The sequence below is a fragment of the Folsomia candida genome, unplaced genomic scaffold (assembly GCF_002217175.1).
Source record: "Folsomia candida strain VU population unplaced genomic scaffold, ASM221717v1 Fcan01_Sc004, whole genome shotgun sequence".
NCBI classification, from domain to species: domain Eukaryota; kingdom Metazoa; phylum Arthropoda; class Collembola; order Entomobryomorpha; family Isotomidae; genus Folsomia; species Folsomia candida.
Genome location: NW_019091196.1, coordinates 11,154,906 through 11,589,425, shown reverse-complemented (window position 1 = coordinate 11,589,425; position 434,520 = coordinate 11,154,906). Strand labels below are relative to the sequence as shown.

General features: G+C 37.8%; 75 protein-coding genes and 3 long non-coding RNA genes across 130 annotated transcripts; 37 read left to right on the top strand and 41 right to left on the bottom strand.

The window, feature by feature from the left end:
• The first annotated feature begins 202 nt into the window (after positions 1-202).
• Positions 203-27,467, top strand: LOC110849432 (protein Tob1). 3 transcript variants are annotated; one of them, XM_022096840.2, is made up of 9 exons: positions 203-653; positions 20,985-21,073; positions 21,144-21,204; positions 21,283-21,444; positions 21,511-21,724; positions 21,792-21,994; positions 22,074-22,446; positions 22,520-22,555; positions 22,638-27,467. In XM_022096840.2, exons 2-9 carry the CDS (start codon positions 21,003-21,005, stop codon positions 22,670-22,672), a joined length of 1,155 nt encoding a protein of 384 aa, XP_021952532.1. In that variant the 5' UTR covers positions 203-653; positions 20,985-21,002; the 3' UTR covers positions 22,673-27,467. The 3 variants fall into 3 exon arrangements, with proteins under 3 accessions (XP_021952532.1, XP_035706554.1, XP_035706553.1); XM_035850661.1 differs by lacking the exon at positions 203-653 and adding an exon at positions 17,968-18,116; XM_035850660.1 differs by lacking the exon at positions 203-653 and adding an exon at positions 20,549-20,698.
• A 322-nt stretch (positions 27,468-27,789) lies between these two features.
• On the top strand, positions 27,790-33,522 carry LOC110848492 (sushi, von Willebrand factor type A, EGF and pentraxin domain-containing protein 1). 2 transcript variants are annotated; one of them, XM_022095722.2, is made up of 31 exons: positions 27,790-28,191; positions 28,272-28,502; positions 28,579-28,783; positions 28,850-28,926; positions 28,990-29,106; positions 29,184-29,201; positions 29,263-29,393; positions 29,459-29,513; positions 29,578-29,668; positions 29,754-29,813; positions 29,880-29,926; positions 29,993-30,075; positions 30,142-30,356; positions 30,425-30,466; positions 30,544-30,662; positions 30,746-30,903; positions 30,976-31,102; positions 31,193-31,231; positions 31,306-31,337; positions 31,413-31,468; positions 31,528-31,560; positions 31,639-31,722; positions 31,785-31,804; positions 31,866-31,913; positions 31,978-32,151; positions 32,217-32,348; positions 32,449-32,494; positions 32,564-32,640; positions 32,701-32,880; positions 32,959-33,020; positions 33,095-33,522. In XM_022095722.2, exons 1-31 carry the CDS (start codon positions 28,101-28,103, stop codon positions 33,296-33,298), a joined length of 3,054 nt encoding a protein of 1,017 aa, XP_021951414.1. In that variant the 5' UTR covers positions 27,790-28,100; the 3' UTR covers positions 33,299-33,522. The 2 variants fall into 2 exon arrangements, with proteins under 2 accessions (XP_021951414.1, XP_035707370.1); XM_035851477.1 differs by having other exon boundaries at positions 30,541-30,662.
• Positions 33,523-33,881: 359 nt separating this feature from the next.
• Positions 33,882-36,582, bottom strand: LOC110848784 (josephin-1). Its single transcript, XM_022096106.2, has 8 exons — positions 36,090-36,582; positions 35,937-36,005; positions 35,826-35,867; positions 35,634-35,740; positions 35,490-35,533; positions 35,369-35,395; positions 35,108-35,295; positions 33,882-35,038 (listed from the first exon to the last, which is right to left on the bottom strand). Exons 1-8 carry the CDS (start codon positions 36,117-36,119, stop codon positions 34,739-34,741), a joined length of 807 nt encoding a protein of 268 aa, XP_021951798.1. The 5' UTR covers positions 36,120-36,582; the 3' UTR covers positions 33,882-34,738.
• Positions 36,583-36,687: 105 nt separating this feature from the next.
• On the top strand, positions 36,688-41,232 carry LOC110848782. 5 transcript variants are annotated; one of them, XR_002547765.2, is made up of 8 exons: positions 36,688-37,082; positions 38,337-38,452; positions 38,523-38,846; positions 38,919-39,106; positions 39,219-39,376; positions 39,479-39,784; positions 39,867-40,250; positions 40,315-41,232. XR_002547765.2 is itself a non-coding variant. In XM_022096102.2 (7 exons), the coding sequence occupies exons 3-7, from the start codon at positions 38,576-38,578 to the stop codon at positions 40,565-40,567; spliced, it is 1,254 nt and encodes a 417-aa protein (XP_021951794.1). In that variant the 5' UTR covers positions 36,692-37,082; positions 38,337-38,452; positions 38,523-38,575; the 3' UTR covers positions 40,568-41,232. The 5 variants fall into 5 exon arrangements, 4 of the variants coding, with proteins under 4 accessions (XP_021951794.1, XP_021951796.1, XP_035707371.1 ...); XM_022096102.2 differs by lacking the exon at positions 39,479-39,784 and having other exon boundaries at positions 36,692-37,082; XM_022096104.2 differs by lacking the exons at positions 36,688-37,082; positions 39,479-39,784 and adding an exon at positions 37,683-37,852.
• Positions 41,233-41,236: 4 nt separating this feature from the next.
• Positions 41,237-43,837, bottom strand: LOC110848783 (actin, clone 403). The gene is made up of 8 exons (XM_022096105.2): positions 43,679-43,837; positions 43,234-43,371; positions 42,984-43,169; positions 42,814-42,890; positions 42,587-42,744; positions 42,173-42,501; positions 41,999-42,085; positions 41,237-41,897 (listed from the first exon to the last, which is right to left on the bottom strand). Exons 2-8 carry the CDS (start codon positions 43,357-43,359, stop codon positions 41,730-41,732), a joined length of 1,131 nt encoding a protein of 376 aa, XP_021951797.1. The 5' UTR covers positions 43,360-43,371; positions 43,679-43,837; the 3' UTR covers positions 41,237-41,729.
• Positions 43,838-48,328: 4,491 nt separating this feature from the next.
• Positions 48,329-51,855, bottom strand: LOC118432941 (solute carrier family 13 member 5-like). The gene is made up of 15 exons (XM_022095888.2): positions 51,586-51,855; positions 51,390-51,513; positions 51,161-51,302; positions 50,967-51,081; positions 50,612-50,894; positions 50,319-50,538; positions 50,160-50,254; positions 50,084-50,094; positions 49,958-50,007; positions 49,837-49,875; positions 49,329-49,759; positions 49,169-49,261; positions 48,894-49,081; positions 48,737-48,814; positions 48,329-48,630 (listed from the first exon to the last, which is right to left on the bottom strand). The coding sequence occupies exons 1-15, from the start codon at positions 51,736-51,738 to the stop codon at positions 48,439-48,441; spliced, it is 2,214 nt and encodes a 737-aa protein (XP_021951580.2). The 5' UTR covers positions 51,739-51,855; the 3' UTR covers positions 48,329-48,438.
• A 681-nt stretch (positions 51,856-52,536) lies between these two features.
• LOC110848630 (solute carrier family 13 member 5) lies at positions 52,537-57,168 on the bottom strand. 3 transcript variants are annotated; one of them, XM_035851558.1, is made up of 19 exons: positions 56,958-57,168; positions 56,749-56,872; positions 56,568-56,677; positions 56,442-56,473; positions 56,251-56,365; positions 55,956-56,178; positions 55,492-55,879; positions 55,404-55,426; positions 55,318-55,328; positions 55,194-55,243; positions 54,801-55,117; positions 54,668-54,724; positions 54,547-54,609; positions 54,414-54,482; positions 54,297-54,341; positions 54,067-54,230; positions 53,918-53,995; positions 53,760-53,831; positions 52,537-53,665 (listed from the first exon to the last, which is right to left on the bottom strand). In XM_035851558.1, exons 1-19 carry the CDS (start codon positions 57,069-57,071, stop codon positions 53,627-53,629), a joined length of 2,094 nt encoding a protein of 697 aa, XP_035707451.1. In that variant the 5' UTR covers positions 57,072-57,168; the 3' UTR covers positions 52,537-53,626. The 3 variants fall into 3 exon arrangements, with proteins under 3 accessions (XP_035707451.1, XP_035707450.1, XP_035707452.1); XM_035851557.1 differs by having other exon boundaries at positions 52,537-53,831; XM_035851559.1 differs by lacking the exons at positions 56,749-56,872; positions 56,958-57,168 and having other exon boundaries at positions 52,537-53,831; positions 56,438-56,473; positions 56,568-56,663.
• Positions 57,169-58,302: 1,134 nt separating this feature from the next.
• Positions 58,303-62,445, bottom strand: LOC110848237. The gene is made up of 6 exons (XM_022095404.2): positions 62,311-62,445; positions 62,010-62,195; positions 61,459-61,917; positions 60,350-61,372; positions 59,871-60,269; positions 58,303-59,770 (listed from the first exon to the last, which is right to left on the bottom strand). Exons 1-6 carry the CDS (start codon positions 62,395-62,397, stop codon positions 58,535-58,537), a joined length of 3,390 nt encoding a protein of 1,129 aa, XP_021951096.1. The 5' UTR covers positions 62,398-62,445; the 3' UTR covers positions 58,303-58,534.
• A 34-nt stretch (positions 62,446-62,479) lies between these two features.
• Positions 62,480-65,223, bottom strand: LOC110848238. The gene is made up of 6 exons (XM_022095405.2): positions 65,067-65,223; positions 64,765-64,934; positions 64,355-64,704; positions 64,039-64,280; positions 63,809-63,971; positions 62,480-63,738 (listed from the first exon to the last, which is right to left on the bottom strand). Exons 2-6 carry the CDS (start codon positions 64,901-64,903, stop codon positions 62,899-62,901), a joined length of 1,734 nt encoding a protein of 577 aa, XP_021951097.1. The 5' UTR covers positions 64,904-64,934; positions 65,067-65,223; the 3' UTR covers positions 62,480-62,898.
• A 4,404-nt stretch (positions 65,224-69,627) lies between these two features.
• Positions 69,628-71,700, bottom strand: LOC110849164 (piggyBac transposable element-derived protein 4). The gene is made up of 5 exons (XM_022096539.1): positions 71,527-71,700; positions 71,111-71,463; positions 70,438-71,028; positions 69,774-70,377; positions 69,628-69,681 (listed from the first exon to the last, which is right to left on the bottom strand). Exons 1-5 carry the CDS (start codon positions 71,698-71,700, stop codon positions 69,628-69,630), a joined length of 1,776 nt encoding a protein of 591 aa, XP_021952231.1.
• Positions 71,701-73,697: 1,997 nt separating this feature from the next.
• On the top strand, positions 73,698-78,292 carry LOC110849163 (solute carrier family 13 member 5). The gene is made up of 23 exons (XM_035851518.1): positions 73,698-73,956; positions 74,033-74,239; positions 74,809-74,932; positions 75,017-75,126; positions 75,199-75,230; positions 75,398-75,436; positions 75,520-75,556; positions 75,624-75,662; positions 75,752-75,858; positions 75,978-76,054; positions 76,119-76,147; positions 76,233-76,282; positions 76,390-76,426; positions 76,493-76,663; positions 76,735-76,865; positions 76,935-77,002; positions 77,091-77,141; positions 77,213-77,277; positions 77,346-77,515; positions 77,600-77,645; positions 77,737-77,814; positions 77,891-77,915; positions 77,983-78,292. The coding sequence occupies exons 2-23, from the start codon at positions 74,093-74,095 to the stop codon at positions 78,138-78,140; spliced, it is 1,791 nt and encodes a 596-aa protein (XP_035707411.1). The 5' UTR covers positions 73,698-73,956; positions 74,033-74,092; the 3' UTR covers positions 78,141-78,292.
• Positions 78,217-82,516, bottom strand: LOC110848434. 4 transcript variants are annotated; one of them, XM_022095654.2, is made up of 5 exons: positions 82,020-82,516; positions 79,694-80,771; positions 79,034-79,617; positions 78,779-78,954; positions 78,217-78,677 (listed from the first exon to the last, which is right to left on the bottom strand). In XM_022095654.2, exons 2-5 carry the CDS (start codon positions 80,714-80,716, stop codon positions 78,505-78,507), a joined length of 1,956 nt encoding a protein of 651 aa, XP_021951346.1. In that variant the 5' UTR covers positions 80,717-80,771; positions 82,020-82,516; the 3' UTR covers positions 78,217-78,504. The 4 variants fall into 4 exon arrangements, with proteins under 4 accessions (XP_021951346.1, XP_021951348.1, XP_035707410.1 ...); XM_022095656.2 differs by having other exon boundaries at positions 79,694-80,768; XM_035851517.1 differs by lacking the exon at positions 82,020-82,516 and adding an exon at positions 80,936-81,931 and having other exon boundaries at positions 79,694-80,768.
• Positions 82,517-83,344: 828 nt separating this feature from the next.
• Positions 83,345-87,177, bottom strand: LOC110848815 (luc7-like protein 3). Its single transcript, XM_035851519.1, has 11 exons — positions 86,932-87,177; positions 86,773-86,853; positions 86,519-86,686; positions 86,345-86,426; positions 86,221-86,262; positions 86,079-86,148; positions 85,912-86,006; positions 85,631-85,823; positions 85,442-85,549; positions 85,126-85,370; positions 83,345-85,042 (listed from the first exon to the last, which is right to left on the bottom strand). The coding sequence occupies exons 1-11, from the start codon at positions 87,037-87,039 to the stop codon at positions 84,756-84,758; spliced, it is 1,479 nt and encodes a 492-aa protein (XP_035707412.1). The 5' UTR covers positions 87,040-87,177; the 3' UTR covers positions 83,345-84,755.
• A 529-nt stretch (positions 87,178-87,706) lies between these two features.
• Positions 87,707-93,567, top strand: LOC110848305 (importin-5). Its single transcript, XM_022095486.2, has 16 exons — positions 87,707-87,977; positions 88,170-88,290; positions 88,370-88,519; positions 88,605-89,291; positions 89,372-89,689; positions 89,785-89,938; positions 90,021-90,485; positions 90,553-90,588; positions 90,670-90,734; positions 90,800-90,958; positions 91,034-91,094; positions 91,228-91,482; positions 91,565-91,758; positions 91,832-92,039; positions 92,124-92,286; positions 92,347-93,567. The coding sequence occupies exons 2-16, from the start codon at positions 88,198-88,200 to the stop codon at positions 92,657-92,659; spliced, it is 3,321 nt and encodes a 1,106-aa protein (XP_021951178.1). The 5' UTR covers positions 87,707-87,977; positions 88,170-88,197; the 3' UTR covers positions 92,660-93,567.
• A 4,311-nt stretch (positions 93,568-97,878) lies between these two features.
• Positions 97,879-101,562, top strand: LOC110848670. 2 transcript variants are annotated; one of them, XM_022096536.2, is made up of 5 exons: positions 97,879-98,199; positions 98,314-98,679; positions 98,809-101,003; positions 101,064-101,216; positions 101,292-101,562. In XM_022096536.2, exons 3-5 carry the CDS (start codon positions 100,842-100,844, stop codon positions 101,457-101,459), a joined length of 483 nt encoding a protein of 160 aa, XP_021952228.1. In that variant the 5' UTR covers positions 97,879-98,199; positions 98,314-98,679; positions 98,809-100,841; the 3' UTR covers positions 101,460-101,562. The 2 variants fall into 2 exon arrangements, with proteins under 2 accessions (XP_021952228.1, XP_021951628.1); XM_022095936.2 differs by lacking the exons at positions 101,064-101,216; positions 101,292-101,562 and having other exon boundaries at positions 97,894-98,199; positions 98,809-99,869.
• Positions 101,563-102,887: 1,325 nt separating this feature from the next.
• Positions 102,888-105,110, top strand: LOC110848331. The gene is made up of 2 exons (XM_022095519.2): positions 102,888-104,529; positions 104,604-105,110. Exons 1-2 carry the CDS (start codon positions 103,167-103,169, stop codon positions 104,873-104,875), a joined length of 1,635 nt encoding a protein of 544 aa, XP_021951211.1. The 5' UTR covers positions 102,888-103,166; the 3' UTR covers positions 104,876-105,110.
• Positions 105,010-116,250, bottom strand: LOC110848330 (small subunit processome component 20 homolog). Its single transcript, XM_022095518.2, has 29 exons — positions 116,066-116,250; positions 115,846-115,953; positions 115,592-115,770; positions 115,176-115,521; positions 114,876-115,100; positions 114,197-114,789; positions 113,611-114,100; positions 113,321-113,527; positions 113,020-113,230; positions 112,772-112,955; positions 112,637-112,690; positions 112,385-112,549; positions 112,176-112,319; positions 111,953-112,080; positions 111,198-111,869; positions 110,820-111,117; positions 109,696-109,957; positions 109,297-109,613; positions 109,076-109,220; positions 107,549-108,973; positions 107,309-107,476; positions 107,128-107,235; positions 106,912-107,046; positions 106,692-106,844; positions 106,450-106,626; positions 105,832-106,377; positions 105,620-105,754; positions 105,281-105,547; positions 105,010-105,218 (listed from the first exon to the last, which is right to left on the bottom strand). Exons 1-29 carry the CDS (start codon positions 116,111-116,113, stop codon positions 105,120-105,122), a joined length of 7,989 nt encoding a protein of 2,662 aa, XP_021951210.2. The 5' UTR covers positions 116,114-116,250; the 3' UTR covers positions 105,010-105,119.
• A 447-nt stretch (positions 116,251-116,697) lies between these two features.
• LOC118435468 lies at positions 116,698-117,347 on the bottom strand. Its single transcript, XM_035851584.1, has 2 exons — positions 116,945-117,347; positions 116,698-116,884 (listed from the first exon to the last, which is right to left on the bottom strand). The coding sequence occupies exons 1-2, from the start codon at positions 117,300-117,302 to the stop codon at positions 116,859-116,861; spliced, it is 384 nt and encodes a 127-aa protein (XP_035707477.1). The 5' UTR covers positions 117,303-117,347; the 3' UTR covers positions 116,698-116,858.
• Positions 117,348-117,589: 242 nt separating this feature from the next.
• Positions 117,590-119,110, bottom strand: LOC110849159 (voltage-dependent anion-selective channel protein 2). The gene is made up of 6 exons (XM_022096534.2): positions 118,999-119,110; positions 118,695-118,882; positions 118,494-118,618; positions 118,263-118,428; positions 117,925-118,184; positions 117,590-117,843 (listed from the first exon to the last, which is right to left on the bottom strand). Exons 2-6 carry the CDS (start codon positions 118,855-118,857, stop codon positions 117,712-117,714), a joined length of 846 nt encoding a protein of 281 aa, XP_021952226.1. The 5' UTR covers positions 118,858-118,882; positions 118,999-119,110; the 3' UTR covers positions 117,590-117,711.
• A 4,150-nt stretch (positions 119,111-123,260) lies between these two features.
• Positions 123,261-127,943, top strand: LOC110849158 (proton channel OtopLc). Its single transcript, XM_022096533.2, has 13 exons — positions 123,261-124,072; positions 124,540-124,704; positions 124,782-124,896; positions 124,985-125,081; positions 125,158-125,595; positions 125,661-125,876; positions 125,959-126,374; positions 126,448-126,522; positions 126,601-126,840; positions 126,936-127,044; positions 127,112-127,219; positions 127,314-127,515; positions 127,605-127,943. The coding sequence occupies exons 1-13, from the start codon at positions 123,906-123,908 to the stop codon at positions 127,672-127,674; spliced, it is 2,418 nt and encodes an 805-aa protein (XP_021952225.1). The 5' UTR covers positions 123,261-123,905; the 3' UTR covers positions 127,675-127,943.
• A 3,588-nt stretch (positions 127,944-131,531) lies between these two features.
• Positions 131,532-133,522, bottom strand: LOC110848256 (facilitated trehalose transporter Tret1-2 homolog). Its single transcript, XM_022095426.2, has 3 exons — positions 133,184-133,522; positions 132,907-133,116; positions 131,532-132,838 (listed from the first exon to the last, which is right to left on the bottom strand). Exons 1-3 carry the CDS (start codon positions 133,455-133,457, stop codon positions 131,628-131,630), a joined length of 1,695 nt encoding a protein of 564 aa, XP_021951118.1. The 5' UTR covers positions 133,458-133,522; the 3' UTR covers positions 131,532-131,627.
• A 408-nt stretch (positions 133,523-133,930) lies between these two features.
• On the top strand, positions 133,931-137,468 carry LOC110849157 (vitamin K-dependent protein C). Of its 2 annotated transcripts, XM_035851448.1 has the most exons (10): positions 133,931-134,244; positions 134,434-134,550; positions 135,135-135,303; positions 135,383-135,519; positions 135,608-135,751; positions 135,835-135,991; positions 136,063-136,314; positions 136,382-136,620; positions 136,687-136,949; positions 137,022-137,468. In XM_035851448.1, the coding sequence occupies exons 2-10, from the start codon at positions 134,487-134,489 to the stop codon at positions 137,208-137,210; spliced, it is 1,614 nt and encodes a 537-aa protein (XP_035707341.1). In that variant the 5' UTR covers positions 133,931-134,244; positions 134,434-134,486; the 3' UTR covers positions 137,211-137,468. The 2 variants fall into 2 exon arrangements, with proteins under 2 accessions (XP_035707341.1, XP_021952224.2); XM_022096532.2 differs by lacking the exon at positions 133,931-134,244 and having other exon boundaries at positions 134,306-134,550.
• LOC110848260 lies at positions 137,241-138,178 on the bottom strand. Its single transcript, XR_002547736.2, has 2 exons — positions 138,006-138,178; positions 137,241-137,811 (listed from the first exon to the last, which is right to left on the bottom strand). It is a non-coding gene; the product is annotated as an uncharacterized LOC110848260 (long non-coding RNA).
• A 277-nt stretch (positions 138,179-138,455) lies between these two features.
• Positions 138,456-140,746, top strand: LOC110849156. Its single transcript, XM_022096531.2, has 4 exons — positions 138,456-139,134; positions 139,224-139,293; positions 139,513-139,966; positions 140,089-140,746. The coding sequence occupies exons 1-4, from the start codon at positions 138,971-138,973 to the stop codon at positions 140,448-140,450; spliced, it is 1,050 nt and encodes a 349-aa protein (XP_021952223.1). The 5' UTR covers positions 138,456-138,970; the 3' UTR covers positions 140,451-140,746.
• A 1,232-nt stretch (positions 140,747-141,978) lies between these two features.
• Positions 141,979-194,530, top strand: LOC110848259 (protein sidekick). 4 transcript variants are annotated; one of them, XM_035851446.1, is made up of 38 exons: positions 141,979-142,917; positions 168,783-168,902; positions 181,817-181,993; positions 182,261-182,869; positions 182,953-183,234; positions 184,022-184,129; positions 184,717-184,836; positions 184,927-185,058; positions 185,147-185,196; positions 185,274-185,300; positions 185,387-185,460; positions 185,536-185,618; positions 185,700-185,833; positions 185,928-186,167; positions 186,260-186,314; positions 186,392-186,458; positions 186,543-186,602; positions 186,839-186,893; positions 186,978-187,257; positions 187,523-187,771; positions 187,858-188,489; positions 188,561-188,791; positions 188,855-189,155; positions 189,224-189,404; positions 189,480-189,705; positions 189,767-189,887; positions 189,973-190,038; positions 190,105-190,544; positions 190,609-190,672; positions 190,745-190,870; positions 190,935-191,378; positions 191,517-191,537; positions 191,958-192,042; positions 192,114-192,186; positions 192,272-192,434; positions 192,509-192,762; positions 193,351-193,407; positions 193,492-194,530. In XM_035851446.1, the coding sequence occupies exons 1-38, from the start codon at positions 142,605-142,607 to the stop codon at positions 193,726-193,728; spliced, it is 6,957 nt and encodes a 2,318-aa protein (XP_035707339.1). In that variant the 5' UTR covers positions 141,979-142,604; the 3' UTR covers positions 193,729-194,530. The 4 variants fall into 4 exon arrangements, with proteins under 4 accessions (XP_035707339.1, XP_035707338.1, XP_021951122.1 ...); XM_035851445.1 differs by having other exon boundaries at positions 141,980-142,917; positions 192,500-192,762; XM_022095430.2 differs by lacking the exon at positions 184,022-184,129 and having other exon boundaries at positions 141,980-142,917; positions 192,500-192,762.
• Positions 147,042-153,197, top strand: LOC118435418. The gene is made up of 6 exons (XM_035851449.1): positions 147,042-150,229; positions 150,307-150,528; positions 150,588-150,731; positions 150,800-151,005; positions 151,075-151,234; positions 151,316-153,197. The coding sequence occupies exons 1-6, from the start codon at positions 150,010-150,012 to the stop codon at positions 151,474-151,476; spliced, it is 1,113 nt and encodes a 370-aa protein (XP_035707342.1). The 5' UTR covers positions 147,042-150,009; the 3' UTR covers positions 151,477-153,197.
• Positions 194,514-195,826, bottom strand: LOC110848257 (carbonyl reductase [NADPH] 2). The gene is made up of 7 exons (XM_022095427.2): positions 195,675-195,826; positions 195,361-195,613; positions 195,256-195,289; positions 195,114-195,185; positions 194,963-195,036; positions 194,837-194,898; positions 194,514-194,767 (listed from the first exon to the last, which is right to left on the bottom strand). The coding sequence occupies exons 1-7, from the start codon at positions 195,730-195,732 to the stop codon at positions 194,589-194,591; spliced, it is 732 nt and encodes a 243-aa protein (XP_021951119.1). The 5' UTR covers positions 195,733-195,826; the 3' UTR covers positions 194,514-194,588.
• A 1,088-nt stretch (positions 195,827-196,914) lies between these two features.
• Positions 196,915-198,265, top strand: LOC110848258 (probable methylthioribulose-1-phosphate dehydratase). The gene is made up of 6 exons (XM_022095428.2): positions 196,915-197,101; positions 197,181-197,275; positions 197,358-197,512; positions 197,593-197,699; positions 197,788-197,990; positions 198,066-198,265. The coding sequence occupies exons 1-6, from the start codon at positions 197,078-197,080 to the stop codon at positions 198,154-198,156; spliced, it is 675 nt and encodes a 224-aa protein (XP_021951120.1). The 5' UTR covers positions 196,915-197,077; the 3' UTR covers positions 198,157-198,265.
• On the bottom strand, positions 198,183-201,312 carry LOC110848254 (facilitated trehalose transporter Tret1). Its single transcript, XM_022095425.2, has 4 exons — positions 200,036-201,312; positions 199,158-199,948; positions 198,944-199,092; positions 198,183-198,859 (listed from the first exon to the last, which is right to left on the bottom strand). Exons 1-4 carry the CDS (start codon positions 200,662-200,664, stop codon positions 198,281-198,283), a joined length of 2,148 nt encoding a protein of 715 aa, XP_021951117.1. The 5' UTR covers positions 200,665-201,312; the 3' UTR covers positions 198,183-198,280.
• A 4,385-nt stretch (positions 201,313-205,697) lies between these two features.
• LOC110849199 lies at positions 205,698-207,435 on the top strand. Of its 2 annotated transcripts, none has more exons than XM_022096575.2 (2): positions 205,698-206,173; positions 206,625-207,435. In XM_022096575.2, the coding sequence occupies exons 1-2, from the start codon at positions 205,937-205,939 to the stop codon at positions 206,781-206,783; spliced, it is 396 nt and encodes a 131-aa protein (XP_021952267.1). In that variant the 5' UTR covers positions 205,698-205,936; the 3' UTR covers positions 206,784-207,435. The 2 variants fall into 2 exon arrangements, with proteins under 2 accessions (XP_021952267.1, XP_021952268.1); XM_022096576.2 differs by having other exon boundaries at positions 205,706-206,161.
• On the bottom strand, positions 207,301-208,385 carry LOC118435428. The gene is made up of 2 exons (XR_004834746.1): positions 207,822-208,385; positions 207,301-207,522 (listed from the first exon to the last, which is right to left on the bottom strand). It is a non-coding gene; the product is annotated as an uncharacterized LOC118435428 (long non-coding RNA).
• Positions 208,386-208,987: 602 nt separating this feature from the next.
• On the bottom strand, positions 208,988-212,161 carry LOC110848857. Of its 2 annotated transcripts, XM_022096666.2 has the most exons (6): positions 211,827-212,161; positions 211,571-211,772; positions 210,280-211,510; positions 210,072-210,216; positions 209,918-210,003; positions 208,988-209,822 (listed from the first exon to the last, which is right to left on the bottom strand). In XM_022096666.2, the coding sequence occupies exons 1-3, from the start codon at positions 211,995-211,997 to the stop codon at positions 210,933-210,935; spliced, it is 951 nt and encodes a 316-aa protein (XP_021952358.1). In that variant the 5' UTR covers positions 211,998-212,161; the 3' UTR covers positions 208,988-209,822; positions 209,918-210,003; positions 210,072-210,216; positions 210,280-210,932. The 2 variants fall into 2 exon arrangements, with proteins under 2 accessions (XP_021952358.1, XP_021952357.1); XM_022096665.2 differs by having other exon boundaries at positions 211,571-212,161.
• Positions 212,162-212,800: 639 nt separating this feature from the next.
• LOC110848574 (arrestin domain-containing protein 3) lies at positions 212,801-214,802 on the top strand. The gene is made up of 5 exons (XM_022095819.2): positions 212,801-212,944; positions 213,055-213,213; positions 213,292-213,881; positions 213,968-214,280; positions 214,359-214,802. Exons 1-5 carry the CDS (start codon positions 212,830-212,832, stop codon positions 214,589-214,591), a joined length of 1,410 nt encoding a protein of 469 aa, XP_021951511.1. The 5' UTR covers positions 212,801-212,829; the 3' UTR covers positions 214,592-214,802.
• Positions 214,803-216,390: 1,588 nt separating this feature from the next.
• LOC110849155 (protein RNA-directed DNA methylation 3) lies at positions 216,391-217,874 on the top strand. The gene is made up of 3 exons (XM_022096530.2): positions 216,391-216,525; positions 216,621-217,527; positions 217,624-217,874. The coding sequence occupies exons 1-3, from the start codon at positions 216,511-216,513 to the stop codon at positions 217,722-217,724; spliced, it is 1,023 nt and encodes a 340-aa protein (XP_021952222.1). The 5' UTR covers positions 216,391-216,510; the 3' UTR covers positions 217,725-217,874.
• A 137-nt stretch (positions 217,875-218,011) lies between these two features.
• LOC110848577 lies at positions 218,012-218,827 on the top strand. Of its 2 annotated transcripts, none has more exons than XM_035850719.1 (3): positions 218,012-218,255; positions 218,339-218,420; positions 218,484-218,827. In XM_035850719.1, the coding sequence occupies exons 1-3, from the start codon at positions 218,049-218,051 to the stop codon at positions 218,717-218,719; spliced, it is 525 nt and encodes a 174-aa protein (XP_035706612.1). In that variant the 5' UTR covers positions 218,012-218,048; the 3' UTR covers positions 218,720-218,827. The 2 variants fall into 2 exon arrangements, with proteins under 2 accessions (XP_035706612.1, XP_035706613.1); XM_035850720.1 differs by having other exon boundaries at positions 218,509-218,823.
• Positions 218,828-218,886: 59 nt separating this feature from the next.
• Positions 218,887-221,265, top strand: LOC110848573 (U4/U6 small nuclear ribonucleoprotein Prp31). Its single transcript, XM_022095818.2, has 7 exons — positions 218,887-219,012; positions 219,136-219,359; positions 219,442-219,844; positions 219,940-220,109; positions 220,182-220,339; positions 220,424-220,714; positions 220,818-221,265. The coding sequence occupies exons 2-7, from the start codon at positions 219,176-219,178 to the stop codon at positions 221,148-221,150; spliced, it is 1,539 nt and encodes a 512-aa protein (XP_021951510.1). The 5' UTR covers positions 218,887-219,012; positions 219,136-219,175; the 3' UTR covers positions 221,151-221,265.
• On the bottom strand, positions 221,259-227,233 carry LOC110848571 (CTP synthase 1). Its single transcript, XM_022095817.2, has 13 exons — positions 226,996-227,233; positions 226,872-226,923; positions 226,586-226,756; positions 226,410-226,501; positions 226,286-226,347; positions 226,139-226,208; positions 225,893-226,057; positions 225,647-225,804; positions 225,393-225,525; positions 225,198-225,286; positions 224,978-225,115; positions 222,060-222,340; positions 221,259-221,979 (listed from the first exon to the last, which is right to left on the bottom strand). The coding sequence occupies exons 1-13, from the start codon at positions 227,107-227,109 to the stop codon at positions 221,609-221,611; spliced, it is 1,896 nt and encodes a 631-aa protein (XP_021951509.1). The 5' UTR covers positions 227,110-227,233; the 3' UTR covers positions 221,259-221,608.
• Positions 222,859-224,921, top strand: LOC110848575 (cylicin-2). The gene is made up of 4 exons (XM_022095820.2): positions 222,859-223,041; positions 223,385-224,195; positions 224,259-224,522; positions 224,606-224,921. Exons 1-4 carry the CDS (start codon positions 223,027-223,029, stop codon positions 224,797-224,799), a joined length of 1,284 nt encoding a protein of 427 aa, XP_021951512.1. The 5' UTR covers positions 222,859-223,026; the 3' UTR covers positions 224,800-224,921.
• A 55-nt stretch (positions 227,234-227,288) lies between the features above and the next one.
• On the top strand, positions 227,289-229,372 carry LOC110848576 (THUMP domain-containing protein 1). The gene is made up of 5 exons (XM_022095822.2): positions 227,289-227,594; positions 227,668-227,872; positions 227,972-228,214; positions 228,284-228,394; positions 228,458-229,372. The coding sequence occupies exons 1-5, from the start codon at positions 227,416-227,418 to the stop codon at positions 228,986-228,988; spliced, it is 1,269 nt and encodes a 422-aa protein (XP_021951514.1). The 5' UTR covers positions 227,289-227,415; the 3' UTR covers positions 228,989-229,372.
• A 69-nt stretch (positions 229,373-229,441) lies between these two features.
• LOC110848563 (ribosomal RNA small subunit methyltransferase NEP1) lies at positions 229,442-230,885 on the top strand. Its single transcript, XM_022095810.2, has 5 exons — positions 229,442-229,581; positions 229,679-229,912; positions 230,016-230,259; positions 230,344-230,552; positions 230,640-230,885. Exons 2-5 carry the CDS (start codon positions 229,763-229,765, stop codon positions 230,751-230,753), a joined length of 717 nt encoding a protein of 238 aa, XP_021951502.1. The 5' UTR covers positions 229,442-229,581; positions 229,679-229,762; the 3' UTR covers positions 230,754-230,885.
• Positions 230,886-232,220: 1,335 nt separating this feature from the next.
• Positions 232,221-236,951, top strand: LOC110849154. Its single transcript, XM_022096528.2, has 5 exons — positions 232,221-234,085; positions 234,210-234,347; positions 234,445-235,915; positions 236,000-236,139; positions 236,232-236,951. Exons 1-5 carry the CDS (start codon positions 233,990-233,992, stop codon positions 236,295-236,297), a joined length of 1,911 nt encoding a protein of 636 aa, XP_021952220.1. The 5' UTR covers positions 232,221-233,989; the 3' UTR covers positions 236,298-236,951.
• LOC110848203 lies at positions 236,815-242,234 on the bottom strand. Of its 14 annotated transcripts, none has more exons than XM_022095355.2 (11): positions 241,975-242,234; positions 240,454-241,818; positions 240,280-240,374; positions 240,111-240,212; positions 240,026-240,052; positions 239,842-239,943; positions 239,613-239,789; positions 239,311-239,538; positions 239,108-239,215; positions 237,466-239,053; positions 236,815-236,917 (listed from the first exon to the last, which is right to left on the bottom strand). In XM_022095355.2, exons 2-11 carry the CDS (start codon positions 241,791-241,793, stop codon positions 236,887-236,889), a joined length of 3,798 nt encoding a protein of 1,265 aa, XP_021951047.1. In that variant the 5' UTR covers positions 241,794-241,818; positions 241,975-242,234; the 3' UTR covers positions 236,815-236,886. The 14 variants fall into 14 exon arrangements, with proteins under 14 accessions (XP_021951047.1, XP_035706601.1, XP_035706599.1 ...); XM_035850708.1 differs by having other exon boundaries at positions 236,848-236,939; XM_035850706.1 differs by having other exon boundaries at positions 236,852-236,945.
• A 149-nt stretch (positions 242,235-242,383) lies between these two features.
• LOC110849239 lies at positions 242,384-245,405 on the top strand. The gene is made up of 4 exons (XM_022096624.2): positions 242,384-242,621; positions 242,773-242,948; positions 243,043-243,581; positions 243,677-245,405. Exons 3-4 carry the CDS (start codon positions 243,116-243,118, stop codon positions 244,843-244,845), a joined length of 1,635 nt encoding a protein of 544 aa, XP_021952316.1. The 5' UTR covers positions 242,384-242,621; positions 242,773-242,948; positions 243,043-243,115; the 3' UTR covers positions 244,846-245,405.
• A 150-nt stretch (positions 245,406-245,555) lies between these two features.
• On the top strand, positions 245,556-248,601 carry LOC110848855 (MBT domain-containing protein 1). Its single transcript, XM_022096190.2, has 10 exons — positions 245,556-245,748; positions 245,842-246,147; positions 246,246-246,381; positions 246,463-246,609; positions 246,684-246,795; positions 246,878-247,020; positions 247,080-247,585; positions 247,666-247,840; positions 247,904-247,991; positions 248,066-248,601. The coding sequence occupies exons 2-10, from the start codon at positions 245,851-245,853 to the stop codon at positions 248,304-248,306; spliced, it is 1,845 nt and encodes a 614-aa protein (XP_021951882.1). The 5' UTR covers positions 245,556-245,748; positions 245,842-245,850; the 3' UTR covers positions 248,307-248,601.
• On the bottom strand, positions 248,411-252,356 carry LOC110848856. Its single transcript, XM_022096191.2, has 4 exons — positions 249,914-252,356; positions 249,755-249,827; positions 248,880-249,622; positions 248,411-248,796 (listed from the first exon to the last, which is right to left on the bottom strand). Exons 1-4 carry the CDS (start codon positions 250,497-250,499, stop codon positions 248,591-248,593), a joined length of 1,608 nt encoding a protein of 535 aa, XP_021951883.2. The 5' UTR covers positions 250,500-252,356; the 3' UTR covers positions 248,411-248,590.
• A 922-nt stretch (positions 252,357-253,278) lies between these two features.
• Positions 253,279-255,933, bottom strand: LOC118435164. Its single transcript, XM_035850642.1, has 4 exons — positions 254,875-255,933; positions 254,543-254,807; positions 254,194-254,480; positions 253,279-254,105 (listed from the first exon to the last, which is right to left on the bottom strand). Exons 1-4 carry the CDS (start codon positions 255,172-255,174, stop codon positions 253,875-253,877), a joined length of 1,083 nt encoding a protein of 360 aa, XP_035706535.1. The 5' UTR covers positions 255,175-255,933; the 3' UTR covers positions 253,279-253,874.
• Positions 255,934-259,366: 3,433 nt separating this feature from the next.
• On the bottom strand, positions 259,367-260,755 carry LOC110848757. The gene is made up of 4 exons (XM_022096062.2): positions 260,451-260,755; positions 260,252-260,384; positions 260,087-260,171; positions 259,367-260,005 (listed from the first exon to the last, which is right to left on the bottom strand). Exons 1-4 carry the CDS (start codon positions 260,660-260,662, stop codon positions 259,638-259,640), a joined length of 798 nt encoding a protein of 265 aa, XP_021951754.1. The 5' UTR covers positions 260,663-260,755; the 3' UTR covers positions 259,367-259,637.
• A 3,669-nt stretch (positions 260,756-264,424) lies between these two features.
• Positions 264,425-330,810, bottom strand: LOC110849152 (Down syndrome cell adhesion molecule-like protein Dscam2). 3 transcript variants are annotated; one of them, XM_035850906.1, is made up of 44 exons: positions 329,863-330,810; positions 326,982-327,843; positions 322,094-322,355; positions 321,545-321,603; positions 311,926-312,024; positions 311,599-311,823; positions 311,165-311,282; positions 309,779-309,947; positions 309,664-309,714; positions 308,425-308,667; positions 308,300-308,357; positions 304,380-304,480; positions 304,270-304,313; positions 302,173-302,324; positions 301,842-301,952; positions 300,097-300,175; positions 297,686-297,762; positions 295,726-296,142; positions 291,935-292,009; positions 291,813-291,857; positions 290,759-290,866; positions 290,606-290,677; positions 286,799-286,946; positions 286,162-286,275; positions 286,027-286,073; positions 285,780-285,920; positions 285,630-285,695; positions 285,393-285,475; positions 283,704-283,858; positions 282,282-282,472; positions 281,358-281,522; positions 281,212-281,293; positions 280,608-280,684; positions 279,230-279,562; positions 278,619-278,760; positions 276,631-276,764; positions 275,341-275,562; positions 275,004-275,216; positions 272,732-272,905; positions 271,806-272,021; positions 270,414-270,578; positions 268,853-268,995; positions 266,763-267,142; positions 264,425-265,272 (listed from the first exon to the last, which is right to left on the bottom strand). In XM_035850906.1, the coding sequence occupies exons 2-44, from the start codon at positions 327,031-327,033 to the stop codon at positions 264,795-264,797; spliced, it is 6,486 nt and encodes a 2,161-aa protein (XP_035706799.1). In that variant the 5' UTR covers positions 327,034-327,843; positions 329,863-330,810; the 3' UTR covers positions 264,425-264,794. The 3 variants fall into 3 exon arrangements, with proteins under 3 accessions (XP_035706799.1, XP_035706800.1, XP_035706801.1); XM_035850907.1 differs by having other exon boundaries at positions 264,425-265,251; XM_035850908.1 differs by lacking the exon at positions 295,726-296,142 and adding an exon at positions 294,344-294,667.
• LOC110848785 lies at positions 287,325-289,109 on the top strand. 2 transcript variants are annotated; one of them, XM_035850910.1, is made up of 7 exons: positions 287,325-287,668; positions 287,736-287,943; positions 288,006-288,082; positions 288,140-288,295; positions 288,372-288,404; positions 288,483-288,624; positions 288,865-289,109. In XM_035850910.1, exons 1-7 carry the CDS (start codon positions 287,435-287,437, stop codon positions 288,999-289,001), a joined length of 987 nt encoding a protein of 328 aa, XP_035706803.1. In that variant the 5' UTR covers positions 287,325-287,434; the 3' UTR covers positions 289,002-289,109. The 2 variants fall into 2 exon arrangements, with proteins under 2 accessions (XP_035706803.1, XP_021951799.1); XM_022096107.2 differs by having other exon boundaries at positions 287,327-287,668; positions 288,372-288,624.
• Positions 297,759-300,083, top strand: LOC118435230. The gene is made up of 4 exons (XM_035850909.1): positions 297,759-298,221; positions 298,302-298,629; positions 298,710-299,101; positions 299,230-300,083. Exons 2-4 carry the CDS (start codon positions 298,344-298,346, stop codon positions 299,977-299,979), a joined length of 1,428 nt encoding a protein of 475 aa, XP_035706802.1. The 5' UTR covers positions 297,759-298,221; positions 298,302-298,343; the 3' UTR covers positions 299,980-300,083.
• Positions 330,811-333,028: 2,218 nt separating the features above from the next.
• LOC118435357 lies at positions 333,029-334,163 on the top strand. The gene is made up of 3 exons (XM_035851340.1): positions 333,029-333,494; positions 333,561-333,715; positions 333,782-334,163. The coding sequence occupies exons 1-3, from the start codon at positions 333,059-333,061 to the stop codon at positions 334,004-334,006; spliced, it is 816 nt and encodes a 271-aa protein (XP_035707233.1). The 5' UTR covers positions 333,029-333,058; the 3' UTR covers positions 334,007-334,163.
• Positions 334,037-336,344, bottom strand: LOC110848488 (mitochondrial RNA pseudouridine synthase Rpusd4). Its single transcript, XM_022095717.2, has 5 exons — positions 336,175-336,344; positions 335,765-336,086; positions 334,849-335,688; positions 334,567-334,734; positions 334,037-334,469 (listed from the first exon to the last, which is right to left on the bottom strand). The coding sequence occupies exons 2-5, from the start codon at positions 336,051-336,053 to the stop codon at positions 334,174-334,176; spliced, it is 1,593 nt and encodes a 530-aa protein (XP_021951409.1). The 5' UTR covers positions 336,054-336,086; positions 336,175-336,344; the 3' UTR covers positions 334,037-334,173.
• A 262-nt stretch (positions 336,345-336,606) lies between these two features.
• LOC118435353 lies at positions 336,607-338,187 on the bottom strand. Its single transcript, XM_035851335.1, has 5 exons — positions 337,580-338,187; positions 337,323-337,504; positions 337,058-337,231; positions 336,827-336,970; positions 336,607-336,757 (listed from the first exon to the last, which is right to left on the bottom strand). Exons 1-5 carry the CDS (start codon positions 337,782-337,784, stop codon positions 336,728-336,730), a joined length of 735 nt encoding a protein of 244 aa, XP_035707228.1. The 5' UTR covers positions 337,785-338,187; the 3' UTR covers positions 336,607-336,727.
• A 1,410-nt stretch (positions 338,188-339,597) lies between these two features.
• Positions 339,598-341,920, bottom strand: LOC110848843. Of its 2 annotated transcripts, XM_022096173.2 has the most exons (4): positions 341,753-341,920; positions 341,055-341,298; positions 340,095-340,509; positions 339,598-339,985 (listed from the first exon to the last, which is right to left on the bottom strand). In XM_022096173.2, the coding sequence occupies exons 2-3, from the start codon at positions 341,139-341,141 to the stop codon at positions 340,126-340,128; spliced, it is 471 nt and encodes a 156-aa protein (XP_021951865.1). In that variant the 5' UTR covers positions 341,142-341,298; positions 341,753-341,920; the 3' UTR covers positions 339,598-339,985; positions 340,095-340,125. The 2 variants fall into 2 exon arrangements, with proteins under 2 accessions (XP_021951865.1, XP_021951864.1); XM_022096172.2 differs by having other exon boundaries at positions 339,601-340,509; positions 341,753-341,918.
• Positions 341,921-345,617: 3,697 nt separating this feature from the next.
• LOC110848805 (early endosome antigen 1) lies at positions 345,618-352,128 on the top strand. Of its 2 annotated transcripts, XM_022096128.2 has the most exons (17): positions 345,618-345,720; positions 345,801-346,057; positions 346,136-346,307; positions 346,371-346,598; positions 346,674-347,207; positions 347,297-347,596; positions 347,678-348,001; positions 348,083-348,192; positions 348,272-348,617; positions 348,708-348,790; positions 348,868-349,090; positions 349,178-349,334; positions 349,408-350,010; positions 350,096-350,262; positions 351,184-351,244; positions 351,314-351,552; positions 351,621-352,128. In XM_022096128.2, the coding sequence occupies exons 2-17, from the start codon at positions 345,828-345,830 to the stop codon at positions 351,783-351,785; spliced, it is 3,942 nt and encodes a 1,313-aa protein (XP_021951820.1). In that variant the 5' UTR covers positions 345,618-345,720; positions 345,801-345,827; the 3' UTR covers positions 351,786-352,128. The 2 variants fall into 2 exon arrangements, with proteins under 2 accessions (XP_021951820.1, XP_021951819.1); XM_022096127.2 differs by having other exon boundaries at positions 345,623-346,057.
• Positions 352,129-352,366: 238 nt separating this feature from the next.
• Positions 352,367-355,116, bottom strand: LOC110849150. Its single transcript, XM_022096525.2, has 5 exons — positions 354,748-355,116; positions 354,263-354,664; positions 352,808-354,197; positions 352,589-352,710; positions 352,367-352,513 (listed from the first exon to the last, which is right to left on the bottom strand). The coding sequence occupies exons 1-5, from the start codon at positions 354,931-354,933 to the stop codon at positions 352,448-352,450; spliced, it is 2,166 nt and encodes a 721-aa protein (XP_021952217.1). The 5' UTR covers positions 354,934-355,116; the 3' UTR covers positions 352,367-352,447.
• Positions 355,117-355,222: 106 nt separating this feature from the next.
• Positions 355,223-357,664, bottom strand: LOC110848740. The gene is made up of 5 exons (XM_022096034.2): positions 356,371-357,664; positions 355,895-356,304; positions 355,781-355,809; positions 355,644-355,695; positions 355,223-355,554 (listed from the first exon to the last, which is right to left on the bottom strand). The coding sequence occupies exons 1-5, from the start codon at positions 357,600-357,602 to the stop codon at positions 355,373-355,375; spliced, it is 1,905 nt and encodes a 634-aa protein (XP_021951726.2). The 5' UTR covers positions 357,603-357,664; the 3' UTR covers positions 355,223-355,372.
• A 588-nt stretch (positions 357,665-358,252) lies between these two features.
• On the top strand, positions 358,253-360,413 carry LOC110849149 (ATPase family AAA domain-containing protein 2). Its single transcript, XM_035850924.1, has 3 exons — positions 358,253-358,537; positions 358,601-358,676; positions 358,764-360,413. The coding sequence occupies exons 1-3, from the start codon at positions 358,398-358,400 to the stop codon at positions 360,288-360,290; spliced, it is 1,743 nt and encodes a 580-aa protein (XP_035706817.1). The 5' UTR covers positions 358,253-358,397; the 3' UTR covers positions 360,291-360,413.
• Positions 360,414-360,646: 233 nt separating this feature from the next.
• LOC118435398 (transient-receptor-potential-like protein) lies at positions 360,647-361,503 on the top strand (the record flags this gene model as incomplete). Its single annotated transcript, XM_035851411.1, has 3 exons — positions 360,647-360,817; positions 360,899-361,045; positions 361,111-361,503. Coding segments are annotated over exons 1-3 (711 nt in total), but the record flags the coding sequence as incomplete, so codon positions are not given.
• Positions 361,504-361,543: 40 nt separating this feature from the next.
• LOC118435474 lies at positions 361,544-362,181 on the top strand. The gene is made up of 2 exons (XM_035851597.1): positions 361,544-361,856; positions 361,945-362,181. Exons 1-2 carry the CDS (start codon positions 361,556-361,558, stop codon positions 362,106-362,108), a joined length of 465 nt encoding a protein of 154 aa, XP_035707490.1. The 5' UTR covers positions 361,544-361,555; the 3' UTR covers positions 362,109-362,181.
• Positions 362,182-362,187: 6 nt separating this feature from the next.
• Positions 362,188-365,607, top strand: LOC110849148 (proteoglycan 4). The gene is made up of 8 exons (XM_035851410.1): positions 362,188-362,191; positions 362,250-362,495; positions 362,569-362,750; positions 362,835-363,060; positions 363,155-363,394; positions 363,465-363,580; positions 363,662-363,838; positions 363,894-365,607. Exons 1-8 carry the CDS (start codon positions 362,188-362,190, stop codon positions 365,496-365,498), a joined length of 2,796 nt encoding a protein of 931 aa, XP_035707303.1. The 3' UTR covers positions 365,499-365,607.
• An 85-nt stretch (positions 365,608-365,692) lies between these two features.
• LOC110849526 (casein kinase I) lies at positions 365,693-369,350 on the bottom strand. Its single transcript, XM_022096943.2, has 10 exons — positions 369,021-369,350; positions 367,657-367,796; positions 367,498-367,547; positions 367,355-367,437; positions 366,967-367,258; positions 366,814-366,858; positions 366,590-366,743; positions 366,441-366,498; positions 366,314-366,354; positions 365,693-366,217 (listed from the first exon to the last, which is right to left on the bottom strand). Exons 2-10 carry the CDS (start codon positions 367,783-367,785, stop codon positions 365,885-365,887), a joined length of 1,185 nt encoding a protein of 394 aa, XP_021952635.1. The 5' UTR covers positions 367,786-367,796; positions 369,021-369,350; the 3' UTR covers positions 365,693-365,884.
• A 641-nt stretch (positions 369,351-369,991) lies between these two features.
• LOC110849147 (casein kinase I-like) lies at positions 369,992-370,495 on the bottom strand. The gene is made up of 2 exons (XM_022096522.1): positions 370,424-370,495; positions 369,992-370,327 (listed from the first exon to the last, which is right to left on the bottom strand). Exons 1-2 carry the CDS (start codon positions 370,493-370,495, stop codon positions 369,992-369,994), a joined length of 408 nt encoding a protein of 135 aa, XP_021952214.1.
• On the bottom strand, positions 370,359-373,247 carry LOC110849527 (casein kinase I-like). Its single transcript, XM_022096944.2, has 8 exons — positions 373,131-373,247; positions 371,767-371,906; positions 371,608-371,657; positions 371,465-371,547; positions 371,077-371,368; positions 370,924-370,968; positions 370,700-370,853; positions 370,359-370,608 (listed from the first exon to the last, which is right to left on the bottom strand). The coding sequence occupies exons 2-8, from the start codon at positions 371,893-371,895 to the stop codon at positions 370,540-370,542; spliced, it is 822 nt and encodes a 273-aa protein (XP_021952636.1). The 5' UTR covers positions 371,896-371,906; positions 373,131-373,247; the 3' UTR covers positions 370,359-370,539.
• Positions 372,572-376,182, top strand: LOC110849524 (transcriptional adapter 3-B). 3 transcript variants are annotated; one of them, XM_035851309.1, is made up of 8 exons: positions 372,572-372,750; positions 372,859-372,921; positions 373,680-374,062; positions 374,300-374,776; positions 374,842-375,049; positions 375,129-375,319; positions 375,403-375,623; positions 375,709-376,182. In XM_035851309.1, exons 3-8 carry the CDS (start codon positions 373,684-373,686, stop codon positions 375,946-375,948), a joined length of 1,716 nt encoding a protein of 571 aa, XP_035707202.1. In that variant the 5' UTR covers positions 372,572-372,750; positions 372,859-372,921; positions 373,680-373,683; the 3' UTR covers positions 375,949-376,182. The 3 variants fall into 3 exon arrangements, with proteins under 3 accessions (XP_035707202.1, XP_021952634.1, XP_035707203.1); XM_022096942.2 differs by having other exon boundaries at positions 372,572-372,921; XM_035851310.1 differs by lacking the exons at positions 372,572-372,750; positions 372,859-372,921 and adding an exon at positions 373,337-373,475.
• Positions 376,183-376,188: 6 nt separating this feature from the next.
• Positions 376,189-378,680, bottom strand: LOC118435397. The gene is made up of 5 exons (XM_035851409.1): positions 378,258-378,680; positions 377,784-378,170; positions 377,640-377,701; positions 376,737-377,514; positions 376,189-376,608 (listed from the first exon to the last, which is right to left on the bottom strand). The coding sequence occupies exons 1-5, from the start codon at positions 378,387-378,389 to the stop codon at positions 376,189-376,191; spliced, it is 1,779 nt and encodes a 592-aa protein (XP_035707302.1). The 5' UTR covers positions 378,390-378,680.
• A 100-nt stretch (positions 378,681-378,780) lies between these two features.
• On the top strand, positions 378,781-381,578 carry LOC118435346. The gene is made up of 2 exons (XM_035851311.1): positions 378,781-381,065; positions 381,150-381,578. The coding sequence occupies exon 1, from the start codon at positions 379,403-379,405 to the stop codon at positions 380,933-380,935; it is 1,533 nt and encodes a 510-aa protein (XP_035707204.1). The 5' UTR covers positions 378,781-379,402; the 3' UTR covers positions 380,936-381,065; positions 381,150-381,578.
• Positions 381,579-383,627: 2,049 nt separating this feature from the next.
• LOC110848209 lies at positions 383,628-385,440 on the top strand. Of its 2 annotated transcripts, none has more exons than XM_035851312.1 (5): positions 383,628-384,203; positions 384,292-384,443; positions 384,517-384,781; positions 384,852-385,043; positions 385,121-385,440. In XM_035851312.1, the coding sequence occupies exons 1-5, from the start codon at positions 384,137-384,139 to the stop codon at positions 385,252-385,254; spliced, it is 810 nt and encodes a 269-aa protein (XP_035707205.1). In that variant the 5' UTR covers positions 383,628-384,136; the 3' UTR covers positions 385,255-385,440. The 2 variants fall into 2 exon arrangements, with proteins under 2 accessions (XP_035707205.1, XP_021951058.1); XM_022095366.2 differs by having other exon boundaries at positions 383,631-384,218.
• A 136-nt stretch (positions 385,441-385,576) lies between these two features.
• On the bottom strand, positions 385,577-390,442 carry LOC110848208. Its single transcript, XM_022095364.2, has 4 exons — positions 390,272-390,442; positions 387,607-388,044; positions 386,615-387,368; positions 385,577-386,390 (listed from the first exon to the last, which is right to left on the bottom strand). The coding sequence occupies exons 2-4, from the start codon at positions 387,893-387,895 to the stop codon at positions 386,087-386,089; spliced, it is 1,347 nt and encodes a 448-aa protein (XP_021951056.1). The 5' UTR covers positions 387,896-388,044; positions 390,272-390,442; the 3' UTR covers positions 385,577-386,086.
• A 3,997-nt stretch (positions 390,443-394,439) lies between these two features.
• Positions 394,440-400,435, bottom strand: LOC110848915 (chromobox protein homolog 8). Of its 7 annotated transcripts, none has more exons than XM_022096267.2 (7): positions 400,053-400,435; positions 397,698-397,787; positions 397,523-397,566; positions 397,146-397,284; positions 396,846-397,063; positions 395,286-396,757; positions 394,440-394,664 (listed from the first exon to the last, which is right to left on the bottom strand). In XM_022096267.2, the coding sequence occupies exons 1-6, from the start codon at positions 400,053-400,055 to the stop codon at positions 395,947-395,949; spliced, it is 1,305 nt and encodes a 434-aa protein (XP_021951959.1). In that variant the 5' UTR covers positions 400,056-400,435; the 3' UTR covers positions 394,440-394,664; positions 395,286-395,946. The 7 variants fall into 7 exon arrangements, with proteins under 7 accessions (XP_021951959.1, XP_021951960.1, XP_035706908.1 ...); XM_022096268.2 differs by having other exon boundaries at positions 394,440-394,651; XM_035851015.1 differs by having other exon boundaries at positions 394,440-394,620.
• A 2,839-nt stretch (positions 400,436-403,274) lies between these two features.
• On the bottom strand, positions 403,275-410,538 carry LOC110849146 (thyroid adenoma-associated protein homolog). 2 transcript variants are annotated; one of them, XM_035850844.1, is made up of 17 exons: positions 410,260-410,538; positions 409,939-410,183; positions 408,954-409,865; positions 408,695-408,857; positions 408,351-408,608; positions 407,654-408,256; positions 407,238-407,564; positions 406,682-407,163; positions 406,404-406,619; positions 406,219-406,339; positions 405,913-406,090; positions 405,789-405,832; positions 405,214-405,717; positions 404,364-405,140; positions 404,156-404,285; positions 403,810-404,063; positions 403,275-403,736 (listed from the first exon to the last, which is right to left on the bottom strand). In XM_035850844.1, exons 2-17 carry the CDS (start codon positions 410,100-410,102, stop codon positions 403,368-403,370), a joined length of 5,502 nt encoding a protein of 1,833 aa, XP_035706737.1. In that variant the 5' UTR covers positions 410,103-410,183; positions 410,260-410,538; the 3' UTR covers positions 403,275-403,367. The 2 variants fall into 2 exon arrangements, with proteins under 2 accessions (XP_035706737.1, XP_035706738.1); XM_035850845.1 differs by lacking the exon at positions 410,260-410,538 and having other exon boundaries at positions 408,954-409,695; positions 409,799-409,865; positions 409,939-410,013.
• A 604-nt stretch (positions 410,539-411,142) lies between these two features.
• On the bottom strand, positions 411,143-413,187 carry LOC110848114 (26S proteasome regulatory subunit 6A-B). The gene is made up of 6 exons (XM_022095235.2): positions 413,007-413,187; positions 412,690-412,890; positions 412,217-412,616; positions 412,005-412,145; positions 411,543-411,928; positions 411,143-411,454 (listed from the first exon to the last, which is right to left on the bottom strand). Exons 1-6 carry the CDS (start codon positions 413,055-413,057, stop codon positions 411,344-411,346), a joined length of 1,290 nt encoding a protein of 429 aa, XP_021950927.1. The 5' UTR covers positions 413,058-413,187; the 3' UTR covers positions 411,143-411,343.
• Positions 413,188-413,267: 80 nt separating this feature from the next.
• On the bottom strand, positions 413,268-416,663 carry LOC110849258 (CWF19-like protein 2). Its single transcript, XM_022096658.2, has 10 exons — positions 416,527-416,663; positions 416,183-416,376; positions 415,799-416,080; positions 415,502-415,714; positions 414,868-415,416; positions 414,567-414,794; positions 414,417-414,482; positions 414,118-414,324; positions 413,757-414,029; positions 413,268-413,682 (listed from the first exon to the last, which is right to left on the bottom strand). The coding sequence occupies exons 2-10, from the start codon at positions 416,336-416,338 to the stop codon at positions 413,344-413,346; spliced, it is 2,313 nt and encodes a 770-aa protein (XP_021952350.1). The 5' UTR covers positions 416,339-416,376; positions 416,527-416,663; the 3' UTR covers positions 413,268-413,343.
• On the top strand, positions 416,517-419,632 carry LOC110849259 (putative transferase CAF17 homolog, mitochondrial). Of its 2 annotated transcripts, none has more exons than XM_022096660.2 (6): positions 416,517-416,919; positions 418,525-418,588; positions 418,765-419,023; positions 419,099-419,165; positions 419,235-419,283; positions 419,368-419,632. In XM_022096660.2, the coding sequence occupies exons 1-6, from the start codon at positions 416,535-416,537 to the stop codon at positions 419,609-419,611; spliced, it is 1,068 nt and encodes a 355-aa protein (XP_021952352.1). In that variant the 5' UTR covers positions 416,517-416,534; the 3' UTR covers positions 419,612-419,632. The 2 variants fall into 2 exon arrangements, with proteins under 2 accessions (XP_021952352.1, XP_021952351.1); XM_022096659.2 differs by having other exon boundaries at positions 418,678-419,023.
• On the bottom strand, positions 416,767-418,459 carry LOC110849260. 2 transcript variants are annotated; one of them, XM_022096661.2, is made up of 4 exons: positions 418,284-418,459; positions 417,889-418,226; positions 417,494-417,811; positions 416,767-416,897 (listed from the first exon to the last, which is right to left on the bottom strand). In XM_022096661.2, exons 1-4 carry the CDS (start codon positions 418,394-418,396, stop codon positions 416,884-416,886), a joined length of 783 nt encoding a protein of 260 aa, XP_021952353.1. In that variant the 5' UTR covers positions 418,397-418,459; the 3' UTR covers positions 416,767-416,883. The 2 variants fall into 2 exon arrangements, with proteins under 2 accessions (XP_021952353.1, XP_035706740.1); XM_035850847.1 differs by lacking the exon at positions 416,767-416,897 and adding an exon at positions 417,340-417,416.
• Positions 419,633-420,103: 471 nt separating the features above from the next.
• Positions 420,104-421,568, bottom strand: LOC110849261 (40S ribosomal protein S15Aa). The gene is made up of 4 exons (XM_022096663.2): positions 421,414-421,568; positions 420,770-420,918; positions 420,387-420,552; positions 420,104-420,289 (listed from the first exon to the last, which is right to left on the bottom strand). The coding sequence occupies exons 2-4, from the start codon at positions 420,900-420,902 to the stop codon at positions 420,196-420,198; spliced, it is 393 nt and encodes a 130-aa protein (XP_021952355.1). The 5' UTR covers positions 420,903-420,918; positions 421,414-421,568; the 3' UTR covers positions 420,104-420,195.
• A 23-nt stretch (positions 421,569-421,591) lies between these two features.
• On the top strand, positions 421,592-425,849 carry LOC110849257 (cap-specific mRNA (nucleoside-2'-O-)-methyltransferase 2). 3 transcript variants are annotated; one of them, XM_022096657.2, is made up of 14 exons: positions 421,592-421,839; positions 421,942-422,018; positions 422,093-422,496; positions 422,576-422,742; positions 422,819-422,999; positions 423,065-423,472; positions 423,538-423,658; positions 423,772-423,884; positions 423,970-424,137; positions 424,230-424,397; positions 424,493-424,741; positions 424,817-424,870; positions 424,947-425,044; positions 425,126-425,266. In XM_022096657.2, exons 2-13 carry the CDS (start codon positions 422,015-422,017, stop codon positions 425,025-425,027), a joined length of 2,118 nt encoding a protein of 705 aa, XP_021952349.1. In that variant the 5' UTR covers positions 421,592-421,839; positions 421,942-422,014; the 3' UTR covers positions 425,028-425,044; positions 425,126-425,266. The 3 variants fall into 3 exon arrangements, with proteins under 3 accessions (XP_021952349.1, XP_021952348.1, XP_021952347.1); XM_022096656.2 differs by adding an exon at positions 425,401-425,849 and having other exon boundaries at positions 421,599-421,811; positions 424,817-425,044; positions 425,126-425,327; XM_022096655.2 differs by adding an exon at positions 425,401-425,849 and having other exon boundaries at positions 421,599-421,839; positions 424,817-425,044; positions 425,126-425,327.
• LOC118435219 lies at positions 425,590-426,766 on the bottom strand. The gene is made up of 2 exons (XR_004834618.1): positions 426,470-426,766; positions 425,590-426,365 (listed from the first exon to the last, which is right to left on the bottom strand). It is a non-coding gene; the product is annotated as an uncharacterized LOC118435219 (long non-coding RNA).
• Between the last annotated feature and the right edge of the window lie 7,754 nt (positions 426,767-434,520).

The window sequence follows — 434,520 nt, the reverse complement described above, 5'->3', positions numbered from 1 at the left end:
CTTGGAACAATTTTCTAATTGAGAAGTACTCTTAATTCGGGCCGAGAGAATAATGAGATTTCTGGCTAAAATGTAACCCTTTTTTGCATAGCAGACTGGAGGAGATGCTTTATCTCTGCCTTGGCTGAAAAGTACGGCACTTCTCACGAGGAGAACTGACTACAGAGCTTACGCTTGCATACAAAAAGTATGGGCGAATTTGTCCAAGTTCTCATTCGACTAGAGGGTGAGGCTCCAGCAAGACCATCGTCACTGGTTGAGAGTACATGTGCTTTTACTTACCCTATTTGTATACAAGACGATAACCACCTACTACTACCTGTATAAAATACATAGCTAAATTTTCGTAATTATTTTTCTTACTCATCTACAACCGCCGTTTAGATTTTAATAAGCCAAGAAAATACAAATTAACCTAATCAGCATTATTTGCAATATCTCATTTTTTTAATTACACTTCTTCTCGACTGGATAAAATACTTATTATTATTATTATCTGCGATATATAAAGTATACAACTTTTTTTAGTTTTTTAAAACTTAACCCCGTTAATAATTGGAGAGATAATCTGAGTAGTCGTCTGTATCACGAGTGGACAGCCAGCTACCAAAAAAAGAATCGACCCACACCGATTTCTTCTGGAGATAAAAAAGGTAAGACTTTCACTTCCTCACTTTCACCACGGTGTTTTAAGTACGGCATGCATCTCGTCCACCCGGGTACTTTTGCATGCCTCGGCTGCATGGATTTTTTTATTAGCATTATTCCGATCATGTGAGACTACATACGTAGGGGTCCAGATGAGATTATTGTTATTTGTTCATTCACATCTCTGTACCGACACACCTCCATCCGAATGATTCAAGTTTGCCCATAATTTATCTATATTTTTAGCCAGAGTAATTTACGCGTTGTTGCTGCTCCTAAAAAACATGATACGGTTTATCGAAATACAATAAGTTTACGGGGCGTTTTCCAACATTCACATTCGCACACTGCTGCCATGCTGGTGGTACTCGTTATATTATTGCTGTTCAAGTTTTGTGGTCTTTTGGTTAAACCGTGTAAGCTGCTGATGTTGCTGCTGCTGAATTTCCATCCATCCAGCATTGCGGTTGGTTTTGGTGGTATGGGATGGTGCTCAGTCTCCCATTGCTAAATCGAACCGAGCACGTTGCACTGCATATGGTCTAGAATTAATTGTATTGTGTGTGTGTAATAATAATGACAGCTAGTAGTAGTAGAGGACAAGTAGGCTTTCGTATTATCATTGGGAAAGCGTATGCAAGTCGAGCTATGTGCATGAAATGGACAGTTTCATAAACGACGATGCGTGCGGTTTTGGCAGTGTCAATATCTTTCTTCTCGTTTTTTTTGTGCAGGTAGTAAAAGTTCCGTCCGTGGCGTTAATGTGCATATGACGGGATATTTACCTATGTATGTATACCTACCCATAGGCGATAGATAGTGCTGGTATGCTGATCAATACCATGTTTCCCGGTTGGCTCTATATGGAATGTAGTCAATATTTATTAGGAATACCGACATGTCTAAATCCAAAACTATTTAGTGGGAAGAAGGACGCAACACAAGAGAGAGCCGGTCTTTCTTCCCTTGAGATGAGAGAAAGCATGTTTTATTTATATAATTTTCTCCTTCTATGAGAACCTAATATCGCACTTATTCCACCATAACGGCCACGACGATGTCGACTGACTTTTACCGACCGACCAACCACTTGCTTCACGCTTTCTCCTCTGGTAGATTTAATTCATTGTATTTTGTTTTTCTGGAGAAATCGATGATCCTCAAGCAGCCTACTTGGTCTGCTCCATACATAGGCCGACACGCACTACCTTTATTAACTCTGAAATTGCGATATGTTGCATGCACACGAGCCGAGAGTCGTCAAGTTAAGTAAAGTAAAGTACATGGTAATAGTTTTATGCGGTAGATGTACATACGTTTACGTAGCGGTGCTGGTTAGAGTTTCGTTTTCGTGAATAATATCTGATTCTACGAGAAAGAGAGCAACTTCTTGACTTTGGTAGCTCCCTTGTTGTTGTATTTTTGTCACTTTTTTTACATCAGATAGGAGAAATAAGTGCGAGCAAAAATAACAACCTCCGAGCGAGTAGTGGTGGTGTAACATAATGTAATGTATGTAGCTCTCTCTCTCTCAGAATGAATCTGGAATTTGGCAATATTCATCCATCCCAATTCTGTAATGTTCTTCTTGAAAAGTCCTATTTTTCTCCTCACAAGCAAAAGACCGAATTTGCATATGAATACCACGCTTTACGTCACTTCCTAAATAATAATGCTATGTATAGCCAGCCGACCGACCCGTGCAACTCCCTTTCGTTTCCTATTTCATCCATTCCCAAGCAAATCATTAATATTAATCGGTGTTCATGTTGTTTCACAATCCGATAATGGAGAGACTCGAGCCACCTCTTTGTGTGATGTGAGATGCTTCGTAAGATATGGAGAAACCATAACGCAACTTTCCTTTTACCAACCAACCACCAACCAACCTGTGACCTGCAACATTTAGTCTCACATTTTGGGGTGGTTGCTTAATTAACTAAAAAGATGGAATATTACGGTGTTTGTAGACGGATAGTGGGTTGGTTGGTTGGTTGGTGTGGGTTATTTATTTGTCTCCAATTGCGCTTTCTCTCTCTCTCTTGTACGGTTTCCTTCCCCAGGCTTTCTCCACTTGCACAACACAACAAACTGTAATTGTTGTACGTACGTATGCGTGTATGTACTTTGCTAATTCCTTTCATCTCCTCGTCGTCGTAACGGCTCAGACCATATTTCATCAGTGCAATTCACTCACTCAGCGAGTCTATTATCCACTCTATGGTTGCAATTTTCGGTAAAGTTGCCTCCCTCCTCTGAAATTTGAAACTTTGTGTCGGACGACAATAATAGTGCATGCTTATTATTGTCGTGTGTGTCATCATTCCGAATTCCATTCCTGTCCCGATAAATAAATAGTCTGGGCCTGCCGCAACGTAGGTACGTGTGTTATTTGGCCGCATTACGCAGCAGTCAGTCGGTATAAAGGACACAGCCATCCAGCTCTATTTATTTTTCTCTCTCTCTTCTTTGTACCTATGCCTTTTTATACCTGAACTGAAACTCGGCTGAGTTTTAAGTTGGGGTAGGCATTCATGTTTTTCTTGCAGATTTTCTTGTGATGCTGCGAAAAGTAGTAGTAGAGAAACTCGTCAAACCGGTAATAATAATTCCAACTTCTTGTAAAAATCCTTCTCCTGGATGGATGCAAATTATAGCAGGACTCGTACATGAATGCTCACTTTGAGCTTTAATAATTAAAAATCTTTTCCTACAAGAAGAAGAAAAATTGTGTAATCTCATATATACTTTGTGCTGTTATCGTAGATAGTACGACGTCATTGTTGTGGTGTGGGTTAGGTTAGAAATCTGAGTTTTAATACATTTTTTTTCTTCTTCTTCTTCTCGGTAAAGTTGGCTGGTTGGTCTCATGAAATAAATAGTAACTTTTTGTCTCGTCACATCTTCTCCACTTTTTAGCTCTCTTTGATAAGTACGTGGAAAGTTTTAGCCCATCCTGCATCTCATCATCTCACTACTCCAGTAGTCCATTCCATCCACTTAAAACAACGGTCTGCAAATAAGCATATATTGCAAAACTTTATATGTACGTACACATCTTAACCACTGCATATCCAGTTTTACGTGGTGTTGAGTGAGGTTGTTTTGCTGCTAGTGCTGTCAAAATGCATGCACCAATGTTTGGCCAGTAGATAAATAAATTAAAAAACAGAAATGAAGTGCGAATAAAAAGTGGACTCTTCTTCTTCTCTCTCTCTCCTGTTGTGTCCCTGTCCAATATCTTCTTCACTCACATACAAAACAACTGGACGGACGTAAGTGGAATGGATACATGGACATGTAATATGGATGAGTTGATGCTCATGTAAACGTGGGCAGTAGTTTAGTTTAGTTAGTTGTTGTTCTGGTGGTTCCAACCAAGCAATGGTGATTTATTATAGGCCTATCTATTCTGTAATAAATGACAATAATATGATTTGATTAAATTGTGATGATGATCATGATACTGCGAAACTACACCTTCTGCCATACATACTTGTGCAACTTTGTTGGGTTGGTTTAGTTCACAGTATGGCAAAAAATAGTACATCGCCGCTGCTGCTTAAAGTCCACGCGAGCCAAAGCAAGCGCCAGTAAAGTGCGGAGAGAGAAAAGAGTGTGGGATGGGATACAAAGCCCTTGACGAATTCACAAGGTCAGCTCTCATATATTCACATTTATCCAGTGCTGGAGCTTCTCTGGAGAAGAGAGAAACTCAAACTCACTGCCATTTACTTACTCTCTCTTGTAAAGCAAATAGATGATGATGATGAGCAGGCTTTTTCCAACAGTTTGTGCCCATGCATCAAGTAGGCTTAGGATGGAGGAGAGGTTTTGTGAATTGCAAAAATTCTGCCTCCAGCTAACCCAAGCAGTGATGCAGTGGGAGAGAGATCTCTTCTCTGCAGATTTTCAATTTATTTAAATACCCACAGAATAAAACGTATGTACGTGAATGGGATGAATTGAATGTCAACTTGGGCGTATGTACAATATTCATCCTGCGGACATGGCATAAGTTGCCATCCATGAGGTGAGGGCAGAGATGACATTTGACATTCTGAAAAGCAACACATTTTCTATTGTGCTCTCTCTCTCTCCTCAGTAATAATTTGATTAGGGGGGCGAAGGAGGTGACTCCCTTGGTTCGTGATGAAAGAGCAATTTCCAATCGTTTCGTCCCGACGACAGATAACGTAACGTTTGATGATTTTGATTTCTTGAATAGTGAAATCTCCAGCAGGCGTGGGACTAATAATAGAACGAGATAAGGCTGATGCATGTACGCTAAATTGAATGTGGGTGGAACTCGTTGGGAGAGAAGGTGCAAATTGACAGAAATGCAATTTCAGTGAGATTGTAAACATGGGAGAAGGTGTAAAGTGGGTGGTTTGGTGAAGCTCTCTTCCAGTGCTTGATTTATTTTTTGTATTTTTAATCTGCCTACAAATAATGATTTAGTAGTCGAATCACGCCATGTCTCTAATTGTATTTAAGAATGTCTGCTACTGCTTATCTGTTTTTTTGTCATCATCACAAACCGAGTGGATTAAAATTATCTGACACGAAAATACTTTGCTTCGTACATACATCTATTGAATAACCTCTGTGCGATTTATCTCAGAAATTACCTAGTCATTCGTTCATACGTATTATGCAATATCCAGCATCTTGTGCCACCGCCACGGCATTTATTCCGCTGGCAGAAAGACATAAAGGAAAGATGAGAGAGAGATTTAACTATTCTGTTTAATGTGATGCTCTTGAATTTTCAATCTCTCACATTAAAGTGCAAATTAGCCAGGTTTACGTACTTACTTCCAACGCTTGGTTGGTATTGTAGTAATAAATATGCGAAGAGGATATGGAGGACGTAAACACAATTTACAACTTGGCTGGCTACCTACCTACCTAAAGGTGTAGATAGGTAATATGCAGCCCTATATGCGTGTGCAGTATAAGGCTAAGGCAGTAAAATGAGGCTTATGCATAAGGACAAATGGAATTTAATGAGTGGTAACAGTAATACGAAGCAATAATAAATAAACACCATGCGCTGGCTGCTGGACTAAACATCCATCCATCGCACTAACTAACTAACTAACCATAAGGTCTGTTTTATGTTTGAGCAGTTAAAGAAATTCAAGTTTGTGGGTGAGTGCAGTTAAGCATGCATAATGTCAGGGACTCACTAATTATTACTCTAATTGAAACTCACTTTTGTCAACTAAACAACCATGCGAGTTGAACTTGGACCAATCGAATGGTGAACAATATCACGATTTTACTACCTAGCTGGACCTGTACATCAGGGTATCCAAAGTAGTGCGTATGTATTCTATCCCTGATTACAGTATAGCTATGAACTATTACTAGTTTGGCCCAGCTATCCACTAGTTTTTCCTCATGACGAGGAATACGCCACGGTAATTTGAAACCGAGGATTTTAAGCTGTTTTCTAATGATGCCAAGAAGAGTGGATTACTTTACTGCATCAATTATCCGCTATCTCTATTTTTGAATCTGGGAGCAGCAGAAGGAGAAGAAAAACTCATAAATTCATACATACATAAACAACTCCAGCGGAGTGAATTGCTTTATTATTTGCTTTGCTAATGGAGCTAGTTATGCAGCAGAGGAGGACCAATTAACAAAAAACAGAATAATACTACTACTACATACACGAGGCTTCTTCTTGACTTTTGCTGTTGTTCACCTTGATGAAGTGTATGCATAGCATCCTCCTCGAGGAAAGGATTAAAGGTGTTGGTCGTTAATTCCAAATTGCTACCAGTTCATTTTTATTTAGCTGCGTGTTTACTCGTTGAAATTGAAATTGCTTTATTTAGCACCGAACATCAAATGAGATGAGTACACATTCGGAGGGATATGAATTTTAGAAATATTTTGTATCATCCCACCCACAATTTACTATAAGGTTTTACACTATAAAATCCCCTTCGAGATATGATTATGCGTTCATGCATGCGTTGGATGGTGGATGGTCGTATGGTCATGTGGTTTCCATCACTTTATTAGCGATGATCTCTGCCAATGTCAAATAGATAATTCGATTCATTTGCAAGGAGTGCACAATCACATGTGTTTGAGAGATAGAGTGACAAACAACTGTCCTGAGAGGTTGTCCTGCCCTAAAAAGTACATACTGAGGATGAGTATGTAGTACATACATAGTAGTTAAATGTATGTATGCATATCTCCATACTCGAGTATCTCCCGTATTTTATTATATGCATGTCGAACATTGAAATTCAGAGATGTGAGTGAGTAAAGGTCAAATTGCAAAATATACATATTTCCAGGAGCAATATTCAACCTTAGTGTCACTTCTATCCGTCAATTTTTATTTTTCTAGTGAAATTTCCCAGGGAATTTATCTCACAAGAGAGAAAGAGAGAGAGAGGTGTGTTATTTGATTTGCAAATTGCATACCCGGCAGCTTCATACTTTACATGGACAGATCGAGGCTAAGATATTGAAGTGGATGTCACCAAGCTACATAGAGCAGCATCGAAAGAATTGGATTATCTATCCATACATCCATCCATGGGATAAATGTTGAAATTGAAAATAGGTTGTCGTTTGCAGACACACAAGCACACCGGATATTCGTATTGTTGGGGGAGAAGAGAAGCGAAGGAGGCTCTGCTATTTTATCCAATTCACTTTTGATCAAAGTTCCAAAACAACGTTTCCCTCAATAACAACACACGCAAGGAGAAGTGACATTTCACTAAAATTTCGTCTGGCTGGTGAAAGGTAGTTAGTTTCAGGGGAGAACATGCCATGTTTTTTGGAGGGGGGCTAGAAAATCACGTAGGTGGACAACATTATTATTATCATCATTATCACCAGTACCGTGAGCAGCTTCAGGCTTTGCTTGGCTGGAGCTGGATAAGTATGTCCTCCAACGATGTGTACAACACTTGAACAAAAAATGTTCTCCTTTCATGTACAGAAGAACAAAATGCGTTAATTGGCTTACTTTCGAAATTGCACAAAAGAAAGGTCTTTCAATAACAACTCTAAGAGAGAGAGAAAGTAGCGAGGGAAAGTTGAAAATAGTGCAATTATTTGTCCTTAATTCCTCTCGAGAGGGATAAAGTCTGCTAGGAGAGCAAAATAAATACTGCGATACATCGACCCAAAGAGAGAAGAGAAGAGGTCGTGAAAGAGATAGCAGAGGATGAAAACATGCATCGAGTGAAAGTGGAATCAGGAACTTATACTGCTTGACTTGCTGGGTAGACTTTTTAAAATAAAGGCAGCAGCCCACTTGTACTGCTACGACGCCCACTTGCTTCGTGGTTGGTTTGGTAGTTCATCAAAAATATATCTTTCGCCACGTCCACAATGCCAGCAAGGAACGAAGACGTCTTTCTTTCTCCATGCGGCGCAGACTTTCTCCAGTGTTTAAATTTAAATTCAGAATCAATAATGCTTAGTGGTTTGGCAGGTCGCGAAGGCGTCTCGTCTCAAATAATGTAAGAGTCTCTCGATGTAAATATGTATCCACTTTCACTCACGATTCTCTTTCTTCACTCGAGCAAAATATATGTATCCTCGTTAAAGTTGCATGTGTTTTGTGGGCAGATTTCGCCGTACTTATTAGAAAATAATGATTGAAATTTGGCCTGCGTTTTTCCACAAATTGGGGTTACATTCTGCTCCGCGTCACAGACATGTATAATTTTTTTTGTCAAACCGAGGATGTGAAGATGAAACAGAAATTTCAAATATATTTAGTCAAGCAACTTTCTCTTTGAGGGGTAAGCTGACAGATGAAATTTAGGCCTGACTTGGCACGTATAACGGTGGTGGTGGTGGTGATGCTTTGTCTTCATTTTAGCATTCATCCACAACCACTCGTCACTTTTCAAAGAAAGAAAAGAGAGAAAGGTTGCCTTGAGTATGCTTATTGCCTGGACAGAATTCTAAATCAGTAGGCAGAGGCGAATCCATATAGTAGACTAGGAGTCTGCTGCCAATTTAGGGTAGCACGTCTCCGTGGGATTCAGCGCAGCATGGTCCATATACGAAAGTCTACAGATGCGATTTGAAGGAGTGGGTGATGCGATACAGATAATACATCAAAGACTAATAATTCAGCCAATTTAAAACTTTCACTTATTCCCGACTGAGACTTGTCAAGTATTTCTGATTTCGTGAAAGAGACGACTTTTGTCAATTGTACAACTTTCCTTTCTTTCTTTTTTTCCGCTATTTTTACCCACACACCTTCGCATTTCCTTTCTTTCTTGCTGGTCCCCATTAAATGTCAGCTTTCTTTCTTCGTCTCGAGTTTCTTCCTCCTTTTGTGTCTGACATAGGACAGGAAAGGAGAAGATGTGGTTGGCATTTGTGGTAATTAATTGTGAGGGAGTCGTGAGCACAGCGTCTCCGACTTGATCATCATCATCATGATCGACTGACATGGGACAAGAAGATTATCGGAACCTTATTATTATGTCGATGATGACATGATATTCCATGACATGACTGACTGCACGTAATATAAGGTCAGTTTAGTATGGATTAAACCACCAGAAATTGCGTGGGCCGTGGATGGAGTCACTTGTTGTTGTTTTTGGACTGGATTTGGTACTGGTACTAGTTCAACTGCTGGAGTAGTTGCCTAATTGAAATGTCAGAGTTCAACTTGTCCTCCTCAGGGATGAACGATATAGACCACCAGCTCCAGCTCCAGCAGCAGTAGTGGTTAGTTAGTTAAAATGATTTGAGAGCGGTCGGTGGGCGGAAAGACATCTCCTGTCGTCCTCATCTCTTTGCGGTTGTCTTGTTATGTTGATTTTAACATCCAGGTTTGTCAAATTTGTATTAATGGGCTCTCCTCCTTCATATTTCGCCATCCCTTTCATCTATCCACTACTACTGACCAAATCCAGATTTAATTTCTGCGGGTCACAGTTGTCCGTACTGACAAGTAGTGAATGCCTAATGTTGCACTAGTTGAGCTCCTCGACGCATTTTAATTAATTCTTAAGCAAGAGGACGTACTATACAGATGTGGATATAAATAACTTAAAATCACGCATACGAAATATGACATTTGGTGATGTAAACTGCACTAAGTTTAACGATTCCGACAAATAACAAGAATAAGGATACGAGCTTCGAGGGTCATCTGAACCATTATAAACACGCACAACATACATAGATATGGACATATGTATACATAGTTTTCGTATGTATTTAGGCGTGCATCTACATATACAAAACTCAATGCAACGATCGAAACTAAATTCGCTGCTTATCTTATCAATTTATTTGCTGGTGCTATGCTTGGCTCAAAAACGTCAGGATTGATTTTTCAAGTATCGTATTTTTATTTTTGAATCCTTATTTGTACAATCAATCAGCCCAGGAGAGAGAAAAGAGAGATACGATTCATGTGGGTGAGTGAGTGGTCTTGTGGGTTCGAATTCGGCACTGGATGGTTCGATATAAATGTGCATTACTTTTACTTGCTGGCTTCCCTTATCTCCTTAATTTGTTTATGATTCACGAGCGCATTCACAAACAAGATAACAAACATTACGAGATAATATGTATGCTTTACTATCCACCCATCCATCCATAAACTTATTGGAAATTGTACAATTAGTAAGCGTTTCAGTAGTAAAAAATCGCTTTATCTCCTCGCACATCACAACAATAATGTGGTTAGGCTGATAATTTTGTCAAATTTGTAATTATTGTTGTGTCGAATTTGTGGTTGGTGTAAGTGGGTGGATTGGATTTGATTTCTAGTACATACTCAGAAATCGTTATGTTGTACGTATTATATTGTTAGTTAATTGGTTTGATGAGTCAATTTAACGTGGAAATTTCACATGTGTCCAGTCAGCACCAGCACACATTTCAACATAATAGTTGATAGTATGACAAGAAGGGATTTTACGCTTCATTTTATTTAACAAACCATAAACGTCATAAATTTCTCAGATTACTAAATAACCATGTAATATTAATTTAACTTTAAATGAAATCCACCAATGGTCACGTTTCAGGTTCATTGTTACTGCATTCAGATTTCATTATGAAACACTTGCCATTAACGAACATGCCGTTAAGATGATTCAGGAGTAGATTTGTTACGAGGATGTGTGCACATATGCACATAAACTAATCTCTCCTCAGCCCTGCTTCTAGCTGGATCATGTGAATGAGCATCATGTAACAGTTTCAACATTATTCTTTAAATGTATGATTTAGAAAAAAAAACACAATGAATTTCCTTGTTAAAAACTTTGATGCAATTTTTAACTCTCTTATCTCGACTAAGAAAAGAATGCTTACAAACAACAATTCCATCCTAGAGGAGTCGTTATTATTACACATGTGAGTTACAAAAGTTAGTTTAATTTGTTCAGTTGTCATTGTCACATCACATGAATCCAATTGTGCTTGTTTCTCTCTTCCTCCATCCACGAGCAAAATACTTTACTGATTATGCTGAAAAGTTGGCATGAACGAGTTGACAGTGTATTTTTGCAGAATCAGAGCAGAACTAAACACAAAGTTTTTGGCTCTGCTTCTCTCACACGTAGGTTTGAAAGTGTTTGAGTGTAAGTAGAAAAAGTAGTGAAAAATGAACTGTTCCATTCCAACGGGGAGCCAAATCTGAGGCAAAACAACGCTATACATTACAAATACACTCTCTCGTAATGGAGAGTGCCAGAGAGGAATGAATGCATGGATGCAGGGGTGACAAGGGGGATCATCAAGAATTTTTGGCAAATGTATAAAAGTACAAAAATAGGGATTTACTATAAATACATGGAAATATAGGGATCCCAAATGGCATATATGCACATTAAGTATAGACACCCATTAGACTAAAACTCGTTGTTTTTATCCTTTCACAAATTTAAAAAAACGCATGTATCCACAATCCAAAAGTAAGTGGGTAGTGGTATCACATCCAGTTTGCGGATGGATATCATCGTGTCATGCATATCTTCTATCCGCTGCAGTAAAATTCTAATGAGAAAAAAATAGAGATGCTTGCCAAACATTTGCATTTCCTAAGTCCCAAGCCTGACATTTGTTCTTGTCGAAGTAGAAAAGGAACTCTTTTTGTCTCTAGAAGTGGACTGACTGATCGCGATGACACATCCTCCGATGAAAGATATGCATGTACGTAGAAGATATTACAGCGAAATTTCAGAATTTCATAATAAATCCCTTGATAGTAAAGTACAGATATCTCTCTCTCTCTCTTTTTCCGTGGGGCAAGAAGGTACACAAAAGTTTTACCATTTCTTTGATGTGTCACTCTTTTCTGAATGCACATCATCATTCTTTTGACTCTTCTTGTTCTTCTAGTCTGTAAAAACTGTTGAGATTATTTTGCCAAGAAATGAGAAGGTTGATGATGATGAGTACGTGTCGTATAATCTTGGATGATGTTCCAACTGCTTGGCTTGGTTCGGAGATGATGTTGATGTTTGTTGACGGCGTGTTTGTAAGGACGCGCAGTGTAGCGTATAAATAAGCCTTTCACTCCTACATCCATAGATCCATATGGATGGATGGATGGATGGACGATATAGCGAGATTGACGCCTCCTTTGCTCTGCTTTTGTACTTTCCTTAAATTTTTAATAGGAGTAGATGAGTGCTTGGAATTTATTAGCAGGCCGGCAGCAGCAGCAGGAGTAAGGTTCCCAGTCGAGATTTGTCATTGACATATTATTAGAGTGACACACATTCATCGTTAAAAAATCCTTTATCATTTCTTTCGGAAAGTGGAGTTGACATCGTCGCATTAAAAAATTCTCAAGCTTATAGCTTCGCCTCTCCTTTCCAATATATTCATTGTCCCTAAAGCGGAATGTTACTTAGTTGATGGTGATTGATTCCGCTTGTCCAATTACTTTTAATATCAAAAATAATATATTTCACAACACTCTGTCATTGGAAGGAATGTTCAAGGAGAAATGTAAGGAAATGAGTATGCACAGCATGTTTTACGTACCTTAATTCCAGAAAAGTAAAATGTAAGGGTATATAAATATGTATGTAAAATTGGGTGAAATTCATAAATTTGTCGAGTGATTTGTGTCCCATAAGCAGTTTCATTTCCGTTTCCTCAAGGATTAAATTAAACCTCAGCCTATTACAGTAGACATGAATTGTTCGGAATTTATGACGAGAAATACACACACGTACGTACAAACGAGAGCATGCCTGACACACCATGAACCGATTGGTAGGAATGTAGTTCCGATTCTAAAAATGAATTTTTATCACAAAGTCCCATACGACATTTTTAACGTAAGAACGAACCCAATAAAAAAAGTCGGTCACTGGGAAGAAGGAAAGTAGGAGTGGAAAATGGAAAAGTTTTATAAACTATGAACAAAATCCGTGTCACTTAATACTTGTCGTCGAATGAAATCCCCGTCTCCCTCCATCCGCGTACGAACGAGTACAGTTCTGTAGTCGATTTTTTGTACATGGATATTTTTTTATTTTGTACTAAAATTTTTCATCAACTTAAACATACTCTGTAAAACCGCAATGGCCTGTTCATTTCTTGTCTCATTTATTGTACGTGATCAAATTACAAAAATTCTTTTGGCAACCAGGCAGGAAGAGAAAGAAGAAGGTGAATCTTTTCCTGATCTATCTGGTACATTACATATGTACAAAATATACTATGCGTTTGGGACTTTGGTTAGGACGCAGCTTTATAGCAATTCACACCCCTTGTCCTCGATCGATGTCATTTCCGCCAACATTTTGGACATTTTGTCCCCAAGAATTAAGAGTTTGAAAAATTTGTCCTCACTTCCTTCTTTTTCCCGAAATTGTTTACACCCATCAATTTGACCAGATTGAGGATTTGAGATCAGTTAAGCGGAACGGAGCCCGTGTGGTGTGTGTGCTGGTATGTACGTAATATAAGGGCGCTATTACTTATATCCTCGCATGAAAAACTTCATCGCCGTGGATCACATCACATTCGAATTCTATGGGATTCACATGGTGGCAATCACTTAAATAAATGGGATGCGATGTTCTCCTTCTTCTTCCTTCGGTTTTATTTTAAAGACCTAAATATAGTTTGAGCAAGGAAGCAGGCATGAAAAAGCGGGTGGTAGTGGTGGAGCTGCGTACATATATTTCTCCATCCACCTCTACAAGTTTTAACCTCTACATACACACATATGTACATACAAACTTATACAATGGGATTGGAACACGATTCTCTCCTTCTTGGCAGAAGGTGTATTTATGTAGTTGGAGGCAAAGTGAGAGAGCTAAAGCTGTGCCGTAATGTAAACTGCTGCTGCCTACGTCAAGAAGGCAGCTTTAGTTTGTGTACGTACGGACTGAATGTTTTTGCACCAAAGTAAAAGGAGGAAGACGACGAGGAAAGGAAAGTCACTGTATGGATAGCAGCATAGCACCAGCACTGCTCTAGAACGTGAGAGAAGGCCGAGGACGACCTACTTTACTTTTCCATCCCTCCTCCGAGTTACCACCACCAGGCTTTTCGGGCATTCTCTTGTAATGTAACTAACTCAAGTAGTAGGAGTAGGAGTGAAGTCAAATGCTCGGATTCACAGGATTCCGAATTCTGCTTCACTTCTTGCACCCGATGCCTGGTCCGTTGATGCATCCAGAAATCGACAGCTTGCTTGGTTATGTACGTACGTAGGCATTCAGAGAGAGCGAGAGACCCAGTGCCCGACTAGTCCAGTAGTTTTCATGAGAAGAAAGGAAACAGTCCACACGTCCGGATTCATCGATTTCTTTATTTATGGTTAACCTAAATGATAAATTGAATATGCCTTTTTTACTGTTGGGACGCATAAAGGATGGGGTGAAAATTATCCCATTTTCTTTCTTTCTCTGACTGAATGTTTTGAGTAAAAGGCGTTTAGGCGAAAATTCAAGGAAGAAATTGTCTCTTTGATATGTCTCTTCGTGTAAGCTGGTAATTCTCCAATGTTTTTCTTTCTGGGAGAAATTGGATATTTATTGACAGTCCACTTAAAACCTGAACTATGGACCTTTCACTCTACACGGAGTAGAGGCCTCTCGAATTTTCGGTCCCTTTATCATTTCAGCTCCGACTGCCTTGGGCGTTTATATGGATGTATGTTCCGGAAAGGGCATGGCGGAGTAAATTCCGATATGTGTCACTTCAGGGGAAAGGGTTGACCTAAAATATTTATTATTACGGTGGCATTTCTTTCCACGCGTTTGTTTACTTGATATTTATACGCTTTATGTCTTTGATTTGGTCGGATGCGCTGTAATAATTGGATAAGAACTGTCCGAAGAAGAATCTTGTTTCTCAATCATCAAAGCTTTACAAGAATTTGGCTTTAATAGAGTGTGGGTGTAAGTTATTATGGCAGGAGAGTGAGTGACTGAGTGAAAATAGTTGAGAGAAAGTCCATGACGAAAACTCGATAACTTTCAAAGTAATCGTGGCTAGGAGAAGGAATCATTAATTCCATCAGAGCAAAACAGAAAATATCTGCATAAATTCGCCTCCGGATATTACTCCTCAAACAAATTACAAGTTGTTTTAAAGGTGGATCCCATTCCCGAGCTAAACTATCCAACATACACTCTCCGACTCCTCCTGGAACTATGTCAAACCTTTGCTCGTTTAATCAATACAATGGCTTTTCGCAAGCAACCCTTTTTCATCCGTAAGGAAGAATAGGGACGAATTGGATTGGAGAGAAAGTTAGATAAGTTCGTTCGATTTCGTAAGTTCCACTTCTTTCCATACGCTTGTCACTCGGTGATATGATGGCTAAAGAGATTCCACCACTAAAATAGCGACCAAGTGAAATGACAAACGAAAACTATGAATGAAATGACCTTGGCATTTAACCCAAGTTGGAATGGAATATCGACTCGTATTTCAAACAGAAGAATGTAAACACAATTGTATATATGTAACTATCCGTGTACCCTGTGTGTGTCCAATCTGGGTGGTGGAAATGGTATTTAGGCCACCCTTTTGAGGAATCCAACTGCCTTTCCTTCCATCCAAGCTTTCTCTGCCCCGTAACGTCCTTTCAAGTCCTTTGTAATTGAGTTTCTGTCCATAAAAGAGGGAGAAAGAAGGAGGACGAAGAAAGAGAAAGCAGAAGAAGAAGGACAATAATTGATTTGATGGTGAAAGGACTTTATCCACTCCAATTACTGAAAGGAGGCTTCTTCCTCATCTTCACTCTAATAAGCGAAAAGTAAATGGAAAATGGACTTCATTGTGCGAAAGAGAGGAGGACAAAACTATTCAGAAAGGAAATGGCTCCGAGTTAAGATTTCATTTTACGTCGATGAGTGCAAGAGCGAGAAGGAACATCACTCATTATTCCACTTTTAACACAAAAGACGCCTCTTTTACATTTTAATGTAAAGTACCAAGTCATTACATAAATTTGCAAATCGGATGGAAACGGAAAGCAACTACTTTTTTTACGTCACTGATTGTTATTACGACGAAGGAGGTACCAGCCATCTCTCTAAATATGTAGCCAGACAGAAGTACATTTAAGGAGAGAATGACGTCAAAATGTAAAATTTATGAAGGGCAAGAAGGTCGTGTTGCAAATATGAATCAGCAATTTACAACTTTACTTTGGAACTGGGAGGTTATTTAAGTAAGAGTAGAACCACCATCATCATCACGAGAAGAGATAATAATTGCTAAGACTAACATTTAACGTCCGCATAATTTCCAACGCTAATACTTTTTACTTACTTCATGGTACATACCTCAAACTGCTAATATTATGATGGAATGGAACCTTCAATTTGAATTTTTAAATTTATTTGGCAAACGTCTCCATACACATGTTCTCTTCCTTCCTACCTGCATTTTACCAAATTGAAATTGATAATGAAATTATAGAAATGTCGTTGCTAATAAAGTTTGCAACAATTTTGCGACCTTTGCGAGTCAAAGGTTTATCGCAACTCGTCCAGGAGCAATAAAGGTTACGAAATTGTAGCAATTTATACCATTTTTTTTCCTTCTTGAGCGTGCAGATACTATCTTTGAAATAGGCATGCCCTATAACTTTTAAATTACTACGCAAATAACGACACAATTGTATAACCAGTAATTTCCGAAAACAATTTTAGTAAACAAATAAAATATGCAAAGTCACATCGTATTGGTTGGAAGTGAATTAAATACAATTTTATACGTGCATATAATAGTCAGAAAGCCCATTACTAAATACGTTTCATATCATGATGGTGCTTATAAGCAATATAATAAACCTGGCTTTTCCTCTTTAAGGATGGACCTCTTTTTCACCATCATCAATTTTACTCCTTCTCTGACATGGCATATTAAGAAATAGACATCACCTATGATTATAAAGTTATCGAAGGAGAAGGTTATTCCGCCGCGGCTGGAACAACCAACCCAATCTTATACACATTTTATATTTATTATCATGCCATACATATTCCCCGTGTTGGATGATGAGTTGCCTATAAAATTCTGCCATGACTCAAACTAAATATCATACGTACGTAGTACATAATATTCATATATGTATACAAAAAGTAGGTAAATACGTAAATACATAGGAAGGTTTTTATATTCGTTGTTGGGATCAAAGTGTGCAATGCAATCGCGTTTCGCAAATTGCATAATATTACTCACACATCAAGCCAGCAGCCTCTCTGTCAGAATCAGTCAGCTAGATAGAGCCATGTACGTACGTGATGGATAAATGAGATGAAATTGGTTCACAAAATAAAATGGAGGATAAACTGTTTTGTGTTTTCTCAGCAGTTTCAAATTGGAATGGCAGGTTGATTATTTTCTTAACCCTGAATTAGTGACGTTAGCAGGGTGTATAGCGTAAGTTTGCAGTTTACATGGCGCTATGTATGTAAATTCGCATGGTTGGTAAAAATTTTCCAGATTGTTTAGAAAAAAATATTGTGCTGGCTGGCTTAGTTTCTCTGAAAAATGGTGTGCCGACATAATTTTTTTAGCACATTCTTCATTCATACTCTTATTTTATTCGCAAAAGTCTGCCAGTCATTTTTATCCACAGGCAAAAGTGCGAAAATAGCTACGTCACTTTACAATTACATCACTCCTCTAGAGATAAAATTGTGTGATGGGTTCGTGTCATCCAGATCCAGCAGCAGTCATGTGCTCATCTTCTCTCATCAGGCCATGCCATTCGATATTTGAAAGCTTTCAGCACTCGTCATCTCTCATCATCAGGGCGAATTGACTAGTCCCAGCTTGAAGACAAGTGTGGTGTGTTATTTGCTCTTCTGTTCTATAATAATCTCAAGATGTGCTAAATTCACTAATTAAATGCTGTTCCACGCTCGCACCAGTCCAGCAGCAGAACAACAAGTCATGGTCAAATCTCGATTTCCCCACAGCACATTCGTCTTAAAACCAAGCCTTCATTCGTATGTTTAGTGAATAGTTATTCCTAAATGAATCCTGTCGCTTTAATTTCGCCGAGTATTTTTAGTTTATTAAAGAGGTGCAAATATTTAAGTGGCTTATTGAAACAAAGTTTGACGTGGATGCATGCAGCCCATAGATTGATACCTACATAAGCTGGCTTGTGTATAATCAGGCTTGACTTTCAATTCATCTCGTTATTCAAGTTGTTTACTTGGCTCGTACTTTTGATGAGATTTTAATATATCGTCGACAGCTTGCAAATCACTTCTGCTCTTTGCTCGCGTGATTGTATTTATTCCGCGAGAAGCGTCGTCGTCTGGTTAATTTACAAATACCTTGTGTCACATATTATATATTGCACCGACGACGACGACGACGACAAGGGTTGTGATTGTCGTCTCCTTCTTCTTCTTCTGCTTGGGTTTGTCGTCATGTCAGGTGAGCAATTTCTTCCTTGAGTTGGATCTCTTCTCTCGTACATATTATTATCCAGGAGGGAGCTACATTTCCATTTTGCAGATCTTGTTTCTTCTCCAACCAACCAAAAGTGCCATGTCAAGCAGAAAAGATTGAAAGTTAGTTTGAATCCTCAACCAACATCGTCGAGAGATGAAACTTGTGCTTTAAAGAGCAGCTACTTTTCTTATGCATTGGTGAAGATGATACTGCTGCTGCAAAGTTAGTTAAAGGCCTTGAGATTTGGCACTTGCCATTTTAACGTTCCATGCCAGGTCTGTCTGCAGTGTCATGCATAACTACCTTCTCCCTCCTCCACTTAATTGGTTATACAGTATCCATACAATGAAAATAAGCAGTACATGCGGTTGTACGTAAGAAGATGGAATAAAACTGGTTACTAAATAAACGACCTGGTTGTGTCTGATCTGCCTGGAAAATCTAACATCAGTTTCAGCTTAACAAATCCCAAGTGCAAAAACTGGCTTTATAATAAACGTTTCTCGTCGCAGATGTGGACGAGAGATTGGTTTCACTGGGTATAGAGGAGAAGTTTGTAGATAGGTAGATTTAAATTTCAATGCAAAGGTGACTTTTACAAGGCGAATCTTCTTGTTGTTTTTTCGTCTTGTCTTCCAGTTCCCGAGATTCTTCTACATACATTGATTTGGCTGAACGAAATGAAGAAATTGCATGCATTTTTATTCGCTTTTTTCACAAGCTGGGCTTCTGATTCTACACGAAAATCGAGATAGCATGACGGCGACGATGAAGCGAGAAAAATACATACATGGAACTGATCCGATTTGAATTGCAAATTGCAAACGCAAACCATGTAACGACAGACAGACAGAGTTTCTGGAAATACAAAGTACATATTTTGAATTTCATTCAATAATAAAAACAACTTTCTTGCGATTTCAAATTCCAAGAACTGTGTGCGTATGTAGCAAAGACAAGGTTTAGGTTTTTGAAATGCAAAAATATGTGTACCTAGAACGGAATGAGATTTCCCAATACGAATTAATTTTGTGGTGATGATGCAAAAATGTAGCGTGTTTGAATCTAAATTTATTCAGGTTTCGTACATAAGATCGACATAAGAGGGTTTATAGTGGTGCGGTTCTATTTTCTGCCAATACCATATCGTCAGCTCGGTTTTTACACATGTAAATAAATAAATACACATTATGCTTCAATAATATTGCATTGATTTCATTCCATTTCAAAAAGAATGAGAATTGGGGCATGGGCACGAGTACGTAAATATAGCCAAGTAAGTGAACCTATTGGGTTCATGCTCGAAATTAAAGTTAGCACTTTGAGACGCTTAATATTCTTTAATTTGTGGGAGTGTATGGAAGCAATTGCCTTTGCTGCGAATAATATCAATATAAACAACTCAAATTTGCACACTTTTACAATTTCGTACGTAGTTACATACACTCCGAGTCAGGAGATACGCAAGGGTTGAGGAATTAATTTAATTCGTGATTCTATTCGAACCGACTTGTTCGGGGTTAATTTGACAGCATACATAACTACGAACTGCTTTTGGTTACTTATTTGTTGACGAGAGGAGGAGATGCATGTTGACGAATTAATTAATGAGTCCTCGCTTTGTTGTATATTGTAAGGTAATCCGTGTGTATGGACCGGCGTAGCGTAATTATGGACCGCAATGTGTATGTCATGATTATTTAAAGTGTAATGAGCTGCATCTAATTTGATAAAATGCATAATTATTTTTATTATTGGGTATCGTTCTCGTTGTGCGACTCAGTTCTTCTCGGGTTACCAGTTACCAGCAGTACCACCACCTTGTTCGCTAATGTGTGAATGTGCAGTAATCCCATTGTGTAAAGATGCGTCAAAACATGAGGGTCGATAATAAAGCAAACTGATTTATCGATGAGCCGGTCATTATTATTAGTTTTATTAATGCACCCACCACACCACTTCTGCGCCCAGTTGGGAAATTATTGATATTAATTATCTGACAAACAGTTAGCCACGAATTCGCTTGCCTAATAAACCGACCTCGGTCGTCGCTAGCTCGAATTGTTGTGTGGTCATAATAATATTGTCAGGAGAAAAAAGGGCAATGCGATTCAGTCAAGCGTAGGTACGTACGATGCATTCGTGGGTTAGTGTATCATTCATAATGGGATGGGATGAAATAAATAAAATAAGGAAATAAGGAGCAATTTGTGAATGGAAATTAGAAGAAGGAAACATTTATATTTATTATTATTTATTATTGCAACGCTGCTGGTGTGCATGAACATTTCGTAGGGAAATGGACACGATTGTCCTAAATGCAGTATACGCTACTAATCTTGTTAGGATATTTTGATTTTCTAAAGTGAACACGGTTTTTAATTATTCCTCCTTTTTTGTATGAATTACAGACGAAAATTGATCCCAAGATGCATTTGGAGGTTCAAGTCGCGTTGAATTTTTTCATTAGCCATCTCTACAACAAACTGCCAAGACGAAGGTGAGTGAAATTAAGATAAATGATATAATATTCTTGTATGGAATGGAACCCTAAACTATTAATTTTACAGAGTCAACCTGTTTGGAGAGGAGTTGGAACGATGTCTAAAAATGAAGTTTGCCAACCACTGGGTATGCCTTTGAAAGAAAGAAAAAAAGAGGTAAAATTAATTGGGACGGAATGTAACGAATTTCCTCCAATAATCGCAGTATCCGGACAAACCAATGAAAGGAACCGCCTATCGTTGCTTGAAATCGGGCAACCCTACGGATCCCATTCTGGAAAGGGCGGCCCAAGAGGCTAACGTGAATATCAACGATATCCTCGAAAACCTTCCCATCGACATGTCCGTTTGGATTGACCCTGGAGAGGTAGAATTCAAATTCATAAAATTAAAGTTATTCCATTTACTAATTAATTTTTCTGAAATGGTTCAGGTTTCCTACCGAATTGGCGAGAAGGGCCAAATGAAAATCTTGTGGTCAGAGAACAGTGGTGATCAAATGGACGAGCTGAATGACCGCGAGGTAACCAAGACGTTCAACCCGGACGCACAAATCTTCCAACCGATCGAATCTGCTAGGAAAAGTGTGTCTCCCTTCAACAATCGGGGAGGACTTCCAAGTCCTTCAGATGGATCTCCTTTTGGTGGTGAGACATTTTTCCAATGGTCTGATCGCTATCAGGAATCACTCCTTCATTATCATAATTTTTGTAGGCATTGTTGCTTGCAAAGTGAACAATGGAGTGAATAATGGAGTCGTGGTGGCACCACAAATTCAACCAGTGGCTGCAGTGACTCCAGTCTGGAGCCCTCACACGAATACGAATCAACCTCAAATGATGACAACTATGCAATTTGCACAAACCAAATTCGGCTCTACGAAGCTGAAGACGTCGTCCAAACGAACTCATCGAATGGTACGTACTCATAGCTCAACATTTTTACCTACGTGAAATTTCCAACTTTTAAATATAATTTTAACCATTTGTCCTGCAGTCACCAACCGAATTCTCAAACTACATTAAGCAGCGTGCTATTCAACAACAGCAGCAGAAGGCTGCTCAACAGCAAGCCTCCGTGGGGGCTGTGGGAGTGGGTGGCTCAGGCGGCGGGGTCTTCATGTCTCGTCCGAGGTCACTTTCTCCCCAAGACTTTGGACCCTTCGGATCCTCCTCTGGGCTCTACCCAACAATGGCTACAGAAAAGTATAATCCATTCGAAACTGCGATTTGGAGCAGCCCAAGTCCCACTGGACTTGCGAACGGAGCGCACACTCCGACGTCTGCTACTAGTCCAAATAATGGATTTGGGGGAGGTGCTCAGCAGCAACAGTCCCACCCATTCGACACCAACCGGCAACTCTTGGAGGGTATGCACTCCATTTCATTATTCTTGGGACAAGATGTTCATTTTCAAATTCACATTTCATTTCCCCTTTTCAGGACTGAGTCTCGGCTTGAATGCTGTCCCATACCGAGGTAACAAACACATACAATTCAACAATGCCCAAAAAGTAACGTGTTATTTGTCAATAATGGTTTTATTTATTTTTATACACAGGGGGACAATACCAACATCTTCTCGTTGCCAACTAATATAATAATAATCAGCACAGGAGAGGAAGACGCCAAGAATAACCAAACAACCAACTCCTCGTCATCTCTTTAGAAAAAATTGATTTCAACCAAAAACGAAAACTAATCAATTCCTCATCTCGAAAAAGCCATTTCAAAAAGCAGATCCTCGGCAGCAATCGTCAAAGTCTTTACTGATAGTCTTTTATGTCGTAGAATTGTTACTTGTAGTAGTGTGAAAGTGGCAGTAGACAAACTTTGCTGGTTTTTATCATAATTTTTACATACCTAGTTAGTCTGAACCTTTTATATATTGTGCTACTAAATACTACCACTACTACAATACTGCATTATTATGATAATTTCTTATCAGATTAATTATTATCAGCCAACAACAACAAAAAACACACCTGCTAATATTCCATTGATCTTCATCATTCGAAAATGATTTGAATATATAGATACATAGATAAATATAAATATATATTTACCAAACCGACTCGCTCGCTCTGTAATAACGTATAACGTACATACATACGTACCTAAAAAACGCTAATGATTTGCCGATCGTCGTCGTGTACATCAACTAAAAAAGTCTTTAGCGTAATATGATTATTGTTACATAGTTCAGCCGTAAGAAGCCACGCGAATACTCCTCATTCGCAAAAATTCACTTGAGTCTATGCCATGATCGTGATCGGATAGAAATTCCTCTGTGGAAAAAGATGTCTAGTCGCTCTTGTCTATGCAAATTGTTCTATAATCTAAAACTGAGAATTTATATTTACATACTACATTTATTATTGTACTGACGCTGAGATGGTGTGCTGCTCCAGAGAGTTTTTTAAATTTCTATGTATTGACCGTTGCTGCGCTGGCTATTTCTATTAACTACTAAAAATACGACTACTACTACTCTACTACAATTATTAAGGTGAAACTTTACCTGCCTCTCACACAATATATATTTAAACATTAGCAAAAACAACCACCTTAATTGTGTGTACTGACTTGATTAACGTTATTGAGTCGTCTCTATCTATTAGCTGATCAATTGAAATAGTCCATTTCCAATACACTTATTACAATTTACAATTTCAATTAGTTTTCTACTATACCAATCAATCAACCGACTTGTCGTGTCTGTTCAGTGAATAAGTACGTGAATGAATTTACTTAATTGTATTTCCTTTTAAAAAAATCCACAGACATCAATTTTTCTATACATAATAACTGTCAATATCAAAAGTATCCAATCCAGAGAGAGAGATGAGCGATGTATGTATTTTTGTCTTTGCCAAGTAATTTTAATCGCTGTCGACAAATCTTCTAATAGAAAACAAAACAATTCAAATCAGTCTTCTTTCCTGATCGCAGAGAGAGCTGAGATTTATAATTAATTATTCCTGATCGAAGAGGAGGAGGAGTTGGATTATTTGGGAGAAAATGGTGGTGAGAGGAGCATTTATTATTATTATATTAATTTCAACAAGGAAATAATGACGATGAGACGCCGAGTTATATATAAATAGACACACATATATACCGAAATAGGATTGGGAGGCTGATTAAGTAGTAAAAAAATATGGTGAAAAACCTCCTGTGGTAGGATTTAATAATAACTAATGATGCAGACGACAAGATAAATTGGTGCTACAATATAAAAAACCATGTTGATAAGTTACTTAGTCTTTTTATCTTGCATATTATTATTATTATTATGATTACTACCCATTCACTCAACTTATCAGATATACTATATGCATAAATATACTAGTAAAAATACTTTCGCCACTACTATTAATCAAACCAAACCAACTGACTAAAAAATCAAAAGGAAAAAAACACATATAAAAATTGTTGTGAAGAAATTATAAGTTTTTCATCCATCACTAGACTTTTATCGTTAGAGAGAACTGAAATAATAATAATATTACGCCTGCGTGATTAACAAAGAAATTTTTATTTTCAAAATACAGACATTATTACAAAAGTAAGTGAGGAGAAAGCTGAAAGTATGATGCAGATGTACATAAGTAATGGATGTAAATTGGGATGGTTTTTAGCAGGTTTATTACAACAGAAATGTGTCTGAGTGCGTATTAATATGCAGAACAAGATATTTCAATCTTTTCAAAGTTTTTTTAATTTGCAAGCATCAAATTATCACTATTTTTTGATCGCTTATTGAAAATTTCTTGAAAAAAGGTGAGATTTTGTTTTGTGAATCGTATCGTAGAGCACACATTTATTGTCATCACACACTGATCCTGAGTTTGAGAAAGGTGAAAAAATGCTATGTTGAGAAATTGTTAAAGTTCAACTACTTTTTAAAACTCCAATTACAAAACCAAATCCATATTTACTTACGTTACAGTAAAAAAAAATCTACTTGTTACTAGGTTTAAGACAGATTCCCTATAATTTTTGTAGTTTTTTAAGCATTTGTAGAACTTCAAATTTATATATATGTATACGTAGCTATTATTCTGTATTCACAATTCGTAATATTTGCATACTATTTACTACATATTTAAAAAAATATTTAATATACCCATTTATAATTAATGTGTAACATTTTATATCGTTAAGCTCTATTTAGCTTACACAAATTCTATTTAATAAGAAGTAAGAAGAACCTCAGACAACAAATTCACATTAAATATCTCGCTATTACAACAGAGTACATACATAATTTACTTGTTTTTTCTTACCTATTTTAAATACTTAGCAATTAATTCACTAATACATGATGCGTTAAATATTATTGTAAAAATGTTGTTTGTACTTTGTCTATCTCGCGTTCGATTAGAATGGAAACCAAAATGAGTGAGTAGTAAGATTTTTGCGTACATATATTTCCGTCGGATATTTGATTGATTTTAATTTAGAAAGGTAGTGCCTCACAATTCTTGGAAAATCAGACTTGAATTTATTATTGATTTCACTAATTTGAATCTAAATTATCAAAATTTAGCAAAAATTTGGTAGCCATTTTGGTAGAGATTTATAGTGAGATTTTAGTTATACGCATGACGTTGATCGTTTTGTGACTTTATTTAAAAATAATACCGAACCACCATCAATTAATGTTTTTATTTTTGTTAGCAAACCCCGAATTTTTATTACGAACGACTTTTCTGCTTAGTTTTCACCAATATATGACACATGTAATAATAAACATTATGCAATTATTGGATAAGGATTCGTCAAACTAATATTGGTGCTGATAAGTAAATATTATGAAGGAGTAGAAGTAGTCCTAAATACAAAGTATAGAGAGGAAACCTTCAATTGAATTGATATAAATCGGCCATGATTTTAATAATGATGAAACACAATGGGAAATGAAATTCGTACTTGGAAAAAAAAGTCCAAAAAATTCTGAAAATACGCAAATTTGGAGTTAATACTTTTGTAGAATAAGAAAAGCGAAGCGTGATCATAAAAAATAACTCTACGATGACAGAGTCTTCTGCATGTTGTAATAGTTTTCAATCAAATGTAGTCAATAAAGTAGTAGCGTTTGGACGTTGTACAACTTTTAAAATTTTTAAAACCTCAGTAGATCTAACATTTTGCATTGTCATTAAACTTAAAAAAAACATTTACCCATACATAAATAATACGAAATATCTAATAATGCCGTCGTCATCGTCGTCGTCGTTTAATTAATTAGAGTATTTATCTATCATCGTCATCAAAAAAATCGTCTCATCGTCATCGTCACTCATCGTCTCGTTTATTAGCTCTATACAATCGTCGTATATATCTAATCGAGAGCCGTTCTTATTGTTGTTTACTTTTTGTATTAAACCCATTACTTACAAAAAACACTATTTACTCTGAAAACTATACATTTTTGTGCATGCATGAATGTACATGTGTATGTAGAATAAGCAAAAAATCCCTGTTTCTTCCCAACCACGAGAATGAAAATTATATAAATAGTACTATAAAAACAACAATATGGCGAGGTCATCCTGTTCACCCGATAGAAATCATCGAGTCAAAATTAGATTTCTAAAAATGCTAAAATAAAAACATTGTTCTAAATCAACTATAAAATTTTAGCTGGAAATTGTATGTAGCAAAAGAAGAGGAGGACGGATATTAAAAGCAGTGTAACAGGGTCAAGGAGTATGTAGGATTTTGTTGATTTTTCCAAGAATCAACACAGATTTCCGGAAATAATTTATTGGATCAAAAGGATGGATTTATGGGACGGAAATGAAAGGGAAGGTGAAGGTGGAGAGGGGAAGCAGAATAAAAGGTGATGACATAGTACCTGTTCACAGAGAGAACTCTACCTAATAGTACTACTACTACTACTACGAGTATAAAAACAAGTATGTTAGTTATGTATTTCATTACCAAAAAATGACTAAATCTAAATAACGTACAATGTAAAGCATTTTCCGTTTTCTATTATTATACTTATCTTGATAAGATACGATACCCACCATGCAGCGAGTCAAACTATGTACGTTGGTTCTCATCAATAGAAAATCCAACAAATATGTACTTAGATTCACTCAAAAGATATACCAAAGACAGAAAGAAATTCCGATTCCATCTTTTGCAAATGCGAGATCTAATAACAAATAAATGATGTGTGAATCATGAAATGGGTGCGTTGCGTAGATGTATTACACGTTGAAGAAATGATCATTAACTTTATGGTGCTCTATATGATAATATAGAATCTATATTATATTATTGTGTTGTATAAGCTTGATATAAGATGAAAGGTCTTAAATGATACTTCGTGTTGTTTGCTAGTGAATAAATAGTTTATGCATTGCAAAATCAAAAACCATGTTGGACTTGGGTTTTATACCATTTATTTCGCAAATTATGAAATTCACTCAATTTTTTATCATCTGACCTACATATTCAAATAGCGCTGAATCACTACTTTCTGAAGGGATCTGCGGAGAAAGTTTGCGAAAAATTTAATGTATTCCATCCGGAGAAATACATAAAATCTGCAAAGGAATGCCGCTTCTCTCTTTTTTTGCGAAAATCAATAGCCTTCTTGTAGTCGGTCTCTGCCTACTTTTACTTTTACTGCTTTCCCCGTCCCTACTTTCACCACTTTCACTCCAGCCTCCGCGTAAGAATAGAATGGAATAAATCCTTAGGGCAGAGATCCAATCCTTCATTGCACGGACGGATGCGGAGCTGGCTGACATTCGATGTGTGTAAAGGACGCAAATGCAAGGACAGCGCAGTTTCCCAGGAAGGAATACACTTTCACCTCACAAATTGAAACAAATCACGGTTCTGGAACATATCAAAACATTCTCTCATCGTGTAAACACGCATCTTTCGCCCCGGACAAATACGCAGTTTCGCAACCGTCTAATTTGGAAGATCTTTCCTAAATACAAGTTGTTCCGTGTCCAATCCAGATTTTTAAAGGCAGCATGCAAATTATATCATAAGTATGGAGTTGTCAACGTGTAGTCTTTGCTCTGCATACACATTTTTAATTATTGTCCTTGTGTCAGCATGGACAACTTCCGCTTTGGCAGCAGGTGAAAGTTATTTTTGGAAATGCGATATGTGCATATACATTTTGAGCTAAAATGATATTATTGTTCTTCTAATGAAATAGGACAAAGCGTTCTTCAAGCATCATCAAAATCGTCGTTTCCGATCAAAGGGAATGCAGTTTTTCTTCGACGGGATACAAGAAAATCAGTCGTTGCTTGTCCAGTTCGAGAGTTAGAATTTGAGTCGGATTGTCCAAAGAATTGCACGTTGAATTCGCACTGTTCCGAAAAGGATGAGGAACAGTGCCTGTGTTTTGGAGAGTGCGGAATGTCATGCATCAACAAGCAAAAGGGTGGGTTATAGAATTATAGTTAAAAGAAGAAGAGTTAATTGTTCAGTAATATTTAAGACATGATTAATTATTCCAGCTTATTGCAACCATCCTGGTTTACTGGAAAATGGAAAAGTGGTGTACGTCGGTCCTACAGGACTGTACGAGCTCCGTTTCTTGAAACAGAAAGTTCCTATGAAAGGACATGTCTTGTACGAATGTAATTCTGGATTCTCACTCGTTGAAGGTCCTCCTGGAAAAACTTGTGAAGATGGAAGCTGGAAACCAACCAGCGTCCCAAAGTATGTACAACATACCTCTCATTAAAAAAATATGATTATGGTAATGAATAAAATTTCGAAATGTAGATGCGTTGCAACCGACAGCCCTGGCTTCCATTGGTTTCGATCTGGAAGGATTAAACGAAGAGCAATTAAAACTGGAGGTAAATAACATGCTATTTTTTAAACAAATTTCTGATTAAATTTAATGTCTTTCAAAATTTTAGGAAGTAGCAGCATCGTACGAAGTAAAACTGGTCCAGGAGGAGGATCTGGAGGTCTTGGGACACGAAGAACTAAAAAGAAGGGTCACCGTTTTGGGGAAGAAGATGATTTTGAAATAAGTAAAAAAAAAACAGACACAAACTTTAATATTAACACGAAGAGTAATTGATAAGCCTTGTTTTAATAAATATTCCAGCTCCCATCATCTGCCCAAGTAAGTCGTTATGCTAAATATTAAGAGATTTGCTACGTACTATTTAATTACATTTTATCAGATTTGGACCATGATCCGTTCATCCAAACGGAAGTTATTCAGGCTGGCGATGAGCAAAATGAAACATTTTCTGCGGGTGCAATAGTGAAAGTCAGTTGCAAACCTGGATTTGGAGTGAACCTACCAAATGAAGTAAGATTTATTAATTGAATGGCAAAATCAGAGTGGGCAATAAAAATTAAAAAAATAATTTTCAGACTGTACGATGCGACAAAGGGAAATGGAGACCAAAAATTCCACAATGTTCTGCTTGTAAGAATTAATTTAAAGATTAATTTGGTTAGAGTTTAATTTTGACGTGAAATTAACATCTCAGTACCATGTCGTACACCATATATCGTGCACGCCGTCTTTTACGAAGGGATCAAGCCACTTTATTTCCAGGAATTGAAGAAACACAAAACCATGTAAGGATCCTGCAATTATTTATCGCTTGCATCCATCCAATACATTTTAAATTACTGATCAATCACCCATAAAATTATGAACCAGGGCGGAAGTGAAATGTTTGAAAGGATACAAATTAAGGGGTCCAGCTAAACTTCATTGTTGGTACGGTCAAATACTGCTAAAAGTATTTCGACAATTCGCCAATTTTCATCTTATATATTTTTCTAGGTTTGGAGAGTGGGATTTTCCTGGTGAATCACCCGAATGCGTGGCTGGTAATTACAGTTGAGCATTTGGTCTGAAACATGGTTTTATGAAGTATTATGCATATCATGTTGCAGCTCCTTGTAAATTACCGAGTATTGAAAATGGGAATTACCTTAATGCTTATGAACCTGGAAAACATGTGCAACATGGGATGGACGTAAGTTCACTGAAAAAAATGGACTAAATGAATCAGTCATCAAGTGATTTTTCTGCCCTCGTCCAGGTTGACTACGTCTGCAGTGGATCATACCGAAAGATAATTCCAGGACCTGTGCGTTGCGAACTGGGCGAATGGAAGCCGAGCAGCCCGTACTGCGTGCACCCTTCCATTGGGGACCACGACGGGAAGAAAGGAGGAGGGCGGAAAGGCCAAGGAGTTCTGCAAGCCGTACTTAAACGGTCATGTGGGTCACCTCCCCATCAAAATGGGTCATACACGTAATAGCAGAAAATCCTTGTCTCGTCTTATCTTTCTTCATGACTAATTATTGTCTTATCATGATTAGTTACGTCAATGGACTCCCCTTAGACTGGGATGTGCAGTTTAGGTTGGTTATTAAAACCATAAATTGATCATGAACACCAAACTTATGGCAATGTTGGTCTTGTTTGTTCTTCCAAGTAGCTTTCCAGACGCAACAGAAGTCCTGTACCGATGCTCTACTTTGAAAGTTAAATCCAAAAACCGATGGAAACTAACTTGTGAAGATGGGTCGTGGATCGGGAGTACAAATTTGACTTGCGGTATTTATCTACATAAGGCTATGGATGGGGATGTATTGTAAATATGTAAAAAGGTTTATAAAATCCTGTACATTTCTCATCAGATGGTGATGCTCCTATCGATAAGTGGATGAGTTTGCCAATAATGAGCATGGTCAATGGATCGTGCCATTATAAGCGGACGGATAAGCATGTCGTGACCTTTTATGATGATCAAATGATAATTGACGATAACAAAGAGTATCCACATGGGACGATTGTGGTAAGAATTTTAAAAAGTTTCATATGTTCTGCTAGCCACTTTTCAATTAAATGAGAAAATTCGCTCTTATAGACGTCTAGATGTGTGGATATTGGGAAATTTCGACTAGAAGGGGCAGTTCGTCGTAAATGTTTGAGTGGACAATGGATGGGCATAACTCCGAGATGTGAAGGACTTTCTCAATATCAGGATTATTCATGTAATTCGTAAATTCTTATGCATGAACTAAAATTCAAAGTAGAAAGTAACGCTTGCTTATTATAAATTGTGACATTTACAATTTATATAGTGGATAAAGCTCCAACCATTCTATTTCGCTACTCAGGAGGTTAGATTTATTGAAAATATTTACATGATAAACTGGTATGAATAATTCAAAATACAATTATATTTTTTTCGCAGGATCAATTGTTCAGAGCACCGATGGGAATTTGGTATTATGAAATTTGCCACATAGTAAATGGGCGTGTGAGTTATGAAAATACAGCATCATTTACGTTATTGTTTAGATTGTATATCCTGGCACGACCTTGCACATGGAGTGCTTGTGGATACGAAAATTTGGGTTAGATCTTGTTAATCTTAATCATAATTAATAATATTACTTAATCTATCTTAATTTAGGAAGCCGACGTGGTCAACGTCCATTGCAAACAAGTATTTATTAACAGTATTTAACTAACACTATTTAAAAACAGTATGGAGATAAGATGACATGAATAAACCGTGTTACAGAACTTACGTTGAGGGATGGGCTGGCGATTCCACACGAGACAGTCAATTAGAGTATAGACTAACCATTGACAATGCGCAAAAACGGTACTCACGTATTACAATAATGTTTTGCTGGATAATCTCACTCAATTATTTAACTTTTCTAGAGATGAGGGGCGTTATTCATGTAAGTTTGTACAATTTCGATGAAGTATTCGCTAGTGCTTCATATAAACAATTATTTCTAGGCAAAACCCCTGCCCGACACACGCACGAAATCAATGTAATAGTGAAAGGTACTGCCAAGTGAAAATATTATAACCATTATTTTATAAAACTCTTTATTTTTGGTACGTGCAGAGGCATCATGTCCACCTTTGCCTGACCACTCAGACCTGATTTACTCCACGAATGATACCATCCTTGGCACCAGGGTCACTTTTACCTGCAGAAAGAACAATTCTTTAGTTGGTGCGGATGAGATATTCTGCACTGCAGCAGGAAAATGGAGTGTTGCCCTCCCAAGATGCGAAAGTAAGTGATGCGAAGATAATAATTGTATAAATTAAATTATGGTATTTTTTCTTAAATGATTTCAGATATTGAATGCTTCGACATTTCCCTCGTTCCTGCCATGGCGCCCCTTGCCGTCAGCTACTTGACCAAAAATGGAACTCTGACAAGGAATCAGACCGCACCTCCGAAAGTTACACTTCTTGGCACTCACATGCGTAAGATAACAATTTTTCAAATTATGCATCACTTCTTATGACAATATGCAATGTCCTAAATACGCAGAATAATCTGAGTGTTATGAAATATTAATTACAGAAAAAATTTACGTCGGAGCGAAGGCAGCTTTCTCCTGTGATCAGGGGTACCATATTTCATTAATAATTTGAAAATATTACTCTCTTTAATTACTCATATGCATAAATTCTTCAAGATACATGATTGAAGGGTCTGCAGAAGCTATTTGTCAGGCCAATGGCGAATGGTCGGCTTCAATGCCACTTTGCAAAGGTAGTACATTTTATTGCATGTAAAAATGCTAAATTTTTTTACAATTTTTGCATTTTTTAGAAGTGGAATGCCAACATCCACCCGTGCCAGAAAATGGCATGCTCGTGGGGCAGATTCCAGAGAAATTCAAAGCTGGCGATTTTGCAAATTTTGAATGCAAACAAGGCTTTATGATGGAAGGACAACCAATGCTGGCTTGCCAGGATAATGGGAAGTGGTCAAAGGCCAATGGAATTAAATGTTCGACAACTCAATGTTTAAGATTTTCAGGGCGTATATAAGCGCATTTTAATTTAATGTGCATATATTTATTTCCAGGCAAAATTGGCTGTCCTTATCCCGGAACAATTATTCTCGGCAGTTTATCGCCGTCTTCTCAGGTTAATTTTGTATGTTTGGGTGACTACATTTCTGTCTATGGCGTCATGTTTTACACTGTTTGTCATATTTTCAGATCAAGTTTTACTACGACGTTGGAGAGACGGTAGAGTTCGAATGTCAGAGTGGATATGAGCTCCAAGGGTCAAAAATGCTAGTTTGTCACAAATCTGGCAAGTGGACTTCACAGGTTCCCACATGCTTGCCATCCACCAATTTTGACCACGTTTCAAATCGAATGTTTCTTGTTCAGCAGTCGCAACAAGCAAGTGTAAACTAAAATTCTCAATGCAGACATTTTATCCTGCTTCATCGAATTTACATATTTTAAAATTCGTGAATATAATATAATTGATGGAAAATTTAATCACTACTAACGATATCTATATAATTTTGTTATTTACATTTCTTCATTTTTGTAGTAATTGCTATATGCTGGAGCAAAAATGCTCGTTGAGTCAGTCAGCATAATGCATATAATAAAATTAACCAATCAATCTGAAATCAACGGTGTTTATTGAATTTTTAACTCCATACATACGGTTACTGCAGGACTGCTACAACAAAATCTACATTTTCACTGAAGAATTTTACGAAACAAACACTTCCATTTCCAGAGAATTATTGCTTTTAGAATTCAATCTTAACTAAATAAGATCAAACTTGACTAAATCAAAATTCCTGAAAATTGTCAAGTTTCAAGGGCTAATATATCCTTAAAGTTGAACCTAAAAATGCGAAGGAAATGTGCACTATATGCACTTTGAAGTACATCCATGGGACTAACTTATATCATGACCTTGGTCGAATCTGATGGGGTGTTTTTGTAAATTGAGTAAAATAATTATATAAAGTAAAGTATGTGAAGCCTCCATTTGTTACTAGTACATTTATTACTTACTCATTACAAGTTTATTAAGGAACACGTTTTACAAACAGTACACACATACATACACCATCAAGATTATGCATAAATTCACTAGTAATTTTAAAGCTGTAGTTTTCAGGTCACTTTCCTATCATCTGAACATTGATCCAACCTTGACTTTCTCCTCTATTTCGAATTTGTACAACAATAAAAACGACGGACGATACGACATCATCATGCAAAAAATGGCAAGTGCAAAACAACATCCTATAAATCTAGACAAAATTCCCTTCTGGTTCGATTTTCATAATAATAAAACATTCTTCATGGCAAGTAATAATCAAGTCGGTAATACTCATATTTTTGAAATCTTTGGATTGCTCAGTATCCCGTTAAAAACAGTCAGCTTACACAGTAATGTAAGATTTTGTTACTCTCTTTTTGAGTCTTTTTTTAAATGATCGTACAAACGCCAGAGTCAGACTTGTTTGGTTTGACCACAACACGCACAAATTTACTAGTAGGATAAATAAATTCGAAATATACATTTTTGATTCACATTTAAATGTACAATTTTCCTGAATTTTGTAATCCATCCTCAATACAAAACTGGTTCAGTCTTACGAGAAAGGTGAAACAAAAAACTCAAGAATGAATTAGTGCATCTAGGACGATCTATTATTATTGCATCCTTAGTCCTGGTCAAGGTTGTTTTCGTCTCGTGCGTGCGTTGTTCTTAAGTAATTTAAATCTCTGCAAGCTGCTGCTCTAAATATTGTGGGTTTTCACGACCTTCGTAACTGTGGATTATTTAGTTCTTCTTTTTCTACGATGTTCATTGTTATCGTCGTGTCACATAAAATCACTCCAAACTCCACTACTTTGCCTTCTCATTAAATCTTCTTTATCCAAATCCACGACATTAATGTCACTGTTAACAGTCATGTCCATGGACTCGAGCGTTTCCACAACTCCGGAGTCTGTAGATCCTTTTCGTTCCTCTTTGTCGCTTGGTTCTGACAAGTGAACACCAAAATTCCCAAGTGAAGGCAAGGGTGTCGTGGAGGAAGATCCTTCGTTAGGAACAAGGCTGTTATTTCGTTTCCAACTTTCTGTGCGTCCCACTTCCGCAGAAATCACGAGGAACAGTTCCTTATTAAATGTATATAAATATATTGTTTAGAACTGTTTTAATAGTAAATAAACGATTACGATTTGCACCTTTTCTGGGGATTTTAACTCGTCTCGAAAATATTCGATGAGCTTTGCATCTGTTCCGATTGCTTCCGGGTTGTCAAATTTCGAATCCAAATTATAATATTGATGTCGACCAGCTTCTTTTTCTGTGGGGGAGGGAATATTTCTGATTGCGACCCAGTGCTTGCGTTTAATAGGAAGGGCCAGCCAACCTTTAAAAAAATATAATATTTCGTTATTTGTCATTTAATACACTTTATACCTTTAATAAATTTAATTCCGTACCCAATTTGCAATCGCTGGGGACATTAACTGCAAACATAATAAAATTGCAATTAAACGGACAACTTACTATAAAAAAAACTACTATACAAAAATAATTATGGGCAATAATTCTGTTACATACGTATAAATCCAAATACATGGGCAAAGTTCAGGTCTGATGGATCTCTGCAATATAGAAACTAGAGTTACATCTTTGTTCATTGCATATAAAAGTCATCACTTAATAAATGATATTTATTAACAATTTAACTAATTTTATAATTACTTTCTTTTGTCGAACCAGACAGCTTCATAATTTTTTAGTTGCAGGGCGGACATGATCACGTTAATGTCATAATTCCCGAGGCCTAGTACCGATTTATGAGGATTCACCTATGGAATTATCAAAATTTATAACATTATTTAAACTACATAATTATGTAAATTATTTATTTAACAAAACACGTTTTTGATTCACCCATGAATTAGGGGCGAGATTATGTGATATCAAGTCCAAGTCCTATGAAAGTTTGAAAAAAAATTGATTTGGAGAAATTCATTAATTCATTTCAAGTTTCAGCAATATTACCTCTTGTTTGAAAGCCTTCCCATCTTGGAACAGATTATTAAGGGCGTGTAGAGCACATAAGGATTTTACCTGGATTTAAATACGTATTTATATTTTCAAACAAATTATTTAACAACAATGGTTTCAAATTGAAACTTTCAATGCGTTAATTACCTGTTTTTCGTGATAAATCCCGTGTCTCATTTTTTACAGAGGTCAAAGTTGTAAATCGTTATTTATTACTAATTTTAACACTATAGTTAACTTTATTTAGTTAAATTTGAGCTTACTGTCACTGAGTTTGTTATTAAATTCACATACTTTAGTGCATAGAATTTGTTGCATATTTATGTTGATGTCATTTGTTAATACTCTGAATGTAAACCGAATCTATCCCATTTTCTCATACTAAAATTGAACTAAACTCTTGGAATTAAGATATTTTTGACAAAACTAACTGTTTGTCAGTGAAAATATTTTGCCAAGGTTTGCTAAAAACATAAAAATCCTGTTGTAAACTTAGGAATTGATATTAAAAATTTTCAAAAATGTCAAAAACTGAATAACTGTTCCATATTTTACCTCTTTTTTTTTATAACAATGCTAGGAATAAATTTGGAATTTTGGAATTTAACGTTATTTCTTATTTATTTGGAGTGTTTTGCGAATTTCTACATGTTATTGGTGGATACTGCCATTTATAGTTCCCGGACGGGTTTTCCCTTCTAAAAATCCATAACATATCACAACAACACAAATATAACCGAGGACCAGGCAGTAGTAGAGTTTTATAGCAGTGTGTTTGTTATATCATCAAATATCATGTGCAAAAAACTCGTCTTTTTTTAGTATATTGACCATCAGACTTGTTTACTTTGTGTCTTTTATTCCTCTCACCAGATAAATATTAATGGTATAAAATAAGCTGCAGGCTTCAAAATACTGGTTGTGTAGCGTAGTGCTAGTTTTTAGCAGTGTATAAATTACTGTATAATTACTACTGCTATTAGTATGTTCATGCCCTGACTTAATTTGGATGGACAAGAAAAGGTGTTAAAAGTTGAGAAAACAAATAAATTATTTGCCAGTAAATAAGTTCTATAGGCGGATCTGGTCAGATTGAAATTCCGTGAGATACTGTGCGATGATGTTGGTACTGAAGAAGAGGTAGGTGAAAGTTGTACGTTATCTTTTATGATGATGTTATTACGATGATGACAAGAATGCATAATGATTGATGATGGTAAAAAATGTTGTCGATGGATTCGTAAAATTCAATAGACAATTAGAGGCATAAAAACCCTTTTGTTTTATTGCGTAATTGAGAATGGAATTATCTCAAATCATTTTGTAGTCGGCTTTTGCTTTAATATTTTTCAACGATATATTTCTACATTTTTGATATATGCCGACGCTTGTATGTAACGGGCCGAGTGGTGGTTCTAATTTAAAGCTCACCCTTAATGACGCTAAATGGTTCTAAATGACTTGATGCCTACGCAATTTTTTACCGTGAGCAAAATGTGCGAAGCCGCATTGGCATTATAACGGTGTGATGAGCGAGATTTTTAGTTTAGTTAGCTGCACATGCATAAAGTGTGAGGGCGATGAATCAACATGAGATGTTTTAGCAAAGAAATGATAAAAAGAATGGTTGAACACTGACTTGACTGCAATGTCTGAGTCAGGCAGATTACAGAGATATCTTCTGTAATGGAACAACTCCAATTCAATCGGATTCAAGGCTACCAGAACTCTTTTCTACTTTTATACTGACTGACACTAAACTATACTGTCCTAAAAATAATAGATTTCCTCTAGTTTCTTCTTATAGTTGGTTAGTAGTCTTAGTAGTACTGCAATAAGACGTTTATTAAGCATTTTTGGTAGGATGGTGTTAAGAAGAGAGCTAGAAAGAGAGACACCACTTCTTGTTCGTAAGTATTTATTTTATAAGGAGTAATGAGACTACATTGGCTTTAATAATATATTGTCATAATAATAATTGTAACAATGAAGTAAATTGCATTATTATGACATTGACAACCAATTGAACGACGAATTCATTAGTTTTGGTATGCACGCTGAGCGTTGCGTGGGTCTCTCTTCTTGGAGAAGTGGTTCTCCTTTACTTTATGAGATACGTTACGTAAATGAAGGAACGAATAAGGTTTGTTTGTTCACTTCGTATTTGGCTTTACAACCCTTTTAACTCTTCAATTTGATAATGGGGACGATTTTTTGGTATATACGACTGATTGAGAAATTGCGTTGGAGAATTCAAGTGTGTAAACTATTCCTGGTTTATTTCGTAGTAAAGCTTTTTAATTCGTGAAAGAACGTCGAAATCATTTAACATGAAATGATTCTTTGATTATTTCATAAAAGAAATTAATATAATAAAATTCAATATTTTTTAAGGTGGTGAAAGTCATTGGTGAAAGTTGATCAAGGAGAGATTTTGAAGACTGTGGGGAAAATAAATGCTTGGATTATTCATCAACAATTATTAAATTCAATACTTGAGGAACATTTGGGTAATTTGTAAATTAATGTGCAAAGTATAATTACTCACTAACTTTATTTTATTGACTTTTGGCATTTTAGGACGCTGTAAAGCAACCAGAGCTGCTGGACGCAAACTTAGCAGTAGAACCACGATGGATGACACAACCGGAGTTTACAATTCGACTACGATAAGTTATGAGAACCCGGGTGGGGTGTCAATGGGCGGGGGAGGAGGTGGTCAAAGAAGAGCTTGGAATTTGTCTGAAATAGTGAACCCCCCGGTGGCAAGGTCGCGATGGTTTCATTGGATTCTTCTCATGGGAGGCTCTATCGTATTGGGGCTGGGACTAATTGTTGTCGTTATCGGGATCTACAATCAACATTACTATGACCCTGAATCTCATAATGTGAAGATGGGAGATGGTAAGTGATAATTACCTTCTTTAAAAAATAAATTTCGTATTTTAAAAGTCATCTAATGAGCATAATTTTTAGACGAGTCCCCTCCATCTCATTGGATCATAACCCTTGTTGGGTTTGCACTAGCTATCTTTGGTATTATTTTATTAGTCCTTTACTGCAGAATGATTAACACAGACAGGCTGCTTTGTAACCCACTGTCTCGAACGAGAAGTGCACTTCGTAAAGTTGTTACGAAACCGAGATACAATCCTGGACGCCAGGTAATTCAGTAGTTGTGGGACAGTCAAAAGATTTACTATTATCTTATAACATTTTGTACAATTAGGTAATTCTAGTTGGTATTGCTAATTTTGGTTTGGAATTTTTTCTTAGAACTCACGAGGAGCGAATTTGCTTTCAAACGAAGGTAACACAATCAACCCGATGCTTACCCAGTATAATCCTGTCCCCGACATTGGATTTCGTCATGCCAATGGAGAAGTCACATCTGAAGAGAAAGCAAATCTTATGGCCAATGAGATGAAAGAAGGGTAACATTTTTCATCACAATCTACTAACATTGCATGCAGTTTGTTGTTTCATCGAGTGGTGTGAAACTTATTTTGTGTGTTTCTTATTGTACTAAAATATAGAATTGATGACATTCCTACTTCTTCATGTGAAGCACTGCTTCGTCACTGTGAATCCAATGGGACAACAAATTCATCGAAAGATCCTCGGATTGTGCTCCATCCTTTCGCCAAATCATAAACCTAACACCTTCTTTCGATATTATTACTATTTCTGATCTTGCTGTGCTAGTATTTCTTGTATTTATTTTACTTTCATGTATCTCAATCGCATCACTCGCAACAAGAGTTGTATGTGTTCTATTTAATCTCTCTGTCGTTATTAAAGTTAATTAATATTGTGGGTGTGCGCTTGCAGCTAGTTTTACGGTAATAATAATAATCATTCTTTGAGCACGCTTTAAAATAATTATAATTTCTAAAATTAAGTTATAATTTATTTTCGATACAGATTAAGAAATCTCCGTGCCCTGCGAGCCAGCTTGTCCCCACAAAAATCCCTTGAAAATGATGAGCCAGTAGTAGTACGCCATGTCTCAAAGTCAAAAAGTCCTCCACCACCACGACTTTCACCAATACGTCATTCTCCGCCACCACCCACACACCCACCTCTACGCCCCCCACGACATAAATTTTCTTCCCTTCGTCGCGACCTTGATCCATACCCAACAGCGTTTGCTGGTCATTATAAACCACGACATTTTGCTGGACATGGATATGGAACAAAATTCCCTTCTGCACTTTCTTCCACGTCCAACATGCAAAATAAAGCTCCGTTGGCATCTCTTGATGATATTACCCCCTCACTCCGGTCTTCTTTTGCAAGTGTGATGATGTGGGTTGAGACAAAAACTTGTTGCAATCGAAATATGCATAACAATTTTCATGTTTCCTTCCAGGTACCCTCCGTCCGATTGGGGGAATGATAGTGATGAATCCTTCGATTCTACCATAATGGTCAACTTCTGTTCAAGTCCAACCGGTATTAACAATGAAGGCAAAGAAGGCGGAGAAGATAAAAACAAAGATGGCAACGAGGAATTTGTCATTCCTGACTCGCAGTTCGACACCAAGTTTGACGATTTTAGAATCTCTCCAACAAGAAAAGTTAGAAAAGGTTCGCTATCTTCGGTGCAGTCTGCGTTTTCATAACTTTCATAACTTTCCACAGCTACCACCAATTCACAAAACTTCATACACAATATATCCATATTTATCCATCCCATTTTAACCAACATGATATTTTTAATTGTATTTAATTGTTCCTCTATTCATGATCCATGACATTTTATAATACTGTTCGTGTTCCCCAATCATTGCATGAAATTTCTCAAGAGTGTTGTTCTTTTTATTGTTTCAATTACTCTAATGCGTGTGTGTGTGGGGATTTGTAGAGATGTCAAAAAAATTTCCAAGTGCTAGGTCAAGGACTGTTATTGATGCTGTTTTATGCTACTAGTGATTAGTATTTGCTGGTTGTGGTCGGTTGGTGAATCATTTATTCTAGTTGTTATATATATATATTGTTGTACAATGATGATTAATTAATTAAGTCAAGTACAAATGTTGTTATCGAAGGTTATCTACCTAGTCATGTCTATCACTGTGTAAGATCTGTCCAAAAACTTTTAAACCATGCTGGTGTTAAATACTTGAGGTTGTTCATTCATGCATTTCTTTGGTTGTGAAGCCAGAAACACGCATAAACTAAAGTAGCAATGTATGTAGTAAATGAACGAATTTGCTCTTACTGTAAACGTTTAAATAATATAAATTATTATTAAATTGTGACAATAAAATGAAATCAGATCAGTGTACATATTTTTGTTTTTCATCCGAGAGTGTAAAACACTCAACATTTATTGAAAATTTGGAACTAAGACTAACCCAATAATAAGCATCACTGGAATAGTTACGGCTAGCTAAGCTGAACCATCATAAGCATCAAGTTACATAATAGGAATGTATTGTTGTTTTCGCTCTCTATCGCAGGTTTAAGTTTGCAGTAGTAAGTTTTTGTTGCTGAGATTCACTACAGATCTAGCAATTGTTTTTCATTTTTTGGAATTGGCAGCTTTAATTAACTCGTTCGTGCTTACACTATGAAAAAGGTAATTGAAATCGTTATAAAGTTTTATGTAGTGCAGAATATCATAAATATTAAACGACTCGTTACGTTGCAAATACTCGAAACTGGAATTTATATATTGGAATAGTTCAGGTTGATTAATGGAATAAACCAAACTTTACATAATTAATAATTTCACTCCTCATTCTCTTTCCCCGTAGCAATAATATATGTGAATTTAACAGCTTAGAAGCATTTTCGGTGGACAATGGATGGACCAGATTCATCGTACTCTTGTTTAGAAATCCACATTTGTTGGAAGGTTGACAACGAAGCCAAGATAGATCCTCCGATCCAGACAGAGTATTTACGCTCTGGTGGGGCAATGATCTTGATCTTCATCGTTGATGGTGCCTGTTAATTTCGTGATTAATTTTGTTGATTAGCCATGTTTATAGTTATGTTGTTTCATGTTTTTTTTAAAGCGAATTATTGAAAGTTTTACAAGTTCGTACCAAAGCAGTAATTTCCTTTTGCATACGGTCTGCAATTCCTGGGTACATTGTGGTACCTCCAGATAAGACCGTGTTGGCGTACAGATCCTAATTACAAACATAACGTTGATCAGTGTTTCTTCGTGACTAATACGCATGTTGCAAAAAATTCACCAGATATAGAATCTAGCTCACCTTTCTGATGTCAACGTCGCATTTCATGATGGAATTGTAAGTGGTCTCGTGGATTCCGCAAGATTCCATTCCCAAGAAGGAAGGTTGGAAGAGAGCTTCTGGGCAACGGAATCGCTCATTTCCAATCGTGATGACTTGACCGTCCGGAAGTTCATAGGACTTTTCGAGCGAGGATGAGCTCGCAGCGGTGGCCATTTCTTGTTCAAAGTCAAGTGCGACATAGCACAACTTCTCCTTGATATCTCGCACGATTTCACGTTCGGCCGTCGTGGTGAAAGAGTATCCACGCTCAGTGAGAATTTTCATCAAGTAATCGGTCAAGTCTCGGCCTGTTGAAACAAAACATGACAAATGGTGAACATGAAACGGCCATCACGAAATAAACAAGGCATATTTATACCATAGTACACTTACCGGCCAAGTCCAAACGAAGGATGGCATGAGGGAGAGCGTAACCTTCGTAAATTGGCACGGTGTGGGAAACACCATCTCCAGAATCAAGCACGATACCAGTAGTACGACCAGAAGCGTATAGGGAAAGTACGGCTTGGATGGCGACGTACATTGCAGGGCTATTTTAACGAGGTTAAAACAAGGTTAAAAAGTGGGAATACTTATTCGAAATATGAATAAAAACTCACCAATTGAACGTTTCGAACATAATTTGCGTCATCTTTTCCCTGTTAGCCTTGGGGTTCAATGGGGCTTCGGTGAGGAGCTATATGGGAACAGGAAACACAAGTTTGCTTACGTGTTTTTGCATTTCCAAGTCATTTACATACGCACTACTTAATAATGATGATGAAATTACCACTGGGTGTTCCTCTGGAGCAACTCGGAGCTCATTGTAGAAAGTGTGATGCCAGATTTTCTCCATATCATCCCAGTTGGTGACAATGCCGTGTTCAATTGGGTACTTCAAAGTCAGGATTCCTCTCTTTGATTGAGCTTCATCTCCGACGTACGAGTCCTTCTGACCCATGCCCACCATAACTCCCTACAAGAAATGTCATAAAACATTTAGTAATTTTTCTTGTCAATTGTTTTTAAGAAAAACACACCTGGTGACGGGGTCGTCCAACGATTGAAGGAAACACAGCCCTTGGAGCGTCATCCCCAGCAAATCCAGCCTTGCACATACCGGAACCATTGTCCACGACCAACGCTGCAACTTCGTCGTCACACATTTTTAATCAGGTCTGGAAAAAGACAATAAAATTAATATATATGTCCTATAATCTTATAGATATACCATACACCAATTTTCAAGGAACCCTGACCCTTCCCATTCGCTCTAATCTTATCAATTTAAACTTATCAGTGGCATGTTTCACGATAATAAATTATCAATACTCATACCCTTTCACCTTTCGTCTACAAAACAAAAGCATGCAAAACACGACTGATTTTTTCCATGCAATTGCAACACAAAAACCCTCGTCAAACCAAATGTTTATATTTTTATTTTGAAGAGTTATGTTTTTCCAAAAATATTTGATAACTTACATAATTTGTAGAGTACGTGAAAAAAATTTAAAGTCGAGAATTAGTCAGAATTGGAGAAGAGACTGAGCAAAAAGATGATGAGCCGGCGAGAGTCGAGTGTCGAATGAGCCAGGATTCATACTTCTTCCACCAAAAACGGTCAACACACGGCAAAGTTCACTTATTTCGGCAGGGGAGGCATCAAAAAAATGGACACCTCACCAATCTCGTCGTCATAGTTGCCCCCTTCATTACTTCATTATCAAAATTTCCACATTTTGCGATTTTTTTGGAAATATTAGCCAGGGCAACTTTCTCCCATAATTTTTCTCCAATTTCTAAAAAAAACTGTGGGACTCGGAGTTTGATTTCTCCGCTAGACTGGAAGGACGGGGAGATCTCCCCCATTTCAAAATAGACTCGACTTTCTTGCAAACTTCCAAATATGGGCACGATATTTCAATCTCAAATCTTATTGGTGGCGAAAAAGGAAAACAAGGTTTCAATGTTTTTCGAATTTTGAGAAAAATTTGAAATTGTGATGCAAGGGGGTGCAATTTTGGGGTTTTGTGAACACTTTTAGAATAACTTATTTCACAAGAAGATGCATTTTTTGTATGACTGGAAAGATGTGATGATGATGATGAATGATGAACAAAGGGAGGCATGCTTAGAATTTTCATGCAAATTGTTCAATTCCCACTGCGGTGTAAAATCATAATAAATCATGACCATTGTTGACCCGGGTAGATTATTAAGTAGTTCCGATTAATATTGCAGTTGTCATAAACGCCCGGGTTAATTGCATTCTTGTCCTGTTGTGGAGTTGAACAACAAGAATTAACTTATTTTAACGGAAGTTTACATAACATATTATTAGAGATCACCTCACGATTGAGGTTGAGAGGGAGTGGTAATTAAACGATGCACGACGACGACGATGATGACGATGATACGGGATGAATCAGTGGATAAAATGGGAGATGAGCTCAATTAAAAGATAAATTAATGTTGCTGTTTAGTTAGCCTTTCGCTCAATTTCGTTCGTTGTAGTAAATATGTGTATGTACATACTTACTACTTCTTTTTTAGTGATGTGTAAGAGGTTACCTCAACTCAACAATCAACATAAACCATCCCCAATTCATTGTTTGGAGTTGGGTTGGGTTTTTTGGCAAAAATGAAAGAAATTTCTATAAACCAGAATTTACTTATTTTGTAAGTGGTAAAGTAAGGTTTCATTTCATTGATAAGAATAAAGTTGTTGAAGCTAGACTTGGTTTTCTAGCCAAAATCTGTATAATATTTGTACATAAGTCGGATTTTATCGAGTTTGAAAAGGTGGATGGATGGTCAAGTCAAGATTTGATTTGCACTTGAAAAGTCATTTCTTTATGCCGAGCTTAACTAATTGGAATGGAACGAAATAGATAATAAACTGATAGTGAAAATAGATACTTGTTGGGATTTTTTTCTGTTTGAGCCAAGATGTCATTATCGTAAATCATCCAAACTTATCTGAAATTTTGGGATGAATGCGTTTCGAGAGTTTCTTCAACTTTGGATTGAAATAACAAAAATAACTCGCCTTATGCAGGCACTTATGATCGGTAAAGATGCATCTAAATAGTTGTGTGCATGCACATATATCTGAAAGCATGAGGACTCCTTTTCATCTTGTGTGCATGGTTTTTGTGCATGCGACCACGCTCTAGTAAACCTATAATTAATTAACTCAATGAATTTGATGCATCGGATTTGTACTCCAATTAGTAAACCGTGATTTCCATTATTACTTTCATTCCACATTTGCATGAATTGCAAATCCCATCGGAAATGTAAATTTATGAAGCTAATTCATTCTGCTCTGCAGAATCATGGAGCAATTCTGTAGAATTGCTATCCTATCAAAACCAGACTGTGATATAAGGAAACAAGATTCTCTACTGGTCTATGCTTAACAATGGGCGTTGACTTCCTGTCGTCAGAAATAGGGTCAATTTCCGGGAGAATCCACACATCCATTTTACTTATGGTATTGTTATAGTGGTCACTTGGCACACAAATGTATGGATAAAAGTTAACGTTAACTTGGTCTGGTCAGCTCCGAAGAGTAGCCAAAACTTGCATAAAATCACTTTTACGATTCACAAGTTTTTGAAAGACCAAAAGCAAGATTTGCATTCATCGACCCGACTTTCACTCAGCTTTCACCAAGCACCCATTTGTTGGGTTTCTTCTGCAGTTTTCGCCTGCACGTCGTAATAAAGCACGGAGAGAGAAAGTATTTCGGATTGAGGGCATTCCGGAGAAGAGTTGCAGAGATTCCGGAGAAGAAAGAGCAGACTACGTGCCCGGTTACAGATGCCCGAATTTTGTGGTAGGTCAATGCACTTGCTACTTCCTGCTCGTATACCTCCACCGTCTCACAACCAGCCACCCAAGTCCAAATATAGGCACAAAACAAAAGGACGAAATGCTGCAGCAAAGCCAGGGAAGACGCAAAAAAGTCGCATTTATTTATGCTGTGTGTGCAGTAGTAGAGAAACATTAATACAATTGACGTGAAGGGATAATAGGATGCAGTTTTTGAGCTATTTTCGTTTTATTCATGACTCTGAGCTGACTTTGTTCTTGTTCTCGTGCGGCGTTAGGATCAATTGACTAGAGAAAAAGAAGTTAGTTCTGCATACGTATAAATGCAAAATACCAAGTTAAATGGCAAAACTGTAAATAACACAAGTTCGTTATGCGATTTCAAAATATTCTGACTGTATTTTTCCCCTGCACTTTAATGCAGTTTGTGAATTCTGTGATTCGTGGTTTAGACACGTACGACCTTTGTCAAGTAAAGTTAATCCGCAAGAAACTTGACGAAAGCACGAACGCCAAATCAAGTGCATTTGAAACGTAGGAAAGTCCAACTCCATTGAAAATGGAGTTGGACTATTGTTATTGTCATGATTTGGTTTAAAATTGTCGAAATTTTCCTTTCGTTATATTTATTAATTTATTTCTTTAAACAGATTTCATTTGAGTTTCATAAGCAAAAAATCTTTAACAAATTTGAACATTTGGGTTTCAGAGTGAAACAAGGATTCAGCAGTCGGAAGGAATGAAATGAAATGAAATCGAGAGCATCGCATCATCATTACTCTTGAAATTAAAATTAATGATAATTGCTGCACCAGTACTTATCTCGAGTTGTTTGTAATAATGTGGAGGGATAACACATTCAAAGATATGAGCATGCACTCGTAGGCATGTGTTCGATGGAAATCTCTCGTCGAAAGAAAAAGAAACAGCTCAGGCTGTACCTTCTTAAGTACAAATAACATTTTATGTGCAATGAACTGAATTAATTAAGTTGCCAGCTTATGCATCATCATATGAATGAAAGTATGTATAGTCTGATGATGAGGATGAATGAAATTGAGGTTTAGGTCAGCAGACGATGTATGCACGTATGAAATGCAGGCGTGTATTATGCGGCAGTATTTTAGCAGCAGATGGACTCAATAAATAGAAACTTGAGAGTTGAATTGATCTGGGTTTACTTACAAATAATAATGTAAGCGAAAATAAAGCACTGTGCGGAAAAAAATTTTTTTCTGCAGTTCACATGTCAATTAACGACTTGAATTCGTTCAGAGGCTGACTCACCGAATCGTAATAATTGTGACACACATTATTATTCACATTTGAGACGAGCTCATTAAGTAAATTATTAATAAGGAATGCCAATTAAGGTAATCCATACTTCATGACTCAGCGTCAATTTGCCTGGTTTTTCTGCTTATTCATTCACCCCTCATCGTATCAAGTTAAGGTTAAATTCGGAGAGAAATTGGAACCTGCATGTCGAAATGTCAGTCAAGATCAAATTTTACTGAAGCAGTATTAAAATAACACATTCTAATTACTAAATGTGTAGATACTTTAATTAATTCACGGTTGAGTATGCATGCTCGTTTTCATTACTCTTGGCCATTAAACCATAAATTACGCAAAAAGCGAATTCCACGAAGGTAGGTGTGTCTCTGTACAAATAAATGATGATTCCAAGCACATACGTAGGGTTTCCAGCCAACCGACAAAAATAAGTTAGTACTGAGAAACAATGAAAGAATGATGATGTCATCCTCATTTGTGTGTACTGGACAAAAATATTATCGCTTCATGCATGTTTTAATCGCATCAACAGTTGAGTTGATATTGACGTTGTGCCACTGCCTCGACCTGTTTGTTAATATATCCAAAACAGTGATCTCATCCAGCAGAAGTATGTGTTGTAATGATGGGTGGTACAACTTTCGTTCTCCATTCAGCAAATGACATCCGCAAAAAAACAAGCGTGTTCCAGATGCTGCGTCCGCCATCCGTTGTACATTTGTTTACTGGGAAGGTCATGTACATACATATGCGATTCTATTCTGACTAGTGCGTCAGAACACAATTTGAGACATTTTTGGGGAAAATGAGATCTACAAATACCGTGTGTTTCTAAAATTCTAATTACATGCACTCTTGTATAAATAAAATTGTGTATTAATCTTGCAAAACGTATGTGTCTTTTGTTAAATTATAGTTAGAAAATGTATGTATCTTGTGCTTTGTACTTTGTCTTTTATTCTTAAAATGATTAATGTTATGTTGTACCCGGTTCCTCCAATACTTTAAAAATAATTTAATAACGCATAAAATCTTAAAACATTGCATATTACGTATATAAATAACAATTACATTTGTACTAAGTCTACCAATTTTCAGGTAAAGAATGACTATATATACGCCGTTTTAGTGTCGTTTGGATACAAGTAATCTCCATAATCGAACAACAGATCCCCATACGTAATCGTGCTTACGTAGAGGACAGCGATACAGATCAAGTTAAGGAATAAACCCGTTCTCACCATTTCCATCGTAGAAAAATTTCCGGCAGCAAACGCGATGGCATTTGAGGGTGTGGCAATCTAAATGTTTCGAAAAATTTCAACATTAAGCTTTCTCATATGAACTGCACCCCCAATATTTCACCAAAGAAGCGGAATTATATGGTACGATTTTTCTGTACTTTACCGGAAACAGAAACGCATACTGGCAAGTGAGAGCAACGGCCACGGACAAATAAAGTGGGTGAATGTTCAAACTCCTCGACTGAAACAATCGAATCGTCATTTTTTAATCCCGAAAAAATGTTGTCTAGAATAATCATGCACACTAAATAAGTACTTACCAAAGGAACAATTATTGGTAACAAGATATTGGCAATTGCCAGCGATGACACCACTTCTGTGGTGATTGAAGTTATGATGACCACAATGAGTAACAGGAGAGAATCAGGAATCTCAGAAAGCAATCGTAGCTCTTCACCAATCCAATCCGAAAGACCCGAATAAAGGCTAGCGTCCGCAATCGCAAAGCCTGAAAACAATAATTTCGACGTGGTAAATAAATTTCAGCGTGATCAATGTTCACCAAATCTGTGTATGTAAATATGTATGTGCCAACCTGAACCTAGCAAAAGAAGAACTCCCCACGGCATCTTAATCGTGACAAATTTCCACTCTAGCAGCGGTTCATACGTGCATTTCTCCTTGTCCGCTGTAAAGACGGCACATTTAGCAAATTCATTCAACACATGCAATTGTTAATCTTTTTATGCACTCACTTCCAAAGAGGAAAGACAGATTTCTTGGTAAAATAAAGAGTAGCACGACCCCTAAAATGGCTCCCGTTGAGTCGCCCGTCTTTGTTTTCGGGGTATGCTCCCCCCACCCCGGGATAATTTCTGGATCCCGAAATATCCAGAGAACCACCACGAGAATGAAAACCGCAAGAACGGAAACTTCATGAAATGTAATTCGTCCCAATTTTTGATATTCGTTTTTCAAAAATAGCGAAACTTCTCGGGATTTCCATAAATACATGTTATCTTCTACGCTATTCTGCTGAGATGATTTCTTCCTACAGAACAGATTTCTTAAGAAGGGCCAATTTTTTCGGTTAGGGATTCCATAATATTTTATGGCCAGGTAGAGCCAAGCAATAAAGACGTTGATAACCATGGGAGGAACGTTCAAAGCCATCCATGTCAAAAAACTGCATGCATCAAGTATGCCTTAAACGCTATAGGATAAGTTATTCCTGCTTAAAAAATTATGTGTTATTTTTATTACGTTATGTTCCGATATTTACCGCCTTGACTTATGTCGAATCTAAATACGTGACAAATTCAGTATCACTGAATATTTAAAATATTCATAATTGTGATTTCAAATAAAGATGTGATTTGCTTACGGTTTTATAACCTCCTTAAAAATTTTGTTTGGACTCGTGCCCGTTATCACCTTTTTAAGCAAAATATGCATATCATTAAGATTAAGATAATCCATCATTTAGCAAATCAAATGACTTTCTCCTTACCGCAGTCCCACCTGTGGAATAATTTATATTAATTATCTTGTGAACGATATTATTTTCTTATTCGATAATAACTTGCCTATATTTGCCGCATACGCCATTCCGAACAAAAACATTTTCTTAATTTCGTTTCGTCGATGTTCTTTCTCACTTTCTTTCTGGTGGAAGTCATCTCTGTAAATATTTTAAATAAATTACTAATTGGTGCATTCCAATTTAAATTTTTTTTCACTATTACCTTGAATTTGCATTATTCACGTTGTCAGTATTTCCTTCAGGGTCTTCCACAATGATGTTAATGTTATTTATGCTGCCATTGGCACTTCCATTCGACATTTTGTCGGAGAAAGCAACAGACGTTCTGCCTCCTCGATTTATCTTGGGGATTGAAATATTACTATCCTTGTCTGAACTGCCGGCTGGATTTGTGAAATTGGACTCCAATGGGGGGTAAATATCTATAGGATTTAACAATATCTGCATTAGTGGATTCATCCTATTGTACATATGAAAAAATTTCAGTTTACATACTTTCACTTGACCCATGAAGATGCTTATTAGACGAAGAGAGACCTAAATTTCCAAAAACGGTGGTGTTTCTCCTCCCACGATTTCCAGGGTATGAAGTAATATTTGTACCACTTGTGCCGGACGATCTTCGTCTATTTTGATGGTAATTATCTGTAGTAGTACCATTTGGATTTCTGCTTACATTAACGTCATTGTCCTGACTTGTCCCTCCCGAGGGATTTAAACTTACTGGTAGAGCTAGAGACATGCGGCGAACTTCATCCTCCGATAATATTTCAGGACTCTGCAATTGTCACTCATTGTTATTATTATTGCCCAATAATTATAGTTTTTTCATACTATTTTTTGCACATACTTCATGAATTTCATCAATAATAGCGATAACTACAGGGACCAAAATTGCGACACAACTCGTGGCGGAGATCCACATTGATAAAAAGGCCACAATAAACATTACACCGAAGAGTAGCCTGAATAAAAAATTGTACAAATTTGAGCCTTTAATCCGTGCATAAAATGTACAGTTATAATAATAATTCACTTTATTACTGAATAGGAGATGATCCCACAATACTCATTACACGCAGCGCAATTCTGTTATGCAACCCGCAAAATTCTATTCCCAACGCAATCATCACACCCCCCAGAAATATCATGGCGGACTCTTTCATGTAATTTTCAGAAACCGTATCTACAAATATATAATCCGATTTATAAGTTCATAACGTTTTCAGGAAATTTAAACTTGATTTATGTAAACTTGTCTTAAATAACTCACAAGCTGCTTGTACTCCGAGGGACGGAAATAGCACAAGCGGTAACAACGCCGTAACCGGAAGCGGGATTATCTCGAACGCCCAATAAACAGCCATAATTACCACAACGTATAAAGTATCGAATTTCTGAAAAATAGAGTAAAATCAAAAACATGTACTACCATTTTTAAAGATTATTTATATCGCTATATAATATACCGCCCCAGCTCGAGGTGGATCTGTATTCGGGAGTATGTCCTCATGTATAAAGATCATTGGGAGTAACGCCATCGGGAGTAAAATGGCTGTGAAAAATTTCCAACTGAGCGAAATTCGGAAACGAATTCGCTCTGAAAATGAGAGGCTCCACATTTTGAAAATGTTACAGTGACCAGAGGACGACCGAAAGCTGTATACTTAACGGTTAAGTCTTAACTAGTAGAGTGCAGTGCTGAAAATAAACACAATGGAGATGTGCACCCGCAAAAATAATAAAATAATTTGCTGATTATTTGTAGTAATATAGTTTTGAATATCTGCCGAAGGCTGTTTGTCCCGCAGGCAGAGTCATAAACCCATTATTGTCTAAAGGTCAAGTAACATTCGTTCCCTTTCACGTGTTAAATTGCATCATGTCATGATTTCCCTTATATTGTTCGGCATGCTTAATGGTTTTATTGTTGGGATTAAGCGGATCAGGTGAAAGAGATAATATTTGACTAATCTCCTCTAAAATATTTCAATTGCGTTAAAGTCTTCTATCGAAAACAAATTAAGTAATATATTGGCAATAAATTACTGTCGTACTCGTAGTAAATATTTATGCACGCACTACTTATTAGGTTTTGGCATTTTGACATTGCACGAGGTTCTTCAGCAGCATAATCCAGTGAATCGAATGCTCCCGTAGTTTGATAAAGAGGTAAAAATACCAGTTTGCGCACGCCATCACGATAAAGGTCATTAACTATTTGTTTATAAGGTTAATTGGGATATGCCCGAAATACTACTTCATTTAGTGTTTACCGTAGTTTATTCGAGTATCGCAAATCCCCAGGTGTACACTGCTTTTCAGATCAAAGTACACGTAGTAATTGTAACAATGACATTCTTGCGCATACATATTTACACAAATTTTATATGCTTACATAAAAAATAACATCCGTACTACGTGCAACAATTTTATCATTTATTGCATAAAGGTTAACTATTTATTTATATAACTTATTGCTGGCGTATCCATTGCTTATAGGCCTAAAATTACAAAACTTAAAATAGATAGGTACATATGTACACGTACGCATAAAATATTTGTTAAATAATTGTAATACTCAGGTCCCACTTGAAAATCCGGTTCCTATTTGATCTTTAGACTTCATTTTACAATTATAGGGACTCCCAACTTTGTAAAAAAATCGCTTTTTTCGCTCTTTTCTCAAAACGCTTTTTTCTAAATTGCGATGCGATTTCGTTCTTTTTTCACTCTTTTCGTCCAAAAATAAAATTATGTTAACCTTGATTTTATTTTTAAGCAAAAATATTGTAAAAAATTTCGAAATCGCATGCGGAATTGAGAAAAAAGCGTTTTGCGAAAGAGCGAAAAAATCGATTTTTTTGCAAAGTTGGAACTCCTTTAATAATAGGGTGTCCCAACTTTATAAAAAAAATCGCTTTTTCCGCTCACGATTTTTTCGCTCTTTTTGTAAACCGCACTGCGCATGCGATTCCGATCTTTTTTCCGCTTTTTCTGCTCAAAAATAAAATCTACTTTAAGATGATTTTTTCGCTCTTTTTACTACTTTGAGTGAAAAATCAGTCTCTCAGAGACATGTTTAAGGGGACATCACGCGATTTTGATGCTCTATGGATATGTTGTAATAGCAAATGAGTGTATGGAAAGTGAATGAGGATTTTACTCCATGGCCCCACCTGCGCCCGCCACACCCCCTGAATAGCATTGCAACCACTAAAACTACCGCATTCAAACCTTTGCCAAAAATCCTATTTTCATCCCATTTTGGTAATTTTTGGATTTACATGATCTTAGATAGTTGTTTTATCATATCCAACATGAAGCAAATTTAAATTTTAAAAGAAACTCGAAAGTTTCCTGACCACCCATTCTCTCCTCCTGAGTATTCAAGCGATAAAAAATCGGGACAGTCAAGTATTGAGCGAAAAAAGCGGATTTCAGATTTTTTAGCTTTTCGCTTTTTTAGATCTTTTTTACAAACTTGGGAGACCCTAATAAATCAGAACATTATAGAATCAGTGACGTTACTGCCGCCATCAGGATAGGCTGGGTAATCATAATTGTAAAAATCAAACAGGTAATTTCCCAGCGTTATTGTGTTCAAATAAAGGACAGAAATGCAAATTATGTTAAGAAATACCCCAGTTCTTGCCATATGCAATGAACCAAAGTTGCCTGCTGCGAAAACAAGAGCGTTCGTGGGACTTCCGACCTATCGAATTTACAATAAATAAATTCACAATTAAAATTCAACTGTATAAAATTCCTTGACAAATAGCTTTCGAACTGTGTACTCACCGGTAACATGAATGTATACGAACAAGATACAGCTACAGGAATGGTGAGATAAAGGGGATGGATTTCCAATTTCTTGGACTAAAAAATGGGTACAAATTAAGATTGTGGGTGGATTAATGTGACCCAAGTGAAAGTAGCTTAATTCTTACAATTGAGATCATAATGGGAAGAATAATGTTGGCACAGGCATATGCGGATACGACCTCTGTGACAGCGGACGTCCCAACGATAACAATGAGTAAGAGGACCCCTTGGGGCATATCCCCCAACATGCCCAACTCATTTCCGAGCCATTCTGATAAGCCAGATTTGTCTATAGAGAAAAAAATGGTGCATTAATTTATCTAGTTTAATGTGGCCTTTAGTTTAATATTCATACCAGAGGCATCAGCAATAGCAAATCCAGATCCTAACAGGAGTAACACTGGAAAGAAAAAAACAAACAAAATGATCACTTTCACTTTGACCAAGTTTCAAAAAATCTAAAATTACCAACCTGACCAAGGCAATTTGGACGCTGTAAATTTCCAATCAAGCAAAGGTTCGTATTCTGCATCTTCGGAATCTGTTGATATATTGTTTACGCATCAAAAGTCAGTGAAAGTTGTAGGGCTTTATGTTTTACATACCTCCCCAAAGAAATTCCCAAGATTTCGGCAGCAAAAATAGGAACACAACACCTATCATGGCACCTGAACAAAAAATATTCATGTAATTTCATGGGTGACAAATCAATTATTAGTAAATTACCAGTAGAGTCGCCACTCTTTGCCCCAGTGTAAAAATCCCCCCATCCACTAAATAATTCTTAATAGAAAATGTTGAGATTTTACCACACTAAATAAATAATTCAAAAATCAATATCACAAAGCCATTTATTTACCTGGCTCCCGTAATATCCATGCAAATATGACGAAAAGAAAGATGAGACCAACTGCAACTTCGTGATAAGTAATGGTTCCAAGTTTCTCGTACTCTTGCACCAAATAATCATTAACTTGTTGAGATCTCCACTTATAGATGACCTTCTCCTCGGACTCGTGACCCCGAAACCATCGTTTTAATGAACTAATTCCCTGATACGTGCAGGACAGGTAGACCCAAGCAATGAAAACGTTAACAATCATTGGGGGAATTTGCAACAGAGCCCAAGATAAGAAAGTAATGTTGGTGTACTTTCCGTCCTGCGAAATGTTTAGTCTAAACAGAAATATTCTTAATTATTACAATTTCGAGATATTGGTAAACCCGATTTCTAATTATTAGTATGTATTACGGCTTTATAATTTCTTTGAAAACTTTGTTCGGCCCGGCGCCCGTAATGACCTAGACGAATATGTAATTCTCGTGAATCTCAAAGACTTTCACTTACTTATTCAACTTGAAATGCATTTACATACCGCTGTTCCGCCTATTTAATTAAGAAATAATAATAGTTAAACTTCTCGTTTTTTTCTGGATTAAAAAATATTTTTTTTTCAATTACCAATATTTGCAGCGTATGCAATTCTGGAATTACAGTTAAATGAAGTTCATTAACAAAAAATTAATTTCTATTACTTAAATATTTATACCCCAGAAGAAACATGGTTTTAATGTTATTCTTCATTTTCTGCTCATCTTCCAATTCACTCTCGGTTTTCTTCTCCTCGAAATCATTGCCGTATGGAAAATTGGGATTATTATGAATCAGAATGGAAGGATGTGGTTGAGGAGACAAAGATCTTTCTCTGCTGTCTTCTGATTTCTCATCATTTTCAGGACTTTGTCCCCTCCCAGAATATGGATCTTTAGTATTGTCACCATTTCTCGACTGGTGAATCAGGATGGAAACTCTCTTTGATCTCAGAGGGGCTGGAGATGGCTGACCTGAAATGTTGCCGACACTCCCACTCGGCGTTGTGGCACGAGATTCCATATTCTTTGAAATCAAGTTGGGATGCATGTTAATCTTGCTGAAGCCTAGGCAAAAAGTGAGGTGAAAGTAGGTACATATGGGGAATTTGAGACAATTGCATTCCTACATGTAGTAAATTACTTTGTCTCGGAGTCTGCAATTTATTCCATGAGATTGACGGAGACGACCCACGCCGTGGTCCGACCAGGGCAGAGTTCTCAAACATTGTGGAACGTCTTCGATCTCGGAACAAGTGATTTGGAGCGGCTGAGTAAGTTGATAGTTTTCGGTCAAAATGATCTCCCGTTGATCCTGATGCTCGAGACTTTCTCCGCACTTCAGCTTTTGTCATCATCACTGGACTCTAAATCGGATTTAAGTTGAATAAACTTAACAATTATTTTATAAAAGTGTGTGTCTAAAAAGTGTTACATACATCATTAACTTCGTCAATTAATGCTACAACTGTTGGAAGTACGAGGACCGCACATGTCGTACTGGATAACCACATTGCCAAAATAGCGGTAATGATCATTGTTGCCAAAAGCAGTCTAAAATTCGCGAATAAATACACGTATAGAATACTGGTCCCCTGAAAAGCATTAGCAATATAATTTACTTACATACCTAACGGCCGTACCTCCAACCAAAGTCATAACCTTTTGACAACAATAACAATTAATATTGGACATATTGGACATAATTAATATTGGACATATTTATTTTTTTTAAATATTATTTCACGGTTATTACACGTAGCGCGATTCTTCGATGCAAATTGCAATACTCTAGACCAATGGCTACGATAACTCCAGTAAGAAAGATCATGTTTGACTCTTTCGAGTAATTTTCAGAAACCGCATCTGCAAAATTATTGTAAGAAAATGATTCAAGATTGGCATAATTAAAACTACAAGTCATATCTGTAATTCACAAATATCTTGAATTCCGAGCATTGGGAAGAGCAAAAGTGGGAGTAACGCTGTAATTGGTAACGGAGCCAGTTCTAAGATCCAATAAAATGTCATAAGCAGCATTGCATATGCCATGTTAAATATCTACAAGGAAAAAGAAAGTTTGCAAAAAATGTGTTTGTTAATCGATCCATGTCGTATCGATAAAACGCGACGACACAACACTTACAATTTGGTCATCCCTTGGCACGATAATTAACGGTAATAAAATTATGGGAATAAAAATGGCTGCGAAAAATCGCCAACTTCGTGCCAATCTCTGAACAAGGCCAATTTTTCCCATTTTATGCACTGTTTTTTAATGAAATCGCAATATAGTAGAAAGTAAATAAATATCGGAATGATCGGATCTGATTTTCTCTTCTCTTCCATCACCTCCCAAAGCCTTTCATAAACTGAACCTTTGTAGGAAATGGTGATTCAATAAAACTAAAATTAGTTCTCTTGTCTTCCCATGCATCCAACCATTTTTCCCAGTGTTTGATTGTTTACGTTGCAATGCTTTTGTTAGAGATTGATTAAACAAGAAGAGAGATTTAACTAACGCGTATAATGCACGAGGATAATCGCTTCATTTGGCAGTGCTACCGTCATAGAAGGGATAAATATTTCACGGTGGGTTTTCGGATTAGTAGTCTGATGTTGGCGATTATGATGAGCAGATGGATTTCAAACATGATTATCTACAGGGCGAAAGTATGCAATTCCAATTTTTTATTATTTTTTAGGCTCATTACATTTTTAATCAAATCAAACCCTCAACAATCAAATTGTGGATATTTAATTCAATTCGTTTAGCGACCGATAATAGTGCTGAGCTGAAAATACATACCTGCATTTGATTATTTTAGCATAAATACGTGAAGTGTAGCTTTATATGTAAATTGCAAATGACGCAAGATTGCATGCAAGTCTGACCGATAGTGTGACACGGGTGCGACAAATAAAAGTTTGTAAGTAAATTAAAAAATATGTACAAGTACATTTGCCATCCATCATTTTTAAGTGAAGTAAATTCCACTAAACTTGCAACAGCTTTGGTGCTAAACGCATGCATTAACGGCAACTTTTCACAGATGCTTATCATCATCCTGTGCATTATCGCCTCTTCTTAATCCGCAATTTATCATCAACTCGAGCAAGCAGAGTAGAAAGTGCAAGTGGTGCGGATTATCGGAATAATATAAATAGTCGTAGAGTTAGTTACTGGACGAAATGTCAGGTACACGCTAATTTGGCTGTCAGTTTTAATTTAACAATGTAAGACCAACAACAATTGTGATTAATTGAACACTTGAACTATATGTAGCAATTTAAAGGGTAAATCTATTTTGTAGAGCTAAATAAACTTGGGACTTTCCCTTGCACATGATCACGCAAATACGTAAAAGTATGTTAAAAAAATGCGATAAGTATCATTTCAAGTTGTTCTTGGTACATGTTTGAGAAGTTCATAAAAGTCAGTGGTAGATAAACAGTTTAATATGTGTAATTCCACTGAAATCTGCGTATTGTACTTTTCGCTTTTGTTTATAATTTATTGCTAAACAAAATTACACATCATGGTCATATTATACAATAGAAATATTAAATATGTACTATAGGTTTTAAAGATAATATAAATGCAGGAAATGCAGATTGGTACATTGACATTTACTTAAATCCAGGAGTAAATGCAATAGTTAACAAATGATTTATGTAGTCCCGTGATGAAATATAACAACATAATAAAAAACAATAAAATCGTTACAAGTGCTTTGATTTTTTTTTTTTGGATGGAGTTGTAGTCGATGATGGAGTGGATGCACTTTTTAGAGGACTACTATTGATTGGAACGGCTTCTGATTTTCGTTTCGATCCTGCTTTCACTTTTGTCGTTGATTTTGGGGTAGTGCCGTTTGATTGGCTTATTTTTGGAGGCTCCTCTTCTGCAGCGAGGACATCAGTTAAACCAATTTTAACCAAGAACTTTCTCACTTGGGGTTGACGTCGGGCTAAATTGAAAGCAGCCTTCATACCTTCGGATGAAGATTTTGAGCTATGATCTTTGTACAATTTTTTAAAGAATTTTTCAATGACGTCAGAAATTTCAGGATCAGAAGTTGTGGATGGGTCAGTCAGCGTTAGTAAGAGTTCTTTTATAAGATTCTGGCCGTTTGGTGATGTGGTAGAGGGGAAATACTTGCCCGCATGTTGGGTTAAACCTTTAACTGCGTCAATTTTCCACTTTTTAGATAACTCTGGAGCATTGCTGTTGTCGGATACTGCGGCACGAAGTAGGATTAAGAATTGCATCCTTCTAAAGTGGCGAATTTCGGCAGGGTTAAATATAATGGAGAGTATTCTCTTCACAAGGGCATCCTTGCCGTCATCCCAGTTTGGCAGAGTTGTCAGTGCAGAGGATATCAGGTTGGAAGAGATTCCCATGCTCTTGTTTCGAGTGTCGTCTTTCAAGTCCAAGAGTCCCGTGTATAAAGCGACGAATCCCGTATCTTCTCCTTTGGTGCGTCTATTTCCTTGCAGATAACACTTGGTCAGCATTACAATCGAATCGCCCAATAAGTCACCAATCAGTCGATTTTTTCCTTGTTTGATCAGAGTCACCAAGTCTTTCGACATGGTAAGTAAAGTTCCCTTTTCAACGCTATCTCCACCCTCAATTTTCTTGATTGCGTTAAGTTTGTTGAGAACGGATACGATCCGAGTTGATAAGCTTTTGTTGGACTTCTTTCCACGGCTGGCATGTTGCAAGGCGTGGATGATGGGCATGAGAAGCATAAGTGGGATACTGATTGGACACACTTTAGCGTTTCTGCTGAACAAAGCTTCCAAAAGTCTAAATGTTCTCATCAGACTTCTAATTTCTGAAGTTTCTTCTTCCTTCACTTTCTTTTTGGTGGCAAACACTTTTGCCAATGCTTTATTCATATTCGCGAGGTCCTCTTCAGTAGCATCATCCATATCGATCGAGGACTCGGAGTCCTAAATATTACAGAAATAAATATTTAATAAATCAGGATTTAAAATTTTGGTTGTTTCATTGCACTTAATGGTATAGTTGTCATTTATTTTGTAAACTCACCGAACCATCGTCATCCTCATCCTCATCATTTTCCTGAGCATTTTTCGCTTTAGATTTACTTATTTTCGCAGGTTTCTCTTCCTCCTCCTCATCGTTGTCACTTTCTTTGTCTTTTTCGTCATCCTCGGAAACGTCCATTTTCTCCTCTGTTTCTTCATCATCGTCATCCGATGAGTCTTCATCTTCGTCGCCTTGCTCGTCCTCGTTAACGTCAACATCCACAATGTCTGAAATTTGTTGAATGATTTCCTCTGATATTTTATTTTCTATCACAAGCCGAGAAAATACGGATTCGAAATCGAACGGTGGTTGTTCATCTTTTGTAACAGTGGACAGCATAAATTGCATAATTCCTGCTGTTGCATCTTCACTGCTAGATTTAGAAATTTCTAACAATTCCTGTGCAAAGGGGAACATAACAAAATTTATTACCTCGTCCTTCATATAAAATGCCATGATTTTTTTAAAGAGTTTGTCACCTCAAGATAAGTTTGAGCTTCCCCTAGCACCTTGTCCTGTTCGAGAATCAATATTATGGCGTATGACCCCAAAATATATTTTAAATAGATATCCGTCGTCTTATCCCTTTGCTTTTCTGCTTTTTTGAACAATTTTTTTGTCTCCTTTTCCTTGCAGTAATGATCTAAATCTTCACTTACGAGCTGTATCATCTCCTCTAAAAATTGTGGATTATATGAAGATCCAATCAGAGATTTGAACGCTTCCATGCAAGACTTTGATACATGTTGGACAGCTTCTTTAGTATCGTTCTTTTGGGATACAATGTCTTCTTTTTCCTCGTCTTCATCATCACCATCTTCTTTTTCACTATTATCATCGCCATTGTCAGCCTTATTACTATTCTCTGATGCCTTTGTTAAGTTTGGGATTTGTTTTCCAAATGCGATAGAAAAAAGCCTCTTTCCAATAGATAGCTTCAATTCAGGGCTGGCTTTTTTAGATTGTGCAATTCTCGATAAAAACTGGATATAGACGATACACATTCGAACACTAAGGCTTGTTTCAGAGTCAAGATGCTTGCTAAGTACAGATCCCAAAACCGTCAAATCTTTTTCGGTACAAAGCTCTCCCAAAAACGGTGTCATTATTCGAAGAAGTTTTTGATATTCGTGGAGTAGATTGGGAGAACCTCCAAATAAGGACTTGATGACGGATTTTCTTTCCTTCTTTCCCATTTTCTCGCCATCCTTGGTACTCCATTTCAAAAGAGCACTGAGAGTCTTGACTGCTTGGGCATGTTGATCAGAGGCTTCGTCATTTCGAAATACGCCGAGAAGAGGGATGACCAATTCCGTGGAGACAATCAGACTCTGACGAATGCCTGCTTCGACAGACTTTTGCACACAGACACAGACCGTCTCAAAGTGGGAAGAACGCATCTGAGACATTAACGAAGTCCAAAACTCTTTAGCAAGGTCTTGTTTCTTGACATATTTTATGATCAATTCTACTATTTGTGGCATATTGGCGATTCGATGGGCCTGTTAAAACCATTAGACATTAGCTTACAGTAAAAATAAATTACTTAATTGAATTAAGTTAATTCAATACGAATTTGCTTTCGTACCAACAAAATCTTAACAACGCGGTCCAAGTCGTTTAAAAAGTCGAAATCAGTCTTCAAGCCCTTGTCGTAACAGGTTAACGCCGTCAGAAGAATGGCAGCCCTGGCATCTTTCTCAACAGATTCTTGTTTAACCACTGCTTCTTCCCCGTTTGGCATATCTTCACCTTCCTGGTCATCATTCTCCTTCTCAGTTTTCACCTCCAAGTTGGCAAAGAGGGGGACCAACACTGGCCAAATGACATCCTCAAATATGGACTGCGTCAGTTTCTTGTCATTTAGGATATGGATGATGAATGGCGTCGCTAGATCGAGCAGAGTGGAACGTTTCTTCCCCAAGTCGACCAAATCGCCGAGAATACTTTTGAAGACTACTTCGTCCTGAAGCAGATGAACGAGTGGGACAACTCTGATAATTGCGCCACATGCCAAAATTCGAGCAATATAAATATGCCTTCTTTCCTGTACACAATTACATTAAAATTTAGATTATTAAATTAAATCAAAGATCAATCGTTGAAAAGAAATTTAAATCTTCTAGATTGCAGATGTACCTTTGTAGACGTGCTTTGATCAGTTTGTAGCGTTTTTCCAACAATTTCTCGAAGCTGTGAAACTTTAAGCTGTTTCAATCCTAGAAACGCCACAAGAGTAGAGTAACTTGCGGTTCGTGTCGACACCTTACTTGACTCCAGACCTCGGACGAGCCTTGACACGGCGTAGTCAAGCTCGGACCCCTTCTAAACAATATTTACAATTTAAAATGCCCATTTAAAATTCAGCCAAATTTGTAATATTATTACAATACAACACACAGAAATCCTAAATTTAACAATTAATAACCAAACAACTCACCACTGCAACATGTGCAAAGATGTCGGACCCCGCACTCCGAGACGTTGTCAAATCATCACTACCCAGCTTCGAAAACGCTTCAAGCATTTTCAAAAATAATATTCTAAAGTTTGAAGTTGAATTTAATTTTAAAACTTGGAAATCAAACTCGCTAAAAACGCTTCACCAGTTAAATTCAATATTTTATTATCAAAAAACAACATACGACAAACAGTTGCGATACAATTCTTGTAAAAACAATTACAAAATTACTACCGATCAGTTTCTAACAATGGATTTAATTAATTTGTAAACTGGTATCAAAAGAGGAATAGTTTACTGCTGTCGGTCTCGCTTTCAACCACATGCTCATTGAACGTGTAGCTGGACAAGTTTCGCGTTTTCGTATGGGGCAATGAAGGAGCGAATGGTTACGACAGTTTTGATATAAATATAGTTTAGCGGATAGTTAGTTAATTAATTAGTAGTGGTCAGCGTTCTCAGGACGGCCAAAGGATCAGTCAAAAACGATTCGGTCGATAAATACATTACAATATCGAAAATATGCAGCACTAATCATGACTAGTGTGTATAGTATACAAAAGTATTTTAGCGATGACTTGGGCACAGATATGGGGGAAGCATGGCCAGTTGTGTAGCAGACACTCTGAAGCCAACGCATTCAACATGAGCCATGTAATGACACAATGAATTGAAACATCGCAGCCACAATTCCTTTGAACAATCTTCAATGCCAATAAGTCCGCAAAGTCCGCAGACGGGTTCTGTAATAGTTGCAGCGTTTTTGAGTGAGTTCAGATTCAAGGGTTGGTCATGCATGAGAAGAACAGAATCAAAATCAGAGTCGTGGTGTTCAATTGTTTCTTCCTGTACGGGAGGATTATATACGAGTTGAGGAGAGGATTCACCAGAATCATCCTGATTGAATGGAGATAGTCCGTATGGGTGATCCAAGTTCAGATATTCTGGTGATAATAGTGATGACGACGATGTGGTCAGATTGGATTGAGAGAGTGCGAGAGTACACTCCTGATTCATGGCATCAGTATTTGTGATGGCGACAGTCAAAGGCATATCGAAAGTAGTGGGAGGTGGAGCAGTGGTGGCAGTATTATCTTTGTTTTTCCGTTTAATATATTGAACATGAATTCCTGGCGTTATGTCACCCACGGCGGGGACACGTTCCACTCGCATGAAGATTTGTGGATTGTTTGGGTTGAAGTTGGCAAATATGTCGGTAGGAGATGGAGAAATGCTGTTACTGTTTGATAAATCCACTGTGGAGACGACAGGGACACGAAATATTTTCTTTCGGTTATCTGACAATGTTTCTTCCGCACTTTTCCAGTTTGATGAATTAAAGATGTAGTGTTCATAGGAAATTTCCAGATATATTTTTGCCCCAGTGGTTCCTTCCAGAGTTTGTTTCTAAAATTTCATATACATATTATTAATTGAGATAATTATAATTAAACAATGTGCAAAGATTTGTCAGTACCTTCATGAACAATGCATTTATGTATCTGACCAATTGGCGTTCTCGTTTGTATCGACTTTTGATGTACGTCGATGAAGACGCTTGTGTGTTTAGCGAACCCGAACTCTCAAAACCAGAAGACGAAAGCGACTCTTGATTGTATTGATGGTCTCGAATTGAAGAGCTAATAAAACAAATTATTTAATTTCTAAACATATCTAAAAAAAATATATGGCATATAAATTTCTTACGAAGACTCTTTTTGTGTAAGTATGACAGCTGCATAACGATGATCTCCCTCCACAACGGAAGCTTCTGATGGTGCCCGTGAATTTTCACTGTCCGAATCGTTATCATCCGGTAGTCCAAGGTCAGTCTTCTTATTATCATCTGTTGTACGTGTCCCTTTGCTGATGTCCATAAAGTAGATAACATTCTCAAATACGGCATGAATGCTAGTTTTCGTTCCAATTCGATTATTCATGGCCACAACCTAATATATTTAAATGTATAATTAAATTAGTAATTAAAAGAACTTCCATAATTATGTTCCACCAAAATCACCACCTTGTTCTTCATCTCTTCCCATCCCTTTTTGAATCTCCTCTGTCGGTAGACCTTTTCATTCTTCTTGAGAAGTTGTTTAGACGAGTTCAACTCTTCAGCAGCCTCGAGAGGAATCATTTGACCACCAAAGTCGCCACTGTTGACAATATCGCGAAACGTTGGATCAACGTTCACTGTGGGGGTGATTTGCCCTGTTTCTTCCTCGGTCCCCATAAAACAATCTTTGACCTGCTCCAATTCCAATTTGTTCATCGAAGGGACAGGGACATCATTATCCAAACCAAAATAATGTACATTTCTTTCAAATTGGACATCTATAAATGATGAGGGTAACTCCAGGTTATCTGAAACTATGTACAAAAGAAGTTATAAATTGTGTTTTTGCACTCATTAATTAATAAAATTATTACCCATCGCGAAATCAACGGGCAGTACGGAATCGTCCAAAACTTCAATTTGGGCACCCAGATAAGCGTCCATGTAGACCATATCGTACGAGTGATCTTCATGCTCGTGCAGAAGAAATGGTGTTGTGGGTGGGGATCCCATTTTTTTTCATTTATTATTAGTTTTCCAATCCCTAAATTTCGTAAACAAATGTTTAGCAAGAAGTAATAACAATTTGTTCTTAACAAAGGCAAAACGTTTTCAAACGTTTTCTAACCAATCTTAGCACACTTGTAAATTCAAAAAAGAATTAGTCACAGCTTACCCTTTACCCTGATTTCGTTCTATTATTCGTTCTTAAAAGTGTTCAGAATTCTGAATTTGTGGAACAAAACAGATCAAACACAAACAAGCAAGCAAACAGAAAATAAGATTCTGTCCAGCTGACAAATCATGACATTGACATGTGCAGTGTGCATTGTGCGGAGTTTTTCTACTGCGTCTCACCCTGCCTCTCACAACATTTAACGTAACATTACATTTTCAACTTTTTTTAAAAGTGAGACAAACACAATTTGATTAATCACAAAATTTGACATCAATTATTACGTGGCATTACGTCCAATTTCATAAAATGAAACTTTCATGAGGATTTAATATCGGCAATGATGCGGATACTTGATCATGATTTCTTGTACTTGCTTGATTTGTTTAGTCAGGTAAATTAAATGTACTCGTATAATGGACTATGGACAATTAAATACTTCTTTGTTATTGACATTGAATTTCATTTGATTGACATTTGATGATGATGAGCATCTTATGTAATTTTTTGCTTGACCAACAACTTCCTTCCGGATTCAGTTCGCCTTCTTGTATGCTAGTCCATACCAGTTTTATAGAAGGGGAATTAAATATCGAGTGATTAATTGAATGATTATAGATATTAAATAATCCAACTGTTGCATGATATTTGAATGCGATAAAGGTTGCATATTAATTTTTTGGTGGTTGCACTTGTTGCATTAATTTCGACCTTTACTCATAAGTACGAGTGCTCAAAGACATTGCATTAACGACGATCATGGTCAAGGAGCTTTCAAGCACGTTTCTTCTCCGATTGACAAATACTGCAGAATTAAATAAAATGTCGACTTTTAATTTATTCGCACTACAAACTCAAACCTTATATTTGTAGCTTTTTTAAATTTTATGTGTCATGCCGGGGAATCTAAAACTACATTAATTGTGTCGTCAGGTTTATCATGTCATTACTAGTAATATGCCCGTCAATCCAAAGGCGAAAAAGCCCATGTGCCCCTTCCCACGATGTTCCAATCAAAAATCTGACCTCAGATTCGAAATCAGCGACCAAAAAACTATAAGAATCGGTATTTTTCTACCCCCAACAACATTGATATAATTAATTGAATTATTTGTAACAATTGTAAGGGGACGTCCATAAATTACGTAACGCAAGGGGGGGGAGGGGGGGTCATGGGAAGAGCGTTACGAATTGTTATGTAGGGGGAGGGGGGTGTAACAAATTTGTTACGTAACGCATTTCTGAAACGCGCTTAAAAATCGGATTGAACTCATGTCATCCAGAAAGTTTCAGTTTACGTATGTAAATATACGTTTTTCATTATGGTGCGCACATTAAAAGAAGAGTATAATGCTTGCCTACTTGTAAACCATCATTCCTCCACAGTTACCTCGGAGGGCGATGGTATGACGTAAGTTCCACGATTAATTGAGCCTTACATTAAAGATGAGAATTTGATCTGAATTTGTCGATCACCTGAGCCCGAACGAGGTCACTGAGGAGGCATGATGGTTGTCAATACTCTTCCTTTAATGGTAGCACCATAGTTTTCCAGATGCAACTTGACAAAAGGTTCCATTGTGAGTCTTGGTAAAAGTTTAGAGACCTGTAAGATTTACAATTTCCATTTCTTGTCGAATATGATTGCGGTTGTTCTTGAACCAGAAATTTACAAAATTCTAATTTATCTAGCAATTTAAAATAAATAGAAGCAATAAAAGCGACACTTGTTTACACAACCTGGAATCTGGAACAATTGGAAATTTTGCAAGTTACTATGGGGCGCTTAAGAAGTATCCGGAAGTTTTGCATATGCAAATATAAAAGAAACCAATATTATTATACAACTGAATTTTTGGGCAGGGAGAGACAAAGACTGAAACTAATTATTTTTTGCTTCAAATGGTTCATGCACCCCCTTCCGCACAATACGTAGAAGCTTTTGTCAGACGCTCCAAAAAGTGCTTCGCCACTGTTTTGAGTTACCTTTTCTGATATTATTGGCCACACATTGTGAAATTAATTCAAATTTTTGGCTGGCGTTTTTTGACTATGATATTCTTTACTGGATAAAGACAAAAATTCTTCAATAAGTCTTGTTTGGAGCAAATTTGAGAATGTTGTTCACCTCTCACATGTTAATGGCATTTGACCCTTTTTCAGGCGGAGGGGGATAATTTTGCTTAGATTTATTTTCAAGTTTTGCTTATAAGCAAAACTTGAAAATAAATCTATATAAAATAAATCTAAGAAAACTATATAAATATAGTTTTCTTGAAGCTGGGAGAGTAGTACTATATGGAATTAAAACCAATTTGATAATCTTGGCAGTAAATCGTGTTGCACGGGACGACCAATTTCGATGACTTCAGGTAGAGTCTTTTTTCTGTAATCTGGCTTGTTACTTTTATTTTACTCTTCGCTGTATTTGTAAGCTTATAAAGCCTTGTAGGATTTGATACCCAACTAATAAGCTTTAAAACAATGTATGGTGTTAGGTGATACCTTGAACTACATACTCGAATTTCGCTCCGACACTGCGAATTTCTCTACGAACGAATCTTATCGCTTTGGGGGCTGCCACACGAATGGGCCGAGTAGATATTTTCTTGAGATTAACAGGTTTTTGTCGCTCATACCTCATTAGTATATGGCAAATTTTTTATTTTTGAATTAGTTGATTTTTAAGTGTGCTACAACTCAATTTCTAAGAGCGCGTAACCACTTTTTCGAGGTAGTGGCGGACAGCTTTTTCGAGTTGCTCGCTGGTTTTTTACCTCATTTTTGAACGGCAATAGACACCAACTTCCGGTTTTCGGATTTTAGTCGATGGATGTATGTGCTACACGACTACGGTCATTTCGAATTTGGGACAAACTGATATCCCTTAGATATATGCCCATGAAAAAATTCTGGATACTTATTAAGCACCCCGTATTAAGGAAATTACCTGCGGTGAAATCAAATTTACGCTACGTTACGAAGGGGGAGGGGGGGTAGTCGAGAAGCGTTACGATGCCGTTACGAGGGGGGAGGGGGGGGTTTAAAAAATGCAGATTTTTGCGTTACGTAATTTATGGACGGCCCCTAAACACGGAACATGTGGGTAGGTTGCTATACGCATGTCAGCCATAAGCCACCCCCTATTTTAAAAACCCCCACTGACCTTTTTGAAAGTTTTAATGCACAGAATGCAAGATCATACTGCCCTATAACCAAAAAATAGGCTGATTTGACCAGTTTCAAATCTGGTCATTGAAACTTTTCCTTGCAAAAGTGACCACAGTTTGTGGTTAGGGGGACAAAGTTGCCTAGTACAAGTCCCGTTTCTCAATTTTTTAGTCTGCGGGAGGCGCTCGTGGGGGACGTGTCCCTGGGTGAGCTCCCCATTGCAGCTGCGCCCCTGGACCGCCCTGCCTCTCTGGGGAGTCGGGTCCACCCGTGGTTTGTCCCACAGCCCCGACTCTCTTCCCGTCGGAGGGGTGGTCCGGGGGAGCAACGCTGCAAGGGGAGAGCCTTACGGGAAGGTCCCCCCTCCAATGCTCCTCCCACCAAGCAGGCTCACCGGGTGGGGAGCCGGCGGGGCTTGCCAAAAGTGCGGGTGGCGCTTGGCAAGTGAGAGGGGCTCTCTACCTCCAACCCTTGGGTGACGCCGCTCTTTAGCGATACCTCCCCTTGGGGCCGGCCGGGTTCCCGAGTTCGAAGCCTTAATGGGGGCCGATTTACGGGTGCGCTCCCACCTCGTAAGGCGAGGGTCAGACGGGCCCCCTAGGGGAACGCGGTTGCAGAGGCGGCGACGTGAGCAGGGCTTTCCCGGCCGGTGGAAGTAGACCCCCGCAGACGCATTCGGGCGTCCGCGGGGGCCGACCCGCGTGGAGCACAAGGGAGCGACGTCCTCGTCGTGTGCTCTGGAAACGCCCTTTTAACGGCGGCTAACAGCTCCCCCCCCCTTATAAATGCATGGCATGGCGACAACCTTTGTCGCCATTTCTCGACCGATTCCCATCTAATTTCGACAGAGACTTCTTATTGGTATAATAGGAAAAGTGAAAGGATAAGGGCTCACTTGTAGTATTTGGAGGGGTCCGGATTAGGCCTTTTTTGTCAACGTTTCGACCTCAAAGGGTCTTCTTCAGGACGACGAAGAGGATTGCTTCACATGGTGGTTTGTGGGTAAATGGGGAAAAAAGAAGGAAAAGAATGAAGAAGTAAAAAAGTATTGTAAGATAGGAGGAAACAACCGTTAACCTCCTAGTTACCAATTTAATTTTGGAGAAATTTCCATTGGAGACCGACTAATTAAATACCTTCATACCTTTGGCTACCATATTTTTTAAAGAAAATTCCGACACACATTCCGTTGGCTCCCAAATTAATCCAAAGCACTTTTGATTTATTTTTTCACATAAATAGATGCAAGTTACAACTATTATCACAGAAATTCGAACAAAATTACCAAAAAGTACATCGACATAAAACACGGCACTAATAAAGTTTGATTACTAAACAACACTCCAAGACACAATAATTTTTCACTCTTCGTACTAATATTTGAACAAATTTAAGATGGACTTAATCCCACATTCTGACTATTCAGATTTTCAAACTGTGGTCGCTGGAAGATGAAACATGATATTAAATAATACTTAAATCTAGGCACATGGATATCAAAATGAATCCAAACATTCGTATAATGCCCATCAATACCTGTAAACTTTGAGAGTTTGCAGCTCCAGTGATGTGATATTTTTTATGACAAGAATTTTCACCATCAATACATAGCCAAACACCGCACGCTTCACATCTAAAAGATGTTGCTTTCCTCAACTTATTCATAGTTTTCCAACAGAGGTGACAGTTTCCACGAACTTTCTTTCCTGCATTGTTTCGGAGTGTTGATGAGAAATGCCGAAGAGAGTTGAAACTTGGTTGATGAGGTAAAGATACTGGACGTCCCTTCGTACTTCTTATCGTGACATTTGCGGACATGATTTCTTTGATTAAATTTGACAAATACTGTTTGTATCCTGTGCTTCTTCGAGAATTCATGTGACAATATACGACCCAAGAGTTATACACACAGATATCGAAAAGATGGAAGGCGAACTTGCGATACCATTTGAGGGTTTTTCTGAGGGCTTGATAAGGTCGTATAATCTTGTCCATGTCATCCAAGGCTCCCATGCTCTTGTTGTAAACAAGGACTGATGCTGGCTTGACCTGGGCATTACGGGGATTTTGAGACTCGCAATCTTCCATGCGATGATGAATAAATGTGTTTAACATCAAGACTTCTCGTCGATCCATCCACCTTGAAACGTTATAAATATGTAGCACTATGCGAAAATATATGCGAAAAAGTGGTCACTACCTTTCTAAAAGCAAATCCCCGTCAGAAAATGTCTCGACCTCTCCCTTCTTGAGACGAGATGGACGGGATGTGACATGGTCGATAAATTTTGGCATGAATTTTCGGTCTTTCCTGACAGTACCAAGGACAAACGTCTTTTTTTCTAATAAAGTTTTAGCTAAAACTGGAGACTGGAAATAATTGTCCACGACTAGGCGATGATATTTTCCTAAATATCCCTTCTCGAGCATGGTAAGCACAGCAGCGCCTCCAAATCCATACATTTTTATCCAAGAAGGATTTGATATTCTGGTCGATTTTCCCTGGTATGGTAAAATGTCGAGGACAAATCGGTGTTGACAATCCATAAGGAAGAACGACTTGACCCCAAACCTCCCTCTTTTCTTGGGGTTGTACTGCTTGAAGCTGAGAGCACCTTTGTATGGCATTAACTCCTCATCCAATGTCAGGAATTCCCCAGGATTTACAAGTTTCCTAAAATTCTTCAGAATATTCGGTAGAATTGTTCCCATTTTATGGAAACGATCATTGGTGTCAAGCGTTGGTTCTTCTAAATCCACAAAATGTAGCCCTCTGAGTATCTGCTCGAATCTGGAGAAGTTATCATGGGCCATTTATTATACAAATTTATTCATCACGGTATTATTTGATTTGATTTTTTCTAGAAATTCACCTATTCCGACTCATTACTTCATTGAAGAAGGGAGTGGCTGTGAGTGGATCTCGAGTCCAATAATCCTTCAAACTTGGTTTCTGCACAACACCAGTCAACATATTCAGGCCAAAAAACCTCCATAATTCGGGGACGCCAACGTTCTTCCAATTTGGTATCGCCTTCTGATCAGCATATAAATTGGTTTGGGTGATAATTTCGTCAACAATATCAGGAGTAACAATTTTCTGAAGTATGAACAAGGGGGTGGAGGCTGGTGAGATATCCTCATCACTAACAAATGTCACTGGATCCAGAAAGTCTGGTGTTTCCGGGAAAAAGTATTCCGAATCTCCCTCCCACTCGATTCCATCCTTAAAAAATGAATGATTACAAAGTGGCCAAAATTTGTAATGCAATTTGCAAAGTAATCTTACTATTCGGGAAGCAACAGGTTCTTCATCATCAGAAGTAATCTCTTCAAACTGCAAGTACTCCTCGGGGTCATTACCTTCTTCCATCTCATCATTTCGCATCCACTCTGGCTCCCAATTATCTGCAACGTCGATCGCCTCCACTGTTCCTTGATTCGAGACAAGTATTCCAGACATATTTGACGACGAAATTCGACAAGGATTCACGTTGAATTACAGTCACAGATGCAAATAATTACAATATTTTCGCAAAAAACAGAAAATTTCCAGCCGAAGTCGTAGAATTTTTCATTGCACGTATTTGTGTAATTGGTAGCCAACGGAATATCGAGATTTGTAACTAAGTTACACAAATGTGTGTAATTGGTAGCCAACGGTAAAAAAATTGTTACACAAATGTGTGTAATTGGTAGCCAAGAGGTTAAGCGCGTAACGGCGCGTAACGGCGTTAACTTCTTATTGGTATTGTCGACATGTCCCAATGCTCCACCAACCGGCCCCACCTTGCTTTCGCCAAATTTCGTCGCCATGCCATAATTTCGCCATTTCTCGTCCGATTTCCATCAAATTTCGACAGTGACTTCTTATTGGTGTTGTCGACATGCCGCAATGCCCCACCTACCGCCACCTCCTTGTTTTCGCCAAATTTCGTCGCCATGCTATAATTTCGCCATTTCTCGGCCGATTTGCATGAAATTGAGCACAATGCTTCTTATTGGTGTTGTGGACATGTCGCAAAGTCCCACCCGTCGCTACCCCCTTGTTTTCGCCAAATTTCGTCGCCATGCCATAATTTCACCATTTCTCGGCCGATTTGCATGAAATTGAGCACAATGCTTCTTATTGGTGTTGTCGACATGTCGCATGCACTCATTCCTCTCCATGATCTTGTTTTAGATAAGTTTGTGCCCTCGTCATAATTTAAAGATTTATTGTCCATTTTGACAGCATAAATGTTTAAAGTTTTCTCTTAAAAATCTGAAAATGTTTTTGGAATTATCATTTAATAAGAGAACACCTTAATTTAAACTAGAGTAGCACATAACAAACAACAGATAGAGGAAAATTGAAAATGTGAGAAATTTTTTTAATTTAATTGAATGGAACTTAAACCTATGCATACTGTCGAATTTTTATATCCGTGTATTTTGACGTATTCGCGAGAAACAGTATATTCAACATTGAAAGCCTATATCGCCGAAAATGGGTATAGTAAGTTTTGTGCAGATTGGAGACACGCACGCTTAAATAAGAGTATAGCACGTGCGACAGAGAGACGGAATATTTTCCACAATTTTCATCAAACCCCATGTAAATTATTTTTATGTACATATATTGGTAAAAAACAGTTGCTAGCCTTTTATGCCCAAAAGTTGCATAAACTGCAATGTATGCACAAATGTTTTATTAGGCTGGTAGAGTCCGTTAAAAATTAGTAGCAATGTAAATAATATGCATATATTGCTTTATAAATATATAAAGCAAATTGTGGTCTAAGAATCATAAAACCTATGCCGGACATTTTAGAGAATAATTCATTCGTAAAATATCAACAGCTTAACCGTTGTTACATCCCTTCCGATGCAATTAACAAATTTTGAAACTTTCTGATGGTTACATGCACAAGCTTTGGTTCAGGCTAAAAATCCGAATCCCAAAAAAATGATTCTGGTTGTCCTACATAAATTAAAGTATACAACTAGTTTAAACCTGAATTGAGAATGAATAATACATACAATGAATTACACCCAATTATTTGTTACAAATTCCCCAATACGGTTTACATTATGTCTCACGCAGATAAGACTCCATCGATTAGCATTATCATCACTCCAACGTGTTTAGTAGGATGGTGGGAGGTGTATAACCTACCTGTTATTTTATATTGCTTCTGCATTATTACCAATGGATGACATGAATTAATAATGTGTACCTCTTGAATCAGCTCTCTGCAAATCAATTGTTTTACCACATGCATCGCATACATTTCCAATGTTTGATCCTCCTGCTAATTGTTATTGTTATGTTGAATGGAGACCTATTGTAGTTCAATGTTACGACGATAACACGTTCATGTGTATTAAATCTTCATGTTTTTCACGAGTGAGATTAATTGTGCATATTATATGTAAGCTGTACTATGAGTATGCATTGCATGCACAAAGTTACAATTATATAAATGCTGCCTGGTTCCATGTCTCATTCTGATTTCTGAAGCTGAGGTTGAGACAAGTCAAACCATTTGATAGCTGATCTACGATACATCTGCACGGAGAAATTGAGACGACTCACTTGTTGAGACTTTTTCACATTGAAAATCCCATCGCTTTACTACATTTTACCAGTGCAATCTGAATTATCCGTAAAAAGTAGACAACAATGGTTGCAAGTCGGTAAACAGTGTGCGATTTATTAGCAAACAATAGTACAAAAGTGTGTATTAATCAACAATAATGTTATAATACTTAATAATAATTTTGACTGCATTTAATGTAGAAACTTTTTGTAGCAAAAAATACATCAAATAATTGTCATCATCGTATTTAAAAACCAAAACTAATTACTTGAAATGGCTGCGATCGGGAGTAGATTGTTGCAGAACTGGAAGTTAATATTCACGATAGTCTTGCCCCTCGTGCTACTGCCGTTACTATTTATAGAATACGAGGATGCCGCTATCTGTAAAACTGCGAGCAATCATGGTCCCTCAAATGTGGTAAGGACGCCAATAATATTACTTAATTTTCCAGCAAAAAAAAATTCTCATGATATGGATAACACAGTTAACAATTTACGTAAATATCACCAATGATTGACTTTTATCCATGCAAGTTACTTATCAAATCCCCCCCGATTCACTTGCATGATAAGTGGTCCTACTGATATGACAAAACAGCATGACAAGAATTTTATCACCCATCCCATTTCTACTCCATCAACAACAATTTTCCACTAACACACCTCATGAAATATGAAAATTCCTTTCGAATCAATTAACATGAAACAATGGCGAAATTGTGTATGAGCAGCGTGAGTGGAAATTGTGGAGATAACAACATTGTTCAAATAAAAGTCAATAATGGTAGAAACCGGATTTTAAACGATACCTTTGTCTGGTTCAAGTTGGTATTGATTGAGATTAATGAAATGTTTATACAGATGACAGATCACAAAAATTCACAAAAATTCTGAAAATGAAATTTGTTTCGTTTACGCGAGTGTTTAAATGTTTGTTAAATATTTTAAAGATTAAAGAGCTATGATTACTTAATATGGAAATTCCAGGCTTTCAAAGCGGCGTATGTTATCTTAATCGTGGCCATTTTTTGGATGGTTGAAGCCCTACCACTTGCGGTCACTTCGCTACTTCCGCTTGTTCTCTTCCCCTTCTTAGGGGTACGAGATTCATGTATGTGTAAAATTCAGCCTTACTTTATGACTATTAAATGCTGGTAAATAATTAACTAAAGCAATTTCCATGATAAATTTACAGCCTCCGTTTCAGCGTCCTACATGAAAGAAACGAACGCCATGTTTTTGGGGGGCCTTATAATCGCTTTGGCGGTTGAGTATTGTAATTTGCACCGAAGGATAGCATTGCGTGTAATTATTATTTAATTTTTAATTTGTCATTATTATTATTCAACTAAATGATATAATTGTGTTATCCTCAAGGTTATGACAATTATTGGGAGTAGTCCGATAAGGTAATTACAAAACTATTTATTAATAGCTTCGATAACGTGTAACTTAAGCTGTTTAGCTTAGTTTAAAGAATGCAGCTAACAGTGTAATAAATATATTATGCAAATTATTTGATTACGAGAGAGAGAGATAAAGCACTTGATATTTTGAACGATTAACTGAATTTTAGATTGATGGCAGGAATAATGTTAACGACAATGTTTCTCAGGTATGTTTACATGCATAATCTGTAAATCGCGTCGTGAACGATGAACTTTTGACATTGAGTTTGAAATTTGTCCATTTTCACAGCATGTGGATGTCAAATACGGCGACGGCAGCGATGATGGTTAATTTGCATATGACCAAATACTTGCATGAGAACATAATAAAACGCAAGTTTTTGTAACATTTAGGTTCCGATCGTGCTGGCTATTGTTGATGAGTTGCACAATGTATGAACACTATTCCAATTGGCTGCTTATTATGTATTATTCTCCGTTTCCAGTTAATCCTTTAATTTCTGAATTTGGATTTTAAATAGACACCTGTGGCCACTGATCGCCCTGAAGGTGGAAATTCAAGCAAGCGTCCAAGTAAACAAATGAGCTTAGAAATGGGGGCAGAGTTCGCTAGTACGAATCAGCTAACGTAAGTTTTATTCATGTTATCAGAGACGCAAGTACAAAGTCACTCTTGATAAGCTCTGAACATTTACAAAATTCATAAAAGTAGTAATTGGTAGTCTCAAAAATGTATTTGTTTATTAGATCTCAACAAAGTCTGGAGGATTTGGAGTTGGAAGCAAAACTCATAAAAAATAAAAAGATGTACATGTTTGCTGTCGGTTTGTAACCTAAAAGATAATCCTCCATTTTTTACCACAGTTAATTGAAATTATCTTTTTCTAGCGTATTCTGCCAACATAGGCGGCACTGGGGTAAATTTAGTTGCTTTCACTTTCTTCAAATTTCATGTTTAGTATTATGCATGCACTTGACATGTCGTGTATTTAATACTTCCAGGTAATTACTGGAACGGGGCCTAATTTGGTCTTTCAGGATGTTATTAAGAAGTAAGTAAAGCATCGCTGTTTTAGTTGACTCCCATAAAGAAAATAGAAGGTATTTTTGGCTCCTGTAATCTGAATTTTTTGTAAGTTTTAAAAATTCATAATTCTAGCGTGGATGTTGGACAAAATGGGAAATATTTAGACATGGCAAGTTGCATAATTAATACTTGGAGTACAAAGATGCATGTTTTTACTAAATAAAATATTATTCAGACTTTTGCAACATGGATGGCTTTCAACGTTCCAGGAATGCTTCTCAACATCTTTGTGGCATTTGTTTATCTGACTTTCCAATTTCATGGAGTTCCAAATTGGAGATATTGGCCTCTTATTTCGCTATGCTCAAAGAAAAGGACTCTAAACTCGGAAGAACAAATTGAGCGTGTAAGTAATTGACAATATTATAGTCCAGATTTTTTAAAGTAAACTTCATCATTACGTAATTATTTAATCAGGTTCGAGAGGAGAAAGTTGCCAAGCTGCTGATGTCCGAGTATAGGAAACTTGGTCCGATGACGTTTCATGAAATGGGAGTCGGTTTCGTATTCTTTACGACTGTGATGCTCTGGTTGTTTCGCGACCCCAGGTTTAAAATAAATTTTCATAAAAAATATTAAGATATCTAATTTTATCGAAATTAAAAAAATAAACACAGATTCATGCCTGGTTGGGACGAACAAATTGAAGGTGCAGAGATCGGAGACGCCACTGCGGCCATGTTAGGTACGTATATCTGTTTATTTTGGTGGATTATGTCCACTGGTCAGTAAAGGAAATTCATAGAACCCAATTATTTTGCTATTATTTATAGGCGTCATGCTATTGTTCATCATTCCAAAGGACTTGAGCTTCATTCTTGGAAGTATGTATTTTGTTGGTTATTTAACCTTATAACTGAAGAGAACCATAATTAATTTAAATTTTCACAAATAGCTGCCAAACCTGGTAAAACTCCAGAGGCACTTTTGGACTGGAAATTTATTCAGAAGAATCTTCCAGTACGTTTGCAGTGCAATTTTCTAACGAATTTTGTGGATATTTTATTTGAATTATTTTAAATTGTCAGTGGGGTGTGGTCTTGTTGCTGGGTGGTGGTTTTGCCCTCAGTGACTCTTCTGACGCTTCACGACTGTCGTGTTGGATTGGTCAACAATTAGCAAACCTGGATTCTCTACCTAATCCGGTGATTTTAATTATCGTAATGGTTTTGACAGCCCTGGTCACTGAAGTTTGCAGGTAAAGTTGGGCTACGGTGTGACGTATATACAAAATGATTTTGAATTTATAATATGTCATTCAAATTATTTCATTGCAAAACAGCAATGTAGCTACCGCAAACGTAATTTTGCCGATCCTGCTAACTCTTGTGAGTAATTAATATTTAAGTGTACATAAGTATTTACTTATTAGTGGAAAGGAAACTTATTAAAAATTGACCTGATTTTTTCCCCTTTCAGTCAAGAAGTTTAGGAATTCACCCCTTATACCTCACCGTACCAGCAACGGTGACATGTTCGTATGCCTTCATGCTTCCGGTGGGTTCTACAGCTATTTTTCACACATTTTTTGAAGTTTTAATTTTAATTGTATATTTATTGTTAATTGTGTTAGGTCGCAACCCCTCCGAATGCTATCGGTAATTAATATAAACATTTGAACCTGTAATTAATATCCTCTAATCGTGACCCCATAAATTTCTTTAGTGTTTGCTGCTGGAGATTTGAGAATCAGGGACATGGTGAAAGCTGGAGCGTTCTTGAACCTTTCCTGCACAATTGTGTTCTTCCTAGTCAATATTTCATACGGCGAATTGCTATTCAACTATTCTGGTTATATTTATGAAAATGCCACAGCCTTTTAAATGTCGATGTTGATAATTATTTGATGAGTGAAAGCTGTGAAGTAAGTATTTTTTATTTATTTTTTAAATCCCGATGTACAGTATAGATTAATTTATTGAAAAATTGTTGTATATTTTAATACGTAATCGTAATAATAATTTATTAACAACAAGTCGTCATAATTTATTTAAGTAATCTCTCCGTCTTGAACAATGATGCAATTGCATAAATTATATTTCACAACCAACAAAACCTCACTTGGAGTTATTGACTGAAAGTGAAAGGTGCTAATCAAATAAGTCATAATGGTAAATCTTGACTTTGTGTGTACATACAATACATAGATCGCTATAAAAAAATAGTCAGTATATATAAATAAATTATTCACTCAGAAACGAAAATGTCCTCCATCCCGATAGACCGTCCCAGGAGTGTCAATTCATTTTCAAATGCGCTGGTTAGGAACTCGATATCGGTGTCATTTTGGTAATAAGCTTTGTCCCCGACGACGCAAGCTCTCACTTTGTCCTTGTAACTGAACAACCCCATCCCCAATCCTGTGAGACATAAGGACAAAATAAGTAATTGCATGTACACAACTAAACATCACTCAATAATGTATACGTTTTTAATTAGTACACAAATTAATTATATTTACCCAGGGAATATTTGATGGGTAGCCAAATCCCAATGTCCACTATTTTTCCTCCTTCGTAGATGAAAACATCCTCTGCTGGTCCGGGTACGTTTGACAAGGACATTTTCAAATGAATCAACAAACTTATCGGTTTGTGAAGAAAAAGTGGTAAAATTCCCATTACGACGGGAAAATACCTATAATGAGAATATTTAGCACAACATGATTACTTTAAGGACTTGAAGTGTTGTATTTGTACAAAAATAAAGTACGCACCAATTGGCAACGGCTAAAAATGTAGCCGACGAAGACCCCAAGGCTTTCAGATTGTTAAAGTTTTTATGCAGGCGCTCCACCGGAGAAAGATTTTTTTCCTCGACATTAGTCGGCATTAAAACTCCGGTGAAACGGTTTCTCGGTTTTCTGTCAGGATATGGGAGTAGTGCGATGGGTGTCATTACGTGATAGTTCTCACAGTCAATTTTGATCCCATTTTTAACATAAAACTGTCTAACAGCACCACCCAGAGAGGACAAAAGGACCGTGTAGATGGATGTTTCCGTACTAGTTTTGATCGCCTTTAAGGCATCCATTTTGATGGGTCGAGACCAGCTAAGCGTTTTCGGTCCGGTGAGTTGATGACCTGGAAGGCAGTACTTGTTTTGGTAATTGTCCACCATGAGTAAATTACGAATGGTGACACGAGGCATGGACAACAGTCCGAGGAAGTAGAGAAGACCAGTTTCGAAGGTGGAGGCTCTCCTCCGACCGAGAGGTTTTATCGGGTCGAGGGAAAATTCAAAGGGCTTATCCGCCATGACGGAGTGAAGGACGTTAGCAGTGGATATTCCATCCATAATCTGAATATGTAAATGCATAATTTATTAGTCACCTACATACATGGTACAAAAAATCAGTAAGTTTTTGCACTTATACCGAGTGATGAATTCGGTAAATCACTGCGTAATGCTTGATCTGCTCCCCTGAACTTTCACCCTTGTCATAAGTAAACTTTGGGATGACCACAATTTCCCAAGGCGCTTTATTCTCGATCGGTTTATCCTGAATAATTCTCATCACTTGGAACACATCCTTTTCTCGCATCACCTCCAACGATTGTACTTTCTGTTCATCAATTTCTTCTCCTCGGCTATTCACACTTCTGACATATTTCCGCATATCCAACTCCTCTGGAGGAATCGTTTCCCAGCAAGAAAATCCCAACACGGTAATCAGTTTTCTGGTCATTTTGCCCCCAACGAGGTCACTCTCGATTGTTTTCTTCTGACGGGCACGTATCTTTTCAATGTCACAGTTCCCCTCAATAATATACAGACCGAGGCAGGTGGAACATGACGCAAAATCTTCAAACGCCCAAAAACCATCGACAGGATTTAACATGGATATCTTCCCGTCGGGATAAGTCACCCTCAAATAAATCATAATAAGCGTCCTGACCACCAGAATTCCGAGGAGGAAGACCGCTATGGCTGGCAAGGCTGGAAGCACGATGAAAAAACTTATCACAGTTTCTAAAATGTCCGTAATGATCTCATTCTTCAGCGTGACCCTGTTCAGAATCCAGCCTCCGACGAGTGTGGTAACAAAGGCGGCCAAGTACTGGACTAGGACTCCAAAATAGGAAATGGTACTGATCACTTGAGCAGTCTCCAAATTTTTAAGTAGGAATGACGACGACCCATCCACGCCGGTCGTACTAAACGCGTCCGAAAATATGTTGAATGTTAGATTTTTCATGTTGTCGTAAATTGCTTCTTGAGCCGCGGACGTGGAGTAGCTCAGATCCAACAAAGGATTCAGGAGGGATGATCCATTATAGAGGAAGGAAATATTTTGCAGGATGTGACTCAAAGTTGAGACGATTTGTTCCTGGACATTTTCTGAGTCGAATGGTCCCCACGGACTAGAAAAATCTTGCGGTAGTGGATCCGTAGCCATTATTGTGTAAAACTTTCTAAATATATTCGTCCTCCAAAATTATAGGTTCGTTCTTCTGAAAATGAGTAGTATTTTAGTGCTCAAATAAACCATTATACTACAATTTTATACCAATTTTGTAGTGCATCCCGATAATAAAATATTATTATGCGGCGATGTAACAAGTTAATTATGTGATGATGACTCATCAAGTATGAAAATCCAATGCAATTGACTTACATGATACACACACTAGTAACAAAATAGGTACTTGTTACACTCTTTAATAAGCCAGGGAACACAATGAAGCAGTTATTTAGATTTATATAATGCTTTTACTGTCCATTCGATTCTTCTCCAGTACCAATTTAGTGGTCAAAATATGTATGTATTCCCATCACAATCAACTATTTAATTAAAACGCGGACGCCGCACTTAAGTAGGATTACTTTTATCTCGAATACCTACCACAGAAATATTTACTATTTTTTGCATGCCGTGCATTTTCGTGTAAATAAAATGTAAATGGTCACCTTCATGTTCACCTTATTGACAATGATTTAATTTATCAAGTAAATAGCAAGTGTGTGGGAACCATTCTAATACCGTGAGTTAGAACGGAGGAAGACCATGACTCTGAGTCACCTTTGCCTTTAACGAACTAATATCTATCCAGTGAGACTATGTGAATTTATGGAAGACATGGATGCATAGCATAACGTGGCTGCCTACGTGAGTAAAGTAGAGCAATCAAAATAAATTGTTAATAATAACACACCAACCTCAACCTTTGACTGACGGAGTTTGGGTTTAAACAGGAAACTTTCAGACTGGAGAGCTGGGCGACCTTAATATTTTGACCAAACAAAACCAATACTTTGGCTGCGTAACGTAATACAAATATTGTCTGTGTGACGAATGATGAAAGGTTTGCCATGCATTTTTGCATATATGAGTTACGTATCCTTAACACACAAAAATTGCGGTTTGATTATTAAGCAACTGTATACGTATAAATGTGGAACTAGTTAAAAAGGATGGATAAAAAACTATGCGAAATTTCGTAATAATTATAATTCTGGAAAATGAAGTTATAACGAGTCGCGTTAATAATGAGAGGATCATGAAAAAATGCTGTCTAAATAAAATCCCCTGACTTTTCTGTAACGCTATGCACACACACTGACTACACTACTGTAAATTATATCAAAATCTCAAACTGTAAGGATGAGACAGATAATAAGTTAAGTATGCATATTAATTATCCAGTTTGCCCCATTACTTAAATATAAATTAATGTAATTAAATATTCCTATATTCTTACCAACAATCAATCCTGCCCACTTGTCGAATGCAAACAAAACACCTCCACCGATTTAAATGAAAAACATAAAACTTTACAGGAAACTTTTTAGCTCGGACCGGTTGACCGTGGGAAAAAAGTGATGTTTAGCAGTAACAAGACACCAAGAAGTATTGCAACTCGTGATAATGGTACAATTCCTCCCAGTAAAATAAACACATCCTCTGCACTTTTGCAAACTTAAATCACTGAATTAATCGGCTTTCTCTTCTCATCAATTAACTTTGATTGACCCCCCCCACGAATCGGATACGGATATGCGAGAGAAAATAAATCTTCATCTTACACCACACGACTCTGTTAATTCAGTCACTATTGATTGCAAATCATCCTGCAATTGATTGAACTCCAACTTTTTTATGTAGTGAAGGGGAGACTAAAACTAATAACGCAACGACAACAATGAACTTCAAGTCGTAACTGAATATTATCATTCGTGATCAACGAGAAGAATACGCGTCGTCTAATAAAACTTGCCCTTCTAATCTTTAGTGGGATGGCTTATTTATTACACATTGTAAAACGCATACCTAGGAATGACGATGATGTGTGTATGGCGTATGTAAAATAACAGGAGAATAATAACACCTCATTTTTGCATGGCGTATAATAAAGTTCATCAGCTAAGAACGACACTAATGCATAAGTACGAATAAGAGTATTATTCAACAACAAGGCACATGGTCTCCTCGTCGTCTGGTGTAAATAAGAATCTGTTGACTTTGAAAAACCAAAATAATGAAGGGATGTGTGTGATCCGTGTGTGTAATCAGATTCTGTACAAAACAATGTGATATTGTACCTACTACGATTCCTGCAGCGAATTACCTCATTTCCAGTAAATAGTAGTACGTTAAAGGTAGTAATTGCGAAAAGTGCACAAAGGTTATATCATTGCGCTACGTCTTACATACGTCCACCCCCAAAAAATTAAAATAAATTACAAAACCGGTTTTCACACAGTTATGAATGTTGTCAATTACAGAATGTAGTTCTCTAGGATAAATATTTTTTTATGTGAGCTATGAAATGAAATGCAGGCAAAGTTGTGTTGTTGTTCTTCGTCATGGGTGAGGTAACTTGGCAGCATGGTAATGTATGCAGATACAAATGAAGATATTTATACATCCATATTCCACTGTAAAAATAAAATTGCACTTTGGAGTGGAATTTTCGAGATGTATTTTCCATTAGGTACAAACATTGGGATTGATAAACAGGGGGATTAACTAAATTATGTACACATTTAAGGTGATAATGAAAAGTATTTATGATGCAGAAATATGTAAATTGCAAGGACGACATTTTATTATTCATTTCCAATTAGTAAAGCGTTTTATTACTAAAGTCAAATTCAAATTATAAAAAAACGAATTGTAGATATGTTCTTATCTATATTTGTGTGCGTAATAAATCTAACAAATCAAACTATACACTTTAAACCTACCTGAGAATTTTGCATGCAGTCGTGTGGGATGAAATTTGCACCATGTTGATTTGGATTAATATACACAATTTCATATTTCGGATCAATTGTTGGACTTGGAACGTTATATTATCAAAAATTCATAACGTTATATCATCAAAATAGTGAATGGTACGACATAATAATAATTACTACAAAAATTTTTACACAGAAGCCAAATTCGAAACTCGACTTCGTAAAAGTATACCGATATCTATTCAAGTAAAGCGGACGAAAATTAGAAAAGGTTTTAGTGAACACGGCTTTCCTACTACATTAAAACTGGCGATTTTGAACATGTATAATAATATATAAACTCATCAATCAGCAACAAATATTATGCTTACTATTTACGATACTCGCAATTAACAACATACGAAACACTACTAAATTTATTATTATGACTTCTACTTATTTTTTTCTTACGTCATCATCGATAGGTGTTCTTGTTCCGGTCACTTATTTTCGCTCTAGAATTGCAGATCATGGGAGAAAATTGGTGAAAGATCGATGAAGACTAACCTTGCACGTGTGTGATGATGGTTAATTGAAGCCTCTCATGGATTAAAGATAGGAATTCCTGAAAAATATAACGTTAAATTAGATCCCTATTACGCAAATCGGTATAATAATACTTGAACTTTGAATGCTTCCCATTACTAAATAATGAACTTTTTTTGTTATTATGAACTGTCAAAAGTCGAGAATACCGACTTGCAATAATACAGCGTGGTAGTGCAGTTTTTATGTAGAGACAATAATTTTGAAAATCTAACCTCTTTTAAACATGGACCAGTCAGATTTTAATATGACACTAACGGTGATATGGTCGAACCGTGGAGGAAACCTCATCAAAAACTCAGCAGCAGCAGAGCAGCATATTTGTTTGTAAAGAGTAATTTTTTTCGCAGGGCAGGGAGAATATCAAGTCTTCATCACAGAGTTGGTGTCATATTACTTTTATGCGTTTTACATACCCACTAAACTAACCTGTACATGTTTTCGTACGTACATCACCCTCGATTGATCAACACCCGTCATTCTTACACGGCTTTTGACTGGACAAAATTGACAACAACATTGTAAAGCCAATAATGCCACAATCCTTTGGTCAACAAGCATGGTGAATATAATAATTGCAAGCGTCAACCCAACAATCAGTAATTTAAGGTAATTTGTGAGTAAATCGTGGTAACGAAGGACTTACCTTGGAAGAAATAATGGTTACCATATTATGATTCGATTACATCTCCTTCTTCGGTTTCTATGAGTTGTCCTGAAGTAAAGTTGGACGGAAGGTCTTCGTTCGGAACGGCTGCTGCATCCAATGAGTCAGTCTCCCATTGAAGGCTGGCATCTGCTGCAGATACTTCTTCAGATTTTCCAAGACTTTCAATTGGAGAAGAACTCCTTCCACTGGCAGCAGGCGCACTATTCTCTTCGATTTCAGGGGATTGTTTATTATTAGATGACTCCATCTTTGGCGATTTTGTGGGGGTTGATCCTTCCAACTTTGGATCTACGAGTTTTAATGAAATGAAGTCAATTTATATTTTTGAAATTGAATGTGCCAGGTTTCAAACAAATTTATAATCATCAAACCTTCAGAATCCAACTTGCGACTACTAGTTGCTCTATCTCGGTCTTTCTCTTCCTTATCTTTGTTTTTATCATCTCTCCTTCTCCGGTGCCGGTCTCCACTCCTTGATCTCCTCCGGTGCTTGTCCCGACTTCTGCTACGAGATCTCTTTTTCCTATCTTTATCTCTTCTATGTTTATCTTTATCTTTATCCCGGCCTTTGTCATCAGAGGAATGTTTACGAGATTTGGCGTCCCTATCCCGATCTCTGCAAACAGCATAAAGTAAGCATTATAACATAGCATCAAGAACAGAAAATTTCAATTGTTGAATTCTTACCTCGACGTATCTCTATCTCTTTTCCGATCCTTTCTATCTCGTGACCTACGCCGTGGAGATTTTGATTTCGACTTGCGTTTGTCGTCTTTCCTCCTTCTGTCGCGCGATCTGCACAAATCAACAGACCCACCACAATTCGTAGTGAACATTTGGATTGAATGTAAAATCTTTAATTTAATTTAATGTTACCTGGATCTCGAACGCCTCTTATCCCCTCTATCTCTCTCCCTCCTATCACCACCACCTCGATCGGGAATATGGTCTCTGCCACCACCAAATCTCCGATTTTGTCGGTCCCTTTCTTCCATATCCCGAGTTTCTCGTGCTTTCCTTACGTCATCCATTGTCTTTCTAAGCAAAGCGAATCCCATATGTTGCTTACCTATGACATTTATTATAGAAAAATATTATTAAATATTATTTATCCACTGATTGTCCATAAAACTACCACTATAGATTGGATTCATTACCCATGATATGATCATCTAATCGGTGCTGAGCCTCGCCAATGATTAAATAAGAACCGCAAACTTCACATACTTGCATTGCTTTATCAGGATTCCATCTAAAAAAGATTTCAGTTTTATAAATTTAATAGTATTTTAATAAATGCTAAGTACTACCAATTTTTACGTACGGATGGTTAACTTCATTCGACTTCATTTGCTCACGCTCCTCTTTCAATTGATCGCACAATTTGAGTAGTCCTATTGTATAACATATTAAATTATTATTCTGCACTTTAGAATGTACCTAAATAATAATCAACTTCTTCCAACCTTGAGCTTTCTCTACATCTCCCCCACACCCTGCTTCCTCCGCTGTAGAATTTAGAATCAGAATATTTTATATTAGAATTAAATGATTGTGCGTTGGAGAGAGAATTTTTTTTATTAAGCTTACCTTCTTTCAAGAGAACATTAATCCTTTCGGTGAGGAAGGCAATCTTTTCGGCATTTTTAGAACCTGGTCCAGCATAAGTACCCTGTATCGCAATACAAAACAAATTTCCATTAACTAACATTCTAACATTAACAAACTCATTGTTTCAAATCAAAATTTATCAATATTTCATACCCCATCCGGTCCATTTGCAAGAGCAATCCTCATCTTTCCTCGCTTTATTTTTGCCTCGATATCTTGAATCATCTTATCAGCGAATCGAATAAACTCATTTTCAAACTGCAGTTTTCTATTATTAGGAGCTTCTTCCGAATATTTCTTTCGTAGTTGATCATCATGAAGCTGTTGATAAGAATGAAGCAAGTATAATGTATAATGCATAATCAAATCTACAAAGTAATACCCATACATAAATAATAAAATATCACCTTTATGCAAGGACCCAAGTCAGCTTTAGTGTTAACGAAGAGTTCATTCGGACAAAAAGACACGAGATAATGGGAGCAAATCTGAAACCATGAAAGTTGCATTCTATTAATCCAACTGTCAATCAAAGAGTTAATTAATTTAATTATTATTTATCTTACGTCGGGGTCATCCCATGAAACAGCTTTCGGTTTGTCATCCGGTCCTGCGTTTCGATTTCGTCCCATTAACTCGTCCAAAATGGACGACATAAAGTTCTTGGCCGACATGGCGCAAGTAAATTATAACTATGCACTACTATTTATTTAACAAATAGCAAAACATATATTTGACAAGAAAATAAATTTCAAGAAATGTAGAAAAACAGAAGTTTACTATAATAATAATATTTTTATGAACTTTTTATCTTTACCGCAGCTGAAATGTTGACATGAGACGAGTTCGAGCCTGAGAATCAATTCACCGTGTGACAAAACTTAACATGTTCGCACACCTCAATTTAATTGCCCTGTTTTGTATTGAGATTATAAAATTAATAAAATTGACACAAATTTTATGTAAATATGACTGTAAATTCAGTTAAATTAGCAAGTAAAATATGTGTTTGCGTACGTGTAATACGCACAAATAATACATAATGCATATTAAATTACGTTTGCCTAATACTAGATTTGCATGATATAGACAAATAATTCTAAATTTCCACTCTGGCTAATAATAATTTCTCTCGGTAACTTTGTATCAGAAGATAAATTTAGTAATTTAACCTGAACCTAACTTTAATTATGGAAAAATAGTGGAAAAATAGTTGCATGCAATTTTGATGAGCAGGCATGGTGGCATGCTGCCTGTGGAATTTGTTATGTCAGAGGCGGTTTTGTCCACGCTCCCGCTCCAAACCATGCTCGCAACCACCACTGACTGGCTTTTCATACTTCGCCTTTCTTCATTCTTTCTGCTTGCACTTGCGAATTCCACACACTTTTTGCGAATTCTACTCCGTCCGTTCACGTTCGGCAGCTGGGTCTCCCGCATCAGTTCAACTCGCGAAATCCATCTTGATTTGGTGGCGACTTGTCTTCATAATTGTTTCGTCAATTAGTGATCTGCCCCTTGAATTTCTGAGTGGAAATTTCTTCTTCTTGGACGGCGATAGTTCGTAGGTGGACGAAATCTGTGACAAGCATAAGAACTAATCCTAATTAAGGTGAGTCATACTTATTATAAAGACTCATGGGCATGGCCACGTTGTGAGCCAGCAGACATGAATCTTACACTTGATAAGAGCATGATGCCGGATTAGGTTGACCTTGTTCACTTGTCTGTCTGTGCATGTGGTCTCGTAATAATTTATATTGGTCCGAATCTAATTTCTAATTAAATAATTGTGCTATCGCAGTTACCACAAAAAAATCTAAAAAGTAACAATGACTGGAATGGGGAATGAAGAAGAAGCTCAGTTTGCCTTGATCCTCTCGACACTGTTATCAACTGAAAACGAGACAAGACAGCAGGCAGAGGTGAGTAGTGTGTTAATAATGGGCGAAGGATATTGCATTGGTCCTGGTGTAATAATAATACTTACGATGATACCTTTAGGCAAGTTACGATGGGATTTCTCCTGATAAGAAGGTGTTTTTCTTGCTCACATTCCTGAGAAATACTGGCGCACCTGAAGAACTTCGCCAACTTTGCGCCGTTCTGTTCCGTCGACTTTTCACTACACATTTTGACTTTGTCTGGAATGCGGTAAGATTAATGTTATAATGCAATTCTGATTACGTTTACTTGTCTTGTCGGAAAGTCAAAAATTGTTCAAACTTATTTCTTATAGTTGACTACGGAAGCCCAGAATCAAGTAAAAAGCGAGATGATGACCCTGGTTGGGAAAGATAACGAAAATTTGACGATGCGGAAAAAGGTGGCGGAAGTTGCAGCAGAACTCGTTCGAAATCTCATAGATGACGACGGAAGTAATTTGTGGCCCGAGTTTTTGCAGTACTTGTTCCAATTGGCAAACACCAATAATTCCATCTTGAAGGAGAACGCGCTAATCATTTTTGCCCTGGTGCCCGGAATTTTCGGAAATCAACAGTCCGCGTACTTGGATGTCATAAAGCAAATGTTGGCTCAGTCGTTTCAACATGAACAATATTCTGTGCGATTCCATGCTGGGAAAGCGCTGGCTGCATTTATCACGGATCACGATAAGGAGGAAAGTGTTCTGAGACATTTTACTGACTTGGTCCCCTTCTACTTGACCACGATGGAAGAATCTGTCCGACTTCAGGAGGATGACACCTTGCTGAAAATGGCTATTGAAATCATTGGCCTAACACCAAAGTTCGTTCGCCCTCATCTTGGAACATTCTTGGAGCTGTGTTTAGGAATTGCTAAGGAAAGCCAGATTGCAGATGATTGGCGTCACTTGGCCCTCGAATTTACAATTACTGCTGCAGAAAATGTCCCTGGAGCTGTCAAAAAAGCGGGTGGTCACTTTATCCCGCAGTACATCCAATTGGTACAATTTTGTCCGCTAATTATGTTTATAACGGCGTATTCCTGTACTGCTAATGATAACTATTTGCTTTGCTTTTGTAGTTGCTGGAAATGATGACAGAGCAAGAACTCGAAGACGAAGAAGACTGGATCGAATCAGACGAACCGGTTGAAGAGGATTCCGACTGTAATCCAGCCATGGCAGAATCAAGTTTGGATAGATTTGCCTGCGCCTTGGGAGGAAAGACCGTGCTGCCTATTGTGATGGGCCAAGTCCAAACAATGTTGAGTAGTCCAGAGTGGGAGAAACGATATGCAGGACTCATGGCTGTCTCTGCTGTGGGAGAAGGATGTTCCAAACAGATGGAGCCTATTCTGAACCATGTTGTTGATCCGATTTTAAATTTCCTAAAAGATCCCGTAAGTATATATAGTGGTTTACCCTGATGATTTGCCTTGGGTTAATTGAAAGCGTATGCAGTATAGTTATAAATTATTTGGTTATTCATTTCCAGCACCCCCGTGTTCGATATGCTGCTTGTAACGCTTTGGGACAAATGGCGACCGATTTCGCACCAGGTTACGAAAAGAAGTTCCATTCTAAAATTCTTCCGGGTTTAATTGGTCTGCTGGATGATAACTCGTGTGCTCGGGTGCAAGCTCATGCAGGTTAGTAACTTCAAATGTTTTAAGTTCTTTTTCATCTTCAAAATCACATGAATCATTTTTTTTAAATATATAATTTATGTAGGTGCCGCCCTTGTCAATTTTTGCGAAGAGTGTCCTAAGGATATTTTGAAGAATTATGCGGAACCCTTGCTTGGAAAACTAGAAGCTTGTTTCCAAATGAAAATTAAAGAGTTGCAAACCATGTCAAAAAAATTAGTTTTGGAACAACTGGTGACAACGGTGGCCGCAATTGCCAATACTCTGGAAGATGACTTTGCTCCGTTTTACGAACGATTCATGCCTTGCATGAAGTACATAATGGAGAATGCGAATTCGTCCGAACTTCGGTTGCTGAGGGGAAAAACGATCGAGTGTGCCTCACTGATTGGGTTGGCTGTCGGAGCTGAAAGGTTCACTGCTGACGCGTCTGCGATTATGGATCTCTTACTACGAACACAGGTTGACAATGGAGGAGTCAATTTGGATGATGATGATCCACAATTATCTTACATGATTACCGCATGGGCTCGGATTTGCCAGATTCTCGGTATTTAGGATTTAAGATTTACTCAAAGATTGAATTGCTCAATTAATTTAAATTTGAATTATAATAGGGGCCAGTTTTGCTCCATATTTGCCCATGGTCATGGGTAAGTTCAACGTCAAGTTTTACTTGTTGATTGTTAAAGTAGTTTATAGGCATTATAAAATCATAAATTGACTTATTTTAGCTCCTGTGCTTCGAACTGCGTCTATTAAGCCAGAATTGACCGTGCTAGAACCAGAGGATGTAAAGGTAAACCAACAAAGAATTACTTTTTCAGTCCGATGGCTGATAAAGATTTTTCAATCTCATTGTAGGGCGTTGAAGGTGCAGAGGATTGGGAATTAATTTCTTTGGGCGACTCTCAAAATATTGGATTGCATACTGCGAAACTTGAAGATAAGGCGATGGCTTGTCAAATGCTTGTGTGTTATGCTCGCGTAATGAAGGAACATTTTCGGCCTTACGTCGACGAGGTTAGTCAAATTGCTGGCTCATAATTTATTGGCTATATATTCATACCTGGCATTCATGTTGTTTGACTTATTCAGGTTGTTAAACTTACTTTGCCACTGCTAAAGTTCTACTTTCACGACGGCGTTCGATCATCAGGTATGTGTACAAAAGCAAATACTATTGCATTTCTATACAATATATATTAAATTATGTATGCAGTTTGAAATGCAAAGTTTATTAATAATTAATTAATTAAAGGCAATTAATAATCACATGTAATCTGTAATAGCTGCTGAGATAATTCCACACCTGATTAAGAGTGTGTCTAGCAATACGGAACACATGATTACTTTGTGGACCATGCTGAAAACAGATCTCCTGATCGCAACGGAAGCTGAACCCGAGAGTGAAGTAAAAGTTGAACAACTTCATGCAATAAGTTTGTGTATTGAGATGCTGCCACCAGAAGGATTGGATGTGCAAACTATTCAAAAAATTACAAGCGTAGTAGAAAAGGTTTTTACGGAGCATTTTGAACGATCAGGTTAGTTTCAATGATATTTCACTATTAAAACGGAAACAAAATAACACCGACTTTTAACTCTTGTATCTTTTCTTTGTACTAGATGAGCGAGCTGAGCAAAGAAAGGATGAAGATTTTGACGAAGTTGTTGAGCAACAGCTATGGGACGAGATGGAAGATGACAACTACATCTTGACCAAAGCTGCAGATGTTGTGCATGCCATGCTTAAAGTGCATAAAGCAAATTACTTGCCCTACATGGAACCTGGCATAATTCCAATGGTTACAAAATTGATTGTAAGGGATATAAAAATTAATTGTGGTTGCGTTGAATTATGGTTATAACGTTCTTCATTAAAAAAACTTGTAGGCACCGGAACGATACTGGCAAGAACGTCAGTGGGGGATTTGCATTTGGGACGACGTGATGGAGTTTACGGGGTCGGCAGCGTTAGCATACCAGAATTTATTTATCCCAAGTTTGTTGACATTTTTGGGAGACTCTAGTTCTGAAGTTCGACAAGCTGCTGGATATGGTTGTGGCGTTATGGCCCAGTTTGGGCAAGAAGCATTTGCTCGTAAGTTATAATTTTATTGATATGTTTTTTTCATGATTACAAGTTTTTTTATTAACTCTTGTGTTCCGCTGCTTAATTAAACAGACGTTTGTGGCCAAGCCATCCCACTGTTGGTACAGATTGTTTCGGATCCGGAAGCTCGCTCGGAAAATAACATATGCGCCACCGAGAACGCAATTTCTGCCGTCGCCAAAATTATCAAATTCTGTCCCTCATCTATAAATCCAGCTGAAGTTATTCCCATGTGGTAAGTGTAACGACATGACTAAATAAATTGCATAAATAATGTATTAATCTAAATTTCTAGGCTTTCGTGGCTGCCCATTTGGGAAGATAAAGATGAAATGGAGTCTGTCTACGGTTTGCTCTGTGACCTTTTGGAATCGAACTCTCCCCTCGTTTTGGGCCAAGATGCATCCAACCTTCCCCGAATTGTTCGCATAATAGCTGAGACTTTCTATAGAAAATGTTTGCCTGATTCGTCTCCATTTCAAGGAAGACTTGTCAACCTCGTCAAAATGATACAGAGTAATCCACAAATGTTCCAAGCTTGTGTGACTCCTCTTGAGCCAGAATTACAGCAAAGCCTTCAAGCTGCACTTAACGCTGTGCCTAGTTAAGCGAAGACATTATTATATTGGATTGAAGAAACCCCGCTACCTTATTATATATACTAATGATGATCTAATAACATAAGTTTTAAAATACTTCTTATTAATTATTTCGAAGCTCTCCCTCTCCTTTCATCTTTAATCTATCTATGTCTGTATATCTGACGGAAAAAATTTGATCATATTATTGTTGAACAGCGCTTTGTTTGGCATATCGTTTTATTATATTTAAATTGTCTTTCCATTAATTTGTATTTTACCTAAATGAATATTGACTAATTTAGATAGATCATATGGATGTATCGAATTTGTAAGGTTATCATGACGGTTCTAGCCGAACTACACAGTGTCTAGAAAAAATACCATAACGTAAACTTCGGAAAAAAAGATCTTGATTTTTTACAATTTCGGTACAGGCATTTGTTCTTATTCTAAGTAGTAATTTTTAATTGTGCATGGAATACATATAATGTCATAAACTATCATTGAACTGTTATCAGCGTGAACGAGCAAGTGGAGGAGAGTGTAAGGAAAAGAGGGGTACATAAGTAAACATAAAGTCTTTCAAGATCCACCTCGTCCTTGTGATATGCCCTCGAGTGCTTTTCTATAGTTGTTCTCAAATGTTGTTAAATTTAATTTTGAGGAATAACCCCGTTGATATAAAAATTATGCTTTCTCTTCTAATTCACTCGAATTGTTTTGATGGGTTATATTTATCAATACTTGTTACATTAATTTGCCCTCCTCAATAACATACTGGATCACAAGAATATTAGTGAAGAAGACTACGCCGCCGTGAGTTAATAACGAAAACGCAATTCGTTGAATATAAACTATTGAAATATAAAATGTTGGTTTCATTTATACAAGGTACACACTTAGATAAATAAATTGACTACATATGCTAAGAATCAGGACGCTATGAAGTTTTTGATTAATTTTGCATCTCTTTAATTTGTTGAAAATACTTGCAAGCTATTTTCAAATCCATATCCCTTTTAGGTTTAAAATGTCATATTTTAAATATACAAACCACAAGAAGTTGAGAATAAGCCTTTAGCTTTGGAAATTATTTTGTTTAACAAATATCTGAAACAGAAATAGATTACGATAAGGATACAAAGTTAATGCTTACTCATTTACTTTACGCTCAAGATTATGGAAATTGCCCATTCGTCATTTCTAATATCCATCCCTTGGCTTAAAGCTTTAGTCAGCAATTAGTCAATGTCAACAATGGGTCATCATCATCACTTGTCATTTTCGCTGAATCCACTACTCTCAATGGGTTAGTTATGGACTCGTGTGTTAAATAAATAATGGCATCCCTAAATAACCACTGGTACATACAATCTGATTCCGATTATTGATGCAAGAAAAACGTTTACTTGAGGGGCAAAGTTCGTATTTATAATACTCTTATCATAATTTTTTGATGAAATGGGTTTTCAGATTTTTTAAATTATTATTAAAAGCTGATAACATATTTTGTTGACTTGGGCCGTGGGACGGCATACTGGGTGAAATTTTCCAGACAAAACGGATAATGCATTTCATGCCACATTTTGGAACGATAGTTCATGAATTGCGTAAATATGCCATCCAGATCAAGTTTTTTCCTGTCATATCCTGCAAAAGCGTTATAGGGCAACTGACAAATTGATGGGAACTAAACCAGGCAATGCTGCACACCTTTCTCATGAACCTTTCTCATGAAGCTTATCGAAACAAGTGTCAACAAATCATTACCCACACACACAGAGTATTTGTCAACATGATGCACACTTTGTTACAGAAAGTGGCTGATTTTTAGGCTAAACTTGAGGCAAGCCAAAGCAAAAGCAGGTAACTGATGCATTATCCACGAGCACGAGCTGAGTACTTTGTGGCTCGTTAAGGTTTTAAATCGTCTAATTGTGATAATATGCCATTAGTGAAAACAAATCATCAATAAAATTACTAATGACCATACAGTTTTAGTGGGACATGCTTCTGACAGGATTGTCTGTTATAACAAAATTCTGAAAATTCTTAACATGCATATTTAGCTCATTTAAAATTAAACGATTTTTTAACGCACGTGCACTTCCAATAATATCATCAAACTTTTACAAGTCGTAGTAAGTAGCTAAAATAAGAACTTCTCCGAATTGTAACCGCAGTGCACAATATGGTTCACTATATTCTCTGACATTTTTGTAGTCAAGTTTGTGCTATTTACGGAATAAAAAAATTGTAACGACTAAAATTTTAGATGGCTTGGCTTGGGGTGGAAGAAAGGCTTAAATAATGCTACGGTTTTTTCGTCGTTTAGTTTTACTAGGAAAAGAAAGGGTCGATTATTGTGATTTGCTTGCCTTTCTCTGACCTAAAATCTACCTGTTTCAGGAAGCAAAACTCCGACGACCCGACAGTCTCCTCTGCATATACAACACAAAACAATGCCTTATATTTTGTCTAACCGTCAACTTTTGCATCACAGGTCGAGGTTAGCTCAACAGCTTGACTTTTAAGGAGACGGATCTGGAACCATTTTCTCTCTAAAAGTATCCTCAAACCCAGTTCCACATGTGTGTTAATAAAATTCCTAAGCTAATTGTGAGGCAGCATGAGATATGAGATTTTAGTTAGAAGTCAATATTAACGAAATAACGTATAGCTTATTTTTTGGCATTGATTGATTGTTCTCAACAAACAAATATTTATTGTCCGTTACTGAAATTTGCCGAGTTCATCAACGTCATTGGTATTAATTACGTAATTCAGAATGAGCAAACAAATGGTTTGACAAGTGTTCAGTAATGCTTATTATGCACCACATTTCACAGAGCGAAATAATCCAAAATTATCGGAAACAATTCCACGAGCACTTTTTTAATGAAATTTTTGCGTACTCCGAGTTGTTGAGGGTGAAGGCCAAACATATAAAAAAATTGACGAGCCACGCCCACTTTGGGTGTGGTTTTTTCCTGGTAGGGTTAGAGCCAAATGGCATATCAAAAGTTGTAGCTCATGCGATGGTACATCTGCAGTAAAAATTTCATCTAAATCCGTTCACAAACAACAAAGATATCCAATGGCGAAACTCGGCGACAGTCAAAATGCGACGACTTTAGGGGCGTGGTTCTCCGAAAGGGGCAAGTACAATACTCTGAAAATTATTGTAAATTGTAGTCCCCACTGATCTTAACGAATTCCAAGAAAAACGGAGATCTTGATTCTGCCCCTTTCCAAGCTATAAGCCCGGGAACATTGGGAACATTCATGGCGAAATTGTCCAAAAAGGGTGAAATTTGACATGTCGTATCGCAGTAAAAATCGATATCTAGCTTCAGCCAGGTCTAAAAAGTGCGTCGCAGGTGAAATTGACCCATGTCGTCAGGGAAGCATGTCGACGTGTCGAAATTTCGACATGGAGCTAGAGAGGTGAAATTTAAAACTAATACTCCCCTGCCCTCCAAACTACATATGCAAACACTTTTGATCATGTCGACACGCCATTTCGATAGAAATCGACCTTTTAATGCCCAACTTTTAATGTCCAACTCTAGCTCCATGTCGAAATTTCGACACGTCGACATGCTTCCCTGACGACATGGGTCAATTTCACCTGCGACGCACTTTTTAGACCTGGCTGAAGCTAGATATCGATTTTTACTGCGATACGACATGTCAAATTTCACCCTTTTTGGACAATTTCGCCATGAATGTTCCCAATGTTCCCGGGCTTATAGCTTGGAAAGGGGCAGAATCAAGATCTCCGTTTTTCTTGGAATTCGTTAAGATCAGTGGGGACTACAATTTACAATAATTTTCAGAGTATTGTACTTGCCCCTTTCGGAGAACCACGCCCCTAAAGTCGTCGCATTTTGACTGTCGCCGAGTTTCGCCATTGGATATCTTTGTTGTTTGTGAACGGATTTAGATGAAATTTTTACTGCAGATGTACCATCGCATGAGCTACAACTTTTGATATGCCATTTGGCTCTAACCCTACCAGGAAAAAACCACACCCAAAGTGGGCGTGGCTCGTCAATTTTTTTATATGTTTGGCCTTCACCCTCAACAACTCGGAGTACGCAAAAATTTCATTAAAAAAGTGCTCGTGGAATTGTTTCCGATAATTTTGGATTATTTCGCTCTGTGCATTTTCATCCTCATAAATATCTGGAAATTGTTAGGATTTCTCCATAATCGTTCTTTTATTACTCATATTTAACATTCATCACTTTCCTGCACGAATAGATAAGTCTGCTAAAACCAATGAAATACTACATATTTAGTTATCTGTCATACTTATCACAGCATTCTCCTGGTATGCGATTCATATATGTACTTAAATCCACATAAATGTATGCACTTGACACTTGCAGTATTCGTTGAACTCATCAACGGCAACTAATTTCTGTAGATATTTTCTTTTTCGTTTGGCCGTTTACATATTTAAATCAATTGCCAAATTTGCATCCGAAATACTCATCTCTAAACCAACCACCAAACGTAGACAGACACCTGAACGATAAGAACTTTTGTAACTGACAACGATTTTATTTTCCTAATGCAAAAGTTAAGAGTTCAAACTCAAATACTATACCAACCAATACAGAGGTACAAACAAAATGTCAAGCTTATCAGAAAAAATAACTTCCACCAGAGAGGAAAGGAAACAACGGAACAAAAAATAAATGGCAAATACAAATTATGATAAGACAATTTATTGCAAAGAACAAATATATTTATGATGGTGGTAGGTACAATTTTGTCTCGCAATTTTTGAAAACAAAATCATAATCATTGAGTAAATAATGTAAAACTGTCGGTTAAAAAGCTAGCTTATGCATATTTTCTGGAGAAGGGTGATAATGTAGATTGATGACTAATGGTAAGAAGAATTATTCCAAGCAAGAGTCGACCTTTGCCCCTTGTCTTATTTTTAACCTCTGGTTTATCAAAGACAGATAAGTCTTTTTAATTATCTATTTAATTAGTGCAAACCGTAAATTGGAAATTGTTCAGTAAAATTAATCCAAAAAATTGTCTCAATCTGCCTCAATGATGAGATTTAACTAAGAATAAGAGTGCAAGCAAGCAAACAAGCTCAATCTTAATTTGCCTCGAACGTTTCTTTCTGGAAATCTGGTATCATTTTATTTCCTTGGCCAAAATCCAAAGTTCCTTGAGAGATGAGTCACTGCGACAGGACAAGGACTCGATAGTCGTTGACAGTTGGACATAATTAGCATAGTGTGGATGCAAGAACGTAGATAAAAGTGCGTGCCCAGCAGCAAAACCCAAGCTCAGTTTTTAATGCAGTGCGTCGTTAGTGAGTTAAAAAGTGAGACAGAACCTCGGGTGCTGCTCAGTGTTGCTTCTATTTTAGTTGAGCGTGGTCGTTGTCTGTCTGCCTGCAGTTCCAGCCAATCAACCGGCGAATTTATTCTCCATACGAAATCCACGTTGTTTACAATTTACTAAAAAAATAACGGCCACTTTTTTCAAAAATAAGTTTAAAAAACGTTGCTTTTGAACGTTTTTCTGTTTTAAAGGTGAGGGGATTTTCGTGCTTTTGGATATTTGAGACTTGTTATTTGTTTCCCTTTAAATTGTAAAAAAAGTGTTTCTCACGTTTCTCACTCACGTGTTTTTATAATATTTTTCAGAAAATCTAACAAAAATGGAAGTGCAACCAGCCTCAATCCAGTTCGTATCTCCACCCTCGACCAAGTTCCACAGCCCCACGAAACGCGACATGGCTCGCAGCGCGGAACTCTTGCGCCGAGTTCTGCATCCAAGACTTCTGAAGCAGGAGAAGATTCACGCCATGAGCAAGCGGCCACAAATTAGATGCGCTGCTGAAGCGGATATCACCATTCAACAGGTTGTCTCATCCACGCAAGAAGTCAAGGCAAATCTGATCGGTTTGGAACTACAGTTTCAAAACCTGGAAGGGAAAGTGGACAAGTTGGAGCTGGAGTTTGAAAATGGACAAAAGCATCACATGATTCATCAACTGAGCTTCAGTCCAGGTAGGTTATCAATCCCCCTTGAAAGTACAAAGTATATTGCATTTCTGAAAAAATCGATTCTTCATTCATTCATGGTTTTGAGATGTGTTACTGATGGTCCAATTTAATCGTATAATTTGTGTATTCCAGGAAGTCGAATGTCTCCATCGCCTACACCAGTCTCCACTTATTTTACATTGAGGAGGACCCCCTCTCGCCAGGCGAAACTGAATGTTTTGAAGACACACAACTTCAAGGTGTCTTCTTTGATGATGTCTCCCTCATCCCCCGGATTCATGATGTCTTCTCCGATAATGGAATACACCAGGAAGAGGAATGTGCTGGAAATGTGCCTGAACCGGCTCCTCGCCAAGGTGAAGGGAGAAGCTGAAATTCTTCAAGGCTTGTTTGAGGACAACTTCAAAGTATTGAAATTTCGACGGGCAGAAAATTGTGTTCTTAATATGATCAAGTTACAGAGAAAGTTGAGAGGATGTCAAGATAACTTGTGTCAGTTGAGGGACAGATTGCTTCACATTCAGAACTGATTTTTTTCTAACTTATAAACTACTTGCCAATTCATTGTCAAAGTTGTACAAATATTTAGATTTGACTTGTGAAAATTGTATAATTAATTGATATTTTTTATTTGACTTATTTACGATTTATCTTAGAACTTAACATGTGGGGGCGAATTGTTGATCGATTCATGCAAACTGAAACTGCACACCTGCTGTGTTCACTCTAGTTCATTATTTAATTATGTATTTACATGACAGATTTTTGACTCGCTGTTGTGTTATTCACAGTTTGTTTTGAAATTCCTTAATTCTTGTTTACTTATTTTTTAGTAATTTATGTTCTAGTTTTTTTGGTAAGACGAATCAATCGTTAGTGCGTCAAACACTTTGACAAGAACCTTTACTGTGTTAATTTTGTTTTGACTCCAACCCAATATATTTGACTGATTATTGCTTATTTTTGTATATGACAATGAACGATGATGATCTTGGTGCTGGAACAAACAGACTTGTGTAAATACAATTAAGACAATAATAGTTAACATTATGGTGCATAATAAATTGTTAAGTATTCATGTAACGGGTTATGCAATTGAGCAAGTACTTTTATGGAAATAATTTTCTAAGTCTTGTTACATCCGATCGGATTAAAGCTATGTATAAATAAACATTGAAATTTGTTAATCCGAAGTCTGAGTTTTTATGCTATTATTTGTGCTTTACAAGTTGCATAGATAATTGCAAGTACATATACAAATACAGTTTCAGAACAATTTACAGAAGTAGAACTTTTATGATTAAATGATATGCGATACGAACAGAATAATGAGAAAAATGTGATAATATGCAGGCAAAATAATTAGTATTATTCTTGCACTTATCGTTAGATTATTGTTTTGGTGTCATTGTATTGTAATGCGCATGGAACAAGGTAATGCGTATGAATATGCCTGCTATCATTAAACAAGAGAAGATCTAATAGATGTGCCATTATCTAAAACAAAGGGCCTCCTCAGACACACGAAAAAATCGTCGCTTCGAAGTTTGCTTTGTTTTTCGCTTATCGATAACATGGCAAGAATTATGAAAATTGTAAAATTTTGTTTCGACTTCAGCTAACCGACCTTAACCCCACTTCTGAGTTGAGTTTCTGTTCGCTTATCCCAGAGCTCGCTTATCAGGAAGCAAGCGAAAAACTTAGCGAAATTAGAAACGACGATTTTTTCGTGTGTCTGAGGAGGCCCAAAGTATTCATTTCAGTTTTTCTCCCGTCATAGCGTTGTAGATTTGTATTGCAATTTAGTTAAAACTCATTGAGACAGTTTGTGCAAATTATTTTATCTCAGTTTCATTTCAAATACGTAAAAAAGAACATCTATAACATCATAAGAACAATAATAATGTACTCGAACATATTTCCAGAAAATTCATGTGATTCGTCGCGATTCCTAAATGTTTTGCCCCCGCATTCTTGCAACACTCCCTCCCGAATATTTAAACATTTTTTAACTGGTGTAGTATTGTTATTGTTTATTATTACGTTGTTTACAATTCTCAAAGCTTTATCGTCTAATGTTTCCTGACTTAAACTAGATAGGCAATAAAATAAATCGCGAAGTTTGTGCATACCTACCTACTAGTAATACTTATTGGGAAATTGTAATGGACAAAATCCTGTTCACCTTTGCAAGTAGTTTTATCGCCATTATTTGTAGCATTAACATAATAAATGTTACCGGAAGGACTACTGAGCTGGACAAGAATGACATCGATCTTGAGTCCTTGGAGCAACATTTAGAGGAAGAACAGGGTCAAGATTATTGGGTAAAGTTTAATTTTCATCCAGTTTCATAAGAATATTTATAATGCACTATTTTTCTCCAGCCAATCCCTTTAAAAAATATGCGACAAATTCGCCTCAGCACCTTGCAAAATTTGACTCCTCTAGTGAGACAGCAAGCGATCGAGTATTACACGACCGTTTTAAATCAAGAACCACCTGAAATCACAAGCCCTTGGTTCAAATTATTTGTGCCGGTGCGTTGATATTTTTATTCTTATTAATGATATTGTAATCTCACATTACACAATATTCGATAATTCTGAATGCAGTCTGACAAGGATCTGCAAAAGAAGAAAGAAATGAAACTGGATCTTTTGAAGAGGGGCATTTGGGCCGAATGCGGATGGGTAAAAAAGTTACCCTCGCCATTCGGCAAAGATGACCACGACCAATGCACTGAACCAGAATTGCAATATTTACTGGATAATTCGGAATAACTAATAATAATTAGTGCAAAATTATATATAAATATGTATCTAATTAATTATAACTCTAATTGATGCACCAGTGCTGGTAACCTATTAATAAAACTTGATCGAAAAAAAACTGACAATACATAGAAAAGTAGGACATTGATCTAATGCCCTTCTTGTTACATTTCATCAAGTCATCTGTATGTTAACAAAACTAACAAAAAAAAGTAAAAGTGAGACGGCAGAAGTTCAGGGTTACACGCTAGCCAAATAGCAACGGCATGAAATGATGAGACGTCGTATCGCTATAATAACCACCTCACGAAACAAGATGCTATTGGGTGACCTATTTAAACCTACTCGGCCGATTCCTGTCAACGACCAGCAGATAGTCCAAAATGTGGATGCCTTCTGATTATATGAATTTATAAAAAGTTGATTTGATACTTAGCATTGATTCACAAAATTTTATGGGATGCAAATCCAAAGGGTTTGCTGAATACTTTTTTGTCTTTACTTTTTATGAGTTGCGTTATACAGAGTCAAAATCGTTTGTTTGTACTCAAGTTACACATGTCCTCTCACGAGGACAAGGTCGCTGCGCGTTAATGGTTAGTAAATGTTAATATTGAACAATTGGGTAGATTATATTTTTCATTGATTTCCTAAATTCGAGTGGTAATCATACTACAATTTGCAAGAATATTAGCAGAAATTCTTAATTTTGTGAATATTTATTTTAGGATTGATTTAAGGCAACAGACCCGCATGGTACAGTTAATGGAGTGTCCCTTAAGATCGATTAAAGATTAAATTTTTATTTCACACATTAATCCAGGTTTACTGGTTAAACATTTAAACGTTTACACGTGCAAGAGAAAATTGATATTAGATAAGACTTAATGAACCAAAAAGAGTGCATTGTTTTACAATAATTTACATGTTATGAGAACCCATATGTAATAACATGAATGAGCTCATTAACTTCTGTAATTGTCAATTCTATTATGAATGCGGTATTCATGCATGTTGTACAACAAAACAAGAAATTGGTTACATACATATCTATTATTCTAGCCACAAAATAGTAAAAAAAGTGGCCAACAACCTTCACCCTCAATCCATGTATCTAGTAGTCGAAATGTGGTTTAGTTATAGTGTACCCAATTGTTCTGCATGTACAATAGGCAAAAAAATTGCCTACTTAAATACCAATTGTGGTATATGCTACTAGCGAAAGGGTTAAGTCACACAGAGTCCTATTTTCTCAAATGGAACATCCCAACAGAACACCCCCAATCACAATAATCTTCTAGTTCATTATTGGTGTGCATGTAGCCAGATAATTCATTAAGGTGAGTTAGATGAAGGGCGGCTTCAATCTAGCGTATACCGATTTCATGTCATGAGATGCTAACGAAATCAGGCTCAAATGCTTAATTCAAGCTTCACTGACAAAAATATCTTCACTTTTCCTCAGTCCTTCGAAAAGAGAAGGTCCAGCAACTAAATACATACGCAGACAATTTCCAATATTGGAGAGGCCTTGATTACATTTATTGGTGCACAAAGCGGCTGAAAAACTGTGCCACCTTGGATCACACATACATATTCTCTCATTTGTCCATGAAATATTCGACGGAAATTGTGTGCTAAATTGTGTGTCGTGTCTGTGCCTACTTAATGTTCTGGAATATCTCGTACTGATCTGCAAAGCACCCACGCAGCAAAATGTTACCAAAGGTGGAAGTGTCAACGAAAAATGCGTTCCTCAGCGGAAAAGAACTGATCCTCGGTTTAGCAGTGGGTTTAATTTGGTGGCCAATATACGTAATTTTGACCATGTTAAACCTGACGTTAAGATTTCTTGTGCAAGAAGCATACAAATACTTTCATGAACCCGGCAAATACACAATCTGCAGCGGAGCCGACGCCGTGTTTGGCTATAGAATAAAAGGAAATTGCAACTCGCTAATTCTGGGTTATCAAATAATTAAGGGGACTCCAAACTTGTCCCAGATTCGACAACGGTATCAAAACATGCTCCAATCTCCGGAAACCAGGGAGGATTTCTCCCGACTCAAGTGCATCTTCAATGACAAGTATGGTTACTACTGCTGGGAGAGAGACGACCATTTTGACATTCGGCGACACATAAGGGTTCTCGATAATTGGGACGTTACGAAAGAAGCCGACGAAGAAAAGCTCATGGACCTAACTGGCGACCTCGTAAGAAAGGACATGTCGACGGACAAGCCTCAATGGGAAATTCTTCTCATTCCGAAATACTGGACGGGCCAGGCTAGCGAAAAGAAGCCACATTATGCCCTCATTACACGATTTAATCACGCTTATTCGGACGCAATATCATTTTTTCTCATGGTAAATAACTTTATTGCCGACTCCAAAGCTGAAATGGTCATGGATCCGACCAAAATTCCGTTCAAAATCCCTCTCTGGGCCAAGATTGTGGTGAATCTGAAGGCCATCATCATGGGACCGTACTCCTTCGTCGCCATCATGTCAGCGTATATTCTGGACAAGAGCGTCTTCAGCGTCAAGTATTATTCGGATACGAAAATCTGCGGGAAGAGTCCTCCCATCGCGTTCGATACCGTGAAGGACATCAAGAAAGCGTCGGGTGCGTCGGTCACGGCAATTTTGTATACTGCGGTTTACTCTGCACTGTACAAGGCTCATCGGAGAAGCCACCCAAAGGTTGAAGTGCCGGAACATCTGCATCTGGGCAGCGTCATGGCCATGTTCCCCTATTGGGAAAAGAGAAAGTTAGGAAACCAGTTCACGTTGTATCCCTACACGGCAAACTTACCCGTGAAGGACAATTGTCTCAGAGAAAGGTTGAGGATAAGTGATGAGATCACGAGAAAAGCGATGGGGTCATCCGGGCCAGTGTTCAATTTTGAGCTGACGAGATCATTGGGCTCCATTCCAAAGATATTTCATTGCTGCTTGTGGCAATTGTCGGGCTGTCCAGTTATGCTGTCCAATGTTCCAGGATTTTCTACCAAATTGAAGATTTACGGGGGTGAAATGGTGGATGGGGCCGGTTTTCTGCCTTTAATGTCAACAATGGGTAAAACATAGTAGAAATATTTTTAGCAAGATCAATATTACACAATCATACATAATATATTTCAATTGTTTTAGGTGTGGGACTTTCAACGCAAACCTATTGTGGCGAATTACGATTTAACTGCATCGTAGACCCACAAGTATTTAGTCGACGAGCCGAACTTCAACCTTTCCTAAATGACATTATCGGCGAGTTGGAGCAACTGGGCAAAATTTTTGTTCCTAGTAAATCTACTGCACCATTAGCAGAGTCAATCTCAGAAGAGAGTCGTGATATTTTAAAAACTGACGAAAACGGAAATTCAGACAACTTGGAAATATTTCTCCAACAAGCGATCTCATCGTAATGAAAGAAATGCGGAGAATTAATGCTAATATATCTTATCCTAATATCATGTAGAGAATGCGTACATAGTTCCTACGAGTCTCTCTCATTCATTGTGATTATACTTAGAAAATTAGTAAGATTACAACGTGTTTGTTAACATTCATCGATTTTTTAATGCTTTGATAATATTTTTTAAATGTCATAATATGTTTTTTAAATAATAATAATGCGGATTAAAATCTAAAAGTCTAAAATAATTGCGATTATCCACGATTCTTCTTTTTCATTTTCTTAAAAGGAACTTTGCTCTTATCAGGCTTGTTTGCAGGTCGTTTCCTGATAAGGCCGGGGTGCAGGACAAACTAAAAAATAAAAAAACGTTGTAAAATACATGTTCCCAAAAAGTTATACCAAAATAGCTTACAGATTCCTTCTTCTTGGCTCTGTTGATATTTCTTTTCTTGTGATAGTAGTCGTTCACTTTGGCATACAAAGCGTTAAAGTCAGCATTTCCAAGGGCAGATCGAAGAATTGATGTCAATTTTTCTGCCTCTAATTTTATCTCTGATGAAACGCCATCATCTGTCAACTCTCTGACTGCAACTCTGGTCAATGGTTCGGAAATCTTGATTAAAGCTTCAATCGGAATATTATTGCAAATGCCACGGAAGCAAGCAAACGCCAAGGCTCTCTGAATTACACAATGTAAAATTAGAAAATACAAAAAATACTTGAATTATCTATGTTGTGTTAAATATATTACAAGTCTAGTTTTCTTCTGGTCTTTCACCACTTCGTGATTGACACTCTTTCGAATCTCGCCAATGATATCTTCAAATATTTCTAGAGTAGATAATCGGGCAGAGATGCACGTCAACTGAATAAATATTAACGTTCCCTGCAATAAGTAAAAGTTTTTAATTTGTTAACATATGTGCATGTTTTATTGCTTATACTCTTAAAAAAATTCCTTACTTTCATAACGACATCATCACTGTGGTCATTCTCCAGCTTTAAAATTGTCCAAACATTCTTAACCAACAGTTTGAGATCTTGGGTATTTTTTAGCAGGATTATGTCGTTCACTTTTCCTTTTTCCAATTGGGTGGCGATTTTATTTAATGTCTCATCTCCAGATAACTCAAGCTTTGCTACCACGTGGAACAAAATGTCCAGAGTGACCGGTGGGACCCAGACGTGTTCATAAAGCAAATGTACGACACGCAAATGGCCAAAGATGGCTTCCATAGTGGCTGCGTGACAACTTCTCCTGTCCCACAAGTTGTATCCATTTGATTTTCGATCTAATCCTTTATTTAGACATCGCAGAGCTTGAAAAATTGCGTAATCTTGAGCTTGCTGAGTCATGTTTGGTGTCGTGAGGCACAGTTCATCGAATGTTTCAGGGTTTAAAACTTGCTCTATTTTAGTAAGTAGTTGTGTGAAATCACTGTCCGAGAAAATTTTTGGATCATCAATCAAAACCCCGGCAATGAGGAAGAATGTATCGAGTTCAGAATTCTGGGTAAACAACATACAAACAAATTACAATATAATACCAAACACACAATTATTATTACGTTTATGACTCACATGATTATTGGAATATATCAACTTCAGGAATAGTCGCACAAGTGATTTCTTCCCTTCAGATTTGAACAAAGATTTTATGACATCAGCGAGCTTACTCCTGACATTCTTGTGTTCTTCTTTATCCAAACAGTTTAGCGTTTTCAAAAATATCAACTCTTTTACTTTCTCCAGACAGTTCTGAGCGACCAAATTAGATTAGTTAATTCAACTGGTATACCAACAAATATTGAGAAAAAAATTACCTCTGGCATCGATCCTACTAACGAATTCATAATCTCTACAGCCGTCAGTCTTCCATTCTCGATGTTGTAATCGAATTGATTGAGAATAAGTCGGACTTGCGAACTCAACTCTTTTGGGGTTGTGCAATAATTGTTGAGGTATGTTACGTAGGCCTATAAATAAAATCATTTTTAATCACAGGTTTATTCAAATTATGAATTGACAGTGAAACTTCATTACCTGTCGGCAGCCTTCGTTAATGTGTTGATAAAAACTCTGAATTGCTTGATTAAAAACTTCTTCCATGAGTTCTTGCAAATTAGACGAGCTGAATTTATTTCTTAGTACCCCTTTCAGCAAAGTTATTGCAGCAGACTGTAAAAAGTAATTCATTGAAAAATACGCACTTCACAATATTCAACAAATTATAGTTAAAAATTAATTAGTAATAATTACCGAGCATTCATCGTGCGTTAGATAACTTTGAATGCACTTCAACATTAACTCAAAATCTTGAATAACAATTTTGTAGTTCGGAAATCGTAGGAAGAATGCAGCTAGAAACTGTAAATCAAAGTTAAGATATATATTTATATGTATTTTCATTATTTAGTAAATTCTTATATTCCATCATCACCTTAAAAGTCGAGTTGGACATTTGCGTATCGGACGACGTACGATAGCAATGGTTATTCATTGCCATAAATCCACTTTGTCTCAAAGTATCGGTCAAATTTTCATTTTTAAAACTGGAAAGCTCAAATTCGAACAGCAACGTTAGGCATCGGAGGGAAACAATGTTGACCTATAATTCCAAAAGTCAGAATTAGTTTACAAGAAGTCATTAAAATTTGTATCGTATGAAACAAAGTCGAACCTGCTTTGAAGGCAACTTAATCCCATCCGCCAACGGTTTCACAAATGCATCCAAAACATGAATGGATTCCATGCGAGTCAGAGTTTCCTTCAACGGAGTGTTTTTATTGAGTCCATTGTACAAACAATTGAATGCAAATTCTGTCAACAAAAATTGACCAGTAAGTTTTCCAACGGCGACATTATTGCTTTTCCTCTTTGCACTTGGGATCAAATGGGCGTCTTTAGATTCCACCAGCAACTTGCGTTTCTTCTTTTCTGGTTCATCTGCCTTATCTTTATTTGCTGCGTCGTCCAAGTTTTCTCTACGAATTACTTCTTGAAGCCAATCAAGTAATTCCAAGTGATCAATAACAACATTATCTGCTAAACCTTCACTGATAGAGTTTAACCACTGTCGTGTTGTTTTTGCTACTCTTGGAGATCTTTTGGCAGTCAAGCGATTGATGGCTGGCTCGATTAAACTATTGAGATGAGCTTTCGTATGAATACATTTTGCACATAATTTCAAAATTGGATGTGCATTATTTTTTCCAGCTTCCTTTGTTTTAGCTCGGATTTTAACCAGTTCCTTTTCTTCTTGCATTACACTATACAACTCGTCGTCGCAAAGGGGCAGAATTTCTTTAATTGGTAGCTGAGTTGGATTGTTCCTTAAATCTGGCTCTAAGCATTTCATGAAGTAGCCCACGGTAAAATTTAACACGTGTTTCTGATAACCACGCTGAAGGGTAGCGTTTAAATATCCTATAACTGAACGAAACTGGGATATTCCCAATTCTTTTATCACACTGAGAATAGTTTTCCTTAAACTGTGTCGAGTCGAGTACAGTTCATTCCTTAAACCAGCACAAAGACATGGAATTATGGATCTTATGGATGTTTCGCCTTCAGATTTTGGAAGTTTCTTTAGCAATTTGACTAATGCCAAAGTGCAGGGGATTTTTAGTATCACATCATCGTCTACTTTCTTCTCTGCTTTGGATAACTTGTGGGTTGCTTTCTCCTCAAAGTTTAAATATTTTCGGAGTTTTGGGACAATGACAGATTTTAAGAGCTTAATACACTTGATGGCTGCGGCTTTTGGGACGAGGGTATTGGTCATTGGAGTTGGAATTGGGACATTGTCTTTAGGGATCGTCTCGTCTGCATCTTCATCTGAATCTTCTGAGTCGGTTTTCACAATCTCAGCATTCTTAATAGTCTCCTCTCCACTTTCAGCGATTGGTTCTTCCGCAGGTTTATTTACTATGCCACCACCACCTGAAGCACGGCTCAGATCAAAATGGTAAGCGTCCATCGTCGCTACTAAAATTCGCTCATATTGCTTGGCTAGTCTTGTATTCTTTTTTGGCGAATTGATCAAATGAATAAGAAACTTGAAGTAGTGATCGTGTGGAAACAACTGGAGAATTGTTTTCACAGTCTGAAAGATACCACATTTACATTACACATTGTTCTACATATACCTTTCAGAATAACTGAGCTACTTAAGTATGTAGTCTAATAAATCAGAATACATGCTCACCTCTATGGACGAATGAATTAGATCGCTTTTATTTTCTCCAAGCTTATCTTCGTCCAACAAGTTGTGATTTGCCAAAGGAAGGATGAAGTTTTTAAGGATTGTTGGACTAACGGTAGTACCAACTTCCACAATCTTGAGACATAACCTATTAAAAATTAATATCAATTAGCGTGTTCTGTTATATAAAACAGAACTCCAAAGTATACCAATGAAACACTCACTTGTTCATCGCCCTGGTTCGTAAGTGAATTTGAATGTCATACAACGCATCAATAATCTCCGCATTAAGAACCTTGTCCAATTCTTTAAATGTTCCATGCAATTCTTTCGCATTCTGGATAAAAGCGATGTAAACTTGCAAGAAATCTGCAAATCTTCCATCGTCTTTGTGATGAATTCCACCTCGAAGTCTTGGAATTATCATTGCATCCAAAAACAAGTTAATTTCCCCTTGACACTCCTTCGATTTAGATTTTAGGGCCTCTGATAAAACAATGAGGAACTGCTTGGCAGAATTCCGAACACCAAGGTCCGTCTCCTATAAAAATAAATCAAATTAATTGTTTATATATTGTTATAATAAATTTGTCAAAATTAAAATATTTATGTCAGTTTATTACACTTAGTAGGCTGTAGAAGCAATTTGCAGCAGCCAAAGTGCAACGCGTTCGGTCAAATGAATCTTGCATAACTGATTTCTCCAACTTTTGAAAGGCATCCTGTCGCATTGAAAAATCAGGACATTCGACGGCTTCGTCAGACCATGCATTCATGTCACGAATCGTTTCATGAATAAAGGTGTCTTTTTGTGAACTCAAAATGTCACATAATGTACTTCGCAGTCGTCTGCCACTAACCCAGATGAACGAAGACGCAAGTTTCCTAATAGTACACAAATAATATGAATTAGTCATACTTATCACTACCATAAACTGACAGTGTTAAGTTCTGGGTCGGTCCGTAAGTCAATGCAAGTCGCCCCGTAGAGGAGACAAAGAAGGAAGCGGAGCAAACACTGCATGCATGAATGCATGAACTGCTACCCCATACATACATCAACTGATCAACCAACCATCATTACTCATCAATAGTGGTTATCATGATAAGTGATCGTGATAAACACTATTAATTAATTATTTTAGTTTGAGAAACTCCACCCACAGCGAGTGGCATATCAATTCGAATGTATTTTTGACGCTGAATCCAACGCCATTAATGGTTTTGACCTCCGAGGCCCCCGTGACCTTCCCGTGACCGTGGCAGCCAAATATGGCTTATCCGTGATGTCGCATATCAATTCGAATGTATTTTTGACGCTGAATCCGAATCCGTCAATAGTTTGACGTTAATTATAGAAGTTGGGGTTTATGGAACTGAACGGGAGCGTGAAGCGCGGGAATATAAATAGTTAGCTATGCAGTTACTCCCACACGACGGGAATTTAAGTAATTAGCTATTCAACTACTCCCACAGGGGGAAATCAAATTGTACTGTGACCAGGTTAATTAAAATGCAGTATGACTGGGGCAAACCCTCACTCTGATGTATGTATGTAGTACGACGAAGTCTCCACTGGGAATTATTTAAAGTATAGCATGACGGATTTTTCGCTTTGGGCACACCCCCACTGGAACTCTAGAACCCGGCCTTGGCCGGGCTATACGCTAGTCTTGCAATGAAATGTATGCTTCATGCATTTCACTTCACTTGGATGTAAAATTACTTGAAAGTTGAATGTACTTACAGCAATATTGGTTTCGAATCCACAATTTTGGCAAGTAAATGTTTACAAGCGACAAGGCAATTGAACAAATTTTCCTCGCTATGTTTGTAAATTGGAAATGTTTCAATGATAATGGAACACAGCCTTTGTAAGGATTCAGCATCGTCCTTGACATCCACAAATTCGGCCAATCTTGAAATTAAGGCAAGGCACCGGTCACCTCCGGGTTGATTGACAAACTTTTTAAATAGTTGCACATCTTCAAACAGCGTCAATATTACGTGTTTCCCATGCAATACAACGTTCATTCCTATTGATTCTACGAAATGGTTAAAAAAATCTTTCAGTTGAGATTCAAAATTATATCAAATATCCAAAATATAACTAATTATAGGTTACCGGAATTATTATCGAATTTATAAATGCCGGAACAAGTTAAAGGCTTCGAGTCAAACTTTTCTGAATGATCCAAGGATTCGCTATCTTCATTCCCTTGATCCGGCGATTCACCAGGCATTGTAAGATTAAGCAAGATTCCAATCAGATATTTTTGCAATTCAAAATGAAGACTTGATGTTCCCAAAATATCAAAAATTGCTTTCATGGGGCTGAATTGCTCTTCAAAGTCGGAATTACGGCATTTAGCGAATAGTACATGAAATCTTGCATGTGAACTCCAAACATGAAACAATTTCATGATCCAGCTCGGGCTAGAACCCATTTGGGACTTGATCTCATCAATTCCGTCCGTCCAGATGAAGACATCAAAAATCCGTTCGATCGTAGCATCTTCCAAATTGAACTTGGGAAGGTGTGTAAAGAATGCAAGAATGCATAGCCGTGCTGCCTTTAGAGCACCTTTCTTCTGTTCTTCAAATACAGAGTCAGGCAACTCTTCATCATCTTCATGCTTAGGAAACGGTTTTTTCAAGTTGTTGATTGCCAGAGTAAGGTCACACACGAGATTTAAAAGCTCGTCCATTATGGTTGGGAATTTATAGCGCCATGCTCTGATACCATTTGCAATTTTATTGATTTTAACTTCAACCACTTTTGGCGATATTCGCAAATCTGAAAGCATCATTATATCGTAATTACTAATTTGTAATCATATCGAAACAAATGATGATGTTGATGAAATCTCTGATAAATACCTGATAGTCCAGTTCCTACAGTAAGTTGGAGGTACTTTTTGGCTTCTTCTGCAGTGCAACCCCCAATAAACCGAAGAGATTGAAGCCTTTTCTCAGCTTTCCATTTCCATTCTTTCCCAATTAGAACTCTGAATTGAAAATGACCAAAAATTAATTATATCGTCAATTTGAAAATAAATAAATAAATATGTATCAAATAAATTGATCTGTTAAATTGCCTTACCGAATAACAATATCCATAAGAAGTCTACGTTTTTCTGGAGTTTCATTTTGATACTGCTGGCTTTGAGACGTGTCAATAGCATCAACCCTAAACTTATGGAAACTATCCATAGAGTCGGTTGCAATCAATTCATCAATGTCGTCTCTAGATATCAAGAAAAATTTATGAATTTAAACAATTATTTATGCAAGCTAACAAGCAAATCTTACTTGAACCCTTTCAATTTATTTTTCCTCTTTGCATGAAGGAATCCCCAAACGGCTTTTTGTACATCAGGAGCAGACATCAAGTGAGGTAGACTTCTTTCCCATAGCTGTAGGTCAGCATTAGCGACATCACATTTCTCCAGAAATTCGAACATTGGAACCAGAGTTCTGAAATCACGTAATAAAATTAGATTTCCGATTGAAATTTAAACTCAACTCAACGAATAATAAGCATACAATTTATATTGTACACACCTGTTAATTTCGGCACTGAGACCTATCTGGGTGGCTGAGTCACTGAAGGTATTTCTGCGTATTATGTAAAATTAAAATTGATTATATATGCAGACATGTGTAAATTTTCTAATTCAAGTGTCAATTAAATCTTACGTAATTGTCTTGTCAATAATGCCTTTGATTTCTTGATACTCCTTTTTAGTGAGGGGTAGTCCAATAATTGACTTCCATAAATTGACCCTGTACAGTGCGATATCAGGAGTTTCTTGTAAGCCCAGATTTCCAGCAACCTCCTCAGGGAATCCAAAAGTCAATTGGTGAATGCGTTGAAGAAATCCTGAAAAAAGAACAAGATTTTAAATATTTCAAAACTCTTAAAACGTTCTGATGTGAAAGCTTACCATTCTCGTCTCCAAACTCGTCCATAATAATATTTACCCGTGGAGAACCATTCTGTGCTTCCGGAAAGTGCATGAGGAAACATTGACCAAAAGTTTTCCAGAAATCGATAAACTTCATATTCTTTCCGGCCAGTTGAATAACTTCGATGCAGATTGGCCAAATAAGTTTGAAATTGGAGTACATCAGACCCAAAGTATACTTGAGGCAAAACTGTATATGCAACACAAATTACAAAATATATACCCTAAAATTAACCTCAAAATTTAGACGTGTGTGTATTAGTCTTTTCCATATGCATACCTGGCGGATTTCGTCTGTAGAATTTTCACTTTCCATCAAAACTTTGGCTTCTGTCAAGCTGGATTTCACAAGTGAAGAAAACTTCGGATTCAAAATACTCATATCTTCAATTTGAATGAATTTGTCACACATTTCCAAATGTTTCGACCCTTTCACATCTTCAATTTCCAACATATTTCTAAGGATGGACAAAGTTAACGTTCGGACCTGCATCAAATAATTATATATCATATTATACACAATGATACAGAACGACGCAATTCCAATGGTAAAATACAATAACGACTTACAATTTTGAAGCCACTCTGGAGATTAGATATCAAACCATCTTTTAATCGACTACAATAATCAGATATTTCCAATCGGAGAGGAGACGTTGCTTCACAAAGTTTAGCATAATGAACAATTAAGTCTAAACACTTTAAACTCCACATAGAGAAGGTCGCACTGGAATTGCTGGCACCAACTACAACGTCTTGAACACTGTCGAGAAACTTTGAGATATCAATCTCGTTGAAAGTTACGAGCGACGCATCCGTGAGACCGTGCATTATCAAAGTTTCCAAAACAAACAAGAGCAACATTGAAAACTTTTGTTTGTGGGCATCTTCACAGATTTCATTGTGGGCAATAATCATATTTGCAATTTCTTTACATTTTGCATAACAGTTTTTACATTCACTCATGCTCATCCTTGAATAGCTCAAGAACAATCTGACGAGATTTTCCATGTGCGTGGAGGTGGAGAGTGATTTATAGGCGTGGTCAATTGCTTCACAACTGCGAAAATTATAAACAAATAGACCGAATTAAAACCCATAATACCAAGAATACTAATCATCATTTATGTGAATCCTAAGAAAGATTAAATCATACCAGCAAAAATCCTCCTTCTCGAGCAGTCCCATGAGATTAAGGGGCCGTATCAACTTTTTTTGATTTTCATAGAACCACATGGGCATTGCAAGTCCCGTAAAAAAGTGTTGTTCCTTCTTCATTGGATGGTATAAGCCACGCTGTCTCATGACGGCTTCACCAATACATCGAATTGCTTTAATGTCCACATCCAAAGGGTTACTCTTCCCCGCTTCGAGTCTTTCATACGCTCGGACAATGGTGGACAAATACGAGTGAAAGTAGTGCGACGTATCTTGAAGGACGGCATCCATTTTTCGAACGCATTCCAAATCTCCGTTTTTAAACAGTTTCACGATGGTTGTCTTTAAGGAGGTGAGAATTTCAGGATTTGTCGATTTTCCTTTCGTGTTCAATAATGTTATGACTAGTCCGTAGAACTCAGCGAACTGGACTTGCTCCCCACTGATCATGGAATCCGTTACAAATTTTATTACATTCACACAGCTTGCAACGTCAGGGATTTTGCTGCAATTTTCATGCTCTACGATGGTCCGATAGTATATGAGGTTGATTGGAGTTTGTTCAGGTTGTTTGGGATTCAAAAAGAAATTCTACAATTCAAAATGTACGAGAAATTAATTTCAACGGATATAGACAGCATGAGCATATTAATAAATACATCCAACAAAATATGTACCTCGAAAATTTCAAACAACGTCTTTGCATTCGAATCGTTCGCGTGATTGAGTAATTTTTGCAGAAGAATCTTGAGCATTTCAATCCAATTTTGTCGGTCATCGCCCGAAAGTCCGGTGGTATAATTAACACAACGTTCAAACTTAAATCCAGGTCCAAGAATTTTAAGGGATCCACTTACTCCCTTGAACATGGAAAACAGCAGAGTCGCAAATCCAACGCCATTCTAAATTAAAATAGATGTTAGTCAGGGTAATTTACTTTATGACATCACATATAAATATTAATTAGCTTTAGCTACCTCGGGTTTATTTTGCAGCAGCAATTTGAAAATCAAGTCTAAAAATGTGTCCGGATTATCTCGTGCATATTTGCTAACAACAACTTCAAACGCCTCGCATCCAAAAATGACAACATAGTTTTTCAATTTTGGATTTAGCAATGGTGCAAATAACTTGAGATGGTGGGAGATGTCCTTTAAAATTTGGCGTCGGAGGTATTTTGATAAGTAAGCGTAGCATTTGAATCCTTGCTCAATAACGTCGGGACTTTTCAGAGTTATCACAATATCAATAATGGATCTAAACAGTTTTGGGAAGTATGGATAGAAATCTGGTCCTAAATCTCGTGCTAGTGCGATCGTCAATCTAGATAAATAATAATTCAAGTAATTTAAATTGCTCAATCTAAAGTGAATTAGTTTGTGAAAGTGCTTACGCAAAAGTTGGTTCGTAAGATGGCAAATTCTCTCTATTGTCCAAATGAGTTACTAAAATATTTGCAAGTTTCTCTTTCTGCAGTAAAACTTGTGGGAGACTTTTGATATCGTCACCAATTTGAGTTAACAATTCGCCAAAACTCTCCGTTCGATTCAAATCCATCCATTTTTCAGTCTCCTGAAATAATATTATTAAACATTTAATTGAACATTAATAATTAATTTAAACTATTGATGAACAGTCATATCTCACCTGATAAAAGAATGTAGTCTCATCCTCTGGTAAATCTGTGCGACCATCCCGAATCGAAAGATTTACATTGATTGAAATGTTCTTTAACTTTTCTTCAAATGTTTGGAACTGTAAAGAGGTACAAGAAGAAAGAAAATAATAATTTTAAGTTACACAGCTATTAAAATCGTAACAAAATGAAATGAATAACAGTCTATAATTTTGTAAGCTCAATTCTTACCCGAAAAGTGTTATCCTCCTTATGGCGAGCTGTTGTTTTTTTACCCATCTTAAACTTACTCTAGTAGTATCAAAAATTCAAGATGGAAAATTCAAAATTATGAGAAATTATGTCACATTATATGAATGACAAGTTTCTTTAAAACGATCAAAAAAATATTGACTCGCTTTTACTGAATGCATTCGTGAAGTGAGCACGTGTAAATAGAGAGCATTCTTTTACACCGTACAGCACACCGCCTTTCACTCGCATCTCAATTTACCCAGCGTGATTTTTTGTAATAAAACACGCTCAGAATTTTGGAGAAGATTGAGAAAATTAGTATTTTTTTTGATAAATCAAATTTGTCGCATCGAAAAAAAAAGCATGTGAAACTATTTCGTAATGAGTGTGCTATTTTAGTAGTTTCAGAGTCAGTTATATGACATGTTTCGGCATTGATTTATCATTATTACAAATTTTTTAGAAAGCTGGGTGAAAGCGGAGAAAGCATAAATTTTTTGTTGAGTTGTGCAACATTTGCAACTTTCATTCGACTCATGAACTATAATTTTCCCTGCAAACATGCAAGATCTGACTATCTGACATGAATTTTATATCTAATTATGCATATTTATTTACAATTGGCGTTGTTTTATAACAATTTTTTACTGCTCAAATATTCTACATGGAAGTTCAGGAGAAACGTCGTTCCATTTCGACATGATGCAACACGTGTCCCTCGTCGCTTGGCCAAATGTTCTTGCTGCGCCGTGCATCCTAAAGCCAGGAATGTGACCTTTATACCCAGGAACTAGACCTTGGTTGCATTTAAATATCCTGTAAAGTCAATTCAAATAAGACATGAATGGAACTCAATATTCAATATCATACAACTACCTTTTTCCCCTCGGATATTTCGGTTTGCCCTCTTCAGCGAAAGGACTGCATGACCCAGGGTCACAGGACGACGAATATGACCCGTAACTTGGCCAAGAACAAGTAGTTTCCTCTTGCGGCGGATAACAAAATGGGATGGGACGATAGACCGGAAATGGGACGGGGACGAGGACTTGTTCTCGGACGATTCTGCAGGGAGGTGGAGCCTGACCGAGCGAGGGGAGCGGGGGGAGGCAGGGCAGGGGGCAGTAGGTCGGCAGTGGTGCGAGACAACATCGACAACACTCCTCGCAAAGGTGACACTGACGACATAAACAGGGTCGTAAGTTGCAACACCAGCCACACCATCGGTACCCATAGCTCATCTCATGGGATGGGGTTTACGTGAAATTTTGCATGCTACTAAAATTTAGACGGTAGTTGGTACACATTAACCAAAATGATACGTTTAAATGTGTGAGATAACTATTGGGGGCAATTCATATGGAATCTGTCCTCTCCAAGCAACCACTTTTTACAATACTTGTGGTTTTGATTTTGCAGCATTTCGCCCAACTGACTTTCGCCAAATGATTTACTGCAAAAATTACAATTTTGATTTTGTGTATGGCTTTCTTACTGTTTTATTCCAAACGATTTCTTTCCGTATAGTCTAGTTGTACCACTTTGAATTTTGATTTACAAAATAACGCCACAGCGAGCATGCAAACTACCTTGTACAAAAATAATTCCATCGCTATTACATATTACGAACGCCAATTCAATCGTCATTGTCCAAATTCCAGAGCACATCCGACTTTTCCAGCATTGCTACCATCACATTCGGCACACAGGGTGAGACAAGCGGCGTCGGTCACCTTCATTTCACAACCCAAAGTGACGGTTTTTGTGTTGTCAATCTGCAAAATTGTATGGAACATTCCAATTTTCATGTAATATTTGTAATTGTCTGGTTTCAAATTGTTCTATTAATTAATTACCTTCGCCTTGAATGCGGTGCACGGATTAGCCAAATACTTAAACCCGAGTCCGTACCGAGTTTTGGAATCGTCACCGGAAGTATAACTCCCATTCAAAGCGACCTCCATATTGTTCTTCATTCGGTAGTGGACAATGGACGAAATGGTCTCAGCGTTGTCCATGTTGGCGTGAATGTTCCAACCGTTACCACAATAGCCGAAGGCGACATTGTTCTTCTTCATTGTGCGATCATTGGTATCGACCGAGAACTGATAGCCACCTGAGCATCCGATTATATTGCTTAAATCACTGACTTATTGATTGCAGTATATTTCGTAATTGTACATATATTAATCACCTAAAAATCCCTTGTACCCACCGACCACGGATCCATTCACGAGAAGGTTGGACTCGTCACCTCCTTGAAATCCCAAGTCCATAGTTGCTTGGTCCACCTTGTACGTAGCGTTAACTTTGGCAAGTTTAGCAGCAGAATCCAAGTTGAATTGACCATCCACGGATAACTTGAAATATAAACAACGCAAAAATGTAGGCAAGTGTCGTGTTTTTTTTTAAATCGAAAACTCACCTTTAACCCCCTTGCAATCTTATCGCAAATGTCCACCTTCCATGAGAGAAGGTTCGTGGTGTCGATTTTTGCGGACGTCGTGATTCCCCATTGTGGGTACTGGTACTTGTTCTCATACTCGCACACTGAAATTGACGAATTTCCAGAATTTTAAGCATTTTTAGACTAAATTTGCCCATATGTAGATAGTTTTGGACATACCAGAAGTTTGATCTTCGAATTTATGCGTGCACGTAATTGTGGTGTCGATGTCTAAGTAGGCCCTGGGTTTTTTGGCAGTGAGCTTGAAGATGTTGAGGTGGTATCCCTTGTTGAAGAAATCTTTACAGGCTTTACCCAAGTCTTCGTACGTGGGTTGGGACATGACGATTAACAATTTTCTTTTTATCCTATTAATTTTTAAGATTGTTTAAAGTGTGGGATAAATGTCGCAATACATCGAGTGGCGACAGACACTGGTCAATAATGTATGTGCCATTTTGTCGTCACACATATTTTTATTTACCTTTCCTAAAGTTACAAAACTCAACCGCGTAAGGCGTCGTCAGGCGTCGCAAGAATTTAGACTGTGTTGGGTTTATTGGTGATGATGGGTGGGGTCGAATATTGATCGGCTGGAAAACTCTTGAATTTATTATTTCAATTTTCCTCGGTATTTGCGGATGTCGCACTTGAAAGTTGAAAGAAGTTGTCAAGAGGACGCTATGTCACGTCTCGTGCAAATATTGTTGCATGGATTCGCCAAATTGAGGCTTGCATAAAATAAAATAAATGATAACCCCTTATCGAACGGATATTTATTCTATATCATATTCGGACCTGTAAAAGCTATGGCATCAGAGTTTGAGATCAAAGGGGTCACTCCGAACAATAACGTTTTCAATCTAAACTTTATACTAGAAACATTTTCCAATTGCACAATCCTCGTAATCGGAAAAGATTTGCCACATTTTACACCCGAACTACTTTTACCAGTCATCCTCTTGCTGACCTCGGTGACCAGAGTTATCAAATTTCGAGGCGTGGTATGGAAGCACCGCCCCCTTCGAAAGGGATGGTATTGCCTGACGTATCTTTACTTTGAGCATGAAACTATTCAGGCGCATTTCGAAATGGGGGAACGCCGTGATAACGCTCATTTTTTGAACACATCGCAAAATAGCGAAAATTCTATACCTCCTCCACCCCAATTAATTACAAATACTTATTTATCTCATTTTTTTGGCGTAAAGCCCAATCTGTTTCCGAAATCAAACTATCAGACTTTTCCATCGTACCATTTAGTATTTCTGGTGGATGTGGTGATGCCAGTTTGGAGAAAGCACTTGGGGGTGGGTTCCTATTTGTGGTCAAATATTGACATAAATCCGTTTATCGTGGTTCTTCAAAAATTTGAAGATCATGCAAATCAAATGGTGAAATTAACAATTCAAACAATTCATTACATTTGTCATTTTGGGTGCGACCTTCACCAACCAAGAGATGTAGAGCCAATACCAATCAATCATCTTGATAGCGTGTTGTTTTCTATATTAAAACACGATTTATCTCTGGAAAAATATTTTTGGAAATCTTACAAGCAAGACAGCTCTGTTCAAGATTTGGGGAATATTATGGACGAATTGAAGGTCAAACGGATCCCATCAATTGGTGACACGCATAGAACTTTTTATATAAAAACTCTCAGCAAGTCATCATTTTTCGAATTTCTCCCAATTTATCTGCTCAGGGACGAAGTGCAAGAATTGGACGAGAATAAAACCAGTCTGTATCCTACTCCTAGGTTATTACCGGAAATACATTCAGGATTTACGACTCCACAGTACCGCACCACTTTTTACGCAGAATTTGTCGATAACTTTATGTTTACGTCTGACACACTAATGGAGAAGGAATATTTTAACTTTATAACGTGCGACGTTAACTGGAAATCAAGTTATGATTTTTACATCAAACCATTTTCTTTCCATGTTTGGTTGAGTGTGCTTATCAGCCTTTTGGCAACTTCTGCCATGTTTCTTCTCGCCACGATGAGAACAAGCCGCCCAAAAAAATCTGTGTTTAATATATTGCTGACTTTCTCCTGTTTCCTGTTGGAGCTGGATATTCAACCAAAAATTGCTAGAAGGAAAAGTGCAGATTGGAAAACTCCGCAACTTATCATCGTCTTTTGGGCAATTGTCAGTTTAATACTTTCCAACGCGTACGTAGGAATTTTCACTTCCGACCTCATCAAGCCATTCGAGCCAGAAATGGACACCAAATTCATCGAAAATCTGATCGGATGGGAAATCTTTTCACCAATAGCGAAAGATACTAAAGAACAATTGTGGTATTTTCTAAATCCGAATAATATTTCTCGCGATATTAGGGACGAGTATGAGAATAATATTGAGTTTTGGAGGTTGGAAACTAAAATACTTTTACTACTTTACTACCTTCACTGGCAAGAGGAGAAATTTAGAGAGTTGTCACCCAGTCTGACTAATAATAAAGAATCATCAAAATTGGCCCAGATTTCCAAATTCGTCAATTCATTCTTTCTTCAAAATAACGAGGACGGTATATCGAATGCGAAATTGTTGAAACCTCTCTCATATCGATACCCTTCTCAATTTTTTAGCAACATGACAAAAAAAGATTGCCATAAAATAGCTTATGTCGATCTAGTCCAAAATATTGATAGCATTTTAATCTACGCAAATTCACGGTACCCTCGGCACATGAAATTTGTCAAGGGCAAAGACAAGTTTGAAGGGGTTTCCTACAGTTTTAGAACCCAGGCATCAAATGACAACCTGCTAGCTTGGAGATTGTCGGTAATGTTGAGTTCAGGAATTTATCACTTTTGGGAAAACTTGTTTGCCAATTATGCAGCCAATACGAAGCAATTGTTTCAATATTATGACGAACGTAAGGACGATGTTAAAAGTACGGTTGAGAATGATGAAGCTGTCGCGTTATCGTTAGATTCGAGGGTGGAAACGGCGTTCCTAATTTTAATTTTTGGCCTAGTTTTGTCACTTTCTGCCATATTTGTAGAACTTTTGTACTTGCATTGCAATAATTTTCATGATAAGACCAAGAACAAGGACAAAACAATTATTTTTAAATAAAAATTGTCTATTAAGGGTTAAGGATGAGTTATTTTTGGAACAGTCAAAGTCGCCACAGAAGTAAAATTTGCGAATAATTTTGGCGAAGGGATTATTTATTAGTTCCTAATTGGCCATAAATCTATCACAAAGGCTATTAACCAATTTAAAACCAGTGCAAATTGTTATTAAACTGCATATGAATCAGGGATGGCGTAAGTGATTCTCATCAATTAACTAGATTTAAATTCTGTCCATTATTCTTTATCCTGTTTCTTTTCAATGTGCTAATTCTAAGCAACTGCTCATAAAATTGCAATTTTTGCATAAATCTCAATTGTATCCCTTGCTGATGAATCCGGTTAAATGTGATGGATTCTAGCGTTTTGGTAAACAAAATATAAATCAAGAAAACAATTATTATTTTGTTGATGGGAAACCTACCAGATGACGTTATTAGCCAGACAAGTCTCTAAAAATAAATTGATCCAGTGATATCTGGTTATTTCTCGTTTTTACGATAATTGATGCCAACATGCATAACTGTGAAGTGTTGATTTTACATGTGTGCAGCAAACAGTAATAAATCCTGTTCAAAATTCTTAAACTAAATTGTCAGTTGATTTGATTAAATACTTAAAAGTCTCTTATTGACTCTTCACGAATCTCAAATTCAAGTAATTTGTTCAAAGATGATGATTGCATTTACTAGACAATCACGTTTTAATGAAAAAAACAAGCCACTTTTAAGCAATGATTGGTTCACACGAATAAAACGCCCTGTCCTTTGACGTCTTCATTTGCTGTGGACTGAATAAATTTGCATATTTTGCAACAAAAATCAATGAAGAAATAGAAATTTCATTACTCAAATTTTTCAAATTTCCCATTAATTATTTACGTAAGGTTGCATATTAATCTTAATATTAATCTATGCACATATGCTAAACATGACCCTTTATCAGAATAACAATGTTTCATTATATAACAGATCACAGCAGAGGATTGAAAAAATTAATATAAAATGTCTTCTCACAAGTAAAATGCACATAGATAATAACAGAATAACAAATCGAAAATAAAATCAAAGTCGCATTTCATTTGGCGTTAACACGTGCCAGTCTCATGGACAATTCACATGATGCAAAACGTATGTATTGGTTAATAAATAAATAAATAAATCAAACTTAATTCTTATTAGACTTACAAATCGCTTATGTATACTCGAAACTAATGATCATATGCTTTGCGAAATTTTAAATTCACAAAGGTGCCAATTACGGATGAATTGGCATTTTAAGTACTCGCATTATCATCTCTTTAGAAGAAACTGTTATACATGCATACGTTAAAGTTAAATTTCTCCAGGTTGTACAGAATCGTGACCACCTAATTTCATAAATATGTAATTCATCTTCTTTTCAATAGTGACAATATCGATTTCAATTCTGAATTCACTCCAGATACAATTCCTCATAAAGTGGAGACTATACTAAGAATTGCAATAGATTTCTATACGTTTGTGCACAGATACGTGTGCTTTGTTCCATTATGCTCGTCGTCTAATTGCAAATTTATTTTGTCTGACCGGTCAGCACAACTTGGTAAATATGAATATTATATAGTTAACAGTAAGCACTTGTTAAATGCCACTCAAACTTTGGACCTGGTAGGAGACGGAGTCCTCAACTATAAAAGTGATCTCTTGCGCAGTGACTTTATCTCATTCTATGATTCCTTCAATTTGTTATCGCCATTTTTTACGTAATGCAGATACGAATTAATATTGCCCTTGTCGTATTATACAAAAAAGTCTATCCTTAAAGCTTTATGTACTCTTAATAATACTAAATAACATTTGCACTGCTTTGAAGAACTGGTATGTGCCTGAAACGTGACTGTTGTTGATTAAATGCTGTTCTGGTGTGACATTTAAAATCTAAAAATATAAATAAATTACAGTTTTATCCAACCATTTAATCGCGTCTGGTTTGCAATGTCAGTTGATTTGATTCAACAAGATAGAATTAAGATGGTCGTGATTATTATTGCTGATTATTAGCATACTTAATCTACTTAATTTAAAGAGTGGATCTGTATCTCGAGCGGAAAATATATCCCAGCTTTGCAGAGACGAATCTGTTGTGACATTAATTATTTATTATTTGTTTAGTGTTTTGTAGTGAAACGCAGTTAGTTTGGTTTGACATATAGTGAAGGAAAAGGTGCCGTGCGTTGTTTTCGGTTTAGATTAGACTGACAATAATAATAAAAAAGTACATTTTTTTGACAATTTTCGCGAGTACGAGTAACAATAATGAGTGTCAATCCTGGTGGTAGTGCTGGTGGAAGTGGTGCTGCGACGCCGGGCAGCAGCAGACGCCCAAGCCAATGGTCGCACCAATTGCAACAAATGCTTTCACAGGGAAGGCGAAATTCTGCGGCGAAAATAATTAGCCGAATTAGGTCTGGCTCTCTTCCTGGGTGAGTAATTAAATGTTTCGTTTCTCTGCTGCATTCCACATACGCATCAATATTATCTCGTAGGTAATATGCATTATTGCATAAAATTGCACAAGCAAAACTGACCACGCCATTAAGAAAATGAGCATTTTCAATGTCATACTTGCACTAAAATCTGTGTAATAATGCATACATGCACATATTGTGAAATGCCATTGATTATGTATTCTATTGGCTTAATGAGGTGAATATTCTGTCGAATTATAACCGTTCTTCACATGCATTGCAATGTGTAACGTTCATCGTAATTAAGCTGCAAACTCGTGGTTTGGTTGATAAAATGTGTAAAAAGCTCATTCTCTCGTACATGTGTAAAATATTGTAATGTTGATTAGCAATTCTGAGAACAAACGTAATAATTTCTGAATGAATCTGTAGACTAAATATGAACTTTGGACTTTGTACATCAATCAGTGCTATAATTTCAGATGGGCTGGAGGTGGACCTATATTTCCAAGTTCAAGAAAAGCTACAACCTTTGCGCCAGACGTTGAAGATGGCGATGACGATGAGAATGATTCCACAGGTCAGAAAAATAATAAAAAGAAACGGAGACCTGAAATCGATCCGGAAACGGCGAGACAGCAGGGAAAGTAAGCAAGCAGTAATTAATACTCCAAGATTTGACTATGTAGATTTCATTAAAACGTGGTGATGCCCTTATCTGCAGTGCCAGCATGGGGTCTGTCGTATCGGCACTCTACGCTAAACTTTTGGTCGTTATGGGGTGTGGTTTTCCACTCGCAGAAGTCATTTCAAGTTACATACCGCAATCCTATTACGACGTACGTACATATTTAGCACCTACGCACATATGATGCAGTTACGTTATAGTTGAAAACTTGAATAAAATAATCGAATGTTTTCCTAAAGGGATTCTATCTTTACCTGTATTTCGTTTCGATACTCTTCATGTCGTGGATTTTCGCCAACGTAATTCAAGAGAAAGCCTCTCGTGAAATTCACAAAGGTAACTGCACACGTTAAATAAAAATTATTGTACAGAAAATCATAATCTCGAACCTCTTCCAACCTTTCGAGCTTAGGTGTCACCTCTCTGAAGACAAGACTACACCAGCACCAACTCCCCTCCTCAAAACCATCTCCAGACTTGGTGAAGAGGGATCCCGAACTCGGTGGTCAAGGGGACGCTCGCCAGTCGGGGTCAGACATCTCTGATGAAGAAGAAGGTCCCTCCAACTCGGATGAGGCTGAAGGTCACGACATGCTCACACCTTTGCCCCCCTCGAGCAGCAGTACCGGCTCAATGCATCACATAACTTCCCACTATCAGCAGCACGCTAGCCCCAAACACCATCCTCGCCAACACCACCTCGCCCACCACACGATTCAAATCCAACCCCAAGGAAGGAGGGATCACCACTTGTCCGAAACTGATTCCATACTGGATGAGAAATTTGATCCCACTTCGGGAGGACAGAGGATACATTTTGGCAACTTTTACCTCAGAATTGGGGCAGTTGGTATGTCCATGCAAGTTTTGCACATTGGTCAACTGCTACAATTTTTTATAAAATTTACTTTCCAGCCTTCGGGATTGGGAGCATGATTTACAGTGGATTAGAATTCGGACAATACTTTGAGCTCGAAGCTGACACGAAATGTCACAACTACATGGTTGCAGTCACACCCTGCGTCCGGATGATTTTCACCTTTATGCAAATGTATTTCATTTTCCTCAACTCTAGAATGGCCGTATCGAAAGTAAGCCTAGCGAAGCAATTCGGTCTTATGCATCTCATAGGCAAGTTACACAATAGACATTATTTAATTAAGTCATACATGCATATCAATTGAACAAAATGATAATCATAATTTCCATTTAGGAACCAACCTATGTGTCTGGCTGAATGTTCTAATTCAAGAAACAAAACATGAAATTGTACACTTTTACGACCCCGAGAATCGAACAATCACCTTGAAACATGGCATCAATCAAGATTACCTCAAACCGCTGGGAAATTTGTTCGGAATCACACAAAATCCGAGCCGAGGTTTGTATGAGGATGGAGTATCAGAAGACTGGGAAAGTGGTGCTGCTGGTCACGTGACGGAGGACTCCTTGGCATCCAACGTTACGGAACATGTTCTTCACCGAGTTCCCAGAGGACTTAAGGGACCCCACTCAATGTACGATTGTGGGCGTGTGAACATTATCGGTTCTCTGGTCGATTCTGCGTCGCCGTTTCTTTTTCCTTGCACGATTGAGTATTCACTCATCTGTGCGGCGGTTTGCTATGTGGTAATTAAATAAGCAGGACTTTCTCCATTGACTTAATTAATTCTTGAATTAAATAAATCTTAAACCAATGCAGATGTGGAGAAGCATGGCGCAACGAAGGGTGGCTGCAATCTCAATGAAGCGGTCCATGACCACGGAATCTTTAATTGTAAGAGTGAATTCGCAATGATTTATGTATTAATTTTCAGGATTGGTAAATAAATTTGTACATTTGTCGGGTTTAAAGTTCATCCCTGCGAAAGGCGAAGTGCGATCTCCTCATCATTACACGGTCGATTGTGCGGGATCAAATAAAGGATTTTTTCTCGGAATATTCTTCCTTGTCGTGACAATCATGAGCCTCATTCTTAACTTTGTCTTCATGAAGCATGATGACCACATGGAACAGGCCACGTTCATAATCAATGTTACCGAAGTGATTCTATACTCACTGTCAACTTTGGCCGTCTTGCTTGGAATTTGTCGGGTATGTATTGCATATATTTTTTATAAATGATGAGTATGTATAGTTGATAGTAGCTCTTGAGATTTTATTAATCGGCTTTTTTAATTGGTCCACAGTTCCGTCAATTACGTTACGTTTCTGGTAAAAACTTGGAGCTTGACAACATTCTACTCATTGTGGCGCAATGTGGCTCATTTGTTTTCAACGTTTTTTGCATAATTGGAGGTAAAAGCGTAGTATAGCTCATTTAACGTGGTGATGAATAGTTAATGGAACGAAACGCGTTTTTCAGGGCATCTCACTGTCATCGACAATGACGGATTGGTTCTCTTTATCCCGATAATTTGTCTGATTCAGCTATCTCTCCAAACTTTGTTCATATTGGATGCGTCCAAACGAGGTGCGTACGTTTAACTGCATATTTTATAACGACGTTTTTGCGAAATTGGCCAATTGTATGGATTTGTATTTCTTCATTTTTTATTGCCGAATAGTGGCCGCGACTGCAGAACAAAGGAGGATAAAGCCAGGCAGAGAGATAATAACGTTTCTCCTCGTTAGCAACTTGGCCATGTGGCTTATCAACGCTTTGGAAAAAAGCAGAGGGAACTCTCATCCATACCTTTTACATTTCTACGGGGTTTGGGCGTGGACGATAATCACACGGATCTCAATGCCTTTGGCCATCTTTTACAGGCAAGCCATAGATTTATCAATGTTTATTTTATTTGCAATTCTTGAATCCAAGTTGCCTATAATTATTCTCAATTATAAAAATATCTCAGGTTTCACAGCACCGTTTGCCTTTGTGAGATCTGGAAGAAAGCATACAAAGTGAAAACACAGCACCACTAGAAGCACGGCACTACGAAAAATAACAAGAAACGGTTGACTGCGGGGGTGTAAACTGTATATTGCAAAAATCAAGAATTATGTATGCACGTCTTCGAATTTATGTAGGTAACGACATTCATCGACTCGTGTTCCCTTGTGCGTGGTGAAATAATAAATGCATTGCTTTTGCCATGTATGTAATAATGATGTTACTGAATAATAACTACATACAAAATTGACTGACAGTGATAAAGTTGCATTGAATTTGACCAATTCAGCGAAAAAATGAATGACTTGGATTGCTTGTTAAAACCACCTGCGTACTTTTCCGATTACACCTTTCACTTTCTTTCGCGAGTCTGGCATTTTTTATGCATCCGGAAAATAGCGACCTACCAAGAAGAAAAAATTTTTGGTTTGCATATAAATATTACATAAAGCATTCAAAAATTTGTGCAAATCATTAAGAAAATGATCCTGTTTGTTAAATCGAATAAAAGTATTTTCTGCATATTTGCCACTTTTATCAACATTTTAGCCGTATTTGCCTCATTGGAAAGAACTCGGTTTAAAATTCAGGATTGTAACGGGATATATAATAAGATCTTGATCGGCACGACTTTCACCAGTGCTGAGTTAACACTTAATGTCACCACAGAAGTTTTCGAGTTTAACGTGTCAGATAATCAGGTTTGCATTTTTATCTACCCACAAGATGAAGTTGCCTTTTGGAAAGCATTACAACAGGTAAATTGCACACATACTTTGCGTAATATGTTTTTGGATAGCTGTTAATAAGTGCAAAACCTGATATAAATACGATCAGATTGACCACCCAGCAAATGAATGGAGTCCCTTCTATTTTATTCAGTGGATCGAACCCTCATCTCAACCAATTAATCAAAGTTGTTCTACACGAGCCAAGAACTTTCTCAAGAGTGAAAGCACCGTCAAAAATAAAAAGTCCGTTTACGCACCAATTGACTCCAATATTTTCATCACCTTCCAAAATGGTCACGTGGCCACGAATAAGTGTCCTCCTTGGGAAATGTATTCTGTGAAGGCAACAAGTCTGCCAATTATGCGAGAAGTCAAGATGGATGACTTTTCTCGAGGGGTAGGAAGACGAGAAAATTTCCAAGGGGAGAAAGTTGTCGCAATTGCTCCGGTAAGAGTTTTGCATTCATGTAAATCAAATGTTCTAAAATTATGCATGAAATGTAGGAAGATTTGAAGACATTGTATGAAGTAAGTTGGAAAACTTATCCGAATGGAAGTACACAATTTGTGAGTGGAACGTCCTTCCAAATTTTTGAAGATTTAAGGGAGTCGCTGAATTTCAGGTTGATTTAAAAAAAATTGAATACAAATTTGTCAAGTGTCATTATGTAATTAATGTCCATTTATTTTTAGGGGCCACCATATTTTAGGCGACTGGTTCAAGCACCTTAACGGATCTCTGGATGGAAAAACTTTCACTGCTTTACAAGATGGCATCGCGGATATATTTATTGGTCAGACGGTTATGCTACCCATAAGAGCAGAAAATTTGCAGTACCTTCCCCCAACTTATTCGAATGGGTGAGAATGCGAAAGATACGTACTTAATTAGTGTAAATACATCATAAATAAATTTACAGATTGCAAATATTTCTACATCAACCATCCCAACACACCTTGCGGGATATGTACCTCGCTCCCTTCCGCTGGGACATGTGGTCATCTCTCATCACCATTTGGCTTATCACTTTAAGCTTCATGTTCATCTTTGGGAGGATTCAGCGGAAATACGAAATTGAACAGGCCGACCCCGATGCGGATGATGAGTACTTAACTTCCGGCGAACTTGTCATTTGGGTCGTTGCTCTCGTCTGTCAGCAAGGATGGTACCAATCTCCGAAAGCGATGTCTTCCAAAATCATAAGTTTTGTTGCGTCAGTCTGTGCACTCATTTTGCATATTGCTTACACCGCCGCTATTGTGTCAGTTTTATCCCTGCACAAAGTTCCCATCAACAATTTGGCAGACTTTCTCTCCAGCGAGCTTCCAGTTGCGGCGAGTGGAGACAGTTCGACGATAAAAGCGTCGATAGATGTAAATATCTGTCACTATTTCATTACAATTTTCTTGTCTTAAACTAATTTTAATTAACTAATTAACATTTAACTTTTTAATTATAATGATTTAGGCCCTTCCCCCACAGCCACACTTATCGAAATTGAGACGACTCGACTTTCTCTCAGTGGCTGAAGGAGTAGGGAGAATAATCGACAGTCCGATGGCATTTATCTCGTATACACACCTCTTCCACCTGGAATGCATGGAACAAGGAATTAAAAGTGAACAACTTTGTGATAAAATCTACTCAATTCCGTTCACAAGTACGTTACAACCGGGCGGGATGACGGTAAAGAAAGGGTCTCCATTCGCCAAAATATTCGCATATAAGTAATCAAAGTATAGAATTTTGATTTAAATTACATATGCTAAAAAAATGTCTCATACTTTTTTGTCATTTTGCATGACAGAATTATGCAGCTGAAACAGCGTGGCTTTATTTATCGGCATGTAAGCCACTTTCTCCTCAAAACGACGCTACAGTGCAAACAAATGAGAGAAAGTGGGCCTGGGAAAAGGCTGACGGAAAGTTTGGGACTACAGGACACTTTAACGGCGTATTTTACCCTGATAATTGGTCACATCGCGTCACTCGTAGTACTCGTGGGTGAAATGATGTATGAAAAAATGAACTCGATGAATGCAATTCCAAGAGTTTTCAAGATGTATTTATTCTTGAAGTGAATATTCAGAATGGCAGGTATGTCATTCTATGTAAATTATCAGTGCGTCTTTGCTCAGACGCATGTACGGCGCTTGAGACTCTAAGCGTGAAAAGTTTATAACCGATTTTGCATAATTTCAAGGCCCAAAAATTTTTTGATTTTGGTATAAAATTAATACCCAGAATGGACCGTCAAAAATTGTTGGTACCTTGTGTGACCCCAAAATAATGACGACCACAAAATTGTGTCATAACTCAAACAAATCAATTTAAGTTCTTGGACCAGGGGAACTTGAAAAAAAAATTATTTTAGATCTTATTGCCGATTTAATCACGCATAAATGTGGTATGTAAAAAAAATTGTAGTGAATACTTGAATGCATTGTTGCAGAGCATATAAATCCAACGACAAAGCTTGTCCAAGGCGGCGACCCACCCAATAAATTTTTTTGTGTCCTTTTAATTGCACCCTGATCACTTAAATACACTATGTACCATGATTTTATTGAACACGTGGTTCATGCTTAACCGTGCTATACTTGCTCCAATAGTTTTTATCCTTGTCTTGTATCAAATAAAGTAGTCGACAAATTAGTAAAATCAACGAACCGAACAACGATCAGAATGGAAGTGGTTCACATATTGTACCGAATTCTCAGATACATGAATATTCAGATGCACGAATAAGTAAAATACATACATACATAAGACAAGAAGCCCGTATTTACGATACACACATACCTGCACATGATCAAATTTCGTTACAGCAATAATAATTGTAATCGAAAATGTTATACATATGGCTCTTCCTACATATGAGTTAGCATCGATTAGAGCACATATTATTTGCTTGCCCTTCCTCTTTGTTAAATGTGATCCTCGTGATCTCGTGGAAAGATTATCAACTCGTAATGGACCTCATGACATCGCATCGCTGGGTGGAGGCGGAGGTGTGATCATTAGCAAAAAAATGAGATATGACTTATGCACCAGAACTATGCAGATAAGTGAAACTTTCCATCAGAGATCTTGTCTCGAGCTAATTATGATGTGTCAAAAAATGAACAATAATTGCAATCTCACGTGCAAGACGGTGTATTAATACATACATGTTGGTGATTTATTTACATTGTCTCGCTATACAGGGAGTGATCAGGAAATACATGCACAGCAATTAACAACTTAAAGTAAATTACGGCAATCCCACAGCATAACTATCTCTCCGGTCTAGCAATAAAGGTTTCGATTCTTTCGTAAACGCACCTTCTATCTCGGTCAATGTTTTCCCTTTCGTTTCTGGAAGCACGAATATCACCAGCAACATGGACAGCATGGATATCGCTGCACAGACGAAAAATGTTCCGTGACTACCAATGCTCTCCGTCATCGTGGGGTACAGCTTGATAACCACAAAGAGGAAAAAATGGTTCGCAAACGAGGTCAATGAGCACAAATAACTGCGAGCCTGGGCTGGAAATATTTCCGACATGATGATAAACGGAACAGGTCCAAACCCAACGGAGTACGACGCGATGAAGACGGAGAGACAGGTAAGTGGGAGCCATGAATAGGTCATAATTACAATATTTCCAAGAGAATCAGCACCTTCTACTCCATTCGACGACAAGGGAGCAGCATAAGCATTGCAATAAAAGTACAGTCCAAATATTCCCAATGATAAGGCCATCAGATTTGCTGAGATGATGAGCAGGATTTTCCGCCCTAATCGATCAATTAATGGCAGTGATAGAAAAAATGCTAAAAATTGTACAGTTGCGACGATAACTGATCCAACGTTGTGATTTAGCACGTGGTACGATTTCTCGTCAAGGTCATTACCATCGCCGAGTTGTTGTAGCGTTAAATTGGTTTGTGTTCCCAGAATTTTCATGGTTTTTAGAATCCTTGGCTCCGCATCAGTCAAGATTATGGAGAGAAAGTAGATAACAAAGTTTGCCCCAATTAATTGTTGAAACATCATGAGAGCCACTGCTATAAAAGCTGGGAGCCAGATTTGCCGTTTTTTCAACAGGGTGATGAAATTTGAAACTTTTTTCCCAAAACTGACCACTGCTGCGGAAGTCACAGAAACAATGCTCATACGAGAAGCTCTCCGATTTCGGTTTTCCTTATTTACGGCGTCTCTTAGAGCTTCGACTTCGTCTGCGATTTCCTCCTTCTCGACCGTGGGACCTCGAAATTTCGTCAAGTTGACAGTCGCTTGTACAATATCTCCTCTCATTATCAACCAAGGCGGGGATTCTGGTACCGTGAGAGACATGACGAGTAGAACGATCGGAAATGAAGACATTATGAGGGCAAGTTCTCGCCATTCCACGTTAATTGTTGACGCTGCAAAGCCAAGCAGCATTCCAAGTGCCAGCATCATCGAGGGTAAAAATCCTGAATGTTCAGAATAAACAACAGTACTGTAAATAATTCATAATTAAAGATATCAAATCAAACCAAACCTAGTGTCCCACGAACTTCCGGCCTGACGCACTCTGACACATACAGTTGAGCCCCAGCCGTTGATATCCCTGCCGCAAGTCCCGTCAGAATTCTACCCAACAATAGCATCCACACATTTTGGGCGAACCCGATAAGAGCCCAACCAGTAATTAGGGGCAAAGTGAGGAGAAAGATTGTCTTCTGACGCCCACAAAATTGGAGAAAAGGTCCTGAATGAAAGTAACATGGTTGACATAAAAGTGTTGACCTCGTAAGGATTCTTATTCTGAAAATTACCTGAAATTACTGTTCCAATGAAGGACGCCAACGGAGGAGACGATGCCGTCCAGGAAATTACTTCTTTCTCCGAAATTGTCGTTGTGTTAAAGATATCTGGATCATTTTTCATGGAAGCAATGGCTGGCGACGTGTAAGCCCTGAGTAGACCGATGCACAAAAATGAAAACGCGGCCACAAATGTGGCGTAAAGTTCCATAAATGAAAACGAAGATTCTTTTTTGGCGTCAGAAACATTTTTTAGCTTGTATTTATCTTTATTCTCAAGTTCCATGTTTAAGTGGAAAAGATCGTTAACTCAATTGTTTCGAATCGTCGGGACTAATGAAGTTATGAAAAAGCATGTGTAGACTATTTATATATTATCTTTTTTGGCATGTTGATACATAGTTCTCCTCGTGGCTATTGGCACTCTAATGCTAAATGGACATGAGACATGGTAATGGGAAAAATAGGCGTAGAAGGAATTCATGAGCCAGTCAAAAGACATCGTTTTCGCTGTGAAGTTCTGGATAGATTTTAATGAGGTGTAGTAATGCGTGGGTCATAATGTAATCAACTTGGGTGTTAATAACACCATGTTTATTTCAATTCTAGCCAATCACTCAATATCGTCGTGAGTGATTGATTCGGAGGCTGGAAGATTTTAAATATCATTAATTTATACATATCTTACATATCTCAGGTATCCCTCACCTATGGAAAATTTGGATTAATGACTGCTCATGAATTAATTAATTACTTAATTAGTAACACGTTGAGTTCATTAAGATCAAACTTGTGATTAATAAATCTAATAATAAATATGCACATATTATTTTTTAAATATTTGTTTCGTAATTTGTTTTGGTTGAGGGTTTGTGAGCTGCATGTGGAAAAAATGACGTGACCAATTTAATAATTTAAGCATTGTAGTGAAGATGAATAAAATTCCGTGATCTCGTCTATTCGTAAATATAATATGGATTTCATTTAATTTAGATGTAGAACTGTCCATGAAACAAATTCTTGTTCACTAACTGGAATTGGGGAGTGGAATTACTAAAAATTGTGTGATCACGGTTGGTTATTTTATTGTTCGGATTTTAATAAATAAAGATTTGACATTGATTTCAGTGACATATTGCACATGCAAATCGCACTGACCTCAAAATTGTTAGTCATGTTTTAAGTACAGGACTGGTGTGATATTCAGATAATTTTCTAAAAAATGTTTCTAAAAACGGTCATTTTACTTGTGTTTCTTTCAGTTTATTCCGTTCATGGGAAAACTTGTCCAGGAAAGTGTGTAGATAACGCGACAATGTGTACGACCAAGAGGGGTAAAATAGTCGGTTATTGTGCCAACGAATTACCGTGTTGTGATTGTAAGTAATTTAGCTTTGATGTAAAACACGATTTAACATACGTCCTGAACTTATCATTATTAGCTCACCCTGCGTAGCATGAGAGCTATTGAATTCCTCTTGTCCGTCTGTCTGTCTGTCCGTCTGTCTGTCCGTCTGTTAACGAGTTTTTTGCATCAATTGATGCTATTTAAAAATCCCCTAGACCATTATTGAATACGTTAGGCGCACCATTGGTATTGAACAAACCGAATCAATTTTTTAATAAATTGATAGGACCGTTGATATCTAACAATCGGTAACAAAAAATGATGCGAAATAATTGGGAGAGGGGATGCAAAACGCACCAATAGTGCAAAATATCCGGGAGAAATGGTCATACAATTTTGACAAAGTTTTCAAAATTATGTATCCCGGATGGTCGCTAATGCTGCAGTAATGGTGCAACGGCTAGCCGTTTTTGTTGCACCATGGGTGCAAGAATATATACGATTTATGATCTAGTTTGCCGGCTTATTCCGCACCTTCGGTGCAAAGTTCTGTCTAATCATCATGACAGGGTGAGCTACTTCTAACGTTACTACGGTTTATTTATTGATGAACAGTCACTGCAAAGAATACGGGAAGTTGTGGAACCGTCCGGGTTGGATCGTCTTCTTCACCTTCTGCCGTTTTCCAGTCGCCGGATTATCCAGACTTTAGTTCCGGGGATTTGAATTGTAATTTTCAATTTGACATATCAAACGTCTCAAATAAAGGATATGACGGCATACAGTGAGTATATTTATGTATTTACTTATTCGTCTCTGAGACTGGAAATTTGGATGCAATTCGTATTTCTGAACTTAATTAGGTTGAACTTTGAAGATGCTTATATGGAAGGACCCGGTTTCGCCAGGCATTCCCCGTGCGAGACGGATATGATTTTCATTAGAGGATTCAAATATTGGCAACCCCCAGCTTGGTGTGGAAACTTGACGGGTTATGTTGGTATGTACAAAATAATTGTATTTGCATATGCATATCCGTAACAATTAATACGCCTAAATATGAACACAAACTTTTAAATTTCTTGTAGCCGTCATCGATAAGACGAAAAATACAGCATTTCTTAAAGTCGTCAACATTTTGGCTCTGATGTCAGGATTTCGATACAAATGGAGGATTAGTGTTAGTCTTATTAAACGTTCAGCAACGTCTAAAAATTCTGAAACAGAAATGGGTATGAATTGCAAACCTCAAGTAATATATGCAGAAAGTGTAGTGATACAGATTTTATTCAAGGTTTAAATTATGAATTTTCAGAAAATATGGAAAATGAGTTATATCCAAGTCCCAACATCAATTATGCCGATATACAACCACAACCGGAAGTTAGACAAAGTGAAAGCAGAAGTAATCACCGTTCAAGGTTTCATACGAAAAGACACGCACCCATATTTTCTGACAACTCTGAGGATGAGTAAATTAAACATACAATTCCTGTAATTTTAACAAACAAGTACAAAATTAATACACTTTAATCCCTTCCAGAGAGATGGACCCTATTGCTGAACCTTTCATAGTCAACGGCGAGGACACAAATATTACCGATGTCCCTTGGCAAGCCAGTATTCGCACTTTCTATCCAGATTCCTTCCTCAAAATGGCATCAAAAACTATCAATAACACAGACAAGTTTAATCAGGAGAAAGAAGGGTGCTCTATGGAGGGACGCCATTTCTGCGGGGCTTCAATCATTTCGAATAAGCATGTCCTTTGTGCGGCACATTGCTTTCACGGAATGTAATCAATTTCTGCTAAAGTTCAATTTATTATCAAAGTCCATGATCCACTGTTTTTCATTTTATAGGACAAAACTGTACGGATTTAAACGACTCGACCACGTCAAAGTCTTCCTTGGGGAGACCGACTTGTGCGAGGACGATTTGGTCAAGTATGGAAGAAAGTCGCAAAACTATTCTATCGACAAGATCATTTTCCACTACGGGTACGACGACATTATTCTCATGCATGACGTTGTCATTTTAAAACTCAAAGAAAAAATCAAGTTTAATGATTACATAAAACCAATCGCACTCTCAAAACGGAGTAAGTATTACTTATTAATTTTTTAAAAAAGTGCGTTTTTTCCTAACCCAACGTTGGTCATGCTAGACAAGGTGTATTACGGTCAACAAGCCAAATCCAGTGGATGGGGTCTCACGAATTTGACAGCGAAAGGAGCATCTCTGCCAACGATTCTGCAATCCACGGGTAAAATGTTTGTCGAAAATAAAACTTACTGTGACGCTTTCCTAGAAAAAGGATGGGCAGCGTCAAAAAGTTTGATGGCGTCGTATCCCAAATATTACAACGCTTATGAGTCCGTATTTTGTACAAGTTCGAAAAATGATTCAATCTCAAAATTAGTTGGAAGTGTAAGATTGCATTTACAATTTTATTTTACATAATTTAAGGGTTACTGTGTTTGATTATGCGATTAATTTCAGGGTGACAGTGGAGGAAGTATAATTGTGTTTGACAAGACTCATGATCCACCTCTGCCAGTTCAGATTGGAATCGTGAGCTATGGATTGGACGGGCTGGAAAGCAAACGAGAACATGATAACGTGTTTGTCGACTTTTTCCAATCGGTGTCATTTTATCGAGATTGGATTGATTTGGCAATGTCGGTTTAAGCAAATGCTTGCATAACAATTTATTCAGAGTTTGAGTGGAAGAGAGGAAAATTTTATTTTAAATAGTAGCAAATTGTTTTTGACAGTAAATTGTGGTACTTATTACATGTGAGTTAAATTTAATGTGTGACAATATATACAAACAATGGGCACTTTATAGTTCCATATAATTAATAAGGCATAATTGTTCCCAATTGTTAATGATTGTCTTGCACGCTGGAATGTTTCGTATTTTGCAATAAAGAGAATTCTATTACATTTGTGTCTTAACTATTATTGGATTAATTTTATGTTCAAAGCAGCTAAAAGTTTTACGATTTGGATAACATGTACTATGAATAGAAAAATTTCTCTTATCGGATTTCATAAGTGGAATCTAATTTCTACGTAAATCTAGGTTTCTTTTTTTGTATATTTTTGTATTTTTTACTGTTATCGGAAAAACAATTCAATTAAAAAAATGATACCATAACTTTGGTTTGAAGTCCAGGAAATCTGCTTGGATGTATTTTGATGAGACTGCGGTGAGACTGCGGCTGAAATGTTGGGACTCGGTTGTCTCATCCTCAGATATTTCGGTTTTCAGGGAATTGGTCTTTGCCTGGATTAAACAAAATACAAAAATCTATTAGAACTTCACAAATCAGTCAAACTGCTTACAAACTAGTACAAAAATGTACATCAATCTACATACAACCCTGCTTTTAGCTTAAATATTTGAACGCTTAAACAGTAAATTTAAATTATTTCCTTGATACTCTTACATAAAAAGATGTAAAATTTAAAAATTATTACCTTGTTCAAAACTTCTCAACTATTGAATTCACTGGCTAACTTCCAACAAACCAACAAAATGTGTCGAACAAAACGCAAAAAAAAAACAAATTAAAAAAATATAAAATAACGAAACGATACGAGTGGTGGATGTTGGTCCTGTGAAAGTCACAGGCCAACTCAACCCGTAAGTGCAGGCAACGCCAATTTAAATGGTTTCCAATTGAAGGGGCGGAGATTCTAATTGATACTTAATTAAGAAACATAATCCTGACATTGGGGTTGGGGTGACACTGGCAAACCATGCATATCATCCCTACAGATCGTACATGCATATGTATGTACATGACGCATACATGCATTTTTCCTGTATGTGTTCTTCCTTAAATATACAAATAAGTACGCAATGTCTGTTCTTCCAGACGTATGTTAGTGCCATTAATTCACCCGCATAAAGTCTAAAATGACTGAATTATGTTTTTTGAAAGCTGGTCGTACCACCTGACGATTAAAAATATGCATCCCCTACATCATAACCACTTAGGAGGGTGCATTTTACGAGTGGTTTTGATTAAATGAATGCGTTATTAAGTCCTTCTTAATTTCTTCATAAAATACATAAATGCACACAAATCCTTTGTTAAGTTAGTAAAGGACAGAGAATTTATTATACAGAATTACTTGCACATAAATAAAAACGTTATTTATAAATTTCAGGTTTAGACCTATGAATAATATGCGCAGTAATCAAACAACGCTACTCGAAGGTAATGGTACATATTAACAAAGGTAGCCTAGCTCTAATGAAATCCATGCCCTAGAACTACCCGGGTGGGTTTGTTGTCGATTCCCGTCGCCAAGGTGTGAGCGTATTGATGCGGGTAGCACAGTAGAAGTGTGACGAATAAGGTTCTCATTTGCCAGCCATAAAAAAACCTTTGTTTTTATTTGTATAACTTGGAATGACGTATTATTAAAATTTAAAAATGTCAAGTTTACCAACTGATTTGGAAAACTCGTTAGGGTATCAATACGAAGATCCGAAAGCTTTCAAACCATATTATCTTCTTCTCGTTGGTTTAGACTTTGTGTTTAATTGGATCATCGACTGGGCTCATACGGATCCTTTGGCTGTCCTCGTTATTTTCGTGTATGTTCACTTAATATAACGATCACATTACGTAAAAATAATGCGAAATTTATTCATGAATTGTAATAAAAATACATTTTTTCATCCAGGTTCCAATGTCTCGGTCTCATTGTGAATCTGATCGTTTATGTGATGGCATCAGGAAGTCAGGCCATGCAGGTATTGACGGGGAACTGGTTAAGGGTGATGGATTTGATTTGAATTTCAGCCCGCTCGCAATGTTAATCAAATGGGCACGTGTTTTTGGCGGGCAGAAATTCCATCACCCTTAACCAGTTCCCAGTCAATAGTAATATATGCCTAAATCACTAATTTATCCATAACTGGATCTGTAAACTGCTCTTTTACTCACACTGTAATTTTCGTCTTTTAATGTAGACTGGTTTAAGGAAAAGCTTAATTTACCATCATCAAGTCCACCTAATCACCTCCCTCCTCTACATCTCCATCACCTGCTCCTGGTACATTTGGGCCCTTCGGAAGTCCTGGCCAAGTGTGAGTGATCAATTCAGCTTCTCATTTGGTCCGGAAATTGTTCCCACGATTGCCACACCCAATCCTGCAACTTTTACGACCACAACACTTTCTACCACCACCACCCTCCTGCCCCCACTCATCTTCACGAACAACATGACCAACGGAACTGAGGCCATGGTCACGTCAAACCTGCCCAAATCGGTTCGAACCTTCACTTACATCAGCAATCTCTTTTCGTCCCGGAATTCAAGAAAAGTTGGGAATAACGACGTACCATCGGATGGAGGATCGAGTCGAGAGTTTTACACTTTATGGAGTACAGGATTTGTTGCTTTATATACGATCCAAAGGACAGGTTTGTTGCTAAATTGGGCTAAATTTTGTGAATTTTTATAAAAAATCATTCTACTAAAAATAGTAGGAACAAAACTTGTTTAATGAACCAACTAATTATTTTTACACTTCTTTCTTTTACAGTGGCCATACTCTACTATTTTATGAGTTTGAAGGCAGCATTTCTCGTTCTAAATGCGTCCACGATTGACAGCTTTGAGGATAAAAATGGTGGTAAGATGAGAATAACGAAGTCTCCAGGGACGAGTATTCAAGTCAGTTTCGGACTTGATGGCAGAGGAAGAAGAATTTCTGCTGATAAAACGCAAAGCGAACTTGAGCAATCGGAGTTGGATCTTGAGAAGAGGATAAAACGACTCAGGAATTTCGTGAATAATAACCCACCAGACTCGAATATTTCTGCTAAACAAGGAGCATCACAGCTAAAGTTGAGCTCCACAATTTCCGACATTGTAGAAACAAACAAGAAGAAGAGGAATGGTTGAATTTGTAACAAACGTAAAAAAGTACAAGTCTCAGTCCTGATAATGAGTTTCATTTATTTAAAATTTAAGGGTTGTAATCATTGACGGGTTGACTGCATTTTTTCGATTTATGTGGCTTTGTCACTTTCAATAATTAGTCTTGTTTTCGGGTTGAAAGGCTGTCTATTTTATTCATTGTGTTGACTTCAAGCTGAACGAGTTTGTATGCTTATGTCTCATTTGATAAGAAAATAAAAGTGTAAAATGCATAACTCGTTTAATAAATTAGCATGAGGTGCATTTCATGCTAAACTGTATGTAAATTACTGCAACACGTCTACTTACCATTTAATTTTAATTATTTTCATGATGTAACAATTCTTGATTAATTTGTTGCCTAATGGGTGGAAATAAGTAATCTTTATCTCAAGCATGGATCGACGAAGGATGTAACAAAACGTATCTAAAGTAAAGTACCACAAATAATCTTGAAGCATCATAATTTGGCACATTGAGAGGAAAACCGTGGTGTAAAAGGCTTTTTGTAGTAAAGTGCATTTATTACATTGGATCGCATCTCTCATCAAAATGGAAAGGTTTACAGCGTACTTTGATTGAAGTACGTAATACGGTCTGCAATGTGACTACCTTGTCGTTAATATCCCATTTCAAATACATCTGTACAAAAATGTCCATGCTGGTTAAAGTCTTCAGCTTGGGCCTCTTACTCAAGGTGCAAGAGAGACGAGGTGAGTACATATAAAAGCACAGGTCTTCTCTAAATTAAGCTTGGGTTGATTGTTTAAGAATGAACAAAGGAAGGTACATAAATGCGAGATTGCCAAGTTAAGGGGCTACCGTCGTCGGTTCTCCATTTCCATCATTTTTTGTGCGTCTTACATGACCATATCCTTAACGTAACTCCTGTCTAATGTCTTGTACGACGCATCCATTACTAAAAAATGTATACTCTTAAGTAATGCTCATCACAGCAATTTTAAACACATTATGCAACATTTTATCCATACATAAGTATTATTATTATTATCCAACTCGCTATTTTCATACCATCACATACATTATGTATGACATGTACATATTTGTATACACAAGTTTGTCGACCAAATAAAGTAATCGCTTATTTATTTACATATTTACAATTTGGGACAAAGATTAGCTTTAAACCAAATACTCCAGAGTAAAATTAGATAACAGCTTAACATTTTGCATGCATAGATAAATATTCAAGTCAACAACAGAAATGTAGGTCTTCCATCGTTACACATAATTCCTTACGGACAAGAGAAAGCGTCACTTAAAAGTGGCATGGAGAGTACTTAAGTCTCTCTCTCTCGCCCTGTGGAATAAGGACACGCAAAGCAATATCAGCGTAACCACCACTCTTTTAACCCCACAGAATTCCCGTGTTTTTCTTTTATCAACAGCCAAAAGTGAGGACCATTTGTGAGCACATTGCTTTGAGGATCTCTGTAACCGTTGTGGCAACGCTGGGATGATTGCAAGTGAAGCTTTTGAGTCTTCCACTGCAAGTATTCACCTCACTCTGCCGCAAGGCTTCGAGAACGCCAGACCACCTTTATTCTCCTCTCCCGTCCTCCTAAGAAGACGCTTACCTATTGTTGTCTTACACCTTTACCTTTATCATCATCCCAATAAGTTTACTGCACAACTTTTGGTTTTACAAGGACACTCTGCAACAAAACAACTGTTGAGTTCTTCAATTGCATTCTGAATCTGTGTTGAATCCAAATTCACGCTAATGTGTCAATGTGCATAAAGAAATGGGAAACTTGTGTATGTGTTGCACTTATCAGTGAATTTAATTAATTATAATTAATTAAGACGGCTCACAACCGGCAGAATAGTCCAATTGATGGAAATAATGAGGGCGTCCCTTCCACATTATAAAATTGCAGACTGATTGATTAAAAGCGATTGGTGAAGATGACCAATTGAGTTGAATTTGAGGGACCATGTGAAAAAGTGTGACTTATTAACATCTCGTTTAAATCAATTAAGACTGAAAGTTGCCTTACGCATTACGTACGCACGTACATAAATTAATGAGACTTGATAAATCAGTGAACTTAGTGATGTTGCCTTGAAATTGGGAGACGGAAATGTGGGCATTGACAAGTCGTCAATGTTATCGAGATGATGGGATTTGAAGAGGATTTTTCGAGCAGCATGAAAAAGGATGATCGGTGCTGCTGGAAATGTAAATCGGAAGTGAACATGACACCGGATCTTCATGATTTGAGCGGAGATGATGATGATTGCTCAACAATGGACGAATTGTCGGCAATGATGACGAAAAATAATAATTATACGATGCGTGGAGTGAGTAAAAAATTAAATGCTTCGGTTTCTAGTGTTAGTTTTACCAGTCAGAGGAATATCTTCCCGAATAGTTTTATGCTTCTGGTTCTAATTGGAGCTCTAATTGTTGGATCTTTAAATGTTTCTGGTGAGTGAAGAATTTCTCTTTTTTTTTGCTTTTGCCAACGCCATGAATTATTATTTAAAGTTTAGTCGGCGTCCTATTTTTCATTGTTCCCTGTGATCATTTTACTGATAGGCTGCACCCTTTGTTTCTACGTTTGTTTTACTCATTTAGTATTCAGCCAGGGTGAAAAGGGAGGGTGGGAGAGGTGTGGGCAGAGAGGAAATGAAATGCATTTCATTATTTTACATCAACCACCAACCAATGAATAGGTTTCTATATAATGGGTTCGAACTGGCTAAACGGCCAGCTAATTCACGATGAGTTTGATAACATTGATTTTGATTCGTATCGTAATAGGAGACACGTGCATTGACGTGTTCACCTTTTCCGATTGTCTCGTTGTATCAGTTCAGTAAATCAAACACGAAAAAAGTGTTTAGTGAAATGGGAAGAAATATTTAGTTCTATGGGATATTAAGTTATCAGAATTTATGATCCTAAATATCAGAAAATGTAACATAATAAGATGGAGTTTAGATGAAACATACATACATATTTCTAAGAACAGTTAGGTTATCAAGCACAAATATTTATGTCAGGATTTCATTGTGTCCTCCAGTTGGCTTAAAGTCACTCAAATCGTAATAAGGCACGAACTAAATAAACTGCTCGTACGTGGTGACAGTCGATGATAATCTCGGACACAGTTCTAGTATTTAGGTAGGATGCACATTACGAGGTAAAATCCATAAACTTTGTACATAGTTCGACCCTCGTTTACAGTCGAATTCTTCATTTGTCTGAATCCCAAAGATGTTTGGGTTTGAGACGGATTACATAGTTAGTCTAGATGACAATTCTACTGTAATTTGAAAAACTGGGAGTTTCCAAAAATTTCTGGTCAATGAACATCCAATTTTATCCCATAGAGTAGACAAAGGTTATAGCTCAAAGTGGCGTCTCACTTTTGTTCCCTGAAAATCCATGTTACACTTTCCCTAGGTTCATATATGCATGTACGTATTATACCAAATATTCGTACATGACTTTGCCCGTTGTTGTCACTTATTGACTTTGAACCTTTTTGTCCCCACACATGCATACGTCTCATGGAAGCATTATTTCGACTCCTCTTCTTCACGGGGTGCTGTCTTCGTTCCTCATTTGCCATTGTCATTCACTTTGCTAACTTGCTGCGACACACGGGACCGAATTTTTTCCCTTTTCTATCCACTTCTCGGTATAATCATGTCTGTCTAGTCCACCAATCTATACATATCTATGGACCCCACTGTTTTAAGTTACTTTGACTCTTCGAATTACCGTTTTCCGCTAACTTATTTGGTGGAGAGTTACTAGGAATGCACGACTTGATGTCCTCCCTTCAAGTGAAGTTTCATGTCTCTCTGGTCTCCAGAGGTTTCTTTTTTCGTTCTTTCTTTTTTGACTAGTTATAAACCGAAGCAGTTAGTTTACTTATCAAGGAAAGAGCCGTCTTGACTGGGGTTTAAATACGGATAAAATCACAAATGTTTAGAAAATGGGGCAGGGGAGGAAGACGAGCGAGGGGTGGTGGTTGATTTAGTAAAGACGTCAAGAATTAGGGAGGAGGATTTTAGAATGGTTCCGTCTTTTTGTCGGGACGTATTTATTTCCAATTTTGTCCCTCTTTAGAAACTAAATTACTGTCACATGTGGCGGTTATGTGATTTAATATTTTTTACCCCAAAAGTGCCCGTTTCCGAGTTTCATGTAGAAATCAAGCATGAAATTGAAAATTAATACAATTTCAGTTACATTTCAGTCACATACAGCGACGACCGTTTGTTGAAGATGAGTGCATTGCATCTGCCACATGGGTAAAACCGGTTGGCTGTGATTTTTTTCCAGTACGTATATATTTCTGAGCAAATGATTCCATTTTGTATTTACACTGCAGACATACGTCAAAACTTGTACTGATTCAGATTTGTAGGTGCTCGGTAGCTCAGTAAGTTTTAAAATGCGGTTTGCTTTCGAACCGTACATGAGATTATTAAGTTTTCCCATAAAATCGAGATGAGATTGTACAATTTTATGCTCATTTTACGAGTCTTCTCACCACCAAACTGCGTACATACATAACCTCGATTAAGCTACTAACACATAGTTTCTGAGCGAGAGATCAAAGCCCAATTTTGGTGCAAGAATTGTAAACATTCACAATTCACAGGGCATTAAAATCTCGACATATTTCCTTTTGGTCAGTAGTAGTTGCCGCAGTTTGGTAGCATTACCAGATGGACGGATGGATCCATTTGGGATTTGTATTTTCATAAGTATGCATTCGTTTGGCTGTGGATGGCTTTTTTCAGTTCTAAACAAAACCGTCGGGGGAAGGGTTGATCCTTTAAATGGAGCCTTTGAAGTGCATGCTGTTGTTCTTGCAGGGATGCTTTTTTTATTATCTTTCCCTCTCCCAAATGAAATCACGGTTCACTAGCCAGTGGTATTTATACTTCTGTTCAACATTAAAATTCTGTTTATTTACTCATAGAAATTTAACAAATTTTCTACATTGTTTCTCCTCTGAGTAAGTATGCCTTTGATGTTTGGTTCCCTTTGCGTAAATAAATATTTGAGAACTCCCAAGAATTCGTCATCTTGTTATTATTATAAAAGGTTTGTTTTGTCTTGGCTGCATTTAAGATAACAACCTCCAAATTTGTATGTATTTAGTTTGCATGCTACTTTGTATAACGAATAAGATTTTGAAAAATGGTTCCAGCTGCTTCATTGCGTTCCAGAATAAGTAATTACAGAAACGAACTGAACGAATTCTGATTTCCGTCGGCATCTTTTTTCCTCTCCTTCGCAGAGATTGTTGCAAGTGAAACTTTTGAAATTTAATCCTTGTCACTCACAGTATTCCGCAGAATTGATGGTAAATCTTTGCCTATTAGTTTTAATTGGCTTATCCCATTCACCAGCCAAATGCGCCCTTGTTTTATTTATGAATGGATGTGGAAATCCTAAACGCAAACAGTGCATGCTTTGTGCTCTGTGCAAATAACAAAATCTAAACATTGCGGTGCACAGATCGTTCAAGAAGACGACGAAGATTTCATTTCGCATAATGTGCGTGCGTGGTTTTCAAGTACCAGGAAGTCGAAATGTTATTTGCATATTCACCCAGCTGCAGAGTTTTATGCGTGTGCACATAATTTATCTCTCCGTATGAAGTTTGGTGCTACCGGAAAATTGAGAAATATATCCCATTTGTGTCACAATTTGATTTGTTTTGAAGCCCGAGGATGCTATTGGGATTTAACACTTGTCTATTTTAAATGTACATAAATCTTCATACTTCCAGTGGTAGGATCAGCGAATAAATTAGCACTTATTAACACTGCCAAGCATTGCGGTTAAATTCGAGTTTAACACTCTTTTTTATTCTAAGAAAACTTTGTGTGCGTGGGTTGGGCTGAATTTCAATATGTATTCAAGTCGATGAAGTAGATAAGTAGTAGTGGCAGAAATTTACAAGGAGTGAACTAGCCAGGATTTATAAACACAACTACAAGGAAATGAAATCTTTGGGATCTTTGTGCATTTATATTCATCACATCTTCCTCTTATTTGACCTGCCTATTAAAAAATACGTGTTTCGTTGTTGGTGGCATCCTCATTTATGGTCACATTCGGAAATCGGACCCTGTATTTAAAACTTTGAACCGTCTAAACATTTGCATAATGAGTGCAAACCCTTCACGTGATTAGATTCTTGGATTGATAAGAAGAAGAAAACCGTAAAAGGAGAAAACACATTTAAAAGAATCATTTAAAAGGGATCAGCCATTAGGTTTCGTAATTTTTGAGTCGTCCGATTCAACATGGTTTTCGGTTTGGTATTAAATTCTCACTGACTCATTACATGGTGGTGATTTAACAAAGAGGGCATAAAACAGGAATCACCACTGCCATAAATATGTACCAAATAAGTAAAGTAAGCTACCAACCAACTCATCATCAATACCCATCAGTAGACTTTAAAGTAAATGATGCAGAAGCTGGTGCATGAAATTGAATTATTTATGCTTCGCACTTTACGCCGACTTTTTTAGATTATAGAACCAACTTTTCATTCTTTCATCGCTTTGTATGGTGCAATAATTACGATTCTCTTATTTATTTTGCAAACAAGTAGCATTGCGGTCCTCTGGCATTAGACGTAAATAGATAAGTGCAGCATACGGATGATATGGATGTACAGTTGACAGTACATCCCACTGTGAATGCAGGTTGAATTACGCTGTGGTGAATTTCTCCAATTTTATAGCATTATTTATTTGCATTTGAATGGATACATTAATGAAATAAAATCGCTGAGAAAGTTATTTAGTGGTTGAAATTGGAGGCCCAAATCCACACTAGGAGCGAAGTAATTAGATTTTAAAACTCGAAAGTAAATGACGGAACGCATCCACTAAATGATGTTAATGCAATTGATCTCTAGATAAAAAGGAGTCTGTGTCTGTGTGCACATTCGGGATCCGTTATAAAAATTCTCACCACCAAAATGTTTACTTTTGGCGTTTGTCTTCATTAGAGGAGACACATGCCGGAGTGCTTCTCTGCCACACTTTTGCCTTCACGGACTGATAAAAAGATTATAATAAATGGCGAGATTTTAACTAAATTGCAATAAATTATGATTTATAAGTAAGTAAAGGAAGTAAAGTAAATATTGGAGTTTGGAGAAGAAGAGGGAGACCAGAAATGAAGGCAGGGGTTGAAGTTGACGGAAGGGGTTGGTTGTTAGTTTTGGTTGTTGCGTGTCATGAAAATTTCCATTATTTATTCCATGCCCTGAGTGCGATTACGTTTTGATTCACATCCATTTCGATTGAAGATGAAGGGCGAATAAGTCCAAATCCAATTGAAATTGGTCACAAAATATTATCTGGAATAAATAACTCGTAAATAAGCCGAGATTTGATTTGGGATAAACGAATAATCTTAACAAGACTTGAGTCGGAAACCAACCGCGACAAAATTGCCCCTATACGTATCCCGATCAACAAAAATTATTACTTTTGCGTCAAAGTAACGCATCCATGGTGAAAATTTTTAACAAACAAAAAAAGGCGTGATTATTGCATAAATTTTGTGCTAAGTTTGGTGTGCACCGTGAGACACGCTAAATTTGCATTAACCTTTAGGATCCCAGTCCACGAATGTCATGGAATTTAATAAATTTTCACTTAAATCCCATGTACACGAGTGTCATGGAATTTGTAAAACATCCCACAAATCCCAAGTCCACGAATGTCATGGAATTTTGAAATTTGACCCTGTGTCCCAGATACATGAATATCATGAATACGCGACAAAATGCGTTGAATCCCGTATACACAAATACGTGTATTTTCAAAAAATTACAAATTTGGCGACCGTGGAAACATTGCATGAAATTGAAGGGTTTTGATATGGCGCCCGAGTTAGGGCTTATGGAATCGTGATGGTTGTCCGTCTGTCTGTCTGTCCGTGAACAGGCTAGAGCCAAAACGACTGACCCGATTCACATGAAATTTTTAGTATATGCAAATTGGACAAAGTTAGAAACGAGTTCGCAGATGGGGAAATTGGTCAAGTGGTTGACCGGTGGGGGTCGTCTGAGTGGATGGGGTACTATACACTAAAATTTCAAAATTGTCATAGAAAGCTGAAATTTGGTATAGAGCTTGCTAATGGCTTCTATTGAAAGAATATGAAGTAAAATTGCAAAATCTTACCGAGGGGACCCTATGGGTGACCCATGCCGGTTTTAAGACATTGTCGTAAAAATATAAAAATCGGCATAGGATACTGAATGGGTTCTCATGAAAGTATATGAAGTTCAAAGTGGTCAATGTGTAACCTTAGTGACTCTAGAGGGTGACCCATACTGGTTTTAAAAGTTGCTATTTTCAGCTGGAATTTGGGATAGGGGCTAAAAATGACTTCTGAATAGCAAATAAAACTTTGGAAGATTTGAAAGAAGCAAGTCACAGTGGTCCTGGTAGTCAAGGAAGGATTTGTAAATACTCCACAAAATAACAAATATTCTGCACACATTCGACCATTCCCAACACGGGGTGTGGTAATCGCAGTCCGGTCAATTCGGACAAAAATTTAGGAGCGGTCCGTCCTTGACTAAGGACATTGTATAATTGCAGACAATGTAGGTTTGTGGCTATTTTTGAAAATCGGTATGGGTCATCTCCCTCCTCCACCCCATATTGTCCCTCTGGTTAAATATTTTTAGATTTCCCCTCCGAGTCTTTCATTACACGCCATTAGCACTCAATGTGCTGAATTTCAGCTTTCTAGCGATATTTTCAAGTTTGGTGTCGATTCCACCCACCTATCTATATGACCTCACTCGACAGATTTGGCTCACTTGCGAACTCGATTATTTTTGGCACCTGCAAAATTTGAAGGCAAACCGTTTTGGGTGTATGGTATCGGTGGACCGAAAGACAGACATGGCAAATACATAAGGCCTCACTGGGATAAAAATTTCTGGTTCGGGCTATGCGAAGCTGTACTAATAGGTTTTTCACCACGGTAATAGTATATGTATATGGGAAGTAGTTTTTGTGGATTATCATTGCATGTGATAATACAAATATATTCCGTTGGTTTTTTCTTGAAAATAAAATTCGGGTCAGTGTGGTCGAAAAAGATTCAGCAGCTTGGGTGCGTGAGGACAGATAGCTGACAATTATTTGGGCCTTAAAGGGCATTTAATTGAAGATTAATTAGGGACTTAGTGATACGATTTTTCGTGACAACAATTTTGAAATGGGATCCTAAAGGTTAAAAAACTGTAACCTATGGTTGAAAAATTATTGCACCCAAACGTGCTGAGATATTGCGTAAAAATACCGCACCAATATCTCGTCAATACCCACATTACATGAGGCGTTAAAATCATGCAATTTATACGCAATGAATGGTGGGTGCGAAGAGACAGGCAACGCGCGAGAGTTTGAATTTAAGAGAAGCGTGGTATTTCCTTTTCTCTCCCACCCTCGCAGTCTCGTAAATTCCCTGTTAATTTAATTCCCTGTTAATTTATCTGTTGTCTCAATGTCGCCAAAAAAATATTACATAATTGAATTCCCCCCTGATAAATACAATTCAGTGCCTGTGGAGCTTGTTCCAAGTCACTGGGTTATCCCCGCAGAGAAAGTTTGTCTCTGGCCACCAAACTCTGGGCCAAGTATCAGAAATTTGATAAAAAAGGGCACTGCTATTCCTGATGTCAAGTGGGGAAGAGTTAGCTACGCCAGGATTATTGGGAATTACGGTAAATAGCTATTTAATTCAAATTATGAGAAGTCATTCCAATTATTTTACATTTACTAACAAATATCATTATTTTAGATGATTATGAAGTTGCGACAAAAAAACTTCAAGTAGCCGAGGACACTTCCAACTTGGAAAGTGAAACAGAACCAGAAAGCAGATTAAGGAGCAAGAAGATAATTCCCGATATTCAGCCCAGCAGCACACGAGGGGATGTAACGTCTTCATCCGATGAGGAGGATAGCGAAGCGAACAAAAACAGTCCTCCGTCTGGCTCACTTCTGGATAATTTGGAGCTGGGTAGGCTTATAATACTGCCACAAATATTTTATACTAATCATTATGGTGATGCTTTTTAGACCAACCATTGAGCATTCCTGAAATAATTCCCGAAACTGAAGAGCAAAGCAATCTACAAGTAGGAAATCAAGTTGAAACTGGAGACACCTCTTTTGTTGTTGTAAATTCGCAGGAGTTAAATGATTTACGGCTGTTGATTTCAAGTTAGTACAAGCAAAATAATTTTATAAAAATTGATGTATTATGTTAACGCTTTGTAATCACGTTGCAGGGACAACGCAAAGTGTGCTAACTTTGTTGGAAAAGCAGGCTGAAGACATTAAAGACATTAAGGCTTTACTGATTAATGTGAAACAAAGGCCGGATGGTAGGAAGGCTCCCAATTTCAGTGCCATTCCAAAATTACCCCTCGACAACGAGGTAGCACTGGCGGAGTTTGAATCTTGGCTCGAGGTGGATTCAAATCGCGAATTACTGGTACGATTTAATCGAGATATTTTACATGCATAATTAAACTTTAATGTTTTTTCTTATATTTGATACTAGGTTGAATATTTGGCATTTTCAACTGCGACACAGATCGAGGCGAGCACTAGAAAAATCTTGAAAAAATTATTTACGAATGAATTTGGCAGGCGAATTAATTTTACGGGTAAAGGAAACAAGACATCGATGAAAAACCTAAAACTATTGGAAGTCGTAAAAGGTGCTAAAATATATTCTAAAATGAAGAAAATTTTCTAATTGTTGGTCTCTATTTAATGTTTAATTGGATTGCAAATTTCAGAAACCGGGCGAAACGTCTTTACAGTTGAGTCCGTTCCCGATCCCAAAAATCCCAGCGGCCGTATTCCCACCGATGATATAATTCAAACTGCAGCAATGAATTGGTTTCGTTCTTCAAAAAGTAGGTGCAACGACGACGCTCCCTCGGGAATTGCATCATAATCATGGATCGAGATGGAAAATCACCGAGAAACATTAGGCGAATAATTGCAAAACTGGTTAGAGAGAATCTCACTCGTGCAAAAAACATACCTGCTATTAGTAATAATCTTGTAAATTTAGATATATGTGATTCTGCCGTTGAGGATAGCGATTCAGGTAGTAATATTAGCAATAATGATAGAAGCAGTAATGTTATCCATAATAGTGACGAGCCATTAGTTTCCGATTCACTAAGCGACAATGGTGTAGTAGAAAATAATAGGAATATTTTAGATTTAACACGGGACTTGAGGGACTGGTCGCTTCGACATAACATAACGGGAGTAGCTTTAAACGATCTTCTACGCATATTTAACTTTTATCAAGAATTTAGATTTCTTCCATTGGATAGTAGGACATTGCTTAAAAACTCAATTAAATACTCTATGAAAACTATCGGTCAGGGTCAATATGCACACTTTGATGTTATTCAAAACATAAAACGGCAAATAGATTCCAATTGTATTCTTGCTTCTGGTAGCGAAATTAAATTAAACCTTATATTTAGTTTTGATGGATTGCCCATTTCTAAGAGTAACCAGTTTTGGGCAATTCAAGCAAAGAAAGTACGTACGGCGTATTTGTCGTGGGTTTATTTTATGGCAAGACAAAACCAGAAAGTATTGACGAATACTTGATGGATTTGATAGCAGAGTTAAAAAGTTTGCTAGTTGGGATTAGTTACAATAATTTGAAAATATTTTGTAAGGTTTCAAAAATAATAGCTGATGCGCCAGCCAGGAGTTTTTTAAAGCAATGTAAAAGTCATAATGCATACAATGGATGCGAGAAATGTATAGATCCAGGTTTCTGGAAGGGACGTGTAATTTTCAGAACATTCGATAGTCCACTTAGGACAGATCAAGATTTTTATGTTCAAAAAGATAAACACCACCATGTAGGCATTTCCCCGTTTACGGAGCTTAAAATTTTGATGATTTCTTCGGTTCCTCTTGACTACATGCACCTCATTTGTTTAGGTGTGGTTAGAAAACTATTAAGAAGTTGGGTAAAAGGTCCATTGCCATTTAAATTATCTTCTCGTGATATTTCAACTTTATCAAGTAAATTAGTATTATTTTCGCATAGTTGCCCTAAAGAATTTTGTCGTAAGCCGAGGTCAGTAAAAGAGTTAGATATGTGGAAAGCGACAGAGTTTAGAACTTTTCTTCTTTATACAGGACCCGTCGCTTTAAAAGGATTATTGTCGCCGAAAAAGTATACACATTTTTTAAATCTTTGCGTAGCAGTCACGATTCTTATAACTACCAAGGCGCAAGCAAATAATTGGAACGATTATGCACGACAGCTTTTATTGAAGTTTGTTAAAAATGTTCCCAATTTATATGAAGAAGAGTTCTTATCATATAATATGCATTTCTCTTATACATATTAGTGATGACGCTTTAAAGCATGGCCCGTTAGATTCTTTTAGTGCTTTCGATTTCGAAAATAATATGCAAGTAATAAAGCGCTCGCTACGAGCTCACTATAAACCTTTTGAGCAAACTGTGAATCGCACTGCTGAGAGAGAAAATCATAAGTACCAGTCCCCTGTGAATTTAAATAGACACTGTATTATAAAATCGAACGGAAAGGATCATTGTTTTATATTAAAGGATGGGAAAGTAGTTGTTATAAGTAGTATAAGTAAAGATAAAAAACATATAAATTGTAGAAAATTCAAACACTCGGACAACTTGTTCACTTGTCCGTGTGAAAATAAAATTTTAGGAATAATTAAAGTTAGCAAATTATCAAATAGCGTAACCATAATAGGTATTAATGATATTGATAAAAAATGTTGGTTACTCCCGTCGGATAAAATAGATGAAAACATTTGCATTCCCTTGTATAATGTAACAATATAATTTTTGTTATGAAATAAATGATTTTGATAAAAATTAATAATTCGTGTTATTTGACTGCAGTAATTGCATGGAGTTTAACTGCAAGTTTTGCATCAAATTATTCGTTTCTTTTGCGCAATATTCTACGCTCTAAATTGCATTAATTTGACGGTTATTTCTACGCAATATTCTTGAGGCTAAATTGCATGAATATGACTGTCAATTCTATGCAATATTGACAGTTTATTTTACGTTAAATATCTAGTATCTTTTCACGGATTTTTGCCGGCCATCAGTTGCTGCAATTTAACTGTATGACTTTTGCGTAAAAGTGATAGCTTTTGTTGATCGGGATGCGACTCAGACCAGCGACGACAGAAACCAAGTTATCTTTGATAACCTAGGAAGACCATGGATGAATGCGTGCGATGAGGGTTGCATTAACTGCAAATTGCATTTGAACGCACTTCCGAAAAATATGTATGTATACGTGGACCTTGAGGCAGTGTCATTTATTTTATCAAAAAACACAGCTCGTACATATTTTGTAATAAATCCTTAATCCTAATTTAAGAAAGAGCTGGTACAGCAAAGATAAATAAGAATTTGACTCTTATCACCAATATTTCTTCTTAATGTGGCAAGTTGATCGCTATATTTTGTGTTTATTTGGAAATGTGACAGTTAATGAGGAGAAGAGACGACCAGATTCTAGAGTCAAACTAATTTGTCTGAATGTCACAAAGCTATTTATTTATAAGCCATGCAGGGTTATATATTTTATATAAGTCATTCATTGTCAGTAGTGGTGGATGGGTTCTTAAGTAAGAATAATCCACCCACCACAGTCGGTCTGCTGCAAATGAAATGAATTGAATAAAAGTGAATCTCAGCCAAACCACGAGTTTCACTTATCTTTTGATTTCTTATTGAAATTGAAGATTCCATTCAATGATTTAGAGTTTCTTTCTTGTACCAGCAGGTAATGGCTGATATTGTAATTCATCAATTGCCCACAGTTTCGGTTTGTTGGTTCCTCTCAATTATTTATTCGCAGTAATTCAGCCAGACTTAATTTGCGTCTTCATTTAATTTTTGAACTAGAATGAAGGGAGTGGAGCTGACAGGACAGGATATTGGGTTTAAAGGTTTCGAGCTGAAAAACAAACTTGAATTGCATTATGTGCATACATAAATAAGTACTTTGTCTGGCCAGGCTTTCGTCATATTCAACTTGCCCAGCCCTAAGTAAATAAGTATATCAATACACATACGTACATAGCATTTTTTTGCCATGAATGCATTCATGTACACCAACATTTTAGACTTTTGAAGTTGAATCAGGTTTGATTTAGTTAGTAGTGAGTGGCATTAATTCGTATGTCTCTGACCATCGAGGCGAATCATCACTGCTCGAATTTGTTGAATGGACGAACGAGCGATCTGAATTCTGATCTTTTTCGTGAATGTTTTTGATAAGTTCATGCTCAGTTGATCCGTTGAGATTCGCCAAGTGATCAATATCAATACGTCGCTGCGCAGTGGTGGATTGGATAGATTGGTTAGCAAGTATTTGTCGTTCGTGAGGATTATTTAAACCGAGTTGATTTTGAACACTGCATAATTTCAAACAAGTCTAAATGCCTCCTCCTTTGTGCTGAATGTCTCGACAAGATTTAAAGATGATCGAGATGAATTCCCGTCTGTGGGTGACAACTGGATTGAGCTATATGTACGAGGCAGTAGTAACAGGGTTGATAAGTGAGTAATCAGTAATCAAGAGTTGTGCATATTCATTTATCTATCTTCGTTAGTCGTGCTTCCCCTCATTGCTTTGTCAACGCAGTCAACTGTTAACGTTTTGCTTTGTTGGTTCTTCTGAGCCTGATTCGGTATTAAATTTCAAATATACAAGATTCGATTGAACGTGAGATTTCAAAGTTGCGAGTTGTTTGTGTAATCCTGAGCCTGGAATGAATTCATGATGATGACGGTTTATGTACACAAGCTTAATTTTTGCCATAGCGTGGTTTAGAGTTACATTTTGTTGGAGAAAAATAAAGATTTTGTTTAACAAGGAACAATACAAAGGAAGAAACAGTAAAAAAAGTTTAGAGTTTGTTTAGTACCAAGTTTAAACACTTGTCAATCGTGGACAAACATTTATTTTGATGTGTTACATTTCATATCGTGCGACATGACGTGTTTGGTAATTGTTTATCTAGGCTTTCGGTACACTATAATTTCGGTTTTTTATGGCCAAATTTGACACAACTTTGATAATTTGAGTGAAAAAGTTTTAAGAATCGATAAATAATTTTAGAATTGGTAGACTGATGATTTTTTCTTTACCTCGTCCTAATGTACCTACATTTGTACATCGAATTTATTTATTATTAATTTGCACGCACCGGCGTACAACTTCTACTTAAATCTCATATTTTTTCCGTGATTTGTCAGACTTTGACAACCTTCATTTTTCACTCCTTTCACTAATTCCTCGGCATTTATTATCATCACACGAAAGACACAAATAAACATCAACACAATGCATGGCATGGGGTATATCTGCCATTGTTGCTTTTGATCACTGTTGTTAGTGAATTCACTTGGCTAGTATATCATAAAATTGAAAAATAGCACAGAGAACTTCACATGAATCTAATCTAATACGTACAAATTCATTACAAAAAATTCTACTCCCCAGTTGGACATATTTTTGTATGAGAGATTCGCATGTAGCAGATACACAAGTGGAATAGCATTGTTTACGGTGTGTAGATTTAAGTTGCGGAGAGTAAAATAAAATTATTTCATGTCGGGGATTCACCGTTTGGTCGAAGTATTCCCCGAAATCCGAAAACCCCGAAATGTGAAGTGAGGTGATTAATGATTGCCACTTGAACTACAAAAACTCTAACCTCTAATTTCGACCCCAACCTCTCGCCACACATGTGTCTGTCTCCAGCTAACTGAATTTCCTCAGGGGTGAATTGAATAAAGGGAATAATTCTATATATGTATGCACTCATTGTGTGCTTGATCTTGGGCGAAATTTATTTTCAAGTAATAATAGGTCCGAAAAATGGTGGTATTCATCGTCCCATAAAAGGGACAAAATTAGGGAAGCATTGTTCGTATTGTGATGACCTACTATTTAATATAGCACGTGAACAAGTAATAAATAGATGATAAAATTACTGCTATGCATCTCTTCCTTTGATATTGTGAACTTTTGCAGATTTGCGATTTATATTGTTATCCTAGATAATCCTTGCTATGAAAGAAATGCGATTTACCTAAATCCGACTGTCGCTCAGTTAGTTCAATTGTTGTTTTGTTATATTTATTACGTTTAAAAATAACTAGACTAGATCCACAGCCCACAGTTGCAAGGACAATATTATTACGTGTTATGATTGGAATTTATCGCAAATACGTGACTTACTTGACTTTGGTGCAGTTTGGGGTTTTATTTGGTCACAGAGAAGCTCTTTTTGTTGTCTCCGTCGTGTTTTAGATTCATCTCGTATAACGTTATTGGACACGTTTTTGGTCGGTTATGCAGCTCTCTTGCGTTGTGGTGTGCAATAAAATATGAAAAAGCTCTACAACATAAAACGCCACCACAAACGGTGACCAAACTTTACACACATTTTGGTCATTTGATGCCCTTGTTTACTCGAGTTTTTGCCTGATATCGAGCCCGTTATTGCAGTTGTGTAATTAAATCTACGATATTGTCATTTGAGCCAAGTTCAATCATCAGTTTGGTTTGAATTACAGGCACAATGGCTTTTTTGTTGAATTGCAACTGCAACCAGTTCATCGCTCAAGTTACATTTTTACTTTCGAGGTTGTGAAAAATTATTACCAACCGGCCAATTACACATATAACGAGTCATCATCCATCAGTACGTGTATTCATAAAAAAGTAATTGCTAAATTTTTATAGCCAAGTTTTGACTTTCATCCAAACACAGTGGTTTTTCAGCCCACTCCGAAATGGTGAAAATATCGAATTTCGTTTTAAACTGGATTTCAAAAAGTAAGTGAGACAGATGCCACATCGTCCAGTGGATGGATGCATATGTACAAGTGCTCAACACTGGGAGATCGTTTACATTTCCTTCTTGCTCCACATCTGACATTGCATATCCAGTAAATAGTAAACCAACGAGTATATCAAAGAGATATTCAAATTGTAAAAAGGAAGAAGAAACGCGTCTTTTCTCAGGAGTTTGCTCATCTCCTTTATTTCTTTGTGCAATGCAAAGCAAACCATATTTCCTGATTTTATTACTCTTTGCAGGATATACTTTTACATAAAAGTGGCAGCATTTACTCTTCAACCAAACGCATCTCAAACGTACACACTCACAGAATTTGTGGGTCTGAAACTTGTTCAGAAAATAAAACAAAGAACATTTGTTCAGAATTGGGGTCCAGATTTTGCTGGGAATCAAAACTAACCCCAAAGGTCACGCCAACCCAAGCACACATACGCACTTATGCACCCACCCCTTCATCCATTCCCAGTTTAAGAGCTTCTTTCAAGCCATATTGAGCACTTTACTTCTGTCCTGTGCCAAGAAGGATTGAAGGAGCGGAAGTAGAACTGTCCTCTCCATATAAATTCGTGGCTTATGTATTTTCACCATTACGTGACTTAATCTGCTCCGTACATCATCCACACACACGAAACTACTTTATTATTAGTGTCCCCTTCTCGTGGTGGACGAACATAAATAAAATCAGAATGAAAAATAAAGTAACTGAATCGAGATGAGAGGAGGAGGAAGACCGGAAATGTAGCCATATGAATGCATCGCATCGCATGATCATATCATTACGAACTTTGTATAATAAAATAAATGCGTCTCCATGAATGAATCTCATATGCAAAGAACTTCCTTCCTACTCTGACTAAAAACCGAGTTCAAATTTATCTTTTTTAAATTGTGGACGGCAATCAAATCAACCATAGTTCACCACTTCATCCTCATTGAATGAGAATAGAACGCGGACAATGAGATGGTAATTGTAATTATGTCGTAATTATTATAATTTACTCTCTCAAAGGGTGAGACAAGCGTCAGGTTGACTGGCGAGTAATAATGATAATATTTGTTAGTTAGTCAAATCTAATGGGGGATTGGGCATGTGTGTTTAGTAAAATATTAGACAGCTTCAAGCTGGAAAGTTCACTTTTTAAAACTTAAGCAACAAAATGAAGATCGTAAATGTCTCAATGAGGTAAACATGCCCGTGTACCCGACTTTTTTGTAATAGCTGATTTTTGCTGCACTGGGAATTCAAATAATAATAAAAAGAAATTCATCTCCATCCCATCCTTCCCTCCTCCCTCCGTGTTTTCGCTTTTAAATACGTTCACCCTGAAATTTTATGTCCGTACTAAAAATCTGTATGCACAGCTCGTCTGTCTATTTAGCTCTTAAAAGAATTACTCAAGTTTTTAGTTATCTCTCATAAGCATATTTTGTTGTAATGTTTTTAAAATCTGCTCAATTTTTGCGGTTTTTATTTACTATTGGTCCAGTCATAAAATTGCGTATGCGTAGAATAACAATCCATCTTCTCGGCTTATCTGACTGGCTGGAGGAGTTAATAACGAAGTAAATGGAATTCAAGAGCTCTCTCCTTTTATGAAAAATGAGCATACGCGCAGATAAACTGAAGGAATGCGAGTGCACAAGTTTACGTAGTCAAGTGGTGGTTAAAAGGAAGACAAACTCTTTGAAAACCAGACCATGAAAATTTGGCTTGATTTTAAGAAATTATCTCACAGCGGAAGAGGAAGTGCGTAAAACGTTACCATCATCCTCAATCCCGAAAGAAGACGAAAACTAATTTTAGTTCCTGGTCCGTGAAAAATGATGAGAACATGTTGTAAAATTCGTCTTACTTCATCTCATCACAGGATTCTAGGATTGTCATAATTCCTCATGAACAACCCCAATAAATTATACTTTTAATGATATTTGCTCTAGAAAAGGCGAAATGAGACTGAAAAGTCAGTAGCTCAAGTTATATGTACAACAAGGTGGAAGTCATCTCTATTAAAATAAATAAAACCCAGCCCAGACTTTAGACAAAAAGTAATCAAAACAGCAGAGTAAGAGTGTCGTCGTGTGGGTGTAATTGTTCAAGTGGTTCCACTTCATCCATCCTCTCGGGAGCAAATCCTATCCTCGCAAATAATATGTCAAATGGAAAACAAAAGACGAAAAGAGAATGTCGATTTGTTATATAGTTTTACTTTACTTGCACTCCTATTGTGCATGAACTGACTGACTTGCTCCCATAAAATTGATGGTTTCTTTAGACTTATACATGGACAAAGATTGTACTCATTCACTCCATGCGGTTGAAACAATAAAAGTGAGGAAATCGTCGTAAAGTTCTTTTTTCCCAAGTTAAATTGTCACTTGAGCTTGAAATGCTAAAATACAAGTCTGCGAACAACGGGTAATTCCATTGTTCTCGTTGGAAAAGTAAAAACGTTTATTTAGTTGTCACCATTACAAAATGAAGTCAGTAGGATTTTGAAAGAGTGAACATCGTGTGTTTTTCTTGGGGCGTACGAACTAAAATTTTGCTATTTAGTTCACCATTGTCTTGTTTTTCCTTCCTTCGACGAAACCAATTTTCTTTGGTTTAGGTTATTATTGTCACCTCATTTTATAGTTCAGTGGGCAAGCTTCATGTAATCTGCGTGGATTTATTTCATTTCCTAATTCCTGTAAAATAGGGGTTTATTTTAAACGAAAAGTGATTCACTCCATTTATCTAAAAGACATATCTTTGAAAAAGTGATTACAATATTTGCAAAAATGTAGCATATTATTGCATCTTGGACTGGTTCTTGGCAATAAAAATATTTCTGCAATCAACAAAAAGCACCCTGCAAGTATTTCATCTTGTTTTCAGGAAATAAGTATAATGATCCCTTCCAACCATATCATGCAAGCAAGCAATTGATGTACATACACCAACTTCTTCGCCGGCGACATAATCAACGGTAAAGAAAGAGAAATATTGAGGTTTGCATGACATGAAATATGAAATATCTTTGGGAGCGAAGGGTGTAATTAAAAAAGGCAACAAGAGTCGAAAATCGTATTTTCAAAGAGTTCCTTAAGCGCATTTGTAGAGTAAATACAATGGATGCAGAAAATTTTTGATATCATCAGTCCGCTGCTTCATTCAACTCTTTATTCGACACTATAATAACAATAATAATTGACAATGAAGGCAATCTGCATTGGAAAAATGGCTCTCTGGCTTGGCTTCAAACTAATAAACAATTATCCTCCGTAGAAAGATTGTACAGGTATCTCTTTCAGTGTGGCCATTGATGTGGTTAAGTTTTGGTATTTAGTGTGTAGCTAGCTTCCCATGAGAATGAGGATAAATCAACGTATGAAATGAATATCGTACAACAATTAGCACCCCCCACACACACAAAACCACATCTCAGTCGCGGCCAGGTACTTGAAATATGCGACAAAAGAAATTTGTAATTAGCGGAATTAAAATTGAATTTTGAAACTGTGTAGAAATAAAATCCCGCCCTACATTTCCTTCCTCAAAAATATGACAATATATTTAATAATAACTGTGGTAAACGTAATTTCAAATGTGGGACTCGTACTAGATAAGCTGTAGGTTAAGTTGCGCATCGGTTAAAGATTTTCATTTTCAAGTTCAGACATTATTCCAGCAGCCAATGAACAATAGATAGTTGTTAGAAAAATGTACCTCATACTCCATCGATTGTATTTAATCACTCCCTCGGCACAAGTATGTACGTACATTCCTTGTTTCAAACAAACTTGAAAAAAGTAGCGACATGGCAAGTGGTGGACTGGACATTGAATAATTATTCGATAAAGACTACACTTTTGCGGCTTTCGATCAGACCATGAATTTTTTTGTGTCCTATTCTTTCAGTACTTTATCCGACTTTCGGATTCCATTTTGTCATAGAAGTACCTACACAAATGGGTACACGATACATAGGTATGTAATTTTACGATACTTACTGGTACCTCAAAAATTCAGGTAGGACACGGCTTGATTGGTTTGACGACGAGGAGGTACATGCAACACCAGTCTTATTGTAACGAGCAGGGATGTTGCTGCATTTTGTGGTTGCAATTATACGTAATGAATCACATCTTCTTTTCCCTTACGGATAGGATGAATCATGTCCAAGAAGAAGAAGAAGACTTCTCGAAATCACGGCTTCATTTCATTCACGTTTTTTTATATATTTATTTAGCCGAGACTTGTCATGGATGATGTGATGCGATAGTGGAACTCATTATTCTTCAGGATTAGTCACCAACCATCTTCAACGTTTTTTAATGCACTGTCATTTTTTATTATGTTTCGCTGGTCAGCGTTGTTCATTAATTATTCTCTTTCTACCTGATCATAGTTTGCTCGCAGTAATTATAAAAAAAATAATGGAACTGCAAAAAATAATGACATTTTTTAAAATAATAATTTGATGGTTATGTGTGAAATAAGTCACGCGTTGATAATAATAATGATCTCATAAATGCAGATGCAAATTTAACCATAAATTTTACACTGGTAGATAATTTTCTGCATCTAATTTGTCGCAGGTATTCAAATTTGCAGAAGTGCATCGCATTATTTTATCCTCCTTGTCAACCATGCAGTGGTGTTAACACGAGATTGTGTTAAGATTTACACCCTGAACTTGCCCATTAGTCAAGCAACTACATAACTACATAACCTCCAAACTAAAATGCAAGTCTTGTATCTACAATTCCTTTGCAAATAATAAAATCGCCGCCATTTAACGACCAAACTCCGACAAAATTTTACAGTAATGTCGACAAGACAAACAAATTAAGTTTCTTGAAAGATAGATATTTGTATAAAGTGACCTTTTCGCACTTTACTTAAGCCATATCCGAAGGAAGTAGCAAAAAAATAGGTTTGCACAATATAATTTGCACATTATTGCTGTTCAGGGAACAATACAAAAGGGTAACAAGGCGGGTAATCGACGTGATCACTTCTATTTTTCACAGCAAGTTACGTATTAAGTAAAACGTTCATTTCGTGACTTGACTTTCAACTTTGTGAAGGCATTCTTTCTCACACCCGCGTGTATTATAGCTACATAGCCACATACCTATTTAGTAGGTGAAATAAGCTAGCGAGGGAAATTAAGTTTGTAAGAGGAAATGTTATAACGGTTTTAATCTGACTTTGGGTGCATCCTGCATTCCATTCTACAAAACAAAACCATGAAATTTATTAATAATCACAAAAAAGTTGTGTAATATAAAAATTGTGCTAAAAGCCTTGCTGATTTATCACATCCAAGTGCACTGGGTTAATTGTGTGGCGATGTGCTGTAGCGAATTTCCTTTATTACTACGACTAGCATTTGTTCATTATTGCGTAATCGTCTCTGATTTGAACTGATGCGAATTTAGCACTTAATCCTGAACACTTATTATTATTATGAAGCAAGGCTTAAATACCTTTCTCAGCTTGAAATTATATGACATCTTCTTCGCTTATTATTATTCCCTGTGGTCTTTTTTTCGCTATTACTTATACAGTTTGTCAATCTCCAAGTTGACTGATTTTGAAAGATGCGTCCTGCTAAAGGTGGTAAAAAGAAGATAAAAATTAAACATCACTTAACCTAAATTCGGCTTTTGAGAAGCAACCACACGTCCATAAACTACACTTTTCGTCGCAATAAAATCGTGCATGCTTGAATAGAAGGATTTATGATTAAATGAAAATTTGCAACTTTTTTACGACTTTCAATTAAAAATCTATCATCTCTTTTTGACCGTAAATAGGATGCTCATTTAAATAGGATTTATTACACGGGTTGTGACAATTTAAAATCCCAACTGGTACTTGTTACTGCTACATAGGTTTTAATAACATGAGGCGAACGGAGACAAGAAAAAAGTTTTTAAAAACATCTCGCCTTTTTAGCAATGGCATTCACTAAACTGTAGTCAAGTCGAATTCATGAGTGTAGTAATCAATTGTTCGGAGACCATTGACTCGTATTTTTCCTTACGAGCAGCACAAGACGCACGTCGTCGAAAAGAAAAATAGTCCAGCAGCAGGAGCAGGATGTTAGCACAGCACTTGAATTGTTTAATGAAAATGTTTGCATATGGTGAAGGCAAAACTAAATTACTTGGAGTGGTTAACTATAGTTAACTGTGTTTTATGCAATACAAACAAATGCCTTCTCTTATTCTTCACGTATTCCTTCTGTCAGTCCAACTTTAGCGATAATAGAGTAGCAAAAACTTGAACAATCGATTTCGTTGAGATGCTACTTACTTATTTTAAAAGGTGATCCGCCAAAGTTCGCTCATCCGTTCGTTAATAATAATAATAATAATGCTGAAAATTTCAGAGGGTGAGTTTTGGAAAAACGTTAAAATTACATATAAGCATGCAGAAATTATTATAATGCATCATCATTCCCCCACCAATTTAAAACCAGCTTGAGTTATTTCACTCATTCTTGTCGAGAAGGTGTTTGTTTGGTTGCATGGTTGTTGCAAACACAGACAATTAATTTATTCAAAGATGTAAAACAGGTTTGTGAAAAAATCCCATAATAGCCAAAAGTTTCCTCCTGTTGCCAACTTGCAAGTTGCAACTTCTTCATTTCCCAAGAACAATGGCCTGGGGAGCCGGATTTTTAGAAAAGCATTTTTTTAGGCAAAACATACTTACAATTCGCATTAGATAACTCGCATCACTTTGTCTCTGTTGGATAAACGGCTTCCAACTTTTATTTTAGACGGGGAAAAATAAAGAACAGAACATGCAATGATCCGGCTGAAATAAGTTGCAAATGAACAAAGCCGACTATGTCTTTGTTTTATGTCAATCTTCCGAACACGAAAGTGTACACCAACTTTTCAGCGTGTTGGTTTAAGATGGAAAAAGTGATTGAAAGAAATTCAGCGTTTACGGAGAACAATGACTTTGCCGTTGATGTGATATCAACTTTGTCAAATGTACTTTGTCATCGTGTTTCATATTTATTGAGATGTTTGAGCTTAAAACACAGCACCACACCGGTTCTATGACCCGTCATAAAATCAAAGGATTATACCAAACTTTATGGTTTAAGGGATACAAAATGTATTAAATTGTCAAATTGACATAAGCCTTCTAAACCGGCCCATCTCGATTGCAATATTTGTCATCGGTTTATTAGCATCTCCACTGCATATTCACACCCTCATTTCTTCATTTGGGCATGGACACAGACACCTTATTTCTTGGCGTTAAGTGAGACAGCCAACAAACAAATTTGGGATTATATTATGTTGTAATGGACATTGAAAATCAATCACGTTTCAGCAGTTTTTTTAGCAGTCTTTAATGTTACGTTAACAATTTGGCGAAGGCATTGACTGGATTGTTATGCACTTGGAGATCCTAATGGACAGATCATGACCAGGCAGTGGATGAGTTTCAGGTACAATTTGCGAATCACGAATTGATCGCGACTTGTTTTGTGTTGTTGTGCAATATTGATGTACGTGGGAAATTGGCGAGGGAAAGTAATTACGGTGGTGTTTGATCATGCACATGAAAAGTAATGAATCAATACATAAAACTATTCGCACATCGATATTGGATTCTTCGAAGTTGGTTTAAGGGAAAGTGGATTTTTGTAATGAACGCTCTTTGTACTTGTGCCGTTCTTGATTTCGTTACAGAGAGACAAAAAATTGTCCACAGACGTTCTTCATGTAAACATTTGTACATTATTTTTATTTGTTGAAAAGAGCGTAAAAATCGGAATTTACAAAGCCCACTGGGTCTAAATTTTTTCGTAAATTTTATAATCCACCTTGTCGTAGGATGTTATGCAGTAATTGAAATTTAGACCAGGACCAAGAAGAAACAAGTAATAAAAGTAAACCAATTACTGTGCTTCATTTCTTTTCGTTTATGCCACTCTGATTCTGGTCACTCATGGTTTTTAGTCGGGTGAGTTTTGTAGAATGATGATGATGAGATAGTCAGACAAGCCTTTGAACTTAATTGACGAAGGAAAACCTGACCTGCCAATTCCAAAAAAGAAATTGTAAACTATGCAATCTCCACTCCACACACACAACAAACAGCACCTCAGATTAAAAATTTGATCTCTTCTGTTACGATATATGTACAACAACACAGTTTTTGATCTGATTTAATGATTTAACTCCCGTTTCACCCAAATTCACAAAATCAGGTTTAAATTGGATTGATGATGTGAAAGATTGAATCATTTCTCACTGATCACATCCCATCATTCATCGGCACTCGGCAGCAGAGCAACTACTACATACACAAAATTGACATTTGACTTGATCAACCAACCACCAGCAACAAAGATAACAAATGCGTTGTCCCCTTTAATTCGTGGTCATTTAACTTGCCCATCGTGTCGTGACATCCGAATTGAAAGATTGTATGTGACATTAAATTCACTTTGATGGAAAGTAAAAAATCCTTTTGCTGATTACTACTTATTTGCGAGTGAGGGTATCATTTGAGCCTGGATTTAATAAGCGTCCTCATAAATAATTGCTACCAAATACCAACAATCATCAACCAGCTAGATAGATAAATAGTTATCAAATTCAGCCCAAGGGGCCTTACTCTAGGGGTATCGCTACATATTTATGTGTGTACATACATCTATTGCATCATTATCTTTGTACGAAATTCATGACCATTATCATCATCATGATACCCGTTTGACAACATTATTTCACCTCCGCAGTTAACTTTACTGATCAACATAACCTAACCTACAAGATACTAATATATTATGCAGTATGTATGAATATAGAAGAAGATAAGCTAAGTAAAACGATTCACTTCTTATTTCTTTCGATTGAGCTTAAAAGTTTGTACAGATGGTCAGCAGTCAAGTCAACCACGTAACATACATAACATCCCACGGAAAAATAGACAGACAGGACTACCAACAACGCCATGCAGTGCAATGGCTGACATTGACAGGATGAATTCAAATGGCAAAATTTAGTTTAAAAATCAGACAGACAAGGCAAAAAGTAATGGCAGCACGCATTTTGAATGCACAGATAAATATTAGTTGGACAATTGTCATGCAATGCAGGAAACAATGAGGCGAACCATGCAGCATACTTACTTCCGAAGAAACGAAGACGGGAACTGGCTGGCCGAGTACATTTTCATAATAGAAAAATATTTATCTACTAAATAAATAACGAAATGTTGGAAAATGCTCATGATTTGACCCTTAAAAATCTGAACGAAACTTTATTTTAAATAGGTATTTATCCTAATTTACTAATAGACGTTGAAAATACGCATGCAATAAAATCAGAGAGCAAATTCACCTCTGCTATAGAAAAAACAACGGTTTTCATTTCAATATGGTCAGAAATTCATGGAATTGCATAAAACAATTAAAAGGTGTCAGGTATAGGTTGGGCTGGTCGATTTTTAAAAGTTTATGAATGCCTCGACTTTTCTCGTCGGTTAGGTTTTGTGCTCTTTGATTAAGTATGCACTGTTGAACGAGGGTGTTGTTGTGGTTAACAAGTTCGAAGCTACGTGCTCATCAGCGACTGGCGAACCGAAATTGAAAGAATTCAATAAATCAGAGAATCAAGGGATCGCTCCATTTGTGCGATTCTACTCAAGATTAAGAATCACCTATGGTCATGAACTTTAAACTTTGAATTAGATGACAAGCACTCGGACTCGGAGGTGTGTAACTAATGTTGTTGAGAATTTAGATTATCATAATCTTTGTAGTTACTGCCACGCCGTAAATCTTGAGCAACATACATTCTACAACAAATTTGAAGAAACTTTACAAAATATAAATATCTCTAGGCCAAATTCGATAATGAGTATGCTATTTCCTTGTTGTTTTAAAAGATTATGGAAAAGCCGTAAATTTTCCTGGAGGAAAAGGAACATGCAATTCATTCAGTCTAAATTCTGGAAAACCGAATTTGGTTGCTTGTTAATTTTGTTGTGTGGCAAGCGTCTTCTTTCTGGCGTCACCCCCGCAGCGAACTTTATGATTGTCATGAATCTCAAGTAATTTTATTACACTTGCAAATAAAACGCATCTTATCTACATACAAAGTTATCTAAAATATGCAGAAAGAAAGTGCAACTAATTTTCATACAAATCTAAATGTGTTTTATAACGAGATGATGAAAGATAAGCACTTTTGCCACGGGGTAATAGACACCATCCATTTTTTCAATAACATTTCTGGGCATCAAGTCCAATAACGTGTCACATAATAATTCCTATCAATAGTTCGAATCTAAAATATTTTTTGCTGGCTTCAATCTTGTTAGCAAAATGAGACAAAAGTCGGATTATTTCGCATTAGTAATTGTATACGTACATACATAAATGGTATTTATCCGATAGCTAAAGTCACAAAAATGCTTATACAATGGTATTTATCGGCTTAAAAATTCGAATATCTGACACCACGATGAGTAATTGATCAGAAATCAGCACTAACCAACCAACCAGTTAACATTCATGTCGATGATTCAATCCGCTAAAGGAAAACCAAAGTATGAATGATTAAGTTGAAATTTTAGTAATGACAACTGCAGTCCCTCGAAGCAACATTATTTCGAAATGATTTTACAAAACGAAATACTTTTGGATTGCATCTTTAAAAACTTTTGCCGAGCTCGAAGAAGACTCGCCAGAGCTCCACTGTAATTACGAAAAACGTCGAAGGTTGGCTGGTTGGTTTTAAAGTTCTCATTTCTGCGTAATCCTCTGCTGCACTTTGTACTTAACCTGTTCAAATGGCAACATGCATACGTCCACGTCGTCATGAAGAAGACATGAGACGACACATATGTATGCACACACTGGTTAAATAACCTGAGAAATAATACAAACGAGAAATGGAAATGATTACCGGGTGCATGTGAGTGAATAGTTTTGCGTGGCAATTTTCTCACACTCGAAACGCCATCATACATAGTTCAAAAAGTCTGGCGTGACTGGAGGTTTCACATTATTGAGCATTGTTAAACTAGAAGTTGTTGGACTGTGGTAATCTCAATAATAAAAGTAATCTCTTCTTCTTGGAGATCTTGTAAAATCTCATTTTGCTTCATGTCTCATGAAATCTCATTTAATGCAATGTGACGGAAAATGTGATATTTTCCTGTCTGATGGCTCCATATGTTAAAGGCATTTCTCATAACTGCTCGACTAGTTACTGAATGATTATGTTATTGTTATGCTGCTGCTTAAAAGTCAATATTGTGAAAAATTTGTATGTATAACTTGATGGTCATTGTTATTTTATTTTAATTTTTCAGGTGTATCCGCCTCTGGAGAAAATAGTCATCTCCAGGCCCCCCGTTTTATAACGCAGCCCTCTGCAGCCGGAAGCATTGTGAGTGAGGGTCGCACGAAAATTCTTCAATGTCATGCACTCGGTAAGTTACGGGTTTTTGTAATTTTATAGTGAAGTCATGTAGGCCATGAGTTTAAGAAAAAACAATTCTTATTCATGTGTACTCCACAAAAAATACAGAATTATCCATAATGATATTTTTATGGTGGCAAAATATGTGCAATCTGGAAGATTTATAAAAAACATGCATTTATTGTCTCTAATCTAAAATTTTTAGTTTTCTGTTAAAAGCAATTTTTCATTAATGTCTGTCTGTAGCGTTAGCCAAGATAAATAGATAATTGCGACGGCAAACCGTACATTTGTACAGCAATTAAAACCTATTTGAACTTGGTGCAGCAAATTACTTACCTGCAACTCCCACGGAAAGTAATCATTATCCATCCATCTATCCACTATTTTTCTCATCATAATAAATTTCTTTTGATCCGTCATAATTCTGCCGAGTTCACCCTCACCTCATTTAATTTGGACGTCATTAGTGATGAACTCAGTCAGTCAGTCTGTTAGGTGAACTGAAGGTTTGCTTTATTTGTAATGATAAGTATCTCAGATTGCTCGCCGAAATTGTTCTTCTTATTTAGCTTCGAAATTTTGAGAAGTTGCTTTTCACCAGAAAAAAATGCCCTAAGTAATTTCTACTCCTTTTAAATACATAAATAAATGACAAGAATTTAATGAATGTGGGAATGTTTTCAGAGCTGAATAGAAAATTAATGGATTTCACAACAGTTGAAAAGTTTGGTACTTCTTAGTTGCAAACTCGTCAGTCATTTCTAGGGTTGCCATCCGATCGGATAGGATAGGATAGGATAAAAATAATTTTTATCCAATCGGATAAGTCCACTGTTCGGATAATCCGAGTCGGATAATTTCAGAAATATTATCCTATCCGATATCCGTCGGATATCCGACGGATAGGATAGGATAATAAAATTAATTAGGAAAAAACACAAAAATTTTAAATAATGCCAACAATTGTCGGGTATTCAATTTACATACATATGCTCTATTAAAATTAAATATGTCAAGTGAGCTGAGCAGACTGAACTACTAAGGGAGTTGTAGGAATTAGAAGTGATACGTATGTATGTATTTGACAAACGTCTTTCCGTAAGTCTCCACTTTTCTTTATTATTTTGAATAGGTATGATACGCACTACGCAGTATGTAATCAGTTCAATTTAATACACAATGTCAATATTCAACTTAATTACGTCAAAGCACCCACAGAACTAGATTGATTCTCTAAGCAATGGGAAAATAACCTTATATTACCACAAATGGAACCGTTTTGTGTCTGACATGGTAATAATTTTACACCTGCTAGCTTTACTAAGATTTGTCTGGAATTACTTAAATATATCCTGGCTGATAATGAAATACAATTGGAGATGAAATATTTACTTTACTTTCGCACATACAACGTGCACAAATTACACGTAACTCGTCATTTCAAAATTATCCGATATCCGTCGGATAATTTGAAAAAATTATCCTCTCCGACGGATAGCCGAATCGTATTTTTGCTCATCCTATCCGACATTATCCGATCCTATCCGATCGGATAGGATAATCTCGGATAAAAACGGCAACCCTAGTCATTTCTCATCTCGTGTACTACTAAATAGTGCAATTGTGCCGATTGACATCTCGTATTTTCAAGAAGTGTGTGAAATCACATCACACACAAAATAAATATCTTCTCGTTATCTCCTCTGGTTGATGACACCTTCTCAGTTACGATATGATTTATCAATTCAACAGTACTCCACCATTTCTTAAAAAAATGTGGTAAAAAGCTGCGAATTTTTGTGACAGGCGGACTGGCTTATCCTTGGCTAAAAACATACTTATGTATTTACCCTGCACCCGCATCACTTGACAATTCCATACATAAATCATACTTTTTTACCAGGGGAGAGGACATCACATCATTCAATGGGAGTATTAGAAAAGCATACATATCATTTATTTGACGGGAGGCAAGAGGTTCATAGCAAATAGGATTAGAAATAAATTTGCAGTGTCGGAGTGGAATCGTGGTGAAAAGTAAATGGTTTTGCAGCAGAATGAGAATAACAAGCTTTTGAAAATTATTTATTGCTCAGCCCAACTCTTTTACTGATCCTAATGAATTTATGGTATCTTGGGTGTCATGCGAATTATTTTATGGGTTTTTGAATAATGGAGTAAGAGAAGAGGAAGATATGGGATGAATGGCTTCACTTGTGATATGTGGCACTTTTGGTAATTGAATCTTAATGGATGGATGGTTCGTTGGGTGGTCGATGATCTTATTCCCCATTGTGTTCAAGTTCAGGATTTCATATTTTTCTTTAAAAGTGATGCCATTGTTTCATTAACTTTTCAATTTTCGTAGTTAATTCGCACTCGAAATTGTAATGTTCTCACCAGAATTCTTCTACTCAAGCAGAGAGCCGAATAGATAATATTATAATGTCTCAATTGTCCAGTTCCGGTTTTCCATCATGCCTCCCCGTGTCATCTCTCATGCTTAATTCCCATTTGCATTATATGATAATGCCATATTCCACACTCATTGTGAGAAGAAGGATTCATAAATAATGTATCTCTTTCTATGCTTTATTGACCACCCACAACAATGTTCGCAGCCCATTATATCACGTATTATTATGCAACAAGGTACATAAGACCAGACTTTCAAGGGTCATTTATTGCTCGCTGGAATGGAAATGGATATAATTACGGTGGGAATTGCTGTTGGTTTTGTGAAGGGTAATCTTAAAAGGATGTCGTGGTTTAGAGATTTCAATGTTTAAAAATTACTCCATTGTGAAGAATTTTTCCGGTGTGCATACATAAAAATTCGCTAAATATCGCATCACGATATGGAATTCTGTATGGTCTCGTATTCATTAAATACACGGGAAGAAATAGTCAAATAACTTAATATTTAATTATTATGGGACAACTAAAATTACAAGTTCCTCGTAACGAGGATGATGAATAAACAATGCCCCAACGAAACGAACACTACTGCATTTAGACATTTCAGAAATTTATTATATGGAGTCATTTACCTTTATGAGCTCCTCACGTTTTGGTTAACTAAGCAAGAAAGAAAAATAATTGTGCACGTGTCAATAGATTTTTTGCCTGGTGTGCTGCTGAAAATGAGATATATTGTATCATATCGTATCATATCACACTTTTATAAGTAACACAGGAGAAAATGCACAACCAGAAGGAGGGATTTGTTTGATGGCTTCATTAAATAAACTGTAGCTGTTAAAGGAAAATGAGAACAATGCCGATTCCATACGTCTCATCAGTCCAGGGAAGCCAATCAAATTTTCCATCACGCTCTGCAACATAGTTACATTACAACTTTACTATTATCGTCAATTTCTATTTCTTTGATTGAGAAGAAGGAAGAATGGCAGCCAAATTTCTGTTCATTCTTCTTCGTCTATTACTTTATCGATTTTCTTAGGCACGAGCTACATAAATTATCTTGTGATTGAATTGCGTATTTATTTACATAAGTTCGGATAGGAAAGAAACCTTCAAATTCACAATATTTTTTGGTGATTTACTTCAAAATGAGTGAAATGAATTTCAAAGTGGCATGATCACAGGCCATGTCGCAGTTTAACCTCGAATTCTCCCTGGCAGAGGAGGAGTGGTGGTTTTCTTTCATCCGTCATTATTGAATGTGTCGTGACCATTATAAAGCCACCAGTATTGAAATGAAACCAATACAATATTCCACCTTCCAGCAAAACGCACCATGTAATTTAAAGTCGGTATAAAATTCACTGCTTTTGAATCGTGCCCATATTGAAATGATACCAGCGTATTCCACGAAGGGAACACAAATTTGTTGCATTTTTATGACTGCGTAAGCGATACGTACAACGTACGTACGCATCCCTTAGATCTAGTTCAGAGCAGCAGGTCGTTCGTGACACAAAGGATGGAAATTAAATGTGGCACATGTGGCATGAAATTAGATAGCTGCAGTTCGTACTTTGAATAAAATTGGGCATGAACTATGTGTATCAGTCCAACCCTGCCTTGTGGGGACGTGTCTCCAGTTTTTTTTGTCATTGAGTCATGTTAAAACGATATGTGTGTGGGTAGTGGTGTGCATTATGTATCCAATCGAATTTATTTTGACGAACTGGTTTATATCGAAAATCAAGACACATTAATTTATTTGGTTGGTGATGCTAGTGGTGATTGACGAGAATGCCTTCATGACAGTTGGACAGGTCTCGTGTTGACAAATTTTAGGGAGGAGGTGTCCATGTCAGAGTTTTGATCATATCATACATATCGTGCAGGCAAAGGTTGTAGTGAAAATTCAATGGCGTTCCTTACTGGACAACCCATGGTGGTTCAACGTTCAAAAACAGGGTTTGCACGAGAATTTGCAATTTATTCTGATATTGTTCATGAATTAACCTTGTCTCGCAATATCTCGATTACAGTATTTCGAAATTTTATATTTGCATGATAAAAGATGAAAAATAAGGTGGAAACTTTACAAAATGTGTAGACCCCCTCATAACCAATCAATACATATTTGAAACACCTCTCGTGCATTATTACATCATTTTGGACCGGACGCACACCACAAACACGAAACGCACACACAATAACGAAAGAACAACAGACCATGTATTGTACAGAAGAGGAACACAAACGGATATATTTTCTCTCTAGGAAAGTGTCGAATACCAAAATTAAATTTATGTGTGGGTTGGACTGAATTGGAAACGGTGGCCTTATGAAGTTTTACTCATTCAAAACGAAACATGAAGCCCTCCTGGTTAGTTCGGCATGACAAACATTTGTTACTTTCAAACTTTTACAAATGAGGAGGGTTCATAGGTCCAGGTTGCTTCTGGACGAAGAAGAGGGTGCAATCCAACGCTCCTCCTGAATGTAATTGACAGGCCGGCTAACTAAAAATGGTGGTTGACTCTACTTTTCCTCCATTCAGCACCATTTTAACAAGTCAGCCAACACATTAAAAGCCTCATATTGCACTTGCACTTGAGACCATTATTACCACACACACATGGTTCCGAAAAAAGAGGGCTTACATACACCCAAATTGACTAATGGACCTTTATTATGGCGAATATTTTAATATGGATGGAGTGCCGAGTTCCTTCCTTCCTAGTTCTATTTCCTTCTTGATGCCCAAGTGAAGTGGCTTTCACTGGATAAGTACATACCGCTTTCATAATGGAGCCGTTAACATGTTTCTCATTTGTCCGTATACATACCGGTTTATTTACATTCGATCAAATACTTACATTCGCCATCGTCGCCCCACACAAACGGAACTTTCTTCAATGTCATTCACTTCACTCACTGTTCTTTTTTAATCGAAATCAATAACTTGCGTGACACGCACAGAACGACGACAAAATGAGACGACGAGACTTCAATTGTATTATTTTGCAAGCTGGATTTTCCCATCGAATGCATGTATTTCCATCAAAAATCAAATCAATCGAATTGAGTGGTGGGAAGAAGATAAAGGAAAAATTGGCATGGGTTTCTAGTGAATAAGCGATTTTGACAAGTCAGCCTTCAATGCGTTACTTTTACTGAATCTCATCATCCTTGCACATTTTATATTGAGAGGAAGGTTGAAGGTTCGCCCATTGTTGGGGAAATATTAATCAATCATGATTAGGATTATGATTCCTGTCAATAATAAATAAATAAAATACGTAGTGAATATTTTCAAAGCATATCATTTTTTGTACTTGGTTGTTCCCTGCCATCCGATAATGGATGGATTAGAATTCTCATAATGCTGGGTTAAGGCCCAAAGGGTCGCTTTAACTGAAACTGAATGAATCAAAAAGTCACAACTATTCAAAACATGCATTATAATTGATGATGCATGAAATATTGTTAAGTAGATAGATACACTTTCCGATAGTGCAAGCCCAGTTTGTTACTATTATTAGCGTTATAAATTATGCATATGTATCCATATTTAAATACATACGTATGCATTTAGGTGCTGATAATGGATCGAACGAATTGTAACGCACTTTTGATTTCTAATTCAAGTTCATGATCGATTATGAAGCTTTACAGTGGAACTTAAAGTGAAGTTGTCCACCCCCTCTTGAAATTTTAACATTCTAAAATAGGACTTGTGAAATTGACAGCTAAAAAGTGCAGTAAAAAATGTCTGTCATCGAAATACTGAAGACTCAGCTTGTGCAGACACACACAACAACAATTTATTTTTCCTATGCTTAAGTCTCATAATCTCATTTTGCTGCTTGGCGAGCGAGGTGGCTTATGACTCCATTCTTTTATTGCATAAGTCATAATTTCATATGGCATTTATACCCAAGAAGATTATACTTGGTGGAATATGTATGAGAAATATTATTATTATGAAAGTGAGTGTTTTGTTGTGCTGGGGTGACGGTGGGGTTAAGTCCAACAATAAATCGTGGCCCTCCTCTGGGTTAAGCTTGAGTGACCAACCCCATCTCACTATCAGTGAGGATATACTTTTACGTAGTCATGTCCCAATGCGAGTTCAACCCTTCTTCATCCCGTGATGAGATATGCGATGAGAAATGCAGTTTATTCCCAAACAAATAGTAAGTAAAAAAGCGAGCACGATCGAAAATAGTTACGTACTTTTCTGATTATGACGATGAGAGCGAGCGAGTGACTGACAACGATCTGGTGGCTGTATGGTCATTGAAATTAAAAAGAGATAGACAGAGGACCGAGGGGCACAGAGATGAGTCGTTGAATCACATCTGCTTAAAGAATTTATTGGAGTGAGAGGGGAAGTGACAGTTGGAACGATCGGAGGATCTTTCACCGGAAGGATTATCTTTAGTTTTAGTTCTGGTTTGATGAGCATTCGCTATTAATTTCTGAGAATGCGATACTACAAATATGTGCTTAGAGGACTTGAAAATGTGTTTAAAGTTGGCCCATGAATTTTAGGGGAGTATACAATGTAGTTGGTAGTTAGTGATGGGACATAATCTGATTTTGATCAAAAATCGTGTCATTGTCCGTACAGTAATCGCTAACCGTTAACCGATTGAGATTGATATTGAAGTATTTTTAAGCTTGACCGGAATTGCGTAAGGTAGCCGCTTGTTACTGACATTGACATTCATATTGCTGTGCTAATTGAAGCGTACGTGATCATCTCGATATGTTACTCTGATTTTAATGACAATGACACGAATGATTTTCTGATAGCGAATAATTAAATTCAGAACTACATATTTCGCCTCTGACGTTGAGTCGTGATAATTTTTGATCCACAGCATGATGCTTTATCATTATCTAGTAGACCTTATATAGAAATGATTAGCCAATTGTCGATTCACATTATTTCCTCAACTATGCATTGTCATTAGGTTCAGATTATAGGTTTACATTTTTGAATTTGCACTGACTAAATCTCAAAGAAAACTGACATTCTTTCTTTCACTTTGGTGCATTATTACTTTCCATGTTACCGTTCCCAGTTTCTATCTGTACAAGAATTGGACGCAATGCAATCAGGTGAGGAATGCACTCAGACATTTCAGAGGAAGATAATGAATACCATAATCTTTTATTCCATTGTCCCTTCGTCTCACTCTCTATTGCAGCATTTCGTCTATACGAAGGTCGCTCCATGAAAGAAATGAAATGAACAAGACGAACCATCACTTTACATTTTGACACAGGAATCCGAACATTGGATCAAAGCATATTTTTGAAACTGAGAATGTGTCAGTAACTCAGCTTCATAAAAAATAACTCGTTCCTCACCTTTTAAAAATATTTCCTAAAATAGTTTCACCTTCAAAATATGTCGCTTCAAGCTCACCATCACCACATTTTGTACCCAAAGTTTTTCTCAGCTTGATTATTGTCAGCGAGTAGTCAGATCCACATCGTCATATATGTAAGTGTTTAGTTTATAAGTAAAAAATATAATTCTCCGTGAAGTAAGAACCAAAATTAACCTGCTGAGACAAGCCGTTCATGGAGGTTGGCTTTTATTCATGTCCTCACAAAAGGAGTCCTGTGGATGAAGGCGAGGGTTGACAGAATTCAAATTAAATCCATGTTACTGTTGATATTGCTTTTATTTTCTTTTGAATAATTTGAACGTACAAGGTCAACCTGCAAGTATAAATATACTGTAAAAAAGTGTATGTACTAGCTGTTGGGGCATACATTATTTTATGTACAGGAGGAAAAACACTGGTCTGAAAAGTCGAAGCAATTACAAACAATGACAAAGTGTCTCTTTGTTTTTAAGTCTACGTGTGTAAAAAGTAATGAGGATTTTATACCCTGGAAGATGGCAACTTATGGGCTGTAAGATGACCAGATTATAAGACTAAACTGTTTCAAGGTACATTTGGCTTGGCTATGGTCTATTATCTCACGATTTTCAATAAGTTCGTGACGGCATGCGTACATATGTACACCTTGATCAAAATGGTTTCACTCTGGCTGGAGGGATGGAGATTAGAAAAAGTCTGAGGGATGGATATTCAGAGAGACTTCTTGCCGATTAAATAAGGGAACGATATACAATGCAAGGCAACATCAATGTAAAATCTGTGCAACCTGTGGCACGATAAAAGTGTTGGATTTGAAGTTAAAATCGCTACAAACAAGGCTTCAGGTACACCTCAGTCAGTCATGGACCTGGAGGAGAAGAATGATATTTTTTATTGTCCCAAGTTTCACTTCTTCTCGTAACGCTCAAGCCTGACATTAGGGATGGAGGAACAGCCATTATGGAATTAAGGTAAAGGCCCATCCGGCCAAATGCAGTAGAATATGTGTGTAGTCAGTCAAGGTAAAAACATGGCCAGGCTGGGGTTTTAAACATTTGGATAGAAGAAGAGGATAGAGAGATGGTTTAGAAAAAAAAAGTTGGAGGAACCAACACGCCATCCATCCTGCAAGGCTGCTTCGTCTCGTACCACAATTCCTTCCAGCAAAAGCGTTGTTTAATTGTGGAAAGAACCCTCGGAACATACTGCGTCTAACAAAACTTTTAAAATCTTTTCTTAACCTCCAACAACCAGCGATGGATGTACATATATACATCTAGAGGTAAATATTCGGCTATAGTTGGGAAGGATTTTATATATTCTTAAAGGCAGGATTGCATTTATAGTGGTAGTAAAGCAACCCTTCTTGCAGGCCGAAGGGTGATTTTTTGTGTCAAGAAGTGAAGTCACTCTACCACTTATATAACGAACAAACTTGTACTGGTTTGTTCTTTAACACAACTATGGATCCTGGGTACACATTATATGATGAGATGGATATATGTACCTCACTACTACTGGTCAAATCACACCATTTTTTGTAAGCCCTTCTATTGGTACCTGCAAATTCTTCAAAATGAACTGCAGACATTGCTTTTCAGTTTTGGGAAAATACTGAATGTGGCGAAATCATAAACATTCTTGGATAATATGCAGCATAACGATCAAGTATCCAGCAATATTTGGCTTGAAGAGGTGGATCCCTTTCCTTTGTACCTTTGATCTCCTTCCGTTGATAAGCAAACGAGCAAAAAAGAATGAAATCCATCAGATTTTAAGATGGTGCATTTTATCACCTGTCTTCTGCATACACAATGCACTTGCACACCTTCAATACTTGCTTCACCATGTTCTGATTGAAGCCAGCAGTGGGAGATTGATCATGAGAAGATGAATTGCCGAATCTGAATTAAAATCCACTTCACTTAAGTTTCAAGGGAAAAGTGATGTGTACAAGTTGAAGTTGTTGTGTGTACACTTTTTTGAGGACTCTCATTATTCGGCAATTCTTCTGGATGCTTCACTGTGTAGGCTACCTGTTACCGGTTACAGTTTTTACTGGACTTTTTTTTTACAAGAATACAGGTATTAAGGAGGCAAGGAGTATACATGTGTATTTAGTATATCTAGTTGCTTGGATGTGAAACAGAGCATTTAATGATCATGCGACCTGACTTGCATCTCAACTTTTGGTATTTATCTATATACCCTGCTATGCAACTTATTATCATTTTCATCCCGGATGATTTGTCCGGATTATAATATGTAAGTACTGCTGCACACCGACTTTCTTCGGTTTTGTATACCTCCGCAGGGTGGTAATTTATTGACCACGTTTTCCAACCAGATGGAAATTGTGATGTTTGATGGAACACACAGATTGAGATTTTATCCAGGAAAACTACTACCACCAAACCGATATGGTCGTCGTTCGCATAATAGAAACTTGTTTTTGAGAAGAAGTAAAGTAAAATTTAGTTAATCTTGATGTCTGTAACGTATGTATAATACCCAAGTTGAAACACACCAGAATTACGAAACGACAGCTGGGGGAAGCAGAAAAAGTAATGCACCGGCGACCCACCAGATCCTAAATAATTACAAAAAAACTTGCAAAGTCTCCACCTGCGAGAGACGGTATAATTGAAGTGGAAATTCTGCAGAGCGAAACCAGCATGAAGGAGATGATGATGATGACAAGCAAGTATTTTATATTTAAGCCCTGCACTTGCTCCAAACAAACCTTAATGAAAGTCAATTTTCACAACAAATTGCCTTTTCCGCAAACATCATGACAGCAGAATGTCATGTGAGATGAAAAATTCTCCTGAAATTGAGTAACATTGTTGTTAAAAAATTGGGAAGAAAATTCAAAGTGAAGTTGCTGCTTACTACATGAATACCAACTTCCAGGAGAGGAAAGATGTTCTTCTATGCAAGCTCATGGATGCAGAATTGCACGAACGACAGGAGCATTTTTAACGATGATTCCACCACAAACTAATAAGACACGAAAAGCAGAAAAAATTGGAGGTTTACGATACTTTTGTGGTTTGTAGATGAGCAGAATCTGAAAATTTTACAATATTCAGATCATCATTGATGTAATCAAGCCAAATTGACTGCATGCCGAGCGCTGTTGGTCACAATTACCAAGATCGGTGCTCCAGGGGTGAGATTTCGGAGGGCTTTTAACCTGTTCATTGCCATTTGGGATCAAAGATGTGCTAAAGCTGGAACGTTTTACTATAATTTTGTGTAATGAGACTGCCCAATTTTTGGCTATTGTTGCAAATCTAGTCGACAATCAATCATTTTGAGTTTGTCTTTACATAAATCAGACATTGTGGCCTCTCAAAAGTGCATGTAAACTATAAACTTCCTTCCCCGTGGCAAATTGCTGTTGCACCTGGAAAGAAAAAAATAAGTCATCTATCGCTTTGATGAGATCCACCACCCCAAGAATAACGACAGAATCTCATTCATCTTCCCGTCTCACAGCAAATGTTGATTTTTCCAGGATTTCCTTCAATTCAAAGATGATTTTCAAGGTCTATAAATCACATTGTGGACAATGTACTGGAAATGCATTGTCCAGCAGAGTCAGTCATAATCAGCTCCCAACTCAAGAATGGAACAGAAAAAAGAAGTAGTAATGGATTTTGTAAATTTGAAATGGTGACGAACCTTTAGTTCTCTGGGTTCGTTCCTCCTTCCTTCAGAAATGAAAAGATTTCTATTAACGAAATGCAAGCAGCGATTCAGAGATAAATGATCTTTCCACCACACGTGGAAAGATCAGTTTAAAGTTTTATGTAAGTTTTGACTTTTGCCTTCACGTAAAAGTTGTAAGATTCACTTTTGTATTGCATAATCGATTGTTTGTTGCATGTTGTTATCCTGTTACCTTTTGAGGACAAACTCACTCTATGCAACTTTTATTATTTGTGTCCCCCTCGTTCTATGGAACAAAAATGAATGGAATTGTTCAAAATATCTAAAAACAAACGAGAAAAGTTCTTTTTGTGTAATTGCTCAACAAAATTCATCAGTCTCAAAGATTAATTATGTTTCAACCTAACTGTTATTACGGACCACAATAGCGCTCAAAAATTGAGTGAAATGAGGATTGTTATGTATGAAGCAAGGTAAATAAATCAGAAAAAAACTCTGAACTAGGTCCGGAAGTAGAAACAAGAATACTAAAAAAGAGACCAGTTTTATGTCTGCGCAGATATTTATATTTCTACCTAAGACACAAAGTTATACTTGCATTCATGTCAAATTTGAATTTGACATGGTCAACGGTCCCATAATATTTTTGCAAAAAAAAGACAGCACAAAGATTGCGATGATGCAAAAGATGAACGTGTCAAGAAACACATTTTCGTTGGAATTGCTGTGATGAAATAAGAAGTTAAGTTTACGAGGATGAAATGAAACTATGTAAAATTTGATTTTACATAACACGGCTATAAAAATGTTGCCACTGTTTCTCCTTCTTGACCATCCTCTCAAGTGATAAGAAGAAGAATATTCACATCGTAACTTGCTATCCGAGAAGAAGTACAAATAAAAATCTCTTAAAAAATTTGTACTCAACATTGTTTACGATTTTCATTGTCAGTTTGTTAAAGGCTTCAATCCTGGTTGGTGGTGGTGGTTGTTAAAATTTGAACGATGCAACAATCAGCTTTCTATCATCCTCCCGTTTCGAACTTGAAAAGAAAGAAGGGTTCATTTAAATTTTTGGCATTTCGTTTAGCTCGTTACTCGTTGAACTTGTCATATCTTTTATCCATGATGCGTGAGATATAGCCCATTGTTGTGGTGGTATGAAGAAAAAGAATCAATTTTTTATTGTCAAATTATTCCCACAAAATTCACATCCCCCTGAGAAATATCGCCGTCTGGGGATTGAAGTAATTTATGCATGATTAATTCATACCCAAAATTTCTCATGGTTCAAGTGCATACTTACATAGTTATATATCAGACTTACGATTAGACTAATATTAAGTTTACATATAGTATTATGTAAGGATTAAAATAACTCTTTGGAAAATGTATTAATTTTGACCTTATTTATAATTTGCAGGGTCACCACAGCCGGAATACCGTTGGGTAAAAGACGGTCAGTTCCTGGGAGATTATTCAGTGGACCATTTTTACAAAATCCAACATGCGAAACGCTCAGACTCCGGGCAGTATTGGTGCCAGTGTCGAAATGACGTGGGAGCCATTCAGTCGGAGAAAATTAAAGTTACAGTCGCATGTAAGTATATCATAAAGTTTTTGTCCGATTACTCTCCTCAGGTGTAATTTCAACAATTATGCGGATTCAAATTTTCCCTTCCAGGCATTCTAAAAATTCAAAATCACTTTAATTGACTTGCATAAATATTTGCATATGACATGTGACTTAATTATGCGCATAATTGTTCACTGCAATTTTATGATTGCTCTAGTGCTTATCTATTAAATTATTAAAATTTAGACCTTCATCCATCCTTACCACCCATATTTTCCTATTACTTTTTAGATATGACACCTTTCGAAGTTGAAGAGGAAAAGACTGTCGTTGTCCGTTCTGGAGAAGCAGCGGTGCTTGAACTCCCTGCAATTTCGAGCTACCCACCTCCCTCCATCCTTTGGCAAGCTCGGGACAACTCACTCCTTTACGGTTCCAAATTTGCATCCACCTCCACGTTTGGCCAGGTCATTCTCGACGTCAACGCCGCAGACCAAAAGTCTTATCGAGCCCGCGCTACAAACACACAACTGGGTCAGGAGGAAACGTCCGGCTTTATCAATCTCATCGTGACCAATCAAGGTGACCCCACACCAGACCAGACTCCTCCGATGATCATTGTCCCCCCAACGGACGCCCAAGTCATCAAAGGCACGAATGATTACGAGCTCCAATGTATTGCCAATGCGAGACCGCTTCACGAACTGGAGACGATTTGGCTCAAGGATGGCGTTCCAATTGAGACATCTGGGATCCAGACGTCATTCAACGATCTGTGGAACAGAACATTGTCCTTGTTGAAGGTGGACTCGTCTCACGGGGGACAATATTCGTGTCAGGCTAGGCTAAGGAATTCCATTTACCCAATTCAATCTGCATCAGCTCGTGTTTCAATCATTGGTAAGTACTTTTTTTAAATTTAATTGTTCGTTTTACGGTATGGAGAAAGCACGTCATGAATTTACTTATTTTTCCTACTACAGAAAAACCATACTTTGTCCAACTCATGCCAACCGAAGTTTACGGAGAGTTTGGGAAAGAGACTGTTATGCATTGTTCCGTGGGTGGGGTTCCCAAACCAAACATTACCTGGTACAAAGACACGTCCTTCATTAATGGGGTTGATCAACCTGGATATTCGGTCGACCCAGAAACGGGTTCTTTGACGGTCCACTTCCTTCGAGCTCAAGATTCCGGAATGTATCAATGTTTCGCCAATTCTGTTGCTGGTGAAGCGAACGGCTATAGCTGGCTTCGTGTTAAAAGTAAGCAAGCATCTTTTTCACAATAAGCAATAATCACTCACTCCTATAAGCAAGTTATCAAGTATACTCATTGCAAAATTCATCGTTTATTCGCCGCAAATCACAATTATTATCCGAAAGAATGTTTAAAATTGCAATTTATATGTTACACGTTGCGTTGCAAGTGGCATAATTCACATTTTTGGTAAAGGGTGCTCATCCCATCCGTCATTTAAAACTCGCAAGCCCACTACCAAACGAGTTGCTTCATCTTTGTTATTGATTTGTAGCCAGTCACAGTTGTTACACAAGTTGATCTCTGGTATTTTTATGACCACCGTATCAGCAGCAGCAGCAGTTACATGTAGTCGTATAGTGTCAGAACATGGCTGTGAACAGTAATGAACAATTATTATGGCCACATTATATTCTCCAGGCGTTCATAAATATCCGGCAGCCATAATTTACAGGCAAGCGAGCTGAAGAAAAAGCTGGCGACTTGAGGAGAACCACGGCTACGACTCCGAACCCCCATGTGGAGTGGAAGAAATTGCGATTGTTGTTGTAAATACAAACGATGTGAAAATAATATAATTTTTTTACAACTTTTGGCTTCAATATAATCTCCCATCTCAATATGACAAGTTTATAATCAGCATGACTGACTGTACATATTTGCATATATTGTAAAACTCCTCAATGACTACTATTACTATACGAACTTAATTTTCGCATTGCAAAATGGTTAAGCAAATTGGGTATTGGTTTTGCTTTAATTTATGGGATTGAAAAACAGTTTCCCTTTCAGATAATAAACATTTGCCGCTGCTGATGACCCCACGTCGTGTCAGAGATGTACATAGTAAAGTTGTCAGACTTACGATCAATGACCTTCTTAACGCCAAACCTGCCAACGGTTGGTAATCTCTTTTGGTTTCGGTACCGAGTACTTTTATCAGTGCTTTGTTGATTATTGAAAAAAAACACCACCTTCCTCCGATTTTTATGCTTTCTCCTTGTGAATGAGATTACACTTCTTTCTCATGCTGCTGTACTTTGTATTTACGTCTTCCCTTGTTTCTGTTTTATTTTTGACCTCTATGCAAAAGAGGTAATCACAAAGAGTACAATATTTTTCGCATGTTTGACTGAATTTTTGACTATTTTAGACAAACACACCTGCAAGCATAATAAATTTATGTATGTATGATTCACCAATATTTTAGTAGCAATTAGGATTAGGAATGCAACACAAAGCACCTCTGCACTACACGAATCGCTGTTAAAAAGGTCACCATTCACCACGATTTAACTTCAACAGCACCCACCGTGCGTTTTGTTTGAAGTTTTTGCAGCATTAACACAGCACGCTTAATTGAACACTGATTTGACGGGTGTAAAAAAAACCTGCATTTGTTTTGAAGCGTTATTATCATTTTGTTGGTTTTCGTCCTACCTGTTTGTTCCATGTTATGCTAAATTGTTGAATCGGAAATTTTACAGCATCTGCACCTGTGATGATTAAGGGCCCTGAGAATCGCACCGTTTTGGAGGGCAACGATATCACCCTGTTTTGTGAAGTAGGTGGAGCTCCGATGCCGAATGTGACTTGGTATCATAACGGTAAGGAATTATTTATTGCTAAATTATAAATATTGTTGTAATGTACAGACGGTAGATTAATTTCTAAACTTTTTTCTACAATTGGAGCAGAAAAGGAAGAAATTGTTTCCGGTGGACGCTTTCAAATCTTGGAAACTGGGAGTTTGCTCGTAGCTTCTGTCAACCAAGACGTTGCTGGTCTTTGGACATGCATTCGATCAAATGAAGCTGGCACTGTGATTGGTACAAATAATAGAAGAATTGCAATAAGTATTTATTGCTGGCAGGTTATCAAACACGACACCATTGACAATTTTACTTTTGTTCTTAGGTTCAGGAGAGATTTCCGTTCTGGTCAGAACTCAAATCATTCAACCTCCCGTAAGTACTGACCATTTTTGCTAATCATTACAAACTAATCTAAAGGTGTAACATGCTTAATTATCTGAACTGATCAGGTTGACACCCAAGTTATTCTAGGACAGGTAAGCATATAAACAATGACCAATAGGTCAAGCATGTGCACAAGTCAATTATTAATATAAGTAATTTAACGTATCATTTGATCTAGATTGCTACCATGTTGTGCAAAGTTAAGGGAGACCCAGCACTTCCCTTTGAAATTGAATGGGAACATAATGACGAGTATGCGCATTTTAACAAGATTTACATAAACTACAAATTGTACCAAATTCTTACTTTCATATTATAAAATTGTAGAGCAATTGTACCCGGGTTGTCTCCTAGAATTATTGTTAATTTGGACGGGACTCTAGAAATTAGGGAAGTTCGAGCCAGCGATGGTACGTAATTTTATGTAGTTACAAAATATAGAATTTATAGCACGTAGAATCTGGACTAAAAATTAATTCTAATTAAATTAGTTGGCCAGTACAAATGCATCGTACGATCTCGCTCGCAAGGTGGTCATGATGAACGCGTTGCTCACTTAAAAATCATAGAATTGCCGTACCGACCTTCAAACATCCATGCTGAGAAATTACCAAAACTTGCCCCTGTAAGTAGCACTAATCACCTGAGTTATTCACCTTTCATTGAGAGGAATTTATGAAATATTGTTTTACGGTGCTGATTACAACTCTCAATTTCAGGGTGCAAATTCGAAAGCAGTGAACATTAGTTGGACGAGTGGGTTCGATGGAAATAATCCCGTGTTAAAGTACATCGTTCAGAAGAGGACGGCATCACCAGAGGCTGGAATTACACAGACTGAAATTCTTTCCGCATGGGAGACGCTTCTCGCTAATGTTTCTGCGGATGTGAGGAACGTTGTTGTCGAGGGGTTGAAGCCAGCGACCTCATACCAGTTTCGTATTAGTGCCGTGAATGCTGTGAGAAAAATATGACATTTTTTTCGATTTTCAATTTTTTGAAACAAGTATTTTTCCGAATCTGAAATCTTATGTGTTACTGTCGTTGACAGGTTGGCGAAGGAGAGGCATCTCAAGCGTCGAATATTGTCACTCTGCCGCAAGAACGTAAGTTGTGACGCATTTCAATGATAATTTGTGCTTCAAGCAAGAAAGAATAAATTATAATGGGTTTAATTTAATAGCTCCATCCGGTCCTCCCGTCGGACTTGTGGGTTCGGCAAGATCTCCTTCTGAAATCATTATTCAATGGTAAGGTTTTAGTCTTCAATTCCGAAATATTTGATAAAATATCTAATTATAAGTGGTGTAAGTAAACGTTTCCGAAATTTTTAGGCACCCACCTATGGAAGAGCATAAAAACGGTCAAATTCTTGGTTACATCACCCGTTTCAGGTAATGAATTCTGGAAAACATGACGTATGTAGACTTACATTATGCATAAGTGAGAAATATACATAACTTCTCAATCGACATTTGCTCCACATTAATCATAAAATTAAATACTACATTTATTAGACGAAGACAGATTGAGTGAAAATTAATGCACTAGTGTTTTTACGGAACGAAATAGTTTATTCATTCGCATTGACATAAACGACCTCAAATGACTAACCTGTTTTTCGTTACAGACTTCACGGATATGGTAAAGATAGCCCCTGGTCAATCAGGAATATCACCAACGAGGTATGCATGCAACTGCGAAAGCGTGACTAATAAACGTATAGCGAGCGATGACGATTTTTTTAAATTTATTAATTACCCCTCCAGGCTCAGAGAAACTATCTCATCCAGGATTTAATAACGTGGAAAGATTACGAGATCCAGATTGCTGCCTATAACAATAAGGGGGTTGGAATTTACAGTGTAAGTCTCAAAGTGAAGACACGGGAGGGAGTGCCAAGTGCCTCCCCCACCAAAGTACGAGCCGAAGCGATCAACTCGACCTGTGTCAAGGCTACTTGGAAACCACCAGATCCACAGCAAATTAACGGAATCAATCAAGGCTACAAAATCCAGGCGTGGCAAGCTGGAGAGCTGAAAAAGACAAGTAAGTTGTCGGTTCAATCAATCTTTTTGAAGTTCGAAGTCGTTCATGTATTTTTTCTTCCAGTATTTGTTAGTAGAAGAAATGAGATACGACGAATCAGTGACGATAGATCAGAGTAGTTAATTTAATTAAGTTGACATGATGTGTCGATATGGATGCATTTTACGTCATAATTATTCATAAAACTCACCCTTTTTTGTACCATACCTTCAGAATAGCGATAGTAAGTCAATTTGAAATTAATGCAACTGAAATTATTTTACAGTGTCCGTAGCACCAAGTCCGTTCGACCCTTTGGCAGAACAGACGGGAATGATTTGTGATCTCGAAAAATTTGAAGTGTACAACATTACAATTTTATGCTTTACAAATCCCGGAGATGGAAAGAAAAGTGGCTCCGTCATGGTGAAAACTAACGAAGATGTTCCAGACGAAGTGGAGGCTCTTCACTTTGCAGAGATTTCAGACAGGTCGGTCAAAGTGGTTTGGAAACGGCCTTTGAAAACTAATGGAGGTAAGTAAATATATCAAGTTTACATAAAATAACAGTATGCGAAATATCAATTTAAAATTGTTTTTTCCTTCTTTGATTATTTGCAGACCTGTTAGGCTACGTTGTCCGCTACGGAATCAAAGACATTCCCAGCAGTTTCAGAGACGTCAACACGACGAGCAATGTGACACAGGCGAAAGTATTTGAACTCAAAGCCAGCACGTATTACTCTTTCGAAGTTTGCGGATACACGCAAATGGGGAGAGGATCTTGCAAAACGGCGAGTATGAAATCTGGAGTTGAGCCAGTCCTTCCTAAACCACCTTCGAGCCTTGCGGTCTCCAACATCCAACCATTTTCCGTTGTCCTACAATTTACTCCAGGCTTTGATGGAAATTCATCCATAACCAAGTGGACCATTCAAGGACAGACGAACAGGAATTCAACTTGGCACACGATTTATGAATATTGTGAAGAACCAGAATCTTCAAATTCCAACGCGATTCATCCCAATTTGGGGGGAACTCAAGCAGTGACGAGTATGGAATCCATTGTTGTTCACAATATGAGTCCCTTCGTCTCATACAAGTTACGACTGATTGCGAATAACGTTGTTGGACCATCGCCACCTTCGGATCCGTCTCCACAATTTGAAACCTTGCAAGCCCCTCCGGCCCATTCTCCGAGAAACGTTACCGTTAGAGCCATGTCTGCAACTCAACTAAGAGTGCGGTGGATTGTAAGCAGCGAATCAATTAACTTTGCAGTTTCATTTATACTGAATAAATAAATAATTTTACTATTTCTTAGCCCCTCCAACAAACTGAATGGTACGGAAACCCCAGAGGTTACAATATTACATACCGACAACGCGGAGCGACAACTCCCTATCAATTCCAAACGATAGAAAATCCAACAGGGAATTCGTTCGTCCTCGAGCACCTAGAAGAGTTCACGCTGTATGAAGTTTTAATGACGGCGTATAATGACGTGGGTGCTTCAGAGGTCTCTTTCTCTGCGTTAGAAAGAACTCGTGAATCGGTAAGACTTTCTTAAGTTTTTTATCAATTACGACTTTTAATTTTTCTCCTGTCTATCTTCCAGGTTCCTGGGATTGGTCCGCAAATATTGGCAGCAAATGCTACATCTTCAACAACAATTGTAGTCCGGTGGCAATCAGTTCCAGAAGAACATTGTAATGGCATCATTGATGGTTACAAAGTTTACTATGGAGCAAAGAACGTTCCCTTCCAGTACAAACAGATTGGATCCAACGCAACGTTCACCACGACGCTCACACAGTTGAAAAAGTTTATCCAGTATCATGTTCAAGTTTTGGCATACACACGAGTTGGGGACGGCGTACTGAGTGATCCACCCCTTTTGGTCCAGACATGGGACGATGGTACGGCACACGGGATAAATTTTAAGATCTGTATGCACTTATTAATAATATGCAATTATTTATAATAGTTCCTGGACCACCAAGCAACATTTCTTTCCCGGATGTGTCCACCACCACTGCGAGAATGATCTGGGACGCGCCCATTGATCTAAACGGAGTCATCTTGGCCTACAGAATAACTTACGCGTTGGAAGGTTACGCTAATCCAAGTTTTTCGATGGAATTCTCACCAGAAACGCGAACTTTCCGGTAAATTCATTTATATTTTCAGTACTTTCACTTATATTTACATGTATTTATTAACCTGTTTATTATTACCCGCAGAGCTACGGATTTGGAAAGAGAGAAATATTACTGGTTCTCCATAACTGCAAAGACTCGACTTGGGTGGGGAGAAACTGCCAAACTTTTAGTTTACACGACAAATAATCGAGAACTTCCGCAAGCTCCAAGTCCTCCTAGAATTTCACCATCGCAAGTTCAGTCCAGTCAAATCACATTTTCCTGGACTCCTGGCCGAGATGGTTTCGCTCCCATCAGATATTACACCGTAATAATTTTGCTACTCGATGAATGTTGTACAGAATTTTTAAATGATAACTTCTGCGCAGATGGAGTTCAACGAAGGGGAAACTCACTGGGCCAGAATCAACGAGCGAGTCTCCCCCACAGGAACGTCTTATACGGCCAAACAACTCAAGCCACACACATCTTATCGTTTCAGAATTCAAGGTAAGTTGTTATCGAAGGGGAAAAAAATACTGTTATACGAAAAACTTTATAGAATTATCACAATAATTTATTTATTCAATTCAAGCTACGAATGACATTGGATCGAGCAGTTTCTCACAAGAGTCCAATATTACGTGGACAATGCCCGCTGGTGAGTAAATCAATTAAATGTTATTAATGTAATTGTAATCTGTAATTAACTAATTTCTTTCACCAGCACCAAGTGGATTAGTGCTTGATGTTCAAGTAGTTCCGATCACCACGACGAGCGTTCGTGTTACGTGGAAAGCCTTACCATCATCCAGTTGGAATGGGGATGCGGAAACGGGAGGATATCGGGTCGAGTACCGCCAAGCCGTCGACTATCCTGTCGCATCAGTGCAAACCACCCCCAAGGAAGAAATTCACGGAACAAAAGCCAGCAGCGTGGTTCTCACGGATTTAACACGAGACAAGAATTATGAAATTTCCGTAATTCCGTTCAATTCACGAGGAACTGGAGAAGCGTCGAGACCAATCACTGTGTACGTGGGAGAAGCTGTGCCGACAGGGGAACCACGCGAAATTAAGATCAAGTCAGTATCCTCGACAGAAGTCACGATTGAGTGGAAGCCACCATTTCAAAATCAACAAAATGGGGATCTTTTAGGATATAAAGTAAACTTTGAAAATTTCATTATGATATTGAAACAATATTATTCTTATAATTATGTTATTTCAGATTTACTATCAAACCAACTCTACCTCGTCCCACACCAGCGAGGAGGAACTTGAAGTTGTCCCAGGTATTAAATTTGTTTGTTGGTGCTTACATAAGTACATATATATAACATAATCTATTTTATTTGTTAACTTAGCCTGGACGACGTCCCATACACTATTTTTCCTCGAAATGTTTTCTGAGTATTCGATTCGAATGTCGGCTTTTAATCCGGCCGGGGATGGACCTTCGACTCCCATATTTCTCGTCAAAACAGAACAAGGTCCGTTTTTTTAAAAAAATAATCCCCAGAATCACATCTAATCGAATCACTTGCATAATTACAGGTCCACCCGGACCAATTTCGAACATAACTTTCTACGACATTACGATGACCTCGTTAAAACTGAGTTGGGAAAAGCCAACTAAACCAAATGGAGAAATTACGCATTATCTCGTGACGTATGAAACGGTTGTCGAAGCGAGTGGAAATAGTGGGGAAGATCATGTCATTTCTAAACAAGTTCGTCAAAAGGTGTCATGCTGCTCACTTCTTGTCGAAAATTTGGAAGAGGAGACCAGCTATACATTTTCTGTCCGAGGAAAAAATTCCATTCTTAACGAAGTTGGGCCACCAATTTGGAAAAATGTGACGACTGGACCACAGCCAGGGTCTCCAAAATCAATCAGAGATCTCAGCCTTGGAAAAATGTTTTCCTCCGTGCAGTTCAAATGGGCGAATGATGAAAAGTCCAAGATCCAAGGATATTACTTTGAAGCTAAACGTAGAGGTAATTATTTGTATTTTTTTAGGAATAGACAGATCTCTGAAAATCTATCCTTTATTTTCGAAGTTTATTTATTAGTCTGCTATTTACGAAAAAAATATTGAGCTTCCGTTATGATAATTTCTCAAAAATCGTTTACAGTCACAGTCGAATGGGAAATGTGTAAGTTATACGATTTCAATGATAAGTAATGTGTTATATGGGGCTGCAGGCTGAAATTAATTATTTTGTGTAGTTTCATACACAGAAATTCAGTTTGTCTGAAATTATTTATTTTTTGTTGGCTTTTCATGTTCAAAATAGTTATGAGTTAATTACTAACTTTGTAATTTGCATAAAATAAAAGCCCAATATCGCATGTATTTAGTTGCAGTTGCACAGCTTAATACTGCACGTAAATACTGACCTGTGTAATTGTTGTCCAGTTCTAAAATATGGTGGCGAGTGTATTTATTGTTGTCAAACGTATAAACGATTACTTGTTTAATGTGGATCTTTGTTAAGTTTGCTATATTTATTAGCTTATTTTAATGCAAGTTATTCCCCGAAAATTCTAAGAATGATTTCTATTTAAATTTACAGATGAGAACCGATGGACGATTATTCACAGGACTGACAATGGACCCCTCTCTGAATTTACCTTATCTTTCCAAAATTTACTACCTTCGTAAGTTTATTTTTGAAACTTCTCCATTAGGCAAAAAGATTAGAAATATACATGTCTGTATCTTGTTTTAGGTCCGGATACACTTTCCGAATCACGGCGTACAACCGACATGGAATCAGTTATCCAGTTGCATCGGATGAAGTTGTGAGTGAAAAATTTTAAAAGTGTGATTCATGCGTTCTAGAATTCCGAATAATTCCGATAATAATGTTCTTGCCTTTTTTTACAGGTCTATACTCCACCCAAACTTTACTTAGAATATGGTTACTTGCAAGCGAGCCCGTTCTATCGACAGACCTGGTTTTTAGTCGTGACCGCAGCGATGTCCATAGTTTTCATCATTGCTTTAGTAGCATATCTTTGCGTCAAGACAAAATCCTACAAATATAAACGTAAGTATAGTTTCGTAAAATTGGCTTAATTTTATTCCAATTTTGATTGAATTGACCTTCCACAGATGAATCAGAACGGAGTCTTGCGGAGACTGCGAGTATTGAGGAGGGCGTTCTTTACGGCTCATCCGTCGAGTTGAGACAATCCCACAAAAAGATTGGAACCCTGAAGAGAAAGTCGGCCGCTGGGGCGAACAAGCCCCCACCTCGTCCAACGCCCGGATCCGTAACCTATACGGATGACGAGAGTGACAAAGCTTACGACCATAACCCTGATGAAAGTTCGTTGACGGAAAAACCGTCCGAAATCAGTTCTACGGATTCACAAGTGAGAGATAAACAAACGCACAAGCTTTTAGCAAATAGTCTTATCGATGTGTTTAAAGTTGGTTCGGGTGGTGGTGGTGATGTAATTGATCCTACTTTATCAAACCCTGAAATTGCAAGTGTCGTTATTGAATCTTCTTCTTCTCCTCCTCCTCCTATCGTGCTTCTTCCAAAAACATTTGGCAATTTTGGTGGTAATTCTGTCTCATTAACTAAACTTTCTCACTGTAACAATAATGGAACTAACTCCATAAATACCAGTAAAAAGCCAGTTATACAGACGCACGGTCAGTCTGTACCCACAAAATTATATCCTGGCTGGCGAAAACCTAACAGAATCCAACCTCAAATGCCAAGTCCTAGTTAATCTATGTAATCACACTTATGCATAGAAATCTCTGAGCGTAGTTTCTTGGTTATATTTTACAAGCTTCTTATGAATTGATGTCAACGCTTCGGTAGGTGATACAATAGTATTTGCTGCTTGCAATAATAATGCCACGTATTTAGTGCATGCGACGCTAAGGAAAATATTTTAGCATTTATTTCGTATTTTATGTCATTTTAATTAAAATACTCTGTTTCGTAGGGAAGTGAAACCGAAGTGGAAGATGAAGTTGATGGAGCGAGTCATCCACACTCATTTGTAAGGCTGTTCACATTTAATTACTTGAGTCACTTAATAAACTGATACTATGATGTATAAATTATTCATCTATTAATTTTCCAGGTAAATCATTACGCCAACGTAAACGACACATTGAAGCAATCATGGCAGAAGCAAAGGCCCGTTCGTAATGTTCCCGTTCCCACGACGCTTCCTACGACGGTCCCAATGCCAAATTATTCCAGCTATACGGACTCTGAACCGGAAGCAACGGCCAGCTTAAGCGGTCAGGGTAGAATAGTTTTGAACAACATGGCGAGATCGAGAGCCCCACTGCCTGGCTTTTCGTCCTTCATTTAGTTACGAATTTGCTGCTTGCTTAATTTGAGTCATTGAAAAACTAATAACTTGTCGCTCGTGTGTCGTCCGTTTAATTCAAGTCGTGATATTTACCCCTTAATAATGTGTCAGATATATAGATAGATACGTAATCGGAAGGTCAGTTATTCCGATCCGAGATTTCAAATATTTATTTCTGCATGCATAATATATCGTCATGTTCTGCGAGTAATGTTTTCTCATATTAAACTGTGATATAATGTTTAAAATAACAATTAAGTATTTGGTTCATAATCATGTACAACTTAAAATATTTATAAAGTTATTATTACAAAAAAATCAGAATTTGTACAAATACATATACATACATTGGGCATCATTACGTGCTCTTACTTTTTATAAGGTTTCGTACTAAACAAAATAGATAAAAGCAGTAACTTAACAAGTATTAGTAAGGACTCACGCTTAATGTACTTTAGTATCCCGAGTTTGTTAATTTTATAGTGATGGTTATGAAATAAGTGGCAATACTTAATTTATACTTAATTTTCCTGTTCATTTAGTTATGTAATGGGAAATGGGTTATATAGGTATATTGGATTTTTTTTTATCGTCGTTGTTGTCGTTGTTATACATTTCTGTTCAATCATGATTTCCAATGTTCCTAATTTGTGCGAATTGTAGTTAAAAAATTTATTATCGTATGTCATCTTGTGCTGAATGGTAATATTTCAGCTATCTCAACTCATCATTATTATATGTACTGTTCATGCCAATCAATCTGCCATGTTTAGAAGAAGTATTAATAAATGATTAAAAACGAGTTAAAATACTTCGCATTTATTTATTAATCCGAAAGTGACAATTACATAATGCACTGATTAGCAAGTACGAACGCCGGAATCAATAGTCACGTCTTCTCCCGTGATCATGCCTGCTTTTGGGCTTAATAAAAATAAAATCGTATCTGCAATTTCTTCTGGAAGAACTGGGCGCGGATCCACAGCGCGACCGATGACCGCTCCAGCAGCTTCGGGGAGAAGAGTAGCCATTATTGTGGCTGAGAATTTATAAAATAAAACAATTCTTACATGCATACATATTTATCATTATAGTAAAAATGTTATACCAGCTCCGGTGGGGGACACGGAATTAGCCCTGATTTTATGCTTCCCAAGCTCCAGCGCCATACTTTAGGTAAAAATTTGTATAATTTACTCAACAAATTTCGCATAATCAATTTGTGATTAGTTACCTTTTTGTGAGCATTATCACTGCAGCTTTGGTACACGAGTAGGAACAAATGCCAGGGACGGTTAAGTGTCCAGCCTGACATTACATAACTTAGATTTTCTCAATCGGTTTCATGAAACCGTTTGTATTTTTCTGCAAAACATTGTTCTCACCAAAGAGGACATATTTACAATGCTGCCCCCATTTCCACTTTCAATCATCCCTTTCGCCACGGATTGCGTCACCTGTATTATTTTTTACTTTATAAACTAATGGCTGATTATGGACTGTGTCTAAATTATGGTTATTACTCACATTTATCATTGCTTTAAAATTTACGGCCATGTGCCTAGTGAAGCATGCATATTTAGAATTCTTGGTACATACATATGTACTCAAAGTGATTAAGTTTCTACTCACAATTCCACAACTTGTTCAGTTAAATCCATAAATTCCTGTGGGGCCAAAACTCCTGCATTGTTGACGAGATGATCAAGTGGGCCAAATTTCAAGATTGCTTCCCTTGTCGCTTTCCAATCGCAAACGTCAACACAAACAGCGGTGGCCTTCGGTAGTTCTTTCTGTACTTGCTGGATAAGCTCTGCATCTTTCTCCAGGATGTAAATCTTGGCATCATCATCGTACAACTTTTGGACGACGGCTCTTCCGATACCTTGTAATTAAAATGCGTATTTGTATTTAGGGTAGATTTGCATAAGATGTCAAATTAATACCCCTTCCCCCTCCCGTTACAAGAACCTTCTTCCCAGAGAAAGAATAGTGCAATGCCATCGTAATCGTTGGATGGATGTGATGCTTAATGCAGATGCGTCTCTAACAAAGGTCAAGCAGCTACTGAGCCCATATTTTAAGACGCTTGCCTTAATTATCGCATCTAAGAAATACCAACAAATAATGAGTGGCTAGCAATAATCTCAGCAAAAAAAACTTGAATAGGTAATGCATAATACATAATATTTGCTTATATATTGAATGCATAAACATCTATCTATGAATTTAATTTCTTTTCCAGTTTTGCTCAAGGTCTAATTCAGACAGCGTCAAGGATGTCCAGAAATCTTGTCCAGAGTCGAAGCCTCACCAAACACTCCATTAGAGAACAATCCAAACAATTTTAAAAAAGGTTCAGTTACCCACTTCTCACTTGCTTTACACAGGAATGAGCAAGTTTTTTGCAAAAGAAGAAGATGATGATGATGATGCATGCAGTCTTTCATGTTTTTTCACTTGTGATTAATTCGGACAAGGTGCATAATAGCGATATTAGCGATATAAGAACGGAACTGGTCATTATACTTAATTATCCAATCAGTCAGTGTGGCTAATACCTACATTAGTTAAACATCTAACTCAACTAGGTGCGTTGTAAATACTAATAAGAACATGGATTTCTTCGTTTTGTAATATCAATCAAGGTACATGTAAACCTTGAAATCTTTGTTTTTTGTCATGAGTTTATTTTGCAGAATGTTGTTTCTTGTAATACTATATGTACTTCATGAAGTATGCATATTAATGTTAGATGCAATTTCTACTCCAAAATGCATGAAACATTATGCAAAAGTTGAAACCCCGAAAATACATGTACTCAAAATTATTACAATGCGAGGTACTTGGTAGGTTGATGCGCGGTATCTACTTCATCGCGATTCTCGACCACTTCTTGACTAACGAAAAATATTCTACAGGAGAAAGCTGAGAATACACAAGTTTTATTGTCCGCATTTCTCGTAATCCTCGGATTTGCATTTCATTCGATTTGCATTTCAGCCCTTATCTACGTTTCGAATTCACGATGGTTGACTCAATATGTCTTTACGGAGTACCTCTCAATCTTATTTCAGACAGATCGTCAAATCACGTCGATGAATTATATTTTTACCAAATGAAATCACTTACGTACCTTGTGGGTTGGCCAGTGGCTTATGTTGGCCCACAGTCCATACCACAAATTATTCCCAATCCTAATGGATTTATTGACGAATTCCTACTTTCCCCGAGTCAAAGTAACACGAAAAATCATTCTTGTATCTCGCTAAGGATGAGCACTAAATATAAGAACATTTGCGATAAGGTTTTCTTTAGTCGTGATTCGTTACATATTTAATTTATCGATATGTCGTTCGAAAATTTGCCAGAGGTATGTTACTTAATACTTTCCATACCAATTAATTTATTACGAGTATTCTTATATCGCGTATTTTTCGACATTAAAACAGGAACATCCTCGAAAACTAATTCCTTTCTTGTGCAAACAATTTTACGAGCTTGGATGGGTCACAGGAACTGGGGGTGGCATGAGCATGAAATTAGGGTAATTAATAAAAGACTCAAATCGTTAAAAAAACTATCTAATTAGATGAAATTACATATCACACAATTATATATTTACTTAGAAATGAGATCTACATCGCACCTTCAGGTGTACAAAAGGAGCGCATCCAACCAGAAGATTTATTTGTTCAAGATATGGCTGGCAATGATTTGCAGGTGCCACAAAAGAAGCTGAAAAAGAGCCAGTGTACACCACTTTTTATGTGTGCTTATACAGGTGATTAATTTCGTTACAACCTGGCCGAACGATCCTAATTTATTTATTGTAATTCAACTAACTACAAAATTTCACATTAGCACGCGGAGCTGGTGCTGTAATCCACACCCACTCAAAAACTGCTTTGATGGCAACACTACTTTATCCAGGCAAAGAATTTCGATGTACTCATTTGGAAATGATTAAAGTACAATTTTATGAAAAGAGATCATATGAATTTCACACAAGTATGTACATTTACATAATTAATTCGCGTAATTATTCACAAATTCCAGGGGATTTACAACCCTGTCACTAAATGCAACTATCGTTATGATGAAACCCTTGTCGTCCCAATAATTGAGAATACGCCATTTGAAGAAGATTTGAAAGACCGGATGGCTCTAGTGATGGAGGAATATCCACAAACTTCTGCAATCCTTGTTAGACGACACGGAATCTATGTCTGGGGCGAGACTTGGGAAAAGACCAAAGCCATGTAAGTATTTATCTATTTTGGCATTAAATTCCATGTACTACAGTGTAAAAACGTAACATATTTTTTGCCAAATAGGACTGAATGCTATGACTATTTATTTGATGTCGCGATTCAAATGATCAAGCATGGTCTAAACCCCGAAGCTGTTCCAGAGGATCTGAAGTAAATAATGGTAAAATCACTGCTTGACAATATTCAAAACATTCAAAATATTTTTATTTCATAAAATGTGTCTTCTAATAAATATGAGTCTTACTAATAATAATTTAATTACATATGGTTTTAAAACGCTACTTATGATTGCAACAATCACATTGCTTTTCATCTTCCGATTTCCCTTTACTCTTCTTTTTCAACGTTTCTTCTATCTGTGCTAAAGTGAACCCTTTCGTCTCCGGTACAAATATTGCTACATAAATTAATGCTAGAAAGCAAAGTACGGCAAAAGACCAAAATACTACGTGTGGTCCGAGTAGATCGAAAAATATTGGAAAAATTCTCACAACTAAGAACACGGTCAAATGATTGACCAAACTCGCCAACGCCACCATGTAGCTTCTCACGCTGGACGGAAATACTTCCGACATTATGATAAAAGGGACAGGTCCAAATCCTACCGAGTAACCGGCGATGAATGCACAAAGACAAAATAGGGGCAACCAACTGGACGTATGTTTGATGATGGAGGCATATGTGTACACGTGAATTAAGCTGTTGGGATACATCTTGACCCAGAAATAAAGTCCAAGGATGACATGAGGAAAAATCATTAGCGCTGCAGAAATCATGAGCAAGGCCCGTCGTCCAAGTCGATCGCAGAGAGGAAGGGACAAGAAGAAAGCGAAGAACTGGACGAATCCAAAAATGACCTATTCCGTACAGCAATATTTATATGAATCAATGTACATATAGCATCTAGATATCTACATAGTTGTATATACGTAAACACATACCGACGCCACGTTTGGGTCCAGTCCGTCCTTATGCAAGGGAATAATATGGTGCTTCTCATCCCCAAAAGAGTTTATAAAAGTCGCATTTGGCAGGTTGGGGTCAGCCTCGTTGAGAATAACGCTCAAATAATAGATCACAGCATTTGCCCCTGTCGAGAAAAAATGCGTTTAAAAAATCACTTCTTTGTAAACAAGATTTTTATGTATAATGAACCTGTTGCCTGTTGAAAAATCATCAAGGAAGCCGTAACGAAGGCAGGGAATCTGATTTCACGTCTTCCGAGTAGATCGGAAAACACAAATTGCATAAAAGTCTCTGGAACGACGGGTTCATTATCAACAACCGTCTTGTTCTTGTTACTAGCTCCTCCCACTTCTGGATCTACCATAGTGTTCCCCTTAGAGTGACGTTTAGCAGCTTTGGACATGGCAGCAATCGAATGTCTCTTTCTCATGACACGTTTCATCTCTTCAAGTTCATTCTCAATCTCTTGGCTCAATTTTTGCTGACTTTTTGAAATTCTTGGAGGCACTTGAACCTCGTTTTCGGCAGTATTTGCAACCACAGTCGAATACTCGAAACCTCTCAGTTTACGCAAACTTTCCATCGCTTTCTCTTCCTTTCCTCGATGCAGCAACCAAATGGGTGACTCCGGCACGGAGATGGCAAAGATGAAGAGCAACATAGGAAAGCAAGTCATGAGCATGGCGAGGCTTTTCCAATCTAAATTTATCGTACTCAAGGCAAATCCTAGAAGAATACCCAAGGACAACATCATTGCAGGGACGAATCCTAGAAATCCTCTCACTTTTGCGCGTACACACTCGCTGACGTACATGGGCGCTGCAGCTGTCGAAAATCCAGCGGCCAAGCCCGTTAAACCGCGCCCTATCATTATCATGGTGGTATTTTTCGCAAAAGCGATAAACAGCCAGCCAACGATGTAGGGCGCCGTGAGGAGAACGAGCGTCTTTTGTCGACCACAATAATTCAGTGTGATTCCACTATTTAATAAATAGATAAAATTAATATCAAACTCATTAAAATAATTACTATCAGCCTAATTTCATGTTTCATATTATGAAAGTCACCTCATAATCGTTCCAAAAAAGGAGGCGAGCGGTGGCGCCGCGGCGACCCAGGAGACGACCGTGTTAGACATGGGGTTATCAGCGTTGAAGAAGCCGTAATCATTTTTCATGGAGGCGATGGCCGGAGAAGTGTACGCTCTTTGGAGTCCAATACAGAGAAAGGAAAAAGCAGCGATTATCGTGGCGTGGACTTCAACGGATAAATATTTTTTCGGTGACTGGGATACTTCTTCCTCAAAGTCGTCCTCTTTTGCGTCATCGTTGCCACCTTCGTCATCATGAATGTCGACAGGAGTGGATTCTGGGGAAATTTGCCCTTCAGGTGCACTTGAAGAAGTTGGAGTGTTTGGATTTTGAAGAATTGAACTATTTGGATCAAGAATTGTGGGGCGTCGCTTTCGATGCCGTCTTGGAGTTGGTTTAGGCCTATCATCAGTTTCTGTATACGGGGGCGGGGAGTTATCATCAGTTCCTGAAATTCTAGATGACGATGGTGCAAATTCCAATTGTTCGCCCATTTCTATTGTTCCAATTTTAGACTCTGATTCAATTTCTGAAGAAGATCGTCTCACTTTCTCTGCTTCGGGGTGTGAAATAGGATCCTCTGACTCTGACTTTTTCGATTCCATATTTTAAATGCGATGAAAATTGTAGTCTCAAACACAATAAGATTATATGTACTAAACACTATTCAATATCAGTCGATTTGACACGTGTAAACTTTTTTTTGCTAAAAATATCCATGAACTTTACATTAAAGTTTGAAATATCTCTTCAACTTTGTTACTGTTCACTCTTCGTTCCAGGAGGAGCACTTGAAATGAGGATATCGTTTTTGCCTATGTGTAATGCTCAATGTTTGATGGAATCGTTTTGCATAGATTGCCTTGCACTTAGACCGGAAACTGTAACTTATTAGAATGGAAATTACATACACTTGCTTCGAGTGGAGACCAACTTCCTATATTATTGTCAGCAAAAAGGGAGAAGATGATATCCTTGAATGGGAGAAGTTGTTTGCAGAATAAGATTGGATTTTTATGCCGCATTGCATGTTGCTTGATATTGTACTTATTTTGCAACAATCACAAGTTGTTTATTTTCCAAACTGCTGCAATGTGACGAAGTGGTTAGCTCATGACCTTTCGCATATAATTATTCTGTGGATAGTGGATATTCAATCTGCTAATATTTAGTGATAGCATTGAAAAATGATTGAAAAACTATAGCACGCCTTCAATTCACAACTGTAAGCGGATCTCTCACTTAGGATTAATTGGGCAATGTGTTTGTATGCAAGATAGAATTTCTCACCGAAATGACATCAATGCATAATACTGGAATTGGTGATGACGTTTAATTAGCGTCAGTCAGTTAGTGATGAATATTAACGAAAAACCTGTTTTATTTCTACCAGGTTCATCCGATAACTAGCTATTTTGTCAACAGCATAATATAAATGCATATATACAATTAAATACATTGTTCTTGTACCAACCCTCTGTGCTGGATATAAATATGTACATTAATAAAATCCACATATGCAGCATCAGATAATCTGCGGTTTCGACCAAACATTTACCAACTGTATCCATCATTATTTCTGTATTACCTTGTGACAATTTCGTTTCTGTATTCGGCAGAAGTGTTTTTTTCTGCATACAAATAAAACTCCTTAAAACTAGATCTCGTCGGTTAGAAATGAGCAAGAAAGTAGCTTGCTGAAAGAAACTGTATGTATAAAACCGAATTATTCATCTTGCATCAAGGTATATTCTAATCAATCCTTTCACATATACTTTCCTGTACCGGTGCTTCTGGTTGCAAAACTTTGCTACCAAACAACGCCGCCTCCTCAAACTCATTCACACAATAGTGCATACAGATTGATTGCAAGGTAAAAGATCCGAAACATTCGAGCCTTGTGTTCACCTTGGTTTTCACTAATCCGATAACTTTCACCACATTTGGAACCAGTTTTATGAGAACACCACTTTACGCTTCGATGCAACTTGGTCCAATTCTCGAGCGAATTTATGGATTTACAAATATTTACATCAGCAGTAAATAAAATCATGTGCCAAATCCAAAAATTACAAAATTAGCAACATTGCAGGACAAATGATGTTGGAAGACCTATGAATTTTCATTAATTTAATTACTAACTATTTATATTTAATTAGCATTTCCTCCTGTAATGCTTTTCACTGTTTCCCTTCGTTGTTCCGGAAGCTAAATCGCAAATATTTGACAAAGTTCTCATTAGGGAATTTAAAACACAAAGCTTCGCAGGTGTACATAGTTTGATTCATTTTCCAGCATTTCCACGTGTCCATAATTCAAGGCCACTGGAGAATGTAATCTCATAATTTGAGTGTTTTCGCTACAGCAAACACCCACTTCAGGATAAACTATTCTGAACACTGTTGACCTTCCGGAATGACCATCAGCACAAAATCTCGTAGAATTTCTGTTATAAGTACTTAACTCAAACCAACTCACTATCCTACATTTGATCCAATTATTAGTTGTAAGCCTGGTTTCAGCCTAGTTTTCAACACGGGTTTTCCACTTGAGAGAATTGACCTTTAACCCACACGAATATACGAAACAATGGGTTTTCTCAGAGCGATATGGTGTTATGGATGAAAAATCGGATTACGCAGTCAATATCCGGGTACTTCATGGTACATTTGATCACCATTTTTTTCCGGTGAAGGTGACCTTGGATTTGGAACTGCAAGATAATGCAGAATAACTCAACGGACAGGTCAAAGGTGCTCTTAACTTGGTCATCGCCCTTCGACGGGTGTGGTCGTGGTTGGTCATACAAACCGAACTCTATTATAGAGTGGCCCCTTAAAGTTCCCATAGCTGATCAATTCGACAGAGATGATGTTCACCAACGTGACGTGGCGTACGTGATCGGAAAACATGATCAAGCACTAATAAATACGAATTAAGGTATAAGTTAGGGATGCAATTATTACTGGTGTAACTAACATTTCCATGCATTTCATCCGTGGCGTTGGATAAAAAAAGATTATCGATCACATCACAACACCCCCAAACCAAATCACCATCAGAAAGGAACTTCTACCGAGAATTTAGGTTCGCAACGTAAAGATGTAATCTCGGAGATCATGATTATTCCTCCTTTCATTTCATCCTCCTAAAAAAAGTGTCCATGTTATTACATGTCATGCAGGGTTATGTAAGCTGGGGAATAATAATTTGTTGCTGGGAATGTTAACGTGTTGATATTAATTGATAGCGGTATGTCACAGTATGGGGTGAAAGGAAACGCTCTTTTATTAGGCAGAATCATGATCCTATATAATATCAGTTTATCGTCACACTATCACCTCAAGCCTTGCGTGGGTTATCACACGTCGAGAATTTTATTAGAATCTTGTCCAGAAGATATTTTCCAAAATATGGCTTTTATACTATAGACGTGCGAAATTGGGTTGATGGGCGTGAGGCGATCTGAGATGGAACAACTCACTAATCTTTGTCGTACTACTTGTGGAACTTGATAACATTTGATCATCTCACAAGGTTAAAAGTATCCGATTACGACATCACATGATGACTTTCTTCCTCTTATCATTGTCGACAGATAATCTCATTATCTCGGAACATCCCACGCAATACAATATGTAATACTCGTGGGCTGTTACATACCCTGGTGGGAGATGAGGTTATTTTTCGGTATGAAAGATTGAACGATTAAATGTACTTTAAAAAGTGGAGGCTGATCAGTTGTCAACTTGACTATAAGTACATTATATCATGGCTTTTAAGTGATGGAATTAGGTTTCCATGTTTTGGATGGGTTTTTCTAGATTTGTTCAGCTGAAATAGAATTTGAGTCGTCAAAAACGTATACTTTCAACTTTTAGGTAGACAATCAAGTTACAAGGGAAACAAATTAAGATTATTAGCAGCATTGAAACGTGATTGAATGGTCACGCAACTATTTATGTTGTATTGCTGGGCGTAACCCAGGTATGAGTTATAAATTGTGAGCTATATATGTACTAAAAAATATTCCACGGCTTCCATAATTTCTGAAAAAAATTCTCAAACCAGAAAACTAACTAAAGGAAACATTAGAAAAGCATGGTCTATTGTTGTCTCCTCTTTTTGAAAATAACTTTCGCTTTTTCACTACACCATGTTTCTACTAGACAAGGTCGAACATGTCGTTATCATCAATCAAAGATCCTTTTTCCAACATAAAAAACCACTTCGTCCTACGGAACATAAAATGAGCTACTTAAACTTCGTTTGGCACACAGAGCACTATCTTCAGAGGAGCAAGTAGGTCATAAAATCCGATAATAATGAAATATAGAACAAAGTAATAAATGTTGCTTGTCCATCCTCCCTGGGATCATTATGCTCTCCTTTTTACATCCATCCAACAACGTCACATCGTAAGCCATACAATGACGACAACATGATAAACATCGGCCTAAAAAATATACTGCATGCAAATAGTTAGCTTGATGCTAATAATAACGCAATGTTATTAGTATTTATTACGGAAAAGCCCAATCCCACCCCACCCACCACATTTGCCCCAAGTGATGGAACCGAATCAACCAAATTATGCCAGAGAAAAAAAACTTTTTGATGAACCAGTTTAAATTTTAAATTGAGTCAAGTTGACAAAGATAAACAATTTAAATCAACTTGTACATGGAAGCATTTCCTTTGAATCATTTGATGTTACTTACTTTTCCATCTCGCTCTTTTTATAATAAAGTTTGTCGTAATTGAAATGGAGTAGCTGCAACATATTGAATGGAGGAGACACAATGTACATAAGTTGTGCATACATATGTGTACAAGCATCCATAATGCATACATGTCTCGTAGGCATAAAGTTCAAAATTAGACGGGAGAAAATAAATGTGAAAGTTGGTTTACGAATTTTCCAGACCGTATACAGTGACGGATCACCACGTCCTTAGTTTCACTTTGTTTTTGGGGAGGACGATGTGGTTTCGAAGGTATATGATCTGCTAATGAAGGTATGACTTTGCGTCGAATTTTGGTTGAGAGAAAGTCATTGGTAATTGAACATGTTCGTGCAATGTCCTTTTACTGCAGAGTTATTATCCTTAATAAGCTCGCTGTAAAGATTTATTACTGCTTGAATTAATAAAACCCAGCCCGAGTATTTAGCTAACGTCAATATATATCCCACTCTCATTTCATCAAATCAAATGGACATCCACCCACATTTTCAATCCCAGAGGGAAAAAAGATGAACTTTCAATACGGTAAATTCTAAAACTATTTCTGTCTCATATTTTCCCCTGAAGAAGAAACCTTCTAAAAGTGAATGCAATCTCACTCTGGTCTGTTTACATAAAAATTTCGAGTTCAGCAAGCCTGCCCTCGTTCGTGATTACTGAGAAAGATAGATAAAACCCTTGTTCCTAGTCTGCTTGATTTATAAAGTGAATGGCTAGGTTTTGGTGATTCTTGACTCTTGGGTGGGATGAAGTTTGAGCTAACTAACCCTAACTATACGCTGTAAGTTCATATGTACCCTCGGCACACGTAAAATTCAACAGGCTGGAAGAACACTTGTGGATTTTGTGTGAGTGGTTGGTCGTGTGGGTCGTGGCGTCCGTGGATGGATAGACTTTCTCTGGAAAAGAGAGAATTTTCCTCACTTCACTTTCTCTCGTTGCCCATTCGACATCGTCTCATCTCACTTTCTTTCTTTCCTTCGAGAATCCCAATTTATTCAACGCAGTAAAACCCGTACTTCAATTTGGACCTGGCCACCCTTAACTTTCAGCAAGTAAGTAATTGCATTCACTTCAATTCTGAGAAGAAGATAGGTTTCTTGGAGGAAAAGAAAACAAGAAAGCCGTAAAAATGGAGAGCTACGCCAACAGAAAGGTCGTCATCAGTCTCACTTTCACCACGATTATTGGAACACTGGCACTTTTCTCTTGTTTCGCCATATTGCAAACAAATGCTTTCAATGACGATATGGGATTGTTGAAATGGAATCCGTACTGGTTTTCTGGAAAGAAATACTCCGAGCCTGTCTCCTACTATGGGGGGATGAGAGGAGGAATCGGTGGATTTCCAAAGAGGGTGAGTTACAACGTAAGCGGAATTTTGAGTCATTTTAATTATTTATTCATTAAGCTTGTAAATATTTAATTATAATTTTATTTGCATAGTTGAGATAATTAATTTTTGAAAGTTGTGGCTTTCGATAATATATTTGCGTAGGAGTCGTAGTACCACCACCACCACCACGTTAAATATAGTCTAAGATAACATGGAATTTACCCATCTCTCAAGTTATCATACATGCATGATTAATATCTCCTTTTGTAAAATTGCGTTCGTACACCAACGCTCGCTTTTTGTTTTTCTCACAAATCTTGTAATCTGAACGTTTCCGAAATACGTACTTTGCTTCCTTTCAAGGATTTCTCTGCTACATATTTCATACTTATTTTTTTGAGACTCACACCGAGTTCATATTTCTCGCTGATTCTGCTGAAATATCAAGGTCTCGATTTCCAAGACGTTATATGAATACTTTTAGCTTGGAGAACGATCTTCATTGTACGGAGGAGCACACCAAATTTACAAATGGAGCCCTGTTTACTTCTCGGATGGTGGATTGTTTGGAAGATCTGGAAACTATGGGACAAATAACTTAAATAAAATCTCATCCGACGGATTTGAGTCGGATGACAAATAAACACATTCTTGGATTGTATAAAATCTCAAGTAGCAAGATTCCAAATGGTGCAAGGACGACGTGTATGTAAATATAATTTTCAGCTGCATACATCAAAATTCCACTTTTGTTAGAGGTATGAATAGTACAAGGTTTCAAGTGGTTTTAATTAGTATTTACCGTAATTAATTACATGTATATCAAGTGTTTGCATATCTCAAATTCAATTTTGGCCATCCTCCTCGTGACACAAATCCCGGAAAGGAAAGTTCCGAACGATATCACGCATTTGACACTTTACGTTACAATGTATGTACCTTGAAATAAATAAATGAGTAGTCAACATGTGTAGTAAATCATTTGTCACGGAAGGTAATTAGAGTAACAAAGTAAATAAATAGCAGGTTGTTGATTTTCCCTTAATCATGTCTCCTCAAATAAATAATGATGATGAATAATATCGCCGTAAATTATGCTACTACCAAAATGACTTTTAGCGACATACCATCGGGAATAATCTTCACCATTTTCGGTGTGATCCAATTTTCTGAATTTCACTAAATTGGCACAATTATTAACGACGGTTTCCTCCATCTCATTATAATATATTATTCCATTATTATGAATATTGCGACTGTGTACATTTTGAATAAAGTTCACTTAGTTTTAAATAGAATATGTATGTGCTTGTCTTTCCGTTCCACGCATTTTCACGAATTTCCATCTTGACACGTACTCAAGAAGTTCCAAGATGAGAATCCTGCAATTGTGCAAATGCATAGCATTAAAAGAGAAAAAAACATTACTATGTAAAGGCGAGCATGAGAAACTGTTTATTTGCAGAGTGAAACTTTTTGAGCCTGTTAGCGAAAGGTTGGCGATGGCGAAAGAGAGTGCCAAGTTGGTTGGAGAGCATTATCGAGTGTGGATAGATTCCACACCCACTCACATTTTGCAACAAAACTGATATTAAATTGGGAGAAGGACATTTATTAGGTTTGAAATCTATGGGCTTTTGCCCAGGAGAACCTTGAACACATTAAAAACGGTACCACTTACTTGACATAAATCAACCAAAATGCCACAGCCAGCCGCTGCGATGCGATGTCATTTTGACGTGACTCCATTACGTTGTTTCACTCGTGATTTACATCATGCTGGGAAGATTTTGAGGAGGTAGGTGCTATGTACGTATAAATGTGTCGCATTTTATTTATCTCGATAAAATAGTTATGCGTTCTTGTGTTTCACTTTTATCGTGGAGGATGAAGATTGCGTGGATTTGTGGAATAAATTTCAATCATATTGTGTAAAAATGCTGCCAGTTTTCTCGTCTTATTTTGTCATATATTTGTATCACATTCAGTGGGCAGAAAATCCAGTTACCTGGATAAGCCGTAGGTAAACTGTGAAATGGATTTTCTTCATTTTCACTTTAAATTGTGAAATTTTCAATCTATTTATCTGTCCAACCAAAAACTATTATTTGAAATAATAGTAGAAAGCATTGAGAACCAGTTTTGGTCTTGTTCGATCTACGCCTACCTTGTTTTTTGGGTGAAACATGTTTTACACAATATGTTTCACCACTCTACTTAACGTTTAAAATAGATTAATGAGGTGGTTTTATTTCATACTGGAAATACAGACATTAGCACAAGTCGTATAAGTACTGAACCACAAACACATTTTCACTTTTCACTCTAACTCCTCTTGGAATTGTCCGTGGTTTACAACCAGTTCCGGGGATTTGCACTGTTGCTTCGAGTCATGTACATACATAATTGTGTCATGTCAACTTTTGATAGACAGAGTTACTTACCAACGTTATGGTATTTCTTTCCTCCGAGTTCATTTGATTTCTGCTTTTGTAATCCAATTACTCGGTCCAATGTTGCAGATTCCATCGCAAATGATCATCATGCATGCTTACGTGTGTACCTAAAAGCTGTAATCGCACGTACATACGCCGGCACTTTGACTAGAATTGCAGAGAATGTAGATACCTTTTAAGCTGATGGGGATGGATTAGGGGTATATTTTTAGAATTGACTTTCACCTACCAAAACATTATTTCAAACAATATGGAGAAGAATATTAAGTTGGATTTAAGTCTGTGGTTTATTTCTATTTCGCATTGTGTGCCATGTAAATTATGCTATGCAGAAAAGCTTGCGCATTATTGTACAAAATTTCAAAAAATTTCAAAAACTTCACCAGTTTTCTTAAAAACTTCTATCACTTTTATTTATTTATTGCTACATTTATGTATCATATTCGATTCGTGATGAGTGTCACGAAGCAAAAAAAAGAAGCTGCTTCGACATCTGTGCACATACATACAATGTAAATGCATAACTCAATTACGTGCATTTGCCCTCTTGAGAATCGGGAAATAATGAGTACAGTGGCATTCCACGTATATTATTAAGAAGGGTCCTATCACTTTTGAATACAAATTCGCTTCTCAATTTCACATGCATCATTCACCATCCATATCACATCTCCCTTGACACAGCGAAAATAAATTACGTATTTATGAACATACAATTTGTGTGCATACTTTTCTCCAAAGAACAAACGCGTATAACACCGAGGTACCAATTCAGTCCATCATTTGCTGCCTTTGTATGTCTCATAACTTTTTTGAGAGAACAATAATTCCATTTTTGTCTTACTAGAATTGAACACAACATAGATGCGAAATGCAACCAAGTCATTTTTATTCAGTAATATTTTTCCTATGTTAAATCCCCCTGTGGTTGTCGCACATTGTGTAAATGAGTTATTTCCCACGATAGATGCCTGCATTCAAACGTTATGCAGGCGTTCGGAGCTTGCACTTCGAGTCATGCTTCTTGCCGTGAATTGAGACACCTTTAGAAAATCGAATACAACCCAGATTTCGTAGATGCGCAACAGCAAGAACATCCCAAACACGACCGCAGCAATGTACGTCAATTGGTAGGTGACAACGGAGAGAACCAGGAGGGAAATCACTCCCAAAAGGACAATCACGCAGCCATTTATCAACCATGCTTTGATGGGACAGTCCCAGTCCTAAACATGCACGAAAACAACAACACATCGCCAAGATTACCAATTGAACAAGGTATCCAGATGTATAATTACAGTAAAATCGGCAAAGTATGTACCTTTCGTACTCCGAGAAATAGGCCAGACGCCAAGAACAGCGATATCAAGCTGCTCAAGAGAACAAGCACCACTTGTCCGTGTCGGTCTGTAAAAAAGCAATTATGTATTTTACTTGTAATTATATTTATGCAACGCCTAAAAATTTCCACGTACGGGTGAACTTGTTGATGCCCATTTGCACATGGTACGCATTACTTTCACTCGTAACGTCGGTAATGTCACGTTCAATTATTTCTGACACTTTGTGCAGATCGGCGAGTGCCAAAGCACTCAGGAAGAAGAGACACAGGCTCAAAATCTAAAATAATGAGATTACCTTGAAATCTGAGTTCGTATTTAAAACTTGTTAGAAATAACTTACAATGTCCACAATTGCGATGAGAATGACGGATCCTTTCGGATGTAGGCCACAACAATAGGTCGTTTCTCCCATACTTTCGTTATCTCTGCTGATTTATGTATCTCAAATATTTATGTTTTGTAAAATTTGTTACATTCTTTTAACTGTAATTTCAAAACAGCAATTAATTTTTTTATAGAAACTTTCACCCCGTTTCTGTGTAAACAAGGCTCCGAGTTTACATTCCTCTCTCATCTACTCGTCTTTCTCCACTATTATCGACCTGACCAAGAGCTGGGTATCGATCCGTCTGTGTGGCTCCAGTTGCTACATATCGTCCGTCTTAACACGACGGTGTGTGTTCGCTAACTTACTCCACTTTCTCCAATTGCATGCATAAAATTTTACTCTTTTTTGCCCTGCCAAACATGAGTAAGTGGCGAAATTATATGCAAAATATTATACACATGGTTTCCGCCCCAGGTTATAAAGTATCGATGATGCATGGTGAAAGTGGAAAATGTTTCATGCACGACATGTTCTTTTTGCCCTTTTGACTTTCTCCCAAAATGAAAAATGCAGCCTAAAAATTACAGGTGTTATTTGGATGCATGCAATTTATTCGTGGTTCAGAAGCATATGTATCTATCATGCGATGTTGCTAATGTATATGATCAACAGTAATTTAAAGTCTTCCTAAGAACGGTGGGACGAGTTGGTTTCTTAATATTGCACAAAACAGGGCCATTCGTGTAGAGTTGTCCGTTGATGTTACACTTTGTACAGTTCTGGCAACAGGGAGCAGGTAGTTTGGATTTTTGTGAAGATCTTACAAGAAAAGGGGATGGTTTCAGGGATGCAGTATTTGTCGATGTTTTGCAAGCCTTACAATTTCCGCAAGGGTCGACGGATTCCCAAACGTTGCTTTTGGCAGGAGCAGCACCAGCACCTTGAGAAGGACTTGGACAATCGGTGTAACCTGGAATCTGAACTTCAAAATCGGGAAGCTTTTTCTCTTGGTCGCATCCTCCGTCTCCGGATCCGTCTTGGTCAGTTACTTGAGGTCCGGGTAGCATTTGGTTGGGCACGTAGACTTTGACGTCTTGACGAGGACACGGCGGCATAGTTTCGGGACATTCGGGGTCCCCGATACAGACTTGGAATTTTACGTCTTGTTCCTTCTTCTTGAACACTCCTGAGCAATGGGTGCAGTGTTCTCGACCACAACTTGTATGCGTTGGGGGTAACTGGCCTGGTATATTAGAGGAAAATAATATTTAGTAATTTTAGAGAGGGGGTTTAGTCATCTCACCTTGTCCCATTCTGAGTTGAGAGGTCTGTGATTGACCCAAACCTTGCTGGGCGAATCCTGATCCTAGCAGACTCTTATAGTCTAATTGGATATGACGAATGTTTGGATTTTTCCCGTTGGGCGATCCCTCTGGTGGACAACCACACCCACACGGACCACAATAATTGTGTCTGTAGTACTTGTAGTCGGGTTCTCCGTACACCTGTGACAGACAATTGCTAAATTTGTAATCTAGCCCCACCAGTAAACACGGTACCTTCCCTTCATTTGGGCCGACGTATCCAGCGCCATATCGCCATCCATCCCACATGCTTCTCCCTACGGAGCTGGACCCTGAGGGGAAATATTTGACCGAGGTGACGCCATAGGGGTACTTTGTAGTATAAATCCCATTGCCCCCTGATCCACCTGGAGCAGTGGACTGCATTTTTGAGAACTTGTGGTGGAATCTAAAGCTATTTTCAGAAGTGATTTACTGTGATTGGAAACTCATAAACGCAAGGCGGTTATCAAGCTTTGGCTTTAGTATCCAAGTAACGCGTCCCAGACGGTCATCCTGCCTGACTGTTGGTTCATAGAATTTTGCGTAATGAATATTTCCAAGTTTGCATTTAGTTTATGTACTAAGTATTTTGTGTAATCGATGGTTAAGTAAATTGACATATTGGAAATATATCTTGTTTTATGATTTCATGTTCTAAATCTCGCTTACGTCCTCAATGATTCATTCAGTCATTCACTTGATATTATTGCCACTTGATTTGTTCCATCACTCTAATCGTGTCCAGAAAGGTGTATGTACTCGTATGTAGGACACAACAACGTGATAAGAAGAGTAGCATATTTATAAAAACCCAATAAATTGATCAGAAGATCGCATATATTGAGTTAACCGAGTTTTTTTGCATAAATTATATGTATATTGGGATAAATTCAGCATTCTACATACGCACATAATGTTGTGTTGGCCAAACAATTACTAAAACACTGTAATTTGTACTATGAATAAGCTCCATTGACTCATTACCACCTCGCTCCTCTACAAATTCACTCACTCAATTACAGTTTCGAGAGGAATGATAAGGTTATCAAATCTGAGTCATTCCACTAAAAGTTAACCATGTAGCAAACATTGACAGGTTGTTTATTCAGTCATTATAATTTAGGTGATCTCGTACAGGTGTACCAGCCCAGGTGTTTGTCGTTGCAAATTAGCTAATTAAATATAAAATTTGAAGTTACCTAACCAAATTATAAAAATGAAAACGCCAAAATTATATATTCATCTTGACCAAAGAATCCCGTCATTTTTTCCTGGACAAACAATAGTCGGACAAGTTGTGCTTAACAATGATAAACCAAAGGAGCTTAAGAGTAGGTGGAAATTATATACATGCAAATTTAAATGTGTATAGTTGGTTACTCACATTTATGGTAAAGTATTTATAAATGAATGACTTTATAAAATTGGGGTTTTCTCGCAGATATCACGATTACTTTCGAAGGGACAGCCTCCGTCCATTGGACTGAAAACGTGAAAGAAACAGTGGGGACAGGAAAATCGAAGCGAACCACCTCTAAAACAATACATTTAACATCCAAGGAAAATTACTTTAATGCGAGCATACTTCTTTTTGGCGGTGGTATAAACAACATTAACTAATTAATTTAATTAATTAAACTACATATTAATTAAATCTTATTTATTACCAAATTGATAGACGGAAAGCGAAACAGCATAACACTTCCAACGGGCACAATTACATACCCATTTCAGTTCACACTTCCGGTCAATCTGCCCTCCTCTTTTACCGGAAGACATGGAATGGTTCACTACTTGATGGAAGCACGCGTAAAAAGGTCAAAACTCAAGACTGACCTCACGTCCGTCGTCCCTTTCACGGTCAACGGAATTTTGGACCTCAACTTCGAACCTGGCGTGGCTCAATCCGTTTGCTACGAAAAACAGAAAAATATTTGCTGCCTTTGCTGCAAAAGCGGACCCGTGGGGTACAAGATTGCCTTGCAAAGGACTGGCTTCGTCCCTGGCGAGTACGTCTCCTTCAACGCCGAGTTTCTGAACTATTCTCGGAGGAAGATTAAAGGAGTGACCGTCACGCTGATCCAAATTTCAAACTTTTATGCACAAGGTCGCACCCGAAGTGAACGGAAAAATATTTGCTCTGCAACCTGCCCAGAACTGGCACCTGGAGATTCTGATTTTTGGGGAGGTGATATCCTCAGACTTCCAGCCCTTCCCCCAACCAGGTTGGCGTCGTGCAGAATTATTGATGTACAATATATCGTAAAGGTAAATAAAATTTTTTTAATAATCTACAAAAAATTAATGTTGTGTAATGAGATAAATTTTAAAAATTAATTTATGCTCATTCATAGTTCGAAATGGACTTATCTGGATTGACGATGAATATGGTGGTCGAAATTCCAATCACGATTGGAACTATTCCATTTCGAAACACTTTCAACTTTTTCATGCCAACGTCTGAAGGACCTTTGTCATCCCCCGCGGCAACCCTTCCAATTGCTCCGCTACCCAGCACGTTTAATCAACTCTCCGTCGATCAGCTTCCAGGATACAGTGGAAATATGAAAAATCAGACCGTTTCCGTCCCATCACCAGCAGCAGCAGGAGGGTCACAAGTTCTGTCAGTCCCTTCAGCCCCCGTTTTTGACATGTATCCAGATCTTCGTAAGTATTAAATGCATAATTTTAGAGTTTTATTTGGATGTTGTTTCAACAAAATCGAAATTGAAATATTTTTACCAGCACCTCCAACATATGCCGAAGCCGTGCAGAATGAAAAGTTTGAGTACAACTTGGACGAAGGGGGTAATAATAATGGGGGCAATACTAACCTGGGATTTTCAGGTAATAATGGACCTTTGGATGATCAGGCAAACGTTGCTGGAACATCGTCACCTTTGGCATCCGCACCCCACCCACCTGGATACGACTACGTTCCAAATTATATCACGTATGGATTTTCCAAAGGAAAATAGGAACATCAAACACGTACATAATTTCTAATACAAAATAAGTACTTACCTAAAATTCATAACAATTTTATTGACTTCGTATAATATGAAGTGAGCTTGTAAGATAATGTGGTGTTATAGTTATCTCGATTTATTTCTAATGAACATGCTTCATGAAAGCAATATGATTTTGTCCGCTTCAGTGATTTTAGTAAAAATAAATACCTGAAACGCATTGTTGTGTTGCATTTCCTGATCACAGTCAACTTTTGAGTCAATAAAATTGACCACACACGTTATATTTCTTATTTATTGCACTTGTTGATTTATTTAATGCAACGTGCGATAACTTCAATAGAGAGTTCACAAAATTCTTTGTGTCCAATAAATATGTACGTATGACATCATATCCTCTCGTCCGTAAGTCCGTAGTACTTTTACGCCGCCCATGTGCAACTGATTTCATATTATGCAATAATAATTTTCAAAAAACAATGAAATTAATAAATAATGTGGCACACCTGACAAAAAAACAAAACGCCGGTCAGAAGTAATCAGTAATCAGTGTCATTCTCATTACAATTACAACACTCATAATTAATCCTTTTACCTTGTTAATGAAATTAGTTTTGTATAAATGTTCCAACACATGAAATTATGTAATTCTTGATCATGAACTTTTGCTTAAGCTTGTTTCATAATACAAATTGTGTGATAATTACACTGCATGACTGACTGCGTGTTTAATTTAGTTTTTAAAATTAGCTGTGAAATATTTACGCGAGCAAATAGCCCATTATCTTCTTAATAACGAACAATTATAATAACAATAATTTGGTTAATAACATCTACCTTTTTGTGTATAAATTTGCACACCACGTTTGTTTCGAGCTTATCATGAAAGGAACAAAAGTCGTCGTCACCCTTCCTTTTTAGTGGTCGTTTATCATAATAAATAATAAAATAAGTAAGTGCGCAACAGGAACTCATGGACTGAATGAGTTCGCAAAGTGCAAGTTCCGCTTTAGTTGATTACAATTATAATCATATTGCAAGAACCGTTTCGTCTCGTTGAATGTATGATGTTTTGCACGGATTTGTTAGACATACTTGTGGATTTGATCTTATAATCCCATGTTCAATTAGTAGCAAGTTACCTTATCGCAACGTTAATATGATTGAATAATACGGTGGTATATTAGCAGTAGTAAAACATACACATGTCCAATTTTTATCGCACTTTAGATATAATAATTTTAATTTTGCATTTTTCTTACTAGATAGAAATGCATTCAGTGAAACTCAAATAATGGTAATAAATAATACCTTCAGCATTCCATCCACTTTGTTCAACAACCTGTCCAAAAATTCTTTGTTCCTTTTCAATAATAAATCGATGAATTGGCCATATTTATGAAATGGAAAGTTTTCTCACGCTTTGCTTTTTTTGGCGAGTTTTATACGGAATGAGTTGATATTAACTGTTAAGTATTATTTAGGTAGATGCAGTTGTTCAGTTTTTATTTATCGTTTGTTAATTGGTTGAGTTCTAATCACGGATTTAATATTTTTTGGAGTACTTGCTATTAGTGCATACAGACAGAGATAGATATGTTGGAATCATATCCTCGTTGGATATGTACAATGTGTGTGCAATAATAAAATCGTACATGGTGACTTAAATAAGTGTAACGAAATATTTAGTACTGCTGATTTTAAAGGACGTGCAGTTATGTGGTAACATCCCCCAAAAACTAAAAGCCTTACATACGCCTAGGAATAATGCATACATGTGTATGTTATGTACATACGTAGATCTGAGTAGTTACCACTTTAGGAATGTGTCACTTGTGGTATAAAAGCAAAATTTTTCTAAAATTATCCATCAGTCACAAGCCAGCCCAGGTTTGCATACAAGTTCATCTAGTCACTGGTATATAATCATGTACCGCATTTTGGTAAGAATTATTTCTTAACTTTAATAACAAACCATAAACTCTAGTGTGTGCAATTTAACGGCCTAATAATTTACTTGTTTGGTGACCAAATGTAGGTTGTCGCGGGGTGTGTCGCAGTAGCCCTGTCGGCAGAAATTAAACAAAAAACGAAGCTACATCAACAGAAAAATTCGTTGGATGCTTTGAAGTCCTTTGGCATTGGAGCCTCTTCCGGGGCGGTGGGTTCCTCTGGTGAAGTGAAAGAGGTCGCCAAGGAAGGAATCGTCGCCAAACGTGGCGCAGCCTCGCACGGAAGTAGCTATGCCTTCAACAGCGCTGGAGGTGGGGACGATAAGGGAGGAAGCGGAGATGCTGGAGGAGGAGGTTGGGGATGGGAAAAACCGAAGGAGGTCAAGAAGGGGTGGGGTCATGAGGAGGGAGGTGGAGGTCATGACAAAGGTTGGGGATGGGAAGGGCCCAAGGAAGAAAAGAAGGGGTGGGGCTGGGAAAAACCAAAGGAAGTTAAGAAGGGGTGGGGATGGGAGGAGCCCAAGGAGGAGGTGAAAGGTTGGGGATGGGAAAAGCCCAAGGAAGTGAAAAAGGGATGGGGCCATGAAGAGGGAGGTGCAGGACATGACAAAGGCTGGGGATGGGAAGGGCCAAAAGAGGAGAAGAAGGGGTGGGGTTGGGAAAAACCAAAAGAGGTCAAAAAGGGGTGGGGATGGGAGGGGCCAAAGGAAGAAGTCAAAGGTTGGGGATGGGAGGGGCCTAAAGAAGAAGTGAAAGGTTGGGGGTGGGAGGGGCCAAAGGAGGAGGTCAAAGGTTGGGGATGGGAAGGGCCTAAGGAGGAGAAGAAGGGCTGGGGATGGGAGGGGCCAAAGGAAGAGGTCAAAGGTTGGGGTTGGGAGGGACCCAAGGAAGAAGTAAAGGGTTGGGGGTGGGAGGGGCCCAAGGAAGTAAAACATGGTGGTGGTGACGATAGCAAAGGCTGGGGTTGGGATGGAGGCAAAGAACATGACCAAGGTTAGTGCATCTTACTTGTTAAAGTATTTCAAATCGTCCTTCGCTTCATCATTTATTAACGGATGTCTGCTAATTTCGCTAATTTGATTTTAACAGGTCATGCCCCATGGAGCGGTTCATCCTATGGATTTGTAGGCGGTGGTGGAGGGTGGGGTGTCCACGAAGGCGAATCAGAGGGGATCAAAGGATTCCTATAAACGTAGTCAAATTAGACACACATTAAGTATTCCCATTTACAAGTCTGCAACATGATTCTCAATTTCTGTTTCATATATCTTCTCTCTCAAAGAGACATTGTACGGGTGTGAATATGAACATGAATAAATACATAAAAAATATTCCAATAATCCTAAACGAATGGCGACTTGTAGGCTGAACTAATAAAGATAAGAACAAGAAAACACAACTGTTTAACATGTCCTTGTACTCCATCATCATTAAAAGTTGAGACACTCTTTAGTCCTGTCACATACATAAATAGATATTTGTGCACCGTATTTAATTCCTCACCAAAACATAAAATGGGATCAAGAATTCTTTCCATCCTCATTATATTCTTCGTACTTCCGTATTTCGCCATTTGTCGCAAATGTGACCAAGTTGTGAAAGAAGTTTCGCCCGAGATTCTCAGCTATCTTGGAAATGTGTCCTTCGCCGCTCCCGGACCGTCTGGCGGATCTACGTGGACCTTGTACATGAAAACTACAGCTCCCTTCACATTCATTGGTGTAAGCTTATTTATCTACATAAATACTAATTTTGTTTAATCAATTAAGTATAACTAATGGAGAAAGATTATGTTTAATTTCAGGGTTGGGATGTCCGTGTAGAAAGTGACGCTGAAAAGGGCATCGTAACTTTTCATAACGCCGATGAATGGGTCGTGAAAGCAGGTCTCTCTAAAATAAGTAAATTCTCTTCGTCCTATTTTCATAAACTAAAATTTTAACAACTAGGTGAAGAAATATCGTTCCGATTTAGGATTCACTATGCTCCTGGTACTAGGAAAATTCCGCACGTGAAATCATTGCAATGGGAAAAGTGGACAATTTGCGAAGGGACAACCTTACCTCAAAAACTCGAAAGTTCTGACAGAAAAAGTATCAGGAATGACTTGTTAAGGAAAAGGAAAAATGTATACGAAGAAAGAAAGTACGGGTCAAAATCGGATAATAATTACGTTCGACCATAGTTTATAAAGTATCATGTCATAATTTTGCATTAATTTATATGTATATTGAAGCGTTTCTAAATTGCAATAAATTTTTTGCCATTTAATAAAGTGAGAATTTCTCAGAAACTTGAGACTTGTTATTGCACGAAAAAATAGAGTGGAGGCAAATTGAGAATTGAGACGGGATTAGTGGCAAACTTTTTATCCTTCCAGTTTTAGTATAACGTCGTCCAAATTCAGCATTTCTTGTGTCAACAAATCAAATAATTTAAATTTTGATAAAATTTCCGTACAAGTTTTATAGTTCTGACGTAAGTTTACAAATTGTTATACTTTTAAGATTCCTCATTTATAATTGTAGTGATTATTGTTCACATAAAGACGTATATGTTAACTAAAAGTAACAGTAATTAATAATTATGGAATAATTTCAGCTTAAAAAGGATTCGAAATCAAAGGTAGTAGTATCTTATCATGTCGCTCGCTGAAGAACTCTTGGCCGATTTGGAGGACGGTGATGATGGCGAAGCCGATGACATGTTGGAGGCAGCCTACGCAAGCAGAAATGTGAATCCGGTCACCGGCCAGGTTGGAGATGATGGGGGACTAACGGCGATGGAGACGGATGATGATAACCGTCTTAACGCTGCTCTTCATGGTAAGATACTCAGAAACAGAATTAGGTTAAACATTTGCCAGCATTGTTTTTAATGATACTCAAAAACTTGTTTATCGTTTAGATCCAAAAATTGTATCCATCCGACAAATATGCAAACTTCGAGATTCAGAACAGTTTTCAAGGGTGATGCGTCAAATTGGTGAGAATATTAATCATGCCCGCTCCACAGACGATGTCATTGGTCCAGTCGAAGTTGATCCGGAATATCAATTAATCGTGGAGGCGAATGGTCTAGCGGTCGAAATTGACAACGAGATCAGCACGGTCCATAAATTCACCAAGGACAAGTACAACAAAAGATTTCCCGAATTAGAGTCCTTGGTTGTTAGCCCGTTAGAATATTTAAAAACTGCACGGGAACTGGGAAACGATTTGGAACGTGTAAAAAATAATGAAAAGTTGGGAACATTTTTAACCCAGGCCACAATCATGGTGGTATCAGTGACTGCTTCCACAACTCAAGGGTAACTTTTATAATTTTTGTAATTTTATATTAATTTCGATTATAAATATAAACCGAAAATGTGAATAATCATGCTTGCTTTATTCGAAATTTTAGCCAAGTCGTATCTGAGGATGAGCTACAAAAGATTTTCGAAGGATGCGACATGGCCCTCGACCTCCATGAGTTAAAATTAAAGATTTACGAATATGTCGAATCTAGAATGCAATTTATTGCTCCAAATATGTCCATAATTGTTGGAGCCGCAACTGCAGCAAAATTGATGGGTAAAGATAAATTTTCTGTGCATCATGTTACTTGTTACTTATCTTTTAAATATAAATACATCACTATTTTAGGTTTGGCTGGAGGATTGACAAAGCTCAGTAAAATGCCGTCTTGTAACATATTGACTTTGGGGTCTCAGAAGAAAATATTGTCAGGATTTTCACAATCGGCTATGCTGCCCCACACTGGATTTATATATCATTGCGATTTGGTCCAGGAATCTCCTCCGGTAATTACATGCAAATATATATTTCAATAGCTTATAATTTGTTACAATTTGTAATCCTTTACAAAATATGATTATTATTTACAGGATATGCGGCGTAAAATGGCGAGAATGTTGGCCAACAAATGTACTCTTGCTGCCAGAGTTGACGCTTCTCATGAGTCTTCTACTGGAGAAATCGGTAGAAGTTTAAGGGAGCAGGTGGAAAAGACGTTAGAGAAAATGTTGGAGCCTCCTCCTGTCAAGTCCGTAAAGGCGTTGCCTAAACCAGTAGATCCTCCGAGGAAGCGCCGAGGTGGGAAACGAGTCAGAAAGATGAAGGAAAGATTTGCTGTCACGGAGCTTCGAAAACAAGCCAACCGTACAACATTTGGAGATGTAAGTATATGTGCAAGTGATGAATTTTCGATGTATTTATTCATCACCTTCATAATCGTTTATGTATTGCAACTATTAATGTGTTTCTTTATTTCATCCCTAGATTGGAGACGACGCCTACCAAGAGGATCTTGGCTATAACCGTGGCACTATGGGGAAAAACGGTAGCGGTATGATAAGAACTGCTCAAATTGATGAGAAAACTCGAGTCCGCATTTCTAAAACCTTGACCAAGAATTTGCAAAAGCAGCAAGTATTTGGAGGAACCACCACAATTAAGAAGCAGATCTCAGGAACCGCTTCTTCTGTAGCATTTACTCCATTGCAGGGCTTGGAAATTGTCAATCCGCAAGCTGCAGAACGTCGTGTTAGCGAAGCTAATGCAAAATACTTTTCCAGCAGTGGAACCTTCCTTAATGTGGCTAAACCAACTTAGATTAACAAACATTCTGTATTTTTTTAAGTTCAAACGATGTTGAGTGAATACATCAGAGCAAATACCACGAACAGTTTATTAGATGATTGTAAAATAAAAATTATACCATTTTTAACTGCTTTAACGTTTTATTAAAGTCTGAATTTCTTTCAATGCATTTAGCCAATTGTAATGCATTAACTAACATTAATAAACTCTGGAAGACAGACATCGTTATTTTCTAATTCAGATCTCAAAACAGAATCAAACTCAATGTAATTGTAGGTAACCAATGTAAAAATATACGAGGAGAAGGAATGCATCATCAATTTAGGCAGTTATTATAAATTCACATTATCGTTCATCAGATTTAAAACTTTCGAGAGAAAAGTATGTCGTCCATAATTTCAGTTTTATAAAAATAGTAAAATCATCAGATCCAGGGAATAAATAAATCACGTCAATAGATATTCACTTTGTTAGTCAAAAAAAGTGCTCGAGGCGGATGCAGTGGATTTTGCAGGCGTAGTACTCGCAGAAGCAAGTTTTTCCAAAACCGACTTCACTTCTGACGGATTCAGTTCACCGTTCTCTTTCGTAGGAGCCAGTGGAAGCAAGTCCTTTACGAGTGGAATATTGATTGATGAGTTTCTTGAACGAACTGCCAGAGAGCGGAGATTACGACCCAGATCAGTATCCAATTGTGTCGACGCAGCCAGAATAAGTCCAACATATGGCGGAGATGGTCTCAACGGTCGGCTAAGATATTCAGGATGATATTGGACAGCGCAGAAGAATGCGTGATCTTTCAGTTCCAAAGCTTCCATCCGTTGTCCAGTGTCGTCCTTCCCTAATAATAACACACCAAGCTTTAATATCTCTCATACCTCTAATCAAGTCATAAGAAATTAGTATGTATATTCCAAATACCAACAAAAATCATTCCAGCCGCTTCAATCCGTTCGACATAGGACGGGTTAACTTCATACCGATGACGATGGCGTTCTTCAATTACATCTACATTTCCGTATAGTTTGCGCAATCTACAAGGCCTGGAAGGTTCTTTTGGCATAAATATCGTCGCCTTCCGTCCCAATCGCATCGTTCCTCCCAGTTTTGGGTTAGAATGGTCAGGCATGTTCATTATCACTGGATGTTCAGCATCTGGATTAATCTCCGTACTGTGAGCATCTTTTAGCCCCAATTTATTTCTGCAAGGTTAACAATATCGTTACAATTACGTCGTTGCAAGTCAACTCATTCATCAGAAATTCATGGTACGTTAATGCAACAATACATAATAATGAGTGTGTGCCATTACTGCGAATTAGACGTGGTCAGACAAACGCGTTGGGTTTATAACTTTTCTCTTTCATTTCTCGTTATCATGCCAGGAGGAGATATGCCATTAATCAGTCACACTACATACAACATCCAACCAAGTATCCAACTACTTTTTTTGAAGGACTGATGATCGTCCACCGAACATTGACTGCTAGGAATCTTCTTACATACTTTAAAAAGTACGCAACAGGTCAATGATTCCAAACTTGTAATTGTTTAATAAATGATGATCGTATACATTATTTGACAAAACCGGTTCCCGTCTTTTGACTGTCCGATCGAGACTAACCGTAGTAGCACGGTCTGACCATATCCAATCTGACTAACAGGGATGAGTTTATTATACTGGACGGCTGTATAATGCAATGGTGATGCCAAACACTTGTGATTTTGGTTCATGATCTTAGAGTAAATCGAAAGTTTGGAGGCGCAACAACAGATATAATATTCGGGAGTCTCAATGATTTCCAACGCTGGGGGCTAACGTCGTCACTTGATATTTTTCGGGAGACGAATCCGGGTGTTGAAACACCCGTGAATCACTTGTGCAATCATGCGCAACTTTGTGGTAAGTAATTACATTCTCAGTACAAATAGGGTTAAATTAGCAGGGATAGTTTTACCACTCATCCTCAGTGACAGTGAAACTGCATATAGAAAACAGTATTATTTATAAATTGAAAATATTTCAAAAGTCGAAATAGCTATTTCTATGCAGGTTTATGCATATGATGAAAAACAAGAGTGGTTTTGTTACAAACGTCAATCTATGAATTCCAGTTTTGCAACTTGTTTGTTGGGAATCGCACATAGTCCATCCATGTTTTTTTTTATCATGCGTCCACCTTCTGCATAGACTTTATGCATGTAATCTTGTGTATGTAATATCTTCAATATTTTTTTTGTTGCAGGCATTAACAATATTACTTGTGAGCACATTATACCAAGCTCACACACAAGACTACGTCACAAACAATGGAGAAAGTAGAGAAAGTGAGGCGGATGTTGAAAATATCTGGGCTTTATCGAGACGATCTCTGAAAATAGATTCTGCTGAACTGTCATCCCCAGGATCAGGGTCCAATGAAAATATTGATTTTGAAAGTCACTACAGTAAAGTATCTGGTCGACCAGGTATTCAAAGGTTTGCAAGGTATCGAATCATACGTCCACATCAACAACAAGCACAAACGCAACAGCGAACTCAGTCCAATAATAATAATCCAAGCTACGCCACAGGAGCTGTGCAATATTCCAACTTTGAACGGGATGGCTCTGAACTAGCCGATTATGATTTCGACGCTACAGCTACGTACAACAGTGATGATGATGACGATGCATTGGAAGATGACCGAGACTTCCGACATGGTAAAGGCGATAAGAAGAAGAAAAAGAAGAAAAAGAAGAAGAAGAAGGGGGGAGATGATTCTGATGAAAAGAAAGATTTGTCAAAACTCATCCCTCCATTTTGGCTGGGCAAACCTCGCCCGGGTTGGGGCACAGGTCATGTAGAACAGGTCGGTTGGATCATAAACAATCAAGCGAATCAGGGAAGTGGTTGGGGGATCTGGCCTGGAGGGTCGGACTCGCCAATCGGACAAAATACGGGTGGACTGAAATGGGTTGAGGGGAAGGGATGGACAGGAAGTGTGGGAGCACCATGGAGGCAAAATACCCACGATTGGGGTCCTGGATACGGGTGGATGCCAAAGGAGGAGGAAGGTGAGAATTCATAGATTTATTAAAGCTTTCTCCAGTCTAATTCATTCTTGGTGGTTTCGATAGGCAAAAAGGGCAAAAAAGGAAAGAAGAAGGGTAAGAAAGGTAAAAAAGACAAGAAGGGCAAGAAAGATAAGAAGGGTAAGAAGAAGAAGAAAAATAAGAAGAAAAAGAAGAAGAAGGGCCAGGAGGAGGACCCCTGCAAGGGTCGACGAGGAATGATGAGGGAAGGAAGAGGAAAAAAAGATAAGAAAAACAAGAAAGATAAGAAGAACAAGGGAGGTAAAGATAGCGGAGGAGATGGATGGGGCAAGGACCCCTGCGGTCCAGGTAAAGGAAATAGGCTAAAAATTACGATGATTTCTTCTTAAAGAATTAAGTCTCTATAAGCCCTCTCCCATTCATTTTTTTAGACCCATGGTTTGGATGGCCACAAAAAGTTAAATTCGTCCCCCCACCTCCACGCGGCTCACAAATTTGGCTCAAGCAGGGATGGGCACCAAAACCACTCAAGTCTGGATGGTCCGACTATCATGGTTGGAATTGGAAATCGAAACTAACAAGCGGGTGGGGTGTTTCTGACCTCATTGGAGTTGTGCATTTGTAATTAAGCAATTAAGGTTTGCATGCATTATTGTTCTCATCAAACTATATAAAAAGAGGGGTATAATGTGTATGCATATGTGTGTTAAAGTTGGTTTGAATAAAATATGTTAAAGAAGAATGGATGAGAAACGTTTGACAATAAGTCGTAAAGTATTTTTAACTTAACAATAGCTTACTACCTGGCAAACTCAATAACGGCAGACTGAAAGCCCAGACAGATTCCAAGAAATGGCACGTTTCTTTCTCGACACCATTGAGCAGCCAAAATTTTTCCATCCACTCCTCTGTATCCAAATCCTCCAGGTACAAGCACACCTCTGCATTATAGGAAAAAAATATTTAACGTCATCCATTAAATGCGCACGTATGCAATACTGAAAAATATGTAACAAAACTCACTGTGCACCAACTAAACTTCCCCATGCATCGTGGTACTTGACCGGATTTTCATTCACCATTTGTGGCTCCAAATCCTCAGAGCAGACATACTAATAATGATAACAATAACGGATTAAATTTCATTCACTGGAAAAATTATGAAATATGAATATTAACTATGGTATAGCGTGCATGTGTATTTGCTGATCTTTGTACCTTTAGGATTAGCTTTCTATTCGCAGCCAACGATGCGTGTTTCAACGCTTTTATCACAGATGCATAAGAATCCTCGAATTTAGTGTATTTGCCAACGAGAGCAATAACGGTTTCGTCAGTCAATTTATCAAAGCTGGGAGACAAAGAATTATGCATTTACTTTTAGTCATACTCATCAAATATATATATAAGCAGAATGTTTCTAGTTTACTATCATATTACACTCTAGAAAATAACCAGAAAAATATAATTACCGATCAGCCAAATCTCTCCACTTGGACATTGAGTCTACCAAAGGAGAAGGCCCCAAAATAGGCATTAACAATCTCTCCCTGAAAACTTCAAGAACTCCTTGTTGCTCCATCAAAAGTGGGACACGATAAATAGAAGTACAATCGTGAATTGAGATGACCTAATTCGAACAGAATAATTGCAATTTATGAGTAAATATGTATTTAAATCCAGTTTTCATGTTCATCAAATTCAAATTAAAATATAACCTGATGAGGCGCAACATGACAAAAGTTTGAGATTTTCATTTTTACTTCCTCCGAAATTGGATCTTCAGATCGACAAACAATCAGATCAGGGCTCAACCCAAGTCCACGCAATTCTCGAACGGATGCTTGAGTTGGTTTAGTTTTTTGTTCGCCAGTGGATTTTGGCTGTACATAATTAGCGTATAATTAGTCATTTACATCTTTTAGTGCAATAATACGTAGCACATATACAATTTAATCACGTACCTGAGGAACAAGAGATACATGTACTGAGAAAAAGTTGGTTCTTCCAACTTTAAATTGAAATTGACGAAATCTGGAAATAAATAAGTTTTAAATACCAAACAGTTCTTGTCAATACTAGTTATAGGTAAAAATTGTTGTAAGAATTACGCTTCGACAAAAGGCATTCCTTCAATATCCCCAATTGTTCCGCCCATTTCGATAATGCATATCTGAAAAAAATCGCTTTGTAAAATTTGGAAATAGAAATTCATATTATTTGATAATTTCTTACATCAGGGGTACGACTCTCATTAGCCTTACAAACCGGAAGTTTGCTCACATGTTCAACCCACTCTTGAATGCAGTCCGTTATATGTGGCACGACTGTAACCAAACGACAAAATTAGTAATCTACATTTAAGTCTTACTTTCACTTAAAATGCAATTACAACATATTTGCATAAATACCTTGAACCGTTTTTCCTAAATATTTTCCTTCTCTCTCCTCATTGATAACCTTCTGATAAATTTTGCCCGTGGTAATGTTATTTTCCGAGTGTAAAGTAGCGTCCAAAAATCTTTCATAATTTCCCAGGTCAAGGTCGACTTCTCCTCCATCATCCAAGACGAAAACCTCTCCTGTAATACAGATATATATGTCACACAAAAATTATTTCAACGTTCAACATTCGATACATGAATTTATGAAAACGACAATTTGTGTAATAAGTCGAATAATTCAAATTCAACTAACCATGCTCATACGGCGAAAATGTTCCAGCATCAATGTTAATGTAGGGATCAATCTATTTATTAAAAATAATCAATATTGTTAAAAATACGTAAAAGATAACCAATTATAGAATTATCAATCAAACCTTAATCGCAGTCACTTCAAGCCCATTACATTTAAGGATTGTTCCAATACTTGAAGCAATTACGCCCTTCCCGATCCCACTAATTACTCCTCCAGTGATTAAGATGTACTTCATTTTAACACGATAACTTCAAGCTCGATTTATGTCTTATCTTTGAATCAGTGAACCTTCTTGAATTGTGCAGAGAAGGAGACTGAGCGAATCTGGGTTACTTGGCGGAGTTTTATTTTATGAAGCCAGCAACCAAACCAGCATGCATTGTGTGCACATGCGAGCGACTGCCCACCTGACTGTCTCAGCCGGTAGTTTTTTGTATGAAGCATTTTTTTCTCGCAGTTCTTCGCAAAATAATAAATTTCGTTAATTTTGATTCCATTAATTTGGACGGTCGGTTTAAAATCTGCCGTTTTTTTTCGTTGAATGGGAAAAAGTGATCACTCATCAGCAGCAGCAGAAGGTGGACGACGAGGGGGAGGTAAAAGGAAAAATAAGAACAGAATGAGTTATCTGAAGCAAGTTCGTCAAGGTGGTGGAGGAGGCTGGGGACGTGGTCGCGGTCGAGGGGGGAGAGGTGGAGGAGGAGGAGGTGACTATGTCAGGTATGCTGAGCTTATCAGTTTTGCCAGGATTCTGATTTATACGGATTTTGAGATAACAATTTGTATGATTTAGCGCGTATGGTCGTGACGGGCACAAAAGGCGACAACAACTTGCCCCTGGGATGCGTGGATTCTTATTGACGACAAACTTTCGAGAAAGTGAATGTGTTCGGGATGGATACAATTTGCTGAATGAGTATTATCGACCAGAGGATGAAGTTGAGGGAGGTGTGAAACAAGTAGAGGGAATGGAAACATGCAGTGTTACGAATTCACAGGTACTTAGATATGATTAAGATGAAGAATACTTATAATAGCCAATATCCCCATGTAAAATTCTGCATCATATTTTATTTATTTTGCCACTTATTTTGCAGGATAAGGCACAAGAAAGCGCCGAACCTGCCAAAACTGAGGAAGGTGGTGAAAAAACGGAGGCAAGTCAAGTAGAAGCGTCCGGTTCACTAAATCCTGTGACTTCTTCTGACAATGATGATGAAGATATTGACAACGCTCTTGAAAAAGAAATCACAGAGTTGAAAAGTGACCGAAAAATTCAATATAACATGTTTCAATCGGTGGATACTGGCGTCAAAAACGTCGTTTTCATCAAAACTACGGTGGGCAAAGCGTTTAAGGAAATATTATTGTGTACAACAATTAATTAATATGTTTTGCTTGTTCTTTAGTTGATGAAACCAAATGGAATCATCCAAAGAATTTTTGATGATGTCTTAGCAAACAAAGAAACCAAATCTCGAAACATTCTGCGTTTCATCCCAATTGAAGGGACTTCTCGAGTGAGTATTCAATTATAATCAAAGAATCTATTCAATTAATTACGTACAACTTTTATATTCCAGACTGATAAGGAATCTATTCGTCAACTCTGCAAAGAAATATTCACTCCATATTTCGCTGGAGGGTACAAGTCTTTCAAAATAATTTTCAACGTTCGATACAATAACCTCGCCAGGGATGAAGTTATCGCAACTATCGCTGAGGTGGTCACCGAGATTAACCCGTTGAACGTGGTCAATTTGTCAGATCCTGAGTATACCATCATTGCTGAGGTCATTAAAACGACTCTATGCTTGACTGTGTTGAAAGATTTCTTAAAATTTAAAAAGTACAACATTGTTGAAATCGTGTCACCCACGCCACCTCCAAAACCCAAGTCAATCAATGATGAAGGACCTGGTAAAAAAGATACTGAGGATACATCAACACCAGACAGCGGAAAAAATGAAGCGGAAGGTCAAGATCCAAATAAAGCACCACCACTACCTGAAAATGTAGACCAAGAACCAGGCAATGGTGTTGATACAAGCGATATTATCGCAACAAGCGACCAGCAGAAATCGGAAACGGCAATGGAGGAAGCTTCAAACTAATAACGAATCCGGATATCAGACTGAACTTTGTAATCTTCGCCCAATTTGTTACTTACTTTGTTATCAGCTATTGATTATGTACCATTATGTTTTTGTAAGTACGGTTCTCCTAAAAATTCAATACGCCAAGAAATATTAGCTTTAGATCCAATATGAATTACTGTTTGGATAAATGTAATGTGTACTTTCTGAATTTTCAACATATGTAATGTCATATGCAATGCAACATGTAAAAAGAATACATGTGAATTTTAAAAAGTAAGTGCTTGTGATTGTCTCGACTAATCGTAAGTTAGCATTTGTACACTGTCAATTTGTTTTGTTTATTACAAATATTTTTGTACCAATGTTGCGAATTACAATAAAAATGCAAAGTACGAAGAATTGTAAAAGAATATTTTTCATGACATTCAGTTTGGAAAGCTTGAACCGAGCAGCTTAGCATTGAGTGAGTGCATAGTAGAGGGTCGCGGGATATTGTTTGCCCATGTGCTTCATTTTCACTTCACATAAAATAATAAAATAAATAATTATTTAATTACTTGAAAAGTATTATATTTTCATATTAGTCATCTTAGAATAACAGCTAGAAGGTAAATTATGTCGCAATTGCCTTTGTCACTTCATATTTGGTGTTGGCGTTCTAAAATTTAAAAGATGGAATCATTACATTTTTATTTTTCTTTTCAGATCAGAACTTCTGATTCGTTATTTAGAGCTGACCTTAATTACACCGATTTCCTTAATTTCAAATTCGTCGACGAGTTAAGTAAAATGGGAAGAAAGCGCAAGTTACAGGATGTCGATGAAGATGAAGCAACGGAAGTCGACCTTCCCCCAAAGCATTTGACCGTGTCGCATCTTCGAAAAGAGGAAAAACGTCTCATCGTCATTTTGGAAAAGGCTCAGTTGGAAACTGCCAAGGTGAGAGAGGATTTGATTAAACAATTAATTTCTTTTTTAAAAGAAATTGTTTATCTAAGTTCATGATGGGGAATAAAATTTAATAATTGGTGATGTGTCACAGGTTGGAAAAGGATTTGAACTCTTGAACTGTGACGACCACGCTGGATTTTTGAGACGACACAAACGCGACCCTGCTCAATGTAGACCGGATATCGCTCACCAATGTTTGCTAATGTTACTGGATTCCCCACTTAACCGGGCTGGACTTCTTCAAGTTTATGTTCATTCTGTGGGGGGCGTCTTAATTGAAATTAATCCTCAGACAAGAATACCTCGAACGTATAAACGATTTGCTGGACTAATGGGTACCAGATGCTCTGTTCTTAAAAATACGTGTTTAATTTATTTGCTAATAAGTACTGATGATGACGTTTTGTTGTAATTTTCAGTCCAATTGCTGCATAAATTTTCCATCAGAGCATCCGATGGGCCAATGAAATTGATGAAAGTAATCAAAAATCCTATAACGGACCATCTCCCTGTGGGATGCATAAAATACGGGACTAGTTTTTCTGCAGCCAAGTTGGTTAAACCTACAGAATTGCCGAGAGGAGACCAGCCAGTTGTCATTGTAGTTGGAGCAATGGCGCATGGAAAGGTCCTAATTTAATGCTTTATTGATGAGATTATTTTTAGTGTTTCTTCATAAGTTGCGTAATGTTTTTTTTGCTTATTTTTTTCATAGGTCGAGGTTGACTATACAGAAGAAATCGTATCCGTCAGCGGTTATCCATTGAGCGGTGCCTTGGCTTGTGCAAAAATAACCAGTGGGTTCGAAGAAGTATGGGGAATTCATTAGACGTTAGATTGCTTTTCGTTTACTTTTGACATTCATTAAGTGTTTGTACTTGTTCGCAAATTTTGACTGGAATTCTAATAATTATTTTCTTTAGTTAAAATGACCTTTAATAAAATTGTTGGTTCCTTTCATGTTTCGAGTTTGTCTCAAAGGAATCATAGAATTTATTTAAGACATGGTTATTTAATGCCAGTCCGATCTTGTAAATTGAATGCGTCTATTTGTTCAATTTGCAGAGCTCATTAGTATTTCTTTTCAAGTCCCCAGATCACACAAAGAGACATTCAATACTTTTATTACATTCATTCATAACGAATGAGACTTGGTAGAAAATCTACCCTAGAATTTCTTCCTTCCTTCCTTCGTCTTGGATGGTCTGAGTGAGTGGAATACAGAATTGAGACATTTTGGTCCCCTTTCCTTCCGCCCACACGCTTTTTTGATACACGTTTCATGCTGCGAAAGAAATCCACAGAGGTTCTCTCAAGAACTAAATTGCCACTCACTTTCACCTTACTTTTTTTACCTTGGTGGCTTGGTCGTCGTTTCTCCTCTCCACTTCCACTTCAGCCAACTTACTGTGAACTAGACCCAGGTATTCTTATGATTATTGGGCAATTGGTAGATGTATGTAGCCTACCTGACTCTGCGTACATAGGTTAAGTTGGCTGGCTTTTATCTAATTTAAGAGTATCACATCTCCAATCATTCCCAGCGGAATTCCGGCCGACTTTCACAAGTACTAATTGGATGTACGTACACGACACGACGTTTCTATTAAAATTGTTGGAAAGCAGTTCAAAGAAGAAAAAACTACGGTATAGTTATGGTTTTATGGCTTGACGTGTCAACCCACGTCATATTATTACATCATAGCCCACCTCTCTAGCCGACTCATGCATGCTTTATTGCAAAATGAAACCTTTTCTTTTACGCATGGATGATAACTCGAGAGGAGTCAACCATCGGGAAGCAAATTGAACTGGGAGTGCAAACTTTCCCCAAAGTAACAGAATAATAATGTCATCTGCTTTCCTAACCTTTCGTACTTGCACTCGCTCCACCTTGACGATTACTTTATCCTGACTAATTAATCTCCCATTTTGACTAAAGCCTCGGGCTGGACAAGCTCATTTAACAGAGAAAGGGAGAAAGCTGGCCGATTTCTCTGTCGAACTGATTGCAGAGAAGTAATGCTATACTATTTTACATGTCACCACAAAGTGAAAGCAATCGTCACCCATTGTGCAGTCAACCCACACACGAAAACACCACCAACTTGAATTACTTTCTTTCTCTCTCTGCCTACCTCTAATATTTAGTGGATAAGAGAGTCGCTCGCATACTATTACATACATCTCTTTGTACGCATTGCAGTGCAGTCGGAATATTGATTTCCATCCGGCTCCGACAATCTTTGAGTTGATTTCTGTCTGGTGAATGAGAGAGAGAGCACATGAATGGAATTTTGTCCCTACCAACAAACGCGTCTCTCGTGGTGCTCTTATTATTTCTCCTACACTTTCCCTTTCTACTTTTCCTGCTGATTTCGCCAAAAAGCTTCCCTTCTTCCATCTCGTCCTTTCTCCGCCGCTGCTGCTTTGAATCCAGGTTTTGCCTTTAGACAGACTAGCTGTGATCTAACAATATCTTTATTCCTTTCACTGCACTCCTCACTTTTTCACCGTAGTGCTGCACACCTAAATTATCTTGTGTGAAGGGTTCTTTTCATTAGGTTATCCCTTTTTGCACTGACCACCACCACAGCATCACCTCCTCACCTTTACAGACTTTCTTTATGTCTTTTCTCTCCCCTGCCTTCACGTCTTTTTTTGGTTTCATCTGGTGAAAGTGTAAAATATAAACAAGTTACTGCAGAGCTCAATCCTCTTACAAATTCATAGGGTTAACTTGTATGCACTCAGGATAATACGCTGGTGACCACACAAAGATAGCATCCTCCGAGGGCATAAATAATAAGAACGCTGCGTAGAAAAAAGGCTACACGTTCATATAGAGCTCGCTTTCATATACCCGCAATCACACATAATCCACGAGTCGAAATCATCAGTCATGGCACATAAAGCCATCAACGTCGTCGTCAACAAGTCCTCTTGCCCTGGTGGAGATACGCCCACCGCACATTTACCTGGTTGCTTCCACTAATTCAATCCAAGAAAGAAGAAGTGGTCCAAGTAGTTCCATTTGAAAACCGTGACTGTTTCCTTTTCTCATCAACATTAACGCTCTTAAGAGGAAGGTGGCTTGGCAGTTGGCACATATACTGCCTTCTTTGCCCCTCTAGCATTGATTGATTACCACCACGCACACACCCATTACATATTGGTATCAATTAAGCCGACACAATAGAATTCGCATGATTTTTTTTCCTCTGAAATTGCAAGCTCAACTTCATTATCGCATGTCTCATCCAATCCCGAGTCACGAAACGGATGCCGTAATAAAGTGCACATCACATCAGGGTCCGGTTTGATGGAAAAGTGTTTCATGACATAAAAGAGAAAGCATAGGCAGTGGAAAAAGTCAGCTAGGAAATATATACGACTCCGTAACCCACACATTCTCTCTGGCTCTAATAGTTTCCTTTCCGTCTTTGTTTTGTGTTTCGGCTTGTATGCATAGAAATTGGCGTGTTAATGCAGTTTCTCCTCGTTCCGTTCGTACCATCGTGTCATGATAGTCAGGACAAGATTGTCGTTCTGCCGTTCTGTTTACAACTCACTTTATCACCGCATCTATAGCATAGTTATTTAGATTCCGGTACATTTATTATTACCTGTGATATTTCTGCTGTGTGACTCGGGGACTTTGTAACCCCATCCACTCACTTATTTTTTTAAGTCAACGGGGAGAAAGCATGCGTTGAATTGGGTTTCTCCAGTAGCAGATACATAAAAAGAAATACATTCGGATACAGCAGCATAGTACACATGCAAACGAGAGAGAGAGAGAATTGCAGATATAATTTTGGTTGCTAGCCAAGCTTCACTTTCACTTTACTGTTTTAGTAGTAATTTGGGCGGTAGTATATGTAAGTAGTCCTCGTAATAGTAGTTGTTCTTTGTTTGCATGCAATTTTACCTCACTACACGCAAAGTAATACCATTCAGGGCAGGAAGAACGACCAAAGTTGAGAAGCTGCAGGAGTCTAGTTTAAAAGTGAGATTCGGAGAGAAAGCATAGTCGGATAAGAACTTATCTTTCTTTGTGGTGCGATGTACTCGCTGGAAATGACAACTGTCGCAGTGTCGGACTTTACGGAGGAGATTTACTACAAAATGCAAAGTGTCGAGTCCGACAAGTTTATGGAGGTGAGCGCATAATAAATACATTATATTCATACATATTTACTTATACATGGATTTACAAGAGGGAAAAAGTTTATTCTTGGATAAATATGTAAATTAATTTACATAAATATGTATTTGTCTATAGTATTGCAACACCATCAACGAGTCGGCGACAGAGTCTGCAAAAAATGTGACAAACGGAGTGAAAACCATTTTTGCAAAAATCATGGCCAACGTGTTTGAAGATGAGTGGAATGAGAATAATCCTCTCTTGATTGATTTGGTGAGAAAGCTAAAGTCATAAATAATTAATAAGGCGATAATTAATTGTATATAAAATTTGCATTAATTTTAAACTTCCTTTTCAACTTTCTCTCCAGGTCGTTCGCAACGTTTTGAAATACCTGCCAATGAAAGACCTCACTTGTTGCCGACAAGTCTGTCAACTCTGGAATAGCGAAGCCTCTGCACATTTGAGACAAAGTCAGCGAATCTTCTTTTATCCCGAGTCGACCCAGAAAATGACTACTTTCACCTCGTTTGTCGCACAATCAAAGCAGCAATCGTCGGACACGACGGAAACGGGATCTTATCCAGCCCTCGAGTATCGCGGACCCCCATTTTCCACCTATTGTTTCACTGCACAGTACACCACGACCCAATTTCCTCACCACATTATGCAAACTTTTGTCTCAACTTGTGGCGAGTATGTGAGAAAACTTGAGATTTTCTATCCCGACGATGCATTCCTCTCTCCACAAGACTTTGCGACTTTCTTTCTTCTCGGAATGCCAAATCTGGAGTCTATCCATATTGTCAACCTGCCTCAAAATTTAACGCAATCCTCATTTATTGAAGAATCTCTCAAAATTAATGATGATGACGAGTCGTCATCATTGACCAGTAATAAAACACGACCATCTCATCTCCTAAGTGCAGTTACCCACCTGAGAATAGATCGAACCTGGCAAATTGATACAGTTTGGGGGGTAAACTTTCTCCAAGACCTCCTCAGCCTCATGCCCAACTTGGTAGATTACGAATTGTGGACATGGAACTCGACGACGGAGGATGAGCATTCTGAACCTTATCTGATTTCCCTTTCTCCACGACACATACAAAATTTAAGAGTCCTGCGACCCGGCTCGATTGGCGACCGACTTGGCGTCGCGATCGCTTCGATGGGCCTTAAGCTTACAAAGCTGTACCTCCCCGTGTTGAACAGAGCAGTGACGGCGGAAGTGATAGAGCAGCTCCTATACAGCCAAAAAGGCACCTTGGAGGAATTTCAGCTAAACTGCTCCACGATGCAGGACTCAAGATTGTTAACGTTCCCCCGGATGGAGAAACTCCTCAGCCTTCACATCATGATAACTCACCCATGGAACAATGATTATACGCCGTTCACACCTCCGATCGACTATGGCACCCAGTTCCCTAGGCTGGTCACACTTCGGGTCGAGTTGGCCATTTATAACGATGCAAATTTCATCAACTATTTCTTCCCTCTTGGAAATAAGACACAAGCTTGTAAGACATTGCGAGAGCTGGACATTAGCTTTAGTGGATTTAGAAATGACAAATTCATCGAAACTGTGGCAGCAATTTTCCCCTCAGTCAAAAAACTTAGATTGGATGGGTACGGGAACAAGATTTTCGCTTCAATTTTCCTTCACATGCAAAACTTGGAGAGCCTTGAGCTCTACTTAATTTATGGATTTAATGTCGACGATCAAATGACGGGGATTTCCAAGGACGTCTGTTCAAGGGTGAGGAAGAATGATAAGGTTTTAAGAGCAGGAGGGTTACTCGACTACGTTGTCGTGAATGCATCGCTTTGCAGTTTAAAGAGTGAGTGTGCTTGACAAATCCGAACTACCTACATATTTTGAAAATTATGCTAATACTTGCATTTTCTTATCATGTTTTATGCAGAATTGCGTTCATTGGCGATCAAGCAGAAAGACTATCAAGCCAAGTTTTGGCCGGATGCGCAATGCATTACGAATATTACGGCATACGTGGCATTATCGCAAATGAAGCAATTGTCCCATCTTCACATTGAAAGTGTAAAGGTATGCAGAATTTACGATTGATTACTTAATTAGTTCAAATATGATGGCCTACATTAGTCTAATTTACTCTAATTGCTCCTTTGAATTTATAGTTTACCCAAGAATGTAAGCAGAACTTGGCCCAAGCCTTGGAAAATTGCTGGTTGGATTTTACATAGAATAATCACTTATTTTGTCAAGATACTTACTAAACAAAAAGCGAATTATACTAACAACTAGAACTATCTATATGTATATTATATTGAACTGGAACCATATTATATTATTCTACTAGAGGCAGAAAAACGATTTTAGCTCGAGCCAGGATTTATGGAAGTGTATGACTGTATGTATTTCTGGGAGACGCTAGCGGACGAACCACATTCGACCATCTCCACCTCGGGGTGGTTATAGTTCGTTCAATTCGGACAAAAATTTAGAAATGGATTCTGTTCCTGACTCGGGCTAAATGAAGTAGATTTTTTGTATATTTAGATGCACATCTTTTGCTCAGATAGAAGAGATTGCTCAAAATAACATGCTGCTAGAGCTGCTAGTTACTAATGATAACGTGCAAATATTGTTGTAGATTTTTTTATGAAAGCAAGTATACTGTTCAACTCTGAAAATGATGATTTCGGAAAAATGAAACTACAGGACCTTCAATGACAAATAATCTAGAATAGACATGATAACTTAAGGAGAAATGAATAATATTCAAAATATATAGCGAGTAGATAATGTAATGTCAAAGTCAAATTATTATTATTATGTGTCATTGTAGAAGATGAAATAAACACAAATTAAAGAATGTATGGCGACTTATACTCATACCAAGTCAGGGTCCTTTGACTGTTTCCTTGGAGGATTTCTAGACAGGGTCATGTCAGTTCAAAAATTCTCCAAAATTTTTTTTACAGATTTTAAAGTTTGGGAATATGCGCTGTTTTTGCTGGGAGAACTTGGTTGTCAAGAAAAATAAAATATTCTGTAAAACATCATAAATGCGCGCGAAAAATTTTTAGGTGCCGTTTTTGATACCGATTCTAGTTCAATTATTTTATAACTATTTTAATTTGCAATTCAATTAAATCCTTGTCATTTTATGACGTTTTATAGAATATTTTATTTTTCTTGACAACCAAACTCTCCCAGCAAAAATAGCGTATATTCCCAAACTTTAAAATCTGTAAAAAAATTTAAAAATGTCTAGACATTTAAAATTTAAATCTAGAAAATCTAGTCTAGAAAATCTAGACATCTAGAAATTTAAATGTCTAGAAATCCTCCAAGGAAACAGTTAAAGGACCCTGTACCAAGTCAAACAAAATAAGAATGACAAACTACTCTGCTTTCTCTTCTACATCAGGTTCTACTTTCTCTCGAGTTTTCTCATCAGTCATAGGTACCACTTTCTCCTTAGATTCTTCGTCAATTAGTTCTTCTTTCTCGTTAACGTTGAGTCCCTCTTTCTCTTGAGTTTTCTCATCATCCATAGGTCCCTCTTTCTCTTGCACTTTCTCATCAGTCATAGGTACCTCTGTCTCCTTAGATTGTTCGTCAATTGGTTCTTTCTCGTCAACTTTGAGTCCCACTTTCTCTTGAGTTTTCTCATCGTCTATAAGTCCCTGTTTCTCTTGAGTTTTCTCAATCTCATCGGTCATGGGTCCCTTAGATTGTTCATCAATTGGTTCTTCTTTCTCGTCCACTTTGAGTGCCTCTTTCTCTTGGACGTTCTCATCGGTCATGGGCCCCTCTTTAGATTGTTCGTCAATTGCTTCTTCTTTCTCGTCCACTTTGAGTGCCTCTTTCTCTTGGACGTTCTCATCGGTCATGGGCCCCTCTTTAGATTGTTCGTCAATTGCTTCTTCTTTCTGGTCAACTTTGAGACCCTCTTTCTCTTGGACGTTCTCATCGGTCATGGGCCCCTCTTTAGATTGTTCGTCAATTGCTTCTTCTTTCTGGTCAACTTTGAGACCCTCTTTCTCTTGGACGTTCTCATCGGTCATGGGCCCCTCTTTAGATTGCTCGTCAATTGCTTCTTCTTTCTGGTCAACTTTGAGACCCTCTTTCTCTTGGACGTTCTCATCGGTCATGGGCCCCTCTTTAGATTGTTCGTCAATTGCTTCTTCTTTCTGGTCAACTTTGAGACCCTCTTTCTCTTGGACGTTCTCATCGGTCATGGGCCCCTCTTTAGATTGCTCGTCAATTGCTTCTTCTTTCTGGTCAACTTTGAGACCCTCTTTCTCTTGGACGTTCTCATAGACCACAGGTCCATCTTTCTCTTTAGATTGTTCATCAATTGGTTCTTTCTCGTCCACTTTCTCGCAAACTTCGAGTTCCATCTTTTCATCTTTGTGTTCTTCTTTCTCTGCCGATGGTTTAATCTCATTTTCCCCAGTTTTCACGACGATGCGAAGACCTTTCCAGGTTAAATTGACCTTGTTTCGTGTCTTGGGAGCCTCAACGGTAACACCCTCAATTTGCTTAATGCTCCTGATTACTTGTTTTTCTTCAGCATCTATTTTAATCGCATGCAACACTTCTTTTCTAGCTCCTAAAAGGGTGTTTGCTACACCAACTCCACCACCAGGATTTTGCGCAACTGCTTCAAATCGGTGACTGAGAGGCAGAGCGTTTCCATTATTAATGTTAAAGATGTGGATCAAAGCTACATGGTCCATTTCAATCCCTTGTCCACCGTAACTCCATTCTTTGGGGGTCTCTGTGAAGACCTCCTTCATTTCCTTCTCATATGAGGAAGATGAGGCGATTGAGAGCATCCGACCCAAATTCTTTTCATCTGGAGGAGCTTTGATCCTTTCACAGGTTGGAGAAGGCGGACTGTAAATCTTCAGCAATCGAGATTCTCTGGCGGCCTCCACGTTACGCGGTCGACTTCCGTTGTAGTCTCGAGAAGATGGTTTCATGACCGCTGTAAAAATAGTTATGTTAGATTTTGTCCAATTTAGAGTTTATTATTGATTACCCGAACTAGTCTTAAGAGCTCCACAGCGAAAACAATCGTCCCTCCAATCAAAGTTTGAACTCCCGCATCGAGTGTCGCCACAAGTCCACTCCTTCAAGCATTTTCTATCTGTAAACAGAGAAATGGCCAGAATATATAAATTCATATCGACTTAAAATTAATAAAGCTAGCTAATTTTGATGAATGATGTTAAATAACAATACCAGTAATACCATTTCCTGGTTTGGGTGCGTCTGAAGCTCCCCAGTCCGATGAAGGATTGAAGTCTCTCCTTCTATTATTGTCCCGTCCGCCTGGTTGCCCACGCATAAGATCATCAATGTTAGCATTAGACACAGGTGTTACTGGTGGGGCACCCCACTCATCCAATTTCTTCACCGGGGCAGCCTTACTATTGCTGGCAATTGGAGTCCCCCAATCATCCGAACCTGCTTATTTTAAACTTTGGGTTCTTAAACGTCACGCCAGAACAATTGCTAATTCAGCCAAAATGATGCGTTTCTACCTGTGCTCGGTGAAGGAATAGTGCTTGAAGATCCCCACTCATCAAATCCTGCAGGCGAACCGGAAGAAATTCGTGGACGTTTGGTTACTGGTTCGTAATTTGGATTGTTAGGACTCTCTTCTCGGCGCCGACCTCCTCCTCCTCCACGACCACGACCATTAGAGTTACCTCCGATTCCTAATAAATTAAAATGTACAAATGCTTAAAACATATATTTAAATTTATATACCTGGGGGTGCTGCCGCATGGCATTTGAAACATTCGCGACGTCCAGAAAAATTATTTGCGTTACACCCAGGACATTCCCAATCGCCTTCTTGAGGTTCTCGTGCTAAAAATGGATATGCATTTTCGTAAAGTATTGTAAAATTTTTAAATATTTACATCAAAGGTTAAATTTCGCATCAACGTACGTGGGCGGCGAGACTCTCCTCCCAATCCTAACATTAAGTTATAAACATTTATAAATAATGAAGTAATCAAGTTATGAAGGCCTACCTGGGGGTGCGGCCGCACGGCATTTGAAGCATTCGCGACGTCCAGAGAAATTCTTTGCACTACAGCCAGGACAGTCCCAATCGCCTTCTTGAGGTTGTCTTGCTGAAAATTGGGAAGTGAAATTTCAGTGAAAAGCATAAAGAGTTACATTTTATAACGGACAACGTACGTGGACGATCACCTCCTCCTCCACCACCTCGTCCCCTGCCACCACCTCTATCGCCACGTCCTCGTCCTCTCCCTCGTCCTCCCCCACCACCAAACCTGATTAATTAAAATTCAGTGACAAATTAATATAGCTATAACTGCAGTATAATTATTTATACCTAATGTAGCAATTTACCTGTCTCCATCATTCGAAGAGCGTGAACTGCCACTACCACCACCGCCCCAGCTATCGTTTGCTGAAGTTGTAGTGCTTGCAGGTGCGCCCCAAATATCGTCGTTAGCTTTCTTCACGGGTTCTCCCCATTCGTCTATGGCAGGATTAGCAGTGCCCGCTGGCTTGCTACTTGGAGCACCCCACTCATCCGTACTGGGCACAGGATCTGGCTTTTTTGCTTTTGGCTTAATTGGTTCACCCCATTCATCAGTAGCATCATCAGCAGGAGCACTATTGGTAGCAACTGATGCCGTCGGCAGAATTTTCTTCACAATGGGTTCGCCCCACTCATCCGTTTCGACGTCTTCTTTCTTTGCAGAAGGTGGTGGTGGCAATGCTGAAGCAGCACCGTTCGCAGCAGATGATGTCGGTCGAATTGAAGCGAGATTTTTCTTAACAATGGGTTCCCCCCACTTATCCGTTTCGACTTCTTCTTTCCTTGCACTTGGTGGTGGCCGTGTAGAAGCAGCACCGTTCGCAGCAGATGTTGTCGGTCGAATTGCAGAGGGATTTTTCTTAACAATGGGTTCTCCCCAGTCATCCGTTTCCACCACTTCATTCTTTGCAGTTGGTGGTGGGAGTGCCGAATCAGCAGATTTGTTATTAGTCTCCTCGGTTCCCCAGACCTCGAACGAGGCATCAGAGTTAGGGTTGACTTGCTTCACTTGATATCCGCCAACTGGGGGACCTCGTCCTCGGCCAAATCCAGCACCCGATCCTCTTGAACTATTCCCCGAGTAGTCCCTCTGCGAGGAGATGTCCGACTTGGGCTGCATACAGTCGAATGCGGACACGTTCGCAGTGGCAGGATGTTCGTACGATCTACGAGAGAATGATCGACTGGGTTCACCCCACCCATCATCTTTAGGTTGATTTCCCCACTCGTCATCATCTGTTTTTGTTGATCTTGGAGGAGCTGACTTTGATGATGCTTCCGACTTTGGAATTTTAAATGATTTCAGATCAAAGTGTGGAGCTGGCTTGTTCATGAGTGGAGCAACCAGCAAAGATGGGGACAAGGGTACTTGCGATTTTCCATACGCCTTTTGGGGTTCTAATTGACTAAGCGACTTGGCGTATCTTGACGTCCGCGATCGTGAGCGAGGATCCATACTTGCATCCACCATGTCTGATGTTGGCTTTGGTGGGATGATAACTTGCTTGGATTTTTCTTCTTCTTCCTTTTCTTTCTTCAACTTTTGCAAAAGTTCCTGCTTTTGCGTTTCCGAAAGCCGGTCACCATGAGAGGCCCTCTTCTCCTTTTTGATTTTCTTGAGCATATTCCATGCCTCGTCTTCCATCTTTGATAAGCTCCTTGCACCTTACCTATTGAGTATTGATTAACGAAATTAAACAACCTTATCTGTGATGAGTGTCAATACACACACAATATACATGTCTCATATAAATTGAAAAAAAAAAATTTCAAACGTTCCTTTATTATTGCATTAAATAACTTTATTGTACACACAACGAACTTACTAATATCACGTTGATTATTCCAAACTATAATCTTTCTCTTTCCTTCGAGCACCTTCCTCGGCCTGATAAAAATCCACACACTGAACTATTTCTACTTCTACTAATCTTTCTACCTACGAATTACGATGGATTTAGGGCAAAAAAAAACTTATCAGTCAAATATCTACCTTTGCCTCTGCCCAATTACAGTAAACTCAGAGACAGACAGCTCAATAACTGAAGACGCTCAAATCCACACTGAAGACAGGCGGTCAACTTTACGAAACAAAAGGCCCAAAGAAGCTTCCCCGAGTGAAAGGACATGCTCTCAAGTCGTGCTTTTCTTGTTGTATGGAGTGCGCTGCTCCGGTGAGATTTCCTGCCGTTGGACGAGGATCGAGGGGAAACCATTGAGTTTTACGGTGTCGCGTCGCAGCGCAACTTTTTCTCGATTCAACCTCATCGGTTTGTTTCTCATTCTCGCAGTTTCTTCTTCGTTGTTGCAAAATTATTGTTGTTTGTAAACGCAATTTGGAAGGAGAAGAGGAGGATTGGTTGAGGAAGAGAAATTCAATAAATTCTTGGAATTCCTGGTCTGGTCAAGCCACAACTGCTGGACACACATTTCCTGTCGTATAAAGTTTGAAAGTATGGAGTAAAGGTGAAGGGTAAGCTTTAATTTTGACTTTGCATTACAATACAAATTATATAACGAAGAAGTTATCAATTAATTGTGTAGGTGGTCGGGGGATGAGATGAATTTTTTGGTTTTCTCTGTTATGTATCAAGGAACTCATTATTTATTGTATTTCCTTGTAGGTTTCCGGGTTTCAAAAAAAGTGAAAGGCAGGAGGATACTAATTACACTTGTTTATATTCGAAGTTTGACGTCGCCTAAAACAAGTAGTAATGATTTGTTTTATCCAAAGAAGATGGACATGATACACATAGTAATTAAGCTGAAGTGAACGTGAAGTGAAATTATTTCACATTTGGTAAGTATAAGTAATATGAGTTATGATGATTTGTAGATCAGTGAAACTTGTCTCATTGCAACTTGATTAATCGTTACTTTCTTTATTACTACAGGTTAAACAATTTATGCAAATCGCTCGTTGATTATAAAATTGTTCATCGAGGAAAAAAGAAACCACTGTTTAAGATGGCTACTAAATGTCTTATTTGTGACGGAGACATACAAACAAATGGAATTAACGTACCAAGAGGTGGGGTTCCCACAAAAAAGTTTCATCCTGATGTGGAAAGCCCCAAAATTCCCGTACTCGGTGACAGATCCAAATTTGCCCTCACCCACGTCCAGTACACTGTACTTCAAAGAGTGCTCACCCTTCCTGAAGAAGCGTGTAAAAATGAACTCATGTTTGGGCCCTATTGTCGCGAGTGTTTTACTAATATCAACAACGTTTGTCACTGTATGACTGCCTTGGAGAATCTTCAACAGTCAGTCATGGAATTCAGGAAGGATTTTGGTACCAAGATACAAAAGAGTTGTGATGATACTGGACCTGGAATACCTGCTAAAGGGTCCAAAAAGAGAAAAAGTAATCCAACTGACAATAATTCAAATAGTCAGCCTGTTTTCTCTGCACGCAGTACGATTCTCAACTGTAAGACAACAAATATATTACAGACATTACGCATTAAGATACATGATCATATATCATGTGGTTATTTATGCATGTTTTTCTTCTTTATTTTTCAGATTTGAACAAGGGTGTCTTCACCGGAGGCGTTCCTAATATAAAACAGAATGTGAAAATGAACAGCAACAAACATATTCACGACACTATCAGTAATATGGACCCCAACACCCAATCTCCTGACACCCACGTCGAAGCTGACCTCGTGGTTCGGACGACTAATGGAAATATGCCTGCCAAAAAGCACAAAGCATCACAGAAAAAATGCAATTTGCCACCCAAATCTAAAAAGCAAGTTAAACCTCCTAAACCACCAAAACCGTTAATAACAGCAACGAAACAATTAAAACCAGTAGTAACGCCAATAGTAAATGCTTCTGTCACCCCGACCGAACCTATTGTCAAGGAAGAAAATCAAGGATATAAATGTTGGTGTTGCTCTCGAGTTTTTCCTACGGATGCCGCCCTTGATAAGCATGAGGAGGTCTCTCATCGCCACAAATGTACGGTTGCGGGATGCACGAGAATTTTTCATACTCCAAAGTCACTTAAAAGCCACATGATTAACACGCACAAAATAACTTTGACAAAAGCTTTGAATGTGCGAAAAATGAAGAAATGTGACGAATGCTCAAGATATTTTCCAAATTTTAAGGCGCTCAATAAACACCAAGCCGTCAAGCATCCCAAGAAGCCTGCTAGTACAAATAGTAATAATTCATCAACCACCAGTAGCAGGCCAGGTCGGTGTAAAATTTGTTCGAAAATTGTAATGGATATCCAAGCCCATATGAAGATGCAACATCCTGAGGCTGTTAATGAGAATCAGCAAAAGTCAAAAACTACTATTACTGCTGCTGAAGAGACAGCAACAAATCGTGATTCACCACAACAAAAAGTGAAGACGAAAGTCAATAACGGGATAGAAACACGACCCATGAAGTCTACAAGATCTAACCCAGATTTGTTTAAACAAGTCGATCCTAAAGTGACTGAAACTGAACAGTCCTTGTTCATCTTAAAATCTGAAGAGACAAATAAGACTGAAAATAACGATGAGAAGCTAAATTCGCCACCCCTTCCATCACCTCCACTTCGATCTGCTGTCCCTTTCAACTTTTCGGTACCCTCGAATATCGCCAAGTTGCCCACTCCACCTCAAGCCCAGGCAGGAGCAGGATCCAGCAAATACCAGTTTAAGAATTTATTGAAAATTGGAGATAAAATCTGAACTTCAAAGTTAAAAAAATGCAGGCTTTGACCTTATTTCTAATTCTAACTAAACGTTGCAAAATTCACAATGTTGGCAGATAGGAAGAAAGTTATCACATATTTATCATCCATAATTATCAAGAACCAATTTCTTATCCGGATTATTTTATTAAGTATTAGTTTTATATTATTTTAATTATAATACACTACATGTTCATTAAATTTTACGCATGCCACGCTATTTTCAATCTTTGTTAAAGGATTAAACATGTAATAAGAATTATCATATATCTGTCAATTGTTGAATGTATTTTCAAATTCAGTCCGTACAAAATGTTAGTTTTATTGTTTCACTTTGTTATTTTACCATATTATGATTCATATTCATAACTTCATAAGATATAATTTTCAACCATAATTGATTTCATTCGATTCCCATGCATCCATTGATTAAATTCCGTAGCAAGTAGATTGACGAGACTGCACTCCTTCACTTACTTGTGGGTAGTGATATAAGTATTTTGTATCAAATGAAACTGAATGGTTGATTTAATGCAAAATAAATGCTTGCATACAAAATTTTAGACATTTGCAATTATTTATTTACATATTGCTGATAATAAGAGCACGCAAGTACTTGCAAAAGTGACTTGCAAAAGTGATTTCCGATTGAGAGGGCTCAACGCCGAAATATTTACATTCATTAGATTTTCATTTTCAGCAACGAGTTGGATTTTACTCATTCATCATTCGCACTTCGCAGCCAGCAAACATTCCCTCTCAAATCAATTCTGGTCCTATGATCGTCGTGTGATTAAATTCTTTTGCACGCTGCAATTATTTCAGAAATCTGAAAAACTTTGAAACTTTGTAGTTTGAGAGACACACTCTTCTGAAGAGTCTCTTCAACGGTGGACAAAAAGTAGGGAGGGAGGGCAAACGTTTCCTCAGTTTTCCAATCATTTAGCCTAGCACACAGAATTCAAGTTTGAATGATTATCATTCTTATTGACAGAAAGTAATAATGACGACGATGGACCTCGAGGTTGACAGTACGAAAGAGATGGGCTCATCATCATTGTCCTCAACAGAAGTCAATAATGAGTCAATTGAATCCACTCCTTCTTCAACAACAAGTCAGTTAGAGCATGTCACGCCAGCCAAGGAAGCGGTCAAGGCGAAGGGAGGAGGAGAACCTGCTGTCCCCGGAATAATCAACAAACAAGAGAGCGAGGAAGACGATGCCTTCTGCTGGCGAAAGTTCCTAACGGTCAACTCTGACTATGCCTTGGAGGCTGCACCGGTCTTTGACTTTGCTGGGGTGAGTTATCATTAGTTTTACTCATTATCAATCAATACAAAATAAATTCATCAAGGGTAGATAAGGTATTTAATGTGGGAAATATGTTTTTCATTAAGGCACCCCTGAAAGATAAGTGGGATCAATTTACGATTTCTGATTTGAAGATCGAGTATTTAGTGGAGAAGAATTTGACAACAGCTACCAAGACCTATGATAAAGTTTTCTGGGTTGGAAACATTCGAAAGTATTTCGGTAAGGAAACACATTTCCCTTTTATTGATATTGTTAATTAGATAAATATTCCATTCAAATCTTGTGTATTATAATGGACAGGATATTTGGCCAAGGTGGAGGATGAAGGATATCCAGCAACAGGTAAAGAAATTCCATATCAATGGATGAACTTTGTGAAAGACTGTCATGGGATTGGATATTGTGCCTCGTTGAAATCGTTGAATGCAGCTCTAATTCCTCCACTTCGTGAGCTTTTTATACCATTGCTAAATTCGTTTAATAACATACACCAAAACATAATTACAACATTTCAATTTCAGAAATCCTAAAGTCCGAAATGGACTGGCGTTCTTGCATTATAACTCGAGCAAGGAACCAGTTAACAATTCATCCGCTTGTTGCTGAAACGTTTAAACTTGAAATGAATCTTGGGTGAGTGAGTTTCTCTAAATTTCTGGGTATTTTAAAACACTTTAATTCCTGGATATAATAATATAATTTGATTTTCTCAAAGTTTCAAACCTGGAACTGCTGTTGAAATCTTGGATAAGTCAAACATGTCGATGATGAAAGAAGGAACTATAACCGATGTGAAAGGAACGCGTGTTTTTGTACGATACTGGGACGCCTTGGACCCGAAAAATACTTCCACTTCCGGTAAGCCAAGATTTTCTCAGAAATTGAAATAGAACGTTCAACAATAATATTTTTGATAGGACTTTGGTGTGACATTCGATCTTTCTTGGGTGCACCTGTCCCTCCTGGCTGGACCAAGAGCATTGGCCACGAAATATTAGGTCACGAAGGATACGACCCGATACCGTTGAATGAGAATTTTTTTGATGAAACCAACGAGGATGAAGATGAAACCGACGATGTTCCTGTACTTCAAGAAGTTGGGATGAAATTAGAAACTATTGACCCATACAATCTGAACTACATTGCAGCAGCAACAGTAGTCAAAGTTCTCAAATTTGGTCACATGGTGATTTCCATCGAATCCCCTACGAATATTACTGGAGAAAAACTGGCAGGGGCTCAGCAGAACCTGTATTTGTGCCATATCTCATCGCCGCATATTTTTCCGTGTGGTTTCACAAACGAAGTTGGAATTGAATTGATTCCACCAGCAGATCGTCCTTCTCACGATAAACCATTCATCTGGAAAGACTATTTTGAGACGACTGGATCCAAACCGTTGGCTATTAAAAAATCATCTGATGTATGTGTTTAGTTTAACAAAAATGGAGCCTGATAACAATGTTTGGTCAGTTAAGAGATATATTCATGAATTATTGACAGATTCCCCAAACTGGATTTTCAATCGGGCACAAATTAGAAGCTGCGAATTTTTCGAGCATTCAACCAGCTACGGTGGTGGACATCAAAGGACCCCTTCTCCGTATTCGGATTGATGGATCGGAAGAAGGAACTGATAAATGGATGCACTATGAATCGTTTGATTTGTACCCTGTTGGTGAGTGGAAATATTATTGCACAAAATTTACTATTTAGTCAGTATTTTATTCTTTGGGAAAAGGATGGTGCGACTTGTTAGAATATCGACTAACTGGGCCTAAGAAGGACTCTACGTTCTGGAAAAAATACAAGCATCCCAGCCAGTTCAAGTTAGTAATTCAAATTAAATGATTTCTTGCATTCCTTGCTCACATTAATATTTTCTTTAATATTATTACGATAGGCCAACTATACTCAGCCGAGCCCGCATTCTCCCACAACTGGAATTGTCTAATGATGCTGCAAAAAAAGGGATGAAGCGAAAGTCGGCAGAGCTGTATGACACTGCCGTTTTCAACTGTGACGTTATGAAAGCGGATGCCATCAAATTGGGACCCAAACCAAAAGTTTTACGAAAATCAACAGTTGAGGAGGTACGTGCTATGTTGAAAAATAAGAAGACTTCTCATGCTACTGAACATTAAGGATTTCTTTAAAGTCTCACTACATATCCATTATGTAAACACAGCTTCCTTCTTATTTATATGACCAAATGTAACTTCGTATTTTAGATATTACTGTCATTTTCTCTTGTAGCTTTATTTTACCATTTAGATAGGTCAGTTGCATGAATTATTCACCTTATGTTACGTTTAGTAACTCGGTTTGAGTTAGGTGGGATTTTTTTATATCTTTGTTTCAATTTTCTAACGATAACACCAGTTTATGTAACTCATTTATTGGCTCTTCTAAATACAGTAACATTATCTTAAACCTGAACCACAACTTTGTCCACATCCACATGAGTAATAATATCTATATTCAATTGTTTTGAGCAGTCATCAGCCATTTGGCGAATCTCATTTGTCACACACGACATGAAATGCTTCATTTCCTCGACAGAAATGCATGCGTCATCGGCAATCCCAAGGAATCTAATGTGTTGCGCATACCTCATTATGATGATGCCCATGCCTGTGCAAAAATATACGAATTAATTAGTGTTACGTAATTACTAAGAAACATTTTACTATATACAGTTTAATTAATTAATTTACCCGTGTCAGTTATGAGAGGTGGCCATCCAGATACATGATTAACTTGAGTGTCAAACAAACAAACCTCCTCCTTGGTCATTGGCACGTTACTGAAACTAATAGGGTTCCCAGCATCCTCCATCAATGCTTGGATTACACAGGCTGGAAATCTTCCAAAAAATGAGAACATGAACCTCGTCAGAAAAAATGAGGGGTCAAATGGTATTCCTCTGATCTCCTTGTCTACTTTAAGAATCCTCCTGTACCAACTCATCTCTCCGATCGGGAGGTTAAAGTGGGTCAAGGTAAACTGATTTTTCGGTCGGATATCCTTATATGGCAAGAGTGCGTTGATCATCCCCAACACGACCTGCTTTTCACTCAGGGAATCTTTGGTAGGGAACTTTTCATTCATTTTCCTTAGTCCAGCCCCCGTCGCCGTTGCAAGAATGGTAGGGACGCTAACTTTCGTGGCGGATTTTACCCTCCGTAAGACGGCAGCATCCAATTTATCCGACCAGGCAAAATGTCTCCGACCGCTGTACCTTTTCGTGACGAATCGTCCCTTAAGTCGGGCCGCCTTGTAGATGGTTTTAACACAGGTGAAAGCCGCGCTGAGGACGCAGATCGATTTGATTAGGAACAACTTGACCTTGGGCACCTTCAACTTTCCCATCGTGTCGATAACGTGGGGGAAATTTTCGGGATATTTGTCATACAGACAATGAGAAAACATCAGATTTGCCGTCGCACCGTCCATATAACTGCAGAGAAATTGTGCATATTTTATATTAAGCTAGTCATATTAAGTTAGTTTTACAGATATGCATCTAAAAGTTAAATTGAAAAATTTTCAATGAAAATCTTTTTTTCAAAATGTGAGATATTTGCCATACCTGTGATGATACCGGAAACAGCGGACGGATTGCATTTCATCTCTATCGACACACTTCACGGCAGGAATGATAACTTACATAAGTTTTAATATCAATTATTATATGACGCCAAAATCGTAAATTCAATATAGACACATTGTGAATATGAATATATGATACCTTCCTCCCACTGAGGTTTCGAGTCATCCATATCGTCCGCCAAGCGTGGAAGAATGTCTTCCAGAAATTGATCCTCCGTATAAAACATTGAAGATTCATCACCATTTTTATTACCGGTAGGTAACGGCTCCTCCCACATTCGGACGTGATCCTCAATACGAAAGTCATCCTCTCGGAAGCAATCATACCCAAATTTCCGTGTAAATGTTTTCGTCAACTTTTCATACGGTCGGAGCCCACACGGTAACTGTTTTCGGATGACGCGATTAAGGAACTTTAACCTCTGTGCGTCCAAATCTTGTGGTGGTATTGGATCGTCGGAAAACATGGCAATGACACACATTCTATTGTTCCCGACCTTTTTGTAGTGCCAAATGTTGTCCGCTCCATCAGGGACGAGGGTAAGCTTTCTCCCATGCTTGAGATAAAGGATAAGGGAGATGATAAGTCGGACAATCTCGTTGAAGAACCACACCGTCAAAAATATGGGGCCGATGAGACATGTGAGAAGAAGGGAGATAACAATTTCCAAAGTTGTCCTTATCGAAAAGGCGACCGCCTCCAGGATCCGTGTCAACTTGTGCATAGTGACGAATTATGAATTATAATAATTTTTTGAATTCTTCTAATCAACACAAACAACACCATTGTTTAAGTTCCATTTCCTTTTTTTAATGGAAACTTTATCCTAGAAAATATTATTTGACCCTGACCAATCCTTAGGAGAGGAGAAAGTTTTGTTGAGATTTGCATGGGAAATTAGACGATGCACCACTCCGAGTAAATCTTGGAGTGACTAAACACATCCAAAACTGGGACACGGATTATATATCAACACAATTGTTATGAGCTATTCGTGGCTAGAACTTATTCGTAGTCGTGCTGTATCTTTCTTTATCTTATTTGGTTTGGTTTCACTGTGTTATCTTCACGTTGAGTAAGAGCACTCTCGTTTAGATTTGATTTTGAGATGGATTACTTTACAAGTCTGTCATCCCAGTCGTCACCACGTCTTGAGTGATGGACACATTTGGTTTGGACCTACTTTACTTGTGTCAGACCAGACAACAATACGTGACTATCTATTATTGTGGCTTTGTGATGTGATGACGCTATGGCTCATTTTCATATTTGATTAGCTAACCCTTGGAATTTATGTATGTGTCTCATTGAGAAGGAGACGCACATCTTGAAGCCTTGCAAGGAACGAAGAACTTGTGACTTTCTGTCATTCCGTTTAATAATTCTGTTTTCCTGAATCGAGTTTCATACGCATATCAAATATTTATGAATGAAAGAATTGGTAGGTAAGTCAGGTATGTCTTGACAAGACAGTCTTGTAGCTTATTTTTGGAGAAGGGCTTAATAATAACCCTGGACAATTAATCAAATTAGAGTTCGCAGGATACGGTTTTGGAGGTTATTACGTAGATATTTCGGTAAGAAATGTGGCACGTATTGCGTATTATATTTATGTGTCTCGTTTATCTGAAAAATGTCAACCAATCTAATAGATATCAGGAAATTTATATAAGAATGATGGATCAGAATAATAACGTATGAATCCAATCCAGGTGCAATATTGCGTATTTACTTAGGACCCACTTATCAATTACACGTACTGAACAACTCGAGAGTTTTTGACGTCTTATTACTAATATGAAGTGATTTATGCAACAATAATGCCCTGATTTCGGTATTAATAACTTCTTGACTTATGGAATCGTCAAGTCCGTCCGTCCGTCCGAGGCAGACACAATGAGACGAATAATCTATAACTTCTTCGCCTAATAATTCGAATCAAACTAAACCCGACGTTAGATGAGCCGTTCGTTTTTATTTTCTGGTATAGCATCAATTTTGCAATAAGTTGTGCAATTTTCAACTCGAAGCAATCTTACATGTTTGTCTTGTATTTTATAAATTGAGATGTAGAAGTAATTAGCCATTTTATTTCAACCACAACTAAACCACAGGACTATACCACGCACAATAAATAACTAATAATAGTAAACATTATGGTACTGCACTTAACGCGCTAACTAACTGTGTCCGTTTCCTTACTCCCAAAAGCAAGGAGGGAGACGCCTGTGGAGAGACTTTCAAAATTTAAATGACTTTACAACACCCTGCCGAATGTGCAACTATACTGCAATGAAATGACTAACCCTTTGCCAATTATAAACCATAGCCTCAAGTCTCCTCAGTTTATAGTTTCGATCTAAACTTGCGTAATTTTTATTATTGCTTGTATTAAAGCATTTTGGTATTTATTAGTTTGTCACTTCTTCATTTAGATATGCACATGCCAATAAAGTTGCTTTGTTTCCTTAATTCGTGTATCAAGGCGAGACTGTCGATCATAACAAAAACTACATATCTAATAATAATAATTTTGTAAATAGTTCTAATTTTAAGTTTTTTACTAATTTTACCTCGATTGAATTTATTGTTTGTGATTTTGCATGCATTGAAATTAACCACAACCTATCACATGAAAAAAAGTTGCATACACTGTAAATACTTACGCCTATACAATGCTCCTCTGTTGACTTGCATTCTTTATGATGGATAGTTGAATTGATAAGTATCATCCCATAAAAAATAAAGGTCATCCGGTTCGTTTACAATAAGAAGCAACTCCTCGTTATTTTTAAATCTTTCTTTCAAAAAAGCGGACATTATCTTGTCCCATCATTAAGTAAGGCAACTCTTTGTGTGCGGTAAGTGCATTTCGAAAGCTTTCCTTACGAGATGACAAAATGACACGAAATGAAATATATTTCTCAAATGATTACAGAGTAGACTGATGAAAAATGTTACAAAGTTCATTCATAATAATAGTTATGAATCTTAAACTAGTTTCAAATGTAGAAATGAGAAATGCATGGGACATGTGGTAGTCTCATTTCATGTGTAAATGCAATTTGATACTTACTAAAAATTGGTACAAATCCTACTTGACGATAAAGGTCACGCCACGCGTATGAATGCAGTATGAATAGGTGCACATTTACTGCACTACCTGGTTGGTACATAAAAAGTGCAGTAATGCTTTCATTTGTACGGCTTTGATGCACAATTGTAAAGCCAAGCGGAACTATCATAATGCACGCGCCTTATAAACGAGACGAGAGGAATGTCCGATGTGATGTGATGAATTTCCTAGTGCTTTGACACGCTTGGTGAATTGTGGCTTAGAATGATTGACAAGTTGACACAAGTAATTTAAATTTTCAACAATACGTATTATTCGTACAATCAAGGGTAAGTACGCGAATTATCAAGGGCCACCCAACTAAATGCGATGCTGAAATTATTGATGCATGGATAATTTACAAATAATTAGGGTAAAATGGGTTTTATTTAATTAGTATTGTATGCAGATGCATAAACTTGACCCTAAGCTTATTGTAGCGTGATTATAATTATGTAAGAAGTAGTTCTCTATTGTTTGTACTGTTAAGTCGTTGCGCTACGCAATTAAAATTAGTTCTCGAGAGTGGATTGTTTAGTTAGAAGAGCTTTAAGTGAGGGGATTCAGTCATAGCATGCATGACAAAAACATTGGTTTCATGAAAGTGAATTTCTATTTTTGCATACCACTCAATATTTGTTTCTTTCAAAGGGAAATTCCCACAGAGCTGGAATAAGTACATAGAAAATTTCACAAGAAATATAAAAGATGCAAAGTCATAAGAGAACAAGAAAATTTACCCATTCAGAAAAAGACACGCCTTAATTTGCTTTTTTAAAGACTGGAAATTCCAGACTTAAACAATCCAAAAGAATCCCATTATTTAAACAGTGTATTTGTACTTTATTATTGACGAGTGGACAGGACAACCACTATTTCAGTAAGTATTTGGTAGATTCATGCATAAAAGGTACACTTTGTTGAATATGTAGGTAGCTGAGAATGACTAAATTAAATTAGCATGGGTAACAATAGTTTGATTGGTCACATTGTTTGATTCAAATTTGCGCTAGAGGTCAAGTTTAGTGGACGATAATAGCTCCCTCCTCCTCCTCCCGTCGTATGACTGCACATTTCTTTCTTTTGTCGCAAAAAATCACTTTTTCTACTTCGGCGCAAAGGTTTGGACTTGATTCTGCTGCAGAAATCGTAGTTTAGGATTTCTTCGTCTTCATCGTCGTCATCTCCTCCAAGAGAATATTTTTCAGCCAGACTCTAATAGAATCAAGGAATAAATGGATTACAAAATTTTGTAGGCTCTTAAATTTCGTATGCATATTTACATCCGCATTTATTTACTCACTATGTCAAATTGACGAGTGTCATCCACCACATCTTCCGAAATCACATCCTCTTCTTCTGTGGTCACTTTATTATGGGAGATGAAACTGAACTGGCTACAGCTTACAACTAATCCCTTCTCCAGTTCTACTACGCTATCGAGTACGGGCTGCGTCTTGGGGGCGAAGGGGACATATTTCACGATCAGATTTAAATTCCCATCGACCAGATACGACTGGCTAATCATACTGGATTCCATTATGTTGAGATGCGTCTTGTTGATATTCTTGATTTTTAGAATGGGTGAAGCTAATCCAATAAAATTAGAATTAAAAATCATTTTCAAACGATAGTGCTAAAAAAATTATTACATAACGTAAAATCTTCTCCCAATTTCTGATGAGGTCCTAATGAAAATCCGTACTTGACAAAGAGTGATCCGTAAGTTTTGACGTCTTCTTTCGTCACCACGGGTTGAAGGACAAGTGTATCTTTCTTGTTGAGATATAGCTGGAATTCTATTGGAGGAATAGCACCTTCGAACTGCAACTTGTACGGTTTTAACATTTTTGGGTACTTGGACGTTGTGGGAAAGTCCCTTATAGTCCAGCAACGGTGGTGGGGAGATGGTTCATACTTGAAAATATAATCAAAATTTTTGTAAATTTGTGCCATTTTTAGTTACATATGTAAAGCTTCTTACAAATGACTCGTAGTGAATTGGGGAATGTTCTCCCTCAGATCCAGACACCAGAGGTAACGATGGCGTTGGTTTATGTATAGATTGCTGGGAACCTTTGGGAGTGACTTGTGGCCAAGTTGAGACAGTGTCATCCCTTTTCACAGCAGCGATAGGAGGGTTATTACCCTTCGATTTCTTGGTTATCTCAGTGGCAGAGATGGTAGGGCTGATACAAACGTCATTTTGTAGTTCATCGTGCATACTGGCTTGGGAACGAACTCCCGATTTGGACGGTGACAGGTGACACGATGTTCTAGACATGTTGCAAAGATGGTTAGGAATGACGAAAAATGATCAAGTAGAAACTCGTACTGAAATCGGAGAAATTGCACTTTTTAATTTGTAATGTTTTTAACAGGGTGACACCAAGATTGCTTGACAATTTATCATAATACAAGGTTACGACAGTTGCTTCGATAGCCTCAATCCATTTTTGAAGTGCTAATTATTTGGGCCGTCGCTAACGGTAATTAAAGCACAAAAATTTCTAACAGAACGCCGAAATAGCCGATTTCACATTTACAACAACTGCACTGATTCTTGTATCCATGGTTAACAAATTAATTCGTGGGAACGAAATGTGAGTGCACACTGGTTCCAAAAGGTACCAGGGTTTTCGAAAATTGAAGTTTTTTCATCGTCGAAGTAAGCATCGTGAAGAGACGAAGTTGCAGTTGGCATGTACATTATTAAAAAAATTATCACATAGTGGCAGTAGTGATGGGTTCCCAAACGTTTCACTCTCTGATTGACAAGAGTTACATGAATTTATGTCAACTTTTAATTTATTCATAAATTGCTACCAAACCCAGCCTTATATTTGCAGCTTTATAATTTTACGTGTTATTTTAATATAATTAATTGGCCCTGTGTCCCTTGCCATGATGTCGCAATCGACCTCAGATTCGAAATCAGCGACCAAAAAACTATAAGAATCTACTTTTACCCAACCTCAACAACGTTGAAATAATTAATTATTAACCTTTTAAAAACGGATTCCACCAATAAGGTGGAGGGCGATTTCGATCTCTTGGCGACGGACTACACCAATAAGGTGTAGGCCAAATTTTTCGCCTTAGCGACGGACTACACCAATAAGGTGTAGGCCAACTTTTTCTCGTTGGCGACGGATTCCACCAATAAGGTGTATGGTTACAGAATTCCGTTGAGACCGGGCTACATCAATAAGGTGTAGGAAAAAATAAAAATAAAATGACCGAGAAAATTTTCTCAGTTCCATTCTTTCCTCCTTATTTGTCGTTGGTTTTTCTTCAAGCCTGAACTAATTTTTTTAGAGTTTAGAGTTGTAGTTGTAGTGGGGGGAGGAACTCGGAGGAAGTGCATCATCAGCTAATATATTCGCAATAGTGTCACCACCGATCGGAACAAGTCACAGAACACTGAAGGACAAAATTATAGCTAATAACTTGTTTAAAATATAAAATGCATCCCAAAATCAGTGTCATCAAATTGATGACATGAATGATGACGATTTATTCGTTTAGTTTATTTTTGTAGTACTATCAAAATCAAATCCGATCTTTTTATCAAAATTAATATCGTGTGTTCATTTGGTTCAGTTGCAATTTCATGTTAAAAATGTATTATGTTCTAATTTTTGTTGTCGAATCAGTTCCAGGTCTCTAATAAATCATAACTGCATCAGTAGAATATTCAAAATCGGTTTGCATTAATTCAGTCCCCAACTGATTTTATCACCGCCCCACAAGTCGGTCTCAATGGTATTCTGCCCCCAGTAAATCCGCCCCCAAATGCAATAGAAACCATTTTTAATTCCGTTTTTAAATGGTATCCAGGTCAAAATTAATTAGTTTTTATAAGGTTAATGATGAATTATTTGTAACAATTGTAAATACGGAACATGTGAGGCCGCTTATCTCAGGTGCTATTAATATACATAGGCTATTAATAGCACCAAGTCATACAGTATGACTGGGTGCTATTTATAGCATAACTTTCACCGGTGCTATTTATAGCAGAACTTTCACCGCCCTCCAGAGGGTATAAAAGGAGCTGCACCAGAAATTTGACGTGTCCCTGGGTGAGCTCCCCATTGCAGCTGCGCCCCTGGACCGCCCTGCCTCTCTGGGGAGTCGGGTCCACCCGTGGTTTGTCCCACAGCCTCGACTCTCTTCCCGTTGGAGGGGTGGTCCGGGGGAGCAACGCTGCAAGGGGAGAGCCTTACGGGAAGGTCCCCCCTCCAATGCTCCTCCCACCAAGCAGGCTCACCGGGTGGGGAGCCGGCGGGGCTTGCCAAAAGTGCGGGTGGCGCTTGGCAAGTGAGAGGGGCTCTCTACCTCCAACCCTTGGGTGACGCCGCTCTTTAGCGATACCTCCCCTTGGGGCCGGCCGGGTTCCCGAGTTCGAAGCCTTAATGGGGGCCGATTTACGGGTGCGCTCCCACCTCGTAAGGCGAGGGTCAGACGGGCCCCCTAGGGGAACACGGTTGCAGAGGCGGCGACGTGGGCAGGGCTTTCCCGGCCGGTGGAAGTAGACCCCCGCAGACGCATTCGGGCGTCCGCGGGGGCCGACCCGCGTGGAGCACAAGGGAGCGACGTCCTCGTCGTGTGCTCTGGAAACGCCCTTCTCAGGGCGGCCAACAGCTCCCCCCCTTTATAAATGCATGGCATGGCGACAACCTTTGTCGCCATGCCATAATTTTGCCATTTCTTGACCGATTTGCATGAAATTGAGCACAATGCTTCTAATTGGTGTTATCAACATGTCGCAAGGTCCCACCCGCCGCCACCCCCTTGTTTTCGCCAAATTTCGTCGCCATGCCATAATTTCGCCATTTTTCGTCCGATTTCCATCAAACTTCGACAGAGACTCCATTTTGGTGTTATCGACATGTCGCAAGGTCACACCCGCCGCCACCACCTTGTTTTCGCCAAATTTCGTCGCCATGCCATAACTTCGCCATTTTTCGTCCGATTTCCATCAAACTTCGACAGAGACTCCATTTTGGTGTTATCGACATGTCGCAAGGTCACACCCGCCGCCACCACCTTGTTTTCGCCAAATTTCGTCGCCATGCCATAATTTCGCCATTTCTCGGCCGATTTGCATGAAATTGAGCACAATGCTTCTTATTGGTGTTGTCGACATGTCGCAAGGTCCCACCCGTCGCCACCACCTTGTTTTCGCCCAATTTCGTCGCCATGCCATAATTTCGCCATTTCTCGTCCGATTTGTATGAAATTTGGGAAAATGCTTCTTATTGGTGTTGTTGACATGTCGCAAGGTCCCATTCATGATCATACCCATCCTCAAATTGACAGGTACAGGAAGTCTATCCTTCAGACAAGCAACGTCAACAGGTGCACAACCGGCAATGTTGTGCAGATAAAGATCCATTGCCTCCTTAATCCATGAATTTATATAGTATCCTATACATCCTTTGAATCACCACGGAAGTCTGATCCACCACGATGATTGAAAAATTGTCCGGGCTGTGCGTATTGAGCAATTTGTACGAGTACTTCCTATTGATCATTAATGGACGATCCGGATAGCACCAATCGAGGCTGCCCAAGTCCTTATCAAGCAACATTTCAGTAATCAGCCGTTGTTCCTAAAACAAGAAAGGAAAGAAATGGTGATGCTTAACTGCAGTTACAAGCTGAAGAATTATTTTTTAGCATTATGATAAAGTGTTAAAGTTAAACTATCAAAGACAACTTGACCTTTTGACCCACCTACCGCGTATTATTTTCTTCCTTCCCTAACAAATCAATTTTTATGTTCCTTCAATTTTTTGTCGACAGGCTCGTAAAAACCCTTCGATAATCATTTTTTAATTAGAAAAGGCAGTTTTCTTATTTTCTTCCAGCAGTCTTTCAGTGAGGAGAAAAGACATTTTGGTCTTTTCTCCTCACTAACTTTGAGTGCAAGATTGCTTAATTTATCATAATACATCCATGATTAAAAAATTAATTCGAGAATCGAGAGCTCGAAATGTGAGTGTTGACAAGTTTTGTGCGGTTTGTTTCTGGGCGACAGTTTGTGCGACGCACACTGGTTCCAAAGGTACCAGGGTTTTCGAAAATTGAAGTCTTTTAGGCGTCGAAGCAATTGTCACAACCTTGTAATTATTACTAAAGTTGTCAAGCAACCTTGGGGTGACACTAATTTCGAACGAATATCAAGATTATAGGGGGGAGAAGCGTTACCTAGATACTAAAAGTCATCTAATCGTGGAGTGACTTTACAAATTATAGCCATCTTTAGATATCGATTATGAGGAGCAAAGCAAGACGAAACTCGAGAAGACAAGATGTTCATTCATGTACTACTTAAAGCGTAAGAACATAAGATAAGAACATGGCACATGAGCAGAACATGATAAGAACAGTAGCAGACTATGGATGTCCTGCTTTTCAGTAATACTCCCCGAAGTAAAATAAGTAAATGGTTTTGTATTAAAACATGCTTCAAAGCATCAAAATAGGTGTTTTATTTAAAAAAATAAATGGTTCTTTATTTCAGACATTCATACGTAATAATAAAATAATTTATAAATAATCTAACCCAAAATAACAGCTTGTGCTACCCTTTTGAAGATTTGTAAAGTACACTCTCGACTTCTATTAGCTTGACGCACACGAATAAATTAATACGAATCCACGGGTATACGCAAAATAGTACCCCTGACCCTGAGTAGTGATTATAATATCAAGCAAGATCATGGTATACCAACATTGCTACAATTGTTCCTTTTCTTTATTATTGTAGTACATTTTCATAACCTTTTTACTCGGATTAAGCCCACTAGCTAAACCTGGTCGTTTTTTCTTTGTCTTCCTGTCATCGTCGGGTAATAAGTCGTCGTCACCTTTCTTAAGTCCACCACCGCCATCCCCTCCTGACAATTGGGCAAGGGATGATAACACCACTGGCGTTTCCGAGTCCCAATCTACATTGTCCATACAGAAAGGGTTACGTTTCTTGAACTGCGTTGGAATTTGTTCTGGTTGAACAGGTTGAAAGTTTTTATCGGGTAACTTTATCTGGACAGAATCTGGATCAATCACAGCAGAATCTGTGTCATGTGCAAATTTGCAGTTATGACCTGCACAAAAATTTACATAATTGTGTTAAAACTTATTTAAATTATTTAAAAAAAATAGTTATGAAAATATTTCATAATTACCAAAGCGGCATCTCCCTTTTCGATTATTCCAACAAATCTTTTTTCCATTGATTGTTGTCGCACCCGCAATGATTTCTTGGGACAGCTAGAAATATACAAAACTTATCAAGATCTAGAGGATAATATTATTCGTCTGCATTTTAATCATCCTATTTTTTTTCTTACCTTGACATGCCTTTCTAAAACGGCCGTTTTCTTGGCTTCCTGTTCCCTAAATTCAACCCGCAGAACAGAGTTTTCCACGTTAGCTGACCCGAAGAATCTGAATGGGTTATCTAACTGTTCACCATCGCCGATTCTAAAACCATTAAATACCAACTTTAAATTCGCCCCCTTACATTAAACATTATAAATTATCACTTACTTCTTTTCCTTGACTTTCTCCACTTCTTCATCACTTGAGTCCGACGAAGAACAATTATCTTCCTCGTCATCATCATTATTAACTCCAAACGGATTTCTTAAAGCTTTGCTACACGAAGATTTCGACGGATTCGAATCAGTAACGACTGGTTCCTGCTTCTTCTCCTCCTCCTCCTCCCCTTCCGAATCAGTGTAATCAGCGACAAGCGACATATTTTAATACTTTAATTTTAACTTTAATTGATTACAAAATCAACTCCTTCCAGTCAATTCGCCCTGTTTGGGTTGGTTGGGTCGATGCGAGAATTGCCGGTGGTGACGAGAGAGTGGGGCAAAGTGCTGTAAAAGCATTTCATGAAACCAACTTTCACTCACTTTTACTACCTTTCACTAAATGAAATAATATCATAATAATCAAAATCCGTATAATGAAGGCAGCCAATTTTTTTAATTTGGTGTAAAAATATCAGTTTGCAAATTTTTTAAGATGTAATTTTAAAAATACTTTTCAAGAGGGCAAAAAATCCTTCAAGTCGAGGTACTTATTTACATTTTTTTTCAAATCCAATCTGTTACATGATACTGCGTTTTCCCTCAAAATCAACATACTTAATCATTGTCACTAATAATAACCTGATTGCATTTTTATCTTACCTTCTACTTTTACCAAACCATCGTCACACTAAATATTTACAAAAAGTGAAAGTTTCCCTAAATTTTAAATTTCCAATTAAATCTTTGTCAATACAAAATGACAAAACGTGCAATGAAATGTTCCGATTTCCACTGTGCACACATACTCCTTTATTCACATCATTAACGGCAACATGAAACCATGAAACGTGAGATTTTTAGCGTCTCTCTCTTACTGCAACAACTTTTCTCACAAAATGACTTCGTTTGACTTTCACTTTGCTTTTACTAATCAGGTTTTGCGCTTGCATGTACACGGATAAAGGAGAAGAAGAAAGTGCTTTATCTCTCCGTCCTTGCGTCCCCTCCTCCTCTTTTGGAGTCAAGTTTAAAGAATAAGAAACTCAATAGTGCGTGTAGTGCAAGAAATAAAGGGCAAATGTTGATTATGCATAAATGGAGAGCATGTTCCACCAAGAAGGAAGGGTGGTGGATGGGTGGGTGGGTCGGTGGAGGAAGTAGGAATCGGTAAAAGAGAAAGTTTGGTAATGGGCAACCCTCAGTTTGGAACATTTGTGGAATTTCTATGAGGTGATTCCACGAGTTTTAGCGTCTTCTTCCCTCTTTTTTGAATGGCTCACTGTTGCATCAATTGAGGAAGAAAACCTCACTCGTGGCAAGTCTCGGAGAGTGAAAATTCATTTTGGAATCTTGGAGCTTGTACTGTGTCCTGGATATTGCATTATTGTTGGAGGGGAACAATGGCCAGGGAATGAAATCATTAGGTAATTCCATTAGCGATGGAAGTAACAACATTTTCTTTAGAATCTCATTATAATACCCTCCGGTTTAATACTGATTATGGCTCAAATGTTCTATAAACTCTTCAATAATTGCCCTTGCATGTTTGTCAACACTTAAATAGCCATTACAAACTGTAAAATTTATAAACCATTATCAACCTGGTCGTATACGTAGTTCTATCTACAAGAATTTATTTGCTTAATGCTCGTTAGAAATAGCAATTTAATTAAATTTCCCTATCTCTCTCAATCTCCTCCAAAGTTATGTCTAGTCCCATTTTTCCTGATTGATATTCATTCACAACCCTTAAGTTTATCGAGCATCAGAGAGAAGGTAACAACAGAATGGACAAAAGATTTGATGAATAAAACTGACGAGAAGACTAGTTTAATATGTTTACCCAGGTTGTAACACAATTTAATGTGAATACTTGCATCATTTATGTGTGTCTGGATGTTTCGAAGGCATTTACGGAGAAAGTAAGCAATGTGGACGAGTTGGGAGTCCATCCATAATTCATAAATACCCAACATCAGCCTCTTCGAAGGAGAATTAGACACATTATACGCAAAAGCAGGTTGCTCTCTTGCTCTCAAAGTACCAAGAACAGATAAGTGCACTCTCTCAGATACAAGCAAACTGCTCCACATAAGTACTTATGCATCATGGTGGTTTGGTTGGTGGAATGAATGAGAAAAGGGAATTACTTTAGGCCAGGAATCTTGTGCAGCAAGACAAACCAGGCCAACAACAAGTTAGTACAAACAAGACGCACCACCACCAGTACTGATCCTGATAACAAGAGGAGAATGGAAATTGGGGGCATAATGTGTTTAACCTGGATAAACATTTCATGGAAATTCTTTCAAACAATCTTTATTTTTTGGAGCCATCAAACAACCAACCAAACCACAAAATGGTAAGTGTCTTGGTCGGGTCAGATTACTTATGTATCCTTAGTAGATAAAGGGGCAGGGTGTAATTTCAAACTTTATATACTGCGCAATCTTTCAACTTTTACTCTGATTTTCATATTAAACTCGTATGAATGATCAGTGGTGACGAAATTGCTGGCTTGGTCAGATTTGTTTTTAAGAAAATTAACATTGTTTGTGAAGGATAATAGGAAAATTAAATGCACATCGACCATTAGCCATATCGTCATCTTCTGCATAGCTGTAAGGAGAACATTATGATAATCACGGGGCTTACCCTAAGTTCGTCGTGTTTTAAGGCAAAAGTCATTAAGGGGAAATCGCACGAGGAGAAGAAAACCCATTGCGAAATGCGTTAGTTCACCTGTTCGTTGAATCTTCGAGTTAAAAACTTTCACCTTCTACACTTTGTGGAGGAAATGATTGGGTTGCAGGTTCGGTGAGCATGGGGAGGAGAATGATACATACATTTTTGCATCAGTTATTCATATCCGGAATATCTGCACATTCACATTCCCATCACTATATAAGTTGATGATAGGCCGTTATCATAAATAGTCGAATAAGGAAATGTGTGGGATAATTTTTACTTTTTGAAATTATACTGATACAAAGTCGAGGAGCTAAGATCTGTATTTTTCGAAACAAAACTTAGGTTCAAAATTTCAGTCGTGTACATATTTTTCCCGACTTTCTATTAACCTCCAACTTTGACCCGACCGTTACATACTTGTTCCAAGTTAAATTATAAATTGTCAAAGTTGGAGGATAGAACCGATACGGCGATGGACTATCAAGTAGCAGTTTGAGAGAGAGACTCGCTCACTTGTTGTCTTTTTAAGTGGTAGCAAGTGCTGCATGTATGTACGGTGCTTATATGTTGGTAGGTATGGATTTAAAGCCTCTCTTAAGTAAAATTGGTGGGAGAAAGTGGTGGTGGGGAGAGAAATGTCAAGTCAAGTGTAGTCAAAAGAAGGAGAAGGAGGGAGATAAGGATAATGTGTTTTGCATTTTAAAAGGCTATGACACCAACTCCACTACTTTTCAGGATGAGAGACAACAAAAGCCACTCGTTTTGACTTTTTGACGTTCTCCCGTCCTTTTGAGAAATACTTTCTCCCACTTTCCCCACTTTCCCCGATATGCAATACACCCGTATGCGTATCTATATGTGTATACTTACATATGTCCCTCATGTTTTGTTGAAATTCACCGAAATACGAACAAAACAAAATAGAAAACATTAACCCATTATTCTCTCTTGTATAAAGTCTGTCTCTTTCTGAGTATGTATGTAGCTTTACTGAAGATCACGCGTAACAGTCATGACAAAAGTGTGGGTTGCTGGGTTAATAGTTTGATTTTGAATAAAAGATGTTATGACTAGAGGAGAAAGACAGACGACGTCATATTCAGGTTTGACTACTTTTGCGTAGGTGGATTTGGCTAAAATCTGCAAAAAACATGACAAAACAATGCATATGTATGATGAATAAGACACAAGTATGACAGCATTTTTATACAAGACAGGTCCAAATCCTTTGAAGATAAGGATGCCCATTATGAAATCAATATTAAATAATATGATGTATTTACAAATATCTTAAATTTACCAAATTTTAATTCAGTACAAATTTTATTGTTGAATAATATCATTGTTGTTGTAAGAAGTGTATACTTAACCACTTAAAATATCACAAAATACAAATGCATGTACACCAAGAGATGCATTCATTCGTTCATTCACCAACCTCATCATCGTTCCTGTTTCTCCATCCATTTACACAGAAAGATCATTAAAAGATTTGGTCTAATTGAATACGCAGATGATTTCGCCCTCACACTGATGCAGAGGTTCACACACACAAGTAAGTATGCAGGCTTGCTTTTGTTGCCCCAATAAATTACAATTATCAAAAGCCCCTTCTAACAAGGGGACGAATCTTAACTTAGAATCTAAGACAAGCCTAATGCTATACAGCAATAGTGTAATCCGAGTGAACATTTCCCGGATTTTGTTGTTGTTCTTGCTGCTGGGGAGCTACATTATTAGCAGCAACTTTACCAGCATTGTTAGTACTCACCAGGACAGAATTACTCATTTTGGACGAGATTGGGTTGCCTCCAAACAAGCCTAAAACTTGAGGAGGTCCTGTTTGAAAATTCGTCATAAATCTTCCCGTCCCCAGAATGTTTCTTCCACCATTGTTAATTCGATTATCACATTCCACAGGCATTTGAATTTGATTAAGCTCCATGTCCAGATCGAGGTGGTGTTGGGATGAGGGCGGAGGTGGCCCGTAGATAAAACTCGTCGTGGCCGTCTTACTCCCCCCGCCTTGTTGCTGGATGAGGTCACAGTCCCCGCCGTGTCGGTCCATCGTGGTGGTCGAAGGACCATAAACTCCACTCAGGACGCGGGGGTGATTACTGGAATAACCGTATAAAAACCTGGGGGAAATTAGTTTGCTTTCTGCTCTCATACACAAAGTACAGGAACTTTCTCTCTCCCTGCATACATCTTTTCTGCATTCAAGGTTTAAGCCAGCCAGGAGCGAGCGATTATTCAAAAGCCTTCCAAACAGTAATTTACTTACTCACTCACTCTTCCACTGTTTGGTGATAAAGATTAAAAAGATTAAATTAAGCTGACTCATTAATTCTTCACGGGGCTGCTGGCACATCTAGTTATGGGTTGAAATCCATTAACCAACCGAGTACCAGCTAATCCACAAGTGAAGGATGGATGGATGAGAAGAAAGCGTTTTAATTGTAAATTACTTTTGGATGGACATTTATTTAGACAAGATTATTCAGTCGAGAAGACGAGGAGGACCAAAATTCTCCTGCTGCTGGACCAGACCAACATCATCCATCACGCGTTTCTGATTTATTTTCACTTTAACGTGCATCCAATTTCCTCCCTAATTTATTACATTTGCATCAAATTTACTCTCCTAATCATGTGAAAACATGGAGGAAGCTACTTTCAAAAGGCTTTCTAGAGAGATGGACGCGTTTTTTTCTAGAGAAAACATCAACTTTGCTCGTTTATTGGAATTTGGTTCGAGTTCGATGTCCGATAATGCATTGACCATTATACACAATTTCAAGTAGCCATTTGTGTAAGTATTTATCAATTTTGAGGCTAAATTTCCCTTTCAAATGCATATGTTATGCCTTAGTGTTTGTTAATGGGGTTTGTGCCACGGACGGAATTAGAAGGAAGGAAATAGTCTACCATAGTTTCAGTTTTCGTGTGAAATGGAATTATTTAGAGGCGTGAAAAGTGAATTGTTTAGCAATCAAACACACACTGTTTACTGGGCTAATGGATTTCCATTCTCCATTAATGACAAGTTCTAGAAGCTGGTTGGTAGTGTTTAGGAACAAGGAGCAACAAACACAAGCAAGTGAATTGGCTCGGAATGGTTGATTAATATCATAAATGGGGTTAATTAATTGTCACCTACTCTCTCAAACTCCCATTTAATCCATTATACAATAGCTGCCTTGTTGATATACGCATTAAGTATGTACATGTGTCTGTATGCGACACAATGAAGCAATTTCCCCAAGGAAAATTCACGTGTGGGCACTGCTTTCACTTTAACTTTCTCTCCTCCACGGGAAATAAGTGTGCCATACTGATGGTGAGAGTCTAAATAAATGTGCATACAGTTTAGGTTGAGATTTTGCCTTCATGTTATGTAGTTATGTAGGAACCAAGACTTATTGTCGTGCTCCTTTTATTTGCCACATTGCCAGACCGGAAAGAGAAACTGGTTTTCTCATAAAATGTAACATGATTAAACATACGCTGCTAGTCCCTCCTTCGGTCGAGTGGTCGTTACCAATTTGTGTAAATTGTCTAAAAGCTGGAAAACTTTGAAATGCAGAAAAGAGATGCAGGCAGATACGACACACTTGACTTGACTTACTTTGATCTGCCCCCTCGAGGCAAAGATTTGCGGTCAGAAACGAGCAGAGTTTCGTCATTGTTTCTGAACATATTTCCCCTGCCATTCGTGGCGTAGAGGAGTCCTCCTCCTCCTCCAGAAGAAGTCAGCTTGAGTCGTGAGCTGGTCGTGTTGTTGTCATTCATGAGACCAGCGTCGCCCAGGGCGGCCTCCGAGTCCGAACCGCAGCTGTCATCATACTCGTCACTTTCGCCAGCCTCGCTCTCACCACCGCCGCCGCCGCCACGACCTCCACCACCCCCCTGCAGACTGCTCCGTGACTTTCTCCTCATCTGCTGCTGTGCCAAGTGCTGCATGGGATGTTGCTGCGGCCCACTGACTTGGCCTCCTCCTCGAGGGATCTGTTGTCAAAAAAGCGGTGCAGAGTCACATACTGATTAGACTTGGACAAATTTCACATACTGCATTTCAAATATCGGTGGTGACCTACTCGGCACCACTCTCGAGGGACACTTGTGTCGTCGTCGTGGTATGAGACAATTTCTCACCAGATGCAGATAAAGATTGGAAAATTCTGCTTGAGGAGGATTACTTACTTACTTGCACAAGGAGTATATAGATACGTACAAAAATGAATGTGTAGCATGGTGCGTGGGTAATATGTATGAACACAAAATTCAGGAAATCTCAACACTCTCATCCTCAGACCAAGGAGGGTATAATGTAAACTCGACCCATTTTCAATTCCCAACAAACTTGTTCAACTCAACGAACCCACATCGTCTCTTCTCTGTACCCATCATGTCACTACCTCTCTCTCGTCGAGTAGGATGGAGTGGATGTGAAGATAGGGAAGGATTTCTATTGAAATATCTGTATTGGTAAACACCCCAAAATTGGAGGGGATTGGTTTGGCAGGAGAGAGAGCACAAGGAGAAAGCTGTCAACTGAATGAAAAGAGGAATCAGGGAAATCTGCATCTGCGAATAACAGGTAAACAGATAGTTTCTCTCAACCGGCAAAAATAAGCAGAGTCAAACTTTTCATTTGTACCCGTCCATCTGAAATTCCGAGATTCCATTTTTCCAATTGTGTCAGTCAAGTCAAGCCAGAGGAGGACTTTCTCGTATGAATACACCAGCTTTTTTAGCCCTGGCTGCCACCACGGGCTGGGAGATATGACTGTTCAAAATAAGGGTTTAGCTCATCTGCTCAACGAGTACATTTAGCGACTACTTTATTTAAGATCAAGTCATGTCGTATATAAGCAAGTACAATTAATGCATTCATAATGCATGCATAACCTAGCAGGTTAATAAACTGATGCAAATCCACCCATAATAGTTGGTGGTCTAATATTTGATGCTATGCACATAATTGACATACATCATTGGCAGATCATATCATGATTATTTTTAACAATGACACCTCAGGAATCGCACATAGTAAAGCAAAATCCTTCATCCATCCAAGTGTAATGATCTCGGCGTCTCTCTCTCAGCCTCCAATTTTAAAAGGGATCATTTTCAAATTAAAATTTACATCTCTCAAACGAATATCAATCAAATTAAGTTAAACTCCTACTTTTTCATACAATAAAAAATTTCATTTATACACCGCACAATTCACTAACTGTTTTCAAATTAAAATTTCCATCTCTTAAATACGTAAATATCAATAAAATTCTACTTTTACTGTAAAAAATCCTATTTATACGCCACACAATTTACTAACTGTCCCTTTCTAACTTTCTACAATTTAGTTATATATACGAAACCTGTATGAAAAATCAATTGATTTCATGATTCAATCCCCTCATACTTTTTTTGGCAGAGGTTTTTGTCCAAAGTATCTCTCTCTCCGCACATAAATGCCGATAGGTTATGATACTTTATGATTTTTCTGGTTCAAATACTACAATACAAACTACATCATTTTATAGCTTTCTCCTTGCTACACGGCCAACTCCTCAGTATTCTTGTAAAGTGAAAGTTACCCAACCTAAAGTCGCGTCGTCGAGGATGTGGTGGTGGTGTGGTGGGTGAAAGCATGATTTTATGCACTGTGGATGGAATGGCATATCGAAAAGTGAAGAAGAAAAAAAAACTCACTTGTCGGATGGGGATAGTCTCTCCTGCATTTGACAGCCGTTGAGATGAAGGTGGTTCCAGAAACCCTTCACGAATATTTTCAGCCAAATTTTCCTTCTCTGGCAGGTGGAATGTGGCATATGGGTAGATATCATCTGCACTCTCTGCACACCAGAACAACATTCAACTTTTTATTCAATATTCTCACAGAATCACTACTACTACCAAGTACCAACCGAGGAAAAAATGCATAAACCACCGCCCAGTCAAACCAAACACTACGTATATACACCCACAACATAACAACAAGAACACAAAAAGCAAAAACTTTCACGCCTTTCACATCATTTTCTTGCAAAAAAGACTGCACAACATGTCAGAGAAAAACATGAAGCACGATTTTTCTTGGCGAAAAAAAATCAGGCATAGTCTGATTCTGATCAGAGGGTTGTGATTGAAATATGAAATGATTGGCAAAGTCTGCATGCAGTGCGGAACAGTAGTAAGGAATTCAGGTCAGAAAGGGTAGGTCAGTTAGGAATATTTTCGTCGAAATTTCCAAATCGAAATTTAAAGACTGATCGTCATATACATCGATCGACTATACAGAGATTAAAATTTCTTGTAAAATTGATGCCATATTTTCATGGTGTAACATATATAAAATCTCATCCTCTCGCCACCCCTGTCAGCACGTTCTCGTTCCTTTTTAACTTTTACTTACTGGAGAAGAATTGACTGCTGACCTCTTTTCCCCAGTGTCACTCACTCTCAAAATCTCAAGTTCCAAGTAAACTGTCTGTCAGCCACTAAATTGAAGGGAGGAGAGGAGGAAAGATGGAAGGATGAAATACATACAAAGCTCCAATATAAACTCTCTCTCAGGGAAAAGCGACGAGGAAATGATATTATAACGGTGAGAAAACTTGACTGAAATACATAAATGAAGCAAAATAAATAGCTTCAGCATTATCGCAAATATCTATCACAAGAGTTTCATTAGAAAGCTTGTCAACGAATAGATCAGCGGAAATGACAAGCAATTGTATAAACTCGTAGGATGCCAATCACAGATTAAATAAGTAATGATAATAAAGAGAGACCACTCATTCCACTTAGTAGACCTAATCGGAGAATGATGGAAATTAAATTCAATATGAAATTGCTCATATTCCATTGGTTGGAAAGTGGTCCTAATTTTTTGTATATTTTATTCGCAATTATTCGCAATTTGAGTTTAGTCATGTCCTTTCAAATTATTATTTAGGTTAATCTTCCACAAACAAATGGCAAGCTTTACGTAAATTATACCACTACGGACTGATGGATAATAGAAGTTGTGTTGTTGCGGTGCATATCTAGGTATTTGCTTAGCTACGTGCTGTGCTTGTCATCCTCGATGGAACAACTTTCTTCTGTATGCATGCCAGCCTAAATTGCAAGAAGAGAGTCCAAAATTCGCTGAAATTATGCAAGCAGCTCACAAGTCTGACGATCAAACGTGGACAACTTGCGGGGGCAGACGTGCACAATATACGGAGAAGAAATGCACAAAGAGACAGTTTCGGAGAAATGCACTCACCTGGAACGTAATCATTACAGTCGGGCATTAGTTTGGCACGAATCACGGTATAATCTCGCTCGCCCATGTAATCAATTCCTCCCCGACCTCCGCCAAACGTGATGTGAGGGTCTCTGCGGAAGGCTAAGGAATTCGTCGACTCCATCATCCCTTCGGAGATTTTCTCTGCAAAATTTAAATTCGCAAATGCAAATACTTTTATGCGACTCGAACATTGTCGTGTACAAGTTGTAGAGAGAAGAAAAGTTTGTGGACACTTTCCAATCTAGAAAATTACATATTTCCCAATTCTCTTATGCGTGATCAGCATGGAAGAACGGCATAGTTTTGTATTTTGTTGGTCAAAAAGTATGCTAAAACTTGTCTCTATTTTACGAAGACTGAACAATTTGTTGTTGGACATAAAGTGGACCAACCGTACGGTTTGGTCTGCAATTCTTGTATTATTAGTACATCACAAAACAGGGCTATGTACAAAGCAGACTGTCCTTTTACTCATGACGACATGTCGGTGGGATATACGTACCCGTACGTACAAAAGATATGTATGGCATGATTATTGTTCAGAGAGATGAAACTGGCATAAAATCAGCTAGAGGCACAAAAGGATGAAAGAGACATAAAGCTCAATTACCCAAACTTCAAAATGATATGGCAAATTACTGCACAGTTCCAAATCCACAATCTAATAATAAGAAGACAAAAACATGAAAACAGACCAGCGCTACAAAGAGCTGGATGCAATACAATTTTTAATATTCTGCTTTCACCCATTGTCGTTTAGATGACGCAATGTTTGTACCTATTTAATAGCGAGATCTACATTTGTAACCTATTCGAATTTTCAACTTTTTTGAAACAAAAACTATTTTTCAAAAATTATTTTAAAAAGTCTACAATGCAGACTTCATTTAGCCCGAGTCAGGGACAAAGTCCGCTTCAAAATTTTTGTTCAAAGTGACTGGACTACTGACCCAGTGTTTGCAGCAAAAAAACACTTTTTAATACTATTTCGAAATTTTGATGAATAATACCCGACAATCGGTCAACCAGTGGACCGATTTTGCTCATCTCCGAACTTAACTCCTAACTTTGCCTGACATACATGTTTGCAAAATTTAAACTTAATCGGTTCAGCCGTTTTGGCTTTATCATATCTCAGACATCCAGACATACCTACACAACTATTACACTAGGCCTTCCTCTCTCTAAAAATTCAACATATTTCCACCATGATTGACACTATCGTCTCTCAAGATTACCGCAGCAAATCGTTCCCGATCTTCTCCCTCTACTTTTTGACTCGTTGACATTTTTAGTGGGACAGTTGTTGGACAAGTCATTAAGACTTTCGACTATGACTGAGTGAGTGGTGTGACGTCTTTCTCTTACTTTTTCTCAGCCAGAGGACCACCATCCCGGTGGCAGAGATGATGGCGAAGGATGCGATGATAAGGGGAAGAATGATATGCAGGTCTTGATAGAATGGGCGTTGATGGTGGTGGTGGTCGTCGTCCTCTCTGCCAGCACCGCCACCATTGTCACTTGAGGATGAAGAAGAGCTGGGCCCACCACCACCACCGCCAGAAGAAGAGCTGGACCTGAGCCCTGGGGAATCATAATTTATTATTGTCTCTCTCTCTCCTTCTCCACGGACTACATTACTTTCTCTCCACAACTCAAGACCCACGGCGGACTTTATCTTTTCTACGCCAACACACGAGCAAAGTCCAAAGTAAAATATTCGAATGGCTTATGCAGAACGAACGAACGGGGAGAGAGAAAGGACAAAAGTTGAGTTGTTGTTCATGTCAGTTCAGTGTATATAAGGTTACAACATTGTTATTACGACGAGCTTTGCGACCTTACTTATCCAACGAAACTGTGGTGGAGGCAGGGGTTCCTTCTTCTTTTTTGCACATTTCGTCACTCCGTAAAAAACAAAACTAGCGAGAACGAATAGGTGGTTTGGTTGGTTGGTGAAAGTGAGGTTAAAAAATGACTGCGCTTTTACTTACTCATGCCTGAAACGTTTCTATCTATTCATAAAACCAACAAGTACATGATAAAACGGGGGCTAAATGTGGCAAACAATTTGTGTTTATCACGACTAATCAAGCGCCTGTCAAAAGTTGTCCATCTTATTAAATATTAGTTTTCAAAGACAAACACAACTCTCAACTTTCTCCGGTCTCTCGTAATTTTGGAGTCGTTCTGGAGAGTTTGTAATTTTATCAGGGTGGACGGACAGTCGTTGTGGATGGAGAATGTATTTATGTACATGGTTGAATTTCGGCCAATTAATTTCTGCTGGTTACCTCCTTTGAAGACAGAAGTTGATATTTCATACTCAGCCGTCGTGCTCCCGGCCCCATTCACGGCCCTCATCCTCAGCTGAAATTCGGTTTCGGGTGTGAGCTCATTAATTTGTATGACTTTATTGTCCACCGACGCGGCTCTTCCCCCTTCTTGGTCTCCTACCTCGTGTCTTACTGCAATTCAAACCCAGCATAAATATGAACATTAATTTATGACTCCTTTTCACACTTTGTGACAGCTTCAAAGAACACAAAGTCAGCCCAAAAACACGAGAAATTAGCTGGATTCAATATCATTTTGCTACTTGATACTGCATAATATTCGGTGTTGTGTAATAGCTTTCACTGCTTTCTCCCGGGATATTTATGATGTATTGCAGTCAAGGAATTCCAGAGTTTTAATGAAATTTTAGTGTCGTTTTGGAACGAAATAAGAGAGAAATATGGGACTCGTATAAATTTCAAAGTTTGGAGAGGAATACCGAAATGTTTAGTGTGATTGACCTTCTAATTTACATAAACTATTTACCAACAATGGTTCATAAGTAGTTTGTCCAAACAAGTATTAAATTACTCTTATTAATTTATGTCCATAGTGTGCAAAGGACAGATCTATTCTGTTTCGGGATGAGTTTGCCTTTGGTGTCCGTCCTCATTATTAAATTAAATTATGGTGAGCGAGTAAATTGAATGAACGCGGTTCTTCTGGTGTGATTACTGAATTTATAGATAAGCAACCCTGCACAGAAAATTAACATTTAAGTCAAAGGACGACGACTCTAATCCATTTCTCACGAACCGTTTAATTCGTACAAAAGAGAACTGACTTACTGCTAATAAAAAGAGAAAGTACATTTGGTCGGCCCATCGTTGGACGGTAATTCATATACTTTTCACAAAAAACTTTCCCTTGAGTGGAAGTTAAGTAAATAGAAGCTAACTGAAATTTATCGAAAATTCTGATATTAAAACCGAGCAGCACACTTGTTACGAATGAAAATAAATTAGCAGCCCTGATAACTCTAGCTGAGGAACTTTTGTACAGTAGGAAAATTTCTACGTCTGATTATCTTGGCCGGATAAGACTTTCAGTTTCGTAATTTAAGTGTCGACTTTCTCCATTGTAAACTGAACTCTATCCAAGTAAAAGGAAACTGCTACGATGTATCATGTATGTGTGTGCATACACACTTCCCACCACTGCGGACGGAGGATATTCTCTTGGTTAAGCACTCATGTGGAAAGGAATGTATTTTGTCTTTTCTTGATTAAGCCAAGTGAAACTAGAGTCTGACCAGATATTGGCAAGCCTGTCCATTTTCTTCTTCCTCTCTACTACATACTCGAGATTACAATCGAGCTCCTTCATCTCGGTCGGATATGTTATCTCCGCTAAATCTTTATCTTTCTGGTATTTCATAAGGCATAAAATAAAATTGAGTGTTTGCCAGCTGAAAACGACTTCTTTAGTAATTGTGGGCAAAAAGTGAAAAGTGCAGGACGGATTTCAAGTTTTCTACGGGTATATTTATCCCTACTATTCGCTGCCTAAAATTTCTACACGTAAAAAATTTCCATACAGCTGGTACGCCTCAAAAATTTTGCATTCAATATCTACCTTTATTACAAATATACTTCGGGATTGGAAAATTATCGTGAAATCGTGAAGTATAAAGTGTCAAATAATATTGAGTACAAATGCAGCAAATCTTATAAAAGTTTGTATAAAAGAAAGCTATTTAAAAATATACACGACTTTCACCTCTCTGCTCTGACATTGTTGGAAACATTGAATGCAATGAAATAGTCAAATTGGGACCATGTAACACACATGTAACTAATAAGTTGTCCTCACACAAAAGTGTTGCACTTACAGTTGATAGAATTTCACACCCTTCTCACCCTAACTTAATTACTGTCCGTAAAAAGCGTCTGTTTCGTGTCAAGTCAAGTGGTCCAGAGACAACGAGCCCTCCGCCCAACTCGTCTCAATATGACCACTCCTCTTCCCACCAGCCTCATCATCCACCCAACCAACGCAACATATGCTGGCCTAAAGTAATGATACCAACAATGGTACAGATGGTTTCGTAACGTATTTTGACCACTTCAAAAAACGTGCCGAGTCGTTCATGGAACGTAAAACCATTTCAATTTCAACCTCTTTTGGTCTCCCATTCTGTCATTTTTGCGAGGAAATTGGATACCACGCTTGATACAAAGAGACAAAAATAAGCTTTCTCTTCCCCTCTTTTTTCTTGTGCGGACTTACAAATACTCCAGGATGACGAAGAGCTCTTGACTTTATACTCGATAATGAACAAGGACACGGGACAGTCTGGAGGATCCCAGGAAGCCAAATTGATCCGGATGCTCATCGCATTTGGTTCCAGAAACTGGTATCCGTTCGGAATAAGGGGGCGAGACCCTTTCGTCGTAACTTTCACGGGCTGACTTTGGTCCCCACTTCCGATCTTGTTGAACGCTTTAGAAATATAAAACAAAGCAGGGAATTTATAATCCGACTGAGCTATTCAGTTATACATTTCCTAATATTTTACACGTTCTCACAGTCGGGAGAACAACAACAAACGTCGAAATGCACTTACCACTCAGAAAAAACTCGTAGACTTGTCCACACTTGAGATGTCCGACTTGGAAGGTGGAGAGCTTCCTGGACAACGTGATTTCTTCCCATTCGCCTTCCAAAGTTCGAAAGTTGAGAATAAATCCTCGAACGGACGAACCTCCATTGTCGCCTTGTTTCCACTGGAGTCTGACTGAAGTGGCCGTGACCAGTGTGGGATGCAGCAGCGGAGCCGTTGGAGGAACTGAATTCATACATAGATACGCCTTATTTGAGAGAAATGCATTACGTAAATTACTCCCAAACAGAAAAAAACATGGTAAAAGTGTAAATTCGAGACAAAATAATGCACCACTTTCATTCACCGAGTGACGAGAAGGAGAAAGAAAAACAACTCGTGCCAGGTTTTTATCATTCTAAATTCAATTAATTCAACGTGTGCACTTTAACATGTTACGTTGACATCAATTTATTACCAGGAGGCAACAACTTTACCCACTGGCTGCACTTTCATAAAATGCAATGTCATGCTCAATATGCTGCAAACTTTCTCCCATTCCCGATACTACTGTGTTATTTACCAGAAGTGTGACAATAAGGGAGTATGTAGCACACAATTCAATACTTTCTTTAGTATGCGTATCTACAAATATAACGCTCTCAACCTTTATCCTCATCTAAAAGTCGTGCAACATTATCAAAGTTCTTTTTTCCCTAGGAAAAGTTGGCATATTACTCCGTCCTCTGCACTATTGCACCCGCACCAACGCCACAATGGTGCGTCTACTTTCTCTCTCCTTGCTAAGCCATCCTTTACTTTGCGTTAGTGTCTCGAGTAATAAATCAGTAAACCCATTCATGGCAGTCTAATCCTCTCATTTTTTCGAAGAAAAAAAACATTGAACACTTTGACTGAAACAGGAAAAGCCTGTTACGTCGCCCTCTTCTCTCTCCCATTCTTCGCCTGTAGAAGAATTGCATTTCGAGAAACAGCATTGTTCACATCTCTAAATGTTTGTACTTTAGACATTGTTCAACATGAGAAAAAACCATTATTGTAAAATTCTTAGTTGGGAATCTATTATTCAGCTGCTGGTGCTGCTGCTGGTCCTTACTTTTGAACAACAAAACTGCAACAACACTACGGCTGCTATTTTACTTTACTTGGAGGAGGAGATACATATGTGAAGAAGAGAAAGTTTTCCTATTTCCTGTCAGTTAGTTGTTATACCGGCGAAAAGTACGGAATGGGACTGAAATCGATTTGAAATCCGAAGAAACCAAAGAAGATGGAAAGAAAGAAGGGACGCACCTTGAACGTGTAAAGTGTAAACGATGTGTTGAGATTGAGACGGATTCCGGGCCAAGCAAGTGTAGTTCATGGCGTCTGTTTTTTGAAGATTCTTAATTCTGAGGTCCTTAGGGCTGATCTCGTACTTGCTATTGCTGATTTTAAAAAAATGAATAAAATATTCTTAATGCAAAATGGTAGCGAGGTCTTAAAGTAAATATTTAGAGGACACAGAATTGATAAAATCACACAGGAGACGAAATGTCCATCCATATTATTCTGAGTGACTGACTATGAGGTAGAAAATAAGTGTGCTATGTCTGCGTATCTATCTAAATATTGAGTCTCGACTCTTGAATTAATACGGTTTTGAGCATCTCACCAAAAACCTCATTACAATACTAAGCACTTATCTAACTTGAGTTTAGGTGGTCGTATAGCTTGCTTCGCCGAGCGAGTGGTCACTGACCAGAATATAATTCTCCATTAAGCGGCCAAGTTAATGGAACTGCATGATTCTCCGAGAGTTGAAGTGTTTTTGGGAGTTCTGCTCTTATAATAATGTTTTTGTACAGTTGTCGAGTCCTTCTAGAATTGTTGTTGGAACCCAATTACAAGCTTGGAGTTAACAACTACGCCGCAAATTTCCACCAATAATTTCCAATTGATTTGATGTCTTGTAATAATTAGACTTTTCTATTGCTGGACTCGATCCCATAAAGCGATGAGTTGTACGTAATGAAATCAACCACCATGGATTACGTACCTATTGTGTGACCCCATTTGGATCAAAATGAGTCGTAAACTGGGGAAGAAATCACGACAATTTGCACCTTTTATTTCACATTTATGTACGTCCTACAAATGCGATGAGGTATCAGGTGCGACCTATTTTTTCTGTTTTTTTTACTACTTTACTTTCTTAACAAACCGGTTTTCTATAGTTTACAGTAATGCTTTCTCTATTCGGTATTATAACTTGAGAGACCTTAGAGATAGATTTTTCTTGCCCTGGCTACTTCTTAGCCCGAGTCTGGGCTTATGTACCCATCGTGTCCTTCTGTCCGGTTTGTGGTGACTCTCTTCAAACTCATCCTATCAACTTGAAATTTTGCAAAACATAAGTATTTGCTCACTAAACTGAAAGTATAATTTATCCCGTATTGTTTCGAGCCACCCAATACTGGTTTTCAAAAATAGTCGTAGATATCTTGCTGAAATTTTGCATGAAGCTGCAGGGGTACACCAGATTTGCGAATATTAATAAAATAAATACAATGATAGGGACCCATACCATTTTTAAATTGATTGCAAAAACTGAAATTTTGCGTATTAAACATATGGAAAAACTGATGCAAAATAAAGATGCACTTTTGTAAAATAGTGGTCACGTCACGATGGTAGGTACCCTGGTCCTCCAAATTCAATTCAATGACCTTCTCGGGTACATGAAGTCTGCACTGTAGGTTTTTATAATTGAATGAGAACTCACTTTTTTATATTTATATTTCATTTTATAGGACAATCAAACTCGCCCAATCCTCTGGGACTTGATCAGGTTCTGTCATAAAAAAAGAAAATCTAATACGTGAGTTTTTCTAAGAGACCTGGATTCTTGTTGAAGAAGTCCGGTTGATTCTCTCTCTCTCTTAAATCCATCCTTGCCTTGGGTGAAAGTAAGCGACCCCGAGCTGCTCTGGACTCAATAGGGTTTCCAGAGTTTGTTGATACACAATTCAATATAGCCTTTCAAAATACTTAATGGCCGGTCGGTTTAGGAAAAAAAACTTTTACTTTCAGTTTTTACTACTTTTTCCAAACTACGAAATCGTGAAACTTACTACGACTGGTGAGATGAAGTGAAAGTTTCAAAACAACATGTTCTCTGTAATATATGTATGTGAGGAGACTTAAGTTTAAGGCCAATATGTCAGTTCACACAGACTTGAACCTGGATACACAATCCGCCATAAAAATATCAAATTATCATAAACTTAAAATTTCCAAACCTTGAAGGGTCGATCGTTTTTGTTTCTTTTTTCTTCCACGTGACAATTGGCTTTGGGGATCCGACAGTAATGCAGCCCAGCGAAATTTCAGTCTTCCACGGAACCGTGATGGATCTCCCAAAAGAGACGATACCCGCAGGAACTAAATCAATTAGAATAAACGTTTGACATTTTACGAAAAGATAGAAAAAAGTAGCTTCAACACGGAAATTGTGGTAGTTTCCCTTAATAATTTTCAATGTCAGTTGAGAAAACCATTATACACACGTTCCCTATTTTTGGCCAGAGTTTCTCGTCAATGGTTGAGGTTTTCTAGGGAGGAAGGTGAGCAGGAGGAAAGGATGGGAGAAGAAGAGGGAGATAAGATGAAAGCAAAAGATACAGGCAGAAAACGATCAAAGAAATCATAAATTAGACTGAGGTTGGTTCGTTCCTTGGTTAAAGAAATCAAGCCTCCACTTTTTCCAGTATCTGTTGTACAGGACGATTGGGTCCCCTCTCTCCATGCCAATGAAATTGATTCACATCCGACCACAACCATCAAATGTCTGGAGATATAATGTTGTCGTATTTCCATTTCCAACCAAAACTCCCAACTCCGCCTGACTTACTGTTGCCATTAGTGGTGACAGTCGTGGTAGCTGCCGCGTTGCTCCCATATTTAACCACCGAGGTTTGGCCACCTTCCCCAAGTCGATTCTCTCCCGTTATCCAGATCTCATACGCGTCCCGTCGTTTGAGCTCTGTCACCTCGTAACTCGACGTCGAAGATGGCACCGTTCTCTTTAGTGTCCGGATTTCGCGTCCACTTCCCTCCTCCACGAGGCGCAAGTACAAATGGTACTTGGTCAGCGGACCGTTGGCGGTTTTGGGTGGGAGCCAACTTATGACAAAAGAGTCGCCAGAAGACCCTAGCACTTTGATGTCCGCGGGGGCGTCGGGAACTGGAATATATACAGTTAAAAAATTGGACTCGTATTCAGAAAATAGCGAGGACTGTGTGTTCGCGTTGCCAATTATTAACGGGTGTGAGGGTTGAAATGAAAAATCATGAAGACCATTAATTTGTCCCAGTTACAATAAGTAGAATGGAAATGAGCACATTATGCGACAAAAGTACATGCATTCACACAGTGAAATCCGAGCCTCTACAATTACTGGGTTGGGAATGAGAAAGAGCCACTTTCACCGGCTGACACAAACGAGTATGAGTCCTACACCCAGCTCATTATGCTTCTCTTTCTCTCCAAGCAGTGTAGAGTAAAATTTTACCGTTAGTTAAAATTCAGCTCGTATTATTATAGGAAAAGGTATCAACTTTATTACGTAAGTTAGCGATACACTTGTACACACACGAGCCAGCTTTGAACTCTGTTTAACATAAAACCTTTCATAATCCAGACACACGGAAAGAATTCCACCATTCCACCGACCATGAACGCATACATACATACATATATTTTAACCCTGCGAAATATGCTTATCAAAATTTAATCCCAATACTACACTTCAGAGGTAGCCAAAAATCCTAATTAAAATGAATATCGTATGAATGTCCGTATACATACTTCAAAGCTAGGAAAAGAATGTTTGTTTCTGAATTTTTGTTGGTCTTGTTCACTCTGATTCTTCGCCTTTGATGTTTATTTTAATCTCTCATTTATGCATTTGGTTGGACGTTTGGTTGGAGGATGGATGGATATGAAAGTCTTATTTTGTTTTCACCCTCGCTCCAACTTACGTCTGCGTTGGGTAAAGCTTCATTAACAAAAATTAATTAGGCAGTTTACCCCTTTTGCACTTGTCTCGCTAACTTATTGTTCCGTTTTTGTGCAGGGAAAAGAAAGAATTAAAATAGAATGAGAGACCTTTCACCCCATGTTTGTAGCTGCACATGCAACATTCTTTCTTCTTTGCATCAAAGTTAATTTTGGGGATTTCTTTACTGAAGCTTAGTCTTAATTAACGCATACAAAAACGTTTCCACACCTGTTTCCAAAGTCCTGCAGAAAATGGATTCACTTAATATACCATCGCCCACACTTGTGGCAGCTGCAACTTGAATGCTGTAAAGAAAAAAAGGTCAGACTATAGGTTCAAGATTTGGGGAGAAAATATGTACGTGATTTTTAGCGGATATTTTTGTTGATCAATCCTCGAGAAGGTTCAAAGCTCCGTGCTCAAGAGCTGACAGCGTGTTGAGTTTACTTTGTTCAAATTAACACACAACTTATTCAATATCTGGGAACTCAAGACGCGAAACATGATGATTTAACTCGATTCAAGAGTGGGAATCATTTTCGCCAAATTGATTTGTTTGTTTTTCTGTCTGTTCATTTATGCCGAGAGTTGATTCTCAATTCATCCAGACAAGAAATCCTTTGATTTTATTTGGTGAAAGCGTTCGAGTGAAAGTCGAAGAGAGAGAAAGATAAATATATAAATCACGAAATCTCAAGATTTGATTAATTTTTTGTGCAAAAATGAGATTCTCATCTTGCATGTTACATAATTCTATACTATTTAATGTAATAATACATATGAATATAATCAATAGTGGATTATTCCCAATTAAGAAAGGGTGTTGTATTACCTATAATTCGTATAAGGTGAAAGTCCATGAAACGCTGTGGCTTGATTGGTAACTCTTGACTCGAGTTCTGTTGGAGGTCCACCTAAAAAAATGTAACCTCATGAAAATCAGAGTCACCTGACATACCACGTGATCAAACCACTTACCACTCCCACTCCAGAATTCTCCATCCTCTTCCACCTGTTCCAGGACGACCAGATAGGAAACAATGACCCCGTTTGCATGCTTCCTCGAAAGTGGCTGCCAGCTCACGGCGACGCTATGTGCGGTTGGGGATGAACATGACACCGCGGCCGCAGGGGCACTTGGAACTTGTTGCATAAATTTGATCAAAATCATCACCAGTGACAGCGTGTGTATGAGTGATGAGACAGGAATCCAGGTGAATTCGCATGAGAGAGAGAGAAAGTGATCCAAAATACATGTTAGACATAACAAACTATGGACTGACTGATCAATAAAGTTTACGAGATAAAACAACATTTCTGCCCGAATACGCACAAATTTTCGCTAAATCATTTCCAAAATAAATAAGTGGATTCAAATAATTTCACAAAATTTGCACATGCAGGCAGCAGACTTTGAGATTAAAGAAGTGAAAAGTCTATAGTCTTATATCTATATGATGGAGAAACGTTGTTGAAAGAATGGCACATACATAAGCCGAGCACGAATTATTTATTTATACGCATTCTCGACCTCCGATTAAATTACGCTTGATCCTGATGAATAAGTAAATAAGAATGCGCCTTCGTTCATACACAAAAACTTTAAACAAACGGGAGTTGAAATACAGAGCAAATTTTCTCTCTCTCCCATTGCAAGAGAGAGTTTCAAGTGGTTCATTAACTTTCTCCTCTCTGACTGAACTCATCTCCTCAAAAAACGGTATTTATTTTAATTTCCGACTCTAAAGGTGCGTCATTCACTGTCTTTTGAGATTTGAAACTACATCCTCGCAGTGAAAACAAAGCTTTACAAAGGCAAATATTGGACAAGATTTGTCATTCTTAAGTCCATTGCGTAGGTTTGCACGAGTATTTAAAATATAAGTAGCACGTTGAACTCACCATCTTCCAACGTTGTGACCATGAATGATTGCGTAGGTGGACCTTGTCCTTGTTCATTAAAAGCTGAAATTACGACTTCATACTCCGTAAACTTGTCCAGCCCTGCGAGATTTGCGCTGAGGAGGGATGTCGACGCACTGGATTCTTGAGTGGTGCCCTTTTTCGTCCAGTTGTGACTCTCATTCTCATCCCTAAAGAAGCAACAAATAAAGAAGTGTTTGCAAATACTCGCACGTCTTCATTTTTGGGACATTTCCATTTATTACGAGCATAATTTAATTTAGCATATTGTGTGAGCTTGCATTCCATAATTGCGCACTAGGCCGAAACGGTATTTCACTTTTATTGCCTAATTTTCAGAACACTGTGTGTGTCGCTTATTTTCTAAATAGTGGGAACACCACCTGAGGAAGGCACGAAGTGTGGGGATGAAGAAAATAAAGATTAAATTGAACTGCTTCCTCCTCCAGTGAGGAATTGTAGCATATAATAAAAATAGCAAGTGAGAGGAAAAGGAGTGCTGAGAGTGCAGAATGAGAGTGTGTAGAATGACACATTTAGACCTTCCTTAATTCTTGGGAATTGTCGTCCTCCCTTTCCTGCCTGGCTTCTTATTCCACTTCCGAGAACACATTTCCTCTTCCTCTCCTTCGCCTGCCTTACCTGGCTGGCTGGCTGGCTGGCCCATTCTTCCTCGCTCATTGATTATTGAATTAGATTCGATTCACGGAGAAGAAGAGGAAAAAAGTTGACATTGCAATAACTGCGTTGCTAAATTGCAAAGCTTCCGGAGACATTAGATTACAGGAGGAGAAATAACATTAAAGCAGTGCTCGGAGAGAGCTTGTCGTGCTTCGTAATGAATCAAAGGTTAGTTATTTAATATGGATTCAGAATTGCGTTTTTCTACAAATCGTAACAAAAATTAAAAGTGCTTAATGCCATAATTTCCACAAAATAACTGCGGATTCTCATCTATGAACCTAAAAAATAAGCAAGTTTTGCAGCATTCCACCCTGAGAGGTAATATCTTACACTTATACAGCAATATCTCACCTGCAGGAGTCGTTTACCATTTAAAATGTAAAATCAATGTGTAATAAAACTGATATTGGTGACCATATTACGTGTCGTATCGTATAAATAAATGTGTGACTCAACAAAACCGAGTAATTTGTACTGCTCCGTTTCAGTTTGTAAGCAAAATGTCTCATATATTTGTTACTTCAAAGCAATTGCATTCCTCTCTACGTTCTCAATTGCAGTGTGGCGATGATGGTTGGGTTGGCCTTTCTGTACGTACATGGATCTAACCAGGGAGCCCGCTTTGTGGGAAAATTTGCTGGGATTTCTTTTGAGTTGAGGGTTAGAGGAGGGAGAGGAGTAAAGATTCAATTTCTATTCTGGAGAGAAAGTGCTTACCTAGCTTTTCTTAGGCCAATGTTATAGCCCAGAATGCGTCCATGCCGATACTCCTTGGCCGGAGCTTGCCACGAGACTCGAACCTCGGTTGAGGACATGGCTTCCACCGAAATGTGGAGTGGTGGGCCGCCGGGTGGTTCGCCATCGGTTGTTATCTTAAGAAAATACAGGTGATTAATTGGTAACAATGGAAGTATGGATGGAACAAAAGTCAGTTTCTTGTCTATATTTTTACCAGATTGTATTTTTTGTCAATTAAAACGACTGTATCTTTCTCATTCAATTTCAAAATTAGCATGTCACGACTGAAGGAAGAGGGCGACTTTTATTTAATGTAGCCATAATTAAGCATAATTACATCTCTTCCACTAATTAAGAGAAATCAGGTGAAGGAGTCTCCCTCCTCATTAACTGCAAATGGGTCTCTGCGGTCTGCCCTGATTTTCTCTTTCACATCTTCACCCCAAACTTTCCCCATCATTTCCACCACCACCACCTCGACTCCTTCGTTTGTCCTGATCTGCTGTGTTGTTGTTTTGTGGCACAACAGAAACTGGAGCAGCAGCAGCTCTTGGAGACACGAGTGTTTTATAACATTCTGTAATTACGTAGGGAGACGAGTGCCATAAAAGAAAGCCGGAGAATATACCTCTCAGCAGGTGAAAGTAAACCGGATAATATGTAACGCGCCCAGAAAAAGTACGTGTTACGCACCATAAACCAAATTAAAAACCTGATTATTCCCAGAATGTGACAGGAAAATTACTTTGGATCAAAATCTGAACAAAATTTCATAAAATATCTACCTGCTCATTTAATTTCAGCCCCTTGCCTAACTTATTAACTAGCCATACCCTGTTTAAAAGCTACTCTATTCAGTCACCCCATTGGCAAATTAATGTGTTAATTAATTGCATTCTCCAATTTTCCGGACTTACACCGCCACCAAACCTCCTCCTTTCCTCTCATCTCACCTTCTTCGTACCTCTGGGCAAGAGAATGGATTGCTTCACTTGACTTGCCTCCTCGGTTTTAGACCTCATTTCGGAAGAAGAAGAATACGGAGGAGGCTGAGGCTACTAGCAGCCAGACCACAACCATCTTCCGTTGTGGAAGACAGAATACCACCTGGGGAATAATTGACTCGGTGAGCATCACACTTCCACACAGTCGAGATACTTTGTACTACTCGGCTGCAAATCTCGGCACTCTTCTTCTGTCCCCGGGTAACGGCAAGCTCATAACTTGTCCTCTTCACCACGAACACATATGGACCACGTACGTACATAGCTCTCCTTTGGTGCAACCATACTTATCATACACTTTGTTAAACTGATACACTGCAGTTGTCGACGAGTGGCATTTGTTACTCGCTCAATTTATGAGCTGTGTAACTGAATTTGAGCTTATTTAACACATCAGCCAATCACTTTAGAGAGAAAAGGGGGTTCTTTTCATAAATACAAAATGCAGTTCCGATTTTTTTCAAGCAGAATATTCCAGTTCAGCTTAGTTTTACTTATTAAAATGTTACATATTAAAGGTCATTTAATTAAATAAGTATGTCAGAAATATTAAAAATCTCATGATGTAACATTACAGAGCTCAAAGAAAACCTGTCACGTCCATCCATAGTTACATATTTCCATCAAGGAATAATTAAATGCTCCGAAAAACGAGGGTACGAACCTGCAAAATCTCGCTCGCATCCGACATTCCAAGCTGGTTTCTTGCAAAGAGACGAAAGTCGTAATTGGCCGCGGGGGAAAGACCTTTATTAGAAAAATGTAACGTACTTAATATTTAGGCGCCATCCGTAAGATTGTTTCATGTATCTGTCCTGGAGGAGAGGAATGCATGCAAAGTTGAAGAGTGAAAGCTTCCCCGCTTTCACTTTCATATGAATGACAAGTGTCAAGCACTAACCTGTCACGACGATGGAGTTCTTGTCTCCTGATGCCGATTTTTTGTTCGTTTGTTCGCTCCAGTTTTCTATTGTGCAATAGACAACAAAATTGGACAAGTTACGTAAAAAATAATATAAAATTAGAGTTACATAAAGTTTTAAAAAATTACCGGAAGCGTCCTTGTACCACAAAATGTAGTCCAGCACGTTGGAATCTTGGTCGGCAGGGGAGGCAGATTGAGACCAGGAAAGGACTGCGGTGCGGCTGCTGTGTTCAACCACTCGAAAGTTTTTAGGAACTTGTGGTCTCTCTGTGGCGATAAGTTTGTTAGAATGCGATACGATAGCGATTCATCAGTTGGTGAAACTTTCTTTCACCAACCACCACTTTCACCGTAGGAATAAGCACCTTCTTACCTTGAACTAGGACGTAGATTCGGAACGAGTCGTGTCCAAAAGGGTTCCTAAATATGAGGAGAAAGTTGTCTGTTCATTATGCTCCATTTTAAATTGGTGGATGGATACTAATAAAGCTCCGTTATTAATGCTTACACTGCAGTGCATTCAAAGTCGCCACGGTCATCGATGGAAATGTCTCGGATAGTAAGCTCGGATATGGAAGGAGAACCGCTTCCAGTGCTGGCAGGGTGACGAATAGTTGCAAACCTAGATATTTGGTGTTTTAGCATGACTTCATAAATTACTTATTAACAGAAGGCGGATATGTATTTAGCTTCGACTTTTTCATTTGATGACGACCGATGGTCAAACTTTGTGGGTATATATTGTTCAACAATAAGTCTTATAGATCACAAAAATTTAAAAATATTTCCACATATTGCTACATATATTTATAAATATTTTCACTATTATTTTTTTTAATAAGTAAATATTTCAGATATTTTTCCAAAAATGTATGTATTTTGTAAATATTTCAAGATGATTTTTTTGCTGAAAGAAATTCGATTATATGTAGAATTATATTCAGAAGTACCGCGTAAGTTTTATATTTTAATGTTTTTTTTGTGTAAATATTTCGTAAATATTTTGGCTTTTTTCGTAAATATTAAATACATGTTTCAGCAATTTTCTTAAATACATATCCGCCCTCTGCTACTTTTTGAAGCTTGTGTACGTGTGGATCTAGGAATATTGACCATTTTTTCAAGAAATATTGCATATTACCAACCTGGGGTCCTTGGTGTCATTTAAGGAAATCCCTTTGGCCACCCATGAAATCCTAATGGGTTCATCTCCTTCCGCCTCGCAGCGAAGGCGTACCGTTTCTCCCCTTCGCACCATCTCCTTCTGTGGTCGACTCCTTATCCTTGGAGCAGCTAAGTAAATCCACAAAAAAATCCACACTTTTATTTATATCTGCATTACACTAACAGTTGCAGAAATCGGAAGAGCGAAAGTACCAAAATCAAAGGACGTTAATATATTTTATTTCTCTCAGCCAGTTCTGCCAGCCAAAAAGCGGGTTGAAAATATCTCATCGCATTCATATAAATTTCGAAAGGAGCTTCATTGATCTATTCATGTCAGAATTTAAGATATGGAGCCAGCAGAAAAATTCATTCGTTGGATTGGAGTGCTCATGAGTTTTGGATGCAATTCCTTATTCCGCAATAAGTTACGCAATAATAAAAAAAACACTGATTTGCATATTGTCAATACGCCCACCATGCAGATAAGATATGCAGGTTAGGTAATCACAATTGCACTGGATGGTCATTAGTGGCTCTTACAGCTCCACGTATTAAATTAGACCAAGGCTTATTATTTACTTTTTACAAGAATGTGACTAATTTAAAAAATTGTGATGGGCAGAAATAGTGAAGGTGACCTTTTTAAAGATGTTTGCCAATTTGAAATACCCCATGAAATAGAAATTTTTGAGCATTGTGCAAAGGAACTGCACAATTTAGATGAAAACGAGCATGATAAATTTTGGTCATACACGGCCACTCCTAATCTTCAATCAAAGCGCTACGATAATGTCAAACTTAATACTTCATGGAGACTGAAAACTGTAATCATCAAGTGCATGACACAGGTGTTAATTTTTTTAAATGTACAACGAAATTTGGATAGTCATACTTAATACATTTATAATTTTGTAGGATACGCTACTGGTCCAAGAGACAAACAATTTTTTGAATCACTTAGCTATACCGGCCCGAAAAATTAAAGACATTCACATGAAATCCAGTACTTGTGAAGAAATAATACGAGAAGGTTTGAACTGCTTTATTTCATGTCATGGACGTTGGGCAACAGTTAAAGCACTTCGCTGGATTTTACTATTTAATGAATTCAAGAGTGTACATGGTTCGTGCAATTTTCATTTGCTTAAAAAAATTATACTCATTAATTAATAAAAACAATTTTAGATGAGATGATATGTATGATTGATAACTTTTGTCACGCTGATGGCACATTGGATAGCGAAAAACTCAAGGCCTACAAAGTTAGTTCGCAAATATATTGAATATATCGAACTTAACATGTTTACACTGTTTATTAGCCCAATTCGATACCTGATGAAAGTTACCTGATACCGGATCAAACCCCAGTAACTGACAATTCACCCCAAGGAATAACATTGACCATAAACTATCCCGAGTTGAAGCTATCCGTATCCATCAACATCGATAGTATTGTCAATTACATGATAAAACGAGCAAGTTTTCAGTTATTAACTTAAAAAAAATAAAAATTAGACAAATTTCATATAATGTCGATGATTTTGATTTTAGCTCAATGTCTTGGGCACAAAAGTGCTGGACTTGGTAAAGGAAATGTGTATACCGCAAGGTCATATTAACTTATTGAAAAACATGTACACAAATTTGGAACTGTTCGGCCAGTTGGACTTTGAGAATGCGCGAACATTTCTCGTACAAGCTTTAACGGAATGCATAAAATCGAGTGGAGCCGAAGATACGATTAAAGGCCTACAAAAACATGAGCTGATTGACGTCTCAACTTTCTCACCGTCAAATCCCAATGGTAATAATATGTGCTTTCTCAGCAGTACGCGACAAATAGTATGATTACAAAGTTCCAGTTAGGCAGACTCGACAAACGACGAGTCCCCTTTTTTGTTAATTTAAGACGAAGGAATGCAAGTTTCTAGATAATTTGGCATCTTGCTGTACAAAAATACTTACTACTTGAGCAAGGAAACTTTGTGTGATCCTACTATAGTCACTAAAGCAAGGTCTAACTGTATTCATGGTTGTCTTGTAGAAAATGAATTCATCAAAATTAAACCTGATGGAAACGAGGGAATACCCAGTGCAGCAAAACTGGCAGAAGAACTTGGTCTAACATCGTACAGAAGTGCCACATATGCACAAGTTGTTAAATTAAGTATTTCTGATTAAATTGTTCCTATATTAATTAATGAAACTAATTCTAGTTGATAATATACGATAGAATTAATGCTATATCCAATGTTCTCCATGTATTGCATTAAAACACTAAAGATTGCATGACGATACTTTCCTTACCAACACGTAAGCATAAGAAATATATCCATCTGCACATATACATACACATCGTGCCTGAAATATAGTATGTAAAAGCGGATAAAAACAAAAAAAGGAGCACAAATCCAAATTTAAGGACATCAATATCTCTTTTCCTCTCAACCACAAAGGCATTCGAAGCGTCCCAAAATATCCATTCATCCAAATCTCCAAAAGAGATTCATTTCTATTCATTGATCCATCCATTTCAAAGTCCATCCGATATTGAACCCGACAAAAATTGGTATGCAAGGCTGAGCACGACTTTCTCCGAGATTTTGCACAAATAAAAGTTCTCTGAAGCATCCCAGTTTTTCATTTCGTAATAGAAATCTAATTGCCAGATATCAATTATGAGATTCTAATATTTACAATATTCTAAACCCAAATATTATTCTAGCAGAAAAAATCTCGTAGTGAACGGAACGGGATACTTTCACTTTCCGAAAGCAGCTCTTTTTCACCCACGTAAAAAATATGAGTTTGGCTAAACGAGCGATATGGCTTAGATGGTACCCACCACACACCCGCCAGACCAGCTCAAGAATCGGATTGGATATTATATTGCTTTATCTATCGGATTGCTTTATTGCCTCAATAAGATATCGTCATCGTAGTCGTCGTAGTGCAATGTTTGAGTGTGGAGGAGAAGATCTGGCTCCCATTCACATTTCTGCCTTTCTTCTTCTCTGCCCAATAAGCCAAAATCATGGCGATCCATCGCTTTATATCCATCTGCTTCCTGCCTCCTTGCTCTCACATCCTCGGAACGTTTCATTCTCACAGATCCTTAAAAAGATTCCAGGCTGCAGCACATCCTCGAGTTTGGTTGGACGGAAGGCAATTTGAGTATTTGGCACCGCACTCAACGAGTGATGAAAGTGAGGGCGAGTTAGGAGGACAGTATTGACCAGAAGAAGAAGAAACGACGAAACGAAACGAAAACATTCTGCTGAACTAAACTCACTCTTCAACTTCACGTCATAAATACTTCCGGATGTGACTGACTCAACAGAATCGTAAATAATGAGACTTCGAGGTCAATTGAGCCGCATAATAAATATTTTCCATCCAAAGAATGAAATTGAGTGGGTTGGAGGAAGATAAATAACTTGAGTTGCTTTGTGGAACGTATATAATTTGTCGGAGAAATTAGTTTTGCGCATTCAGATGTATTTATATGTCAAAAATTGATAGCTTGTAATTTTGTCAAAGGCTGAATTTGCTCTATGTGGAATGTCGAGTCGGCTAATTTCTACATGAAAAATGTGAACAGTGAGCATCTGCTCGACTAACAAGAAGAAATGTCGTATAAGATGAAACACGGTCAATTTGACTTTCACCATAACTTTGACCCATTTTCGGATCACGTAAGATTATTCATAACAAATTCACCAAATATAATTTGTATAAACGTTCATAAAACGAATACAGAGTGATTATTCAAAACTAACACTTACCATTTACAATCAGTCGAATTAATTTGCTCAATCCTGGTCCCACGCCGTTGTTCGCTTGGCAGGAGTAATACCCTGAAGAAAAATAGTTATGAGTATAAAAGGAATACGTAATCTTCCACCATGACGGCATAATCATAACGAGAATAATAATACCTTCATGGTCTTCTGTGACTCTGCTTATGATAAGGGACCCATTCTCAGCCGCGAGAACACCTGGGGTCCGATAACCCACTTCTCGAAACTCTTTCCTTTCTGGTCCACCTAACATAACAAAAATGTGCTGCATACATGTGCGTCCACCATTTTTTCTTGACCAACTTTCACTCTCTACAAATATTTAGTGCAAATAAACACCCAGCTGCGGTTTAACCCTGAATGTCAATCGGTAATGACTTATCTTAGTCATGAAGAAAAATTATCACTTTCACCACTCATCATTTTTATTCTCTACCGAACTTGGCTCTGTGTACTGTTATCTAAAAAGTTTAAATTGCTTTATCAAGTAATGTAGTAAAATGAAAAGTATTTTTGTTGTTTCTTCTTCCTCGAGTCACCGGGCGGCTTAAAAAATAGAGTGCCACGCCATAGCATTATTATTACGTGGTTGGAAGGTAAGATGAAACTGAACACCAAATTATCATAATCATTTGGGACCACGGAGAAAAAAGGCCAGGTAACTTTTTTGGTGAGATTGTGAACAAAAAACAGCGACTACTTACATTGGTTCAGGGCAATAGTCGTAAAAAATAAGACGACGTTCATTCATTCTTGTCCGCAGTGTTCTCCTGAGGAGAAAGTAGGCGGGGGGAAAAAGCAGTCAAGTGACAACTCTCCACTTTAACTTATCGTGTTGTTTCAAGAGAAAGAAGAAAACTTATTTCGAGTTTTTTACTGGCTTCATGAAATATCTGACACAATGTTGATCGCAGTCACTTGTTTAAAAGTATCTTTGATGGTGGAGGCACTGGTCGTGAAATTTGAGCCGAGGAGGAAAAGAGACAACATGAATTTATTTTATTTTATGGATATGTATCCAACCTGTTTTGATTTGTCTGTTCATTTTGTATAAATAAATATTTTATGAGCAGTTGGTAAACACTTGTGGGACCGTATTCATCCATTATTAATTAAATTTATGCATTTAGCACTATTTTTAGTGGGTGAAAGTCGGAAATATATTTAAAATATTTAAATAATAACAACTTACCAACAGCTTGCCTCCATTTAACCGTTGGTTTGGGGTAACCTTGCGCTGTAATTTATTTGATAGCATACATCGGTTAGTTGCAATTAGTCTGTTTTGCAGTAAATACATGAATGTATATGTACTTTGGCAATGGATTGCAACATGCGATCCAACAGATACCGATTGATCTCCCGGTTCCATCACCCATTTCGCAGGTACTGTATTGACGACAAGAAAGATAAAGTTATTACGTGATCCCTATATACAACAATTAAAGCTGATAAATACAGAAAAAATTGCAAAATACAATGTGAGCAAGCAAATGCGTGAAAAAGCGATAAAAATATAATATTTAGTAGTGATCTAAATAAGTAACTGGTGGCAGTCAATTTCATGCAGTGCATATAAAAATGTGTAAAATAGAAAGTTCAAATTTCATCCATAAACATAAATAAATCTTTTACAGTACATCATAAATGTATGGAGTTCTCAAAAACATATGTATACAATTTTTTTCACAAACTTAAAACTGGGCCTGCAAAGTCCGTCCCGTTTATTTCTACCCTTTTCTAGCTATCTGTCCTCCTGCTCCTCCTCAGTTTTCTTGAGGTTAACTATATAGATCTAAACTTTTGCCAATAAACAGTTCAGCATTCCCATCAGTAGTAAAGTCAACACCAGCCAACCAGGAAATCAAAACAAGAGGGCAGGAAAATTCTACACAACAGACAACACAATTCTCCATCCACACAATTCCACCGTGCACACGTTGAGAAATCACTTCCTTCACGTGTACAACACCACCACCACATCCTCCTCCATCGCCAAGGAACCAATTTCCACCTCCAGAATCGCCGAGTACACGTATGTAAGGAGAAGACGAAGGCGAAATGCCGCGTGGAGGAGGCAGGGATGGGAAATTGTGGAGAAAGCAAGTTACTTATTGTCCTCTAGGGAACTTTTCTTAACGATTGGCGATTACGATTGGTTGCTCGCTGGTGGTGAAAGAAGAAGAAGTTGCCTTGTTCGAGGTACCAGTTGGGCCTTTCTCTTTCTGGGGCATTGTTAGCAGGATCGGAATTTCCTCTCCTCCTCGCACTGCTCTCTTGCTTGCTTGATGTTCAATCTCGCTTAAGTCTCCGGGCCGTCACACACCATACACAAGTGTTATAAAAACTATCCCCGTTCTAATCTGGGCGAAATCTGATGAGCTTCATCTCCACAGAAGCAAGAGATTTTTGTGCAGTAAGCACACCACCAGAGCCACCAGGGTTGGAGAGATGTGGCGATGATAAAAGTCAGAGGTGGAGAAAGTACGAGTTGTGTGCTGTATTATTGATTTGAACAATTTTCACCCACTCAAACGACTCCGAGAGAACAACAATAGCGGACGGAGAGAAAACGAAACTGGGTTAGGAGAAAGTTTGTCGGACAAGATTCGAAAGTAGAGGAGGAGGTGATGATGAGTGCTTTAGTTGTGTAGGACAGGGAGGCTAATTAAATTTTGCGTCTATAGTACCTGGATGAGCAATTGAGGATTTGAAATAATTACGAAACCTCATTGGAAATTTCTACTTGGAATTTTCATTCATTAGTGAGTAATCCTATGGAGGTATACCTACGACCACTCAGCAAACACCCACCCGATCTTGTCTGCCTGGCCTTTCCTATTGAAAAAGGGAGCAATTCTTTACAACTATTCCAATAAAAGTCGCAATAGTTTCTTTTCCTCGTTAATTCTTTGTGATCAGAGTTATATACCTACGTTTCAAATTACTTGATAGAATTTTAGTACGAGCCACCCTAAAAAACAGGGGATTTGTGCAAAAACCATTAAAAGGTGACATTGAATGGTGAAATTTTTCCAAAATTGATAAAAATAAAAATAAACTAATCCAGTCAAGTTAGCAGTAAGCAGATAATTTTTTGTTATATTGAACTCCACAAGTAGCATCAATAAGCATTTTTGTGATTGCATGCTGTGCTGTGCAGCAGTGGTGGTGATATTATTTGATAAGTGTGCATGTGCAATTTTTGCTGGTGACATTTTTATGATTATACAATCTGGAAATTTACTCTTTTTTTGCAAATAAATTATTGATTATTCAGTCCAAGATTTTTTCATCACTTATTTATATACATCTAGCCCATGTACATTGACGTTGTTACATAAATATACAAATATTATTGGATTGTTTTTTTTATGTCCATGCATTAATTGAGACAGAATTGCAGAAAATCTATAAATATCGTGCAGTAAATGTGCATCTTACTGATTTACGCTGTCTAATTTTAAGTAATTAGGTAGTGCTGTAATTAGTGGAATATTCACGTTGTGCAGATAATTTACGTCGTAACTTGTGGAGTGAGATAAGCGTGAGAATATTTGTGATTTGTGCAAATTGGCAGCCAGAGGATGAAGGAATACTTATTTGTTCAGTATTTGGAGCTCATTTAACTATTCATTTTCCAGATAGAAATTTCAAAAAATTCTCCAAATACTGGGTTATCAAGGGTTATCTCAACAATTTGTCGTCTGACCGACCACCCACCGGTTACGATGAGCTGTGCCTCATGCCCCACTTTCCCCACGAGGTTCTCAACCACGCAGCTATAGTTTCCGCTGTGAAGCGCAGTAATATTAGGAATCGTGAGGATGGTTGAGAAGGTGGAAAAGTAGTTGACGTGAATCCCATGGTTTGTTCCCTTGGAGTTCGAATTGGTGCTGGTGCTGGGCAAGGGCTGCACCTCTTTCGAGTCCTTCAGCCAGGTCATGTTGATGGGCTCGTCTCCCGCAATGGTGGTGCACATGACCTGCGTTCTCATCCCTTCTTGCAACCCCTCGTCGAACACGAAGGGTGAGACGCGGGGGGGAACTGCCAATGAAGTGCACTTGCTTTTAAATTTTACTTAAATTTTACTTTTTTTCAAGGTTTCCTCGTTTTCAATTTTATCCAAAGACACGACTTTAAACCCTATTTCTCAAGTTACATATTCCAAATAATGATGATGTACATGGGCTGGAGATGTTTGAAAGTAAAATTTGTACCCCCAAATTGACTTCTTTTTAGCATGTGATCTTTTTGTGTCGTTAGTTAAACGGTGGAGGTGGTGATGAGATGATGATTATTATTATTTGGTAAGTGAAAGTGAGAGAGTGGTTGCTGAATTAGCATTGCGTGAGATTTGAGAGTGGGTGGGTGGGTGTAATATAAGAAATACATGCAAAAGTCCGATAAAACTACAAGCCGTTAAAAAACTGTAAAGAACTGCAAAAATTTTAAAGGACATTTGCATGCATTTGACAGTGTCATGTTCATGTATGGTAGACATGTAAGTTAATAATATTGTACGTATATAGATATACTTGACAATTAATTACAGAACAAAGAAAGCATGCCAGATATGTAAATATAAGAAATATATAAGAAATGCCGTACATATTATACGAGAACAAGTTGCTTTCAATTAACGACATGTATAGCACAAGAGTGGAAGTAATTTCACTAAAAACCGGAAAATTATTCTGGGTAAGCAACGACGAGCTAATTTCGACAAAAAACTTTCTCCTAGAGTAAAAAAGGAGTTTGTGATGAATGAAACTGACTATACTCTCGGCAAATTACGGAACAACTACAAATTTAATATGGCTAGAAGAGGAGGAACTGCAAATCTCGGAATAAAAAGTTAACGCTATTTTTTTATAACTCAACATACGAATGTATGTAAATATGTGGATCAAATTAATATTTTTTGATTAGGAAATCTATTTTATTTTGAGATTTCAGTCGAGAACAAGAGTGAATAAGGAAAGAGAATGAATGAGAGCATCAAGTAAAAAAACGGTTGCGACTGCTGAACAGAATAGTTGCGAATATTATTAAGATTACGATTATTAATTATGGCGATGACAGCTAGTGAATAGTAAAAATACCATTGACACGGAGAAAGGCGCTGTAAATTGCAGTCTCCGAATTCTCATGGTTCGAAACAAGACAACTATAGTTTCCAGAGTGGAATTCCTCGAGGGGAGAAATGCTCAGAATTGAGGAGAAATGATCAAGTTGGCGAATCGACACTTTGGCGTGTTCATGTTCATGCTGCCCACGGTTCGCCATTTTGTTGTGTGAGTTGTTGTTCGTATTGTGTGAATGAGGCTGGTGTCCAAAGTGTCCATGTTGTCCATGGTTGTTGGTGTTGGTGGGGATGTTGTTCGAGGACAAGGGCATGCCGTCTTTCACCCATGATATGTTTATCGGCTCATCCCCAGCAGTCGTGGTGCACATCACTTTCGTTCGCATCCCCTCTTGCAACCCCTCGTCGAATACGAAAGGTGAGATTCGTGCTCGAACTTTTTGTAAAAAACATTTTATAAAATAAAAGGAAAATTTTTACTGACTCATTTGCGAACCAGTTACTTGGTTTTATGTATGCTATTTAGGGCAGTATTTTTCGCTCAAATATGTACGTGTACCCAATAGAAGATTAATTTAGTTGCAATGATTTTTTACAGGCGTAGAGCCCAAACCTATTGTGTGTATCCAAAAGATGAACAGGTTCTGATCATGACATCCTAAACCTGTAATTTTTGTGATTTATTTCCCTTTATGAAGTACATTGTTTTAATATTTAAAGGATTCAAATTTTACAGATATTCGGAGACCCTGTCAAAGGAAGGTCGGCTCTTATGGTCAATTAAGCCAATTAAGTGCCAGTCCCATATTTATTTTTATTTTTTCTCAAACTTAGCACAACCAACTTCGAATATTTTCGCTAACGAGTTATTACTTTTAGGAAAGAGAAATTACTTTCACAGCAAAACATTTAATACCTGCCGTCCGCCTTGATATAAAGCCGTTGGGAAATTAAATTGCTGTATTTCAGCTCTAACTATTTATTAACTAGTAACAATCAAATTAGTCATGGCTCATTTGTAACTCGAAGTAAAGAAAATATGGAATGCTAGCTAGCTATTTATTTTGTGCAGTCATGCAATGGTGGGATGTTGCTTATTGGAAAATTATTGGCTCTTGTTTGTGTATCCTCCTGAGTAGGCAGAGTTCAACCAACTTGTAGAACAACCCACATCACAAAAGTAGTAAAGTAATCCATCAAGATACAACTTTTCGTGCGAGTTATTGGGTCAAGATAATCGAATTTGCGAACTGACACAAGAGAGAGAACTACCAATCTCGCACAAGTTGTTGTACTGAACCATCGATATATTTTGTATGAGGTAAGTATATCTTCTTATCGATACTTGTAATGTGTCATGTTTCCTGCCACCACATATGATATCACATATTTGTAGCTGTAAAAGTAGCAAGTAATAATATTACATTGTTGTGTTGGACAAAGAAACGATAAACTTTTTAAAACTGTAATGTTACATGGTGTCAAATATCATATTGTGAAAGTAGCGAAAGTGTAGAGAAAGTGGACAGTTTGGAAATTCCAAGTGGTTCAACCCGACAACAAAACGACAAGGTTCCCAGTTCAATCAAAATTCGAAGCTCAAAGTTTAACCCGACAAAAACATTTTGCTGTTTGATACATCAAGAAAGTCTGGAATCCCGAACTACTTACTTACTCGTACGTACGTAGTTCTTGGCAGAAAGGTATCAAGGGATATTATTTACTCGTCCAGCATTGATAAACTTGGACCAGGAAAGTTGTCACACATTTCGATAAGGTTGCTCAACCTCGTTACGATTTGAAATGGGAGTGAATAACACGACATCTTCTTCCGCCTTATGTTTCGAAATGGGTCAGTTTATCCCACCCCAAAATATATATATCTCACCGACCAGTAGAACATGGTATTATTTAAGATCTGCCGAATTATGTACATCCTGCTTTTCCCATCAAAAAATAAAGAAAAGAATAAGACTCACCCATCACACGGACATTGACAGATCTTTCAGAAGTTGAACCCTTATTTTCAGCCATGCACACAAAACTTCCTGCATCGCTGAAATAAATAAATAAATACTTATGTAACAATCTCATTTTATTATTTACCCGGGAATACTCTCTTCCGCAATAAATATTCCATCCCAAATTTAAAAGTTTGAAATGTCAGCCACACCCACTTCCAGCAGTAGTAAAAGGAAGGAGACTCCCATCAGCAGCAAGGGTAGTGCCAAGAAGAAGAAGGGAGAAAAAAGTGAGACTGAAGGGACGGAGAAAAAGTTTCGATATTTAGTGCCGGATAGTGATGATAACAGCGGCGGAGAAGAGGAGAAGGAAGGTCAAGTTAGACCAGAGTGGAAGATAGTTCCTGCGCCACGGGATCCACCCACCCGACCCAACTCTAAATATGTACAGACTCGGAAAGAGATTCAGGTTCGAGCGGATAAGCCCACCCCTCCTTGGTGGAAAATGGCTAAAGTTTTAAAAACTGAAAAAAAGCAGTCCACTCAGCCGAAAGGTTATAATGCATACAAATATTGTGCAAAATGTGATGAATTACTATGCAACATATTAACCATCATATATTATATTATGCAGATCAGTCTGACAATAAGTTGAGGGCTTTCTTCTTCAAATTAAATGAGGAACTCAAGAAAAAGGATGAGGAGGAGGAGAAAGTGGATGAAATGGAGGTCGAGGAGGTTCTTTCCGGTCAGTCTGACAATATCTGGAGCCACCCCCGAAACAATCAAAATTAAGAACAGTGAGTGGACTGATGACATGCGGAAGAGGGTGGTGGGATACCTGGAGAAAGTTGGGATGGATGGGTTGCCAGTGCCCGAAACCAATTATAATGTGGCGTATAAATCTGGCTTGCTCATGATAATTAGCAAAACTACTACCATCCCGGTATGCTATCAATTAGGTAATTAAGCCACTTAGTTAAGGACACTTTGCATAGCCCGAGCAAGAATATAATTATACTGACTTTAATATTTTGCATAGGATGTTTCAGTACTCATGGCGCAAGGGTGACGAAATTCCCAAAATGTCTGAAGCACAAGGGGGAGAAGACTGGATTTGTAGTGGGCGAATTTACGGACGGAGAAAATAATCGACACAACGTTATCTTCCACGTGATCACCTCATTTACTTTCGACGAGGATGACGAAGAAGAAGTAAAGGAGAGCAATGCTACAACAAGTTTGAAAAAAGTGATTGCTTACTCAGGTGCAAAATCCACTAGTGAGAACGGCTGGCAGACCTACTGTCAAGAACGGATTCTGAAGGGAAAGCCCAAACCGGAAGCTGTCGAAATAGAGGGAACACGGACGAATCGACGACGACGATATTTTGATGAGGAAGATGATGCCATGAAAATATATTGTTCTCGACAGGTAATGAATAATGTTACAATATAACTATGTACATTTGGAAGTATAAAGCAGAATTGAGTGATAAGAGTAAGAGTATAAGTCATAAGAGTGATAATATAACTAATAATGAATGAAATGATTTATTTTAGACTGTGACGCTTTTGAAGATGCTACTCTGGCCTAACACCACCACTAAGATAATATGCATCAATGAGATGATTAACTTTCCAAATGGGGCCTACAAGGAATTTAAGGAGGAGATGGATTTGTGGAAGATGGAGCTGCGAGTTTACGATACTCTGAAAATGGAAGATGCCAACAAGATGATTTCTCCCGTTCCATATCTCAAGGTGGCGAAATCTGGGGACACCATCGGGTCAATGTTGAAGAGTGAGAAGAAGAAGAAGGGAGGTGACGAGGAGGATGATAAAATGAAGACGGAGGAGAAAGTTGCCGTGTTGTACTGGGTCTCGAATCCGTATATTCTGTATGCTGGACAGGCCATCAGTGTATCCGTTCACAGTAACCCCAGCACGAGTGACCCACTGATTTGTTACAAGCAACAAATGGGTGGTGACCCAACCTACAAAATAATTCCCATCGGAACAGTGAAGGATGATGATAAGCACAAATGGGAGGCTCATCATCAGATTGCAGCATTCTTCGCGTCAGTTCTCAAGATGCAGAATTGCATCAACCCGGATGACTACACCCTCCTGCCCCAAAACTCGACTACTTATCCATACGGCATTAATAAGCAGACCAGCTCGAAGCACTTTGATAAGAAGTCACTGGGAATCATCAACGAGCTTATGAAAAAGTATTTTTGTATTGATGTGTATTTGGGGGCGAAGGCTTTGGTCGAAAGTGGGGAGAGTGAATTGTTCTTGTTTAATTAATGATTGATGTTTATTTGGGTGCTGAAGTTAAAGTTTGAATTCTATGCATTAATTTATTATTTTAGGTGGTTTCTATAAATAAACTAAGCTGCTGTTTCATACAATCACATGACTTACGAACGTTCCATCTTCTCTATGGTTAGGGTGCCATTGGAGGACACACTCTGCCGGTCATTCAGCGGAATTTTCTCCCCGTCTGGAAAAAAAACGGAGGAAAGTTGAAATTATGAAATGGGATTTAGGATTAGTTTTGAGAAGTGAAAGAAGATGCTGCTTTCACTCGGGATGGGTGCACGCATCGTCGATTCGCTTACATCATCACGATCATACACGTATCACTTGTCAAGGCAGGAACTAAATCTGACATTACGAGAGAGAAAGATGGAGTGGGAATAACGCAAAAGTTGGTTTTTGATTATGTATCTTTCTCCTCAGACATGATTTACCGGACAGCTGGAAAATAGACCAAATCACATGTCGATTTCACCCCTATTACACGAATGTCACATGTAAGGTTATCAACTAGTGGCCAGGCCATATATAATTTACACAAAAGTTTCATTACAAAGTTCGTCGTGTGGTTATACACATTGTCAAATCCAGTAGGATGGTGGTTATCAACCAACTAACTTTTAGTTCAAAACTGTACAGGAGAAGAATAAGAAGAAAAGAAAACTCTACGACGAGTTTTCGTCCTTCTCGATGAAATGCAGTCGTACTATATTATGAAAAGCCTGAGGAAGGGTAAATAATCCCAGGAGAATTATAGAAACTGCAGGAAACATGACGTTGCTTGACTTTCTCCCAGTTTTCGGAGAAATGTGACATTTTCTAGGAATTGTATGTACACACAACAAAAATAAAATACCCACCCGTGTCGTCGTCTCAACCTATTCCACAGTAAAGCAGTATCTACCAGACATACATAACTATGAACCACATTGAATCTCATCACCTTCTTCCACCAGATCCCGGCTCAGTTTTAAAGTGCACAAACTACAAATTCCGCACTAGTAGCGGTGTCACATTAAGGAAGAATCTTGCAACTACCAGCTCCACTTTCTCTCTTATCATCAGATACGCACCTCTTCTCTTGATTCTATCAGAGAGTGATGGAAGACGGGGCTTTAGCTGAATTTGATTCTTTACCCAATCCCGACATTAACGAGAGGAAAGGGGCATCAATATTGCCGGCTTGTTTGACTTTCCACTACACAACGGTCTACAAATCGCGTTTGCTTTTCAGAGTTCGGCATACAAAACGAGCGAGGCCAGAACATTCCCAATTGTCATTTCCCCTCTGATTTATTTGTATTTGTTTTACGTAACGCTTCCCCAATTTGTAATACAATTTCTCCTTCTATATATCCAAGTAATTCATCAATGGTGAAATTTCCGCGGATTTGTTCATCCTAAAAACCACACTGATTTTTTCGCACCACTCCGATTCCGGTGGTGCTTTCACGTAACGAGGGATGAGAATGGGCCAAGAGATTAACCGGATCCCGGATGAAGTGCCAACGCACAACGAAAAGCAAAGTCGAAGAAGAGTAGAAAGCCAAAACTTAATCTGGCCACGATCGGATGATCAAACAGGATTCGAACTGATCAAGGCACAGGAAAAGGAAGCTGCTGGCTGCTGTTGGTCTATGCCCAGTTTCATTACGGGCCACTTTCTCCAACGCGGCACAATTCCACGCTACACGAGTAATTCTCAACGCCGCCCACTACCACCATTTGATTGCTGCATCTTACTTACATCATTTGAAATTAGGACACGTATGTAAGTAGCACGAATCCATCTCCCTCCCTCCCCCAACATTCAAATGGTTTTGACATCTACTTAGCAAAGATGCACTTACTGTACTGCCAGGTAATCGCCTCTACTGGATATCCGCCCACGGGACACTTAATTTGAAGTCTTTGACCCGCCGTGGCTAATATGTCGGGCATCGGTCGGACGTGAGGGGGTCCTGTAAGACGAGAAAAAGATTGACAGTTATTATCTCATTTCTTTCTTGTCAACTAGATAACCGATTCCCAAATTCGTGTCGTTTATAAACACAAAAGTTAAAAGCGAGAGGGAAAAATACACACAAAATAACCCGTCTAATCTGAAAGGGTAAAGATTGCCTAAACTGAGGAGTGAGGAAAAGGGAAGAAAAATGTTACCCTCGTAGATATCTAGCTCACCATAAATATTCAGTCGTGCAGTGTGGCTTGCTTTGCCAGCAGTGTTGGTAAACGTACAAGTAAATTCGCCTCCATCCTCCACCCGGACCGACGTAATGTTGACATGAGAAATGACGTCTCCATACACGTTGGCGAATTGTCCTATCAGGAATCTATTCAGGGAAAAAAATTCATCGTTTACATACAACAACGTCGTCTCAGATCACAAGAAATTATGCGGCACACAGCCCCACGAAAAATTACGATGTATTCTTCGTTACAAAAAAACAACCACCAATTTCTCAATGGCTTTGCATTTCCTCCTTGTTTTTTTCACTTTGAGCGAACAACAGACAACTCATTGACACACATGTCTTGTTCTTGTTCTTTTTTTCTCAATTTCATACCTAAACTGGTCCCCTTTTTCTACTTACTTCTGTAACTGGCATGACAAGGCGTAATTTGTCTGTGTGGAAAACCACCATGCCTTCCTTTTGTATGTACCATATCGTCGTATTTGAACTGACAACAAAGAGGAATTTAGTTTAGTTACGGCAAACTGGATGCATGGATGGAATAGCTTTCCATGCACCACCACAAAATGGGTGGCCCGACCAATGTGCAAAGACAAATGTGCAAACGACAAATGTGCAAAGACATTTGTGCAAACGATAAATGTGCAACCTGACAAATGTGCAGCCCGATAAATGTGCAAACGATAAATGTGCAACCGATAAATATGCAGGAATTTTTCCAACAAATGGTGCAATATATCTTGATATAATTTAAACATAAAATCAAATTACATCTCCTCAAAAACTAAAATTTGAAACATTAATTTTGTGGTGGCATCCCGTATGATGTCTGTTGAAGCTGTAGATCTTATATTGAGCAGTATTAATTTATTGTTAACTTAATATTTTACTAAATTATATTTTTATGGTGCATAAATTTCCTGGTACATACATCTTCGTGAATTCGTGAATTTTAGTCTATCGTATAGGCTGGAATTATGTACATATAAAAATTCTAAATTTCAATGAAATAATTCGGGATTTACTTATTTGCTGTTATTTTAAATTCTGTCCCCGCGGGGTGTCCCTAACTAAAGTTTAATTGTCACTAGCTAAATTTAGCATTACAGTGATTCGGCACGGGAATTTTATTATAAAATTGACAGGGGTCAACCCCGTTATAATGATGATTAGTAATATTTAATAAGTATAAAATCTGCATTATAAGATCTCCAGCTTCATAAGCTTCACCACAAAATTAATGTTTCAGAATTCTTAGTTTTCTGATAAGATGTAATTTGATTTGAAGTGTAAATTATATCAAGATATATTGCACTATTTGTTGGAAAAATTCCTGCACATCTATCGGTTGCACATTTATCGTTTGCACATTTATCGTTTGCACATTTATCGGGCTGCACATTTGTCAGGTTGCACATTTATCGTTTGCACAAATGTCTTTGCACATTAGTCGTTTGCACATTTGTCTTTGCACATTTGTCACCCCATCCACAAAATGTGCTCGTGCCATGAAAAATACAAATGGCCCAACTTTAATCAAGTCAACTGAACAATGACAATTTAGTTGCTCAGTCTCAGCCAGCCGAGTGAGTGAGTGAATGGAATTGGAAGAAAATCTACATCCAAAATCTAGTGGTGAACTAAACTAACTTTCTCCCAACCAACCAACTATTTCCGCTCCTCCGTTGTTTGTAAAATCAAATGAAAGTGAAATACAAGCAGGTTTTGTTGGTTGGTTGGTGGGAGAGGAATTTGTAGTCTTGTTCATATGTATGCACTTGTTTTATTTTGTCACAAAAAGGGTTCCATCGGTATCTAAAATTTTGCTAGAACAATTCTCTGTTCATTCATAAAATTCAGATATCATCAGTGACATGAAATAGGAAAGCTAAAATATGACCGGGTGTATAGATAATGCGGCAAAAAGTAACAAGTTTATTGGTAAAATCTTGTCTCTGCATACACGAGAAAAACAAGACATTTTTATGAAACCCATTGTAGTTGCATTGTGTCCGTAAAAAAGTGCAGAGACGGATTATTGATGGGTTTAGTATTCTAATAAAATGGGTGCATATGTACATACCGATCGCTTTGTGGGAGAGGAAATCCATCCAGCAGCCAGGAAACCTAGAATGGTTAGAATAAAATAAAACATCAAAGTCAACATGGTTTCTTGTCATTAATTTTCCATACTTTCGGTGTCGGATTTCCTGTTGAACTACACTTCAACGAAATGGCTGGTCCCGGCTGGAGCGTCTGCTCGATAAATCTGTAGATAAATTGAGGGTAGGCGTCTGCAAGGAGAGAATAAATTGTGATTATTTTACACTAATTCTCAGAGTTCTATTTTTAACACGTGCACATAAATCTTAAAGAATGACATGACCATTTTAATTCGAGCAAGAAGGAATTTCTCATATTTCTAGATCGGAAAGTATGTGTGATCAGGCGAAATTGGCAATAACGGTGAAAGTCCTTTGAGAATTGGTCGAGCAAACCGAAACTAGAACAAGTCCAGGTAGAATAGAGCAAAATGACGGGCCCAATCTATCCCCTGGAATCGACCCAGTCAACCACGAAGCAAAATACTAGCAAGATTATTGTACTTTATTATTAAGCTTGTGCGATTTTTGTCGGGAATTTTCCAGGTGTATAATAATAATTGGTCGAGCAGGGCCAGAATTTCCCATTAGTTCTAAGCATCCCACCGCACTAATTGGAACCTTCCTGAGATCACAAAGGTCGCGGAAATTGGAGGAATCGAGTGCCGCTCTCCAAATGTGTTTAGTCATCCCTTTTTTCTTCTTGTATTTTTTTGGTAAAGTCGCGATATCGGTAGAATTAACGCTGGACGAACACAGATAAAGCAAGCAGCATCCGAAGAAAATGTAATTCTGATCCAGTTAATTTGATCAGGGACACAATTTACCTATACTACAAGAAAGAATGCTTAAAAGCCTGGAGAAAGTTGCAGTTGGTGAGCCCGCATGTTCTCTACTTTACTTTCCCCTCATTATTATTGGATTGAGTGGTTAGCTGATTAGTAAAAGTTGCTTAATCCATTTGTCTGCTTTCCTAATTTTTTTGAGGAGGAGGTCTAAATGACTTGAGGTAGTTTCTTTATTGGAGAAGGAGAAAGTGTTCAATTTCAAAATTTATGAACACTTCTTTCCATGCACATCCTTCCTTGCACTGCACTGATTTCCATTTATTCAACCTCCAGATAATCTAACTAAGTGACTACACGCATTCTTCAGTAACTAACCAACTACGAAAACGCACAAATTTATTCCAACTTCTTCTTCCCCGTGTCTGTTGGTATTTTGTGTTAGCGTGGAGGGAGCTCCCAGTTTTTGAGATAAGTGCATGAGGAGAGGTTTGGTTATCTTTCGAGATTAGCGAGATGTGGATGGAAGTCATCAGTGTCTCGGGTAAAGGAAGAAGGAAGGGGAGCCATGAGGGCCTCAGGTGGTAGTGGTGTCAGTCAAGTCAAAAGAAAGCAGTAAAATGATGGGAGAAAGTTATTAGGTTGGGTTGATGTTGACGTTTCGTGAGGCCAAGTTAGGTCAGCAGCGTCAAAAAGGACGATTATTATGCCTACCACTTGGCAAAGTTCCTTTTATCTGGGCAGTAATAATTTTCAAAAGTCCTTGTCCAATTAAAGACCAAGTTCAAAAAGTTCATCTTTCTTAAACTTGTTAAATGAGAGAATGTTAAGGATTTGCAAATAGGGGCACTATGATATCCTATAAACTTTCTCTTTTTCTCGCTACATGTACTTTTGCGAGATTCGTGAATCCACATTTCTTTATGTTTATCTCCCCGTGGTCCTTTTTTCGCTTTGTTTTTCTACCCGTACAGCTTGAGAGGGGGCGAAATAAGCGGTAAAGCAAGTAAGAGCTGACTTCTTCTCGAGGATATGCTTCATTATAATTTTCTACTTGAGAAGAAGAAAATAAACTTCACAAGGAACTCGCTGGCTCCTTATTTCCACCACATTACGACGCGATACGGTCATACGTACGTCGCCTATCTGGAGGTATGTCCACGGAGAAGAAAGGAACCGGAGAAAGTCTGCCTGATAAGGAGATCAAGTCAATTTGTTTTCTTTATTGTCACGCCTGCCACTTCCCATTAGAGTGACAAATGAGGTTAAAACCATTAATGGGAACCAAACCAACCATCTGATCCGTCATCCACCAAACAATGGATGGCGAGATGGAGAGCGAGATAGATACCTCTGAACACACAACACGACCACTTTTAACGAACAGTGTGTTAAAGGGGTAAAGGGCTAAAAGTAACCTAAAATCAATCTAAGCCACTATCCAAACTTTATTACGAATGGGACAGGAGGAGCACAAGTCAAAGCCAAAAGGTAAACTTGCCTTTGTACCAGAGACACCTTGACAGGCAGTTTGTGTAGTTGTACTTGCTACCATTCGGATTTGTTGTACATACGTAGCGGTCGACGTAGTATTTGCTCGTTTGACAATGCCAAGGAGGAGAAGAAGTAGGATAGTTATGAGAAGACGACTTTTCACTTCTTTGTAACTTTTTTGGTCGTATAGTTTACCCAAAGTTGGGTAAGAAGTTATCTTATATAACGTTACTTGGTGTCTGGCCTATGTACTATGTATCTTCATAACTATAAAATTAAATTAGACTATGCAGCCGTGTAACAAATTAAATAAATTCAATGACTTTAGTAAAGGACTGTTCAACAATTGGCATGTCGTGATGATAGAGGAAACCCGAACTTTCTCCTAGTCAATTATTAGCAGAATGATGAAATTTTTAGGATAGTTCTTATTTGAAACAAAATCAGGCCACAACTCATATTCAAATCGTATAGAATTGTAGATAAGGGGATTAATTGTACGATAAAAATGGTGATTTCAAGTTATCTCATGACTGAAAATCAACTAATTAAATCGGACTGAATCGACAGAATGAGTTAATTTGATTAAACTTTCTCCAGATTTAGTCTGTAGGTACTAATTTGGTGGTGGTGTAAGTTAGTAGGATTATTATTCTGCTGGTGAGGTGAGATAATTTTTTGGTCTATGACAAGAATTTGTTATCTCAGAAAAAAGTTAGTGTTTGGAGATAAATTTTTAGGCAAATTTAAATTTCTGGCTGAAATTTTCTGATTAGTTTGAAAATGATCTCCAACAAGGAATAAAGTCAAAATGTAAAGATTCTCATCACCACGCAATGTGCTGACTAGATTGAAATTCAGCAGGTCATCAAAGTCTGTTTGACTTTAGATACGGGTTGAAAAGGACAAATGTCTAAATTTCCACGAGACCTCCGTATTATTAGCACTACGCCAGTTATAAAGTGTAATAATACAGCAATGTAATAATGAGCTCTCTTCACACATTTCGCTCGCCTCTATGCATGGCCGTAAGTATGCGTTTGTGGACTTTATAGTCATTTGGGAAATGAGATAAGGATAAATTTCACTGTCAAATAAATTGCGAATATTATCTCTCGTTTTTTGCACTAATATTCCCCTCCTCCAATGGAGAGTAAGTAAATGGGGAAAGTGGAGGAAGAAGTGAATGGATGGGAGCTAAAATTTGGGAATGAAATCCAGCAGGATTTACCATTCTGTCATTTCCAGCTGTGACCTATGCCTGGACTCACAAATCACTGAGGGCACTAAAAACAGTCCAACAATCCCAATCCTCCATCACAAAGCGTCCAATTATTTCCGGCAAACAAAGTCGGTTCCGTATAACAAACCAGGAGTTTGTATGCCGGCGGTGGGAGTATCATCATGTGTAAAATCGTTCATTTCGGCGATGCTCGACCAGTCAGTGCAGCCAGATGCACGGATTAATAATCTCGCAGGAGGAACGAAGGGAAAGTGAAACGGAACGTGCTTTCTCAACCAATTATTTCATATGTCCAGTTTATGCAGTAGATCTAATTTGAGTTGCTGGGTTTTGAGTTTTGTTCATTGAATGAATGACCATCCGTGGTTGAGTAAAGTAAGAGTTGGAAATTCGTGCTGCTCAAAATCTCCATTTGTCACAAACAGGCATGCATCTCTCGGAATAAATGATAAAATTATTCAATAATTTCAACTAATCATGCATATTTACCTCCAAGCCTGAGATGTGCAGCTTTTTGTCCAGTTTCGTAGTCGTTTTTGGCAAAACACTGAAAAAATTAATAGATTTGATGATCACAGGTGTTAAGATTACATCGTCGGTATTTTTTGCATTACTTGATAAATTCCCTGATCTTCTCGCACCACTCCCGTAATAGTTAGTCTATTTTGGCTTAAAAAGCGTATCCTTCCAGCCCCACTGCCGGATCGGAGCGTGACTCCATCTTTCAGCCAGGTCACAGGTCCGGGTTGTGGTTCCCCGCTTGTTTGACATGTAAATTCGGCATTCTTCCCCAAATCCACGACTGCATTTTCTGGATGCAAGTTCACCACTAATGGCGATCGTACAATTAACTCCGTCTAAGGAAATACATAAAGAAACAAATCATACATAATTTAGTGCTCTATTGTTCTTATGTTTTTCTCTGGAGCACGTTATCATTTTTCAAGGTGCAAATGTACATATTTTCTGTATGTGCAATCCTACATTTTCGCTAGATTGCCTGAGAATGGTAAATATTTCAGGAAATTGGCCAAGAAATGAGGCTTGAAGACCCCATGCACACGCCGCCCGCTCTCCATTCTTCCTTTCACCTCTCTCACGGCGTGCGTACGTAGGTATGATGAACAGTTCTCTTACCGAGCAAGCAGTGCATAACGAAGCATCATTTGTCAAAGTCATTGTGCGGCTTTGAGCCTTCAGGTGAACAATGTGGGCAACGAACCCTTAAAGTGTTATTACGACGAGTTTCGCACAACTCAACTTCGTACATATTACACACAACAACAGGAATGATATGATATCTACTCTACTACGCCGCTGTTTTGCATCTGTTAACAGAATTCGCTTTGTTTACTAGTAAAATATTCAGGGAACGGAGGACAAGACACGTTTCTCGAATGAAGACCTCCTTCTTACGTATTCCTATTATTCTTAAGAACATTTATGGTTTGGCTGCTTTAAATGTGATACGTTCTCAATTTGTCTTCTTCCCTCTTGCACAAGATCGATACGAAAGTTGATAAAATTATGGTAGACATGCAAGCATGGAAATTATGCAGTATGTATGGGAGGAAGGGAAATGTTTGAAATATGGAATTATCCAGGGTGACAGTCATCCTGGAGAAAAATGTGGGTTCCATTTGGTCCAGGAAATTGTCAACTTCTTTGTGAAATAGCATTATTCTCTTGTTGTCTCCCGACCTATTTATTTGATTCAGTGTGCCTACATTCTCTTCTACTTATTTTCACTTGGTTCTCGTGGCAGACACAATGGAAATACGGAGAATAAAGGAGTTTATATGAAGGGAAGAGAGAGGGACAAAGTTGAATTTTAAGTGGAGTGGTGGTCTTACCTCCTGGAAGTCGGATGCAATAGAGTTGGACGCGTTGCAGAGGTAGAGACCCTGTAAAATTTAAATTCTTAGTGTTATCACGGCACAAAAGTAGAGATACCAAGGACGGACTTACCTTGTGCACTACTTTCACGGACGTAATGATTAAAGCTCCGTGACGTAGCTTGATAAGTCCGGAAGAGGTTTTTCTACTTGACGAGTCCTGTGCGTCCCACGACCGCAAGTCTTCTAATGATGAGTCATCTATCACAGGAATCAGACGGCTTCCTTCCTTCTTGAACCACCTGAAATATGCACAGTTTTACATTGTACATACATATTTTCAATTTTTTCGAGATGTGAATTTATTAAACTCTGTCGGTAAAAGTCATGAAATATGAAGGATCCAAAACGTTGATAAAAAAGGAAAGTGAGCATTTATTAAACACGACCCACCAACCCGGAAGATCACAACACTAGACCGGGAACTTCCTCCTCTGCGGTCCTGAAGTGGTGAATGTTTTTAGTTCCGGTTTGTGCCCGGAATCACATTTCAAAACCAGGGTTGAATTTTCGATAAATAAACCAATTCTCGAGAGGAGCAGTATTCCAGCCTCACTTGCAATAGCACGTGGGTAATAGCATGAAAGTAGGCACATATGACAGGATACATGAGAAACGCTTTTCATGCCCAGCCAACTATCTCGCACTATACAATAGCCATGCAACACACACATAAATAAGCCAGTCGTGCCAGTGTGGGTGCTGCTGCTGGGTATGGAGTTGATTGATGACATGTGCTTTAAAAGACTGATTGCGGATTGTCCGGATTTACAGATTTAACCCGAATCCGAAATTGTCAGTTTGATTCAATTGAGCAGCTCGAGAGCTCGGTTTCCGCATACATACATAAAGTGTACCTACGTAGACGCTCACTCTGCGGAAGAGAGGCCATTGTATAATAAATTGTTATTTTGGGTGAAGCAGGCTATTTTTCTGAATTTTATGTTTCATTAAACTCCAATCTGCAATCCCATGTGTCCTGTTGAACAACTAATCCAATTTCCGAGAACTTGTACAAAAGCACAATTCAATTCGGATCAAATTGAATGACCAATGAGCATGCCTGACTGGACGGCTACCCACAAAATGCACTAGGACTACTGTCACCGCGTAGTAATGTCCAGATTACAGGAGGGAGAAAGTGCCTTTATTTTTACGTTTGTGTCTAGAAATTTGCAGGCAGGAGAAAGTAGGACGACGTCGACGAGGAAACCTGCCATATTCTTTTTTGTGGTTCTTCCTATATGCCACGCCATAAAGCAGAATTGTGATCGTTCCATTACATCAAATGTTCAGAGAGACGGCTGACCAGCAGCAGTATTGGGATGGATTGTCATAACTGTTTCGTTTGTGGACATCATTAGTTGGTGGGCCGAGGGAATGTTGTTATTCTCCGCTGATGTTCTGCTGGAAGGGACGAGGACACATAACGAAATCGAAATACCAGTGCATATCCTACCTGAAAGAAGGCTTCGGCAGGGCTATTGCTATGCAGGGCAGAATAACTCTATCATTTTCCTTAACGATGACACTGGGCGTTCGGAATTGGATTTCTGGACGAGATGCTCCTTCCAGCTCTGCAAAATGGAAATAAAAATGATGCATTAAAAATTGATGGTCTCTAAATCCGAGGCAAAGCAAAAAAGTCTAGGACCCCCTGCTGGAGGACGAAGATCAAAATACATGACAGATAATATTTGTCAACTTTACTCTGGGCTACGATAATTTTAAATTGGGAAGACATCGTCACAAGTAAGAAAAAATTACATAAATACATTCTGACGACAGAGTAAAAAAAATCATGTCTGTGTTTTGTGTGGTGTTAAATACTAAAGAAAGCATACGTTACACAACAACCTTTAAGGCAGACTTTTTTTTATTTTATGTACTCACCATTGAGAAAGATGCTCCCCGGCTCGGACACTATCGTATGTTGTGTCAGTTTGTGAAGGACTCTACACTGGTAACTGGAGAGAGCTTCTTGTGACGACAATTGCCAAATTAATAGCCTTCCGTCTTGCAGGATGTGGTACTTTGAGTCACTTAGGTCAGAGTCAAGTGACCCTGGGAGGATGTTGAACGACTTGTCACGCACCCAAGAGGTGACAAGTACATAATCTAGATTAATATAAAAGCACAATATAATAAAAGACAATCTATTTGCTTGCACACACTGTTGCTGGCTGGCTGGTCAACAATATCACGCACTTATTTACGTACCTCTCATGTATTTCGGAGTTATCACACAATCCAACACGGTGGGAAAACTCTGGATTCCTTGCTGACTCTCGACATGAGCTTCAAACGACTCCTTCACCACTGCAAGCAAACAATAAATAAATAACGACATCTCTTTATTACTTATCTGTTCCGTGTGAGAACAAATAGATGAAATATTACTACGAAATACTTAACGTGAGCAACATAAATAATACGAATTATTATAGTGCCAGACACTCAAATTGCGTGATGCCTTCCCCACCACCAAGTTTGGAACAAATTAAGAAAGTCTTTCAGCCAAAAAGAGAGGTCTGTGTGCTGCTTCTGCCATTACTTCTTAACTACCTTCTTCTTCTCCTTCCTTCTTCACAATTTCTGCCCAAAACGCCGTTCACATTTCTCATCTCCAGTCAGTGACTGTGTCACATTCATATTTTATTATAGAGTAAAACTTTGCCCCACTAATCGAGACTTTAAGTAAATGATGGGGGAAAAGCCTCATGTTTGTATAAGGGTTTAATCTCTATATAATTTATTACTCTATTCGCGCACAAACAAATCCTTCCACTCATCCAATCATAAAGTTCGTTTAACCAAAGTGTGTGTGTGTATGGATGGAAGTAATGGTGAGGTCGAGGTCGTATATTTTCCTCGGCAGATTGACTCCTTCATCATCATCATCATCCCGTTCCCCGACCAAGGGTTGGACATTAAAGAGAGCGGAAAACCGAGAAATCTGTCATCGTAACATCATCAACGAGAATTTCACACGAGACTGAGTTAACGAGAGGGAGAGAGAAGGGCCTGATCACTTTCACTCTTCCGCTCCAGGATATAGGCAAGGACCTGATTAACTAACTTGTTCAGAGGAATTAGTTCCTCTGTCGTAATAAACTATCCGTCTCGGCAAGTCCAGCAGGGCGAGAGAGAGCCCTATATTTTCTTAAGTACTCTGGCCTGCCACGAACCACCACTACTTTCACCACCACCATCACGACTACGACCAAGATGCCAATGAGAGGCGATGCTATGCGATGCAACTAATTTACTCCCTGTCCTGAAATGTTTATAAACTTTGTGTAATTTATAAAGGCTTCGCCCAGCAAGCGACCAGCCAACCACACACTTTCAGCCGTTCCATTTTCATCTGTTAATTGAAAACTTTGCATAGGTTTTCCCATGAAAAGGTGAAGGAAGGAGTAGTGCAAATCTTGAATCCGCCCTTCAATATTTGATAGGTAGACATGCTTACTAGATATTTGAATATTCCTACATAACCTACACCTCACGGGCCCAAATTGCTTTCGACATTAAATTTCCACCGCTTTCCTTCTTAACATTCTTGCATGAGGAAGAGAGTAAAACTACGTATAAGACAGTCGTTTGGTTTGGATTGACGACGAACATATTTCAATAATGAAGTCATACCCGTAAAAGAGACGGGGATGGTTTTGTGCTTTGATTTTAATGGAATTTGTCGATGACAGTGTGCAGATATTTTGGAGACTTTGTGATCGTGAGAGTTACAAATTAAGCAAGTTTAAGTATACTTTAGGGTTGAGTTGAAGGATGCATTTCTTGAGTCATATTGCATCAAGTCTGTCCTGCTGGTGGGTTGGGAGTGAGTTTCTCTCTAATTAACATAAGGGAAAAGACGGGTTCTTTGAAGAATAAATCAACAGCAGAGTCACACAGTACGAGGGAGCGATGGAGAAAGTTGGTTGTAGGAGGATGCAAGTTACTTTCTCTCCGCGGTCTCGTCGTTCTCACCACTGGTGAAAAAGTGCATAAAAGGAATTTACGACGGTATTTACTTTACGACAGGAAGACGTTGGTGGTGGCAGTCATAAAATCTTGGGTAGCTTACACAGTGTAATTTTGAAGAGGGATGTGAACCAGATAGAGAGAGAGAGACGAGGCATTTACTCACACATGGTTAGGACCCAATGCTACTACTTTGCTTTTCATTAGTCCTTGTAATAATGTGATGCTTAGAATGTATCATTTCCTGGCTTGATGGAAATATAACCTTCCAGACGGGCGATAGGCTCGTAAGGAAATGCTGAATGTACTTATTTATTTCTTACTTCAAGACTAGTTTTTAAGCACGGGCGGGATTTTATATTTTTTACGTCTATATGAATAAAATGAGTGGATGAAAAGAAGTAAAATAACGACAAGCTAAATAGATACACCTTGAATCAATAGTAACGTCAACATACTTTCACTTTTAGCTTAGGAAAAGACTTTGAACTCTAAATCTGCACTTTGCCTCTGAGAGAAATTATTACTCGGCAAATCAGCGAAATGGAAAAAGATGGGAGTTTAGTTTAAATCAAAATTTCAAGATGTACACACATTCCTTGTGATAAACGACAAATGAAAATCCATTTCTTCTCAGAGTGAGTGCAAATGTGGAGAAAGCGCTCGCTCGGTCCCTATTTATTCTGCATGAATGCCCATTCTCACTTATTGCTAACTAGAGAAAGGAGATTCCTCTCTCTGTCTTTGCCTTCATGCTACACGACCAAGTGCGGAATAAGATGAGTTATACACATATTTCCAAAATCTGCTCACTCTCAACCAAAGTAAGTATGCACTAATCTCCGTTTTGTCTAGAGGGCAAAGTACCCGCACATCGTCTGGGCCAAATAATCCAATATTTCTCAGAACCCACGTTGTAAATGGCAAACTATTCTTGTAAATATTATTTAAGACAAAGTAATAACATCTCTACAAACTTTTTACTTGCAGAAAGTATTGGAAGTATAGAAAATGGGGACGCAGCCCCCTTGTTTTGGACGGGAATGAACATTACGGATCAAGGAGAGAAGAAGACACGAGTGAGAATCGTGGAAGAAAAGAATTTGTACAATTATCCAGGAAAAATTACACTTTCTTCATCCCATTAGAGGAAGTGATTGAATGAAACCCCAAATTCTCAAGATGCGCGCGATTACTGCCGCCTCGAGACCATTACTTCTTTTTGCCCACACACTTCACTTCACGCACTTTCACTCCCTTTCTCTCTCCTCCAGAATTGGCCCCTTCTCCAAAGCGAAAAGGTGTTGGGCCCGAATTTTTAAAGCAATTAGATTAAACTCAATGCGTGGCTAAATCTCTCCTGGAAAATAAATTGTCAATCTGAATAAGATGCGGATACGCAACTTTTATTTTCAATTTATTATGGGAAGCACCATTTTCTATTAGATTTCCAAATTTTGTCGGGAAGACGTAGCTCCTTTCTAAACGATCTCTCTTAATGATTAATCAACACTGTTTCCTTGATGGTGGGTGGAAGATATGAGGGTCGACATCAACCAGCGGCATACATACAATCTTTGAGTGGTCATATCTATGGTATATATCCGATAATGGAGATTGTCCATGCACCAACCACCCGTCTTCCCAGGGATGTAAATACATAGCCGACCATAGTCGATAGTTAGCTCGAAAACATAACGAGCTTTGTCTCAACCAGCCACTCATTACTTTCTCCGTGATGTAAAGGGCTGCTGCTGCTGGAGCTTCTCACTACTCGCACAAAGTTAGTTTCCTTCTTCTTCCCACCACTTTCTCTTCTCTCTTCTCCTTCCTTCATCTTTTCTGTCCAAGTGCTAGTCGAACAGGGAACTTGGAGAGAAGAATAACCAGGAAGGAAGGGAAAATTGACCGAAGAAGAAGAAGAGACGCAACCAACTCACCATCATCATCACTGCCACGACCGCTGCTATAACCAACCACAACCCATTTTGGTCTTGTATGTATGTAGGCGAAGAAAATCTAATATTTGTATTATGAGTTATTACGCATGCATGCCAAGTTCATGTATGGTTCGCCTTATTGAAGAAGACTGCTTCCAGGTTACAGATTTTACCTGATTTATGTAAGTGGAAGATTTTTAAGCAGAAATGTTAAATAATGACCATCAAAATTTATGTAACATATTGAACATGTCTCGACCTATTTATAACCCTCGAATTTCAATTTTGTAAAGTACCTTTCGACATAAATATGTACATACGTACAGCGTCAAACGTAACTCACGTTATTTATAAACTTCGAGACCTACTTTGACCCGTTCATATTCATGAATCACAAGCTGAATTTGGTAGAATATGGCTTCACAAACCAAACCAAACCACACATCAGGGCTTTGTGTTCCTCTGCGGATTCCGTATAAGCAGCAGTTGCCACGTGAGTTCGTTCGGAGATTCACCTTCACGTTGGTTAACCCGGACCCACCCGTAAAATAAGGAGGTAAACAAAAGATAAACTTTAATTTAAGCCCTGTAATGCTAGCATTAGCCAAAGAAAACCGCAACCCGATGCCAAACGCTTTCATTGTCTGTATGCACACTAAAACTCTCTACTTGCTAGTTTTGTTCATAAAATCGACAAAAAGCGGCGAGAGGAAGTGTGAGCTTGAAATGTAAATGGAGAATTGATGAGAGACTGGAGAAAATAATTAAACAAGACACGTCTGCAGATTAGCCAGATGAGATGGAGAAAGGAGAAAGTGGAGGCCGTGTGGGTTAGTTGTGTATGTCTGCATTGTGCGAGATTCTGGATAAGCCCAACTTTCCCCGTAGCACGGCAACCTCAGACCAAGTCGACCGAAACTCTTTGTCTAATTTGATTAGCCTCTTATTAAGATTCGGTACACATTATCTATTCGCACTCAGATATAGTCAGTCGCTACTAGATGTGTAACTACTTAATATGTATTCCGTAGGTGGATTGTGGTTCCAAGCTGAATTAAAGGTAAGAATATAGAAAATGTACGTAAAACTCATCCAATTAAAACTATGTTGGCAACTTTTTGATCACAAATCCCATCTAAAATAATTCCAAAATCCTGCATAAACATTACGGATATTCCAAAAAAGTTATTGTTAAGCAAAACGTAAGAAGAAACTAATAATATTGACTCGACTTTTACACGACTTTCCCCGAATAATATGCTATCTGATACTTTATGATACTTTACTTTCTGTATGTCCTTTCCCCAGTCAAAATTTTTAGCCGTAACATTTTCAATCCATCCATTTTCGTTACATTAAATCCGTCCCTCGTACATACATACATTGCAATTCTGATTGTGTGCACCCAGCCAGGAGAAAGGTTGGACCCAAGCCCAGTCAGATCCGCTTTTTGTTCGCAGGGTAACAAAAGCCTTAAAGATTTTGGTTGTCTGAAACCTATGCATCCTTCATACGTACGTATAGCGTCAGTTTCCTACGTACATAGAATCGTAGCAGCAGCAGGAGCAGGAGCACACCCACCATCCAGTCATCCATCCATCCTTCCGAACAAGAGAGTGCACAATGAAGCGGGCAAGAAGGATACAAATGATAAATGAAATTCGGTGAGAACAATTATTTGATATCTGCGATCTTGTGCATGTTCCTCCCTCCACTTCCATCCTCCGCTTTCTTCCTCCTTCCTCCACGCCAAGCACGCCGAGCAAGTGACTAAGGTGAGAGTATTAGAGCGTAAACGTAGATATCCCAATTTCAATCAACCTCGTCAGCACCATTCCAGAAAATTCGCCTTTCTCCGTCCTCCTGCTTCCCTTTTCCTCCTCGCTCAACCGTGGGTCTGAGCCACTCCGTATCCGAGATAGCGGCAACAATTTGACCATATTTCAGTTTAAATGTATGCATGTCGATAGAGGATATCGAAAGATTTCGACAAGTCAAGTGATCCAAGCAGCTATGTAACTAACATATTTAACACCGTGATTTTAACAGATTTGTAGGATGATGCAGACACGTGTTTCCACCAATTATGTGACATTTACCATATTCCAACCTCCGCCAAAGTGCATTTGAGCAGGGTGATGATGAATTGAATGCCTTCGCCAAGAAAAGATACCCATTTCTCAGAATAAGTAAGCAGCGAGAAGAAGAAAGGAGAGAGGGTGATAAGCCCTTTAAATCCTTTCACCACCATCGGAAACCCATTCTCCATAACGGGAATAACCTTTTGATTTGATACTTCTTCTTCTTCGCAAGGATGATGGCTCGTCTGACCCAAAATAGAATTGAGCCCAAGAAAGCTAAGTATATTATCCAAATGTTAAATCCTATTAGCACAGTAACACTTAAATATTACAGTTTCTGAATGAATAGACATTCTCTTAACGGGCGTGGTGGTTACGGGAAAGTGCAAAGTTTAAATGTTGAGCTATCTCTGTATTTTACAACGCTTATGCATAAGCGAAAATTCTAGCACGATGCATATTCTTCAAGGAATTGAAAGAAAAGGTAATAAAATCCTAAATGTGGCTGCGTTGGTGAATCCTAAACGTGTATAAATGCAGATTTGACGTTACCTACGCTATTATTCAACATTGCACTCGAAAAGTTCATTCAACAACAATGAGGAGATTTCATCTAAAAGGAATTCGAAAAGGTATTCAGGTGTAGAAAACGGTTTCGCTATCGAGAAACTCATCAATGCGGATGAGCAAAAGTTCATGAGATTTGCAAAAATACTTAGAAATCCCGAAATTGCAAATATCTATCTGATCCAGTACATACTGGGAGAAAGAATTTTCTTCATTTCCTTCCTTCGGATCCGTTCCAAACGGAGAAAAACAGAAAGTCTTCAGTCAACTGAACTGAACATTTCGAGTCAAGAAAGTTTAAGCCATCATAATAATTTATACATAATTTTCTCCCAAAACCTGAAACACCACACCACACACGCCTTCACTTCGTGGTTAGTTCATGCATGCATGTCTACTTTCTCGTAAAGAATCTCAATTTCGCCCTCTGTCTTTCGCAAACTTGTCAAATTCAAGAAGTGAAACAGACAAGTTCTTAACACGCCTCTTGTTCAAACCTCTTGCACTATTTGGTTTTCTTTTATCTTCCCCAATTAAAAAACACATTGGCCAAACAACCAGCAGCTGCATGCATATGCATACCCTGCCATTTCTCCGTCCTCCAATTTAACCTCGTGTACACATGACACACTGTGTGCGGTCCCAATTAATTAAGTGAAGGAGCACACAAGAAGAAGAGAAGAAACCCGAAAGGCGAAAGTCGTCTTTGGCGTTTCGAAGCCAAAGTAAAACTCCAATCCAAGTCTAAAGTAATTAGCCTAATTTCTGCATATATTCAAATGACATGACACACTTCCTGCCTCCCAAAGAAGAAGCGACATGTATGAAAATCAGGGAGAAAGAGAGACAGTTGCTCCACAGACAAAATGCCTTGTTATCCCGTTCCGTGCACAAAACTTGTCGTCCTTTCTTTTCGCAAGGCTGTGTATTTGGTTGAAAAGGTTGCACATATATTGCAAACCGGACACATTAATTACTTAAAACGGCACGTACGTTTTTATTCTTCCTTCCTTCTGACTTTCTCTCCGAGGTTAGGAGAAGACTAAGACAAAGGAATTTTACTTCTCTGCTGCGCATCAGATAATGAGACACTTTTTCATATCCCACCTTTCCCTTCTTTCTCCTGTGGCTGAGAGATTAATGCAAATTTTTCCTATAACTTTGCTCAAAAAGTTTACCTCAACTGCTCGCCTGTTTCCTACATAAAATTCATCAACTTTTATGGAGAAATACCGTCTTGGAGTAAGTATGTCTGGAGGAGAGACTATGTGAAAGTGGGTAAAAATGCGATCCTCCTCATTACGTAATGGGAGGATGTTTCAGAAGTGGTATAAAGTGACAGTGGTGTGAGATATGGAAGGTAAAAAAAACCTTGAGGCTTCAGAAAACTTTGTCGTTTTCGCTTGATAAATGAAGGAGAAAACCTGATACAGCTATCATTTCTAATTTATGATTAGCAAGACTAATTTGGTGCATGTAATAAATGGTGAGGTATCAATTTTGCAAGTTACGAATGAATGTACGTACTGCCAAGTTTGACGGAGAAGAAGAGTAACTTTTGTGATGTGAAATTATGTAAAGTTCATTAGTTTGGGTGGCACGCGTATGATAATTTTAGTCAGATGACGACTAACTTTTCCAAGATCAAGAAATTGCCATTGCATAACTTGTAATTGTAAACTTGTCTACGTATACCCAAAGGGTATCTAAAGTAAAATAGTTAAGTTACGTACGTATAAAATGTAAAGATAAAAATTATTCCATATTTCTGAAACTGTAAACTCCACCCAAACATTGATGGAATATCGTAAACTGCATTTGACATCCTACATTCACCACGTGTTTTCCTTGGTTTACAAGAAGTCGTCAACCTTAATCACCAGAATTTCTAAGCATACACACATTCAGCAGAAAATTTATAGATATCTACGAGAAATTATGAAGTAAGTGACATTTGCGAGTGGAGTTTCAAGTATGAATTTGTGTTCCTTCACATTCTCTCACACCATCATCATCCATCTCCACGAAGATGAAGCTTATTAAAGTTTCCTGCTGAAATCAAATAAAGTTTTCGCTAATGAATGAATCTGTGCTTTCCTTTCACTCTCTCGCTCTCCATTCACTGCTTAATGTCAGCCTTTCTTCCCTCCAAATGGCTCTCCCCCTTGTCTGAGCGAGTTAGTCAGAAACTTTAGAAATATTTCAGTGAATGAAGACGATTTCGGGATTACGACACCTAAAATGCTTCACATTCATTCATTTACTTACATCGCTCACAAATTATTTAAAGTGAACCAAGTTAATCCGACAAGACAACACGGGTGCGAATCAGGTACGATGCTGCTTGTTCCCACCCACGCAAATGACCTCGTTTCCGCATTCTGCGAAACCCACAATAAAATTATGCATCAAAGATTTAAAAGATTTTCTTGTCTCCTCCCAAAAAGAAGAGTTAAATTGAACCAGGGAATAAAAAATCAGAGCGAGATTTATTTTATTGTGCACCCAGCGAGACAAATGCTTTTCAAATAGGTTTAACTCAACTCTTCCGGTTTTCTGAACCCCAATTCTTCAATTCCAGTAAATCCAATCGGATCTTCTGCCTCCGTACGGAGGACGACGACGACGACGACGGCGGAGAGGGTTCTTCTGATCAAATCCTTTCATTCTTTATCAATACTTTCCAGAGACCAACCTTACATACGTCCATAATCACATTGAGCCTCGTGGTGGATCCTACTTCCATCATGTGCATACACAGGCATTCACCACATTTTTTTGCATGCAAAAATTTCCAGAAGGAATTCTCATTGATTTAAGATCAATAATAAAATTCTGGGGGTGTTTGTCATACGTAAATAAGTAGCACGTGGGTGGATTCTTTAGTTTTTTGTCTCTCCTAATATCAATCACACGTATGTATGCACACATATGTATATCTATAAATACATAAAGTCTTCTGAAAGTACGGATAAAAATAAATAAGCTACCCACCAAAAACTTTGAAAATCCTTCTCTAAATCTGTTGATCAACTCGGCGTGCATGATTCGATTTTTTTGAGAGGGTAAATTGTTGAGGGCAAACTTTCACTTTTGAGATAAAATCATAAACACGAATGGATGGAGTTTGTGGAGATATGCTTTTTCAAAACTCGAGATGCACATTTTAGAATATGTAAAAAGAAGAAAGAAAGCATACGCTATTTCCATGCAATACGGACTAAAAAAGTGTATACGGATACGTACACGAATCAATCAAGAACATACCTGCCCTCAGTTGTACGTCCCGGCTCACAATTGTTCCTACGGAATTGGTCGCAACGCATCTGGAATATTACGCAGAGAGAGGAAATTCTGTTAGTAGAGTTCATATTCAGTGTTTTCCCCCAGCAGGAAACTCTCCTCACAAGTTCATGCACTAAACAACTAACGAAGAATAACTCAAAGGGACAGATGAAACGATAAATCATTTCGAACCGTTCCTACTACACAACCACCGCTGTCGGTGTAAGCGAGGAAGAAATTCTGGTGAGAAAATTCCCTCTGTGCTCAACAGCAAGCAAGCAAGAATTATGGATGCTCGGTATTATTATTTTTTGAACTATTCGAATTTCAAGAATTATTTGGAGTGTCAGTTTTTTGGCGAAAAGAAATCAGTGTTGAACCAAGTGGCAATAAATATTGTAAATGTCGCGAAAAAAATTCGCAAAAATTGTGCAGGTCGGACTAGATTTGAAGGAAATTGTATACGTGAATACGTCTAAAAATAGGAATCGTTAATAATCTCAACTCGATAATAATGAGCCACCCACCCACCTGTAAGTGGATGAATAAAGGTCCGGGCGAAATGCCTCCGCCGCGAAGGGAGGAAACACTAATGAGCCATCTGAGCTGGAAAAATAACGAAGGCCCTGCACTTCCGGCAGGTTCGCCCCGTCGCTCCATGTCCACCGGATGGATGGATCTGGTCGCCCTTTTGCCGAACAGTTCAACCGGACTCCCAGCTCATTGATGAACTCGATCCTCGACGCGGGCTCCTCGATGAAGGTTGGACCCTCGTCGTACAAACAGTTGAACCCTGAAATATGTAAATATCAGAAATATGTAAATGATGAAAGTTTAACATGTATGTCCCGTCATGAGGGAAATTCTCATTAATTATCGTTAAGAGAAAGTTGGATGATGAAAATTTAAAGGAAAAGTCGCATCCCGGATGACCATGTAGTCAAGTAATAATAAGCAATCTATTGCTTCTCTTTTTTATCCCGTAGATAGTTCATCTCCTGGAAAGATGAAAGATGAACTCGGTCTCACCACTCGACAAGCAAGGAAGATAAACTCGATCTGAAAAAGAAGCACAATCACAAAGCATTCGACAGGCGGGTCTCTCTCCTAAGCCGGTGATGTATCTCACCCACTACGCGGAAGCTTATCCAGCCTTCCTGATAGGCAGCAAGTCGGGATTGAATAGAAAACCCAGTGGTCGGTCTGCTCCTCATCTTTCTTTCTTTCTTTCTCTCCTCCTTTATTATTACACACAATCAGTCCACGAGGAGAAAAAATTATGCAAAAATACAAAAAATGCCGAGATCTCTGGCACACTGGGTGGTTGGTTGATTGGATAAAATGTACTGACAAAATTACTCGCTTTCTTTTTTGATGGGATAAAAAAACTTGTTTAATACTTTCTCTCTCTCTCGATAAGCCAAATTAGTGGACGCGGAATACACAAGACAAGTAAGACGAGACCTCCTTTTACAGTGAACTCATTAGTGGTAAACTTATTTGCAAGTCTTGCCCGCAATGCGAAACTACATACATTTATCCGGCTGAGCGACTAATAATAATGCGACGACGAAACTGTATAGTAAACCCAGCTATTGAACCATTCATCTCTCTTCCTCCAGCCGAGAGGAAGGAAAGTCTGTATCCCATTATTTCCTATTATTAGTTCAGTTCAGCAGCAGTCCCCCGCGCAAAAATATTTGCTCGGGAGAATTTTTTCAAGAAAGGTCTTTTCAGTGGTTATCTTGCTCATGAAGAAGAACTCAGCACGAGTGGTAAAACAAGTGCATCCCTTAAAATGAGTGAGATGAGGATGGGAAGAGGCCTGAGTTTACCGGGTGGAGAGAAAGTGGAGAAAGCCATGGGGAGTGACTCTTGGGACACCAGAACGACGACCACCACCACCACTTTCACGACCACTATGAAAAACTAACAGATCATCCGATACGATGCTTTCTACTTATTCATCCTCCACTCTTCCTCTGAAGTGGGCGCATCAATGTTTCAATATGGCATCTAAATACAAAGTTTTCTCAAAAATACGCAGTATTTTAATATGAACCTAATTGTAACTTATTTAGTTTAGGTGTGAACATAATTTTTTGATTTTGTAGAGTTCTTCTCTTTTATTACTGTTTGAAAGTTAAATGTTTTTCTCCTAAGTTTTCTGAGGGCATGGCTTGGTTTTTGCACCACGACCACACACACATCCATAACCAAGGAAGAAAGAAGGTAACAAAAAATTCGAACTTTTACCAAAAGATAGTGAAAAGATAGACCGAATCCTCTCATTTTTGCCTGGTCTTTCACTCCTTTCTTTTTAAGACTCGTTTATTATCTCGTATCTCCCCCTTTGCCTCCTCTTCTTCTTCTGCTCTCTTATTTCCCATCCTTATCAAAATCATCTCTCTTCTCTCCTTCGCCTTTGGTTTGCTTTGCTATTACTTTCTCCAATTTTCTACTTCGCCTACTCCCAACATACAAGCTAGTCTTCCCCTTTATGCACGCTAGCCTGCTTTCCCTTTGCCTCCTCATTTTCATCATGTTCGTCCGCATGTATCGGAACTTGATGCACAATATAATAACCCCGAACGAATGTTACCATACAGGCTCCAAAATAAGGGAATTGATCCAAAAAATGAGAATTTTTTGTACATTTCCCCCAAGACTTGGTACGCAAACGAATTCCAACTATTTTGGTGGACGTGGATTCTGTCTGTGCGTTTATGTACGACGGGTTTAAAAAGGTCTCGTCTCGTCAGTGACCGTAAAATGGTTCAAACTGTTGTGTTTGATGAAACGTCCAACTTTGAATATTTGACAATGGACTCGTAATAAAAAAAGTAGTCGTAGTTTATATCGTGTATCTTGTACGTATCTTCAACTACTCGTGCAAATACAAAGAATTTTTGCCATTCAACCTCGTATTCGTTGATTTTTAAAGGGGTTTATCTAGGTTTTTATGTCCTCTACGTGGTCGCACTCGGTAGTCAACAAGGCTTAAAATGAGATGAAGTGATATTGTCGTCATTCTTATGAAAGAGAAATGCAGCACAAAAAGATAGTGCAGCAGATAAGCGGATACTCGAGACAACAAGCAGCCAACCTTGAAATATTGTATTAAAAGTTAGATAATCTTGTATCGAACCCATAACACAATCCTGGGATGAAGAAGTGAACCACAAAAAGTTGGGGATTAAAAAGTTTTCAAAAACTATAAGTTTTATGATACGAATAATAAAATTATGCATATTAAGCGACTGCACATCCGATATTAAAGGTCATCATTTTAATCAGTAAATCACTACCAAAAAGTCACCTCATTTTGGAACATGAGGTGATTTAATTTGCCAAAATTTCATATCTTTGTCCACAGGAAGGGACAAATCCGTAACAGGCAGCTGGGCATCTATTCCTGAGCTTACATAAAAAATACTAACAATAGAGTAAGATTCTTAGGATTACGTATTATTCAACCCTTTCTCCAACCCAGACGACCAAGCCCATTTACTAAAGAAGATCACATCTAGACCAAAAACTAACAACAAAAACATTCGACCTGCTCGGTCATAAGTAATTGAAGTCAGATCACAGCTCTTCATTGTTGTTGCACCTCGTCGTTTCGCAATCTGTTTGTTACCATACATTGAATCATTTCGATATCTTTCATTTCATGATGAAAAGAAAAACAAGTCTTGCAAGTCTGATTGGAAACCTATTTCAAGAATTATAATACATAATACGAACGAAAGGAAGATGGGATATCGAAGAAAATAACAATACCAAATTATTATTAGGAGACCAACTAATCTCACAAAATTGAAGTATTGCTTCCTCCTCGTGTACATACATGTGTTGCCGTGTAGGTTTTGGCTCAAGGTATATAAATACACACACACAAAAGAAGCTCGAAGGAGAGCAAACCAATCTGGCTTTCGTCATTTATTTCGGCTTATCCTATTCCTTCCTTGTCACGGTTAATAATGCTCTTCCGCCCAAGATGAGGTTTCTTCTCTGCTCTGCTCTGCTCTCCATTACTTGAGGGGGCGCGTGGGCTTTGGCCTTCATCACCGACAATATCGTATAACACCGGGGTGCAATGTCAAGAGAGGAGGTAGGAGAAGACCTACCTAAGTCGTTTCCGAGAAGAATGTATAGCATTAAGTAGTGTGGATTTGGTGGTGGTGACCTGGGTGAAAACAACACTAGGAAAAAAAACCTTGTGGGTTTCCTTGCTTTCTCCACCTCACCTCTAATCTGTTTCCACTCCTTACACTACACAAACTCACCTGAATTGACGAAATTGACCTCGTGAAGGAAACAAGCCAAAATAGGATATGACCAGGATAATGGAATTGTTCAAATTGTGCAAAAAACAACAAGCTACATACAAAATGTAGTGCTTCTGAATTCTGGTCTCACCTCCAGCTTTATAAAACTTTCACCCCGCCACTTTTCCAAGGAGGGCAATAACCGTAATTTTTCCTCCTCCATACGTGTGTAACTACTGTCTTTGATAATGTGACCCCTGAAATTATGTGTGTTTGCGGTGGTACACGCTTTGATTTAGAGAAATACACATGTACCAGCGACCAAGTAAATAAAATAATTATGTTAATTTCTAATTAAACTCGATACATCAGTCGAGCCAGAACCCTGCGTTAGAAAAGTAGTACAAATTAGAAATTCTATCCATCCATCATTACCGCTATTCTGTTATGGATAGGAGCGAACGAACTACTACCATTGTTGTCTGGAAAAGACGATCCTGCTTGCTTGCCTCATGTATCTATCGTTTTGTGGCGCAGACACATTTGTAATTTGCGATTCTTCCGTTCAAGTAGTTGGAGGAAGAGGTGGAGGAGATTGCGAAATGAAATGAGAGGGAATGAAAGACAAGAGTTTCGGAACAAAAGGCGTCATTGAGCAGCAGCTTCACCCATTAGATACGTTGCTTCGTTGCTAGTTCAGGGCATGGTATCACTTATCACCATCAAAGAAATTCAGACCTAACCCATTTGTTTTCAAATCTAAAGTCTACAGAGAGAAGTTGAAACAAAAGAGGAAACTCATCCTTTGACAATTATTAATGTCAATGCTACCACCACCACCACCACCGCTGGTCGTTCATTTTGTGGGTGATCTGATGATAGTTATGGATGCATATGTATACACAAGTTTATGTGTTGGCTAGTAGTTTTTAGTCAGAATTCCATATTTACTGCTTGTGGGATATGTACTTTCCCAAGATTGTGCTAAATCATAGTTACATAATTTTCCAGGAGATACTATGTATCTCATTGCAAATTGTTTCTCGTATGTAGGCCGGGGTATGAAAGTATGTAATTAAGTTTACACATTTCGACATACTTTACATATTACACAACGTGCTGGAGAATGAAAGGAAAATGCTGCTCACCTTTTACGAAGAGAAGCAAGAACAAAGCCTGATGACAGCCAAGTTCCATCATTTTGTTTCGTATAGAAAAAGATTAAAATCTCTTTGGAAAAAAGAAAGTTTAATAAAAGTTTTCAATCTTTCTGGGACGAGGAGTACGAGGAGGAGAGATTAGAGGATAAGTTTGTAGTGAAAATCCATTAATCCATATTTTTAACATTTGCATTTTCTTCCAGCCTTCGAGATCAAACTATAATCCGGGGTAATCTCTTCTTGAAAATGTGGAACGCGACGTGGAGAGAGATAAAAAGAGAAAGTTATAATATCCACCAAGTCATTCACTACGACGAGCTACGAGCATCACTGGCAAAGAAGAATTCATAGACAGAATCCACACCATAAAACATGAGTCGTGTGCACTTCCATGTTCCACGAGATGTGAGACATGCATGTATCTCTAAAAACTAGGGCCAGATGTAACTTATGAGTTGGTTGGTAGAAGGTTACATAAGAGGAGGAAGAGTTGTTGTAGTATTATTATTATCGCCTCGTGTTTCTGCTGCTGCTGATGCTCTGCATTGCTTGATCATTGTTCATTTCTCACTCTCAACGTGGTCTCGTTGTTGCTGATCTTTTTCCACCAAGTGGCATTTTCTTTATTTCCGAATAATGATGTATTATTTCGTTGGAGAAAGTCGTTCGTCTTATTATTAGAGTCTTACATGGACAGTTCTAAATACAACGAAATGAAACTTGTATTCCGACACTCACTGGTATATGTCTCATAAGTAGAATGGAAGAGTGGTGGCAGATGTTGTTCAGCAGCTAGATTGGGACAGATGCTTCTTCGTCACTCTTCTTGTAATCCTTGGCAGTAATGAACCTGAAAAAATTAGAAAGTTGTAAACACGTTAAAAATTGCATGGATGTTGAGTAACTTGGCAAACAGGGATTAGAAAGCACACATTATTCCATTGTAGGTCGGTCGGGTGAATGAAACATTGCATAATGCAAGTGTGCCAGGCATGAATTATGAATATGAAGGTTTTTTTCTTCATCTCAAAGAAAATTAACGGGGCAGGGTTAACTCGTCCATTTTTCTCTTAGTCTCTAATTTACCTAAGTGTTAAGAAGAAGAGGAAAAAGAGGAGTGAAAGTGTAAGTGGACGAGGCTTGGAAGGAAAGCAGATGGGGAAAAGATGTAATTTTTTCTGTCTTCTTTGTGGGAAAGTGGGCACGTGGGCTGTCAAACAGTGGGGATTGAATTTGGACAGATTTCTTCTCCACTTTCTCCCATTTCCTCACCAACCACAGCAGCACCACCACCACTTACTCAGAAATGTGACATGGCCGCACTAGGTACTGCTAACTGCATTGTGATGCATATTGGGCCAAGTAGTTTGTTAGCGGGGAGAAAGGAGTTGGAAGAAACTTCATTTTTACTTTAGAGTGCGAGAACCGTAAGGAAACATGGCTTGGGAAGAAATTTATTGAAACAGCAATAGAGCCGAGTAGCAGAGGAAAATAGGTGGCGGAGAGAGAGAAATTGTGTGGTTGGAAATGTTCTAGTTGCTACTTTAACTTGGTCCCCGTGAGAGATCTGAGATTCCGAAGTTGGTCAAACATTTATACTACTTACTCGGATAAGTTAGCCGCAGTTAAGCAACTGTCAATACGTTATGGTTCAGGGGAAAGGAAGGAAAATATTGATTTGATGAGATTAATTACTTTACTCGGGAGTTTCAAAACTTGGGGAAGAATTAGCTGGCAGTAATCGCAATTAGTCCAAGACTTCTGCTTGGACTGGTTCAATGCTTTCACTTTCAGCTAATATGTGTCTACATACATACGTCAACTCAAGGCTGATGTTTGTATCTCTTTCCGCCCCAGTTAATTTATTTAAAAATTATTATTTATATATGAATCTTTAATAGACAAAGGCTTGCTATTTTTTGATCTTTTTGATGATTTTTCGTATGAAAACCCTCCTTTCATTTCTTAAGACGCTCTCCAAGAGAAAAATCTACTCACTCACTCTTTCACCCATTTTATTGACACTGCTTCTTCTTCCTTTCATTCACGTATGAAATGAAAGAACTCATCTTTCCGTCCTCTTTCTCCCCTTGATGTGGAGAGAGTAGCAGTGTCAGTGTAAATTTTGGCTAGATGTGAGTGGATTATTGAATTAAGTTGTCACGATCATGTTCTCATCATCAATAACCTGTCACAGCCATTTCAAGAAATGAACCACGAATCCAACCACGGCAAGCAAACCTCAAACCTGTCATCAAATCAAACTCTGTTTCACTCAACTCCAGCCACAGATCAGCAGATCTATCTCACAAACCAAACCAAACCACGGAACGATACCTTACTTTCTCTGCCCTGCACAAACGTCTCGTCTCGTCTGAAAACTGATTTTGCCAACTTGCCCCATGCACTCGAAGGCTGAATGTGAGTGAGATTGAGTGAGTGCAAGTGAGGTGATCTCATTTATTTTTCCCCTGAAATAAATAAGATGTGATTTCTCAGCTCGCTCAGATTTTTCGGGAAGCTGCGAATGGCAGTCAAACAATGAAATGACGAGATATTAATGGCATTCTGTTTTATAAATGATTTTAAAAAACTGGAGCTCCGCAATCTAATTTGTAGTCGGCAAGTGGGAAAATTTGATTCTCACGAATGCATGACAAGCCTGAGACTGACTGAGAAATTTAAATGTCAAAGTTTCCTTATCTACTTTCTCTTTCGGGGAACAGAACTATCGAATAAATGCAATTTTATGTGTACTCATACTTATGTAGGAAGCAACAATAAATGGAAATTGGGGGAACCTGCATAAATATATTTGCTGGCTGGACCGACCGACCGAGCAAAAAGGGTCTTCCAAAGTTATACTTACCAACGGCGCTACTAGTCAATTTAAGGACTTGTGGAAGCCAATGTTGAGTCTTGAATCCTTAAAATCCCCATAATTTCAGAAACTTTCCCCGTTTAATCCACACGTGTCAAAAATGTGACATTCAACGGTCCAACATTGCAAAGAATCTACAATTTACACAAACTTTTACCACAATCCAGCCACAATGAAGCACTTAAGTTGAGCTCTGGTCCGTGTCCTCGTCACAGCCTTAAAAAAACTTAACCGATGTTACTACTCAATGTTCTTCAGTGCCCACCATGAACAAACTGTTAAAACTACAACACTTGTAACAGCATCGCGTCACATCATGCGTTTACATTTAGTTAAATAAAGTCACAGCCGACACGAATTTCTCGGTCTTACTTTCTTTCCCAGGAAACTTTTCAACTTGGAATGCACAACAGATCTTCTTCTTTTTTGAGACTTTCGCTCGTGTCTGCCGAGTGTTCTCACTTTTACGCAAAATTATGTTGAATTCACCCTTCTGTTGCTTAATACAGTGTATAAACTACAGCATAATTCAGTCCGAAAGCGGAATAAACGACCACCACCAGTTTTCTCTGAATGGGGAAAGTTTTCGCAAAAACGTCCACTTCCGGTCGATCTCTGTTAAATCTACTTGAACCAACGAGTACTAACTGCCTCAACTTGCGTTAAACATGGGCCGCAACAGGCTGTAAATTTGCGTAACAATAACGTCCCGTCCAAACTTTTATCTCTTTTAGGATGGATTTTTGGTGTTATGATGCAAGTTTTTTTTCCTTGTTTTTTTTCAGAGAATGAAAAAGTATCAATAATTCAAAACTGGTATGAATAAGATTAACTTTCTTGACATGGGTTGAAACCTGGGCGAGTTTCTGAGTCTGAGAGGTGGAGAAAGTGAGAAAGAGAAAGCGAGACAAAGTGTGCCGAGATGTTTCCAGCTCGTACTCGAGGAGCCAACTGAACAAGTTTGAGACTCTGTTTGGGGTGAAAGTTGTCCGTTTTTGGCCATTACATGCGCTTTCCTTCCGTTTTTGAGTTTAATTTACTGTTGAACTCGTGTCCTCTGTTCTGCAGATAAAGACTGGATTATTTGACGAAATGATTTTGTGTATATGAGTTTTCGTCATAAAATAATAATGCTTCATTGTTTATTGTATGTTACGTCGTAATAAGAGACAGAAATAGAAGTAATTTCAATTAGGTGATTTGTTTACCTAGCGAATTGTGCTCTTCTAACTAATGACATAGAATTTAGAACAATTGTTTCTGGTTGATCCAGATTAGTCGATGGATTCATTTACAATAATCTCCTTTAATTGGCTTTCATAACGGGGAGAAAGTTCATTTGTATTGAAATGATAGGATAACGAGAAATAGTCATTAATCTGGATCGGTAGGTTGCTTTTCAACAACCAGGCGTATTCCTGCTGGTTGAACGCCTCGCTAAATTAGCTAAATTCTTCGGATTAGATAAGCTACAGAGAATTTGCCCTTTTCCACATATGAGAGAGAACATGTTGAGAATTGTATTTACAAATTTTGATCAAGTAAGTTTGGGGAAAGTTGGTGCAAGGTTATGCAACCCAATAAATTCACATCAATCTTCAACCTCTCACTTTCACCAGTTCTCACCCTATTCAATTCGACGCACAAATAATGCATAGGTTTTAATGAATTTGATCTCTTAAAAAAATCTTTTTTACTAAAAGATTTTTTTTTTTAGTACTCGTGATTTTTATTCAAACTGATTATAGGATTACTTCTAAATATATATTCAATAGTGTACAAGTATTTTCATATGTTTATATGTACATACCTAGGTATGCATATGTATTTATTTTATTATTATTATTATCTTTGGAATGATGATGTAATATGATAATGCATACTCTGCGATTACAATTTATACAAACATGTCAGATATCAGTTTTTTTTATAGTTTTTTAGACCCATTACTTTTATTAAGGTTCAGATGAAACTGCGAAACTGTGTATTTATTTCGATCTATTTGTCTGGCCTTCCGTTACTATTTAACTGTATTTTTAAGAAACCATTAAGGATACAATTACTTGGTCTAGATTCACCAATGTTCCCGATTATTATCTAAGACACGTATTCAAAATTCACACCACATGCATATAACAATTTGCAAATTTTCTCCAATTAAAGCTCTATTTTTCCCACTCTCTTCTGGATGTTTAGAATTTTTTGTTTCCTAAATACATATAAATTCCTACAATTCCTTCCACCAAGTTAGTTATGCAAATGATTTAATCAAGCAAAACTAGATTTCACGACCCAGCGCGGTCTGCGGAAGGGCATCATCAGGAATAATAATTCTGCATGCATCTTACGGCGAGACCACGATAATACATAATATATTATATAACCACCAAATCTAAAGATGAGGGGATGCGCTAATAGGACGATGGTGGGGCATAAAATACTAAATTCATGTTCCCCTTGGGTTGTTTGTAGCAGTAAAAATCGTGCTAATGCATTTCTCTCCAAGTGGAAAATCCTCCCTGCAGGCCTAACAAACACTACAATTTTCGGAATGATTTTTAGCACCGCAATTTTGAGAAAATCGAGCGTGTTATGGCCAATCAAGCCCAAAATTGGGCATTTTATCAGTATGTATGGAAAGATGTAATAATTTATAAAGATATTGTAACGCTTGAGAAGAATACTTACTATATCATATCAGGCCATGTGAAGATGAGCCTGCTTTGTGTTCGGTAAGTTCAAGCATGTAGGATTAAATCATAAAAATTTGGATATGAGGTAACATTGAGAGAGAAAAAAAAAACTTGATTCAATTTCCTACTTCCAGCTCAAAAGACCTAAAAATTTACTTAAGATTTTGCGACTCTTCTTTACTTGCATTCATTTCAGAGTATTCCGTTTCTCACAAAGATAAATTGTTTTGTATTTATTTTATAAAATGCCCGAGAGAATGAGAATCACTTCGTAGGTCGTCATTACATCATATCGGTGCACCAAGTTGACAACTGGGAGACGATGGAACGAAATAGTTTGCGCACCTCATTTTTCGCAACTTTCTAGATGGGTTGCCTTGGACTTTATTCAAAGATAAGCAGTCATCTCTTCTCAAATAAACCTACCTTGGTGGTGGCGTCATTGATTGGTCAACCCGATACTTGCATATCCACAAATTACTGTTGACAAGATGCCTTGCCGTAATCTCAAACCTACCGAAAATCTCTTGATCTGTCCACCCTACGACTTCAGCTCTGATGATTGTCCTCCTCCAATCCGCCGGCCAGAAGGATTTGAGCCTCCCGAGCCAAAAAAGCTGGACCCTCGACCTCCTCTCCCATGCACTAACTCGGGATGTTGTGCCTGTCGGCCGGGGCCTTTGAGGAAGAAGCCGATCGTTCCAAATCTCAAGTTGAGACAGCTCGCAGACTGTTATTCCTGCCGAGTCTCGGAGGGATGTCACAATCGAAAGAAAGTATTTTATCAACGTTGGCAAACACATCTCGATCGTCTTCCTCGACGCTATCCCAATACGGATTACTCGACGTACTGCTGCGACAACTATGTCGATCTGGGAGTTAATACTGACTTTTTGAAATATGATACATCCCTGGCTCTCCGAGATGGTGAGTTCTTCGTCTAAAAATGTAATAGACAAGGGAATTAAAACTGTTTATGTATGGGTCTGGCAGGTCCGAGAAAGGAGGCTCTCAAGAATTTCTTGTGGATGAAGAATTTGGCGCAGGTCAATTATGACATGAAGTGTCCGATGTATGAATGTCCCCCGCATGAACCGTACCTGCTTTATCAACCTCCGATGATGAAGGATTCTCCTGGAAAGGCTTATGTATGTACATATTAGAGGAAAAGTTAATCTTTATTCCTCCAAATTGGCATCATTATGTATGCGCAGGACAAACGGCACGGACTTTATCATGAGGATGGAATTACGCGATGGAGAGAATTGGTCTCACGTCCAGAGTATGACAGGTTTGTCGAAGGAACTACACCCTTCAACTGTCCAACAAAACCGTTCCGAAAAGATACAAGCTTTACAAATCCGGTGACTGCATTTACTGGTTTCTCGTCTGGAAATAATCCTCCCTTCAAAGAGTTTCGAGCTTTGAAAATGATGTGATTGATTCTGTTTGACGTACAAACAAAATTATTAAATGTGCATGACTTGAATTTATTCAGAGATCCTATACAAATTAGTCATAACAAAAGTAATTAATCAAGGTCAAGATCAAATATCTGCTACAATATCAAATGCTAAACAAATAATAAATATATAACACTCAATTATTACTTCTTTAAACCTATCGCTCGAAGGGTATGGTTGAAAAATGCGGGGACGTGAGCGTGCACATAAACCGGTTCCGAACTATCCGACGCACCATCCGGAAGTGCAAACGAGATTGAGTTACAGTGCAAGTGCAACGGTAGCTCTCTAACTTTACTCTGTCTAACTTTAATCATGTGGAGGAGGTGCGGATGTAAGCGTTGAGGAGCCATTCTATCTCGGTGAGAATATTTATGATCTCCAATAATAGGACAGCCCAGCCCAAGTCCAAAGTGGATTCGAATTTGATGTTGGACGCCTAAATTCGATAGAAAATTGAATGGTTTAAATTGTGCCATTTAACTGGTGCAAACTTTGTGTAAAGTTTTTTTATCGGTTTAGGTTTATGTACTCACCAGTTTCAATCCTGACTTCCACAAAGGCCGCTTCTTTAATTGAGTTTAAGACTTTAAAATGTGTAATTGCTTCTCGGCATTGTTTCTGTTTTGTGTGGATATCATATTCTCTTAAATCAGGTTTCAGGACGGACCGATATTTCGTTGTTGGACCAATTTTCCCTTGGCCTGAAATAGCAATCATTCATGTATTTATTATTAAGTGTCATTTGGAACAATAATTAATTTAAGGATTAAGAAGTCTTGCCCAATAATGTAAGTTGTTAAATAAAATCAACATACCTATAGGTATATTGATAGTTCCGTCTTCAACTTGTGGACAGCTCTTGGTCACTGCTAGATACTTCTTCTCAATTTGTCGCTGGCCGAATTTTTCCGTAATATATTTGGCAATTCGGGCATCCTTGGCGAACAGGAGAACTCCCGACGTTTCCTTATCGAGGCGATGAAGGGGGAAAATATTTTCAACATTTGCCAGTTTAGCGAATCTACTTAAAAATTGCGTAATGTAATGACGACAATCCAACGACGGGCTATGAATGGGAACGCCGGAAGGTTTGTTGATTGCAAATATGTATTCATTTTGAAATATTACGGTCCGTTTCAGTAAAGTCCTCCACATTTCGTCCTGAGTTAATTTGTTGTAGAGTGGTAATTGGTAAATTTTTGGAACATGGTTGGAATCTATGCCATCCGGGCCCCATACTTTGACAAATTTTTCTTGCTCGGTTTGTAAATCAGGTTTTAGCTCGGAACGGCGTTGTGGTTTGTCGATCACGACCGATTGTCTCTTGCTATTTTTTATTTCTTCACTCGTCTCTTGCTTAAATTTCTTTACGAAATCTCCTGCCAGCATTGATTTAGGATCTGGACCGTAATTTTCCTTTTCTCTTCGTCGTCGTTTGTCCAAGTTACTCTGAGATCTTTGTGCATTAACGTGCTCATCAAATTGACCGTGTTCTTCGACAATATTATCAGAGTCCAGCCGCATTGTACCTCCAAAAGACGAAATCCTAAAGGTTTCCGCACCTAACAACGTTTTCTCACGGACATTGGCCACTGCTCGTGCATGAAGCCAGCCTTCATATTTTTTTGCATTAGGAGAGTCTGTTTTTTCTGACGCTGTAAAAACGGAAACTGTCGGTCACGATCCAAGAATAAATTGTCTTAATTAAAATAAGAATTGAGCAGCTTTTACCTGTATCTTTGGGCGTTTGGACGTCTTTGGGCTTATTGTCGTCCAAATTCCGTTCATAAAATCCTTGTACCAGAAGGTTGGAGTTGTTATCACTGATATCTTCAATACCGAAAGGGTCCAGTTTTCTTTCACCTATCGCCGAATTATCGCTGACAGTGTCCGGCTTAGTTGCAATATCTGAATAGTATTTTACACTTTTTTGACACGTCCCAAAAATGTTACATGGCTTTCTTCCACCAGGAAATAAAAATGCTCGTCGTAACGATCTGGGAACTATTATCGAACCCATACCGTCAAAAACAATCAGGAAGCTCGAGACGTTCTGAAAACGGATTTAATATAAACAAATAAATACACAAATAAATGTATTCAACTTTAAAACTTGATTGCAAATTGTGAATTGATTTTACCTGTTCTGTCGCAAAATTGAAACAGTTTTACATGAATCGAACACTGTAAAATTGCTTGCCTTTACAGGAAGCAATTTTAGTGTTTTTAACAAGACCAGAGTGAAAATAAAAATTTCCTAAATCAGGAATTTACTAAATCGAAAAGCCGAAAGTGAGCACATGAATGAGTGGAAGTTAGCGCACCCGTCAGCGTAAAAACTGAGCAGTCGGGGCACACTTGAGACTTGAGACTTTCTTACTTTCTCTCAACTTTTACTAGCTTTCACTTTTTTTTACTGTAGTATTTTCAAAGTTAATGATCCGTGTAAAGCAAATTTTAAACAAGAAACCGAATTTGTGGCTTCAAGTAGTTTATAACTTTAGTTTAATGCCAATGAATTTGAGAAAATTATTAGAAAGTACAAATTGCAATTGTAATAAAATTCCCATGAATTTGGTTCCAGTACAGAAATTTTAGGTCTTATTTTATAACGTAATATTTTTGGAATATACATTAAAAGTATATTAACTTGTTAATTTAAAATACATTCAGGATTTCTTAACTCCACGTTATTTAGAAAACTTGAATCTGGTGTTGCAAGTCCTGTAAAAAATGTAACCATTGTGGATTAATCCGTATAAATTCTTTGTTTATTTGTACCACGCCAATTACCACCATCATAGCAAATCCAATGACCAGCGCTCGTTTTGACGGGATAAGATCTTCGATAAAGTTGACGGTTAGATTAGACCCACAAAAACATCCAAAGCTGATCACTTGTGCAACTTTTAAATTGCTTTCATCATTACATACAATCTTTGAAAATGTGAAAAAATAAATGTCAAAATTGGTACAGAAGAATATGAAGTAATTGAATTATTTAATTGCATGATCCTTTCTTACCGGATACTCTGTTGGACCAAAGCTAGTACCAAAGCACCCTTGGAATTTCGGCTCTACGGTATAAATTGAATCTCCAACAGCGTTTCTAACTTCAAAAAAACTATTCGACCCGCAAGCCGAGTATCGATTAACGCTACCTAATAATCTTCCTGGAGGCCCATAAATCTGGATGTTCTGAAAGAAAATTAGAATAATTATCATAAATCTTTTCCCGATTAATTATATTTCACTAAAATTAGCATATTTTTTACATTTACATACTCACATTTGGCACAGTACATGACCAAGTTCCATCATCAATCTCTATAAGGATAACCAATTCTCGGGTAATTACGTGAAAAATTTCATAATTTTGATGCGAACAACCCCTCTTTCTGGTCGCTTTCATTACAACGTCATTTTCTGGATTTCTGAATTCCAACGTTTGGCAACAAGTTAGACATTCTTCTGCAAGTGAGATTAAATATTCAAGCATTAGTCACCCTGTTTTTTCCCAATGTGCATACAAACTTTTTGTCATACCTTTTACACCATGAGAAATTTTGACTTTGTCCAAACTTGACAGAAACGAAATTTCATTCGGTTCCCGTCTCCCATAACTTGGGGTGGTTGCTCTGCTTTCATTTTGACTTCGATTTTCTGTTGTGGCTATTACACAAAAAAGAGCAAAAATTGAGTTTTTAATGAAAGAATCTATACCACACGAACCACACAAATGGCATTCCATCGATATTATTGATTCCCTCCATTAAATAACTTGCCATTGTTAGCAAAGGGATGCAAAGCGTGATCCAGGCTGCCCAAGTCGATCACGCGTTCCTGCGATATTAATGGAGCCACCGTTGAGCTGGACTTTCTCAAGATTGAGAAATGTTTGACCCCGTTGTTGGACTTGTTGTTGGTCGTTATTACGTTATTATGATCCCCGTCACTCATCCTGCCTTCTCACAAAAAGTAGATTATCCTACGACTGATGCCCTAATATAATCTGATACCCTATTTTGACACGAATTGTTGACATAGTTCAAAAAATAGATGTGTGTTGTACAAGTCCCTGAGAAATTCTAACTACTCATGATAACACCAACCACCACCTGTCCCTCCCACGCTCTAAAAGTAATTGAAGCGTCTCCTCGTAGAACCTCCACTGCCATTACGACCGCTGGACGAGCTGTTCTATAATGCATTCTTGAAATCTTAAATACTTGATTAACGATTGTCCCGTTATTTGTGTGCTTTTCCAAGGTGAAAGTGAAGTGTGTGGGCCATTTATGCATTTTCGCGTGAAATTAAGGCATCCAGCTTGATTGCAAATTTTGTCCAGGTAAGTTTGTTCGATGCGGCACGGAACGGGTGGTTCGTCCTAAAAGGGCTTTCACCACGAGGAGAAAGTGTTGCGTGTCGCGAGATAGCATTCGTGTTGGGATCGTGATAGTTACATGATTCAGAATACTAGCTTTTACTCATGTTTCCTCTCATGTCCACACACTCGGTATGTGGAATGGTGTAGCGATAATCCACTTTCTACATACATAAACCCTCCCAATTTATAATTCATGGGATTGATTGTAAACTTCGGAACTAGAGCGGAGACAATTTGTATCCTCGGACAAACATAATTTCGCATGAGGTGGTGCAGGGGCAGATAAGTGGTAAATATTGTAAACAAGGGCAGCAAGGTTATGTATGTAGAGTGAAGTGTGTGTATGGGCTGAATAAATTGGGGAGTAGTGAATATTGGAGGGGATTATCACCTCGGAATAATTCATGGGCATTGCAAAAGCATTGAAAGGGAAGAATCATTGCAAAATTTCATTATAAATGGTCAAATTCGGTGGAAATGAAATGAAAATCTCAAGCAGTTCAGACTTGCAAAATTATGTATTTTTCAGACGATTAATTCAATCTCCATATTTGTGTGGCTGTATTGTGCAACTAATGAATACGGTTATGCAATATTGTTACTTTATAAAGAAACTGATTGAAATCTGAATATTCACACATGCTGCTTGAGACATTTCCTCTTTTTGTTACAAATATCTGGGGATAGCGATATCAGCGTTACAATTACCAAATGAACGACAGTGATTGATTGCTTTCTTCCACTTTCGTGCGTTCCGTTCCTTTCTTTCAGGTTAGGAAATTAGGAATATTATGAATGATGCCAAAAATTCATTCGAGTTGTTTGAACTTTGCATAATAATTAAATATTGCAAATGGTAATTAAAATGAAAGGTACTTGTTGGGCACTTATCATAAGTATAGCTTTCCAGTGAGTACTTTGATATTCGAGCTGAATCTAGATATCAATTTTCTGTACTTGTAATCTGTTGAATAAGAAGTGTATTTTCATTTCTAATTTCGCGATGCTAATTAAAAATTACTTAACATATTTCTTACACAGAGAGAAATAACTACTTCAAGAAATTAAGTTTATCAGAGTGAAATTTTATGTAGCACGAATTATTTTAAGGAAATATGGACAAAAATTATGCATTTATGTATGTAATGCTATTGAGGATGATTTCGACATGAGAAAATAATAACGCATAAAATAAATCTTTTATTTATTAAAGTGACCAATTTAAAAGTGAAACGAAAAGCAATGAACTTGCTGTTTGATAATAAATGAATTGTGACGATGAAAACTGTTTTTCCATTAAAAAGTAATGGACAAATTCAATGAATCGTGTAACTTACTCGTGTGAACTTCTAACAAACTACGTACGTATATTTAAAAAAACACAATTTACAAAAATAATCTTAAACTATTAAAAACTTATTATTAAAGAAGAATACTGCATTACTTTTGTTTTTCGGGTTTTCATCTTGCTGTAACAGGAACAAATCAACAAAAACCTCAAAACTAATCTAAAACTCCAACAAAATCTAAGTGTATCTCTCCAGTCTTTACAAAAAACCATGCTGCTGCAAATAAATAATTACCAGTTTTCGAATTAAAATCAATTATTGTGTAATTGCTTTAAAGAAAATTGTAAACGTAACAAATTTTTTTGAAATTGTGAATTTTACAAACCAAATTATAAATATAAACCCTGGTGAAAGGGTTAAAGCGAGTTTATGTTGTTGTTCGAGTGCCGTTGTCCTTTCATCTCATCGGCCAACTTTTCCATCTTTCTGTACAGAAAAAATTTGATTCGTCCCCACCAAGTGTGACTGTTGTTCAGCTTTTCGTCCATGGCGTTGAAGGCATCAATGTTCAGGTTTTGTTCAAAGTCTGCGTAAAGGTCGACAAGAGTTGGGTCCTTTGCCAAAATGTTTCCAAGTCGTTCAAAATCTGTCCCAAGTTGGGCGAGTTCCTCGTCAGATAAGTCGGACATCAAGAAATCGTCTTGCTGGTCAGAGTTGCGAAATTCCTTCCAAATGTTGTGAAATCGATCACGGCCAACCTCGCCGTAAACTTTGTGCAAAAGTTCGGGGATATTGGGACCCTAAAAAACAAGGAATGAGGCAAATTGAGACTATTACTTTTTTCATAGATCTAAACTGAGGCAAATTGAGACTATGATCACAACCTTTAATGTCCCAGAAATTTGAGATAACTTTCCTACAACTTTAACTATAATGTCACACGTGTGTATCGTAAGGTTAAGAAAATTGCGAAATGCGGAGACCTATCTTATATAAAGATTTCTCAATATGCCTGCATACTTATAAATAAAATGGAAAAAACCCACGTGCTACATGATATCATATATTTCATACAAATTAAAAAATTCCAACCTCTCTCCAATCTTTCCCAATCCCATTTAAATCGGGCAGTAATAAAATTAAAAATATCCACATGTGGACAACTCTCAAAGTTCATTAATCGAAATTTTACTACTATTTACTACAGCTGCTTGTTTACTCGACGAGATGTATCAGTTGCCCAAATTCATATCAGTCACTGACTGAACTTGAATTTAGTCGAAAACAAAAACAACAACACCATAAAATTGTAACCACTCTGTCAGTCAGTAGTTTGCTTACTTACCAATTGCCCCCGATATCTGGCCTCCACTGTCGACACGGCCAAAATTCCGAGCACAACGATCCCAACGATGACACTGATCTGCCTCATTATTTTGTTCAGTTTGGAGTTGTTTGTTTTCTCGTAATTTACTTTGTCTTCTGGTTTTGAATGTGCTTAAAATTCAGAATAATGGGTTGAAATTGTGATGTAACTTGAGACGCTGAGAATGAGAAGCAGTAAGTATGATGAGGTTCTTTCTGGGTGACTGAAAGTCAATAAATCTCGAGGTTAGCAAGTCAGAGAATTTAATGCTTCTTCATCTCGCCAAATGCTCAAATATGTGGAGCTATCAATGCGTCTTTGTACTCGTGGTGAAGCTATATATACTTAAATACGTACATATTTGACATATGTAGAATCAGACCATTCAATTAGATCTGCTACAATCGACCTCTCTGGAAATCTGTCAGTCAGTTGTAACATTAACTCAAGTTGGTCAGGACGGCCAAGTTTTTAGCTACTTCAAATATACCATAGCCATACATACGAGTACATATTTACATACCTATCTGGATATAATATATATATAAAGAAATACTTGATATATATTTCAAAACGATTATTTCTCAGTATTGAGCAGATTTATCCAGATTTGGAAAAAATTAAAGATAGAAATCCTTTATTGAATTAAAAATTAGGGAGAATCCAAATTAACTTACGTATTATTATTAAATACTACTTCCTTGTGCAGATAGATTGAAACTGAGATTCAGATGATGTTCTCTGGAACTATGCAAGCCTTGTGATGGGGAATCGGGAAATGAGACAATTTTTATAAAGATCTGCCAAGAAGATGGCTCAATTTGCAAATGCGATGGACAGCACGAACAACACGGGATTTTAGGGAATCAACTCCTTTACTTTACCCCTTTGGCGTGGGTGACGTAGAAAAAGACAATAATAGCGACCAAAATAGCTATGTAGACAGGGCAAATTAAATTGGTATAATTTGCTACAAAGACACGTAAGGATTCACATGAGACATGTCCGAGTTTACAGATACTTTACTTGTCCAGCCATCCATCCCACGCACTTTGTTCTTTATTAAACAAACGGACGGACAGAAGTCGACTTTTCGATGACCATTCTGTTTTTTTTTCATTGAATTAAGTGAGCAGTATGTATAGTTTATTATTGAATGAAATAAACTCGTGACCATACAATTTGCATTGCATCATCACGTTGGTATCTGTAGTAAAGTATATTGTAAGAGTACAAATATGTGCAAATTTGCTCAAGTCGTCTCAATTATGTTTGGAATGAATTAATTATATTAATTATTCTGGCTGGTATGCTGCTGCTGAGGACAAAATGCGTCTTATTACATCAGTTTCGGTTGAAATAATTGGGATATATGTACATAAAATTTTATTGTTTCATTCATTTGAGATAAGTGGAGAGGGTTATCTGCATTGCAGATATATATTTTTTAGTCTCATTCATTCGACGTGTTTCTACTTTATGCATGTAAACACTGAGATGACAGGTCGTGTAAATGAAAGAATTCCCTCCATGAAACAAGTCTACGACAGGAAACCAAATTATTTAGTGGAAATGTTTAGCAAAAAAAGCTTTTAATTTTATTTTTGGAGAAATTCCTACTGGAATTTTGTGGCATTTAGGATTCAGGTGGAATATTGAGAAATGTCCTCCTTGAGGACATTGCTTTGCCCTCCATCCATCTTCTTGGGCATTATTAAGCTCATAATCATTTTTCATGAGTAGACGATTCCATTATCGAAGAAGACCTGAATAGTTTTATGACTGACAAGTGAATGTTATCATAGCCATAGGGCAAACTGAGATAAACTCGTATTCCCATAATGCACTAAATGAATTTAGGAAATTGGTAATACTCATATTAAACATATTAGCGTTGACGTTACATTAATCATATCATTAATACGCCATCAATCTTATTAAGGAATAAGAGAGTGTAATTCACTGCGTGGGCCAAAGGTCTCGGTCCTCGGATAAAAATGTCAATGTAAAAATGCAATATCATTTTAATTGGAAATTAATGGGTCTAAATATACCGATATCTGCTTCGTGGGTGGAGCCACTCAAATTAGCATATACATCAGTATGTACATACATATGTATATCCTTCATTTATGTATGTACACCCTTGTCAGCACTGTCTGCCTGTCATGTCAGAAAGTTGTAAATTAAGCAATTTGTTCTCCTTGTTGGATGAGACCGAAGAACATTGTGCCGTGGTTACTGGGCAGAAAGAAAGATAGATGCCTGGCTACCCGAGGTTTCCTTTGTCCCCGATAAATTAGCTGTGTAGGGAACAATTGGGGACACGAAACTCCCGGAAATTGGACAAGACAATAAAACCCACGCTGAGATTGCGGAAAGGAAATGGAAATCGCTGTAATTGCCACCACAAAGTTTGTTTGATTAACTGACCCAAATTCTATTGAATGAAGCTGTCCAACATCATCTGGGATGGAAATCTATTAAAAATATATTTACCAACCACACCACACCATGACTTCGAAGCTCTTGAGAAATACTTAATTAATTTTACTATCAAATCAAATCATATTACACAGTGCCGACTCGGCACATCTTGACAAGCACATTTTTCCCTTATCGTCAAAAAATTCTGAGATTGTGAGCAGGACATGAGACTCCAGAAGCAAAGTAGTCGTAAAAGTTCGTGATGAAATAATTGACCACACCACCGCCAGTGGCCAGTGACCACTTGAACTACTGACTCGATGTCCTGTGTAGTCAGTGTAGTAAATGTTATAGTGTCGTAATATTCTGGTAATTGCACATGTATAAAGTTCGGTTCCGAACGTTGACTTTGCCATTGGTGCAAGAACACGGGACTCGCAAAATACGGCGTAGTTTTCTCAACTGTCAATCACTGGAGGATATGGTGACATATGATGATAGAAAGAAGAAGTATGTGGTGATATTAATATGATGACACAAGTAAAACTTGAGACTCCATCCTAGTATCGTAAATGGAGTGAGTCTCAAGTTTTCGTACGTAATTAATTGATATCGCTCGTTGATAACTCAATCATAGTGTCTGACTCACTCACCATTTGAGAAGTTCATATATGGTTTTAGTAATCGGATCTACATACTTATTTTATTTCAAGGCATCCTGTAACACATCATTGGCGTACTTTTGTTTGATCAACTTAATAATAATGACTGGGTTAAAAAGCTGAATGACGAATAACTTGAGACATTTATAGGCAACTGCGGAGAAGATGATTGTATTATTTTTAGTCGTGTAATTGGAGAAAGTTTGATGAAATTAGCTTTCATCCTTGTAAAGTAGGTCTGCAAAATATCTAAATTATAGTCAATTGGCAGAATTAAGTGATGTATTACATATACATGTGCATAATACGTACAGTATTGAAAAGACACTCATATCAACTTTGCCGTGATGTAAAAAATTAATAGCAATTTATTACTCTGATATGATTAATATATCGAAAATCTTACGTATAATTGGTATATTTTGATTCATGAATCATAATATTATCAAGTGCGTCATGAGCTTACACTGGAACCTTGCTGTTTCAATGAACCAGGCACAATTTGTTCAAGGTACAAATTTCAGAAGACGAACGCAAAAGTATATACGAACTTAAGTAATTGACGTACTTAATTTCTTGAAAATTACATGCGATGCTGAAAATAAATGGTTTCAGCTTAATTAATTTAAACCTTAATTAAAACATGTTCGTTGGTCATTGTCGAGTGATATTGCCGATAAATTGGTCAATGACATAACTGCGTATCTTATCTTTAATCCACTCAATGATGCAATTAAATATTGAGAAAAACTGACCACACATTATTTATTTTGCAATAATAAGGCAAAATCGCAATAATAAGGCAACTTATATTATGTAACTCTATGGGCAAAATTCATGAGTTTGATTTTTTGTATCCATTGGCTTTGGCTACCCTCTTCTTGGGGCTTGAAATGAAAGACGTCGTGGGAAAGAAATTTATGATCATTTAAATTGTGATTTTCAGCTTAATTATTGTGTCGATATCCTCACCAAAACTGAAACTATATGACCTCATAAAGATAATAATTATTAAATCTAAAACAATCCAATTCAAGAAAATGTGTTTTTCAACACGGATTACTCAAGGATTCATTGAATTTTCAATATAATTTCGACCTTCCTCTGTGTATTTGATAACTCTAAAAGCGAATTGTGAATTTCCTTTGGCCACAGAGCCCAAACTCTTTAATTTAATTTAGTACAAAGAGTTAGTTTCATTCATATTCATACTTGTTGTTAGACATTTACAAAGATGTACATGCAGGCAGATAACTAAATCTATAGAGCAAATACGCATAGATGGAGTAAAAATTAAATGAAAAATAAATTTAAAATTTAAAACGACACACAAACGACTTTGCACTTGCGGAGTGGAAATTTTAGGTGAAAATTTGTTTCGTTTCATGGTTGTAAAAAGCCCTATTGTCATAGAATTGAGCACTTCACCCCGAGACGGAACTAAATTTTGAACAAAAGTTGGAGGGCTAACGGTCAACACGGCACATTTCTCACTCTCACTCAACAAAATAACACGCAACGGCAAACAAATAAATCTCAGCCGACCTACCTTCCAAGCAAGCTTATCAATTTTTTTCCACTACCGGAAATTACTATTTCAGTTAATCAAGTGTTATTTTTCTCATCACGTCCGTAGTAAATTTGGACACGTATTGGAAAGAGGATGGAGACGGACGACCGGTCGATTCTCCGCAATAAAGGGGGGAGTAGCAGTATGAAGCAGCGACGAGTTTTGGGGGAGGTTCATTTGGAGGTGGAGCTGCCGTCCGGTGGCCTCGTCGCCCAACAACAACGTTCCTCCACCTCGTCCCTCAAACGACTCTCCGAAGTCCTCTCAGACCAACGTTGCCTCAGGGAGCAGTATAACTCAGCCACCCAGCTGGTCGCCAAAGGGTACATAATAATTTTATATGTACTGCAATACGCACAATGCACAAATTAAATTGTCTTGTCTTATCCATTGTTTTGCAGGGATCAAAGAATTGAAGAGTTGAAGAAGACCCTAAATGTACGAAATGGAATGGTTGAAAATCTCGAGAACGAGAAAGGGAAGTTGTTGGGAGAGTTGAAGCAACTGTCCCTTGAAAAAGAACAGCTTAACACACAACTTCAGGAAGAATTGGACATTCGTAAAATGATACAGGTAATAACTTAATATGGTTCGTGCTTAGATGCAAGTAACATAACGATCGAATATTTTCTTCAGGTTGAGTCACAGAAATTGATTCACGATATTAAAAGCTCATATGAACACAAAATTTCCAAACTCCGAGATGAGATCAAAACAAAAGAGGAAGTTGTTTCAATAAAGGAGGAGCTCATCAAGGATTTGGAGAAGTTAGTAAAGAAATTGAGAACAGAGATTGTCACACTTAATGGTGAACTCCAAACTTCTCGAACTCAAGTTCGGCAAAGTCAAGGCAAAATAACAGAGGTTCGTCTTTGTTAATAAAATGCAGTTTGGAAATGTCCATTTAAGTCTTTATGATTGTTTATACTTTATGTCTAGAACTTTAGAGGAAGCATTTCTATGCTTGAATCTCGGCTTTCAATGAAATCCTCCGAAGCCGAAAGTCAAATCAAGTCGTTGCAGTCGCGACATTCAGAAGAGATTGCAAGAAAAACAAAGAAATTTGAATCTTTTAGTGACAGACTCCAGAGCTCGTTGGAGGAAAAGGAAAAAGAATTGAAGGAAGTGCTCGGAAGACTGAAAGAGTCCAGAAAATCACGGGATGCTACACTCTTGGATATGAACGAAGCTCAAGCGAAGCATGACGTGTTGGTCTCAGAGCTCAAGGAAGAGCTGAAGAAGGTATTGGCAGAAAATGCCGTCCTGAAATTGGAGCGCGTCTCCGAATTAGACTCCCAAATCAAACTGGAGGAACTTGAAGTCGAACTTCAGCAGGCGATCAAAGATAATGATGAACTCAGAGACAAGCTGGAAGACCTTTTACAGGACAGGGAAGACAAGGAGAAGAATATCAAAAGATTAGAGAAATCCGTAAATCGGTTGGAAGGAAACATCGAGGAATTGGAAATTCAGGTATTTATTTCTTACTCTTTCGTTGAAATTCATTCTACTATTTAATATTTCATTTTGCATTACAATTGATTTAAATTCATTACTTATAGAAACAACAATTGTACGAGAAAACTCAAGAGTATTTGCACCAGAAGGATGCTAAAGAGGAATCTTCCGTGGCGATAAAACTCTTACAAGAACAACTCGAGCAATCCCAGCTGAAGTTGGATGAAGCCAAAGAAAACTTGATTTCCGAAAGACACCGCTTTCAAAAATTTAACGAGCAATTCGCCGAGATGGAGAAGAATTTTGGTCTCACCAAAGTTGACCTGAGAATAATGACTCGAGATAAAAATATGGCAGACCAAAGGGTCAGTCGGAATTTGAGTAGAATTGAAAAACTTGAAAAGGTACTTTGAAGCAACCAGTAGTTCGAATATCATGAGTGTCATAAAACAAAAATTAAATGTTGGATATGGAATTAATTGCAGGACTTGGAAGACGTCACAAGCTCCAGAGCAGAATTGGAAAAGAAAGTCCTTGAGATGACACAATTAGTCTCTGAGTCTCGTACAAACTTAGAGAAAGAATCATTCCAATTGGAACAAGCTCGACGAATGTTGGCAGAAACGCAGGAGGAGAAAACTAGACTGCAAGCTGCGCTTGACAACTCTGAAAAAGAAATGGGTAGAATAAAAGTCGAGCTGAGTTCTTTGAATAAATTAAAGAAGCAATTACAAGATTGTGACAGCCTTCTAAAGAAGAAGGACGAAGAAATTCAAGAAAAAACCCGTAAAAATGAAATTATTCGAGAGGTATGCATTTTTCATAAGCATAGTTATTTAATTTCCAGTATTATGGATTAAGAAAGTTGATCGTTATTTATGAATGTACAGAATGTAACACTTTTGAGGGGAGCCTCAGCCGCACTAGAAAACCAGTTGCGAGAATTTGAGGTAGCATTTACTGGAAAAGTACAAGAACTGGAATCTTCTGAGATTGAAAAGTACGTAAAAAAATATGCTTCCTTGACGTATGAATTTTTTAAATAAATTAACTAATTGACAACAATTTTTCGTTTCTAGAACCAAGTTGTCCACAGAATGCTCCTTATTAAAAGAAAATCTGCAAAAGGCAAAGATTGATTTGAACGAAGCCAATAGTCTTAAAGCCTTTTTAGAACGAAGACTTAAAGAGGTGGAGTCAACCATGGGCCGTACCGAAGAGCTGTCTTCTTCCACAATCTCTTCAATGTCGGCTAAGATTGAAGAACTCTCAAGTAAAAATGCTGAGCTCGTTGCAAGTAGCAATAAGTTTGCTGCTGAAGTTCTGAATATTACTGCAGAGAAAGCCTATCTCAGCACTCGCATGGACGAAGTTAGCCAAGACAATTACAAGTTGACCCAAGAGTTGCACAAGTGTTTGGATACGGTAACCAGACTATATTTTGCTTTACCTGACATTAAGTGTCATATTTATGTGTATTATTCCAATTCTGACGCTGATATTCTTAAATTGAAGGTATTTGAGTTAAAACACGAGACTATTAAGCTAAACCAGGAAATCGAGGACACGGAATCCAAAGCAGAGGCTCGCATTACAGAGTATGTCTTATTTTCTCGCAGATAAAAATTTATAAAATGACCATTGTTTAATTCTTGTATTTTGATTTGGTTTGTAGTTTGAGGAGATTACAAACCACTGCTATCCAGGCTAAAGATGCATCCAACATAATGATGCAAAGCACCATCGCCCAACAACTTAAAGTCATTCAGCTCTTGCAAGATCAAAATGAAGCACTCTCCAACAAAAAGAAAAAGTTTCACTTCTTTTCACGAGGAGAAAAGGAGGCAGCCACATATCAGACACCCGTCAAGAAGACGGGAAAGACACTTCCAAGAATGGTAGATAACCCACATATTTTTATGGTGCAGTTCTATTAAAAATCACAAAAAGTTATAATTGATAATACATAAATGTTACATTGTTAGGCACAACCACCCTCAACTGGTAGCACCCTGACACCCAGACCATTTGGGATCAATGCTCGACAGCAGTCTGCTCTTGTTCTTGGCAAGTGTGACGAACAAAAGTTATTGGCAGAATTGGATGCATTGAACAAGCCCAAAAGTCTACCAGCAATACCAGGTAATTCATTTGCATTAAATAGTGAAATTAGTGATACATTAACTATTTATATACGTTTAAAATGGCGTCACAGGCGACAGTGCACCTAAAGAAGTCCCAGTTGTGGCCTCATTGGAGTGTCACGTTAAGAAATGCCTTCTTCTCCAAGATACGAAACAACGGATTGACATTAACTGCTCGTTCCACATCTTAGATGACTTGTATATGATGGGATGCGAGCAAGGACTGTTTTCCAGGAAGGGAGAAACGAGTGATGTCCACGTCGTTAAAATTGACGGAATAGGGGCCGTTTATCAAATGGAGTTCATTTCGTCATTGAACTCTGTCCTCTTTATTGAGGGGGATGAACAGAGATTGTTCATGTCCTCCATGGGAATCGTATCTGCATGTGGTGAAGCGGCAGAATGTTCTCAACCAAAAATATCCGGATCTGTTGTTGCAGAAGTGCAAAACTGTCACATGTTTGAAGTACGGGACGTAAATCAAAATGATTTGACTTTATGTGTGACCACGTCAAAACATATCCACATTCTCTCCTGGAAAGATTCAATTTTCGTCCTACGACAAAAAATTTCCACTCCGGAAGTAGTCACATGCATGCTATTAACACCAAACTCTGTGATATATGGGGCTGGAAAGCTTTATGAATTGGATACCAAAAATTTCCAGCTGCAAGGTATGAAACAGCGATAATATTTATAAATTATTTGTTATAATCTACTTAACAATGACTTGTATATTATTTACTTGTGACATTTCAGAATTTCTGGATGAGACAGATTCATCCCTGTACTTTGTGCTATTTGGGAGTGACGACTTGGCAATACCGATTGCTATTTTGGACGTTGGAATGAGCAATTGGACGCCAGAGACAAAACCACGCAAAGAGTATCTCATCTGCTTCACAACATTGGGCATATTTGTGGATGTAAGGGAGTGACATCTCAACGACATGTTACTTATATATAGGGTTGTACAATTCCCGCTCCCTCCGAATAAATTCCCGTACCTTCCCTCCCTCCCAATCTTCCCGATAAATTCCCTCCTCACTCCATATATTCCCCAACAATTATGTTCCCGGAATTTTGGAGGGAATATTGGGAGTTTTGAGGGAATATTGGGAGTTTTGAGGGAATATTGGGAGTTTTGAGGCAAATTGAGAATATTCTTCCCACCATGCATAAATGCGCTCATACTGACCTGGTTACAAATAGTTTTTTAATTGAGGAGTAATTTTCTATAAACGATATCAACGTTTAACATGTCACTATATGCATTGGACCAATCTAATGTAAAGTGGGATTGTGATTACCAGCAGTAACGGTAGATATTGTTACCCACGAGTCATTATTCAATCCACGTCCATCATCTTCCGAAAATATCTTTATCGGACAAATACTCAAAAGCTATCGCTAGATTTGATGAGAATACATTCGCATCGGATTGCTGAAATGCCTCACTAAATCAATCCTTAACAGACTAATGCTTACCTTTATGAGGTGGAATATATAATTTTACTACAACAGAAATTTACATAACATTATGAAATTGGAGCAAATTGAAACGATCTAAGAGCAGTTTCCGTTTGAAGCAAACATTCCGTGAAAGTGAATGACTCGTACAGTTATGAAAATGTGCTAGTGAAAACTCAAATCCCGCAATTAATTTCTCAAAATTCCCCGAAAAAACAATTTTCAAAGTTCCCAAAATTCCCTGGAAAATAAATTCCCGGAAAATTGGGAATTTTGGGAATTCCAAAATTCCCAAAATTCCCTGGGAGCAGGGAACGGTACAACCATACTTATATATTGGTGTACTTAACTAAAGACGACCATGTCACAATTTACAGGAAGATGGACGTCGCACGAGAGGAGAAGACATTACATGGAATAGGTTTCCACAGTCCATTAGTAAGTCTTGTTTGTAATTCTTTTTCTGTTTCATGACATGCACTAAAAATGGTTTTAATTTGTATTTAGACTATCGACATCCCAACCTCTACATTTTTCATCATTCCTCAGTCGAAGTTATTCGCCTGAACGCCGAAAGTTATACAAAAACTCGCGTTGGTCTTGATTTAGAGTCGACAAATGTTGGAAAGGAGGTTGCTACCATTCCCACGTCCAATTATCTGGATGTCCCAAGTCCAAATTTTATTGGCAAAGGACAACAACCGGGATCAATTGTCATCACTTCAAAGGACAAAAGCAGACTTGATGTATGTTAATACAAATGATTATATCCAAAAGTCTCTACGAGATTATTTATCTATGCCAATTTTTGTAGGTTTTTGATATTAATTTGGACGCGACACCCAGTAATCACAAGGGGACCAAAGAAACTAGAAAATCCGATAAGACGCACAAACCCTCATCCTCAACGTCTCCACTATCCACGACCAGTTCTTCGGATGACGATTCAGAGTCACAATTAGAGTCTGAAGTCTATTAAGTATATTTACGCCATATCCATTCCACATCAACAAAGTGATACTCGTCCCGTGTTCATACATAATAATAATAATGATAATAATAATAATGTATATCGTTGGCCCCGTATTTCGATCATTTGACTCTATTGAATGTTTTCCTCTAGTATAAAATGTCACTGCTCAATGTATTATTACTTTTAGAATTGCTTCATGTACATATGTACATACATACGTGGATAAATTTTTAATAACACATCAGTATATATATTTATATCCGTTTTACATGTTATTCAATTTACTCAATAATTGTGAGATCGTATTAATTATGATAGTTAAATATAATAAGTAATCGTGTAATACTTCGCATCAAGTTTTTGACATTAAACTTATTCACAGCACAATATTCATAGCTGCACTTAGGATTATGCACGTAGTCTTACATACATAAAGAGTAACTCAACTAGGTACATATGTATAGACTGATGAACCAGAGGACAGAGAGAATGCATGAAAGCAAACCGTATCATACATGGTAATTCCGCAACAGTTTCGTAATATGTAAATACACAAATTAATTATTTTTCATCCGAAAAGCCAAAAATCATGTATTATTTTTGGGAACTACAACCCTTTATTTCAATTAAAAATCAATTAATTATCTATTACTAGCACGTACATGAGATTAGAAAAGCTCAAACAGTGTAAGGTTAAGTCGTTCCCCAAGAACTCTGCGACATTCTCGACTCAACTGAAAGATTTGAAACATAAAATTGCAATAAAATGGTGATTAGATGAATAATAATAAAAAAAAGTATTTCCTTACAGTTGCCACATCCGACTTTATCGACACGCTCGTGAGACTCTTCATTTGGCTTAGGGCAAGGTAACCACTCACTGCGGTGAGAAGCGTGGAAGGCAATCCTTCAATTCTTAGTGTTCGTAATTCTAAAGAATATTAAAATGATTTAATGTATATAACCTTTAGCGTAATAATTTAATTTTTGCAATAATTTGCAATGTTTGCTAAGTAGTATCTACATACTTGACATATTGCAAATGGAAGGCTCTGTCCTAATGATGTCTAACACATCCAAGGTTTCCACTTGAGTGTACAAATTCCTCTCTTGAATTTTCTTACATACTTCAAACGGTATTCCAGTAATGATCGAGTCCACATTTACATTCGAAGGACACAACTCTAACCCAAAGTCTAAAATAAAATCAAAATGGGTCCAAATTTCTTGAAGGATTTTATCATTCACATTCCCAACTTGTAATTTCTCCAGATTTGGGAACATTTTTGCCGCAGCTGCAATCAGCGTCATGTCGCTTAGTCCATGGGATATTCTCAACTCTCTCAAACTCTCACATGGCGATGGAGAGGAGTTGAAAAGGTCAGAGAATAAATGGACTCCAGTCGGCTTTCCGGTTTCATGATCGAAACTGATGCTTTTTAATTTCGGAGTTTGTACCGCATAACTAAGCGGACTCAATATTACGTTCCTCTGATCGGGAAAGCAGGGGTCGACAAACTTGATATGCTTTAAAGAGGTCATGATCGGGAGTCGTACGATAAGTGGCGAGTTGTTTTGCGACGGTCGTTTCTGATAGTCTCCTAAAATTAGAGTTTCCAACGTGTGGCGATGTCTCTGAAGAAATGACTCCACACATTCCTTCGTCACTTCAACGGTTAGCAGGGTCAGTTGGAGTGATTTCAGCTGAAAATCAAATTGACTCAGCATTTCCAAGTGTTGCTGGGTCACATATGCATCTAAAAAGAGATGCTTCAGTTGAGAGCATATCGTTCGACACTCTCTGTCCCCAAGGGCGAGAAGGATACGAGTCATCACTTCTTTATTGTGCGTCTCAACCCTCAAAGATTTCAGATTTGGGCCCATTTTTAACAACTCTTTTGTAAACCAGACATTATATCCGCCAGCATTGTCGAATTGGTGTAAAATCAAGGAGGTCATGAAGGGGAAGACAAATCTGCTTCGGGGACGAGGGTCTTCGTAGAGGGAAGGCCTCTCTGTAATCTTGGTTGGTAAAGATAGCTCAATTTCTTCAATGTTTGCCAAGTATGATAAGAAGATGGCACGAAATTCTTCAGTGTAAATTCTATTGGCGAATTCTTCTTCACAACTTAAGCTAAAGTGGGTCATGTGAGGTCCGTAAATTTTGAAGAATTCTTCCAAGTAATTGCGAAATGGATTGATGACAAAGCCAAGGTCGATTTTTAGTCGGGTGAAGAGACAGTCGGACGTGGAGGGATTGGCAGTAAATTGTGTGATGGTTTCAATATTGTTGAAGTTTAGTTTGAAAGTGTGACGTTGTCTGAGACAGAATGATGCCTCGGTGTTCCAGAGGTTGTTTACTTGTCGACATTTTAATAGTTCAGAGGTTGGAAGGTGTTCCATGATTTTGGCGACAATCTAAATTAATTAATGGATAAAAATTAGGTTGCATGTATGTACATATTTCATGGTATTTCTTGTACCAAATCAATAATCATTGGGTTTATGGCTTCTTCATCGACTGATTGTCTCTTTTTTAAGTAGCAAGATTCAGGTAAGATGTCCGCAAAATCTTCACGATTAAAAGAGTCTGACCGACAAAGTAATGCTGATGCCGGAGCTTTTGCTGGATCTTTTTGTAAATCGAAGCCGCACTTGGGACAATTTTTCATGCGTTGTTCCTGCCTATTATTTTCATGGTTAGTTTTCCTATTCCCAGCAGCGTCGTCTTCCTTCATTTCGTCCAAAGTGACCATAAAGTTTTCCAAGTTTTCCATCTTCTTGTTTAGTACTTTTAGCTGCATTTGCAGCAAGTTGTTTTGAGCGTCGGCCTCATTTATTTTCTCTTCTAATCTTCTATTTTGGTGGTTGAGATTGGAAATTGTCTGTTATAATCAAGAAATGTGTAATTTATTAAGATACCTGAGTAAATATTTAATGAGTATTTTTATGTATAGTCACTTCTTACTCCCAAGAAACTTTCCTCTGCTTCCGCAATTGCTGCCAGAGCTGCAATTTGTTCCTGATATCTATTAATTTGCACTTGATGTTGTTGAATGTTTAGGCGTGGGGGTGGATTATTGTTGTTATTATTTTCTGCTTCGTCGTTCTCATTCTCAATATTATCAGCTTCGTTTTGATCTTCAGGCGCCATGATTGCGTAAACTCTTTCTTGAATAAGGTTGTAATTATTAAAATAAATTTGTGTAACAATTCGCCAAATGTGCAATGAAATGAACCGCTACAGGACAAAACGGTATTTGGAATTATTTCTATATATCTATGTGATCGGCGCTGGACGATATGAAGTCATATTGTGAACACGTTATTTTAACCGAGTGAGATTGGTTACGTTCTAAAAATAGTTTTTAGAGTTTCTTAATACCGACCCGAGTAATCAAATGCCACCGAAGTTCGAAAAATAACCCCTTCCCACGTATGCATCACGTAAAAAGTTCTGTTTATTTTTGTATGTATGAGCATATAAGGCATGTAAAACCGGAATCCATACGAGAGCATTTCACATTTTCATACTCAATAACTTTTACTTAGGTTTATTATTATATTTTATCTTTATTTTTGTAAAACAATTTTTAGTTATTGTCCAAAAATACGAGTTCTTTCCGAATTCCGCATGTTCGAGCCAAGTTCAAAAGTTCTTGTTCAAAATCTTCTATCAGCGTTTCAATGTCCACTGGATTTGACAGAACAGCACCATCCACGACAAAAGCGATTCTAATTTTAGCTGCGTAGGTCAACATGCATAGCCCAATGCCTAATTAATTATTAGTGATAAATTAGAATTAATTAGTGAACTTTTATAATTATGATATGCATTTATTCTTTATCTTTATCTCCACCCACCAGTTTTTCCTTTGATGGTATTCCATCCCATAAGATCAACAAGTTCGTCTCCCTATAAATTTCAATTCGGAATTTTCTAACACTAACCATAAGGTAAAATGCGCAAAATGATTTCAATAATTTGAACATTTTTTCACCTGAAACATGGAATATCTCTCTGCTGGACCTAAAAATTTACATATATAAAATTTTGAAAACTAATATTACACTCTTCACAATTAGGTGGATTAATTGACTAATTATAAATCTACCTGGAATATTACTGAGTAGAAACGTAGCTTGCAAACTATTCATAACTTTTTCAATCACCACACACGGATGAAGCCCAGTGAAGCGAATCATGTTAAAAATTTTCACGGTTTCTGCCGGACAACCAAACTCCATCGCGGAATCATTTGCCGTTTTAAGTCGCTGCATTGGACACTCGTCACCCACATTGAGGGGAAAGCCAGCCACGGCGAAACGGTTTTGAGGTCCACAATCTGGATATGGAACAACTGCGGAGGTGGCCCCACCGAATATTTTTCCTGGAACGGGCAGATTTTTTTGCATCGCCAACTTTCTCAAGGCACTCCCAAACGAGGACAAGAGGACAGCCGTCATCGTACTGCTCATCACATTCTTGATTTGTTTTAGGGATTGAAAACATATTGCACGTGACCTACATAAAAAGCACAGGTTATCAAAAATGTCCCACTAAAATGGTCAATTATGGTTCTTGTCTCACCATCTCACAGTTTTTGGTCCCGTTAGCTCTGGGCCTTGAAAACAGTTATTCTTATTCCCAGATAAAAGTGATTTTAGTAATAATCTCGGGCCAAAAATAGCAATTTGAAAATAAAGTAGAGCTTTAAGTTTCCAATTTGGTCTCAATTCTGGGCTGGTCGTGTCGATACTCATTTTCACTGGGGCGTCAGCTATGCAAGTTTGCAATGCGTTAATTGCACTTAATCCGTCCATTATTGAGTGGTTAATTCTCCAAATGATGACATAATGCCTTTTACGGTTTTGAAAAGCATCAACTTCTTCCGATCCATCGTCATGTTTGAATCTTGGAATTATGTACAAAACCCATTGTGGTAAATCTTTCGGTAGCGGATTGTCCATAAAATCCTGCATTTCTTTCAGCACACCGTCTCGATCCATTTCCGAACCAGAGTCCAGTATTTTGATCTGCTTGTCAATGTCAAAATTGTCTCCAATATTCTCCCAACAGTAGAAACCGCACTTTTGTGCGATTTTCGACCTCATTTTCTTGTACACATATTGATCCTTCAAATCCACATTGTCACCTTTACTTCCATCGTCACTCCACTTACGATCAAGTAACGACGTTTTTATCCTATTTCGGATCTTTTCAATGGAACAATTCCCCTGAATAATGTACAAACTGGTGAAACAATTGTCATGAAACTGCTTCGTAAATCCCCACGCGGCATCCTCCCCATTCATTAGTTCATACTTATCGTCATACTTTAACCTTAAATATATGGCCACTACTCGGCGAGCACTGAAAATTAGTAACATCCAACACGCCACGATGGGAATGCACAACAAAGCAATCAAGTTGCTTACGACGAGTTCACAATAAAATTGAAATCTAGAGAGTTTCGGAAAAATTCTATAATTTAAAATGTTTACAAAGTTTTCCACAAATTTACTTGTCTTTGCTAATAAAACAGAAGATGTGTCGTGGATTTGCTTAAAAAGGGTGGGCTTCTCTGGTTCAATGGTCAATTTTGGCGTCGGTCTTTCCAGAGTTATGACGTTAATTTTGCTTAAGGAATCCTGCTTCTCATGTTTGATATCCAAATCGAGAAAAATGTCAGATTTGGGCAGGGAGAGTTGAAACGTCTGGATTTTGTTGTGGAGAGATGCCATCGTTGCGGCGATGATCTCAACGGGACATGAAACGTACCATGCGCCACGATACGCTCTCGCCGTCTGCATTCTAAACATGACAAGAAACAGGTTGTCGTCCAATAATTTTTGGAAATATTATTGCTCTTGCGTGCAAAAGGGTGCATCGTAACGCACAATACTTGACTTACAAAATTGCCCAACGATTGTGGGAATAAACAACAATAATTAGCAGTTAAAGTAAGTTATAGACGGACTAGTTTCCTTCAGTGGTTGGTGATAAGAGTTGCTCACGTGCCATTAGTACATATTATTTATCCTGAGATGTGTACATGTGTGCAACAAAGGTGATGCCTGTGATTGCATGAATCACCCTTCACATTCGTATAATAATTATGGATGGCATTGCAGTAAAATATGAAATGGTATTGCGTAGAGGAATTGATTAATTTTAAGCATAGAAGAAAACCACTTTGTCAAAAAAGGTTTAACATTGGCTCAATTGGTGCGAAGCAGCAGTGATGCAAGTGATGAAGATCAAGATATGCAATCCAAAATGCAATACAGTGTTGCAAGAGAATATCATAAATCTTTGTGTAATCAGGAATTGACGTTAATAAATACATACATATGCACATCGTAGTAACAGGTATATATGATCATACGCTAAAATTGTGAAGTATTTTAATATGAACTTGAGGAATTGGCTGGACAACTAATTGTGGATAATTTTCTAAAGTTTCCAATTTTAGAAAAATGTACAGCAATCACAGAAAAACGTGAAAATATCTAAAAAGAAAACGATTCGCCAATAAACATCATCGGTACGGCACGAAAATAGGTAACGCTGTCACCAAAGATTCCGCTGCTGCGGTTCACGTGCCCTCTTCGTTCATGGGAGGCATTCCGCCCGGAGGAGGACGCAGAGGAAGTGATTCGTCTCCCCCGACTGGAGACGAAAAAGAAAAAGTCGACACGGATCCCTTCAGCCATGTCGATTTTGAATCTGTTAGAGGGCTTGATGATCAGAAAAAGTAAGTGAACGCGTCTAAAAGGGTTGAAAATAGGTAATCTACATGCTTGCACATTTACTTTAGCTGGATAATAAATAACATTGTGGATGCTATGAACGATCCTCAACAACAGGAATTATGGGGCATTCCCATGCCTAAGGTTAGTTTACTTATTTTAATGGACACAGATATTGTCCCAATCAATACCGATGTATGCTAAATAATTAATTGCACTTCCTTTGTGCAGGGAGTTCTCTTTCATGGCCCACCAGGAACTGGAAAAACCCTCCTCGCCAGAGCATTTGGTAACGAAGTATCAAAGTTGACCGGCAAAAAGGTGGAATTTTATCACCGAACAGGTGGAGAACTGTCCTCCAAGTGGTTCGGAGAGTCAGCTCGACTTATCAAAGCCTTGTTCACCGAAGCAGAGCAGAAAGCCCCCGCCATCATCTTCCTGGATGAACTGGATGGATTTTGTGGTTCCAGAAATGATAGGTCTTCTCAAGCTCGGATCGGAGTGGTGACTTCGCTATTGGGTCAAATGGACACGCTAACTCCTGGAAAAGTTTTCGTGTTTGGGGCGACAAATCGAATCGATTCCATCGATCCTGCAATGCGACGGCCTGGACGATTTGACAAAGAGTTGCAATTCTTTCTCCCAAGTCTTGAAGCGAGAAAGGAAATCCTCACTCTGCACTCCAAAATGTGGAAGAGGAGTCATCCAGAAGGTGAACTGCTGGACACCGTGGCGCAAAAGACGGTAGGCTACTGTGGGGCTGATTTAGAGAACTTGTGTCGAGAAACCTTCCACGCTGCGTTTGCAAGACACGTCCCAAATCTGGATGATGAACCGGAAGGAGGAATCGGTAGCATGGAGATCAAACTAGAAGATTGGATGGTAGCCCTGAAGGTCCGAAATTCCAGTGGCAATTCCTCATTCGGATCAGCAATTTATATCCCAAAGATGCCCTCAGTTGAACTAAACCCACTTCTGGTTCGAATGCAAAAGGAAATTATTGATGAGGTGACACAAGTTTTCCCCAAGGAGGAAGTCACTGCCTCCACGTCACTGGAAAAGGATAAGATTTCCAAGTCACCGGCAGAGGTGGCCACATTTTACTTTTGGAACGACAGTCCATATTCAGGAGATTTTGCCCTAGAGTCGCTAATCCTTCCCGGCGTCTTCGCTCACGAGATACTCGGCGACGTCCCCATTTTTATCTTGAACAAGGAAACGATTCTCTCAAAATACTCGTCGCATCGAGTCACAACAATTGCAAATGTAATTATGCAGGCCGCATCTTCTGCGAAACGATGCATAATTTACATCCCTCAGCTGGAAGGAATGGTCAGAGTTTTGGACAATGACACATTCGACCTTTACGACCAACTGATTCATCTCCGAGGGAAACACGTCCTCCTCGTTGCGACCGGGTCCGTCCAACCTAATCAGATTTCTGACCCACTCCTCCGATCACTCTTTACGAGAACTACCCAAAAGTCGTACAAAATTCCAACTATTTCTGCCACCGAGCGTAGAAACTACTTTCAACCAATTTTTGCTGACCTACAAAAAATTAACCCAACAATTAGTCTTGACGTTGCTCTTGAGTCTACTGTCACACGCAGTGAAGGGGACCCTATTGAAACCTTGGCATCTTTAACGGATCAGCTCTACGTAACGATGCATAAGACAAAGGATTCTCAAGATGATGTTCTTGGTCAAATCAACAAGTTGTTGGTGCATTATTCGAAAACAAGATTCAGATTTTAAAGACATTACTACAAAATAAGCAAATAAGTAAATAGACTATAATACAATTAATACACAATTGGCTTAACTTTTACCAAACTGTTTTGCCTGGAGCCAAATACAACATTAATAAACAAGACTTGATACCAGCATATATTATTCATTGCATTATTATTTAACTAAATTATTAATTATCTAAATATATGTCACGAGGACAGGCGAGGGATTTTGTTCGGAAATTATAAATCATCAGCCGTTGCTAAGTCGGAAGTTACGTCATATTTTTGAAGTACGCATTTTATTACGAACGAAAGCATCTTTTTTGCTGAAAATCACTCGCCCCAGAATACCAATAACCACCACTTGTAAGTATTAAAATGTCAAAAAATGATACTCTGAATAAATTTAGAACACGGGCGAAGGAAATCGGGAGACAACAGACGGCATCTAAAAAGAGACAAAAGCTGTTCCCCGTGCCATCCACAACGACTGAGGACGTCACAACGACACAGTCTGAAAATGAACAAACCATCCCCAATAAAACTTCAGTAATTTGCGATAAGAGTTAAATTTTCCAATTATTAAATTCTCTATATTAACAAAATGAACGATGATATGAATTTACACAGTCCGAAAATTTCGCAAAACTTCCAACATTGAAAATCGAGGAGATAAAGTTCTTCGACTTGATAACGCAAGGAGATTTAGTCGGACTGAAAGACTTTATGCAATCTCCTGCCTACTCAAAGATTAACATTAACAAGACTGACAAATATGTATGCATTGTTATCAATTATCAACTTGCAAAACTGTAATAAAATTCATGCCCCCATTTTTTCAGGGATTTTCCGGTTTACATCACGCCGTCAAGCGACAAGACGAAGAAATGGTGTCACTCTTCCTCGAACAAAAAGGCATCCTCACATACGACACCTTATTCCACGCTATTTTAGAAGAAAACATCCCCATCACGAAATTACTACTGGAACATCAGGACAGAATAAGTCCACAGCTCATGGGCAGTTCCATAAGAAGGATTGTGCCCACCACGCTCCCCCTCCCCGGTCTCCCCAGAGTACTTTCACCCACCAAAATCACGACCCGACAGAGTCTCACAGATTTGGAAGAATTTGATTCTGAGTTTCCAATTTATTTTACACCCCTTCTCATCGCTGCCATTCTTGGGAATACGACGCTGATCGAAATGTTTTACGACAGAGGGGAGCGCCTAGAGAGTGAACTTTATAATCATAACACTGGCTGTGCGTGTCGAATCTGCGGAAAGTATGGATTTATTTTTAAGGAACATTTTATACAAGGGGAATGTGAATGGAAAATTATTGGTATTTCACAGATCTCAAGATTTTGTTAACACCAGTGCTTTCGAGCGTTTAGACCTCTTTGATGCCATAACGAATCCGAATTATATTAGTTTCATATCCAGAAAAACTCGTAACCACGATCCAGCAAATTATGCAATTGAGAAGATTAAAAAGTGTAGAAGGATAACTCTTAGGGAAGATATATTTGCAGACAAATACGCAGATTATGAGTCTCGGTTATCGGACTACTTGAAAGATCTTATCGGTGAGTAAATTAGATAGCTTTCGTCCCGTCTAACAATGTAAATGGAGTGCATAAAATTAGTGCCCCTATGAATGTTTCTCATTTCCAGATTTGTGTCGAAACAATGACGAGGCAGAAACATTCTTTAGCGTTCCTGACCCCAAGAGACAAGGAAGATTGAAGGGAAAGTATCCCAGATTGTGGACCCTGGTGGGGTTGGACCTCGAAAATGTCGTGGCACACTCACACACACAATATGTAGTCCTTTTATAGATTCAGTACTCATTTTAAATCCATACATTTTCTATTTAAAAAATCTACTCTTATTTTCTCCTCAGGTGGCAAATAAGCAATGGGCAACGAACCACTGGCCCGAATGGACCACATATAACCGATATCGGATCGTTCTTACAGTGATCTTGACAATACTCTTGTGGCCATTGTACCAAATAATCTTGTGGTTCACGGATGGCTGGGATAGCAAATGGAGACGAAGGTGGACGTGTCCTTTGAGCAAATATCTCCACGGGATCGGCTCATACGTATGGTTTCTGGGGATTCTCGGTGCCCAAGTATACCTCCCATCACGATGTCTTTACAGCAGATACAAGTTCTATGTTCCGGACGCCGATTGTCCAAGTACAGGGCCGCCTACCATTGGTGAGAGATTTTTTAAATACTGTTGTAATATGTCGTAACTTATTTAAACTATTTATTTCTAACTTTCTTTCAGGCACGGAATGGGCCCTTATTATATTTGTGATAGGGCGACTCTTCTCAACTCTTAAGTTGAACTCAATCCCGTGGATGTGGAAGTCTACGTCCACGTGGTGGGCCAGGATTGACCTCTTGACGAACGGGATGTTCGTTATGACGTTCATTTTCTGGTTGTGGTCATGGGCGAGTAATGTCCAAGTACTATTTCATAGAATTCATTGATTGGACTTCTTGACTTCTTGAATATGAAAAATGAAAACTTTTGCTTTTTGTAAAATCTAGCAGAAATCGAGGAATGACTCTCGAGAATATTGGGGACAATACTATCCCGAGATTTTTGGTGAAAGTTCCCTCGCGATCGCCTGCATTTTAGCGTTTTCAAATACACTACAACTTCTCCGGCTTAATCAAGTCTTTGGCCCAATGCAGATCAGTTTGGGAAATACGCTCAAAACTTTCCTTCCAACGGTGGGTGTTTACCTGGTCGTAGTGTTCTCTTTCAGCACTGGTAAATTTTATATTCTTTATATTTTATAATTGTATATTTCCTGAATTACTTGGCATTTGATAAGTGACGTTATTTCTGCTTAATTGAACTCCAGGCTTAAACGCGATATACGTCCCATTCAACGGAATTCCTGGAAAAAGATACGATGGCGTCCCCTCCGTGCAGACGAGTCCTTTCGGCAAAACTGTCTTGAGCCCCAGTGAAGAACTCTTTTGGGTATTCTTTGGCATGTCGGGGAACGATAAGCCGTTGTTTCTCGACTTTGAAAGTGCAGAACCTAGAACTTATAATCACCATACTTGGAGTGAAATGGCTGGCAAAATTTTATTCTTTGGTGAGCACAATACTGCACATGCAGCTTAAGGTCAATTATGGCACATTTTTTATTGTGTGTCAACTTTTAGCCTATAACGTGATCGGAGTTCTGACAATGCATAACATGCTTTTGTCCCATTATACTTCGTCGGCTGCCGAGTTGAAAGATAATTCTGACACCACGTGGAAATTTACTCGTGCTCAGGTGCATAATTTTGAACGTTTGTCTAAAAATTTCGCTAATATTCTACAATGAACTAATATTAATGAACTAATAATATCTTAGATTTATCTAACCTACACGAAAGACACCGTGTTATCTCCACCCTTCAATTTAATCCCCACATTTTCGGATATCCGAAGATTTTTTAAGTTCTTGAGACTATTGTGTCATATGGACACGGATGAAGACGCTCAGGAGGACGAACACCCGGCTTGCTCGTTTCGTCAATGCTGTTTCCTAGTAAGTTTTACTGCATAAAACTTTTACTCCTAATAAGAAATGATTATTTTGCCAGAGACGCCCTATCGACAAGGAGGAAGAAGGAAGGAATTTGAAAGCCTACCGAAGACTTGCCCTGAATCTTCTGAGACGCTACACTCAAATGGTGACTGAGCGAGAAAACAACGCTACAGCAAATAGCGACGACGTGAAAGAAATCGGGGAAGAGTTGGCCGAACTAAAGGCCAAAATCCAAAGTAAAATGAGAGAATTGCAAGAACAAGTGGCACAATCTCAGTCCAATGCGACTATTGTACCATCATCACAACCACAAAGCAGTACAGCGACAGTGGTCAGTCCATCGGTTGAAGTTCATGAGAAGGTTGACAATACGGAAAAACGTCGTTTTGCTGCCGCTGCGAGCAAAGTGGTCAAAAAAGACGTTGTTGGACGGTTTTCAGTAACGAAAGTCGCTCCAATGCCACCATCGCCATCATCGCCACCACTAGGACAACAAGAAATTAATGCCCCACTTCCTTCTAAGACTAGCTCAGAGACAAATGTCAAACCGTCAAAGGTGACGACGCCTCCACAATCAGTGGTACAACTGCATCCAAAAGTGACACCACCCGTGAAGAAAAGTGGTGACGACGTTGTGATATCTAAATCTACACCACCCCCTTCGCAACCCATGGTTTCACCACCCACGAAAAAGTCTCCCATCACATCAGTCAGTGACGTTAATACTGCAGAACCAATCATTCTGGATACACCTCAAAAACAAGTCAAAACTCCGCCAGTAATAAAATCGCCTCAAATTTCCCACCATCCAAGTAATGTCGAAGCACCTCCACAACCATCCGTCACAACGCCACAAAAACAAGTAAAAACGCCACCACAAATCAAGACTCCGCCGGTGACAAAATCGCCCCAAATCTCCCGTCATGCGGGTAATGAAGAAGCTGCTCCGGCCGTCACCACGCCACAACAAGAAGTCAAAACACCACCACCAGCAAAGTCACCACACAAAGTACGGTCACCACAGGAATTGGCAAGTAGTGGGCAGGCAGGGCCAACCTTACCCTTGCACAAACAGCAACCTCTCCAATTCACAATCGAAGATCTAGAACCACATCCTCCGACAAAGCAGACAGGCAAACGCACATCAGGAGATCAGGGAGCTTCGCAACTAGGTGTACTCACAATTGAAAATCAGGACCCTCATCCTCCACAAACTGTGGAAGAAATTCAAAGACAACCACATTCAACCATGTCACCGACGACAAAATCTCCAAAATCCCAACTTTCTCCAAAGGAATCAGGTCATCAAGTTCCAAAACCACCGGCAACTGTTCCATCGCCACATCGGGTTTCCTATAAAAGTCCACCAAAGGAATCGAATAACCCACCTCCACCACCACCTATGAATACTCCAAGTCCAAAGCAATCAAAATCTAACGCTACACAACAGTCTACTCCATTGGCGAAGCCGTGGCCACAACACACCCAACAAATGCCCGGAGGGACACCCCAAAAGAAAGTGGAGCAGATTATTAAGGCAAGCCCAATTTCGCCACCGCCGCCGCCACCTCCACCACCACCAATTCAACCAGGCGAATCGTCTCCTGACCTGACTAAAAGGCTGTCCAAGAAAAAGAGTACGGATAAAAAGACGCAGTGATGGATGAGAATAATGGTATCTGAAAAAATGTAAAATATAAATAAAGAAAAACAAAGTGATTAAGTACATTAGAACATATAATAGCAAAGTAGTAGGAAATACGAAAACATGTATTTTTTAATGATAAGAAATAAATAAAATATTTGAGAACGAAAATTAGAGAACTATATGTACTTATATGCTTCTTGCTAAAATATGAGGATTACAATATTTCTTTAATACTGTAATTTACAGGTGGGCAGTAGTACAAATTCCCATTAAATGAATTGTGTTTAAGATTAGTAGTAAGATCAGTACATTTAAAGATCAACAATTTTGAATGAACTGTTTCATACGAAATGACAACTATGTATGATGGGAGGGTTTGTAATTATATCATCTTCAACTTATCGGCGACGACTTCTTCTCACGTTTGCAGTAGTTTTCTCTACCGGAGCAGCTCGTGCCTCAAGTTTCTCCCGTTTTCTCTCCAAAGGACTTCGATCACTTTTGAAGTCAGCCCCCCTCGTTGTGGCGAAACTTTTCTCTCTTCCGTACGCTTGAAGTTCGTCGTTTGCTCTGGGTCGTTCCTTCGTAGTATTAGTTTCGCGTCTCTTTTGCATCTCGCGTTCACCATTTTCATACGCACTTTCAGCATTTGCAAGTTCTCGTTCTTTGAGGAGTTGGACATTTTTCCAGTCAAATTCATAATCGTAGTAGTTGAAATTACGACGGTATAGCTGATCGAAATTAAAACAAAGATATTCATTATTTATCTAGATCTCTACATGTGTATATTAAACTATTTTATAGGTGCATAGATTTTAGATTTTTACCTGCCGAAATAGTTTTCGTAAGTAGCTGTAGTTGGGCGTCTCTTCAAAGAAAAATAAAGCAAAAATAGACATATTATTAATTAATTCTATTTGTAACTACCCTAAGTAGTTACAAACTACTTAGTACCTTCAAACTCCAAATTGCGACAGTAGATTAAGTAGTCTGCGAACTCATGGGGGAAGCCCTACATAAAGGAATTTTACTACAATTAGTCAATTGCTAAACAAATAGTTTCATAACGAGTAAAATTATTAACATTTTATGTTTACGATTACCTTGCAAAGATCCTCAATTTTTGTACCAATTTTGACATCTTTAATCTTTTCATATTTTTGTTTCTTGGTAGTAGCTTTGAGTCCTTGCCACGGTAAAGTGCCTTTAAGAAAGTACATTAAGATAAATCCTAGTGACTCCAAATCGTCTCGTCGGCTAAATTCAAATAAAAGCAAAAATTACGTACAATTTAATTAGAAATGAATAATTCACTTATTTACGATACCTCTGTTCATGTCCTTTGTGAGCATTGATGGAGGCATATCTTGCTCTAAAAAAGATGTTTTACATAATATAACTACCAAAATAAATACTCGACAAATATGAACTTGGTGATCTCTCACTGATTAAATTGAAAATTGTAATCTTTTTTACTCACGTGCCGGTCAGACTCTTGTCGGTCCTAAAAGGAATGTGACCTCTTGTCCTAGAATCACGAAACTTTTTGGACAAGCCAAAGTCGATAATAAACACTTTGGATGTTTCGTTGCCCGACCCCATGAGAAAGTTGTCCGGTTTGATATCTCGATGAATAAAACCCTTATTGTGAACCGTTTCAACGCGCTGGATCATTTGGTCGGCGAGGTGGAGAACCGTTTTTAGGGTAAACTGACGGTGAGAGTAATTGAATAAATCTTCCAGTGAAGGTCCGAGTAATTGCATCACAAGAACTAGAAAAGTATTACAACCGATACATCACTATAATTAAACCCTTACAATTAAGTGTTACCGTAAGATAATTTAATTAGGATATTTAAGCTACTAACCATTGTAGTCATTTACGGTACCGAACCACTTAACCTCAGGAATTCCATGTGCTTTCAAAAGTTTACAGACTTTACTTTCGTACCTGCAAAAATATGACAATGAATTCATATGAAAGATGTTTTCCATACGTCAAAAAACATACAAGAGTTGTGGATGCTTCGCACGAATATTCTCCATTTTAACGGCAACTTCCTGTAACATGCACATTAAACATTATTAACAGTAACATGCACGGCGTTTATAATTTCACCCCCACCCACACTCAATTCTGAATATTTGGATATCAGTTATTAATCAGTACCTCGTCTCCACTAATGCTCTTTGCATAGTAGATATCCCCAAAGGATCCAGACCCAATTTTCCTTACTAATCTATACTTGTCCGCTATGATGAACTCTGCTTTCCGGGATGCAGCATCGGATGCAGCCATTCGGACGAATTCTGTAATATCAGTTTTTAAATCAAATTAATGTACGAGCATTATTAGCACTATCTACTAATACTAAATTATATGCAGAACAAATCTATAATACAGCTTGCGTTCCTTCCTTACCGAACTCTGTGTGTATGTAACAGGTAAGTGTGGGTCACAAGACCCAAACAGAGTCAAGACCGACAAAAATTGGTACAATATACTGCTCGACAATTTTTTATAGGCTGTGCCACCAGACGAAAAAGTACTGGAAACAAGAAATTGTCAATTGCTAAGATACTGCATGGACGCTTTTTAATTGCATTTTGCAACATGTTACAAAGTGCATATTTGGACCATGAAATGACTGCATGTTGACCTTCATAACATCGTTTGGCTTGGATTTAGATAATTTTGGAAAAATAATGTCGCGTTCTTGGCTAAACTCTTCAAAATACATAATATTATGTTAGATATATGAAATGTATATTAAAAGAGACGACGGAGCCATGAAACAGCCAGCGTCTAAGCAAACCTAAGAAAATATGTGTTTGGACAACCCTTTTCATATTTCCGTCGACATATATATCAAATTTTGAAACATTTCCGGTAACATCATGAACAAACTAAATATTGCAAAATGCATAATCCTTTCGGTTCGTACTGCGCATCCCATTTTCATCCGCCGCATTTAATAATTAAACTTTAATGCTGAACAAAATTACTTTTCTTAGCCAATATATTAGAATTAGCAGAATAACCGAGGTTCGATTTTTTCAAACTTCAAAATACTTATCATGACAAAAATCGAGAAACCAGTCATTTTCTGACCAAAAAGATCAAAGAGTTGTATCTCAATCTCAATATTCCCAGGTGAGAAGTACGTGTGATTCCACCAAAAGCAATTTAACGGAGAAACTTTGGCAGTGTTGAGATATAATTAAAAGACAAATTTTGAAAGACTAAAACATTATTAAACAGAAAGAAGAATATTTTTTCGTAAAACAATACTGACCATATCTAGAATATCTACTGATAAACAAGGTTGGTACACTTAACACCATTTTCTATTTAGAGTAGTAATGAGATTAAAAACAAGTACAGATTATCGATAATTCTTAAATCATCTTATCTTAAATATAAAATGCATTATACACTTTATTAAAAACATACATATTGTATTGATTGTCTTTTCACTTCATTATAATTCAATGCTTATTATGAAATTCAGGTAAAGTGCTTAAAATCCTTACCTGGCAAGTAAAAAATAAGAGCATCAACTGATTTAACCCGGCTAAATTTACCTTATCAATCTCTTAACAAACGATACTAATACTAAAGTAATAATAAAGTATGATACTAATAACATTAGTATCATACTTTAGAGTTTAACTCAAAATCTACTAAAATATAAATTAGAAACACTTTTATGTAGAGTGACTTATATACATTAGTCTCGTGTGCAGAGGTCGGATGATAATCTATCTATTCAAAATCTAATCCTAAACACCTAATCCGAATCAAAATTTAATTAATTTCTAAACTCCGTTGTGCGAAATTTCATAACAAACATTCCAAACCACCGGCCGGCAAAAGAGGTAGGTCATTGACCTCTTACTCAAAATTGTGAATGAAAATTTTTCATCCTGAAATCCTTACCAACTTAAGAACACGCCTCTCATTAATTGATCTCGCATTAATTTACAATTAAATCGTAGCGACTTATAACTTTGAATAACATGTCAAAATCATTCCCATGAAATATGAATGAAATAATGACTAAAAACAAAATTTTACTACAGCATTATGAAGTCCAAACCCCCCACAAAGAAGGCCAAGGTGGGACCTGGCTCTCCGTCGATTGAGGGTCTTCCCTCGCGCAACAACGCCTCCCCCTCAGGCTCAACGACCTCGTCGACTTCATCCCTCCTTAGCATTCCTCCTCCAACGTCCGGCGGTGGACCTCGAGGTGGCGGAGGAGACGTCGTCGCCAAATTGACTTCCGGCATGGCGGGCAAAGGACCTAATAATAATGCAGCTACGGTATCAGTTAGGACGGCGTCCTCCCCACCTGCGTATCCTACCTATGTTCACAGCGATATCAAGGAATGGCCCAAGATGAATGTACTTATCACTTGTCCCAAGGGTGCGAGTGGAACGGATGGTAAACCTTCGGCCACTTTGGGTAAGTCAAGTATTTATGGTAATTTGTGTTATCACTGGATTAATATGATAAAATAGAGACTAAAATGGTGTACAGGTGCATACAATATCGAGCAGCTCGTGCCTCAAGTTTCTCCCGTTTTCTCTCCAAAGGACTTCGATCACTTTTGAAGTCAGCCCCCCTCGTTGTGGCGAAACTTTTCTCTCTTCCGTACGCTTGAAGTTCGTCGTTTGCTCTGGGTCGTTCCTTCGTAGTATTAGTTTCGCGTCTCTTTTGCATCTCGCGTTCACCATTTTCATACGCACTTTCAGCATTTGCAAGTTCTCGTTCTTTGAGGAGTTGGACATTTTTCCAGTCAAATTCATAATCGTAGTAGTTGAAATTACGACGGTATAGCTGATCGAAATTAAAACAAAGATATTCATTATTTATCTAGATCTCTACATGTGTATATTAAACTATTTTATAGGTGCATAGATTTTAGATTTTTACCTGCCGAAATAGTTTTCGTAAGTAGCTGTAGTTGGGCGTCTCTTCAAAGAAAAATAAAGCAAAAATAGACATATTATTAATTAATTCTATTTGTAACTACCCTAAGTAGTTACAAACTACTTAGTACCTTCAAACTCCAAATTGCGACAGTAGATTAAGTAGTCTGCGAACTCATGGGGGAAGCCCTACATAAAGGAATTTTACTACAATTAGTCAATTGCTAAACAAATAGTTTCATAACGAGTAAAATTATTAACATTTTATGTTTACGATTACCTTGCAAAGATCCTCAATTTTTGTACCAATTTTGACATCTTTAATCTTTTCATATTTTTGTTTCTTGGTAGTAGCTTTGAGTCCTTGCCACGGTAAAGTGCCTTTAAGAAAGTACATTAAGATAAATCCTAGTGACTCCAAATCGTCTCGTCGGCTAAATTCAAATAAAAGCAAAAATTACGTACAATTTAATTAGAAATGAATAATTCACTTATTTACGATACCTCTGTTCATGTCCTTTGTGAGCATTGATGGAGGCATATCTTGCTCTAAAAAAGATGTTTTACATAATATAACTACCAAAATAAATACTCGACAAATATGAACTTGGTGATCTCTCACTGATTAAATTGAAAATTGTAATCTTTTTTACTCACGTGCCGGTCAGACTCTTGTCGGTCCTAAAAGGAATGTGACCTCTTGTCCTAGAATCACGAAACTTTTTGGACAAGCCAAAGTCGATAATAAACACTTTGGATGTTTCGTTGCCCGACCCCATGAGAAAGTTGTCCGGTTTGATATCTCGATGAATAAAACCCTTATTGTGAACCGTTTCAACGCGCTGGATCATTTGGTCGGCGAGGTGGAGAACCGTTTTTAGGGTAAACTGACGGTGAGAGTAATTGAATAAATCTTCCAGTGAAGGTCCGAGTAATTGCATCACAAGAACTAGAAAAGTATTACAACCGATACATCACTATAATTAAACCCTTACAATTAAGTGTTACCGTAAGATAATTTAATTAGGATATTTAAGCTACTAACCATTGTAGTCATTTACGGTACCGAACCACTTAACCTCAGGAATTCCATGTGCTTTCAAAAGTTTACAGACTTTACTTTCGTACCTGCAAAAATATGACAATGAATTCATATGAAAGATGTTTTCCATACGTCAAAAAACATACAAGAGTTGTGGATGCTTCGCACGAATATTCTCCATTTTAACGGCAACTTCCTGTAACATGCACATTAAACATTATTAACAGTAACATGCACGGCGTTTATAATTTCACCCCCACCCACACTCAATTCTGAATATTTGGATATCAGTTATTAATCAGTACCTCGTCTCCACTAATGCTCTTTGCATAGTAGATATCCCCAAAGGATCCAGACCCAATTTTCCTTACTAATCTATACTTGTCCGCTATGATGAACTCTGCTTTCCGGGATGCAGCATCGGATGCAGCCATTCGGACGAATTCTGTAATATCAGTTTTTAAATCAAATTAATGTACGAGCATTATTAGCACTATCTACTAATACTAAATTATATGCAGAACAAATCTATAATACAGCTTGCGTTCCTTCCTTACCGAACTCTGTGTGTATGTAACAGGTAAGTGTGGGTCACAAGACCCAAACAGAGTCAAGACCGACAAAAATTGGTACAATATACTGCTCGACAATTTTTTATAGGCTGTGCCACCAGACGAAAAAGTACTGGAAACAAGAAATTGTCAATTGCTAAGATACTGCATGGACGCTTTTTAATTGCATTTTGCAACATGTTACAAAGTGCATATTTGGACCATGAAATGACTGCATGTTGACCTTCATAACATCGTTTGGCTTGGATTTAGATAATTTTGGAAAAATAATGTCGCGTTCTTGGCTAAACTCTTCAAAATACATAATATTATGTTAGATATATGAAATGTATATTAAAAGAGACGACGGAGCCATGAAACAGCCAGCGTCTAAGCAAACCTAAGAAAATATGTGTTTGGACAACCCTTTTCATATTTCCGTCGACATATATATCAAATTTTGAAACATTTCCGGTAACATCATGAACAAACTAAATATTGCAAAATGCATAATCCTTTCGGTTCGTACTGCGCATCCCATTTTCATCCGCCGCATTTAATAATTAAACTTTAATGCTGAACAAAATTACTTTTCTTAGCCAATATATTAGAATTAGCAGAATAACCGAGGTTCGATTTTTTCAAACTTCAAAATACTTATCATGACAAAAATCGAGAAACCAGTCATTTTCTGACCAAAAAGATCAAAGAGTTGTATCTCAATCTCAATATTCCCAGGTGAGAAGTACGTGTGATTCCACCAAAAGCAATTTAACGGAGAAACTTTGGCAGTGTTGAGATATAATTAAAAGACAAATTTTGAAAGACTAAAACATTATTAAACAGAAAGAAGAATATTTTTTCGTAAAACAATACTGACCATATCTAGAATATCTACTGATAAACAAGGTTGGTACACTTAACACCATTTTCTATTTAGAGTAGTAATGAGATTAAAAACAAGTACAGATTATCGATAATTCTTAAATCATCTTATCTTAAATATAAAATGCATTATACACTTTATTAAAAACATACATATTGTATTGATTGTCTTTTCACTTCATTATAATTCAATGCTTATTATGAAATTCAGGTAAAGTGCTTAAAATCCTTACCTGGCAAGTAAAAAATAAGAGCATCAACTGATTTAACCCGGCTAAATTTACCTTATCAATCTCTTAACAAACGATACTAATACTAAAGTAATAATAAAGTATGATACTAATAACATTAGTATCATACTTTAGAGTTTAACTCAAAATCTACTAAAATATAAATTAGAAACACTTTTATGTAGAGTGACTTATATACATTAGTCTCGTGTGCAGAGGTCGGATGATAATCTATCTATTCAAAATCTAATCCTAAACACCTAATCCGAATCAAAATTTAATTAATTTCTAAACTCCGTTGTGCGAAATTTCATAACAAACATTCCAAACCACCGGCCGGCAAAAGAGGTAGGTCATTGACCTCTTACTCAAAATTGTGAATGAAAATTTTTCATCCTGAAATCCTTACCAACTTAAGAACACGCCTCTCATTAATTGATCTCGCATTAATTTACAATTAAATCGTAGCGACTTATAACTTTGAATAACATGTCAAAATCATTCCCATGAAATATGAATGAAATAATGACTAAAAACAAAATTTTACTACAGCATTATGAAGTCCAAACCCCCCACAAAGAAGGCCAAGGTGGGACCTGGCTCTCCGTCGATTGAGGGTCTTCCCTCGCGCAACAACGCCTCCCCCTCAGGCTCAACGACCTCGTCGACTTCATCCCTCCTTAGCATTCCTCCTCCAACGTCCGGCGGTGGACCTCGAGGTGGCGGAGGAGACGTCGTCGCCAAATTGACTTCCGGCATGGCGGGCAAAGGACCTAATAATAATGCAGCTACGGTATCAGTTAGGACGGCGTCCTCCCCACCTGCGTATCCTACCTATGTTCACAGCGATATCAAGGAATGGCCCAAGATGAATGTACTTATCACTTGTCCCAAGGGTGCGAGTGGAACGGATGGTAAACCTTCGGCCACTTTGGGTAAGTCAAGTATTTATGGTAATTTGTGTTATCACTGGATTAATATGATAAAATAGAGACTAAAATGGTGTACAGGTGCATACAATATCGAGAATGTCTACTAACACTATGTACCTGCCTAAATTCATTCATTTAGATAAGAACATTTAGTATTTAATATATGTACAAGGGAAGACTTGAGTTAGACCATCAGTTAACGGCATTTGAGTTAACTCCCCTTATTCTTAATATTACTAGGGCCGGAAGGAATAATGACAATGGATGATTTGGATGCTCTTCAAACCGAACTAGAAACCCTTTGGTCTGCCATGGCATGTAGAATCCGTTCTTTAAAAGTTGACCAAGCCACTCTTCAAAACTCTTCCTCTACTGTTAACGTAAGCACTTCCCTAGGTGAGCATTTTGATCCCTCTCACCAGGAAAAAATTAACGCCGTGGCATCACTTATCGATGCTGGTCACGGCACGAGAACATCGGTTTCGGCTGCAGCCAAGTTGGTGATGGGTACACAAGGTGGAGGACTTTCTACTGCTGGAAATAGTTCTTCAAATTCTGGAATCGGGAGTAAAAAGACTGCTGCAGCAACAACTCCGGCAAAACGGGAGGACAAACTGCCCAAGAAAAAATTAAAGGGGGAGGCGGGGGGAATGGTGAAAAAAGGAAATGACAAGCCTGCCCGCGCCACACAGAACAGATCGCACTCGGTATCTTCAGGTAATTTATTTAAATTTAAGATTATTCGAGTAGTTTGAAAGTATGTTTTTTAAATTTTTTTATAGATTTTGGTGGACTGGATGGATTTTACAAGCATGAAGCACCCAACGAATTCTGGGAATTTGCTGATAACTATTGTGGAGAAATAAAACAGGAGCATTTGGAGGAATTAAATAATATTATCGAGGAGCATAAATCCTTGCCAGAGTCCCTGTTTGAAATTCCACCTTTGGGAAAACATTTTAGAGATAAAGACAACACAACAAGAACACGGTGCATATATTAATTAGTGGAATTTATATTCATAAAATCAATGTGCATTATAAACAACTTTTTTAAATGTCATTTACAGATCGGAGAGCAAAGCTTCCAGACGTGCCGATTCATGCGGACCATTGACCCAACGTTTAGTCTCCGCCTTGGTGGATGAGAGGGTTGCCATGCATAATAACCAACGTGGTTTGAACTCGCCTAAAGACGAAAGTACAGGAAATGGGCACCATCATGAAGTTGGTTTCATACATCGGACTGGTCTCATCAAAGGTTAGATCATGTGTTTATAATTTGTATGCAAAGCTAATAATAGCTTTCTGAAAGCTAATAATATTTTAATGGATTCTGTGTAGCTCTCGGTCTTGACGGAGGGCCGAATCGTCCCCCGATGGAAAGCCAATTGAGAGAATGTCTTCTAGAGAGGGGATTCTTACGCCCGGAGGATGCAAACGATCCTCTATTATCAAATCCTGACGACGAAATTTTAGCAGAAATTCGTAGGACGCAAAATACACTTAAAAAGTTACACAACTATAATACAGAAAGGCTGCAAGAATTGCACAGTAAAGCAACGGTGAGAGAACATTAATTATTAATTATACCAAAATTGAGTAATTTGTACTAATTTGCAATAATTTCCCTACGGTTCCAATTTGTAGAAAGAGCTAAATCGTTCCTCTTTAAAAGTGGAACTTGACCTGGCTGATAAGGAAGTAATAGAAGCGTACAAAACCATCGTATCATTGAAACAGAAAAAGAAACCAGTTACCAAAAAAGACAAAGACGTTGCTCTAAAAGCACTGGAGACAAGGGACAAAATCCTACAGAAGTTAAGTCCATCAAAGTCTGACCCTACAAGTTCCGCAGGGCCCACAACCATTTTAAAAGTAGAGGTGTAAATATTAATATCGGTACATCAATTATGTGGCAACATAGTGAAACCTACGTATAGTATCATATGTACGATACAATACGTATAACCTACCTACATAACCTACGTAATGATAAAGACACTGATTGATTGACGTGGATAAATGCAAAAGATGACGTTAAAATAATTCTATCTTTTTTTATAAATATTTTATAAAATCTCAGAATATTTAACAATAAATTACTAATATTGTATACAAGTATTTGTTTTAGAATTCCGTCCTCTCCTTGTGTTGAAACCGTTTGGCAAGTTTATCATCAATTTCCTGTACTTTGGTCGAAGAGCAGAAACACTTTGCACTCTTCAGTCTCATTTTTTTGTCGACAATTTTCTTCTGATTTTTTCGATCGCATAGGACGGGTATTTCCTTGTACATACATTTCTCTCCTTGGGGACATTGAATCCATTCCGTGAGCGTCGTGTGGCACAAACTTCCTGACTTGAGGACACATCGGTCCAATCCAGAGTCGTAGGTGGATGGGATCTCTTCCAGCAAATATCCATCCGTTGGACAGAGACACTTTTGTTGCAGAAAGTCGCACCGCATCGATTTGTTTATGAGGTGACACACCCCATTCTTTGCACCGTTGCTGTTAATCATGGACTGGACATCCTTGTAGTAACGCGTCTTGAATAAATATGAAATTGAATTAAATATAACTAAATCATGTTATAATTCTACAATCAAGGTAATTAATAAAAAATGAACTTATCTACAACTTGTATTGATCTTAAAAGACTTGAAAAATTAAAAACCTTGAAATAAACATGTTCCAAATTTGCTCGGACATAATCATCAAGTTGAAAGTACGCCCTGTCCACGTCCCAAGAACAGTTGTCCCCGCGTGCCAGAACTTTCCAGTTGGAGATATCATGAACTTTTCGCACTAATTCGGCCATCTTCCTTTTGTCCTCTTGATGGAACTTGTGAAGATCTTTGCTTTGAAACCTCTTTTTGGCTTGATGCGGAGAACAGATGCATTTCTTTGAGATTTGTTCATACTGATCAAGGTCCTTCATATTTGACTCTGTGCAGAGGACCTTCGTGTCCAAAGACTTGATGTCAAATACACACTTTTCACCAGTTGGGCAAGGTATGTCACCGATATCACATTCACTCCCACTCCTGAGCTCGCATCGTCCACCTTGGTCAGAACTCTGGTAAGTTCCGCTATACTTACAAACACACGTTTTTGTCAAGTTGCTGCAAACGAGCACGACTTTGTTCTTGTTGCACACCATTTTTGATCCAGTTTTTAGCCCATCCTCCAAACTTGAGACGACACTGTTGTACTGGCCTTTGTTCATGTAAAAGTCATCGATAGAGTTGGACTCGACGACCTTCTCCAATATGGCGTAATTGCGTTCGTGGTCTACTTCACAAGATTCGCCGTAGTTTATGGGAGGGATTGCTTTGATAGAGTCGAGAAGTTGGTCAATTTTTAAATGTCGGCCTGCAACATTGAACTCGCAGGAGCAGGTATCCGAATTTTTCAAAAAATACTTGTCCAAATTCAATTGTGTGCATGACAAGCTGTAATAAAAATACGGCATGCCACGAATTATTTCAGATTGTAATTTACAATTGCTACTAGTAATGATGTACAAATTAACTACAAAGTGCACTACTTTATGCAATTCATATAAAAATGCACTCACTTTGCTTCTGGCTGATTTGCATCCTTTTTGACCAAGCAATTGGTGTTGTTCATACATTTTGTCTAAAGGAAAATAAGAAAGCATACATTTTTGTATTTATTTTAAGTAGGTTTTAAACCATTGCTTTTTTTAAACCCTACTTACCTCCCATTCAATTTTACAGTTGCTTCCTTCCTGGAAATAGCAGGCCGATAGATCATCGGTAACATTGACCTTGATATTATCTTTATTTGCGCCAGGATAATCCGTTCGGCAGGAACAAATTTTATCTTTGCAGGTCATTCCTTTCGTAATGGGACAGAAAAACTTCTTCTTCTTGTTAACAAGACTTGTCAAAGTTTTATAGTAAAAATTCATCGGTTTCCTGTTCTCAAACATTTCAAACTTATCGTAGTAACGGGAATCACCCTCCAAGATTTGTAATTCGTCAGTCAAATTTTTGTAAGCCTTGTACTCGTAGATACTGGTATCGCAAGCATCATTGTACTTGTGTCCAGCAACTTCATCCAATTCGTGCAGTAATGAATGGAGCTAAATGCGTACAAATTACCAAAAATAGTACAATTTTGCAATATTGCCGTTTGATACAAAATATTCTACAACTTTGATTTGTAGTACTTTTTGCTCTAATTCATCTGGAGTCTCCTTATGTGCCCACGGCTCATCTGGCTCTGGGGTTTTAGCACCAGCAATTAAATTGAAACACAGAAACATTAGGCACAAAATGACCATCACTTTTGGTAATGACATGATGATTTGATTACTTTCCGGATCGAAAAATCCAGAAAATTACTGGGAGGCACAAATTAAGAATTATAGACAGGTCTCAAATAAGTAATTATACCCGATTCTAAAGTGATACTTTTTGAAGTGTCAAAAGAATTGCGACTCGTTTATGATTGGTAATAAATATTCGTTTTGGTCTGAAATTAGAGAATACAATACCTACTTCAAGCAACTTTAAGATGGCATTAATCATTAATGCCATCTTGGTAGTTAATGGCAACACATTTGGGTGGAAATAACCCCCACTGGCCAACCACTTGACCGATCATGCCCATCTTCGAACTCATCCTTACTTTTTACCCGAAGATGAAGTATGCAAAATTTCAACTAGATAGCTTTTGTTTAAAGAGAGTTATCGTGCCTACAGACGGACGGACAGACAGACATCTTGATAAATCTATAAGGCCATCTTAAAAGGCCTAAAAATGTCTGCAAAAATCTATGGCATGGGAACGAAATGTTGAACAGTTAAAAAAATTTCAAACTCTGAGTGGAAAATGAGAATCGATAAAAAAATCTACAACGTCAAGATAAATCTGTCTCAATCCTAACTTTGCCTAGAATTGTTGAAGATATACAAAATCATGGATGTCGATGTTGGTACAGCAGGATTTGCACTACTGGAAAAGTGGACTGGAAAAAATGAGGCGTCGTTAAAACGGGAAATGATATGCCGCTTACCTGTACCCCGCGACGGTCAAGATGATCCCAACAACCGGTCACTCAATTCTTCTTTTTCCTCGGACCGTGATGACAAAATCGTGGCGCTTGACGGGAGTAGGAAAGAAAATGAACATCCACTTCTCAACTCCATCGTAGGCTATTCACACTTATGATGAGATGACGATATCAATTTTCATGATAATTCCCATTTTATTCAGGTGTTGGAGAAAGTGTTTTCCTACCTGATTGCCGATGCTTACCCAGAAAATGTAACGTCTGACTATGACCCCAAAACTCAACGCTCTCTCAACAACATGCGCTTCCTGCGACTAGTATGTAGCACTTGGAATGAGGAACTAATCCGCATCATTCCAACTCCGTACATTTGCCGAAGACCGGAAGATGTAAAGGATCTGTTACGATTGGCCGTCGTGTCTCCCGTCCCCTTCATTCGCCATCTCTCGCTCAAGTACTCCGAACTTTGGAAAACTCCGCAAACCCTGACTCTCCTCTGGAACATTCAAGATTGCCTCAAAACGCTGGAGATTGTCGCCACCGAGCTGGAATATTCTCCCTTCATGTTGCTCCCAAAATGCTGTCCCAGTCTGCAAAAGTTGAAAATATCGTGTACCGACGTCTACCCGGAGACTGACTGGGAGGAGGAACTGGAGCCCTTTTCTGACATTTGGGCCAACCCGTTTCCCAGCCTCCGAGAGGTGAAATTGCGTCACGGATCCCTCACCAAAGCCGCAGTTAAAATAATAATTGCGCTGTTGGAGAGGGCGAAGGGGGTGGATGTCTTAGAAATCCAAACCGACGCTGGATTCGGACGGGATAATGGGAGCACCGAGTTGGGCGAAGAGTTGATGCGTCGTCCAGACGTGTTTAGAAGATTGGACAGTTTTTATCTAGAAAATGAAGACTGTAATGGATTTATGGCCGGAGTTACCAGAATTCTTCATCCAGTAAGACCAGTGTTCTACGCTAATTTGCAGTCGTTCTCGCTAATCCAGAAATCTGGAGCTGTATTTCCGCCCATGTCTGTTTCTCAAATTGAGAAAACATTGTCAAAGCTGATTCAGGAGACTGCTCCAATTCTTAAGAATTTGACCATCGTCAACTCTTCAGAAACGGATTTAACTACTGGCACGACTGTTCCAAAACTCATTCTGCCTGCGGTCATGCCTTGCTTGGAGTTTCTCTGTCTCGGAAATGTGGGACTGGACATCACTTTTGGACCGTATACAAAGCAACCCCCAAAAATGTGGGGATTTCCTCAGATTTTTCCAAGTCTAAAGCACTTCGAATTTTGGATCCGGATCTTTAATGATATCTCCGAAGAGGACAAGGCGATCTTATTCCAAATGTTGTTTCCTCAGACAGATTCTCCACCATCCACAATTGATAGCGTCCAAGTGACAGAAAATCTTGTAAATTATCACACCTACACTAAACTCTTACCTGTCCACACCCACGTCCTGGATGCCCTGTCAAAGTTTAAAAACTTACGAAGTCTCATGCTTGAAATGGACGGCGAATTATTGCCCAGCGCTATCTCCTCATTGAAAGATTTGTGCATCGAGCACTTCACTCTCGTTTACTACGAGACGCCCAAAGGAATGCCAGGATTTGATGCAGCGGTCACCGGGATCAAATCTTCCATCTGTGAACAGCTAGCCGCTGACTGTGTAGACAATCAGGATTACGTGGATCCTGATGACTATCCAGAAATAAAAAAGAAGAATGCTTCGCTGGTTGATTGGAAATGTAGCCAGTCATTCCATACTTTAATTTATCTATGGCCGAAACATCAATTTCCTTCATTATTGTTGTGCTATTTAATCTGATTCAATTTCCTTAGGCCTGTCACGATTTAACGTATCATATCGTCACGGGGGCGTGTTTGATGCTATCTTCCTCGTTTACTGTCTCGTCCACATGGAAGATTTGAAACATTTGGAGTTGCGACATTTCGACGTGAGATCAGTTTTTACTTGATTAAATTTTATTGATTTTTATGACTAATTATTTAATAAATATTTCATATATCTTTCATTCCAGATCAGGGATAATCTGCTCATTCGCCTCATCAAGAAACTGAATTTGAAGACTTTGATCTTTGGAAACTGCAAAGTGACCAATCTCGATCCACATTTTCCCTTATTGAACCACAATTATGGGATTGAGGACGTCCTCGCCCAGTATGAAAAGAAAGAGACGAAGGTCAGCTTTGTGGGTTACGAGGGTGCGTCAGACTCCGATGCAGTTCCATACTACGCCAAGCTCCTCAACCACTTTGACTACGATTATCAGAGCCTATCGGACTAGGAAATTATATCTTCGGAATATTTATTATTTTAATACAAACTGTTTGTCATAACTTGTCCCTTTTGAAACGATTTTATGCTGGCTTTGTGTGCGAAGGAATATTTTTAAACAGAAAATCAATATTGTTAGTATTGACTAATAGTAAATAAATTGTTGATTTAACGGCATCACGTACTTATATATCTTGTTAATACTGGATAAGTCATGCATCGGTGGTAGGGTGGAGTGGAATATATGTACCTACATATATATTTATACATGCATATTGTAGATATTCATGGGTTGGCCTTAACCTTTTCCAATCCAATCGAACTATAATCGAATCCCTTTATCAAGAATTTTTATCAGACAAGATATTTTTTGGCGATGATTCGTCACTGTTAAGAAATTGGCTTTTTATGTATGTACATACAAGACTTTCCTTGAATTATTTATTGATTGTATGCAATTCGCCAAACCCAAGCCATGCAAATTGCTCTTTGATTTTTGCATAACAAAATGTTGAAAAACATCTCAGCATCTTCAATACATCGATAAGATTAAAATACAAATGCAGCTTTGAACTGAGGAGGAGAGTCAGCGTGACTTAATTTAATGTTATGCATACATACAACCGGGTGGTGCGTACGGCATCTCACGGGTTAAGCAGAGTGGCGGAAAGGGGCTGCCCACAAGGTGGCGTACTTTCTCCCCTGCTCTGGAACCTAGTGGTGGATGAGGTACTCAAGAAATTGAGGAACTCTTTACCACAGGTGTACTCAAACGGCTATGCCGATGATATAAGTACTTTGAGTCTTGGACTGGATTTGGGGACAGTGGTACAGGATGCTCAGCGGAGTATCAATATAGTGAATAGGTGGAGTCAGCAAGTAGACCTCGGCGTGGAGGGCGACAAGGTGGCTGCCATTCTACTCACGAGCAAGCGGGTAGGGGGCGAAGCTTTACTTAGTATTGCTGGGAAACCTATTCCGTTTACCAAATCTGCAAAATATCTTGGGGTCACAATTGACAACAAGCTATCTTGGAAACCACATTGTACGGACAGGGCTACGAAGGGTATGATGGCCCTGGCTGTCTGTAAAAGGGCGATTGGACCCACTTGGGGACTTCTACAGTGATGTGGATGTATAAAACCATTGTCCGACCGACAATGGAGTATGGAGCAGTGGTGTGGTGTAGTGCTTCGAAAGTCAAATGCCATATGAAACTCCTGGATAGGGTACAGAGGGTGGCAATGCTGTCGACCTCTGGAACCATGAGGAGTACTCCCTCTGCGAGTTTGGAGTGTCTATTCGGGCTTGAACCGATGGACATTCGGATTCAAAGAGTTGCACTTTCAACAATGTATCGTTTGCAAGTGTACAACCAATGGTTGGGGTGGTATGGGAGGGGATTCAAAGGGCCTATGTCACACATGGACCTTTGCAATAACCTCTCTAGTAAAGTAACCGTTTGCGGGCCTGGGAAATCGGACCGTAAAAAGGCCTGTAGAGAGTGGGCTGAACAAGCACACAAATCTAGGTGGCAGGACACTCATCTGTGTAAGCAGACCAAACTCTTTCTTAAGGAGCCATACCAGGCAAACTTAGGGAACATTGTAAAATTAAACCGAAATTCACTGCGCCAACTGGTTCAGGTAATAACGGGGCATAATACTTTGAACTCACATCTGTATAATTTGAACCTGGTGTCGTCCCCTGGCTGCTTATGTGGACAGGGGAAGGAAACAGGGTATCACTTTATCACAGAGTGTGATTGTTTTGCGATGACCAGACTGGTAGTACTCGAAGGGATTTATCTGACCTCCGAGGAATTACTTGAAATGCCGTTTGCCAGGTTAGCAAGGTTTATTGCTAAGTCTGGAAGATTTTTAAACGATCGCGGATGGCAGAATTCGCAATATTAAACGCAAGTGTTCTTAGGGGAGTCGGCAATTAGCCTTAAATGCGCTACCGCCGCTGGCCTGGCTGTCTCTATTAATGAGTAGTCTGGTCACCCCACATAGTACATACATATGCATACATACATCTGTGATATGCACATATATATTTTGTTTAATATGTACCTAACCTCAAAGAAGAGAAGGAACCTTCTTAAAACCGGTGAAAACTAAATACATGAATTATGTAAGTCAACATGTAAATGTAGATGCACATTTGGTTTAGAGACTCTTCTGGGTCGATGATACATACTTACACACAAAATCTTCTTCTGGAAAGATACACACAATAAAATACATGGGAAGTTGTGAACAACAAGTCGTATAATATATTTCTTTAAGGAAAACACGCAATCTAGAACCACATCAGACTCTGATGATCAGAGTATTGTAGTCGTATCCACCGTCGTATCCACCGTCGTATCCACCAATCCAACTAAACAACAACTTGGTTAAAACTTTGGTCTGGTTGTTTTAGTAATAGTGGAATAACAATCTGATTAGATTAAAAAGTCCATCCGGGAATTAAAAGGTCGAAAGAGTGTCAACTTGGGTTAGTCATCTTCATTATGCTCTTGCCAGAAACAATTCACAAAAATTTTGATCCATTCTAAATTATTCTGTTCACTGGATAAAACAGACTAAAATATAAGACTATTGGTTAAAGTTAACAAGTGATATTTATTGTCATTTCAAAGTTCTGTTCTGTTCTGTTGAAAAAAAATTAAAAAGTTTAGTAGAAGTGATTAGTTTAAAAAAATACAGGTCAAACTGCCGAAAAATGAGTTTTTCTGGAGTAGTGATTTTTAAGAAACTGACCTTGATTGTTATTCTACTTGTTGAATTAGGTAGCGTTTTTGTGGGTAATAAAAATCATCAAAAACACATTACAGTTTAATAAAATGCATTATTTTTACTCCATTAATTTTTTTCCAGTGGTTGACAGTGCTCAATTTAGAGAGTCTCGATTCACCTCCGGTCGAGACGAAGTTTTTTGGAGTCTTACCGATGCGAACAAGACGAAAACTTGTATCTTACTTTCGGGCGTTTTTGAAATTGAGATTCCTTATTACACCGACTATTTCATGGTTCGAAAACACTAATTTTCATGATAATAATACAAAGGCATACTAATTAATGATAATTATTAAATAAATGCAGAAATCCATCGCAGTGATTCGTATTCCCAGGATTGCGTCCGTCACTGGATTTTGTGATACAAATGAAAACCCAAATTTGGAATCTTTGTCTTTCGAGTGGTCTCCAGATCCGCGACAACCGGAAGTGAAACATTCAGTTACGCTCACCTTTAAGAGATATTCCCACTTGAAGGAACCCTCATTTCTCGAACCGTACTACGCGTTGACCACTATTCATGGGAGGATACAAACCAATGAGGTTGATTTTCATGACCCATTTGACCCCGGTGCGTACGAAATAATGAATAATTAAATCATCAATTAGTGAAGGATTCAATTGTTTAACTGATAATTTAGAACACATTTACAATCTGACGGCTTCCGACGTGGGAGCTATTTTAAGCGCCCCTGAAAAGTTATCCTTTGTCTGCAAGTCCATCCAAGTGATCAAGTTCAATGATGGGAGAAACAGTTTCGCCATGTCCGAGGTCCATGCGGAAGCTTTTCATGACAAGATTGCTCTCGGAGATGGCAAAGATTTTGGACCGAGTATGCAAAAATTTTGCACAACGAATCAACGAATAATCAAAACATGACTAACAAAGAATTGGTTTTCTGAATTGCAGAATCATTTTGTGCAAAGGATGGTGTAGAAGTTCTTTTGATGGTATTCACCTACGTAATAATTTTAGCATTATTCGGCTTAGCCGTCTACTACGTTGTGGATAAGAGAAGAAAGCGGGCGTACGTCTATTTGTAGGAATTTCACATTTATTTTTTATACGATTGTGACGATTATGCGCGTAATTATTATCCTATTTATTACTACATGAATCGTTTAAATTTGCAAATGAATAAGTCTTCTTATATCTGTTTGATGACTGAGCTTCAAAATGAGAGAAATAATAAATAATGGTCTCAATAAAAACAAATAATTTTGTGGGCAGATGCCCAATTTTTTGAAGATTTTTTATTTAATTCAAACCAAGGTCAAATAATTTAGATACATGTGATTTCAAATTGCATAGGTTTAATAACAAAGTAAGAAAATATATAAAGGACAATGCAATATTGCAGTGGGTATAATTTTGAAAAAGAATTATAATTTTGAAAGTACTGAGGATTATTAGTATGATAATTAATTAAGGAAACTACCAAAGTTATACATAATGGTTTCTGATTGTATATAGTCAATTTGAAAATGAAAACCAGGCAAATTCAATTAGTTACGAGTAAAGTAACCTCGCACAAAAAAGAGAATCCGTGTAAGAAAACACTTCATAAAATTGTGGAGATTGTACTTTCTCGTTGACAGACAATAAAAATGTCATTTTAAGTAATGAGCTGACAAAGTTGATAAGTTTTCAAACAAATTGGATTTGCCTGGGTGTCTGTTGAACTTCAATCAGTGTTACCTAATTCACCTTCACCTCTCTTAACTGAAATAATTACTAACAAAACATCTTATTCTAGTAAGTAATAGTACTTTCCTATATATGTATTTCTCAATTTTCAGCTACAATTTTTCCAACTACTCATTTCCAAATCAATTCAATTAAACACCTAATAACTTCACTCGCTACTGAAATTAATTACCTTCGTCGATTTCGTATAATGATCTTGTTGTTCGCAGCGGCTGGTTTCCTCGATTGAATAACGTCTCGAAGGAGTTGCTTCACCATCAGGATTTCCCGTTGTAAATCATCCTTCTTCTTCTCGAGATTATCGTGCTCCTGTTGTAATTCGGCCTCACTTTCCAAGATTACGCTGAATTCCAACTTTTTCTTCTGACGATACCGAGTTGCAGCGGTCTTGTTCTGCTCCTTCTTGCGAATAACTTTGTCCTTCACGTAGGCTGAAGATCCTTTCGCAACCTTCTTGGTTGGTTTTCGACCCCTATCATTTACGTAGGAGAAAGAAAAATTTGAATTAGATTTGGTGATGCTAGTTACAAATAATCAATAACTGGGTTAACTGATTCTATTTTAAGACTAATTATATGTCAGTATCCTTTTGGCAAAATTTCATGGTCGGTCATCGTTGGATTGTGATTCATCATGATAAGTTTGGAAGGAAATGCATTGAAAAGACGTGTAATAAATGTAAACGAAAAATCATACCTGCGTTCTGGTTTCTTCTCTACAACAGGTCGTGCTCTCGGTGGGCTTGGCAGGGGGTGGTATGAATCTTCGCTCGACATTGACGAGTCGTCATCATCCTCCACATCGCTACGTGAAATATCCGGCAAGTAGGTTTCGGCAGTGGCAACGTCTCCGAGAAGTAGTGCATCCAAGATCTTTTGTGCAGCTTCTGAATGTTGATCAACAACCGTTGTTGTCAGCATTGGCCCAAAGTTGGAGTTGGAGTGGACAGAATAAGCTGGACTTCCTTGGTTGCTGATTTCGTAGAGTTCAGACTCCTCAATGATGTCGGAATCATTGTCGCTCATATCTTGGACGTAGACGTTATCGATGTCCTCCATATCCATATTGTTATTCAAAAGATCCGATTGTGTAATGCCTGTCAAATCCAGCTCCACGGGAACCAGGGCTTCGCCATCGATGATGGTGGTGGGAATACCCGCAATTTGTAGGACATGGCTGAGAGCTTCCGTGTTATCGCTATCCTTCGGCAGAGAATCTAGAATCGCTTGAAACTCGGCAGTCAAAGATGAAATGTCAGCAGAAGACTCGCTGACTTGTCCGTTCAAAATGTGGACTGGTTGGGGCAAGAGCTGGATGTTGACGGCGTTGGAAATTGCTGGGAGATTGGCAGACGAACGCTTGAGCGATGATGGAGGAGTGTATTCAATTTCTGCTAGTTCCTCGAACAAGTTCAAGTTGACAGATTCCTCATTCCAGTTCAGTCCAAAATCTATAATAGGAAAAAACATACATTAATAAATTATTCCTAAAATCCTAACTGATCGTGAATTCACTCGCCAGCCGTAGTTGTTAATTAGAAAGAAAATATAATAATTCGAGTTTCAGTATCCTTTTGGCAAAATATCTCACGGGGTATCGTCGTTGGATTGTATCATCATTTTTAATAATATTAATCATGATTTCAGCTTGCTAATAAGATATCATAAAACCACAAGGTAAATACGTACCGTTAAATTCCATCTTGACCGACGCATTTTCTTCGAGGTCATTCAAAATGGTGGAGGCCAATTGGGCTCGGATGGATGACGATTTCGAACCCTGGTGTAGGGTCGTTGCGCCGACCTTTCCCCCAGCATGGAGATAATCGGCCTTGTTGTTCTGGATGCTGCTGCTGCGTCCATTATACAAAGAGGGCGATGGTGGTGGGGAGGTGGATGGTGAATCAGGGGGACTGAGGTTGGGTTCAGCAGACGAGAAGTTCTCGAACTGCCATGAGACCAGGCTGCTGGACTCCATGGCGAATGGATTTCGAGTTGAATTGCTGGCTATTTTCGATTTCAGATAAATCGGACCGTAAAAAGTTTTCGATTCGTATAGAAACGATGGAGAGTGGTACGCTTGCTTCGCTCAGGGGAGCGTTGTTTTGGTTGGAAAAAGTTAAAGACCTGAAAAAAGTGAAAGCATAAAAGTAAGTAAGCAATCGTGCTTTCTCTATGATAGTGGATAGGTAAGCATGTGCTTGGTGCATAATAATATAAATCTTGCCTCATGTTTGTTTAATTCGGAATTTGAAAAATAATTTTAGATTTCGGTCGTGACTTTGAAACTTTGAAATGACATTGAATTAAGTATGACGTCGTCATTCATTTATCTAAAAATTGGATGGACTTTCCATTAAGCGTCACTCACGTCCTCTCACCTAGTGTTCTCAATGGTCCGGTTCGGTCCGGTCCAGTGCAGGATCAGGACCGGACCGAAGACCGATAAGCTTGGACCGAAACCGGACCGATATTTTTTGACAGGACCGGGACCGGACCGAGTCTTATCGGTCGGTCCCGGTCGGACCGATAAGATTTCGCTTTCAATATTAGACAAACCTTACGGATTTTACAAGTTACTTCCGAACACGTTAGTTGCTTCACAGAAAAATTTAAGTTTACATTTAATTTTCAAAATTTATTTTAACGTCGTAAAATTCGAAGTTCTTATTAGAATTTTATTTTTTTGATAGATTTAAAGATAGTGACAAGTTTTCACAAGTACAGATTATGAGGGTCACCAAATTTTCAGTAGTGTGCCATTACTAGTGTCTCACCTACTGTCTTTTATCTGATTGAGTAAAAGAAATTTTGTTATTCCCTGCGGCGCAATATAAAATTTAGTGACCCACATGAACTTTTTGAACCTGACCATTGAATAAATACTCTTTACGTTAAACGATGACTAAAAATGGGACAAATTTTAAAACGATTTGTGAAAAATTTGGAAATTTACAGAGATTAATCTCAGAATGAATCGCACGCTAAGTTAAATCTAAGCTTACATCTGTTACAAATATTGGTTGGCGAATCTACCATAAATTTTGGTAAATAAATAACAATTATCCCCAACCTTGCAAAAAAAATTAGATAGATGAAAGTGGTCGGCATGTGTGCGACCGACAAGAGTGAAAGCAAGTAAACAACGTCATAAACTGTAGCAAACGCAATGTAGCAGTAGGGTGAAACATTTGAGAAAGGGCAAGCTGGCTTGGCTTATTTCATACTTATTTCTGTTAATTTTAACGTTTCAAAGATGAAGTACACACATTTGCGTACTGCATAAAACTAAAAAAAAATTCTAAAAAATCTGAGTATTTGTTTGGCAATTTTGTGGCAAATTAGATGGTTAATAGTCGATTGTTTAAAATCATCCCAAATTATGGAATTTTCTCTATACCGGTACTTGGAAACTGGTTGAAATAAACATACCGTCTTTTGTAGGAAATCATGAAGATTTTCATTGGTTGCTATTCGGTGTAATTAAAAAATCAACATCGTACCCAAGGAAATTTTACACAAAAATCATTGATACGAAAGAGGTTAATAAGCTAATTCAAAAGCCAGATATAATAGATATATGTGGTCATAAAATTAAAGCGCTATGTTGTAGCCGTTTCACATTTTCTCCAAAAGTTATCGTCCGAAGGTTATCGGTCCGGTCCGAGACCGGACCGAAATTTTTTATCGGTCCTGGTCCGGTCTAAGCCCAGGACCAGGACCGGACCGAACCGGAGTTATCGGTCCGGTCCGGTCCGTGGACCGGACCATTGAGAACACTACTCTCACCACTTGAAATAAAGACTCTTTAATAAAGACTCTTTATCAATATCATATTTTAATTGAATTGACCAATTGAAATGAGCTCGACTAACAAATAGGTAACGCCACATTAATTATCTTGTCACTTGTTAACATCAGATTTATTCCCAGATTGAAGATAAGAACCTGAGTGCCCTCAGAATTACAGGGTCATTATATTTTAGCAATTTTTGAAACATTGCAATGTTTTTAAAAAATGCACCTATCTACTACAATATAGATTTTCCGACAAAATTCAATTAACAAAATTAATTAAAGCTCAATATATAAGCCTATGAAACCAAAGAATCCCGTTATCTGTTCTAATTAATTTCATCCTCCTCTTTCTTTCTCTTGACTAATTTATGTACAATTACTAATTTATCGGATTATCCCCACCAAAATATTATTGTTTACATAAAACATTCTCTTGATCGATCAACATCAATATCATTGTTCCAAGGACAAAAGGTGGGAGACCTTTCTCCTCGCACAACGGAATTTACGTTAAGCTGCAAACTTTCTATCCTACTAAAAGGAAATGAGTACTTACTCCATGATGATAAGGTTGTACTGGGCACCGAAGTGCAGTGGGCTTGAGTGCTGGACACTAGTAACCCATCGCGGACAAGTAAAAGTTCCTTAGAACATTGTTCCAAACGTTTGGAAACTGTGAGAAAATGTGGACTTCTGTAATGGCTGCTGTGGAGAGAATGAGAGAAATTGGGCAGGAGGCATGGGATATGGGATGATGCAACGTTTTCATGGCGCCGTAGTCAACCTTTATCTTTAGAAAGTAGTTAATACAAAATGGATCATGGTTATTTTATATTTCTCAAATTTGATGAAAATAAAATTTCATATTTTTTTAGAAATTAATTTTTTCGAATTTTGCAACATGCATACGCCACTGACAATTATTTCGTTTACCAAGAAATAAGCAAGCAAGCAAGCTGTAAATGATTTTCTTTATGGCGTTTAAATAAGTAAAGGGTTGGTTAAATAGGGTGGTGGTGGGACGGGTTTGCTGGTAAAATACATAGGCAAAAGAAATATACGGAATATGTATATATACGGAATATGCATCAATAATATTCACATATCACATCACTTTGAGGTTGTATGCACTTGATTTGATGATTGAGTAGTAAGGCAAGTACAGCTTTAAAGTAGTGGAATTGATGGATGTATAGTAATTTTAATTATGACGTCAATGGCTGAATGTTGCCGATGGTAAAAAGTGTCATGAGTGATGCTGGCGTATATTATCTCCCGACCACAAAGAACACTTGAATCACACACAATTGTTGACTGTGTACTTTTTTTAGTCCGTGTTAAACATCAGAGTCATTGCTTGACATTAAAATGCCTTTGAGAATAATTTGCACGCCAGCAGAATAGCAAAATAGTCAGTGGTTTGTCTATCTAATTAAATTACTTTGACTCATAAGCATATTTTCTTGTGGTTAAGAATTTCGTAACTTCTTTTCATGTTTTCTTTTTAATTACGGGAAACATATTTCAAATTTTTGGGTTATCTGCTTCTATTACGCATTACGGTACAGCATATACATATGCTACACATTTACTGCATTTCGGGTGAAAAATTTGCTTGAAAATCGGGATGAAAGTCTCATGATTTCTCAAAGACACGGGATGTTTTGTTTGGGGTCTGGTCACATGCTGCATGAGTCACGAGCTTTTCGCCAGTTTCCTTTCTCGGCCAAAATACACGTGCAATAACCTTCAATCGGGCAATGGTGTTTTTGCGAAATGCCAACTTCGCTAAGATCCGTTTAGAGAATATGTTCAAGTGCTCTTGTGTAAAATTCTCACTTTATGCGAAGAAAGTTGCCATATTTCTGTCCTTTAGAGATACACACTGATTGCTCATGATGATAAAAGTGACAGTGACAGTCCTCATTTTATTAATCTCATTGGCTAAATTTCTGCACATTAACTCTTTCCTCCTCCATTAATTGATGAATAGGACAATGACTTACTTCATCATGCATTAAAATTAGTTTTTAGGCCTTTTAATTAGGCCTTTTAAGATGGCCTTATAGATTTACCAAGATGTCTGTCCGTCCGTCTGTGCGTCCGTCTGTGCGCACGATAACTCTCTTTAAACAAAAGCTATCGACTTGAAATTTTGCACACTTCATCTTCGGGTCAAAAGTAAGGATGAGTTCGGAGATGGGCATGATCGGTCAAGTAATTGGCCGGTGGGGGTCATTTCCATCCAAATGCGTTGCCCTTAACTACCAAGAACCTTTAGAGCAGGTTAAATTATTTAAGTGTAAGTAAAATATTTGTAGCTTGAGAAATATCTATAGTAATAATTTTAAGTAAATTTAGTATGAAGATTGCGACTGACCTCAAAGCGTTTAAATTGGAATGGAGTTTCAGAAATTTTAAACCTGGGAGACCCGATAGGGTGACCCGACGGATTTCTAAAATTTGTAGTAGGTAGTTGAAATTTGGAACAAAGGTTGCTAGTGGATTGTAACAGAAAAAACTGAATTTAGGTTGGAACAATTTTAATCTTGATGGACCCTATGGGGTGACCTATTCTGATTTTTCAAAATCGTCATATCGAAGTGAAATTTGGGAGAGAGGTTGCAAATGGGTCTTAATGGAACAATATGAAATGAAATTGGTAAAATTTATATCTGATGCGGTTATCCATATCTATTTTTAGAAATTGCGTTAAAAACATGAAATCCGGCACGGTAATACTTACAATTAGTGGCTTCTCATCAAAGAATTTGAAATTAAAAGTTAGCTAACAAGGGATACTTTCGAGGTGATAGTCGTGTCCAGGGTACCACTCATTGGTCTAAATGTTTTTTGATCGAGTGTTTCTCACGGGTTCGGGTTCTTACTTCGGGTTTCGGGTTCGGATCGGGTTTGGGTCCTGCTTCGGATACGAAATTTTTGAACCCGAAACTTTCGGGTTCGGGTTCGGGTCCGAGAAATGTGATCCCAAAATTTCGGGTTCGGGTCGGGTTCGGGTTCCGACTAAGAACCCGAAACCCGAACCAACAAGAACTTTTTGCCACAACGAACACGAAAACATTAAAAAAGAAAATAAAGTGTTAACCAAACTTGCTACGACGGTTATGCTGCAGTAATTCATTAAATAATTCAAATTTTTAATTGTCGTAACTTCTTTTCACAAGTGTCTTCAATTAGTGTTATGGTTTGAATATTAAAATAAAATATATTTTTTATCAAAAATTTGCAAAATATTTAGCTTGAGCTTACTTTAATATTGGAAACTTGAAACTGAAAATCATTTTCAGTTTTCAACTGATTTAAAAATTTCTGAATGTCACGGAAAGCCATTATTCATGGTCTTTTTTGAGATTGCATTATTATGGTCAAGGAATTAAGAGTTATGTACTTATGCAGAAATGTGCTTAATTATAATTCCTCGGTCATATTTACAGAAGTATTGTTTGTTTGAAACCTTCCAAAGAATTTTTAGCTAAAAAGCCAGTCACCCCTTAAAGTTAAAATATATTCGGGTTTTTCGGGTTCGGGTTTCGGATTTGATCCGCCAGTTCGGGTTCGGATCGTTGCAAACGGGTTTCGGGTTCGGGTTGCCCTCAAGTTTCGGATCAGTGGCATCGGGTTCGGGTTCGGGTTTCGGATTTGCAAGAACCCGACCCGTGAGAAACACTAACCCATCTTCGAACTCGGTCGATGCCCAGATGCATGTCTGTATCAAATTTGGTAAAATTCAGCCTACTCCTTCGAGAGTTATGGAAAGACAGACAGACGGACAGGTCGATTACATAAGCCCTAGTCCGGGCTAAAAATTATATGCCAATCGTTCATTAGAGTCTGGCTTTTATGTAATAATGCCGTCTTAAAAGGCCTCGCAAAGTTGCTTGGAGTAGGTTTTATTTTGTATAGCTTATCCTGCATATTTTCTTCCATGTATCCACTTTCATTCATCGACCTCTTCTCGGTATTTGTCTCATTTTTGTACAACTTATTCAAGAACTGCGTCTTAGTTTTCTGTAGGTTCTTTGCAAAGGTCAAACTTCAACTCAACCGGTGCAGTGTGGTGCAGACGGACGAAGTCATATAAACTAGTCGTCGGTGTACGTATTATAGGATATAGTATTATATATTATATATCCTATTTAAGATAAACCAGTATATTCAGAAACCTTAATCAGTCACAAATTTATTTTATCAGATTTTAGTTAGGTAAACAGAACATGATCAAAGTACTGTATAGTAGAATGAATAGTAGATTGATACCATTTCAACTGTTTATTAGGGTTGCAGAAAATCGTATCAAAATATTTACGAATATTAAAATTGCATTATCTAAAATTCCTCGAAAAACTTTTCAGCGTATGATTTTGGAGCATCTGCCCAGATAATACTTAATTTATGTTGTTAATAATTTGACTTCTGCATTTTTTACAAGTTTTATTTTATTACCGTTTAAATGAATTGAAAGGGTTGCTTTGATTCAATGAATGCACGTGGATAATCGATGATACATTTGATTAGTAAATCGCATCCCATTCAGTGGCAATGCGTGGCCATGTGGTGATTCGTATTCTTTTTATTGGCATGCTTTCACTTGAAGTTCAAGTTTGATTGATTTTTAAGTTGTCAATTTTCCGTAAAAGATATCAAACTTAATTCGAGGAATTATTTGTTGAATAATAAATACATTGAAATATATAAACAGTTCGTAAATGTGGTGTAATTATGTAATTGCTCTTTATTTTGCAAACATAGTATCAATTACACTAAAATTTATTACGTACTGATTTCAAAGGATGAGGCTGCTGTTGGTTGATCTAAATTTAATAGACACGTTGTGTTACTATTTTTTTACAATTCTACCAAGAATATAGAATTCGATTTCATAAACTCAACAATAAAGATTAACACGTTCTTTCATCTAAGGAGGGGAGCTTGCGAGGTTGATAATAACAGATCCTGATGCCCTTTGGATATGTGGTAGGGTCCTATGAGTGTACTAAAACCCTGAAGTGGTTTGACTCCATGGCCACATTTGCGCCCGCCACACCCACTCAAAAATGCCCAAAAAACGCTTTCACTCCAGGTTTCACTCATTCAAATCAACGCCAAAAATCCAATTTTACTCGGATTTTGAAATTTCTTTCACCATTACACTCCCAGATAGTTGCTTTCTTCAATCCAATGTCAAACTCAATTTTGATGATGATTATTTCGCAGGCATAATTTGCGTTGTGGATTACTACAACAATGCTCATTCAGAATTTTAAATTTTAAAAATACTAATAATTTCGAAAATATTGAGTTTGATATCGAATTGATGAAAGCAACTATCTGGGAGTGTAATGGTGAAAGAAATTTCAAAATCCGAGCAAAATTGGATTTTTGGCGTGGATTTGAGTGAGTGAAAACCGGAGTGAAAGCGGTTTTTGAGCATTTTTGAGTGGGTGTGGCGGGCGCAAATGTGGCCATGGAGTCAAACCACTTCAGGGTTTTAGTACACTCATAGGACCCTACCACATATCCAAAGGGCATCAGGATCTGTTATTATCAACCTCGCAAGCTCCCCTCCTAAGGTTCAGGGTTGTGATACATTACATGCATGTTACTATCTAAAAAAAAATGCATGTATGTACAAGAGCAACTCTGTCAATTTATGTACATTGACATGAATGCCATCAAACCACAATATCTACGGTTCTATGTACATGCATACATTAACCATAAGAAAATTTCGGTCAGCTAGAGGCTTAAAATGTAAATAAAATGTTTCATTGTTGATAACAAAAATTGCAAAATACTGCATTAATAAGAAAGGATGCTTCTTTTTCGTTAAAAAAATGTCTACAGGTACTATATAACTGGGTCTATTCCTTCATACATACATTGTAAGGTTCCAAACACTAACTATTGCCGTACAGTTACATTTTCAGTCCGTAATTTAAACTAAATAGTAGTGATAAACCATTATATTTACGTAAAGTTAAAAGAAACAAAGTAAAATATAGTAACTCAAATTGCACCGGTTGAAATAAAAATAAAGTATTTCATTAAAATACGTTACGTTAAAGTAATACACACATAGGTCGAAATTGTATGCAGCTTGTTTAAGGACCAAAACTGCAAATTCTACGATACACTCAAAGTTTGCATAGGGCTCAAGTTAGTATAGTTTATGGCATACTTATAAGCCATAAAATTATACATATTATTTATTTATTTTGCGGACGAGGACAACGCATTTAACGAGGTTTGTGTCGACGTGTAGCCACCGTTTTGACCTCCATTAAAATGCGATGAGGATGGACTACTCCCTGCTGGCCGTCCGTGAAGGTGCTGTTGTTGCGCCTGGCGAAGCATTTTTGCCTCCTCCTCTTTTACTTGTTTCGCCAATTTTTCTGCGTCTTCTCTCTCCTTAAAGAACCCTGCCTCTGTTTTGCACTCCCGAATCGTCACAGTCATATCCATCACGGTCACGTCCGTGATGACGATCTGGTCTGCGAGGGGTTGTCGCGTCCTCCAATACTCGGCGGGGAGAGCGTTATTATTTTCTTCCTCCAGTTTGATACTGGCGTTGCAATGGAAAGTCGAATTATTATTATCTTCACGGTGGAAGGAGAGGCTACGACCTTTCCCTGGACCACCTCCGCCACCATTCGCCAAGGACGATACAGGCGTCGACGTGGCGAGCTTGGTCGGACTGATGGGTCGGGCAGGGGCACGGGTTGCAGTTCCACCCGTGTGGGCCGAGATTGATGACGAAGTCACAGAATTTTTACGTTCCACCGTTTTCGCAGGGGATTTGGTAATTCGGTCTTTTTCAGCGGTTTTTATTGGGGTCTCCTTATTAGTTTCTGGCTTCCTTTGTGGGGACGTGCTGGAGTTTGTGCGTGCTATTTTGGCTGGAGGAGGAGATACTGGAGAGTCCTTGTCCCCTTTACCACTTCCACCACTATTGCTGTTTTGTTGATGGACAGGACTAGTTTTGGGGGTTGTTGTAATGGTCACTCCGATTTTTCCAGATTCCCTGTAATTTAATTATGTACAAATATTTATAATCCATTGAACATCAGAGACTAGGTTTATTTAAGTCTGAAATAAATAAGATTTCATACTGAATAACTTCAGCCTTCCTCTTAAGCGTGTCTTTTCTTGGGGATCGTTCCTTCTTTCTGAGCTTTTCCTCTTCATCGTCAGTTTCAGAGTCTTCGTCATCGTCCATGCTTGAAGGCGACTTGGATTTAGAAAATTCGCGACTGGTCTCGCTTGTTTTGCTTTTTTGTGACATTGGCGACATGTCTCTGTCTCTGTCCCGATCTCTGCCACGCTCCTTCTGTTGGCATAAAAATATAATATTCATTTATTTGCCTTCATCCAATCCAGATTATTTTTTACTGTATGAAATTGAAACTTACGGCAACTGGTGCTTTAACCTTTAGCTTTGGCTTGGGACCTCGCTTATTCGGTTTCACGGTTGTGCCCTTCTGACTCTCTTCAAACATTTCAATCAGTCTTGAATCCAAAACATTCTCCTCTGGTTCCCATGTATTGTGACTGCAATTATTAATCAGAGTTAGACAAAATACAAATATTTACATATGTGTTTGAATTGATGAAAATAAATAACCGCAGGGAAAACGTTTAAAATTTCGAAATTTGTAAAGATATCCCGTTGAAAAAAATAAAATGTTTAACCAAAAAGCCAAAACGGGTAAAATGAATGAATTAGCTCCGTAGACATCTCAATTTCTTTGCTAACTTCATTACATCTGAACCATTTTTATAATCTTACATGGAACTCCATCCTTTCCATTTGATAAAAAACTCGACAGTCCCCTGCAAAACCAAGAAATATTTCATTTAATTACGAACTTTTCAATGGTGGGCATTACCCGGTAGTTGCACTCATTATTAATAATTATTAAAGCATATTGGCATCTTAAATTTGCATAATATGTAAACTGTACCTTCTTGACACGCTTCTTTAATATCCGCTCTGCAGCGTAAACTTGATCTCCCACACTGGATAATTCCATCCTGTCGTCGTCAGATGTTGACTAGAAAATATATTTTTTAAATTTGTTAGAAAATATCTTTATCAAAATCTCAAATAATTCAGTTTGCAAACATTCAAATTTCAAGGGTCTAAAAAACTACAGCTTTGCATATTTTTACATCATGAAAATTGCTATTATGTGTATTTATACCCGATCCCGATAAAGTCGGATTTTCAGTCCCTGCAATTTTAATTTGCGATACAGTTTGTCCCCCTATTTTGTACACCCCGTACTAACTCTTCAATTAAAAATGTAATAGTCCTCTTAATCCAATTTTATAATGTTCTAACTAATTAAGAAAGTCACTCTCTTAAATAGTCTCAAACAGTCATGATAAAATACCACTTTTGACGTTAAGACACAACTATTCTTATTTTTAACACAAGGTCTGTCTGTCCAGTTACTAAAATTATTCGTCTCAAGTCCCAATCCTCTTGAATAAAATATATGCTCCCAAATCGATCGCAGTATAATCCGCAAATGGGAAAATAATCAGAATCAATTTATCAACGTCACACAATTATTGGACTTGTCAATCACCAAAATCCTGTAATAATAACATACTTATTTATGATACTAGTGTCTTTCACATGGGATTGAATTCTATTGTCTGTTTCTGTGTGTACTTATTTCCATTGACAGGATACGAAGGAAACTCGGATCGGATTTTATTAAGAGAGAGAAAATTCGGGTTCTTTAGGGCGCAAGAGCAAGTGCAGCAAAGCAAACCTTTTATTTTTCTCGTATTATCCAGACGTTTCAAGATCTAAGCTAAACACATACAGATTTCCTATGATTTCAGCGAATACGATATGAGTGAGTTTAATATTTTAGCAGAATTCCAACTTCGTCTATTCCTTACGGGATGGATGGACGATTTTTCGTTTGTGTGTAAGTAATCTGACTGGCTGAGCCTCATCTAATCCTAAGTTAGATGATCTAACTAACAACATTTGTGAGTTTATAAAAAGAAGAAGTCACACGATAAAAAAACAAGCAGGAATCATGCATAAAAGTTTGATCCGAAAAAATGCAATTTCATTTCTCGCCATAAATAAGCTTGTGGAAACATTGATAATTCTACGGTCAGTTTCATACAGCGACAATTTTTTTTAATCTGTCGTGTATTAGTATTTTATCCAATGTTTTGCATCACTTTGATTTGATAAAACTTGTGCAAGATCCTCAAAATACAAAAAGTAATAGTTGTTTTAGCTCATGGCAGGATTGCATTTCAACAAATTCACTGTGCATTCGGATTCTGGATTCATACATTGTTTGTTAGTTAGACACGTCTGTTTTGTGTAATCTAAAATGTGTGGTTAGTTGGTTGTAAGTTGGAAGAGTGAATTTGACCGCAAGCAATTCTACCCGTGTGTACAAAAGGCATCGGGGGTCAAAACTTGCTAAATAGGCATATAAATATATTATCGAGTATTACAAAATTGTAAATAACATGTCAAAATGACAAAATTTGGAGCACCACAAATGTATCATTACATAACTAATCAGATTTATGGAATTCATGGTTCAACGCAAAATCTCACTTATTTGCTTAAGAATTTTGTGAAATATTGTCAACGAACTCGATAGAATGTTTCAAATTGAGCAATAATTCTTATCTGGCGTCGAAGTTGCACAGTTACACATTTCACAATTTCACAATACTAAATAAAATCTCACCTTGTAATTTGAACCCTAATTTTATCACTCAAAACTAGAAATTTCACATTAAAACTTTTAAAAATGTTTAAAATACTACTTTTATTGCAACAACAATCACCGTATACATTAAGTTTGAATTTGCCGTAAGAACTGCCTTAATTGCATGTGCTGCAATACCAATGGGCTTATATGAAATTAGGTAAATAAACGGCGAATGGGTTGGATGACGAGTTAATTGCTTTGCTCGATGGTTGTGTTTTACCAAAGATTTTTTACATTGTTCTCAATAACTAGTTCTGGATTGAATGCATTCCTACGTAATTGGCAAATTTTCCTGTATAACATATATTTTTGTAAGGAAGTTTCCTCATTAGATAATCATCTTACTCCAGTCCAACCCAATCTAATCGTAACAACGCTATATACCTAATACCACTTCCTTATGCATCTTAATTTAGCTTCAAAATTATGCTGTTTCGTTATATTTAGCAAAATCTAATCTCAAAATATACTCAAAATACTTTAAAACACTCGACATAAGACAAAACGCTTTAGGATTAATTTTACTTTATTACACGAACCCAAATTATTGAAACTCACCATTTTTATCGGTGTCGGATGTCAACTCGTCAATTAAAAACACGAATTTTTTTACAGCTTTCACTTTCACCAAACCCTCTTAAACCACATTTCCAAGCTACTACCGACACGATTTTTTCATCACTATCATGAAAATATTTTTCATTAGTGGAAATCAGTGAAATATGGTCTTCCACTCTTATTTATTAAGCACACACAATTGAGCGAGTTTTCAGTCCCTTAATATCCCAAGGTTCAAATGGCCTTCCGTCCCTGAAAGTACCCACCCAACCAACGGAATGGACGGAAATGAATGAAAATACGAGTACCACCACTGAAAAATGTTACAGCTTAAAAGGTTGTAGTTTTGTTGCAGTAAGCGAGAAGAAAACTACACTGACGATGAGCTAAGCTTCATCATGTCATTATGCACATCATTTCTTCTCATGGATGTGTATTTGCCTGGTATTTTCTGCCTTTATTTATACGGGGTCGTCGTATTCTATCTTCTCATCCATCCATCGGGAGAGCTCTCGTTTAGCTGGCAAAGCGTATTTTTCCTTGTTACAAATAATAAAAGCTTCGGTGCAGGAGAGGGTTGGTTTTATTCCTGGTGGTGGACGGAGCCTTGACAGGGATGAATTTTTCGTCGAGGGTGAGAGTGAGAAAGTTTCCATCGTGCTTAATAATAGGACTTCAGGATGTGTATATGCATACTACTAAAAGTTGGCCGTCACGATTTGACTGTGTGATCTAGAAATGTGTGGAAGGATTCGAAGGATTATCGTTATGGAGGCTCGTTATATGTAGATATTCGACTGGTATTTGTTACACTCTGAGGAAAAGGGCCATGCATGCGTAACCCTTCGTTAATGCGTAAGAAGCAGTATGAAAACGAGGTCGTGTAGAACTAATATAATGCGGAGAAAGGTTGGGTATTATGAAGATGAAAATATGAACGAGTTCTGTGCCAATCAGAGGATTTTTCACTAATTTATATTAAATTTTGGATTTTTTGTACAATCTCAACAACTTGTGAGATTTAGGAAGATGTGAAAATGACATATTTCTTTAAAAAACTTGACAAAATGAAAAGTTGTGGGACTGAAGGAATGAAAATTATGAATTTAGTTGTTACAATAAATAAATCATACATACAAATAGTAGGGACTTGTGTTCAGTCCCTTGATTTTTTACAGGCATCGCATCATTTATATTCAAAAAATAACTTGCCCAAATAAGGACAGGAAATTTTGAGGTATTGTATTTGTATGAACGGAACGAAACATCCCTTAAAGTGGAAATTCTATTTTTCCTACGTCGGTGACATGACGTAATTCCATCCACATATTGCGGTCCTTCTATTGGGCAGAGTGAAAGAAGAAGGGACCCTTCCAACTTTTAATGAGCTTCCTTCTCAGAAATGAGAAATAACAACAACATAAACACAAATGTGCCAGTTGAGGTCAGGGATGTAAAAATTCCTACGCATTTTTCCTAACGAAAAAACAACTCATTATCTATGAGCTAATCATTTCATAAGCACAGAATTTAGTACAATTTATTATTACGAATTGTCCCTGATGAAATACAAGATATGGATGAAAAACGTACGCACAATGGGTAATCGTAAACCAGTTTACTAAATTTTGAACATGGGAAAAGTTTAAGAGATAAATTAGACCATTTCCGGTCCAGTCACCATCTTGAAGAAAATAGGTACTCCACGTAAATAAATTTTGTCATTCCCGTAGGAAAAATACGCACAGGAAATTCTCATGTGTTCAGAAAACTATAAAGAGAAGAAAGAAACATGCAGCATTTTGATTTATTTATTAATAAGGGGACTTTTTTCTGACTGAACTGCACATGCATGTATTTTTACAGAATTATACGAATCTAAGTGCCTTGCCTTGTCTTGTCAATCCCTTCGTTTAAGGTAAATAAAAATAAAGCGAGCCACCACCACGTCGCCCTTTTAAGTAACCACGAATCCAATACTTCCACTGAAAATTTTAACTGTTACGACACGAGTCCATGCACAATAGGCGAACGACGCGAGACGCATTTTCACATTGCATGGAGAAAAGGCAGGTGTTACGTAGGTCGATCTGTTATTATGGACGAAGGGCCTTCTGTTCCATTCCATCCACAATTTTCAATTTACTCGTGCACATTTTATTTGTGAAGGAGCACTGCGACTGTATAGGTAGACTTGAGCTAATTCTCATCTCATGTTTGTATGTACATACTTACGTGTCGTGTGTATGAGTGAAATGGATGGAAAGTTGGTTTGGCTTGTGCCAACTGCTGTACGTGTGTGTACTTATCCGATCTTTTAACAAACACCTGCCTAAACTGAAATGGTCAATAATAAATAATAATATGTGTGTAACAACCAAGCCGGATCGCATCTTTTTTCTTTGTGATTTGGACGTATTATTGCCTCTTTGTTGCGTGTATATTGAATCTCATCGTCTAATTTCTTCTCGACGTGATGTTGCAGATGTGTATGATGATGTGATGAGGCACATCTTGAGATGGCTGGACATGTCGTTTAAAAAAAATATTAGGTAATCAAGGATCTGGTTTAATGGTGAGGATTTTCACGGTTGTTATTTGCCAGATGGTTTGAAAATGGGAAAATTGTAATACTATGTATGTTTTCGAGATTTAGCAGCATTCTAAACGTTGTGGTACACAGCGTAAAATTCTTACAATTAGTGTAATTACAATTACTTAACATGTATGTATGTAGTTGAAAAAGTTGCAATTGAGGAGAAATTCATGTACATACGTATACAGACCTCTAAGATTTGATTTTTGGTTTAATTGGTTGAAATTACATACTTGCGTGGATTTTAGTTGGAATGAAATTCTAAATTATAGTGAACACATTACGTATGGACACAAGAAAATCTCCGAAGATATGGGTTCCCAAAACCAGCGCAATCATGTAATATGCAGATGTCTTTTGTTAATATGCCTTTGTTGTTGCCTGGATTTTTATCTATCACATGCAGCTTTCAGTTGACTGGATTGGATTGTCCTGAAATCGCTGCACCACCCACAACATCCCCGAATTTTGACTGGAAACACCTGCACTCATCACTCCTATTCATGTAATATTACGGTCAGTTTGTATAGAAAATGGAGGGCAGATGATCAGAATTTGCTGTTTTCATTATTTTTCCATGCACTGAATATAGAATTCAATAATTATCGTATGGAATTCAACTACTATAATTTTGAAGAATTATAAAGTTTCGTTTATTAAATACCTATATTATTATTTACTTCACAAAATTCAGAAGATTATATAAAGTCAATAATAAATTATAACAAGGATTCAGTCAAAATATTCAAAACTATCGATTGAATTGCACTACCGATAGAAATATTCGTCGTACAAAATATATCATGCGAGCTATTTAGCATATCGTCTTCGTCAATTTGGTCGGAATTAAGCCTCATCCGGCTGACATTTACTATTGTGCTTAACGTAGGACTGCAAATGTACAGCTTTGTGTTACTCGCCAATTCGTACATTTCGGAAAGTTGGGGTGTCAAATTTTGTTCAAAATAAGTTTGGAAAGAATTTTCTAGTTTATGCGTCACTAAATACTCCTTGATGACTTTGGCCAATATAATTGGTTCCTTAAACATGTTCATCTCACTTTTGTCAAATAGTCTTCCTTCATCATCCTACAAAATTATTATTACAATAACAATTAATATCTGATGTTCACTGTTAGCATTATTCACGTTTAACTCTTACGTCATGCGCATCCTCGGTTGTAATTTCAAAATCATCCTTGAGCAATAGTCCGACAAGTAGTGTCAACCCCTCGAGCGGGTGAACCTTGACAAAACTTTCAAGAAAACATTGCACCAAATTTTCCAGCGATTTTCTATCGCAAGCTGCAACTGAGCTAGTGCTAGTTACTTTAGCATTAACAATACTTCGAAACTCTAAGTCGTCATCTTGTGCTAAGTTTAACACTGTAAGCCAAATTCTGCTTTGATTTATGACTGTAAAGACAAGAAGTTAAAATCATTAAACTAAACTAAATACATCTAGCTTTCAATTATTTCGATAATTGAAATAAAATCGGTATATTTACCTGACAGTCTTAAAAGTGGACCACTCAAAGGTACGGAAGGAATGCCCAACGCAGCACCCAGTCGTAAGTCGTCATCCATGGAAGAGTCGGTCCATTCAAGTAACTTCAAACATAGCAATTCTTGATATTCCTAAAGATAACAACAAAACATTAATCTATCCGATTTTTGTGTAAAACACAAATATTTGGAATTAAATTCAACAGTTACCTGTTTAATTTCAATTTCCGTTCCAAATGTTAATTTACACAACATGATCAAAGCAAGGCGTTTATGTTCCGTTGTTGCTGCGGATAACTCCGTGCAGCAAATACTTATCAATCTTTTTAAAAATTGATCCGTCAAGTCTTGTATTTCTTCTTGTCGAGATTTTAAACAATTCTCAAAAGCACCGTCACTTATTTTTGACAATAATTTTAAAAATTTCAGTTCTACCACAGACTGTCCAACATACATAATATCAATTTTCACATAGCAAGATATCAAAGCTTCCAATAAAACTGCGGAAGTAGGTTCCAAACCGTTAAACGTTACATCCAAAATGCATTTGCTTTTCTCAGTGTTGCACAAAACTTCCATTAATTGTTCAAGAAAGGTGACACTCATGCACGAAGTTAGCCAATGGTACAACGTTGCACAAAGACGAGAGCTCAAATCCATGTCTGCTACGAACGATGACATGGTAAACAAAATTACTCCCTTCGAAATCGTGGCATCCGCTTTCAAAAGTCCAGGGACGATGTTCCGCGAAGGAATTTTCGAGTTGTCGTAGCGCTTGTAGTAGACGCTTGTCAGCATATTATAAAGAAATTGTAGCATTTGGTGTTCAAAATTTTCAAACGCCAAAATTACGTCGGCAATCCCTTCAAAAATTGTAGGACAATTGATACTGGAGAAGTATTCCATAGTCAGGAGTTCTGAGAGAGCTTTGGACATAATTTCAATACACTTATTTTCCTTCGTTATATACTTCACAATTGTGGCCATCTATTAGTAATCAAAATCAAGCTATTAATACTCATTCAAAATTTTAAAGATCATGCATGAAATATGTATTTACCTGGATCAAGTTCCCGTGAACATGATTTAACGATAATTTATCAACATTTGCGGTTCTCTTTAATTCAGAAATAATATTCAAAGCGACAGAATAATCGTTCGGACCGTTCAAGAATGGAATGATAGCTTTGGCTGCCAACTTGCGTACTTCAACGTCGGAACAGGCTGCACATTGTCTTAGCTTAAATATAAACTCGGAAAGTTTGAAGTGTTCATCTTCAACGCGACCGGCGGGTGAGAACGACGACAGGAGCAAAAGAAGGTGAAATGTGAAATCGGAACCATTGATGCTTATCACTTCTGAATGACTCCCATCACCAGTGCCAGCAGAGCAGCTCGTTGAAGAAATGTTCAAAACTTTAAGGCACACATCCAGTTCCCCGAGAAGGAAGTCGTACATTTCGGGAAATCTTCGAAAAAATGTGGGTGCACTCATAAGATTTAGCTTCGGACCGAACGTCCTTCTAATAAGTGCTCCATAAAGCATCAGACCTGCATTTCTTTCCTAAAAGAATTATTGTAAAAATTATAAATGTCATCATAATAAGTTTATTAAGTAAAAGTATGCCAACTTACGGTCCAGTCGTTCGATTTCAAACCTCTGAAAGCAATTCGTAACCCTTGATACAAAATTAAATAATTACATTTCACTTGGCCTGGATTGTTTTCCTCCACTTCATTCAAACAAAATGCTCCGTACCTTGCGGGACAAAGGGCATCATTGCACATGAAAATATCGTATCTCTGAACAACGCACGGAGAACATTCATCGAATGAATACGGACTACTGAATTGATTGGAGATTCATCTCTGACAAATAATCGCGTTACCCAATCACCAAGAAATGTCGAGTTGTCGCATTCCGCAGATAACAAAGCCTACAATATAACAAGGATGATAAGCTGCACAACTTATTACAATAATTCAACCATATTAACCAAGAAGCAAATGCAAAACAAATCTGCATCCAACAGGGTACAGGGTAGGTTTATAAAATAAATTTCACCTGAAATATAAACGGTAGCCCAGCACTTCTTCTGGTAATGCACTTTGAACTCATGTGCTCTTCATCCATCGCTTCGTTTAACCACTTGGACGGAAGTGCGCATAGATTAGGATTTGACGAACTACGACAAAACGACAACAAATAAGTACATAATTAACCATGCCAAATTAACATTTCACACTCACGCCCACAAACGACTGGCCAAAGTTTTAAATCCCACAAAAACTTGTTCGAAAACTCCTCGATGAACTAAATTTTTCATTAGATACAACATGTGGTATCCTATCGACGAAACTTGGTCAAAACTAAGGATGAATTGATTGTTTCCTGTTGACTTTTCACCCTCAAGTGGGAGGAGGCCACATATTTCCGCAAACAAGAGGCAGATATCCCGCATGGATCTTCAATATATCATTATATTGCATATATTGTATATATATTTAAAATCTTAAATATAAGCTACCTCCAAGAACACACCAGCAACATTTGGGCCGTGATTGATCGCACAACTTGAGAATTATCATCAGCCGAGTCTGGTAATCCAGGGAGATAACCTTCTGGGGCAACATTTCCCAGCAAGGGGAACAAAATCTCGTCGTATTTCAGGAGCAGAGGTATCAATTTTTCAAAGTAACTCCGATAAAATTCCGTGTTTCGTTGACAGTTTTCTGCCGTAGCCCATACAATCATTCGAATGCCTCGAATCAAACCATACATAGGCCGAGCACAGGCAACTTCAAGTAGAGACGTTGAACAAATTGAGGCATACGTTTCTTCAAGCTTTTGATATAGAGCAGTTAAAATATTTTCTGGAGAATACTTGGGAATTTCGGTTTTTCTCATGAGTAAGGCCATCAAATATCTTCCAGTGGCAGAATCCGGAGGCTTCACGCTTTGACAAAGGGTTACAGATTCATTGAAAAGTTTTTCACACATTGTTTCCTCCTGATATAAAAAAGAACGAAAAAAAGAAAATAAAGATTTTGTTCATGTTTATGTTGTTCATGCACTGTAATTACCTTGAAGGCAGGAATTGGCAACTTGAGTAATATTTCAGACGCATGAATTTTGTTGTTTTCATAAGTATCACTCAACCAGGACAAGTATTTGAGATTGTCAGACTTGACCCTAAAAATTGACAAGTCGCCAAAAGTACCCACAAGTTCAGTAAGACATTCAAGAGACAAACATCTTCGGCCAAAATTTGCTCCTGTAAATATCCCCTCGTCTTCCGTGAAAAAATTCCAAATCCAAATAAAGAATTCTTCATATTGCTTCAATGCAGTGGCATTCTCCTCGTTGCTGCGTCTTAGTAGCGCTTGGCTATCCCTCAGTCTAAGAATTAGCTGAAATAGTACAGAACAAACCATTTTAAGATTGATTGTAATCAACTAATGCAGTTACTTTTTCAAATATCGGTTTCAGGACGACTTACTTTTTTAAAGTACGACATAAATTCTTGTCGAAAGGATGGATTCTGGCTCATCAAATTGTACTTGAACAAAATTCTCAATGATTCAAAATCATCTGCAAGGATAACTTCGCTAGTTTTTTTCGTTTCAATCAATAGGGAAGCACCTGCCAGTCTGACTTGTGGATTTGAATGCCACAACCAAGAGTTAAGCATTTTCCGGGGGATTAGTCCTTTAAACGAATCCTTATTATTATTTTCAGTGTTTTTATTGTCGCTGGCATTATTTTTTTCAAATTCATCAATCTGTAATCCAAATTCTGATGCCATTTTAATAGTTTCGGCAGCAAGTAGGGTCGACTCCGCAATATCTTTTCTTCCATTTTGTGCTGAATTCATTCTTTCGATTACAAAATTCAACAGGGGGTTCAATATGATTTTCAAATTCTGAGCAAATCTATCACGAGGTTTCAAAATGGACTTGATTATTATTTTTTTCTGAGCCCATGATTCGTGATTTTGATTTGGTTGCACTTCAAATAGAGGGAGAATCCAGCGCTGCTCCCAAGTTTGCCGATCACTCAAAGGAAAATCGTACGACATTAATGAAATGTACGATTCAATGGCCTAGATATAATATTTGGAGTATTTGTTAATCAAGAAAGTCATACATACAGAAAAATACATTGTGAATTCAACTATTTTAATATGTAGTGCGTACCGAATTTTTAGAAGATCGTTTAGAACACAGTAGCGAGACAGGTAAATGTTCCTCCAACTTTAATACTTTCACGGATGCAGACGAATTTCGTGTAACACAAGATAAAGCAATCCATCTGACATGATCATCCTTAGATAAGATTTTCTTGAGCAAATTTTCAATCATTTCTGGCGAAGTGCAAAAATTCATCCCTTGCTCTTCTATTCTTACATAAATTTTTGTGAGCGAACCCAATATATTTCGACAGCACGTTTTTACCTGGTCAAAATAAATGCAATCAACTCAATTAATTCATGCACATATACTTCCAGTGATAAAAATGTATTATGCAGAGAATGTATTACCGCATCGATATGACCAGGAATGTAACTAAATATAAAAAATTCTATTGTCCCAAAAAGTGTCGACACTTTCTCTAGTATTTTCTCTGACGCATTTGGGTCGGCTAATTTGTCTGTCAGCATTTCAATTACTCTTGCAGTGCCCAGATTTAATGCCTCCTTGGTTCTATTGCAACATGAATTCAAATTGAGTGAGTACGTTAAAAAATCAAAATAGTATTTCAGTTCAGGCTTATTCAGGGTGGGAAATAGTAATACTTACCCATGGTCGAGATCCATGATATGCTTGGCAATAAGATAAATTAATTCAGCCACATTAATGCTAACATCTTCAACCTCGACATAGCACAGGATACCGGTAGCGACGCTTATTTTGTTAACATCCTTGGACGTTATCCTGCGTACATTTTCCAAAAGATCTACAACATCTTTCTTTTCTTCTTTTTCTAATGACGGCAGATAATCACTGCCATCAAATAATTTTTCGAAATAAGTCACAACATTTTGATTCCATCCTTTAAATCGATACAACACTAAACCGGTAATTGCCAAACCGATGCTGCATCGAATATCTATTCCCATATCGGCGTCACTGTTCACAAACTCACACAAGCTTTCCCCCAGATAGTTAACACTATCCTCTCGTTCAAAAGCACCATCACTGGAGCTGACATTTATAAGGTCCCGTTTCATAAAAACTAACAAGGTTTTTACTGCTTTTTGTAAAAGTCCCAAAAGTTGATGTCTTGCAAACCCTGTGGACGATGTACTCTGATAATGGTCTCTATTTTCAATCAACAAAGTACAGGAAAATTTTTGTAGGTTTTTGTAGCAGTACTGTATAACTTGAGCCAAGTAGTGATAAGTGTCGTGCAGGTTTGGTGTAATGATCATATCCCAGAATAAATCTCTTGGTTTCATAGTGTTGATAAGCTGTTGTTTGTCATTGCTGTCGTCAACCTCCAGTTCCAGTTCCGCTTTAGGATGCGGTGTTTCAGCCAGAACTTTGAGAACGATTAGTGCATTTGTAATTTTATCTTGGATATTGGACGTTTCTAGTAATTGAGATGCTATATCTTGTCCGTAGCTTTTCAGCATGTCACGTACCAAGGCCTTAAACTTGTCTGCAGTGAGTGGTTCCGTTTCCCATTTTACGTTCGAAAGCTCCTTCAACCTGCAAAAGAAAATAAATTAAGAATCAGCCATAAACTTTACTCAGCTTAAGATAATATAAATAATTTTCTCACATTGATTTCAATTTTCCTTCGAAAGGGACGCTTATACCTTTACTTCGGCTTCCGATGTTGTTACCTTTCTTGTCGTCCACATCACCACCGCTTGAACTGAAAGTATCCAACCCCGCTCCCAGTGTTAATTGTCGAAATTTGTTTTCGAGCTCTTGGTGTGACATCTTGAAAAAAAGCTTCTCTTGTGACAAATTGATGACAGAAACGGTCAGCCTCGTTTTAACCGATCTGTATTGAATCCAAACCTGTTGGCAAACACAAAACTTGCTTTTACCTTTGTAAACAGATGGATGGATATAAGAATTGTAAACAAAACATTACCGGTGTAATGTTAAAGTAGTTTTCAAATTTGGAAATTGGAATGGCGAAATACGAACGTGATCCAGGTAATTATTATCACGGAAAATTTATAAATTGAAAATATTTAAATATTTCCCATCAAATTCACACCGACAGTTCTGTATTTTTACTTCACTCACGTCAACACGTGCGGTTCAAAAAGTAGAATTTGTCTTTCCTCCGCTCCATTACAAAAATCTCAAACGAGTACACAAACCGTCGTTTTGTGTAACTTCCACTCCGATTGTGAAATCAAAAAGAAATAAAATAATAGAATTTATTAATTTTATATAATTATGGATTCACAGATAAGGTTGGACTGGTACAGGTCGAATGTTATTGATAATCGATGGAGACAAGAAGTTCTGCCACATGGAGATGTAAGTTCATTTAAAAAATTCAAAATGCTTTTAACTACTTATAGATCAAGTTGTTTTAGTTTGATAATCAAACTTTGATTAATCATGAAAAATGATAGATTTTAATTTATTTTTATTTAGGCCCAAGTTCCAGCCGACGAATTGCCCGACATTTCCGACGGTGACCAGGGTCCTTCTCTGACGCCCAAACAGCAAGAGAAGAAATGGACTGATTGCGGTCTCGCCAGTATATTGGCAAATGCCCGGTGATACATTAATTTAGACTTCATATCATGTCGTTGTCAATAATTTATAAGATCTAGTTTTAATAATCCTATCAGGATGACAAATAAAAATACTTGTTCTTTTAAATGGGTTTGTAATTCATTTTTCTGTAATGAAAAGTGAACCAAAAAATGACTGATTTAAAAATCACTTGTGCATATTCTGAATATTTGCATGAAATATTTTGATCTTGTACAAAGAATTTAAACGGGTACGATCCATTACATTTTCTACGTATCTTACTCTCAATTCATTTATTCCATCCAACAACCACGCAATATAATTTTATAAAATTTTAGATTAGAAGTTACGTTTGTATCCAAACAATTTTACATTTTGTATTTCATGTTACACAATTTAGTTGATGATAAATAATGGTGATGATGTGCAAATATAAAATAGAAATTAGATTTACAAAAAGGCTAGGCGTAGTAGTATAAATTAGTCTTCTTCTTAGCTTGCACTTCCATAATCGCATCAGAAAAATCTTCATGAGTGACAACCGTAGCGTTTCTTCGGAGAGCGATCATACCCTGCAAGAGCAACAATTAATGTTACAATGTCATTTTGTTCCAAACGTTAACGATTATAACAGAAATAATTAAGTATTAGCTAACTCACAGCCTCAACACAAACAGCTTTGCACTGAGCTCCATTGAAATCATCCGTGGAACGGGACAACTCTTCAAAGTTGACTTCCGGAGAAACGTTCATTTTTCTGGAGTGAATTTGCATAATTCTAGCCCGAGCTTCTTCATTTGGATGTGGAAACTCAATCTTTCTATCTAAACGTCCAGATCGTAAGAGTGCAGGATCTAAAATGTCGACACGATTTGTGGCCGCGATGACTTTAATGTCAGCATTAGATGAGAATCCATCTAATTGATTCAACAACTCCAACATAGTTCTTTGCACTTCACGATCCCCGGCTCTCTCAGAGTCGAATCGCTTTGTACCGATGGCGTCAAGTTCGTCGATAAAGATGATGGCTGGAGCCTTCTCCTTTGCTAAAATTACAAAAATGTAGGGTATTATTTATCGTGTTATAATTTGTAGTGCAATGCTTAAGAAATAAACACCCACCCAAGGCGAATGCATCTCGAACCAATTTTGCACCGTCACCAATAAACATTTGCACGAGCTGGGGTCCTGCTAACTTTAAAAATGTTGATTTCGTTTGAGCAGCACAAGCTCGAGCCAGCAAAGTCTTTCCAGTTCCAGGAGCTATCCGATTGATTATCAATTAAATATCATGATAATGACATCACACTAAATAACTAATGATGACTACTCACGTCCATATAATAGTACTCCTTTTGGAGGATGAATTCCTAAGTTTTCAAACTTTTCTTTGTGCGTCATGGGAAGTACGACTGCCTCGATCAATTCTTGAATCTGTTTATCAAGACCACCAATATCAGAATATTGTTCCGTGGGTCGATCATCAACTTCCATGGCTTTCACTCGGGCGTCATATTCTGCTGGGAGACTTTCCAGAATTAAGTATGAATCCTTGTTCACTCCAACAAGTTCGCCAGGTTTCAACTTTTCGACATCCACAAGACCAATCACCGGGAGAAAATATGTTTGTCGTGTCGAAGTTTTAATTACAGCACATTTCCCTTTCCTTAGCGAATCCAAGTCCACATTCGCACCATCCTCTTCTCCCATTTCTTGAGGATCGACATCCAGAATCTTGAGGAAAATAAACTCGAATTAAAAACTTGTCGAATCTTGTCGACAGTACTAATTATAATTTAATACAAACCTCTATGACATTGGACACCAAGTAAGGCAACGTCTTATTGACCTTAATCTTTTCAGTATTTTCTCTGATCTTGTCTCGTTGTGTGGTCAACTCGTGTTGAATACGAGTCACTTCACTTCTCATAATTCGGATCTCGTTCTCTAAAAGTCGGGAACGGCTAATCATGTCGTCTGAGGACCATTGTTGGATTTCCTTCTCCATCTAATCATCAATTCAAGTAGTGAGTAAAGATTTACAGTGATTTATTGAATACTTGTAAAATAATCAGTTTATTTATGAGGAACAGAAATTACATAACAAATTCAATACTGTTTTACCTCGTCGTCGACATTCATTGCTTCAGGAGCAGCAGCAGCAGGAGCAGCCATGTTTAATTATTCAGTGCACAATCACTAATTAATCTAAGATTTTTATAACTTTAAGAAATATTTTCAAAATGTTGAAATTGAGAGAAATGCAGAAGACAATGACACCGCAGGATGAGAAGAGTGAAGTTGAATGCTCTGCAACCCGCAGCATGAATTGGGGCAGATTTTAGACTTGTGCTATTTTCATGAATTGTATGCAAAAATTTGATCTGCAATTTTATATAATTTGCTTTATTTATGTGTAAAAAGAAAAACTCGTCATAATAATGTAATATATAATAAAATATTAAACTGTCGCTTTTCCGTCTTCTCGAGTAAAATCAAAAGGTCCCCAGACTTTTAAGAAGTTCATTAATTTTGTCCGTTGCGTGTTGAAGTCATCCTTCGTCTGCTTTCTCCACAATTTATGATCAAGCTCCATCATGCCACCAATGATTTCTTGGGCGAAATTTGCAGGAAAATATTTCTCGTCCTCGATCACATGAGCAAATCCACAGCTGTCGTCACCAAACTCAACACTGAAGTACGGGAGACCTTTGGGTATTGCTTTTCGAACATCGCGATGTTTCAAGTCGACAACTTTCTTGTTTTGGGACCATTCCGTTTCACATTCTTGGATGGCTTTCTAAAATAAAAGTGAAATGGTTTTAGATATGGAAGATATAAATTCAAAGGATTAATTTAGTTGAAATTATTTACCTTAAAATATATGGGGGCTAGCTCCCCAGTCTCTTTGGGCATGGGGACACATTCTAAGTACATGTGTGGTTGCTTCTTGAGATAAACTGCCCTCTCGAAAAATATGACGTCTTCTTCAGATTGGAAAAACATTCGGACTAGTGCTTTTCTAAATTTCTGAATTTCTGTCCAGACGTCTTCATCAAGCTCTGTAGTGCAAGATACGTGAGACATTGGCACAATCAGACAGTGACCTTCTGTCAAGGACTGATAAGGTGGAACACACAGGAAACACTGGAAATAAAGAATAATAGTTTGAGAAAATCAGATCAGAACTACGTTAATAATTAATATGCTATGTAAGTTATTAAGTTAGGCTTACGGTTTGTCCGATGGAAACAATTAGATTCTTCTGTATGTGTTTTCCATCGAAGCACCAATTACAATTTTCTAGCACTTTGTTGATAGCTTTCTCTTCATAGAGAAGATTTTCGATTTCTCGTTTCTGTTCCTTGGCTGCCTGTCTGGAACTGCTTGCCTTATCCACAAAAATATCGTCTGCATCATAGTCCTCTGTAGCTTTGGAACTCTAATAATGAAATTGAACAAAATTATAAAGCTTTTATGCAATTTAGATTTTCGTTATCGGAAGGACTATTAAAAATCATCTTATAGTCATACCTTTGCCATCAGTCGGGAGAACATTGCATTTTCGTCTTCGACCGTGCTCATCTTTTCCTTTTCAAACTATAAACAAGCATTATATTAAAAATATAATCCAACAAAAATACCAGAGCAAAAATGTACACAGAATAGTGCGTTTATTCTAACCATTGATTTCAAGGAATGCTTATCATCATCAGGAAAGTAGCGAACTCGTTGTCCCGCAACGTGACTCTCTGTCGGTTTATCTTTAGTTCGCCTTTTTGTTTGAGATCCGAGAATTACTTTTGTTATTACTTTCTTAGGTTTGGTATCTGGAAGTTTTCCATTAACGAGGTATTCCTGCCTAGCTTTCTCAGCTTCGGATATTTTCAATTGGAGAGAAGAAACTGTATCCTGAAATTTGAAATATAAATTATAATATGCAACTAAAAGTATCATGTAACTTGTGATTAAACTATTGAACTACCGAATCTCCCAACATTTCTGCCTTGAATAGTTTTGCATTTAACTCGTTCATTTCTTTGTCTGTTAAAACTGATGGGGTTTCAATTTCTGGGACCTCCTCTTGTTCGTCACTTTCGTCGCTGCCAGCCATATCCTCTTCCGGCTCTTTAACCTTTATTGGCTCCTCCCGTCTTGGCAAACTTGGAGTTTCCATTTTAGTATTTGTATGGCTTCGTACTTTTACGTTTTCAGATTCCGCTGTTGCTCGTTTATTTTCATATCCCGGTTTCCTCCACGACTGTCCGCTGTCCCTATTTCTATCTCGATTACTTCGATCACGGTCACGATGATCTCGGTGTGTCGAAGAATACCGTTGATCTCGGTCACGATGAGTTGGTTCTCTACTTTCTTCGTCAGAATTATCACTATGTCTTGATGGACGTTTAAACGACGATCTTTTTCGACGATCGTCATCATAATCATCATCCCTTCTTCGTCCCCCGGATGAATTATTACCCTTGCCGGCCTTGTTTTCTGCTTCCTCCAACAAAGTATAGAAAGTTTCCAGTGACTAAAAGGGTTTATTGTTGCGAAAGTTAAATTACTTTAGTACTTATAAATTATAAGTTATAATACTTATTGCTAGTTTGACTTACACCCCATCGTTCCGCAACTATTTCTTCGACAGGTCGACCAGCATCTTTAGCCTGTTGTTTTGCTCTCTCAAATGATTTTTTCAGCCAGGCCAGGCCCCCGTCTCCCACCCCAGCAGAATTAAGTTTAGGTTTATCATCCTGTGCCTCAGAAGTAGGCAACCCTTTACCTCCATCTTTCCAATATGGATTCAGTTCTTTCTCTGATTGACCAGCCTGCAATAATTTAAATCATAAAAGTAAATCATATATGCATGCATCAATGCATTGAAGTAATATCTAATTAAAACTAATTTCTACCATGTCAATTGAGCTGAGTTCTCTCATTTCCTCCCTTTCCTTCTGTTTTTTGCTTCGCTTTGAATCATTTGAAAACGTCGGAAGCATATTTCCAAAAGCTGACCATTCATCCTCCTCTTCTTTTAGAGCTTGCGGACTGAGAGATTGTACAGGAATTTTTGATTTGTGGGAGGAAGGTTTACTTTCTTTCTTCTTTTTCTTCAATTTTAATTTCTTGCTAGATGTGCTTGATTTGTCAACAATTGTACTTGCTTCGACCCACTGATCCTCACAAGACATGTCCTGTAAGCAGAAAGTGGTCATTTTGAAACAAATGAAATTAACATTAGCTAGATAAACAGAGACGATTCCCTCCTTAGTTAAGTTAATCTCAATAAATCTTACCTCTTCAGAACTCGAACTAGCATCTCTTCGTTTCCGATGTTTCGATTTCTTATGCTTTTTACTCTCCGTACTCTTATGTTTCTTGTGTTTATCATGTTTCCTTTTCTTAATGCGTTCTTCCTCACTGCTGGAGGAACTTGGATCACTGGACTCCATTGCAACAATTAGTAATTCCCAAAACTATTACTTGACGGCTAAAAAATAATTAAATCTTTCAAACGTATTTATTTACACGAACAAATGTATTTTTCCGGATTTGAGTTTGTCCAGTTTCGGGGACTTTGCGACTTTATATTTTTCTCGTTCGAGCAAAATCTCAATTCTCAAAAAATCACTTCACTCACTCTGCAAAATGTGGCGGAAGCACTTTTCTCAACTTTTGTTGCCGTTCTTGGAGAGAATTCCAAAACAATTTCCGAATTCGACATCTCGATTTTGTCGCCATTCATCTACCTCTTGTCAGTTGGAAGTTACTCAGGTCAAGTCGAGGTCACTGATTCGTCTCCGTGGGGCCGAATCGCTTCCCCTTCTTCAAGGCCTCCTCACCAACGACGTCGCCCATTTAGAGACGAAATCCTCGTTTTACACCCTCCTTCTCAACCACCAGGGTCGAGTCCTCTTCGACGCCATCGTTTACAAGTCGCCCTCCGACGAGGACAGCGTTCTTCTCGAATGCGACTCTGCCTTTCGGTCAAAACTCGTCAGTCACTTGAAACTGTACCGGTTAAAGAGAAAAGGTCCTTGAGATTTATATCTATATTATAAGCTGGAAATGTCTGTTGGCAACGGAAGTGAAAGTAATTTTCCGTGACGGAAGTGAAAGTGGAGAAAGTCAAGTTTCGAATTGCGCGAAAATTCAAAATAAATTAAATTCTAACATTAAATGTTAGGGTGGTTATCTGGGAGCGGTTATCGTGGGGTGGTTATCTGGAGTCTGTTGTCGAGTATCGAGAAATGTGATATTCTCTATATTCAGAATATTAACAAAGGATAATTCTTTGTTAATATTCTAAATACAATAATTAATTGAATCCAACAAGTAATCTCTAGTAATTTAGAAACTACAATATTTAACATTGAAAATACATATAAAAAGAAAACAATAAGGTCTGCGACTTGTACTATTTGGTAATATTCTGCAATTAACGGCACATATATTTTAAACGTTTCAACAAAGGAGGTTTTTATTTAATTTATTTTTAAGTCGCTAGTGTGTAGTTGTACTTGTAGCAATCTACAATGGTTGTTTAAAAAACGGTTAACCCAGGTAATTTGACTTTGTTTCACAAACTAATATTCACATTTGCTTACCTTTTTCTGTGCATAATCGATTAGCTCTATAAACTGGTTCTCCTTTAGCCATTTCTGGCTTCTCGACACAAAGATGAACAATTCCGCTTTTGGGTGCCTTGTGAATGACCAGACTCCAACCCGGCTTATCAATAATGGGCACTCTCCCACCTTTGGCGAAAATCGCCGTAAAAAGTTGTTCCCTCTGCTCATCAGATAATCCTTCCTCTTGTGTCAAAATCAGTTCAGGGGAGTCCTCATAAATGTTGTGGGGAGAAAAGAGGGAGTTGGTTCCAACCAAATCTAGAATGGTTTTTCTGATCAACTCGACTCCTTCATCTACATTACATAAAAATAGTTATTATGTTTCTTCTTTTAATTTTGCTAATGTAACGACTAAGGGAATGGTTATGGACCTTGATTTTTTTTACCGTCCCAGAAACACGAGCCTATGTATCGCACTTTAAATTCTTCGGCCAAATCCACTCCTCGAAAAATGACCCCCCGTCCGTCTCTCGGATATCGCTTCTCCAGTATCTGCGTCTCCTCCTTTGGGAAGTAATACCACGTCGGTGGTTCGAAGGCCTGGTCATCACGAACTGAACTAGTTTCCGTGTTGACCTTCCTCTTATCCTCATCTTTCGTCGCAGGAGGGTTGAGTTTCCCAAGGAGGGCGAGAGGATGCTTCTTTTTCTCCACGACTAGCAATTTCGAAGCAGGTGGCAAAGTGGGTTTGGTTTTCTCTTTCTTGGCACTATAACATACAATAAATAATTAAATAAAGTAATGGATGGAAGAGGAAAAAATTCACCGTTTTTTAGCGGAAGGACCCGCGATTTGTTCTTCCTCCTCTCTCTTTGCAAAAACGGGTGGTCTCGTGACCACGAAATCCTCATCAGAACTATACCCTCCCCCTTCCATCATAACAATTAAACTTAAAGATCAAACAAAAGTAACGACAATAAAAAAGAATGGTGACAGAATGAAAAAGAGTTGAACTTAATTCCCGCTTGATTGGATGGTTGATTTTTTCACATGTTAATTTCTTCCAGTCGAGATCGAGGCGGAAGATAAACTCGCGGTTTGGGTGGCTTATGACGCCGCACACTTATCTGGGTAAGAATTTATGTTTATCATTTACACTACATGTTTGGTAAGGATTTTGGGTTTAGATGTCAAGTAAAAATTCGCTGTTTTCTATGCAGTTTTCGTATTACGTCTGCTGGACATACACATCCATCAGTGTTGTATAATTTGAGTGATAATTGTTGTGAACCTTTAACCAACTACAGCAGCAAGAGGGAAGACTTTCCAGCCAAAGTTTTAGATATTTCCAACGTGACCCATTTTGGCGATCCTAGACTGGCTGAATTGGGATGGAGGATATTTGGACCTGCTGAAATTAATACAGAACAACTATTTCCTGGGATATCATCATCCCAGAATATTTCTGTGAAGGATAGTGAGGAGGGGTATAAGGCACTCAAGTACACACTGGGAGTTGGGGAAGGTGTCGTTGACATCCCTTTTGGGAACTCATTTCCATTGGAAGTAAGTTATTGATGGAAATGGAAATGGAGATAGATTATTTGTCAGTTGGCAATTTATTTATTATTAAATTATTAGGCGAATGGAGATTATTTACATGGGATCAGCTTTCACAAGGGGTGTTATTTGGGACAAGAACTGACTGGTACCGTTATGTAAAAAAAATTGTTTACTATGACTAATTTATCTAACTTTGACATTTTTCATGTAACAGCTAGGACACATCACACGGGCGTTGTAAGGAAAAGATTGATGCCATTTAGGTGAGTTTGAGTTGAATAAGATAAAATTACTAATTTGGTATGGTCAAGTGGTCAACTATATTACTTTGATCTAATAATTGTTAGACTGACAACAGCAATCGATGACAAAATTCTTGGAGACGTCCAATCTATTCAAATTCTAAACGGAAAAAAGCGACCGGTAGGAAAAGTACGTGGATTGCACGGAAATCTTGGCATCGCATTGTTTCGGGTGGAAGAAACGCTATCAGCATCAACATTAACATTAAACGATACTTTAATCACAGTCAGTAAACCTAGTTGGTGGCCTGTAGAAGCATCCAAAGATATTTCTCTAGGAAGAAAATAATCATAGTTTATTTATACGTATTTGGAAAGATCGCTCACTTGTGTATAAGAAAAATGTCACAGTCAGAAAACAAGGAGGTTGAAACGTTAGAAAAGGCAAATTCAACAAATTCTAGTGGCAGCAGCTTCCCGACAGTCAAAAAAGATAGACCAAAAATTTTTTTCTTCTGTGGAGATTGTGGTTTGTCTGAGGAAGCTGATTATTATGGACGCAAGCCCCCATTTTGTAGAAACATACTCTTTCATGAGGATAGTTACATTTGTCGTGACCCATTTTCAGCACAGGCTTCAAATAATGCGAATTTTCTACTCTTAGGTTCTAATTGTACAGTTTGTAATGAGATGACATGTCAAGAGTGTAGTGTATTTTATACGAAACGATTATGTGGCAAGTGTTCTAAATCTGCTGTACAATATCTTCCTCAACAATTGAAAATTAGCAAAGCGAATAAAGATGAATGAAACGCAATAATAAAACTATTCCACACCAACATTGTTCGCGACAAGTCAAGAGCACATCGTCTTTTATTTTAACAAAAGTTTGGTTAAAACCACAATTTATGGAATTTAAAAGCGATGTATAGCTTAGAAAAAGAAACCCAAGATTTTTCCTCCAAGATGTTTTCTTCTGGCTTCTTCGTGGTCCATTATTCCTCCTGAAGTGGTTAAAACGACGTACCTGAATCGGATTTAGATAATGCAGCAAATTAAATTTAAATCTTCCATTGTAGCCTTAGTTTAATAGCATAAATAACAGTAATGTTATCAAAACTTACCCAAACTGTCGAGATGGAAGTAGGTTATTAGTCCATTTCTCGATATCAGGGATGCTGACATCAAAGCGAGGCGAGATCACACCACACTTATTCAACCTTCCCGTTAAATTGACAACTATTTTCCCTGCCCTGTGATCATCAACGATTTCAAACTCTCCGATATACCCTGAAATACAAAATAGAGACAAAAAATCACAACCTGCATAGAACGAGAATTTACGAGTAGATTTCTAATTTAGTATAAAAATCGTTAACTTCAGAATCCTTTTGGCTAGCAAAGCATCATCGAATATAGCTCAATGCTGATAATTGTCATCATACTTAACTATCTGCTGCTCTACTTGTTTGATTTAGATGATAATGCAAAATGCAACACAACATACCGTGCTTCATCATGACGGTGAGGAATTTGACGATGACCTTAGAGCACGGCCTAATAAGGACTTGACGCTTCCCTCTCTTCTCGGCGTTGTTAATAGACTTTAAGGCATCAGCCAAAGCGTTCATCCGCACCATGATGGAAGATTAATTCCTGTTACCATAAAAATTAATAGACGACATTAGCACATAATTGAAATCCTTTAAACAATAGGTAACAAAAATAGCTTTAATAATTTCAGAATCCTTTTGGCTAGCAAAGCATCATTGATTGTAACTCAATGCTTAAAAGTTGTCATCATATTTATGTTCCTCCCTCCCCCCAAACTACTCGATACTTGAACGAACAGCAAATCGAAATATAAAATACAAATCAAATTCCGACCTTGATTATTAATTAAATTTACTACTTTTATACTCCCCAATTTACACGCCACACCCACTTCACTCATACCAAACTTTTCAAATTCATCTCAACCCCCAAAAAAATACCAAATCATTTTGTAAATTGGTTCACAAAAAACCGGTCATTATTTCCAACAAACAAAAGAAGACAAATAGCTCAAAATCTATTGCGCTCAAGACCCACCACATCGTTTCAATGTTGTCAAGAATGTGGTAAATTAAGACAAAATAAATATTTTCGTACCTGATCCGGTTGTTCCAAAAATTTTGAAAGATTTCAAAAAATTGTGAATTAATGTGCACGTCGGCGGATGGAAAGAAATAGTCTGCAGCAAATGTAGAAGGACGGCATGGCTGAGAGGAGGAGCGAATACAGCAACCAATCAGAATGGTGACCGCCAATTTTGAACTCGGAAGACCAGCACGAGAAAATTTATTTCGCTCATTTCAACTCGATCTCTTTTGTCTTCGTTTCCTGTCAACTATTGTTCTTGATCTTCAATCTTGTCTTCGCATATTTTTAACTGTTTTACTTTATCGTTGACTTAACTTATCAATAGATAAGCACAGTATTTATCGTTAGCCGGATTGACAAGAATTAAAATAACATCAAGACTTGGAATACACTCAGTGAATCATTTGGTTTGTTTGGAATTCCTTTTGATAATTGGTTTGTGCACTTCGTAGTTCTTGATGGTGGAATTCTGAAAATTTCTCTGAATTGGAAGGCTGATGAATTCAATTAATCTCATACATATTTTCTATTTTATAGGTTTTCTGGTATGAAAGGATCGTGATATTGTTTATTCTCCAAACATTTTCACTTGAATTGAAAAGGCTGAATCATGGGTATTGTTTTACGTATTATATGTACAATTTGTTATTCAATTACAAGAAAATATTAATAGAATTTTGTTTTATAGAGTCAAGTATAAATTTGACCCAGGAGAACGCAGTAGTGGCAGTCGCAGTGCCTATGCCTATGGTACAAATAAGGAAAAAGAAAAAGAAAAATAAGAAAAGAAATAAAAACAAGAAAATGAGGACTATGTTGTACCGAACGAATGTGGCGTGCGGTGTTACGATAACCAGAAATAATTTTTCGTCGCATAAATGGTTTCAAACGAATAAAATACTCAGAGTACCAATTCCGGTTCCACTACCAGAGCCTCGGAAACTACCTCCTCCCATTCCTGAAGGAAAGATTGTCCGAGAAATAAACATGGCGACTGTTGGTCAAGAGATTTGGGGGAAGAAGCGATGTCTCAAATCTCCAGATCAATATTTTGCGATCCCGAAATTTTTCTTTGCCTGGCCAAAATGGATTGTAAGTCAATAATTAGTTGTTATATTTTTTATTCATCCACTTTTATAAATATAACACTGTTCGTTTGTATGAATTTTAGGCAGTTGAACTCAGAGATATTAAACATGAGCTAAATCAAACAAAAAGCCTTTTGGATAATTACCCGTTGAATTCCTGGCACAAACACACGAAACGGATGAACACAGCAGGTCAAGTGATGCCAATCGTGAGGCAGGAGTTTCAACCAGAATTTTGTAGCCAAGCGTGGTACGTGCATAATAATCTTGTAATTGTTATATAACCTCATGTAAGAACCATGATTGGTTTCCACCACTTCCTGTAGGTGCAAAATGTACGAGTGTCTTAGCACTTTCTCTCTAGTACCTGAACGTATTACTACGGCTGCCTCTCAACCAGACGTGTCTGCCCGTCCACGTTTTCTGTCAATACATTTATGTGAAGCCCCAGGAGCGTTCATTTCTGCAACCAATCATTTTCTATCTACTAATTACCCAACAATTCAGGTAAATTATTTCATCAAAATCATATTCATGCTAATTACTTATATTCAACAAATTTTGGTCTAAAGTGGGACTGGCTCGCCACCACCTTAAATCCACACTACGAAGGAAATGACATTGGAACTATGATAAATGAAGACAAGTTGATCTTGAGTTCTTTGAATAATTGGATTTTTCTCAAAGACACGACCGGGAACATAATGAACAGGGCTAATTTGGACAGTTTAATTGAGCAGGTTAAACAAAAATGTCTTAGTCTGGAACACTCTGTTGATTTGGTCACTGCGGATGGAAGCATTGATTGCCAGACGAATCCCATGGAACAGGAGAGCGCTGTCGTAGAATTACAGTTCACTGAAATAATTGCTGCCCTATCAATTTTGGGTGTCGGGGGAAGTTTTGTACTCAAAATATTCACCTTTTTAGAATGTCAAACAATTAGTCACTTGTACATTCTGTGCTCCTTATTTGAAGAAGTGAGTCATTTATTTAAAAATAGTTACTTCGTTGATAGTCAGTTAAAGTATTTTTTCTGGGTCAGGTCCATCTATTTAAACCAGCCACGAGCAAAGAAGGAAATTCAGAAGTTTATGTCGTCTGTCTAAAGTACAGAGGCCGTAGAGTGTTCAGAAATCAACTGGACTTTCTAGTAGAACACGTGGGTAAGTGTTTCCGAATATAGTTAGTAAATATGTAAACTTTTCAAAATGTCCGTATTAAATTTCTAATTAAAAAAAGCACGAGTATAACTTTCATAAATTTAATTTTACCTCAGGATGGAAAACGTCCATCTTGAGCAGGCGTGCTATTATTTCTGACACCCTACTATTTTTTGGCACATTCATGAGCAAAATTCTTGAAGCCGCCTCGTTTTTCACTCAATATCAAGTAATTGTTTAAACGATTCTAGTTTTATTAACTTATCTAAATGTTTCGCCAATTAACCTCATTATTTTGGCTATTTCATTAACAGATTGCTGTTATAAAGCGAAACATCAAAACTTGGGAGGATAAAAGTGGATTATCTCTAACGTATTATCAACATGACATAATGCAGTGCCATGTGTCTTGGGAATGGATTGATCGCTACGATGTTAGATCTCTGCATCCTCAAAAGTCTTTATTTAAATTGAGATATTTCGTAAGTAACATTTCGTTTTATTGAGTTTAAATATTAAGTTTTGTTTACTGCTACTGGTGTATTTTAACATAATTGTTTTATCTCACTCACAGCCTCGACATATTACACATGTAGATCCTAGATTCGAGATTGGGTGTTATCACGATAAACTCTTGTTGCATCAATCGACAGATTTATTGGTAAAAATGGAACAAATCAAACGACAAATTGAGCATTACCAGAAATTTGAAAGTATGTCGTGGGATGTGTCTGAAATATCGGTATGTCATCTATTAATCATAATCATATCAATTAGATAGAAGTTTTATTTATTTTGTTTATATTATTTACTTATTGTTTGAATCTAAAAATTTAGGGCTCATTTTCACAACTCTCCCCTCTCGTGGGTCGCCCGTACAAAAACATATTGAGCTCTCGTTTCTGTTTTGGAAAAATCCTACAAATGCGAAGCGATTTGAGAGCAGCTATAGAACCCGTGTGGTCCTTAAAGCATTGTAAAACTTGGGTGGCTGGGCGCAAACAGTGTGATACCACTGATACCTGTATTACGTGTAATCTTGAAAGTATTCGGTACCACTTTTCACGAGTGTTAACAGACTTGCCTGTAAGTATCGTGGTTTATGGCTGGCATATATTTAATTGGCCTTTTAGTCAATAAAAAAATATTTGGTTTCATTAGGAAGATTCGACGGAAGAAGACTGGGAATTTAGTTTCCTCTGCTGTGCAGAGTCAGTGAGTGATATCTTGTATTACTCTGATGCCCAGAGAACTCGAAAAGCACTCCTGAAAATGCTCCTGAAAATTTCAGAACTTAAAATTAACCAATCCTTGTTCCTCTGCACATTTCCACTCTTGTCAAGAATTCAACTCGGGTTTATGTATGCTCTAAATGCAATTTTTAATATGGTAAAAATACTGCGTAGTCAAATACCTTTAGTAGCAACAAAATTAGCCTTATTTATAGTTTATATTAATACACAAACACAGGTTGTACTCGGTTCAGGAGGAAACGTGTACAGTAAGGAATACCCTCAAGGAATTCTCCTCCACCGATATAAAGGCATAAACTCCATCAAAGATCGGAATATGATACTGGAACTAGTCCGTATTGTCAATGAGATGGATAAAAGTAATGCAAGTGGGCGTGGTGAAGCCATACTGGAAGTCGTACCAGCTAAGAACCTGATTGGTAATAAACCAGAGTTTTAAAACATTCATGGTTAAAATGGATAGTTTTATCATTAATCCATTTTTTATTGCAGAACTAGCCAACTTTAACGATATCTTGATCTACAATTTAGTCAACACGGCAAATGAATTGTCCCAAATTATAACGGAAACTAAGGACGTCATGACGCAACAGGAAGAATTTGCGAAATCTGATGAACCACATTCACTTACATCTACAACCCTTCTCTTGGAACCCTGATCGGCCCATTAATTCGCTTTTATTCACGCTGTTATTTAAATATTACTTGTTATTAATTTTAACTATCATAACTTTACACAAATCCAGACAAACCGAGTGATTCGTGTCAATCTTTGTAATTTTGAGACTGGTTCACAAAGACTGATATCAATCGATTAGTAAGATTTTAATCACCTTCATAGAACGGGTAGTTAAATTCAGAATTTGAATGTGTTTACACATAATTTTTATACTGAAAAATATTCAGACGTTTGGTGCTAATAAAGGAACTTTTTAATATAATAAAAATACTCGATTTAATGTCATCGTTATCTCAAATGCCAGGCAGCATAGAGTTTTGCTCTGCGGGATCACCAACTCCCAAAAAATAATATTGACAAAAATTATCAAATAAGTTCATCGGAAATAATAAATATCTGTATAATTCTCGAAATTCTTTTAACAAATTCAATTTATTTTATTCCCCTCAATCATCAACTTTAATACTTGAGTGACACATACCTGAAAATTTGACACCATCGTATCGTGCTATTTATTAGCTGATTGAATTTTAACATACAAGATTAACTTTATAGAACTGAACGAAATTACTAAATTATAGTATTTAACTAATTGGGATTTACATTTCCATTAATCAAAAACCGGTTTCGGACTTTACTCTTGCCACCTTTGGTTGCAATTTAACTGTGGGCGACGTCGTGATCTGATTAGTAGGAAACTAGGGCTGCCCGAGAAATTGGAGTACCTTTGACCCACACTCGATCCGAGGGCACCGGAAGGACAAAAATTACAGCGGTACTAAAAAAACGGTAAGTGATTTGATATTATCTTGAGCATAGATAATATAGATATTCATAATGTGTGCATAGTCAAAGCTTCATTTGTCATTATCAGTTTCATACCACGTTTTATTGGGTGGAATGAATTTGTCTACGTATGAATTTCTCTGTCTTCTTGTTCAGAAAGGAGGAAATGATCATTATCAGCGTCGTAACAAACAGCATATGACCTCTTTGTCAGGTCATGGTATTTTACCCGCGTACTGGGCTTACTCGTGCACTACGGTAACTTGTAACACGTAAACTGTAACATTCATTCATCCAATGAACCCACCACCAAAGTTGGCATAAGATCAGAGAGGACAAGTCATTTCCCAAAATATCTCTTGCCTCGTCGTTGTCACATCACAATCGTGTCAAGTTTCATCGAATTAGGCAAACGGGGTCAAACGAACGAAGGAAAAGTTGGTAAGAAACGCCAACATCTTTCATATAGAGATATGGCTAAAGTATAATACATAAGTATTGTCAATAATATGACCAATGCACCTTTATATTTCGTTTTTTGTCCTCAATTTCATTTGAAGTGAAAAGGGTGAAGGTGACAAAGTAGTCCGTGCTTGAAGCCTGGTTCTATCCGGAATGATAAAAGGCCGGAAAAAGGATTCTTAAAATAAAAGAATCAGAATTGGACCCTAAAGCATACCGGGTGGGTCCAAATGCTAATGTTCCTCTCTCTCTCTCTCTTTAGCTGTCATCCATCCAATTGTCAACTGAAGAGCTTTCTCTTTCTCTCTTTTCCACAAAAAATTCACATCCTCCTAAATTCTTCCTGTATCATCTTCTCGGAGAAAAGTGTATGTAATGTGAGTGAACGTGAGGTTGCTTAGTTTTGCTTGCGAATCACGTCCAGTCCTACAGTGATAAAAAATCCTCGATGGGTTTCAGATTCTTTTCATGCAATTCCTCTCTCACTTTTAGCACTCTTCTACTCAATATTCTCCCCTTTGTCTAGTCAGAATAAGAATCAGGGAATGGGAAGAGAAAGTTGAAAAACGGTAACACGGACGGACGGACTAGCGGGTGAGACACGTTTATGCCCGGATCCGTCGGCTCATCTCTGCCTCATCGGCAAACAGAGCGAGACGAGACAAGACGGGTAGTGAATTGGAGTTAGGTGATGAATTGGTTCAAGGAAATATAATACGATTCTCAAGAAAGAACTTTATTGGTACATTTTAGGAGGAGATCATACATATGGACGTACGTTATAGTTATGTAATGAATCGAATTTGGATTTCTTTCTTTTTTGATTGCAAGAACACTTGAAAAGAAATGCGAAATGTTTTTCTTTCCTAATACTTTCTGCTATCGAGATAGGAGGATAGGGTATTTGAATTTCGGTTTTGTGTGGTCTGATTTGGTGAAAGTTATAATTTCTAGTTCAAGTTGATGTTATAGCCTGCGATAAATTCCATCAAATGTGTGATGATGGCGATAAAATTTTATGATTTGTCTTCTTCACGTCAATGTCAAGGGATTAAATGTTTTCTTTTATTTTTTCGAACCATTTTTCCAATCCATTGTCCACTCTGCTTGGCTTATGGGAAAATTTCCATTGCCTGAAATGAAGAGTAAGTGCTACTTTATTCTTATTTTTATTGCACTACTTCTACTGTTCTTCTTAGCACGCCTTCAAAATTGGCAAATGTGCCAGTATCTTTTGGCAATTGTCCAGAGAGCTTGCGAATTCCATATCTATTTTGGCGATGGGTGGTGGATATATATCTATAACCTTTCTCTTATTATTATTCACATAGAGCTGCCTGGCTAGATTGAAGGGAAGATAGAAATGCATATTATAACATGCACTTCGTATCCCTGAGTCAGTTCATTGGACACTATTATCAATAGACATGGATCGATTCGCTTTCTGTGCGATCTGATCTGTACAATTCAATGCGTATCTGATATTAAAATCTCAAGTTTATCTTTTTGTCCAGCATCACAAAGTTGATTCCACGAAGAAGAAGAGGAATACGAACGGCTCAAGATTCGTATGTTCTTTTTGAGCTTATATATTATTTTGCACAAGGAGGAGAAGAAGAAGATTTAGTTTCTTATTCTCAATCTCTCTCAAGCGGCTGGAAAAGGCTCAAGAAAGGAGAAAACTCCTCTCAAAATGATTGAGAATGGGATTGAAAGCCTTTGTACTCCGTATACTAGGCTTGGATCAGAAGATCGAGTTGAGATTTTGTGGTTTGATTTACTACTTTTACCACTGCCACGAGCAACGAGGTTTGTGGCCGTCTGTGAGAGACTTTCACTACGTACTTAATTCAATAATGCATCAAACCGAATACCAACTAAATATGATTCAAACTCTGGCGTGTTTTTTTTGCGTGTCGTAATCTTGTAACGTTTTGTGGGCTTATTTCGTTTTTCGGAAAATCTAGTGAAGAATACTACTACATACATAAATCGAGATTATAGAGATGGAGCAGAATAAGAAATTATGTAGGACAAGATGGGAATCATTTGTGTATTTATGGCTGAACGAAATCAATATGCTACTACATATTGATTTAATTTCGTTAAAAAAATAATGACTTTCTCTCTTGCAAACACACATAAACCAACACAAATCAACTAAAGTGTTGTTATTTTATGTGTTATGTACACATTATTGCATTCCAGAAGAGATTGAAACAATGAGGACAAAAGCGGATGGAGGGAGGATTGCAGGATAATTTTGGTAGTGAAAGTAATAAATGAATGGTAAAAATCAAGAATGTGAAATTCTGTACTTTTCCTTTTTCGTGGAACTACACATGTACTGGTGAAAGTGGGAAACTTGCCTACTTTCTCTGGAAGAGCGTGAAGTTCCATTTGATGGAAAACACGCTCTGCCAGACAGACAAGTCGTAAAGATCCCGGTGCTGTTCTTCTGGTGAGATTTATCATTGGAATTAAGGAAATAGTACAACTCGCGATTTGTGTGCCCCTTCTTCTCCATCCATCCATCCAATCACGCAATGTTGAATGTCCAACCGAATAATGATGACCTGACCTGAATGAAGGAGAATTTGGCCTCCTCACATATTGCGTTTCTCTCTCTTGTGCTAAACTCCATTATGAATGTTGTATGATGGTTGGAGTGCGTTACATAAACCCAGAAATTGGAGAAAGTGGGCCAAATCTCCGCTCCGTCTTGGAATTATATCGGAGACAGACAGTTTTGGACTCGAGGTAAAATGACACAATCAATCAAAATGGTTGTTGAGCTGGATTATATAGTTTGCGAACTACTGCTGGGATTTGTCACATCAAAGGGATACTCATGATCAGGATGACAGTTGTTGTACCACATAGTGCTGCTGCTCTATTCTAAATAATGCAGGATGATAAAATACCTTGTGTGTGTATCTCGTGGAGTGGTCGCGGAATCTCGTGAGAGTTCAATAATGAATTTGCTACGCGCAGTTAAGAGGTTTTTTGGGGAAAGTTCTATCAACGGACGGCTTTTGTTAGGGGGCTGCTGTTTTTTACAAGTTGACAAATTCCGTTCTGTGGTTGGTTATACGTATGTATTACTAAATTTTCTAGATTTTTGTCCAATGGCGTTTGTCACATGGAATAAATTGCTACTGTGTGTGTACCGTGTAATCCTGCTGTCCCGTGAGAGAGTAAGAGAAAGTAGGTGAGTGAGTATCAGTGTCAGTCGGTTGGAGAAAGGTGAAGGAATGAATGAATGGACATTCCAGCTTCACCTATGAATAATAAATTGCCCTGAATGTTCTGAATGCCAAACACGGGGCTGGTTCTGTTCTGCTACATACATGAATGCATTAAGTTTCGAGATAGGTCTGGCTGGCCGGACTAGTGGTGCAGTGAGCCCGCATCGCCTTTGCAGATTAGTGTATGTGTTGTACCGTTGATCGAATAGCTGCTGATTTTCTTGCTGGCGCTGGAGAAAGTAATATCACAAATGAATTTGGTAGGAAAAATATGTCGTGATGATGATGACACTAGCTGGCTCGGGTCATGTATTTTATGAGGGTCAAGACTAGGATTTTGTGCCAAGTTACTGGGATTTGACTTTGAGCTGGCCTTTGATCTAGCGTTATTGACTGATTTGTTGGCATTTAGCGTAGTCAGAAATTTCTATGTCCGTACGTGTGTTTGGATGGATTCTCTTTTTAGTACATATAATATAAGTGAAAGCTTACAGTAAAACGTTAAATTTTGATAACATTATTATTATGAAATATGCCCCGTACATGTTCCGAAGTCAAATCTCAAATGACTTTTGCAATTTACTTTTGCACTTTTGTACCCACCGAGAGTGGGAGAATCATTGAATTATTTACCAAAGCAGAGCTGCCCCATATTTCAGGAAGGAGAAAGTGGTAATAAATGCTCTACCAAGCAACATTACAGTGTGGGGATTTCCCTCTCGAAGAGATGTTACTTACCAAAGCATCTAAATCCAAAAGAGAGAGAAAGAGGTTAAGCGAATAAGCGTATTCGAACTCCTTGTCCGATCTAGTTGCTGGATAATTTAATTATTTTGGAGTTGGCTGGAGAGAAAGCGCATACATCTTCGGAATGGAAGGAAGCGAAGCGGGGTCACCGTCTCATCTAAATTGAATCCATGCAACGAAATTATTGTGGCATTGATTAAAGTGGAGGTCTCCCCTCTAAATGTCTTATTAATTTAAATCAAGTGCCCTTAACGAGAATGATTCATGTGTATGAAGGAAGGAAGATGTCTTGATATTCGTACATCGCCTCTAGCAGGTTGTGTGTACATAGTTCATTATACGAGGATTGGAGCATCACAAGACGGGAATAATAATAAGCACCTGATAAGCACTTTCTTAGCAATATAATACAGCAGGCTTTCTTAATTCCACTCCGTTGACGTTGTTGTTGCAATCCGCATTAAATATTTTATCCAGAAAGCGCACCGTTGCAAATTAATTCACCGTCTGTCTAACCTAAACCCCGTGAACATGGCAGTTGGCACACGTCAATTATTCGCCACTGGTACTTTCGTTGAGCTATGTAACTATTTATGTAGTATGGTTAGATGTGAATATGAAACTGATGGTCGTGATTATTTCTACGATGTCTGGGTTGAAACATGGCCTAACCTTTCTTATTATGGAGGTTATCATGCAATAAAGTCAATATATCAAGCGAGCCGTATGTTGAAGGTCACCAGGAACGAAATAAAATCCACATCCGGCTCTTGATTGCTCTTCATACTCGTGCGGTAAAAGTGAAAGCAGCCAAGCAGCGATATATTAAACGAATGCGATAAGAATATTTTATGTGGTAGCGAGCGAACCTAATGGGGCTGCTGCTACTACGATATGTTGTTATTTGATAGCCCGTGATTCCGTTAATGCCTTCTCTCTCCTTGCTCTCAGGTCATGTTTACAACTCGACAATTAACCTTTCTTTATCCTCCTGCAATCACTCATCAGACATGATTAAGATGTCGAGACACATTACTGCACGTACTTTCCCGGATGGATAAAACCGAGCCCATTAGGTTGTAGCAGGAATAATTTATTTCAAGAAAAACTTGTAAACATTGCCTTATTTATGAGACAAAGTGCTTTTCTGTAAGTTTGTGTATTTTAAAACCGAAACTTTTTCTGTTTCAAAGCTCTCGAATGGAGAGGTGGTCAGCCGGGTAGAAATAATTTGCAGAGAGAACAAAGGATAATGACGTGAGAGGGAAACATGCTATTTTGCATGACACTTTGCACTTACACTTCTGATGTGTTTGGTGATGCGAGGAAATCTTTCTCTGGATTTGCGGTTGCTTTCACTTTGATCTGAACTCGTACCATTTTAGACTTTGTGTGTGGGTGTACTGTACTTTACTGCTTGTTCCTGCCATGCCACACATACTTTTAAACCCTAGCACGTCAGAATAAAAACAACGAGTTTATATTTACCTTCTGCTTGGAGTCGCCCTGCATCATTTACCACCGTTCCTGGTAACATACGAGAAAAAATGGAACCGAGGCGAGATTTACTTATTTATATGTCTCGAACAATGTATATATATGTACATACATACGTCACATATGTTTGTCCCATGGTACCGTAATCTTTTAAAATGTTGTACATTAGCTTCACCACTGTTCTCGGGTCGCGTTATACAATAAGAAATTGGTGATACATTCAGAAGTCAAATTTTATGTCGTGTTACTTACATAGCTCCCAGTCATTATATTCTAGTTATTACGGTAAGATTGGTTTTATTTGGAAACGTAATGCTCCCTTTATTTAACAAGCGAGGATGCTAATAAGTACATAATTTGACAAAATTATATCACGGATCAAAGGGTCATGTCATTATCTGTAATATTTTTGTGATTGCACTTCGTTGTTGACTTAACAAACAGTCTCGTCGCCGTATTGATGTCTGTCTTGGGATGAATTAAATTACCAAATTATTTTGATAAGTTATAAATTACAAAGTGAAATCATAAGTTTTGTCTACTTGCGAAATAATCAAAGCCTATAATTTGTACTTTGGTGGTGGCACAAACCTGAATAAGGTTGATTTGCTTGTCGAATTGAATAGATTATTGAATTTCTATACCCAAATTCAACACCATAGTCTAGTCTCGTTAGTGTGGAGGTGTATATCCTTCTTGGCATTCAATAAGGATTGCATTCCTCTACCTGACTTTTCATCCTTATTTTATCACCCTACTAACAAATTGGCAAATACAATTTAAAACTGGGGAAGGTATCGATGGTCATATATTATGTATTCTTAGTGCCAAAATGCGGGGCGCTACATGTCGTCTCCCGTGTTTTTTCTCCTTGTCTCTTTCTCTGCCCACATGGGAATCGACGAGGAGGTCGCCTTTTAGTATGTCGTTTGATCTAGCAAAACCTCTAAAAAGTCCTATTTTTTTTCTTCCCTTGGAAAAAAATACCTTTACCTGTTTACTCGCAATAATACTCAACGACTTAAATAAAATGAGCAGCAGCAAAGCAATAGGTACATATGAGAATTTTTCCTCACCAACTTAACACACCGTACACTACACGCTTCTTTGTATGTGTAGAAACTTTGTTATAAAGCTTATTTAATTTCCCTAAGGGATTTGAAACGGTTCGAAAATTAGGTATTTCGTTTCATGTAGAGGGAAATGTGGAGCAGGTAAATAATAAGCGTGAATTTAAAGTATACACGATTCCGAAAATGTTGAAACCCACCCAAAGTAGATGGAACGTAATGAAATGTGAGGTATGTTCGTAGGTAACTGAATATGAGAGCACAATTTCGTTACAGTTTAACCTTGCTCCTTTGGATCACCACGGTCGTCGTGGCGTGGCAGCAGGAGTGCATGCCTGGGTATCTTTTTCCTCCATGCTGGACTTTTGAGAAAGTGGGTGAAAGTGAGAGACAAGCAGAACGCGAGAGAGAAAGCAGGGTGGTCTTATCCTTCACAAGTGTGTGGATTCTTCTAGTCGGTTCACTGAATTTGGGTTCTGGTGAATTTAGCTCTCATATGTACCAACCAATCACCGTTTGAAGGTTTTCTCCCTAACTTCACATTAGCCACAGAACAAGCAAGCAAACTTTACTTTTACTTACTTTCTATGGTTTGCTTGCTTGCTTTGCTGGGTTGGTTGGTTGGTAGATCAGATCAAATCTCCAGATAAATTGGGTCATTCTTCCCCTCGTTAGAAACAGCTTGGAGTTTGAGTTTTGTTTCCGGGAAACATGATCGTATATAAAATGTAAAAAGTAAGTGGATGGATGGATGGGATGTAAAGGTGGGTTAATTTTACATTTCCAAAATTAGAAAGTCTGTGTGCGAGATGTGTTACAACTTTGTCATGCATTCACCAAGGGAGTTGATGGAAGAAGGGGTTGCTCGGGTGCAGAGCCGTACCGTGAAATTTTCAGGCCTGGTATGAGCTTCAGTGCCGGGCCCTTCATGTTCAATATATTCGATATTACGTAATCGTTTTCGCTCCAGAATACTAATAGTATCTTGGAACGAAGTAATATTTTACCTATTTAGAGCACACTATTTTCCCAGATCCACGGGAAAATAGTGACAATTAAATTGTAATTTTAAATTGCTCACACACCAAAATTACCCGAACCATAATTTACGTTTTCCTGCAGG

What these genes read in the sequence shown, in the direction of transcription:
- LOC110848805 (XM_022096128.2), top strand. Translation starts at nt 345,828, where the DNA reads ATGGAGACGGACGACCGGTCGATTCTCCGCAATAAAGGGGGGAGTAGC. An exon ending in GTCAAGGCAAAATAACAGAG is followed by an intron (nt 346,599 to 346,673) that starts GTTCGTCTTTGT and finishes CTTTATGTCTAG; the next exon opens with AACTTTAGAGGAAGCATTTC. An exon ending in TCGAGGAATTGGAAATTCAG is followed by an intron (nt 347,208 to 347,296) that starts GTATTTATTTCT and finishes CATTACTTATAG; the next exon opens with AAACAACAATTGTACGAGAA.
- LOC110848571 (XM_022095817.2), bottom strand. Translation starts at nt 227,109, where the DNA reads ATGAAGTACATCTTAATCACTGGAGGAGTAATTAGTGGGATCGGGAAG. An exon ending in TTTAGGAAAAACGGTTCAAG is followed by an intron (nt 226,502 to 226,585) that starts GTATTTATGCAA and finishes GTTTGGTTACAG; the next exon opens with TCGTGCCACATATAACGGAC. An exon ending in TGGAGAGATTTGGCTGATCG is followed by an intron (nt 225,526 to 225,646) that starts GTAATTATATTT and finishes TTTGTCTCCCAG; the next exon opens with CTTTGATAAATTGACTGACG.
- LOC110848740 (XM_022096034.2), bottom strand. Translation starts at nt 357,602, where the DNA reads ATGTTTAGAATGCAGACGGCGAGAGCGTATCGTGGCGCATGGTACGTT. An exon ending in GGACCAAAAACTGTGAGATG is followed by an intron (nt 356,305 to 356,370) that starts GTGAGACAAGAA and finishes CTTTTTATGTAG; the next exon opens with GTCACGTGCAATATGTTTTC. An exon ending in TCTACTCAGTAATATTCCAG is followed by an intron (nt 355,810 to 355,894) that starts GTAGATTTATAA and finishes GTAAATTTTTAG; the next exon opens with GTCCAGCAGAGAGATATTCC.
- LOC110849155 (XM_022096530.2), top strand. An exon ending in AGGCAAAGAACATGACCAAG is followed by an intron (nt 217,528 to 217,623) that starts GTTAGTGCATCT and finishes TGATTTTAACAG; the next exon opens with GTCATGCCCCATGGAGCGGT.
- LOC118435468 (XM_035851584.1), bottom strand. Translation starts at nt 117,302, where the DNA reads ATGGGTACCGATGGTGTGGCTGGTGTTGCAACTTACGACCCTGTTTAT. An exon ending in AAATATCCGAGGGGAAAAAG is followed by an intron (nt 116,885 to 116,944) that starts GTAGTTGTATGA and finishes TTGACTTTACAG; the next exon opens with GATATTTAAATGCAACCAAG.
- LOC118435418 (XM_035851449.1), top strand. Translation starts at nt 150,010, where the DNA reads ATGTCGCCAAAAAAATATTACATAATTGAATTCCCCCCTGATAAATAC. An exon ending in TTTACGGCTGTTGATTTCAA is followed by an intron (nt 150,732 to 150,799) that starts GTTAGTACAAGC and finishes ATCACGTTGCAG; the next exon opens with GGACAACGCAAAGTGTGCTA. An exon ending in ATTCAAATCGCGAATTACTG is followed by an intron (nt 151,006 to 151,074) that starts GTACGATTTAAT and finishes ATTTGATACTAG; the next exon opens with GTTGAATATTTGGCATTTTC.
- LOC110848815 (XM_035851519.1), bottom strand. Translation starts at nt 87,039, where the DNA reads ATGTCGGCCAAGAACTTTATGTCGTCCATTTTGGACGAGTTAATGGGA. An exon ending in ACTTGGGTCCTTGCATAAAG is followed by an intron (nt 86,687 to 86,772) that starts GTGATATTTTAT and finishes TCTTATCAACAG; the next exon opens with CTTCATGATGATCAACTACG. An exon ending in TCGCAAGTTGGATTCTGAAG is followed by an intron (nt 85,043 to 85,125) that starts GTTTGATGATTA and finishes TAAAACTCGTAG; the next exon opens with ATCCAAAGTTGGAAGGATCA.
- LOC110848630 (XM_035851557.1), bottom strand. Translation starts at nt 57,071, where the DNA reads ATGGGAAAAATTGGCCTTGTTCAGAGATTGGCACGAAGTTGGCGATTT. An exon ending in TGCTATTGCTGATGCCTCTG is followed by an intron (nt 54,231 to 54,296) that starts GTATGAATATTA and finishes TTTTCTCTATAG; the next exon opens with ACAAATCTGGCTTATCAGAA. An exon ending in CGTATACATTCATGTTACCG is followed by an intron (nt 53,832 to 53,917) that starts GTGAGTACACAG and finishes TAAATTCGATAG; the next exon opens with GTCGGAAGTCCCACGAACGC.
- LOC110849156 (XM_022096531.2), top strand. Translation starts at nt 138,971, where the DNA reads ATGTCAAGTTTACCAACTGATTTGGAAAACTCGTTAGGGTATCAATAC. An exon ending in CAGGAAGTCAGGCCATGCAG is followed by an intron (nt 139,294 to 139,512) that starts GTATTGACGGGG and finishes CTTTTAATGTAG; the next exon opens with ACTGGTTTAAGGAAAAGCTT. An exon ending in ATATACGATCCAAAGGACAG is followed by an intron (nt 139,967 to 140,088) that starts GTTTGTTGCTAA and finishes TTTCTTTTACAG; the next exon opens with TGGCCATACTCTACTATTTT.
- LOC110848258 (XM_022095428.2), top strand. Translation starts at nt 197,078, where the DNA reads ATGTCGTTCGAAAATTTGCCAGAG. An exon ending in CTCATTTGGAAATGATTAAA is followed by an intron (nt 197,700 to 197,787) that starts GTACAATTTTAT and finishes CACAAATTCCAG; the next exon opens with GGGATTTACAACCCTGTCAC. An exon ending in TGGGAAAAGACCAAAGCCAT is followed by an intron (nt 197,991 to 198,065) that starts GTAAGTATTTAT and finishes TTTGCCAAATAG; the next exon opens with GACTGAATGCTATGACTATT.
- LOC110848563 (XM_022095810.2), top strand. Translation starts at nt 229,763, where the DNA reads ATGGGAAGAAAGCGCAAGTTACAGGATGTCGATGAAGATGAAGCAACG. An exon ending in CTCAGTTGGAAACTGCCAAG is followed by an intron (nt 229,913 to 230,015) that starts GTGAGAGAGGAT and finishes GATGTGTCACAG; the next exon opens with GTTGGAAAAGGATTTGAACT. An exon ending in ACGATTTGCTGGACTAATGG is followed by an intron (nt 230,260 to 230,343) that starts GTACCAGATGCT and finishes TGTAATTTTCAG; the next exon opens with TCCAATTGCTGCATAAATTT.
- LOC110849152 (XM_035850906.1), bottom strand. Translation starts at nt 327,033, where the DNA reads ATGATGGAACTTGGCTGTCATCAGGCTTTGTTCTTGCTTCTCTTCGTA. An exon ending in TTGCATCCGACTTCCAGGAG is followed by an intron (nt 308,668 to 309,663) that starts GTAAGACCACCA and finishes GTATTTCCTTAG; the next exon opens with ACGGAGTTAATTGTACGATC. An exon ending in AATCTACGTCCTAGTTCAAG is followed by an intron (nt 285,921 to 286,026) that starts GTAAGAAGGTGC and finishes TTATCGCCACAG; the next exon opens with AGAGACCACAAGTTCCTAAA.
- LOC110849154 (XM_022096528.2), top strand. Translation starts at nt 233,990, where the DNA reads ATGTACTCGCTGGAAATGACAACTGTCGCAGTGTCGGACTTTACGGAG. An exon ending in AGTCCGACAAGTTTATGGAG is followed by an intron (nt 234,086 to 234,209) that starts GTGAGCGCATAA and finishes ATTTGTCTATAG; the next exon opens with TATTGCAACACCATCAACGA. An exon ending in ATCGCTTTGCAGTTTAAAGA is followed by an intron (nt 235,916 to 235,999) that starts GTGAGTGTGCTT and finishes TGTTTTATGCAG; the next exon opens with AATTGCGTTCATTGGCGATC.
- LOC110848434 (XM_022095654.2), bottom strand. Translation starts at nt 80,716, where the DNA reads ATGGCTACGGATCCACTACCGCAAGATTTTTCTAGTCCGTGGGGACCA. An exon ending in TTTTTAGCCGTTGCCAATTG is followed by an intron (nt 78,955 to 79,033) that starts GTGCGTACTTTA and finishes TTCTCATTATAG; the next exon opens with GTATTTTCCCGTCGTAATGG. An exon ending in ACCCATCAAATATTCCCTGG is followed by an intron (nt 78,678 to 78,778) that starts GTAAATATAATT and finishes TATGTCTCACAG; the next exon opens with GATTGGGGATGGGGTTGTTC.
- LOC110848856 (XM_022096191.2), bottom strand. Translation starts at nt 250,499, where the DNA reads ATGCACAAGTTGACACGGATCCTGGAGGCGGTCGCCTTTTCGATAAGG. An exon ending in GAAACCTCAGTGGGAGGAAG is followed by an intron (nt 249,828 to 249,913) that starts GTATCATATATT and finishes AACTTATGTAAG; the next exon opens with TTATCATTCCTGCCGTGAAG. An exon ending in ACCTCTCATAACTGACACGG is followed by an intron (nt 248,797 to 248,879) that starts GTAAATTAATTA and finishes ATTTTTGCACAG; the next exon opens with GCATGGGCATCATCATAATG.
- LOC110849260 (XM_035850847.1), bottom strand. Translation starts at nt 418,396, where the DNA reads ATGATGGAAGGGGGAGGGTATAGTTCTGATGAGGATTTCGTGGTCACG. An exon ending in GGTCCTTCCGCTAAAAAACG is followed by an intron (nt 418,227 to 418,283) that starts GTGAATTTTTTC and finishes TGTATGTTATAG; the next exon opens with TGCCAAGAAAGAGAAAACCA. An exon ending in GGACGGTAAAAAAAATCAAG is followed by an intron (nt 417,812 to 417,888) that starts GTCCATAACCAT and finishes TATGTAATGTAG; the next exon opens with ATGAAGGAGTCGAGTTGATC.
- LOC118435397 (XM_035851409.1), bottom strand. Translation starts at nt 378,389, where the DNA reads ATGTCATTACCAAAAGTGATGGTCATTTTGTGCCTAATGTTTCTGTGT. An exon ending in GCAAATCAGCCAGAAGCAAA is followed by an intron (nt 377,515 to 377,639) that starts GTGAGTGCATTT and finishes TTTTTATTACAG; the next exon opens with CTTGTCATGCACACAATTGA. An exon ending in TGGAACATGTTTATTTCAAG is followed by an intron (nt 376,609 to 376,736) that starts GTTTTTAATTTT and finishes TATTTATTCAAG; the next exon opens with ACGCGTTACTACAAGGATGT.
- LOC118435357 (XM_035851340.1), top strand. Translation starts at nt 333,059, where the DNA reads ATGCCTTGCCGTAATCTCAAACCTACCGAAAATCTCTTGATCTGTCCA. An exon ending in ATCCCTGGCTCTCCGAGATG is followed by an intron (nt 333,495 to 333,560) that starts GTGAGTTCTTCG and finishes TGGGTCTGGCAG; the next exon opens with GTCCGAGAAAGGAGGCTCTC. An exon ending in ATTCTCCTGGAAAGGCTTAT is followed by an intron (nt 333,716 to 333,781) that starts GTATGTACATAT and finishes ATGTATGCGCAG; the next exon opens with GACAAACGGCACGGACTTTA.
- LOC110849526 (XM_022096943.2), bottom strand. Translation starts at nt 367,785, where the DNA reads ATGGCTGCATCCGATGCTGCATCCCGGAAAGCAGAGTTCATCATAGCG. An exon ending in GACAAGAGTCTGACCGGCAC is followed by an intron (nt 366,859 to 366,966) that starts GTGAGTAAAAAA and finishes CATCTTTTTTAG; the next exon opens with AGCAAGATATGCCTCCATCA. An exon ending in CACAAAGGACATGAACAGAG is followed by an intron (nt 366,744 to 366,813) that starts GTATCGTAAATA and finishes ATTTGAATTTAG; the next exon opens with CCGACGAGACGATTTGGAGT.
- LOC118435230 (XM_035850909.1), top strand. Translation starts at nt 298,344, where the DNA reads ATGAGGAACTCAAGAAAAAGGATGAGGAGGAGGAGAAAGTGGATGAAA. An exon ending in CCCGGTATGCTATCAATTAG is followed by an intron (nt 298,630 to 298,709) that starts GTAATTAAGCCA and finishes TATTTTGCATAG; the next exon opens with GATGTTTCAGTACTCATGGC. An exon ending in AAATATATTGTTCTCGACAG is followed by an intron (nt 299,102 to 299,229) that starts GTAATGAATAAT and finishes GATTTATTTTAG; the next exon opens with ACTGTGACGCTTTTGAAGAT.
- LOC110848305 (XM_022095486.2), top strand. Translation starts at nt 88,198, where the DNA reads ATGACTGGAATGGGGAATGAAGAAGAAGCTCAGTTTGCCTTGATCCTC. An exon ending in ATATTTGCCCATGGTCATGG is followed by an intron (nt 90,589 to 90,669) that starts GTAAGTTCAACG and finishes GACTTATTTTAG; the next exon opens with CTCCTGTGCTTCGAACTGCG. An exon ending in TAGAACCAGAGGATGTAAAG is followed by an intron (nt 90,735 to 90,799) that starts GTAAACCAACAA and finishes ATCTCATTGTAG; the next exon opens with GGCGTTGAAGGTGCAGAGGA.
- LOC110849527 (XM_022096944.2), bottom strand. Translation starts at nt 371,895, where the DNA reads ATGGCTGCATCCGATGCTGCATCCCGGAAAGCAGAGTTCATCATAGCG. An exon ending in AGAGCATTAGTGGAGACGAG is followed by an intron (nt 371,658 to 371,766) that starts GTACTGATTAAT and finishes TGCATGTTACAG; the next exon opens with GAAGTTGCCGTTAAAATGGA. An exon ending in GACAAGAGTCTGACCGGCAC is followed by an intron (nt 370,969 to 371,076) that starts GTGAGTAAAAAA and finishes CATCTTTTTTAG; the next exon opens with AGCAAGATATGCCTCCATCA.
- LOC110849148 (XM_035851410.1), top strand. An exon ending in CATGGGCGAGTAATGTCCAA is followed by an intron (nt 362,751 to 362,834) that starts GTACTATTTCAT and finishes TGTAAAATCTAG; the next exon opens with CAGAAATCGAGGAATGACTC. An exon ending in TTCGTCAATGCTGTTTCCTA is followed by an intron (nt 363,839 to 363,893) that starts GTAAGTTTTACT and finishes TTATTTTGCCAG; the next exon opens with AGACGCCCTATCGACAAGGA.
- LOC110848782 (XM_022096102.2), top strand. Translation starts at nt 38,576, where the DNA reads ATGGATGACACAACCGGAGTTTACAATTCGACTACGATAAGTTATGAG. An exon ending in TAATGTGAAGATGGGAGATG is followed by an intron (nt 38,847 to 38,918) that starts GTAAGTGATAAT and finishes CATAATTTTTAG; the next exon opens with ACGAGTCCCCTCCATCTCAT. An exon ending in TCTTTTGCAAGTGTGATGAT is followed by an intron (nt 40,251 to 40,314) that starts GTGGGTTGAGAC and finishes GTTTCCTTCCAG; the next exon opens with GTACCCTCCGTCCGATTGGG.
- LOC110849239 (XM_022096624.2), top strand. Translation starts at nt 243,116, where the DNA reads ATGGCTACTAAATGTCTTATTTGTGACGGAGACATACAAACAAATGGA. An exon ending in ACGCAGTACGATTCTCAACT is followed by an intron (nt 243,582 to 243,676) that starts GTAAGACAACAA and finishes TTTATTTTTCAG; the next exon opens with ATTTGAACAAGGGTGTCTTC.
- LOC110849164 (XM_022096539.1), bottom strand. Translation starts at nt 71,700, where the DNA reads ATGTCTGGAATACTTGTCTCGAATCAAGGAACAGTGGAGGCGATCGAC. An exon ending in AACCTGTTGCTTCCCGAATA is followed by an intron (nt 71,464 to 71,526) that starts GTAAGATTACTT and finishes TCATTTTTTAAG; the next exon opens with GATGGAATCGAGTGGGAGGG. An exon ending in GGGGATTTGCTTTTAGAAAG is followed by an intron (nt 70,378 to 70,437) that starts GTAGTGACCACT and finishes TAACGTTTCAAG; the next exon opens with GTGGATGGATCGACGAGAAG.
- LOC118435474 (XM_035851597.1), top strand. Translation starts at nt 361,556, where the DNA reads ATGGATTTATTTTTAAGGAACATTTTATACAAGGGGAATGTGAATGGA. An exon ending in CTACTTGAAAGATCTTATCG is followed by an intron (nt 361,857 to 361,944) that starts GTGAGTAAATTA and finishes TCTCATTTCCAG; the next exon opens with ATTTGTGTCGAAACAATGAC.
- LOC110849149 (XM_035850924.1), top strand. Translation starts at nt 358,398, where the DNA reads ATGGGAGGCATTCCGCCCGGAGGAGGACGCAGAGGAAGTGATTCGTCT. An exon ending in GGGCTTGATGATCAGAAAAA is followed by an intron (nt 358,538 to 358,600) that starts GTAAGTGAACGC and finishes CATTTACTTTAG; the next exon opens with CTGGATAATAAATAACATTG. An exon ending in GGGGCATTCCCATGCCTAAG is followed by an intron (nt 358,677 to 358,763) that starts GTTAGTTTACTT and finishes TCCTTTGTGCAG; the next exon opens with GGAGTTCTCTTTCATGGCCC.
- LOC110848114 (XM_022095235.2), bottom strand. Translation starts at nt 413,057, where the DNA reads ATGGCTGCTCCTGCTGCTGCTGCTCCTGAAGCAATGAATGTCGACGAC. An exon ending in CAATGAATGTCGACGACGAG is followed by an intron (nt 412,891 to 413,006) that starts GTAAAACAGTAT and finishes ATTGATGATTAG; the next exon opens with ATGGAGAAGGAAATCCAACA. An exon ending in AGGAGTACTATTATATGGAC is followed by an intron (nt 412,146 to 412,216) that starts GTGAGTAGTCAT and finishes TCAATCGGATAG; the next exon opens with CTCCTGGAACTGGAAAGACT.
- LOC110848670 (XM_022095936.2), top strand. Translation starts at nt 98,328, where the DNA reads ATGGAAGTGCAACCAGCCTCAATCCAGTTCGTATCTCCACCCTCGACC. An exon ending in TCAACTGAGCTTCAGTCCAG is followed by an intron (nt 98,680 to 98,808) that starts GTAGGTTATCAA and finishes TGTGTATTCCAG; the next exon opens with GAAGTCGAATGTCTCCATCG.
- LOC110848254 (XM_022095425.2), bottom strand. Translation starts at nt 200,664, where the DNA reads ATGGAATCGAAAAAGTCAGAGTCAGAGGATCCTATTTCACACCCCGAA. An exon ending in GATTTTTCAACAGGCAACAG is followed by an intron (nt 199,093 to 199,157) that starts GTTCATTATACA and finishes TTTTCTCGACAG; the next exon opens with GGGCAAATGCTGTGATCTAT. An exon ending in TGGACCCAAACGTGGCGTCG is followed by an intron (nt 198,860 to 198,943) that starts GTATGTGTTTAC and finishes TGTACGGAATAG; the next exon opens with GTCATTTTTGGATTCGTCCA.
- LOC110848855 (XM_022096190.2), top strand. Translation starts at nt 245,851, where the DNA reads ATGACGACGATGGACCTCGAGGTTGACAGTACGAAAGAGATGGGCTCA. An exon ending in AAACATTCGAAAGTATTTCG is followed by an intron (nt 246,382 to 246,462) that starts GTAAGGAAACAC and finishes TATAATGGACAG; the next exon opens with GATATTTGGCCAAGGTGGAG. An exon ending in GAAAAATACTTCCACTTCCG is followed by an intron (nt 247,021 to 247,079) that starts GTAAGCCAAGAT and finishes TATTTTTGATAG; the next exon opens with GACTTTGGTGTGACATTCGA.
- LOC110848783 (XM_022096105.2), bottom strand. Translation starts at nt 43,359, where the DNA reads ATGTGTGACGACGAAGTTGCAGCGTTGGTCGTGGACAATGGTTCCGGT. An exon ending in TTGGACGACCCCGTCACCAG is followed by an intron (nt 43,170 to 43,233) that starts GTGTGTTTTTCT and finishes CATTTCTTGTAG; the next exon opens with GGAGTTATGGTGGGCATGGG. An exon ending in GCGACGTTGACATCAGAAAG is followed by an intron (nt 42,086 to 42,172) that starts GTGAGCTAGATT and finishes GTTTGTAATTAG; the next exon opens with GATCTGTACGCCAACACGGT.
- LOC118435164 (XM_035850642.1), bottom strand. Translation starts at nt 255,174, where the DNA reads ATGTCTAGAACATCGTGTCACCTGTCACCGTCCAAATCGGGAGTTCGT. An exon ending in CAATTCACTACGAGTCATTT is followed by an intron (nt 254,808 to 254,874) that starts GTAAGAAGCTTT and finishes TATATTTTCAAG; the next exon opens with TATGAACCATCTCCCCACCA. An exon ending in GGGAGAAGATTTTACGTTAT is followed by an intron (nt 254,481 to 254,542) that starts GTAATAATTTTT and finishes TTATTGGATTAG; the next exon opens with CTTCACCCATTCTAAAAATC.
- LOC110848576 (XM_022095822.2), top strand. Translation starts at nt 227,416, where the DNA reads ATGGGAAAAAGTGATCACTCATCAGCAGCAGCAGAAGGTGGACGACGA. An exon ending in GGAGGAGGTGACTATGTCAG is followed by an intron (nt 227,595 to 227,667) that starts GTATGCTGAGCT and finishes TGTATGATTTAG; the next exon opens with CGCGTATGGTCGTGACGGGC. An exon ending in GCAGTGTTACGAATTCACAG is followed by an intron (nt 227,873 to 227,971) that starts GTACTTAGATAT and finishes CTTATTTTGCAG; the next exon opens with GATAAGGCACAAGAAAGCGC.
- LOC110848574 (XM_022095819.2), top strand. Translation starts at nt 212,830, where the DNA reads ATGAAAACGCCAAAATTATATATTCATCTTGACCAAAGAATCCCGTCA. An exon ending in CATACTTCTTTTTGGCGGTG is followed by an intron (nt 213,214 to 213,291) that starts GTATAAACAACA and finishes CCAAATTGATAG; the next exon opens with ACGGAAAGCGAAACAGCATA. An exon ending in ATGTACAATATATCGTAAAG is followed by an intron (nt 213,882 to 213,967) that starts GTAAATAAAATT and finishes GCTCATTCATAG; the next exon opens with TTCGAAATGGACTTATCTGG.
- LOC110848259 (XM_035851445.1), top strand. Translation starts at nt 142,605, where the DNA reads ATGATGGGATTTGAAGAGGATTTTTCGAGCAGCATGAAAAAGGATGAT. An exon ending in AACTAAGAGTGCGGTGGATT is followed by an intron (nt 188,490 to 188,560) that starts GTAAGCAGCGAA and finishes ACTATTTCTTAG; the next exon opens with CCCCTCCAACAAACTGAATG. An exon ending in TTATCGTTTCAGAATTCAAG is followed by an intron (nt 189,888 to 189,972) that starts GTAAGTTGTTAT and finishes ATTCAATTCAAG; the next exon opens with CTACGAATGACATTGGATCG.
- LOC110848238 (XM_022095405.2), bottom strand. Translation starts at nt 64,903, where the DNA reads ATGGGATCCCCACCCACAACACCATTTCTTCTGCACGAGCATGAAGAT. An exon ending in GGGAAGAGATGAAGAACAAG is followed by an intron (nt 64,281 to 64,354) that starts GTGGTGATTTTG and finishes TAAATATATTAG; the next exon opens with GTTGTGGCCATGAATAATCG. An exon ending in CTTACACAAAAAGAGTCTTC is followed by an intron (nt 63,972 to 64,038) that starts GTAAGAAATTTA and finishes TTGTTTTATTAG; the next exon opens with CTCTTCAATTCGAGACCATC.
- LOC118435346 (XM_035851311.1), top strand. Translation starts at nt 379,403, where the DNA reads ATGCGCTTCCTGCGACTAGTATGTAGCACTTGGAATGAGGAACTAATC.
- LOC110848209 (XM_022095366.2), top strand. Translation starts at nt 384,137, where the DNA reads ATGAGTTTTTCTGGAGTAGTGATTTTTAAGAAACTGACCTTGATTGTT. An exon ending in ATTAGGTAGCGTTTTTGTGG is followed by an intron (nt 384,219 to 384,291) that starts GTAATAAAAATC and finishes ATTTTTTTCCAG; the next exon opens with TGGTTGACAGTGCTCAATTT. An exon ending in TCATGACCCATTTGACCCCG is followed by an intron (nt 384,782 to 384,851) that starts GTGCGTACGAAA and finishes CTGATAATTTAG; the next exon opens with AACACATTTACAATCTGACG.
- LOC110849147 (XM_022096522.1), bottom strand. Translation starts at nt 370,495, where the DNA reads ATGTCTATTTTTGCTTTATTTTTCTTTGAAGAGACGCCCAACTACAGC. An exon ending in TACGAAAACTATTTCGGCAG is followed by an intron (nt 370,328 to 370,423) that starts GTAAAAATCTAA and finishes AATTTCGATCAG; the next exon opens with CTATACCGTCGTAATTTCAA.
- LOC110849199 (XM_022096575.2), top strand. Translation starts at nt 205,937, where the DNA reads ATGGAGAGCTACGCCAACAGAAAGGTCGTCATCAGTCTCACTTTCACC. An exon ending in CAAAGAGGGTGAGTTACAAC is followed by an intron (nt 206,174 to 206,624) that starts GTAAGCGGAATT and finishes GAATACTTTTAG; the next exon opens with CTTGGAGAACGATCTTCATT.
- LOC110848256 (XM_022095426.2), bottom strand. Translation starts at nt 133,457, where the DNA reads ATGGAACTTGAGAATAAAGATAAATACAAGCTAAAAAATGTTTCTGAC. An exon ending in CATTGGAACAGTAATTTCAG is followed by an intron (nt 133,117 to 133,183) that starts GTAATTTTCAGA and finishes ACTTTCATTCAG; the next exon opens with GACCTTTTCTCCAATTTTGT. An exon ending in GGAAGTTCGTGGGACACTAG is followed by an intron (nt 132,839 to 132,906) that starts GTTTGGTTTGAT and finishes CTGAACATTCAG; the next exon opens with GATTTTTACCCTCGATGATG.
- LOC110848785 (XM_022096107.2), top strand. Translation starts at nt 287,435, where the DNA reads ATGGGCAGAAATAGTGAAGGTGACCTTTTTAAAGATGTTTGCCAATTT. An exon ending in TGAATTCAAGAGTGTACATG is followed by an intron (nt 287,944 to 288,005) that starts GTTCGTGCAATT and finishes AAACAATTTTAG; the next exon opens with ATGAGATGATATGTATGATT. An exon ending in TCAATTACATGATAAAACGA is followed by an intron (nt 288,296 to 288,371) that starts GCAAGTTTTCAG and finishes TTTTGATTTTAG; the next exon opens with CTCAATGTCTTGGGCACAAA.
- LOC110848331 (XM_022095519.2), top strand. Translation starts at nt 103,167, where the DNA reads ATGTTACCAAAGGTGGAAGTGTCAACGAAAAATGCGTTCCTCAGCGGA. An exon ending in GCCTTTAATGTCAACAATGG is followed by an intron (nt 104,530 to 104,603) that starts GTAAAACATAGT and finishes CAATTGTTTTAG; the next exon opens with GTGTGGGACTTTCAACGCAA.
- LOC110849259 (XM_022096659.2), top strand. Translation starts at nt 416,535, where the DNA reads ATGTGGCGGAAGCACTTTTCTCAACTTTTGTTGCCGTTCTTGGAGAGA. An exon ending in GTACCGGTTAAAGAGAAAAG is followed by an intron (nt 416,920 to 418,524) that starts GTCCTTGAGATT and finishes AATTTCTTCCAG; the next exon opens with TCGAGATCGAGGCGGAAGAT. An exon ending in GGAACTCATTTCCATTGGAA is followed by an intron (nt 419,024 to 419,098) that starts GTAAGTTATTGA and finishes TTAAATTATTAG; the next exon opens with GCGAATGGAGATTATTTACA.
- LOC110848843 (XM_022096173.2), bottom strand. Translation starts at nt 341,141, where the DNA reads ATGAGGCAGATCAGTGTCATCGTTGGGATCGTTGTGCTCGGAATTTTG. An exon ending in CCAGATATCGGGGGCAATTG is followed by an intron (nt 340,510 to 341,054) that starts GTAAGTAAGCAA and finishes CTTGTTTTTTAG; the next exon opens with GGTCCCAATATCCCCGAACT.
- LOC110848208 (XM_022095364.2), bottom strand. Translation starts at nt 387,895, where the DNA reads ATGGAGTCCAGCAGCCTGGTCTCATGGCAGTTCGAGAACTTCTCGTCT. An exon ending in GGTCAAGATGGAATTTAACG is followed by an intron (nt 387,369 to 387,606) that starts GTACGTATTTAC and finishes TTCCTATTATAG; the next exon opens with ATTTTGGACTGAACTGGAAT. An exon ending in GAGAAGAAACCAGAACGCAG is followed by an intron (nt 386,391 to 386,614) that starts GTATGATTTTTC and finishes CGTAAATGATAG; the next exon opens with GGGTCGAAAACCAACCAAGA.
- LOC110848857 (XM_022096665.2), bottom strand. Translation starts at nt 211,997, where the DNA reads ATGCAGTCCACTGCTCCAGGTGGATCAGGGGGCAATGGGATTTATACT. An exon ending in TCAACTCAGAATGGGACAAG is followed by an intron (nt 211,511 to 211,570) that starts GTGAGATGACTA and finishes CTAATATACCAG; the next exon opens with GCCAGTTACCCCCAACGCAT.
- LOC110848757 (XM_022096062.2), bottom strand. Translation starts at nt 260,662, where the DNA reads ATGTCGCTTGTCGCTGATTACACTGATTCGGAAGGGGAGGAGGAGGAG. An exon ending in TTTTAGAAAGGCATGTCAAG is followed by an intron (nt 260,172 to 260,251) that starts GTAAGAAAAAAA and finishes GTATATTTCTAG; the next exon opens with CTGTCCCAAGAAATCATTGC. An exon ending in AAAAGGGAGATGCCGCTTTG is followed by an intron (nt 260,006 to 260,086) that starts GTAATTATGAAA and finishes ATTTTTGTGCAG; the next exon opens with GTCATAACTGCAAATTTGCA.
- LOC110848203 (XM_035850706.1), bottom strand. Translation starts at nt 241,793, where the DNA reads ATGGAAGACGAGGCATGGAATATGCTCAAGAAAATCAAAAAGGAGAAG. An exon ending in AGGAGGAGGTGATCGTCCAC is followed by an intron (nt 240,213 to 240,279) that starts GTACGTTGTCCG and finishes CCCAATTTTCAG; the next exon opens with CAAGACAACCTCAAGAAGGC. An exon ending in ACCAGGAAATGGTATTACTG is followed by an intron (nt 239,216 to 239,310) that starts GTATTGTTATTT and finishes CTCTGTTTACAG; the next exon opens with ATAGAAAATGCTTGAAGGAG.
- LOC118432941 (XM_022095888.2), bottom strand. Translation starts at nt 51,738, where the DNA reads ATGTGGAGCCTCTCATTTTCAGAGCGAATTCGTTTCCGAATTTCGCTC. An exon ending in CCTCGGAGTACAAGCAGCTT is followed by an intron (nt 51,303 to 51,389) that starts GTGAGTTATTTA and finishes ATATATTTGTAG; the next exon opens with ATACGGTTTCTGAAAATTAC. An exon ending in TCTTCATGGGTCAAGTGAAA is followed by an intron (nt 50,539 to 50,611) that starts GTATGTAAACTG and finishes TAAATCCTATAG; the next exon opens with ATATTTACCCCCCATTGGAG.
- LOC110848237 (XM_022095404.2), bottom strand. Translation starts at nt 62,397, where the DNA reads ATGCTTGAAGCGTTTTCGAAGCTGGGTAGTGATGATTTGACAACGTCT. An exon ending in TCTTTGCACATGTTGCAGTG is followed by an intron (nt 62,196 to 62,310) that starts GTGAGTTGTTTG and finishes AATATTGTTTAG; the next exon opens with AAGGGGTCCGAGCTTGACTA. An exon ending in ATGAGGATGACGATGGTTCG is followed by an intron (nt 59,771 to 59,870) that starts GTGAGTTTACAA and finishes TGTAATATTTAG; the next exon opens with GACTCCGAGTCCTCGATCGA.
- LOC110848492 (XM_035851477.1), top strand. Translation starts at nt 28,101, where the DNA reads ATGGAGTTGTCAACGTGTAGTCTTTGCTCTGCATACACATTTTTAATT. An exon ending in GAGTACAAATTTGACTTGCG is followed by an intron (nt 30,663 to 30,745) that starts GTATTTATCTAC and finishes ATTTCTCATCAG; the next exon opens with ATGGTGATGCTCCTATCGAT. An exon ending in ACTTCTTGGCACTCACATGC is followed by an intron (nt 32,349 to 32,448) that starts GTAAGATAACAA and finishes TATTAATTACAG; the next exon opens with AAAAAATTTACGTCGGAGCG.
- LOC110848784 (XM_022096106.2), bottom strand. Translation starts at nt 36,119, where the DNA reads ATGAGACACGGGATTTATCACGAAAAACAG. An exon ending in CCATGTATTTGGATTTATAC is followed by an intron (nt 35,396 to 35,489) that starts GTATGTAACAGA and finishes TTATGTTTGCAG; the next exon opens with TTAATGTCCCCAGCGATTGC. An exon ending in AGTTAAAATCCCCAGAAAAG is followed by an intron (nt 35,039 to 35,107) that starts GTGCAAATCGTA and finishes ACATTTAATAAG; the next exon opens with GAACTGTTCCTCGTGATTTC.
- LOC110849432 (XM_022096840.2), top strand. Translation starts at nt 21,003, where the DNA reads ATGCATTTGGAGGTTCAAGTCGCGTTGAATTTTTTCATTAGCCATCTC. An exon ending in CCAAACGAACTCATCGAATG is followed by an intron (nt 21,995 to 22,073) that starts GTACGTACTCAT and finishes TTTGTCCTGCAG; the next exon opens with TCACCAACCGAATTCTCAAA. An exon ending in GAATGCTGTCCCATACCGAG is followed by an intron (nt 22,556 to 22,637) that starts GTAACAAACACA and finishes TTTTATACACAG; the next exon opens with GGGGACAATACCAACATCTT.
- LOC110848257 (XM_022095427.2), bottom strand. Translation starts at nt 195,732, where the DNA reads ATGGCATTGCACTATTCTTTCTCTGGGAAGAAGGTTCTTGTAACGGGA. An exon ending in ATTTTAAAGCAATGATAAAT is followed by an intron (nt 195,186 to 195,255) that starts GTGAGTAATAAC and finishes AAAATAATACAG; the next exon opens with GTGACGCAATCCGTGGCGAA. An exon ending in TTGTAAATATGTCCTCTTTG is followed by an intron (nt 195,037 to 195,113) that starts GTGAGAACAATG and finishes ATGTAATGTCAG; the next exon opens with GCTGGACACTTAACCGTCCC.
- LOC118435353 (XM_035851335.1), bottom strand. Translation starts at nt 337,784, where the DNA reads ATGGAATGCCATTTGTGTGGTTCGTGTGGTATAGATTCTTTCATTAAA. An exon ending in GGTCATGTACTGTGCCAAAT is followed by an intron (nt 337,232 to 337,322) that starts GTGAGTATGTAA and finishes ATTTTCTTTCAG; the next exon opens with AACATCCAGATTTATGGGCC. An exon ending in TTGGATTTGCTATGATGGTG is followed by an intron (nt 336,758 to 336,826) that starts GTAATTGGCGTG and finishes CATTTTTTACAG; the next exon opens with GACTTGCAACACCAGATTCA.
- LOC110849158 (XM_022096533.2), top strand. Translation starts at nt 123,906, where the DNA reads ATGAGTGTCAATCCTGGTGGTAGTGCTGGTGGAAGTGGTGCTGCGACG. An exon ending in ACGGCGAGACAGCAGGGAAA is followed by an intron (nt 124,705 to 124,781) that starts GTAAGCAAGCAG and finishes CCTTATCTGCAG; the next exon opens with TGCCAGCATGGGGTCTGTCG. An exon ending in CGTTTTTTGCATAATTGGAG is followed by an intron (nt 127,045 to 127,111) that starts GTAAAAGCGTAG and finishes CGCGTTTTTCAG; the next exon opens with GGCATCTCACTGTCATCGAC.
- LOC110849150 (XM_022096525.2), bottom strand. Translation starts at nt 354,933, where the DNA reads ATGGCGCCTGAAGATCAAAACGAAGCTGATAATATTGAGAATGAGAAC. An exon ending in CAGAGGAAAGTTTCTTGGGA is followed by an intron (nt 354,665 to 354,747) that starts GTAAGAAGTGAC and finishes TGATTATAACAG; the next exon opens with ACAATTTCCAATCTCAACCA. An exon ending in TAAAGTCGGATGTGGCAACT is followed by an intron (nt 352,514 to 352,588) that starts GTAAGGAAATAC and finishes CAAATCTTTCAG; the next exon opens with TTGAGTCGAGAATGTCGCAG.
- LOC110849146 (XM_035850844.1), bottom strand. Translation starts at nt 410,102, where the DNA reads ATGTCACACCAAGAGCTCGAAAACAAATTTCGACAATTAACACTGGGA. An exon ending in TGCCAATTCCTGCCTTCAAG is followed by an intron (nt 407,164 to 407,237) that starts GTAATTACAGTG and finishes TTTTTATATCAG; the next exon opens with GAGGAAACAATGTGTGAAAA. An exon ending in CGGAAATTGAAATTAAACAG is followed by an intron (nt 404,286 to 404,363) that starts GTAACTGTTGAA and finishes TGTTATCTTTAG; the next exon opens with GAATATCAAGAATTGCTATG.
- LOC110848915 (XM_022096267.2), bottom strand. An exon ending in TGGAAAGGATGGAGTTCCAT is followed by an intron (nt 397,285 to 397,522) that starts GTAAGATTATAA and finishes TAATAATTGCAG; the next exon opens with TCACAATACATGGGAACCAG. An exon ending in AGGTTAAAGCACCAGTTGCC is followed by an intron (nt 397,064 to 397,145) that starts GTAAGTTTCAAT and finishes TTATGCCAACAG; the next exon opens with AAGGAGCGTGGCAGAGATCG.
- LOC110849524 (XM_035851309.1), top strand. Translation starts at nt 373,684, where the DNA reads ATGAAGTCCAAACCCCCCACAAAGAAGGCCAAGGTGGGACCTGGCTCT. An exon ending in GACAACACAACAAGAACACG is followed by an intron (nt 375,050 to 375,128) that starts GTGCATATATTA and finishes TGTCATTTACAG; the next exon opens with ATCGGAGAGCAAAGCTTCCA. An exon ending in AATTGCACAGTAAAGCAACG is followed by an intron (nt 375,624 to 375,708) that starts GTGAGAGAACAT and finishes TCCAATTTGTAG; the next exon opens with AAAGAGCTAAATCGTTCCTC.
- LOC110849261 (XM_022096663.2), bottom strand. Translation starts at nt 420,902, where the DNA reads ATGGTGCGGATGAACGCTTTGGCTGATGCCTTAAAGTCTATTAACAAC. An exon ending in CACCGTCATGATGAAGCACG is followed by an intron (nt 420,553 to 420,769) that starts GTATGTTGTGTT and finishes TTTGTATTTCAG; the next exon opens with GGTATATCGGAGAGTTTGAA. An exon ending in CTTCCATCTCGACAGTTTGG is followed by an intron (nt 420,290 to 420,386) that starts GTAAGTTTTGAT and finishes AATCCGATTCAG; the next exon opens with GTACGTCGTTTTAACCACTT.
- LOC110849159 (XM_022096534.2), bottom strand. Translation starts at nt 118,857, where the DNA reads ATGTCCCAACCCACGTACGAAGACTTGGGTAAAGCCTGTAAAGATTTC. An exon ending in ATTCGAAGATCAAACTTCTG is followed by an intron (nt 118,619 to 118,694) that starts GTATGTCCAAAA and finishes CGTCAATTTCAG; the next exon opens with TGTGCGAGTATGAGAACAAG. An exon ending in TGGGTACAAGGGATTTTTAG is followed by an intron (nt 118,185 to 118,262) that starts GTGATTAATATA and finishes TCGGATGCTCAG; the next exon opens with GTGGCTATCAGTTCTCGGTC.
- LOC110849258 (XM_022096658.2), bottom strand. Translation starts at nt 416,338, where the DNA reads ATGGAGTCCAGTGATCCAAGTTCCTCCAGCAGTGAGGAAGAACGCATT. An exon ending in CAGAAATGTTGGGAGATTCG is followed by an intron (nt 414,795 to 414,867) that starts GTAGTTCAATAG and finishes TTCAAATTTCAG; the next exon opens with GATACAGTTTCTTCTCTCCA. An exon ending in TCTCCCGACTGATGGCAAAG is followed by an intron (nt 414,325 to 414,416) that starts GTATGACTATAA and finishes TTTCATTATTAG; the next exon opens with AGTTCCAAAGCTACAGAGGA.
- LOC110848575 (XM_022095820.2), top strand. An exon ending in GATGCCAAAGGAGGAGGAAG is followed by an intron (nt 224,196 to 224,258) that starts GTGAGAATTCAT and finishes TGGTTTCGATAG; the next exon opens with GCAAAAAGGGCAAAAAAGGA. An exon ending in CAAGGACCCCTGCGGTCCAG is followed by an intron (nt 224,523 to 224,605) that starts GTAAAGGAAATA and finishes TCATTTTTTTAG; the next exon opens with ACCCATGGTTTGGATGGCCA.
- LOC110849157 (XM_022096532.2), top strand. Translation starts at nt 134,394, where the DNA reads ATGTTTCTAAAAACGGTCATTTTACTTGTGTTTCTTTCAGTTTATTCC. An exon ending in AAATTCTGAAACAGAAATGG is followed by an intron (nt 135,752 to 135,834) that starts GTATGAATTGCA and finishes ATGAATTTTCAG; the next exon opens with AAAATATGGAAAATGAGTTA. An exon ending in GCACATTGCTTTCACGGAAT is followed by an intron (nt 136,315 to 136,381) that starts GTAATCAATTTC and finishes TTCATTTTATAG; the next exon opens with GACAAAACTGTACGGATTTA.
- LOC110848488 (XM_022095717.2), bottom strand. Translation starts at nt 336,053, where the DNA reads ATGGGTTCGATAATAGTTCCCAGATCGTTACGACGAGCATTTTTATTT. An exon ending in CCAAACGCCCAAAGATACAG is followed by an intron (nt 335,689 to 335,764) that starts GTAAAAGCTGCT and finishes CCGTTTTTACAG; the next exon opens with CGTCAGAAAAAACAGACTCT. An exon ending in AACTATCAATATACCTATAG is followed by an intron (nt 334,735 to 334,848) that starts GTATGTTGATTT and finishes TTGCTATTTCAG; the next exon opens with GCCAAGGGAAAATTGGTCCA.
- LOC110849163 (XM_035851518.1), top strand. Translation starts at nt 74,093, where the DNA reads ATGGCTGCGATCGGGAGTAGATTGTTGCAGAACTGGAAGTTAATATTC. An exon ending in ACCGAAGGATAGCATTGCGT is followed by an intron (nt 75,127 to 75,198) that starts GTAATTATTATT and finishes GTTATCCTCAAG; the next exon opens with GTTATGACAATTATTGGGAG. An exon ending in TTATTCAGAAGAATCTTCCA is followed by an intron (nt 77,278 to 77,345) that starts GTACGTTTGCAG and finishes TTAAATTGTCAG; the next exon opens with TGGGGTGTGGTCTTGTTGCT.
- LOC110849257 (XM_022096656.2), top strand. An exon ending in GAATTTTGTAGCCAAGCGTG is followed by an intron (nt 422,743 to 422,818) that starts GTACGTGCATAA and finishes CACTTCCTGTAG; the next exon opens with GTGCAAAATGTACGAGTGTC. An exon ending in CTTTCTAGTAGAACACGTGG is followed by an intron (nt 423,659 to 423,771) that starts GTAAGTGTTTCC and finishes ATTTTACCTCAG; the next exon opens with GATGGAAAACGTCCATCTTG.
- LOC110848573 (XM_022095818.2), top strand. Translation starts at nt 219,176, where the DNA reads ATGTCGCTCGCTGAAGAACTCTTGGCCGATTTGGAGGACGGTGATGAT. An exon ending in TCTTAACGCTGCTCTTCATG is followed by an intron (nt 219,360 to 219,441) that starts GTAAGATACTCA and finishes TTTATCGTTTAG; the next exon opens with ATCCAAAAATTGTATCCATC. An exon ending in ACCGTACAACATTTGGAGAT is followed by an intron (nt 220,715 to 220,817) that starts GTAAGTATATGT and finishes TTTCATCCCTAG; the next exon opens with ATTGGAGACGACGCCTACCA.
- LOC110848330 (XM_022095518.2), bottom strand. Translation starts at nt 116,113, where the DNA reads ATGGGTAAAAAAACAACAGCTCGCCATAAGGAGGATAACACTTTTCGG. An exon ending in AGACTACATTCTTTTATCAG is followed by an intron (nt 115,771 to 115,845) that starts GTGAGATATGAC and finishes ATATTATTTCAG; the next exon opens with GAGACTGAAAAATGGATGGA. An exon ending in GCTTCTACAGCCTACTAAGT is followed by an intron (nt 109,614 to 109,695) that starts GTAATAAACTGA and finishes TTATTTTTATAG; the next exon opens with GAGACGGACCTTGGTGTTCG.
- LOC110848577 (XM_035850719.1), top strand. Translation starts at nt 218,049, where the DNA reads ATGGGATCAAGAATTCTTTCCATCCTCATTATATTCTTCGTACTTCCG. An exon ending in CTCCCTTCACATTCATTGGT is followed by an intron (nt 218,256 to 218,338) that starts GTAAGCTTATTT and finishes GTTTAATTTCAG; the next exon opens with GGTTGGGATGTCCGTGTAGA. An exon ending in TGAATGGGTCGTGAAAGCAG is followed by an intron (nt 218,421 to 218,483) that starts GTCTCTCTAAAA and finishes TTTAACAACTAG; the next exon opens with GTGAAGAAATATCGTTCCGA.